The sequence below is a fragment of the Sinohyriopsis cumingii genome, chromosome 1 (assembly GCF_028554795.1).
Source record: "Sinohyriopsis cumingii isolate HCF-2022 chromosome 1, ASM2855479v2, whole genome shotgun sequence".
Lineage (NCBI taxonomy): Eukaryota > Metazoa > Mollusca > Bivalvia > Unionida > Unionidae > Sinohyriopsis > Sinohyriopsis cumingii.
The window spans coordinates 153392340-153969055 of NC_142961.1; the positions used below are offsets into that span (position 1 = coordinate 153392340).

The window sequence follows — 576716 nt, forward strand, 5'->3', positions numbered from 1 at the left end:
CAAGTCTTTATACCACTGGTGCAACACGTCTTTGTTCGAGATGAGACTCCAAGCTTCGTCCAGATACTCGTCCAGTTTTTCTTCTTGACTTAACATTAGGCATTTATCGTGTTGAATTTGACTGGGATGTTCGTTTTGACATCCATAGCAATCTTTCTTGATCAATTCCGTCATTTTGTCGACCAAGTGTTTGGCAAAACAGGAGACTAAATGGGCTTCTTGTTCTGGCCATCTCGACTTCATCATGATTACTTCTTCTTTTTCCAGGGTCTCCTCACATTCCATCTCCAAAGTTTCTCCACTAGGTAAAGAGGGATAACAGTCTTCCATGGTTTCTAATAATCTAGAATGACTTCTCTCAAACTGTTGATTTCTATCGTATTATCGAATTCTGCATAGAGGATGACGTTCACTGTGTGCCCTGCTTCCAGTGGACATGCAAACTGAATTTCCACACGAATCTGGCCAGATTTTATAGGGTGGAAATGTCCCTCGTCGCTGCCTTGGTCTGGAGTGAAATCGAAAGCCCACAAAGCGTAGCCTCCTGCATAATCCTCGTACGTAATGCCGTGACTGGTGGTGGTTCCTAACTGACCCGTGGCATCGTACAGGGACAAGTACGATCTCAAGTAATTCTTCTGGGCAAAGTTAGGCTCGAAAGGTCGGGTACACAAGGTCTTGCCATCACGACTGACTTCGATCTTGGACACATTGTAATGCTTAAACTCAAAAGGATTTTCGCTGTGGACTCCGTTGAAGGCTGTATTCTTGACGATACCAACAATCAAACGCTTGGGTAACTGTCCTTGGAACAGATGATCTTCGATCATGGATCGCTGTCCAGCAGGAATGGTGAAGGTTTTCACTTCTACGCGTCGTATGGGATACTTGGCGGTTGTTCTGCTTAACGTTTGACTGATATCGTTTCCCACTTTAGGTAACACTTCTACGCGACGAACGTAGAGCCTGGCTTCTTGAATGATGGTTTTGTAAGTGGCAACATTAGCCATTAAATGGAAAGCAGCACTACTGCGATTCAGTCTCAAGCGGACATCCACCCCGTTCAGTAAATACTTTTCTTGTAACCACATGTCCAAATGCAAACGATCCATCAGTTCTAAACTACGTCCTTGCAGAATTTTAGTTCTACGTGTGTTAAACCCCACATTGTGAGGATTGTCATCTACTGTCAGGTCTGTGTCGTTAAACGTGTTTGCACCGGCCGTATCAGGTTTCCATACCACGCAAGCATCCAGATGAGTATTCTTGGCTTCTTTTCCGTACGTCAAGAGATTTTCTAGGTAGGCACGATACGGGTAAGTATCCATGCTGCTGCTGACCAGTTTGTTATTCAAGTACAAGTCCACTTCGCTGAACAAGGAATGCATGAAATTGTTGACGGAAGCTACTCTAGCATCGCCTCCTGGATTAGTGTTGTCCGTTTTGATCACTTTCACTTTCAAATACAGGTAACTGCTATTCAGATCGATGTAATCTTCGGGTTGTCCTTTGATTTCGAACTCGATGGGAGCGGAATCCGTCAAAGAGGAGACGGGATGAAATTCCACCCATTGGGATTCTTGCATCGTCATCATGGTGGGGGGCATGGCAAACAGATCCAGTTCCGTCTTGGAACAAGCACATGACTCTCGGTGCATCATTTTTGTTCTGTTCTCTTTCTCAATAATCGAAAACGTCTAAGTCTCGAACGGTTCTTCTTTTCTTGGCCTTTCTCGCTTGAAGTCTGGTGAAAGGGTGTTTTCTTCGTCGTCTCTTTCTGCCTTGTCCTTGCTGAATGCCTGACTCGGTAGCGTGCAGGGCATTTATAGGTGGGTCTCGGCGACCCAAAATGTCTTTACCCGTTTGCAGCAAGACATTTTTGCCTGCCCTCATGAATGCTTCTTTAGGGTTTTGTTTGTCGATGATGACATTTTGGAGAAATTCTTTGCCTTGCGTCAGTGCCGCATCTTTCAAGGCGTGCAATCCGCGTGTCACCATCGGTTTCAACACCGGGGCCACCGAACGAAAGGCCGATTTTAACATGTCTCCTAAACCGTGTCCTCGCTGTCGAGCAACCCCTTGGTACACTGAATACATTACTTACTTACGAATCGTGAGAAAACCGTGACTTTTCCTTTGGTGAATGGAATATTTTGTCCCAAATCTCCTTTTATAGTAATGTTGACCGTGTCCAAATACGACTTGCTGACTGGCAAATAGTGAGGATGGACAAATTCGCGGTGGACGTGGTAAGTGTTTCCACCTTCCTCGTCAGCGTTTGCGGCAGAATCCACTTTGAAAGGAATGACACGCAGTAACGGCACGGAGGTGTGTCCCACCACGTTGTATTCCACCACATCGGAATACACGAACATCAAATTCAGTCCTTGGTTCAGTTCTACCGGGGTACGAAAATACTTGGCAAAAGTATCGTTGTCAGAAATGACTGATAATTCGGGTTTTGTTTTTTGTTCTCCTCTCTTCCTCATCTCCATGTCACCGCCCAACATGTCAAACAATTCAGGACAAAATAAGAAAGACATGATTTTATTCCCCTCAGGAAATTTCATCAGGAAGCGACGAGCTGTTTTGTGGTACTCCAGGGTGACACTTTTTTGGGCAGTCACCAAAGCTTTCAGAAACACACCATTAAACTTGGTGACTATGGTGTTGACCAAATGTTGACCACTAAAATAATAACCTGGGGGAATGGACAAGTGATAGTCGGTCCACTTTGGATTTTCTTTGTTAGTGCTTTTTATGGTATATTTGCTATGGGTATCCATCCACTGTTGCACTTGATCGTCATGAACTTGAACCGTAAAAGTATTTTGATTGGGAAGGACATTGAGGACTTGGGTCGGGTGAATCATTTCTACTAAAGCCACTTCCCAATGGGCTTCGTGATCTAAGGGGATGGCTTGAGGTAATATGGCCGTGTAACAGCACAACGTGTTGTGGGGAAACACCTCCATGGAACTGTCACTGGGTAAGGTTAAGTAAAATTGGTTTTGGTGACTCATAATTCCAGAGTTCTGTGGCTGTCCGGGGGGATAGTGGATGTCAGAGGCGTGTCTCCGCCCAAAATGGGGTTCTGATTGTGGTTGGACTGGTGACTGACACTGGCACTGGACACAAGGTTCCCGGGGTTCCCGTTCGAGGAGAATTTCAGGGAGGGATTGGGAAGCAGGTAACCGATGCAACTGCTCAATAAAATGGTCCACAATTGTTTGTCTCCTTGTTGCAAACTCAAATTGGCAATGGCTGCCCCGATGACACAATACACCACGAAGATTTGGCGGAAAAAGACGATTTGCGTTTTAGGCACACGTTCTCCACACCACACCCACAAGGGTTGTTTTTGTAAATCTTGCACAGAAGAACTGGGTGAAGAAGGAGTGGTCGACGTAGCTGCGTCTGCTGAGTGAAAGGGCATGATGGTCACTTCTTCTTTTTATAGTCGATGACTTGCGAAGCGTCGATCCAAGAATCGAAACTGGGTGGATATCCTTTCCAACGTACTTTGACTTCTTTGACACGTCGTTTACCCACTTTACGGGTTCTGCGGTCGAGAATGCTTTCGATGTCGTACACGTCGTCTTCTTTTTTGGTGACACGTTGTAACTCGGGCAAATAAAACGTTCCTTTGAGCACTTCTCCGTTCATGTCTTCCAATTTATAGACGGCAGGATGACGACCATGCACTCGTCCAGTGACGCGAAACAATTCGGTGGTCCAGTTAGGTAAGTAACCTTTGTCGAAAGTGCGTTTGGTTTTGCCAATGCGCACCCAATCTCCTACGGTCAACTCTCCACTTTTCTTGGGGACAGCCCTCGTCGGGGACGTACCAAACAGACGCTCAAACACCAGCACTTCGTTGTCGGGAGTCACGTCTTGCGGGGCACGTCCGATGCTTCGATGGTAAGATTGGTTGTACGCTTGCACCAGGTGCGGTAAGATGTCGATGTACTTCAGAGTGTGGTGATGCGTAAAATATTTCCACATGCGTTCTTTCAAAGTGCGTTGAAAACGTTCCACGATGCTGGCTTTGGTTTCGGGATTCTCGGTGGTAAAAAAATGAATGTCACGTTTCTTTCATTCTTTTTGGAAAGCTTGGTTCAGAAATTCGGTGCCTTTGTCCGTTTGCCATCGAAGAGGGTGACGACCGCTTTGTTTCAACACCCGTTGCAGGGCTCGCACTAACTCGCTGCTCGATTTGGAAGTCAAGGGCACGACACAGGCAAATTTGGAAAAGACGTCGATGACGCAAAACAAATATTTGTAGCCACGATTGTAGCTGGCCAAATGAGAGACATCGGCTAAATCGGCTTGCCATTGATGATCGATGCCTTCCACTCGGGTGCGACTTCTGGCAAACTTGCGTCGAATGGGTTTGTGTAAAGTGTAGGTAGCTTGTTCTTGTAACCATCGTTGCACTTGAGGTAAACGGAGACTTTTCAGTCGCGTTTTGGCAGCACGATACAATTTTTGAACTCCTGCGTAACCTGCAGGATGGGAGGGATCGTAGTAAATGCTGGCTAAGACTTTTTCCATTTTTTATTTTGTGTTGGCGTGTTAATAAGTCACCCACTCTTCGGTGATGCTACTTTGGGTGGGTCGAAAGGGTGGTTTGGAAACGGATTTACGTGTCCGATGGGCTACGGGAGTAGAAGTCGAAGGTAGTGGTGGTGCTGGTGGCAATGGAATGGCTTTGGTCTTCTTTTCTTTTTTCGCTTCTGGTCTCCCTTCTTTCTTTTTCACTTCTGTCGAAGGAGGCGTGGACATCATCTTTTTAACCCAAGCTTTCATTTCTTCTCGTTGGGGTGTAGGGGACGGGGTCAACAAGGATGCTGCAATCTTACTCGAAATGGGAGCTGCTGACGGTGTTTGAAACACTTCGCGCATCTCTTCTTCCTCAGGTCTTTGTGGGGTAGCATCTCTGGTGACTCTTGGGGATGGTAATGATGATGATGGTGCTGGACTTTTCATCAAGGTCTTAAAATCTTTTAGAGTGGGTAAAGCTGTTTCGTCTAAAGCTTTCTGGTGAAAGAGTTGCAGTCGTTGCAAAAGTTGACCGTACTTTTGCGATTTTTCTGTTTCGGACAAATCTTGGCAATCCATCAAGTACTGCAATTCGTGTTGTAACTGGGACATCTCGCTCAAATTGGGATTGGGAGGTAAATGCGGGGTGCGTTGTTCTTGCCACCGATGGTATTCCATCCATCGTTTGTAAGGCACTAAAGCTAGTTTTCGTCCTTCCATGGGGTTGTCAGGGGTCGATTCTGAGATCTTGGGACTTTCGAAGGCCTTTTTATCTTGCTCCCACCAGTCCTCCCAACATGGTTCCCAAGACTCCTTTCAGTATGGGGCCTAACAAGAGAGGCAAAATGCCTCCACGTTGGACCAACATCTTCTTTTTTTGACGAATGGGAATTTTCTTTTGAACCATTTGGCGAAGAACGTGACGATGTTTGCCTAAGCATTGTTTCTGGTGTTTGGACAAAGGGATCGTACCTTTCAAAACGTTCAAACAACATTCGCACACGGTATCGATGACCTCTTTGGAGGCCGTTTGAATGAGTTTTTTTCGTAGGGGTGGAGAAGCTTTGGACAGGACAGATAACAGGTCCCCATGTTTGGCTAAACGTGGTGGCAGTCCTTTCCTTTTCTTTCCTTGGGGTTTTCTGGAGGGTGACATCTTTGAGTCTTTAGGAGCACCAAAAGAACACTGATACCCTACTTGGTCACAGGCCTTTTTTATACTGGAACGCGTCGCCACTGATTGTCTTTACGGCGTATCAACTTCAGGACAGGCATGACACGTCGTGCAGGGGTACGTAACGGACTAAATCGAGTCAGTTCTTGCTTGGACAAATCCAGTAAACTTTGTAACATGCCCGATCTTTCATGGACTTTGATTTTGGGAGAAGGTACTTTGTGAGCAGCAGCCACTGCCACTAAATTGGAGGGTCCTGCCACTGGGGAAGTTCTTTTGGGGGTCATCAACGGAGAAGTTCTTGGTGTGATCAACGTCTCCAAGTACTCTTCAGTTCCTGGTGACATCAACGGAGAAGTGGATAAACGTGAGGCTGTCGGAGACAAAGTCACCGCTGTGGAAGGTCGTGGTTTGCGAGTGTAAGGCTGCGTCCTGGCCGCAGTGCCTCTCTTGCGACTAGTTTTCTTCTGTGGACTTTTCTTTTTCTGAGGACTTTCTCTCTGTTTCTTTTTCTGGGGGCTTCTTTTCTTTTTCCGGGGTGGTGTCTGGTAAGAGGAGGGTCCCGCCACTGGAGAAGTTCTTCTCTTTGGGGACCTGGTCTTTTTCTTCTTGGGGCTTCGTTGGACTTTTGTCTTGGGGATAACTTTGGGGGCATTAGGATCCCATCTTAAGAGTGAGCGAATGATGACCCCTCCTAGAGTACCGCTCCCTCCAGGTTTCAAAATGATTTGTTTTTTGGTTTGAGTGTCGATGCGGGGATCGGCCAGTTGGACCAAAGCGACTTTGTTTCGATCGAAAAAGCGTTTGGTTTGATGAGGAATCTGAATGATTCCTTGGAGTAATTGACGTGCCGTCACCGTAAACCATCGTAAGACTTCTTTGAGACTAGCTTCTAAGACACGAGCTCGTGTTTGTGGATCTTTTTCTCGACTGATGCCATACAAGGCACGAATCAATTTGACGGGAAGATGCCACTGAAGGGACGTCATGTTCACACTGTGTGAGACAGACGAAAAAGGGTCTGAGGTTTTTATAGATTTTTTGATGGGGAGTGAAATGAAGTCGAGGACGGAGACGTGTACAGGACAGGCCCTCCGTCTTGGCACCAGTGGTGAAACAAGTGGGTACGAAATCGCAAATCCTCGGGAGTGGTAGGTTTCAAATCGACGAGTAAATAGGCGTGTGGCGTTTGAGTGGCATCGTCGTAGGCCTGAGTCAGCCAAGGCGTTCCTAACTGTTTGGCTAAGACTTGCACTTGCGATTTATCTCGAGGGCTTTTAAACAAGACCACGTAATGTGCATTGAGACTGATGGTGCGATGGGCTTTACTTTGTTGAAACAAATTTTGGGTGATGTAAACGACACTGGCATTACGGTGATGCCCTTTGCGCGTGAACCACAGTTTAATTTCTTCTTCGTCTTCTCCTAACATGTCGTCGAAAATGACCAAATGGGTTTGACGGGAGTCAGAGACGATGCCGTCGTCTTCTTTAGGAATGCCTTCCACAAACACGATGGAATCGCCTTGACTTTCTCGCAAGAGGCTGTACGCCGATTGCCACTCTTTGTAACACCACACGATTCGTTGAGGGGGTCGATCGATCAAATGATGTTTATGTTCGATCAAACGTTTGACGAATTCGGTTTTGCCTGAACCGCTAGGTCCAGCAATGAGCATGTTAAAGGGATGGCGAAGATACAAAGCCTCCCAACTGGCACCATCTAAGTGTTCGTCGATGACTTTGACAGTAGAGGAAGAGGGAGCAGAGACAGCAGAGATAGTCATGGTGTGAGAAATGTCACTTGTGACACGAAAAAACAAACAAGACAAGAGTTTATATACTTTTTCAGAACACGTTTATTGAATGTTTTTTTTCAAACATGAATACGAAAGACAAAAATACATAAAAGCCAAAGGCTTAAGTACAAGGATAAAAGGCACATGATAACTATGAACGTGGAATAAACACAAGTGTCTGTACAACAACATGTTTTGGGTAATGTTCTAACCAGTTCTATAGTAGGGGGTAAGGTCACACAAGTGTCCTCCCGAAAGGGTCTTTCAGGCCTGTCCACGACAGTCCTGTCCTGGGTGACGGGTTCTTCTGGCACCGTCACTAACACGGGTTGAAAAGTAACTTTTTTCCTTGAATAACTCTCGTGCATACTGGGCCACTTCTTGGGTCCAAGCCTCAAACCCCCATTCTTTCCAGGCACGGACATCTGTCCAATGGGGATGTAAGTCACAAGCTACACACACATCGTCATACACGTCTTGGGTAGCTAAAAGTTGACGAATCTTTTTTTCCTGTTGAGGTCGAGAAGTATCCAGATGAAACCGCAAGGCTTTGAGCAAAAGGAGTTTTTCGTGACCATTTAAGGCCATGGAGGTGGTAAGTACTGATCGTAAAGAGTCCACAAAGAATCGGCTGGTAAACGAAATCCCAGAAAACAAGTCACTAAGACACACACCACTTGTCGTCCCAAATTGAATGGATACAGTTCTTGTAATAATCGATGGTAATGATCCACGGTTTGAATATGGTCATTGAGTTCCTTCCACGGAATCTGTTGGATGACATACGACATAAGTCGTGGCATAGCTGCCTGTTTTTATAGTCTCTTTGTTTCGAAAAGAATACACGTACTTTCTAGCCAGTGATCTTCGTTCTCCAGTTGGGAATGTAAATCTTGCATACTGTAACCGAAACGTCAGAGTTCGATTAGAAGTTTCCTCTTCCGCTAAGTAGATTCCACGTAACAAATGTTGGTAATCCTTTACCTCGTCTTCCTCAAGGGGTTGCTCTAGGTGAATCTCGAAGTAACCAAAATGATCAACACGTGAATCATCGGGGGCCTGGAAGTATTGAACAAGGTCTGACCATTGAAACAATTTCTGACGAATCAGTTCTCTTATACCATTCAGGTACCAGTGGTTAAAGATCTGGTGACGTAACGGATGCAATTGTTCTTTACGTTTCACTTGTATTTTGACCAGCTCTCGGTAAATCCTTTCTCTCAATTCCACAGGCAAAGCACGAATGTTCTCTTGTAAAGTACTCATGAATAGGTCAGTCTGTACAATTCACAAAAGTAATCCACATAGTGAGTAATTTCTGACCAATGCCATTCAGGGTAACGTCCAAGAATGTCACTGAACTCTTTTGATGTAAACGGTCTAAAGCGATATAATAGGAGGAATGCAACCTTAACCCAAAGAAATCTAACACACTGGTTGACTTTTTTCACTTTCCTCTTATGAATTTCTCGACACAAAAGTTCTACAGTGACCCATTGAGATTTCACTCTGGCAAACCCCTGCCAAACTTCCTTGTAAATCTTCTCTTGCAGTTCTTTAGGTAATGATTCAATATCGTTTTTGAAATGAAGTTTAAATACTGGTCTCGGTGATGTCCAACATTTGACTCCTAGCCAATCTGGTTTCTTCTTCGTCAACGACATGGTAAGAAGTTACTTCAATGTCTCGGTCCCACTAAGGGTAAGTAATGACAATTCGGTGACCATCGAGCATGTTCTACGTAGGCCGAATCTTGCGGTTCCCAGTGGTGAAGTGACACACCGCAACTGAAGCACTTGACTTTATCTCCTTCGCCCAAGTAGAAAAATCCGGCTCTGGCTAATTCTTCGGGGGTCGGTCCTCCCAGATACTTAGGCCATTTTCCTTTGAACGATTGAAGACGATTTTCAAAGTCGCAGTATTCCGACAAACGCACAGGAAACGAATATTCGTCTTTCACAGGTTGGTTTCGATGAGGGTTGAGTGACATGGGCAGGAGTTTACTCAGGGCTGGATGACATCCGTAGGGGGGTAGACGTGAAGGTGAACATTCCCCTTTAAAACGAAACCCAGTAAAATGTCCAAGAGGACGAGCGGCATCACTTTCGCATCCCACAGGTTTGACACGCACAGCATCCCTTTCCATGATAGGGGTAGTGACACTAAAGTTCCCATGATGCTTTACGGCATCGCTCAGGTCACAACGTACAGCATCGTACCCATCGCAAGGCTCACAATCGCACTCGTCTGCAAACTCCGTTACGCAATTACAATGGTAACCACATGGACAATCGCAGTTTCCTTCCGGACATTTTCCGTCGCAATGCCTGGGTCTTATCCATCCAGTATTAGTCACACTAGAGGAAGATACAACTTTTTTACAATCCCCAAACTGGAACGATGTCTCTTTCAAAGTATTCATCTTGTTCGCTCGGTCTTGGTAGTCTCAATGAACTATCGATCTTGCCTAGGGTTCCTTTTTTATATACAGACCAATACCGACGTGACCGTACGGTAAGGTGGAATGATTGGGAAGTCTCACTCGCTTCTGGTACACGATTTGATAGATTTTTTCCAGGGGTCGACTGACGATGTGGTGAGTGGGTAAACGTACAATCTTGTTCGGTTGATAGGTGGTCACTTTAAAGTTTCCATCCTCTCCCGATTGCAAGGCTTCTTTCAATACCCCAAAGTTGACCACTCGACTGGTACGATGATTCAGAGTCAGTCCTTTCACTTTGCACGTCGTGTGCACTTCTCCTTGTTTGTCCCGGTATTCGTAGCCGTAATTTTTGGGACCGCCACTGACGAAACTTAGAATCTTGTCGTCGGGATGCTCGTCTGTCCAGGCTCCTAAACGGTCTCCTTCGATGTTAGGGTGATGTTGAATCGGGTGATGGATGTAAATGCAACTGTCCGTGTCAAAGTACAGGACGCGTTCTTCTAACAGTTCTAAAGCTTCGTACAATTTTAAGCGAGCATGAGCTGTCACGTAAGCCGCAATGATGACATTTCCAAAAGGGTCGTCTTCTACAAAGTCCAGATCTTCTTCGTAATTGACCAAGATCAAATCCTCTCGAACGACGTCCACGTGTTTCATGTATTTGGTTTTGTCGTGAATCATCTGGAAGTAGCGGGAAGGTTCTGTCAAATATTCCGTCTTGGGTAAACACGGTCGTTGTGCCATTTTACCCCACAAGCAATTTAACATCACTTTGGCAAACGATCGCCTGCCTTCGTTTTTCTCGATGTGGTCTAAAGTGATGCCTTCTTGTTCGTAGTATTTCTCTTTGAATTGTCTTTGGTCTTCGGGAGTGTGACACCAGGAAGGATAGCCGCTGGCTTCTTGCTTCAGTTTCAAAAAGGCATCCACGTAGTCAGCGAAAATGCCTTTCTGAGTAGGGTCACCCTTGTGGTATTGTTGTGTCTTGGGAAAGTGGCAAATTTCGTACACTTCTAACAGTTGGTATCCCATGTCCAGAGCTTTGAACAATTCTACGCTGACCCAGGTTCCCGTCAAGGCCCGTTGTTCCTGGCTGTGCTGACAAGGCTGGTCTTGGTTGCACGTTTCGGCACAAGTACGGCACAAGGGAAACATCAGTTTGCCTTGACAATGGTGAGGTAAGACGGGATGGTATAGGTTAGTGGGAGGCAAAACTTTACACTTGATCAAGCCTTCGTATTGTCGAATGTTTTTCAGGTCGATGTGTTCCGTCAACAATTGCGGGTGCCCTGTAGGAAAGCGACAATATTTGCACACGTAGGGATACAGCGAACACACGTCCAAGTATTTGATTTCTTCTCCTTTCTCTTCGTCGGTTTGGTACAGCAAACAGGTGGCATTGGTCCTTCCTCCGTACAAACTATCCCTCGGGTTCAGCGGGTCCATGAACTGGTAACTTTCCACGAGGCGTTTAAACTCGGGATCGGTTTTCATACGGTGATCGTACTCGTGTTCCCACATTTCCACCACTTGGTATCCTTCCTGTTCCAACTTTAGGCGCCGCTGACAAGTGTCCTGGTACAAGTCTTCCATGGTCCGTTGTAAAAACTGATTTTTAGTGTCACGGTCAGGGTAACAGACGGGACATCCGTGAAATAAGCAACCGTTAAACCCGTACACGATCTTGGGGTTTTCTAAGTCCCAGCCATCGACCGAATACGTTCCGATGGTCTTTTCACCCCCTCCATTGCGGGCATGCTGAATCCATTTGTCTTCCTTGTCGCACAAGTAATGTAACCAACGTAGGGCTTTGACCGAGTATTGACGCTTGACATAGTGGGTCGTTTGAGAACTGATGACAGCTACGGTCTTTTCAGGCATGAATCGTTGGCGGTACACTAAGGAACACGCTTTGGCAATGGTGCAAGCTTCTTTCAAAGGATCGACCCCTCCGTGTTCCATGAACAGTTCTTGAAATTTTCCACAGCAACGTCGTAAAATGTCCACGTCGGAACGACAATACTTTAGCATTTCTTCCTGAAAGTCGAAAGGGTCCGAGGCGTGAGCCTGGTACCAAGCGTAGAAAGCTTCTCGTTGTTCGGTACGCATGTTGTCGGGGTCGTAATAGTGAGCCTCAGGTAAATGGGGTAGAACGGTGTGTTGATTGGCTTCCGTATTGAAAAAGTGTGGAAAGTACCCTTTAGCCATTTCTGTCATTCCAAACGTTTTAGGCATTCGACTCAAAGGCATGGCCAGATAGCTCATCGAATCTTTAAACTGTACTTGTCCCACTTGCATGAAAATGATTTTGGCTCCGTTCAAAGTCACTTTAGGACGTTCGGTGCCATGTTCCGTATAGTATCTGAGAAGAAACTGTCCATCGTATCCGGAGAAATTGTGAGCCATCACCGTGGCATGACGATGACAATCTCCGTAACGTTCGATGTCCTCTTGGCTCCACGTCTTGTCGACGGGGTCTAAGACCCATTGGGCAAAATCGGCTAACGTGTTCGGCCCCCGAAAGATTTTTTCACGCCCTCCGGGAATCTTGCTGCAGTGAGGGCAATGACTGAAGATAGGTTCTTGAATGCACTTCTCGCACGCTCGATGAGCCACGCAGAAATTAGGAATGTGAATGCCGGTCTCTTGCATGCATTCGAAATCGAAAAAGATGAAATTGCCTTTCTTCTTGTGACCGTCCTCTTTCTCTGGTGGGGGTTGGTATTTTTGCACGTAACATTGGTGTTCCAAGTCCACGATGTGGTGACAAATGTGACATTTTTTCTTTCCTGAACATACGTGTGCCTTGGTATTATTGGTACGTATGACTTGTTCACACGTAGAGCACAATCTCAGCAGTTGACAAGCACATTTCTTCTGTGAACCTTGCGTCTTCAAATGTTGTTGGTAACAGGTAGGGCTGACAAACGTGCGCAGACAAGTCGAACAAGGCACTGGTTCTTCGCTCAGACAGGGTGAAGAGGCCAAACATCCTGTGCATTTCGATCCACAATGCTTGTGTTGCTCTCGATTATTATAACCATGGTCACATTTCTCACAGTAATAACCGTATCCCAGGAATCCGGTGATACTGGTAATGGTATCGAAATGGTCATCGTGATGATAAACGTGAATGTATTTTCCGTCCTTAAAATCTTGCCCTCGAAACAACAGAGACCCGCGCACTTCTTGAGGGTGCACTTTCAAAGTGTATCGTGGAGCTAGGGCATCTTGCAATTTTTGCATCTCAGGAATGCCACAGGGTGTGTCTTTGGACATGCCAGCTTGTCGTAACAGGAGTTCTGCTTCACTTCGTTGTTTGGCTCGGTCCGATTGTCGAATGTTCTCCCAGTCTCTTTTCCATTCTGCCGTGTCGTTCTTGTTGGCATAGGTTCGTCCCACCACGATGGCACGGGCTAAACACATCTGGTCATGAGGATTGTGAATTTGGACGAGGCTACGCTTAATGCTGCGAAGGTCGTTCACCAATAACATCTTTTTGCGTCCGGTCCCTTGAGGAGGAGAGACGTGGGTCATGTCCAATGTGGCTTTTCCATCGGTGATGTCAAACTGGTCATTAGATTGTTGCACGTGTTGAATCTTGTCCATGACTTTGGAAGCAGTCAATTCTGCAGGGGTGAACCCTTCTGCTTTCTCTAACGGTACTTCGGACTTGAAATCTTTAAACTTCACCGTGTATTTGTAAGCCGTGGTTCTAAATTTTCTAGAGGAACGCTTTTCCGTCTCTCGAATGGAATAGTATTTTTCAGGGTTGACTAAGGGTGGTGAACTTGGTTTAGAGGTTTCAAATTCTGGTTCACTCATGTCCTCTTCAAAATCACTGGCATGAATTTGTGCCAAGATTTCAGCCCTGGTTCGAGGCGATAGATCACGTTTCTGCCTCTTACTTTCTTCTTCTTTCTTCTCGAATGAATAGGATCGTTTCATCTTGAAAGCAAAAAGTCAAATGACTCAAGTTCAAACACCATGAGCTACTTTATAGTCATAGCAGACCAGCGTATATAAAAGGGTGTGTGTCTTATCCTTTCACTATTCATTTCACTCTCAAGCCGAGCACAACGATGGAAGAGACTAACCATATGGAACGTTTCGTCAGAGCTTTGCGAGGGGTCATTAGAAAATTCTCTTCAGACCAGCCTACGGACTACTCTCCTTCCTTTAGAGATAAAAGTCAAGATACTTGCTATATCTGTCAGAAGAAAGGGCATTGGTCTTCAGAGTGTCCAGACCGTCAAAAAAGAACAAAAACAGGGACTAAAAAAGACAAAAGTCAAGATACCTGTTATTATTGTAAAGAAAAAGGACATTGGTCTCCAGATTGCCCAAAAAAGAAACAAGAGGAGTCAGAAGAAAAGAGGAATTCTTCAGAAGAAGAGAGGGATTCTTCGGAGGAAGAGAGGGATTCTTCTGAGGAAGAAAGAAGACAGGTGAAGAAAAAGAAACAGGAGAAAAAAAGAAAAAGGGAAGAAAGCGAGGAGGAAGAAGAGGAAAAGAGTGTGACGGTGAAAAAATTCAAAAAACAGAGAGACTAAACAAGGGGAAAGAAGAAGTCAATGAACTTTTTATTAAAGTGTTGTGTTGTGAATTGTGAATTGGATTGTAAAAAATGGATAAAAGAATAAATTAATGATATAAGGTAAGTGTCTTTGAGTTGTGATTTTAAAATAAGAAGCTACACTCACGCACTCATACACAGACACGTACTATAAGGTAAAATGGGTGGGGTTTGTTTTTTGAGTTATTGGCAAATTGAAATTGTATTTCTTTTCGAGAAATGTGGGTGGCCCTGAAAAGGGCCTTTTTCTTCATGGTGAAGGGGTGAGTTTAAGCAATCAACTTTAACTGCCTTATGCCTTTGCCACGGCCAAGGCCTACTTCTGGACTGCGTAATGTTGATGATGATGATAATGATTGGGTTGAAATCACTAAGGGTGGTACGGTAGGCTTAGTCACAGGGTTGACGTGTTTAGCTCGGGAAGGTCGTATTCTCTTCGGTCGTGATAAAGAAGTCTGATACATTTGTTCCAGACTTCTTAACTCCGCTAAAATGTCCAACAGTACCGTGACCGTTTGATTCTCACCCTCTTGTTTCTTTGCTGCTACTTCTTCTTGCTGTTGCTGCTGTTATTTTTTTCTTACCTCTTCTTCTTCTTGCTGTTGCTGTAGGAGAAAAGCCTGTTCCGCTTCTTTTTGTCGTTGTATAAATTTCTCCAATTCTTCTTTCTGTCTCTGTCTAAAATTCTCCACTTGCGGTAATGAAGAAGGTAACGAAGGTTCCGGAACAAATTCTTGCGAGGAGAGAAAATCCACAAAATCCCAATTCACCTCTTCTGAAAGTAAGTCCGGGTTCCCTTGGGCGGTCTCCGCTGCTGGTGCACCCCATTGGATCGTTTTCTGAGTTTCCGTCATGTTGAATCACTGTCGCATAGATTGACTGCACACAAGCGCTAGCAGATCTATATTGACTACGTGACGTCACAGACTGCTCTCTTCGGATTGGATGCGGCTGGCTGAATTTTGTAACGCGTGTTCGGATTGGTGAATGAACTCAATCCGTTTCAATCCTACCTGTACCTATAAATAAGCGCAGTTCAGTGCATTGATTCACCTGTTTCTAGTAGCCTCAAGATGTGGACCGACGTTCAATCTTCAACCCTTGTGTCAACAATGATGTTCAGAACGGACATGCTCATGTATCTCCGGTCCAAGTGGACTGTTGTTGATAGGACAGATACAAGTCTATGGATGAGGAGAGTTTATATAGAAAGACAAGGATGTCTCAAGAGGGTACTTGTGTATGGACCGGCAGTTAGAAGGAGTTTAAGAAGAAGAAGATGTAACAGATGCCATCTATGTTAATATTAATATTAACATAAACCCAAAGGCCCTTTTCAGGGCCAGCCATATTTCTCGAAAAGAGATAGCCTTTCCATTGCCTACCCCTTTTTTTATTTTATTTTTTATTTTATTTTTTATTTTTTTTAAAAAAAAATAGAGACCTTCCCTGTTTCAATTTTACATAGACCCTATACAGTCCCAAGGGTTTTTTGACCATGTTAAATTTACATAGACCCTATATTGTCCCAGGGGTTTTTGACCATGTTAATTCCCATAGACCCTATATTGTCCCACGATTTTTCTCCATGTTAAATTTACATAGACCCTATATTGTCCCAAGGGTATTTGTAATGATAAGTCCCATTGACCCTATAAGATCCCCCTTAACTACTAATATGATACTTTGTATTTTAACTGATCCGATGTTGGCCCAGTGCCCCCACACTCTATCCCAATCTATATGGATGTTTTCCTCCTCTACTTTGTTTCCTTTATTTTTTGCTTCATATTCCCTAATCCAGTCATATGTCTTAGGTATGTCCTTTTCCCAGAGTTCTGTTTTGTCCCTAAACTTGCATAAAAGTTCTTTTGTTTGTCTGAAATGTCTACATACTTCTAACTTTTTGCATAACTTGTTATTTTTATAAATATCTTGCCTGTTCCTTAAGGTGAAGCCGTACCAATATATGTATAGGGTTTCCCATGGACTTTTTGGTATTGTCGATAGTCTTTTGAATCTGTATATAATATTTGTATATTTTTTTTTAAAATGGGGCATGGTAAGGCTAAGCCTCCTTTTGTTCTGGCTCTATATAATGCCGATTTTTGGACGTAATGTGTCTTGAAGTTCCATATATAGTTTATAATTTCCTTATCTATCTTATCTAAATTTTTATTTTCGAAGTCTACGGAGTTTATTCTATAGTTCATGCTAGAGTACATGTATGTTTTTGCTACTTGTGCACGCTCCATTATGCATAATGGCGTTAGTGCCCAGATTTCGATATTCTCTTTGAATTTTTTGTATATATTTTTGTAATTTTCTCTTTCTTCGTTTTTCCCAAAGAAGATTCCTAAAGCTTTAACAGTTACCTTGATGAAGTGTGGTGGTAAACCGGGGTGGTTTCCCCTACAGTTCCCTATTTTTAGTATTTCTGTTTTATCATGATTTATTTGCGACCCTGATGCTTTTCCAAATGATTCGTATTCCTTTTGCAGGTGTTTAAAGGAATTTTGGTCTTTTATGAAGTTAGTACAGTCATCGGCATGTTGGAGCATTTTGAAATCCTCTTTTAGATTGGGGATTTTTATACCTTCGACATTTTTGTTATTGTTATTCCGTATTTTGATACTTAGTATTTCAATTGCTATTACGTATAATAGCATAGACAGTGGACAGCCTTGCCGTGACAGCGCCGTTTACCTGTAGTCTAGCTGTTATTTTATTGTTCAGGATTTTAGTCCAGTCTTGGAAGTTAATTCCAAATCCAAATTTCTCTAATACTTTTTGGGTATAGTTATTTTCCAATCCGTCGAAAGCTTTCTCTTGGTCAAAAAGTGCCTTAGCACCTTGTTGACCTGTTTCGTTTACATAATCAATTATCGTTCTTATATTTAAGATATTATTTTGCACATTTCGTCCCTTCCCCCCACAAGACTGGTTTACATTTATGATTTCATTTAGACATAATTTAACTCTATTTGCACAAATTTTGCTTAAAATCTTGTAATCTATATTTAGGAGGGAGATGGGCATCTAATCTTTTAGGTTTTCCCTATCCCCTTTCCCTTTGTATATAATTGTTATTAACCCTTCTCTCATTGTTTCCGTCATCATGTCATTTTTTAAAAGAATGTTAGTACATAAATTTTCCAGAATCGGCGCTAACTCACTTTGGAATTTTTTACAGAATACCACCGTGTATCCATCTCTCCCTGGGGATTTCCCTTTCGCTAGCTGACTGATTGTAATTTTTATTTCATTTTCTGATATGAAATCATCACATATGTTTTGATGATATCTTATCACATATAATATCTTTTAGATATTCATCTATAGTACTAGTCAGGAACACTCGATGTTAGAAAACACGTATATCGACATAGGATGGGAAAGTGTTCGTTAGTTGGGATGTAGTTTTTACTAACGAATCTCTACTTCTGCACAGGTGAAAGGATCGCTTGCATCCTAAAAATATATAAATATAAACATGCAATTCACTTTCATGATAGTAGGTGCTACTGAAAGATATTAAACATACCAGTCAAATATATATTGGTTGTTTTGACAAATAAGGAAATGTAATTTGGGAGACAAAATTGAGTGACGTGAATTGTTAATGGTATACGCGGTATTTAAGCGGCCACGTCGAAGTCGCACTTTATTCACAAGGTGAAATAAGTGTGTCTTTAGGTGTCAAATTCTCACCCGTTACAAATAATACCTCTAACTTTAGAAAGGGTGAAATTCTAGGTAATTATCGTGTGTCGCTTAGAGTGCATGCGTCAACAGGGAAGGACGTACCTTTTGGTGGCAGTTGTAATTTGTTGTTTTCTTTAACCCATATGGATTTTGAAGTTGTGATTTTGAGTAACGTAACGGTAACGTTTGAATACTCAGTGCCCTGTATCTGTTCCGACATCATCACCAAGGAAACTGGATGACAGATGTTCAAGAATATGTAACAGCTGGATGCACTTATTGACACCAATAGTTTTTGACAGTGGCACACAAAATGTGTACGATTCAAGGCCCTAAATTGCAACGTATTTTTTGCTGGTAAAAGAAACAGCATCAGATCACTGTCATATTACTTGGAAGGAACTCTTTAGAAAATCTCAGCCAAATTAAATATTTAGGCATCAAAGTTACTGGAATCTGAAAATCGTCAAATTTAAGAAATATGTACAAAAGTAAATATATTTTTTTTTTGCATTATTAATTGAAGGGTAATGCAGATAAGATTAACATGATGGGTGGGTGTTTTTTGCCAAAGATCGTACGTAATAAGTAAAAAGTTATAAATTATTAACTCAGAATCCTTTAATATTTAGGGACATGCTGCTTTGCAGAGAAGGTATTTGATTTAATCTTGCACTTTATATATAATAGATCATCCTTTGGGTCAATATTTGGCTATTTTATTATAATTACCTTGTTGCATGAATACTAAGTAACAGGTGTTAAATTTGTCATAAACAATGGGCCTTGCATAAAATGCATGTGGCAGACTGCACAATGCCATGTAGTTTTTCGCTGCCTGTAGATGACTGTACCTGTGATACATATTTCCATAAAGCAGGTGAAAGGACATGATGGCACTGTACTCACTATTAGAAAACCTGCATCAACTATTTAATCTTAAGCGGTCTGAACGGTAATGCTCCATCCTCCCACCCCATCCCATTTTCTAACTGCTAAGTTAGTCATAGAAACACCTGATCAACTGATCATCTTCGGTGTGTGTGTGTGATATGGATATTTAATTTAGCTTGAACAGTTTTTCTCAGTCATATTGCTTCAATGTCTGTAGTGTGGCAGTTCATTGTAATATCTAGTACTGAGGCATGATGTCGCAGACATGTAACAACATGTCCCACCCATTCACATTATCCAGACACCAGGCTGACTAGTCCTTACACTAACCTCTTAATGGTGAGTGCCAAGTGAAGCAGCTGCTAGTACCATTTTCATAAGTCTTTCATATAACTCGGCAGGGGTTCAAACCCACGATCTCCCGCATCCAATGTGTATGATCTAACCAGTTACCCTACTGTAGTAATCTGATCATCTTTTGTTCTGTAACAGGTGGTTTCTATGGATGCTAGTAAGTAGTTTTGGTGCATCAAGAGCACTTGGATAAAGTTCAATAGGTCCTTCGTTTTGAATCCTTCCAAATTTTTTAGCTTTAATATTCTGTATAGAGATTTGTTTGGTTCTACGCGAGGTCAAGTTTCAAATGTAAAATGAAATAGTCTGTGTGAGTTCATGTGATTTCTTGCGATGTGAATGCTGACTGTATTTGTGGAGAGTTATCATGAATTAAGGAAATTAAGCTGTAGCATTAAATATCTATTGATTTTGTTCAGTAACTTCATTTTTTACGGGGTTAATTAGAAAAGTAATTAAAAAGGCATTTAGTGCATCAAAATAAACTAAATATACAATAAGCAGAAAAATCTAAATCCATGTGTTGAATACAATAACTTCAATATGCACACAATTTCATGATTATAAATTCCATAAATTACATTGCTGTCTATGGAATTCCAGTCAAAAATTCACACAGGAGCCTTGAATGAGCAGTGAACAATTTAATTTGTTCCCAGTCTGAAGTAAATTGTTGCTCAGTTGACATATTTAGGTCTCTTACTAATAAATTTAATCATTTTATCCAGTATTCCAACATATAAACATGTGAAAAGAGTATGTTTGCTATGGGAGATAATACAGATTTCAACTGGACTTATTTTCAAGGTTGCAATTTTGTTATACAACAACTATGGTGAGGAGGAATAAAAAAGATTTTAATATTTTTTATAAACTTTAACAGTATTTCATCATTTTTAAATGTTAATAATATGACATGAAAATATGTAAATACATTAGTCTAAATAGACTATTTTCACCCACTGTTGGGGCCCTGAGTGGCCGTGTGGTCTAAAGCGCTCTCCGTTACGGATCACTGCCATCTCACCTCTGTCTGCGTGGGTTCAAGTCTAGGATTCGGCCAATGTGGGTATGTGAGAAAGCTTGACAGTAGCTTCTCGTGGGTCGGTGGTTCTTCCCTGGGTTTTCCCGGGTTCTTCCTCAACCATTAATACTGGCCGCCATGGATAGCCTATTGTGTGCTGAAAAATGGAGTTAAACACTTTCTCAGAAGTTCATAATATCTGTAGAGTGTCCCCTTAAAGACTCTGCCAAGCACTGAGATGATTAAGGTTACTTCTGATGAAAATGTTAAAATTGTGATAATGTAACACATGTTTCAGGATATGAATGGATTGAGGGAGAAATTCTGGCAAGCGAGATTGACTAACTTTTAATTGGAATATTTAAAAATTAAAATTCTTGGACAACCAGCAAAACTTGGGACCATCAGGCAGCTCAAATTAATATTGCAGTAGCATCCCTTATGCCAAATAATAATTTGTTTATTATAAGAAACTAGTCTGGTGTAGAAAATATTTAAAAAGCATGGTTGCCTGGAAAAAATGGGCTTGTCAGATTAAAACCCTTTTGTTAATTCCAAATTAAATTAAAAAGTGATTAATCATTTAGTCAAAGTTTGGCATTGGATATTTTGCAAATCATGCCAAACTTCATGTTTACACGTTTTATTTTTCATGATGACAGCTGATCTGATTGATGTTTAAATTAAACCTTTAACATCAAAATCTGGTTGTTAGGCTGGGTTTTGACTTTTATAATTAAGTTGATGTGCTTTAATTTTAAGTTTTCTTAGCTACTGGCTTATAATTTTTTCTATCCATATTTACTGGTTTCAAAATAAGTATCCAGTATTGAATCATTGGAGAGTAAAAATTGGGATCAGTCTGATTTGTTAAAGGTGTGGACTTTATACAGTGCTTAACTATTCTGATTTCAAGATAATACATCAAGTTGTTGAAAATTGTTGAAGCATTTACTTTGGAAAATACAATATATCTTATCTAAGGGAGAACTTGAGTGAAGGGTTGATTTTAAAATTGGAAACTTGAGGCAATATTTCTCCAAACACTGACAGTCAAAATAAAGGAAATGGTGAACAATTTGAAAACTGATAATGTAGAACTGAGAATGAAAGTCAAGGAGTAGGGACTGACACTGCATAGAGCTAGGTTAAGAGTGGATTTTGCACGTGTTGCTAGCACTCACTATTAAAGAATACAATAACTATCTTCAAGTCTGTGTAATCAGATAGTTGTAAACCTCATCTCAAAATGTACAACAGTATGGTATAGAGGTAATTTTGGTAAGGGTCCAAAACTCATGTATTAGATAGCAAGTATTGGACAGAATGTGTTTCAGAATATATTTGTAGACAGAATGCCAAAGCATTGTCAGAGCAGTGAGATTTTGTGATCCTATTTTTCCTGATATGAGTCTTGTAAGTGCATTTAATTGGATCTTTATGACAAGTGTGTGTGTGATTAGGATTTTTAGCTTAGCTTTAACAATTTTTCAGTCATATCACTACGATGTCTGCAGTGTGGCAGTTTATAATGATTGTCTAGCACAGGGGCATTATGCCGCAGACATGTAGCATGATGTCCCACCCAGTCACATTATCCTGATACCAGGCAGACCATTCCTAACACTAACCTCTTAATGCTGAGCGCTAGCAAGGCAGCTGTTAGTATCATTTTTGTAAGCCTTTGTATAACTCAGCAGGGGTTTGAACCCATGACCTCCCGCATCCTAGGCAGACACTCTAAACACTAGCCCACTTTTATGACAAGTAATTTTAAACCCATAAAAAGTATGATGTTGAGAATCATAACATGCTTCTAATTATTTAATTTGTTTTGATCTGACAAAATGAAGTGGACTTTCTGGTATATTTTAATAATGACTAGCTCTTGGTTATTGCTGTTTTTTTTCAATTTGCTGTAAACCTCGTTTCTTTTTTTTGATTTTAATTGGACGTTATGGACTGTATCATGCTGATGAAATGAGAGCTGAGTGCTTTTAATCTAGGACACACTGAGGCAGCCAGCTGTAAATGTTGAGATGTACCCATCAGACTGACTAAATGATGCAGCTCAAATCCAGTTATAGAATCAGTCTGAGGGAGTTGGCATTGTGCATCTTTTTGCAAGGCACTTTACTCCATTTGCCTCAGTACTAAATGAAGTGCTTGTATTGCTGTGCCATGAAACTGCAAACCAAACCATTTAACATTATTAGGATCGTGCAAGACTTGTACACTGATATGTTTGTTAGAGCATGTGTGGCATCAGGTGGAGACAATTCCGTTTCGACCTGCTTGACTGGCAAGGGTGATGCAAGGAGACTAAACTTAAAATTATGTAAGCTCAGGGTCCGTTTGGCCAAAAAGTAACTAAATAAAAAATATCATTTGTTATAAATTATAATATAAATTTGTTCTGCACTATGAGGGCTGAATGATTTCAAGCTTTACATGTTTTTAGTTCTAATTGGAAGAAAATTATTTTAGGGCATCTCCATTTCAGTAAATACCATCTTGGCCCGATCATATGATATAAGATGGGAATGAGGCAACTGTGTCCTATCCACTATGAATGACCCAGATTAGTACACATAAGCATTAAAAGGATCCCAAAATGCTGACTAGGCCACATGGGACAATTCTGCTTTGTTCCATTGCAAACTTCATCAACTCAGCTGACCAGGTCGTCATGCCGATAGCTATTGTCGCCATGACTGATGAGTTCAAGTGGGGCCTCCATGGGCAGGGCTGGGTTCTAAGCTCCTTTGCAATAGGATACATGAGCAGCCAGGTAAGAATGTTTATAATGTACTTGTTAACTTTATGTGGTGGCATCTTTTTATAAAATGACATGCAGTTGGATAAATGAAACAGACAAACTTGAATGCGCAGAAGTCTATTTAACCAGAGCTTTGCTTTCTTTTTGCAAACTTTGAACTTGAAATAAAATTCATTTTCTGTTATTAAAGTTTTACACCCTTCCTGTAACATGTTTGCTTATTCAGTATTTACTCTGACACTCTCCTGCATGATACTTGGATTTTGAGAAAGTCTAGGTAAGAAAGTGATTTTTTTATTGACCTTTTTTAACTGGATAATCTAGATGCCAAACACTTGTGAAAAATTGTCTCCTAATCATGAGCTGTAGTCGAAGGATAACATGCCAACATTTTCACTTTTACCTTGACTGAAGATACTTAGTGAATTGAAAGATATAGTTACCTAAACTTTATTGAAATTATCTGCCCCTTTTAAGATATGGCCCGTTTATTTCAAACACTTTCATTTTGGGCAGTGAGAGTGACCATGGTCTATATAGTTGTGATATCAGTAGTCAAACCAAGTCTGTTGCCGATACATTGGTATATGATTATGCTGTTGCGGTAAAGTTTGTTTTGAAAACAAACATCACATAGAACAATGATGTTAAATTATATACAGTACATACATCAGGGATTTTGGAAAATTCATGTTTTGGAAGTGAAATTGAATTTGTCTTCACTGTTGTCCATCACTGACCAGATATAGTGGCTATCATAGTTGCCTATGTTTTGGCTTGTAGTGGGTGGATTAGGTTTTTATTGCCCCAATAGAAAATTCCAGCAATATAATTATGTATTTGTGGACATCCACTATATTCATAGAACTTGCAATGTTTGCTGAGTTACAGCAGTTTGTGCAGAATGCTCTTCTAATTTGTACACACTGCCATTTAATATTCAAAACTGAAAAAATGTATTAAAATTCTGCTTTGGAATACACACACAGACACTTTAATAATTGCATACACGTTGAGTTAGGAAAATAAAGCATCTTAGTAATGATGTAATCTTTTCCTTTAATTCCACCAGCTACATTACAGTCTTTTTGCGTGGTATGTTCTACACATGAAATACACATGATTCTAAAATAATCCTTTATTCCAATGCCTGCATAGCTCTTCTGCATTACGTATACATGTACATGTGATACATTTTTGCAAAGGACTGATGAGCAAGATAAATGTTGAGATTTGCCATAGAATTTTCTGTTTTAAAGAGGACTCTGCACACACTGCTGTATTCTTTTGCTAACTGCTCAAAAATGTATATTTTCAATGAATGGTTTAAGTTGGTTAACTAATGAGTTTAAAATTGTCAGCTTTAAGTTGAAAGTGATGAATAAGCAAACTTTAATATATTCAGCAGGTATTAAACTAGTATGCTTAAGTTGCTGTAGACATGACATCAATTAGTACATATATTTGTCTAGTTCACATGATGTATACTGCAAAACATGTTCCAGCTATCCAGATCATATTGTTTTATTAACAGTTAAGTTTCTAACGTTGTTAAATTTTGATTTCATTGTACATTTTAAGAAGTTGGCATGAATACAGATTAAACATTTGTAACCAAAGAACTCATCCAGAAAAAAATATTTGAACAGGGTTTAGCTATTAAGCCAACAATATGGAACTATTGAAACAGCCTGTATTCACCCAAACAGATTAAATCTTTTAGAATCAAAGCTACGTTTAAAGTCACCTGAAGAAACTTAGGACTCAGAAGCAGGAATAATCCAAGGATACATGCTTAAAGGTATAGATGTACACAAAAAGAAAAAGATTGGGGGCCAGTTGATATGGGAATGACCATTTTGTTTCCTTTTAGAGGAGGCTATGGCTGGGATTTTTTAAAACAGATGAGACCCCTGGATAGCTTGAACAAAAATTGCTCTGATTTATAGGGAAAAAAAGAAATTAACATATCTATTAAATGGTCAGTCACCAAGTTCTTTTGGAAAGAATACACCTTTCCAACTGCAGAATAAGCAGAATAGCCAACTTGTGAAATAATGACACAATATAAGCTGACATGTGCAGTAGTAGATTAATTTCTATGCCAGGTACATAACAATTATCATCATTTGAAAATAAAATGGTATAAAATCATTGTCCATTTTTTTAGTTTGTATGTAAGCTTTGAGTTACGTCTTGCAGAAATTACTATGCATAATATCTCTTTTTCACTTCATTTTTGCATAATGGAAACCCTTTTAGAAACGTACATATGATGCCCTTTTTAATGGAAAAAAAAAGAAAATTTGAAATTTAGACCTTTTGCATGGCGGTAGTTGTCTATTCTGTTCTGTTCAGTACATCAAAAGATTAATCGGAAAAGTAAAAATTGATTTTATATGGTTTGCATTATATCCAGATAGAAACTGGGGCCCCGAGTGGCTGAGTGGTCTAAAGTGTTCTCCGTTATGGATCACTGCCATCTGACCTCTGTCTGCATGGGTTCAAGTCTCGGATTTGGCTAATGTGGGTATGTGAGAAAGCTTGCCAGTAGCTTCTTGTGGGTCAGTGGTTCTTTCCGGGGCTTTCCCGCGTTCTTCCTCCACCAATAATACTGGCCATGCATAGCCTATCGTGTGCTGAAAAAGGGCGTTAAACCTTACAGCAACAACAACAGATAGAAACTAATTTTAAGCAAAAAGAACCACTAGAAGACCAGTATCGTGTAGTATTCTGATCCACAATAGTTATATCACCACCATGGCAACCATCTTGAAAATCTTGTTATTATTACTACTTCGAAACAGAAAACCGTATCTTCATGAGGTTTTCACCAGAAGATTTCTTAAGATGTTTGTTTCCTGAATTAAATGGTGCCAATCATGTGATGTCCAGTATGGCCATCGTGATGGCCATTATTGCTACTCGTCTTAAATGGCAGGTCATCAGAAGAGTTATTGCAGTATCTAGTTGGTCCTAAATGAAAATTATACAAACTGGCCCTCAGTATGGCCAGTATGGTGGTCATTTTTAATATTGTTATTTATATTTGTTCCAAATGGATATCCATTTGAAAAACCAGTATGCTTCCTATGAGACCTGGCTGGTCCAGAGTGATAATGGTGTCAGTTGTAAATCCAATATGACACAAATTCAGTCTTGAAATTTTGTTAGGAAAACTTAAATCTGAAGCTGTTTGCTCCATGGATAAAGATTCTAAAGTTATTTGCTCCATGGATAAACTCCATGTAGTCTTTCCAACAGCCCGGGTTTTTCCTACTTTTTATTCGACTCCCTCCTTTATTCAAAATGGTCTAAATGGCCCAGAATGAATTCGACACCTTCGATGTAGTACTGATTCTTGCTGATAACATTCAGATCTTAATGACACATGGAATTATTGTCATATCTCCCATAATAATCACTTCCCTTTAGCAGTTACAATTTCTCAGCCAGCTTGTGGATTTCACGTAAGGGATTTTTCTTGGTCTGCAGATGTGGTGTCTGAGGCATAAGTATTTGGGAAAATGGCAAAGAAATTAAATAAATTGGAAGTGTTTTAACTAAGAGGAAATAAGGTCCAGTTATGTCTCCAATGCTTTATGATTGTTATTGTTTTATAACTGTGGCCTTTTTATCTTTAAATAAGATTAGAAGCATTTCAAGATAAATGTGTTTTTTGATCTGAATTGGGCATTTTCAGATCAAACTGAGAAAGTAAACATCATTTTATTTTTGGAATAGTGCCTTGTATTTGGTCCCCAAACGGAACAGGATGAATTTGTATCATACTTTGCTGTACCTTCCTTCAGCATTTATAACCATTTTGTAAATCCCAAGAGTGGCAGCTTAGTAAGGGGTTGTACTTTGTAACCATGATTTCTTCATTATTTCAGTTTATCCTTGTGCATATACAACAATGAATCCTGATTCTAAAAGATCTCTGATAAATCCCCATGAAAACTCTATGCACTGGTCAAAGTGCCATCACAAGAAATCCTGACATGACAGTGGTTTCCCACTTGCAGTAAAAAGATGTTCTATTTTGTGTTGGGCAATGTGGTCTGCATGGGGTTTGGGGGGACACTGTAAAGTACTATTATGATGGGTATTTATGATTCTGTTTCAGGTTATTGGAGGCAGTGCAGCAAAGAAGTATGGTGGAAAGAAAATTCTTCTTTTATCAGTATTGCTGTGGTCCATGTCAACATTCATTGTTCCATTTTTTGCTAATTCGATATTTGCTTTGACACTTTCACGTATGGTGCTTGGATTCGGAGAGGGTCTAGGTAAGAAAGTGATATTTTATTGGCCTCTTTTAAACTCAATCTGTTGTTTTTCATAATACTTATAATAACAGGTCCTACACCTGTGATATGAGTAACATCTGACTGCACATTAAATCTGTTCTTTATTCTGTTACATGTGAGAAATAAACTATATGATGTATTAAACATAAATTAGAAATCTTAGATTTAGTGATACAGTATGAATGTGTGTGTGTGTGTGTGTTTGTGAGAGAGGGGATCCTGATATAACAGACATCTTTTCATTATACTGCTTAAATTGCATCTCTCCTTCGAATACATTCCCCAATCACATGTTATATTATAAATTTTTGCCTGCTACCTCACAAATTGATCCCTACTAAAAGATTAAAATAGTCTATTCCCATTGCCAAACTGACCAAGGGCAATAACTCTTGCTCATTGCCTCTCCTTGGCACCACATTGTACAGTTTATCCTATGACAATCCAAGCCATTTTCGTGTTCTAATTGAACCACCCGGCATTTCTTTTGTATCTGTTGTGTGGATTTTAATCATTCTGATGCATGTTGTATACTTTCTTTTTCCAATTTCTGACAAATTTTTAGTGATTTTGTCACCATTATGTACTGTTCTTTTAAGACCACATCTACAAGATCATTTTTTATTAGCACAGCTTTGACTTTGTTTGGTTGTTCTGTTTGTAATGGACATGGTTTTAGTGAGGTAATAACATGCTGCATTGCTAACTTATGCTTTGTTTCTTGTGTAGTTTCAGGAGAACAGTCAATTGAATACTTGAAATACGTAAGTTTAAAGTATAGTCTATAAGTTACAAATGCATCACTTTTTCAATTCTTTTGTTAGTAACTGGGAATATATTTATATTAGTGAGTTAGTAACTTGGTGAATTACTAATTTATGCTTTGTGTTCTCTTCTTGTGTATTTTCAGCAGAATGACATTTAAATGCTATATATGCAACTTCAGAGCATGTAAGTCTATCTTGTCTCTTGTTTATACTAAGTATGCACCATATATATGATATGCAGCATATATGATACATTGTCAGAGGAAGTCTAAGCTACTTATTGTATTGGCTAGTTAGTCACATACTGACTTGCTGGTCTATGCTATTAGCTAGTTAGTCACATACTGACTTGCTGATCTATGCTATTAGCTAGTTAGTCACATACTGACTTGCTGATCTATGCTATGCTGGTCTATGCTATTAGCTAGTTAATCACATACTGACTTGCTGGTCTGTGCTATTAGCTAGTTAGTCACATACTGACTTGCTGGTCTATGCTATTAGCTAGTTAGTCACGTGCTGACTTGCTAATCTTGGCTTTGTTTTCTCTTCTTGTGTCATTTCAGGAGAAAAGTTTACTAAATGCATGAAATGCACGTTCAAAGCAATAATCCATTTGGCATTAAAATTGAAGGAAATATGGAATAAGTCAAGAAAGACAACCTACAGTTCGCTATTAGCAATACTAACTCAGTGGGGAGTATTCTCCAATTTTAGGCAACCCAGTGGGCCTAAGCACCCCCTGCATATCCAAGCATGGCCTTTAGGCCTATAAGTCATGGCGCATTGAGTTCAAACTGGATCAGTTGGATCCACCTCCTTATACCACTGCACCGTTACCAGCCATCCAGTGGTCACCAGCCATCACTAACCGTCCAGCATGAGAGACCTGTTGAGAAGACAGCCCAGCTAACTAGTTCATTGCTTGCATTTTTGACTTCTTGGGGGGGGGGTGTTTCCCAATTTTAGGCAGCCCACTGCATGTCCAAGCTTGGTCTCCGGGCCTATAGGTCAGGATGCATGGGGTTTGTACTGGATTCACTGGATCCCATGCATAATAAAACTGCACCATCGCTGGCTGTCCTGTTCCACCATGGGGACCTTTCTGTTGAATTAGCTAGCTAACTATGATTTATGGGGATCTTAGTGAAAGATCCATTCATCTAACCATACAGTTGGCAATATGCCCTTTGCAGCACCTTGGAGCAGCCAGTACCGGTGATAGCTGGACTGTCTTCTATACCACCAGCTTCCATGGCCAACCATTCGCCAGGCAAACCAGCCGACAGTGCCGGACTTCCCAGTGCTAACTGCTTGTCCACAAGGGAGAGCTAGTGATGTTTTCTTAAGGATGGAATTGAGTCTTCATTCCACCTGGCATGACTTTTCCAGAGTAGACCCAGTTTAAGCCTCAACGCAAAGTGAGTGCAACAGAACACCTTCAAATCCACCATCCTTCACATCAAAGTCAGATCCAACCTTGTAATGGACTGAAGTTTAACATTCTAGCTTTTGTTCAGGACATTTATAGGGTGTTTGCTACTTCAGAAGGCTCTGCATCCCTTCAGCTAGTCTAGAGAATCAGTAAATCTTGATGAGCCAGTTTATTCCTCTTATATCATGTATCTGCGATTCACGTTGCTCAAACATTGATACCCTTCCTTTCCAGACAACCCAGTTCAGGTCACCATTGCTCTGGAGGAAGAATAGAAGGAGGTCGGAGGCAAGAAACTAAGCTCAGCCCATCCACTTCACTGCTCAACCCAGACACGCATTTGGAACCATTCCTCAGGCAGTAAGAAACTGAACTTCAGAAGTCATAAGAAACCAAATTTTGAGCTCACTGGACCTCCCCATTCCCTCAGAACAGGGGCAGAGGGGATCCAGGTCTTTCAGAGGGGTTTCAGGTTTCATTCAGCAACAACCCCCTCCTCTCCCCTCTCCTCTCTCCTCTTCATGGATGCACCATCAGATCAGGAGAAGGATGCCTTTCTACAACAGGAGATATGATTGCTTATCAAACAAAAAAAACAGGTGGTGGAGCTTGTGCAATGACCAAAATCCTTGGGGTATTATTTAAGGTTGTTTCTTGCAGAAAGTGAACAAGTATCATCATCGACTTGAGTCACCTCAACCAATTCATTAAGCCTTCCAAAATCAAGATGGAGACAGCGAGTTTAATCTGTCTGTCCCGCCGACCAACACATATTTCACGTCACTGTCCACCCTATGTCACGAACATTTTTCTGTTTTACTTACCTCGACACAGTTTATCAGTTCAGTGTTCCCCCTTGGGCCTTAATATCATCCCTTGGGCTTTTAACCATGATTATATATTACATTGTCCCTATTCTAATCAGTGTCATCTACAATGATGGCAGAGTACCTGGATGACATCCTCCAGGTAAGTTCTATTCTACCCCAAGTCAGTCTCCTCTCTTTTAGATCATCCAGGCTTACTAGTGAGCTTGGAGAAGTCAGACCTCCATCCATCTCAGAATTTAGTCAGTCTGGATATGGAATTTAACCAACAGGAATCTGATGTGACTCCTTTTGTTCACATACTCAGAATCATCAAACTTCAGCAGAAGAGTTTTTTTGCAGCTCCTCAGTTTATTCATTGTGGCAGTGGACTTGCAATCCTTTTTTCTATTCTCCTAACATAATGTGATTGGGTCATGTATTCGAAGGAGAAAGCAAATATTTAAGTAAATTATATTTTTTCCTGGAATACTTAACCAATCACATTACTTAAACACCCTCCCAACCACCCTTTAATGCAAGCATGTTCGTTACTATCGTGCTCAGCTAAAATCTAGTGACACCTGGGGTGCCAAGAGGACATAATGAGAAAAAGTTATTGTCTTTTTTTCTATTGGAAATAGACAGGAAAAGATGATTTTCGTCTTTTAGTTGGTCTGGATTTGCGAGGTGACAGGCTAATATTCCTAATGTAATGAGATTGGGTAAATAATCTCAGACAATCATAATTTACTTAAAAATTTGCTTCCCCCATGTAATGTACCTCAGTATAAGGCATCCGTGCTTAAAATGTACACGTGTATAGATCCTATGAATAGTGGTATAGTGAGAGACCAGTGAACCTCAGTGTAAGGCATCATTCCCTATAAGACTGCTTTCATGGGTCCCATTAATATGAATAGTGGTATGGTGAGGGACCACTTTACTGTGTACAGGCTACCTCAGTGTCAGGCATCTGTGATAGTAACACAGTACACTTTTATGGGTCCCATGAATAACATTATAGTTAGGGACTAGTGTACTTTGTATACTTTACCTCATTGTAAGGCATCCTTTCCTTTAACACTAATTTAATGGGTGCCATGAATATCACTATAGTCAGGACCACCGTACTATGTACATTGTACCTCAGTTTAAGGCATCTTTGCATATAACATTGTACAATTATATGGCTTCCATAAACAGCATTATAATGAGTGTGCACTGTAATTATGAATAGCACACACAGCATCTTCAGTCATGCAGGGATCACCTAAAATGTTGAATTTGATGGATGGGAGATACATAAAATAAACAGAAAAACCACATTGGCTCCATGGTCTTAAACTGTCAATTCTTTTTATCCAGAGGCTTACACTCTGCCGATGAAACTCATATTTTATTTCTGTTGCTTTTGTGGCTGCAGGTGCCAGGATCACTAGCAAATAGTTAGCAGTGAAATGTTTCATTTTAAATGTTTTACAAATTACATGGTTTTCTTTCCTCCGAAGAGAAAATTTATGATTGTTTTATTGTTCTTGAATGGCTATAGATTAGATCTAGATATAATAATAGTACTCGAGACTATTACAATTTTTTAAAATCATAGTTGTTATTGTAATTCCCAATAGACATTTCAGTAGTCAAAAAACAGTGTTTCAATATCCCACTGAATGACATGAAGGCAACAGGTAGATCTTAAAATAACTAAGTGCTGAATCATTGACCAGTACAAAGAGTAATTTCTGTTGTAATTTTTGTTTCAGGCCTACCAACTATTTATCACATTTTTTCTCATACCATTCCTTGTGAAGAAAGATCAAGAGCTTTTGGTTACCTTGTTGCACTGGGATCCATTGGACAAACAATGGCAACTGTGGTAAGTTAGTTCTACGGGTCCTAGACCAAAAGAACTTATGTAATGGTCTGTTGTCCATCTCTTATCCGTCATCTGTCCTTTAAAACTTCTTTATCATTGCTTCTCAAAATTACTTCTCTGAAATGTCTGCAGTGTGGCATTTTATAGTGATGTCTAGCACTGTGGCATCATGCTGCAGACATGTAGCATTATGTCCCATGCAGTCACATTATCCTGACACCAGGACGACCAGTCCTAACATTAACCTCTTAATGCTGAGCACCTAGCAAGACAGCTGTTTTGTATCATTTTAAGTCTTTGGTATGACTCTGCCTGGGTTCAAACCCACGACCTCCCATATCTGAGATTGACACCTGGACCACTGGAGCAGATAGTACAGTCCTGGAAGATCAGTAATGATAGCTTTAATTGACATTGCCATTACTGTGTATATGTTGATGTTTATATTTCAAGACAACTTCTCACATGTTCTTTTAAAATCTGTAAGATGACAAGAAATGAGGTTTTGGAATTGGACTTTAATAGTGGGTAACTAATTTTTAGTAGGATCAATAAAAATTAGAATTGACTCATGAAAAGTCGTTAAAGTTGGCCCAGAGACTTTTGTATGCATCATGCTTATGATATTTAGTTGATCCTGTATACATACGTTGCTGATCAGACCTCAGCTTCTGGTTTTCACTCACGGACTTCCCATGATTTCTTGTTGGTCTTAAATGAAAATGGTAATGGTGGTAGTTGATCCAATATAATGGTGGTGCTGACCAGACCTCTAGTACAGCTGCCATAGTGTCAATTTCAGACAGCTGCCATAGTGTTAATTTCAGACAGCTGCCATAGTGTCAGTTTCAGACAGCTGCCATAGTGTCCATTTTTGAAGAATGAATTGCTGCTCTTCTTTCCTAATGGATGGTTGTATGAAAATGGGGTATTCACTAAAAGACTTCTTATGATTGGTCCAGAATCAGAATGTTGGTGATAGACATCCAATATGGCTACCATGGCGACCATCCTGAAAATCTTGCTGTTACTATTTCACTTGACCAGGTTGTTGAAGCTTATGATTCATCGTTGATCTGAAATTTTAAAGTGTTTGCCAGTCATTAGGATCACCATGGTAACCATCTTGAAAATCTTATTATTTCTGAATAGAGAATTACTCAGAGATTTCTTTTGATGTTAGGTAGGTTTTCATGAAGAAAATTGTGCCCAGATTTCCAATATGATGGCCATTGCAGTCATCGTAAAATCTTATCACTACATCCTCTTGAAGGTATGGTGATATCAGCCTTGGGCTTTCACTGAAATAATTTTCAAAAGATGTAGTTGGTCCTGCATGAAAATGGGCCCCATGTGCTCACCTTTGTGGATTACTCACACATCGAACATCTGTCTATGCAAGTGTGAGTCTTGGTTCTACAACAGTGGGAATGTGAGAAAGCTTGCCAGTTCTTCCATCATCTTCCTGGGTTTATCCTACAACAAAATATGTTGGCCACCATAAAGCCTAAATGAAAATGATGCCTATTTGATCTTGTAGACTTTGAAAAATCTTGTTATAGCTACTTCTCTTAAAAGATTAGCTAGTCTAGTATGTTTCTTGGGAGATTGGACTTGGAAAGATATCTCCAAGCCTATGGCGTTCTGTCAACTCTTCTCAGCTAAGAATACCTTGTGTTTCTAAAAGGAGGCACTTTCTATATCAACAACTTTGGGCCTTAAAATAGTAAGTCAGGTTTCTTGGGGCTTTCAACACAAAAATATAGCAATATGTAACTGGATATGAAAAAGAATGTCGCCATAGAGGACATCTAAAAAATATGATAGCAACTGTAAGAATGGTGTCATTTTCATGGGTTTTCACTGAAGGACTTCTTACAAGATTTTATTGGTTCTGAATGAAAATGGTGTGATCTCCAGCATATATACTCTGTTGTGAAGGAGTTAAAAACCAAATGTAATTAACCTTGGGATCAAATCATAGGTCATTGCTTGAATTCATTTTTTACTTCATTGGGCTTCTAAGCATGGCAACTTGTACATATACAAATGGATTTTGACCAGTTGTATTTAGTTGCATTCCAATAAACAACTTGATAGTCAGCACTCTGACACTGAATAAAATTTAAGGTCAAAGGTTTTGACCAAGTTTTTTAGCTTTTTAGTTTTTTAACCATGGTATCAAACCATTTTTATGGATATATCTTAGGAATGGCCTGAATGATGTCAGCTCAGTAACTTGTTTGTTTCTTTTTTCCAAACAATAATAATTATAAATTGAACCAAAGCTCAAATTGCGGGTGTATCTTTACGATCATGACATTCGTGGTATCAGGTTCAGTGCCGGCAAACATGATGAAGAATATTTTGTATTACACACTTACATAAATCTCTTTTATATGTTAACTTGAATATGTTAGAAAGTTATGGTATGTTAGATTGCCACAAGAAGATCGGAGATGATTACAATACACCTCTCCCTCAATAACACGCGCACAACAGGGTTCACAAACATGTACCACACTATAAGCAAGGATCCAAAAATTGAAACAAATCCGCTTATAGATTGAGAAAACCACAGGGGGGTGGGTCATGGAACTGGGCTGTTTAATTACTGAATCCTTGTTTTACAATTACGTCGATAATAATTGTTAATAATGCACTTTTTCTAATGAAGTTATTTGTTATTCTATATAAATAACATTTATTTTCAAAATGTCCAACATGTGAAAGATCGTTCCAACTGGTTTCGACAACCATCACATGTATGCGAATTACATCACTGCTTTTTGTTTTGTTGATTAGTCTGGTTCCCAGAGTGGTATTTAATAGGATACTACCAAGTTGTGAGTCAAAGTAAGCGAGAACTAGACTAACTGTTGAGACACCACCAAACAAGATTCCTTTTCTTAAAAAATTAGTGATATTTACTTTGTGAGACAATCTCTTACATCAAAACTCAATTTTTGAATTGTTCAATTAGTACAGTATTGATGTTGCAACTTCACTGAAAGTAATAGTGAAACTTCTTATCATCCTTGAGGATATCTCTAAGTGCTAGTTCAGGAATTCTCTGAAAATCGCTTGCCCACAATGGTCCCTCAGTGAAACCAAGCTCTTTATTTTACGAAGTATTCATTTCACTTGGTTGCCTTGCTATCTTTGATCACAGTTATGAATGAATCTGTTAGTTTATGGTAGTTTTTGTTGCATACACAATAACATTTATAACAGTGTTCGATTGATTATCTGAAGTGAGTTAACCTGACATAAGACTGGGGCTGCTAGATTTTAAATGTGTAGGATTTGCGTTCCTTTTAACTTTTTTAAATATTGCCTCTCCTTTATATGATTCAAAAGACATAATTAACATGATAATACAAAGAAGGCCAGCTTTTAATTCAGTGCAACAATAAAATAAATACTTCCGCAAGTCAGTTATCAAAACACGGTCGGCTTGCGGACATGGCTCTTTTGGTAGATTGACACATTTTCCATTTAAATACACATTGCATTTATAATGATTATACTTAAGAGGAACTAAAAGTTAGAATTAAAACAAAAACTTCACTTAATCAAAATTATATAATTGGCATTTACATAATACTGTTCTGCCTACACTGGGCATAAGTGACATTTTCATTGATCATAAATTTCCTTGATTATCTTTAATTACGGTGTACTAAGAATGTCTTTTGGAAAGGAATTGTGACCAATTATATGACTTCTTATTAAAAGATTATAATTTCAAAATATTGATTAAAATTTCAATGTCATATCTACCGTTTTTTACTGTAAAACAAATGATATATCCATGTTTCGGTTACCAAATTTGATCGCGTATTTTGTTGTTGTAAAGTTCAAGAAATATGGAGATGGGGATATTTTCTAGTTTTAAAACAATGGGGTCCATGCCTGACCACGCGTTATAAGCGGGTTTGTGAGTTATCAGGTGCAAGTTACCAAGGGAGTGGTAAATTTAGAACTTAAAATGGAGTAAAGGAAAGAAGAAACAAACTTATTGTATATTCCAGGAAATACTTATTGGACAGTCGAGTATCTGACCTATGAAGTTTCTCTTCATGCTTTCACTTTATTTTCATTTCTAAAGATATAAAGAATGCAGATAATGAACACTTATGTTGCTTTTTGGATGTGCACTTGTCTTAGTTGCCATATATATTTAGGCAAGTAATATTTGAAACTCATGTGACCTTTTTTTTAAATATGTCCATGTCAAAATATCTTTGTCATGTTTTGAAATATTCATTATTTTGTTCTTCCATTTATGCTTGTTATACAGTTGAGTAAAGCAATTATCCCTGATTCACTACTAATAAAATTGGAAGCACCTTTGGTGATAAAAATGGTACCAGTACTGTGACACTGGCAATACCACATCTTGAAATAATTTCTTTCCCCATAAAGAGATATACATACCAGAGAAAAAGATTTTAATCATTTGGTTGATTCTTTGATTGAAATCCCAATCTTACCCTGTGTTAAAATCCCCGTCTTTCCCTGTGTTAAAATCCCAGGCTTACCCTGTGTTAACTGAGTAGAAACATTTTGTAAATTCCATTAAGCATTGTAATTTAATTTCATTTCAGATATGTGCCCATTTAAGTTGGCGATGGGCATTCTATAGTTTTGGTTCCCTGGGGTTTGTATGGGCATTTATCTGGATTTATTTCTACAAGGAAAATAGGAGCTCCAATGATGAGGAGTTTGTTGATCCACCAAAGGTAAGAGAAAGTGAAATTAGGAAATGAAACAGGTTGATTCCAAACCATGTTCCGGCTTTATAGGAGAAAAATTGCAGTATAAATGAATTTCCATGGAGTCCTTTTTGTCGGCCAATGAACATGGATGCCTGTAGTCTCAGCCTAAGAGTTCACAAGCTAACATGTTGCTATTTCCATCAGTTACCTTATGTCAGATATGTGACATGCACATAAAGACGGTTTCATTCACTGAAAAATACTCAGTTTCGTAGGCAATAAACAGAATATTCCCAATGTGTAATGACAGGATTAGAAATTTTACCCAAAGGGAATACTGTTTAAACTGGATAATAAGTGCATACTCAGAAATAAAATGTATATACCCACATATTCACACAAGACCTTGTCAATGTTTTAATACCAAAATAAGTATATATATATATATATATATATATATATATATATATATATATATATATATATATATATATATAAAAGAAAGGTATGACCATTTGTTTATTTACAGTACCTATTTCTGTTGCTGAATTTTCCATATATTATCTTTCATTGATTAGTCATCTTACAAAATTATAAATAATCTGTTTGATAAGCATAAACTAGCCATATATCTGATATAATTTTTTTCACAACATGGTTTTATATCAAAATCTTGGATGGATTAGACGATGATTTAAATCCACCTTTCTTAATGAGATAATTCTGCATATGTTTGGTTAAGCTGTTTTTCAGACTTGGAATATATGTTGTTATGTATATCTATATTCTTGGTAACTCCTGGTAAACGATTTTATCTAATTTTATAATTTTTATTCGTGGATCTATAAATAGATATGTATGTATGTGTTGACAGTTATTGATAATAATCATAATGTTAAGACTTAAATGGCATTATGGCTTAGGTTCTCAGTGGCTTATGGGGTTTTGATGCTTCTAGAATAATTCTGCAACTTGCCATTGGTTAGGCTAGGTCACATGAGTAGGCCAATTTGATGCAAAATGAGTAGTGTATTCTGTCATTTGAGGTCTATTGCAGAATACAGTCGCAGTAGACAGTGTATATAAAGGAAGAGCAATTTCATTCCATGTTTGGAATCATTTCCTTTGTTCATGTTGTAAGTCTGCAGACGTGTTTTATGTTGTACATTATATTTAAATATTACTAGAGAGGAAAAACATTGTTTGGACTGTCAGTAGAAATGAAAGTGTGCTCTTTATTTGGACTATAATATTATTCTGGAACTGTTATAAACCATTCAAAGAAATTCTTAACATTGCCATCTTGATATCATTTCTGGTTTTGAAATTTACAAGGAGCTTTTCATTCATTTAGGACTTTCATAGAATTTTATCAGGATTATTCTCAATTCACATCATAATACTGGAAGTTCCTCTCACATTTTCATGTAGGACTTTGATAGAATTTTATCAGGATTATTCTCAATTCACATCATAATACTGGAAGTTCCTCTCACATTTTCATTTAGGACTTTGATAGAATTTTATCAGGATTATTCTCAATTCACATCATAATACTGGAAGTTCCTCTCACATTTTCATTTAGGACTTTGATCATTACATTCTTTGTCAAGTTTTACAAAACTTGTTGGTTTTGCTTCTTTCTGTTTTTGTGAGTCATAACTATGTTTATCTCATCAAGATCTTGGACAAGTTCGATAATTGGTAATATTCACTATATTAATGAGGTGACCCTGCATTTGATTGACTGAGCATGTTACCGTAAAGAAACCATATTTCTAATTTGACTTCTATCAGATTTAAAATGTGAGCTTTTATCAAGATCTTGGTTGATTTCCGTAATGAGTGAGATCCTTGCCTATGAATGAGATAATCTTGCAAGTGATTGGCTGACCTTGTAACTACTCGGGACACCAGATTTCAGATTTAATTTTTATCAAATACGAATTATTGGCTTATATCATTATAAATGAGTGATCCAGACATTAATGATGTAATCTTCCATCAGATTGACTGATCTTGTTACCACTCTAAAAGTCATATATGTGATCTGATTTTGAAATAAATTTCTGTCTGTGCTTCTGTCATCATAATTTTTAAAGCGTTACAAGACTGCTGTATAGCATTAGCCTAGACTTGCATCTGTTAATATATGTTAATATGTTGGGTATGATATTTAACATTTTGGCAACATCAGTTATGAGCAAAAAACTGTGTATATTATACCTTCATATTTTGAAAGAGTTTTATCAGGATGGGTCAACATGATATGGTTGTGTACTTGCTTGAATTCATAAGCCTACACAGTGAAATGAGCAACTGTTGAGTTATGTAAGCCAGGTCAGGGATATTTAGGGCCCACATAAATAACCTGTTGTATGTACATTTGTCTGTCTGCCTCTGACCATCTGTCAGCAATATGGTTTCTGCAAGATAAATTTACTGGGAATTGTTTAATTTTAGCCAATTTTTTTTTTGTTACTAACATTTAGCATGCGTAGATCTTAATAATAAAAAAATGCCAGTCTTTTTTTACTCCATGTTGCTTGCAGGGTGCAGGAATGTGAGATGTCTATGATTTGCATAATGTTAGGACAAATTAAGTCACCAGTTGCATTAAATGAAATTGCTTCTAGTTCAGATTTGGTGCATGTCCCTGGATCCGAATCATAATGCAAGTTGTTATGTGTTATGGTTTTGTATACATGTTGTGCTGAAACTGACAACTAATTCTTGTTAGAAACATGACTTATTTTATGTAGAGTTTTGTAGGTAGAAATCCAAGGGGTTCCTATAATACAGCAATCTGATTGGATAAGGCAAATCCAAACTGTATTAAATACTGACAATGGAATCTGTTAGCTGTAAGTGGGAAAATATTGAAGAATCGAAAGCTGTTTCTGCATTTTTATGGAATACTTACTGAATAACAGTTTCTCGAACTCTTGGGGGAATTCAGCTCCTTATGAGGATGGCAGTTATTGCTTAGCAAATCAGACTGCTGTGTCTGAGACTTGGGAATAAATATTGCAATTCTTTATTAGCTGAGACTGCATTGAAAAAAGGGAAATATGATCAATTGTTTCAGAGTGAACTGAGAAATAGTGATTCCAATCGAAAAACGATAAAGGAAGGTGTAATGTATGTGTCAAGCATAATAAGCAGAAGGTCTTCATGATAAAATGTGCACATTACTGAACTAATACTGTTGAAATATGAGCAAGTAACAACTGTCATGTTTGTGAGTAAGCGAGTGACATTGTACACAAAGATGGGAAATGAGTATTGATGAATTTTAGTTGACTTTTTGTGCCTAAGTCATGGGAGCTATTTGGCACAGTTACTTGCTGGTGTGGCCCTCTTTGAAGTTTTGGCGGTGGAGTTGCCCCCCTCCCCCCCTTTTTTTTTTTAAATCCTTCAAACAACATTGAAAGCTCTTAACAGAAAGGGATTAGGCATTGAATGCCAATTACAGTTAGCTGCTTTTTTCAAAAAAATAATCTTTGTAGAAACAGTTTTGTTGAAATTGAGATTCATTGTCGGTGATTGATTTGGACTTTGTTCAAAATCTGGTATATTCAAATTACTAAAAAGTAATGGCTGCCTGAACTCCATGGCAATTGAGTGCATTCTCAGAATCTTTGACCTGCAGAGAAACATGAATTTTATTTGCCTCCTAATTCTGAGTAAAGTTATGCAACAAAAGGCGACAATTTTTACCAAAATTACTCATTATGATGGTTCCAGAGTGTGAGATATTAATTTAAAGAAATTAATTAAAACTTTTCTTTTCTTTTCAGGTGAACAATATTAATGTGCATTGGTCAGAATTTATCTGCCATTGGCCACTGTGGTCCATATACATTGCTCATTTTTGTATGAACTGGTCTAATTACATCATCATGCAGTGGTTACCTACTTACTTACTTCGCTCACTAAATGGGAACAAGAGTGATATCATGTTAACAGCTGCACCTTATGTTTTGAACTCAGTAGTGGGTGTAGGTAAGTCAGTGTTCATCTGCAAATTTTTATTTAGAAATAATAAATGTTAATATGTTTCAAAATCTCAAGTGTATAGCATGTTTCACTCTTTTTCTGTTTGTTGCTTGATGCAAAAATGAGATACCACAGCTGTAAAGAAAACACAATATAAAATAGCAATAGAAAGTTCCAGATATGATCATGTTGGATCAATGCATTTTGTTAACCCCAAAACTGTAAAGGCAAAAGTGTTTTCTTGTACACTACCTAACTTGTCACTCTAACCTGCAAGTAAAATTTTGCTTTTGTTATTTGGTACACAAAAAAGACATGCTATGTTGAGAATGAATAACAGATATGGTTTTATATGAATGACAGATACGGTTTTATACGAATGACAGATATGGTTTTATACGAATGACAGATATGGTTTTATATGAATGACAGATATGGTTTTATATAAATGACAGATACGGTTTTATATGTTTCTTTATATAAAGCTAATAAAGTGTATTGACATTTTTTAGATAGTGTGGTTTACATGTTTAATTTACCTGTACAAACTTTAGAAGAGTTTATGGTGTACTCAGTTAAGTACTGCCATTTTTTACCAAACTGCTTTCCCTTTAGCTGTTACCTCAGAAAACTCAACCCTGCTAAATTGTGGAATTGGAGACCAAATTGAAATTTAATTTTCTGTGTTTATTCAGTTTGAAGAAGCATCATTTTACTTAAAAACACGAGTTTTCTACATTTAAAAGATTTGAGAATGTTTTCTAGTAAGTCTTGTTATTATTTCTCCATCAAATACATTACTTGATCTCATTACATTAGAATAACTTTCTTTCCTACCTCCAGATCCAGCCCTCCTGGAAAGACACAAAAAATCTTTCTGTCTATATGGAGGCACTCTACAGATATTATGAACTTCTGAGAGTGTGACAGGTGTAAGGTGTAGTTGTTTGCATTTGCAACATGCAGAGTGGAGATACTGTTGGCATACCTCTATGTTACTTTCATGTACTGTGGCTGAAATTTCATTAGATGTTGTACTTATGGAAATTGTTCATGCTCTAAGCACGCATCTAACCAAAATGACTGCTCCCATGTTCTAAAAAAAATAAACAGGCTAACTCATGTTAAGTAAACCTAGCCAGTAGGATAGGGGAGTTAACCTGTTAGAGTTGCTTCCCTGTGTGGGTGGGCAGCTGGAGAGAGAGATTTTTCCATCTTTCCAGAAGGGCTGGATTCAGAAGTAGCAAAGAGAGTTATCCACATGTAATGTGATGGGTAAGTATTATCAGAGAAACATAATTTACTAAGAAAAAACATTGGATTCTTTCAGTTGCTGGTCACTTTGCAGATTCGCTTATAGTCAAACACAAGTGGACAGTACTGTCAGTCCGCAGACTGATGACCAGTGTGGGTTTGATGGGACCAGGATTATTTATCTTATTTTTCTCAGCTGTAAATAATCTTCCATTAGCAGTTTTGTAAGTATACTTTATAAAGGTTTATTTTATTTTCTTCAGCAAAACTTCATAAATGTACATTCTTACATGAACAGTCAGAGTTTTGCAGGTTTAACATGTTCATTTTTGTTATATCAGCTGTATTAAAAAGAAGGAAATTTGCATGCTGTACAAATACAGTTTATGTTCTACTTGTGCCAACTCGGGATCAGTCTTATGTGCATTGCAGATGATAGTATGGCAAGATGGATGCTGCAGCCATGTTTTGGCTGAAAGTTGGCAAATGCGATATTTGTTGTCAGATCAGCAGGAGTATGTAATGTCTGTTAACTTGCCCAGGACAGCAAATACATAAAACTTAAGTGACCTGATTCTTATATCAGCAGTGTTGGAAGATGTGGAGCATGATATAGCTGAAATAGGGCAGATTACAGGGAAAGGTCACAAGGTCAAGTTGTGTGTGTTTAGTAACGTGCCTGGGACAGCAGATATTTGTCACATAAATGATTATATCAACAATGTGAGACAACTCATATGTTTTTGCTAGGCATGTTTTGAAAATTATTAATTAGGAATACTGGTCATGTTAGAATAGAGATTATACATGTTCAGACATATGCCAGGTTCTTGGGTCTGAAGCACTCACCTTTACCAATCACTGTCGTCACACCTAAATGGGTTTTGAGTCTTGGCCTCATCCAATTTGAGAATGTAAGAAAGCTTGCCAATAGCTTCCCATGGGTTGGTGGTTCTTATTGGGGTTGCCCTGGGTTCTTCCTCCATCAATTATACTGGATGCCATGTTTAGTCAATTTTGTGTGGAGAAATGACTGAGAAATGGCATTAATACAAAAATAACAAACATTTGCCAGAGCACTTGGGATTTATTTTCAACCCTCACTTTCTAAGTCTTACCTTGTGCTCTAGCAAATGTTTACACACAGAAAGCATTGAATGATCCCTTTACATGCACATATAGTAGTACAATCCATGTACCTGAATTTTGGAAATTTATTTCTGTATTATTCTTTGTATTAGCGTGTATGATTGCCCCTTTAGTTTCAAATCATATGGGGTGGCAATTCTTACAGAGACGATAAATGATCTTTTAACTTGTTAGAGTTGTTCTACAGAATGATAATAACAGATAAGAAGGATGTTTATTTAAATTTTTCTCTTGCACAAAAATTTTTTTTTTGACTTGCAGACATGATTTTTCTCCATTTTAAAGCGCAATTCCACTTTTCTCCTGACTTGAATCAGATTTTTCTTGATATAGTCTGTTTTTTATATCATCTCCAATCCAGTTTTTAAAAACAGCCTGTCCACTCCCATTCTGCAATGACCCTTGTTAATTATTCGTTCTAAATATTAGCTAGCACACGACTCTCATAAAGAGTATTCTGATAGGTCAAGGTTTAAATTCATCCAGTGAATCTTCATGTAATGGAAACTGATGGCAATGGAAAGAAGAAGCATGCTTGCAAAACATGGCATCCCGAGTTGTTGAGAGAAACCATGACATGTAAAGTTTAGATAAAGGTTTGAAAAACGTATGGAAATGGGAATGGCTGGAGCGAAAAGTTGACGGAAATTTAATTTGGTAGTTTATAAGAAAACTGAATGCTAGAGGACTGGCATTTTATGGCCTCTGTTCTACGGTAATTGTGGTTGGAAAAGTTTGGAGCAGCTCCTACAAAAGAAGCTGCATACCGAAAAATTGAAGCTCAAAAGGCATCTGGAAAAAGTGCAGTTAATTACTGTAAGAAGAAAGATTTCTTAAAGGAGAGAACAGATGTAGCCCTCTGTCAGAATATGCACACTGCATGTCGCCAATACAAGCACCAGCTTGAAAGGAAATAGGCTCTTATTGAGAAGGAAAGATACAATTGCACATTGAGCCAAAAAAGTCATTGGTGACAAAAAGGAAGGCTAAAGAAATCTTTGCCAAAGCCGCAGATAGAGCTCAACTGGCATGTCAACATGTTGTGCCCATCGGCGAGAAAGACAAGTGAATGTATGGGATTATTTGTATATAGTTGATGTACTTGGGTGTATATTTTACAGATTTGTTATGAAAAGAGAGAAGTATAATATATTTGCTGCAAAACTGAGAAATTATTGTGACTTAATTACGATGTGAACACTGACATGCACATGTTGCTATAAATATTGTGAAATTATTGAAGCCAAGTTGAACATTTTTGGTAAGTTTATTAGTTTTTCAAATTATTATTTTGGTTTATTTTATGATCATAAGTTGCACCAGAAGCAGTTTTTTTATGAGTGTAAAATGCGTTTTTGGCTGGGACCCCATGGACCCCCAGATCAGGGGCATCGTGGAAGGACCCTCAAACCCCACTTAAAATTTTTTTAACTTTTTTTATGGAAGACCAAAATCATGTCTGCACTTGCAAACTTGTCTCATGCAAATTGAAACCTTTGAAATACATTCTGCCATTATGTTTAACTTGTTAACTTCAGATTCTAAGGAGGTAAAATATCTTGCTGAAGTGTTCTGTCACTATAAAATTCATTAGCTATTCATTGGCTTTTTGAATTTTTTCTTTTTCTGTCTATTTTACATATGAAATTCATAAATATATATTTTCATATATGCCTCCTAATGTCTTGCAGATTTGTAACAATTTGCTTAGGCCTTAGTGCCTGCAATTCATCAGGGCACTTGAGTAATCATGCAGAAGTGGCTCCAAGCCATGCAGGAATAACATTTGCCATATCTAATACTCTTGTAAGTATACTTCTTTTTATTCCTACTTTGTCAAATCAGTAATGACCATATTAGCTTTTGGCAATGATAAAAACAAGATTTGAACATAAATGTTTGTCTTGCATGCAGAGTGTAGGTGAGACAGAGTTTTTTTCAGCGTCATTGTTATTTTTGGCATCAGTACTATATTTTTTATACAATTAGCACAGGTTTTCTAACACTGTTCTACAACAGTCATGAAATTTGATGTATGTGTTGATTGTGGAGGGGTCTTCAAATCACTATTTCAGTTCTAACAGGAAACAAAATGTTTTTACACGCCTATTATACTATTTTGACCTTATATTACAGCAAGCAAACATCTTGCATAATCATTGGCTGCACACCCATCATGACATCACACTGTTTTGTCACACTGTTCATGATGGGGCCCCGAGTGGCCGAGTGGTCTAAAGCGCTCTCCATTACGGATCACTGCCATCTCACCTCTGTCTGTGTGGGTTCGAGTCTCAGATTTGGCCAATGTGGGTATGAGAAAGCTTGCCGGTAACTTCTTGAGGGTAGGTGGTTCTTTCCGGGGATTTCCAGGGTTCTTCCTCCACCATTAATACTGGCTGCCATGTATAGCCTATTGTGTGCTGAAAAATGGCATTAAACCCTACTACAACAACTACAACAACAACTGTTCATGATACAACCCTTAAAAAGAGGTCTCAGCTGTGCAAGACACATACCTCAACCCCTCCATGCATTGTAAAGGGAGATAAAAACAAAATATATTTCAACAGAAAGCAAATTGTATAAAATGTTAGTACATCATGAAATTAATCCTTGGAACAGAAACTTGTGTATAAATTTTACAATTCGAGTAACAGTTGTTAAGGTTTGGTTTGGTGTTTTATGCCACAGCAACACAAGTAGATTATTGAGTGCTGAGGCATTTGGAGGAAATTGCCATGCCCAGGGACACAACACAGTAGTTGACCTGGGCTGATCCAGTGGTAGGATTCAAACATTCACCCTTTTGGTCTCGATTCTGGTATTTTAACATCTGAGTTACAATGGCACCTGCTGCTATTAGTTGCCTCTTACGACATGCAGGAAAGGGTATTGGCTTATTCTACATCCCTGTGCCTGCAAAGGGTAGCAGTGGTTCAAGGTGGTGACAGCGGTAGTTCAGATCGAAAAGGTGGTTCATATGCACATAGTTTAATGGCACATCAGCACGGTCCTGGCTGTGTGGTGCCCATTACAAGTTACATTCTGAAATTGTAATGATAAAATATTACTAAAATGATTAGGAAGATAAATCCTTCCAAGGAATGATGTGGGCCAAATTTGTTTAAGTGCTCAATGGACTAGTGAGGTTTAAAAGTTGCTAGTCTTTGATGGATTTTAGACATTCCTAAAAAAAAAAGGCTAGTACCTTTAACTTTTTGGTATATTCCTGTCATTTCATTATGACAAAGGAATCTTATGTTCTGTCTTTAAAATGATCCTATGACTATAGATTATCCTGATGAATGTTATGGGCTTTGGGTATTTATGTTGGTAAATTTTAATTCTAGACCCATTTTAGCAGTCACCAGTGACCAGTCCTTGGTGACATACCCAGCCCCAGTGTAAAGCCCACTGAGACTCGCCCAGTAAAGTCCATTGTAAAGTCTCTTGTTGCCTGCCACTTCAAAAATTTATTTATCAACCTCAAAAATTCCAATCTAATTTATTGTCTTACAGAACTTTAAAGTTTCAGGATTCTGTATGTCATCATGGTCGTATATGTGCATTTACTCAAATTAAATATTCATTTGTTGTTCTAAATTTAATACTAATACAGTTTAACCAAAGGTGATTTAGTCATGGTTTTTATATTTTCCACACCTTAAATGTGATATAAATAATTCCTGACAAAAATGATTTGTTCAATATGGAGTTTTTAGAATGGGGACTAGGATCTAAACTGGGTCCAAAAAAGAGAACATCAGGTCCATCATAAAAAATAGGGCAGTATGAATTCTTTCAGGGACCTTGTCCAAAGTTATCAAGGTATTTTAAAATTGATTTGCCATATGTCTTTAATGGGTCATGTATATGATGTCCTTCCAATGGAATATGTATGTATCAGGATCCAAAGTAAAGTGAATAATCATCATGTAAAATGTGTAATCACCATGTAAAGTGTGTAGTCATCATGTAAAATGTGTAATCACCATGTAAAGTGTGTAATCATGTAAAGTGTGTAATCATCATGTAAAGTGTGTAATCATCATGTAAAGTGTGTAATCACCATGTAAAGTGTGTAATCATCATGTAAAGTGAATAATCACCATGTAAAGCGTGTAATCACCATGTAAAGTGAATAATCACCATGTAAAGTGTGTAATTGCCATGTAAAGTGAATAATCACCATGTAAAGTATGTAATCAAATTCTAAAATATTACATATTACTGAAATGGTCAGTACTGAATGCCTATGTGATCTATATGACTTGTACTATATACATGTTACAGTTTAGTTTTGAATACATTTCATTTTACTTTCTGGCACTTCCAGGCTACCATACCAGGGATAATCTGCGGTCCTTTGACAGCTGAGCTAGTTACTCAAAGTCATGGTCGCTGGTTTCCTGTGTTCATCATTGCAGCAGGGGTCAACTTTGTGGGGGCCATTATATATCTCAGTCAGAGTGCAGCCAGTCAAGTTTTATAACATTCACCATGTTCCAGCCTCATCATATTTCCACTCATTTTAGTATTTACTCGTATGTAACATGCATCCAACTGCAAACAGTGGGGATCTTTGTTACTTAATACCAACAGAGCAGGATTTCTTTTACTTAATGCCCAGAAAGTTGGATCTCTGTAATTTTGCAGTTTGGTGCACATTATAAATGTGTAAATGCTGTATAGCAAATATCTGTGATAGTGCTTTTTTGCATGCAGTAAAAGCCTACTTATCAAATTATCATTGTACTGACTTGCGTTATAGGATCAGCCTTTTACTTCAAAGATTCCTTTATATTTATTAAAAAGAAAATCAGGTGTATAAAAAGTGTAATTGTATATTTTCTTGACCTGTGTGTGCATAATTAATTTGCTTCTAAATTGATTTGTACAGGAGTACATTTTCATCAGAATATGTTTTTTTCAGTCTGTTATGTGCAGAATACATATAAAACTATTTGTTTTAAAATAACTTGGTTTATACAAGTCCCTGAAAAACTTATAGTCGTTGAAATGTAAAATATTGAAACCAAGATCTTCGGAGTGTTGGAAAATTAACAATTTAGGTAACATGTGTTTTGAAATTCTTTGAATTCTATGGAGAAGGTCGAACCTCGTTTTCATCATATTCTAAACATGTTTTACATTAAGTGCAGATAAAGAAAACATATATAAAATTATTCCAACATTGCTTTATCTGAATAAAGGGGGCAATCAAACTATACTCTCAAATGGTCTGGTATGAATTAGGTTCTTGAAACTTATTATACATGTCTTGAAAAGCCCTTAAAAAGTCAATGCATTTTATACTACCAAAGATGTATGAACCGTAATTACACAGAAGCATCTGTTATATAGCAGGATTGATTAACATAAATTGCATCAGCATGCAGTCTGTATTCAGAGTATCGTATCTCAAAATATCAGGAAGTCTGTCTCCAGAGACCAGTATCTCAGACTATCCCAAACCCTAACATGGTATTTTTATTCATTTTATCTTGTCATTGGATTACCTCTCCACCTATGAATGTCATAACTGCATTATCAAACTATGCAGCATGTCAGTGAATTGGATTACCTCTCTACCTATGAATGTCATAACTGCATTATGAAACTATGCAGCATGTCAGTCAATTGGATTACCTCTCCACCTATGAATGTCATAACTGCATTATAAAACTATGCAGGATATGTCAGCTACTTAAATTAACTTGCAGCACATGCTCATATTAAATTTTTTGTTCTTGTTAAGATAACTTAAGAGTTGGTTGAGATACATTCAGAATTGGTTATGTGGTATTTTCCATTGCTGTTTGCCAAGGTGTTATGTATTAAATTAGAAAAGAAAGAAGGTCGTTGTGATCTACTGTCCATGCATGAATTAATCTTATAGCAATTATTTCAAAATTATATTAGCACTATAATCACCTTATATAGTAAGTTCATAACTTTAAAATTTTGCTGCTTTTAAAAGTTGATAGATCTACAGAGGTTTATATTAGCCTGAGATTTAATTATTGCATCAAAGATTAGAATCTTAAAAGTTGTTTTTTTTTATATTATTTTCTTTTTCCATATATTATATATTGCATGCAAAATAGTGATAGCCAAATGGATTAACACACAAATTATGAAATAGATGACATTAAAAAAGGAAAAGTCATTCACAGAACAATGTATGTTTCAGAAGCTTTCCAAATTACTTGTGTGTTGTATATTTCATGTCCACGTTATGATCAAAGAGAAATGTTTGATTTTTATGAATCCTGAGATGTTGATAGCAATATTTATGTACAGTATCTGCATTTTATTGTTTCTTGTTCAGTGACATTCGTTGCCATGGTCAAACTTGTCTTTCACTGATAAATGTGTACCTGATTTTTTTCATTGTATATATATTCATATTTCAAACTGCATGTACATGCATCTATGTAAGCTTATAAATAACATCTATAATTATTTATGGTGATAGTGGATGGCCACTAGATTGGCAAACAAATTCTGCTGTCACTAAAATAATTATTCCATCCTAGAGATTTCCTTCATTTTCTCCATTAGGATAAAGAGTTCCTAGTACAGTATACAAGAGGATATTTGGTACATGAATACCGTATGTACTCACTTATAAGTCAAGTCCACTGCAAACATAAACCCTGGTCTTACTGATGCATATGGTGGCAGCAGATCAGAGTTTATGTTTGTTCCACTGATTGCACCTAACAAACTGCATAGACAAGCTCTGCTGACAAATTATATGTAAGATCTGGTTTTGTGCAGTTGGCAGTTGGACTGAACTTGTAAGCAAGTATATTTGGTACTGTCCAATCTAGTGTCCATATGAATTAGAGGAAAACATTACAAAGTTAAAATGTGTGGATGAATTTGGCCATTCAAACTGATTTAAGTTTTATCCCAGTCTGTAATTGCTAAATTATGATAATTTGTATAAGTGTGACCCTAACTTTTGAGTTCTTGATTAGAAACCTAATCAGTTGTGATGGCTAGCCAAGTTTTAATCCATGTGTTAGGGCTTCCAAGGCCAAAGGATAACTACTTTATCAAAATTGACAAGGGTTGTATTTAATGACCCATTCTAAAAAGTGCAAAAAAGGAGATCTTGATATAACAGTACAGTGAGCATGGCATCATCCAAGATAACCATCCCAACAAATCAATACAGTATTTAATTTAAAATCGCAGATTTCCATCTTAAAAATTGTACCACTTCATTAAATGGTCATTTTTGGTTTCCAGTGAAAATGTCTAGAGAATCGGATGAAAGATAGTGAAGTAATAAGTTATAATTTGTAGATGTTATATCTATTTAAAAAAATCGGCTGTGATGAAAGACCACTAGTTAATAAGGCCTATTTTTAGTCAGACAGGTTGAGCATTCGAGACATTAAATCAGAGCTCAGTTCAGGAGCGGGCAGCAGTTTGCAGGAATAAAACAATGTTGGAGCAACAGGTGATCATAGGTAGATGCAACTTGGGTATTTGTCAGTGTGGTCTCCATGAAGACAAGTTATCCACCAAGGGAGATATTGCATCTTTCAAGACAGATGCCAAAAAGGTCCATCATAATTGAAAGAAGACTTAATAAACAAATTATATTTACGTTTTTTCTCCTTAAAAGCCGTCAGTAAGGAAAAGAAAGAATAGACAAAAAGAGATCTTGGAACCACTGTTGTTTCTTCTCTTTGTAACTGAATATAAATATCCTTGACATTGTCTCATGGATTGCACTTTCGTTTTACTCACAAAATATATTCATTGTAAAGAAATACAAATTCTGATAAGAAGAACAAAGACATCATGACAAAATATTAATAGATTTTATTTACTTCATAAAGATGTGATTTCTTAAAGTCATTCCATGATTATGAGACAGTGCACAGTGTTTGAATAAGATTAGAAGGACCATATGTGTAAACTGTAGGAAAAAGTAACTTGTAAATCCATTACTCAAAATTTGTCCTCTTTATTTAGAACAAGGATAAAATGATTTCAAAAACTGCAGTTATTTTAGATACCAAATCCAAACTGTGTACCACAGCTGTGTGTGCTTTTTTGGAATCTTGCTTAAATGGCATCAATGTCAGTTTTCGTCTTTGCTTTATGCAGTTGTAAATGTTTATCAAAAAAATTAAATCTGTGAGATTAATTACATATATTGCTTGGAATGAATCTCATAATGGGGTCCTGTTTTGTGTGTTATGTTATGGGATTAAACCATTTGCTTCTCAGGCCCATAACTTTGTAACAGTTAGAAAGATTAGCATGAAATATTGTTCAGGTATATATCATGACTAGATGGTGTCTCCTACTGCAACAATGGCCCCTGCCTCAAGGTCAAGGATGTGGCAAGACAGATTGTAGTTCTATGACATCTCTTTTTCAGAATGAACCTTTTGAATCACTGAAGATATTTTAATGAAACTTTGCCCAAATATATAACATGACTAGGTGTTCTAACCAGAAATTCCTTGTGAGGTGAGGGGAGGGGTGAAAGATCATGGCACTTTCTGTGATAAGGAGTGTTTGTTGCAAGTTGAGAGATCATTTTGATATTGATGTTTTTAAAATAAACATTTGCGTTGTTTTCTTCTCACAATTTAGTCTATCAAGATAATGTATAAGGAAAAAGGAAATGCAACAATATAGACTGATTTGTTCTAACATAATATACAAAAAAAGAGAAATTTACACTATGTACATTAGGACTGATTACTTTATAAACCTGTAACAAAATGGTAGTAATGAACTTAAAACAAGAGTGAAAAATACACCTTTCAACATGCTTTTGTAATGCCAATAAAGACGTCATGTCAAAACATTAAATATTACTTGACAAAAAGTTTGATTTGTGATCAAACATATTGAAGGTACAAATACACTTAATAGAACAGCTGCACATAGACTGAACGCCTTTAAGCAGTTGCAGCATTTGTGCCTGTAATCAACAGAGTTTTAAACTCAGACGTTGTAAACAAGTATACCTATATGTACAAAACAGGATAATAGAAAAGAGGGAATTAAGTGTGCACAAAAGTCAGCAGAACAAAGTCAGATTTTTCAGTGGGGTTAATGCAGAATATTTGTGCTTACCTATTTGTTACGGGAGACTGGTACGTCTATTACTGCTTCTATATTGCAGTTGGAGTGGCTTCCAAATATTCAGAGTGTCATCACCATGATGGGTCGTTCTTATTCATAGATTTGTGACACCTTTAAGTTGTGTGTAATGTAATTTCCACCATGTTCTTTTTAAATTTTACATGTTAAATGTATCAGATATGCATGAGTTCATCTTCACTTACTTGTCTTCCCAGTTTTAGGAATAGCGTTACTTCAAAATTCTGAATAATCTTAATTTTTATAGTGTATGTTCGTTGTCTCTTCCTGGACTAAAATGACTAGCTTGAGGAATAAAAGTCTGATCAAACAGCAACACTGTGATTCTGAAACAAATTGGAAAGTTAGTGAAGAGTTTTATTTTACCCTGAATTGGAAATTTAAATCCTAAAGGATGGTATGGAATACTTTGCACCTTTTATGATTCCTCTTCAGATACATTGTCTGATTATAATACTTTGGAATACTACCACTATCTTCCACATCCAGCCTTCCCAGCTAAAACTTTTAGCAAGGGGAGCCAACTGATGTCTGGCCACATGTTTAGCAATTAGACAGTGCTCTTTGGTATAGGGATTGGCACCAAATCCCATGTGTACCTTATTGACTGGTTCCACTCATGCTTAGTAATACACACTCTCATTGAGATACCTCACAAATGCGTACAGCAAGTTGGAGGAATTTCATTTATCAGAGAAGTATGCTGCATCATTATTTCCAACTTGTTCTTGCTCCCTTACATTGAAAATAAAGTTTTTCTGTCTGTTGTAAAATTAATTTTTTTGCAGTCATAGGGACCCTTTTTTAGTTACCTGCCTGGGTTGCTTTTACATTATTTTAATGTGTACTTGACTTGCAGTATGATTTATACCTTTATTATGGTGTGTATTTGGTCTACAGAAAACTAATGGTTTCACAGTATCCTTGGTAAATTTTTCATGTCAATGCTCCATGCATCTTGCTGTATAAATTATGCTGAGGACAGGTCATATGTGCATTGTCTGGATGGAGAGTTCATGGGTTTCAATACAAAGTCAAAACAGAAAGGGAAGCTCAATGCACTTAGACAAGGTTGCTCTTAGTATTGATGCCGATGTCACCTCGGTAAATGATTTCTTGTTGAATGAGTTTTGCAAACCAAAGGTCTCACCAACCTTAAGCAATCCAAGATGTTCCTTTTGGCAACAACTACAGCCCCAGCTCCAGTCTTGCCACTAAAGCTAATACTGCATGCATTCAACAGTCCAGTCTTCTATCAAATTAGCTATATTGGCGGACATGTAGAACAGGATGGTTGCATCAGCCTTCAGTTTTCAGTCACGTATGTACCCACTGGGGTCGACCACTAGAGGATGATCAGGAGAAGTAAAGAATTTTCTCAGAATGGTGTGGACATAAACACATTTTTCTGCTTATGGTATCTGTACCCCAAATAGCTCGCTTCCTACTTTGGCTTGAGAATGGCTCCAATCATGTGTCATCACAAAGAGAGGATACAGAACCAAACAAAGACCTGTCTGATCTTTTAAACTGTGATTTCACATGCTGAAAGGCACTGGCTCTGTGGCCAAAGTGGAAGCTACCTTGCCTTTGGGGACTGGAGATGGTCTGTCCGGGATGAAGGGATGTATCTCACTCCACCATTTACCTAATTTCCTAAGGTTTTATAACGGGTAACTTAACTGAAGAAGAAGCAACTTTCTCTTAAAATTTGTTCCCTCATTCTTGTGTACATGATCATAATACAGATGTACCTCCCTGCAGTTACATCTTACTAGGAGAGTATTTATTCAGCTCCAGTAGTAACTAAGGTTCATGTGTGATTTGGTGCCAGTCCCTATATTAAGTGGACATCACTCTGACTAACAGACAACAATTAGCACCAGTAATTAACAATTTTAGCTGGGAGGGCCGGATTTGCAGTAAGATTGTATTATGATTAGTATAATGAAAGAATTTTAGTTGAAAAATTAGTTTGTCCAACTTGGAAAGTTGTTCTTTATCACTTGTCTTGTTTTGTACCAAAGGCATTTATCCCTCAAACAAGTATTATCAAAAGGTAAGGTTAAAGTTTGTATTATGCAAAATGTTTGGAATATGCTTGGAATATTGCTTTGATATGTGTTATTTAATATGGACAAAAGAACAAATGCAGTTATCTTTGGGATTTGTGAATAAGGTGGATGCTACCAAGTGGGACCACTTACATTAATGCATTTGATTTATAGTTAAGTTTAGGTGAGAACATAGACCTGCCAGTTGAGTTTATCTGATTAGAAGGTAATTTGCATTCTGTTAAACCACTGTTTCAATTTTGAAAACCAGAAACAAGTATTTTAATTAGTAAGGAATATTGAAAATAACTCGTTTTTTTTATAAAGATGCTTGTTGTTGTTATAAGAAGGCAGTGGGGTCAAAGGGTGGGGATTTTGAGGGGTCATTATAAGAAGGCAGTGGGGTCAAAGGGTGGGGATTTTGAGGGGCTAGGCAAGGCATTCTTATTTAATTCTAGCTGGAACATCCAAGTTCTTATCATGACAGTGTGTTGCTTACCATTATCATGCCCTCTGCCTTGAGGTCAAGACTTTTGTCCTTGACCTTAATATAATGTTTGAACCACAGAAGATATTTTAATGAAACTTTAATAAGTTTATATTGCAGTTCAAAATGTGTCACATACCCCCCCCCAAGTTCAAGATAACAATAAGGGATAGTGTAACTCAATTGTTTCCTTACACAGGCTCCAGCTTTATATACCTTACAGATATTTTGACGTGTTGTCATACAGTTGTTAAATCCCTAGTGCAATTGTCAAGGTCATTAGCATTCAAAGGGTCACAGGATGGGATGCTTGGTGTTCTTTTGTAGTTTCTTATTTGTAGCTCTGTTGAATTTGAGCTATAAATTTAGTTGAAAAATTCAATTTTTTTTGCTGAATGTTTGTTATTAATTGGCATATTCTGCACAGACACCTGTATGCTTTATTAAAAGCTAACCCCACCCCCACCCACCAGTTACAGAGTCCCTGGTCATGTCATTGGGTGAAATAGCCATACTTATCTGATGGTAGGCCTATGCTTTATGATAAGCCCACTCCTAAGTTACAAGACCCCAAGGTGTAGTCACTTCAAGATGAGCCCCACCAACCCCCCAGCCTATGCTTCATGAAGGCCTATTCCTCATAGTTACATGAACCACCACCCCACCCCCCAGTCTTATCATTTGGAGAAGTATTGTTTTCTTTGGTGGCAGTGATGTCCTGGCATCAGCAGTGTTCAGCCATAATGGTATTTAGATGAGATGTGCTATGTGCTATGCTTTTCTACAGAAATGCATGCATGAAATCACGTTTAATGTGAGAACCAAATGCCACATATTGCACAGAGTTACTCATGATATGATTTTTCATAGTACAAGGCATGTATATGTAGTGTTTTCTAACTTTGCTTTTGTCTTGCAAATACTGCTTACATTTTAATAATACTGAAGATAATCTGCAACAAATGTTACAGAAGACCAAAAGTCACAGTGACCTTTTTTGTCTGACACCAGCTTTTAGTGAAAGTTGTTTTCATTATTGGAGTGTTGTCAGAATTTGCCTGCAGGGGTGTGGCAAATGAATATCCATGCTATAGTGAAGCATTTTGGAAATTTAGGTCACAGGGAGCAGTTTTTAAAACTAGATGAATGGCCTGATTTTTTGGATCAGGCAATATTATCTCCCTTGAATGAATTGACATCCAAGTAACACTTTGATTTTACCTTACATACATGTATTAATGTGGTTTGCAGGTGAGACATAGTGTTGTTTAGTACTTTATGCATTTGTCACAACAGACTGCCATACATCAAATCATGTTGAATAATCTTGCTGATTATAATGTTGTTTCTTTATAGTACAGATTTTCTTTTGCATATCTTGTATTCTTGAAAATTTGGGTTATGTTGTTTTATGGCACAGCAACACATTGAAGGTTATAATGTCGAGGAAGGTTAAGTGGCTTGCCCAAGGACATGTCATGGTAGCCAATCTTATGGGAATTGAATTGCACCTTTCTCATCACATTTAAAGCATTAACCACTGAACCACTCTGACTCAAAGTATTGTTAAACTGTGTGTCAGGATCTGGGATCTTGCAGAACTATCTATTATTACAGTGGTACTAATAACTGCCTTCTCACCTCTGTCTTCATTGGTTCGAGTCTCTGATTCTGCCAATGTTGGTATGTGAGAATGCTTGCCAGTAGCTTCCCATGGGTTGGTGGTTCTTTCCGGGGTTTTCCCGGGTTCTTCCGTCACCATTAATACTCGTTGCCTTGTATGGCCTATCATGTGCTGAAAAATGGTATTAAATCCAACAACAACAACAGCAGTGGTTTAAATGCCATTAGATGAAGTAAAGATCTTTATCAAAGTTTGTAAATATCACTATTGATGTGAAGGTACATGTAATAAGGTCAGAGGTCAAAATCACAGTAGTCACATTTGTACACTTTTGGAGGAGACTATTTATATCTTGTATATTGAATATTACCCATCCTTGGGGATGACGGATTAAGGTGTCAAAGATTAAAGTAACAGAGTGAGTTCTTTTGTGTAGTTGTTAGCTCTATTCAACGTGGACCAGAAGAGCCTGTGGGATGGTCTGTTTGTGCATTGACACAAGTTTGTGATTGCTATTCATCCTAAACTACTTGGAGGATTGCCATTAAACTTGACATGCACATTTATATCCTATGGCCTGTTTGGTCCTAAATGAAAATGGTGCCAGTCTGATGTCCAATATAGCCACCATGGCGGCCATTTTAAAAATCGTGTCAAGCTTCTCCCCCTGAATGGATTGTCATATCTTAAAAGACGTTTTTAATGTCAAGTTAGTCCTTAGGAAAATGTCGTTAATATTGGGCCCACCTTGAAAATCATGTTATTGATACTACTCTAGCATGGATGGTTTTATCAGCCTATGGTGACTGCTCTGGTGGCCTAGTGGTTAGAGCATCCGCCTCGGAAATGGGAGGTCATAGGTTTGAACCCTGGCCGAGTCATACCAAAGACTTACAAAAATGGTACTAACAGCTATCTCGCTTGGCGCTCAGCGTTAAGAGGTTAATGTTAGGACTGGTCGACCTGGTGTCAGGATAATGTGACCGGGTGACGCAAGATGCTTCATGTCTGCGGCATGATGCCTCAGTGCTAGACATCACTATAAACTGCCACACTGCAGACATCATAGTGATATGACTGAAAAATTGTTAAAAGCTACATTAAAAGTCCTAACCACACACACATCAATCTGTGATTTTCGCTAGAGGATTCTTATGATATCTAGTTGGTCTTAAATAAAAAATAGTGCTAATCTGAAATCCAAAATGGCCACTATGGCAGCCATCTTGAAAATCTTGTCATAACATTTTCTGAACAGAAAGTTACATTGATGTGGGGTTATCACCAAAATACTTTGATGTCCAGTTCATCTTAATGGAAAATGGTGCTGGTTTGAAATCCAATATGACCACCACACAACAGCCATCCTGAAAATATTGCTATCACTACTCCTAAATGGATGGTCATGTCAACATGGGGTTTTCAATAAATTACTTCTAATATGTCTACTTGGTCTAAGTGAAAATTAATCTGATTTGACATTGATGAAAATAATTTTATTGTTGCTACTACTCCGTATTGTAAAGTCATATTTACACCACAAGACTTCTGATGATGTCTGCTTGGTCCTAAGTGAAAATGGTGCTGTTCTGGGGTCTAATATGGCTGCCACAATGGCCAGTTTGAAAATTGTATCAGTATTTGACCTGAAAGTCTGGTCATATCAAAATGGGGTTTTCACTAAAAGACCTATAATAATGTTTGTTGAACCAAAATTAAAATGATTCTGATCTGACATCCTGTACATGTCCATCATCAAAATCTTGCTTTAGCAACTTGTCTGAAAGGGGAAGAGTTCTTATGTCTACATGGTCCTAAATGAACATAACTGGCCCTCAATACAGCCACCATAGTGCCTATTTATGACATAGTGCCTATTTATGCCTATTTATTCACTTAAGACTTCTCATGATATTTGCTTTGTCCTAAATGGAAATAGTGTCAAGCTGACATCCAATATGTGTACTACAGCAGCAAATTTGAAAATCTTGCTATCCCTATATAATATTTGACAGTTAAAAGGATGAAATGGTCTTATCTTGAATTTCTGGAAATTCTTTTCACCCAGTAGAGTGTCAGTACCTTCAAGGGACTCTTGTTTTCATAAGTTGGATAGAGTTGTATGAAGGGGATATAGCTTCTGTTTCTATAACTCAATTGTTATCAGATTTGCCACATACTAGCAGAGGAATGGTGTGGTTAAAAATGGGTCCGTGTCGCAGGGGTTGTTCATGAGTTCCTAAGGCTGCATGGACATCACCATAGGCGAGATGATAAATCTATGGGCTTTTTATACATTCTTGCCTACAAGTGTTACTACTGTGTTTGTGCAAACTTTTGTACTAATGTAAACAGCTCTTGGTGCTGTTAGATTCAAATATTTTTGTAGAAATGATTAATAAAAATGAAGCTGAAAAGATGTGACTTGGTTCTTTTCTTTCAACACACACACACACACACTCCCACACATGAATTACCATATATATTTATTTCAACTGTATCTACTTCCAAACAGGAACCAGGGCCCCACATGGCAGAGTGGTCCAAGGATCTTGCCTTTACAGATCACTGACATCTCACCTCTGTCGAAGTGTAAGAAAGTTCACCAGTAGCTTCCCATGGATCAGTTGTTCTTCCGGGGATTTTTCTAGGTTTCTTCCTCCACCTGTGATACTGGCTGCCATGTATATAGCCGATCATGTGCTGGAAAATGGTGTAAACCTACAAACCCAAGACAAACAGGAATCATAGACTGCAAATGTTATCTGGTTTATTTGACTTTTATTCTGCCTGTTCAGGCTATTATTGGTATGTTGGAATGATTATTCAAACTATATTATTGGTATGTTGGAATGATTATTCAGACTATATTATTGGTATGTTAGAATGATTATTCAGACTTATTGGTATGTTGGAATGATTATTCAGACTATATTATTGGTATGTTGGAATGATTATTCAGACTATATTATTGGTATGTTAGAATGATTATTCAGACTATATTATTGGTTATGTTGGAATGATTATTCACAAACCTTTTGACAAGGACCAGTTAAACCTTGTAAACTTTGTTCTGTGTGTGTACATAACATGCATGTAGACATGTTTTAGTGACTTATTTTGAACAAATGTATCTTTGCTGTTTTTTCTTGGACTTTTTGGTTCAGATGCTATGCATATAGTGCTTGCCAAATTAAAGTTTGGTAGATGTGTTTCTGCATATGATTCAGGGTGGTTATACCAAAGAATAAAATTAAATTAAATTTAAAAATTCATTTGTTAAAATCCTCTTCAATTTGAAATTAAAATGCAGAGAAACTGCAAAAAAGTTACTGAAACTAATGGACATATGAGGAAATCTGTCTATTCATTTTTAGAACTGGCTTCATATTGTTTTGCACAAATTTGTTGATGAAACTATTTGATTCACTCATCCATTTTTCCCCATGCTGAGTATTCCAAGATTAAATGCAGTTTACTGTTACAGGGTGATGGGATGTGCCAATTATGAAGCCAAAAGGTTAGAAGCAGAAACATAAATGTAATCTTTCATCTCATTAAAGCTACATTTTAGCACCATTTCAAAAACTGTTAATCAATTTTGAACAGCAAATCTGCAGAAAATTGGCCACCCATTTTATTCATATCTTTTGCTATATTTCTGTATATACGAATTGGGTACATGCTGGTCATACTGAGCATATCACACAACCAAATGCAAAATATACAGACCCAAATCTTCCCACATGAGCACTTGGGGAAAACCCAGATCTTCCCACAGAGCCCCTGTAGAACTTGAGCACTTGGGGGAAACCCCAGATCTTCCTACTTGGTACTAGCAGAAAACAGGCCATTGGGGAACACCCATATCCTCCTATAGCATACCAGCAGAAAAATAAACCTGCTGCAGTCTTTTTCTATGCACCACATATAATCAGAATGCAAAAGATGGTTATAGTCTAGACAGCTCAGTAGATACAATGCTTGAAGGAATTAGTTGTCAAATATAAAAATGAGTATTTTCATTTGACAGTTCTTTATGTAGTTTATTGCAATTTTGAAACAATAGTCATTCTGCCACAATAGTCATGTGCTTAAATTGGGTCAAAAGCAAGATGTTCATGAGGAACAACAGCAAAGATGGACAATGCAAAAAGGTAAACATATTCCATTATGGTTTTTCATATAGCTGACATAATCTATAAATTCTACAAAACTAATTTTTTACATGGGTACTAATTGTATTCAGGTGTTTTAGAAGTGGTTGGGTAGGATAGGAAGACTAGTCTACAACGAATAAAATCAGAGAATGCTAACCCAATGGTTTTCACTGAAAGAAAAAAAATATTTTGCAACGAGAAACATGACCACTTCAACGGGATATATAGAGAGATCATTCAAATAACGCTGCAAATACCATATATTAATCAAATGAATGCTTAACACTGTAGTCGCTATGATTCAAATAACACTGCAAACAACACAAGTAGTGAAAGGGGTGAGATTTGCGACAGTGGGAATTAGCATTAAAAACACCCCCCTGGGTAAGATTAGCGACAATGGAAATTTAACATTAACCACCCTGGGTAAGATTAGCGACAATGGAAATTTAACATGGGCTAAAAACCCTGGGTAAGATTAGCGACAATGGAATTTAACATTGGAGAAAGGAAAAAAAGGAAATATTGAGATTAGCGACAATGGCATTCGAACAATGGAAAAAAAAATATCGATTCTAGGGATAAAGGCAATTGAACATGGGGAATAGAGTTTGGGTCTGTCTAGGGACAAGGGGAATTGAACATGGGAATAGAGTTTGGGTTTGTCTAGGGACAAAGGGGAATTGAACATGTTAGAAAAAAAAAAACTACTTTAGGGACAAGGGGAATTGAACATGGGATTTTTTATTTTTTTTTAAAAATTAAAAAAAGGGGTAGGCAATCGAAAGGCTATCTCTTTTCAAGAAATGTGGGTGGCCCTGAAAAGGGCCTTTGGGTTTATGTTAATATTAATATTAACATAGACGGCATCTGTCACATCTTCTTCTTCTTAAACTCCTTCTAACTGCAGGTCCATACACAAGTACACTCTTGAGGCATCCTTGTCTTTCTATGTAAACTCTTCTCATCCATAGACTAGTATCTGTCCTATCAAGAACAGTCCACTTGGACCGGACATACATGAGCATGTCCGTCCTAAACATCATTGAAGACACAAGGGTGGATGATTCAACTGTGGTCCACATCGTGAGGCGACGAGAACAGGTGAATCAATGCAGTGAACTGTGCTTATTTATAGGCAGAGGAAGGATTGAAACGGATTGAGTTCATTCACCAATCCGAACACGCGTTACAAAATTCAGTCAGTCCGCATCCAATCCGAAGAGAGCAGTCTGTGACGTCATGTGGTCTATTTAGATTCGCTAGCGCCTGTGTGCTGTCAATCTATGCGACAGTGATTCAACATGACGGAAACTCAGAAAACGATCAATTGGGGTGCACCAGCAGTGGAGACCACCCAAGGGAACCCGGACTTACTTTCAGAAGAGGTACATTGGGATTTTGTGGATTTTCTTACCTCGCAAGAATTTGTTCCGGAACCTTCGTCTCATTCTTCATTACCGCAAAAATTGGAGAAATTTATGCAACGACAAAAGGAAGCGGAACAAGCTTTTCTCCTACAGCAACAGCAACAACAACAAGAAGAGGTAAGAAAAAAACAAGAAGAAGAAGAAGTAGCAGCAAAGAAACAAGAGGGTGAAAATCAAACGGCTACGGTACTGTTGGACATTTTAGCGGAGTTAAGAAGTCTGAAACAAATGTATCAGACTTCTTTATCACGACCGAAGAGAATACGACAGTAGTGAAGGGGGGCACTTTACGTACAATGGGAATTAGCATTACAGACCCCCCCCCGGGTTAGATTACATACAATGGAAATTTAACATGGCGAAAAATCGTGGGTCAGATTACGTACAAGGGGAATTAACATGGCGATAAATCGTGGGTCATTCTACGTACAAGGGGAATTAACATGGCGATAAATCGTGGGTCACTCTACGTACAAGGGGAATTTAACATGGGGAATAGAGTTTGGGCTTGTTTAGGGACAATGGGAATTGAACATGGGATTTTTTTTTTTTTTTAAAAATTTTTTTAAAAAAGGGGTAGGCAATTGAAAGGCTATCTCTTTTCGAGATATATGGCTGGCCCTGAAAAGGGCCTTTGGGTTTATGTTAATATTAATATTAACATAGATGGCATCTGTCACATCTTCTTCTTCTTCTTAAACTCCTTCTAACTGCCGGTCCATACACAAGTACCCTCTTGAGACATCCTTGTCTTTCTATATAAACTCTCCTCATCCATAGACTTGTATCTGTCCTATCAACAACAGTCCACTTGGACCAGACATACATGAGCATGTCCGTCCTGAACATCATTGTTGACACAAGGGTTGAAGATTGAACATCGGTCCACATCTTGAGGCTCCGAGAACAGGTGAATCAATGCAGTGAACGGCGCTTATTTATAGGCAGAGGTAGGATTGAAACGGATTGAGTTCATTCACCAATCCGAACACGCGTTACAAAATTCAGCCAGCCGCATCCAATCCGAAGAGAGCAGTCTGTGACGTCACGTAGTCAATATAGATTTGCTAGCGCTTGTGTGCAGTCAATCTATGCGACAGTGATTCAACATGACGGAAACTCAGAAAACGATCCAATGGGGTGCACCAGCAGGGGAGACTGTCCAAGGGAACCCGGACTTACTTTCAGAAGAGGTGAATTGGGATTTTGTGGATTTTCTCTCTTCGCAAGAATTTGTTCCGGAACCTGCGTTACCTTCTTCATTACCGCAAGTGGAGAATTTTAGACAGAGACAGAAAGAAGAATTGGAGAAATTTATACAACGACAAAAGGAAGCGGAACAAGCTTTTCCCCTACAGCAACAGCAAGAAGAAGAGGTAAGAAAAAAACAACAGCAGCAACAGCAAGAAGAAGTAGCAGCAAAGAAACAAGAGGGTGAAAATCAAACGGTCACGGTACTGTTGGACATTTTAGCGGAGTTAAGAAGTCTGAAACAAATGTATCAGACTTCTTTATTACGACCGAAGAGAATACGACCTTCCCGAGCTAAACACGTCAACCCTGTGACTAAGCCTACCGTACCACCCTTAGTGATTTCAACTCAATCATCATCAGCATTACGTAGTCCAGAAGTAGGCCTTGGCCGTGGCAAAGGCTTAAGGCAGTTAAAGTTGATTGCTTAAACTCACCCCTACACCAAAAAAGGCCCTTTTCAGGGCCACCCACATTTTTCGAAAAGAAATACAATTTCAATTTGCCAATAACTCCAAAAAATAAAAAAATAACCCACCCATTTTACCCTTATAGTACGTGTCTGTGTATGAGTGCCTGAGTGTAGCTTCTTATTTTAAAATCAAAACTCAAAGACACTTACCTTATATCTATAATTTATTCTTTCTCCATTTTTTACAATCCAATTCACAATTCACAACACAACACTTTAATTAAAAGTTCATTGACTTCTTCTGTCTCCTTGTTTAGTCTCTCTGTTTTTTCAATTTTTTCACCGTCACACTCTTTTCCTCTTCTTCCTCCTCGCTTTCTTCCCTTCTTCTTTTTTTCTCCTGTTTCTTTTTCTTCACCTGTCTTCTTTCTTCCTCAGAAGAATCCCTCTCTTCCTCTGAAGAATCCCTCTCTTCTTCTGAAGAATCCCTCTTTTCTTCTGACTCCTCTTGTTTCTTTTTTGGACAATCTGGAGACCAATGTCCTTTTTCTTTACAATAATAACAAGTATCTTGACTTTTGTCTTTTTTAGCCCCTGTTTTTGTTCTTTTTTGACGGTCTGGACACTCTGAAGACCAATGCCCTTTCTTCTGACAGATATAGCAAGTATCTTGACTTTTATCTCTAAAGGAAGGAGAGTAGTCCGTAGGCTGGTCTGAAGAGAATTTTCTAATGACCCCTCGCAAAGCTCTGACGAAACGTTCCATCTGGTTAGTCTCTTCCATCGTTGTGCTCGGCTTGAGAGTGAAATGAATAGTGAAAGGACAAGACACACACCCTTTTATATACGCTGGTCTGCTATGACTATAAAGTAGCTCATGGTGTTTGAACTTGAGTCATTTGACTTTTTGCTTTCAAGATGAAACGATCCTATTCATTCGAGAAGAAAGAAGAAGAAGAAAGTAAGAGGCAGAAACGTGATCTATCGCCTCGTACCAGGGCTGAAATCTTGGCACAAATTCATGCCAGTGATTTTGAAGAGGACATGAGTGAACCAGAATCCGAACCCTCTAAACCAAGTTCACCACCCTTAGTCAACCCTGAAAAGTACTATTCCATTCGAGAGACGGAAAAGCGCTCCTCTAGAAAATTTAGAACCACGGCTTACAAATACACAGTGAAGTTTAAAGATTTCAAGGCTGAAGTGCCGTTAGAGAAAGCAGAAGTGTTCATCACTGAGGTGTGGGATTCTTTGCTCACTTCACTCAAGCAGCAATGTCAACCCAAAGAAGACGATCGCTTGAGACTTTCCATACAACACGACGGTTTGAAATCCCCTGTTTGGATCGAGTTTAGCACCCCTGCAGAATTGACCGCTTCCAAAGTCATGGACAAGATTCAACACGTGCAACAATCTAATGACCAGTTTGACATCACCGATGGAAAAGCCACATTGGACATGACCCACGTCTCTCCTCCTCAAGGAACTGGACGCAAAAAGATGTTATTGGTGGACGACCTTCGCAACACCAAAAAGAGTCTCGTCCGAATTAACAACTCTCATGACCAGATGTGTTTAGCCCGTGCCATCGTGGTGGGACGAACCTATGCCGACAAGAACGACACGGTAGAATGGAAAAGAACCTGGAACACTATTCAACGTTCCCATCGAGCCAAACAACGAAACGAAGCAGAACTCCTGTTGCAACAAGCTGGCCTGTCCAAAGACACACCCTGTGGCATTCCTGAGATGCAAAAATTGCAAGATGCCCTAGCTCCACGCTACACCTTAAAAGTGCACCCTCAAGAAATGCGCGGGCCTCTGTTGTTTCGAGGCCAACATTTTAAGGACGGAAAATACATTCATGTTTATTATCACGATGACCATTTCGATACGATTACCAGTATCACCGGATTCCTGGGATACAGTTATTACTGTGAGAAATGTGACTATGGTTATAATAATCGAGAGCAACACAAGCATTGTGGATTGAAATGCTCAGGATGTTTGGCCTCTTTACCCTGTCTGAGCGAAGAACCAGTGCCTTGTTCGACTTGTCTGCGCACGTTTGTTAGCCCTACTTGTTACCAACAACATCTGAAAACGCAAGGTTCACAGAAGAAATGCTCTTGTCAACTCCTGAGATTGTGCCCTACGTGTGGACAAGTCATACGTACCAATAATACCAAGGCACACGTATGTTCAGGAAAGAAAAAATGTCACATTTGTCACCACATCGTGGACTTGGAACACCAATGTTACGTGCAAAAATACCAACCCCCCACCAGAGAAAGAGGACAGTCACAAGAAGAAAGGCAATTTCATCTTTTTCGATTTCGAATGCATGCAAGAGACCGGTATTCACATTCCTAATTTCTGCGTGGCTCATCGAGCGTGCGAGAAGTGCATTCAAGAACCTATCTTCAGTCATTGCCCTCACTGCAGCAAGATTCCTGGAGGGCGTGAAAAAATCTTTCGAGGACCGAACACGTTAGCCGATTTTGCCCAATGGGTCTTAGACCCCATCGACAAGACGTGGAGCCAAGAGGACATCGAACTTTACGGAGATTGTCATCGTCATGCCACAGTGATGGCTCACAATTTCTCCGGATACGATGGACAGTTTCTTCTCAGATACTATACGGAACAAGGCATCGAGCGTCCTAAAGTCACTTTGAACGGAGCCAAAATCATTTTCATGCAAGTGGGACAAGTACAGTATAAAGATTCGATGAGTTACTTGGCCATGCCTTTGAGTCGAATGCCTAAAACGTTTGGAATGACAGAAATGGCTAAAGGGTACTTTCCACACTTTTTCAATACGGAAGCCAGTCAACATGCCATTCTACCCCATTTGCCTGAGGCTCACTATTACGACCCCGACAACATGCGTACCGAACAACGAGAAGCTTTCTACGCTTGGTACCAGATTCACGCCTCGGACCCTTTCGACTTTCAGGAAGAAATGCTAAAGTATTGTCGATCCGACGTGGACATTTTACAGCGTTGCTGTGGAAAATTTCGAGAACTGTTCATGGAACACGGAGGGGTCGATCCTTTGAAAGAAGCTTGCACCATTGCCAAAGCGTGTTCCCTAGTGTATCGACAACGATTCATGCCTGAAAACACCGTGGCTGTCATCAGCCCTCAAACAACCCACTTTGTCAAACGTCAATACTCGGTCAAAGCCCTACGTTGGTTACATTACTTGTGCGACAAGGAAGACAAGTGGATTCAGCATGCCCGCAACGGAGGGGGTGAAAAGACCATCGGAACGTATTCGGTCGATGGCTGGGACTTAGAAAACCCCAAGATCGTGTACGAGTTTAACGGTTGCTTATTTCACGAATGTCCTGTTTGTTACCCTGACCGTGGCACTAAAAATCAGTTTTTGCAACGAACCATGGAAGACTTGTACCAGGACACTTGTCAGCGACGCCTAAATTTGGAACAGGAAGGATACCAAGTGGTGGAAATGTGGGAACACGAGTACGATCACCGTATGAAAACCGATCCAGAGTTTAAACGCCTCGTGAAAAGTTACCAGTTCATGGACCCGCTGAACCCGAGGGATAGTTTGTACGGAGGAAGGACCAATGCCACCTGTTTGCTGTACCAAGCCGACGAAGAGAAAGGAGAAGAAATCAAATACTTGGACGTGTGTTCGCTGTATCCCTACGTGTGCAAATATTGTCGCTTTCCTGTAGGACACCCACAATTGTTAACGGAACACATCGACCTGAAAAACATTCGACAATACGAAGGCTTGATCAAGTGTAAAGTTTTGCCTCCCACGAACCTATACCATCCCGTCTTACCTCACCATTGTCAAGGCAAACTGATGTTTCCCTTGTGCCGTACTTGTGCCGAAACGTGCAACCAAGACCAGCCTTGTCATCACAGCCAGGAAGAACGGGCCTTGACGGGAACCTGGGTCAGCGTAGAATTGTTCAAAGCTTTGGACATGGGATACCAACTGTTAGAAGTGTACGAAATTTGTCACTTTCCCAAGACACAACAATACCACAAAGGTGACCCTACTCAGAAAGGCATTTTCGCAGACTACGTGGATGCCTTTTTGAAACTGAAGCAAGAAGCCAGCGGCTATCCTTCCTGGTGTCACACTCCCGAAGACCAAATACAATTCAAAGAGAAATACCGGGAACAAGAAGGCATCACTTTAGACCACATCGAGAAAAACGAAGGCAGGCGGTCGTTTGCCAAAGTGATGTTAAATTGCTTCTGGGGTAAAATGGCACAACGACCGTGTTTACCCAAGACGGAATATTTGACAGAACCTTGCCGCTACTTCCAGATGATTCACGACAAAACCAAATACATGAAACACGTGGACGTCGTTCGAGAGAATTTGATCTTGGTCAATTACGAAGAAGATCTGGACTTTGTACAAGACGACCCTTTTGGAAATGTCATCATTGCGGCTTACGTGACTGCCCATGCTCGCTTAAAATTGTACGAAGCTTTAGAACTGTTAGGGGAACGCGTCCTGTACTTTGACACGGACAGTTGCATTTACATCCATCACCCGATTCAACATCACCCTAACATCGAAGGAGACCGTTTAGGAGCCTGGACAGACGAGCATCCCGACGACAAGATTCTAAGTTTCGTCAGTGGCGGTCCCAAAAATTACGGCTACGAATACCGGGACAAACAAGGAGAAGTGCACACGACGTGCAAAGTGAAAGGACTGACTCTGAATTATCGTACCAGTCGAGTGGTCAACTTTGGGGTATTGAAAGAAGCCTTGCAATCGGGAGAGGATGGAAACTTTAAAGTGACCACCTATCAACCGAACAAGATTGTACGTTTACCCACTCACCACATCGTCAGTCGACCCCTGGAAAAAGTCTATCAAATCGTGTACCAGAAGCGAGTGCGACTTCCCAATCATTTCACCTTACCGTATGGACACGTTGGCATAAAACATTGGTTGTAAGAGGATAGTTACCCCACCAGAAAGATGACTTCGCCACAGCAAGAATCGAGTGAGAAACCCGATGAGAACTCCAAGTTCAAACCCTACCATTTTCCAGTCTTCTTACCTGACTATTGTGATTGTGCCCGTCGATTGGACACGTTTCAGAAATGGCCTACGGATAGGGAAGGATTACCTTCTTCGCATGTTTTAGCTAGAACAGGATTTGTCTACTTGGGACCTGAGTCAGGATTGGGATACGAGGTACAGTGTTTCGCTTGCGGACTGAAGTTACGAATGGATCTATGTATCTATAAAGATTCAGCTATTCTGGAACATACTCGATGGTCTCCGCACTGCCCTTACCTTTCTTTGGCCTTTCCACCCATCACACTACGGTACAATGTTGACGGTACCTTAGAGACGGTACCTTCCGAAACAAGACATAAAAAACGTAAAAAAGGAAAGATGTACAAGCTGGAGACTGCATTGCGACTAGTATAAAAAGGGGGCTATTGTCAAGATCGATAGTTCATTGTGACTACCAAGATCGAGCGAACAAGATGAATACTTTGAAAGAGACATCGTTCCAGTTTGGGGATTGTAAAAAAGTTGTATCTTCCTCTAGTGTGACTAATATTGGATGGATAAGACCCATGCATTGCGACGGAAAATGTCCGGAAGGAAACTGCGATTGTCCATGTGGTTACCATTGTAATTGCGTAACGGAGTTTGCAGACGAGTGCGATTGTGAGCCTTGCGATGGGTACGATGCTGTACGTTGTGACCTGAGCGATGCCGTAAAGCATCATGGGAACTTTGTTCTCACTACCCCTGTCATGGAAAGTGATGCTGTGAGTGTCAAACCTGAGGGATGCGAAAGCGATGCCGCTCGTCCTCTTAGACATTTTACCGGGTTTAAAGGTGAATGTTCACCTTCACGTCTACCCCCCTACGGATGTCATCCAGCCCTGAGCAAACTCCTGTTCCTGTCACCCAACCCTCATCAAAACGAACCTGTGAAAAACGAATATTCGTTTCCTGTGCGTTTGTCGGAATACTGCGACTTTGAAAATCGTCTTCAATCGTTCAAAGGAAAATGGCCTAAGTATCTGGGAGGACCGACCCCCGAAGAATTAGCCAGAGCCGGATTTTTCTACTTGGGCGAAGGAGATAAAGTCAAGTGCTTCAGTTGCGGTGTGTCACTTCACCACTGGGAACCGCAAGATTCGGCCTACGTAGAACATGCTCGATGGTCACCGAATTGTCATTACTTACCCTTAGTGGGACCGAGACATTGAAGTAACTTACCATGTCGTTGACGAAGAAACCAGATTGGTTAGGAGTCAAATGTTGGACATCACCGAGACCAGTATTTAAACTTCATTTCAAAAACGATATTGAATCATTACCTAAAGAACTACAAGAGAAGATTTACAAGGAAGTTTGGCAGGGGTTTGCCAGAGTGAAATCTCAATGGGTCACTGTAGAACTTTTGTGTCGAGAAATTCATAAGAGGAAAGTGAAAAAAGTCAACCAGTGTGTTAGATTTCTTTGGGTCAAGGGTGCATTCCTCCTATTGTATCGCTTTAGACCGTTTACATCAAAAGAGTTCAGTGACATTCTTGGACGTTACCCTGAATGGCAGTGGTCAGAAATTACTCACTATGTGGATTACTTTTGTGAATTGTACGGACTGACCTATTCATGAATACTTTACAAGAGAACATTCGTGCTTTGCCTGTGGAGTTGAGAGAAAGGATTTACCGAGAGCTGGTCAAAATACAAGTCAAACGTAAAGAACAATTGCATCCGATACGTCACCAGATCTTTAACCACTGGTACCTGAATCGTATAAGAGAACTGATTCGTCAGAAATTCTTTCAATGGTCAGACATTGTTCAAAACTTTGAGGTTGCTAATGATCGACATGTTCATGATTATGGTTACTTCGAGATTCACCTAGTGCAACGCATTGAGGAAGACAAGTTAAAGGATTACAAACATTTGTTACGTGGAATCTACTTAGAGGAAGAGGAAACACCTAAACGAACTCTGACGTTTCGGTTACAGTATGCAAGATTTAGATTCGCTACTGGAGAACGAAGATCTCTGGCTAGAAAGTACGTGTATTGCATCCGAAAAAAAGAGAATATAAAAACAGGCTGCCATGCCACAGTTTATGTCACAAGTCATCCAACAGATTCCGTGGAAGGAACTCAATGACCATATTCAAACCGTGGATCATTACCATCGATTATTACAAGAACTGTATCCATTCAATTTGGGACGACAAGTGGTGTGTGTCTTAGTGACTTGTTTTCTGGGATTTCGTTTACCAGCCGATTCTTTGTGGACTCTTTACGATCAGTACTTACCACCTCAATGGCCTTAAATGGTCACGAAAAACTCCTTTTGCTCAAAGCCTTGCGGTTTCATCTGGATACTTCTCGACCTCAACAGGAAAAAAAGATTCGTCAACTTTTAGCTACCCAAGACGTGTATGACGATGTGTGTGTAGCTTGTGACTTACATCCCCATTGGACAGATGTCCGTGCCTGGAAAGAATGGGGTTTTGAGGCTTGGACCCAAGAAGTGGCCCAGTATGCACGAGAGTTGTTCAAGGAAAAAAGTTACTTTTCAACCCGTGTTAGTGACGGTGCCAGAAGAACCCGTCACCCAGGACAGGACTGTCGTGGACAGGCCTGAAAGACCCTTTCGGGAGGACACTTGTGTGACCTTACCCCCTACTATAGAACTGGTTATAACATTACCCAAAACATGTTGTACAGACACTTGTGTTTATTCCACGTTCATGGTTATCATGTGCCTTTTATTCTTGTACTTAAGCCTTTGGCTTTTATGCATTTTTGTCTTTCGTATTCATGTTTGGAAAAAAAAACATTCAATAAACGTGTTCTGAAAAAGTATATAAACTCTTGTCTTGTTTGTTTTTCGTGTCACAAGTGACATTTCTCACACCATGGCTACCTCTGCTGTCTCTGCTCCCTCTTCCTCTACTATCAAAGTCATCGACGAACACTTAGATCGTGCCAGTTGGGAGGCTTTGTATCTTCGCCATCCCTTTAACATGCTCATTGCTGGACATAGCGGTTCAGGCAAAACCGAATTCGTCAAACGTTTGATCGAACATAAACATCATTTGATCGATCGACCCCCTCAACGAATCGTGTGGTGTTACAAAGAGTGGCAATCGGCGTACAGCCTCTTGCGAGAAAGTCAAGGCGATTCCATCGTGTTTGTGGAAGGCATTCCTAGAGAAGACGATGGCATCGTCTCTGACTCCCGTCAAACCCATTTGGTCATTTTCGACGACATGTTAGGAGAAGACGAAGAAATTAAACTGTGGTTTACGCGCAAAGGGCATCACCGTAATGCCAGTGTCGTTTACATCACCAAAAATTTGTTTCAACAAAGTAAAGCCCATCGCACCATCAGTCTCAATGCGCATTACGTGGTCTTGTTTAAAAGCCCTCGAGATAAATCGCAAGTGCAAGTCTTAGCCAAACAGTTAGGAACGCCTTGGCTGACTCAGGCGTACGACGATGCCACTCAAACTCCACACGCCTATTTACTCGTCGATTTGAAACCTACGACTCCCGAGGATTTGCGATTTCGTACCCACTTGTTTCACCACTGGGGCCAAGACGGAGGGCCTGTCCTGTACACGTCTCCGTCCTCTACTTAACTTCACTCCACAAAAAAATCTATAAAAACCTCAGACCCTTTTTCGTCTGTCTCACACAGTGTGAACATGACGTCCCTTCAGTCGCATCTTCCCGTCAAATTGATTCGTGCCTTGTATGGCATCAGTCGAGAAAAAGATCCACAAACACGAGCTCGTGTCTTAGAAGCTAGTCTCAAAGAAGTCTTACGATGGTTCACGGTGACGGCACGTCAATTACTCCAAGGAATCATTCAGATTCCTCATCAAACCCAACGCTTTTTCGATCGAAACAAAGTCGCTTTGGTCCAACTGGCCGATCCCCGCATCGACACTCAAACCAAAAAACAAATCATTTTGAAACCTGGAGGGAGCGGTACTCTAGGAGGGGTCATCATTCGCTCACTCTTAAGATGGGATCCTAATGCCCCCAAAGTTATACCCAAGACAAAAGTCCAACGAAGCCCCAAGAAGAAAAAGAAAAAGACCAGGTCCCCAAGAAGAATAACTTCTCCAGTGGCAGGACCCTCCCCTTACCAGACACCACCCCGAAAAAAGAAAAGAAGCCCCCAGAAAAAGAAACAGAGAAAAAGTCCTCAGGAAAAGAAAAGTCCACAAAAGAAAACTAGTCGCAAGAGAGGCACTTCGGCCAGGACGCAACCTTACACTCGCAAACCACGACCTGCCACAGCGGTGACTGCGTCTCCGGCAGCCTCACGTTTATCCACTTCTCCGTTGATGTCACCAGGAACTGAAGAGTACTTGGAGACGTTGATCACACCAAGAACTTCTCCGTTGATGACCCCCAAAAGAACTTCCCCAGTGGCAGGGCCCTCCCATTTAGCGGCAGTGTGCTGCTCACAAAGTACCTTCTCCCAAAATCAAAGTCCATGAAAGATCGGGCATGTTACAAAGTTTACTGGATTTGTCCAAGCAAGAACTGGCTCGATTTAGTCCGTTACGTACCCCTGCACGACGTGCCATGCCTGTCCTCAAACTGATACGACGTAAAGACAATCAGTGGCGACGCGTTCCAGTATAAAAAAGGCCTGTGACCGAGTAGGGTATCAGTGTTTTTTGGTGCTCCTGAAGACCCAAAGATGTCACCCTCCAGAAAACCTCAAGGAAAGAAAAGGAAAGGACTGCCACCACGTTTAGCCAAACATGGGGACCTGTTATCTGTCCTGTCCAAAGCTTCTCCACCCCTACGAAAAAAACTCATTCAAACGGCCTCCAAAGAGGTCATCGATACCGTGTGCGAATGTTGTTTGAACGTTTTGAAAGGCACGATCCCTTTGTCCAAACACCAGAAACAATGCTTAACCAAGCATCGTCACGTTCTTCGCCAAATGGTTCGAAAAAAATTCCCATTCGTCAAAAAAAGAAGATGTTGGTCCAACGTGGAGGCATTTTACCTCTCTTGTTAGGTCCCATACTGAAAGGAGTCTTGGGAACCATGTTGGGAGGACTGGTGGGAGCAAGATAAAAAGGCCCTCGGAAGTCCCAAGATCTCAGATTCGACCCCTGACAACCCCATGGAAGGACGAAAACTAGCTTTAGTGCCTTACAAACGATGGATGGAATACCATCGGTGGCAAGAACAACACACCCCGCATTTGCCTCCCAATCCCAATTTGAGCGAGATGTCCCAGTTACAACACGAATTGCAGCCCTTGATGGATCGCCAAGATTTGTCCGAAACAGAAAAATCACAAAAGTACGGTCAACTCTTGCAACGACTGCAACTCTTTCACCAGAAAGTTTTAGACGAAACAGCTCTACCCACTCTGAAAGATTTTAAGACCTTGATGAAAAGTCCAGCACCATCACCAGTACCAGTACCACCAGTACCCGTGACCAAGACAGAAAAAGGAGAAGAAGAGGAAGGGTTTCAAACTCCACCAGAAAAAGTACGCAAGTTAACAACACCACCTACCTCCAGAATTGGATGGATTAAAAAGATGATGGCCACCCCTTCTTCCTCACAAGAGAAAAAGAAAGTGAAGACAGAAGTGAAACAAGAACCGATATCCCCCGCTCAGACATCCTTCTCCTCTTCGACACCTATTGCTGGCCGCACACGCAAAGCATTGCAATCCAAGAAAATATCCCAAGAGAAAAAGAGTAGCATCCTCCAAGAGTGGGTGTCTTATTAACACACCAACCAACACAAATAATGGAAAAAGTCTTAGCCAGCATTTACTACGATCCCTCCCATCCTGCAGGTTACGCAGGAGTTCAAAAATTGTATCGTGCTGCCAAAACGCGACTGAAAAGTCTCCGTTTACCTCAAGTGCAACGATGGTTACAAGAACAAGCTACCTACACTTTACACAAACCCATTCGACGCAAGTTTGCCAGAAGTCGCACCCGAGTGGAAGGCATCGATCATCAATGGCAAGCCGATTTAGCCGATGTCTCTCATTTGGCCAGCTACAATCGTGGCTACAAATATTTGTTTTGTGTCATCGACGTCTTTTCCAAATTTGCCTGGGTCGTGCCCTTGACTTCCAAATCGAGCAGCGAGTTAGTGCGAGCCCTACAACGAGTGTTGAAACAAAGTGGCCGTCACCCTCTTCGATGGCAAACGGACAAAGGCACCGAATTTCTAAACCAAGCTTTCCAAAAAGAATTAAAGAAACGTGACATTCATTTTTTTACCACCGAGAATCCCGAAACCAAAGCCAGCATCGTGGAAAGTTTTCAACGCACTTTGAAAGAACGCATGTGGAAATATTTTACGCATCACCACACTCTGAAGTACATCGACATCTTACCGCACCTGGTGCAAGCGTACAACCAATCTTACCATCGAAGCATCGGACGTGCCCCGCAAGACGTGACTCCCGACAACGAAGTGCTGGTGTTTGAGCGTCTGTTTGGTACGTCCCCGACGAGGGCTGTCCCCAAGAAATGTGGAGAGTTGGCCGTAGGAGATTGGGTGCGCATTGGCAAAACCAAACGCACTTTTGACAAAGGTTACTTACCTAACTGGACGACCGAACTGTTTCGCGTCACTGGACGATTGCATGGCCGTCATCCTGCCGTCTATAAATTGGAAGACATGAACGGAGAAGTGCTCAAAGGAACGTTTTATTTACCCGAGTTACAACGTGTCACCAAAAAAGAAGACGACGTGTACGACATCGAAAGCATTCTCGAACGCAGAACCCGTAAAGTGGGCAAACGACGTGTCAAAGAAGTCAAAGTACGTTGGAAAGGATATCCACCCAGTTTTGATTCTTGGATCGACGCTTCGCAAGTCATCGACTATAAAAAGAAGAAGTGACCATCATGCCCTTTCACACATCAGACGCAGCTACGTCGACCACTCCTTCTTCCCCTAGTTCTTCTGTGCAAGATTTACAAAAACAACCCTTGTGGGTGTGGTGTGGAGAACGTGTGCCTAAAACGCAAATCGTCTTTTTCTGCCAAATCTTCGTGGTGTATTGTGTCATCGGGGCAGCCATCGCCAATTTGAGTTTGCAACAAGGAGACAAACAATTGTGGACCATTTTATTGAGCAGTTGCATCGGTTACCTGCTTCCCAATCCTTCCCTGAAATTCTCCTCGAACGGGAACCCCGGAACCTTGTGTCCAGTGCCAGTGTCAGTCACCAGTCCAACCACAATCAGAACCCCATTTTGGGCGGAGACACGCCTCTGACGTCCAGTAATATCCCCTCGGACAGCCACAGAACTCTGGAATGATGAGTCACGAAAACCAAATTTACTTAACCTTACCCAGTGACAGTTCCATGAAAGTGTTTCCCAATAACACGTTGTGCTGTTACACGGCCAAATTACCTCAAGCCATCCCCTTAGATCACGAAGCCCATTGGGAAGTGGCTTTAGTAGAAATGATTCACCCGACCCAAGTCCTCAATGTCCTTCCCAATCAAAATTATTTTAAGGTGGAAATTCATGACCAACCATTGCAACTTGAGTTGGATAGGATTGGCACATATACCAATAAAACCTATGATGACAAAACTAAAACGTGGACCTACAACTTGATGATTTCCGCAGGTTATTATTTCAGCGGTCAACATTTGGTCAGCACCATAGCCACCAGGTTTAATGGCGTGTTCCATAAAGCTATGGACATTGTCAATAAAAAGATCACCCTGGAGTACCACAAAACAGCTCGTCGCTTTCTGATGAAATTTCCTGAGGGGTCCAAAATCATGTCTTTCTATTTTTGTGATGGATTGTTTGACATGTTGGGCGGTTACATGGAGATGAGGAAGAGAGTAGAACAAAAAAAAAAACCCCGAATTATCAGTCATTTTCGACAACGAGTCTTTTGGCACGTTCTTTCGTACCCCAGTAGAACTGAATCAAGGACTGAATTTGATGTTTGTGTATTCCGATGTGGTGGAGTACAACGTGGTGGGACACACCTCCGTGCCGTTACTGCGTGTCATTCCTTCAAAGTGGATTCTGCCACGAACGCTGACGAGGAAGGTGGAAACACTTATCACGTCCACCGCGAATTTGTCCATCCTCACTATTTGCCGGTCAGCAAGTCGTATTTGGACACGGTCAACATTACTATAAAAGGAGATTTGGGACAAAATATTCCATTCACCAAAGGAAAAGTCACGGTGAAACTCCATTTTCGAAAACGGTTCTCTCACGACTCGTAAGTAAGTCATGTATCCAATGTACCGAGGGGTTGCTCGACAGCGAGGACACGGTTTAGGAGACATGTTAAAATCGGCCTTTCGTTCGGTGGCCCCGGTGTTGAAACCGATGGTGACACGCGGATTGCACGCCTTGAAAGATGCGGCACTGACGCAAGGCAAAGAATTTCTCCAAAATGTCATCATCGACAAACAAAACCCTAAAGAAGCCTTCATGAGGGCTGGCAAAAATGTCTTGCTGCAAACGGGCAAAGACATTTTGGGCCGACGAGACACACCTATAAATGCCCTGCACGCTACCGAGTCAGGCATTCAGCAAGGACAAGGCAGAAAGAGACGACGAAGAAAACACCCTTTCACTAGACTTCAAGCTAGAAAGGCCAAGAAAAGAAGAACCGTTCGAGACTTAGACGTTTTCGATTATTGAGAAAGAGACAAAAAAAAAATGATGCACCGAGAGTCTTGCGCTTGTTCCAAGACGGAACTGGATCTGTTTGCCATGCCCCCCACCATGATGACCATGCAAGAATCCCAATGGGTGGAATTTCTTCCTATCTCCTCTTTGACGGATTCCGCTCCCATCGAGTTTGAAATCAAAGGACAGCCCGAAGATTACATCGATCTGAATAGCAGTTACTTGTACTTGAAAGTGAAAGTGATTGAACCACCCAACGCTAGCCTAGAAGATGATGATGCAGTAGCTCCCGTCAATAATTTCATGCATTCCTTGTTTAGCGAAGTGGACTTGTACTTGAATAACAAACTAGTCAGCAGCAGCATGGATACTTACCCTTACCGAGCCTACCTGGAAAATCTCTTGACGTACGAAAAAGAAGCCAAGGACACTCATCTGGATGCTTGCGTGGTATGGAAACCTGACCAAGCGACTAAGTTCAACGGCGTTGTACTTGCTGGGGATGCTTCAAATCCAACGGGATTTGTAGAACGACGAAAGAAAATTGCTGCAAGTCGTAGTTTAGAACTGATGGATCGCTTGCATTTGGACATGTGGTTACAAGAAAAGTATTTGCTGAACGGGGTGGATGTCCGCTTGAGACTGAATCGCAGCAGTGCCGCTTTCCATTTGATGGCTGCAGAAAATTCCACTTACAAAACCGTCATCCAAGATGCCAGGCTCTACGTGCGACGTGTGGAAGTGTTACCTAAAGTAGGTAACGACATCAGTCAGACGTTGAGTAGAACGACTGCCAAGTATCCGATCCGACGCGTAGAAGTGAAAACGTTCACCATTCCTGCTGGACAGCGATCCATGATGCAAGATCATCTGTTCCAAGGACAGTTACCCAAACGTTTGATTGTTGGTATCGTCAGGAATTCAGCCTTCAACGGAGTCTACAACGAAAATCCTTTCTACTTTAATCATTACAATGTGTCCAAGATCGAAGTCAGTCGCGATGGCAAGACCTTGTGTACCCGACCTTTTGAGCCTAACTTTGGTGCAGCGAAGAATTATTTGAGATCGTACTTGTCCCTGTACGAAGCCACCGGACAGTTAGGAACCAACACCAGTCACGGCATTACATACGACGATTACGCAGGAGGCTATGCTTTATGGGCTTTCGATTTCACTCCAGACCAAGGCAGCGACGAGGGATATTTCCACCCTATAAAATCGGGCCAGATTCGTGTGGAAATTCAGTTTGCAAGTCCACTGGAAGCAGGGCACACAGTGAACGTCATACTGTATGCAGAATTCGATAATACGATAGAAATCAACAGTTTGAGAGAAGTCATTCTAGATTACTAGAAGCCATGGAAGACTGTTATCCCTCATTACCTAGTGGAGAAACTCTAAAGATGGAATGTGACGAGACTGTGGAAGAAGAAGTGATCATGATGAAATCAAGATGGTCAGAACAAGAAGCCCATTTAGTCTCCTGTTTTGCCAAACACTTGGCCGACAAAATAACGGAATTGATCAAGAAAAATTGCTATGGATGTCAAAACGATCATCCCAGTCAAATTCAACACGATAAATGCATGATGTTGAGTCAAGAAGACAAATTGGATGAGTATCTGGACGAAGCTTGGAGTCTCATCTCGGACAAAGACGTGTTACACCAGTGGTATAAAGACTTGCGTGAACATTCTTGTCCACCATTAACCACTCAAGAGATCCATCGTATCGAAGCTCTCCTGAATCAGAGTGAGGAAACAGAACGAATAACCGTTTATTCGTCAGACATTTTCAAGCAAAAAGTCAGGATCGAATTGACGACGTATTATTACCTGTGAAGAAGAAAAAAACCACACAAATGGATACCTGGGAACTTTATTACCTTTTGAACCACAGTTCGTATACGTCTTCTTGGAATCCTGTCGTCTGTGCTAAAGATGAACTCCCTCATCGCAAACCTAAAGACCATCAAGCTTACGTGATCAACACGGACGACAGTCATCTCCCAGGAACCCACTGGGTAGCCGTCTACTTTCCTCAAGAAGGATGTGTGGAATATTTCGATTCGTACGGATTGCCCCCTTTGGAAGACGATATCATCGACTTTATGAGAAGAAATGCTCAAACCACCCGATTCAATAATGTGAAATTACAAGGCACAGATTCCTTGGTGTGTGGACAGTACTGTGTGTATTTTCTGCATCATCGCAGCCTGGGCTATTCCTTAGAACATTTAGTGACTCATTTTGATCCTCGTTCTTCTTCAAGAAACGATGTGAAAGTAGATCGATGGTTTTGTGACCATTATGCTTATCTTTTGTCTCAAGCGAGGAAACGTAGTGTCCATCAATAGCCTAATGATTTCCAACAGTGGAAATCACAATTTCATTCACAACGTTGTCAGCCTTGTTTAAAGTAGATTGTCTATTGAGAAAAAATGTTAGTGATTTGAAAAAAAATTGTTTGATGTTATAGTGTTGGATTATTGTTAAAAAATGTTAGAGTTGTTGTTTAGTGTTAAGTGATTTTTTGAATAAAAAATGTTGTGTTTTGAAAAAAAATGCCTTTGTGGTTTGTTTAGCTATAAGAATGTTGGATTGATGCTCTTTCATTTCTTACTATCCCTCTTGTGACACTCACTGAACGTTGCGACTAGAAAACCGTGTGGGGGATGTTTTCCTTCACGTCCGCGCTTTGACTTTAAGAACCGGGGTTGTTTCCAGTCTAACCATCCATTGTCGACTCATCCTCCTACGAAGATGTGCTCCAAACTAGCTAAGCTCAACGAAGCCTACGTGAATTTGCATAGGGTCAGACACAGTCTGATACCGAAGCCAGAAGAAATAGAGAATGTGAGAATGTTAAAAATCACTGAAGACCTGATAGAAGAACTCTTCAGAGAAGAAATGAACCGGGAAAAAGAAGAATGGACAGAGAAGTACAGACTTCAGAGACAGCAGCAACAGCAGCAATAGCAGCAGCAACAACCTGAAGCTGACAGAGGCTTTGTCGATTGCCGTATCGACACCAAAGAGTTCTTCTTCTCTTTCCGAAGAAGCAGACCTATTGCCAGAAAGTCTATCCTCAGAGGACATCGCATTCTTAGAAACTAAAAAAAGAATGCCATAGCAAACAAAAAACAGCCCTTTTCAGGGCTACCCAATACTCTAGAAAAGAAATAACTATTAATTTGCCAATGTGAGTAGGTAGAGTAGTGTGAAAATAAACACTAACTCTTTTTTAAACAAATTGTGAGGGTATGTGTTTGTGTGTTTGTGTTAGTAAGTCTTAAGTAAGTTGGTATGGATAGTAGATTAAAATGATGTTTGTTTTTTTGGCTGTTAGAGGTGTATATTTGGAGTTAGATTGGATTGCTTTGCGTATGTAAATAGTCTATTGAAGTGATTTATAAAAAAAATTTAAAATAGTGATGGGTAGCATAAAATAGTGATGGGTAGCATAAAAAAGTGAGTGAGTGTTTCTTTTAGGTCCGCGCGTTGTTGTTTTAGGTTATGATCTAGGTAAGATCAATTTTATGTTATTAGGGGGATGTTTTCCTTCACGTCCGCACTTTCAGTATAAATTGAAACTCGTTCGGCAGTCTAGCTACCCTTGTTGACTGATCAACACAAGAATGAAGAGCAGAATTGTGAAACTGTTAGAACTCCAGATGCACCTGGAATATGCCAGGCGCATAGTAAACGAACTATCAGCGGAGGCTATAGTAGAAGAAGCAAGAATAAAGAAGGAAGAGGAGGAGAGAAGAGAGAGGGAAGATGAGGAAAAGAAAAGAGAAGAGAGGATGTCGTTCAATATTCCCGAGACAGAGGATTGGGGTGCTGAAGCGAATCATCCCGCCTCTGCACTCTCAAGACAAAAAGTAAAAAGAGACTGGAGTCAAAGATGTGTGTGTGGCGCCAGGCCAGGAAGGTGCAACCATTAGATAGGTGCATCTGGAGTTGAAAAAAAAACAGCCCTTTTCAGGGCTACCCAATACTCTAGAAAAGAAATGACTATTAATTTGCCAATGTGTAGGTAGAGTAGTGTGAATATAAACACTAACTCTTTTTTTAAAAATGTGAGGGTATGTGTGTTTGTGTGTTTGTGTTTGTAAGAGCTCTGGTATGTTTGTGTGAATAGTAGATTATAGGTTTCTTTATTGTTTCTTAGCGTATGTGGAGAGTATAGTTTGGGTTTGATTATATGAAATGAGAAAAGTGGGGATGTTTTCCTTCACGTACGCGCGTTGATGGGTCATGATCTAGGTAAGATTAATTTTATGTTTTTAGGGGATGTTTTCCATCATGTCCGCGCTTTCACTATAAGAACCCACCACGTTCGTCGTTCAAACCATTCTACGGAATAATAAAAACGAAGATGGTGGTTGCAAGTGACTTGTTCAACAATTTGGTACATATATACAACTGGATAATAGATGGTATCTATGTAGTGGAGAGACTGGAAAAAGAATGGAAGATAGCAGAGTACCTGGACTACGCTAAATGTCTAAACATAGCAAAAGAAGTGATAGCAGGAATGATTGAAGAGGAGGAAAAAAGATTGAGAGGTATGATAAATCCCACCTATGTCAGAGTGGGAAGCCTAAAGGAAGCACTTGACAATGCAAGCAAAGTCAGGTGCTTTCTTGAAAAAATGTCACATGGGACAGAGTGCTCTTATGTGGAAAGAGGCCAGGAAAGACTGAGGAAAGGAGAGGAGTTGATGAGAAAAGTGATGGAGGTAGAAGTCAAGAAGATTAAAGAGAGATGGTATAAAGAAAGAAAAGATCAGGAAAACAAAAAGAAACAGGCTGATTTTGAAAGGTTAAATCAAAATTGGATCAAAGTCCAGGAAAAGTTTAGAGCCTTGGGCCATCCAGACTGGATGCCAGAAAAGGAGAAAAAGAAGACAGGAATAGTGACAAAAGTGAGAAGATGGTTGAAGAAGTGGAAGTGTTAGAAGAAACCCAAAGGCCCTTTTCAGGGCCAGCCATATATCTCGAAAAGAGATAGCCTTTCAATTGCCTACCCCGTTTTTAAAAAAATTTCTTTTTAAAAAAAAAAAATCCCATGTTCAATTCCCATTGTCCCTAAACAAGCCCAAACTCTATTCCCCATGTTAAATTCCCCTTGTACGTAGAGTGACCCACGATTTATCGCCATGTTAATTCCCCTTGTACGTAGAATGACCCACGATTTATCGCCATGTTAATTCCCCTTGTACGTAATCTGACCCACGATTTTTCGCCATGTTAAATTTCCATTGTACGTAATCTAACCCGGGGGGGGGGGGTCTGTAATGCTAATTCCCATTGTACGTAAAGTGCCCCCCTTCACTACTTACGACCTTCCCGAGCTAAACACGCCAACCTGAGAGTAAGCCTACCGTACCACCCTTAGTGATTTCAACCCAATCATCATCATCAGAAGTAGGCCTCGGCCATGGCAAAGGCTTAAGGCAGTTAAAGTTGATTGCTTAACTCACCCCTACACCAAAAAAGGCCCTTTTCAGGGCCACCCACTTCTCTCGAAAAGAGATAGCCTTTCAATTTGCCAATAACTCAAAAATCAACAAAAAAAGAAAACATTTTACCCTTGTAGAACATGTCTGTGTATGAGTGCGTGAGTGTAGCTTCTTTTTTTAAAATCAAAACTCAAAGACACTTACCTTATATAATTAATGTATTCTTTTCTCCATAGTTACAATCCAATTCACAATTCACAACAGAACACTTTATAAATTACATTCACTTTTGTTCTTTTTTTACTCTCTCTTTTTTTTCAATTTCTTCACCGTCACAGTCTTTTCCTCCTCTTCCTCCTCACTTTCTTCCCTTCTTCCTTTCTTCTCCTGTTTCTTTTTCTTCACCTGTCTGCTTTCTTCCTCTGAAGAATCTCTCTCTTCTTCTGAAGAATCCCTCTTTTCTTCCGACTCCTCTTGTTTCTTTTTTGGGCAATCTGGAGACCAATGTCCTTTTTCTTTACAATAATAACAGGTATCTTGACTTTTGTCTTTTTTAGCCCCTGTTTTTGTTCTTTTTTGACGGTCTTGGACACTCTGAAGACCAATGCCCTTTCTTCTGACAGATATAGCAAGTATCATGACTTTTATCTCGACAGGAAGGAGAGTAGTCCGTCGGCTGGTCTGAAGAGAATTTTCTAATGACCCCTCGCAAAGCTCTGATGAAACGTTCCATCTGGGTAGTCTCTTCCATCGTTGTGCTCGGTTTGAGAGTGAAATGAATAGTGAAAGGACAAGACACACACCCTTTTTATATACGCTGGTTTGCCATGACTATAAATTAGTCTATGGTGTTTAAACTTGAGTCATTTGACGTTTTGCACTCAGGATGAAACGATCCTATTCATTCGAGAAGAAAGAAGAAGAAGAAGAAAGTAAGAGGCAGAAACGTGATCTATCGCCTCGTACCAGGGCTGAAGTCTTGGCACAAATTCATGCTAGTGATTTTGAAGAGGACATGAGTGAACCAGAATCCGAACCCTCTAAACAAAGTTCACCACCATTAGTCAACCCTGAAAAGTACTATTCCATTCGAGAGACGGAAAAGCGCTCCTCTAGAAAATTTAGAACCACGGCTTACACCTACACAGTGAAGTTTAAAGATTTCAAGTCCGACGTAGCATTGGAGAAAGCAGAAGGGTTTATCACCGAGATGTGGGATTCTTTGCTCACCGCACTCAAGCGACAATGTCAACCCAAAGAAGACGATCGCTTGACACTATCTATAGATCACGACAGCTTGAAATCCCCTGTTTGGATCGAGTTTAGCAGACCCGCAGAACTAATCCCTTACAAAGTCATGGACAAGATTCAACACGTACAACAATCTAATGACCAGTTTGACATCACCGATGGTAAAGCCACACTGAAAATGGCCCACGTCTCTCCTCCTCAAGGGACCGGACAACGCAATAAGGTGTTATTGGTGAACGACCTTCGCAACACCAAAAAGAGTCTCGTCCAAATTCACAATTCTCAAGACCAGATGTGTTTAGCCCGAGCCATCGTTGTGGGACGAACCTATCCCAACAAGAACGACACGGTAGAATGGAAAAGAGCCTGGAAAACTATTCAGCGATCCGACCGAGCCAAACAACGAAACGAAGCAGAACTCCTGTTACAACAAACCGGACTGTCCAAAGACACACCCTGTTGCATTCCTGAGATGCAGAAATTGCGAGATGTCCTAGCTCCACTCTACACCTTGAAAGTGCACCCTCAAGAAATGCGCGGACCTCTGTTGTTTCGAGGGAAAGACTTTAAGGACGGAAAATACATTCATGTCTATTATCACAATGACCATTTCGATACCATTACCACTATCACTTGATTCCTGGGATACAGTTATTACTGTGAGAAATGTGACTATGGCTATAACAATCGAGAGCAACACAAACATTGTGGAATGAAATGCCCAGGACGTTTGGCCTCTCCATCCTGTCTGAGCGAAGGACAAGAAAGAGTACATTGTCCTTCTTGTCTGCGCACGTTTGTCAGCCCTGCCTGTTACCAACAACATCTGAAGACGCAAGGTTCAAAGAAGAAATGTGCTTGTCAACTGCTGAGATTGTGCCCTACGTGTCGACAAGGCCTACGTACCAATAATGCCAAGGCACACGTATGTTCAGGAAAGAAAAATGTCACATTTGTCACCACATCGTGGAATTGGAACACGAATGCTACGTGCAAAAATACCAGCCCCCACCAGAGAAAGAGGACGGTCACAAGAAGAAAGGTAATTTCATCTTTTTCGATTTCGAATGCATGCAAGATACTGGCATTCACATTCCTAATTTCTGCGTGGCTCATCGAGCGTGCGAGAAGTGCATTCAAGAACCTATCTTCAGTCATTGCCCTCACTGCAGCAAGATTCCTGGAGGGCGTGAAAAAATCTTTCGGGGACCGAACACGTTAGCCGATTTTGCACAATGGGTCTTAGATCCCATCGACAAGACGTGGAGCCAAGAGGACATCGAACGTTACGGAGATTGTCATCGTCATGCCACAATGATGGCTCACAATTTCTCCGGATACGATGGACAGTTTCTTCTCAGATACTATACGGAACAAGGCACCGAACGTCCTACAGTCACTTTGAACGGAGCCAAAATCATTTTCATGCAAGCGGGACAAGTGCAGTTTAAAGATTCGATGAGCTATTTGGCCATGCCTTTGAGTCGAATGCCTAAAACGTTTGGAATGACAGAAATGGCTAAAGGGTACTTTCCACACTTTTCCAATACGGAAGCCAATCAACACGCCGTTCTACCCCATTTGCCTGAGGCTCACTATTACGACCCCGACAACATGCGTACCGAACAACGAGAAGCTTTCTACACTTGGTACCAGACTCACGCCTCCGACCCTTTCGACTTTCAGGAAGAAATGCTAAAGTATTGTCGTTCTGACGTGGACATTTTACAGCGTTGCTGTGGAAAATTTCGAGAACTGTTCATGGAACACGGAGGGGTCGATCCTTTGAAAGAAGCTTGCACCATTGCCAAAGCGTGTTCCTTAGTGTATCGACAACGATTCATGCCTGAAAATACCGTGGCTGTCATCAGTCCTCAAACGACCCACTATGTCAAAGGTCAACACTCGGTCAAAGCCCTACGTTGGTTACATTACTTGTGCGACAAGGAAGACAAATGGATTCAGCATGCCCGCAACGGAGGAGGCGAAAAGACCATCGGAACGTATTCGGTCGATGGCTGGGACTTAGAAAACCCCAAGATCGTGTACGAGTTTAACGGTTGCTTATTTCACGGATGTCCCGTCTGTTACCCTGATCGTAGCACTAAAAATCAGTTTTTACAACGAACCATGGAAGACTTGTACCAGGACACTTGTCAGCGACGCCTAAAGTTAGAACAGCAAGGATACCAAGTGGTGGAAATGTGGGAACACGAGTACGATCACCGTATGAAAACCGATCCCGAGTTTAAACGTGCCGTGGAAAGTTACAAGCTGATGGACCCCCTAAACCCGAGGGATAGTTTGTACGGAGGAAGGACCAATGCCACCTGTTTGCTGTACCAAGCCGACGAAGAGAAAGGAGAAGAAATCAAATACTTGGACGTGTGTTCGCTGTATCCTTACGTGTGCAAATATTGTCCCTTTCCTGCAGGGCACCCACAATTGTTCAAGGAACACATCGACCTGAAAAACATTCGACAATACGAAGGTTTGATCAAGTGTAAAGTTTTGCCTCCCACGAACCTATACCATCCCGTCTTACCTCACCATTGTCAAGGCAAACTGATGTTTCCATTGTGCCGTACTTGTGCCGAAACGTGCAACCAAGACCAGCCTTGTCAGCACGCCCAGGAAGAACGGGCCTTGACGGGAACCTGGGTCAGCGTAGAATTGTTCAAAGCTCTGGACATGGGATACCAACTGTTAGAAGTGTACGAAATTTGCCACTTTCCCAAGACACAACAATACCACAAGGGTGACCACACGCAGAAAGGCATGGATGCCTTTTGAAACTGAAGCAAGAAGCCAGCGGCTATCCTTCCTGGTGTCACTTCCGAAGACGAAAAGACATTCAAAGAGAAATACTATGAACAAGAAGGCATCTCTTTAGACCACATCGAGAAAAACGAAGGCAGGCGATCGTTTGCCAAAGTGATGTTAAATTGCTTGTGGGGTAAAATGGCACAACGACCGTGTTTACCCAAGACGGAATATTTGACAGAACCTTCTCGCTACTTTCAGATGATTCACGACAAAACCAAATACATGAAACACGTGGACGTCGTTCGCGAGGATTTGATCTTGGTCAATTACGAAGAAGATCTGGACTTTGTACAAGACGACCCCTTTGGAAATGTCATCATTGCAGCTTACGTGACAGCTCATGCTCGCTTAAAATTGTACGAAGCTCTAGAACTGTTAGGGGAACGTGTCCTGTACTTTGACACGGACAGTTGCATTTACATCCATCACCCGAGTCAACAGCACCCTGACATGGAAGAAGACCGTTTAGGAGCCTGGACAGACGAACATCCCGACGACAAGATTCTAAGTTTCGTCAGTGGTGGTCCCAAAAATTACGGCTACGAATACCGGGACCCACAAGGAGAATTGCACACGACGTGTAAAGTGAAAGGATTGACTCTGAATTATCGTACCAGTCGTGTGGTGAACTTTGGGGTATTGAAAGAAGCCTTGCAATCGGGAGAGGATGGAAACTTTAAAGTGACCACCTATCAACCGAACAAAATTGTACGTTTACCCACTCACCACATCGTCAGTAGACCCTTGGAAAAAGTCTATCAAATCGTGTACCAGAAGCGAGTGCGACTTCCCAATCATTTCACCTTACCGTATGGACACGTCGCTATTGGTCTGTATATAAAAAGGAACCCTAGGCAAGATCGATGGTTCTTTGTGACTACCAAGACCGAGCGAACAAGATGAATACTTTCAGAGAAACACAAAACAAGTTTAGACAGGCACAACTCAAGTGTGGGGCTTCTGAAGTGGAATGCGATTGTGAGCCTTGCGACTTTTCAACCTGTGTTAGTGACGGTGCCAGAAGAACCCGTCACCCAGGACGGGACTGTCGTGGACAGGCCTGAAAGACCCTTTCGGGAGGACACTTGTGTGACCTTACCCCCTACTATAGAACTGGTTAGAACATTACCCAAAACATGTTGTACAGACACTTGTGTTCACTCCACGTTAATGGTTATCATGTGCCTTTTATCCTTTTACTTAAGCCTTTGGCTTTTATGTATTTTTGTCTTTCGTATTCATGTTTGAAACATTCAATAAACGTGTTCTGAAATAAAGTATATAAACTCTTGTCTTGTTTGTTTTCGTGTCACAAGTGACATTTCTCACACTATGGCTACCTCTGCTGTCTCTGCTCCCTCTTCCTCTACTGTCAAAGTCATCGACGAACATTTAGATCGTGCCAGTTGGGAGGCTTTGTATCTTCGTCATCCCTTTAACATGCTCATTGCTGGACATAGCGGTTAAGGCAAAACCGAATTCGTCAAACGTTTGATCGAACATAAACATCATTTGATCGATCGGCCACCTCAACGGATCGTGTGGTGTTACAAAGAGTGGCAATCGGCGTACAGCCTCTTGCGAGAAAGTCAAGGCGATTCCATCGTGTTTGTGGAAGGCATTCCTAAAGAAGACGACGGCATCGTCTCTGACTCCCGTCTAACCCATTTGGTCATTTTTGACGACATGTTAGGAGAAGACGAAGAAGAATTTAAACTGTGGTTCACGCGCAAATGGCATCACCGTAATGCCAGTGTCGTTTACATCACCCAAAATTTGTTTCAACAAAGTAAAGCCCATCGCACCATCAGTCTCAATGCGCATTATGTGGTCTTGTTTAAAAGCCCTCGAGATAAATCGCAAGTGCAAGTCTTAGCCAAACAGTTAGGAACGCCTTGGCCGACTCAGGCGTACGACGATGCCACTCAAACTCCACACGCCTATTTACTCGTCGATTTGAAACCTACGACCCCCGATGATTTGCGATTTCGTACCCACTTGTTTCACCACTGGTGCCAAGACGGAGGGCCTGTCCTGTACACGTCTCCGTCCTCGACTTAATTTCACTCCACAAAAAAATTTATAAAAACCTCAGACCCTTCTCCTCTGTCTCACACAGCGTCAACATGACGTCCCTTCAGTCGCATCTTCCCGTCAAATTGATTCGTGCCTTGTATGGCATCAGTCGAGAAAAAAATCCACAAACACGAGCTCGTGTCTTAGAAGCTAGTCTCAGAAGTCTTACGATGGTTCACGGTGACGGCACGTCAATTACTCCAAGGAATCATTCCGATTCCTCATCAAACCAAACGCTTTTTCGATCGAAACAAAGTCGCTTTCGTCCAACTGGCCGATCCCCGCATCGACACTCAAACCAAAAAACAAATCATTTTGAAACCTGGAGGGAGCGGTACTCTAGGAGGGGTCATCATTCGCTCACTCTTACGATGGGATCCTAATGCCCCCAAACTTCTCCCCAAGAAAAAAGTCCAACGAAGCCCCAAGAAGAAGAAAAAGACCAGGTCCCCAAGAAGAACTTCTCCAGTGGCCGGACCCTCCTCTTACCAGACACCACCCCAGAAAAAGAAAAGAAGCCCCCAGAAAAAGAAACAGAGAAAAAGACCCCAGAAAAAGAAAAGTCCACAGAAGAAAACTAGTCGCAAGAGAGGCACTTCGGCCAGGACGCAACTTTACACTCGCAAACCACGACCTGCCACGGCGGTGACCGCATCTCCGGCAGCCTCACGTTCATCCACTTCTCCGTTGATGACCCCAAGAACTGAAGAGTACTTGGAGACGTTGATCACACCAAGAACGTCTCCGTTGATGACCCCAAAAATTACTTCCCCAGTGGCAGGACCCTCCAATTTAGTGGCAGTGACTGCTGCTCACAAAGTACCTTCTCCCAAAATCAAAGTTCAAGAAAGATCGGGCATGTTACAAAGTTTACTGGATTTGTCCAAGCAAGAACTGGCTCGATTTAGTCCGTTACGTACCCCTGCACGACGTGCCATGCCTGTCCTCAAATTGATACGACGTAAAGACAATCAGTGGCGACGCGTTCCAGTATAAAAAAGGTGTGTGACCAAGTAGGGTATCAGTGTTTTTTTTGGTGCTCCTGTAGACTCAAAGATGTCACCCTCCAGAAAACCCCAAGGAAAGAAAAGGAAAGGACTACCACCACGTTCAGTCAAACATGGGGACATGTTATCTGTCCTGTCCAAAGCTTCTCCACCTCTACGAAAAAAACTCATTCAATCGGCCTCCAAAGAGGTCATCGATACCGTGTGCGAATGTTGTTTGAACGTCTTGAAAGGCACGATCCCTTTGTCCAAACACCAGAAACAATGCTTAAGCAAACATCATCACGTTCTTCGCCAAATGGTTCAAAAGAAAATTCCCATTCGTCAAAAAAAGAAGATGTTGGTCCAACGTGGAGGCCTTTTACCTCTCTTGTTAGGCCCCTTACTGAAAGGAGTCTTGGGAACCATGTTGGGAGGACTGATGGGAGCAAGATAAAAAGGCCCTCGGAAGTCCCAAGATTTCAGAATCGACCCCTGACAACCCCATGGAAGGACGAAAACTAGCTTTAGTGCCTTACAAGCGATGGATGGAATACCATCGGTGGCAAGAACAACGCACCCCGCATTTACCTCCCAATCCCCATTTGAGCGAGATGTCCCAGTTACAACACGAATTGCAGTCCTTGATGGATCGCCAAGATTTGTCCGAAACAGAAAAATCGCAAAAGTACGGTCAACTCTTGCAACGACTGCAACTCTTTCACCAGAAAGCTTTAGACGAAACAGCTCTACCCACTCTGAAAGATTTTAAGACCTTGATGAAAAGTCCAGCACCATCACCAGTACCAGTACCACCAGTACCGGTGACCAAGACAGAAAAAGGAGAAGAAGAGGAAGGGTTTCAAACTCCACCAGAAAAAGTACGCAAGTTAACAACACCACCTACCTCCAGAATTGGATGGATTAAAAAGATGATGGCCACCCCTTCTTCCTCACAAGAGAAAAAGAAAGTGAAGACAGAAGTGAAGACAGAAGTGAAACAAGAACCGATATCCCCCGCTCAGACATCCTTCTCCTCTTCGACACCTATTGCTGGCCGCACACGCAAAGCATTGCAATCCAAGAAAATACCCCAAGAGAAAAAGAGTAGCATCCTCCAAGAGTGGGTGTCTTATTAACACACCAACCAACACAAAAAAATGGAAAAAGTCTTAGCCAGCATTTACTACGATCCCTCCCATCCTGCAGGTTACGCAGGAGTTCAAAAATTGTATCGTGCTGCCAAAACGCGACTGAAAAGTCTCCGTTTACCTCAAGTGCAACGATGGTTACAAGAACAAGCTACCTACACTTTACACAAACCCATTCGACGCAAGTTTGCCAGAAGTCGCACCCGAGTGGAAGGCATCGATCATCAATGGCAAGCCGATTTAGCCGATGTCTCTCATTTGGCCAGCTACAATCGTGGCTACAAATATTTGTTTTGTGTCATCGACGTCTTTTCCAAATTTGCCTGGGTCGTGCCCTTGACTTCCAAATCGAGCAGCGAGTTAGTGCGAGCCCTGCAACGAGTGTTGAAACAAAGTGGCCGTCACCCTCTTCGATGGCAAACGGACAAAGGCACCGAATTTCTGAACCAAGCTTTCCAAAAAGAAATAAAGAAACGTGACATTCATTTTTTTACCACCGAGAATCCCGAAACCAAAGCCAGCATCGTGGAACGTTTTCAATGCACTTTGAAAGAACGCATGTGGAAATATTTTACGCATCACCACACTCTGAAGTACATCGACATCTTACCGCACCTGGTGCAAGCGTACAACCTATCTTACCATCGAAGCATCGGGCGTGCCCCGCAAGAAGTGACTTCCGAGAACGAAGTGTTGGTGTTTGAGCGCCTGTTTGGTACGTCCCAGACGAGGGCTGTCCCCAAGAAAAGTGGAGAGTTGGCCGTAGGAGATTGGGTGCGCATTGGCAAAACCAAACGCACTTTCGACAAAGGTTACTTACCTAACTGGACGACCGAATTGTTTCGTGTCACTGGACGAGTGCATGGCCGTCATCCTGCCGTCTATAAATTGGAAGGCATGAACGGAGAAGTGCTCAAAGGAACGTTTTATTTGCCCGAGTTACAACGTGTCACCAAAAAAGAAGACGACGTGTACGACATCGAAAGCATTCTCGAACGCAGAACCCGTAAAGTGGGCAAACGACGTGTCAAAGAAGTCAAAGTACGTTGGAAAGGATATCCACCCAGTTTTGATTCTTGGATCGACGCTTCGCAAGTCATCGACTATAAAAAGAAGTGACCATCATGCCCTTTCACACAGATGCAGCTACGTCGACCACTCCTTCACCTAGTTCTTCTGTGCAAGATTTACAAAAACAACCTTTGTGGGTGTGGTGCGGAGAACGTGTGCCTAAAACGCAAATCGTCTTTTTCTGCCAAATCTTCGTGGTGTATTGTGTCATCGGGGCAGCCTTTGCCAATTTGAGTTTGCAACAAGGAGACAAACAATTGTGGACCATTTTATTGAGTGGTTGCGTCGGTTACCTGCTTCCCAATCCCTCCCTGAAATTCTCTTCCAACGGGAACCACGGGAACCTTGTGTCCAGTACCAGTGCCAGTCACCACTCCAACCACAACCAGAACCCCATTTTGAGCGGAGACACGCCTCTGACGTCCAGTAACCCCTTGGACAGCCACAGAACTCTGGAATTATGAGTCACCAAAACCAGTTTTACTTAACCTTACCCAGTGACAGTTCCATAGAGGTGTTTCCCCACAACACATTGTGCTGTTACACGGCCAAATTACCTCAGGCCATCCCCTTAGATCACGAAGCCCATTGGGAAGTGGCTTTGGTAGAAATGATTCACCCAACACAAATCAAAAACATCACTGAAACTCAAAACACTTTTGACGTCGAAATTCTGGACCCAACAGTGCAGCAAACCATGACGGCCACTTCTCAACATAAATCACTTCCCAAGACCCCAATACTCAGCAGTGACACTTCTCCTCCTCTTTACGTGTATCACTTTAAAATTAACTCAGGTCGTTATTTTAGTGGTCAACATCTGGTGGAGGCTATCGCTGACAAATTCTATGCAGACTTTGACAAAGTTCTGTCCAAACTAAATAAACGTGTCACCATTGAGTACCACAAACAGTCTCACCGTCTACGCATCAGATATGAAAGTGAGGATACGTATACGTATAGAAGTATACGTATTAAATTTTGTCTTGGATTGTATGACATTTTAGGTGGAGACCTCAATTTGATCACGGATAAGCAGACCAAAAAGATTCACATCGCAGAGATTGACAACAACGGGCATTTTGCAAGGTATTTTCGTTTCCCGGTAGAACTGAACCAGGGACTGAATTTGATGTTCGTGTACTCCGATGTGGTGGAGTACAACGTGGTGGGACACACCTCCGTACCGTTACTGCGTGTCATTCCTTTCAAAGTAAATTCTGCCACGGTCACTGACGAGGAAGGTGGAAACACTTATCACGTCCACCGCGAATTTGTCCATCCTCACTATTTGCCTGTCAGCAAGTCGTATTTGGACACGGTCAACATTGCTATAAAAGGAGATTTGGGACAAAATATTCCATTCACCAAAGGAAAAGTCACGGTGAAACTCCATTTTCGAAAACGGTTCTCTCACGACTCGTAAGTCATGTATTCAGTGTACCGAGGGGTTGCTCGACAGCGAGGACACGGTTTAGGAGATATGTTAAAATCGGCCTTTCGTTCGGTGGCCCCGGTGTTGAAACCGATGGTGACACGCGGATTGCACGCCTTGAAAGATGCGGCACTGATGCAAGGCAAAGAATTTCTCCAAAATGTCATCATCGACAAACAAAACCCTAAAGAAGCTTTCATGACGGCAGGCAAAAATGTCTTGCTGCAAACGGGTAAAGACCTCTTGGGCCAACGAGACACACCTATAAATGCCCTGCACGCTACCGAGTCAGGCATTCAGCAAGGACAAGGCAGAAAGAGACGACGAAGAAAACACCCTTTCACCAGACTTCACACTTCTAAAACTAGAAAGGCCAAGAAAAGAATAACCGTTCGAGACTTAGACGTTTTCGATTATTGAGACACAGCAACAAAAAAATGATGCACCGAGAGTCATGCGCCTGTTCCAAGTCGGAACTGGATCTGTTTGCCATGCCGCCCACCACGATGACCATGCAAGAATCCCAATGGGTGGAATTTCATCCCGTTTCCTCACTGACAGATTCCGCTCCCATCGAGTTTGAAATCAAGGGACAACCCGAAGATTACATCGATCTGAATAGCAGTTACTTGTACTTGAAAATCAAAGTTCTAGATAAGGATAATGGTGCAGTAGAAGACACTGAGAATATAGCTCCCGTCAACAATTTCATGCATTCCTTGTTCAGCTCAGTGGACTTGTACTTGAACAACAAACTGGTTAGCAGCAGCATGGATACTTACCCTTACCGTGCCTACCTGGAAAATCTCTTTACATACGGAATAGATGCCAAGAATACTCATCTCAATACCTGTGTGCTATGGGAACCTGACGAAGCGAAGGCGTTTGAGGAAACAGATAAAGACAATGACGGCTTTGTGGAAAGACGAAGCAAAATCCTAGATGGAAAGAGTTTAGAACTGTTGGATCGTTTGCATTTGGACATGTGGTTGCAGGAGAAATATTTGCTGAACGGGGTCAATGTCCGCTTGAGACTGAATCGTAGCAGTGCCGCTTTCCATTTGTTGGCTGATACTGATGCTGGCAATCCTAAAAGCAAAATCGAGGAGGCCAAACTCTACGTACGACGCGTGGAAGTGTTACCCAAAGTGGGAAACGACATCAGTCAAACGTTGAGCAGAACGACCGCCAAGTATCCCATACGAAGGGTGGAAGTGAAAACGTTCACCATTCCCGCTAGCCATCATTCCATGATCGAAGATCATCTGTTTCAAGGACAGTTACCCAAACGTTTAATCCTTGGTATGGTCGAGAATGAAGCCTTCAACGGAGCCTTCAAAAAAAAATCCTTTCAACTTTCAACACTTTAAGGTGAAGAAAATCGAAGTCAGTCGCGATGGCAAGACCATGTGTACCAGACCTTTAGAACCTGACTTTAGTGACACGAAGATGAATTACTTGAGATCGTACTTGTCCTTGTACGAAGCCACCGGCCAGTTAGGAACCAACACCAGTCACGGCATTACGTACGAAGATTACGCAGGAGGCTATGTTTTGTGGGCTTTCGATTTCACTCCAGACCAAGGCAGCGACGAGGGACATTTCCACCCTATAAAATCAGGCCAGATTCGTGTGGAACTTCAGTTTGCAGAACCACTGGACAAGACAGTGAACGTCATCCTGCATGCAGAATTCGATAATACGATAGAAATCAACAGTTTGAGAGAAGTCATTCTAGATTATTAGAAGCCATGGAAGACTGTTCTCCCTCTTTACCCAGTGGAGAAGCTTTGAAGATGGAATGTGAGGAGACCGTGGAAGGAGAATCCCAACACAAAGACGAAAAGGACATCGTGATCAAGTCGAGATGTCCAGAACAAGAACAGCAATTGGTCTCCTACTGTGCTACATACCTGGCAGACACAATTACGATATGGATGAAGCATGATTACTATGAATGTCAAAACATCAGTCAAGAAGAAAAATTCAACGAATATCTGGACGAAGCTTGGAGTCTGTTTAAAAAAGACGTGTTACGTTGGTGGTATAAAGACTTGCGTGAACATTTCTGTCCTCCATTAACGACTCGAGACATCCATTACATCAAAGCCCTCTTTGACAAATTCAAAGAGAAAGTCGAGATCGAAATTGATCACTTATTATCAGCAAAAGAACATTTAGTGACTTATTTTGATCGTGATTTTTCTAGAAACGATGAGAAAGTAAATCGTTGATTTTGTGACTAGTATGCTTATTTTGTTGTCTTCAGCTAGGAAACGTAGTGTCCATCCATGACTCAATGACTTGCAACAGTGGAAATCACAATTTCATTCACAACTTTGCCAACCCTGTTTAAAGTAGAGTGTAAATTAAAAAAAAAATGTTTGTCATTTGAAAAAAATGTTTGATGTTATATTGTTGGATTATTGTTAAAAAATGTTAGAGTTGTTGGTTAATGTTAAGTGATTTTGAATAAAAAATGTTGTGTTTTGAAAAAAAATGCCTTTGTGGTTTGTTTGGCTAAAAGAATGTTGATTTATGCTCTTTGACTTCTTACTATCCCTCTCATGACACTCATTGAACGTTGCGGCTCGAAAACCGTAGAGGGATGTTTTCCTTCACGTCCGCGCTTTGACTTTAAGAACCGGGGTTGTTTCCAGTCTAACCATCCATTGTCGACTCATCCTCCTACGAAGATGTGCTCCAAACTAGCTAAGCTAAACGAAGCCTACGTGAATTTGCATAGGGTCAGACACAGTCTGATACCGAAGCCAGAAGAGATAGAGAATGTGAGAATGTTAAAAGTTACTGAAGACCTGATAGAAGAGCTCTTCAGAGAAGAAGTGAACAGGGAGAAAGAAGAATGGACAGAGAAGTACAGACTTCAGAGACAGCAGCAGCAACAGCAGCAGCAGCAACCTGAACCTGAGAGAGGCTTTGTCGATTGTCGTATCGACACCAAAGAGTTCTTCTTCTCTTTCCGAAGAAGCAGACCTATCGCCAGAAAGTCTATCCTCAGAGGACATCGCATTCTTAGAAACTAAAAGATTGCCACAGCAAACAAAAAAAAAACAAAAAAAAAACAGCCCTTTTCAGGGCTACCCCAATACTCTAGAAAAGAAATAACAATCAATTTGCCAATGTGTGTAGGTAGAGTAGTGTGAATATAAACACTAACTCTTTTTTATAGTGTGAGGATATGTGTTTGTGTGTTTGTGTTTGTAACATCTCACGTACGTTGGTGTGGATAGTAGATTAAGATCATGCTTTTTTTGCTGTTTGAGGTGTGGGGAGAGTAGATTTGGGGGGTTTGATTGGATTGCTTTGCGTATGTGAATAGTATATTGGAGTGATTAATGAAAAAATTTTTTAGAATAGGAATGGGTAGTATAAAAAAGTGAGTGAGTGTTTCTTTTAGGTCCGCGCGTTGTTTGGTCATGATCTAGGTAAGATCAATTTTTTGTTTTTAGGGGGATGTTTTCCTTCACGTCCACGCTTTCACTATAGATTGAAACTCGCTGGACAGTCTAGCTACCCTTGTTGATTGATCAACAATAAAAATGAGTAGCAGACTTGAAAAACTGTTTGAACTCCAGATGCACCTGGAATATGCCAGATGCCTCCTGAACGAGCTGGCTGCGGAGGCCCTTGTGGAAGAAGCCAGGATAGAACAGGAGGAGAAAGAGAGAAAAATGAAAGAAGAGGAGGAAAGAAAGAGAGAGATCAGGTGTCACCCTATGATGAACCATGTGTGCAAGGTGACACCTAAGGCAAGAACATCTCCCCAACCTGTAGCTACACCACATTTACAACAGGAGGTAAGGATGCCAATTCATCCTAGAATAAGAAATAGAAGAAGAGAAAGGGAAGTCTTCACTATTCCAGAGACAGAAGATTGGAATAGTGAAGCCACTCAACCCGCCTCTGCGCTTACAGCAACAAGGGTGAATTGGCAAGGAGACTGGAGTCGAAGATGTGTGTGTGGTGCCAGACCAGGAAGGTGCCAGCATTAGATAGGTGCATCTGGAGTTAAAAAACAGCCCTTTTCAGGGCTACCCCAATCTCTTGAGAAAGATATAACAATCGATTTGCCAATGTGTGTAGGTAGAGTAGTGTGAATATAAACACTGACTCTTTTGTGTGTGTGTGTGTGTGTGTGTGTGTGTGTGTGTGTCTGTTTGTTTGTAAGCGCTCACGCATGTTTGTGTGGATAGTAGATTTGGGTTTGTTTATTGTTTCTTAGCGTATGTGGAGAGTATAGTTTGGGTTTTGTAACCGCTCACGTACGATTGTGTGGATAGTAGATTATGGATTTTGTTTATTGTTTCTTAGCGTATGTGGAGAGTATAGTTTGGGTTTTGTAACCGCTCAAGTACGATTGTGTGGATAGTAGATTATGGATTTTGTTTTAATGATTTGCGTGTGTAAATAGTAGATTTGGGGTTTGTTTATTGTTGCTTCAATTATGTGGATAGTATATTATATGAAATGAGAAAAGTAGGGGATGTTTTCCTTCACGCCCGCGCGTTGTTTGGTCATGATCTAGGTAAGATCAATTTTATGTCTTAGGGGGATGTTTTCCATCACGTCCGCACTTTTAGTATAAAATTAACAGTGTTTGCCATTGGAGCCCATTCTACGGAATAAGCAAACAAGAAGATGCCAGCAGCTTCAGCTTTGTATAACAACCTTATGGGAAGTTGGTATTGGATGGTGGATGGATTGAATGTAGCAGAAAGGCTTGAACAGGAATGGAGGCATGCAGTGACAAAAGACTTCGTCTCAAGACAAGTAACCAGCCTCCATTTAGCCATCAATATTGTAAAAGAAATGATAGAGGATGAGGAGAAGAGAATCAGAGGTTTAATTAACCCACCGTATGTGAAAGTGGGCAAGTTGAAAGAAGCCATAGTTTATGTGACGAGTGTAAGGTGTTTTTTTAGAAGACATTGTAGAATGGACAGATTGGTGTTTCGCGAAGTGGGGGTTAGAAAAACTTAAGAAAGCGGAAGAAGTAATGAGGAATGTGCTGACCGAAGAGGTCAAGAAGATCTAAGAAAAGTGGTCAAAGGAAAGAAAAGAAGAAGAAAATAGAAAGAAAAAGGAAGAACTAGAAAAACTAAACTCAAACTGGATGAAAATCCAAGAGAAGTTCCGAGCCATGGGTCACCCGGACTGGATGCCGGAAACAGAAAAGAAGAAGAAAGGAATGAGGGAAAAAATAAGAGGATGGTGGAAGAAGTTAAGGAGTTAGAAGAAGAAGAAGAAAAAACCCAAAGGCCCTTTTCAGGGCCAGCCACATTTCTTGAAAAGAGATAGCCTTTCGATTGCCTACCCCTTTTTTTAATTTTAAAAAAAAAAATAAAAAATCCCATGTTCAATTCCCCTTGTCCCTAAAGTAGTTTTTTTTTCTAACATGTTCAATTCCCTTTGTCCCTAGACAAACCCAAACTCTATTCCCATGTTCAATTCCCCTTGTCCCTAGACAGACCCAAACTCTATTCCCCATGTTCAATTGCCTTTGTCCCTAGAATCGATATCTTTTTTCCATTGTTCGAATGCCTTTGTCGCTAATCTCAATATTTCCTTTTTTTCCTTTCTCCAATGTTAAATTCCATTGTCGCTAATCTTACCCAGGGTTTTTTGCCCATGTTAAATTTCCATTGTCGCTAATCTTACCCAGGGTGGTTAATGTTAAATTTCCATTGTCGCTAATCTTACCCAGGGGGGTGTTTTTAATGCTAATTCCCATTGTCGCTAATCTCACCCCTTTCACTACTAACACATATTAATCAAATGAATGCTTATCACTGTAGTCCCTATGATTCCCGTGTCGACCTATTGTACCTGCTGCTATAAGTAGGTCTTTGAAAATGTAGTCTCAAATTCAACTTTAGGTTCATGACACTATTATTAATCTATGTAAAATCAGACTATGATACCGACAATTATCAAACCATCAATTACGCGTTAGATAAATACACAAAACTCCATACGTCTTTTGTTCCGATTCCGCGGAAAGAACGAGTTTGATTTGGCGTAGGGATACATCGTATTCATAAGCCATATCAAACGAGTTCTTTCCCCCGACTCGGTACAAAACAGGATTTCAGTTTTGTATTTATTACATATCCCCTTTTAACGCTTTCAAAATATTTTTAGATTTACTGGATGAATAAAATTAAAAATGAACTGGGATTTATACAAGTTCCATTCACTGCGTCCAAAAATTATCTACGAGCGTACGTCATAGCAGGCCCATAAGTATTTCTAATCCGGAGGAGTGATACTGAAAAATGTATTGAACAACTTTGTCGAAGGCTTGATCAGACATGTAAGATTAAACTTGTTTGTAACGAAATAAAGGAATTCCAAAATACTGCAAATTGTATAGAATCTTTAAATATATTTATATTGGACCTTACAAGCGAAACATTTAAGAAACAATTGTATTGGTCATCTGCAGATGGGAACATTTTTTGTTTCTTTTAGCGTAACCATCTAAACTGTTAGTGATTCAAGGCAATATAAATATTCTGAATTTAGTTTTTATCTTCATCTGTTTCATCGGAAAAGTTTTATTTCAATTTTTCCTCCTCTATTGCACCGCTTTTTCAATTCCTTGTGTACAAAAGAAATTAACTCCATCATTCTTTTAAAATTATCTCACTGTAATATGTAACAACTACGTAATCAGAGCATTTTGAATATAACCATAATACTATTTCAGTATTGTTCATGTCACATACAGTCATAATAATGTTGTTTTAGATCAGTCCAATAATGATCATATAACAATTTTGCGATGTCAATATGTCCACCTTTACATAATGAAAACCGTTATTATATAAATAAGTATTATCAAGGTGTAATAACCATTTAATCATATGTTTATGACAGATCGAACTTGCAAATGAACATTCTTCATCATCAAGAGCATCAATGTTAGCGTTCCTCAGTGAATCAGACATTTGGCAACTGTACAATCACACTCCTTATGAATTACGTTTCCTGGCGAATAGAACCATTTCGAGATTTATAATACTGAATCTTCACCACAGACACTGATTAGAATCTATGGATCTTATACTCCCTCGCTTTTTGCTGAATACATGTTACATATTATAGATGAAACAGGGCATTGTGTAATTAAAATTAATACACACACACACATACACACACACACACACACACACACACACACAGTTTCTAAGCATGAGCTATGGAACAACCCCTGTACTATTAGACCAATGGTGATAACCTTAGTATTAAAGAAGTATTAGATACATGTCAACAATAATTTTGACTAATTTGTTGAAGCTGATGTTGAGTAAAGGAAGTGTGGCATGCTGGGTACTCAGACTGTCACCTAGCTGATCAATCCCTAAGGAAATGTTGCATGCTGGGTACTCAGACTGTCATCTAGCTGATCAATCCCTAAGGAAATGTTGCATGCTGGGCACTCAGACTGACATCTAGCTGATCAATCCCTAAGGAAATGTTGCATGCTGGGCACTCAGACTGACATCTAGCTGATCAATCCTAGAAAGTGATCATTTTGTCGGACCCCCGCCCGGATTTATGCACAGGACCCCCTACTGTGAGCACGGCATTTGGAAATTAACTTTTAAACAAGTTTTATATAATGTTGAATATAAAATTTTCTTCCATCGCTTTAAAAATACTTTCACTCTATAGATATATTTTTTTAAATTACTAACGCGTGGGGCACCTGTGAGGGCGGGGCCCGATTAAATCAGTCAAATCGACCTAAGGCCGCCAATGATAGAATCGATCATTTGTATTCCTGTCCCAATTTCTATTCGAGAAAAATATTTAACGAAGACTTGTTTGCTATTAATACGACAAAATCGAAACATTGGATAACCCCATTTATACTGGTTCTGCCAAGTTACATGTTCTTGACATCTAAAACAATCATCTGAAACCAAATTCTTTACTCGACACATAACAGTACTACTTGTAATAAATTCAAAGAAGATGGTGAAAGTAGTGAATGGGGCCACCCTAGGGACAATGGGAATTACCATTAAAAACACCCCTGGGCCACTATGGGGACTATGTAAATTTAACATGGGGAAAATTGCTGGGCCACTCTAGGGACAAGGGGAATTGAACATGGGAAATAGAGTTTGGGCTTTTCTAGGGACAATGGGAATTTAACATGGGGAATAGAGTTTGGGCCTGTCTAGGGACTATGTAAATTTAACATGGGCGATATTGTCGTGCCACTCTACGGACAAGGGGAATTGAAAAGGGGAATAGAGTTTGGGCTTGTCTAGGGACAAGGGGAATTTAACATGGGAGAAAAAAACTACTTTAGGGACAAGGGGAATTTAACATGGGATTTGTTTTAAAAAAATTTTAAAAAATGGGCTAGGCAATTGAAAGTCGAGATCTTTTCGAGACCTATGAGTGGCCCTGAAAAGGGCCTTTGGGTTTTATGTTAATATTAAGATATATTAACATAAAGGGCACCGCATTGGTCTTCTTCTTGTCCTTAGGCTGCGCCTGACTGCAGGACCGTAAATCAGGACTCTTTTGAGGCATCCTTGACGCTCCACATATACTCTTCGCATCCACAGACTGGTGTCTGTCCTGTGGACAACTGTCCACTTGGATCGGATATACATCGGTATGTCCGTCCTGAACATCATCGAAGATATTAGGGTTGAAGATTGAACGTCGGTCCACATCTTGAGGCGCCGAGAACAAGTGAATCAATACAGTGAACTGCGCTTATTTATAGGTAGAGGAAGGGTTGAAACGGATTGAGTTCATTGACCAATCCAAACACGCGTTACAAAATTCAGTCAGCCCACGTCCAATCGGAAGAGAGCAGTCTGTGACGTCACGTGGTCTATATAGATTCGCTAGCGCCTGTGTGTAGTCAATCCATGTGACAGTTTTTAAACATGACGGAAACTCAGAAAACGATAAATTGGGGTGCACCAGCATTGGAGACCGCCCAAGGGAACCCGGACTTACTTTCAGAAGAGGTGAATTGGGATATTGGGGATTTTCTTACCTCGCAAGAATTTGTTCCGGAACTTTCGTCTCCTTCATTACCGCACGTGGAGAATTGTAGACAGAGACAGAAAGAAGAATTGGAGAAATTTATACAACAGCATAAGGAAGCGGAACAAGCTTTTCTTCTACATCAACAACAGCAAGAAGAAGAGGTAAGAAAAAAAACAACAAGAAGAAGCAGCAGCAAAGAAACAAGGGTGTGAAACTCAAACGGTCACGGTACCGTTAGACATTTTAGCGGAGTTAAGAAGTCTGAAACAAATGTATCAGACTTCTTTATTACGACCGAAGAGAATACGACCTTCCCGAGCTAAACACTCCAACCCTGTGACTAAGCCTACCGTGCCACCTTTAGTGATTTCAACCAAATCATCATCATCATCAACAGTACTCAGTCCAGAAGTAGGCCTTGGCCGTGGCAAAGGCTTAAGACAGTTAAAGTTGATTGCTTAAACTCACCCCTACACCAAAAAAGGCCCTTTTCAGGGCCACCCACGTCTCTCGAAAAGAGATAGACTTTCAATTGCCAACATCCATTCAAACTCAAAAAAACAACCCATTTTACCCCTATAGTACTTGTGTATGAGTGTGTGAGTGTACGTTCTTATTTTAAAATCAAAACCCAAAGACACTTACCTTTTTATACCTAATTTATTCTTTTATAAATATTTACAATCCAATTCACAATTCACAACAGAGCACTTTAAAAAGTTCATAGACTTCTTCTGTCTCATTGTTTAGTCTCTCTGTTTTTTTGAATTTCTTCACCCTCACAGTCTTTTCCTCCTCTTCCTCCTCACTTTCTTCCCTTCTTCTTTTCTTCTCCTGTTTCTTTTTCTTCACTTGTCTGCTTTCTTCCTCCTTTTCTTCTTCCTCTTCTTCCTCTGAAGAATCCCTCTCTTCTTCTAACTGCTCTTGTTTCTTTTTTGGGCAATCTGGAGACCAATGTCCTTTTTCTTGACAATAATAACAGGTATCTTGACTTTTGTCTTTTCTAACCCCTTTTTTCTTTTTTGACGGTCTGGACACTCTGAAGACCAATGCCCTTTCTTCTGACAGATATAGCAAGTATCTTGACTTTTATCTCGCAAGGAAGGAGAGTAGTCTGTCGGCTGGTCTGAAGAGACTTTTCTAATGATCCCTCGCAAAGCTCTGATGAAACGTTCGATTTGTGTAGTCTCTTCCATCGTTGTACTCGGTTTGAGAGTGAAATGAATAGTGAAAGGACAAGACACACACCCTTTTATATACGCTGGTCTGCCATGACTATAAATTAGTCCATGGTGTTTAAACTTTAGTCATTTGACGTTTTGCTACAAGATGAAACGATCCAATTCATTTGAGAAGAAAGAAGAAGAAAGTAAGAGGCAGAAACGTGATCTATCGCCTCGTACCAGGGCTGAAGTCTAGGCACAAATTCATGCCAGTGATTTTGAAGAGGACATGAGTGAATCAGAATCCAAACCCTCTAAACAAAGTTCACCACCCTTAGTCAACCCTGAAAACTACTATTCCATTCAAGAGACGGAAAAGCGACCCTCTAGAAAATTTAGAACCACGGCTTACAAATAAACGGTGAAGTTTAAAGATTTCAAGTCCGAAGTACCGTTAGAGAAAGCAGAAGGGTTCATCACCGACATGTGGGATTCTTTGCTCACCACACTCAAGCGACAATGTCAACGCAAAGAAGACGATCGCTTGAGACTTTCCATACAACACGACGGTTTGAAATCCCCTGTTTGAATCGAGTTTAGTAGCCCTGCAGAATTCACCGCTTCCAAAGTCATGGACAAAATTCAACACGTGCAGCACCAAAACAAGTCTCGTCCGAATTGACAACCCTCAAGACCAGATGTGTTTATCCAGGGCTATCGTAGTGGGACGAGCCTATGTCGACAAAAACGACACGGTAGAATGGAAAAGAGCCTGGGAGAACATTCGAAAATCGGACCGAGCCAAACAACGAAACGAAGCAGAACTCCTGTTGCAACAAGCCGACTTGCCCAAAGACAAACCCTGTGGCATTCCTGAGATACAAAAATTGCAAGATGCCCTAGCTCCTCGATACACCTTGAAAGTGTACCCTAAAGAAGTGCGCGAACCTCTGTTGTTTCGAGGCCAAGACTTTAAGGACGGATAATACATTCATGTCTATTATCACGATGAACATTTCGATACCATTACCAGTATCACTGGATTCCTGGGATACACATATTATTGTGAGAAATGTGACTATGGTTATAACAATCGAGAGCAACACAAGCATTGTGGATCGAAATGCTCAGGATGTTTGGCCTCTCCACCCTGTCTGAGCGAAGGGCAAGAACCAGTGCATTGTTCAACTTGTCAGCGCACGTTTGTCAGCCCTACCTGTTACCAATAACATTTGAAGACGCAAGGTTCACAGAAGAAATGTGCTTGTCAACTGCTAAGATTGTGCCCTACGTGTGGCCAAGGCATACGTACCAATAGTGCCAAGGCACACGTATGTTCAGGAAAGAAAAAATGTCACATTTGTCACCACATCGTGGACTTGGAACACCAATGCTACGTGCAAAAATACCAATCCCAACCAGAGAAAGAGGATGGACACAAGAAGAAAGGCAATTTCATCTTTTTCGATTTCGAATGCATGCAAGAGACCGGTATTCACATTCCTAATTTCTGCGTGGCTCATCGAGCGTGCGAAAAGTGCATTCAATAACCTATCTTCAGTCATTGCCCTCACTGCAGTAAGATTGCAGTAAGATTCCCGGAGGGCGTGAAAAAATCTTTCGGGGACCGAACACGCTAGCCGATTTCGCCCGATGGGTCTTAGACCCCATCGACAAGACGTGGAGCCAAGAGGACATCGAACATTACGGAGATTGTCATCGTCATGCCACGGTGATCGCTCACAATTTCTCCGGATACGATGGACAGTTTCTTTTGAGATACTATACGGAACAAGGCACCGAGCGTCCTAAAGTCACTTTGAATGGAGCCAAAATCATTTTCATGCAAGTGGGACAAGTACAGTTTAAAGATTCGATGAGTTATTTGGCCATGCCTTTGAGCCGAATGCCTGAAACATTTGGAATGACAGAAATGGCTAAAGGGTATTTTCCTCACCTTTTCAATACGGAAGCCAATCAACACGCCGTTCTACCCAATTTACCTGAGGCTCACTATTACGACCCTGACAACATGCGTACCGAACAACGAGAAGCTTTCTACGCTTGGTACCAGGTCCATGCCTCTGACCCTTTCGACTTTCAGGAAGAAATGTTAAAGCATTGTCGTTCCGACTTGGACATTTTACGAAGATGCTGTGGAAAATTTCGAGAACTGTTCATGGAACACGGAGGGGTCGATCCTTTGAAAGAAGCTTGCACCATTGCCAAAGCGTGTTCCTTAGTCTACCGACTACGATTCATCCCTGAAAACACCGTGGCTGTCATTAGTCCTCAAACGACCAACTATGTCGAACGTCAATCCTCGGTCAAAGCCCAACGCTGGTTATATTACTTGTGCGACAAGGAAGACAAATGGATTCAGCATGCCCGCAACGGAGGGGGCGAAAAGACCATTGGAACGCATTCGGTCGATGGCTGGGACTTAGAAAACCCCAAGATTGTGTACGAGTTTAACGGCTGCTTATTTCACGGATGTCCCGTCTGTTACCCTGACCGTTTCACTAAAAATCAGTTTTTACAACGAACCATGGAAGACTTGTACCAGGCCACTTGCCAGCGACGCATAAAGTTAGAACAGGAAGGATACCAAGTGGTGGAAATGTGGGAACACGAATACGATCACCGTTTGAAAACTGATCACGAATTTAAACGCCTCTTGGAAAGTTACCAGTTCATGGACCCGCTGAACCCAAGGGATAGTTTGTACGGAGGAAGGACCAATGCCACCTGTTTGCTGTACCAAGCCGACGAAGAGAAAGGAGAAGAAATCAAATACTTGGACGTGTGTTCGCTGTATCCCTACGTATGCAAATATTGTCGCTTTCCTGCAGGGCACCCACAATTGTTAACGGAAGACATCGACCTGAAAAACATTCGACAATACGAAGGTTTGATCAAGTGCAAAGTTTTGCCTCCCACGGACTTGTACCATCCCGTGTTACCTCACCATTGTCAAGGCAAACTGATGTTTCCTTTATGCCGTACTTGTGCCGAAACGTGCAACCAAGACCAGCCTTGTCAGCACACCCAGGAAGAAAGCACCTTGACGGGGACGTGAGTCAGCGTAGAATTGTTCAAAGCTCTGGACATGGGATACCAACTGTTAGAAGTGTACGAAATTTGCCACTTTCCCAAGACACAGCAATACCACAAGGGTGACCCACGCAGAAAGGCATTTTCGCTGACTACGTGGATGCCTTTTTGAAACTGAAGCAAGAAGCCAGTGGCTATCCTTCCTGGTGTCACACTCCCGAAGACGAAAAGACATTCAAAGAGAAATACTGGGCACAAGAAGGTATCACTTTAGATCACATCGAGAAAAACGAAGGCAGGCGATCGTTTGCCAAAGTGATGTTAAATTGCTTCTGGGGTAAAATGGCACAACGGCCGTGTTTACCCAAGACGGAGTATTTGACAGGACCTTCCCGCTAATTAAAGATGATTCACGACAAAACCAAATTCATCAAACAGGTGGACGTGGTTCGCGAGAATTTGATCTTGGTCAATTACGAAGAAGATCTGGACTTTGTAGAAGACGACCCCTTTGGAAATGTCATCATTGCGCCTTACGTGAGAGCTCATGATCGCTTAAAACTGTACGAAGCTTTAGAACTGTTAGGGGAACGTGTCCTGTACTTTGACACGGACAGTTGCATTTACATCCATCACCCGAGTCAACAGCACCCTGACATCGAAGGAGACCGTTTAGGTGCCTGGACAGACGAGCACCCCGACGCCAAGATTCTAAGTTTCGTCAGTGGCGGTCCTAAAAATTACGGCTACGAATACCGGGACAAACAAGGAGAAGTACATACGAAGTGCAAAGTGAAAGGACTGACTCTTAATTATCGTACCAGTCGAGTGGTGAACCTTGGGGTATTGAAAGAAGCCTTGCAGTCTAGAGAAGATAAACACTTTAAAGTGACCACCTATCAACTCAACAAGATTGTACGTTTACCCACTCACCACATCGTCAGTCGACCCTTGGAAAAAGTCTATCAAATCGTGTACCAGAAGCGAGTGCGACTTCCCAATCATTTCACCTTACCGTATGGACACGTCGGTATTGGTCTGTATATAAAAAGGAACCCTAGGCAAGATCGATAGTTCATTGTGACTACCAAGACCAAGCGAACAAGATGAATACTTTCAGAGAAACACAAAACAAGTTCAGAAAGAAATAATTCAAGTTTGGCGCTTCTGAAGTGGAATGCGATTGTGAGCCTTGCGATGGGAACGATGCTGTACGTTGTGACCTTAGCGATGCCGTAAAGCATCATGGAACTTTGTTCTCACTACCCCTATCATGGAACGTGATGCTGTGCGTGTCAAACCTGAGGGATGCGAAAGCGATGCCGCTCGTCCTCTTGGACACTTTACTGGGTTTCGTTTTAAAGGTGAATGTCCACCTTCACGTCTACCTCCCTACGGATGTCATCCAGCCCTGAGCAAACTCCTGTCCATGTCACCCAACCCTCATCGAAACGAACCTGTGAAAGACGAATATTCGTTTCCTGTGCGTTTGTCGGAATACTGCGACTTTGAAAATCGTCTTCAATCGTTCAAAGGAAAATGGCCTAAGTATCTGGGAGGACCGACCCCCGAAGAATTAGCCAGAGCCGGATTTTTCTACTTGGGCGAAGGAGATAAAGTCAAGTGCTTCAGTTGTGGTGTGTCACTTCACCACTGGGAACCGCAAGATTCGGCCTACGTAGAACATGCTCGATGGTCACCGAATTGTCATTACTTACGCTTAGTGGGACCGAGACATTGAAGTAACTTACCATGTCGTCGAAGAAGAAGAAACCAGATTGGCTGGGAGTCAAATGTTGGACATCACCGAGACCAGTATTTAAACTCCATTTGAAAAACGATATTGAATCATTACCTAAAGAACTGCAAGAGAAGATTTACAAGGAAGTTTGGCAGGGGCTTGCCAGAGTGAAATCTCAATGGGTGACTGTAGAACTTTTGTGCCGAGAAATTCACAAGAGGAAAGTGAAAAAAGTCAATCAATGTGTTAGATTTCTCTGGGTCAAGTGTGCATTCATCCAATTATATTACTCTAAACCGTTTACATCAAAAGAGTTCAATGAGATTCTTGGACGTTACCCTGAATGGCAGTGGTCAGAAATTACTCACTATGTGGATTACTTTTGCTCTAGGAGAAGATTGTGAATTGTACGGACTGACCTATTCATGGATGCTTTTCAAGAGAACATTCGTGCTTTGCCTGTGGAGTTGAGAGAACGCATTTACCGAGAGCTGGTCAAAATACAAGTCAAACGTAAAGAACAATTGCATCCGTTACGTCACCAGATCTTTAACCACTGGTATCTGAATGGTATAAGAGGAATGATTCGTCAGAAATTGTTTCAGTGGTCAGACCTTGTTCAACACTTTCAGTTAGTGAATGAACTAAATGTTCATCATTTTGGTTTCTTCGAGATTCACCTAGAGCAACCCATTGAAGAAGACGAGTTAAAGGATTACCAACATATTTTACGTGGAATTTGCTTAGCGGAAGACGAAACCTCTAAACAAACTCTGAAGTGTAGGTTACAGTATGCAAGATTTAGATTCCCCACTGGAGAACGAAGATGTCTTGTTAGAAAATACCTTTATTGCTTTCGAAATAAAGAGACTATAAAATCAGGAATCCATGCCACGGCTTATGTCACAAGTGATTGAACAGATTCCGTGGAAGGAACTCAATGACCATATTCAAACCGTGGATCATTACCATCAATTATTACGAGAACTGTATCCGTTCAATTTGGGACGACCCATAGTGTGTATCTTAGTGACTTGTTTTCGGGGATTTCGTTTACCAGCCGATTTCTTGTGGACCCTTTACGAACAGTATTTACCACCCCATTCAACATGAAAGTGGTGCCTTTAAATGTTCACGAGAGACTCCTTTTGCTCAAAGCCTTGCGTTTTCATCAGGATACTTCTCGACCTCTACGGGAAAAAAAGATTCGTCAACTCTTAGCTACCGAAGACGTGTATGACGATGTGTGTGTAGCTTGTGACTTACACTCCCACTGGACAGATGTCCGTGCCTGGAAAAAAATGGGATTTTGAGGCTTGGACCCAAGAAGTGGCCCAGTATGCACGAGAGTTGTGATCCTTCCTTTCAACGTCCAAAGAAAAATGTTACTTTTCAACCTGTGTTGGTGACGGTGCCAGAAGAAGAACCCGTCACCCAGGACAGGACTGTCGTGGACATGCCTGAAAGACCCTTTCGGGAGGACACTTGTGTGACCTTACCCCCTATAGAACTGGTCAGAACATTACCCAAAACATGTTGTACAGACACTTGTTTTTATTCCACGGTGATGGTTAACATGTGCCTTTTATCGTTGTAGTTAAGCCTTTGGCCTTTATGTATTTTTGTCTTTCGTGTTCATGTTTAAAACATTCAATAAGCGTGTCCTGAAAAAAGTATATAAACTCTTGTCTTGTTTGTTTTCGTGTCACAAGTGACATTCCTAACACTATGGTTACCTTTGCTTTCTCTGCTCCCTCTTCCTCCACTGTCAAAGTCATCGACGAACACTTAGATCGTGCCAGTTGGGAGGCTTTGTATCTTCGCCATCCCTTTAACATGCTCATTGCTGGACATAGCGGTTAAGGCAAAACCGAATTCGTCAAACGTTTGATCGAACATAAACATCATTTGATCGATCGGCCACCTCAACGCATCGTGTGGTGTTACAAAGAGTGGCAATCGGCGTACAGCCTCTTCCGAGAAAGTCAAGGCGATTCCATCGTGTTTGTGGAAGGCATTCCTAAAGAAGACGACGGCACCGTCTCTGACTCCCGTCAAACCCATTTGGTCATTTTCGACGACATGTTAGGAGAAGACGAAGAAGAAATTAAACTGTGGTTCACGCGCAAAGGGCATCACCGTAATGCCAGTGTCGTTCGTACCCACTTGTTTCACCACTGGGGCCAAGACGGAGGGCCTGTCCTGTACACATCTCCGTCCTCGACTTAATTTCACTCCAAAAGAAGAAAAATCTATAAAAACCTCAGACACTTTTCGTCTGTCTCACACAGTTTGAACATGACGTCCCTTCAGTCACATCTTCCGGCCAAATTGATTCGTGCCTTGTATGGCATCAGTCGAGAAAAAAATCCACAAATACGTGCTCGTGTCTTAGAAGCTAGTCTCAAAGAAGTCTTACGATGGTTCACGGTGACGGCACGTCAATTACTCCAAGGGATCATTCAGATTCCTCATCAAACCAAACGCTTTTTTGATCGAAACAAAGTCGCTTTGACCTAACTGGCCGATCCCCGCATCGACACTCAAACCAAAAAACAAATCATTTTGAAACCTGGAGGGAGCGGTACTCTAGGAGGGGTCATCATTCGCTCTCTCTTAAGATGGGATCCTAATGCTCCCAAAGTTCTTCCCAAGAAAAAAGAAGTCAAACGAAGCTCGAAGAAGAAGAAAAAGAGCAACGGTGGCAAGACCAGGTCCCCAAGGAGAAACGTGTCTCCAAGAACTTCTTCAGTGGCGGGACCCTCCTCTTACCAGACACCACCCCGGAAAAAGAAAAGCCCCCAGAAAAAGAAACAGAGAAAACGTCCCCAGAAAAAGAAAAGTCCACAGAAGAAAACTAGTCGCAAGAGAGGCACTTCAACCAGGACGCAACCTTACACTCGCAAACCACGACCTGTCACGACGGTGACCGCGTCTCCGGTAGTCTCAGGTTCAGTCACTTCTCCGTTGATGACACCAAGAACTGAAAAGTACTTGGAGACGTTGATCACACCAAGAACGTCTCCGTTGATGACCCCAAGAACTTCCCCAGTGGCAGGACCCTCCAATTTAGCGGCAGTGGCCGCTGCTCACAAAGTACCTTCTCCCAAAATCAAAGTCCAAGAGAGATTGGGCACGTTACAAAGTTTACTGGATTTGTCCAAGCAAGAACTGGCTCGATTTAGTCCGTTGCGTACCCCTGCACGACGTGTCATGCCTGTCCTCAAGTTGATACGACGTAAAGACAATCAGTGGCGACGCGTTCCAGTATAAAAAAGGTCTGTGACCAAGTAGGGGTATCAGTGTTTTTGGTGCTGAAGACTCAAAGATGTCACCCTCCAGAAAACATCCCTCTTCTAAAACCCAAGGAAAGAAAAGGAAAGGACTGCCTCCTCGTTTAGTCAAACATGGGGACATGTTATCTGTCCTTTCCAAAGCTTCTCCACCCCTACGAAAAAAACTCATTCAATCAGCCTCCAAAGAGGTGATCGATACCGTGTGCGAATGTTGTTTGAACGTGTTGAAAGGCACGATCCCTTTGTCCAAACACCAGAAACAATGCTTAGGCAAACATCGTCACGTTCTTCGCCAAATGGTTCAAAAAAAGGAGATGTTGGTCCAACGTGGAGAATTTTACCCCTCTTGCTAGGCTCATTGCTGAAAGGAGTCCTGGGAACCATGTTGGGAGGACTGGTGGGAGCAAGATAACAAGTCCCTCTGAAGTCCCAAGATCTCAGAATCGACCCCTGACATCCCATGGAAGGACGAAAACTAGCTTTAGTACCTTACAAACGACGGATGGAATACCATCGTTGGCAAGAACAACGCACCACACATTTACCTCCCAATCCCAATTTGAGCGAGATGTCCCAGTTACAACACGAATTGCAGTCCTTGATGGATCGCCAAGATTTGTCCGAAACAGAAAAATCGCAAAAGTACGGTCAACTCTTGCAACGACTGCAACTCTTTCACCAGAAAGCTTTAGACGAAACAGCTCTACCCACTCTGAAAGATTTTAAGACCTTGATGAAAAGTCCAGCACCATCACCAGTACCACTACCACCACTACCAGTGACCAAGACAGAAAAAGGAGAAGAAGAGGAAGGGTTTCAAACTCCACCAGAAAAAGTACGCAAGTTAACAACACCACCTACCTCCAGAATTGGATGGATTAAAAAGATGATGACCACCCCTTCTTCATCAGAAGAGAAAAAGAAGGTGAAGACAGAAGTGAAACAAGAAAAAATATCCCCTGTTAAGACATCCTCCTTCTCCTCCTCGACACCTATTGCCGGCCGCACACGCAAAGCATTACAATCCAAGAAAGTACCCCAAGAGAAAAAGAGTAGCATCTTCCAAGAGTGGGTGCCTTATTAACACACAAACCAACAAATCGAAAAAGTCTTAGCCAGCATTTACTACGATCCCTCCCATCCTGCAGGTTACGCAGGAGTTCAAAAAATGTATCGTGCTGCCAAAACTGGACTGAAAAGTCTCCGTTTACCTCAAGCGCAACGATGGTTACAAGAACAAGCTACCTACACTTTACATAAACCCATTCGACGCAAGTTTTCCAGAAGTCGCACCCGAGTGGAAGGCATCGATCATCAATGGCAAGCCGATTTAGCCGATGTCTCTCATTTGGCCAGCTACAATCGCGGGTACAAATATTTGTTTTGTGTCATCGACGTCTTTTCCAAATTTGCCTGGGTCGTGCCCTTGACTTCCAAATCGAGCAGCGAGTTAGTGCGAGCCCTGCAACGGGTGTTGAAATAAAGCGGTCGTCACCCTCTTCGATGGCAAACGGACAAAGGCATCGAATTTCTGAACCAAGCTTTCCAAAAAGAATTAAAGAAACGTGACATGCATTTTTTTTACCACCGAGAATCCTGAAACCAAAGCCAGCATCGTGGAACGTTTTCAATGCACTTTGAAAGAACGCATGTGGAAATATTTTACGCATCACCACACGCTGAAGTACATCGACATCTTACCACACCTGGTGCAAGCGTACAACCAATCTTACCATCGAAGCATTGGACGTGCCCCGCAAGAAGTGACTCCCGAAATCGAAGTGTTGGTGTTTGAGCGCCCGTTTGGTGCGTCCCCGACGAGGGCTGTCCCCAAGAAAAGTGGAGTGTTAGACGTAGGAGATTGGGTACGCATTGGCAAAACCAAACGCACTTTCGACAAAGGTTACTTACCTAACTGGACCACCGAATTGTTTCGTGTCACTGGACGAGTGCATGGTCGTCATCCTGCCGTCTATAAATTGGAAGACATGAACGGAGAAGTGCTCAAAGGAACGTTTTATTTGCCCGAGTTACAACGTGTCACCAAAAAAGAAGACGACGTGTACGACATCGAAAGCATTCTCGAACGCAGAACCCATAAAGTGGGCAAACGACGTGTCAAAGAAGTCAAAGTACGTTGGAAAGGATATCCACCCAGTTTCGATTCTTGGATCGACGCTTCGCAAGTCATCGACTATAAAAAGAAGTGACCATCATGCCCTTTCACACAGACGCAGCTACGTCGACCACTCCTTCACCCAGTTCTTCTCTGCAAGATTTACAGAAACAACTCTTGTGGGTGTGGTGTGGAGAACGTGTGCCTAAAACGCAAATCGTCTTTTTCTGCCAAATCTTCGTGGTGTATTGTGTCATCGGGGCAGCCATTGCCAATTTGAGTTTGCAACAAGGAGACAAATAATTGTGGACCATTTTATTAAGCAGTTGCATCGGTTACCTGCTTCCCAATCCCACCCTGAAATTCACCTCGAACGGGAACAACGGGAACCTTGTGTCCAGTTCCAGTGTCAGTCACCACTCCAACAACAATAACAACCCCATTTTGGGCGGAGACACTCCTCTGACGTCCAGTAACCCCTCGGACAGCCACAGAACTCTGGAAGTATGAACAATAACAACAAATTTTAATTAACCTTAACCAGTGACAGTTCCATGGAGGTGTTTCCCAACAACACGTTGTGCTGTTACACGGCCAAATTACCTCAGGCCATCCAATTAGATCACGAAGCCCATTGGGAAGTGGCTTTAGTGGAAATCATTCACCCGACCCAAGTCCTCAATATCCTTCCCAATCAAAATTCTTTTACGGTGGAAGTTCATGACGAGCAAATGCAGCAGTACTTGGATACCTATGGCAAATATGACAAGAAAACCCCTGGCACAAAAAATCAAAAGTACACCACCTATCACTTGTTCATTCCCCCAGGCTATTATTTTAGTGGTCAACATTTGGTCAGCACCATAGCCTCGAGGTTTAATGTCGTGTTTATGAAAGCTTTGGAAAGTGTCAAAAAAAGTGTCACCATGGAATACCACAAAGCAGCTCGTCGCTTCTTGATGAAATTTGACGGGAGTAAAATCGTGTCCATTTTATTTTGTCCTGAATTGTTTGACATGTTGGGCGGAGACATGGACATGAGAATGGCCATGATCAAGAAAAAGGAATTACCAATCATTTACGACAACGAGTCTTTTACCAAGTTATTTCCTGCCCCGGTAGAACTGAACCAAGGACTGAATTTGATGTTTGTGTACTCCGATGTGGTGCAGTATAACGTGGTGGGACACACCTTTGTGCCGTTACTGCGTGTCATTCCTTTCAAAGTGGATTCTGCCACGACCGCTGACGAGGAAGGTGGAAACACTTACCACGTTCACCGCGAATTTGTCCATCCTCACTATTTACCTGTCAGCAAGTCGTATTTGGACACGGTCAACATTGCTATAAAAGGAGATCTGGGACAAAATATTCTATTCACCGAAGGAAAAGTCACGGTGAAACTCCATTTTCGAAAACGGTTCTCTCACGACTCGTAAGTCATGTATTCAGTGTACCGAGGGGTTGCTCGACAGCGAGGACACGGTTTAGGAGATATGTTAAAATCGGCCTTTCGTTCGGTGGCCCCGGTGTTGAAACCGATGGTGACACGCGGATTGCACGCCTTGAAAGATGCGTCACTGACGCAAGGCAAAGAATTTCTCCAAAATGTCATCATCGACAAACAAAACCCCAAAGAAGCTTTCATGAGGGCAGGCAAAAATGTCTTGCTGCAAACGGGCAAAGACCTTTTGGGCCGACGAGAAACACCTATAAATGCCCTGCACGCTACCGAGTCAGGCATTCAGCAAGGACAAGGCAGAAAGAGACGACGAAGAAAACACCCTTTCACCAGACTTTACACGTCTAAAGCTAGAAAGGCGAAGAAAAGAAGAACCGTTCGAGACTTAGACGTTTCCGATTATTGAAAAAACAGAAAAAAATGATGCACCGAGAGTCTTGCGCCTGTTCCAAGTCGGAACTGGATCTGTTTGCCATGCCCCCCACTATGATGACCATGCAAGAATCCCAGTGGGTGGAATTTCATCCCGTCTCCTCTTTGACGGATTCCGCTACCATCGAGTTTGAAATCAAAGGACAGCCTGAAGATTACATCGATCTGAATAGCAGTTACCTGTACTTGAAAGTGAAAGTGATCAAAATGGACAACACCAATCCAGGAGGCGATGCTAGAGTAGCTCCTGTCAACAATTTCATGCATTCCTTGTTCAGCGAAGTGGACTTGTACTTGAATAACAAACTGGTCAGCAACAGCATGGATACTTACCCATATCCTGCCTACCTGGAAAATCTCTTGACGTACGGAAAAGAATCCAAGAATACTCATCTGGATGTTTGCGTGGTATGGAAACCTGACACGGCAGGTGTAGCCACGTTTAACGACACAGTCCTAACAGAAGATGACAGTCCTCACAATGTGGGGTTTAACGACCGTCGTAAGAAAATTCTGCAAGGGCGAAGTTTAGAACTGATGGATCGTTTGCATTTGAACATGTGGTTACAAGAAAAGTATCTGCTCAACGGGGTCGATATCCATCTGAGACTGAATCGTAACAGTGCCGCTTTCCATTTGATGGCCCATGCTAATGAATACAAAACTATCATTCAAGAAGCCCGACTTTACGTGCGTCGTGTGGAAGTGTTGCCTAAAGTGGGAAACGACGTCAGTCACACGTTGAGCAGAACGACCGCCAAGTATCCGATACGACGCGTAGAAGTGAAAACGTTCACCATTCCCGCTGGACAGCGATCTATGATCGAAGATCATCTGTTCCAAGGACAGTTACCCAAGCGTTTGATTGTTGGTATCGTCAGGAATTCAGCCTTCAACGGAACCCACGATCAAAATCCTTTTGAGTTTCAACATTACAATGTGTCCAAGATCGAAGTCAGTCGCGACGGCAAGACCTTGCGTACCCGACCCTTTGAGCCCAACTTTGGTGTCGCGAAGAATTATTTGAGATCGTACTTGTCCCTGTACGAAGCCACGGGACAGTTAGGAACCAACACCCGTCACGGTATTACGTACGACGATTATGCAGGAGGCTATGCTTTGTGGGGTTTTGATTTCACTACAGACCAAGGCAGCTACGAGGGACATTTCCACCCTATAAAATCCGGTCAGATTCGTGTGGAACTTCAGTTTGCAAATCCACCTCCAGATCACACAGTGAACGTCCTCCTGTATGCAGAATTTGACAATACCATAGAAATCAACAGTTTGAGAGAAGTCATTCTAGACTATTAGAAGCCATGGAAGACTGTTATCCCTCTCTACCTAGTGGAGAAACTTTGGAGATGGAATGTGAGGAGACCGGGGAAGAAGAATCTCAAGACAAAGACGAAGAAGTTATCATGATGAAATCGGGATGGCCAGAACAAGAAGCCCATTTAGTCTCCTGTTTTGCTACATTCCTGGCAGATATAATGAAAGAATTGATCAAGGAAGAGTGTTATGGATGTCACAACGATCATCCCAGTCAAATTCAACACGACAAATGTCTAATGTTAAGTCAAGAAGAAAAATTGGACGAATATCTGGAAAAAGGTTGAGATCACATCGAAATAGAATTCGTGTTGAACGAGTGGTATAAAGGCCAGGATAAACATTCTTCTTCTCCATTAACGTCTCTGGAGTGCCGTCGCATCCAATCTCTCTTGGACCAGAGTAAGAAGTCGGAGCTAAACGCCTTTTACTTGTCAGACATTTTCAAGCAAAAAGTCAGGATCGAATTGATCACTTATCATTACCTGTGAAGAAAAAAACACACAAATAATGGATACCTGGGAACTTTATTACCTTTTGAACCACAGCTCGTACACGGCTTCTTGGAATCCTGACGTCTGTGCTAAAGATGATCTCCCTCATCGTAAACCTCAAGACCATCTAGCTTATGTGATCAACACGGACGACAGTCATCTCCCAGGAACCCACTGGGTAGCCGTCTACTTTCCTCAGGAAGGATGTGTGGAATATTTCGATTCGTATGGATTGCCTCCTTTGGAAGACGATATCATTGACTTTATGAGAAGAAATGCTCAGACCACCCGATTCAATAATGTGAAATTACAAGGCACAGATTCCTTGGTGTATGGACAATATTGTGTGTATTTTCTGCATCATCGCAGCCTGGGGTATTCCTTAGAACATTTAGTAACTCATTTTGATCCTCGTTCTTGTTCTAGAAACGATGTGAAAGTAGATCGATGGTTTTGTGACCATTATGCTTATCTTTTGTCTCAAGCTAGGAAACGTAGTGTCCATCAATGGCCTAATGACTTCCAACAGTGGAAATCACAATTTCATTCACAACGTTGTCAGCCTTGTCCAAAATAATGTGTTAGTTGGAAAAAAATGTTTGTCATTTGAAAAAAATGTTTGATGTTATATTGTTGGATTATTGTTAAAAATGTTAGAGTTGTTTGTTAGTGTTAAGTGATTTTGAATAAAAAATGTTGTTTTGGAAAAAATGCCTTTGTTTTTTTTTTTTTGTTTGGCTATAAGAATTTTGATTCATGCTCTTTGACTTCTTACTATCCATCTCATGACACTCATTGAACGTTCCGACTCTAAAACCGTGTAGGGATGTTTTCCTTCACGTCCGCGCTTTGACTTTAAAAACTGGGGCAGTTTCCAGTCTAACCATCCATTGTCGACTCATCCTCCTACGAAGATGTGCTCCAAACTAGCTAAGCTCAACGAAGCCTACGTGAATTTGCATAGGGTCAGACACAGTCTGATACCGAAGCCAGAAGAGAAAGAGAATGTGAGAATGTTAAAAGTCACTAAAGACCTGATAGAAGAGCTCTTCAGAGAAGAAGTGAACAGGGAGAAAGAAGAATGGACAGAGAAGTACAGACTTCAGAAACAGCAGAGAGAGCAGCAACGGCAACGACAACAGCAGCAGCAGCAGCAGCAGCAACCTGAACCTGACAGAGGCTTTGTCGATTGTCGTATCGACACCAAAGAGTTCTTCTTCTCTTTCCGAAGAAGCAGACCTATCGTCAGAAAGTCTATCGTCAGAGGACGTCGCATTGTTAGAATATAAAAGATCGCCCTAGCTTCAACTTCGCACACAAAAAAACAGCCCTTTTCAGGGCTACCCCAATCTTTAGAAAAGAAATAACAATCGATTTGCCAATGTGTGTATGAAGAGTAGTGTGAATATAAACACTGACTCTTTTCTGGTGTAATTGTATGTGTTAGTGTTTGTAAGCACTCAAGTACGTTTGTGTGGATAGTAGATAATGTTTTTTGATGTTTGACGTGTGGGAATAGTAGATTTGGGGTTTGTTTATTGCTGCTTCGCGTATGTGGATAGTATATTATTAATGAAAATTTTTAAAATAGTAATGGGTAGTAAAAAAAAGTGAGTGAGTGTTTCTTTTAGGTCCGCGCGTTGTTTGGTTATGATCTAGGTAAAATAAATTTTGTTTTAGGGGATGTTTTCCTTCACGTCCGCGCTTTTAGTATAAATTAAAAACTAATCGTCAGTTGGGCTACCCATCGTCGACCTGTTAACAGCAAGACAATGAATACAAGAATTGTAAAGCTTCTAGAACTCCAGATGCACCTGGAATATGCCAGGCGTATAGTGAATGAGCTGGCTGCAGAGGCCATAGTAGACGAGGCAAGGACAAAGAAAGAAGAGGAGGAGAGAAGACAGATGGAAGAGGAGGAAAAGAAAATAGGAGAGAGGATGTTGTATAAAATTCCAGAGACAGAGGATTGGGGTGCTGAAGCCAATCATCCTCCCTCTGTGTTTGTGTTTGTAAGCGCTCACGTACGTTTGTGTGGATAGTAGATTATTGGGTTTTGTAAGAGCTTAAGTTGGTTTGTGTGGATAGTAGATTTGGGTTTTGTTTTAATGCTTTGCGTGTGTGAATGGTAGATTTTGGGTTTGTTTATTGCTGCTTCACGTATGTGAATAGTAGATAATATGAGATGAGAAAAGTAGGGGATGTTTTCCTTCACATCCGCACGTTTTAAGTAATGATCTAGGTAATATATAGTTTGTGTCTTAGGGGATGTTTTCCTTCACGTCCGCACTTTAACTATAAGAACCCACAAGGTTCGTCATTCACACCATTCTGCAAAGAATAAAAAAGAAGATGGCTTCGAACCACCTTGATAAAATGAAAACAATGCAAGTCGTCCTGGACAATTTGGGCATGATGGAGCAAATGTTAGTTAGGCTAAATGAGGATCACTATTCTTATAGTCCCCATCGAGTGAAGATGGAGATTAACAACTTACGAAAACTAAAGGAAATCGTCGGTGATCTGTTGAAAGAAATAAAGGAGGAGAAGGAGGATGAAGAGGAAAGGATAAGGATGAGAGCATGGAACGAAAAAATTGAAAAAGAAGAAGAAAATAAGAAGAGGAAGAAAGAAGAGGAGGAAAAGCAGAAAGAAGAGAAAAAGAAGAAAAAGGAGGAAAAAAGAAAGAAAAGAATAGAAAAAGTGTAGGACAGAAAATAAGAAGCTGGTGGAGAAATAGAAGAAATTAGAAGAAGAAACCCAAAGGCCCTTTTCAGGGCCACTCATAGGTCTCGAAAAGATCTCGACTTTCAATTGCCTAGCCCATTTTTTTTTTAAAAATCCCATGTTAAATTCCCCTTATCCCTAAAGTAGTTTTTTTCTCCCATGTTAAATTCCCCTAGTCCCTAGACAAGCCCAAACTCTATTCCCCTGTTCAATTCCCCTTGTCCCTAGAGTGGCACAATATCGCCCATGTTAAATTTACATAGTCCCTAGACAGGCCCAAACTCTATTCCCCATGTTAAATTCCCATTGTCCCTAGACAAGCCCAAACTCTATTCCCCATGTTCAATTCCCCTTGTCCCTAGAGTGGCCCAGCAATTTTCCCCATGTTAAATTTACATAGTCCCCAGAGTGGCCCAGGGGTGTTTTTAATGGCAATTCCCATTGTCCCTAGGGTGGCCCCATTCACTACTGGTGAAAGAAAATTGATTTAAGAGTTTGTTCATTAAATTTATTCGCTCCATCGAATACCATCATATAGGTCCGACTAATATTTGAATTACTAATATTACATTTTCTGACGAACAATTTTATATTACTTCATTTCAGCGCTTTAAACTGGATTGATACACATATATTTTCCTAACATCAGTATTATCAATAATCATAGTATTTTAACATCTATCTACCGTGCCTAATAGCGACTTGAAAAGCATAAAAAAACATGCCTTGGTAATTGCTCGGATGCATTCGTAGTCACTCTCCACCTATTTAATAAAACATCATTATCATCATTATATAGTATGATCATTATATATGTTGGGCATCATAATATATGTTGGGCATCATTATATATGTTGGACATCATTATGGATGTTGGGCATCATTATATATGTTGGGCATCCACAGATTCTTGATCAATTCTAAAACATCCATTTGCAGATACAGTTGCATTCATAATTTCATGGTTATCCAATACGAAAATCAATGAATGTTTAACACCTCTTGTTATTGTATTTATATATTTTAAATAGCTGTAGATTTAGGGGATAGAGGTATCATTGTAATTGATTTGTTATCTTTGTCACCATAGTATCTTGGCAAAAACCTAAATTAATCTACAACATGTTCATTTCATACAATGTTATAAAATTAATCTACGACATTTTCATTTCATACAGTGTTATAAAATTAATCTACGACATGTTCATCTCATACAATGTTATAAACTGCATTAATCTACGACATGTTCATTTCATGCAATGTTATAAACTGCATTACCTGCATCTGGCACCAATATGCGCCGTTTTAAACTCTACTTTATGAGAGGCACCTGTATCAGGAAACCAAAACATGAAAAATTCACAACTAAGTCGAATATTGTTGAAGCATGTGGTATGTGAAAAGTTATATCTCATAGAATCAGGTCTTCTAAAAAAAAGTACTGTATTTACCTAAATAAACCCAAAATATTATTAACCAAAGATATTGCGTCGTCATTATCATTATGAGTACCTTTATCATCAATTATCAATTTACAATCTTTTTACAAAGAAGATGTGGGGTAACAAAATAATCATCACGGTCGCTTGTTTCCAAACCTTGTCCATGTTCATTTCTAGGGAAGTTTCTCAATTTATTCAAACTTACGTATGTTGACATTTTTCATATTATCAGCAAACAAATCCAAAATGGCGAAAGTCTTCATGACATCTATCTATTTATATATCTATCTATCTATCTATCTATCTATCTATCTATCTATCTATCTATCATGGTTAAATATTACACAGTAGTATGCAAAGCCAAAATCGTCTTGCGATTAAATTAAATCGACTCTGTACTTTTTTTGTTTAATCTTCCAAAATATATTTTATATTAGGAATTTCATTTGATGATTCTTTTAGAGTTTCTTTTATCTCTGGTGTTAATTTAGGCTTATTCAATTTTATCAATAATTTTCCCAACTCGAATTGTTGGACTTGGTGTTCAACCGGACCTGTAGCACCCTAAATAGTTGATGTAATGTTTATAGATAATCGTTTCATCTCATGTAACTCACTTAATACCATTGTAAAACCACTTGAGAAATAAAATCCGTACCTTTTACAGCACATATGTTTTACTGTTTAGTATGCTACTCTATCATTGTTAAATCAACCTCTTTATTACCATGTCATGTTAGTCACTTTGCAACAAAACTTATTTGGTACGTCCTTCTAATTGGTACATATATACATTCTTTGTATATTATAATCAGTAAAGAACCAGAAAGGCTATTTTGATGTCAATGCAAATGTAGTTCTGTGAACTTGTTTCCAAACTACAATGAATAAGTAATGAGTCTACGATTAGTATCCCTTCTAAACCACCACCCCACCCACCCCCTTTGTTCCAACTTATATTACTCTTGAATCAAAGCCTAATGTTTCTAATAGAGTTTATAAGTATAAAAGCAATTTTGTAATGTAGAGTTAACATTATTCTGCATTTTAATGTATTAAAATCTGGTTCAATTTTAGTTGTATCAGTTAGACAATTCGATTTAAGTAGACCTTAAATTGTCTTCTATGCTGAACATTGCTGTTGGTAATACAATATTTATCCATTAATCGACATAAAAATATCTAAAGTTATGATATGTTGGTGTTATGACGAACCAGATGTACCGTCATTAGAAAAACAAGCACAATTATATAGTTTTTGTTGATGTAAACAATAATGGTAAAGCGAAAATTGTTGAGAAATGTCTGATATACCAAATAAAAAGAGAGTTGTCTGAAATACCATTGTTATTCAATATAATTATAAACATACAGATAATTGTCATATTGATCTTTTTAATTGTTTGTTTCCCTGAGCATTCTCAGAATATTTGTCAGACGTTTTTTTTTTGTTTTTTGTTTTTTTGTTTTTTTGGATGTTGTTTTTCTTAATACTTTTCTTATTTTCTCTTTCGATGTGTGATCAGTAATTCATTGTGGTTGCCAGAGATCGGGATAATTGATCGATACCAACTATAGCTGTTTGTTTGTCGCCTTGCCCTCCAAATAAGGCTCCGTCTGTTGTTCACATTGTTTCCCTCAATATATATTCTATCTCCTCCTCCGTTGATATTCACCTTGCGTAGACTAGCTCTCACAAATGCCTAGAAAGACGAGACAAATATATGCAGCCTGCGTTCAAGTTTTGGCGCATGCAACATTATCTCTTTTGTAGCAAAACGTGTCCTGCCAGCTTTCACATATATTGCTACCAGTCGCTAACTTATTTGGTTATTAGTTGTACCATTTTTTCATTAGCTCCAACAAAAGGATTGTTATATCTCTTATGATAACATGTATGTCTATGTTCTTGTCAAACATTTGGTGCTTAACATTTTTTCTACAATCAAACCATTTTTTTTAGTTTTATTTTTATGTTTTTGCAGGTTTATTAACTTTTTAAAATCTCATTAGCTATATTATTATATTATATAATATTCTAAAATCTTCAAAAATACAATCATATTGGCAATGACTTGGTTTATGTTGAAAGTGCTATTCCTGATATCTTATTATTTCTCGTTTTGTTATAAGTTGATGGACACATATAATACATTTAATTTAGATGTTTAAAACAGTTTTGATTACAGTTCCTTAAATCCATTATTATAGTTTTTAATATTTTCTTTTAAAAACAGTTAATAGTGTTTTATAATCCACAGAATTGCACATACGTCTACGATGTCAATCCTGCTGATGTAATAGTGTGAATTACTTTTTTATTATTTATTTTTTATTTTGTTATTTTGTTTTATCAATTTTTTATTTTTTATTTTGGTCAGTTCATCGTCGCATTTATTCGCTTCGCTCAAAATGACGATTTGGCACTATTTTACTTGAATCATTCGGAATCAAGTATTTTAATTCTCCTTTGCCCCCCCCCCCCCCAAAAAAAAAAAAACCACCACGTACGTTTCCAAGTTTGCGTCTGTCTTCCAATGCTGTAACATGACAAACGGATTATTAGAAAGGATGATACTATTCCAATTCGTTTAACTGTCTCTCCGCTTCCAAAATACACTAATCTCGTTCCCTCACAACGGTGGCAGTTTCCATTATTATATTTTTTAAATTGTGATTCGGGAGGCTGGGTATTTCGTTTAAAGATTTGCCAAATTGGTAAAATGAATTTTACAGACCAAAGCTTTTCAAAATCTTTGATATCCTTATTCAAAGTATTTATATTTGTCCGGTGTCAGTATAAAATTGAGACCTTTGGAAATTCAACCGAATTGCGTGGAGGTCAGAACTAGTCATACATGAAAGACCTCGACGCTTATAATTATGTTTTGGGTGTCAGGGTCTTAGGGCCTAACTAACGGCGCTGTTTAGCGTGTTTTAATGTCGACTAACATCGTAACGAAAGTCAAATTTTCAGGAATATGTCACACAACTGGCAACTAAAATAACGACGCATTTCTACAAAGTGAAGTCATCGTGTTTTAGTCAGACTTTACTTACTTTTTGACGTCTTTTCTCTAATAAATTCAAATTGTCACGAAAGAAATGGACCCGTTTTCAAGTTTCGTTGGCCTACATTTCAGTTGGCTGAAAAGCGATTGAAGCCGGAAATGACGAAATCTGGTAAAGTTCAAATATTATTCTGTAACGAATACAAATATATTATAGAACTGTAAGCAACGTATCGTTTCGTTCAAGAATCAGATTCCCCACATGAACCTACTTGAACATACTTCAGCCAACCTAGATTACCATTGCATTTCAACAAATTCAAGTGTATGTCAACGGAACATGAAAATGAATCCATTTGCTACAGCAGAAGAGAGGGTGAACAGACCAATTTTTGGAAGCGTCCAAAAACCGAAATAAGCTTTCTAAAAAAAAAAAAGGATTAATAACCTTATAAATCAAAATAACTAACTACAGAGGCTCTCTTAAAGAGTCCCTCTCCAACAGTCCCTCTTGGGGGTTAGTCCACGTTATTTCTCCAACTAAAAACTTGTCGATGGCGAGTATATTACAAAAACGAACCAACTTGAGGTCCCACCCTCTCTGCTACTATTAATTTATCAAAATATGTTATCAAGACGTACACGATATCTTGTTATGGGATCATGTAGTGCTATTGTTACAAATCCATGCGGAGTAGCTTGCGCTCGTGAAAAGAAATTTTTGAATTTAATTATATCCATGTCACCGCTACACCAAGTTTGATGAATATTTCGCAGCATGTGTGTATCAACTCCATTAAACACAACTAAAATATTACAGTTATCTCTGATCACTTTTGGTATTTGTGTGTATCGTTGAGTAACATAAATGACATCGGTGTTTTTATGTCTTCCTCTAGTAAATATTCTAGCTGGGTTTGTTTGTTTATCCAGCATTACATCGTCATATACAACTAAATTATTAATAAATCTGGCTATGGAATCTACTGATGGTGCTTCATCAATATCGGTTATAAACTCGATAACATCGTTATCTTTATCTATTCGCGAATTTTCATTAAAATCTTTGAGCACATCATAACATCGTTGATCATCAACTGACGGGGCTACCAAATACAATTTATCCCACTTTAACCATCTCATTATAACACTGAGTAACAACTGTGTCTTTCCACTTCCAGATGGTCCTATTATTATCATTCTGATGGAATTCGGTAACGCAGGATGGTGCTTGACAGGTTCTCGTTTTCTTGTCGCTGAGAAATCAATTATATCCATGCTGTATAAAATAATTATGGATTTATATTGTATACACTAACAACTATTACCACAAAAAATAACAGATCAGCGGTTACGGGTAAGTGTACGCGGTGTGGTACAAAGAAATTAAAATTTATTCCCGGTGATAAGTCAGGGACAAAGTCAGCGCTAAAAAAAAAAAAAACGAGGAGGTGATATTGCAGCAAAATTAGGAAAATTACCGGGAACTCCGTGGTCTAAATACCCAGGAGAAAAATATCTACCAGGATATAATTATTGCTGTCCTGGTACTCGACTCGATATCAGGTTTGATAATCAGGATCAACCAAAACCAGGCGAGGAACCAATAAACGCTATTGATAAAGCATGTCATGTTCATGATGTTGCGTATAAAAGCAATGATCTACAACATAGGCATATTGCAGATGTGAAATTAATTCATGCGCTAAATTCTATAAAAAAAAAAAAAAATATCAAAGAAAAATTAGCTAATTGGTTAGTAAGATCCGCGATTGAAAGGTAAATTAGCGCTAGGTGCTGGTAATTAATTATAAATGGAAACGATTTATTATTCCCCAAGAGGATACTGGACAGGTAACGCAGCGATTAGTAAACTCGCCGAGGCAGCAAAAGTTACACGCGTTACTGCTAAATAATGGTTATCCAATAAGGCAATATGGCAAATTTACCTACCACCACCAAAACAAATTCAGTACGCGTATTTCGATGTTAGTATTCCTAATGAAGTTCATCAAGCAGATATCTTATTTTTACCACACGATACTGTACGTCGTAAAACGTACAAATACGCGCTAACTGTCGTTGATGTTGCAAGTAGATATAAAGAAGCAGAACCATTATTGACAAAGACAGCTGCTGAAGTAGCTTCTGCGTTTAAACGAATTTATCAACGAGGACCTGGACCACAAGGTGGTCTACGATGGCCACAACTATTACAGGTTGATCCTGGCAAAGAATTTCTTGGTCCAGTATCATCGCTGATGAAACAATATGATGTCAGAATACGACGAGGACATACCGCAATTCATCGTGATCAGGCAATTGTTGAACGATTTAATCGAACACCCGCTGAGCGGTTATTTGGATATCAATACGCGAAGGAATTTATTCAGGATACGAGATCTCGCGAATGGGTGGCAAGATTACAAAGTGTGATAGCAGCGTTAAATAATGAGATCACTCGAACAACCAACTTGAAACCTATTAATGCAATTACAAGCGCGCATATACCAATACAACGACGTGATCTTTCAGCACAGCCAGTATCAGGTAATGTCACTGTCAGGTATTTATATAAACCCGGTGAACTTGAAGGCGGTAAAAAAAGAGCGACTGATCCTATTTGGACTATTACCACACACAAGATATCCACCGTGAAAAGATCCACTGGTAGACCCGCAATCTACCGATTAGATTCAACTGCTCCTGAACGTGGATTTGTACGTGAACAATTACAAATAATTCCCGAGGACACTCAATTACAGCCGCGATCACTTAACTATCACCAGCGCCTCTACGTCGGTTACATTCAAGACAGGTTAACATAGTATTTTCTCGTGTATGACCAAGATTGTTATTTTTTCTGTCTACGGTAAATTGTCTTGGATCATTTTTCAGATACCGCCACAGCATTATACAATTACAACTTGCACAATGATTATTCTGTTGTTGTGTCAGTGTGTTAATAAAATTAGTGTCAAGGTCAAAATCGCGTTGTTTTTTTTTGTCACTTTGTTTATAACCAGATAATTTTTTTCTTATTATATCATTTTGACATTCGTCAATATCATCATTGATCACTGACGAGTCCATGACGATTCTCCGCAGTTGAGATATTTTTCTAACTCGAGACACTGCAAGATAAACTAAGTTCGACCATTCGATACGATCATCGACGATCCAAACAACTGTATCAGTAATAGTTAATCCCTGAGATGAATGAATCGTCATCGCGTATCCAAGCGTCCACGGGGATTTATCAGCACGTAGAGCATCTTCAACAACATCAACATCAACTGCGACAATATCATTCAACACAAGATTCTGTTTCCTTGAATCGGTCTGCCCTGGTATATCAACGTCAATATTCTGCCGCCGTGTATCAGCTGGTCGATAACATAACGGAACTGGCAACGTTGGAAACTTTTCTCGTTGTAACTGAAACAACTCCCGTTGAAGTGTATCACGAACTATCTTTCTACTTCCAACTATCAAATCGTTTGGTCTCCACGGGCGCAAAAAGTCGTTCATGGGTGTTTCTGAAATTATCTCGCGCATTACTTCACACTGAATTTTATTCGGTTGTAGTCTGATTAATGTTTTTAATTCCTTTAATTCTGCATCAAGTGCTCTATAATCATCATTTATTTCTTCGTAATAATCGACAAAGTTCTTTAGCCATCCATGTGGAGATGGTCCAACAAACGGTGGTGGTTGACCACGATCTCCGCACATTATCACAGCAGTATTTCTTGTTAACAACCAATCTAGAAATGTTTTTAATGCTTCTAACGGCACCTTGCATATTTCATCCCAAATGATGATCCTTGGAATGTATTTCTCGCCCATCCTTAAAGATGTCCATGTATCACCCTTCCATCGGAAGAAGCTGTGATAAGTACATGATTGTACTCCTCGTTGTTTCATCTCTCGCGCGAGTCTGTGTGTAGGTGTCAGCACGATCATATCTAATTTCTGAAATAGTTTGATCGCTCGAGTGGTTTTACCAGAGCCGGCAGGTCCGTTTATGTATATCGTTTTATATCTAGCTATTGGATCATATACCGATGGTGCAGATGATATATTTGATCGTTGATTTTTATAATAATCATCTTTGATCGTAACATCTGCTGATTCAGAATAATCAAGTATATTTTCTTTCTTTATTCTCCATGAACCCCACGGTGCATTATCGTCCGTAAAATAATCCAACAACGTTGCATATTTCTTATCGATGTAGAACGAATCCGTTGCAACCCTAACTGCGGTATCAGGAAATTTATTTATCATAGATAGTAAATTTATGCTCACGTAGGCCAACATCGATGATCTTAAATGCGTATACTGAGGCGATTCTCCATCCATATAGCTTACAATCGTGCCTAATTGTGTTCCATTTGATAAATAAATATCTTCGCGGTTTATAAATATATTTCTCGCTGCTTCATCAGCAACTATAAAATCGTATTCGGTATCATCCAGTATTAATCGTGCATGACGTTGTTTATGATCATACGCTCCACCTTGAGTAAATTTTCCTATTATTTTTCTTCCAAGATCCTTTGCTGTTTTATCGCTATTATTGAGTTTAATCTCGAGGATTCTGAGAGCTTCTTTGATGATATCATCCTTGAAAGCATCAGGACATTTTTCTATAAATTCTTTAATGACCTCATCGAGACTGATATTTTCCCTCGGTGGTAACCAAACCTCGGTTTGTTTCTTATATGATATAATTGAATCACTAACCACCAACGATACCAATATCGCACAATCGAGCATACATCGTAATAAAACTATTGGTGCCCAGCGTTTTTCTGAGAAATGTCTACCAAACCAAACATAACATATCGTATGAAGATCCATAGCAAACTCGAATGATTCAACACAAACAAATCCAGTTAGATCAAAATCCGGCAATGGTCCATTTATCGATACTCGCATCATTTCATGTGTTGGATGACCGAACCTTGCAAAATACTTAGAACGATCTCCGTATCCGAGAAAACTTCCTGGATAACACGCAACCATATCAACAGATATCATATCGTTGTAATTATATTTGGTATTCCACAATCTGCCGTGGCCATACTCGACACAACTTGATTGTATATCCGAAAGAAATTCATTTCGGGTTGGTTTTCACGAATTTTTTCTCTAGCAATATTAGCTGCAACAGATGGAACAGTAAAACAGTTGCTGAGCAACTCATCAATATTTTCTGAATATTTTTGAGCAAGATTTTTCATTTCTTCATGGAGGGATTCTTTACGATATATTTGACCGTTAGGTCGCACAAATTGATCATATTTTTCATCATCTGAGCTCTTAAATAACCACACTGACACAGGATCGTTTTTACTTATTTTGTTAATAAAATCAAACATGTTATCATCATAAAATTTAACAGTTCCATTTCGTGGAAATAGTGTTACTGCGATAGTCCACGCGTGCGCGTTATGATCAATAATTTCGATCGAAGCTCCTTTTGATTTATATTTTGATTCATATAATATTTCTCCTGTTATCGTCGCTATGGTTATTGGGAATTTTAATTTTTTTCCTAACTCAGTGACATCTTTGATAGACGCCCCGGTATCTTTAACCATTTCTCCCCACGTGTTTATTATTTTACGTCTTTTATCTGTTAAACCGTTTCCACGGGCCGCGTTTATAAAATGTTCTATTGCTCGCTCAGCTACACAGTTTATTTTTGAAAATTTCATCGGCGCCAGTTTATCAACGCTAGGTTTTTCATTTATCACATAGATTCCAAAAATAACTGCTGTTACAGGATACGCTTGCACATAATACGGTTTGTCAATACCGATCAATAAACCTGGTTTGGAATCTTTACTCAGTATGACAGTTTTTTTATTATTGCGGACAGGATCATATTTGTCACGGATAATCCAGTTATCTCTTTCTGTTAACACGACAAATTTTATTCTGAAAAGATAACTTCTATCATCGAGCTGTTTAATAATAGCTGCTGCTCTTTCGTCATTCATCGTATCGTCGATGATACCGTCGACACCTTTGGTGTTACGTATAATTTTGAACGTTGACCATACATGAGATACACCATCTGCGTGAAATTCTTTCTTGGCGTCGTGAATTTTATTGATCAAACTTTTATTTTTCCGATCAACCAGATCTCGTATTGGTAGATCAAAAGATATCCTGTCGAGGTTGAATTTACTTGTTTTCCAAGGCTTGATTCTGGATAATCTCTCAAACTCATCCATATTATATTTCAGACAAGTATTTAAATAAAAAATATTATATATACAATGTCTCGATGCAAATGGTTGATGATCGGATCATTAACTACCTGCAATAAACACTGCAGTAAGCAATTCTGCGGGATTCACTTGCAGTCCGTTCGCAGCGGAAATCTAGAACCAATACCATGTCTGCGATGTGGTGCTGGAGAACGAGGAAAAATACAGTTGTATGCAAGTTGTGATGGTAAGAAATATCGCGAGCTTAAAAGATATTATGATATAAAATATAATGACAGTGACAGATCTATAAAATCCGTGGAGGATTATCTAACTAAGTTTTCAGACAAATTATGATTTAAACAAATGATATTATTGTATAATGGAGCAAAATGAATTTGTCCCACATCCTATAATAACAAACTACGAATCAAATATTGATGGTATGATCAGAAATTGGCAAAAGAAAGTACCAGTTGGTTATATTAATAATGCTGGTTACCTATTGTTTACTGCTGGGAAGAAACCTTATCTCTGTCATCGATTTGTGTATGAATGTCACAAGGGGTTGATCAAAGACGGTCTTGTGATCGATCATATTGACGGGAATCCTCAAAATAATTATTTATCCAATCTTCAAGCTGTTACACAGAGCGAGAATAATACACGTGGTAATACTGGGAGATGTAAAACAACCGGAAAGAGGGCGGCAAAATCTACAAACATAGAAACTGGCGAATAAATTATATTTTAATCAATAAATTCAGCTCAAAATATTTTGATATTAATCCGCCTTCAGTACAATTTGTCGCGGAAAATATAACTAGATCCACTCTTTGTAAGAAATATAAACAGAAAATTATTTCCCAATATTGTTAATGAGATAAACTATCATCACTATCAAGTAATTACGTAGAATTATATTTATCAACCAGTTATTTAACTTTTATTTTTTTTTTGTCAGAAATTCCCACTCATATACTACTTAATTTTCGACTTGAGCGAAAGGGAGATAATTCTGTAAATATATTTCTCCGTAGATTTCTGATTTTTACGGTCATAATTAGTCAAATAACCATCTACGTCGTAATTAATATCAATAATTATACTCCTAGAAGGATATTTATGGTTTTGAGCTCACAAAATAGAAGAATAAACGTATTTTACATTGTAAAATATAGCGGAGTTATTTTTAAATCTGTTACGAGAAATCGAGGCAGAACACGCTGTTAGTGCAGATATTTACAATCTGTTTAGAAACCACTGTTATAATGCAGAAATATTTAAACCGATCTGTAGGTAATAAAACGTTTGATGATGCAGTGGTAGGAGATGTACATATATTTTATCAAGGCAGAACACACTGTTTGAGTGCAGATATTTGCGATCTATTACGAGAAATCGAGGCAGAACACGCTGTTATATTTATATATTTAAAATCTATTCAGAAACCCTTGTTTTAATACAGAAATATTTACAATCTATTCAGAAACCAATGTTTTAGTGCATAAATATATATAATTTACAATCTATTCAGAAACCGTAGCTATATAATAATTTCTGAAATGTATAATTGTTAGATGCTTCGATAGCTCAGTTGATAACGTATCGGACCTTAATACTCGAGGTCTGGCGATCGAATCCCATGACTCACAACTGTCGGTGGTTACGCTTATTTGCGACTTTTATAATGAATTGGGGCCCCGCCAGCCCTCAAAACTCAACAGAACCCCCTCCCACCACATCACCAATGGTGGATACATGTTTTGTATCACCCACATGCTGATTATTGGGTGTGTGTGTGTGTGTTCTATTGAGCGTAGAAATGGCCCCATACATGTTGCGCCGTCCTTGTAAATATGTAAATATTACTACGTGTTGTGCTGTCCTTGTAAATATGTAAATATGTAAATATTACTACGTGTTGTGCCGTCCTTATGTGTATCCTCTAAACTTGCTAGAATACCGTGGTAAGCTAGGAGTTTATGGGGATTGTGCTGTCCTTAATTAAGATTTATATGTTGTGCTGTCCTTAATTAAGATTTATATGTTGTGCTATCCTTGTAAATATGTAAATATGTAAAATTATAAATACTACAATGTTGTGTTGTCCTTATGTGTATCCTCTAAACTTGCTAGAATACGGTGGTAAGCTACGAGTTATGGAGATTGGTGCTGTCCTTGCAAATATGTTAATATGTAAAATTATAAATAATACGTGTTGTGTTTCGTGCATCCTCTAAACTTGCTAGAATACGGTGGTAAGCTAGGAGTTTATTGGGATTATATGTTGTGCTGTCTTCACCAAACACACCCTCTTGAGCCTCTAGACCGTTGTTTGACGGGTTAGGGGCTCTCATAGGGGGTTGCGTTTCGTGCATCCTCTAAACTTGCTAGTATACGGTGGTAAGCTAGGAGTTTATGGGGATTATATGTTGTGCTGTCCTTGAAACATCCTCCTGAGCCTGCTGGAACACTCGACAAGAGGTTCACATGGGGATATTTTTTTATTTTAAAGATATATATATATATATATATATATATATATATATATATATATATATATATATATATATATATATATATATATATATATATATATATATATATATATATATATATATTAAATAATGAACCATGAAAATATCAATGATGTAATTGTTGCTATTAAAAAATTAGAAAAAGACAGTATTAATATATCTGATGAACTGAATCCTGAAAAGATTATTTCTGATTTTGAAATTTTAGAAGAACGTAAAAATGATGGCGGTTATGTGCTCCCATCTGAATACAAGTTTATAAAATGAATTCAGGTGGTGATGTTCCAGTCACTAGCTGCGGTGAAGGATGATCAGGTCAAGGAATTCGTTCCTCTCTCTCTCTCTGCCGCAGTAGAAAAAATTAGATCGGAGTTATCACACGAACACGAGGCAAAGAAAACGATTAGTACTCGTATAAGACAATTTAGAAAAATTATGTCAGCGAGTAACATCGTTACTGGTGAAACTATCCAGAGTAACTTCGTTACTGGTGAAACGATCCAGAGTAACTATTTTATTTATTCTGAAATATTTTATTTTCTGAAATATTTTCTATTTTATTATTTTGAAATATTTTATTTTCTGAAATATTTTATATTTTATTATTCTGAAATATTTTATATTTCATAAAATCTGATCGACTTGTATAATTTTGAGTACCAACCACCATATCAGGATTACAAAATTGATCGATTTTGTATAATTTTGAGCATCAACCACCATATCAATATCAGAACAATAAAAAGATATTTCTAATAAAATAAAATATTTCTGATAAAATAAAATATTTCAGAATAATAATAAAATATTTTTTGTAGCATTATTTGAAAACTGATCGATTTTGTTAATTTTGAGTACCTAACTACATATCAGGATTACAAAATTGATTGATTTTGTTAATTTTTAGTACCATTTACTAGTCAAAATTAACAAATTAATTGATTTGCACGATTTTGAGTACCCATTTCCTAGTCAATTTCTGAATGAATAAAATATTTCACAATAAAATATTTCAGATTATGATAATTATTTCAGATTATTTGCAAAACTGATTGATTTAAATGATTTTTAGTACTCATTTACTAGTCAAAATTAACAATCTGATTGATTTACATGATTTTGAGTACCATTTACCCCATCAAAATTAACAAACTAATTGATTTACACGACTTTGAGTACCAATCACCATATCAATTTAAAATATTTCTGATAAAACAAAATATTCCTGATCAAATAAAAAATATTTCAGAATAATAATAAGATATTTCTTTGGTAGTATTTTTGCAAAATTGATTGATTTTGTTAATTTTGAGTACCAACCACCCCATCAGAATCAACAAACTGATCGTTTTGCACGATTTTGAGTACCAACCAACATACCAATTTCAGAATTAAAAAAATATTTCAGAACAAATAAAATATTTCAGAATAATAATAAGATATTTTTTGCAGTATTTTTTTGCAAAACTGATCGATTTACATGATTTTGACTACCTAACTACATATCAGAATTAACAAACTGATCGCACCTTATCAATTTCAGAATAAATAAAATATTTCAGAATAATAATAAAATATTTCAGAATAAATAAAATATTTCAGATAAAATAAAATAGTTCTGATTAAATATTTCTGAAAAATCTAGGATAAAAGTCTACGATTTCACATACAGATTCACAATTAATTTCTCTCCGCAGGTCAATTAAGTGTCCAAGGTGGTCAGTTAGTTTAAAATTTATTCATGTTAACATATTGTTATGACACCGCAGATAAACAGGATTAGTTGGTTCCTGCACGATCAAATTCTGATCGAACTCTGATAAATATCTACGGCATAACCGGGAGAGTTTATTTCGATTGCAGAAGATAGCGTCGGCTCATGAACGTTAATTGATATTTTTGACTCTCTTCCGGCTATTGATTTTATTCTACGCGCAAATTCATCTTTGATAACTACCAGTGGGTATCCCAACAACAACCCAGTCAGGTGTTTCATCCGGTTTGTTTTTATTAGCAAATACAAGCGAATTATGTGCTGGTGTACCATTAAATGATTTCGATCTGATATTTGGCCAACTATGGTATACTCGTAATTGCGCTAGTGCAATTTCTTTTACTGGAATTGCAGTTGGAAAATTGATACTAAATTCAGGATTAGTCGAGCTTACTGAGATCATCGTCGTCTTGTGCGGGGTTGTGTTTGTCACGATCTGCTGGAGTGGCTCTGCTGATGTCATTATTAATACTCGTACCTTTAATACCAGCGCAGTTGTATATTTTAATCATCTCTGAAAACTCGAAATCAGATATAATTCCATCACTGAGACTCGCTGATAACAACGAAGATAACTTCGAGTATGCGACCGTCGCTGTATGTAATCTTATCATGTAATCGGATAATTTTTCATTCGTGCAAGTACATATTTTTTTGGCAATAATATTAAGAACACCTGCAATCGTTGTTGTAGCTGAAATACAAATAGTTACAGCTACTGGTGCCATCATTGTCATTGTTGATAATATCACACCGGTTCCAGCAACAACAGCGGATAGTGAAAAAACGATCAAGTCGACGATAACTAGTCGTCGTCTATATTTTTTTATTTTTACTGTATATTGTTCGACTCGATCTTTCAACGCTGCCTGCCATTCATTCGCTTGATTGTACCTAAATTTTTGAACGTCGATTGAGGTACTCATTATATTTTATACAGTAACCAATTGAGGTGTTTCAGCTACAAATTCTAGACACCACCAGTAAGATGTTGCGGTTAATTTCTTATCAGCTGCTTCCAGAATAAATATTTCTTAGGTTCCCTTGTTTAATATAACAGATAGAACCCCGGAAAACTTATCAGTTGAATGACGCCATGGATACGTTGTAAATATTTCAAATTTTGCAGCACTGAACACAGACAGCCTGTACACGCCAGTGACTGTTGTGGTATATTTGATAGTTTTATTCTGCACTGACCATGTTGCGAATCCAAATGATACTGTGTATGCTATGTTGGTAATATCAGCGGGGGTAACCCCGCCGGGAATTTTACTCAAACTGGTTTTATTAACGATCTCAGGAATCCCCGCTACGATGTCTTGCTGTGTTTTTTTAATCGTGTCGATGTTCGTCTTGATATCAACGAGTTTTACGTCAACGGTCAACGGATTACCAAAAAATTCATCTGCGGTTTCATTAGGTTTTCTAAAATTTCTACGGAGATTTGTGAACGCGTTTGCATGAACGTCATACTCGTGCCGCAACTGGATAATTTACCATCTACGGTGTTGTAGTTAACGTCAACGTATTTTTTTGTTGCGGCATCGTCGTCGGATGTTGGATCTCTCAAAACTACTATCTTATTCCGTTCAAACTGAGTTCTCCCGTCATTGTGTCACCGGTATTTTTCACACGATTAGTAACACCTTTTGCAATTTCATCTCTGATGGTTGTAAACGATATACTTGAATCCCTAATTTTTCCGCTGTCAGTAAACACAGGGATATTATCCGTGACCGCACCGAGTACTCGTCGAAATATATCATTCCATTTGATATTGCTGGTTTTTAGTTTACCATATCGATCCTGAAAAATAACAACCTCATCTGCGTCAATTCCAGCCAGGTTCATAATATCAACGAGTTCATCTTTAGTCGCGTACTTCGACAGATCAATGTCATCGGACTTTTTCTTAACTGTAGAAGAAGATCTTATCAACCATTATAATTTAAGATCTGTTTAAAACGAATTGGTTGCCTGTATAATCATGCACGACTTTAAAGTGGTGGTTTGGATGATTTTGATATAGCGTTAAGTACATTAATTACTTCAGGGCCGCATATTGGCGGATCTGTCATTGTTTGTGTGGGTAACGTTGAATACCAAACTTGCGCGTGAAGTGGCGCGACATACTTGATAAACTCACGTAGTGGAGCTAACCCGTATGAATCAAAATAAACGATTCCACGTGGATCAACCGCGTATGATACCCAATGAGTACCGGGTCCTGAATTCGAGTCAAGATTAATAATACCTGTTTCAAATTCATTCGGTTGTTTCGGTAATTGATCTCGCATAAAAACACCTCTGAAGTTTTGTTTAGCAGCATCAAGTAAATCAAAATTTGATGCTGGAGCATCTAACGAAGTGATCATGGAAGCCTCAGACCTCTTCCCCAACGAGATCCAGGCAATCTTAGGCCCCTCCCCTTTTTTTATACCCTTTTCCGGTTGCTTTCTTTTAGAGCCATTTTAGCAGCTGGAGCGGCAGCAGCTACTAACGCTGGTATTGCTGCAAGAAGTGGAAAAATACCACCGGTTTTAACCGAGTCTTTAATCGTACGCGCAGAGAGATTAAGTTTGACGCCTGTTTTTGATTGTTTAGCGCCGTTGAAATGTTTAAGTTGACGTTGTGATAATGATAATTTATTTTGACCACCCGTGATCTGATCTCGCTTTAGTGATATTTTCATTCCGCAGTTTTTTGCTGAATTTGATTGAAGGTTTTTAATCTGACCAGGAGTCAGACTGACACTAACGTGATGATATGGCATTTTAGGATAAATACTTGCCATTTTCCAAATGGTGATTAAAGATTTTCCACTGGTGCATCAACGACTCTCATTCGACCGCTACCACCTTCAAGTAGCATTGCTTTATCGCTGAGTATAACCGCGATTACTCTAAAATTAACACCACCTGTATTCACGGTGGCTTTAAAGTGTATATCAACAACAGATTGCTTCGATAAATCAAGATGCTCCAGCGAGAAATAATAGATCGGATATAGAGTTATAAAATCATGTTGTGATATTTGCAACCCAGTATCTACATTTTGATCACGCCCCATGAATTTCATCAAACGATGTTATACACGTGCTATATAATTTTGTTCATAATTTAGTAGTATATTTTCCGTTGGTTCTTGTTGTCCGTTTATCCTCAACGAAACCTCTCTAACATCTATTTGGTCAAATATCATATGAGAGCGAATTTGTGAGCTTAATCGCTCATTATTTTGCAGCGCAATAAAAATATGTCGCGGTGCAGAAACACTTTGCTGTGATGCTATATGCCATGTAAACTGGTTAGTATTACTTTGTATACTATCTGTGGTTGTTGTTATCCACGACAACAGAGACTTACCACCTGTATCCATGAAAGAAAGTAATTTTTGTTCTTCTGCGATCGTTGGAGTCATTACCGGCATCCACAACGATAGCTTTTTTCAGTACTACTTTACCAGCATCACCAAGAGGTCTCCAGAGAACATCGTTATCATCACCCTTTCTCACAAGAGCAACCGTGTGTCTAGCTCCAAAGATAACTTTTCTAACATTTCTACAAAATCCAAAGATGTGTGATAGTGGAATAACACACGAAAAATTTCTCCTCTCTGTATTCAACATTGATCAGCGTGTTGCAAATCCCAAGTTGAAATTTTCATTAGAACCATGAACTACTGGCGCCACATCAGCATCAGCGATATTGGCATTGTTTCTTGGTCGTCTTATATCATACAGATTGCTTTCAGGGTAATTAGAATTATCTTTTACAAACATCATCGTGGGACCTGCTGATCTTGTATAATCGTCAGAGCATCTTGCCAACCCTATTATTGTTGTAGCAACGTCGACATCTTTCTGAATCGATTTTGATATTTTTTCCATCAATCATATAAGTGGCGCTATCAAATAATGCCATAATACCATTGTTGACAAAACCAATTTTTATTGCATCTGCGTATACAGTATCATCCGTTTTTATAATTTCGCCTACTACTTCAATAAAAGCGTCAGCGGGTAGAAAATACCTACTTGTGTCATGAACTTGTAGTTCAATTCTTCCACATTGATCTGGTATTCGTGCGTCATAAGAATAAAACTGATAATCACGTACCGATTCATCTTTAAGGACAGGTGATTCCATATCAGATGCTTCGTCTGATACGCGCTTGAACATATTATTATAATTATTTCCGTCTAACACGTTGATTACCGCGTTCGGGAAATTCCACTCCCTGATATTAAACTTGAAATATTATTCCTTGGTTCACCGAGTCCTTGATCTGCTAACGCTGCCAGTTTTTGACTTGCAGCTTGATTTATTATTTTACTTACGTCTGCGGGCATAATTTCAGTACTTGGTAATTTTACTGGTTGTGATCTTCGTCGCATTAATTGTGCTAGTCTATCTTTGATCGCCGAGAACACCTTACCAGCAACATTGACAATTGCACCAGGAGTTTTTTCACGAACAATATCAATAGCTTTCATCGATAATTGTTTTGCAATAGGCGCTGCTTTGGGGGCTAACCTTGTAAATAATCCCCGTACAACATCACCAAGTCCATCTCCGTAAATAGCTCCGTAGATTGGTAATCGTGAGTTTACTGCTCTGACCGATACGGATTTACGATGATTATTGTGTACGATCATCTTATTTTATTTACCATTTATCTAACAACTAGTCACTCTAATCATCAACAAGTTCATCAATAAGTTCTCGGTAAACGCCGATATCCATAATACCACTTTGAAGTAATCGCCGACAAATATCAGCTGCTTCATTGGTTATTTCTGGTGAGTTATTTCCGGCACGTTTTCCCCCTAAGAGAACTTCTAACCGTGACACGTCATTGAGGATATTATCAGGACAAACATAATTATTTCCCAGACCACTCCCCGTTGATCCTTCTTCTGCTGTTTTCTTAAATAGTCTTAAGGGTGATCTTTCTTCTTTTGTTTTTTTAAATAGCTCTTCAGACCCTTTAAGTTCCGACATCAACTTTTGCTGCGGTGAAAAAGATTGTTGTTTTTCTATATGTTGCTGCGGTAGAAGAAGTTGATATAAAGGTTTCTGCTGGGAGAGTTGTTGTTGTTCTAGTTGTTTTATTTTCTCTCTATAAAGTCTTTTTACTTCTTCATCAAGATTTCTCTATTCTAAATCATCATCTCTAGCTTGTTTTTTGTTTCTATATACGCCGATATATCCATTTAATAAAATTATCACCACTTACTTTTTCATGACTGGGTTTTAAAATTCTATGTTTATTAAATATACCAATTAATATTTTTCCAGGTAGTTCTTCACTTTTAGTATTTCTAATATCTTCGACAAACCCTTCCTTAAATTTTGCAATCAATTCTACGTTTTCTTTTACTGGTTTGGGTTTGGGTGCAAGTTCTTTTTTCACGTCGGCGACTTCAGTACGAAGTTTTCCAATACCTTCAAGTATTTCTTTATCGACAGGTGGAGGTTGAGCTGCAGCTATATTAGTTGGAAGATTTTTTAAAATCTTTTTTATATGTTTAGTTCTTGCTATTTTTTCAGTTTGTTCTGCTGTTTGTTTTAATACTGGAAAAATACCCTTTTTCCTCTTCTCATCCTCCTCCTTAATATCTCTCCATATAGTTTTTTTCAGCAGCCGCTGCAGCTTTTTCAGTAGCCGCTGCAACTTTTTCAGTAGCTGTAGTGACGGGTTTAAATAGTTTTTTAGTGTCTTCTTCGTACTCAACTTGTGATTATTGCTGCGCTTGTATGTTTTCTCTAAATGAGTCTCTAACAGGAAGAAATTTTTTGATTGCTTCTAATCGTTCTCGAGCTATCCTTGCAGTATGAGATTCTGGATGTACCATTTTATTATTACATAATGATTTAATTATAGCAGCAAAGAGGGTGGGACCTCAAGTTGGTTCGTTTTTGTAATATACTCGCCATCGACAAGTTTTTAGTTGGAGAAATAACGTGGACTAACCCCCAAGAGGGACTCTTGGAGAGGGACTCTTTGAGAGAGCCTCTGTAATTAGTATTTTGATTTTTATGGTTATTAATAATTTTTTTTTAGGAAGGCTTATTTCGGTTTTTGGACGCTTCCAAAAATTGGTCTGTTCACCCTCTCTGCTGCTGCTACTGTCACATTTTAGGTCCACCAGGATAAAAACAGCACAGTAAGTATATTAATTACATATCAATGGGTGGAAGAATGTTGATATGGGCTGCCAAGCGTGTGAGATATTCCTGAAACTTTGATTACTCGTTCCAATATCAACCGACATAGGAACACGCTATACATGCTCGTTATTTGGGTAGTAAGACATAGCACTAAAACAAAAATAACGTGTTATGTCTTACATTGTAGGACTAAGGTCCGTGACATTTGGAAAGTTTCGAGTCCGGATTGCAAACCTACAAAAAAAGTTACATATGAGAGTGTATGTAATCGTAGACTCGTTCATCCAGTGTATGTTTTCAGTCCCTCTACTGAACTTAGAATTTTCTAGTTTAGGAATTAGTCAGTTTTGGTTTTAATGGACTTTAGCTTTTCAAGGTTTATGCGTTCATCAAAATAAAGTTATGGTGAATACTTTACTACCTGAAGAAAAAACATTTACAATGGGAAACGTTTGTCAAAGTAGCCCTACGTTTCCGAAGTTCTGCAGGGATAGTCTAAGCACTATCATTTAACCTATCATTAATTTTGACATCAACAATTACTTTTATGACGTTTGTGTGCGATTCGGGTTTCTTGGGCAATTGTATCAGGTGCCGATTACTACCATCCTTGGACAAATAATTAGGCCAAGACCAGACATCGTATATCCGTTGCATTCTCGCGTGCATTCTTATTCTCGTGCTGCCTACTCGAATTATATCGGTTTGGAATGTAAGTTGGTGAAAGGTCGCACTTTATCTGAAAGGGATGCTCGATCGCGTAGGCTATTCAGTATCCATAGGATTTCGACAGAAGCTGAAGTGTTAGAAGTATTAGGAGTACGGTGATGGAAGTAAGCAAAGAAAGGTTGGAACGACAGACGGACAAGCTTGCGGAGACGAGCTCTTCTACTTGTCCGTCTGGTCAGTTTTCAGAAAACGATTTGTTAGTAACGGGCTGTGATATACAACGTACAGGGGTGTCGTAAAAGGAAAATAGGGAAAACATATTAGCCAGTGTGATTGGTAAGGAAGTGGGATTACTAGTGCGTTTGTTAGAAGGTCTTTGTATCGGTGCATGCCGATCCGGTTGAGGATGAGAAATGTTGTGTCATTTCCAGACTGCAGATCTCACTCTGCGCTATAGTTGCTAAAAAGGCGACTCTGCTAACTGGCGACTATCCAGTTTTGGATATTATCCCCACATCAACAAGCTCTGAAGACACGTCTGTATGTCGAGAGTTGCAAAATATCTCCAAAACACTTAGCTCCACAACTGTCTTTATTTTCATGACTTGTTCATGTATTCTAATATATACCTTAATTATAATTTAAACTAAAGTAAAAGTCTTCGTAGAAATATGTTAACACGTGCTTTTTGCAAAACGTAAAAATGCTCATGATTTATTCTGAGCATGTAAATTTACATGTTGTAAAGCTCTTCAGGTCGGAGGCAAGTAAATACTGCATGCAGGCCGCAATCCCATGATGCCTAGATAGAAGTGATCGGTTTTGAGAAAACACAAAAACTTGTGAAATTTGTGCAGATCTTTGCGAAGAGTTTTTGTCCTGAGACTCCATAATCTAAACTTGGTCCTAAAATACTAAGTTTTACCCATAGCTTCCTATATCAAATTTTGATAGTGTTTCCTTGAAGTTTTGAACCAAAATCAACATCTATGTTTCCTTGAAGTTTTGAACCAATGTCAACAAAACTTCTTGCTCTTTTCTAAGTTCCGAAAACCTGGAGGCATGTGGCAGACAAGACCCCCAAAAATGGGGGTGGCGTTTCTTTTATTTTTTTAGTTTTCGTTTTTATAAAGTTTCTTAAATGGTGAGTGACCTGAATTGAGTGAAGAAAACCCTAACTAAACACAAATTATGTCATTCCACCGTTCACTGTCACTTGTGGGTTAGTGAAATTGCATAACAGACGAAGAAAATTTACAATAAAACTTGGTAGTAATTTACAGAGTAATTTCGATTCAATTTTCTTTTTTTGGTGTGTATGTGTAAATGTTGAGTCAAGCGTTAAAGTATAGAAATGCGAACGTTATATTTAAAAAGGAAAAGAAAAGATGTGCTTTTATCCATGTTAATTACTTATGACGTGCTTTGTGCGATGAAATTCTGCATATAGTAGGTGATTTCTGTGATAGTGATGTAGATAGGTGTGTATATATATACAGACATACATACAGACAAACTGACATATAGATTGCACATATAGATAGAATATTATTCTATCGCTGTCGGCAAAAATTATATTTGATTGGCTATCTGCAAAACGCACGCGAGATATTATCTCATTCAGGTAAGAAAACGATACAAAAGATTGAAAAGATCGACATGTATTTAATCACTCATACACGTTATACCTTGATATACAAAATGATTTTTGGAACAATACATCAACAGGTACAAACAAATTATTTCTTTTTTCTTACAGATATCTGAACACTCTGGATTCAATAGTTCACATATAGAGAGATGATGCAACATCGTTAGTATTGCAGGTGAAAAGAAAACACAAAAAAGAATGTACCATACAAATGATCAGACAGCTGGCTTTATTACCAAGATAGTTACACGTTATTGTCTCTTTTACTGAACGTAAGACATTTTAACAGACGAAATGATGTTGGACTAAATTTGAGCTGGTCTATTTATAATTTGTGCCAATCAATGATGAAGTCAATTTGTGTTTTAAGCAATGATAATTTAAAGAAAAATACTATGCATAGGAATTCGTCAGAAAATTGTGTAATAAACAATCTACATTCCTAAAGTTCTTCTAGCATGAATATAATTGACGTTACGGAACATGTTTCACACAATGCATGGCCAGCTTTTAAATACGCTCTACTTGTTCCGTTTATTTTTTCCTTCTTCCACTAAAGTTAAAGGCCTGTCCGGTGTTTCCGGTTGGAGAGAAGGTGTTCCCATTGCTTGCGAACCCGCTAGTGCCAGCGTTTGGCATGCTGTTCATACCGGTGCCGAAGGTATTCATACCGGGGTTCGTGCCAGTGTTAAAGTTGCTGAAACCAGTGCTCATGCTGTTAAAACCAGTTCCTGTGCCGGTATTTGCTGTGTTGAAACCGGTATTTGCTGTGTTGAAACCGGTATTCATGCCAGTCATACCCGTATTGACGGTGTTGAATCCATTGTTCATAAAGTTTCCATTTGCTGAAAGGAAAAACCAAATAATGGTTTAGTCTGTGCTTTTATAGTATTCAGTTTAGTTACTGGTACAATTGTGTGTATGTAATTTAGTTACGGGTATTATTGTGTGTATATAATTTGATTGCTGCTATAATTGTGTGTATGTAATTTGGTTGATGCTATAATGGTGTGCATGCAGTTTGGTTGCTGGTATCATTATGTGTGTGTGTGTGTGTGTGTGTGTGTGTGTGATTTAGCTACGATTATTACTCTGTATATGTAATTTTGTTGCTGGTCTCATTGTGTGTATGTAATTTAGTTACGAGTATTATGTGTATGTAATTTGGCTGCAGGTATTATTATGTATGTGTACTGTGGTTACTAGTATAATGCGTGTATTTATTTTGTTTACGGGTATTATTGTGTGTATATAATTTGGTTACGGGTAGTATTGTGTGTATGCAATTTGGATATGGGCATTATTGTTTGTATTTAATTTGACTGCGGGTACTATTGTGTGTAGGTAATTTAGTTACCAGTATTATTGTGTGTATATAATTTGGTTATGAGTATTATTGTGTGTATGTAATTTTGTTGCTGGTATCAATGTGTGTATCTAAGACCGATATTATTGTATGTATGTAATTTGGTTATGGGTATTATTGTGTGTATGCAATTTAGCTACGGGTGTTATTGTGTGTATGTAATTAATTTGGTTACGAGTATTATTGTGTGTATGTAATTTGGTTACGAGTATTATTGCGTGGATGTAATTTTGGTACGGGGTAGTATATTGTGTATTAATTTGGTTACGGGTGTTATTGTTGGTATGTCATTTGGCTGCAGGTATTATTGTATGTATTTAATTTAGTTGCTGGTATCATTGCCTGTACGTAATTTAGTCACGGGTATTATTATGTGTATGTAATTTGGTTACGGGTATTATTGTGTGTCTGCAATTTGGTAACGGGTATTATTGTGTGTATGTAATTTTGTTACGGGGAAGTATTTTGTGTATGTAATTTGATTACGTGTATTATTGTGTGTATGTAATTTGATTACGAGTTTTATTGTGTGTATGTAATTTGGTTTACGGGGATTACTGTGTGTATGTAATTTGGTTTACGGGGATTACTGTGTGTATGTAATTTGATTACGGCTATTATTGTGTGTATGTAATTTGGTTACGGGTATTGATATGTGTATGTAATTTGGTTTACGGTGATTACTGTGTGTATGTAATTTGATTACGGGTATTATTGTGTGTATGTAATTTGGTTACGGGTATTATTGTATGTAATTTGGTTTACGGTGATTATTATGTGTATGTAATTTGATTACGGGTATTATTGTGTGTATGTAATTTGGTTTACGGGGATTACTGTGTGTATGTACTTTGATTACGGGTTTTATTGTGTGTATGTAATTTGGTTTACGGGGATTATTGTTTGTATGTAATTTGGTCTACGGGTATTATTGTGTGTGTGTAATTTGGTTTACGGGGATTACTGTGTGTATGTAATTTGATTACGGGTTGTATTGTGTGTATGTAATTTGGTTTACGGGGATTATTGTGTGTATGTAATTTGGTTTACGGGGATTACTGTGTGTATGTAATTTGGTTTACGGGTATTATTGTGTGTATGTAATATGGTTTACGGGGATTACTGTGTGTATGTAATTTGATTACGGGTTTTATTGTGTGTATGTAATTTGGTTTACGGGGATTATTGTGTGTATGTAATTTGGTTTACGGGGATTACTATGTGTATGTAATTTGATTACGGGTATTATTGTGTGTATGTAATTTGGTTACGGGTATTGATGTGTGTATGTAATTTGCTTTACGGGGATTACTGTGTTTATGTAATTTGATTACGGGTTTTATTGTGTGTGTGTAATTTGGTTTACGGGGATTATTGTGTGTATGTAATTTGGTTTACGGGGATTACTTTGTGTATGTAATTTGATTACGGGTATTATTATATGTATGTAATTTGGTTACGGGTATTATTGTGTGTATGTAATTTGATTACGGGTATTATTGTGTGTATGTAATTTGATTACGGGTTTTATTGTGTGTATGTAATTTGGTTTACGGGGATTACTGTGTGTATGTAATTTGGTTTACGGGTATTATTGTGTGTATGTAATATGGTTTACGGGGATTACTGTGTGTATGTAATTTGATTACGGGTTTTATTGTGTGTATGTAATTTGGTTTACGGGGATTATTGTGTGTATGTAATTTGGTTTACGGGGATTACTTTGTGTATGTAATTTGATTACGGGTATTATTGTATGTATGTAATTTGGTTACGGGTATTATTGTGTGTATGTAATTTGATTACGGGTATTATTGTGTGTATGTAATTTGATTACGGGTTTTATTGTGTGTATGTAATTTGGTTTACGGGTATTACTGTGTGTATGTAATTTGATTACGGGTATTATTGTATGCATGTAATTTGGTTACGGGTATTATTGTATGTAATTTGGTTTACGGTGATTATTATGTGCATGTAATTTGATTACGGGTATTATTGTGTGTATGTAATTTGGTTTACGGGGATTACTGTGTTTATGTAATTTGATTACGGGTTTTATTGTGTGTATGTAATTTGGTTTACGGGGATTATTGTGTGTATGTAATTTGGTTTACGGGGAATACTGTGTGTATGTAATTTGATTACGGGTATTATTGTATGTATGTAATTTGGTTACGGGTATTATTGTGTGTATGTAATTTGATTACGGGTATTATTGTGTGTATGTAATTTGGTTACGGGTATTGATGTGTGTATGTAATTTGCTTTACGGGGATTACTGTGTTTATGTAATTTGATTACGGGTTTTATTGTGTGTATGTAATTTGGTTTACGGGGATTATTGTGTGTATGTAATTTGATTACAGGTATTGTTGTGTGTATGTAATTTGATTACGGGGATTATTGTGTGTATGTAATTTGACTACGGGTATTATTGTGTGTATGTAATATGGTTACGGGTATTATTGTGTGTATGTAATTTGGTTTACGGGTTTTATTGTGTGTATGTAATTTGATTACGGATATTATTGTGTATATGTAGTTTGGTTACGGGTTTTATTGTGTGTATGTAATTTGGTTTACGGGTATTATTGTGTGTATGTAATTTGGTTTACGGGTTTTATTGTGTGTATGTAATTTGGTTTACGGGTTTTATTGTGTGTATGTAATTTGGTTTACGGGTTTTATTGTGTGTATGGAATTTGGTTTACGGGTATTATTGTGTGTATGGAATTTGGTTTACGGGTATTATTGTATGTATGTAATTTGGTTACGGGTATTATTGTGTACACATAATTTAAATACTGGAAATATTGTGTATATGTAATTAAGAACTTGTACTATTATGCATATTCAATCTGGTACTGACATTATTGTATGCAAGTAATTTTGTTACTGTTATTATTCGTTCACTAATAATTCTTTTGAACATTGCATTTAAAAACATAACTAGCAAATCGATATAGACACAATAAGCTACTTCTTTAATACCCTTCAGCATAAAGAAAGCCTGGTGCGAGCTCACAAAACGCGGTGCTCCCAGTGAAACTGACAATAAATTAAAAAAAAAAGATAACTCTCTTCAAAATGTCTGCTGCTTGAAGTGCGAAAACAGCAACGTTTTTTTTCTTCAGGGCAGTGCGGCCCGGTGCGAAATGATGACAATGGGCCCCGAAATCTAATTTCTGTATAACTCAAGAAATTCTGTGAAATATTCATAGAAAAGTACAGGTTTGTTTTCACAATCCAACTTACTTTTAAATAATCTTTAATTATGATCTGTTTTAAACGAACTCCAAAGTTTTCGCGCGCCCCCCCCCCCCCCTCATTTTTCGCACCTCGCTAAGGCCGCTACTGGCGGGAGCAAACGCCAAACGCGGGGAGGGGCGACTTATTGTTTTAAAATTATTTTTGCAAAGGATATGAACGTGCTGTGAACTAATTATTGCTGTAAAATTATTTTTTGTCTAAGATTTTCAACTGTACACCAGAATTTTCCTTGTGGCTGTAATTTATTATTTATTTGAGCAACCAGAACAACCAAAGATATTGTGTTTTTTTAATACTTGGTCAAGAACGTTTACTCCCATATAGTTTTCTTCACATCAGTCCAAAGGAAGCTTACCTCCGTTGAAGGCAAAGTTATTTCCAGATTGTCCAAACTGACCCATGTTTTGCATGTCGTTTGCGCTCATAAAGTTGTTCCAGTTGTTAGGGCTACTGCTGGCGACGGTACAGCATGCGATTGGGGTGCGGGCGTTTCCGTTGATCTGGCTACCACTGTTGGTGCCCTGGCCTTCGTCATCACGTTCAAACTTGATCTGAAATAAACCGCTTCCGAATATCACATGTACATTTGTGCGTTCACATAAAATCCAACCGGCTGGAGGTAAAAACAGTAAATTTCTGTTGGTCGGAACACATTCTAAAACAACAATTGTGTGGTCACGTTTTCGACGACTGAAAGCTCTTTTCTTGACTGCTTTAGCACAGACGCAGAATGAAACTTTACAAAAATGTGCTTATTGACACTCTGTCTCTGCTATAAGATCTGGAACTTAAATGCAACTATCCCGGACAAAATTTTACACATCAACAAAAGAGAGAGAGAGATTCGTCCAGAGTTTGTGGTCATTCCCTATGGAACAATGATTTGCCCATAAATCTAACATAATTATTTATATCTAATCATATGACTGGACCTGCCTCTGTAAAGAAAAGAAAAAGACAGCTTACCACAAATGATCTGCCGACGATATTGTTGGGACCGTTCAGGGAGATTACTTGATCGCTGAACTGGGTAGATGCAATACCCTGAGCACTCTGACGCATGTTACCGAGGTCACCCACGTGACGGAGGCTAAAAGTATACGAATTGTTTAAGGTATGTATGTATGTATGTATGTATGTATGTATGTATGTATCATTGCCTTCAGTATGTTTGTCTCCCTGAACTTTCAGCATTTTATATCAACGATCCGTTCGTGAACCATAGATGAGAAACTTCTTAATGTGAGATGTAATTTTCAAAGCATTGTCATTTAACCATATTAATTTGATGCGGCAAAGGATTATTTTTTTAAATGAGAAATTTGACAACACACCGTTATAGCAATAAGAAAGGAAAGATAATCTTGAGTTGCACGGTTGTATCCTAATTTATATTAACACAAAATTCCGCCAGTAACCTAAAATAACGAACTTTTCAAAGATACAGGGTTTTTCCAGGAAATCCTCTTTATTTATAAAAAAAATAAAATCAATATGCGCATAAACAATGCCGTATTAGAATGTGCATATATTTAACACGGCATAACTTCCTAAGACGAGTTGTGTGCGTGTACGTGCATGTACAAATATTTGACAAAATACATTAAAATCATTTTAAAAAAATATATGACCAAGGATAAAAAATAAACTTACAAAGCAAAGTTTCTCTGGGAACCGTGTCTTGTTTGTGTTGGATTGAAGTGTGGGCCAACACGGGCGCAACCGTCTCCGGTATCTCCGAAGTCATGGATATGAATTGCCCTTTCCACCTCAACCACGGATGGAGGGAGACCCGAAACCTGCACCCTGATGTTCACTTGGGATTCACCCAGGATCTATAGGGGGTAAATAAATAAATAAATTAAACAATGTTGGCCCCTTCTCGTTCAGTTGGGAATCGCACAGAATATAATGGGAATTCGATACTACCTAACTAAATAACTAAATAAATAAATTATTAATTAATTTACATCTTTTTGTGTCTTTACTCAGTTGCCTCAGTGACATAATAATCAAAAATGAATTCAGTATGAAACCAGGGGTATGCTACATGGACTTCTATTCAAAGATGTAGAGAATCGTTGAAATTCTGTACTTGTAACTATATGATAGAAAGTAAGACGCGTGCAAATATTCCCCCAATCAGCGATTGTGTCCTCTGTGTTTAAATGGTGTGGGTTTTTTTTTTTTAAAGACGGGTGTCTTGTTTTGTTTAAATTCAGTTTTGAAACAAGAATATTTTTCGACAGTTTGGTTCTTTATTTACTTTGGTTTGATTTAAAAACAAACGAATATCCAGCCCCAAATTTGTCTTCTTCATTGACTGGATAACACTGGTTTAAGGATGTACAACACGAAACTCAAACGAGCGGAAACTTCCGCCAAACTTTGGAACTCTGTCGACACGAACTGTCGCCTGAATGAGCGATCGAAAAGTAATACAATTTTGTTGACGTGTAACTTGTTTATCACACATAAATGGCGTATCTACTTGTGACAACTACGAAGATCGAAGCCAATTAGTAAAATGTGGAAAATTTATGTATCAACTTTAAACATTAACACAATAAAACGTAATTCTGTAAATTGCTGAAGTTTGAAAGCACAAATAATACTTTCCGATTTACTCATAGCAACATAAAAATACCTATTCCAAAGAAAATATATTGATGTTGGGCGTTAAATGGCCCTATTATAGATCAGTTTTCAACATGCACAATTGCTAATTAACAATGATGTCCCAAAGTTTACTCACTTCTTTATTTCCCTTTAAATGAGATAATTCAACAGGTTTTGTAGTGTTGTAAATAGATCGAAACATCGAGGGAAAAATAGTCCGAGTTAACTGAGTTCATTTGCTACCATTACGAAACTTTATACATTTATCCTATAAATTAGGATATGTACGCAAAACTTAAAAATTGCAGGAGTCCAAAAATGAAACATTTCCGTTAAGAATCGTACAAAATACGAAATGGCTTTTGCGCATTGTTTACGTCAGAAAAAAAACCAACTTAAAATGATAGATTTTTGCTCATTTTCATTTTGTTCAACATTTCGCTACACGTGTTTAGCTATCCCACCCTTTGATTTACATATGTTTATTGTTCACACCCTTTGATTTACACGTGTTTAACTTTTACGTTCTCTGATTAGCACGTTTGTCGTTAATACTCTTTGATCTACACATGTGTAGCTCCACAACCGTTGACAGCAAGATTACAGTAACCTTACAGTAATACTAAACTCTAAATCGTTTTGTGTTCTTTTAGGCTATAACAGTCTCGTTGATTTTGGATGGTTGAACTATGCAAAGTTGGATCTATCGCCCTCTATGTGCGTGAAATGGTCTCCTGCAACATTACCTGAGTGCATACATTGATTTCCCTTGCATGTTCATTTGTACCATTCAAATTTTACAATTGCATGTTACACACACGATCCCTCTTCCTGTATTATCCTTGTTTTAATTTTTCATGCTTGCTTACTGAAAACACAAATAAGCTCTTATTTGTATATTCATTGGTTTGTGTAAACAGTGTTTGCTTTAAAGAAAGTATTCTGTCTTTGCCCCTGCCATACTCACGAATTGCCTAAACTCGACGCGCCCCCTAACGGGAGACCAAGTATCGTTGAAGGCGCAGGTGGCGTAGCGGTAGTTGTTGGGGTTTGTAGCCATCGTCATGAACATGTTGGCCATGGGACTCACTGAAGTAGAAGCAATAAAAAGAAATGTCATATGTACCTTGACACAGTTATCTCAAAGTAGTTTATATATATATTTTTTACATTGTAACTGATATAATTTACTGTGGTTAACTTGATACTAATTATGCATGTTTAGATACGGTGATACCTGTAAACAGTTGGATAAATAATAAGTTGGTTAAAATTTGCTACAATTTCTGTAAATGTTCTTATTCCTTCTGAATTCTTTTTTATTGTCATTTCCATGGACAATATTATTGTAAAGTGAGCAATCTAACGAACACAGCGATACATATGAAGGAATTAGACATAAAGCACAAAGTTCTTATTGCCAGAATGACATTGTTTGTGGGTTTTGTTGGACGGAATAACTTGTTGAAGAGTGTTACATTTTGTAGAGAACCATAACATGTTTTAGACGAAAAAATTTAATAAGGTTTATCTATACAATTGCAATCTGGAGCAATAAAAAATCGTTCCAGTTCATACCTTCCTGAACTCTGTTTTTATCGACTAAAATCTATTCTAAGCCACTGTAGGCGTTTAAGGTTGAACACTTTTCCATAGTGTCTATAATTATATGGTCCTTTCGCCTGCTGCCTTCATTTGAAATAAATTTGACAGACTCGCAATCCATATTGTATATAATCGATCTTTTAACTATTCGATCCTAAGTAAAAAGTATAATTATCGTTATCTTCGAACTCTCTTACCTCCTGGGCCGAATGGAGCTCCTGGCGTGGCAGGCATGGGCGCCATACCGAAGACCTGCCCGAATCCGCCGGCTCCTATCCCGACAGGGCTACCATCAGTGAGAGGTTGAAAGGACTGGAAACCTCCAATAGGCATCCCAGTGTCCATGAAGCCTCCCTGTCGAGTTGGATCAGTTAGAAATCCGCCCTGGTTGAATGTATTCGTTCCGACTCCATTATTAAAACCGGTGCTACCAGTACTACTGAAGGTGTTTGGATTGTTAAATCCAGTGCTGCTGAAGGTATTTGGATTATTAAATCCAGATGTAAAACTAGTTGTTCCCGGGATTTGTGCTTTAACTACGCACAAAAAAAATCCCACAGTAATTGTTCCCACAAAAATCAGATTCATTTTCACGTTGGTCTGAAGTCAATTTCTGAGGTGTATAAGAGCATTTCAGCTAACTTTGAAGGTAAATTTTATATTGACACGTCGAGGCGTGGCTTGGCGAGTGATGCATTGGTTCATGATCAGAACGCCAATGGGGAGGAATGGTCGAAGGCGGAAGAGAACGTATGCGCTCATTAATTAATCATTTTAGCTATTTAGTAAACATGTAATGGTGCAGATGATTAGATGTAAACACGGCACTGAGTATGATCGTAAAGCACATTGCAAAGTGTAGGCATCATTGATCAAAAGTAAAATGGATTTAGTATTTCTGAGTTTGGATTTCAGTCGCCTTTCGCAAAATGCGAAATACAGTTGTATAAGGCTAGGTAACATTTACCTGTAAGGATGATTAAATTTATGTAAAGGAGCTATGAAATTTAACTTTTGTTATTCTTTCTTCCCCTCACAATAAGCAAAGAAAGCAAACAATATTGACAAAATGAAGCATAATAACCAAACAAAAGTCAAATATTTGCAGGCAAATTATATTTGTTTGAAAAGATATGTCGCCAACAAAAACTAAAGTCTGATTCCATCAAGACTACCAAAATGCATTTTGATTAAAGAGAATATGGAGGATATCGTAAAATATTAAATAATGAGGATATATATATATATATATATATATATATATATATATATATATATATATATATATATATATATATATATATATATATATACATCTCGCGGGTAAATCAGTATAAATGAGATATGCCATAAAGTAACACAAAATTATGCGATAATGCTATTTTGTAGATTAAACTCAATCTTCCCAAGAAACGAGGAATTCAAACGTATTAATGTCAACAGTTAGGATGGATGAACCAATCTGAGTATGTTTAATTTCAATCACATCTTTTCACTGCTTAAACTGTCTACAAGTAAGTTATTAGCTACTAATCCAAATAATACTTCTGAAGTTCGATTCCTTTTACATCTTGTAATTAAACTTCCACCAGGGCTGCAATAGGACTATTTTATTAGTCAATTTCCATTGAAGAAGATAAGGAAAGATGCATAACAGTAGAAAGGACGGGGTTAGACGTGGGTGATTTTCAAATATAAGGACAAACAAAGCATGTAAAGTTAGATATATTACATTCCTATCGACACGTCTGTCCCAAGGTGAGTTTCAAGTAGACGGAAGCGAGCGCAAGTAGGGCAAGTGCAAGTGATCTCAATGAACGCGGAAGAGACCGGTAAATATGAATTTCGCCTGAAGTATCAGCTATAGACACGTTGGCTGTTGAAAGGCGTTCATGTATTTTCAATCAGTAATTTAATCTCTCTCTCTCTCTCTCTCTCTCTAGATATATATATATATATATATATATATATATATATATATATATATATATATATATATATATATATATATATATATATATATATATATATCCATTGTAATTTAAAGAAGCAATGTAAATTTTGCAGACAAAATATAGCACAAGAATAAAGTGATACCCGTTCAGAAATGATACTCTTTTAAAACAAATTACATTCGTACGATAAAAATACGAAAAGACCAGCTGAACGAGTTGATGAGTTAATTCATTGACAGACAAGCAAACAAAACGGGAGTTACAGCCCGGTGGAGTGTCACCGTTTAAGAATGCCAATTATGTCAACACTCACCCACCTCATCCTCTCTTATGTAGATAGATAAGTAGGTAGTTAATTACACAGTTGACGTACGGATCATGGACGCCAGCAAAAAGGAGCAATGGGGGGGGGGGGGCTTGCCCATACCCCACCTCCGAGTTCACCATTGAACATGCTTTACCTACATTTGTAAAAATTATAAACTCACCACAGGGGTGGGTGGGAATAATTATGCGGGCGCCCCTGGAACGCATGTAATGGTATATGGAATATACGGATGGAAAAACAGTTCGAGAGATAATCACATATCTCGTCTAGAACTACCGCCAGAGCATATCTACATATCTACGTACATTGAGACGTGTTCGTTAATCTTTTCGTCTTTTCATTACATAATTATTTATTTATATGAACATTACAGTCATGCTAATAACTGCTTGTCAGACTTTGCATCTTCACTGAAAATGAAACTTTTCCAATCGATAATGTGATAGCACCCTGCGAAATTCACGAGTTATTTCCCTTACCATGTCTCGACGACCTTTATGTTTGTGCCTTGAGCATGACCAGTATGACAAATAACTGTTTAGTCGTTACAACACCATCACCAATAATAATAATAATAATAATAATAATAGTAATAATTCCTCCCAACTTCTGGCTGGTCCTTTACTCCCTGAAACCCCAAAATATAAAGTAGAATACGTTATTTGATAAATGATGATAAAACTGAGGCCATTCTGATCACAACATAAAGACTTTCTCATTCACATCCTTTACCTCAAACAATAAATATCAGCAACGCTAACATTAAATTCAAATTATTATTTGAGTATTTATAATAATAATAATAATAATAATAATAATAATAATAATAATAATAATAAAAATAATATAATAATAATAATAATAATAATGAGGACTTAGTATAGCGCCTAATTTTTAGAAGCTCTAAGCGCTTTACAACATTAGACAACACCAATAAGATAAAAAAAACACATAATAATATTATTACAAAAACAAACAACATGAAATTAGAAAAACATTAAAAAATAAAATAAAAGGTGAGAATATTTCAGGTAGGAGACATTATTAGGTCTTTAAGTTTGTTCTTGCAGTCGAAATAAGTGAGTTTTGAGAGCCTTCTTTAATGTGATCACTGTGTCTTTGTGTCTAAGATCAGTGGGCAATTCATTCCACGTTGCTGGGCCCTCGTATGCAAAAGAACGCTGTCCATATGACTTTGTTTTCATAGTGGGAATAATGAGTATACGATTGTCAGAAGAGGAGCGTAAGTATCTTGCTGGTGTGTACACATGGGTAAGGTCAGATAGGTATGTTGGACTAGAGTCCGACAGTGAAACGTTGCACAGAGAACACATTCTGTGTTTGATTCTGGATCGAATGGAGAGCCAGTGTAGGGTACAAAGCAGCGGGAAGGTGTGCTCTGATCGTGGTACTCTAAGTATGATCCGAGCAGCTGTGTTTTGAACTTTTTGAAGTTTCTGGAGTAGATATTGAGATGAACCAGACAGAATTGAGTTACAATAGTCCAGTCTTGAAAGTACTAATGAACACACAAGTGTTTTAGTGGCATCAACTGAAAGATATTTGCGAATTGAGCTGATGCGTCTCAGCTCAAGATATGCAGCCTTGCATATGTTCATGACATGTTGGTGCAATGTGAGAGTACTGTCCAGAGTAACACCTAGGTTTCGTTCTGATTGGGTGAATTTAATGTTGGTGTTGCTGATATTTATTGTTTGAGGTAAAGAATGTGAATGAGAAAGTCTTTGTGCACCTCTCTACACCTTTGATGGTAGCATAAACTTCAGTTGGGTGGCTAGATTTGTATATTTGGGTGTCATCAGCGTACAAGTGGTGAGACACTGGATGATGATATATGACGCTTGACAGCGAGTGAGTGTACAGAATGAAGAGAACAGGTCCAAGAACAGACCCCTGTGGAACACCACAACATAGATCAACTGGGCTGGAGTGTATTCTATTTGCAGATATAATTTGTGTCCTGTTGACCAAGTAGGGCTTGAACCACAGTAAGGCTGTATCATGAATGCCAAATACATGCTGGAGACGGTGAAGTAATATATCATTCTCTATTGTGTCAAATGCTGCAGACAAATCAAGGAGGGTGAGGACTGTAATCTTTCCGCTATCCAACGCAGAGAGAATGTCATTAACTACTTTTAGAAGAGTAGTTTCAGTATTGTGGCAAAGGCGATATGCAGATTGTACATTGCTAAAAAAAACTGTTTGAATTTAGATGAGATACAAGCTAGGATAGAACAACCTTTTCTAAGATTTTTTAAATGAATGGGAGATTAGAAACTGGGCGGTAGTTCTTTAAATCGTTATGGTCTAGTGTTGGTTTCTTCAGCAGAGGCTTTACAATGGCAGTTTTGAAAAAAGATGGGAATTCCCCGGATGAGAGAGAGGTATTAATAACATCAGTTAGTGAAGGCAATACTGGATCTAAGCACTCAAGCAGCAGTGATGTTGGAATTGGATCAAATGCACATGACTTTGGTGCACTCTTCATCACGATTGTACGTACGAAATCCATAGAGACAGGTTCAAATGTTGCTAATGGTTGTCGCTCAAATTCTTTATCCCAACTGTATGGTGACGACGAGTCAATTGAAATTGTGGTGTCAAGCTTATCTCTAATGGTTTGTACTTTGTCATGGAAGAAATTTGCAGACATGTCCGGAATGTCGACTGGAGAGAAGGTAGTTGGAAGTGGTGTTGATTTGTTCCTTGACATTAGCTTGTTTGTAATCTCGAAGAGCTCTTTGCAGCTGGAACTTTCCATGATCTTAGTAGTGTAGTGGGCTGATTTCGCTGCATGGACTATATTTGTAACATTCTTCTTAGCGACTTCATACATTTGCTTATGAATAGTGAGTCTGGTGGAAAGCCAGAACCTCTCAGCTTTACGGCGGTCTATTTTAGCAGTGCGAAGCTGGTCCCTAACACTGCTATACCATGGAGAACACTTTATCCGGACATTTCTCTCGTCCAACTTCTCGTGCATGACGACTAGTGCTACAAACCTGTCGTGCATTACGTATAGTGCTCCATATTAATCGTGCTTTACTTCTTTTGTTCCAACTCAATTGCTGCATTCTCGTCCGAATTTTCCTGACCATGCTAAGTTTTTCTCTGGCCATTGATACTATTTTTTCTCTTGTTTGTTCCTCACGTGCGACTTGAGAGTCTTTTACCTCTGCTGTGTCTATGACGTAGGTCAGGTTCCTCATCGTAAAATCAAGTACAGTGCCTAGTCTCCTGTGTTGTATCCTGGGCTCGATGAGGATGTTGAAATCCCACAGGAACTGGGTTTGGCGTTGTAAACCACGTTCTCTGCCTTTTGATCATACCATTGCACACTCGGGATCATACTTCTTAGATTCGGGAGGGGGATTGTTATGACAGTTCTGCACAATGGAGAGACGTTTTTGTATACATGCACTTGTTTTTCACCTTTTTTTTCTGTAAGTGCCTGCATTACCAATGATTATATTTTCTAAGACACCACCCCCCCACCCCCGTTTTTAACCATCTTCATGTGCCTTAATCGATTTGTTGTGTTGTTCCCTTATATTCCCTCTATCTCTATGGTCATCCTCTGCCGGTAATATATATTTTCTAAATTCTCTTAGAGAGACATTCTTCCAGGACTAAGACACGGAATCCATCATTACTTTTTTCTGACATAGTTTCCGAGCTCATCTTTTATGCCCCTGCAACGGCTTCAAAAGTTATCAAGCCATCTCCAGTTATCTTTCCGGAATCGTAGCCCTTTCACATTGATTCTTGGATGCCATGTTCCTCCAAGGGTGAGTAGCCTTCTAGTCTTTTTATCTATGTCTTCAAAGTCTATTTTGGTCTTGTCTATAATGTCAATGCACCTGATGATGGAGAGTAGCCATGTCCTGATGATGGAGAGTAGCCATGTCCTGATGATGGAGAGTAGCCATGTCCTGATGATGGAGAGTAGCCATGTCCTGATGGCTGCAACGTGTGTTACTTACTCTTGATCTCTTCCGCTAGAACTTCCACGTATCATCCTACCCACTGATCGAGAATCGTTAGCAAAGGCCTTCCAGACTGTATCGAAATGCAGCGAAAAGTTGGAATCTATCCCGCAAAGTGGACAATTTGGATTCTACATGCGGGTCTTTAATGGCAGTGGACATATTTTTCGTAATTTTAAGTAGCAAGAGTGATATTGATTCCCAGCCACTCTAATTTTCCTCGACCGTTCTTATCAATGCTGGATGGTTTTGTCCTTTAAAAATGAGAGAAGAAAAGAAACAAAAAACAATAGGAAGATGGGGATATTTGGGTTCGTTATCTGTACTACCAATCTTCATAATGTTTGTGAGGTACATCATACAACGAAAATGCATAAGGAATATGAGAGAGAAAATAAAGAAGACAATTCAGTTCTCACGAAAAGAATGATAGCGAAAAAGAGAAAAATAATCTAGTTAAAAAGCCGGTAAACCAAAGAATACAGGGAAGAAAATATGTGTTCTAATTCATGGCTTAATTAATGACTATCAAATTGCGACAATTAATTAATGGATGTCTGATGCAACAATTAACCATCATTGTCCCTTGTTGTTGTTGTTAACAGAGACATGGGGTACATACTTAAGAGATGAAAATCTATTATACCTTTATTTCATTACTTTCAAACCATTCAGCATATTTTGAGACTATTTTTTAAAATTGCGACAATGATGACTTTAATTAGTGAATACACGCATAAATTGACTCTGTTTAATTGTTTAAACCAAATAACTCAAACAGCGAATTTACAACAATAAAAAATTTAAAACAATCCAATATTTCCAGCTCAGCGGTGAAACAGACAAACACATTCAAAGAGGCATGTGACACTAAAATAAAAGAAATATTCAATGCCGCAATGGTAATACATAACAAAAATCAATATTCGCTGTGATGGATACTGGACGTTGAGCGAAACCAAAATCGCATCGCAAAGCTGAAAGCAACCGAGAAAACACGTAATAGCAATTTGAATTCTTTTGCAAGGCATAACTAACGACAAAAAACTACACTGTATTGAATTTAACAGTTTTCAAGGAGATGATATTTCACAAGTTGAACATGGCATTTTCGTTTACAAGTTTATAAAGGTGTGATGATAAAGTTATCTGTATTGAAGAATAACATCTAAGACAATACACGTTTAATTTGATGATTTCAAGCATCAGAAGAAATATACTCTAATAATTCAGAAAAGATCCAGATTTACAGATCACTTTAAACGATAACATCAAGACATCAACACTGATAGGCAGATAGATAAAACAGCTCACTACGAAGTGGGTAAATAAACATATTGATATTTTGACTTGCCAAAAAAGAAAAATAAACACTATTTAAGACATTGTCAACGTAAACCTGATCAAGGCAATAAATAATACAAATGCATTCGGACAGTGATAGCTATTTTCTCAAAATACGCGTGGGCAGTAACAGCGACAGCAAAGAAAGGGAGGTAACACGTGATGTTTTTAGATAACGATTCAAAAGGGAAAAAGCGTGAATAGATAGTTTGATGATGAAAAAAAAATAATCTTCAGTGACAGTTTAAGGATGTGCTGGAAACTGGAATAATCCTAGACTTCCTTATACATAACCCTGTGGAAAGGTTTAGTACAAACTTAGAGACTTGGATGTTTAAATATTTTATTAAAATAAAACCAGCAAACGAGTTAGCGTTTTGATCTATTTAATTGATGGCTACAATAAGATTCGTCACAGATCAATAAACATGTGTACGAGCGAAGCAAGCAAGCGATCAATAAACATGTGTACGAGCGAAGCAAGCAAGCGATCAATAAACATGTGTACGAGCGAAGCAAGCAAGCAATTAAACAGATCAAAAGTGTGGAAAAAATCTCTTTAGTTACTTAGCATCTGATATATTGGAACACGTAAATCTGAGGTCGGTAAAACAGTCTGAATTTCAAATGCCAAGTACAGTTAGAAAAAGCGCTACATTCCTAACTTTACTGAAGAAACATTTAAAATCAGGCAAGAAAATATAGCTGATCCAGTTGTTTACAAAATGGATGATTTGAAAGGAGAGGATATAGTAGGAATGATTTACGAGCAATATTTATCTCAATAAAGGACAGAAATTAAAACGTAAACTTTTGAAAGTATTTTAAATACAAAATGGATTAATGGCAAAAGTACGTACTAGTAAAATGGAAATAATATAATGATACGTTTAAAAGCAGGAAACCAGCTGAACATAACGTCATTAAATGCACGACACCTCCAAATGAGACAACTGAAGAAACACGAGTGGCTGGACTATGGAGCATGACAATTGTGATTTATGTGTGTGTGTGTGTGTGTGTTTCCTAGTGATAGCTTGTTTCCAGAGAAGTGATAGGTGTGGAATAAACACAACAAATCAGCACATTAGAACACGAAGAAGTTAAAATATTTACGACATGCGAATGTGGAACACTTAAACACGTGCTAACGCGACAGCAATGCATATAATATCCAATCAGGTAATAAATGGCATTGTTGAAAGAATGGAAAGAGAAAACATTAAAAATATTCAGTTGTTTTCAATTAGATTTAAAAAAAAATGAAAACCAAATACAAATATACAGACTACAAACTGCTATGCTAGACTCTGAACAACATGAGAGGTAATGAAAATAACATAATGATAATGTCATCAAAAATACATTTAAATTTGTTTCAAATTATATTTAAAGAAAACAAAATGGGTGAAAATATGATGAAACCAAAAAACTTACAATTACATCGCATATAAAGGCATTTTCCCATATAAAATCTTTACAATGTAGAATTTGACCACATCCATAAAAAGTCTATAATGTTGCAAAAATTATCCAGAAAGTAAGCACAATCAGTTGATGTGGTTTTAGTGTTTACGCCAGGTGCATACAATAAAGTCCAGTTCACTTTTCGCAATGTGCAGATATGTAGATACTGAAGATGCAACTTTCTCAGAACTCTCAAATCTTGAATTTGACATTTAGAAGTAAGTAAAATTATATTGCTCACATAAAGGGTCAAATCACAATAGAGAAAAACTGATAGAGGAAACTAATCAGAGAATGACATGTTAACTATGAGAGATGGAAAGAGTTTGTAAAATCAACGAGATTAAATTGGTATTACAGTAGAATAAATTAACATATTTGAAAGAAATATCAACAATTAATTGCAGATGAATCTGGACTAGACTAGCGGAAGGTTCATTTTATTTGCACGTGAAAACCAGGGGTGAAACGATACACCTGTGCTGCGTATCAATATGATTCATAATACACAGCGTATTGATACGATACGTATCAATACACTTATGAACTTGATGGCCGTTTCATCTTTGGAAGGTAGGTGGTGCCCTTTAATATATGTTGACATACTGGTTGTATTTCCAGTATGCAGATTATAGATAAACATATAGTTATCATATATTTATATGCAAGTGTGTGTGTGTGTGTGTGTGTGTGTGTGTGTGTGTGAGAGAGAGAGAGAGAGAGAGAGAGAGATCTGGATTTTTAACGCAGCTATAACAATTTTTCAATCATATCGCTACGATGTCTGTAGTGTGGCAGTTTATAGTGATGTCTAGCACTGGGACATCATGCCGCAGACATGTACCATGATGTCCCACCCAGTCACATTATGATTCGGCCGGGCTTCGAACCCACGACCTCCCGCTTCCGAGGCGGACGCTCTAAACACTAGGCCCCCGGAGCGGTCTAAATGCAATTCTCATCGATGACGAGATAACAAAAATACTTTCAAACAGACTACCTGCATGTTGTCAGTGTGTTTTATTCACGTTTTCGGCCATGTAGTGGTGGCTCCATTTAATCCACATTAGCTACCAGGCCTTTGTTTTGTACTGCATGAATGCCATGAAAACATCTTATTGTCAATTTCATGTCTCACTTAAACTTGGAAGACGGTACGATGTTAGCTTCAAAACAGATGAAATAAGGCAATTTCCCCGCTCAAAGAAAATCTCATCTAGAATAAATCCGGGCATGGGAATGAGGATGAATGCCAACAAAATCTATCACACTGTGCTTTCTACAGATGCAAAAGACTGCTGCTGGCACGGGTACTTATGTTTGTTAGTGGAGAAGGAAAATTACTGACAATACCAGTCCTATTTTCTAATTTTAAAAAATAATGTACACAAGGTGATAAGCTTGGTCAGTTTGAAATCTTCCCCCTCACTGATTCTGTGTTCATTTGATTTTTTTCCATCAGCACTTTCATTCACTGGTTAAAAATCTCTGCATAAAAATAGAAATTCCAAATTTGTTCTCCACGTACAATTTTAGGAGAAATGCTTCCAGGATTTTGTCTTAAAGGGGACCTCACCCTTTGTCTCCGAGAAGAGGGGAGTAGAAAAAAAAGGAGGAGAAACAGGAAACGGCCACAGTTCATTATTTATCTAACACTTCAGTATCTGTCTCTCTTTCTTCCTGCTCCACTTTCTTGGAGCTCGAAATCCTTGAAAGATATCACCTTGTGTTGTATAAACATTCTTCTTGGCATCCGTCCGTCTACGGGAGACGATGACGTAGCTCCAAAGTAAGCTTTTGTTTATCCTTCTTTCTAGCTCTCTTTTCAGCTTGTTTTATTCTTCTCTCTTCCTCTGCGTTTTGAACTCCCTGCCTGACAGCTAGACGCCAGCTGGAACGGTTGTTTGCACAGCTCTCCCAGTCGTTGACATTGATGTTTGCCGTCTTCATATCCTTCTTGCAAACATCTTTGTAGCGCAGATGTGGTCGTCCAGTTGGTCGTGCACCTTCTGCTAACTCCACATAAAACAGGTCCTTGGGAATGCGACCTGGGTCCATTCTCTTGACATGGCCAAGCCAGCGAAGGCGCCTTTCGCTGAGAATGGAGAACATGCTGTTCATGTTGGCACGTTCTAGAACCTCTGTGTTGGGTACCTTGTCCTGCCACTGGATGTGCAGAATGCGCCGCAGACATCTCAGGTGGAAACTGTTGAGTTTCCTCTCGTGTCTTGCATAGGTGGTCCATGTTTCGCTGCTGTAGAGAAGTGAGCTGAGTACGCAGGCTTGGTAGACACGCAGTTTGGTCTTCTCTGTGAGGTTGGGGTTGTTCCAGACTCTCTGGTTAAGTCGGACCATCACTGCTGCTGCCTTGGCAATCCTGCCGTTCACCTCACAATCAATGGAGAGTGAGCTGGAGATGTTAGACCCGAGGCATGTGAAGTTCTCGACAACTTCCAAGTTGTACCCATCGATGGTGACAGAGGGAGGGGAGTCTGCGTCCTGCGCCATGACGTTCGTTTTCTTCAAACTGATGGTCAGTCCAAATTCCTTACAAGCATGGGAGAGGCGGCATACCAGCTGCTGCAGTCCATCTTCCGTGTGTGATGTCAAGGCTGCATCGTTGGCGAAGAACAATTCACGGATGAGTACCTCTGTGACTTTAGTCTTAGCACGGAGACGGGCGATGTTGAACAGCTTGCCGTCAGCCCTGGTATGGATGTACACTCCCTCGCTGCAGTACTTGAATGCGTACTGGAGAAGCATGGAGAAGAAAATGGCAAAGAGCGTCGGCGCAAGGACACAGCCTTGTTTGACTCCGCTGATGACTGGGAATGCTTCAGATGTTGCGCCACGCTTTGCTGTGTATGTTCTCGTGGAACGACATGATGACAGCAAGCAGACGTGGGGGGGCAGCCGATCTTCTGCAGGTGTCTGAAGAGTCCACTCCGACTAATCAGGTCAAACGCCTTCGTCAGCTCTATGAAGGCAATGTAGAGGGGCATCTGCTGCTCGCGACACTTCTCCTGCTGCTGACGTAGTGAGAAGATCATGTCTACAGTTGACCTGCCGGCTCGAAATCCACACTGGGACTCTGGGTAGACGCGGGAGGCTAGGATCTGCAAGCGCGTCAAGGCAACACGGGCGAAAGCCTTTCCGCCGATGCTGAGGAGGGAGATGCCCCGATAGTTGTTGCAGTCGCTACGGTCTCCTTTGTTTTTGTACAAAGTGACGATGTTGGCGTCACGCATGTCCTGTGGGATGTATCCCTGTTCCCAGCAAAGGCAGAGGAGTGTGTGTAGGGGCTGGAGCAGTGCTGGTTTTCCGCTCTTGAGGACTTTAGGTGGAATGTCGTCGCTTCCAGGAGCCTTCCCACAGACAAGGCAATCGATGGCTTTTCCGAGCTCTTCCAGGGTGGGCTGTGTGTCTAGCTCCTCCATGACAGGCAGGTCTGGAATGGCGTCCAGGGCAGTTCCAGTGACATTGTTTTGGGTTGCAAGATAGTGCTCAACCCATCGCTGCAGTTGTTTCCCCTAAACTGTGATGACTTCGCCCGTCTTGGACTTGAGGGGGGCGGTCTTGTAGCTGGGGGGGGCGGGGGACCTGTCGCCTTTGTGATACCCTCATACATTCCTCTTGTATCCCCGATGTCAGCAGCTGTCTGTATGCTGTTGCAAAGGTTCATCCAGTAGGTGTTGGGACAGCGGCGGGCGGTCTTCTGGGCGTTATTCCTTGCAATCCTGAGGGCTTGTAGTGTTCTGGGGCTAGATGCAGCCTTGTATGCCAGGAGGGCTTTCCTCTTTGCCTCAGTCACGGGCTCCATTTCCTCCCAGTTTGCCTCATACCAGTCGACATTCTTTCGCTCCCTCTTCCCGTAAGCTGTGTTGGCTGAATTGTACACAGAGTCACGGATATGGGACCACTTGGAGTCAATGGTGTCACCAGGTGTCACTTTGGTGAGGGCTTCCTTCAGTTTGCTGATGAACTGCTGTGTTTTCTCTGGGTTGCTTGTGGGTGACCCTTTCTTCTTGGCGTGGTGCAGCTTCTTGGGTAATATTCGCACCTTGCTGGCCACGAGGGAATGGTCCGTGTCACAATCGGCACTGTGGTAGCTGCGGGTGAGGAGGACACTGGCCAGTTCTGCACGCCTGGTGATGACGAGGTCTAGCTGGTGCCAGTGGCGTGAATGTGAGTGTCTCCACGACACCTGGTGGATCTCCTTGCATTTGAAGAAAGTGTTGGTCACACAAAGGCTGTGGGAGCAGCACATCTCCAGCAGTCGCTGACCATTCTCATTGATCTTGTCCCTTCCGTAAAAGCCGAGACAGGTGGACCAGGCCTCATGGTCAGCTCCCACTCTAGCATTGAAGTCTCCTAGTAAGTAAAGGCTTTCATTGTTGGGGATACTGGATATTGCCTGATCCAGAGCCTCATAAAACTTGTCTTTCTCCTCGTAGGTGGAGCAGAGGGTTGGGGCATACGCGCTAAAGATGTTGACAGGGCCTAAGGATGTTGACAGCCGGAGGGCAAGGATTCTCTCAGTACCTGATGATGGAGGTTCAGTGAAGGCGATTAGCGTGTTCTTTACGGCAAAGCCTACACCATGCTGCCTAGGTTCATCCGAGGGCTTCCCCTGCCAAAAGAACGTGTAATTGGCTTCCCTGATGGTGCTGCTGTCAGCCAGCCGGGTCTCCTGGAGGCAGGCAATGTCGATGTTCAGTCGGGAGAGTTCTCTGTCAATGACGCCAGTCTTCCGTGCATCGTCGATCTGCTGTAGGTCAGCGGTCAATCCAGGACACATGGTCCTGATGTTCCAGGTTGCAAAACGAAGAGTTGGAGTCTTCTTATTTCTTCTTTTAGTCTTGCCTGAAGCGGAGTTTTGTGGCCCACTTATCGAGATGGTTCTCTAAGCTCCACGCACCCAGTGAAGCAGGCAGACCATGGCGGGCAGCACCTTACTGACTGGGGGCTGCCCAGCTTGAGGTGGGCGGTGGCTGTCCAGTGAGACCTGGTGATCTCTACCACCATCAGAAGTAACCCCTGGCGCCAAGCTCTACGCCAATCGAGCTTTGACTTAGAACCGGTAAACTGCTACTTCTCGTGTTGTGCCGACGCCTTACGACGACGCTGGAGTGTCCTCTCCAGTGGAGCTATGAAGCCTGGGCATGGTGGTATGGAGAATCAGCTGTTGTCCATGCAGCAGATCCCCCTCTCCACGCAGCTGGTGTGCCCAAGGGAACGACGAATGCCGATACAGCTTGGCACCAACGGCGTCGCAGGAGTTGCCGGAATGACGTTGAAGTCAATGTCAGACCGCCTTAGGGACTCCATCTCCGGATTTTCTGTCGGGGTTTACTCCCTTAGCCTTTCCCATGAGTGGGTATAGCCACAAGGCAGCAGAGGTTTGGAATCGGAGTTTTCCTTCTCCTAGATGAGCTACCATCCAAGGTTTACGAGTCCCATCTACCCGAAGCAATTGGTTTTAAGGCGCCAGTGGGCCGCCTTCACCCCTTCTCCTGTTAGTAGAAAACATGGTCTGCCGGGCTTCAAATCTAAGCCACTCGCGAAGGCCAGGAGCTGGATTTTAGTTGACAAAGGCAGTCAGAGACGCAAGCCGTATGGGGCATTTTTGGAGGATTGGGGCGCTTGTCTCCCACTCCCACCCCGGGTAATGTCAACCTTAGACCACTGTATAAGCATTAATCCGTTAATTATTTATGAGAATGGTCTGTTCCTTAATGTGCATGAATATTGTTCTGTGCTTCCATTTGAAGGTGCGTGTACATAGCCAGCTTTGTCAGCTTGAAAATCTTGAGCAACTGATCTTTATGTACAAGTTTCCAGAGCTCACATATGTTATCGTTTGGATACATCTGCTTCAAAATAGATTTTTCACTGGCATAAACTTACTTTTATTGAATTAGTAGCTGTTGACTAATGTGTTACATTTCTTACCCGTAGTCTGCTTGTGCAGACAGATGTATTAAAAATAAATATCTTTACTGCTTAATTTCATTTTTTTTCTCATCATTATTTATTCAATTTATCTTAAACCTGATATAGAAATATGGTTTCGTAGTACATGATCCGCATAGCTAAAATGATTGATAGAAAAAATGAAAAGTGCATTCTATTTTTAAATTGTTTGTATTTTAATACGACTCAGTATTCTTTCCACCACACAAACAAAACATACGTACAATTGACTCTGGCAAAGTCACTTTTAAACAAACATAACAATAAACCAAGGGAAGGAAACTATTCCAGAGTTGAAAATATCCTTTGGGATAATAGTACAACCCTAATCCGATGGAAATCAGGCCCACTGTCAGCCCGGACAAAGGGAAGAAAGTACATCACTTTATGGGATAATAAAACTTAAATATTTGATGGATAAAAAAGAGAAAAACCCTGCTAAATTTCATATTGCATTTTGTTTTTAATACAAAAACATTTACAGACCTTATGGGAAGACAAGAGAAACATATAGCACACACGTATTTTGAAAAACAGGGTGTCACCCCTAGGTCTCTAACCAGCCATATATGCTGGGATGGGGCCAAGGATTGTCAACAAAACAAACTATGCGATACTGCTCTTTCCAGGATAGAATGAGCCAATCAAAATTACTTTCACAACCATTTATGTCATGCTTGAAGAACCCAGAGGTTTGTAAACAGTTCCCTACCCGAAAAATAGAAGAACGGTTAAATAAAAGCTGCATGCTTCGCCGAGCACATTTTAATATGCGGGACTTTCAACCAAATTGTGGAAGTTCTCGCACATCACTGTTCTCCAAGTGCGCGAATTCATACAAATTTTGCATGATTCACGCAATCTCAAATCCTGACAGCATCTCTGTTTATGTACTTTACATATCAATTAATGTCTTTTGCACGAAGTTTCTCTCTCGCTTTGCTAATACTTCCTGTTTGTCAGACAGATAATAAGTACATTAATTTCTGATTGGTGGTTATTGTTTACCCTGGACCGGAACTAGCAATAACCACCAATAAGAGCTCAATATAACATGTTTCACTGTGTGACACCGGTAGTGTAGCTTTCAAATCGACGAAAGTAGACAAGATACAATTCAACGTAATGATAATTAACATGATTGCAATTGCATCAAGGGAAAGATTTCAAAAGGCCTAGTTGATGATAGGTGCTGTTGGAAATCATACAACGATTGACCTCATTTTATGGAAGAAAAAAAGAATGCAAATAGGGAAAATGCAAATCTTACTTTTGTTTGGTGGTACTGTAAGGTCAAATCACATACAGGTGTTAAATGAGAAAAAGCAGATGAATTAACAGGATCGGCTCTTTTTCTGATTGATAGCAACTAATTAACATGTGACAGTTTTCCTATGTTAATCGAAACACCCAATCATAAGCATCGTGTAATTTTCGTTTTATGCTAGACCTTAAATTACTGGATTTTCTGAAAGAAATAATCTTGATATTTCACTAGAGTGACAAAATGTAATTTTTCACTGGCTGTCAAAAGACATAGATAACATTATAGCCATGAAATCTTAAAATCTTACGTAATCAAATGGTTAATATGTCCTCTTTCAGTTAAAGACGATTGGAATCTAACAAGGTGCGAATCAAATTTATTTTGATTGGGAAGGATAATTATGTTACTGTTTATATTTTCTGTGTAAATAATCACAAAACGCAGCAGAACATAAACGGTAAACCGCTTACATAGCGAGGGATCCAGTAAGAAATCTGCTTCTTCAACCTGTATTTCAGCAAATCTTGCCAGCCAATACGTCGGAATGTAAAACAGAAAGAAAACGTGCTTGCTACGAGTGAATGACGTATATATTTCATTTCGTGGTGAAAAAGGTAAGTATATTCACTTGTGGTATCACCCACTCGATGAAAATATATCCGTTATTCATTCGTTTCAAGTAAATATCTATTATATCTCCACGGTATGAAACACTGTGAAGATGTTAAATGGAGCTATACATTTAGGAGGTCAAGGTTATACGCAGATGAAGATAATATATTTTAATGGAAACATTACGTAACAGAATAAAATGTAAAAAGTTTAAACGCCACTGGCATGAAAGTATCTTTCTATTTCCGTGTAATCTGATAATGAAAATTGATATAATCTTTGCATACAATAACAATGTTAAGAAACCCAACGACTCATTTATGACCTACCATTAATACTGGTGTCGAAACGAATAGTATTTGGAATGCTGATAAGCAGTATATGTCAGTATGATAAACAACTTGTTAAACATATTAATTTCAAATTACCAACACAAGCGAAGGAAACAGAACACACGGAACCCTACTTAAGAAATGTGTACTGGTTGTTTTATTTGTGCTTTTAACCACAAATGTAACAATAACTCTTTTGCAATAGTAGCTTTCAAATACTGAAGATTTTAAAGTATTGTCAAAGTTGTGATTGTTTATAGGTAAGAGAGAAACATATAAATCCTGCAATTAATTTGAATTTTTTCACTGCTAACTTTAGGTCAGCATCATATGCTATTCCCTGCGCACACTAATACTAACTTCAGGCTAGCATCATGCGCTATACAATGGGCACACTAATACTAACTTCAGGGTAGCATTATTAGCTAATCGCATTGCATGTTAATACTAACTTATAATAACTTTAGGCTATCATCATTAGTTATTCCATCAGCATACTAATACTATTTTAGGATAGCATCATTAGCTATTACCAGGGCATACTAATACTATTTTAGAATAGCATCATTAGATATTATTAGGGCATACTAATACTATTTTAAGATAGCATCATTAGCTATTACCAGGGCATGCTAATACTATTTTAGGATAGCATCATTATATATTACCAGGGCATACTGATACTATTTTAGGATAGCATCAATAGTTATTCCATCAGCATACTAATACTATTTTAGGATATTATCATTAGCTATTACCAAGGCATACTAATACTACTTTAGAATAGCATCATTAGATATTATTAGGGCATACTAATACTATTTTAGGATAGCATCATTATCTAACACTAGGGCATACTAATACTCTTTTAGGATAGCATCATTATCTATTACCAGGGCATACTAATACTATTTTAGGATAGCATCATTAGTTATTCCATCAGCATACTAATACTATTTTAGGATAGCATCATTAGCTATTATTAGGGCATACTAATACTCTTTTAGGATAGCATAATTAGCTATTACCAGGGCATACTAATACTCTTTTAGGAGAGCATCATTATCTATTACCAGGGCATACTAATACTCTTTTAAGATCGCATCATTATATATTACTAGGGCATACTAATACTCTTTTAGGATAGCATAATTAGCTATTACCAGGGCATACTAATACTCTTTTAGGATAGCATCATTATCTATTACCAGGGCATACTAATACTCTTTTAGGATAGCATCATTATCTATTACCAGGGCATACTAATACTCTTTTAAGATAGCATCATTATCTATTACTAGGGCATACTAATACTCTTTTAGGATAGCATCATTATCTATTACCAGGGCATACTAATACTCTTTTAGGATAGCATCATTATCTATTACCAGGGCATACTAATACTCTTTTAGGATAGCATCATTATCTATTACCAGGGCATACTAATACTCTTTTAGGATAGCATCATTATCTATTACCAGGGCATACTAATACTATTTAGGATAGCGTCATTAGTTATTACCTGGGTATACTAATACTATTTTAGGATAGCATCATTAGCTATCACCGGGGCATACTAATACCATTTTAGGATAGCATCATTAGCTATCACCGGGGCACACTAATACTATGTTAGGATAGAATGATTAGCTATTACCGGGGCATACTAATACTCTTTTAGGATAGCATCATTATCTATTACCAGGGCATACTAATACTCTTTTAGGATAGCATCATTATCTATTACCAGGGCATACTAATACTCTTTTAGGATAGCATCATTATCTATTACCAGGGCATACTAATACTCTTTTAAGATAGCATCATTATCTATTACTAGGGCATACTAATACTCTTTTAGGATAGCATCATTATCTATTACCAGGGCATACTAATACTCTTTTAGGATAGCATCATTATCTATTACCAGGGCATACTAATACTCTTTTAGGATAGCATCATTATCTATTACCAGGGCATACTAATACTCTTTTAGGATAGCATCATTATCTATTACCAGGGCATACTAATACTCGTTTAAGATAGCATCATTAGCTATTACCAGGGCATACTAATACTATTTAGGATAGCATCATTAGTTATTACCTGGGTATACTAATACTATTTTAGGATGGCATCATTAGCTGTTACCAGGGCATACTAATACCATTTTAGGATAGCATCATTAGCTATCACCGGGGCACACTAATACTATGTTAGGATAGAACGATTAGCTATTACCGGGGCATACTAGTACTATTTTAGAATAGCATCATTAGCTATTACCAGGGCATACTAATACTAATTTTAGGCCAGCATCTTAGATTTTCCCTTGCCATATTAACACTAAATTTAGGCTAGCATCATCAGCCATTTCCGGGCATACAAATAGCATGCAAGATTAGTTTATAGTTTTGAAGACAGACATTCCCAAACTCGTCAAAATGTCACACGACATTAAAGTATTCTTCCAAATGTAGTAGATATTTAATCTAGTTCATAATATATCTTGTATACTGCTTATTCTCTTGTATTTTCTCTGATCCTCTTATACTGCAACAAACTTTCTCGATTTGTGGTAAGTTACTTTCATAAAACAGTTCAAAATCACCAATACACTTGTATGGGTAAAGACGCTTAAATGTTTAGGTTCCTTGTTTTCGAAATGTGCAGTGGTTTCAATAAACTTATCATGAGGCTCTAAAAGAGGGTCTAACGAGATTCCCACGAACGTGTTACTGTAAATAATTATGAACGTGATTTTAATGGGAAAATCTTCATCTTTTTTATAACTCTCTAAGTGAAATGTATTTTTCAAAATTGTTTTCCACTCATCGGAGTTACGACAATTAAAGACTGACAAAAATATGGATAAAGAGGGGACGTGTATAATTCAAGTTACATTATACATTATATGCAGGACTTTTGCCATTGCCAGCTATATGATTTGAATTATTACTCTGCCATATTGTATTTACCTATCACTTACATGAAGTACGTGCATCAAGTAAAACTATTTTTTGTCTTTCTTTTTGAGTATCATTGTAGCAGACATCATTAATCTAAGTTCTTCACAAGCTATCTCTGTAATTTTTTGCAAATATTCGTAAAACAATATATTTATCTGTGTGATATAGGCTGTGTGTACGAATTTATGTGATATAGGCTGTGTACGAATTTATGTGTGATATAGGATGTGTACGAATTTATGTGTGATATAGGCTGTGTACGAATTCATGTTATATAGGCTGTGTGTACAAATTTATGTGTGTGATATAGGCTGTATGTACGAATTTGTGTGATATAGGCTGTGTACGAATTCATGTTATATAGGCTGTGTGTACAAATTTATGTGTGTGATATAGGCTGTGTGTACGAATTTATGTGTGATATAGGCTCACAGACTGTGTGTACGAATTTATGTTCGTGATATAGGCTGTGTGTACGAATTTACATGTGTGATATAGGCTGTGTACGAATTTATGTGTGCGATATAGGCTGTGTGTACGAATTTGTGATATATGCTGTGTACGAATTTGTGATAAAGGCTGTGTACGAATTTATGTGATAGACTGTGTACGAATTTGTGATACATGCTGTGTACGAATTTGTGAAATAGTGTGTACGAATTAATGTGTAATATAGGCTGTGCATACGAATTTATGTGTGACATAGGCTCATAGACTGTGTGTACGAATTTATGTTTGTGATATAGGCTGTGTGGACGAAATTATGTGTGATATAGGCTCATAGACTGTGTGTACAAATTTTTGTTATGACAAAATCCTGATGGTACATGCTTAGTTCTTTGTATTGTCTTTGAGTGACTAGACTCATTTTTACAAGTGTATATTGAATTCATCATACTTTTGAATCACAATATAGAATATACGAAGCTTTTAGTGAATGATAGTAATTTTTTTAATTTGACAACAGAACCCATAGGCATTGTGTATTTGAATCATCTTACCTGTTACACAATTTTGTGTGTTGGTGCAAATTTTAAGACGGTATTAAAATTATTTAAGTACCTCTTGCACAGGTACGTAATATTTACATGATTGTTCATTTGAAATTGCACCAATATTTATAATTCTTTTACCATTATGATATTTTCTCCATCACACATTATTAAAATGACTAAATGACTTTCAAGTTCTCTTTCTGTCACTTTCAACAGGTTTCACGAGTCTGTCTACGGTTTCGCAAGTATTGACAGATATATTGAATTCATTATCGAATTCATTAATAGCGTCTATTTCGACGAAACAAATCTTTATACCAGTCACAGTTATATTTAGATCATCAGTATGGATCCTATTTTGGTAGGTTTAACATATTCTGCTGAATAGGTGAAACATCTTTTACCACTGTTTTGAGCATTAACATCGGAATTTAACATCTGAATGATGACTGATTCAGACCATGGCTTATTCAGGCCACAGCTGAATTGGCCCAAATTACTGGCTGATTCGGCACATATGCCAGGCTGACACAGTCCATGTGAAATATTATTTGTAAAAACCAATGGAACACACATACCATACCCAACCTTTTTAGTAGTTAGTACTGTTTTTTAATGCATAGTAAGTGAATGTAAAAATGTTGATTTTCAGCTCTTAAGTTTACATCAGACAGTCATTAGCAAATGTATCGCCAAAATCAGAATAAAATTCATCTGAGCATTCACGTTTTAAAAAATAAAATAACTTTCAAATGTTTAGATAAAGTAACTATAAAGTTAACTTTTCATAAACTAGGCCAGTATCAGCACTATTAAACAGTAATGTATATAAATTGACCCAATTAAATTCTCATGCAAATCATGTTTATTCAGATCAAATAAACTAGTATAAAAAAATATTGACGGTATAATATACTTTGTTGTTATAATTAAATTTTTGTATACTATACTCGTTGAATTGTTATCTTTCGAGTAAAATCTCAAACCAGCAAAACAAACTTATTTTCATTTTAGCCTTTGAAATATTTGAAAATATTTAATCTAAAGCACATATTAAATCCATTAAATATTGATTTCTGAATTTATATTTCTGTATATTAATAAATACATAATATAATAACACTTCCATGTACCCAATGATCAGAAAGTTATTTCATGTCGGCATAACATGTGTTTTAGAATGGTATTAAATTCAGTAAATTGGGAAATGACATCAAATGTGCTCCTATTTAGGGTGGCATTGGCCAAACGGGATTTGCCATTTCAAGGTCAGATGATCCCACTATTAATGTCTGCAGTTAAATTAGTTAAGGACACAATCATCCAACACAGTTACAAACCCTCCAAAAGTGTGTGATTTGAACTTTTAATGTAGCTTTAAGAATATTTCAGTCACTTTGCTACGATGTCTGCAGTGTGGCAGTTTATAGTGATGTCTAGCACTGGGACATCATGCCACAGACACGTAGCATCATTTCCCATACAGTCACATTATCGAGACACAAGGTCGACCAGTCCTAACACTACCCTGTTAACTCCGCGCACCAAGCAAGACAAAAGCTTGAAACATTTTTATAAGTTCTTTTTTTATGACTCGCCAATATGTATATTGGCTCAAAGAAAGATGTGTAAAATATATTTCATCTTTTGACAGATATAACACCACCATTTTTGTTACATTATCATTTCATTTATTTTAATTATTACTAGGTCCACAATGTTATCTCACACAATCAAAATATAGACGATTGATATTGAATTATATCATAAATTAGGCAGGTGACGAGTTGAAATTTTAAGTATGTATGTGTTAGTTCTAGCACTATAGTACAATGCACAGACTAAAGATTATATATGCGAGAGAGAGAGAGAGAGAGCGGGTGGGGGGGGAGATTACAACATGTTTAACTTAACTCCCAAACGTTTGGCATGTTGTTGACACAACTGCCAAAGGAAATTGTACTACTTTGGTCATTTGGTTGTTGTTGTTGTAGTGTTTTACGCCATTTTTCAGCACACGATAGGCTATACATGACGGCCAGTATTAATGGTGGAGGAAGAACCCGAGAAAACCCCCCCGGAAAGAACCACCACCCACATTGGCCGAATCTGAGACTCGAACCCACGCAGACTGAGGTGAGATGGCAGTGATCTGTAACGGAGAGCGCTTTAGACCACTCGGGGCCCCGGTCATTTGGTAATCATTCTTTAAATGGAACAAGCAAAAGAATAACCAAATAAAGATTATAATGGATATTGAATTTTTGAACACCACTTTGTCTTTCAAGCTCATTCTCTATGTACAATATGAAAAAGAAAGGTGAAAAGAGGAAATGAAGTCATGTACAGTATCTATAGTCTGCAATGAAATAATTTTATCAGGATGTGCTTGTTATGAGCCAATGAGAAATAAAACCTTGTTATATAATAACACTGAATAATCGTAGAATCATAAGGTGTGAAATAACACTACTGTAAAATAAAAAAACTTTTTTTTGGACGTTTTACAACATTGATTTTGCTCAAATAGTTTTGGCAAAGATTGGGGTGGAAGACAATAGAAATTTAATTTTTAACCTCCAAAATACTGCAAAGTGAAATCGATACAAATGTATTTAAAACTGGATTTGGGGTGGGTGGATGGGGAAATCGAATCTTTCATGTCATGAAAGTAGTGAAGGGGGATATTATAGGGTCTATGGGACTTATCATTAAAAATACCCCTGGGACAATATAGGGTCTATGTAAATTTAACATGGAGAAAAATCGTGGGACAATATAAGGTCTATGGGAATTAACATGGACAAAAACCCATGGGACTGTATAGGGTCTGTGTAAATTTAACATGGCCAAAAAACCCTTGGGACTGTATAGGGTCTATGTAAAATTGAAACAGGGAGGGTCTCTATTTTTTTTAAAAAATAAAAAAACAAAATAAAAAAGGGGTAGGCAATGGAAAGGCTATCTCTTTTCGAGAAATATGGCTGGCCCTGAAAAGGGCCTTTGGGTTTATGTTAATGTATTCATTAACATAAAGGGCACCGCATTGGTCTTCTTCTTGTCCTTAGGCTGCGTCTCACTGTTGGCCCGTAAATTAGCACTCTTTTCAGGCATCCTTGTCTTTCAACGTAGATCCTACGTATCCACAGGTTGGTGTTTGTCCTGTGGACAACGGTCCACTTGGATTGGACATACATGAGCATGTCTGTCCTAAACATCATGGAAGACACAAGGGTGGATGACTCAACTGTGGTCCACATCTTGAAGCGACGAGAACAGGTGAATCAATGCACTGAACTGCGCTTATTTATAGGCAGAGGTAGGATTGAAACGGATTGAGTTCATTCACCAATCCTAACACGCGTTACAGAATTCAGTCAGCCCGCATCCAATCCGAAGAGAGCAGTCTGTGACGTCACGTAGTCTATATAGATTCACTAGCGCTTGTGTGCAGTCAATCTATGCGACAGTGATTCAACATGACGGAAACTCAGAAAACGATCCAATGGGGTGCACCAGCAGGGGAGACCGCCCAAGGGAACCCGGACTTACTTTCAGAAGAGGTGAATTGGGATTTTGTGGATTTTCTTTCCTCGCAAGAATTTGTTCCGGAACCTTCGTTACCTTCTTCATTACCGCAAGTGGAGAATTTTAGACAGAGACAGAAAGAAGAATTGGAGAAATTTGTACAACGACAAAAGGAAGCGGAACAGTCTTTTCTCCTACAGCAACAGCAACAAGAAGAAGAGGTAAGAAAAAAACAACAGCAACAACAGCAAGAAGAAGTAGCAGCAAAGAAACAAGAGGGTGAAAATCAAACGGTCACGGTACTGTTGGACATTTTAGCGGAGTTAAGAAGTCTGAAACAAATGTATCAGACTTCTTTATCACGAACGAAGAGAATACGACCTTCCCGAGCTAAACACGTCAACCCTGTGATTAAGCCTACCGTACCACCCTTAGTGATTTCAACCCAATCATTATCATCATCATCAACATTACGCAGTCCAGAAGTAGGCCTTGGCCGTGGCAAAGGCATAAGGCAGTTAAAGTTGATTGCTTAAACTCACCCCTTCACCATGAAGAAAAAGGCCCTTTTCAGGGCCACCCACATTTCTCGAAAAGAAATACAATTTCAATTTGCCAATAACTCAAAAATAAACCCCACCCATTTTACCCTTATAGTACGTGTCTTTGTATGAGTGCGTGAGTGTACGTTCTTATTTTAAAATCAAAACTCAAAGACACTTACCTTATATCATTAATTTATTCTTTTATCCATTTTTTACAATCCAATTCACAATTCACAACACAACACTTTAATAAAAAGTTCATTGACTTCTTCTTTCTCCTTGTTTAGTCTCTCTGTTTTTTAAATTTCTTCACCGTCTTTTCCTCATTTTCTTCCCTTCTTCTTTTCTTCTTCTCCTGTTTCTTTGCCTCTTGTAAATAGAATTGTCTTCTTTCTTCCTCTTCTTCCTCTGAAGAATCCCTCTCTTCTTCCGAAGAATCCCTCTCTTCTTCTGAAGAATCCTTCTTTCTTCTGACTCCTCTTGTTTCTTTTTTGGGCAATCTGGAGACCAATGTCCTTTTTCTTTACAATAATAACAGGTATCTTGACTTTTGTCTTTTTTAGTCCCTGTTTTTGTTCTTTTTTGACGGTCTGGACACTCTGAAGACCAATGCCCTTTCTTCTGACAGATATAGCAAGTATCTTGACTTTTATCTCTAAAGGAAGGAGAGTAGTCCGTAGGCTGGTCTGAAGAGAATTTTCTAATGACCCCTCGCAAAGCTCTGACGAAACGTTCCATCTGGTTAGTCTCTTCCATCGTTGTGCTCGGCTTGAGAGTGAAATGAATAGTGAAAGGATAAGACACACACCCTTTTATATACGCTGGTCTGCTATGACTATAAAGTAGCTCATGGTGTTTGAACTTGAGTCATTTGACTTTTTGCTTTCAAGATGAAACGATCTGATTCATTCGAGAAGAAAGAAGAAGAAAGTAAGAGGCAGAAACGTGATCTATCGCCTCGAACCAGGGCTGAAATCTTGGCACAAATTCATGCCAGTGATTTTGAAGAGGACATGAGTGAACCAGAATTTGAAACCTCTAAACCAAGTTCACCACCCTTAGTCAATCCTGAAAAATACTATTCCATTCGAGAGACGGAAAAGCGCTCCTCTAGAAAATTTAGAACCACGGCTTACAAATACACGGTGAAGTTTAAAGATTTCAAGTCCGAAGTACCGTTAGAGAAAGCAGAAGGGTTCATCACCGGAGTGTGGGATTCTCTGCTCACTGCACTCAAGCGACAATGTCAACCCAAAGAAGACGATCGCTTGAGACTTTCCATACAACACGACGGTTTGAAATCCCCTGTTTGGATCGAGTTTAGCACCCCTGCAGAATTGACCGCTTCCAAAGTCATGGACAAGATTCAACACGTGCAACAATCTAATGACCAGTTTGACATCACCGATGGAAAAGCCACACTGGACATGACCCACGTCTCTCCTCCTCAAGGGACCGGACGCAAAAAGATGTTATTGGTGAACGACCTTCGCAGCATTAAGCGTAGCCTTGTCCAAATTCACAATCCTCATGACCAGATGTGTTTAGCCCGTGCCATCGTGGTGGAACGAACCTATGCCAACAAGAACGACACGGTAGAATGGAAAAGAGACTGGGAGAACATTCGACAATCGGACCGAGCCAAACAACGAAGTGAAGCAGAACTCCTGTTACGACAAGCTGGCATGTCCAAAGACACACACTGTGGCATTCCTGAGATGCAAAAATTGCAAGATGCCCTAGCTCCACGATACACCTTGAAAGTGCACCCTCAAGAAGTGTGCGGGTCTTTGTTGTTTCGAGGGCAAAACTTTAAGGACGGAAAATACATTCATGTTTATCATCACGATGACCATTTCGATACCATTACCAGTATCACCGGATTCCTGGGATACGGTTATTACTGTGAGAAATGTGACCATGGTTATAATAATCGAGAGCAACACAAGCATTGTGGATTGAAATGCTCAGGATGTTTGGCCTCTTCACCCTGTCTGAGCGAAGAACCAGTGCCTTGTTCAACTTGTCTGCGCACGTTTGTCAGCCCTACCTGTTACCAACAACATCTGAAAACGCAAGGTTCACAGAAGAAATGCGCTTGTCATCTGCTGAGATTGTGCTCTACGTGTGAACAAGTCATACGTACCAATAATACCAAGGCACACGTATGTTCAGGAAAGAAAAAATGTCACATTTGTCACCACATCGTGGACTTGGAACACCAGTGTTACGTGCAAAAATACCAACCCCCACCAGAGAAAGAGGACGGTCACAAGAAGAAAGGCAATTTCATCTTTTTCGATTTCGAATGCATGCAAGAAACCGGCATTCACATTCCTAATTTCTGCGTGGCTCATCGAGCGTGCGAGAAGTGCATTCAAGAACCTATCTTCAGTCATTGCCCTCACTGCAGCAAGATTCCTGGAGGGCGTGAAAAAATCTTTCGGGGACCGAACACGTTAGCCGATTTTGCCCAATGGGTCTTAGACCCCGTCGACAAGACGTGGAGCCAAGAGGACATCGAACGTTACGGAGATTGTCATCGTCATGCCACGGTGATGGCTCACAATTTCTCCGGATACGATGGACAGTTTCTTTTGAGGTACTATACGGAACAAGGCACCGAGCGTCCTAAAGTGACTTTGAACGGAGCCAAAATCATTTTCATGCAAGTGGGACAAGTACAGTTTAAAGATTCGATGAGTTACTTGGCCATGCCTTTGAGTGGAATGCCTAAAACGTTTGGAATGACAGAAATGGCTAAAGGGTACTTTCCACACTTTTTCAATACGGAAGCCAATCAACATGCAGTTCTACCCCATTTACCCGAGGCTCACTATTACGACCCCAACAACATGCGTACCGAACAACGAGAAGCTTTCTACGCTTGGTACCAGGTTCATGCCTCGGACCCTTTCGACTTTCAGGAAGAAATGCTAAAGTATTGTCGTTCCGACGTGGACATTTTACGGCGTTGCTGTGGAAAATTTCGAGAACTGTTCATGGAACACGGAGGGGTCGATCCTTTGAAAGAAGCTTGCACCATTGCCAAAGCGTGGTCCCTAGTGTATCGACAACGATTCATGCCTGAAAACACCGTGGCTGTCATCAGCCCTCAAACGACTCACTTTGTCAAGCGTCAATACTCAGTCAAAGCCCTACGTTGGTTACATTACTTGTGCGACAAGGAAGACAAGTGGATTCAGCATGCCCGCAACGGAGGGGGCGAAAAGACCATCGGAACGTATTCGGTCGATGGCTGGGACTTAGAAAACCCCAAGATCGTGTACGAGTTTAACGGTTGCTTATTTCACGGATGTCCCGTCTGTTACCCTGACCGTGGTACTAAAAATCAGTTTTTGCAACGGACCATGGAAGACTTGTACCAGGACACTTGTCAGCGGCGCCTAAAGTTGGAACAGGAAGGATACCAAGTGGTGGAAATGTGGGAACACGAGTACGATCACCGTATGAAAACCGATCCCGAGTTTAAACGCCTCGTGGAAAGTTACCAGTTCATGGACCCGCTGAACCCGAGGGATAGTTTGTACGGAGGAAGGACCAATGCCACCTGTTTGCTGTACCAAGCCGACGAAGAGAAAGGAGAAGAAATCAAATACTTGGACGTGTGTTCGCTGTATCCCTACGTGTGCAAATATTGTCGCTTTCCTGTAGGGCACCCGCAATTGCTGACGGAACACATCGACCTGAAAAACATTCGACAATACGAAGGCTTGATCAAGTGTAAAGTTTTGCCTCCCACGAACCTATACCATCCCGTCTTACCTCACCATTGTCAAGGCAAACTGATGTTTCCCTTGTGCCGTACTTGTGCCGAAACGTGCAATCAAGACCAACCTTGCCATCACAGCCAGGAAGAACGGGCCTTGACGGGAACCTGGGTCAGCGTAGAATTGTTCAAAGCTCTGGACATGGGATACCAACTGTTAGAAGTGTACGAAATTTGTCACTTTCCCAAGACACAACAATACCACAAGGGTGACCCTACTCAGAAAGGCATTTTCGCCGACTACGTGGATGCCTTTTTGAAAGTGAAGCAAGAAGCCAGCGGCTATCCTTCCTGGTGTCACACTCCCGAAGACCAAATACAATTCAAAGAGAAATACTACGAATAAGAAGGCATCACTTTAGACCACATCGAGAAAAACGAAGGCAGGCGATCGTTTGCCAAAGTGATGTTAAATTGCTTGTGGGGTAAAATGGCACAACGACCGTGTTTACCCAAGACGGAATATTTAACAGAACCTTCCCGCTACTTTCAGATGATTCACGACAGAACCAAATACATGAAACACGTGGACGTCGTTCGAGAGAATTTGATCTTGGTCAATTACGAAGAAGATCTGGACTTTGTACAAGACGACCCCTTTGGAAATGTCATCATTGCGGCTTACGTGACAGCTCATGCTCGCTTAAAATTGTACGAAGCTTTAGAACTGTTAGAAGAACGCGTCCTGTATTTTGACACGGACAGTTGCATTTACATCCATCACCCGATTCAACATCACCCTAACATCGAAGGAGACCGTTTAGGAGCCTGGACAGACGAGCATCCCGACGACAAGATTCTAAGTTTCGTCACTGGTGGTCCCAAAAATTACGGCTACGAATACCGGGACAAACAAGGAGAAGTGCACACGACGTGCAAAGTGAAAGGACTGACTCTGAATTATCGTACCAGTCGAGTGGTCAACTTTGGGGTATTGAAAGAAGCCTTGCAATCGGGAGAGGATGGAAACTTTAAAGTGACCACTCACCAACCGAACAAAATTGTACGTTTACCCACTCACCACATCGTCAGTCGACCCTTGGAAAAAGTCTATCAAATTGTATACCAGAAGCGAGTTCGACTTCCCAATCATTTCACCTTACCGTACGGTCACGTCGGTATTGGTCTGTATATAAAAAAGGAACCCTAGGCAAGATCGATAGTTCATTGGGACTACCAAGACCGAGCGAACAAGATGAATACTTTGAAAGAGACATCGTTCCAGTTTGGGGATTGTAAAAAAGTTGTATCTTCCTCTAGTGTGACTAATACTGGATGGATAAGACCCAGACATTGCGACGGAAAATGTCCGGAAGGAAACTGCGATTGTCCATGTGGTTACCATTGTAATTGCGTAACGGAGTTTGCAGACGAGTGCGATTGTGAGCCTTGCGATGGATACGATGCTGTACCTTGTGACCTGAGCGATGCCGTAAAGCATCATGGGAACTTTAGTGCCCCTACCCCTATCATGGAAAGGGATGCTGTGCGTGTCAAACCTGTGGGATGCGAAAGCGATGCTGCTCGTCCTCTTGGACATTTTACTGGGTTTCGTTTTAAAGGGGAATGTTCACCTTCACGTCTACCCCCCTACGGATGTCATCCAGCCCTGAGCAAACTCCTACCCATGTCACTCAACCCTCATCGAAACGAACCTGTGAAAGACGAATATTCGTTTCCTGTGCGTTTGTCGGAATATTGCGACTTTGAAAATCGTCTTCAATCGTTCAAAGGAAAATGGCCAAAGTATCTGGGAGGACCGACCCCTGAAGAATTAGCCAGAGCCGGATTTTTCTACTTGGGCGAAGGAGATAAAGTCAAGTGCTTCAGTTGCGGTGTGTCACTTCACCACTGGGAACCGCAAGATTCGGCCTACGTTGAACATGCTCGATGGTCACCGAATTGTCATTACTTACCCTTAGTGGGACCGAGACATTGAAGTAACTTACCATGTCGTTGACGAAGAAGAAACCAGATTGGTTAGGAGTCAAATGTTGGACATCACCGAGACCAGTATTTAAACTTCATTTCAAAAACGATATTGAATCATTACCTAAAGAACTGCAAGAGAAGATTTACAAAGAAGTTTGGCAGGGGTTTGCCAGAGTGAAATCTCAATGGGTCACTGTAGAACTTTTGTGTCGAGAAATTCATAAGAGGAAAGTGAAAAAAGTCAACCAGTGTGTTAGATTTCTTTGGGTCAAGGGTGCATTCCTCCTATTGTATCGCTTTAGACCGTTTACATCAAAAGAGTTCAGTGACATTCTTGGACGTTACCCTGAATGGCAGTGGTCAGAAATTACTCACTATGTGGATTACTTTTGTGAATTGTACGGACTGACCTATTCATGAATACTTTACAAGAGAATATTTGTGCTTTGCCTGTGGAGTTGAGAGAAAGGATTTACCGAGAGCTGGTCAAAATACAAGTGAAACGTAAAGAACAATTGCATCCGTTACGTCACCGGTGTTTGAACCACTGGTACCTGAATGCTATACAAGGATTGATTGAGTTGAAACTGTTCCATTGGACAGACATTGATCAACGACCTCCTGGTTATAAAAAGGAATGGTTTGGTATTGACGATTCTATCTACTACATTGTAAACGTACTGCATCGAATTCCAGAGGAAGAGTTAACGAATTACCAACATCTTTCACGCAATGTCAACTTGGTGAAAGAGGAAACTTCTGAACGAATTGTAATGTGTAGATTAGTGGTGAAACGATTTAGATTCGACAATGAATTAAAACCATGTTTGTGCAAACAGTACATTTCTTGTGTCAGACCAAAGAGGATTTAGTATGACCTATTCATGGATACTTTGCTAGAGAACATTCGTACCTTGCCTGTGGAATTGAGAGAATGCATTTACCGAGAGCTGGTGAAAATACAAGTGAAACGTAAAGAACAATTGCATCCGTTACGTCACCAGATCTTTAACCACTGGTACCTGAATGGTATAAGAGAAATGATTCGTCAGAAATTCTTTCAATGGTCAGACATTGTTCAAAACTTTGAGGTCGCTAATGATCGACATGTTCATGATTATGGTTACTTCGAGATTCACCTAGTGCAACGCATTGAGGAAGACAAGTTAAAGGATTACCAACATTTGTTACGTGGAATCTACTTAGCGGAAGAGGAAACTTCTAAACGAACTCTGACGTTTCGGTTACAGTATGCAAGATTTAGATTCCCTACTGGAGAACGAAGATCTCTGGCTAGAAAGTACGTTTATTGCATCCGAAAAAAAAGAGAATATAAAAACAGGCTGCCATGCCACGGTTTATGTCACATGTCATTCAACAGATTCCGTGGAAGGAACTCAATGACCATATTCAAACCGTGGATCATTACCATCGATTATTACAAGAACTGTATCCATTCAATTTGGGACGACAAGTGGTGTGTGTCTTAGTGACTTGTTTTCTGGGATTTCGTTTACCAGCCGATTCTTTGTGGACTCTTTACGATCAGTACTTACCACCTCCATGGCCTTAAATGGTCACGAAAAACTGCTTTTGCTCAAAGCCTTGCGTTTTCATCTGGATACTTCTCGACCTCAACAGGAAAAAAAGATTCGTCAACTTTTAGCTACCCAAGACGTGTATGACGATGTGTGTGTAGCTTGTGACTTACATCCCCATTGGACAGATGTCCGTGCCTGGAAAGAATGGGGTTTTGAGGCTTGGACCCAAGAAGTGGCCCAGTATGCACGAGAGTTGTTCAAGGAAAAAAGTTACTTTTCAACCCGTGTTAGTGACGGTGCCAGAAGAACCCGTCACCCAGGACAGGACTGTCGTGGACAGGCCTGAAAGACCCTTTCGGGAGGACACTTGTGTGACCTTACCCCCTACTATAGAACTGGTTAGAACATTACCCAAAACATGTTGTACAGACACTTGTGTTTATTCCACGTTCATCGTTATCATGTGCCTTTTATCCTTGTACTTAAGCCTTTGGCTTTTATGTATTTTTGTCTTTCGTATTCATGTTTGAAAAAAAACATTCAATAAACGTGTTCTGAAAAAGTATATAAACTCTTGTCTTGTTTGTCTTTCGTGTCACAAGTGACATTTCGCACACCATGGCTACTCTGCTGTCTCTGCTCCCTCTTCCTCTACTGTCAAAGTCATCGACGAACACTTAGATCGTGCCAGTTGGGAGGCTTTGTATCTTCGCCATCCCTTTAACATGCTCATTGCTGGACCTAGCGGTTCAGGCAAAACCGAATTCGTCAAACGTTTGATCGAACATAAACATTATTTGATCGATCGGCCACCTCAACGGATCGTGTGGTGTTACAAAGAGTGGCAATCGGCGTACAGCCTCTTGCGAGAAAGTCAAGGCGATTCCATCGTGTTTGTGGAAGGCATTCCTAAAGAAGACGACGGCATCGTCTCTGACTCCCGTCAAACCCATTTGGTCATTTTCGACGACATGTTAGGAGAAGACGAAGAAGAAATTAAACTGTGGTTCACGCGCAACGGGCATCACCGTAATGCCAGTGTCGTTTACATCACCCAAAATTTGTTTCAACAAAGTAAAGCCCATCGCACCATCAGTCTCAATGCGCATTACGTGGTCTTGTTTAAAAGCCCTCGAGATAAATCGCAAGTGCAAGTCTTAGCCAAACAGTTAGGAACGCCTTGGCTGACTCAGGCGTACGACGATGCCACTCAAACGCCACACGCCCATTTACTCGTCGATTTGAAACCTACGACTCCCGAGGATTTGCGATTTCGTACCCACTTGTTTCACCACTGGCGCCAAGACGGAGGGCCTGTCCTGTACGCGTCTCCGTCCTCGACTTCATTTCACTCCCCATAAAAATATCTATAAAAACCTCAGACCCTTTTTCGTCTGTCTCACACAGTGCGAACATGACGTCCCTTCAGTCGCATCTTCCCGTCAAATTGATTCGTGCCTTGTATGGCATCAGTCGAGAAAAAAATCCACAAACACGAGCTCGTGTCTTAGAAGCTAGTCTCAAAGAAGTCTTACGATGGTTCACGGTGACGGCACGTCAATTACTCCAAGGAATCATTCAGATTCCTCATCAAACCAAACGCTTTTTCGATCGAAACAAAGTCGCTTTGGTCCAATTGGCTGATCCCCGCATCGACACTCAAACCAAAAAACAAATCATTTTGAAACCTAGAGGGAGCGGTACTCTAGGAGGGGTCATGATTCGCTCTCTCTTAAGATGGGATCCTAATGCCCCCAAAGTTATCCCCAAGACAAAAGTCCAACGAAGCCCCAAGAAGAAAAAGAAAAAGACCAGGTCCCCAAGAAGAATAACTTCTCCAGTGGCAGGACCCTCCTCTTACCAGACACCACCCCGGAAAAAGAAAAGAAGCCCCCAGAAAAAGAAACAGAGAAAAAGTCCCCAGAAAAAGAAAAGTCCACAGAAGAAAACTAGTCGCAAGAGAGGCACCTCGGCCAGGACGCAACCTTACACTCGCAAACCACGACCTGCCACGGCGGTGACTGCGTCTCCGGCAGCCTCACGTTTGTCCACTTCTCCGTTGATGTCACCAGGAACTGAAGAGTACTTGGAGACGTTGATCACACCAAAAACTTCTCCGGTGATGACCCCCAAAAGAACTTCCCCAGTGGCAGGACCCTCCAATTTAGCGGCAGTGGCTGCTGCTCACAAAGTACCTTCTCCCAAAATCAAAGTCCATGAAAGATCGGGCATGTTACAAAGTTTACTGGATTTGTCCAAGCAAGAACTGGCTCGATTTAGTCCGTTGCGTACCCCTGCACGACGTGTCATGCCTGTCCTCAAGCTGATACGACGTAAAGACAATCAGTGGCGACGCGTTCCAGTATAAAAAGACCTGTGACCAAGTCGGGGTATCAGTGAACTTGTAAAAGATGTCACCTCCAAGAAGCCACAAAAGAAAGAGACAAAGACAGACGCGTCATCCGACAAAGCGCTTAGCCAAGCATCGACGTTACCCTAAGAAAAGACACAGTCGTTCCAAGAAAAAGAGGTGTCAACAAAGGGGAGGATTCCTTGGCGATTTTGGGAAAAACATTGTCACCTTTATGACAAAGCGATAGTCCCAAAAAAAAGATAAAAGGGTGTGTGTTAAGTCATCGACGTTAGTGTCTGTTTGGCGAATGTCCCGGAACCCACAAGCAAAGATGTCACCCTCCAGAAAACCCCAAGGAAAGAAAAGGAAAGGACTACCACCACGTTTAGCCAAACATGGGGACATGTTATCTGTCCTGTCCAAAGCTTCTCCACCCCTACGAAAAAAACTCATTCAAACGGCCTCCAAAGAGGTCATCGATACCGTGTGCGAATGTTGTTTGAACGTTTTGAAAGGCACGATCCATTTGTCCAAACACCAGAAACAATGCTTAGGCAAACATCGTCACGTTCGTCGGAAAATGGTTCAAAAGAAAATTCCCATTCGTCAAAAAAAGAAGATGTTGGTCCAACGTGGAGGCATTTTACCTCTCTTGTTAGGCCCCATACTGAAAGGAGTCTTGGGAACCATGTTGGGAGGACTGGTGGGAGCAAGATAAAAAGGCCCTCGGAAGTCCCAAAATCTCAGAATCAACCCCTGACAACCCCATGGAAGGACGAAAACTAGCTTTAGTGCCTTACAAACGATGGATGGAATACCATCGGTGGCAAGAACAACGCACCCCGCATTTACCTCCCAATCCCAATTTGAGCGAGATGTCCCAGTTACAACACGAATTGCAATCCTTGATGGATCGCCAAGATTTGTCCGAAACAGAAAAATCGCAAAAGTACGGTCAACTCTTGCAAAGACTGCAACTCTTTCACCAGAAAGCTTTAGACGAAACAGCTTTACCCACTCTAAAAGATTTTAAGACCTTGATGAAAAGTCCAGCACCATCATCATCGTTACCACCACCACCACCACTACCATCCCCAAGGGTCACCAGAGATGCTACCCCACAAAGACCTGAGGAAGAAGAGATGCGCGAAGTGTTTCAAACACCGTCAGCAGCTCCCATTTCGAGTAAGATTTCAGCATCCTTGTTGACCCCGTCCCCCACACCCCAACGAGAAGAAATGAAAGCTTGGGTTAAAAAGATGATGTCCACGCCTCCTTCGACAGAAGTGAAAAAGAAAGAAGGGAAACCAGAAGCGAAAAAAGAAAAGAAAACAAAAGCCATTCCATTGCCACCTCCACCACCACTACCTTCGACTTCTACTCCCGTAGCCCATCGGACACGTAAATCTGTTTCCAAACCACCCTTTCGTCCCACCCAAAGTAGCATCACCGAAGAGTGGGTGACTTATTAACACACAAAAAAATGGAAAAAGTCTTAGCCAGCATTTACTACGATCCCTCCCATCCTGCAGGTTACGCAGGAGTTCAAAAATTGTATCGTGCTGCCAAAACGCGACTGAAAAGTCTCCGTTTACCTCAAGTGCAACGATGGTTACAAGAACAAGCTACCTACACTTTACACAAACCCATTCGACGCAAGTTTGCCAGAAGTCGCACCCGAGTGGAAGGCATCGATCATCAATGGCAAGCCGATTTAGCCGATGTCTCTCATTTGGCCAGCTACAATCGTGGCTACAAATATTTGTTTTGTGTCATCGACGTCTTTTCCAAATTTGCCTGGGTCGTGCCCTTGACTTCCAAATCGAGCAGCGAGTTAGTGCGAGCCCTGCAACGGGTGTTGAAACAAAGCGGTCGTCACCCTCTTCGATGGCAAACGGACAATGGCACCGAATTTCTGATCCAAGCTTTCCAAAAAGAATTAAAGAAACGTGACATTCAATTTTTTACCACCGAGAATCCCGAAACCAAAGCCAGCATCGTGGAACGTTTTCAACGCACTTTGAAAGAACGCATGTGGAAATATTTTACGCATCACCACACTCTGAAGTACATCGACATCTTACCGCACCTGGTGCAAGCGTACAACCAATCTTACCATCGAAGCATCGGACGTGCCCCGCAAGACGTGACTCCCGAGAACGAAGTGTTGGTGTTTGAGCGCCTGTTTGGTACGTCCCCGACGAGGGCTGTCCCCGAGAAAAGTGGAATGTTGGCCGTAGGAGATTGGGTGCGCATTGGCAAAACCAAACGCACTTTCGACAAAGGTTACTTACCTAACTGGACGACCGAATTGTTTCGCGTCACTGGACGAGTACATGGTCGTCATCCTGCCGTCTATAAATTGGAAGACATGAACGGAGAAGTACTCAAAGGAACGTTTTATTTGCCCGAGTTACAACGTGTCACCAAAAAAGAAGACGACGTGTACGACATCGAAAGCATTCTCGAACGCAGAACCCGTAAAGTGGGCAAACGACGTGTCAAAGAAGTCAAAGTACGTTGGAAAGGATATCCACCCAGTTTCGATTCTTGGATCGACGCTTCGCAAGTCATCGACTATAAAAAGAAGAAGTGACCATCATGCCCTTTCACACATCAGACGCAGCTACGTCGACCACTCCTTCTTCACCTAGTTCTTCTGTGCAAGATTTACAAAAACAACCCTTGTGGGTGTGGTGTGGAGAACGTGTGCCTAAAACGCAAATCGTCTTTTTCTGCCAAATCTTCGTGGTGTATTGTGTCATCGGGGCAGCCATCGCCAATCTGAGTTTGCAACAAGAAGACAAACAATTGTGGACCATTTTATTGAGCAGTTGCATCGGTTACCTGCTTCCCAATCCCTCCCTGAAATTCTCCTCGAACGGGAACGTTGTGTCCAGTGCCAGTGCCAGTCACCACTCCAACAACAACCACAACCAGAACCCCATTTTGGGCGGAGACACGCCTCTGACATCCACTAACCCCTCGGACAGCCACAGAACTCTGGAATTATGAGTCACCAAAACCAATTTTACTTAACCTTACCCAGTGACAGTTCCATGGAGGTGTTTCCCCACAACACGTTGTGCTGTTACACGGCCAAATTACCTCAAGCCATCCCCTTAGATCACGAAGCCCATTGGGAAGTGGCTTTAGTAGAAATGATTCACCCGACCCAAGTCCTCAATGTCCTTCCCAATCAAAATACTTTTACGGTGGAAGTTCATGACGACCAATTGCAACATGAGTTGGATAAGAGAACATCTGACATTAAAACCTATAATGAGAAAACTAAAACGACCACCTACCACTTGTCCATTCTCCCAGGCTATTATTTCAGTGGTCAACATTTGGTCAACACCATAACTGCCACGTTTAATGGCGTGTTTGGGGAAACTTTTAAGAAGGACAATGTCAAGAACAAAAGTGTCAACATGGAGTACCACAAAGTAGCTCGTCGCTTCTTGATAAAATTTGAACGGACTAAAATCATGTCCATTTTATTTTGTCCTGAATTGTTTGACATGTTGGGCGGAGACATGAACATGAGAATGGCCATACTCAAGAACAACGAATCACCCAGCGTTTACGACAACGAGTCTTTTAGCAAGTTATTTCGTACCCCAGTAGAACTGAACCAAGGACTGAATTTGATGTTCGTGTACTCCGATGTGGTGGAGTACAACGTGGTGGGACACACCTCCGTACCGTTACTGCGTGTCATTCCTTTCAAAGTAGATTCTGCCGCAAATGCTGACGAGGAAGGTGGAAACACTTACCACGTTCACCGCGAATTTGTCCATCCTCACTATTTGCCGGTCAGCAAGTCGTATTTGGACACGGTCAACATTACTATAAAAGGAGATTTGGGACAAAATATTCCATTCACCAAAGGAAAAGTCACGGTGAAACTCCATTTTAGAAAACGGTTCTCTCACGATTCGTAAGTAAGTCATGTATCCAGTGTACAGAGGGGTGGCTCGACAGCGAGGACACGGTTTAGGAGACATGTTGAAATCGGCCTTTCGTTCGGTGGCCCCGGTGTTGAAACCGATGGTGACACGCGGATTGCACGCCTTGAAAGATGCGGCACTGACGCAAGGCAAAGAATTTCTCCAAAATGTCATCATCGACAAACAAAACCCTAAAGAAGCCTTCATGAGGGCAGGCAAAAATGTCTTGCTGAAAACGGGTAAAGACATTTTAGGCCGACGAGACACACCTATAAATGCCCTGCACGCTACCGAGTCTGGCATTCAGCATGGACAAGGCAGAAAGAGACGACGAAGAAAACACCCTTTCACCAGACTTCAAGCGAGAAAAGCCAAGAAAAGAAGAACCATTCGAGACTTAGACGTTTTCGATTATTGAAACACAGAAAAAAATGATGCACCGAGAGTCTTGCGCTTGTTCCAAGACGGAACTGGACCTGTTTGCCATGCCCCCCACCATGATGACCATGCAAGAATCCCAGTGGGTGGAATTTCATCCCGTCTCCTCTTTGACGGAATCAGCTCCCATCGAGTTCGAAATCAAAGGACAGCCCGAAGATTACATCGATCTAAATAGCAGTTACCTGTACTTGAAAGTGAAAGTGATCAAAACGGACAACAGCAATCCTGGAGCCAATGATAGGGTAGCTCCTGTTAACAATTTCATGCATTCCTTGTTCAGCGAAGTGGACTTGTACTTGAATAACAAACTGGTCAGCAGCAGCATGGATACTTACCCATATCGTGCCTACCTGGAAAATCTCTTGACGTATGGAAAAGAAGCCAAGAATACTCATCTGGATGCTTGCGTAGTATGGAAACCTGACACGGCCGGTGCAACCACGTTTAACGACACAGCCCTGACAGCAGATGACGATCCTCACAATGTGGGGTTTAACACACGTAGAACTAAAATTCAGCAAGGGCGAAGTTTAGAACTGATGGATCGTTTGCATTTGGACATGTGGTTACAAGAAAAGTATTTGCTGAACGGTGTGGATGTCCGCCTGAGACTGAATCGTAGTAATGCCGCTTTCCATTTGATGGCCCATAACAACGAATACAAAACTGTTATCCAAGAAGCCCGACTTTACGTACGACGTGTGGAAGTGTTACCCAAAGTGGGAAACGACGTCAGTCAGACGTTGAGTAGAACCACCGCCAAGTATCCGATACGAAGAGTGGAAGTGAAAACCTTCACCATTCCCACTGGACAGCGATCCATGATCGAAGATCATCTGTTCCAAGGACAGTTACCCAAACGTTTAATTGTTGGTATCGTCAGGAATTCATCTTTCAATGGAGTCCACAACGAAAATCCTTTTGAGTTTCAACACTTTGGCGTGTCCAAGATCGAAGTCAGTCGCGACGGCAAGGTCTTGTGTACCCGACCCTTTGAGCCTAACTTTACCCAGAACAATTACTTGAGATCGTACTTGTCCCTGTACGAAGCCACGGGACAGTTAGGAACCAACACCAGTCACGGCATTACGTACGAGGAGTATGCAGGAGGCTACGCTTTGTGGGGTTTTGATTTCACTCCAGACCAAGGCAGCGACGAGGGACATTTCCACCCTATAAAATCCGGACAGATTCGTGTGGAAATTCACTTTGCAATCCGAGACCCTGTTAATCCAACGTTGAACGTCCTCCTGTATGCAGAATTCGACAATACCATAGAAATCAACAGTTTGAGAGAAGTCATTCTAGATTATAAGAAGCCATGGAAGACTGTTATCCCTCTTTACCTAGTGGAGAAACTTTGGACATGAAATGTGAGGAGACTGTGGAAGGAGAAGAATCTCAAGACAAAGACGAAGAAGTTGTCATGATGAAGTCGAGATGGCCAGAACAAGAAGCCCATTTAGTCTCCTGTTTTGCCAAACACTTGGTCGATAAAATGACGGAATTGATCAAGAAAAATTGCTATGGATGTCAAAACGATCATCCCAGTCAAATTCAACACGATAAATGCCTGATGTTGAGTCAAGAAGAAAAATTGGACGAGTATCTGGACGAAGCTTGGAGTCTCATCTCGAACAAAGACGTGTTGCACCAGTGGTATAAAGACTTGCGTGAACATTCTTGTCCACCATTAACCACTCAAGAGATCCATCGTATCGAAGCTCTCCTGAATCAGAGTGAGGAAACAGAACGAATAACCGTTTATTCGTCAGACATTTTCAAGCAAAAAATCAGGATCGAATTGACGACTTATTATTACCTGTGAAGAAGAAAAAAACATGGATACCTGGGAACTTTATTACCTTTTGAACCACAGTTCGTATACGGCTTCTTGGAATCCTGTCGTCTGTGCTAAAGATGAACTCCCTCATCGCAAACCTAAAGACCATCAAGCTTACGTGATCAACACGGACGACAGTCATCTCCCAGGAACCCACTGGGTAGCCGTTTACTTTCCTCAAGAAGGATGTGTGGAATATTTCGATTCGTACGGATTGCCCCCTTTGGAAGACGATATCATCGACTTTATGAGAAGAAATGCTCAAACCACCCGATTCAATAATGTGAAATTACAAGGCACAGATTCCTTGGTGTGCGGACAGTACTGTGTGTATTTTCTGCATCATCGCAGCCTAGGCTATTCCTTAGAACATTTAGTGACTCATTTTGATCCTCGTTCTTCTGCTAGAAACGATGTGAAAGTAGATCGATGGTTTTGTGACCATTATGCTTATCTTTTGTCTCAAGCTGGGAAACGTAGTGTCCATCAATGGCCTAATGATTTCCAACAGTGGAAATCACAATTTCATTCACAACGTTGTCAGCCCTGTTCAAAGTAGATTGTTAATTGAGAAAAAAATGTTTGTGATTTGAAAAAAATGTTTGATGTTATAGTGTTGGATTATTGTTAAAAATGTTAGAGTTGTTGTTTAGTGTTAAGTGATTTTTGAATAAAAAATGTTGTGTTTTGAAAAAAATGACTTTGTCTTTTGTTCAGCTATAAGAATGTTGGATTGATGCTCTTTCATTTCTTACTATCCCTCTCATGACACTCACTAAACGTTGCGACTCAAAAACCGTGTGGGGGATGTTTTCCTTCACGTCCGCGCTTTGACTTTAAGAACCGGTTTGTTCCCAGTCTAACCATCCATTGTCGACTCATCCTCCTAAGAAGATGTGTTCCAAACTAGCTAAGCTCAACGAAGCCTACGTGAATTTGCATAGGGTCAGACACAGTCTGATACCGAAGCCAGAAGAAATAGAGAATGTGAGAATGTTAAAAATCACTGAAGACCTGATAGAAGAGCTCTTCAAAGAAGAAATGAACAGGGAAAAAGAAGAATGGACAGAGAAGTACAGACTTCAGAGACAGCAGCAACAGCAGCAACAGCAGCAACAACAGCAACAGCAACCTGAAGCTGACAGAGGCTTTGTCGATTGCCGTATCGACACCAAAGAGTTCTTCTTCTCTTTCCGAAGAAGCAGACCTATCGCCAGAAAGTCTATCCTCAGAGGACATCGCATTCTTAGAAACTAAAAAAGAATGCCATAGCAAAACAAAAAAACAGCCCTTTTCAGGGCTACCCAATACTCTAGAAAAGAAATAACTATTAATTTGCCAATGTGTGTAGGTAGAGTAGTGTGAAAATAAACACTAACTCTTTTTAAAAAATGTGAGGGTATGTGTTTGTGTTTGTAAGAGCTAACGTAAGTTGGTGCGGATAGTAGATTAAAATGATGTCTTTTTTGGTGTTTGAGGTGTATATTTGGGGTTAAATTGGATTGCTTTGCGTATGTAAATAGTCTATTGAAGTGATTTATAAAAAATTTTACAATAGTGATGGGTAGCATAAAAAGTGAGTGATTGTTTCTTTTAGGTCCGCGCGTTGTTGTTTTTTTTGGTCATGATCTAGGTAAGATGAATTTTATGTTTTTAGGGGGATGTTTTCCTTCACGTCCGCGCTTTCAGTATAAATTAAAACCTAATCGTCAGTTGGGCCCATCGTCGACCTGTTAACAGCAAGACAATGAATACAAGGATTGTGAAGCTGCTAGAACTCCAGATGCACCTGGAATATGCCAGGCGCATAGTAAACGAACTATCAGCGGAGGCTATCGTAGAAGAAGCAAGAATGAAGAAAGAAGAGGAGGAGAGAAGAGAGAGGGAAGAAGAGGAAAAGAAAAGAGAAGAGAGGATGTCGTTCAATATTCCCGAGACAGAGGATTGGGGTGTTGAAGCGAATCATCCTTCCTCTGCGCTCCCCAGAAGAAAGGTGAAAGAAGACTGGGGAAGAAGATGCGTGTGTGGCGCAAGGCCAGGAAGGTGCAACCATTAGATAGGTGCATCTGGAGTTTAAAAAAAAACCAACAGCCCTTTTCAGGGCTACCCAATACTCTAGAAACGAAATAACTATTAATTTGCCAATGTGTGTAGGTAGAGTAGTGTGTATATGAACACCAACTCTTTTTTAAGATATTGTGAGGGTATGTGTTTGTGTGTTTGTGTTTGTAAGAGTAAAGGTATGTTTGTGAGAATAGTAGATTATAGGTTTCTTTATTGTTTCTTAGCAAATGTGGAGAGTATAGTTTGGGTTATATTATATGAAATGAAAAAGTAGGGGGATGTTTTCCTTCACGTACGCGCGATGTTCGGTCATGATCTAGGTAAGATACATTTTATGTTATTAGGGGGATGTTTTCCTTCACGTCCGCGCTTTCACTATAAGAACCCACAGTGTTCGTTGTTCAAACCATTCTGCAAAGAATAAAAAGAAGATGGCGTCAAACCAAATGGACAAAATACAAACCTTGCAAGACGTTTTAGACAACTTAGGAATAATGGAACAGATGCTAATAATTCTCGTTGAAGACCATTATTCCTATAGTCCCCATCGTGTAGAGATGGAAATTAATAACTTAAAAAAGGTAAAGGACAAGATTAGTGGTGTCATGAAAGAGATAGAGGAGAAGGAGGATGAAGAGGAAAGAATAAGAATAAGCAAATGGAATGAAAAAATTGAAAAAGAAGAAGAAAATGAAAAGACGAAGAAAGAAGAGGAGGAAGAGAAGAAGAAAGAAGAGGAGGAGAAGAAAAAAAAGAAAGGGAAGAAGAGTGTAGGAGATAAAATAAGAACTTGGTGGAGAAAAAGAAGAAATTAGAAGAAGAAGAAGAAGAAAACCCAAAGGCCCTTTTCAGGGCCAGCCATATTTCTCGAAAAGAGATAGCCTTTCCATTGCCTACCCCTTTTTTATTTTGTTTTTTTATTTTTTTAAAAAATAGAGACCCTCCCTGTTTCAATTTTACATAGACCCTATACAGTCCCAAGGGTTTTTTGGCCATGTTAAATTTACATAAACCCTATACAGTCCCATGGGTTTTTGTCCATGTTAATTCCCATAGACCCTATATTGTCCCACGATTTTTCTCCATGTTAAATTTACATAGACCCAATATTGTCCCAGGGGTATTTTTAATGATAAGTCCCATAGACCCTATAATATCCCCCTTCACTACTCATGAAGGATGTAACAGATAATTACAATTACAGATATTTATCATATAAAAGCACACCAATAAAGTTCTGAACAATTTAACATATTTCAGCCACCTTGGTCATTTGGTAGTTAATATATGGCAGTCTCTGTTTTTCTTTAAAAAGAGATGAAGGCATAAGTGTGTAAACCAGAAAGAAGAAATATTGTATTGTTTAATGTGTTTATTGGCACTGAAGCAATCAGTTTACAACATTACCAATAATCGGGTAACAACTATCTAACAGGTTTATTTCAATGACTGAGTAAACTAAATACCATGTGATCATCAAAACTAAGACGACAGAAATTCACCGCAGTTTTATTTTTTTTCTCCACTGGTATAAATATTTTGAAATTAATAAACCTGATGCTTAATTTATTGAAACATAAAAAGCAATCTGCTAATTCTGATGCGACAATTAAGATGGTATGAAACAGGTTCAACATCTTCATCTTCACTCGTTATAGCCAGACATATATTTCTGCAATATTTCCAGAAAAGAAAATCTATTGCATTTAGAACACATTCGTAATAAATGCATAAAATATTTGAAAATATAGCTACATTTTACGAAGTGACTGACTCAGAGCTATGTGTACCTTCCTACTTAAATAATTTCCTGCAATACATGGCTCTGCAACAATGCAAAATATTATTGTGACTAAAATCATTGTTAGCCATGATGAAAATGAAAGTGATAATGGCAATGACAATGAATAAAATGATGACAATAACAGATGATATTCAATAATATCATCCTCTCTAAAGTCAAAGAATCCAAAAACTGATGATCAACTCAACAAAAAAAATTGTAATTGAAACAAATTTTTTACAGCCTCCTAAAGCCTGAACCAAAAAACCTTATTTTCAAACATAATTCGGTAATTTTCAAAAGATCAATTTGGTCCCTGTCTTTAAGATGACAAGATTAAATACTGTGTAGTGACTAGTTCTTGTATGGCTGAAGATGAGAGTACCACCCCAACAACAAAAACAAAACACGAATTGTCACTTAGTCATTACACATTTAAAGATAACAAGAACTGGAATAATAGGATCTAAAACAAAGTTAAATTCACTAAGCAATCATAGTTTCATCTAACTGATGTGGAAAATAGAATAAATAACTCAAGCAAATGTAAAAGCCAATTAAATTTCTGATGCATACAGCTTTGTTGAAAACCTTGTAAAACACATAGCAAAATATTTTAGAACAAAAGAAAGTGATGACAGGATAGTGTATCCTCATAAGAACCGAATTTCTCTTTCCATACGACTTTTTCAAAATTCAAATTCTTTTCAATCAAATAAACATTATTAAAATATTTAGCTGCAATTAAAGTAACTGCATCAAGTTCAAAGAAAACCTAAACAACGTTGGTTTATTTTCAATACAGATTAGTACTTCAAAAACTCAAAGTAGTGTAGACCGCATCTTTTATGTCTCAGTTTTTGGCCATTGAAAATTTCTGAGGTCTGCAGACAAAAGAAGGCTTTCTGCTAGTACTAACCAAGTAACTGGAGTTATGCTGAGTATACGAGTGACTGATGTGAGTTACTACATGTGACTTCTGACCAAGTGATTGGAGTTATGCTGAGAATACAAGTGACTGATGCGAGTTTTACTGCATGTGAGTTCTGACCATGTATACAACTGATGAGAGTTACTACATGTGAGTTCTGACCAAGTGATTGGAGCTATACTGAGAATATGAGTGACTGAAGCGAGTTTTACTGCATGTGAGTTCTGACCAAGTATACAACTGACGAGAGTTACTGCATGTGAGTTCTAACCAAGTGATTAGAGTTATGCTGAATATACAAGAGACTGATGAGAGCTACTGCATGCAAATTATGACCAAGTGATTGGAGTTATGCTGAATATGAGTGACTGATGAGAGTCACTGCATGTGAATTCTGACCACATGATAGGAGTTACTGATGATACTGAAGAAAATAAAAACCAAATTATCAAATTCAATTCCAGTCTGTTGAAAAACAAAATTTTGTCATGCTATAAAAAGTGTATATGTACAATACTTGACAAAGTGTAATAACAGTAGCTTATGATGACCAAATGTAATAATACCAGCTTCTGAAGGACAATGAAATATAAGCTTCTAAAGGCCAAATGTAATAATACCAGCTTCTGAAGATCAATGAAATATAAGCTGCTAAAGACCAAATGTGACAATACCAGCTTCTGATGGCCAAAGATAATAGTACATGCTTCTGAAGGTCAAATGCAATAATACAAGCTTCTAAAGGCCAAATGTAACAACACAAGATTATGTTGGCCAAATGTAATAATACATGCTTCTGAAGGTCAAATACAACAATACAAGCTTCTGTATGTCAAATGTAATAACACCAGCTTCTGATTGCCATTAGGTAATGATACGAGTTTCTGAAGATCAAATACAATAATACAAGCTTTTAATGGCAAAATGTAACAATAAAAGCCTTCTAAAGGCCAATGTAATAACACCAGCATCTGATGACCAAATATAACAATACAGCTTCTTATAAACAAATGTAATAATAATGAAAACAAAATGGTATAATACTAGCTTTTGAAGGCCAATCTCAACATAACTTGTATCTATGATCCACTGTATGTAATATTACCAGCTTCTGATATCCAGTTTTCAACACAATTTGCATCTAAGTTTTCAATGCAATTTGTATCTAAGTTTCAACACAATTTGTATCTAAGTTTTCAACACAAATTATATCTAAGTTTCTTAATATGTAATAAGAACAGCTTCTAAAGACCATTCTCAACAAAATTTATAAAGAGCCACATAAATCTACTATAGTAAATCACTAATTAAAAATCTTCTAGTGGGATGGGGTTAATTTTTATTCGAATTTTTATACATGACTAATGGTTTAGCTGTCTGAGAAATTTTTTTTGTTTTCTTTATCAGAAATGCCTGTCAGTTGGTTGTAATTTCATTTCTCTTTCCCCACAAACCTGAACTGTAAGTGAAAGAACTTAAATCAGAAAATGTCTGCGTGATGAGATTCATGTTCTCTTAATGGATATGGCAAGATAATTTACTCATGTTTGTGTCACATATAGCACAACTCCACATCTGCATCTGATACCAAAAAATAAAATACATTACAGAGATTTGAACTACAAGCTTTAATCCACTTTGAGAATGCCCCAAGTTTAATGTATAATTCAGATATATAATCCTTTATTATAAAGCATTATACATACCAGAACATTAAACAGACATGTACATAAAGTTTGACCTAAAATCTATAACATGCCTATTAAATCTGCAAAGATTCAAATTGTACAATGTAACAGGCCCTCCCCAACGTTTGCCCATGTGCCGAAGGAAGTGTAAGTCCATCACATACAACATGAAGAAAAATGACTGTGGCTTAGTACACAATGACAAACAAAACTTTCTTTTATTAGTTAAACCACTGTCTCAAATAATCATATTTTAGACAAGACACATACAAATCTCTGAATAAATAATACCTGCTGGTATGTCATTTACTGGCATGTCTTCAGGACAGGATGGGATACATCCTCAATTGATACAATCGATATTAAATTCTGAGCACTGTTGGTCCATTAGTTTTGGAGAAATTGGCCCCTGAATTTTAATTATTTTTCCATTATAGGATGTTCATTGTTTCCTAGTAGTCAGTGAATTATTGGTACTTCTGTTTAATGCTGAGTTAACTGCAACAGGTGTCAGTTACTGGTTTAGGCCCCATTGCCATCTGTGTGTGTGTGTGTGTGTGTTAGAGAAATGGAGACAGAGACAGAGGGCATGTTTGTATATTAGTATTGCAAATATGATCAAATAAGCCAGCTGCATTTTTAGACATGACTAAAGAATGAAGAACTTTTATCCAAAACTTTAATTTTACTGATAATACACATTATCATTTAACATTTCTATCAGTGAAATGAAGAATTTATGAGACAAATTAGCTGAGTCAGATGACGCATTCTGTCCACTGTAAATCGTTCACCAGTTTTGTGAAATATGATTCTGCATCACCTTTAGGACGTATATTCACTCACACAAATAGAACTAGAAAAAAACAATACAGTCGTACTAACTGCCACCATTGTTTTTAATATATAAATGAACTTATCTGTTTCTCAATATCTATACTTTATATATTTCTTATTATCTGTATATGTTGTTGACATTTATATGATCTTCATTGAGAAAAGCAAATTATTCTTTCTAAGTTTTACATAAATTATGTGTAATAACAAACCAATTTACCACTTACAAAACACAAATTTCCTCATGAATACATTTTTCTTTGAAAATTTGGTTAATATCCTTCATTGTAATGAAAATACATGTGTAAAACATTAATTGACACAGAAGCAATCTGAGGAATGTGGACTGTGAAAATTAGTACACCACAAGCATTGTCACAAATGAGATGTGTTAGTGTAACATCACCAGAAGAGAAATAAGTTAAACAGTTTTCTTGGTGTACCTGGATAAAGTGCAGTAATCAGATAGTTAAATTTCAGCCAATATCTTAATTATCTAATTTGCAAAACCTTTTGAATTGGTAGAATAGCTTAGAATTAAATGAAGATTTATACAGGTATAATAAATATAAAGCCCATATTGCCTTCTAAAAATCATCATTATTAATATTCTCCTTATAAACTTTAAAAGGTTCTTTTACAGTGCAGAATCAGGATTTGAGCCATGACAATTTATGATCTCATGACTGAGTGAAATGGAAAACAAAATATACAGGACAAAATACAAGACCTAATGACAAACAGCATGAAAATACATTCAATACAGATTTTACATTTAACTTGAACACAAGTCATTGCTTATTAATTCATAAGGAATACTATTGATAGGTAGCCTGTAGATCTTCATTTAAGTTTATTTGCTTTTGAATTGTCAAGTTCCAAAGTCTGCCAATCATCATCATCAGCATCAGCCCACACTTCATTGTCCCAACCTGAACCATCACCTTGTCCAGCTGTAGAATTATCACCAAGGTCAACCAAATTACCAACCAGTGGCTCTTTGGATTCCTTGGTCTTTTTCGTAGAATGTGCATCATCCCATTCCACATCATTCCAACCTTCACTAGCAGCCTGCTTCTCTTTCTTTTTCATATTTTTAACTGACTTTTGAGCCTTTTTACTGGCACTATTGTCACCAGTTCCCCAACTCCCCCATTCATCATCTTTGCTACTACTGTCTTTATTGGACGATTTTTGACTGGAGTCCTCATTTAACCATGCCTCAAAGTCCTCTTCTTCTTTGGAGGGGCTCATGTCTCCTCTTTTGGACCCTTTATCCCGCCACTCACCTCCCCAGCCTTCCCATGAATCATCATCATCACCCAGCAACTGGCCCTTACTTTGATCCCTGGTAGAATAAAGAGAAGGAAACATGTTTATTAAAATTCTTAAAGTGACTTGGAGGTTGCCTCTCCAGTTTGTGCTGTCCAATAAAGGAAACTGTCTAGTATTGTAAAGCCATTTCATGAAAAAGACTAGTTTCTTTTGCTGATATTGTGCATTTTAGTTTAAAAATGATGCCTAATTTTAATAAAGATAATGCCATAACATTTGTTTTTTGTTACGAAAGCACATTTTCATAATCATCTTAACCAGAAGAACTGAGATTTTTGTTAATGATGAACTCAACTCTTATAAACAGGGGTTCTCTTTATTTCATGCAGTCTTAAAAATAATCAAGGTATTGGGTTGAAGGAATACTAATTTTCATCAGACCAGATGGAAGAACAGAACTCTAGAGATTATGCTATTCCTAAGCTTTTAACTATTGCAAATATACTACTCCTAATCTACTCAAAATACTCTTTATAAGATTTTTTAAAAATTTCTTCTTCTTTGTATGTCACTAGAACATATATTTTAAACAGTATTTAAAGAATTATTGTGGTGATTTTATTTTAAAGGTAGTTTCAACTTTTGTTTGCAGTAATACACAATATGCAAGGGAGATAACTTTTGTAAGGTACATTAATTTGCCTAAATTTGAGTTGTTTCCCATGTCATATAAAATTGGATAGGAAAGGTTCATGTATTACTCTTTTCTTGTTTTTTTATATACTAAATTTAGTAAGACAAGAGTTTCTTACTATTATTAGTAATGCATTTGAATAAACAGAATGGACATTATACCACTCAAATAGTCAGGCTGAAATCACTTCAAGTCAAAAATAAGTCTTGACCAAGGAGTGTATCTATTGCCCCTTTAAACGAGATTTTAACAACAAAAGTATAGTTAAACCTTTCTTGCTGCCATCTAAAATCACTAATTTTGACATAAAAGTTGTCCACTACATCAAGACTAATACATTAAAATGGCAGTAGTTTCTGTCTGCAAGAACCGATTTAAATTTAGTTTTTTCTCATTTTAGGTCATCTTCATAGTAGTTACTGTTCTTTTTTCATTCCAATTTCTAGAATAATTTGTCATCTTAACTGTGATTATTATTTTTTCCTAGATGTTTCTTTTAGAATGTATTAACTTAACTATTACAGTACATGAACTTTTTAAAACACGACCAATGTTACTCTTCTGAGAACATCATGGGTGTCCTTTGTTAAAAAAAGCAACTGTAAAATTTCAATCTCTGCATAAAACTCTGATGATTAAATTAATATAAACATACCTATCTTTAGCAGCCCCTCCCCCTCCTAAGAGGGAAGACTTTTCCCCTGGACTGGTGTCCACCGAGGATAACGTTGTTTTTGGCTCTCCCCATAGACTCTGAAGATTCCCCCAGCCTTTGGCACCCACCGACTGGAGCTGTGAATCAAAAAATGAAAAAAGTTAAATTTGTGTGTATTTTCATTCATAGATGGATAGAGGAATCCCTTGTCCAGTAGCCTGGGTTAGATGTTAAGCTGGTTCACTGTACAACTGAAAGGTGGGACAAGTAGTTTTTTTCAATTCAGTAAATCCTTCTTATCCATGTCTCACATTTACATAATTAATATTTACACCCAAGAAAAAATTACACCTGATATGTAATCTTTTTGAACACGTGTATACAAGAGTTCTTCCTATTTCTTTCTTCAATGTTAGAAATATGAAAACTATGCATTGCAAATATTGGATGAGTTTTCACTGAAATAGAATATTCTAGAAACCAGAAATGGGCAGTGAGCAGCCTGTGGGCTTGTTGACATCAGGAACTTCTCTTTGCGTTGAGATGCCAATAAACTGACATTGTTAGGGACCCCTTGGTGACGATCAGTTTAGAAATGATAAATCATTGACTGAAAGGAATATTCTGTGCATATTTTATATCATGGATATGTTGTTTTTTTTTAAATCAGTAGGGGGTTATAAACAAATGGGAGGATGTGCTAATACTATCATTGTGTTGCTAGATATGTCACTGCATTGAGATTAACAGTAATAGTATTCATGAAAACTTGGGGAGGTTTGTAATTTGTTGACATGTACACCCTCAAATGATGATCAAAACATGTGCAAAGTCTCAAAGCAATCCAATGAAAACAGTAAAACTAGTTACATTCACAAAATTATGTTGTGCATTAGGCTTCCTAAGTTAGATGGGAATTCATGAAATATGTGACATTAGTTAACTTCAAGCTACATTCAGCTGAAATTTAAAAATAGTAATAACTCCAACAAAAATTGTATGAGCATAAAGATGTTCATATGCCCATCTTCATTTGACAACTCGTGCAGATTGGAATCTGCCCTCTTGCCCATTCTCTACATTTTGTTTCCGTCCCAATGGCATGTTCTGCCACTGAGTACATATATCTACATAAATGGAGACATTCCAAACTTGAAGTACTGTACAGATCATTTAAAGCCATGTTTCTATGAAGTTTCTATGCTGCTTTGTATCGGTTTGGATCATGTCTGGACATCGGTATTGAAAGAAGCTGCATTTAGCTCTGATGGGTGTTTTACTCTGGACTTGAACAAATAACCACCAATCAAAACTGAATGTAAAATATTTCACTGAATGACAAACTGGCAGTATAGCCTTCTAAGCAGACAACAGATAAAAGTGGTTGTTAAATGAACAGTTCTTGAATCATATAGGGGGGACAACTCTAGAAATGGCTCCAGAGGCCTATATGGTTAGAGTGTCCACCTTGGATGCAAGAATTCATGGGTTTGAACCCCGGCCGAGCCATACCAAAGACTTAAAACAATGGTACCAGCAGCTGCCTTACTTCGCACTCAGCATTAAGAGGTTAGTGTTAGGACTGGTCGGCCTGGTGTCAGGATAATGTGACAGGGTGGGACATGATGCTACATTGTCTGCAGCATGATGCCCCAGTGCTTGACATCACTATAAACTGTCATAATGAATATATTGTATCGATATGACTGAAAAATTGTTAAAGTTACATTAAGAATCCAAACCACACACACACAAACAAAAATGTTTTCTTTTTGTTGTTTTTACTTTATCAGCAGCTAAACATCCTGACAAACTGAAATGATTAGTATGGAATTAGCAGAAGGGGGGAGGAGGGTTTAAAACAAGTAGGTCACCTTGTGTTCATTTGTATAAGGCGAGCGAGTGTTTATAATTTTTCTTTTCTATTGACAGAAATGATTGCATGCACCTGCTATGACCATCTCAGATGAATTCAAAATTTAAAGAATAAAATGGCAAGTGACATAATTAATTATGACTGCTGAAGATTAAATTACCATGTATAGGGAAAGTATCTTTTGCATATTTTTCATCTCTTGTATCAATATGAAAAAGAACTTGTGTACCACACAGGATGATTTATGGATGGATATAAAGATTGCCATACATCCCTACTTCAATTGCGGTGGGTTTTATATAAAAAATGAAGAAAAACATATATAGACATGTATAGCATTAATAATGTATTTTATAGTGCCATCATACATGACATATTCAGATGGTTGTGACAAGTATTTAAAGATGGTGTTAAGGAAAATCGAGAAATTGACTATTTTCATAATTTTAATGGAAACATTAAAATGCTAATACAGCATTTGAGAGCAAATTACAAAGACATAAAAAAACTCTTTCAAATGTTTACACACAGGGCTTCTTATGGGTCTCTTCAAAGACTTAAAAATTTTCTTCATATCAGACATGGATGAAATTTTTAAGAAATGTGGATTCTACAGAATTAACAAGATCATTTTGGGTAAATTTCTCTTAAGAAAAGGACCATAACTGTTTAATGTTAATAACAATTATTGATGAACAATGTTGCTGGAGATCTTGTTAAATTAAATTAGATCATTATCAAGTCAATTGAAATCTAACAAGGACATTCTGGTGTATCAAATATGGATAATGAGTCACAACTCTAAGAAATATTGACAGAGATTACTGGTTATCTTAATTCCAAGTCATCTTCTCTAAATAAACCACCATAATATATAACAGCAAGATATGGTATTAACGGCCACATAAAATTAAACCCCTTTATTGTACAAACGAGAAATAGTATTAATGGCCACATAAAATTAAACCCCTTTATCGTACAAGTGAGACATGGTAAGAACTGCTGCATAAAATTAAACCCCTTTATTGAACAAGCGAGATATGGTATTAACAGCCACATAAAATTAAACCCCTTAATCGAACAAGCAAGATATGGTATTAATGGCCACATAAAATTAAACCCCTTTATCGTACAAGCGAGATATGGTATAAACCGCTATTTAAAATTAAACCCCTTAATTGAACAAGCAAGATATGGTATTAACGGCCACATAAAATTAAACCCCTTTATCGAACAAGCAAGATATGGTATTAACGGCCACATAAAATTAAACCCCTTTATTGAACAAGCGAGATATGGTATAAACCGCCAAATAAAATTAAACCACTTAATCAAACAAGCAAGACATGGTATTAACGGCCACATAAAATTAAACCCCTTTATCGAACAAGCAAGATATGATATTAACGGCCACATAAAAATAAACCCCTTCATTGAACAAATGAGATATGGTATTAACGGCCACATAAAATTAAACCCCTTTATCGAACAAGCAAGATATGGTATTAATGGCCACATAAAATTAAATCCCTTTATTGTACAAGTGAGATATGGCATAAACCGCCATTTAAAATTAAACCCCTTAATCGAACAAGCAAGATATGGTATTAATGGCCACATAAAATTAAACCCCTTAATTGAACAAGCAAGATATGGTATTAATGGCCACATAAAATTAAACCCCTTAATCGAACAAGCAAGATATGGTATTAACGGCCACATAAAATTAAACCCCTTAACAAGAAAGATTATCTGACAGTAAGGAATTAACAGAATTAGACTGTCTGAAAGACAACCGTTTTAAAATATTTTAGAGGATAATTGACCTTATCCTGCTTGGTCCTTTCTTATCATCTTTTGTTTTTCTTTCAAAGTTTTCATTCTATTATGGAAATGTTGATGGTGTCAAAAGTGGGAAATGAAATTCAATCTCCCAGTGTGGAATTCAATTACATAATTCCTCATGATCTAATTCAATTCTAATAGATGTGGGCTGCAGGTTAAGTGAGGTTCCTGAAAATAATGTCAAGTCTTTTTTGTAGGGGATGTATTGCTGTCTCTAAATATACATAAAATTCCAAAATTTGTGTTGGCCACTATCAATAAATGCGGGCTATTTATTGATCATGGTCTTATAATAATAATAATAACGAGGACTTTGTATAGTGCCTAATCTTTAGAAGCTCTAAGCGCTTTACAACATTAGACAACACCTATAAGATAAAAAACATAATGATATGATTACAAAAACAAACACCATGAAATTAGAAAACATAAAAAAACATGCTGAGAATATGAAGACAGATTTCTGGATGACTAATATACACATCCCTTATAAATATTTACAACATTTTATTGAATTTTAATAATTATTTACCATAAACTTTGACATGTTCATATCAATCACTGCTGGGTACTAAAGGTACTGAACAAAATAATAACATATGGTCTTCTAGTGAACCCTGGTGACTAACAAAAGTACCTATGTTCATCTGTTTTCAGTGCACAATAAAAGCCTAGAATGATGCTGGAAGCTTTCATGTTTTTTTTCATGCTGATGTTGTAATTATCAGTGAAACTGATATACAGTGCAATGGTACCAGGCAGGCTAATAAACTGCTATACAGTGCAATAGTACCATGCAGGCTGCAAAACTGATGTTGTAATTATCGGAGAAACTGCTATACAGTGCAATGGTATCAGGCAGGCTAATAAACTGATGGACTGAACCTTTTGCTAAGAAAGGTAAAAATAAATTCCACTGCAGGTAAGTAGTGTACCTGTTGAACTTACTTACTTAACCAATTTACTAAACTGTTGAGTTAACACTGTAAATTACAAACATAATAGAGGTTCTACACCATATTGAATTCAACAAATGATAAACTAACGACTCACAAAAAATGACCAGCAACTACATGTACTCAATATCTATACTACAGAAATTACCAAACCAGTCAAGAATTGGGGTATTATTTCACAATTTAAAAAATTACTAGACCAGTCGCAATATGAATACAGTAAAGTAGTTTTGCCATGACAGAAAACAGCGAAAGCATCCAAGAAAAAAGTAGCTAGTATTAAACTTTCTGTACATCATAAATAATGGTACAAAGCCACATTTGATTTAACTTAACAGTTTTCACATTGGCAATAAAAATATTACATGTGTAACATTAAAGCAAAATTGTTTGTATTCTGATAATGCCTATTTTTGCACAAGATTGGAGAGAATTAAATGCAAAAGCTAGTTCTGTCAAAGTACAAGATTCAAGAGACAAGTTTTCATTTGCTGATTTCAAACAGCCAAAATATAAAAGTATCCATATAACAAGGAATAATCCACTAATATAATGCATTTAAAGCATACAATTGAAAGTCCAACAAGCACAATAACTACAAATAATATCAATAAAAGATGATATAAATCAATTTTTATTTTAAGTCTTCTTGATCTAATGCCTCATATCAAATTTGATCTAATGCCTCATATCAAATTTAATTTCAATCCATTAAGTCATGTAAGGGTTACTGTGAAGAAACCAAATTGAGAGGCAATGTTTTATGTCAAACAGGAGCTGTAACTCCATAAACTTTTGAAGAAAAATAAACACAATGAAAAGTATACTTTACCTAGATCTTGTCAATGCGAATCCTCATAAATTTGATTTCAATGCATCAAGTCCATAAAAAGTTAAGTCAAAACAAAACTGAAGAACAAATATACAAGTTGAATTGGGGCCATAACTTGAAAACATTTTTCTGGAAAATGGTGTCAATTAAGATATCCTCCATGTAACACCTCATACATAGTTAGGTTGATTAAAAGTTACAGAGTGGAAATAAAAGCTAAGTACAAAATCCTAAAGACAAACAAAGACCAAAACACTGAACAATTTGCTGGTAAATAATGAAAACTGAATTTGATCTATGTCTTCTTACTATAAAGACTCTGATTTAATCCATGAAGTCCTTACAAGTTTTTGAATGAGACCAGACTACATGGTGTAAGAGGATATTACACACCTTCTCCATAGATATGGCAGGGGAATAAAAAGATAAAACTCAAATGTTTTAGAAAAGAAGATTTCCAAAATTGCTTTGGATGATCAGGATGAGTAGCAACAGATCACTTAAACGATGCATCGTGAAAACTTAATCAATTATGCATTTAATGTAGGTAATGTACTGTAATACAAATTTGTAATCATCCAAATTTACAGTACAACTTGGAGCTCTCGCAAACTTTACCAGATCAGCACCATTTTCAAGACACAGCATCTAGCGATGAAATATAACTGGTTAAAACATATTAAATTTGATTATTTATCCTATGTGTTACAAAAGTTAAACATTAAATTCGATTATATATCCTAAGTGTTACAAAAGTTAGTCTGAACAACGATACAAGTCAGTAAAATTTTCCTCTGCTGTGACCTTAACTCTGAGGTACACCACCATGCAACGTACCATTTGTATATGGTATAGAACTGGCTAGAGTTTCATTACAATATCTTCAGTGGTTCATACTTCAGATACAAGTGACAAAATGACATTTCCCTTGTCATGATCTTAATCTTCACCATTTATCAGGGGGCATGACTTTCCCTTGCATGCTTATTTTGTGAGCATATTTAAAACCCTTCCCTAATTGGGCACTTCTATTTATTTTGACCACAAAGTTCCTGCTTTACATTATGCAGTGACATCTACTCATGGAGTACTTCTTTATACAGAAAATATTTTTTACAATTGGCATGAACTCAACCACAAATCATTTGATCTCAAATCATGCGTATGACCACTGAATCAAGCAGCACTGCTTACTTGTACTGTAAATGTAATTTATTATGCTTTATTTGTATGCTATGCAATACTCAGCTGCTATGCTAATTGTCTTCAAATTCTGACTGGTCTAGCAAGTTTTCAAATGTGAAATAATAGCCTAATGTCTGACTTGTCAAGCAATTTTTCAATGTGTGAAATAATACCATGCAGTCTGACTGGTTTAGCAATTTTTCACTGTGAAATAATACAATAGAGACTGACTGTTATAATAATTTTTACTGAAGTGTACATTTGGAACATTGCTTGTTGGTCTTGTAGTGAATAAATAAATTAACATTTACTGAAGTCAAAATGTGGTGAAGCACATATGTCAAAATGTGGTGAAACACATATAAGTCAAATTGTGGTGAAGCACATATAAGTCAAAATGTGGTGAAGCACATATTATACTTGCAGTACACAATATTCATTCAATAATGTACAAAATGCTCAAAAGATACACTTCTCATGCACCATGTTTACATTTAGTTTTCACAATTTTAAAATAATTTAACTTCATTCAAGTACTGTACAACGTACAGGTTTGCCACTTTATGTGCCTAGAAACAAAACTTTGCAAACTGAGAGAAAGGAAAAAAATGAAAAATTGTTTTCATCTATTTTTAATTTGAAATAACTTGCAATTTATTGTGAATTTGTTGCATCAGACCTAAATGATGGACACACATAAATGCATGCATACAGCAATCCTGTGGGGACTGATGGTGCCAAGATTTGATAGATAACTTCTTCTCTCCCATGATAGTTTCAGAATTTAATCTGAAATAGAGTTTTGCAAAAAAAGGCAATATCTCCTAAGTTTATTAAGCAAGAAAGACCCTGTTTATCTTCTAAGTTTATTCAAGCCAATGCGATTCAAAATGACTTTCACATGCCTAGTTGATGACATGCCTGAAAGAAAATATTCTGGATAAACTACTATCACAGAATTTAGCAGAGTGTTGAAAATTTGGCACTTTAAAAAAACTGATCTAGAATTTCTGCCTTTGAACAAATGTAAAACTTGTCCAATTTTTGTTGAAAAGATTGATAGTTTTTTTTTCTTCTGTGTGGTGCGTAAAGGCACTTCAACACAAAAGGGCTATATAATGCCAAAGCAATGGAATTAAAGTGGCTTGCCCTGAGGCATACCACAGCAGCCAACTGGCTGATCTGAGCAGCACTGAACCACCAAGGCCGCTCAATCTACCTGAAATACGCTGACCTAACTGATTTGGATATTACAGAAGAACAACTACAAAAGTGATCCAAGAACCAATACTTACTTTTTTATTTAATGTCTCAAAATGTCGGGTTTAAAAAAAATGAATACGACAAAAATTGGTACAACTTGACATCTTCATGAAGTTTAGTCTTGGTTTGTTTGGTAAAATGCTGAAGATGGGTCTTTGATAAACTTGTGATAACAGTCCCTGGAACAAAGGTACAACCCAACAATAGTTAAATCAGAAAGGTCAAAAGTGTTACAGCAGGCTGACCTACGACCAAATTTCAGTACTGGCAGAGCTCCTCAACACAAAGAGAGTCTAAAGAAAATGTGTTTATTGAAAGATTCCTCAGTTAATTCATGCATCAATTTGACCATAGAATTTTCATCTAAAGACATTATGTCTGCTTTTCCTACTGAAGCAAAATAATTTATCATCTATATTTTATCACATCTTGAATCCGATAGTCATTCAAGAGCTATTGCTGATAAATTTCCTTCATTAGTTATTAAAACTACAACAACCAATTATTTCCAGCCATTTTGTCACAGTAATTGATCTGTCTTTGTACCAACCAAGCTTTTAATTTAGAGGCAATGTAAAAAATTATGTGAATTAAATATTCCGGTTTCTTTCTGGAAAATCATAGTGAGATTTGAAAGCTGAATATCTGAATATTCATTTTATAGTGAGGGTTGACAATATATATATATATATATATATATATATATATATATATATATATATTACTATTCAGCTTTGTCAGTCTTTAATTATTAAAATCAACTCTTGTTTATACTTGCTTAAAAGTCTGTTCAAACTGCAATATATATATATATATATATATATATATATATATATATATATATATATATATATATATATATATATATATATATATATATATATATATTTATATATAATACTATTCAGCTTTGTCAGTCTTTAATTATTAAAATCAACTCTTGTTTATACTTGCTTAAAAGTCTGTTCAAACTGCAAACTACACAGATCAAGAATCTGCCAATGTAAATTGTGCCAGCAGAGCTGGATATATGCAGTTTGTTAGGAGTAATCATTTGAATAAACAACAAAGACCTTTGATCTGCTGGCACAATGTGTTTCCAGTTGAGCATGACTTGTAAACACGCACATGTATATAAACTTTATATTTCTTGTCAAAGGAATGAAACATCATTAAGGTATTAATATTGTGTGTGTGTGTGTGTGTGTGTGTGTGATTAGGATTTTTAACATAGCTTTAACAATTTTAGGTCATATCGCTACAATGTCTGCAGTGTGGCAGTTTACAGTCATGTCTAGCACTGGGGTATCATGCTGCAGACATGTAGCATGATGTCCCACCCAGTCACATTATCCTGACAGCAGGCCGACCAGTCCTAACACTAACCTCTTAATGCTGAATGCCAAGCGAGGCAGCAGTTAGTACCATTTTTGTAAGTCTTTGGTATGACTTGGCCGGGGTTCGAACCCATGACCTCCCGCTTCCAAGGCAAATGCTCTAACCACTAGGCCACCACAGTGGTCTATTAATATTGGAAATAAACAAATGGACTGATGGCAATTCCAAGATCACCTGAATTTTCCTTTTCACTCAAGTTTATTTTTGCCAAACAATTTCTATTAATAACAGAATTATTAAAATAATTTATGCAAATTTTCGTTGTGAGAGAACTCTATAGCTGTTACCTCCGAGAAATGTCTCAAATTTGATGTTAAAGTTATCACATCCAGGATAAACTACATTAATCTTTTTTTAATACTTTACTGACATTATAAACCAAGAAGGAGAGCCAGATAAATCTGTCACAAATTGAGGGTAAACCTCTTATCAATGATATCCTTAGGACCTATTATCAATGATATCCTAAGGGCCTATTATCTTTTATATCATTATGGCCTATTATTGATAATGTCCTTAGTGCCCTGTTATCTATGATATCTGTAGGACCTATTATCAATGATATCCTGATGCTGTCCTTGGGGCCTCTTATCAATGATATCCTTAGGGATTATTATCAGTGATATCCTTAGGGATTATTATCAGTGATATCCTTAGGACCTATTATCAAAGATATCCTTAGGGCCTATTATCAATGACATCCTAAGGATTATTATCAAATTGATGATGTCCCTATAGCCAGCCTATTATCGATGATATCCTAAGGGCCTATCAGTGATGGTATCCTAAGGCTTCTTATCAGTGATATATATCTTTAGGGCCTATTACTGATGATGTTCTTAGGGCCTATGATCTATGATATCCTTACGGCCTATTATCAGCGATACTCTTAAGGCCTATTATCAATGACATCCTTAGGGCCTACAATCAATGATACCCTAAGGCTTATTAACAGTGATATCTTTAGGGCCTATGATTGATATCCTTAGGGCCTGAAATCTATGATACCCTAAGGAACTATTATCAGTGAGATCATTATAAAATATTTACTTAAATTTTGTAATAAAAGGGAATTGGCTTGTTATCAAGGATGAGCTTATCATCAGATAAATACAGTAGAAAATGTTATTGTGGTTAGGCCTGACCTGGTGTGTACATGTAGTTCCTGAAAAAAAAAGCAGTGTGAACAATAAATTTTTTTCCTGTTTGAATTCCCAAATTTTTGCATTTATGTAATTAGTAATTTCGTTTATCTGAGTTGTCCCGTGCAATTTATGTTATCAGCTTCACTCCACTATGTTCTTTGTCATCGATGCAGCAGACAAACAGTGATAGAATGGATGTCAAGTTGCCACAAAACTGCATGATATCACTGAAACTGAAAATAAATGTTGGTTTTGTTATCCATTATTTTAGTAACAGTCAAAGAACTACCAAGAAGTCAGAATGGTATTTTAGTCATTCTTGCACATACCAAAACTGTTTTAAGTCAAGTGAACCAGATGTTCATAACCAAAATAGAATGTTGTTTAATCAGTCTGAGTCTCTTCGTGGATATATCACAATAATTCATTTTCCAAATGCAAAAGCCTCAAGTGGGCTTGAGATTTATAACCAGACTCACATCAACCAATTAGCAGAATGCATTATCAGCCAACCAGGTACTTTGGGGCTAGTAAATTGCTTTATGTCCAATCTGGTCAAATTTTGTTGAAAGCTTAGGAACTTCACTCTAACAACAGTTTTTTCCTCAGCATGCAGATTAGCATCATATGTACAAACCTGAAAGACCTTAATGCCTGGATACTTTCTGTCAAATTATGTAAGGTTTTACCTTCTTAGTAATGTGAGAAGTTTTGAAGGTAGACATCACCATCTGTCCAAATTAACAGACCTTTATATCCAGATGCCTCAGCGGTTTTTAGGAAGTAAATAAAAGTTATTCTGTTTGTAGTAACGGTGGCCAGGTTTTATGATGGTTCAGCAAAATTTAATTAAAATTCTGTCATGTCTGATTGGTTCAGCAAAATTTAACTAAAAGTCTGTCATGTCTGATTGGTTCAGCAAAATTTAATTAAAAGTCTGTCATGTCTGATTGGTTCAGCAAAATTTAACTAGAAGTCTGTCATGTCTGATTGGTTCAGCAAAATTTAGTTAAAAGTCTGTCATGTCTGATTGGTTCAGCAAAATTTAAGCCATCTTAAAAGGCTATCATGTCTGATTGCTTCTTTTCAAATTAGGTCCATTTCTGTTGAATGACTTTATGTCCTTTTCAGAAATACAGTGGTCTCCCTCTTATAAGGCCATCCATTCTGCAGCAGAAAATTTACTTTATAAGAGGTTTGTCCTTCTTTAGAGGGATCACATATGTGAGTAACAATTACGTATCAAGAAAGAAAGTTCCAACTAATTCTGAAATATTTATTTTTCATCGAAAAATAACATTCATGCTGCAGAATCAAGCTGATGTAAAAGTGTTCTTAATGTTATTTACTCTACAACCCAAGACACTTCAGACTTACGCATATTCTTCACTAAGGACAGAATACTTCACACTGTATCCGACTTGAAATAAGCAACTGATACTTGTTATATCCCATTTCAAATAATAAAGTCCTCAAAAGACAATTTGGAACATGTGTTTACAAAGTAAAAATGAATTTACAGCCATGTTCCAATCATTTGGAAACTGACATTTTTATACATGGTTAGTATAAATGGGCAGTAGAAGTATTTGAATGGCAGTGTTCAATATTAAACAAATACAAGTTCCAAAAACTAAGATTATTGCTATTATTTAGTAATAATCTAGATTGTTGTTGTAACTACCAATAATTATCATAAAATCTTTGCTTTGCTTGAATTTCTACCACGGATATTTTGTGATAAAATTTTTAGCTGTTCAAAGAAATGTTTTAGTAGACACAGGCTAAGGGCTGGTGACTTAAAAAAATTAACAAGCCTGGACTCAACTTCCACAAGCCATTAATTAATTCCATGTTCCCAAAATGGCCCTATTTTTTTAAAACTTTTTTGTCACACAATGTTGTAATTGTTTTACTGTAAATTTGAAATGAAATGAACAAAAATCATAGTAAACTGACTTGTTTGTTTATTCAGTTCTCAAAATATTTCACATGAAGCAATGTTTTCCTCCCAGTACCAATGTCAACCATTGTTCACTTGCTCTTTCAAGGTCCTCTTTACTGAATGGAAAAGCAGTGTTGATGTTCACTGGTCTATCAAGCACATCTTTCTTCACACAGTTTACTCTTTTGACGTTGTTTATAGGTACCAATTAACATCTGTATTTAACCAGTGTTGCATTACTTATTCAAGTGCTTCTGCTAAGATCATATTTTTGTTCAGTCTTTCCATTTAATCTCACCTTTGTTAAAGAATGGCCAAATTTTTAATCAAAGACGCACAAGCCATCATGTACAACCTCTGATCCTTTTATTGCTTAGAACACCTCCCAAAAAACCATCCTTGAACTACCCAAATCACAAAAATATGGTAAACAATTAATAGTTTGTTGCATACATATCTTAGCATTAATCCTGTTAATTAGCCATGCATCATGGCAATGGTTGCAACAACTGCTGCAACAGTTCCAGTCCCCAGAAGACTGGTTTTTGCTGGTTTCTGTAAAGTGTGGATAGAATTACTTTTTTTAAATCTTATTTTTCAAAAATGGTAGATTTCAGCTGTAAAATGTTATGTGCCTTAAAACTGGAATTTGTGTCCTACCAGCAGTAGAATCACATGTATGTTAAGCCAAGTGAGCACTAATTATAGGTAATACAAGCAACATGATCACCATTGATAGGCCACATGCTTTGCTTGCACATTTACAGCTTCTGATAGAAATATAATACACAGATGATCTCCATAAAGGTAAGGTGCGAATTTGGGGATAACTATGACTAATTCACTAGCCTTTCAACAACATAGAATAGAATTACACAGTGTCAGTGGAATCAATCTAAAATTTCTCAGGTCAATAAGTCTGTTTTGTTTTATAAGCCCCAAGGGCACTTCACTTATAATAAAGGAGGGTCTTGATCTGAAATTAGAAGGGCCCCAGGCATTAGACTATATGATTTTCTGAGCAATGTAGACAGCCCTCACATCTTTAATTATACCATTTCATGTAATTGAAACTCATTATTATTAGAATCCCCCAATCCCAAAGTTAACAAGGCCCACTTCTAATGTGGCATATCCTCCCAAATGAAGCACTTTTTCCCGATACAAATTGTCCCTTGTAGACATTTAAGTTCCTTTCTGGACAGAAAATGGTGAAATTTTGCAGTTATCTTTATAGCATTTTTTCACTTTATACTGAATAAAGGAACTGCATTTTCTATGAAGGAGACATTTTCCTGGGAAAAGGGATCTTTAGAAGACATGCCACAAACAAATTAATGAAGCTCACAATCTTTGGTTGGGTGGGTGGGGGTGAGGTTATCAAGAAGTGCAGTTTTAGTCTCATGAATTGATATGATTTAAAACCTGGGGAAATTCAGCTATTACTTATATAGTATGTCTTCTGTCTCTAATGAAATTTACTGTCTATGAAAGAGGAAGTTTCCACAGGAAAATAGGATTCTTTCAGGATAATCCACAGGAAACATGGTGTTCAGTGGGAGTGTTCCAACACTTAGGAGTGGTACTGATGTGAACATGTACAATGTGTAACTGAAGATATGGGTGGAAATGTAACTTTAGCTATATACATTGTAGTATGTTTTGTACCAATAAAGGACTTGTTGGCTATGAAAGGTTAAGTCCTGAAAAGGATTTCTTTTGGAGGATGATCCTCAGCAAATATGGGGCTCTTGAGGAGGGACTAAAATGAGGAGACATAAAGACCTAGACTTGCATAGTTTAAGAGAGCTGAAATTTGTGATGACTACACAATAAAAATTGCTAATTATGTCTGGGGACCAATTTGAGATCGTACAGAATACATCATGCAACTTTCACAACAGTGATACTCAATTAAACATGCACATGCATGTTCAAATACTGAACAAAATCTTGCACTCATGCACATACATGCAGCTGTCATTTTATAGACAAGTGAGAGAATGTAATGATGTAGATCAATGTGAGGATAATTATGATTTATCAACCATTATGATCTGGCCAACCCCATATGTCTGCATGTCATTTCCAGTTAATTTGTCCAGGTAAAAAGACAACAAACTAATTATTTCCTTTCCAAGTATCTATGTAATCAAAATTTGTATTGAATTAATAACATTCCTTGCTCAGTGGTTGAGGAAAATTTTGCAACACTGCCCTAAATGCAACTCTGCATGTTAAAATACTTAGGTTGATTCAGACTGGATGTATAGGTTTAGGTTCACACTGGATGTATATGTTTAGGTTCACACTGGATGTATAGGTTTAGGTTCACACTGGATGTATAGGTTTAGGTTCACACTGGATGTATAGGTTTAGGTTCACAATGGATGTATAGGTTTAGGTTCACACTGGATGTATAGGTTTAGGTTGACAATGGATGTATACATTTAGGTCAACACTTGATGTATAGGTTTATAGGTCCACATGGAATGTATAGGTTTAGGTTCATGCTGGATGTACAAGTCATGTCTAAATAGAACCATGGCAGTTGGTGTTGGTTTGTGCAATCATCTAACTGTGACATGGGCAGAACAGATTTGTCCTTTACGTTTTTGGAATACAGGAAACAAAACTCATACATTTTTTAAATATCTATTATTTACTAAACAAATCTGTGCTGTTTTGAATAGACAAAATGTATACAGACGAAAACATTCGCTAAGGAGATGCAAAAGTCATGTCCCTTTATGATACATCAAAGATTATCAGGGAGAAAAATGATATACATATATATATTTAGACGTGACTTTTGACAAACACATATTAAAATAACTAGTTTCTGTTAACTGTTAAATGAGACCAAATTATTGAATGTATTTTTAATTTTTCAGATGCATCTGAATCAACACCTGTTGTATAATATTATTCAATATTTTAATTATGGTGCATTCAAATTACTGAGTATTTCCAGTATTTAATAAAAATTGATATTAAGTCTTTCAAAAATTTTAAGGAATTTATTATTGTTAATGAGGAGGGAGGAAAAGATAAATATAATAGAGAGAAACAGGTTCAATTAATTAAATTCAAACTGAATCAAATGTCAACCACAATTGCTTGAAGTTAACAAAATTGATTTGTTAATTTTAATGGTACTTGTAACCTATTATTGGATATATTATGCCAAGGAAAAATGAGATATGTGCCTTTCCCATAGATTCACTGAGGTAGTCAATCAACACTACCCAGGGCAGGTATCAAACATCTGACCCCCTAGACTGCTAGTTCAATGTTCTACCAACTGAGATGACATTCTAACATGAATAAAAACCTAGGAGGGACAATAGCTGATGTAAGATCTGGCATACTGTAGCTATAATAAGTCTAATAAATATTTCAAAATGTAGTGAAGGGATTATCACCAATAATACATGTATGTCATTCTCTCAATCCTCTTATGTTGAATATATGTGCATATTTGGTTTGAGATTAATACATGATTGATTGGAGAACTTAATGCAATGCAGTGTTTTTACTACATGCAGATTGGAGAACTTATTGCAATGCAGTGTTTTTACTACATGCAGAATTTTTTAAAAATTAGCTAAGTTTATAAGTATTTGATGAACTTTCTGAAGTATTCCTGAAGTGTTGCTAAGTAACATCTCAACATGTTTGAACTTTTTGCTTAAATGTTTTTAAATAAATCCTAACTTGTTTCTGAATAAGTGCACCTGCCAGGAATTGTGCTCAACACTTCCTGAAATGCCTGCAGAGCAATTTCTGAATATTTGCTGAACAGTTGTAGATACAAATCGGAAACTGCCTAATTCTGTGTAATGGGTAAAGCAATTCCTGAATATTTGCTTAACAGTTGTAGAACCAATTCTGAAATTGTGCCTAACTAGCAATTTCTCAATATTTGCAGAACTATGAAAATCAATTTTTCTCAAAAAGGGTCAATGTCAGTTAAAATTCAGCAAGAATCAGTCCTCTGTGTTTCTGCTTCTTTGAAAGGGAAGAAACAGTTTTACAAAATCATAAACATTTAGAAATGTAGGGACCGGCACAATCTAATATTTCAAGTTCATCAAAATGGCAGATGTGATAGAATATTGACTTTTGTTCTGTGCTTATTTAAGTTTATGTATCACAGCATATTACTGTCATAATATCAATCTTTTGTTATTAAAAAATGTGTCTGATTTAACTTTGTTAATAAAGGCTTGCCTAATGCTTGGATCTAGACTCCATTATTTCTGTTAACTTTCATGGACTGTAAGGGGATAATTACAACAGCCAACAGACTGCATTGTGGGAACTGTAGAGAGACTCCTGAGTACAAACCAGGGATTGCCTAGGTACTGCAATGAAACTTTTATACTTCCAAGGGACTTTGAATTATTATTATTTCTGCCTCTGGCTGAAAAGGAACATGGTAACATTGAAATGAGCTTCCTTTTAAGTAAAGGTCATCAGAGATGCAAATAAATGAATGTCCCTTTTAACAAAAACCTAATGTCAATGCCACCAGATGGAGTAGTGATGACACCATTTTCAAGATGGACACTATGGTGCCATGTTGGAGATAAAATTAGCACCATTTTCTTTCAGAACCATCTAAATACTATTATTATATTTCTAAAACCTCATGACCATCCATTCAGGAGAAGAGCAATATAAAGATTTTAAGATGGCTGTCGAGGCAGCCATTTTGGAGGTTGCACCAGCATTATTTTATTATGATCTATGAGGTTGTATTGGCATTATTTTCACTTAGGACCAACTACATGAAGTGAGACGTGTTTTAGTGAGAACCCAATGAACAAGATTTTCAAGATGGCCATCACTTTGACCATGTTGGGAGTTCTGATCAAAAATATTTCATTCTGGACAAACAAAATGCTATAAGAAGTTTTTTTTCTCATGAAAACCCCATGTCAATACGACAATATTCAGGAGAGGTAGCTGTAAGATTGTCAATATGACAATATTCAGGAGAGGTAGCTGTAAGATTGTCAATATGACAATATTTAGGAGAGGTAGCTGTAAGATTGTCAATATGACAATATTCAGGAGAGGTAGCTGTAAGATTGTCAAGATGACCACCATCATGGCCATGTTGCAGGTTAGATTGGCACCATTTTCATTTTGGACCAACTACATATAATAAGCAACCGTAATGTTAAAATCCCCTACTGATATCATGACCATCAATTCAGAGATGCAGCCAAAATAAGAATTTCAAGATGGCCACCAAGACTTCCATACCTGACATCAGATTAGGACCATTTTCATCTAGGAATAACTAGACATAATAAGAAGTCATGAAAACCCATGTCACAAGGACAAGGTGTTCAGGAGAAGCAGCCATATAAAGATTTTCATCATGGATGCCACTGTGGTCATATTGGAAGATTGTTTAGCATGTTTAGGACACATTAAATAGCATAAGAAGTCTTTTAGTTAGAACCTCACGTCAATATGACCAGCCATTCATCAGATGTAGTGATAATATGATTTTCAAGATGCCATCATGGCAGCCATATTGGAACTATGATCAGCACCATTTTCATTTAGGACCAATTAAATATAAAGCTTAGTGAAAACATTGTATAAGTACAACCATTCACTCGGGAGAAGTAACAGTAATAAAAATTTCATGCAGGCATTGTGATTGATACCATTTTCATTTAGGACCAGCTCTATGTCATAAGAACCTCCCAATTACACAAAACATTCCATCAATTATTCAGATTTCAGAATGATGACAGGATATGCTCTCATTGCATACATTATTGATGAAGAAATAAAACCCAAGGTAAACATGTAGGCAACAAGTTTCAAATCTTTCCCAGCCTTGTTGATGAATGGCATATGGATTTCTGTTTAGCACTTGCTGATATCCCTCATGGCGAGTGTCAAAAAAATACCACTCATTAGCGTTATTTCTGGCTAACCTATTCCACTGTGTGACTGTCAGTCACGGCCATATTCATGTGGTGAAGTACTGGAGAAAGCAACATTTTAATACCGTATTTCCTGGGTATAATAAGCTGATGTTATTACAAATGGAGAATAATGCACTTGCAGATCAGGATCTGTCATGTTTCTTTTTATTTTTTATTTTGATAACTCAAAGTAAACTGCATAGACCAGTGGCAGTACACTATGTGAATCAACATCATTGGTAGTTGTGTATGTTCTACAATAATTTAGGAAATAAGCCACTGTATTTCTCTGACACAATTAGTATCAATCATTACCACTGACTTTTACAAATCTAAATGTGACTCATGGATTTTTGTACCTTAGGTGAAAACTGACCCTTAATATGGAGCTAACAGCGGGAGCTTGCTAAAGTCCGGTCCATAATTCAATAATTTTAATTGCAGTTCATCATCATAATTAACAGCTGGACAGTCCATCATCAACAGTTTTGAAGAACCTCGCCAATCATGGATGTAGCCAGTCCTCTAATCAACTCTCACCCCCACCCCCACCCTTTCTATACCAAACATGATAGAGTTAAAGCACCTAAACAATAATAAAACTCTGAAATGCAGCATCTTTTTGCACAAAAAACTTTGCCAGTAATATTTGCCCCCTGAAATAGTGAAATTTTATATAGAAACTATGGTGAACTGCAGCAGTATGCAGCTCTGTGCACAATGAACATGGCCTTAGCAAGTTTATAAAATGATTGTAATAAGAACTGTACATATTTACCACCTTAAATCTTACAATGCCCAGCTCTGTGCGTAATGAACATGGCCTTAGCAAGTTTATAAAATAATTGTAATAAGAACTGTACATATTTACCACCTTAAATCTTATAATGCCCAGCTCTGTGCGTAATGAACATGGCCTTAGCAAGTTTATAAAATAATTGTAATAAGAACTGTACATATTTACCACCTTAAATCTTACAATGCCCAGCTCTGTGCACAATGAACATGGCCTTAGCAAGTTTATAAAATGATTGTAATAAGAACTGTACATATTTACCACCTTAAATCTTACAATGCCCAGCTCTGTGTGTAATGAACATGGCCTTAGCAAGTTTATAAAATGATTGTAATAAGAACTGTACATATTTACCACCTTAAATCTTACAATGCCCAGCTCTGTGCGTAATGAACATGGCCTTAGCAAGTTTATAAAATAATTGTAATAAGAACTGTACATATTTACCACCTTAAATCTTATAATGCCCAGCTCTGTGCACAATGAACATGGCCTTAGCAAGTTTATGAAATAATTGTAATAAGAACTGTACATATTTACCACCTTAAATCTTACAATGTCCAGCTCTGTGTGTAATGAACATGGCATTAGCAAGTTTATAAAATGATTGTAATAAGAACTGTACATATTTACCACCTTAAATCTTACAATGCCCAGCTCTGTGCACAATGAACATGGCCTTAGCAAGTTTATGAAATAATTGTAATAACAACTGTACATATTTACCACCTTAAATCTTACAATGCCCAGCTCTGTGCATAATGAACATGGCCTTAGCAAGTTTATAAAATAATTGTAATAAGAACTGTACATATTTACCACCTTAAATCTTACAATGCCCAGCTCTGTGCACAATGAACATGGCCTTAGCAAGTTTATGAAATGATTGTAATAAGAACTGTACATATTTACCACCTTAAATCTTACAATGCCCAGCTCTGTGCATAATGAACATGGCCTTAGCAAGTTTATAAAATAATTGTAATAAGAACTGTACATATTTACCACCTTAAATCTTACAATGCCCAGCTCTGTGCACAATGAACATGGCCTTAGCAAGTTTATGAAATGATTGTAATAAGAACTGTATATATTTACCACCTTAAATCTTACAATGCCCAGCTCTGTGCATAATGAACATGGCCTTAGCAAGTTTATAAAATAATTGTAATAAGAACTGTATATATTTACCACCTTAAATCTTACAATGCCCAGCTCTGTGCACAATGAACATGGCCTTAGCAAGTTTATGAAATGATTGTAATAAGAACTGTACATATTTACCACCTTAAATCTTATAATGCCCAGCTCTCATCTTATCACATGCTTAAAAAGGACCTCAGAATCTGAGACTACCCTTAAGTCCATGGTAGTCTGATTGTTAACTACCCTTAAGTCCATGGTAGTCTGATTGTTAACTACCCTTAAATCCATGGTAGTCTGATTTTTAACTACCCATAAGTCCATGGTAGTCTGATTTTTAACTACCCTTAAGTCCATGGTAGTCTGATTTTTAACTACCCTTAAGTACATGGTAGTCTGATTGTTAACTACCCTTAAGTCCATGGTAGTCTGATTTTTAACTACCCTTAAGTCCATGGTAGTCTGATTGTTAACTACCCTTAAGTCCATAGTAGTCTGATTGTTAACTACCCTTAAGTCCATGGTAGTCTGATTGTTAACTACCCTTAAGTCCATTATAGTAATCACATTATAATAATAATCTAACTTAAGTCATGACTTGATGACATGCAATTACTAAAGAACATTAGCAACAATTTCAGGCTATTGACACCAAATGATTTCTTCAATTTTTGTTCATTAAAAACTACAGGAACAACGTTCCAAAATTAAGTACATTATACACTCGCATGTCAAGCCCAACTGCAAACTGCCACCATTATGTGCTGGCAGATCTTGGTATGTGCAGTTTGTTAATCAATAAAACAAACAACACAGACCCTGGTCAGCGGGTGCATTATGCTATGGCAGATCAGGATTTTTGTTGTTTGCAGTCTGACTCATGAGTATATACACTACACTCATTTCATTGATGGGTGAAATGTCTTTAAGTAATATTTCCAGCAGTCATCATTTTATAAGGATTTATTCTTCACATATTCTGGAAGTTCATATACCCCAAACCTACCATGATTTTAGAAGGAATCTGTATTCATCAGAAAGAGACAAGGACGTTCCAACTGGGTAAGAATTGTTTAACATCCTCTATCAAATAATACACTGTCAGATTAAGGTATTTTCTGTGTGCATTTGAATCTGATCTTACAGAACATTATGTGGATGCTGTTGTGGGCTTAATGCCAAACAGAGCATTATGTGGACGGTGTTGTGGGCTTAATGCCATACAGAGCATTATGTGGATGTTGTTGTTGGCTTAATGCCATACAGAGCATTATGTGGATGATGTTGTGGGCTTAATGCCATACAGAGCATTATGTGGATGTTGTTGTGGGCTTAATGCCATACAGAGCATTATGTGGATGTTGTTGTTGGCTTAATGCCATACAGAGCATTATGTGGATGATGTTGTGGGCTTAATGCCATACAGAGCATTATGTGGATGTTGTTGTTGGCTTAATGCCATACAGAGCATTATGTGGATGTTGTTGTGGGCTTAATGCCATACAGAGCATTATGTGGACGGTGTTGTGGACTTAATGCCATACATAGCATAATGTTAATGTTGTTGTGGGCTTAATGCCATACAGAGCATTATTTTGATGTTGTTGTGGGCTTAATGCCATACAGAGCATTATGTGGATGATGTTGTGGGCTTAATGCCATACAGAGCATTATGTGGATGTTGTTATTGGCTTAATGCCATACAGAGCATAATGTGGATGTTGTTGTGGGCTTAATGCCATACCGAGCATAATGTGGATGCTGTGTGGGCTTAATGCCATACAGAGCATAATGTGGATGATGTGTGGGCTTAATGCCCTACAGAGCATTATGTGGATGTGGTTGTGGGCTTAATGCCATACAGAGCATTATGTGGATGTGGTTGTGGGCTTAATGCCATACAGAGCATTATGTGGATGTGGTTGTGGGCTTAATGCCATACAGAGCATAATGTGGATGTTGTGTGGGCTTAATGCCATACAGAGCATAATGTGGATGTTGTGTGGGCTTAATGCCATACAGAGCATCAAGTGGATGTTGTTGTGGGCTTAATGCCATTTTTCAGCAAACAATAGGCCATTCATGACAGCCATTATAACTGGTTGAGAATGAACCAAGGAAAACCATGGGAAGATGCAAGCATGCTTTTTCGTATACCAGCATTGGTTGATCCTACAGTTCAATGACCATCATCAATGGGTAAATATAGTGGCATGTTCTTTCGGACTTTAAAGACAGCTTCTTGTCATGGAAAGTATTGTAGATACTTACTTATAAATTGAGCTTAGCTTTAAACAACATAGACTCTGATGTGTTGTCAGATAAGATCGAAATCAATGTGTTTTCCCTGCAATACTGAAGATTTTATCTTATAAAGCTTTACTTTGTCCTACCTTTGATGCAAATCCACTCATTGATTGTCCAACTTCATTCAACAAAGTTCCCTCTTTCACCTGTAATGAAATAATACTATGTATAATACACCAGCACTCTCCAAAACATAAAAATGCTTACTGTAAAGTATGTATTATGTTCCATAACAAACCTAACAAAGACCATACAAAAATCAAGGTAATTTCCTCTAAGTTCATTAAAGTTGTATACTGGTTTGATTTAATGAGTAATCAGATGATTATTTTATGAAATAAATATTACTAAATGCCTGAAAATGCTTCCTTGAAGGAATTTAATGATACATGCACAGTTGAAAATTGTCAATGAATGCATCCAAGCTGACATTACACTGTCATATGAAGGATAAAATATGACCCAGATAATGAGTTTCATCGGTCTACCAACAGATCCTAATTTACTGTGATTAGGACGGTCTGAAGACTACGTGCTTGGGTACCATGGTACAGGATATATTTAAGCATACTGTATCATCTCACTTGTCACATTTCATCTATTACAGATAAAACAAATTTGCCATAAAAAAGCATTTCAAATGAACTTTAATGGCAGATAGCAAGTAGTTGCTACCAGCAATCAAGTTGGTAGCAAAATCACATAGGGACTATTTTATTTTTGCAGGTGGAAGGGTAGCATAGTATATTTTTAAAAACAAATTTTTAGCCATCTCTTTTGCGATGATCTTGGAAAGAAATATAAATATATTATGTCCTTAACATTAGATGACAAATCTTTTTTACTGAGGTAAAAAAAAATATCCTACCTCAAAAGAATATCCCAGGCCTCCTCCATCCCCCTAATTGAATGCCCAGGCCCTTATCAAGTAGCAAGCTTGAGAAATGCATCTCAGATCCACAAGCTCCCACCCACTGTGTATTATCAGTTTTATTGCCTTTATCCATAGGGGCCCCAGGTAGCCAAGCGATTTGCTTAGGCACTTTCTTTACAGATCATTGTTATCTCACCTCTGTCACATGGATTTGAGACATGGGTATGTGAGAAAGTTTGTCAGTAGTTTCTTGTGGGTCAGTGGTTCTTCCCTGGGTTTTCCCAGGCTCTTCCTCCACCAAATATACTAGCTGCTATGTATAGTCTGTTATGTGCTGAAAATGGCATTAAACCCACAGAGCCACAAACCCTTTGTAAACATTCAACATAGGTCCTGGGTTATGAATATACCATTATTCTGAAGACCAATCATAAACTCAGGCTGGTCAGTGTCGATATATACAGTGAGACTGCAGTTACACAGATGTCATCAGCCAAGTTCCATGCTTCCCCAGGTGTTTTAACTTATATCTCTGAACACTCTCCTGATGGCGGAGTGACTGTGTTGGTCAGACACTACCTGTTTGTGTTGGCTGCCAGTTCTTTTTTTCACATCTCAGTCAAATGCAGGTGGATGATCTTTCTGCTGCCTTGGTCAGTCTCCACTGATGTTCTTCATGCTCTTCTGTTTATTTCTAATGCACTGAGCATCCTCCAGGTCAACCCTGCAGGAAAAATCTTGCATTATTCTTCCACCAGGATTTTTTAATCCTTTTGTTCTACAGCTCTCTACCAGTTCCTAATACTTCTTCATCTTCTTTTCAAATGCCTCTTTCATGTCTTCTTCCCAAGGAACAGTCTATTTCACCAAGATAATTCTCTTTGCAGTCTCAGATCATATCATGATGAAGTTATGCCAGCACAACTTCCTGGAATAAGAGGTTTCTTCCTCCACGTCTACTCTCACCTCCCATGACTTTCCTCCTTGGAATACTCCGGCACTGCTTATTGTTCCTCTTTAATAAATTGGATGAACTGGGGACTGGACCTCCCAAGGTTCTCTACTTTCCATCATTATTTCACTATCCAAGCTTTATCATGTCATACTAGCAGACAAGAGCTGGGTACTATTATCAATTTTTTGTCTGATGTCCAATTTGTAAACAAGTGCAACAGCTGTGCACTGGAGCATCAATAAAATAGTTATGGAAAATCTTCACACTTGTCTACAGTCAATTGGAACAGCTAATTCCAAGTGCTGTAGAATAATGAAGTAGACCAGTCTACATTTGATTGGAACAGCTAATTATGAGTGCTGTAGAATAATGAAGTAGAGCAGTCTAAAGTCAATTGGAACATATGTGGCCTTTGTGATCACATGCAAGAATATGACCTTGGATGTAAACAGCCACCATTTTTAGCTGAACACTAGACTGTTTTCTTTTAATGCCAAAATAACTTTATTGATGTCACAAGGACTTTATGAAATGTCACAAGGACTTTATGAAATGGCACAAGGATTTGATGAAATGTCACCACCAAAAGCAAAGCAAGCAGTAACTAAGACTACTGAAACTGAATGATTTTTATAAAAAAATTAATTCCAAGATAGCAGGAATAACATTCAAAATTAAAAGCTCAAGTATTTCATTTACGGTTTAAATGTAGACTTTATTATCAACAAATATCTTACTTCCAAACATCTGAAGCCATATATTTGTCCACCCAAAACTTGCCAATTTTGGTTTCTATTGTTTGTTTTGTGGGGCTTAAAGCTATTTTCAGCATAATATATGCTTTCCACCAGTATATTTGGTGGAAGAAGAGTCTGGGATGACTGTGGGAAAACCATCGATCCAAGAGAAGCTATTAACAAGTTTTATCAAAGACTCATGTTGGTGGAAGCATGACTAGAACCCACACAGAGGCGAAATATGAGTGATCTGTAAAGATGAATGCCTTAGACCACTTGGCCACCTGTGGCCCCTGCTAATTTAGGAATTATCACTACACTATTATTACCTCTTATTCTCAACAGAAAGTTCCAGTGGCCTAAGTGATTAGAGTATCCGCCTCAGATGCGAATGTTGCGGGTTCAAATATTGGCCGAGTCATACCAAAGACTTACAAAAATGGTACATGCCTCTCCTGGCACTCAGCATTAAGAGGTTAGTGTTAGGACTGGTCGACCTGGTGTCAGGATAATGTGACTGGGTAGGACAAGATGCTACATGTCTGTGGCATGATGCCCCAGTGCTAGACATCACTATAAACTGCCACACTGCAGACATCATAGCAGTATGACTGAAAAATTGTTAAAGCTACATTAAAAGTTCAAATCACACGCTTTTGGAGGGTTTATAACTGTGTTGGATGATTATTATTATTATCATTATTATTATTATTATTTTGACTGTATCAAGGTATTATATGTGCACTGTTCAACAGAGACATAAAATACACATTTCTGTTTCCTCAAATTTATATTCCATACACTCTACTCACTTTAGTCTATTCTATAAATTATGGTAAATCACCATGGACTTAGAAAAATTGTTCATCCTGGTTTATTTTGTGCATCATGAAAATGGAATATTATTAAGTAGAAGACTTAGGTCTTCTAACTTGTGTAATTTAGGCTTGGAAACGGCTGTTATTGCTTTAGGAAGAATATTAAGTGGATAGGCCAGTTGCTCAGCTTGCCACAGCACTCGGCTTATGTGATGGGCTATGATGAATGTGGAATCCGTATATGGCTATTCTCAGCGATTCAAATGCTTTTACAGACACACTTTAAATTTTAAATGACCTCTGACCCTATTGAAAAGTGTTATGTCTCATCTGTTATTGAAGATGAACTTTTTTCAGCAGAGATGGCATTAGTTCATAGTCAAATAGATGATTTAAAACTTTACCTGTCTGTCACAAAATAGCAAAGTCCATTTTGCTACAGTAACACATTTGCTCAACCCTCAATCCAAATTTTAAAATATCCTTCATTTTCAATGACATATTGACACCATTGAGTTACACTGACAGTGTGACTGGAGTACAGTGAGTACAAGTGAGATAATAAATGTATGCATATTGATTCACATTGACAGTGTGACTGGAGTACAGTGAGTACAAGTGAGATAATAAATGTATGCATATTGATTCACATTGACAGTGTGACTGGAGTACAGTGAGTACAAGTGAGATAATAAATGTATGCACATTGATTCACATGACAGTGTGACTGGAGTACAGTGAGTACAAGTGAGATAAGAAATGTATGCATATTGATTCACATGACAGTGTGACTGGAGTACAGTGAGTACAAGTGAGATAAGAAATGTATGCACTTTGATTCACATGATATTCCTTTATCTAAACAATGCCTTCATTATAAAGGGAAAGTTTAGTTTGCATAGACTACCACTCCGGTGGCCTAGTGGTTAGAGCATCCGGGTCGGATGCGGGAGGTTGTGGGTTCAATCCCCGGCTGAGTCATACCAAAGACTTACAAAAACGGTACTAACAGCTGTCTCGCTTGGCGCTCAGCATTAAGAGGTTAGTGTTAGGACTGGTCGACCTGGTGTCAGGATAATGCAACTGGGTAGGACAAGATGCTACATGTCTGCGGCTTAATGCCCCAGTGCTAGACATCACTATAAACTGCCACACTGCAGACATCATATGACTGGAAAATTGTTAAAGCTACATTAAAAATCCAAATCACACACACAAAAACACACTCTTACAGAAAGTCAAAGTTGTTCAACTCAGATCAGATCAGAGAATAAGGTCTTCATCATTTGTTTTACTCAATATGCCAAACCAATAAAACAGAAACTGATCTCATTATGTAACAAGAAATCTTTATAGTCTATTGTGTTTACATTTGCAGGCACTTCATACTTCAATAATACAATATATTTACATCCAAAGGTATGATACTCCCTCATACTCACTATAATATTGTATTTTTGCATCCAAAAGTACAGTACTCCCTCAGACTCACTATAATATTGTATTTTTGCATCCAAAAGTACAGTACTCCCGCAGACTCACTATAATATTGTATTTTTGCATCCAAAAGTACAGTACTCCCTCAGACTCACTATAATATTGTATTTTTGCATCCAAAAGTACAGTATTCCCTCAGACTCACTATAATATTGTATTTTTGCATCCAAAGGTACAATACTCCCTCAGACTCACTATAATATTGTATTTTTGCATCCAAAAGTACAGTACTCCCTCAGACTCACTATAATATTGTATTTTTGCATCCAAAAGTACAGTACTCCCTCAGACTCACTATAATATTGTATTTTTGCATCCAAAGGTACAATACTCCCTCAGACTCACTATAATATTGTATTTTTGCATCCAAAAGTACAGTACTCCCTCAGACTCACTATAATATTGTATTTTTGCATCCAAAGGTACAATACTCCCTCAGACTCACAATAATATTGTATTTTTGCATCCAAAGGTACAATACTCTCTCAGACTCACAATAATATTGTATTTTTGCATCCAAAGGTACAATACTCTCTCAGACTCACTATAATATTGTATTTTTGCATCCAAAAGTGCAGTACTCCCTCAGACTCACTATAATATTGTATTTTTGCATCCAAAGGTACAATACTCCCTCAGACTCACTATAATATTGTATTTTTGCATCCAAAAGTACAGTACTCCCTCAGACTCACTATAATATTGTATTTTTGCATCCAAAAGTGCAGTACTCCCTCAGACTCACTATAATATTGTATTTTTGCATCCAAAGGTACAATACTCCCTCAGACTCACAATAATATTGTATTTTTGCATCCAAAGGTACAATACTCTCTCAGACTCACTATAATATTGTATTTTTGCATCCAAAAGTGCAGTACTCCCTCAGACTCACTATAATATTGTATTTTTGCATCCAAAGGTACAATACTCCCTCAGACTCACTATAATATTGTATTTTTGCATCCAAAAGTACAGTACTCCCTCAGACTCACTATATTGTATTTTTGCATCCAAAAGTACAGTACTCCCTCAGACTCACTATAATATTGTATTTTTGCATCCAAAGGTACAATACTCCCTCAGACTCACTATAATATTGTATTTTTGCATCCAAAGGTACAATACTCCCTCAGACTCACTATAATATTGTATTTTTGCATCCAAAAGTGCAGTACTCCCTCAGACTCACTATAATATTGTATTTTTGCATCCAAAGGTACAATACTCCCTCAGACTCACAATAATATTGTATTTTTGCATCCAAAGGTACAATACTCTCTCAGACTCACTATAATATTGTATTTTTGCATCCAAAAGTGCAGTACTCCCTCAGACTCACTATAATATTGTATTTTTGCATCCAAAGGTACAATACTCTCTCAGACTCACAATAATATTGTATTTTTGCATCCAAAAGTGCAGTACTCCCTCAGACTCACTATAATATTGTATTTTTGCATCCAAAGGTACAATACTCTCTTAGACTCACTATGATGCTGTTCGTGAGTCATAAAAACAGACCACCTTATATGCATGGTCACCTTATATTAAGGTATTTTATACATGCTATTGCAATTAAATAAGAAAAGGGATCCTCGTCCATACTCACCTGACACTGAATTCCTTACAGTGATGGAGTTCTGTATTCGCAATATATATTGACCACATATTTTTTTAATACAAAATGCAAGAACGTTACATTTTTTGGTTTCATAAATATTACATGGCTTTGTCATTATCTTTTGAACTAGTCCCCTCACAGTCTAAAATTAAAAGTACATGACCAAGTCAATGCAACAATATCACAAAACTTTTACAGTATCCTAAAGAAACATTAGTACAATGTTAAAATTTACCAAAGATAGAGGTTTCTCAGCTCATCACAAGGATGATTACAGAATTTTATTATGGTAAAAAAAAAGAAAAATGTTCAGCTTCTTATGACCATTATTGTGCTCATCCACAATTTATTTATAAATCAATGCTTTCGACTTATGTTTTTTGCCCTATTTTTCCCCCTAAATTATATTTGCTCTTTCTGTTTCAAAATATATCTGGTTAGGTCATTTCTTGGTTGGTAATCTTATCAAACAAATGTACTAAGTACATTACCACATGTGAAAATAAAATGTCAGCGGTTACATGTGATGCTTGATTTATGCCATTGATGCATTCCTGAGGTTATGGAATAAATTGAAAGTAATTTTCCTGTAAATACTTGTAAATTAAGGAAATTCTTTGACAAATAATACCTCCAAGTTTTCAAGTAATAATTATTTATGTATAATTTTCAAACAAATTCATACATATAATATATATACACGAGTTTTCCATGAGTCACAGCACATGGTCCCAGCAATGGCGTAAAAATGAGCACAAGCTGAACATTTCTTCTTTATAAATGGCATTAAAATAAAAGTGCACAAATCAAATTGGTATCGCTTGCATGTAAATTATCAGACTGAGTACTGTTGGGAATAAATGGCTAGAAACAAATACTCTATATGCTTGTAATGATTTATGAGAGAGAGAGACATATATAAGTATATAGATAGATAAAGAGACACAAAGACACAGACAATGACCTGATCAGAATTAAAATTAATTTAAAGCAGGTATCTATTCTGTCCCTCGAGTAATGGCGCCTATCGTGAACCTTTCAGGTACCAATGCCCTAACCTGTATGGCTAATTCCACTACCGAACATTTTTATTTTAAATACAGTTATCTTGACACAACAGGTTATGACATTACTGGCAACATCATTCACAATGTCATTCATTACATGAGAATCGTCTGGATGGATGAACAAGACATAGTGAATTTTGTCAAGGTATGCATTGTTGCCTGGTAGGTCATCATGAATATTAAAATGACTAATACTCATGCTGGTATAATTTTTGTGTTCTAAGGGACACACTTTCAAATTCTACATTGGCTGATTTATTTCATGGAAACATTTTCTAAACTGAATGACCAAATGATTTATATTAAACCATTTCATTGGATTTCAGGATGTCAGATGGGCATCTAAATCTCCATAAGGGATTAACCATTTAATTAGGGGTGGCCGGGCCTGGTATTTTCTTTCAAACTATGTTATTTATTTATTTTTACCCCAATAAAATTTATTTGTTTTGACTAATATTTTGGATTCAATTAAGTTTTTTCTATAAATCAAAATATATTTTTTCAAGCTACTTGGAGCCAGAAATGTTTAAAAAAATTCCAGGCATCTCTCCAGAAATCTAAAATGGTTTGTCCCTAAACTTACCTTTACTGCTTTAGGAATCCAATTCACACTTTATTTTATTTTCCCTTTTTGTTCAGGAGTAGTAATAGTAAATGTTCATGCTGATCAACAACAAAAAATTCCCATACAAATACATCTACTGAACAGCTCGATGGTTCGGTTTATGTTAATTTTTCCACACTGAGTATAAATATTGTTCCACTGCCACTGAAGTATTATGTAAAGAATGAATCTAAGTAAAACTAAATGGGAACTCACTTGACAGCGTACTGGCAATAAAATGCTGCAGATATTTGTACAAAAATCCTTGACAACAGAAAGGAAATCTGGTCCTGACTGTAATTTTGGAACTCCTGAAGTTTTATCTGAGATCCCTGAAGCTACAATTTCTGATCAATACTGGCTTAACCAATTTCGCCAAATGAATGGCATTTACATGAAATTGTCTGGCTTTCATTGGGAAGTAGTCTTTATGAGATAAATCTGGCTGTGAAAAGCTGTTAACATCAAATCTGCTCAAGGAGCAACCCCATTAAAATGCAAATTGACTGAAAAATACTTCTGAATGAGTTTGGGCAATGAATAACTTGAAGGTTAAGATCCCTGTGATATATTCAATTACCATGAAAAATATGTTGATCTAAAATGATTTGATTAATTTAATTTGGTGTAAAATTGTTGACATTAGAAAACAAAACCCTGACTTTAACCTCCCAAATCACATATTGAACAAGAAATGTGTTAGAGGAACATGAATACACAAAGTGAGCTTGAAAACTGACCTAAATGCAATACCCTAGCACTGTATAATGGACAAATGGAAATGGGTGACACTATATGCCTTTCCCATTATCTTAGTGGAGCATTTAAGTACATGTATCAGTAGAGAAGTAAGCTCATTTCTTTTTATGGGTTGGATATATTACAAAATTTTGCATTTCCTCATACATCCAAGAATAATAAACATGCTGCTGCCTAATTATATTTCTAATTTAATCTGACAGGAGCATTAACCGCCTCCTTTGATGGATAGTTCCAGGATTGGTCAAAAGCACAACTAACGATGAAGGAGAGCAAAAATCAGATAAATCGTTTAGAAACAAAGGTTTTCTTAGTATGCTTGTATTCAGTCACCCATGCAAAAGGAACTAAAATATCTTAACCCTAGAATGCACAAAGTAACAATAACTATAATTGGCATTGTTTGAGCATGGTATGTTCTTAAATCTGAGATACTATCCTGATCGGATGAAAATGACAAGTACCATCATAAAAGCATGTAAAATTTGTGATACTGTCCATCATGTATCTGACCAGTTGCTCTGGTCTTCAAACTGCTGGTCTACAGATGTTATGGTTTCTGTTGACATGGCAACATGCAGCCATACCAAATGTAACTCTTTGATAATATAACTGTTACATATATTTAATTTATATTTGGTTTAATTTAATTGTTTTTAAGTTTTAAAATCTTTTTATTTTTAATTTCAGTACATGTCAAAATCACGTAGTTTTGTTTACTAGTAACTCGATATTTTTTCAGAAAATAGTTTAACCTTGACTCTTCAGTTGTAAACACCAAAAGCTGACTTAGTTCCCGACCTCAATTCATAAATCAGTTAGAGAAGTAAACGGCTTTTTATTTTTATCTTATTCCTTCTTGTTTTTGTCAAGGTCATACTGGGACTATGTGCTTTTATATGCAAATACTTCTCAAAGATTCTGGAGAGTTGACCCTCATCCAGGAATCTGTTTTGCTTTTCAAGTTACTGTATAATCTTTGTTTATAGAGATATTTCTCAGTCAGGGCTTTTTCTTTACACTGGAAAGTGTGTGTTTGTGACCAGCTTGGGAATTAAATTTTAATGTTTATTTGAATTATTTGGATTCTAAAGGATAATTCTTTTTCCTAGAAATATATAAGCGCTCATACAGAATTCTTGGATAAAGACATTTTATTTAATTTTTGGGGGAAATTCAAACACCAGATTATTGTTTTTGAATAATACAGAACTGTAGACACAACAGCACAATAATAGCTACAGTATACGTCATTGCCTTCCACTTGGATTCTTTGTCTGGACTCAAAATTGAATTACTTAATTTCATTATTAGGACTTCAAAATTTAATTTGTGGATTATTCTTGGATTATTTTTGGATTTGATTGTTAAAACTTAAGTTCTTATTTTTTTATTTTTACAGTATTTTTCCAGGGAAATAAATTATTTGCTAAATTTTTCAAAGCTTGTTGTTTTTACTCTTTCTTTTGTTACTGTCTATTCAAGCCTAAACACGTAACATGACAACCCAGTCAATATAAGGAAAATGTGCTATCAGCGTAAATTTGTGAAAAAGGAATGTATGAATATTAAATTATGTGAGTTTACATTGCCTGCTTTGGAACTGATGTTCTACAAGCCAAAAGATGTTCCAGGAATCCATTCAGAAGGAGTAGCAATAATAAGATTTTCAATATTAGTTGTAAGATCAGCACCATTTTCATCTGGGATCAACTAAACATCATAAGAAGTCTGTCAATGATTTCCTGAATTTTGGTGAATGCTTTGATATATCAGGAGAATGAATAAACTTGGTAGCAAGATATAATTAAGTCACAATACATGTACCATATATACACACTTAAAAGTCAAATCAAACTGAAGAAGAAAAAAAAACAACCTGATCTGCCATAGCATAATTCACCAGCAGATCAGGGTCTATACTGTTTGTTCTACTGATTATGCCTAACAAACTGCTTATACCCAGATCTGCTGGTAAATTGTGCACTGGCAGATCTGGGTCTGTACAGTTTGCATATAAGTCTTGTCTTATAAGTGAGCATATATTGTACTCAATAGTATTGATAAGAACATCATCTTGGAAGAATAGGGTTAGGGTTAGGGCTAACCCTAACCAAATCCCTAAGAGAGACTGGTGTCTTACATTTAATGTTACAATTCCTTCAGTTTATTGTATCCAAAGTATCTAATTCACACTGACTGTAAAATTCAAATAAATTTATAACACTGTATTTGATACAATAACTGCATGTCAAAACTCTCATAAAATTATGCTGAATTAGCATATATCTCAATGTCAGCATGCTAACTGGCAGTGATGCACTGCTTAGAATCTTCTATAGCATAATTTCTGGGAAATTATCACTTTGCACACCTGGGGACTCCTTACACTTTGAAATTTACGTAAATCTCAAAACACATATATCGTGTGTTTTATTCCTTATGATCATGGTGACAAAAAAAGAATGTACCTTCAAAGTGAAAAGCAAACTAAGACATCCACTGTGTATGCACCCCATCAATACAATATCAGGATGACCTTGAACCCCACAAACTTTATCCATATTATTTTTGAAGCTCACAGTGTAGCTATTATGTCTATTTTGCAAAGACATACATTTACATCAATTGCTACTTCAGTTTATCAAAGACACAACATACATGTGCACACTGTCATTCAGTCAACATCTGTCTGATACAGTAACATTCATGTTGTCTTTTAAAGATATGGGTTAGCATGTGGTGAGCATTTATGCAGCTCAGTCTTAATGACACAAAATCACACAGCATTTATGCAGCTCAGTGTCTTAACAACACAAAATCACACAGCATTTAAGCAGCTCAGTGTCTTAACAACACAAAATCACACAACATTTATGCAGCTCAGTCTTAATGACACAAAATCACACAGCATTTATGCAGCTCAGTGTCTTTACAACACACAATCACACAGCATTTATGCAGCTCAGTGTCTTAACAACACAAAATCACAACATTTATGCAGCTCAGTGTCTTTACAACACAAAATCACACAGCATTTATGCAGCTCAGTGTCTTAACAACACAAAATCACACAGCATTTATGCAGCTCAGTGTCTTAACAACACAAAATCACAGCATTTATGCAGCTCAGTGTCTTTACAACACACAATCACACAGCATTTATGCAGCTCAGTGTCTTTACAACACAAAATCACACAGCATTTATGCAGCTCAGTGTCTTTACAACACACAATCATACAGCATTTATGCAGCTCAGTCTTAACAGCACAAAATCACACAGCATTTATGCAGCTCAGTGTCTTTACAACACACAATTACAGCATTTATGCAGCTCAGTGTCTTTACAACACAAAATCACACAGCATTTATGCAGCTCAGTCTTAATGACACAAAAACACACAGCATTTATGCAGCTCAGTGTCTTAATGACACAAAATCACAGCATTTATGCAGCTCAGTGTCTTAACAACACAAAATCACAGCATTTATGCAGCTCAGTGTCTTTACAACACACAATCACACAGCATTTATGCAGCTCGGTGTCTTTACGCCACAAAATCACACAGCATTTATGCAGCTCAGTCTTAATGACACAAAATCACACAGCATTTATGCAGCTCAGTGTCTTAACAACACAAAATCACACAGCATTTAAGCAGCTCAGTGTCTTAACAACACAAAATCACACAACATTTATGCAGCTCAGTCTTAATGACACAAAATCACACAGCATTTATGCAGCTCAGTGTCTTAATGACACAAAATCACAGCATTTATGCAGCTCAGGTGGCGCTCACCAGATAATATGTACTTTTGAGAGAGTGACGTATGTAAGGTGAAGTAGTTCACATTTAAAACACACACAGTGGAGAGAATGTTTGCATACCTCTATGCTACATTAATGTAATGTGGATGATATTTCTTTTGGATATTGTACTTTTGGAAATTTTACATGATTTAAGCACACTGCTAACTAAAATGACTGCTCCCTTGTGTTAAAAAATCAGTCTGAATTAGTCTAAAGTACACTATACATAGCAGCTATTAAAATAGGGAAAATGAATTTTGCCAGACTAGACAATACCAGCTTCTGAAAGTGCAATGAATGAATTACCAAATATATAAATGTAAAAAAAGTTATCGGCTCTTTTTTATACAATTTACCTCTGAAGTTCAGGAAGTGAAAATGACCAAGTAGAGCTAGCACTTTTTTGAAAGGTGCACATTTGAAGTAAGGCCAAGCTGTATACTCTATAACCCATAGTACACCCATCAATCATACATCAAAATAAAGGAAATTAAAGGTTCTTTACATTATACCTAAGATATACAAGGTCTTTTTTAAATAGCCAGTATAACCAGTGAGGAAAGCCAGGGACATTCTTTTTCTTTAAAATCCTAACCCTATGCAAAATGCGAAACTGTATAGCGCCACCTCAGTGTCTTAATGACACAAAATCACACAGCATTTATGCAGCTCAGTGTCTTAATGACACCAAATCACAAAGCATTTATGCAGCTCATTGTCTTAATGACACAAAATCACACAGCATTTATGCAGCTCAGTGTCTTAACAACATAAAGTCACACAGCATGTTTTAACAGTTTCAGCCAAAATATACATTTTCAGAATTTATATTCATCTGTTATCAACCTTTGATATACAAGCAAAAATGTAATGTCTTAAATATATTTCAGGATCATTCCCATGGTACAAAATGTCACCTCATCTGATTTACAGAGGGGCTTAATCCTACGTAATGCACAGACTTAATAATTGCCAAATCTCTTTAGAATACATAAATGTAACAACCATTCTCAAAGATCAAATAATTCTTGCTCTTCCAAGCATTTTTATAACAACCATATTTGTGATATGATCAATATCACCTTTACGATATGGTCAATAGTACAATTAATAAGAATTTGTAGAGTTGAATGTCTTTTAAAATAATGTTTATTATGCCCTCTTAGCAGAAGCTTGATGGCAATCTGTTTGGAATCTGCTTGGGTGTGTCTGTACTTCAATCTGTTCACACCAGAGAGAAAGGTCAATAGTAGTAAAACCTTTCAGAGTCAAAAGTTCAAAGTTTTTCACTTTACCATTTAAATATAAGAAGGGATTGATAAAAGGAAGTTGCTTGCTAAATTAAAATCACAATTAAATGCCCTAATACTGAAGGATGTCATTCTGAAGAGTTTTTTTGTTGGCAACAATCCCACAAAATACTTCCTCACATCAAAAGCTGTGACTGATTCTGACCAAACTGGACCTACACTGGCCTTAACAAAAATTTGCATATAAACTGTGTGATAAACCTGCATCTGAACTGTGATAAATCTGTATATGAACTGTTTGATAAACCTGCATACGAACTGTGTGATAAATCCGCATATGAGCTGTATGATAAATGTGCATATGAACTGTTCAATAAACCTGCATATGAACTGTGTGATAAATCTTCATATTAACTGTGTCATAGATCATACACATCAAGCACAACATGTACTTGAAAAGAAACTTATATCTGTGCTACAAAAAAAATTCTACTGATACATTAAATCCAAGTTAAGAATAAACATGAGTTACATGTGCACATGAACCTGGCTTAAAACTCACAACTTTGTGACAGAATAATTAACAATGAAGATAAAATCCATTTAGATACCAGTCTATGTATCACACAACTTTGTGACAGAATAATTAACAATGAAGATAAAATCCATTTAGATACCAGTCTATGTATCACACAACTTTGTGACAGAATAATTAACAATGAAGATAAAATCCATTTAGATACCAGTCTATGTATCACACAACTCTGTGACAGAATAATTAACAATGAAGATAAAATCCCTTTATATTACCAGTCTACGTATCACACAACTTGTGAGAGGATTTGTGTGTGCACTAAGGAATTGTTCATAAAACTGCATTTTTACAGATATTGCATAATTATAATAATACATCAACTCTTCATTACACATTTAAAATATAACTTCTCTTGGTCACCAAAAACATTATATTCCCTTGAATTTCATCAAGTCTACTGTCTACATTTTGCAGCATATTAAAACTGCTTCATTTATACAACAAATAACTTCAATGACTGTTGTCACTCTGCTGAACACCATAACTCTACTGAAACTAAACTTGCTGACTCAGCTGTCCCAACAATCTAACAGCCTAACTAAAAACTCTGACTCCACCACCTGTCATCTAACTTAATATTCCAAGTTTTATACTGACATTCACCAACAATCCAACAGCCTAATTAAAAACTCTGACTACACCACCTGTCATCCAACTTAATATTCCAAGTTTTATACTGACATTCCCCAACAATCTAACAGCCTAACTAAAAACTCTGACTCCACCACCTGTCATCCAACTTAATATTCCAAGTTTTATACTGACATTCACCAGATTACAATTCTGGTTATAATTAATATAATATGAACTATTGGTGACTTAAGCTGTAAACAATGATAACATAAATAGTGATAATAATCACATACCGTCTAACTAATAACCCATGACTAATGGTTTTGACATCTGACCTAAGGCTTCATATTCCCAAGCCCTGGTAAAATGGTTGGTTGATTAGATTTTAATGGTATTTTCCACACATTATTGGCTATATCGGTAAGAGGGAAATGGTTGCCATGTGCCTTCCCCAGAACACCCCAAAGCAGCCAACCCAGGCTGGCATGGACACGTACTGCTACAATCACTGGATTACAAACATGATGCTCAAACAGCCAAGCATCAATGGCTCCCAACATGCTAACATGGCAAAATAGTAAACATCTCAATCTACAGTCTGGAGTAAAGTGAAAATATGTACCATATGTATGCTACTTTGTCAAGAGATTTTCACTTTCCAAGAATACAGAAGTCTTTCCAACATATAAAAAAGGTTTATACCAAAAAAGGACAATGAATGAATAATACTCATAGATGACATGTCAAACAACAGACCTGTTATGGCTTTGATCAATGGTTTTAGGTTATCTAGTTCAAGAAAAATATTTACTCCTCTCTTTTTCTTACTTCACTGGTTTTGAAATTAGTGTAGGCAGGTCTTTTAAAAAAAAAGTTAACTATATTTAATTTGATTGTTTCTATACTATGGGGAAAAAGGTGCTAGGGTCAGCAATGAGAAACAGTACAGTCGGCTGACCCAAAATGCACGTATTTGTATTTTTGCCTAAGTGAGTATATAGACAGTACCTTAGAAACTATCTGTGCTTGGGCTTGAAAGGGTTGTTAGTTTTAATGTAAAATTTAATTGATAACATTTTTTATTCAGTAAAATTTATCTAGTGCTTAGTTGTTAAATTATATAGCAGAGATGATACTTTGAGAGTATCAGACTGTGACACTTAACAGTGTACACTATAACATGCTGTGAGATTTAACAGCGAACCATGCTGTGAGATTTATGAGTACACTTTTCTGCGATTTAACAGAGTATTTTGTGGGATTTCAGTGAGTTCTGTGATATCTAATGTTTGTTCTCAGGTCATCTATGTGCATAAAATGCAAATAAAGCTTTCATCTGGGTTTATGTATATTGATCAGCTGCAAATTCTGTGGAAGATGTAAACAATCATGACTCAAGTATCATCCTTAATTTGTTTTTGTATCTACATGCAACTTATCATTAAAAACACCTGCAAAGCATGGTCTTTGGGTTCAAATAACACCAAGAAAAAAGTCTTGGTACAAGAAATCATTAATTATTCTGTGAGAAATAGAACTCGGGGAGTTAGACTGAGATGCTCCAAAATTCTGAGAGATTTTTTTTCTATGAAATATCATTGTACTGTACATGACAATTCATACATATGGACATGGCAAATTACAGAATTTTATTCATGGAACATAGAAATCCATACCAGTTGGTATCAATTTATAAAGCTGAAATATTTTTTCTCTATGATGATGCAAACATGTTCATAAAGCATACAGGTACCTCCCACATCTTGGTAAGTCAGACAAAAACAAATTCAGATTCACCAATCCATCCCACCCTCCTCTCTTTTTTCCTGTCATTATGAGGTGATCAGGAGGGACACAATTTTGCTATCTACCAAATAAAATTTCTTTAAAGGATTATCTTGACTTGACAAATTATAAGCCTGATAATGTCTTTAAAGTGGTAATACATTCTTCCTTTTAATTACTTCAAAGGATTCCTTTTGCAGTTTATTTGTTTCAAACTGAGAGCATAACAATTTCTAATTAAATATGTAAATTACCCAAATAGGATCTTGTTAAAGACATTATAAAGTCCCCATTTAAAATATATTATGAAGTCACCTGTTCAAGACATTATTAAGTTCCCATGTTAAAGACATTATGAATATATACTGCAACATCAATCTAGAAAAAAAGTAGAACACACACACACACACACACACACACACAGAGAAAAAGCTAAATTCCTTAACAACTTGTGGACTGGGTATGATTTTGATCACCTTACTTTTTACATCAACTTTAATGAATATATCCCATGATTATTTTTTTCCTTCTTTTTATAACATACTGTTAAAACAGACAAACTGGGACAGATTTCGAGTTTTTAAATTGTTTTGTTTTTTTAAACACCCCTCTTCTCATATAAAACCCTCCAAAGAAAAGGTCCTGGATCAATTCCCATCATGCAATGGTTGAATGAATGAGAGGATGGGAGTGAATACAGGAGAAAGGGGGGGGGGATTCACTGTATGTGTATTTCCTTATTTGGTTTTAGTTTCCTTTCCAAATATAATTTTGTCTGCCCGAGCTAATAACTTTACTTGGAGTTGTGCACATTTGTTTATAATTATGTAACCTGTGTGCATTTCTTTGTATACATTGTATGCACATGTGCATATTTATGTGTGTATGTCTGGGTAATATGGTTGTTGTGGTTGTTGTGGGGTTTAACGCCATTTTTCAGCACATGATATGCTATACATGGTGGCCAGTATTAATGGTGGAGGAAGAACCCAGAAAAACCCTGGAAAGAACCAACGACCCACAAGAAGCTACTGGCAAGCTTTCTCACATACCCACATTTTGCCGAATCCGAGACTCGAACCCATGCAGACAGAGGGTAATATGGTGGGGGCCACTAAAATAAATGTTCAATCTGTTCTTTCTTTTTGTCTCATCTGTATCAGCATGGTAAGACAAACTATGAGGTTACTCTCATCAAGGACATTAAAACCTCTGAATTAAATCTTCTGCAAATAGGACACAGAGGTGATACATCAATGCATGGTGAGGTCTTCTGCAAATAGGACACAGAGGTGATACATCAATGCATGGTGAGGATATACGACTTGGTTAAAAGTAGTTTTTCTTGATTATGTAATAGTTTTTCTTCTTACACTTTAGTGTAGATATTCCAACACATTCTGATCTCAGCTGCAAGTAAGAAGTACACAAAATTCAGAATTCTTTGGAAGCTATATGTGTATGGACATATAGGGGTGAGGATGTGACATCTGTGCACTACTGATAACATGGAGAACTTCCAAATGACATTGTTTCTTAGGACCATAACTGATGAAGATATAGCTTTCAATAGCTTTCCTTCAGACATCTGTCCCAGTTAATACACATAAAATTTACTATATGTCTCAACAATAGCTTTCCTTCAGACATCTGTCTCAGTTAATACACATAAGATTTACTATTTTCTCAACAATAGTTTTCCTTCAGACGTCTGTCTCAGTTAATACACATAAGATTTACTATTTGTCTCAACAACAATAGCCTTCCTTGAGCCAGATGTCACAGTTTACATGCTGGATTTACTAATAATCTCAACACTTTCTTATTATTCTTTGTCATCAAACCTATGTTAGTCTTATTGACTGTGTTCAATGATATAGAATTGGATATACATGTTATATGATATCCTGTGGTCATAATACCATACAAGTAACAACTGACAGGAAGTAAAATTATTTATCATATGTGACAGGCTGGACTATTTCTCACTGTTACTGATCAATTAATTCAAGCAAGAATTACTGAAAACAATTCACTAGTGAATTATCAATCACATGATGATCATCAATGCTACAGATTTCATTATCTAGAAATATTTTAAATGTGGTAGGGGCTAGCCTATACATAAGCCTGAAAAAATGTATTGCATGGTATCATAACATATATGTTTTAAAGAGCAATCATTAAGACATTGTGGTTTATTATAATTATTAAACCTTTTATGGCTGGCACAGTGTGTTCATTCACTCAACATGTAAACAGTTTACATACGATAAATGTCATTTCAAAATAAAAAAGCCAAGTAATATGACCTGCTGACAATGTATACAATTGCCGCTATGCGACATGGATTATCCTCTATACACACATAAGGGGTGGGTGGCTCAGTGGTCAGCATGCTAGACTTGCAATCAAAAGGGTGCGGGTTGGATTCCTAACACTGGATCAGATCCGGTAAGCTGCTGTGGTATGTCGTTAGTCAAAGCATTTTTACTCCAGTTGCCTCAGCAATAAATGACCTAGTTGTATTGCTATACCATAAAACACCAAAACTAAATCAACCCATATATGAGGCATTCACATGATACAGCGAACAGATTTTTAAAACAGATCGATAGTTTACAGTTTTGCAAGTCAGACCCATGCCATCTTCTTCTTTGAGTCGAAGCACTGGTTTTATGCTATATTGTATAATTTATTTGAAATTCTCTACCTTTAAGGATGTGACAAATAGAATCACAAATCTGAAGTCAAGGGCTGAAAAACTGAAGTACAAATCCAACATATTACAATTTGAACTTGTGAAAAGGATCACGAATGGATAAATTCTGAGATATCAAATAAAACTAGTCTTGAAAGCTGAGCTTTATTGAATGTAATTTATCTTAAGTCTTAATCTCTCCTAACATCTGCCATTTGGTTAATTCCTTTGACAAGTGATGCTGTAATTTACTATGTGTAAAGGCTGATGCTGGAAATGTCTCGTCTTCTTGTAATAAATATCAATAATGTCTTATGTCAAGATTACCCAGCTAGGGCAGTATTTATTGTCTCTTACATTCAAATAACCTTTTCAAGAGTTGACATTTTACTTCTTCTTCCTGGCTTCCAGAGGATATTTGGCAGCCAGATGCACATATTACCCTCGGAATGTTTTTTTTATCTCTGAACTGTGACCAATTCTTTGGGTGCAGTTTTGCTGACAATCTCAAATTAAATCTGTCCACAGCTTTAAATTTGGTCTCCGATATAAAGTCACATTACCTCATAAAATCAATAACTGATACAATGGTGAGACATGATTTTGTTGGTTTCTACAGGAAGAAATATCAAAAAAAAAAGGTTTCCCAAATATGTACACCAGAAATGAAAACCAAAGGGGAGGAAGCGAATGCAAGTTGGGTCCCATATCATCAAGTTGACAATATGGTGCCAAAAAATACTGTTGAATTCATCATAGGTTAAAAGTCAAGTTTGGAGGTTTCAGTTTAAACTTGTTTTTAAATCTTCTAAACCATGAAAACTGAATATTCAGTTATTCTTTTAAAATTCTGTTGCAAAGTTCACATACTTTTGCATTTTAAAAAGTTACAATTGCTTTGACTGCCTCCCCTGATACTTTTGGCATGTGACGTATCAGAGGAACAAAGAACCCATTCAAGGAGAGATTACAGAAAAGTGCCTTACATTTAGTTATGAAAAGAAACAGTGCTTTTAATGAAACATAAAATGTTTTGTTCTTTCTTCATGGTTTAAAATTTTCAAAGATCTCTTGGCTGCTATAAACCATCAATACAGAGACCCAACAAACAATTATGCTTATTTGGTAAAAAAGGAACTCTGCCAAAATCCACAAATTTAACTGCTAATGAGAATGCCATTATATTCTGATACCCATGAAAATATTAGAATTCACAGTGATCATGGATGGTTTTAAAATTATTCATGCTAATTGATGGGAAGATTTTTTTTTTAAATCATGCATTCCATCCATTAGTGCAATTCCATCTTTCAAAGCATGCAGTCTCTATCCCTTGATATATAACAAATCAGAAAAAAACCAAATATCTAATTTTGTTCAAAATTATCAACAGCAACAATCTGAGAATAAACTAAAGTGATCTGAGATGGTAAATGGTGAAAACATATACATCTCATTCCTTATATGCATGTAACAGTCTTGTGCCATGTTCATCTCATTCCTTTTGTATATGTAACAAAGTCTTTTGCCATGTTCATCTCATTCCTTATGTACATGTAACAGTCTTTTGCCATGTTCATCTCATTCCTTATATGCATGTAACAGTCTTTTGCCATGTTCATCTCATTCCTTATATACATGTAACATAGTCTTTTGCTATGTTCAACCTAATATTTGTTTATTCTTTTTCAGCTTTATTAATTGGTTAAGCAAAAGATAAAAGGAATTCAACTTTAAATTTTAATATCTGTTCTATGCAAAAGATAATTTTATATTTTAATTTCCTCTCTATCTCTTTAAGTGCTTAACCAACATTTACTGCACCCTTTTAACAAAATAAATTAAAGAAAAGATAAAACAATTGACCTTTTTCTGATACTGATCTTAGGATGTGGCATGAGAATGAACAGACATATAACATTGCCAAAATATGCAAATAACAGACATATAACATTGCCAAAATATGCAAATAACAGATATATAACATTGCCAAAATATGCAAATAACAATGGGACAGAAATAATTGTAGAGCAAGTGACTGAACCAAGACCTGGAAATGAGCAAAACAGCTTAACTTATTCCAAGCATTAGCAGCCTCATTCTGGATGTTGAAATCATTTCAGCTATGGCTATCAGTACTAACTTGTTTTCAGCTGCTTTGATCTGTACATTTTAAAACAATGGTTGCAACACAACACAGATTTAAAGTCTGTACAAACAATGGCTGCTACATATCACAGATTCAAAGTGTGAACAAACAATGGTTTCGATACAACACATATTTAAAGTCTGTACAAACTGGTTGCTACACATCACAGATTTAAAGCCTGTATAAACAATGGTTGCTACACATCAAAGATTTAAAGTCTGTACAAACAATGGTTGCTACACAACACAGATTTAAAGTCTGTACAAACAATGGTTGCTACACAACACAGATTTAAAGTCTGTACAAACTGGTTGCTACACATCACAGATTTAAAGCCTGTACAAACAATGGTTGCTACACATCACAGATTTAAAGCCTGTACAAACAATGGTTGCTACACATCACATATTTAAAGCCTGTACAAACAATGGTTGCTACACAACACAGATTTAAAGTCTGTACAAACTGGCTGCTACATATCACAGATTTAAAGTGTGCACAAATGATGGTTGCTACACATCACAGATTTAAAGCCTGTACAAACAATGGTTGCTACACAACACAGATTTGAAGTCTGTACAAACTGGCTGCTACATATCACAGATTTAAAGTGTGCACAAATGATGGTTGTGACACAACACAGATTTAAAGTCTGTACAAACTGGTTGCAACACATCACAGATTTAAAGTCTGTAGAAACAATGGTTGAGACACATCAGATTTAGTCTGTACAAACAATGGTTGCTACACAACACAGATTTAAAGTCTGTACAAACTGGTTGCTACACAACACAGATTTAGAGTCTGTACAAACTGGTTGCTACACATCACAGATTTAAAGCCTGTACAAACAATGGTTGCAACACAACACAGATTTAAAGCCTGTACAAACAATGGTTGAGACACATCAGATTTAGTCTGTACAAACAATGGTTGGTACACATCACAGATTTAAAGCCTGTACAAACAATGGTAGCAACACAACACAGATTTAAAGCCTGTACAAACAATGGTTGCAACACAACACAGATTTAAATCCTGTACAAACAATGGTTGAGACACATCATATTTAGTTTGTACATACAATGGTTGCTACACAACACAGATTTAAAATCTGCACAAACTGGTTGCTACACATCACAGATTTAAAGCCTGTACAAACAATGGTTGCTACACATCACAGATTTAAAGCCTGTACAAACAATGGTTGCAACACAACATAGATTTAAAGCCTGTACAAACAATGGTTGCAACACAACACAGATTTAAATCCTGTACAAACAATGGCTGAGACACATCATATTTTGTCTGTACATACAATGGTTGCTACGCAACACAGATTTAAAGCCTGTACAAACTGGTTGCTACACATCACAGATTTAAAGCCTGTACAAACAATGGCTGCAACACAACACAGATTTAAAGCCTGTACAAACAATGGTTGCAACACAACACAGATTTAAAGCCTGTACAAACAATGGCTGAGACACATCAGATTTAGTCTGTACAAACAATGGTTGCTACACATCGCAGATTTAAAGCCTGTACAAACAATGGTTGCAACACAACACAGATTTAAAGCCTGTACAAACAATGGTTGCAACACAACACAGATTTAAATCCTGTACAAACAATGGTTGAGACACATCATATTTTGTCTGTACAAACAATGGTTGCAACACAACACAGATTTAAAGTCTGTAAAACAATGGTTGCAACACAACACAGATTTAAAGTCTGTACAAACTGGTTGCAACACAACACTGATTTAAAGTCTGTACAAACTGGTTGCTACACATCACAGATTTAAAGCCTGTACAAACAATGGTTGCTACACATCACAGATTTAAGTCTGTACAAACAATGGTTGCAACACAACACAGATTTAAAGTCTGTACAAACAATGGTTGCTACACAACACAGATTTAAAGTCTGTACAAACTGGTTGCTACACAACACAGATTTAAAGTCTGTACAAACTGGTTGCAACACAACACAGATTTAAAGTCTGAACAAACTGGTTGCTACACATCACAGATTTAAAGCCTGTACAAACAATGGTTGCTACACATCACAGATTTAAAGTCTGTACAAACTGGTTGCAACACAACACAGATTTAGTCTGTACAAACTGGTTGCAACACAGCACAGATTTAAAGTCTGTGCAAACTGGTTGCTACACATCACAAATTTAAAGCCTGTACAAACGGGTTGCTACACATCACAGATTTAAAGCCTGTACAAACAATGGTTGCAACACAACACAGATTTAAAGCCTGTACAAAAAATGGTTGCAACACAACACATATTTAAAGCCTGTACAAACAATGGTTGAGACACATCAGATTTAGTCTGTACAAACAATGGTTGCTACACATCACATATTTAAAGCCTGTACAAACAATGGTTGCTACACAACACAGATTTAAAGTCTGTACAAACTGGCTGCTACATATCACAGATTTAAAGTGTGCACAAATGATGGTTGCTACACATCACAGATTTAAAGCCTGTACAAACAATGGTTGCTACACAACACAGATTTGAAGTCTGTACAAACTGGCTGCTACATATCACAGATTTAAAGTGTGCACAAATGATGGTTGTGACACAACACATATTTAAAGTCTGTACAAACTGGTTGCAACACATCACAGATTTAAAGTCTGTAGAAACAATGGTTGAGACACATCAGATTTAGTCTGTACAAACAATGGTTGCTACACAACACAGATTTAAAGTCTGTACAAACTGGTTGCTACACAACACAGATTTAGAGTCTGTACAAACTGGTTGCTACACATCACAGATTTAAAGCCTGTACAAACAATGGTTGCAACACAACACAGATTTAAAGCCTGTACAAACAATGGTTGCAACACAACACAGATTTAAGGCCTGTACAAACAATGGTTGAGACACATCAGATTTAGTCTGTACAAACAATGGTTGGTACACATCACAGATTTAAAGCCTGTACAAACAATGGTAGCAACACAACACAGATTTAAAGCCTGTACAAACAATGGTTGCAACACAACACAGATTTAAATCCTGTACAAACAATGGTTGAGACACATCATATTTAGTCTGTACATACAATGGTTGCTACACAACACAGATTTAAAATCTGCACAAACTGGTTGATACACATCACAGATTTAAAGCCTGTACAAACAATGGTTGCTACACATCACAGATTTAAAGCCTGTACAAACAATGGTTGCAATACAACATAGATTTAAAGCCTGTACAAACAATGGTTGCAACACAACACAGATTTAAATCCTGTACAAACAATGGCTGAGACACATCATATTTTGTCTGTACATACAATGGTTGCTACGCAACACAGATTTAAAGCCTGTACAAACTGGTTGCTACACATCACAGATTTAAAGCCTGTACAAACAATGGTTGCAACACAACACAGATTTAAATCCTGTACAAACAATGGTTGAGACACATCATATTTTGTCTGTACAAACAATGGTTGCAACACAACACAGATTTAAAGTCTGTAAAACAATGGTTGCAACACAACACAGATTTAAAGTCTGTACAATCTGGTTGCAACACAACACTGATTTAAAGTCTGTACAAACTGGTTGCTACACATCACAGATTTAAAGCCTGTACAAACAATGGTTGCTACACATCACAGATTTAAGTCTGTACAAACAATGGTTGCAACACAACACAGATTTAAAGTCTGTACAAACAATGGTTGCTACACAACACAGATTTAAAGTCTGTACAAACTGGTTGCTACACAACACAGATTTAAAGTCTGTACAAACTGGTTGCAACACAACACAGATTTAAAGTCTGAACAAACTGGTTGCTACACATCACAGATTTAAAGCCTGTACAAACAATGGTTGCTACACATCACAGATTTAAAGTCTGTACAAACTGGTTGCAACACAACACAGATTTAGTCTGTACAAACTGGTTGCAACACAGCACAGATTTAAAGTCTGTGCAAACTGGTTGCTACACATCACAAATTTAAAGCCTGTACAAACGGGTTGCTACACATCACAGATTTAAAGCCTGTACAAACAATGGTTGCAACACAACACAGATTTAAAGCCTGTACAAAAAATGGTTGCAACACAACACATATTTAAAGCCTGTACAAACAATGGTTGAGACACATCAGATTTAGTCTGTACAAACAATGGTTGCTACACATCACAGATTTAAAGCCTGTACAAACAATGGTTGCAACACAACACAGATTTAAAGTCTGTACAAACTGGTTGCAACACAACACAGATTTAAAGCCTGTACAAACAATGGTTGAGACACATCATATTTAGTCTGTACATAAAATGGTTGCTACACAACACAGATTTAAAGCCTGTACAAAATGGTTGCTACACATCACAGATTTAAAGCCTGTACAAACAATGGTTGCAACACAACACAGATTTAAAGCCTGTACAAACAATGGTTGCAACACAACACAGATTTAAGGCCTGTACAAACAATGGTTGAGACACATCAGATTTAGTCTGTACAAACAATGGTTGCTACACATGACAGATTTAAAGCCTGTACAAACAATGGTTGCAACACAACACAGATTTAAAGCCTGTACAAACAATGGTTGCAACACAACACAGATTTAAATCCTGTACAAACAATGGTTGAGACATATCATATTTAGTCTGTACAAACAATGGTTGCAACACAACACAGATTTAAAGTCTGTAAAACAATGGTTGCAACACAACACAGATTTAAAGTCTGTACAAACTGGTTGCTACACAACACAGATTTAAAGTCTGTACAAACTGGTTGCAACACATCACAGATTTAAAGTCTGTACAAACTGGTTGCTACACATCACAGATTTAAAGCCTGTACAAACAATGGTTGCTACACATCACAGATTTAAAGTCTGTACAAACAATGGTTGCAACACAACACAGATTTAAAGTCTGTAAAACAATGGTTGCAACACAGCATAGATTTAAAGTCTGTAAAAACTGGTTGCTACACAACACAGATTTAAAGTCTGTACAAACTGGTTGCAACACAACACAGATTTAAAGTCTGAACAAACTGGTTGCTACACATCATAGATTTAAAGCCTGTACAAACAATGGTTGCTACACATCACAGATTTAAAGTCTGTACAAACTGGTTGCAACACAACACAGATTTAGTCTGTACAAACTGGTTGCTACACATCACAGATTTAAAGCCTGTACAAACAATGGTTGCTACACATCACATATTTAAAGCCTGTACAAACAATGGTTGCTACACAACACAGATTTAGTCTGTACAAACTGGTTGCAACACAACACAGATTTAAAGTCTGTGCAAACTGGTTGCTACACAACACAGATTTAAAGCCTGTACAAACAATGGTTGCTACACATCACAGATTTAAAGTCTGTACAAACAATGGTTGCAACACAACACAGATTTAAAGTCTGCAGAAACAATGGCTGCAACACAACACAGCTTTAAAGTCTGTACAAACTGGTTGCTACACAACACAGATTTAAAGTCTGTACAAACTGGTTGCAACACAACACATTTAAAGTCTGTACAAACTGGTTGCTACACATCACAGATTTAAAGCCTGTACAAACAATGGTTGCTACACATCACAGATTTAAAGTCTGTACAAACAATGGTTGCATACGCATCACAGATTTAAAGCCTTGGCAATGATCCTTCTGTGGAAACAATAAGACCCCTTTTCCAATCCATTAATTTAGCTACTGACAAAAATATAATTTTCCAAAAAAAACTACAAAATATGACAACACTGGAGGGGGAGGGTGTCTTATCATAGGAAATTGTTATCTTAAAAGTCAGCCAAAAAGCTGTCAATGATTATGTCTGGGCTTATCATCAAGAACAGGCTATTCTGATAAATTGCTGGAGGAGATACTGTTGCAATGGTTGGATAAATGTGCTTGTATTTGTAATAAATCATTCAACTTGATGTCTGTTATTAAACAGATAGATAAACAAGGGCTGGATAAATTAGTCTAGACTGTACTGATCTGCCCACACATTCTTAAAAGTCTTTTTAAGCATGTAACTGATTGTAAGCACAGTCTCAAAACTTGTACAGTCTATAACTTTAATAAGAATAAAGCTAAAATCATTGAAGTTTCAGATTTTTGTTACCTTATGTTCCCCATCTAGACTGTCAAATTTCCATTAATAGGTGCCTCCTAAGTATCACATCAGATTTTTTAATTTTGAGTTTCTTGTCTCAGAAAGTTTTGAAAATATGTGGCCTGCTGTCACATAATACACAGTCATATTTTAGTCTACACTGTTATGTATATGATTTGGTGCAAACCATAGACCCCCATCTGCCAGCACATTAAGGCATGACATATTAAGAGTTTGGACTTTCTCAGTTTTGTGCACATTATACAGAGTAGATATGGCTTGTAGACCCCGATGACAGATGAGAAGAAAATACAATTACAGTATGTAGACCCAGATGGCTGATAACAATTACAGTATGTAGACCCCATGACAGATGAGAAGAAAATACAATTACAGTATGTAGACCCAGATGGCTGATAACAATTACAGTATGTAGACACTGATGATAGATGACAAGTCAATTGCAGTATGTAGACCCAGATGGCTGATGACAAGACAATTACAGTATGTAGACAATGATGATAGATGACAAGACAATTACAGTATGTAGACCCAGATCACTGATGACAAGACAATTATAGTATGTAGACCCTGATGACAGATGACAAGACAATTACAGTATGTAGACCCTGATGACAGATGACAAGGCAATTACAGTATGTAGACCCTGATGACAGATGACAAGACAATCACAGTATGTAGACCCTGATGACAGATGACAAGACAATTACAGTATGTAGACCCAGATAGCTTATGACAAAACGATTGCAGTATGCAGACCCTGATGTCTAATGACAAGACGATTGCAGTATGCAGACCCTGATGACAGATGACAAGACAATCACAGTGTGTAGACCCAGATGACAGATGGCAAAACAATTACAGTATGTAGACCCAGATAGCTGATGACAAAATGATTGCAGTATGCAGACCCTGATGTCTGATGACAAGACTATTGCAGTATGTAGACCCTGATGGCTGATGACAAAGCTATTGCAGCATGCAGACCCTTTTGTCTGATGACAAGACTATTGCAGTATGTAGACCCAGATGGCTGATGACCCAGGTGATCGCTGTTCAAAGACAATTACAGTATCTAGATCCAGATGGCTGATGACAAGTCTACAGTATGTAGACAATGATGATAGATGACAAGACAATTACAGTATGTAGACCCAGATCACTGATGACAAGACAATTACAGTATGTAGACCCTGATGACAGATGACAAGACAATTACAGTATGTAGACCCTGATGACAGATGACAAGACAATTACAGTATATAGACCCTGATGACAGATGACAAGACAATCACAGTATGTAGACCCTGATGACAGATGACAAGACAATTACAGTATGTAGACCCAGATAGCTGATGACAAAACGATTGCAGTATGCAGACCCTGATGTCTGATGACAAGACGATTGCAGTATGCAGACCCTAATGTCTGATGACAAGACAATTACAGTATGTAGACCCTGATGACAGACGACAAGACAATTACAATATGTAGATCCTGATGACAGATGACAAGACAATCACAGTATGTAGACCCTGATGACAGATGACAAAACAATTACAGTATGTAGACCCAGATAGCTGATGACAAAATGATTGCAGTATGCAGACCCTGATGTCTGATGACAAGACTATTGCAGTATGTAGACCCTGATGGCTGATGACAAAGCTATTGCAGCATGCAGACCCTTTTGTCTGATGACAAGACTATTGCAGTATGTAGACCCAGATGGCTGATGACCAGATAATTTGAGTATCTAGACCAAGATGACAGATGACAAGACAGGGCAACTAATTATGTAGACCCAGGTGATCGCTGTTCAAAGACAATTACAGTATCTAGATCCAGATGGCTGATGACAAGACAAGGTAAATACAGTATGTAGACCCAGATGACAGATGAAAAACCAAGGCAACTATACTATGTAGACCCAGATGACAGATGACAAGACAAGCCAACTACATTATGTATACCCTGATGACAGGTAACAAGGCAATGACAGTATGTAGACCTAGATGACAGAACGGTAACTGTATTATATAGACCCAGATGACAGATAACCAAGAAGGCTGATGACAAGACAAGGTAAATACTGTATGCAGACCCAGAAGGCAAGACACGGCAACTATGTTAGGTAGACCCATATGACAAAGGACAAGACAAAGCAGCTACATTATGTAGACACAGATGACAGATGACAAGACATGGTAAAGACATTATGCAGAGCCAGATGAAAGCTCAAAAGATAAGGTAAATACAGTATGTTGATCCAGATGGTAGATAACAGGACAATGACAGTATCTGGACCTAGAAAACAAATGATAGGACAATGACAGTAAGATGACCCTGATCACAGGACAATAACAGTACGATGACCCTGATCACAGGACAATGACAGTATTTGGACATAGAAAACAAATGATAGGACAATGACAGTAAGATGACCCTGATCACAGGACAATAACAGTACGATGACCCTGATCACAGGACAATGACAGTATTTGGACATAGAAAACAAATGATAGGACAATGACAGTAAGATGACCCTGATCACTGGACAATGACAATATGCAGACCCAAATGGCAAGACAAGACAGAATTAAGACCCAGATGATGGGACCATGACAGTATGTAGACCCAGATGACAGATGACAGGACAGCAACAGTAAGCAGACCCAGATGACACACAACAAGACACGGTAAATATAGTAAATAGACCCAGATGACAAATGACAAGCTCAATGCAGTACACAGACACAAATGGCAGACAAAACTGTAAATGCATTATGTAGACTCAGATTGCAGATGACATGATAATGACAGAATGCGTCAAAAGTCACATGTGCCCTTGACATACAGTACGAACTCTGTCTGATATTTTGTTTTCCTTATTTAAGAACTTCACCCTGAATGGAAATCAGGTCAGGATTTCCAAGAATGTATATACAATTGCTTTTTTCAACAAACACATTAATGAAAAAATTATGTGAGCTGGTGAAAATGCAATTTCATTTTAGTGAATACATCAAGATTCAAGTTTTTTGCGACTATAATAAATAGGAGTTTTGACTAATTAGTTTTTTCACAAATTCTGCTAGACTAATGACTAGCAGATTAAAACCTGATGCAAACCTTGTCCCTTGTTGGCTGGATTACTGATTCATTCACAGTTTGTGACAGCTCCTTTGTCTTCTCTTTGGCAACATGGGCAGCTTGAACAGCCTGCAATGGAGAATGGCATCATTTAATAAACAGGGTTAATGACCTAGAATTAGACATTTTCCCCCTGACAGACATGATAAGGGCCTGACACAGAAAATCATGCAATTTAATATCTCACAGATATCCAAGAGGAGTCTTCCAGACAGAAATCTATACAAAAATATCACAGCACTTCAGACAAGCAAGAACCTTGTGTAAAACTGATAAAGCATTGATTTGCTAAGTGTGTGTGTGTGTGGTTTGGATTGTGTGTGGTTTGGATTTTAACATATCTTTAACAACTTTCAGTTATATGCTACAATGTCTGCAGTGTGACAGTTTATAATGATGTCTAGCACTGAGGCATCATGCTGCATGATGTCCCACCCAGTCACATTATCCTGACACCAGGCCAACCATTCCTAGCACTAACTTCTTAATGCTGAGCTCTAAGCAAGGCAGCTGCTAGTACAGTATATATATATATATATATATATATATATATATATATATATATATATATATATATATATATATATATATATAAAGAAGAGATGTTTGTATGTACAGGTATGTCTGTATATAATGATGAATCTGTGCTCCATTATGTACCTATATTTGTATCAAAAATCAATGTATGTATATATGTAAGGATGTACAGTATATATTTATGCATGTATGAATGTACCAGCATATATGTATGCTACATCAATCCTAGTTATAATGTACCATTTAAGAGGCTGTAAATATATACAATGTAAAAATAACAAAAACTTTCAAGACAATCAAACCTTTCATAGAAATGAAAACACTCACTCAAGACAAAAGGTAAAGCTGCTAAAATTCTTGACAAGGTAAATAAAATAAAGAACAATGGTCCAAAGAGATACAATCCTTGAATAGAGGTTTCATTTTTTTTTTTATAAACTATACATTTTACTTTTGTCCAAGATTTATTCTGGTGGCAAATCATCAACAAACTCCTTCATCAAAATGATGTAATAGTTTTCCTTCCCCAAAAGTTAATATGAATTTATTGATTTGAATGGATATCAATTTTAGAAGTTTTACCAAAAAATTACATCTTTCTTGGTACTTCATGTGTATAATGGGGAAAGGAGCCTTTCATAGACAGATCATTGTTTGGCAAGGTTTTTTTTATTTGAGGCAGACAGCAACAACTGAATCAATGAAAAATTGATGCTAAATGAATAAAGTTCAATTCTGAGTATCTTACTGCTTTCTTAAGAGCTCAACTACCTGTATTAAATATTCCTCAACAAACTGATCCACAAAATACTGTATCATCGAGACAATGATAAAATCAGGCTTAATCAGCTCCATGCTATCTTAAATAGACACGATGTCATTACCTAGTACTGTGTTAATTATCCTCAAATAAAAATAATCCAAGTGAAATACAATATCTTACGTTTACTAAATATTAATAACCAAACCAATAACTTGAAGCATAGAACCATCCTTGACATGTGTTTTTGTGCCAAGAAAACCATTACTGAGTTTTGTCAATTTTTAAAACTATGTGTTTGAAGCTATCACCAAAGATACAAACAGCTACTTTCATTTATTGGGGTTCACAAATCAAGCTGGTAAAAACAAATAGAAACCAAAAATTAACCAAACTAACAATCCATGAGTAGAACCTTTTTTCCATCTCATTTCATTTAAATGACAGAATCAACATTTGTAAAAAACAATTTTTCATAACTTTTACTTATCATTATGAACCAAGGATGTCCTCTCATACCAGTATATCCTCTATTTTATGTTTTGTATTCATCTATTTCCAGACTGGTTATAATAGTTTCTTTTTCATAATTATTATGTGGGAGTCCTTATGCACCAGGCAACATGTACTTCCTGCCAATTAATAAGCAATATCAGTTTCAGTCCACATGGGACTTGTTTTACTATGAGCAGTTATTGTTTTGGGTTGGGTTTTTTTAGCTCTTTAATCCTATCCAATTTCCAGACTGTCTCCTTGTCTTTTTCTTTTAATTATGCACTGCTGGGAGAATCCATGTTGTTCAGGTAACCATTCTCCAGTTTGATCATTCAGTTATTGTTTAAAATAATCTCATAAGACCAAAATCTGATCCCATAGTTTGTGCACAAACATAATTTTTTTTATTATTGGCACAGGTATTGACTGCAAACAAAAGGTTGGTGTTTGCAAGCACTAACAAGTGTGTTATCAGCAATAATCAGCACAACTGACCCAAAAAAATGTTAGAAAGGTAAATATTAATAATGCTTCTATTAACCAAGTTTGTGATGCCGATATGATGAAATCTCAGCATACTTAATCTTTTTAGGAATTTTTTGGAATAAAATTTCAATGAGAGAAAATCCACATGACCATTTTTGGAAACAACAATTTCAAAAATTGTCGTAATGAATTCTACATGGGCAATTTAAAAACTTAACTTTTTTCAAAGAAGTTTTACAACTAGCTGTGTAAAATTTCTTTTTGTACATGTATCATTGTAGTTTGAATGCAAAAAAAAAAGGAAGAAAATGAGTAACTTTTAATGCATCTCAAAAACAAACTAAAGTATGCTGAGAGAAAACATAGTTTAAAATGACTGCAGTTTCCTGATCCACATTTAAGTGGAGACGGGGAATAATGTTGTTGCCCACTGTGTACCAGTCTCAGTCCATCTGTCCATTCATGATGGAAGTTTATAATTGATTCTCCTCCCACACCACTTGGAGGATTTCAATAAACTTTGAATTATTGCAACATATAAATTATTCCAAATTACTCTTGAAAGTTCAAATCAGTCACCCATCAGATACTGTTTACTCCAATATTTACTGAACAAAAGAGACAGCAAAGAAAAATGTGGTATATGACCAAAGAGAAAAATTTAAAACTGCCATTAACACTTTAAATGACTTTGGAACATTTCTACCAAAATGTGGACAGAATAAGCTATACAAAAAAAAACCAAAATACATTTTGGTATTTAAACACTTCAAGAAAGATTGCAGAACAATGGGGTATAAACATCCACAGATGAAAACACGGATGTCTCTCAAGTTACTGATGTAGTTGTTGAAACATTGCCAAAATTAAGCTTAGGACAGAAAATAAATGACACTTTTAGCAAACTTTCTGATATTCCACTTTTATCTGAAAAATTTGTTGATCATACATTAAAATACCCTAACTACATTACAAATAGAATGTGTGTAAAGCACTGAATCTTTTTGAGGATTTAACTTCACCAGAACAAGTCAAGTTAGTCTGACACCTCAGCAAATATATCTGACATAGTCTGACACCTCAGTGAATATATCTGACATAGTCTGACACCTCAGTGAATATATTTGACATAGACTGACACCTCAGTGAATATATCTGACATAGTCTGACACCTCACTGAATTTTTTTGACATAGTCTGACACCTCACTGAATATATTTGCCTCTGCACATGATCTTAGTGACAAACTTACGATTAATTCCATAAAGCACTGACAATGTGTCCCAAAAGGAAGCAACAAACCTTTCCAACAATTTCCAACCAAAACAACCATAACTAGTGAAACAAAAAATTCAAAAAATTCAGTGTGGAAGAAAAAACAAGTAAATCAGAAGTAATACTGTTGAAGATGGTGGGAAAGATGAAGAACCTGTTTTTGACATTTGTTTAACGAATAAATTCTTCAGGAGGCTGCTAAGTGGTGGATAGTTATAACCTTATGATGAATCAGAATTAAAAGCTGTTGAAAATGGTGAGAAAGCTGAAGAACTTCAAGTGGTTCAAAATTATTCAAGGCAGGCTGACACCTCAGTCAATACATTTGTTGTTGTTGATGTTGTGGGTTTAATGTCATTTTTCAGCACATGATAGGCTATACACGGAACTAGAATAACTGGTGGAGAAAGAACCTTGAAATGCTTTCAACCAATTTCCATCTTAAAATCACATAACTACTGAAGAAAAGAAATTAGTGTGGCATTTCTGTTGTTGAAAATGGTGGGAAAGATGATGAAGCAATTTCTGATATTTGGAAAAGGAATAAAATCTGCACTCTTCCGGACATATGGTAAATGTAAGATAGTGAATAACAATGATGACTAATGACAACTGTTGCAACCCAAACAACTCTTAACAATAATCCCTCGTAGTGACTAATACTCTCCTAGGCTAAAAGAATTTACAGGAAATCAAGAAAACACTATTTCATCTTTTCAACTGCTGAAGTGTTGAAACCATCTCTGACATTCTTCAGAGATGGCAGGATTTTCAAATTAGATGCTGTGGTGCACATATTGTATGTCAACTTGTCACCATTTTCATTTTGGACAAAGAAGACATCATTAAAAGTCTTGGTGAAAATAAATATGTCATAATAATCATCCATTCATGGGAAGTAGTGACAACAATACTTTTGCGACAGTTATCATGGAAGCTATACTGAATGTATGAGTGGCACTATTTCATTTAGGACCAAGTAGAAAACATAAGAAGTCAATTGGTGAAAACCCAATGCAGATATAGCCATCCATTTGGAGAGGAATAGAGAGAACAGTATTTCCAAGATATGGCTTTTCATTCACCAGGAGTTGCAAAAACAAGATTTTCATGATGGCTGCTGTGGTGGCAATATTGGACAACCATTTTCATTTAAGACCACCTGGACATCATAAAACCTCTTCTGGTGAAAACCACATTTCAATATGACTTTCTGTTCAAGAGTTGTAAAAACAATATTTTTAAGATGGCTGTCATAATGGCCATACTGAATGTTAGATTGGCACCATCAAACATTTGGGACATACTGTTATGATGTAACCATCCATTTAGGAGGAATAGCAATGAAAAGATTTTCAATATGGCTGCATGGTGGCCATATTGTTCATCAAGTCAGAACCATTTTCACCTAGGGCCAAGTACACATCATAAGAAATCTTTTAGTGAAACACCCATGTTGATATGACCATCTATTTAAGAGGAGTAGCAATAACAAGAATTTCAAGATGGCTGCCATGGTGGACATATTTGATTTCTGACTGGCAAATATTTTCATTTAGGGCCAACTATACATCATAAAAAGTCTTTAAGACATACCTCATGACCATCCACTCAGGAGCAACAGCAATAACATTTTCAAGATGGCCACTGTGACGGCCATACTAGATGTTTGAGCGGCACCATTTTCATTTAAGACCAACTAGACCATGAGATGAATGTGTGTGTAAAGTTTCAAGGCAATCCTAGCTGAAGTTTAGGAGGAGTAGAACTTTGTGCTAATGGACAATGGATGACAGACCAGCAGAGCTAAGAAAAAATCAGTTTAAATTAAGAGGATTCCAGTATTCAGACATGATTTTGGTCTTCCATAAAAAAAAAGCTGAACAAATTTTAAGTGGGGTTTGGGGGTATTCCCCCAATGGGGTTTTGAGGGTCCAGGGGACATTTTACACTCATAAAAAACTGATCATTAAATAAACCAAAATAATCATTTGAAAAACTAATAAACTTACCAAAATGTTCAACTTGACTTCAATAATTTCACAGTATTTATAGTCACGTGAATGTGTTCTCCAATACTATTGATGCTGAAGTTATTTCATGTACATGTCAGTGTTTACATCGTAATTAAGTCAAAATAATTTGTCACTTTGTACAGCATATATATTATACTACTCTCATTTCATAACAAATCTGTAAAATAAACACCCAAGTACATCAACTATATACAAATCTGTAAAATAAACACAAAAGTACATCAACTATATACAAATCTGTAAAATAAACACCCAAGTACATCAACTATATGCAAATCTGTAAAATAAACACCCAAGTACATCAACTATATACAAATCTGTAAAATAAACGCCCAAGTACATCAACTATATACAAATCTGTAAAATAAACACTCAAGTACATCAACTATATACAAATCTGTAAAATAAACACCCAAGTACATCAACTATATGCAAATCTGTAAAATAAACACCCAAGTACATCAACTATATACAAATCTGTAAAATAAACACCCAAGTACATCAACTGTATACAAATAATCCCATACATTTACTTGTCTTTTTCTCCAATGGACACAACCTGTTGATATGCTAGTCTAGCTCTTTTTGCGGCTTTGGCAAAGATTTCTTTAGCTTTCCTTTTTGTCACCAATGACTTTTTGGATCAATGTGCTATCATTTCTTTTCCTTCTCAATAAGAGCCTATTTCCTTTCAAGCTGGTGCTTGTATTGGCGACATTCAGTGTGCATATTCTGACCGAGGGCTACATAAGTTCTCTCATGTAAGAAATCTTTCTTCTTATAGTAATTAACTGCACTTTTTCCAAATGCCTTCTGAGCTTAAATGCAGCTTCTTTTGTAGGTGCTGTTCCAAACTCTTCCAACCGTGATTACCATAGAGCATAGGTCACAAAATGCCAGTCCTCAAGCATTCAGTTTTCTTATAAAATGACCGCTCTGGTGGCCTAGTGGTTAGAGCGTCCGCCTCAGATGCAGGAAGTCATGGGTTCGAACCCCGGCCAAGACATACCAAAGACTTACAAAAATGGTACTAACAGCCTGCTTGCTTGGCATTCCGCATTAAGAGGTTAGTGTTAGGACTGGTTGGCCTGGTGTCAGGATAATGTGACTGGGTGGGACATCATGCTACGTGTCTGTGGCATGATGCCCCAGTGCTAGACATCACTATAAACCGCCACACTGCAGACATAGTAGTGATATGACTGTAAAATTGTTAAAGCTACGTTAAAAATCCTAATCCCACATCCCACTCTTATAAAATGACCAACTAAATTTACGTCAACTTTTGTTCCAGCCATTCCTATTTCCATACGTTTTTTAAGCCTTTATCTAAACTTGTCGTGTCATGGTCTCTCAACAACTCAGGATGCCATGTTTTGCAAGCATGCTTCTTCTTTCCATTACCATCAGATTCCATTACATGAAGATTCACTGGATGAATTAAAACTTTTGACCGATCAGAACTCTTTACTAGAGTCGTGTGCTAACTAATATATGATTATATAATTTACAAGGGTCGTTGCAGAATGGGAGTAGACAGACCAAGTTGAAAAATCTGGCACGGAGATGATATAAAAAATGGATTATATCAAGAAAAATCTGATTCAAGTCGGGACAAAAGCAGAATTCCACTTTAAAATGGAGAAAAATCATGTCTGAGTATTTTAAGAAGTTCTGACCCCTTTTCAGTCAATAAAGGAGATATGTTTCATCATTTTCTGTGGGTAACAATGCCATGGGTCACTGTGTAACTGGGTTGCACTCTAGGATGTACTACTACAATAGGAAGGAATCATCACTGATGTACTTAATCAAACTTTGCTTGGTTATGACAATTGCATGAGAAACTGCAAAGTCAAACATATGCCAGTACAGTCAGGGAAGATGGGGACTGTACACTATTTTTTTGCTATTGCAAGTATTGTCAGTCCCCGTTTTGGAAAGGAACTATATTTGTAATGAGTATGATCCATGCAACAAAATCCACAAATTATCCATACACAAAAATCAATGAGAATCTAGTTAATATTGAAAAAAACCAACAAGTTATGATCTATACTGCATATAGCATTGCAATGAGAAAAGAAGAATCCTTTTAAAGGATTGATGCTCTTATCCCTGAAAATAATTTTAAAAAATTCAAAAAAAAAGATAATTTCTTCCTTTTAACTGCTTAGTGTTGAGACCATTTCTAACATTCTGAAGTAATGTTTTCAAATTAGCCACTGTGGCAGCTATATTTGATTTAACTCATTTAACCCTTGGCAAAGATTTTATGTGGCAGTAGCCTACTGCCGAGCTCTATAGCGTCAAGGTCATGTATGATACACTAAAGTGGGTGGTATTATATAAAGGTAGACAGATGTAGCCCTACAATGATACCAAATAATCTAGAACTTCTAGTTGCACTAGAAAATACAGAGGGAAAACCTCATATTTTGGACCAGATTTTTTTCCACCCAAAATTCACCCGTGGTCAGAATCTGATTTTGTGTCCAGATTTTAGACTTTTGGTCTCAGATCTAAGGCAGACTGGTATGAACTGCAAACAGACAGATGAACCTTTGCAAAAAGTAGGATAAGATGAGCATTTGTGAAAAAGAGTGGTCTCGATAAATAATGGGTTCGTTAAGCAAAAAATTAAATAAATAAATAAACTCCAACTTTTATCCTTCTGCTCATGCGCGAGCCAAATAGCCAATGAAAAACGATGTTTCTAACACAACTAGGCATCAGGATATTGGAAAATCACCTGGAACTTGATGTATTAGGATTTATTCAGAAATAGCTTTCAAAATGTGTTTCCTACTTGAATTTCAGGCGAAAATGACAAAAACCTCCAGGGGTTAATGTGTTAAGATCAGCACCATTTTCATTTAGGAAAAACTGGAAATCATTAGAATAGTGTGGCAGCTGTATGTGAGGTCAGATCAGTGCAAAATTTATTCAGGACCAAAGAGATATCATAATTACTGGCGGTCATCTGGTGAAAACCCTCTGTTACTATTCACTTCTATTTAGCAATATTTAACAAGAATTTCAAGATGCTGCCATGGTGACCATACAGGATTGTCTGATTGGAACCATTTTCATTTCAGCCAAATAAAAAAATGTTTCCATTGCACTGGTTTTAAATTAGTGTTGACAGTTCATATTTTTTAAAACACTATATATATTTTAAAAAAATAAAAAAAAACTTCTAACTTTGGAGAAAAAAAGTGCTAGGGTCAGCAATAAGAAACAGGAATGGTTGGCCAACCAGAAACATGTATTTTCTGTTTGTTTTGGCCTTAGTACCAATGCAGACATGACCAGAAGTCTTCTGGTGAAAACTCAATGTTGATATGACGTTCCATCTATGAGCAGCAGACAGAACATCTTTGGCTATTTCTGCGAGACAAAAATAATACGAAATTTAAAGAAAAATCAAACATTTTGTTTGTAGGAAATGTTTTCATAAAAAAGAACCACAATTTATCCTGATGCCACAGGCTATTTTTGCTCTCAGCTATTTCTGCCCTTGTACTGATGAATCACAAGCCAATCCTTGTATCATAAATAGCCAAAGTGATCGAAATTGCAGGCACAGGCATTTATTTGAGACATGATCCATGGGATTGACCTCAAAGATGTGCATGGTATAAATAGTAGCAATAAAATTATCAACATGGGCACAATGTTGACCATCCTGTATATCAGATTGGCACAATTTTCATATGAGACCAACTAGACACTACATAGTCTTTCAGGGAGAAGAGCAGCAATACCAACATTTTCAATATGGATGATAGTGGTGGCCATACTGGATGCACCCAATAAGACATCATAATTAAGTCTTGCAGTAAAACCTGATGCTGATGTAATCATCCATTCAGGTGGAGTAGTGATTACAAAATTTTCACAAAGGCCACTGTGGTGGTGCTAGGAAATAAAAATTTGAAATGCTATTTGTAGTGCAGATAAATTTCTTGTCAATATCTTTTCCTTTTTCTCCTGATAGAACAGTGCAAATTAATGTGAAAGTTCATCTATAATGTGTTCTGGTGCTCAAGGGTTTAAGTTGCCAGAACAATTCAAAGACAGGAATATGAAGTATTTATTTCACACGAAACAATACAATTTTCCTGTTTAATAAAATACTCCACTTGCAGTGATCGTCCCTTCAACTACAAATACAGAATGGTCACTTCGGCTACAAATACAGAATGGTCCCTTCAGCTACAAATACAGAATGGTCCCTTCAGCTACAAACATAGAATGGTCCCTTCAACTATAACTTTAATGACATTATAGCAATGGTCAGTTATCCACTTAAAATTGTACTTCATATCTGGCTGCAAAAATGTGCTCGAATGAAGCAAATATATTTTTTTCTTCAAAAGATTACACAACATTTTTAAAATTATTTGACTAAAGGAGTATGAAAATTCATGATTTTTAGTGCCCTGACTTTTTAGGGATTTTTAGTGCCCTGCCCTCTTAGGGCTGATGTTACTCAAAACAGAAAAAATATATTAATTATTCACTTTCATTTAATCTGAAAACATTGATTTCATATGCTACATTATTATTTGTGTGCATTTTTATTTTTATTTCATTTTTTCATGGTTTGTACAGTACTGGAGATTTTTTAAAAGGACTTTTCAGAGTTCAAAATGTTTTCAATGATTATTTTGTTCAAAGGAAATTAAACCTTGTCCACCTGTTACTTGGTCAATACCAGTCTTGTGCCATTTGAGCTGCCATGTTTTATAATATTTGTTCATTAATTTTGGATGTCAAGTAAACAACAATTCTATACTTACCCGGTAATCAGCAACCTAATTATTTCAGTTGTAACATATTATATTTTGCAAAATTCAAGGAAATTTTCAACAACTCCAAAGATTTTTCATGGCAACTGGGAGGATTTTTATGTGCAAAATTCATAGACTTTGCATAGCAAATCCTCAAATTCAAGGATTTGTCATTGCTGTACAAACCACATTTTTGCCATATATTATTTTGTTAATGTATCCAGCTCTGTTGATATGTGTATTCAATATAGCATTTGAATGGTGTAAAGGCTAATTAAGGGCAATTTGTATTTACTTAAAACTGTTTAGATATATATATAGGGCAGTTTCAAATTTAGTTTATTCTGCAAAAATCTTAAAATTGTCATCTGACCAGGTTTTGGTTCTCTCAAGATGGGTTTTGGTTCTAATAAGATGGGTTTTGATTCTCTTAAGATGGCTTTTGGTTCTATGGTTCTATTAAGATGGGTTCTGGTTCTATTAAGATGGGTTTTGGTTCTCTTAAGATGGGTTTTGGTTCCATTAAGATGGGTCTTGGTTCCATTAAGATGGGTTTTGGTTCTAACAAGATGGGTTTTGGTTCTATTAAGATGGGTCTTGGTTCTATTAAGATGGGTTTTGGTTCTATTAAGATGGATTTTGGTTCTATTAAGATGGGATTTGGTTCTATTAAGATGGGTCTTGGTTCTATTAAGGTGGGTTTTGGTTCTAATAAGATGGGTTTTGGTTCTATTAAGATGGGTTTTGGTTCCATTAAGATGTGTTTTGGTTCTATTAAGGTGGGTTTTGGTTCTAATAAGATGGGTTTTGGTTCTATTAAGATGGGTTCTGGTTCTATTAAGATGGGATTTGGTTCTATTAAGATGGGTTTTGGTTCTATTAAGATGGGATTTGGTTCTAATAAGACGGGTTTTGGTTCTACTAAGATGGGTTTTGGTTCTATTAAGATGGGAACTTTATGAGAAGTCTGCAACAGTTGTTATGAACTAATGTTGTCACTTGTTATTTTATATCAAATTGCAAATTAAAAAAAAAACATTAATGCCATAAAAATGTTGTAAAATAGAATTTGAATTCTCTTTAGATCAATGGAAACATTTGGACAGAGTTTAGGGTCAGTTGTGTGTGTGTGTGTGATTTGGATTTGTAACGTAGCTTTAACAATTTTTCAGTCATATGTCTATGATGTCTAGTGTGGCAGTTTATAGTGATGTCTAGCACTGGAGCATCATGCCGCAGACATGTAGCTGTCAGTACCATTTTTGTAAGTCATTGGTATGACTTGGCCAGGGTTTAAACCAGCAACCTCCTGCATCCAAGCAGATGCTCTAACCACTAGGCCACTAAAGTGATAGGGTCAGTTGAACATTAAGATATTGTAGACTAACGGTCAATGCAAACATGTAGACCGAGTCTTGTGTCAATGTAAACTTTTAAAACAGAGTTTAGAGTAAATGGAAATATCTGGACAGAGGTCATGGTTATTTGAAACATTTTGGAGTTCAGGGTCACTTGAAACGAGATGTCATGACTGTAAACTTAATGTAAGTAGTAAAATAAAAGTTTTAAAAAAAGGAATAAAAGAAAAAAAATTATGAGAAGGAATAAGTTTTTGATTTACTTATATAAAATTACACTTGTTAATTAAAACTTAGTGGTTTTTAACTATTATTTTTTAATTAGTAATGCCACAGTATTTAGCCATTAGTTCATTTTCATTCCTTTTCACTCCAGGTTTTCTTTTTATTGGTCATATTCGGAATGCAGGCATGGCATCATAGGTATGGAAACTGTAATTACTATTATTATATATAATATTTAATAATGATAATTTTAACTAAAATAACACAAATGAAATACATAATTTTACATGTATTATTATTATCAATACATAATTAATTACCAACAGGATAACATTAAGTCTGTGTAATACACATGAATTCTGTAAATATCCAAAATTACAATTTACCGTATTGTGACATATTTTTCTGTCTATAATTGCACAAGTCTATATGAACTTCACTAATTTACAAAATGTCTAAATTATCAAGATTTTACTGTACCTGGTATATATTAATTAAGCATACTAATCTGTCCCCTAATTGGTCATGGCAGTTGATCACAGCTGATGAATCAACTACCAGGTCTAGTCTAGAATAAGTACATGTAATTTAATGGGGGAAATCTGTAACACATCAGACCACCCCCATCTGAAAAAAGAGGCAAATTTTCTGAATATGGGAAGGATTTAATGACAAAATTAATATGGTGTGCTCATTGTCAGTCATTTGACTGATGTTTTGGTGGTAGTTTTAAGAATTTAACTTCAATCTTATATTTCTGCATCCTGGAAACGACTCTGAATTACTAACTTGAATTCAACCACAATTCAAAATCAATGTTGTTTTCTTTGGAAAGAGGTTTAACACATTAACCCCATGTGACAACTTAACGGGGCAGGAGGTAGTAGCCTACTGCCGAGCTCTGTAGCATCATGGTCATGCATGATACACTAAAGTGGGTGGAATTATAGAAAAGTAGACAGATGTAGCTCTACAATGATACCAAATAATCTGGAATATCTAGTTGCACTACAAAACAAAGATAAAAAAACCTAATTTTTTGGACCCGCCTTATTTTACCCAAAATTCGCCCGTGGTCGGAATCTGATTTTGTCTCCAGATTTTAAACTTTTTGGTCTCAGATCTAAGGCAAACCAGTATGAACTGCAAACAGACAGATGAGCCTTTGCAAAAAGTAGTATAAGATGGACATTTGGAATAAAGATTGGTCTCCACACAAAAATAATGGCTCTGTTTAGCAAAAAAACAAAAAAACAAAAAAAAAAAAAAAAAAAATCCAACTTTTGCCGTTTTGCTCATGCACGAGTCAAATAGCCAATGAAAAACGATGTTTCTAACACTACTAGGCAGTATGTCATTGAAAGATTACCGGGGATTTGGTGTTTTCAAGTCTATTGAGAAACAGCTTTCAAAATGTGTTTCCTACTCAATTTTCAGGCGAAAATGACAAAAAGCTCCAGGGGTCAATGTCTTAACAAACCCAATTCTTACCCCAGTAATAACAGGAAATACACAGTTCTGAGAATCAGCATGCATCTTACTGGCATATCTCATACTTTTGATTTGTTCTTTGTGACAAATAATAAATTTCTATTAAGAATTGCCATAGCTGAGTTCTAGGCTAAACTGAATTGATTTAAAAAAATCTCATTTACAATAGGTATAAACTGTGCCTGGCACAGTAATGTTATTTGATGTAATCAAGTCAGAAACTACTAGAATTGTATTTGTAAAACATTTGTACCCAATGCAGACCAAACAATTATGCTGAATAGGTAGAACAAGTTTTTTAAAAAAATATATTAAAAAATTGAAAAAATTGAAAAAAGGATGTATTGGCATCTAGTCAGTTATAGATTCATAAAAAAACATGCTTATAAAATTTCATTATCTCAAGTAATGTTTGTTTTATCTTGTGTTTAGGTATTTTATTTTCGATTTTTGATTTTTTGAAAAAGTCAATGTTCAAGAAATTAAAAAAGTGATTATTGTTTTATAGAAAGTGATTTATTGTTTACTGTAATATTTTAATAAAAGAAAGCCTAGCACCTTAATTATCAAATTATAATGTCAAAGTTCAAGAAGTTTAAAAACGTTTATTTCTTTTTGGAAATTGCTTTATTTCCTACTGTAATATTTAAAGAAAAGAAAGCCTGGCCCCTCCCTCATCATATGTACTTCACTCCAAATCTAACTTAAAAAATATCCTGACCATTCAAAAATATGCATTTTTTTAATTACATGTAGTTTGAATTTAGAAAGTCAGAAATAGAATGTACCTGGATGACTCAAGAGTATTGAGCAAAGTCTGATGTCCCTGTTTAACACCATCCAGTATGTCCCTGTCTAACACAATCCATTATCTCCCTGTCTAATGCGATCGATTATCTCCCTGTCTAACACAATCCATTATCCCCATGTCTAACACTATCCAGTATGTCCCTGTCTAACACAATCCATTATCTCCCTGCCTAACACAATTCATTATCTCCCTGTCTAACACAATCCATTATCTCCCTGTCTAACACTATCCATTATGTCCCTGTCTAACACAATCCATTATCTCCTTGTCTAACACAATCCATTATCTCCCTGTCTAACACAATCCATTATGTCCCTGCCTAAAACTATCCATTATGTCCCTGTCTAACACTATCCATTATCTCCCTGCCTAAAACTATCCATTATGTCCCTGTCTAACACTATCCACTATGTCCCTGTCTAACACAATCCATTATGTCCCTGTCTAACACAATCCATTATCTCCCTGCCTAAAACTATCCATTATGTCCCTGTCTAACACTATCCACTACGTCTCTGTCTAACACAATCCATTATGTCCCTGTCTAACACAATCCATGATGTCCCGGTTAAACACTATCCGTTATGTCTCATTCTAACACAATCCATTATGTCCCTGTCTAATACTATCCATTATGTCCTTGTCTAACACAATCCATTATGTCCCTGTCTAACACTATCCATTATGCCCCTGTGTAACACAGTTTCAACGATCTGAATTTCCAAGTATCCACATAATTCTCTGATCTCACAACAAATCAGAATTATTAATGTTTTATTGTTATGTGAACTGATGCTTTAATAGGATGAATCAAATAGCAATGGTATTTTATAATCTTTACTGAACTGCAACAAGAATTTTGTGTTTTTAACTGTAAATGTAATTCACTGATTCTGATTACAAGTTCCTGAAGTTCCTGCTTTCCGTTTTATAAAACAGATTTTGCACTTGAAAGAAAAATCGTGTTTGAGCATATAATCAAACAATTAGTGGCCTTGGCCAAGTACAGCTATGAAAACATTTCTATAAATAGGGATATTATACATCTCAGGCTTGAGATTCAAAGAATAAGCTGACGTCAAGGGAGATAACTTGTATAAGAAGATATCCTTTTTCATTTCTAGTATAATAGCATCAACTATTCAAAAATCGATAAACACAGTTCTTCATCTCTTATACTGAACAGATTAAGAGCCCAACATCCTAATAAAAAAAATGTAAGATTAACTATTTTGTTTTCTCAGATCTAGTGCAAACAATATTGGCTTTCTGATCAAACACTTTAGGAATAAATAGAATGGATCTGTGCCATCAAGAGGGCACTAAAGTACGTGTGATCAAAATTACCACAGGTGAGATTTAGAGATCACAGGTGAATGCATTATCAGACTCTGTGTGATAATAGCTGACCTTAGGCACCAGATTCTGTACATGGCTGTTTCATGATAACAACTAGTACGTCATCAGTATATACGTCACAGGACATGTGTAATATTATATGGTCATTAATTCCATATCCTAATTAAACTGTTTTGCACAGACATGTCTGCATGGCTTTTATTCAGATAACCATAGGGAATTGTATGTCAAGAATAGCACCAATTTCAATTCCTAAAAAAGGAAAAAATTCTGACAAATTCAATGGCAATGTTTTTTTCCTTCCAAACACAACATAAGAACCTATTAAGTTGTGGACTAAAAATGAAGTAAATCAATTTACACATGGAACGACGGAGTGACATATTCACGGCAGCAAACTTCATGTTTCCTCAGAGACAGGCACAAAAAAAATTTGCAGTTATTTCCCTCTATTTATAATAGCAGTTTTAGAATTTTATCAGGTCTTTATCATGGACCCAATTTTCTATCAAAATGTTTACAGAAGAAAAAGTTAGGAGCATGTTAACAATTTATTTGGTGTGGCCCAAGACTTTTAAAAAAATGGATCAATCTATAAATTTATACTTTGTTACAAAAGAGTGAGGCTGTCATGGCATCTACTTACCACAGCTAGGACATCAGTGTTACCTTACAACAATGCCCAAGTAACCTAACTAAATACCAGTTATTATTAGTTCAACAGAAAGCAATAGACATTCAAGATTAACAATATAATTTTCATACACATATTAGAAGAAGAAAAAAAGATACCTGTATCGGTAAAAAATGAAAAACTGCATCTGCTAATTGTTGCGTGACTAGGCCAATAAAACAGTATTTGCAGTTCTTTTTACCCACCAAGTGTTTGTGGGGGGTGGGGGTGGGGAAAGAAAGAAACATTTTGGAGAAAAATATTCACAAATGGATGTAACTAAAGTTGAAGTTGAATTCAGAATGTGAATGATGCTTATTTTCATGTTTACGCTTCATTGAAATCTGTCCAGACCAACAAAAAAGTTTCCACTAACCTACCTAACCTAATTTTTTCTTTCAGTGTAACCAGAACTACTGGTATGCATAGTTTTTTATTTGGCCTTGTATAGCATAATTGTTGTGCATTACAATATATATTAAAGAATAAAATTAAAGAATAAAATTAAAGAATAAAATTACTGAAGCAGCTAAGTAGATCTATGAATTGTTTAAAACTTATTTTCTATTTCATGAGGGAAAATCAAGACTTAGAAAAATTTACTCTTGCCATACAGTACTTGTCCAATAGCTCTGCTACAAGAAATAGATCATGGTTCTTTGACCAGAATTATTTTTCCTAACTTGAAGAATGTCTTTTATCAAGTGGATCAAGGAATTCAGCTGCTAATGCTCAAGTGATATGTTCTTCTTTAAACGGGTTTAGATAGATCTAAATCTAATGTCTCAACAAGAAATCACACTTGCTCATAAACTTGTACTAGTTGTTCAATGGCTGTTTTAGGCACTCTCCTTCTAATTTAAGTAAATGATCTTCTATCAATAACTGAATTTAAGACTACAGATTTGTTTGCAGATGATGAAATTTTGTACATATGTAGTTATAATAATGAAGATTTTATCCAAGCATGATTCAACTTTGAACTTACTGGCTCAACAAAATGAGATGATGATAAATGACGATTAAACAAAATGTATAATATTGGTAACAGCACAAGAACTACAGAAAATATGGAACCACAGTAACTTCTCATAATAAATAATCATAAATAAGATGAAAAGTTTTATAAATTCATTTACAATGGAATGACCATATTGACGAGATTTGTAAAGCACCATCATCTAAAACAGCCCATGCTGTGACATCTATAGCCAAAACTGCCCACAGCCATGTATAGCCAAAACTGTCCATAGCCATTTATAGCCAAAACTGCCCAGAGCCATGTATAGCCACATATCATGTACTGAAAATGGTGTTAACCCCCCACCCCCCCAAAAAAAGCAGCCAACTAAATTCCCCAACTCAGCAAAATTAAGAAGAATTTACCTAAAGAACTTGCATTCTACATTACACAAAGGAAATTTGCTTTTATTGAGTTCACAATGGACACATTTAAATCAAGTGGGTGAAATGCTGTATTTTAAGTGATGAGATTATATATCCTTTATTCACTTGGAACAAGCAAAATTTTCTTTCTATTTGTGCTCCAACATATAGGCAAGCAATTCGTATAATATACTGAGATAGCATATTTCTGACAATATCCAGTGAGATAATGTCAGCACTTTATGTTCTGCTGTTTCGTTTACATTTGCACAGAAAATATCAATAGTAACATAATTCTCCTCCCAAATTCAAGGTAAAAAAAGCATTAAAAAAAAAACATCGAAAAAAACTGGCATTTAAACTTGGATCCTCTGCAAGATAGGTTTCCATAGTTACCAGCAGTCTAAGCCAATGTCAAAATAGTGTATCAAGTTTCTGTGTCATTATGTTATCAATGTCTATCATCTACAGTTAAAAATTATTTTTTTGGCAACTCACTCCAGTAAATTATCACATTTAATTCCTGTTGAAAATCCAGTAAATCACACCCCAGCATAAAATAAAATGCACATATTCTTCCAATTATGGATTATTGTTTCAATGAATGGAGAAACTGTCAGCTTGATAGGCTCTTTAAACTTCAAAAAATGGCAGCATACCTCATTTTTGACGAACCTATTGATTTTTAATCAAAAACATTGTTTAGTGTTTGCAGAACTAAAATGGCTTAAGGATTGATTTTTTGGTAGAACAGTTCTTGTATATAAATATCTACATGGAGTTGCACCAGAATACCTACAGGATTTACTTACTGGTCTTATCCAACACTTTACCAGTTGAGATAAACATACAGGGAGCATGGAAACCATCATCCACCAAAACCATGAACAAAGAAATTTAAGAAAAATATTTCAGTACAGTTCATTGGAATATGATCTTCCACTGCATTTAAAATCTGCAGAAATAATTACATCATGAAAGAAAAGTTATCATAAGAATGCATCTGTTACTACAAGATCATAACAGAATTTATTATTTACAACAACAGACATGCAAATAGTAAATACCATAATATTGTGCTCTATGATACAGTTAAACTTTCTAAGAGGACATGAAGGGAAATTTGTTTTATGACTTAATGAGTCACCCTCAATAAATAAAGTATATTAGTGATAATTGCTGACCAAAAGCACAGATTTTTGTTATTTTTACAAAAAATTGGATGTATTGATCCTTCTTTATGTTTTTTTTCTTCCTGCAGTTGTTTTATCTGGTGACATGAAATCTCCAAAGCATGCAAGTGCTGGAGCTTTTCCTGTTGTTTACATCTACAGTGGAAATTATTTCAGGATTGTGGTAGGCTTAAATTCCTTCTAAATCGTTTGGTTAAAACGAGTTCCTCAATGAGACTGATCTCCTAATGACGGTAAAGAATTTTCAGAAATTCAAGAAAAGTTTGATCTTCTGAACTGCTGAGTGTTGAAAGCATCTCTGATATCCTTAAGTGATAAGATTTTCAAGATGGCCACCATGGCAGCCATATTGGATGTCAAATTGGCACTATTTTCATTTAGGACAAACTAGACATCATAAAAACTCCATAATAATATGGCCATCTACTCTGGAAAATCAGTGATGTGACCTTCAATATGTTCATCATGGAAACCATATTGGATGTCTGAAATGCAACATTTTCATTCAGGACCTGCTTGATACCATAAGTAGTCTGTTAGTAAGAATGAAATGGCCAATCAATTCTGGACGAGTAACAATAACTAGATTTTTTTCAAGATGGCAGCCATGGAGACCATACTGGAAATCATTTGTGTTCAGTACCAACTATACACCATAAAAAAAGTCTTCCTGAAACCTCTCTCAATGTGAGTTTTCATTCAGGAGGAGTGACAGCAAAATTTTCAAGATGGTTGCCAATGGCAACCATATTTGAGATCAGATAGGCACAATTTTCATACAGGACAAACTTGATATCATAATTAGCCTTCTGCTTAAAACCCCATGCCAATATGACATTATGTTTATCTGAAGTAGCAATAAGAAGATTTTTTTAGATGGCTGTCTTAGTGGCCATACTGAATGTCAGATTGGCACCATTTTCATTTAGGACCAATCAGACATAATAAGAAGCCTTACAATGAAAATACCATGTATATATGGCCATCTGTTTAAGTGTAGCAGCAACTACAAGATTTCCAAATATTTCTGAATATATTATGAATATTTCTGTTACATTTGCTGGCAATCTTCCCAGTACTTTAGAAACAAAAGCCATGAGCAACATGTGCTAATGGATGCTGGATCAAAGGCTAACATATAAAGTTTCATAAAGATATCTGAAACACAGGAGACATGAATGGTACACAAAAGTGTGATGGAGAAATACATTCAAAATTAAAAAATGGCATAATACTTTGTTTGAGAAAGCCTGTTTTTGTACCTGACACACTGCATAGCAATGATACTCATACCTTATAGACTTGCTTATAAAAGAAGCCAAACTGCAGACTGCACAGACCCAGATCTGCCATCCATTATATGCTGCCAGATCTAGATCTGTGCAATTTGCCAGGAGTAATCTGTAGAACAATCATTACAGACCCTGATCTGTTAAGAGTAATCAGTAGAAACAATCACCACAGATCCTGACCTGTTAGGAGTAATCAGAACAATCAACATAGACCCTGATCTGTTAGGAGTAATCAGTAGAACAATCAATATAGACCCTGAACTGTTAGGAGTAATCAGTAGAACAATCAACATAGACCCTGATCTGTTAGGAGTAATCAGTAGAACAATCAACATAAAATCATAACCTGTTAGGAGTAATCAGTAGAACAATCAAAATAGACCCTGATCTGTTAGGAGTAATCAGTAGAAAATATCACCACAGATCCTGATCTGTTAGGAGTAATCAGTAGAACAATCAACATAGATCCTGACCTGTTAAGAGTAATCAGTAGAACAATCAACATAGACCCTGATCTGTTAGGAGTAATCAGTAGAACAATCAAAATAGACCCTGATCTGTTCGGAGTAATCATCAGAACTATCAACATGGATCCTGGTCTGGAGCATTATGCTATAGAAGATCAGGATCTTTGTTGTTTGCGGTTTGACTTGACTAAGCCAGTAGAGTTGGTACCAAGTTTCATAATATATTAAATAGCTCAGAAGATAAAAATATGACAGCTAGATGGACAGTACATCAGGTTTAACTATAACTGAGCCCTTACAAAAGTTAGATTTGATAATAAAAAAATAGCTTTATTTAACATGTATTCACAAGTGTTTATCTATGTATATAAAAAAGGAAGTGCTAATTTATAACTCTCAGTTATACCTGAACTATATATTCTACTATATAAATCTTTACAGCACAGCAGGTTTGAAAGTGTTAACATTTTAACATTGTACGTCCTTTTACAATTTTTTCTTTGTTCCATAAAATACTGATATATAGATTATCGGCAGAAAAATGAAAGTTTCATTAGTTTGGATTTTAACAGAAATTAATGTTGTTTGAAACTAGTCACTGCTCTTAAAAGAAAAGAAAAAAAAGCAGGTTTAAATTGACACTGCTCAAAATAGCAAGTCTTACTATGACAAGGGTAGCTGGTTTAAATTGACACTGCTCAAAATAGCAAGTCTTACTATGACAAGGGTAGCTGGTTTAAATTGACACTGCTCAAAATAGCAAGTCTTACTATGACAAGGGTAGCTGGTTTAAATTGACACTGCTCAAAATAGCTAGTCTTACTATGACAAGGGTAGCTGGTTTAAATTGACACTGCTCAAAATAGCTAGTCTTACTATGACAAGGGTAGCTGGTTTAAACTGACACTGCTCAAAATAGCTAGTCTTAATATGACAAGGGTAGCAGGTTTAAATTGACACTGCTCAAAATAGCTAGTCTTACTATGACAAGGGTAGCTAACTCTTGAAGTTTGAAATGGTAAAGAGAGAATTCTCAAGTTCTGTATGTCAGACACCTAGAGTCCCAGGTATATTTTAATTATCAAGTTCTGTATGTCAGACACCTAGAGTCCCAGGTATAGTTTAATTATCAAGTTCAAATAATGAATATGTATAATCACCAAACTGAATTATAAAAAAAAGATATGAAGTGCCAAGCTTCAAAGTTTCCTGTTAAGAAATTGTTGATCCTTCTATGCTGCTGGAGACTGCAGCATTAACATGATTACTGTATCAATGTTCGAAAAGCTTGTCCTTGCTGATGAAAGAGAATTATAAGTTTTTGTTATCCTTATTGATACATGAGAAATATTTTATTTTTTTGTGTGTTTTACTTGGGGGCTTCCTGTGTAAAACATGACACTTATTATTCGCATACAAATAAGAAGAAAACAAACATAGCTATCCAAAACGTAGGAAGGTTCTGCCATATTTTATTTACATTTTGGTAAACAATGAAAGAAACGTCTAAAAAACTAAATGGCATGGGGCAGGTGTAGGTCAGGTACTCTATTTAAAGCAACATTCTTGTAATTGTTGAGACCTTGTGGGTTCTTAGTTTAGTATTTAGACATCAGAAGGTGGAAAAAGTCATCTACTCAACCTATTCCCATACAACTTGAGTCCACTGCAAACATCACAGTCTCTGATAAGCCATCGCATAATGCACCAACAGATAAGGATCTATGCTGTTTCTTCTACTGATTACTCTTAACAAACTTCACAGACCCTGATCTGCCAGTTATTTATGCGACAGCAGATTTGAGTTGGTAAAATTTACAGTTGTACTCAACATATAACCAAGTAAATATGGTACTTTGCAAGCTCTTTTGTGATCATAGTCATTTCCTGACTCATTTGCATGCTAAAGCTGGACAGGTCAGCAATATCCAATTCCTGCTGAACATGTCGGTTATACATACAAGTATCTCTGTCCATTGTACATATATGTATATCAGATGGAAGCATGGGTGCCCACACACTAAGGTGCAGTCATCCCCAAAATTTCACCTCTAAACATGTTTTGGCCATCAGTAAAACTTGTAAGCTGACCACTAAATGTAGCTGACCACTACATGTTTGCCTCTCCCCCCCAAAAAAAATAATTACATGCCTCACAACTAAAACTAAGTTATTGTCTGATACCTGCCCCCCCCCCCAATGCAGACCTTGAAAATGCATTCCCACAAAAAAATCAAGCAATATAAAACTTTTTAAAAAAAGACTTCTAAATGCAACCTAGATTATCATCACAAGGACTCCTAAATATAAATGTTTGTAAGAAGCCTTATTGATATGTACAAACAATGCATGTGTAACAATGACCTGCAACACCTTTATAGACCAGACTGCTGAAAACAAATGCCTGCATGCCCCCCCCCCACCAGTATAAGACATTAATTTACTCAAGCACTGGTGTGTCAGTTTGCCACATTAGCCAATCACATGTGATTTCTCACAAGAATTGTGGGAACATTTATATTACAACGGCTGAAATTAATATACTCCAATGAGCAAAAATATGCATAAATCAGAATTTTGTTTCATACATTTCAAGGTCTATCCATATATTTTACCAAACTGTACACAACACTGATCTACCATTGCATCTATACTTGCAGACCATGGTTAAAACTGTTCTCTTAAAGCATGGGCACCCACCCACCAACCCCCGTAAAACTTAACAGCTGACCACTACATATTTGCCCTCCCCCCCTCATGAAAATAATTCCGCTTAAAACACTATATGGAAGGAACAGAAGTGTCACACTGATCTGCGAGAGCAATATGTGATGTCAGATCTGGGTCTGTTCTGTTACATGCAAAAAATACAGTTAACCATCTCGACATTATTAATCATTCCTTTAAATAATCAACACTTCACAATGTTAAAGGAAAGATTTGGGGAAATGCTAACATTAGGGGAAATGCATGTAACTGTCCTAAAACATAGTCATACAACTGGAACAGCAGAATTTTCATGCATGTACTAACATGTTACACATGATTGGAGGTTAATACATCTTCATTCAACTACATTAAACTAAGCAAAAGAACAATATACATTCAAACGTTTATATACATGTAAAAATTTGCATTTGCTATATTTAAAATGAATTTTTTTAGAATATTAGTATTTCTACAAGATAATAATTGCCTGAATTTAAAGAACAGTGAACTGACAGTAATGCTATAAAACCACGATTTTAAGGCAACAAGCTGGACCAATGCATCATGACTCAGCAGCATTAACTTGAATCAAATTATTTGAAACATGTAAGACCAATCACTTACTTTCAGTAGTTCAATATGTGATTCACAGGGTGCTAATTACACTTCCACTCTACCATGGTCCTTGACTTCTCACTTGTTCATCAACAACTGTTCTGTTGTCACTATTCAAGTCTTCTGACTCATACACAGTCCAGTCAAGGAGAAAACCCAATTTACCAGCTGTGACTGGGCGGGCTAGCCATATACAACAACCAACTCACATTAACCAGCCAGCATGCCGCAAAAAATCAATATCTTGTGACTGCAGGCAGAGGCACTAGTGCAGATTAAAGATTCTAAATTTCTGGATTAAAAGGAAGGGTTCTAATTTGTTCCTGATGACAGCACTGATAATTTGAAAGTGAACTGATAAATAGCACACCGATATTTAGGAAGTATACTGATAATTAGGAATAACCTATAAATAGGCAACACAACATCAATTTACACAAATGAAAATATGAAATATTCTCAGAAAGCAGTGGTCAGAGATTGCAATATAATGAATTCAAGAAACCTTACTCTAAACTCTTGGAGTCTGCAAATGTATCAAAACTCCACATCCAAATGTATCAACTTTCCACATTCAAAAGTTAAAGACCATGGAACTTAAAGGTGTTTTTTTTCCCAAAAAAATATTCAAACCAGAAAGGTCCAACATATCTTTAATGATCTGTAAACTTTTAAAAATAATTTCTTACCCTGCATGGTATGCAAAGACCCTGAAGATTTCAAATGTTAGCACCTGGAATCTTAGGTTTTCAGCAGCTAATCTCTTGAATTCCCTCCCTAGTAATTCTGAATAACCTGAGATATGAGCAATTTTAAATCCCTCTTAAAGGCCTGGTCTAAGAGCATATAGTGTAAATGCTCTGTAAATAAAAACAAATAAGGAAATTGCTGTGGCCATAATTGGCTGCATGTTTAGTGTTTAACTTGTCAGTCTTGCATATTTGCTTACAGCTTACCCTAAATGCACTATATGCTGAACAGGTTTAGATGGATTTTCCTCCCCATTTTAGATGTATACTTTATCCCTGCCACATGCGTAGTTATTTTCGTTTTTAGCTCTGTTTCCTTGCTTCTAGCCTATGGTTGCTTTTAGTTCTGTAGTCTTGCTTGTAGCTTTGTACTGTTTTCACATATCTTTCCCTGTATAGGATGTGAATTATTATTGACTCATCTATTTTCTGATAATATGCATCAAGCAAATTATTCACATACACCCGCCCCTGATTTCACCTCAGAACATGTTTTGACCTACATCTATAAAACTTAATGGCTGACCACTACATTTTTGCCTTGCCCTACCCCTCCTTGAAAATAATTCTGCAGGTGCCCCTGGCATCCAGTGCATTAACACAAATCATATATGTGTGTAGGTATGTGTATAGACTGGTCCAGACTTCTCATCCCCGTATATTTAAAATTTTCATGTATATGTATAAACAGTATCATAAGTGTGTATTTTCTTGCCATTACAAAGTATAATTTAACACTTCATGTAATTTTAAAGTAGAATCTATTCATGTAAATTTTCATTTCTCTGCCTAAATGAACACTATTAATGTTGTGTGTGTGTGTGTTTGTACACCAGATTCTCAATCTCAAAGTCAATTATTTTATTTTTTATAGTTGGTATAACAGCTCTAACTAGCTAATGTTTCATAATATGTAAATGCAAACTAACTCAAAATAAAATGTGTCTGTGGTACTTAAATGTTGTTCTTGTTGTGCATTTAATGCCATTTTTCAGCACATGACATGCTATGCATGTTGGCCAGTATACTTGGTGAAGGAATAACCTAGCAAAAACCCCAGGAAGAACCACTGACCATGGGAAGTTACTGGCAAGCTTTCTCACATACCCATGCTTGCTGACTCAATACTGGAACCACTGTGAATATTGGAGAGATGTGCGAGTTAACTTGTCAAGGCAAGCATCTTAGACCACTTGGCTCTATGTTTCAACTTCAAGAACTAATATTCTTTAGAACTGGACCAAATAAATTCTTTACATTCTTCATTTTTAAGCAGAAACTTTCATTGGTTTCTTACATGTTTTATTAGTGTCTTTAAGTAAAAACTCTCAATTTGTATCAATCAACAACTAATTTAATTCTTTAACAATAGTCCAATTTTTTTTTAACTGAAAAAAGTCATTGAAGTATGAAACAGAGCTGAAACTCTCCCAGTTTTGGCAGGTGGGTGATGCACTCACATACAGGCATGACATGCAAAGTTGAATAACACTACAACCATTAGTGCATAAAAAACTGACTTAAAAACACAATGTTACTGCATCATGAAATGTAAGTCACACTTACCTACTATTGCACTCACCAACAGACATCCACCCACAAGGCTGTATGAGCCTGCTGTTATTAGCTTATCAAACAAGCAAAACCTTACAATTTAGGTGTGAAAGACAGGGCAAGACTTTTCCTTGCTATTCCAACGGTCATCACTCCATTTGTTCCACATGGATGAATTTTGATGAATAAAGCCTTGGCTAGAGAAGGCAGGTATAATACTATATCCTTTCTTGATCTCTCAGCAGGTGATCCAAAATACAAAATACATTAAAACCTCAAATATCTGAGCCAAATTTAGGGTTCTTCCAAATTAACAACATGCCCCCACCCCACATTACACAGACTTTGTCATCCAAATATAAATAATCAAGAAATTTTTCATGTATCCCCTTTCCAAAATATTACATAGATTCAGTCACTCAAATTGCCAATGATCCAAATGTTTCTCAAATCTCAAAAAAATTACACAATCTCAGTAATCCAACTGCCAATCATCCAACTGTTCCTCATGTCCCTCCAAACATTATACAAACTCAGTCATCCAACCCACCAATCATCCAACTGTTCCTCCTGTCCCCCCGAACATTTTACAAACTCAGTCATCCAAACCACCAATCATCCATATGTTCCTCATGTCCTCCCACTCCCCACCCCGCTGAACAGTTTACATAAGTATGGAATCACTATATGGGACAAAACAAGTACATCTTTTTGGTCACCTAAAGGTAAAAGGTTGGGTTTTTAAAAAAACAAAACTAAGGTCCTGAGTATAACACTGAAAATTAGGTAATGGTTTATAAATTATATTTTTTCTGTTATGACAATCATTTAACTGACTTCCACAGCAAAAGGTATCCAAACTGCTTATGTTAATTTAAGTGAAAACATCAAGTGGTCTAAGCTGCTTGCCTATACTGATCAATGACCTCTCACCTCTGTGTTTGATTCTCAGCTTGGCCAATGTGGGTATGCCAGAAAGACTGCCAGTACCTTCATATTTGGTTGGTGATTCTTTCTTTAGTATTCCTTGGCTCTTCCACAGCCAAATATACTGTCTACCATTTATCATGTGCTGAAAAATGGCTCACAAAAACACTTACGGAGCCCTGGTCATGTATGGATATAGTAATGCTCTGGAGTTGACCTGAAAACTTTAAATAACATTTCGGTCCATTATACAGCTGCAATGCACACTGGCTGAATTTGGCTGGGCTGAAACTAGTGTAGGTAACTGATACAATGAGGATTACAAATGATATATTCAAAGCTGCTATTTCTGCAATTCCAATCCACAAGTTTGCTATGAAAAACTGAAGCAAGATGACTTTCAATTGCAAGTGCTGTAAAACTGATATTCAAACACCAAACAAAATCAGGTCAAACTGCAATTAACATAAGGTATTATATACTGAAATTAAAGCATATGAATCACCTTGGCAATTTCTGTGCAACAAAAACATGCTCAGATGTATGTCAATGCAGTAATTCACATGAAAATCATGAATTTTGTCCACTGGAAAATTCTTTACCAAAAAAATGCAATCTATTCATACTAGCTATTTTTGATTTGCATAATCATAGGACTGATCAAGAGGTTGTGAATTTTAAAAAAATAGCTTGATGCATTTGTAACATCTCTGTCAATCCTTGTTTCATAAATGGCCAAGGTAGTCAAAATCGCAGCTATATGAATATATTCGAGGTATGATCTACAGGACTGACTCCAAGTTGTACATGAATTTAAGGCTATATAATATCTAAACAAGTTAAAACATTACATCTTTGAAAATACAAACTTTAATTAACTCTGAATTGTTTAAAATGTCAATATGAACTTGATATGTAGAGATGAAACCATTCTGTTACAACTCTATGGTGTGTGTATGTGATTTGGATTTTTAATGTAGCTTTAACAATTTTTCAGTCATATCACTATGATGTCTGCAGTGTGGCAGTTTTTAGTGATGTCTAGCACTGGGGCATAATGTCGCAGACATGTAGCATGATGTCCCACCCAGACACATTATCCTGACACCAGGCCGACCAGTCCTAACACTAACCTTGTAATGCTGAGCACCAAGCAAGGAAGCTGTTAGTACCATTTTTGTAAGTCTTTGATATGACTCAGCCGGGGATCGAACCCATGACCTCTTGCATCTGAGGCAGATGCTCTAACCACTAGGCCACCGGAGCGGTCAACTCTGTGGTCTTATACTAAGTAACAGAAAAGAGCAAAAGCCAACAAGTTTTGTCAAATTCAACAAATACTTTATTTCACTAGAACACAACATGAAAATTTAAAAGAACTTGTAGCATTGTGAATTAAATCCCAGATAGTCTTAAAAGTTCTATCACAAGTCTAAATGTATGAAGTTTAATTGAATTCCAGTGGTACTCCAAATAAATTTTGACACTGAATGTGTGCCAGTGTCACGTTTGCTCAGCCCCAGTTTGTAAATCGAGTATAAACTAAGGCATTATTACAAGCCATGGTTTGATGTCTAATTATTGCTGCAGGCTAGAGTTAATCTCTTACGCAAGGTTACCATGACCAGAGAGAAGACCCAACATCTTGAACCGGCACAGGCATTGGATCGCGCGACTTCCCAACTATGTGTTACAGCTTAGTCCTAAGATCAGAGGATCCCATGAGTGACCAGGGCGTGTTCTAAATCTGTCTCCATGTGGACAGACACTGAGATGGACATTGTCCCCTAAGTTTGACTGGATCATAACTTCTAGCTAGCAAGTGAAAATTTAGTCTCGCCTAGGAAGATTGCTGAGCAACATAGGGTTACTCTGAGGAAGCCACTAGTAATTTGGCGGTAAAAGTTAGAAAGGAGATTCTAAGGAAAGACAAAGCTTCATAAAGGTGAGTAAGTTATTTGCTATATTTTTGCAGAATATTGCAGCCTTGTAATTGTAATTATGTGTAGTAGGTATACTTAATTACTAGGATCATTTAGTACATAGGATTAACTCTGTAGTGTTCATTTACAGGCATTTTTGAGTATTAAGTAGAGAATTATGTAGATTGTTAGCTTGTGGTCAGAATTAATTTTGTAATTCGCTATTAGGTTACTTCGTAGTAAACTAGTGCATTTATTCATGTGACATGTTAGATTTTACACATGCTTGAATTGTGAATTTGGAAAATGGTTGAAGTGTGTAAGATTAGTTAATATGGATGTATGGATATATCAGAGCACTGATATTTGAATATTTGTGTGCTTTGTAGGAGTTGTAAAGAAATGTGTCTGATTGCTGTGATATTGTTTAGTATAGTGGGATTAGGAATATGTACTGATGTGATGCAATTTGTTGATGTATGTATGAGATGTAATTGATACCGTGCTTTTATTGCAACGTTGTTTTACCATACAAGAACATATGAGTATTTTGATGTGAATGAATGCGTGACTGAAGAAATTTAATAGCCTTTATCTGATGATAGGGTGGGTGTTGTGTGAGACGAGAGGGCTAAGGAAAATATTGTACATGCACTGTCCCTCTGTTTTCACAGGAAGTTTTTGGGGGGACAGAACTTCCGGTTCAGTTAAGTCACAAGTCTCTAAGAGGGGAGACGAAATGAGACTAGCAGAGCAGTCGGAATAGACAAAGTCTAGTCGGTGGAGTAAAGGTGGATAGAAGGTGAAGGTGAGGAAAAGTAGCCTGGAGGAAAAAGTGGAGGAGGAGGAAAAGGAGTATAGAGGAGTTGAGGAGGATAAGGAATTTGGAGAAAGGAGAGAAGAATACACAGATGAGTAGAATACAAGGACAGGTGGAAAGCTATCTCACACTACTAATCATAATGATGCAGTAGGCTATCACAGGGTCGAGCAGAAGGAGAGTACTTGGGAAATTTGAAGCACTTGACTACTGAATTGTTATTAAATTGTTATTCGTGAATTTCACTTTTTTGTATATTCAATCATTTAACTGACTGCATTGCTGACTGGGGACTCAGAACTTTACATCCATCTTTCACTAATTTAACTTCCAACCAAAATCGAGCCTGGGAGTAACTGCTATAATAACTTAAATAGAATATTGCGAGCACCCCACCCCAACCATTACACACCTACCACAGTGGCGGCATAACAAACCGTCACACCACAGCCTGTAATCTGGAATGTGCTAATGAGTCAATTACTTGGAATGTGATGACGTGCTAACAGTTTTTTTGAAGTATCGCAATAATATAATCCAAAATATTCTTGTCTGAATTCACTATAATTACAAATTAAAGTTTTAATCCAAGAATACTATTTAGAACATTGTAACTCCAGTGAATAATAATGTGAATAAATTAATCCACTCAAACTAAGAACTGTACACAACAAAAAGACTGATTGTCACATTGTGAGAACATTTGCTAATGTTTCATGTATACCTATCTTATAGTTAATTCATAGTTAAAAACACCTTATATAATGTCAACACATATTATGTAAGATTACAGCTATAGGCCCAGTTCTGGACACAAAGGAACTGCCTATATGTTGTTAACCAATACACAATGACCCATCCACAGTAAATTCAAAGGGAATTCTACAACCAGGCAGATGATGTAGAGACTATGATATTTGTTTTGCAATGAGTCAGTGATGTCATGACCGACTTGAGGCAATTTTGGGCTTTGGGAAAATGGAAACCTGAGATAGAAAAGTTAAATTATCAAGGCAGTTTTCAAAGAATCAAAACTGAGAGATTCAAATCTAGGGCAGACTCTAACCAAGCAGCTGCTCATGTTTGAACTAAATCCATTTTTCAATCAGTACATGTGGGAACCTCACCTGGGGTGAATCATCGTGAAGTTGAGAGCCATTAGACTGTATTCCAAGTAGCCTATAGTAGTGCACTCATTAAAAAGGCGAGAAGGAAATTCTAGTGAAATTCAAGGTTTGGATTTGTGAACAAAGGCTTCTTAAGGTAACATATCTTTGCCCAAATTTGTCTTATTTTCATAAATAGGTGTTGTAAGATTGATACATTATGTAGAGTAGTTTATTAGAAATGGAATCTTCCACCCATAGCTGAATTATCAACATATCGTAACATAGTGTACAGCGAATTATTAACATGCCATATTAACTTATAGTAGACTGTCAGATTGGAATCGAAGTGGATTGCGAAATTTACTACTATGTTGCATCGTAATGCATAAATGAATTTATTAGAGAATTGTGTAAGAACTTGTACTTGCTTCATCATTATATGAATATATAGATTGTGTATTATGCATAGTCCACCATTTTCAATTAGTCATTGTTGGACCTATGCACACATAATTAGGTAATTTATATTCATATATTTGTATGTGTCTTTCATAATTCATAGGAAGGAAATGTGTATGATTGTTACTGATGATAGTTTACTGTATCGAGAAGTTAACAATTAGGGATGTGTATGCATCTATAAGAACTCGTTAATAATCATATTATTACTATAGCAGTGAGTGCTTGAGTTGACCTGTTAATTCATTCGCCATTATTCTGATGACAGGTCTGTAAGAGTATGATGAATTTTCCTGAGATCAGAGTAAGGAGACAAGAATATACATCTCTTCTAATTCTTCAGAAGTTTTCTGGGTGGGAGTTAGAGTCTACATCCAAGGATTGGAGATGAGGAAAGAGACATGGAGAGCACGTGGTAGGCATTTATAGTGATGACATCAGTTTATGTGGAGGTGTAATGCCTGAAGCAGCAAGTGAGAGAGAGAGAGTACCAGTAGTGTCAAAGAGGTGGACAGAGATTGACAGATGAGACAACACTGAAAGAAAACACTCTCACTTAAGACCTTTATTTTCATGTGATGGAATAATAACTGGCAACTCTGAATAAGTCATTGATTGTATTTGTTCAAAAGAAATTGCAACTGAAAAATTTTGTCAATGAAATTGCTGACTGGGGGCTCATGTATTTAAATTGTAACTGTCCACCTTTCTCTCGTATTAGAAATAATACCATAGGAGGCATGTGACACTGATTCTGCTTCAGATGTTAAGGTAAGAATGAGTAATTTTTCAAGTAAATAAGATTATATACCCCTCTACTTGACCAAGGTCAAAATTAACATTTCTGGAAATTATGTTGTTTACACACAAAATAGTACTGGTCAGCTGGACTAGGATCTTGATTTAGGCCAAAGTCAAGCACAGACATGCATAACATGTAATCATTTGCAAAATGCCAACAAATAATACTGAATGATGCACTTGGCAACTTTGCTTGAAAACTTTTTTTGCTGAGAGATTGTTTGAAAAAAGCCAAGCATAAAGGTATGGAGTGAACTCAGCTTGATACCTATCTCCATACAAATTGGCTCCAAAGACCCATGCCTGGTACCCAGTGACTGGGCGAGGACTCTGCAAATTAATCAGATCTCAAATCTATCCCCAGATCTGAAATGTGTTGCTCCCCTCATGGGGAGGGGTATGACTAAAAAAAACAACCTAACCAAGCAGTGGTTCAGGTGCTGCTCCTCCCCAAGGGGAGGGTATGACTTGCTCTCTATTATAGTGGTAAGAGAGTGTGCTGCTCCTCCCTCTCAGGAGGACATGACTATGAACTCTCCAACCATTTATACCTTTGGCCCACTAATGTAAGGAATCTCTGAGGAGACTTGAGTCATCTCTCTCTGAGACCTGAAGGACTCAGAGACAAACCCAGAAAATGATGAAAATGAGGATAACTTCTTCCTTATTTAGAAGGCACATCACTGTCAATGAAATCCCATATCTCATCAGACCAAAGGCTACAAAATAGATAGCTGTCTGTCTTCTTACAGTGCGCACCGGATAAGCAAGTGGGGGTGTGTGTCCTAGGGATATTTCTTGCGGCCACTCTTATCCACACTTTGTTTAGACACTGTTTCTGGAAAAAGGATTATATACAAAAACTTCTAAGTAGGTAAAGCAGGGACTAAGTCTACACTAATATAATTATTCAACAAAAAGACACCTTACCTGTGTGTGATTTGGATTTTTAATGTAGCTTTAATAATTTTCCAGTCATACTGCTATGATGTCTGCAGTGTGGCAGTTTACAGTGATGTCAAGCACTGGGGCATCATGCCGCAGACATGCAACATGATGTCCCACCCAGTCACATTATCCTGACACCAGGCCGACCAGTCCTAACACTAACCTCTTAATGCTGAGCGCCAAGCGAGGCAGCTGTTAGTACCATTTTTGTAAGTCTTTGGTATGACTCAGCTGGGGATTGAACCCATGACCCCCCACATCCGAAGCAGATGCTCTAACCACTAGGCCACTGGAGCAGTTGACACCTTACCTGGCTTTTTCACTAAGATAAAATGTTGAAAAGGAAGCAATGCTAGCTTTAGGACACAAAAAAACTCTCAAGAGAGATTAATTACTCAGAGATAAAAAAATCAATCACAGAATAACCCTAACATTCACAAAGAATATAATAGACAAGATGCTTAATAATTTGCCCACTGACCCAAGAAGTGGTGACTAATCTTATTTATGTATACAATGTTTAACCGTTCAACATGGCGATCCCTCCTCCACAAAAAAAATATTTTTTAAAAATATGAAGGTCTTTAACACATGCCCAAGATGTATAGTGCTGCCTCAGTGTTCTGGAAGATTCTGGTTCTACCTAATGGAAATTTTTGTCATTCTGTTGGATATTTTCCTCCCAGAATCTGTTGGGTATTTTCCTCTCAGGAAAGGACCAACTATGCAATAGCAACAGGTATAGTATTACAAATATTAAAACAAAAAAGTGATTTTGCATCAGTTCCACCATCTCAATCTTTGACAGAAATATTGATGTTGTCATTATTATTATTATAAGCAACATAACACACAATCTCAATTTCAGGAGAAGTTTTAAGAATTTTAGTGAAACCAAGGAGGTCTTTAAAAAAAATGTAGCTCACAGGTGTCACAAAGCTAACTGGTAGCATCAGAAAGGAGGGAGTCTGCCCAAACGCAACGCTGCCAACAAAATTTATATTAAATGGAAACAGATCCTTATCAGGCAATGCAATGAATAGAAGTCTGTGTATACAGTATGTCCAAATTTAGTCATCATAAAATGTTTCCATAGTTAGTCGCATCTCAGGCTAAAATCAGTCAATTTAGTAGTGATCATTTTGGGTCATGACAAAATTTAATAATGATCACTTTTCAACAGCAGTTTGGCTGCTTTCATAAGGATTGACAATGTTTGTTTTGATTATATATATATATATATATATATATATATATATATATATATATATATATATATATATATATATATATATATATATATATATATTTATATATATATTGTACATACTTGCTTTTATCCCAAGTTCAACTGCAAACTGCCCAGACTAAGGTCTGCCATTGCATAAAGCACCAGCAGATCAGGGTCTGTGTTGTTTGCATTCTGACTTGACTTATAAGGAAATATATACAATACATGTATCTGATCAAATGCATTTAAATATCTAACTGATCTTCAGTGACAATGCCACAGGAATCCATGTACTGGGACATTTCAGTGAACCTATGTATATGGACATTTCAATGAACCCATGTATTGGAACATTTTAATGAACCCATATTTTGGGTCATTTTAATGAGCCCATGTATTGGGACATTTCATCAAACCCACGTATTGGGACTTGTTAATGAACCCATATATTGGGACATTTTAATGAACCCATGTATTGGGATATTTTAATGAACCCATGTATTGGGACATTTCAATGAACCCATGTATTGGGACATTTCAATGAACACATGTATTGGGACATTTTAATGAAACCCATGTATTGAAACATTTTAATTAACACAAATATTGGGACATCTTAATGAACCTATGTATTAGGACATTTTAATGAATGTATGTATTGGGAAATTAACCCATGTATTGGGACATTTTAATGAATCCATTACTGGGACATTTCAATGAACTCATATATATTGGGACATTTCAATAAACACATGTAATGGGACATTTTAATGAAACCCATATATTGGAACCTTTTTATGAACACATGTATTGGGACATTTTAATAAACCCATGTATTTGGACATTTTATTGAACCCATGTAGTGGGACATTTTAATGAACCCATGTACTGGGACATTTTAATGAACTTACGTATTGGGAAATTTTAATGAAGCCATGTATTGGGAAATTTTAATGAAGCCATGTATTGGGACATTTCAAAGAACCCATCTATTGGGACATTTCAATGAACACATGTATTGGGACATTTTAATGAAACCCATCTATTGGAACATTTTAATGAATCCATATATTGGGACATTTTAATGAACCCATGTATTGGGAAATTTTAATGAACCCATGTATTGGGACATTTCAAAGAACCCATGTATTGGGGCATTTCAATTAACCCATGTATTGGGACATTTTAATGAAACCCATCTATTTGGACAATTTAATGAACCCATATATTGGGACATTTTAATGGACCCATATATTGGAACATTTTAATGAAACCCATGTACATATTGGGGCATTTCAATGAAACACATGTATTGGGACATTTTAATAAACCTATGTATTGGGACAATTTAATGAACCCATGTACTGGGACATTTTAATGAACAATGTACTGGGACATTTCAATAAACACATGTATTGGGACATTTTAATGAACCCATGTATTGGGACATTTTAATGGACCCATATATTGGAACATTTTAATGAAACCCATGTACATATTGGGGCATTTCAATGAAACACATGTATTGGGACATTTTAATAAACCTGTGTATTGGGACAATTTAATGAACCCATGTACTGGGACATTTTAATAAACAATGTACTGGGACATTTCAATAAACACATGTATTGGGACATTTTAATGAACCCATGTATTGGGACAATTTAATGAACCCATGTACTGGGACATTTTAGTGAACAATGTACAAGGACATTTCAATAAACACATGTATTGGGCATTTTAATGAACACATGTATTGGGACATTTCAAAGAACCCATGTATTGGAATATTTCAATGAACACGTGTATTGGGACATTTTAATGAAACCCATCTATTGGAACATTTTAATGAACCCATATATTGGGACATTTTAATGAATCCATATATTGGAACATTTCAAAGAACCCATCTATTGAGACATTTTAATGAAACCCATGTACATATTGGGGCATTTCAATGAAATACATGTATTGGGACATTTTAATAAACCTATGTATTGGGACAATTTAATGAACCCATGTACTGGGACATTTTAATGAACAATGTACTGGAACATTTCAATGAACCCATATGTGTAATACATACTGGTACAATATTTCTAAACAATGATTTTTTTGTCACTGGTAAGATGAAAGAAAAACAAGAGAAACAAAAAAAAAATAAACAGAAAGAAAGAATGTTTAGATCATATCAGTTGATCAGGCAAAGAAAGACACTATTTATTACAAACACATTATACGCTATAAAGTACATGATCTGATAAACCTGCATTCGAGTTAAAACACAAGTTCCTCTTAGTCACCAGTAGAATAATGGCTCCCATTGTTTCCATAACAACAAAAATGTTTCTTTCCTTTCAGATTTGATTGCAATAAATTTTTCAAATTATAGTGGTCTTTAATAAAAACTTTCAACCTGTCTAATCCAGGCACAACTTTTTTCATTTTCATACATTGAGGTAATATTTAGCCAGAAGCAAACAAAAATACAAAGGTTGCTCATAGATTCCACCTGCACTTGTATCTCCCAATATTATACAGTCTTTGCACTTGGCACAGTATCTATGTTCATTTTATTCCAAATCCAGTTGAACGCATCATATGAGAAACTGTTTATCACAACACAATCCCAAAACACACGCAGTATTGTTTCTGGTAAAAAAAATTTAAAAAGCTACATTTCTTGGTACCAGACAATTGTATTTTATACAAAAATGAATTTATTGGTAAAATTTTGTGAGTAACACAAAATTGAAGCCATTGTAATTTTGATTTTTTTTTATTCTAAAAACTTTTTATTATAATGTTAGGCCATATCCATATTCAAATTGAAAGTTTCATTCCATATCCTTTTAATGGTTTGCTTGACATCCAATTTCAAGAGTGGTTTGTAAGGATCTTTACACCCTTTATTATTCTGAAAGACAATTTCCAAACTGAAAGGGATACATGGTCTGACCGGTATCTTTATATCTAGCTGCAAATTTTTTACATAAGAACTCAACACATTGAATTATAAATTAAAAAGTAAGGAAATTCATGTTGAGCCTGTGTTTAACTTTAAAACTCACAAAATCACTGCTCTAAAACATAAATTACATTATGTTCAAATGATATCTTATAGAAAACTCAAGGTACCTTTTTCACCCTTCGAAGTGAGTTCATCCATAAATTTGTTTTCATAACACAATCAACAGACCCATGAATTGAGACATTTTTTAAAAAAATCATGTGTTGGGACATTTAAAAAAAAAAACATATTGGGATGTTTTAATGAACCCATGTACACTGTATTGGGACATTTAATGTGAAATTAATGCCCATAAAAAATTATACTTATCAAAATCATTGAACACAAATGAATTTCGTTTAGACAACACAATAGAGTATACTGGACCAATTATCAAATGCAGTGTAATGAACCAATTATCAGATACAGAGTACTAGACCAATTATCAAATGCAGTGTAATGGTATAATGGACCAATTATCTGATATAGTGTACTACACCAATTATCAAATGCATTGTAATGGACCAATTTTCTTTTATAGTGTACTGGACCAACTATCAAATGCAGTATAATGGACCAATTATCAGATATAGTGTATTAGACCAATTATCAAATGCAGTGTAATGGTATAATGGACCAATTATCTGATATAGTGTACTAGACCAATTATCGAATGCAATGTAATACTTTGGATTAATACTTTGGATATGTACAAGAGAAATAAAACAAGTTTTTAGCAACATTCTTAACAAAAAGTGAATAATTAAGTGACAAAAGATGCAGCAAGGGAGTTTAGTTTCAGATAGAAGGGGTTAGCTCTGTACATTCAAATGATATCAGAAAGAAGAAAGAAAAAAATGATAGACAAGCAGACCTAATTATTGTATTTTAGTATTTATACCTCACTCTGCCTCCATCAATCTGGTTCATTCTCATATTACATCACTGTACAACTCTTGGGTATATGAGACCAAATAATAATAATCATAATGCTAAAATACTCTGTTTATAAAGGGTAGCTAATTTAGTACAATGACTATTCACCCATGAAGCCATCACAGAAAATTTAAGCATGCAAGGACAAACTTTAAACAAGGAAAAACGCAATATTATTTTTATCCAAGACAACTAAGCATTGCTTAACTTATAAACAGCAAAATGGATTACTGTCTTTGAAAACTACGCTTGACATGTGTCTCACATTTAAGGTAACATTGGTTGTATGGTTTTGATAAGAAAGAGAAATTGAGTATGAGGAGGATAGCCCCATAGTATGTTAAATCCTGCAATGAGTGGACACCATGAAAAATATATTTGTATCATGGCAGGCACTTTCTAAATGACAAACACCAAAGCCTAGATTTAGGAAACCTGGTTAATGAATGATGAGCCATGTGAACTCCATAGGTCAAGTGCACCAGATCACACATATGTAAAGACAGCTGTTGAAAAAGTTAATGTGTATTCATTGCCCAAAAGTGACTTTATATTGCATAACCACAAAATATATTTTAATTCCACAAGGTCTGTACATATAAATTTTGGCTAATCATCTAGACTGAGAATGACAATCCAAGCTGACTGAAATGATGTAAAGCAGCTATGTCCAACTTCCTCCATGGCTAGAGCCAGATAAACAAATTTTAAAGTCATGCCTTATTATGTAAACAAGGGGATTAAACCAGGTTGTGGATTGTAGGTTGCCTTATTATGTAAAAAAGGGGATAAAACCAGGTTGTGGATTGTAGGTTGCCTTATTATGTAAAAAAGGGGATTAAACCAGGTTATGGATTGTAGGTTGCCTTATTATGTAAAAAAAGGGATAAAACCAGGTTGTGGATTGTAGGTTGCCTTATTATGTAAAGAAGGGGATTAAACCAGGTTGTGGATTGTAGGTTGCCTTATTATGTAAAAAACGGGATAAAACCAGGTTGTGGATTGTAGGTTGCCTTATTATGTAAAAAACGGGATAAAACCAGGTTGTGGATTGTAGGTTGCACATGCACTCTGCGACATTAGTTGTTGATGTTGCTTATGTTGTTGTAGGGTTTAATGCCATTTTTCAGCACACGATAGGCTATACATGGCGGCCAGTATTAATGGTTGAGGAAGAACCCGGGAAATCCTCGGAAAGAACCACCTACCCTCGAGAAGCTACTCTCTGCGACATTAAAAATCATTATGTACTAAAATGTTACACATGATAGAGGGCTATTACATATCCATTCAACTGCATCAGACTGAAGCAAAAGAACAATACATAATTTTATACTAAATTTGCCGTTTTTAAAAAAAAGAATTGAGTATATCAATGTTGTCACAAATATCAAAGCAAGACAATGTAAAATCTCAATCTGAGAAATTTTATGGCATTTAGCGAAACCAAACAGGCTGCCCAAAAATTTAGTATGGTTTAAACGTAGCATGCAGGTGCCATATGGATTACTGGCAGCATAACAACAATATAGATTTTGGCCAAAGGCCAAGCAGCCATCAACTTTCATATTACAAGGAAATATATCCATATATGGCACTAAAATCAATAGGAGATCATGTATATTTGTATAAGTCAGTCATGAAATGTTTCCATAGTTACTAACGTCTCAGGCTAAAACCAGTTAATTGTGTAGTGATCATTTTGGGTCAAGACAAAATTTAATAATGACCATTTTTCAACAGTGGTTTGGTTGCTTTCATTCAGAATTGACGATTATAATGTGTGTTTTGGTTATTCAAATATTCTGTATATACTTGGTTACAAGTCAAGTCCAACTGCAAACTGCACTGACCCAGCAGATCAGGGACTACGTTGTTCACATTTGGACTAATAAGCAAGTATATATTGTATATGTTCAACTGTATTTAAATATCTAATTGAGCTTCAGTGAGAATGTTATGTAAACCTATGTAAGGGGATATCTTAATGAACCCATATATTGTGACATTTTAATGAAACCCATGTATTGGGACATTATTATGAAACCCATGTATTGGAACATTTCAATGAAACAGATGTACAGGGACATTTTAATGAAACCCATGTATTGGGACATTATTATGAAACCCATGTATTGGGACATTATTATGAAACCCACGTATTGGGACATTTTAATGAAAACCATGTATAGGGTCATTTCAATGAAACTCATGAATTTGGGACATTTCAATGAAACCCATGTATTGGAACATTTCAATGAAACTTATGTACTGAGATATTTTGATGAAACTCATATACTAGGACATTTCAATGAAACCCATGTACTGGGACGTTTCAATGAAACCCATGTATTGGGGCATTTTAATGAAACCATGTTTTGGGACATTTAATATAAATTTAATGTCTTTAAAATATTATACTATTCAAAATCATTCAACGCAACTAAATTTGGTTTAGACAACACATTTATCAACTGCAGTGTAATGGTGTAATGGATCAATTATCAAATGTAGTGTAATGGACCATTTATGAGATATAGTGTAATAGACCAATTATCAAATGCAGTGTAATGGTGTAATGGATCAATTATCAATGTAGTATAATGGAACAATAAGCAGATATAGTGTAATAGACCAATTATCAAATGCAGTGTCATGCAAAAAGTATCAGAAGCGTTGTAATGCTTGGGATAGGTATAAGAGAATTAATGCAACTTTTTACATCATTATTAAGAAAAAAGTGACTAATTAAGTCCGAAGAGCTGAAACAATGGAGCATGTTTAAGACAGAAGGGGTTAGCTCTGTACGTAAAATGATATCAGAGAGAAGAAATAAAAAAGATAAGGAAATGGACCTAACTATTGTCTTTCAGTATTCATTCCTCACTTCCCTCCATCAGTATGATTCACTCTCATATTACATCACTGAACAAATTTTAATTTCTCTTTCTATATTATACTAAAGAATGCTAAAATACTCTGTTGATAATGGGTAGCTCATTTAGTACCATGACTATTCACCCATAAAGCCCTCACAGAAAATTTTAAGTATGCAAGGCCAAATTTTAAACAAGGCAAAAAAGAATATTATTTGTACCCAAAAGAACTAGGCATTGTTTAACCTATAAATAACAAATCAATTACTGTCTTTCAGATACATGTTTGAGTGTGATTTAGATTTTTAACGTAGCTTTAACAACTTTTCAGTCATATTGCTACGATGTCTGCAGTGTGGCAGTTCATAGTGATGTCTAGCACTGGGGCATCATGCTGACCCCTGGTGATGAGTTTAAGTGGCAGGTGGTAGTAGCCTACTGCCGAGCTATGTAGCGTCAAGGTCATATAAGATACACAAAAGTGGATGGTATTATAGAAAGGTAGACAGATGTAGTTCTACAATGATACCAAAAAATCTGGAATTTCTAGTTGCACTACAAAATACAGAGGGAAAAACCTAATTTTTTGGACCCGGTTTATTTCTACCCAAAATTTGTCCATGGTCGGAATCCTATTTTAGTTTTGGATTTTAGACTTTTTGGTCTCAGCTCTAAGGCAGACCAGTATGAACTGCAAACAGACAGATGAACCTTTTCAAAAGGTAGGATAAGATGGGCATTTGGAATAAAGAGTGGTCTTGATACGAAAATGGTGGGTTTGAAGCAACAGAAAAAGAAAAAAGAACTCCAACTTTTACCCTTCTGCTCATGCATAAACAAATAGCCAATGAAAAACGATGGAAGATCACCTGGAAGTTGGTACTGTAGGATGTATTCAGAAATAGCTTTCAAAGAATTTCAGATGAAAATGATAACAACCTCCTGATCATCTAGAAGACAGCTGTAAGTATCATTTTTTAAGTCTTTGGTATGACTCAGCCAGGGTTCGAACCCGCAACCTCCAGCATCCAAGGCAGATGCTCAAACCACTAGGAAACTGGAGCAGACCATTTTTGACATGTATCTGACACAACAAAATTATAGCTGCTGTATCGAGCATGTGGAGTTATAGTAGTCGCACTTTCAGCACTATATAGGTGTTGTATGGTTTCGATAAGAGAGAGAATTACAACATATGAAGAACATAGCCCTTGAGTGTGTTAAATCTTGTAATAAGTTGACACCACAGAACAAATTATTTGGATATGTATCATTGCAGGCACTTCTAAATGAATGACACCAAGACCTAGATTTGGGAAACTTGGTCGATGAATGATGTACCATGTGAGCTCCACAAGTCCGAATGCACCAGGTCAGACATATGCAAAGACCGCTGCTGAACTAAGTCCATGTGTATTCAGTGCCCCAGGGCAACTTTAACTGCACAGCCATAAAATATATTTTAATTCTGCAGTTTGCAAATAAAAATCTCGGTTTATCATCTGGACTGAGGATGACAATCCAAGTTGAGTGAAAGGATGTTAAGCAATTATGTCCAACTTTCTCAGATAAACAATTTTTAAAGCCATATATCCAATAATGTGAAAAAGCAGATAATAACAAGGTTTTGTGCTGTATGCTGCACAGGAAAGGACTAATGTAGGACATTATATTTATCATGACAAGCAAAGGAAATTGATTATTGTTAAGTGGTATGCACCTTCACAGCTATTTATTTTCAACAGCTGTATGTCTTCATAATTTTTTGGGTGATTATCATTTTTAATTCTATGTGTAAGGGGATTAGTGAAATAGGATTAATTGCAAATCAGAGTTTTGTGCTGCATGTAAGTACAAATGCTGCATTCCTGTTTGAGCCATGTGCATACAGTTAAACAAGAAATTTTTTCAACTTAAGGATTTTGATGCAGATTTATATTGTTAGCAAACTGCTAATATTGATTATTTATGACATTTCAGTGTGTAGCATGGGAACAGACATGATCATTATCTTTCTATCATTTCATAATTTTGTCAATATATACAGTGGAGCCTCGTTAATCCGGACACATTCGTTCCCAGTGAATATGTCCGGATTAACGAGCTTTCCGGATAATTGAATCATGCACATTTTTATTTTACGATGTCATCACACCGTATACATGTACATGTATATGCTAGCTGTAATTGTACTGTATATTCAATAACGGTTGAAATAAATTAATGAATACTTCTACTGATGTGTGTTTATTTCATATTATTATAACATGCGATTGTACATACATATACAGTAAATATAAGTTTAGACAATGAACACTTTGTTCATGTCGACACTCTTTGCTTCTCCCTCATACAATTTGCCTTTGATGCCCCGCCAATTCTTGGAATTTTGTAGCCAACCACGAGAATAGGCAAAGTCAGTGATGCCGAGTTGGTCTCCAAATATCTTTGCCTTGGCAATGAGCATTTCATCGGTGACGGCGGCATGGTGGGTCCACATGTCTGAGAACCACAAGAAGACGGGCATCATCGACTTGTTGATATTTGGCGTGGCGAGTGCGAGTTAGGTCTGCTGAGTCAGCAGGTATGGAAAATCATTTGCCCGTGTTTTTTTTTAAATGATGTCCGCAACTGTCAACATGCCAATGACTAAGGATGAATAAGCCATAATATGCCGGTGTATATCTTGAATGGTAGCTTTTGGGTGATCTTTGTGCTGGCAAATCTTTTTTATGCTGGCCGGTATCTCTACTCGTCTACGCTTGCTTGATGGTGTTGCCATAATATATGTAAAATGTACAACGAATACAAACTGATATCTCACATTACGGTAAACTAATGAACTGCAGTCATTTCTATTAGTCGTATTTTACAGCCGTTATTGTTGCTAATAAGCTGATAATTGACGTCAACATTTTATTCTGATATGAAGCCCTGTACTGTCCACAGCTTAAATCAATTAACTGTATTTGTACAGCCATCAATAAACTATGATTGTTACATACAATTGGTAAACAACAAAGAGGCTTAATAACACACTTAATTTATTTACCATATGTTATGTCAAAAAGCGAGGACAATTTAATCCCAGTGTGATTATTTAATTATTAACACCCCCGTCGGCGACTAGCTAAAACAGACATTCTTTATACAATCGCTGGTTACAACATGGTCACGCTACCTAGTTTTTCCACACACAAGATCATGTGATTAATGGATAACTTTAACATATCACTAGAATTTTAACAATCAAAGATTGATACATTGGCACACCTCTAAATTTGCGTAGGTGAATCTGTATTATCCGACTGACTGTATTTTCATATACGATTTTTCTTATTTTTGGACAGATTATTTCCGGATTATCAATACAAGTTTTAAAGTAATTTTACACTTTGGTCCCCGATTTTGATTTCCAGATCCGGAACGCAGATTTCTTGATTAACGGAGCAAATTAACGTTTAGGAATTCCATTCCTGTTGAATTATGTCCGGATAGCGAGGTTTCCGGATAAACGGAGTCTGGATTAACGAGACTCCACTGTATTTTAAAAAATATATTCATTTGCTTCAACTACTAGCATGATAATAACAGCTTGAAATAAAAATGCCCAACTCTATCTGCTGTTTGGAACATAATTAGGTGTACTTATTGTAACATGGTTCTGCATCATTCAGTTCAATAACAGGAAGCTTTTAAATCCCAATGCACTATGGAAATGGATCTTTGATAACAGAGGCAGACCCTTCATGCACATAACAATGGAGGCAGAGCTAAAAACCACGTTAATATAACCTATCATGTGCTGAACAATGGCATTAAACCCACAAAATCAAACCTATCATGACTTACAACATGTGCACTCACAAAAGAAAATTTATATGTACGTCTTTAAAAAAATTCCTGACATGTATGTAGATACATAATGCTACAAAATGACAAAAAACAACATGATAAAAAAGAAGACAGCAAGCTCCATAAAAAGAGATAACTGTGTAGTAGATATTAAATCAATACATTTCATTGCATTTGGTCTTTCCAACAATATCTGCGGATATACTTTTTTCTATGCCCAGAATACAAAGGGAAAATGATATTCATCTTCCAGTATCAAACAACATTTACACATTCTAATTTGTTGAAGAATTTTTGGTTTGGTCCAATGCATCACTTCTATCTCTAATCTACAAGTATGTGAAGACACTCTTAATTTTAAAAATGACTCATTTTGTAATAATGAAGTTACTAAATATTCTTGAAATACAAAACACCAAAGGTTCTATGTAATGTTGCTCTTAAAGCATTCCAAAAAAAACTGTTTCACCCCCTGCAAGTTCTGCAATCCAAAACTCATAAAAACTTGATAACAAATCTTTACTGTAATTTTACAATATAATGAGGTTTCAAAATTTGATGATAAACTGAAAACTCTAAATTCAGAATCTCAAACAATGCTCATTCGTTAAATCAGTAAAAAGACTCACTCTAATTTTTGAACATATAATTAAAAAAACTGCCAATCCATGAGGTCAGTTTTTTAAGATTCCATTGTGTCAAGATATTGAACTTTGTACCACCTGGATAAATGACTTGATAAATAACCAGTACCAGTGAACAACAGCAACTTTACATGTCCCCAAGTTCCACTACAAGACATACTGCAAGTGCATTCTTTTTGTTGATTCAGTAGGCACTCTTATGATCTTGAGTGTTTGTATTTCAGCAGGCTGTCATGTAATCATGTGTCTGTTATTCAGCTGTCTGTTGTGTAATGGGAGTTTGTTTGGTCAACAGGCTACAATGATATCATGAGTGTTTGTTATTTAGCAGGCTGTAATGTAATCATGAGTGTTTGTTATTTAGCAGGCTGTATTGTAATCATGAGTGTTTGCCTTTAAAATTTTGTGCAATCACAAGTGCTTTATAAAACACAGACCCTGATCTTCCATTTCAAAATATGCATTGGTATATCAGGGTCTATGTTATTTGTTCTACTCATTACCCTCACAAACTGTACAGACCCAGATCTACTGGTGCATTATGGGATGGCAGATATACATCTAAGTAGTTCACAACTGTACACAATTTATAAGCAAGTCAACAGGGTACTACTGCCCACCATATTGGTGTGTTGAAGTCTTCCCCATTTACAATCTGACAATTAACTTACCTTGTATGGTTACTTATTAGTCATGTCCAACTGCAAACAACAAAGATCCTGATCTGCCACTGCATGATACTCTAGCAGATCAGGGTCTATGTTTCTATGTTGCTTGTTCAACTGATAAATCCTAACTGCATAGACCCAGATCAGTTTGCACAATATGTGATGGCTAATTTGGGTCTGTATTATTTGCAGCTGGACTCAGCTTATAAGGGAGTATATCAGGTATCTACAATGACAGAACTGGCACTTTGTGTTGATAACTAGCTACAATCATTACATCTGAAAGCCTTGCTGTATCTAATTTATAGTAAGTCAACGTAAGGTAATAAACATGTTGAACCATACTAAATAATGTTCTAAACAATAAGCAGCACCTAAAAAAAAAACCTGCTTCAATCTCCATTTGAAAATGAAAGCCAATTACTTCAAATGAATTTAATGTAATAACAGTGTTAAGGTACTGCCATCACAGAATGAAGTCACATCTGACACTTGAATTATTAATTAATTAATTAGTGTAGTGATCTTCTTCTTGGTGTCAGAAATAGGCAAGGACAGATAACACTAACCATGTGTCCTGTCTGGTTAAGCTTATACCTGTAATATTTTTCACACAAAGTTTAAATGAAATCAAAAAACTACTATTTGCACATTTATTATGTATTTCCAACTTAATATCAGATAGAGACAAACAATTCAGGATTCATGCTGAACATTTTTGATATTTCTTTCACATCAACTATAGTTACTATGGATGCACACAAGATAAATTGTACTTTGTGGATTGGTGAACAATTTGCACATAAATATATCCCCCTTTCTCCAACATCCCACCACTATGGGTCGACAGTGAAGATAGCTATATAGTTTTTTTTTAAAAAGTGCACAAGTGTTCTGAAAATATTATGAATAAAATGACTAGTCAACATGTGCATCTTTTGATGGTGACTATAATATGTACTAGGGTTTACAACAATCTACTAAAAACTAGAAGTTACATTCATCAGCTGTAGCTCAAAAAGGGCCATAACTTTTACAATAAAAGGGCCATAACTTTTACAATAAAAGAGCCAAAACTTTTACAATAAAATGGCCATAACCTTTACAATAAAAGGGCCATAACTTTTACAATAAAAGGGCCAAAACTTTACAATAAAAGGGCCATAACATTTACAATAAAAGGGCCATAACTTCTACAATAAAAGGGCCAAAACGTTTACAATAAAAGGGCCATAACTTTTACAATAAAAGGGCCAAAACTTTAGAAAGTTAGTAGGAAATCAAAGATATTTCAACATACGCATCTCTAGAAGATGATCTTAATACGTACCAAGAGTCACAGTGATCCATAAAAACAATGCAAAACAAGATGCATTTATAAAGAGTAACAGTGATGTATAAACACACTGCAGGGCAAGATGCATTCATAAAGAGTAACAGTTATCCATAAAAACACTGCCAGACAAGATGCATTCATGAAAAGTCACAGTGATCCAAAAAACACTGCAAGACAAGATGCATTCATGAAAAGTCACAGTGATCCAAAAAAATGCTGCAAGACAAGATGCATTCATGGAAAGTTACAGTGATCAAAAAAATGCTGCAAAACAAGATGCATTTATAAAGAGTAACAGTTATCCATAAAAACACTGCAAGACAAGATGCATTCATGGAAAGTCAGTGATCCAGAAAACACTGCAAGTCATGATGCATTCATAAAGAGTCACAGAGATCCAAAAAATGCTGCAAGAAAAGATGAATTCATAAAACTGCAAGACAAAAGTTCAAAGCAATCTGCCTTATATTGCATTTATCTGCAGGACAAAGAGGGTACCATATCCAAATGCAAGTTATAAAATAAGCAACACATAACTATTAAAAAAAGACTACTCATGGACATGCTCATAAATGCACTTTCATATTATTTACCAAGTTTCGCTCCTGAGAAATTAGTTGCATTACAACATCTGATCACACACTGCTGCATTCAGCTGAAAGTCAAAAAGTTAAATCACTCTCAATAAAAGTATAGGAGTTAAGTGATTTGACCATTGTCCATCTATGCAGCCATGCTGACCATAGCATTTACCAAGTTTCCAACAAAAAAAAAATTAATGGCAAATCAATGAACAACTGCTGGACTAGTTGCATTTACAATGACAGACTGACATGATAATTCCCATAATGCCCCATCTCCATAGTCAGGGGTGTTCCGTGGAACCTGGTGTCTCACCTGCATCCAGCAGCTTGTCATTATGCCTTATGTATCTGACTTTCCTAAGCTTTCACACAAAACTTTAACAGTGTTAACCATAATGCTTAAGCATGCGAGACAGGAACTTCATGTATATGAACATATAAACTCTAGACCTATCAAAATTATAATCAAAGTTTATGTTGACAGCAGTAATAAATCTAGAAGTTATATGACTCTCAAAACCTTCAACACAAAACTTGGAATATTTTTCACAATAATGAACCAAGCTTTCTGATTAAGCAAGTGCAACAAGCAAGACAGGAACTCCAAGCATATCAGTGTATAAACTTCTGACACACAGAAATATTATCCTGAAGTTTGAATCCAGTCAGCAGTATAGAAGATACGTAACTTGCAAAAGTTTGGCATTGTTCACCGTGATACAAAGCAGGTGAGGCTCCGAGGGCAGAAACTCCTAGGAAAAACACAGCAAAATCTTTAGACCTATAGTGAAATTAACAAATCACTGAATGCAGCAATTTATCTAGAAGATACATGATTTTTACAACCATCAATTAAAAACTGTAATATTGACGTGCTGATGATACCATCACTAGTGCTGAAAGTGCGACTACTATAACTACACATATTCATGCAGGTGAGACAAAAAGCTTTTGTGCTGAGGTTTTAATAACTATTTTCCTTCTGAGAAGCAGATTAATACAATAGTTGAATAGTTATTTCTGGTAATCTGTTTCACCTATAGCTAAATATAGATTTTTGACCCATGTCCTTCAATCATGACTTCTGAGTACCAGCTGTGTATCCTATTTTGTAAGGGACATTTACAAAAAAAACTTCACTATTTATCTTGAGTGCATGTCTACCCATGTTTTTGTTGGTAGCTGCAATGACCAAAGTAACCAAGGATGATACAAATTTTGAGATGGCAATTAATTGCCAGTTTAAGATGGCAATTAATTGAAAGACTGAGATGGCAATTAATTGCCAGTTTAAAACAACATATCTGGCATTCCGTAGGCTGCACTAGTCTGCCGAATTGAAGTGCTAATGGCTTCAAGTGCAATGTATTTTACAGACTGAATTAATGACAAAAGGGACTACATTTCTGTGGTGAAAAACTTTCAGAAATACACAGCTTAGTTTTTATTTAATGAATTTTTAATCTGAAAATGGAGAAGAGATAAGAAACTAGGATAAAAATAAGAAAAATAAAGTTTTTTAAAACTCATTATGCCCTGAAGGATTTTGTCATTTTCACCCTAAATGTGAGTAGGAAACACATTTTGGGGGCTATTTCTGAATACATCCTAATACATCAACTTCCAACCGATATTCCATTAGCCTAATGCCTAGTTGTGTAAGAAACATCAGTTTCCATTGGTTATTTTGCTCACGCATGAGCAAAATGGTAAAAGTTGACATGGGGTTTTCACCAGAAGATGTATGTGGTGTCAATAACTTTAGCAGTTACTGAAATAGGGAAAATTCATTTTGCCAGAGTAGACAACACCGGCATCTGAAAATGCAATGAATGAATTATAAAATAGGTAAAAAGTTAAAAAAGTTGTTAGCTCATTTTTTTTTAACAATTTACCTTCAGCTCATTTTTTTACAATTTACCTTTGGAATCCAGGAGGAGCCTGGAGGAGAAATGACCAAGTGGAGCTATCAGTTGTTTGACAGATGCAAACAAGGCCAAACTGAATACTCTATTATCCAAATGGCAGCCATCAATCATAAATATATAAAAAAATGGATTTGATATGCTTCTGAATTCTTTTTCTATAAAAAGTCAAACCTATGCAAAGTAATAAAAAAATGTACAGCACTACCTTAGGACCGACTAGACATCATAAGCCATTTGGTGAAAACCTCATGTTGATATGACCATCCATCCATCATAAGCCATTTGGTGAAAACCTCATGTTCATATGACCATCCATCCATCATAAGCCATTTGGTGAAAACCTCATGTTCATATGACCATCCATCCATCATAAGCCATTTGGTGAAAACCTCATGTTCATATGACCATCCATCCATCATAAGCCATTTGGTGAAAACCTCATGTTCATATGACAATCCATCCATCATAAGCCATTTGGTGAAAACCTCATGTTCATATGACCATCCATCCATCATAAGCCATTTGGTGAAAACCTCATGTTCATATGACCATCCATCCATCATAAGCCATTTGGTGAAAACCTCATGTTCATATGACCATCCATCCATCATAAGCCATTTGGTGAAAACCTCATGTTCATATGACCATCCATCCATCATAAGCCATTTGGTAAAAACCTCATGTTCATATGACCATCCATCCATCATAAGCCATTTGGTGAAAACCTCATGTTCATATGACCATCCATCCATCATAAGCCATTTGGTGAAAACCTCATGTTGATATGACCATCCATCTACCATAAGCCATTTGGTGAAAACCTCATGTTGATATGACCATCCATCTATCATAAGCCATTTGGTGAAAACCTCATGTTGATATGACCATCCATCTACCATAAGCCATTTGGTGAAAACCTCATGTTGATATGACCATCCATCTACCATAAGCCATTTGGTGAAAACCTCATGTTGATATGACCATCCATCTACCATAAGCCATTTGGTGAAAACCTCATGATGATATGACCATCCATCTATCATAAGCCATTTGGTGAAAACCTCATGTTGATATGACCATCCATCCATCATAAGCCATTTGGTGAAAACCTCATGTTGATATGACCATCCATCCATCATAAGCCATTTGGTGAAAACCTCATGTTGATATGACCATCCATTTATCATAAGCCATTTGGTGAAAACCTCATGTTGATATGACCATCCATCTAGGAATAATAACAGAATTTTCAAAACGGCCACCATAGCAGCCATATATGAAATCAGATCAAGCACCATATTCAATTATGACCAACTAGATACCATATGAAATCTTTTAGTGAAAACCCCATTTCTGTATGATGATCCATTCAGGAGAAGTAGTGATAATAAGACCTTCAAGAATGGAAGTTCAAGTGATACCATTTTCATTTAGAACTTCTGATGAAACCCTAGGTCAATATGACGAAACCCTAGGTCAATATGACAAACCCTAAGTCAATATGACATTCTGTTCAGGAGGACCAGCATTAAAATATTTCATGGCTGTCATGTTGGCCATACTGGATGTCAGATCAACACCTTTTTCATTTAGGATCAACTAGGCAGCATAAGAAGTCTTGAAGTGAAAACACCCATGGTGGGGATCATCCATTCAGGAGTAGCAATAAAAAGATTTTTCCAATGTCTGAGAAATCCTCATGTCAACATAACTTTCAATTAGGAATAACTAGCAATACCAAAATTTCCAAGATGACCAGCATGGAGGCTATATTGGACATCAGATTCATACCATTTTCATTTAGGACCAGCCAGATCTCTTAAAAGTCTTTTAGGGACAACCCCATGATAATATAATAAACCCTTCAGGAGGTGTAGTGATAACATAGTTTTCAAGATGGCATCTGTAGTGGGCCTTAATATATATCCCAACAACATCATTTTCATTTAGGACCAGCTAGGCCAAGGGATGATCATGTGCATTAAGTTTCAATGCAATTCTCCAAGTAGTTTAGAAGGAGTAGTGATAACGTTACAAATGAAGGATGGAAGATTGATAGATGACAGACAACAGGCCATCCCATAAGCTCTTCTGGTCTATGACCACTACAACTAAAAATCTAGGAATAATATTAACAAATTCCTACCTTTTCTGATGCTATGGCTGCAATCTTTGAGGCTCCAGTTGTAAATGATGACCAACCCTACAATGGAAGAAAAGCACAAAATTAATGTAATAATATATACTAGTGAATTACTTATTGTATTTACTTATAAATTTATGAAAAGTACAATAATGAAAAGCACAATAATTATGCAACTAAACTGTAAATTTTTTATTTTCAAACAACTAATTGTGAAATATAAAATATACCCATTTGAATACATGCATACAAAAATCAATATTTTGATTACCATGATTAGGATGCAGAGCTAAACAGCAATCCATGTTCTATTGGGCCACTCATGTCTCCCAGTCAATCCACCCTATCCACTGCTATGCAGTCTGTGGATACACCCCATCTACTTACATGCAGTCTGGGGATACAACCCATCTACTTCCCTGCTGTCTGGGGCTGAATCAAAGTAAGTTCTCCCAGTCAATTCATCCCAAGTCCTGAGAAACTCTCAGAGAACGATTAAAAATGAAATATTGCAGTTCTGTTAGTTAATCCACCCCAACCTTGCATGGCACTCAACAGGTGAATCAAAAACATGTTCATTCTCCAAGTAAATCCATCCCAATCCCTGTCTTATACTCAGGGATTAATCAAACATATCTAAGAAGGCTGTACAGATCAGTGCATAATATCTATATCCAACAGCAAAAGCAGTATAGACCAAGATCTGTTGGCTACTAATATGATGACAGAGTAGGGTCTGTGCTGTTCACACTTGAGTATAAATTAAACTGAGATATGTACAACATTCTGATCTTGCAGAACACTGTACAGGTGTGCATTATGCTGGGACATAAATTTGGATCTACACTCTACATTGCACATTGCAAATGTACATTATCCTGTGATACATTCAACATTCTGATCTAGCAGAACATTGTACAATAACAGAGGGGCATTATGCTGTGATATGTACAACATTCTGATCTAATGTCACATCATAACACAATGGAATCCATATTATACTTCGAACTATACAACATACTGATCTACCTGCAAAATGGTTGATGTATTTTATACTGGGACATACACAACATACTGATCTACCTGCACACTGCACAATGGTAGATGTATATTATACTGGGACATATACAACATACTGATCTACCTGCACACTGCACAATGGTATATGTATATTATACTGGGACATATACAATGTACTGATCTACCTGCACAATGGTAGGTTTATATTATACCGTGTTATTTACAAAAAGGATTTGAAGATCCTCTTTAATTTATTGTCTTATCAAAGAGATAGTTGACCAATTAAATTTTTTGTAATGTCCATAGTATGCGTAAGGAAAGAAGGAAAAAGCCTATGTTTGATGCTTGATACAAAATATTATCATAATCCAATAAACTACACTTTATGCAATATCAATTGTCCTAAGTAATCACAGACAGTGATTTGGTCCAGTAAACTGACTTTAATAATAGTTATCAACATTTAATTTCTGATATCTTTTTGAGAAACACTTAAATGTTGATAGCATTGTTCATATCAATAACATCCTCACCTGGGTGCATGACATTTTGTTTAGAATCATTTGAGTTGGAGGAAAACACTAGGGTGCGATGAATGGCACATTATATGCCCATTCCAGTTTCTATAACCCTCTAAGATGGCACCAGACAAGGTTGGCTTTGGAGATTATTGACCAGTGGGTCTCAAAGATCTGGACCTTTGGTTAAGGTATGCAACCTTAAATTAAATTTACTGTGCAAACACCATTATTTTCTTATCAGACTTGCCATGACCGTGACCTCTGACCTTATGAATGTATGATCAATAGGATTCATTTATAAGTAATTGAAAGCCATCCATACAGATTGCTCAAGAATCTTATGGTGGAACAAATGTTATTCTGCAAATCCCATTTTTCTAAGAGGCATAATGATTTTTACCTTCTTTTACCTTTTCACCCCAAAACCAGTCAGACTCTTCTATTTATCAAGTACACACCCACCACACACTTTAAAGGTATATGGTCTACAACCAAAGTTATTGATGCATAAACCAGTTTACTTCTTTCAATATCAGTGACCATGACCTTTGACATTTTGACCCCCAATCAACAGAACCCTGTAAATGGACAGGTGAAAAGACAGATGGGCAACATTATCGCATAATACACTCTATCTTATGGGAAGTACTTACCACAGACAGATTCTGAAGGAAATCATTCTCATTTTTCTGTGGCAGGGGAGTGTTTCCAAATCCAGCATAGCGACCTCCCTGGCTTGGTGGCAAGTCACTGCAAAGAAAAATATAAAATAACGACTAAATGTTCTTCAAGTGGCAAAACCTAATTTGCACCAATTTACTCAAATTATATATAAATCAGTGAAGGAGATCCTATCATTCTTTTTAATTACAAAAGATGTCTTGATAATTAAAAAAAAGAAAACAAACTGCATTCCATACTACTTGTACCAAAAAATTGAAAATAATTTAGCATGTACCTGATACCCAATATGTGAAAAGTAAACAATAATGACCTAATTTTGTTATGCTTATCTTTTCATGATATCACCTAAAAAAATATTTTAACAATGCAAGGGCAATGACCTAGTGGTAAGATAAAAGTAGCAATTTATCTGAGTTATATGACCAATGTTAACTCAAAAGCAGATAAACTCATAATAAATTATTCTACCTTTATTGTGCATCTGGGTGATTTGGATTTTAAACATAGCTTTTAACAATTTTTCAGTCATATCACTACGATGTCTGCAGTGTGGCAGTTTATAGTGATGTCTAGCACTGGGTCATCATGCAGCCGACATGTAGCACGATGTCCCACCCAGGCACATTATCCTGAAACCAGGCCAACCAGTCCTATCACTAACCTCTTAATGCTGGGCACCAAGTGAGGCAGCTGTTAGTACCATTTTTGTAAGTCTTTGGTATGACTCTGCCAGGGATTGAACCCACGACCTCCTGCATCTGAGGTGGATGCTCTAACCACTAGACCAATGGAGCGGTGCACCTTTATTGTGTAAGATCAAATAAGTGAAAATTGTATGCTCTTGATACAATAGATGACACGGTCCTATCTGTATGTAACAACTTTCAACAGAAGATCACCATTAGACATGATCCTGGCCTAACTTATAGGTGATCCAGATCTAATTTAGAAAATGGTCCAGACCTTACTTAGCAATAATTCAGGCCTTACTTAGAAATGATTCAGACCTTACTAAGAAGTGATCCAGACCTTCATTAGAGATGTTCCAGACCTTACTTAGAGGTGATCCAGACCTTACTTAGCAATGATTCAAACCTTACTTAGAAATGATTCAGACCTTACTCAGCAATGATTCAGACCTTACTTAAAAGTAATCCAGACCATCATTAGAGATGTTCCAGACCTTACTTAGAGGTGATCCAGACCTTACTTAGCAATGATTCAAACCTTACTAAGAAGTGATTCAGACCTTACTTAGAAATGATCCAAAAAATAGTTAGAGATGATCCAGACCTGACTCTTCTTACAATTTTTTAACCATATACAGTCTGAAATTTTTGTGTATGCAATTATTTTTGTGGTGCATATCAACAGTGAACTTTATGACATCAGTACAGTATACCATATTGGAAGTTGTTGTAAACAAATTGTTTAAAAGACATTAATATTCAATTAGTTTACAATATCTGAACAGATGAATATATTTTGCTGAAAACCTGCAATTATCATGAAATGATGCCTAACAGAGAAGAAATTATAGTTGCTAGGTCAAGACAAGTTTCATAGCAAAAGTATGTTTCCATAGCTACTGTATTTAATTTCTCCATTAGTGCTTTGGATTGCTACAATGAAAATGGAAATGATTGTGAATATTTATCTTTGATATATGAATTAATTGGTGTACTATATATACATTAATCGGTGCATATATATACATTAATTGGTATACTTATATATGCATTTATAGGTGTACATTACATATTATGTAAGCATTAATTGATGTATAAGATATATATTAATTGATATATATGCATTAAGTGATGTACTAAATCTGCATTAATTAGCATGTATGTATGTAACAAATGGTGTGCTAAATATACAGGAATTGGTGTATTATATAATTATGTAATAACTGGTGCAGTGTACATACATTGATTGGTGTACTATATAAACAGTAATTGATGTTCTACATATGCATTAACAGGTGTGCTAAATATACAGTAATTGGTGTATTATATAATTATGTAATAACTGGTGCAGTGTACATACATTGATTGGTGTACTATATAAACAGTAATTGATGTTCTACATATGCATTAACAGGTGTGCTAAATATACAGTAATTGGTTGTTGTTGTTGTTGTTGTAGGGTTTAACGCCATTTTTCAGCACACGATAGGCTATACATGGCGGCCAGTATTAATGGTGGAGGAAGAACCCGGGAAAACCCCAGAAAGAACCACCGACCCACGAGTACAGTAATTGGTGTATTATATAATTATGTAATAACTGGTGCAGTGTACATACATTGATTGGTGTACTATATAAACAGTAATTGATGTACTACATATGCATTAACAGGTGTAATGTACATGATGTACTCTTATCCCAATTTTACAGTATTAAGCTTTATTAAGAACTGTATTGGTGTATATTTATCCTGGTTTCACAAGGAAAGGAAAAATAAAAGACAATAAAATATATAATGGTCTATTATTTGTCATATAATTTCACAAGGCAGGGAAAAACAAAATATAATCTTATATGTAATTTTCTATATTTGTCATAAGATTTCACAAGCCAAGCAAAGACAATAATCTGAGATGTTGTTGTCTATATTTGTCATATGATTATATAAGACAAGTAAAATCAAAGGTTAATCAGGGATGTAGTGTTTATTATTTGTCATATGATTTCACAAAGCAAATAAAAACAAAGGCTAATCTGAGATCAAGCAGTCAATATATGTCCTATGATTTCACAAGATGAAGAAAAACATATGATAATCTGAAGGGTACTGATAATTTTGTATAGAGCTACGGCTTTGTCTTGCAAGTATCTTAAAAATATACTTAGTATATAGTACAGTATAAACACTACCAACAATGACCATGTAACTACCGGTAACTTATTATTATCATTAAAGCACTAACAAGGACACAAGAAGGATATCAATCATTTAATCCATCATTAGATAAACTTACGCTGGTCTGGATGCATTTTGGTTCTGAATCCTGTCAAAAAATTCATCTTTCTGTTTACGTACATCTTCGCTGAAATAGAAATTAACAATATACGAAAAAAAGGTTATTTTACAAGTATAATTTTTATCTTTGAAACCTTTACTAAATTTGTAGCAGTAACATTTCAGAACATGTCTATTTTTAGTTGAGCAAAACTTTAAGATTACTGCAAAAATTACAAATGAAATTCGAGTCTTTATGAAATTTGCCAATACTGTCTTATGATCATACAATCATGAAATAATAAAGTCAGTTATAAATAATAACATTTTTTATGCTACATGTTACCTATCTTGCATCAAACAATACAATTGTTCTGAAAGTTTTCTAACATGGGTGACAAAATGTAGAATTTTATGCAAATTTGTGTTATATCTAAATTCTGATTTATATTTTATATGATTGACAATAGCATTACATCTCTGTTCTATGACTTAGATTATCAGCAGTTCAGTTATTTTGAAAAAAAATTTGACAATGATAAACTTTGTTCTGTCTGTTTAAGAAAATAGAACTATACGCATTGCAGTACATTGAATGCCCTAATCCAGAATCCTGATAGGTACTGTGTTCTCCTCTGTTAAACTTATTGTGATCAGATAATCTGGGGTAACTTGCTGATGTGGTAAGACTGGTAGAGTAAGGCTGGAAGCTTTTGAAGCTCTTTGCAGTTGATGTCTCAATGCTCCATTGCTTGCCATCTGCTTCTGTGGCAATCTGTGACAAAAGAAATCCTTTAACAATGCTGTTAATTATATTATGTCAAAACTTTGATAACTCACACCTCACTAACTGAATGCTCAGCACAACTTTGATAACTCACAAATCAATCAAGTGAATGCTCAGCACAACTTTGTTAACTCACACCTCACTAACTAAATACTCAGCACAACTTTGATAACTCACACATCAATCAAGTGAATGCTCAGCCAACTTTGATAACTCATACATCAATCAAATGAATGCTCAGCACATTTTTAATTAAGACATCAACTGAATACACAACACAATTTTGATAACTTGCACATCAATCAACTAAATACTGTGTACAACTTTGATAACTCATAATCGATCTATGGGATAATGAGCGAAATGTAATATTTCACATATCAATATACTCAAAACAACTTTAATTTACAGCTCTCACTTTTATCAAGTGAATACTCTGCACAGCTTTGGTCAGTTTGACTTTTGACCCCTAAATTAATATATTGCTTCCTTACTCAGAGTCACCTCCACAATGTGACTCGGATCTACTCATAAAGAGATCTGATTTTTAATCATTTTATTCTTACCTTGTCTTCATAAAGTGCTAAAGTCATGATATTGTATGAGTCCTGTATTGACACAACTTCCTAACCTATTGACACAACATACTAACCTTGTCGCTGTGCAGCGCTGCAACCCTGATCCTGTATCTGTCCTGTAATTATGTAATGACATCCTTTCTCTACCTTGTCTCTGTGCAGCGCTGCAACCCTACTTTAGTACCAGCCCTGTACTGACATCCCTTCCTTACCTTGTCACTGTGCAGTGCTGCAACCCTGAAACTGTATTTGTCTTGTAGTGACATCTATCCTTACCTTGTCCCTATACAGCGATGTGGCCCTGGTGTTGTACTTGTCATTTATTGACATCCATTCTTACCTTGTCTCTATACAGCACTGCAGCCCTGGTGTTGTACTTTTCACTGATTGACATCCTTCCTTACCTTGTCTCTATACAGCGCTGCAGCCCTGGTGTTATATTTCTCATTTATTGACATCCCTTCCCTATAATCTGACTGTGACTCAAAGAATTCCTTTGCTTTTCTGTTCCCTCCAATCTTCATCTTTTCCAGTTCTATGTCCTTCCATTTATCCATACTTACAGACCGTACAAAGCTGTCAAATAAAAATGAAGACTCACACCAAAGCATCAATGAAAGGATATTATGTGAAACAATATTTGTTACAATATTTCTCCCATTATAATACCAGGCAGCCAGTCTAATAAATACAATACAGTATTTCTCCCACTGAATGTCCATAAGCCAGAATAATAATTATGGCATTGCTCTCACAATAAGACCCAGATGCCAGTCTAATAAATAGAGTTGTTGTTGTTGTTGTTGTAGAGTTTAACGCCATTTTTCAGCACATGATAGGCTATACATGGTGGCCAGTATTAATGATGGAGGAAGAACCCGGGAAAACCCCAGAAAGAACCACCGACCCATGAGAAGCTACTGGCAAGCTTTCTCACATACCCACATTAGCTGAATCCGAGACTCGAGCCCATGCAGACAGGTGAGATGGCAGTGATCCATAACGGAAAGCGCTTCAGACCACTCAGCCACTCGGGGCCCCAATAAATAGAGTATTTCACCCATGATAAGACCACTAGGCCTGTCTAATAAATAGAGTATTTCACCCATGATAAGACCACCGGGCCAGTCTATTAATAGAGTATTTCACCCATGATAAGACCATTGGGCCAGAAAGAGTATTTCACCCATGATAAGACCACTGGGCCAGAAAGAGTATTTCACCCATGATAAGACCACTGGGCCAGAAAGAGTATTTCACCCATGATAAGACCACTGGGCCAGAAAGTGTATTTCACCAATGATAAGACCACTGGGCCAGAAAGTGTATTTCACCCATGATAAGACCACTGGGCCAGACTAATAAATTCCTTTAAATTGTTGTTGTTGTTGTTGTGGGGTTTAACGCCATTTTTCAGCACGATAGGCTATACATGGCGGCCAGTATTAATGGTGGAGGAAGAACCCGGAAAACCCCGGAAAGAACCACCGACCCACGAGAAGCTACTGGCAAGCTTTCTCACATGCCCACATTGGCTGAATCTTAGACTCGAACCGCCGCAGACAGAGGTGAGATGGCAGTGATCCGTAACGAAGAGCGCTTTAGACCACTCGGCCACTCGGGGCCCCAATTCCTTTAAAAACTAGAGGATAGGCTTATTATCTGACAAAGTCATCCTCAGTAAAACTCTGCTAAATTTGATAAAAATGGTGAGTAGGTTTTTCATCAACCATGGGTCTATCAATGGATTAATAAAATAAATATGAATTAATTATGCTCCCTATATTACTTTACCATTATCTGTTTTTAGATATTGTTTTCTAACTGTTTTATGTGCACTATTCAATAAAATCATAATATATATATATATATATATATATATATATATATATATATATATATATATATATGTTGTTCTCTCCCAAATTTCTTTTCCACACAAGATTACTGTATTATCTCACTTTAATCCATCTGATGAATTAAATAATCAATGACTTAAAATAATCACTATTATAGCATGTTATGTGCACTATGGCATAACAATATGATCACTACTGACAGCTTATATATGATTCTAAAACTGAGCACTGTCTCTCTAGTCAGTCAACTTGTATAAGTTTCACAGTCATTCACATTTTTAAAATATCTGGATTAGCCAGTTGGTCAATTGCCAAATGACAGTCAGCTTATATGAGAAGCCTGTAATGAATAGGAAATTAAATGAAGCCAAATACGGATATTGTTTGTGACCCATGAACTTAAACTTTGCCTACCATTACAGACAAAAGAATTTAATAATTCTTCAGAGAAAGCTTTAATTTAAAGGCAAATATATGAAGATATCGACCAATACCTGTCACACAGCCACAAAAAGTGACTTCCATTCTGCTGCAATAACACTACTAACTACTCTTCCCACCATTCAGCAAATGAATTGCTTTGACCCTAATGATAAGAACTGCCTAGCTTTCGAATTAGACAAATTGAGAACTTTGAGTTACACTGTCAATGTAAATGAAGTACAATAAGAACAAGTGTGATAAGAAATGTCTGTACATGATATTCCTTTATCACACCCATGCGACAGTGTGTGTGTGTGTGATTTGGATTTTTAACATAGCTTTAACAATTTTTCAGTCATATTGCTCCAATGTCTGCAGTGTGTCAGTTTATAGTTATGTCTAGCATGGAGGCATCATGCCACAGACATGCAGCATCATGTCCCACCCAGTCACATTATCCTGACACCTGGCCAACCTATCCTAACTCTAACCTCTTAATGTTGAGTGCCAAGCTGCTAGTACTCAGATTTAGGGACATCGTTCATAGACTCTGTTATCAAAACACCATAGGATCCGAAATTTTGTTGGGAGCAGACAATTAATTTAGTTAAAACAAAATTAGGTCATCAGAATAGTTAAACTGGTAATGGGACCATAGATTTAGAATGGATAACATTTCCTTATAGCAAAAATAAGATTTGACAGGTGTCATTATTCTTACTGTTCATCTGTACAAATGGAAAGGGTACTAAAGAAACATTGCTGGAAACAGGGATTCATTTTCAGTGCTGAACCAATTTTAGTAATTTCAAACAGTAACTGTGCTTGAAAACCCATCTTGTGAATAGGTGTCAAATGCCTGCATGCAGTTCTGCATGCTTCCCTCAAGGTTTTACCTGATATGAACACCAAGCCCCCTATGCTTCCCTGAACATTCCAGGCAGATCCAGATTCCATATGTAACACTGACCCACTGTGGATTGTGAGTACCACATTCAAAACATTTCTGAAATTATATTTTAAAAAAGTGAAATCAGATATGGGGACTGACAGCAAGGAAATGACATCTTATATTTCTTGTTAAAAGATGCATCTTTTACAAGGCAACTTCGGTCACTACATACTGTACTAAATTTGGTTTTTCATTGTCATGGGAAAATCACATTTAAAAATGTAATGCACTAAAAACAAATAGTAGCAAGTTTAAAGACCTGATTTTAATCAAATTGGCTTGCACCTCGATAATGAATACTCTTTTGAGTACGTAATAATACATGTAACTTAAAGGTTAACAAAAAACCCTGAGGGAAAATACTGTTGCTTTACAGAATATTATTTCAGCATAATTGAGCTCTTCACTACCTCAAACAGAAAATTACATTTTAAGTCTGTTCCCCATTGTCCATCATTATTATAGCTGATGTTTTTATTGTCAATCCTAAAGCAATATTCTGAAGTTATCTCATTAAATATGTATGTTATGTTCTCATTACTCTAATGCAGGTTAAGCAGACACAATTCTGGTGAAAATGGAAAAGATCAAAGTTCAAATAGTGGGCATATGGCAAGATTGCACCTCATGCTTATGTGAATAGTGCCTTTAAAAAAAATCCATAAATATCAGCCAACAAAGATGGTCTCAATGACATTTTATTATTTTCAGATATTACTGGCCATGACAGAGAACAACTGTGCTTAAGCAGATTCAATGGCAAATGGTCTGTCCTATAAGGTATAGATTTTGGCAGATCCTAAGGAATTCATATATGTGGACTGACCTTTGTACCTGGACAACAATTCAAAACCCTCTTTGGATCCACTGCATAAAATGTTTCCAAAATAATCAGTTTATTTGTGATCCCTCTCTGAATAGGCTACATATATACCTACCGACTGAGATCCTATATGAATGTGCATATGCATGCGTGCAGATGTGAAGTACTGAATTTGTCACTGTATAATTATTTGTTGCAATGGTCAGTGATGTCAAAAGGGTATAACAAAAATGTGGCCACAAAAATGTTTATTGGTCTCAACATTAGCCAAAGTTACTATTAGAGCACAAAACATTAAAATGTGACACAAGTTTGATTTAATCTGAGATTTATATGTACTGCTACTGACATGGTAATACTGGATTCCAAAATTATTATATTTTATCTTCTGGTTGGTTTTAGTCTGTATCAGTAATGTTGGTCTACCCATTTATGTAACTATTACAGAGCCCAATATAGTAATGAGTCAACAAAAGTAACAAAGCACTTTTTCATTCATGCACTAAGAAAAAAAAAAGAATAAAAAGTCTGACTGTAACTACAGGTATAAATTATCTCCAAGATCCTTGCAAGAAAATTTTTATAAGAAATTTTCACTGAGACCCATCATTGTTTAAAGTGAGGAGATTGTTGGTGAGATCATTCATTGTTTGCAATCAGAAGACTGTCACCGAGATCCATCATTGTTTGTAGCCAGGAGACTGACAGTGAGATCATTCATTGTTTGCAGTCAGGAGACTGTCACTGAGATCCATCATTGTTTGTAGCCAGGAGACTGACAGTGAGATCATTCATTGTTTGCAGTCAGAAGACTGTCACTGAGATCCATCATTGTTTACTGTATTACATGTACATGTACTTGAAATCACTAAAGTGCTAATGTCAGCATAAAAACAGATGACTGGCTGATGGAAACAAATGCTGCAGGGATGTAGATAACAACAGCAGAAAAAAGTTCAGCACCTGTGTAAAACAAACACAAGGAGAAATCAGCCAAGTAGCTAGCAAAAAATGGTGAAAAACTGAATGGGCAGTAGTTCCATTAATTTCTAGATTCATCTCGGATTCTGAATTCCACTGGCTCTTGCTGAACAATTTTCCCCAAAAATTAATGTGATGAACACATGAAATATAAAAACATTTAAAGGATGTATAACATATTATAATAAAAATAAACGTTTATATACTTATGAACTATATCAGAAAAAGCGTCATTTTAGTAATACTTTTGGTTCCAAATTTGCTGTTACTTCAGGTAGTGTTATCCTTCAAAGCTTCTCTCACACTACAAATTTATCATTTTCTTTCATAAAACTATACAAAGAATTTCACCTAACAGTATTTTATGAAAAATCATGTATTAATTGTCAACAAGCAGATTTATTACATCAAAAATACACAACACTTAATTAATGGGCATTTCTGGTCATAGTATTCAGAAACATTTTATAAAGTATTTATCATCATCAGAACATAAAAATTCCACTGTGCAGCATTTACAAATTGGACCTTGTTATGTGAACAATTATTATTCTGTCAACCAATGTTTGCAGTTTTCTAGTGAAAAAACCATGTGCATCAGTCTGTGTTTTATAGTGATACTGAAAGTGCAGAGTTGCACACTGAACATGGGCTTGTGGGTTTCTCATCATTTTTGGTTTTTTGCCCCCAGATCTCAACCTTTTGTGCCACCCATCCACCCACCCAAAGGCACTCATTCTCACAAAACAAAACTGAAAAATTTGCCCACAGCTATTCATCAGTGAATGTCCACCCATGTCCATGTTGCTTCTATCAATGGCCAGAATTGCAAAAGGTGATAAAAACTTTAAGATGGCAGTGAATATTTCTTTTTTAAATCAATGTATTTGGCAATGAAACCACTCAAGGTTTTTGGTAGTAAGCCGAGTTCCAATATAAAGCAATTGACAACCCTTTCATATAATGCACTGTTGAGGTCAAGGTCAGCCCAATGGTGAGGAAGATTTATTTTGAGGCTGAAATAATGACAAAATAGACTAAACTAATGCAAATACACAATTTGCCATTTAATTAAACAATTGCTAGTTCTGAAACAAAGTTAATAAAAAAAATTAGGAATTTATTATAATAAGTGTATAGATAACATGTGTATGCTAAAGTTAACAGAGAGCAAGATCCAACAAGGACAATTCCATCATGGAGCTCATGGTAAGTTAATAACCAGAAATCAAATGTTTTCATGAGTGATCTGAGTACATGATAAAACTTAAACTGCATTAATGAAAGTGTCCAAGAAAAAATATATTACAGTGCAGACAACAAAGTCAATATGGCAAAACTGTCAAAGCACATAAGATTATTTCATTTTTATAGCACCGTTAGTGTATTATATACTATTACTTTATTTTCCTTTGTCCTTCTAATATGTTGTGTTCTCCAAATTTGGAGGGTGGGGGGACAGTGTCCCCTGCCTTTCGGATCCTACGTGCAACACTGAAGTAATATGTGCAACTGAAAGTGAATGAGTTCAGTTCATTATTTCTTCTGTCATTTCCATATCACTAAACCAGGCAAATTTGAGTTGTCAGCAGGAAAATGTGAATTGTCAGCAGGTAAATGTGAGTTATCAGCAGATAAAAGTGAGTCATCAACAATTAAATGCAAGCTATCAATAGGTAATTGTGAGTTATCAGCAATTAAATGTGAGATATCAACAATAAATGCAAGTTATCAGCAGGTAAATGCAAGTTATCAGCAGGTAAATGGGAGTTATCTGCAATTAAATGTGAGTTATCAATAATTAAATGTGAGTTATCAGCAGGTAAATGCAAGCTATAAGCAGGAAAATGTGAGTTGTCAGAAAGTAAATGTGAGTTATCAGCAATTAAATGCAAGTTATCAGCAGGTAAATGTGAGTTATCAGCAGGTAAACATATCGGCAATTAAATGTGAGTTATCAACAATTAAATGTGAGTTATCAACAACTAAATGCAAGTTATCAGCAGGTAAATGTGAATTATCAACAATTAAATGTGAGTTATCAGCAAGTAAATGCAAGTTATCAGCAAGTAAAAGCAAGTCATCAGCAAGTAAATTCAAGTTATCATCTGGCAAATGTGAGTTATCAGCTTTAGCAGAGTGAATAAGATGATTTAAGGGTTATTTTAAGCCAAGCAATGAAGCTTCCTAAACATAACATTATTGTTGTGTATTTTTCAGTAATGATACAAACTCCTATTAAAATCTATCAATGATTGTACAAGGGTTATATGTGCTATTGCTGAACACTTCTGAGACGATACCTAGTAGTATGTACATTGCTAGAGGTTATAATTAATGACTACCAGAAGTGTTTCATTATTGCTCAAACAATGATTTATTTACAAGTTAATTAATGAACAACACTAACTCATCTTGAAAAATAATTACCGGTAGATGAGGAAGATGTTCACATAACAACACCGAAACATTCATAAAACACGGTTTGATTTAAGATTATGTTAACAGAAAAGTGATTGTGGTCAGCTTCTGATTCTTTGTGAATTCTATCCCACCTTCCATCTCCAAAAGTATATAGAGAAACATTGACAATTTAGCTGAGACTTATTTAATCCCTTCATACCTTGCAAATTTTCAAACCATACCTTGCTATATCTGCACAAACTTTTGTAATTTGGAAAAATATTATTTTCATTTGTGAGTAAAATGTTTAGGAGAAAGAACAACTTTAATTGCAATGATAAGCTGCAGGGTTGTGATATGGACTCTTGGGCAGGTTACAAATAAGTCAGTATATCAATACACCATGCAAGATACCTACTGATATAACAGGCAGAAGTAAAATAATCATAGACAAATCCACTGTTTTAAAATAATTCTCTGAATCATAAAAAGTCTAGCAAATAAAGCGTCAATTTTTTAAATCCTATATATATTACTTACATGCCAAACATTCCACAATAATGCAGTCTAAGTAAAAGTGGCTTTATAATTTTTAAAACTACATTTAAGCAGTGTTTAAAATGTTGTGCTTTGACTACATTTAAAAAGGACCTAATTTAGATATTATTATTATTATTATTATTATTATAGTGAAAAAATTATCCAACTCGTGCATGTGCAATAAATAAAATACAACATTTACACAACTCAATATATTTTTTTTGACAAAATAAACTAAAAATAACAGTTATCTCCTTAGAAAAGTTTGACAGCACCTGGTTAAACACTTGGTCATATCATAAGATGTTTAAAAAAATGTGCATTATCATCATAAAAGTGAAAAATTAATATCAATGAAATATACAAGATGTACATATAATTACACTATTTCCCTCAGTTATACCAAGTCTTTCAAAAATCATCAGTCTGAATTTAAATAAACATTATCCTGGAATACAAAAAGCTCTGGTCCTTACTTGGATAGAGAGAAAAGAGAAATTTACAAGGCAGCATCCACTTATGTTAAACTTTACTAATCAAATTTTTTAAAAATTTGGTTGCTAAAGTATACAAGTACTTTTTAAATATAAAAACAATTTTCAGCAATCCTGAAATTTTCCTCATCACAAGTTAAAAACAAAAAAAAAGCACAAGAAATACTAAAATCACAGTACCTACTTATACTGTAAAAACAAGAAAAAGTATTTTTAATAAGTGCCTTAGGAATTTTACAATAACCCACCCATACACCACCACATCACCCACTGGTAACTAAGTAAATCTAAACCAAAAAGAAACAATATAGAAAACTTACTATCCAATCCCGAGAGAGATTTCCACCCCAGCATATAAAGTCTTCCATTTATCATTCAGTGTTAAAATCTTTAATTTCACATTTCTTTCTTTGGAGAAATCACATTATCAGAAATGAGTCAGTATGGTGACACCAATCGCTGATCTTTGTAGACATTCCAACATAGATTGCTAGGTAATTTAACATTTTGTTGAACATGGTTGTCCATTTTTCAGAATGAACATTAGAAATTTGCTCAACTTGAATGTAATACATCTATCTTTAAAAGCTGATATTGGAAATATCTGAATTATATATTGCACACACAACCAATATTCTGTTATCCCTGACCATGTGACTATGCCAGTAAGAAGATACAACCTAGCATGAAAGGTACAGCAACTGCAGTATGGTCAAGGCAGGTACAAAATATAACTAATTATCCAGCAGGACTTGAAATTAATGCTTAGCAACTAAATCAAAGACAGTGATTTTGCTGATGGATCACAGCTGTCAAAAATCCATTGAGGCAGTGACAAATGCCAATCACTGTCATAGCAAAAGTTGTCTTATGTCAGATGTATCAAATAAAATGTGAGACACCTTGATTCCACCATGGCTAATTAATCTATTTATTGTGTTAATGGAACAACTACCAAAATCCTGTACTTGATCAGGTATAATAAATCCTGTGGTGGAAAATGAGAGGTGTTTATTCTGTTCACCAAGTAAATTTGGGTGATTTTAATACTAGCAAAACAGCCTTAGCAAATACGGGACTAGCTTGGTGTACTAATCTGGTGTACTAGCCTGGTGTAGTGGCCTGGTGTACTAGCCTGCAGTAGTAGCCTGGTGTAGTAGCTTGGTGTACCAGCCTAAAACACTTATTTCAATATGTATGACACAAATAAGATCATAAATTCAAAAACAGAAAAATAACACAAGAATGAATTTTGAAAGATCTTTCATCATCTGAAATGCAAACAAACATGCAGATGATAAACAGAAGAGAAAACAAACTGAATTAATGCTAAAATTTAGATACTAACCCGTTACATGCATAATTGGGGTCATTAAAAGTGCTCTGATTGGAATGCAAGAAGTCATATATACATTCTGTATTAAAGTGACCCTGTGAATTAGTGGACCAAATCCTAATTTTAAGCTCTGATTTTTGATTAACTTAATTACATACTCAACGGGAGATAAGAACACATATCCTTTGAGATATAGGGCTATGAATCAGGTGACAGGATGTTAATTTAATAGAATAATTTTGAAGGATTGTGGGCAATATAAATGCATAACAGCAATGACGCATTTGAATTGAAATCATAATTGGACCGGTGAAACATTTACAGTGTGTGTGTGTGTTTTAGATTTTTAACAGCTTTAACAATTCTCAGTCATATCGCAATGATGTCTGCAGTGTGGTAGTTTATAGTGATTTCTAGCACTGGGGCATCATGCCGCAGACATGTAGCATGATGTCCCACCCAGTCACATTATCTTCACACCAGGCTGACCAGTCCTAACACTAACCTCTTAATGCTGAGTGCCAAGCGAGGCAGCTGTTAGCACCATTTTTGTAAGTCTTCGGTATGACTCGGCCGGGGATTGAACCCACAACCTCCTGCATCGAAGGTGGACACTCTAACCACTAGGCCACAGGAGCGATCTATTCTTTGAAACGTTATTCAAATTGTTGAAATGTTATAAATACCATCCCAATATGGATTAAAGATTGTTATTGTTGTTGTAGCATTTAATGCCATTTTTCAGCACAAGATAGGCTGGCTATACATGGCAGCCAGCATAAATGCTGGAGGAAGAACCTGGGAAAACCCCGGAAAGAACCAACGACCAACAAGAGGCTACTGGCAAGCTTTCTTACATACCAACATTAGGTGAATCCGAGATTCAAACCCATGAAGGCAGCGATGAAATGGCAGTGATCTGCATGGGTGAGCGCTTTAGACCACTTGGCCACTCAGGGCCCCATGGATTAAAGAAATACTAGGTAAAGATACCTTTTTCAAACTGCATTCCTGAAGAAAGTTTGGCATATAATAAAAATAACAAAATCTATGCTCTACCCACAAGACATTTTCGTGATTCAGAGAATTTTTGTCAATGTGGTTTCATTTCTCTTATTTTCATTGTAGCCATTATAGTGGAGGGTATCTTGCACTATGTATCTAAGTACTTTTTTTAACTGCGCACGTACTTTACTCCAACTGCCTCAGCACTAACTAACCTACTTATGTTGCTTTGCTGTACAACACCAAAACCAAGTGAATTACTTCCACAAGAGTTCATGTCACAACCCTACAGCTTATCATAGACATTAGGCTGCTGTGTACTAAAAATGGTTTTAACATTGCACTCGCTGTTGATGACTATTTATTTTCTTCCCATATTACAAAAGTTTGCATGAATGGGGCTAGGTATGATTTGAAATTTATAAGGCATGAAGGGATTTTAAAAAATTCCCATCTAGAATGAATCATGCCAGGTAAATGCTTTTAGAGATTGAAGGAAGGATATGAACCATAATTGATCAGAACCTGCATAAGTTACTAATGTAAAAACCTGATCAAATTTAATTAGAGTAGGGGCCAATTTCTTTGCAAAAACTGTTACTAAATAATCATAACTTCCTTCTTTAAAGTAATTTACTTCCAGAGAAAAATAAAGTACCTTATATTGTGTGCTACTTATTTCTTGGTAGTTCAGATTATACCATACAGAATCAACATATTTACTGAAAACAGTTATATGCTCAAAACCCAAAATGCACTGAAACAAAAACCAAAATGCACAAGTACTTACCTGTTTTCTGTGTATATATCAGTGTACATAGTGAAGTTATGATTGAATCAAAATAAACTTGACTTAAATGATTTTGATACAGATTATTTACTTTATACCTATTAGTAGCACAATTCATGTCATCATGTCGCTCAGTTGTACTTGACTGGACAGTATAAAAAATGATGAATCATAATAAATACACATAATTACATGAAAAGTATCAAGGTACCAATAGTTTTAGCCAAGATTGTATTATATATTTCTAGTGAAGTATAATTAGAGATTTAATTATCAGTAATTATCAGTGTTCATACTGTTATGTATATTAAATCAGCAGGTTATGTACATCTCTATTTTGTACCTGACCCTGTCCAAAATTAAGTAAATGGTGTACATGACCAGTGACATTTATTTGTAAGCAACATAATACACAGGTAATATTTCTCAAGTTTACAGATTCAAATATTCAGATTGTTATCGATGAAGGTAAACATGTTTATTTGAACCTGAGTCCAGGACATCAGTTTTTCACTAGGAAATTCCTAAACTTGTTGACAACTTTGAAAACATAACACCTGGATATCAATCCATCCATCCTGAATGTGTGTATCTGTGATAATATCCATGCTGTATAATGTTTTCATATCATAACTTTACTGCTCTATTATGAAATGTATACTTAACGATTTCTTTAAATGCACAATTAACAAATAATGACACGGATTAGCAAAAGGGTGCTGTTTCTTTAATGTGAGCGAGATTGTTCTTTTTCTTGTTTTTTTAGCTTGAATAATGGGATTAAAGGGAGGACAATGCAGGGTGTGCACTCAATTAAAAACTTCAATTAAGTGACTTAAAACAAGATAAACTGAACTGATTTTCACCATATGTTCTGGTGATTATCTCTGTACCGGTAATTCTATCTACCATATTTTAAGTCTTTATTTACTTTAAAACACATATGTATATGCTATATACACTGAAAACATGTAATGACATATTCTGGCTTGTTGAAATCTAACTCATAATCTCACTCCTGTGTATGCTATCTTCTAAGTTGAGAATGATTCACTGTTTATCATACTTGTCTCATCAAGTATGACTATAATGTCATCACACAAACTGTGCTGGAAATGGGCAAATTACATAATTTGTGTAAAAATCACTCAAGTCAAAGTTGAGTTTGCTTTTTATTTTTAAAAAATTACAAATCATAATTCTGTTGTGTACCAAAATATAAACAACTGAAATATGTAAATACTTAAGTCTTTTGGTTTATGAACATATTTTGGTGTGTCTAGTAACCCAAGTCAAGAATAAGTGACTAAGGTGAGGTCCATGGAGCAACTGTTGTCCTACAATGTATGATGTATCACGTCATTTACGTTTTGGTGCTACGTCTTACTGTCTAAATAAATGCCTGATGTAGCATGTTCCGATGTTGACTGACACTGAAATGAGAAACCAAATTTTTGAAAATACCTCACACGTGGAAGCACATATTGAAGCTTTTCCAAAAATTAAAGTCATGTTAATTTAGACAGACTCTACTTATTCTGATGTCTGTTATCAAATAAATTCATATTCTCACACAGAAGCAAATGGGTGCATTTTCAAGTTCCAGTGAATTACATTTCACCTGGGTGGAATATGATGGAAACCGGGAATCCCAAAATTGGTTAAAAGGATGATAAATATCTTGAACAAAACAGATATCTAATACTTTCTTTGATATTAGTAACTTTTTATTAATTTCATAAATTAAGCATTCTTCAACCTCCAATTTCAGCTTTCCCTGTGCATTTCATACAGCTGAGCAGATGATGCATCCACTTGCTTTAGTCAGATTTTTACTCCATCTGGATAAAGACAGCAAAGGAAGTATAATTAATTAAATTTAAATTTGTGGCAGTGTCCCTATGGGCTGCCAAGTGTGCAAGATATTCCTGAAAATTGTACCTCCCATTCTCCTGTTAGTCGACTTTGGAACATGCTACACGTGGTCCTTTTTTAGGCTGTAACACGTAGCATTAAAAAAACACGAAAATATCGTGTGATATGACTTACGTTGTAGGAATAGCAGCAACTGCAGCGGAAACTCGATAATTTAAGTGCTTTTGATCCAGATCATCGAAGGGTTTTAAACTGACATACCACTGCACATACTGAAATTAAACTATGCACTTACTGGCCCCAACCAGGACGTTATATTCATATCAAAGACCTAGCCAGCAACAAATACTGACACATGTGTATGCAAAAGAAAACCCCACCCCCATTAACATCTTTGAAGGGAAACATACATTGTTGTCATCTTTGATTTTTAAATCTTTCAGAACTCGTCGTGTCCTTGGACTCGCCATTATTAGGAGAATTAACTTCTGTCCTCCTCTTGATACTGTTCACTTTGATGAAAGACGAAATTTGTAAGAAACTTGAAAGTACACTGATGAGGTGTCAGACACTGTCACCTTAGGTAAAGATAGTCATGAATAGAGGCAATGACTTTTGCTTCGTATTCACAATACATTACCTACGATGAACAAACTGACTATCTGTAAATATGATTCAAATTTTGCTATTTTTTGAACAAGAGTTGTAAAATAAGAATGGTATTATATGCTCTTTCAATAAATACGAATCGTTGTCTCTAGTTTTTTGTTTTTCTTATGGCGGCGTACATGAATGTTTATGTTGCTCTCTAACATAATGGTTCATTGCCTAATTAGTACTGTCCAGGCCAATTCGGAATAATTACCGTGGTTCAAATACGGTCATTAAAATGCGAAAAGACGGTAAATTTGTCACACAAAGACCTTACAGGCTTGGTATGTTAAATATTAGCATTGTTACCCTATTTTCGATATAGCACTTATTTTCAACGGAGACCGAGTAAGGTGTTGTTTCAGTATTCTTTTGCACGCCGCTCGGCAAGTTATTTAAATGTTGTTTTTTTATGATTTTACTAACTTTTATATTGTTCTAAGTATTACGGGCTTGCATACCATTCCCAAATTACATGTGACTTCAGTGTTTATATTGTGCTCCATAAGAGTCATAAGACTGATTCATAGATTATAAAACAGCATAGGTCAAATATTAATATTGCGTTATGATACAAAATATACAAAGAATACACGAAATGCAAATGAATAACATTCACCTATTTCACTTGTGGTTCTTAATTATTTATCACATCAAAATTAGCAATATGTAAAACTTCTATGCAGTACTGGCCTATAGACCATCAAATAGGTCCCAATTTTTTCTTCTTCTGACAGCGGTGGCCAACCATGTCGGGCCGTATTCCATACTAAAGTTTTATGCTGTTTTAACCTCCCCGTCAGTTCTGATTGTTGGACGTTCCCTCGTAATTAATAAATTTATTTTGACTGACCTTGGTATATGGATGGTAACTAAAAACCCTCTTCTTTTGACCATGGCATTAAATCCTTAACGGCACTCACTTTTTAGTAATAATCCATGTCAGAACAGAACACATATACATCTATTATTGAACTTATTTTTAAACTGCTGATGCATGCATGTAAATCAGCATCACTCCAAGGAAAGAACAATTTCTGGAAAGCTAGCAAGGAGTAATCACTAAGAACCGATAATGCTTGGGACGGAACTGCGGTTAGGTCTGGCCATCACAGCAGAATTTTGAGAGACAGACACAGACATGTTGGAAATTCAAGATCAAGAGAACAATAAATACATTTTTTAAAAGGGATATGAAAAAATGCACAAAACCTAGTCACTTCATTCATTGTTTATGTATGTACGTATGTATGTATGTATGTATGTATGTATTATTTAGCATATCTTTACAGTTCATTACAAATTTAATTTTTAAAAAAATGTATTTATTGTTCCCTTGATCCAGAATTTCTAACACGTCTATCTCTGTCTCTCAAAATTCTGCTGTGATGGCCAGACCTAACCACAGTTCCGTCCCAAGCATTAGTTATTTCCTAGTGATATACTCCTCACTAGAAGGTTTCCAGACATTGTTCTTGCCTTGGGGTGATGCTGCTTTCCATGCTTGCATCAGCAATTTTAAAATAAGGTCAATAATAGATGTATACATAGGTGTTCTTTTCTGACAGGGATTATTACTAAAAAGTGAGTGCTATGAAGGACTTAATGCCATGGGTTAAAAGAAGAGGGTTTTTATATTGCCAATTTTCAAAAAATGTTGCCAGAACTAGTAGTGAATATTTTTCCAAGTCTATTAATGTAATAGGCAATGAAATTGTAAACGATGGAGTAGTTATTACTTTATTGACAACAAGCAATACAACCATAATATTACAAAATAAATCATTACATGACTGTTTTGCACTACTTCCATGATCTTTGCATCCCGCATCACCGTTAGTGCATAGGTATGACTGTTGTCACCTGAAATAAATGCATTATCAGATGCAAAATATCTGCCTTCCTGACATCTACAGTCTCTCTTTTTTAAAAATAGAAACATCAGGTATTAAGCAAATTTAGAGGTCTCACTAGGATTTTAAAACTAGGAGTCCAGGACTTTCATTTTGGTAAAAATAGGAGTCCCACCATCAAAAGTTGCAGTCCTTCTTTCCTACAGAATCAACACAGACGTGAGTGCATCTATTTTTAGATGAGAGGTTTTCATAATGTAATCACTCACTATAATATAGCTTCATTGCAACAGTCCATTGACAGGATCGCAAATTTATGGTTTATTTATTTGTATACGTACTTGTACTGATTTTAGGCAAATAAATAGTATTTGATTTGCTGTTTTTCCCGTTTTTTGCAAATATGTGTCAAGTCAGAAAACGGCTCAGACCTTAAAGCGCATCTTGTGAATTCCACAACATAGCATTGTCCCATACGTTTCTGACCTACATAATTTGCATTTTAAAGTTAAATCTTTAACAAAATAATACCTAGGCTTTGGTTTCAATGATTTGTATATTTTTTCTGAATATATTTGCCTGATGATTTAAGAAAACAGACAATCTAATAAACTGGTATATCCCAGACTTAGCGAAGAACGCCATTATTTCCCATTAGGCCTACTGGTTCACTTACAGTTTCAAACTAATTTTATGACAAAATAGTGTATAAGAGGCAGTTAATATATATCCAGATCACCGATTCTGATCTTAAAACACAAGTTTGTATATCACCAAAGGATAGCATGGAGGAAATTGATAGTTGCTACCATACTCGGAAAAGGGTTTATGGTCAATCAGCTATCAAAGCATAATGCTTGTGAATAGGCAAGAGTTTGTTTGTCAACGTAATTTATATAAAAACTAGGTCTAGCTACTGATGCCTTGATGAATACATTTCGCTACAACACTAGAACTAACCGGGCTAAGGCGAGGGGCATTTAAACAAATATGGTATGGTCAGTCAATGTACCTCTTAAATAATCACAGGGCGAAGTTGTTTTCGCTTTCCTAACAGAAGAAGGTGAAGTTTACATTTTTAGGTGACTTGTCACCCACTTACAAATGGCATTTTGTCTAAGTCTCAACATGTCTTGATTCTGAGGTCACATGCACTGCTTATTCCGCTACATTCAGAAATGAACACAATAATGAAAGCTAAAGTTATTTATTTTATGTACTTTTATAAATGACTACATGTACATCTCTGGGTCTTTGTGCCTCTGAATTCAATCACTGTAAATATCTACATTTTCCAACGCGGCCGCCAGTCAGAGCCTTTGAACTTACCACCCAACTATTGCATCATGTTCTTTTTTATGTACTCTTATAAAATGGCAACATGTATGTATCAAGGGGTTTTTCAGTCACTGAATTCTGTCATTGTAAATATCAGCACAGCTAATTGATCAACACATTTTCCGACAAAGCAGGTGGCTGAAGCAGGACTGGCAAGTCTTTGAATTTTGCCGCACACCTATTACATGCATATGGAGGACTCCCGCCTCAGTGATTTTCTGCGTCTCAGATCAAAAATTGGCGTCCAAATACACGTAATTAAGCGTTTCCGAGATCTCTGAAATCTATATTATGTATATTATTTTCCAAATAATAGTTTTATAAGGAACTTTAGTTAATGACATTTTAATACTAAAATCCTATAATCGTACTTTGCAATGTTAGATAAGTGACGTATAATGAGACTGTTGATTTCATGCATTCAGGAATTAAATGCCCCCACCCCCCTTTTTAGACTAGCTTCACAAAGTACATCTCTGTCAACCAGGAAATCAGAAATGTGTTTTTGCCACACTTTACATGCTTTGCTTGTAGTGAAATCCTAAATCCCAAGAACGATCACAGAATGCTGTAGATTGTTTCTCGACAAGCAAACTAGGATCACCATTCCCACCAATGAAATGTACATGAGTCAACACCTGGCATTAATGTATGGATATATAAGCATTAAGTACCATCATTAAACTAAAAGAAGGAATGAAAGAACATCACAGAGTGTATGTGCTCCCCCAAAAAATAATTCAGAATAAATATGTTATTCAGTAAACAGTATTATATGCATATATGAGTTAACAATAAGGAAATAAGGTGGGATATAAAATGTGGGAAATAGTTATCACATGTACGGTACCTTGAGACCACATTTGAACTGTTAACCTAAATTCACACCGATTTTAGGCTTGTTAGTTATAACAAAAAAGGGCATTGTTTATTTGTCAATCAATTGCTAGTGCTTTCACTCACTGTAGAACAGGTGGTTTCTTTGAAGAGGCTTGAGTCTAACCTTTAGCTATTGTGCAGTTTGGGCATTGCTGACCAGAATATGAAAAGGTGGCATTTTGGATAGGGAGGAATAATGCACTCCACAGGGAGAAACAGCGTGTCTTTTGAGAATTTCACATGTACTGGACCCAAAAAAATCAGCAAATATTTAGTGAAAATGATGCTTAAATAGGCTGCAAAAAAAACTTCCCAATGGTAGGTCCCAATCTGCATGTTTTCAGGTTCAGTCTCCCAACTTGGTTTTTGAAAAGGTTTATTTTTTGCATGACACACTAGAATATCTGATTGTTATTAACTAAATTTATTCAACAACCATTTGAATTCTTTGGAAATCTTTCTCTACATTTGAAACTTCAACACAAAAGGTGCATTTTTTGTTGGAACATATTCAGGTTTCTTGGAATTATTGGAATTGAAAGGACTTTTAGGAAATATGAATTCACTCACAATGCTGTAAGTTAATTTAATTTTTTCACTCCTGTATTTTGAGAAATAATATATTTTCAGATATGCAAAACTTGTTTGTTTTGATATTTCTTGTTGTGTAGTTTAAGTCGTAACACGGGATTGATTTCAAAAGTAAAAGATCAATGAGCAAACTTAACATATATTACTTACCCCACCTGGATTCCTGTTTGGTGACACACTCCTTCAAAATATCACAACCAGTTGTAAATGAATTGACGACTTGTGTCTTGATACATATATCACAGAACATCTGCTTTAACTTTATATCATATCTCAGCCACAGATGCCCAAGTTTCCAGCTGTCGATAAATTTTCCAGAACGTTTGACCCGTTCATCATGATGTGGTGAAGCATTACTACCATCACTACATGTAGATGATGTTGGACTGTCAGGTATAACATCAGGTTCAGTGAGTGTCTGATGAATTTGCACTGACGATAAACACAATGTCTAACTTACATTTACCCATGATAAAGTTGCACTATTGACAGTATATAATTCGATTGAGATTTTTTCCATTTGTTTTGTATTTATACAGAGCAATCGGTATTTCAAAGGTAATCAGTTTTCTCTGAAGTTTCAGCAAAACTATTTTATTGGTACATTTAGAAAAACAACAGAAGGATTAGTCGTCGTTCATTTAATTCTGTTCGCATGTTTAGAGATTGGTCGATTGTAGGTATAGTCCGGTAGCATGACTCAGCAGTGTACCACAGCATACAGTACTCAGGCCAGATGTCAACATAAGTGGATTATGATGTAACAATTCACTGTAAAGATGGGTTTGTCAATACGAATAAAGAATTTGTTAATGTAACAGATTCCAGTGTATTGTGTATCCAAGTTGTGGCTTCCTTTCTTGGTCTCTTTGAATGTCTCCATTTCAAATCCATGATTGTATGTACAAATTAAACAGCCAAAAAGGCTGTCGGCAAAAAAATCACCAGATGGTATATTTTTTTGCAAATAAGGGAAAGAAATCTAATTTTGCTACATTGGCAAAGCCCAGGATGATCCCTGGTTTTTAGATACCATCCACATACCAAGGTCAGTAAAAATAAATATATTAATTACTAGCAAGCGTCCGATAGTCAGAACTGATGGGGAGGTTAAAACAGCATAAAACTTCAGTATGGAATATGGCCTGACAATTTTGGTCTCTGCTGTCAGCGGAAGAAGAAAAAAATCGGAGACCTACTTGTTGGTCTTAATAGGCATAGTGGTTGTATACAATAGTGACATAAAATATTTAACAACATACTATATACATGGCTGCCATGTGCATATTTTACAATGTCTTGTATAAATAGATGACATATTTCATGTGGATGTAAATAAATCATTTCAGTCATGTATGTTTTGGACAGTCAATTTTATTAAATGTTACAATTTGATATTTATATATAAATGTGTTACATTTGTTTCACTGCAGTTAACAAAACATAAAATAAACTTTTTCTTTTTAAATAGCTTTGTTTTTCTTATTATGTATATTTAATATTTATTGTTTTTTGACCTTTTTCTTAATGATTGTATGTTATGTTTATCTGCATTTTGTTGTTGTTGTTGTAGGGTTTAACGTCATTTTTCAGCACATGATAGGCTATACATGGTGGCCAGTAATATGGTGAGGAAGAAGCCGGGAAAACCCCGGAAAGAACCACTGACCCACGAGAAGCTACTGGCAAGATTTCTCACGTACCCACATTATCTGCATTTTGTACTTGACCTTTTCTTCAAAATCAAGTTACTGGTGTACCTGACTAGAGACATTTATTTTGTACTAAAATATATTTCTGTATGAGTATAGATTAAATATTCAGATCATTCTGAAAATTATTAACAACCTTTAATGTTTTAGAAAAGAGACTGACCAACAGCCCAGCCCTTATTGTGTCTTAACTTTTTATATATAAAAAACATTAATTTGGACTTGTAGTGAATTCAGTCAATAACATTTTGAATTAGTTATTGTGATACATCAAAAGACTGTTAGCACATCAAGTAATTCCAGGCAATTGGCACATTAGCACATTTGAGACTACAGGCACATCAACACATTTAATATTGAAATTTTTTGGAATTCAATTTATTGTTTTCCTTTTTTGTTTATTTAACACCATTTCTCAACACAATGGCGGCCAATATAACTTGTGCAGGAAGAACCCAGGAAAACCCTGGTAAAAATCATCAACACACAGGCAGCTATTAGCAGCTTTCTCACATACCCACATTGGTTGAGCCAGAGACTCATACCCACAAAGTCAGAGGTGGGATGACAGTGATCAGCAAATGCGAGCGCTTTAGACCACATGGGTCACCTTGGGCCCTGAATTCAGTTTGGAACTCTACATTTTGGACATGTGATAGAACTTTTAGGACTGTTTGGGATTTCATTCACAATACTGAATGATCTTTATAAATTTTCACTTTGTAATCTAGGGAAGTAAATTATTTGTTGAAATTTTACAAAACTTGTTTGTTTTCACTCTTTGCTATTACTTAGTTTAAGACCAAAGAGTCATGACAATATCCCCACTACAGTCTATCAATTTGTCTCTCAATTAAATAAAAAAATATATTGAAATTAGACTGGTTTTAAGTTACCTGTATTCAGATGTATAAGAGTGAGGAAATTTAAGTGTTGCGGCCCTAGGTCTTAAACTTTGCAATGGAAAGTAGCGATACCAACAAGTTTAGTAAAATTATACAATTTATTACAATTATACAATTTATTTTCCAAGAATTAAAAGTGAAAATCCAACTTAATTCAATAGTCTTGATGGTCTTGATGTACAAATAGTCTTGAACATCCGATTTTTTAAGTCTTGAATGTTCTGATGTACCACAATTATACAATCCATAATGTTTTTAATGAGTTTTCAGTAATCCCAAAGTAGTATTTTGGTTCCAAATACCTATGGGTACTTTCTAATTCCAGTGATTAATTGAAATAAATAATTCCTCTCAAATTACATCTCAGCACAACCGTAAATGATTCCAAACACTTATCATAAAACATGAATGCATTTTGTTTACCAAATCTTTATGTACTGTTATGTACATTTAACTTGTATTATTTTGTTGTTGTTTTAATGATTTTATGTTATGCATATCAGTATTTTGTTCTTGACTTTGTCCAAAATCAAGGTCATAGTTAGTCCTACACTGTAAGGCACTGCACTTAACATTTATGTTTTTAGTAAGACATCTTACTGCCTAAATAACATCCTTGTGTAGAGTGTTTTCTTGCTGACTGACATCAGAGAAAGATGCCAAATTTTCAGGAATATCTCACAACTTGGCAGCATATAGTGATGCTTTTCCACAAAAATTAAATTCATGTTGATTTAGGCAGTCTTAACTTATTCTAATGTCTGTTTCTAATAAATTCAAATTCTCACACGATCATTGTTGTTTTTCAAGTTCCATTGACCTGTATTTCAGTGATTTGGAATGCAATGAAAACCAGCAATGTTAAAATTAGTTTGAAAGATAATTCAGCAAAACAAGGCTTTCTAAACATTTTTGGGGGTTTTAGTATATTTTTATTTGTTTCTTTAAAGAAATATTACTTCAACATAATCTGATTTTGGCATTCCCAGTGTGCATTTCAGCCATCTGAAATGTGTCAGCAGAATATGAAAATGTATCATTTGCTACTGTGAGATTTTTATTCCGTCAGAATATGAAAATGTATCATTTGCTACTGTGAGATTTTTATTCCGTCAGAATATGAAAATGTATCATTTGCTACTGTCAGAATAAAGACAACAAAGTAAGTATACCGATTAGACTTAAATTTGTGGAAGAGTGTCAATATGGGCTGTCAGGTGTTCGAGATATTCCTGAAAATTTGACCTCTCATTCTTCTGTTAGTCGACTTGGCAATGTGCTACAGAAGGCTGTTATTTAGGCAGTAAGACATCGCACTAACAACATAATTATCAAGTGAAGCATCTTACATTGTAGGATAAGGTCATCATGTACTTGATCACTAACAGTTACATTGTATACAACATAACACTTAGCTAATATTTCTCTATGAATGTGGATTAAGTATTCGAATCATTATATTTGGAGGTAAACATGTTTATTTGAATCTAGTTTATGACATAGTTTTTCACTTGGAAGTTCCTAAACTTGTTGATAACTTTGAGTATTTCAGAGAGTAGACTGACCTACATCCTGGTTCTATTATTGTGTCTTAGAATTTTATATAAGATGTTGACTGGGAAAATGACTCATTCTTGCCTTAAAATCTGAAGCAGAATCAGTCTTTTTATTGTGATAGTTTGGGTGGAATTATTTATTCAAATTATTCACCGGAATTACAAAGCGCTTTTTAATAATTTTGGACTAAAACATTAATTTAGAATTATAGTGAATTCAGACAAGAACATATTTTGGGTTGTATTATTGTGATACATCAAAAGACTTAGCACATTCAAGCCACTGGCACATTAGCACATTTGAGACTACAGGCTCATCAACATATTCAGTGTCAGAATTTATTTGGAATACAACTGGAATTCAATTTGATCTTCATACATTCGGACCTGTGATAGAATATAAATTACAATACTGTAAGTTCTTTTCAAGTTTTCACTTTGTATTCTAGGCAAACAAATTATTCATTCATTTTTTATCTTTTCTGCTACTTAGTTTAAGAACATCAAGTTGTAACAATGCACAAGTACCCACTTGACCTACAAAGCAGTTTTAGGCATTTAAAAGTGGACTTGCAGTTCTAATCCTAGTCTCTGTTGGTGGACATGCAATTCCAATCTTAGCTTTTAAAGCTTGTCTTGCAGTTCTGATCTTAGCTATTAGAAGTGGACTTGTAACTCTAATCTTAGCCATTAAAAGTGAACATGCCATTCTGATCCTAGCCATTCAAACTGGATGTGCAATTCTGATTGTAGCGATTGAAAATGAACTGAAATTCTAATTTTAGCCATTCAAAGTGGACTTAGAATTCTATTATATTATCCATTAAAAATGGACATGTATTGCTAATCCTGACCATTAAGAGTGGACTTGAAGCTGTAATTCTGACCATTATAAGTGGACTTGGAGTTCTAATCTTAACCATTAAAAGAAACTGGAGCTCTAGCCCTGGCTTGCAGCTCCAATCTTATTAAAAGTGAACTTGCAGCTCCAATCCTATTAAAAGTGAACTTGCAGCTCCAATCCTATTAAAAGTGAACTTGCAGCTCCAATCCTATTAAAAGTGGACTTGCAGCTCCAGTCCTATTAAAAGTGAACTTGCATCTCTAATCCTGACCATTAAAAGTGGACTTGTGGCTCAAATTCTATTAAAAGTGAACTTGCAGCTCCAATCCTATTTAAAGTGAACTTGCAGCTCCAATCCTGACCATTAAAAGTGGACTTGCAACTCCAATCCTATTAAAAGTAAACTTGCAGCTCCAATCCTATTAAAAGTGGACTTGCAACTCCAATCCTATTAAAAGTAAACTTGCAGCTCCAATCCTATTAAAAGTGAACTTGCAGCTCCAATCCTATTAAAAGTGGACTTGCAACTCCAATCCTATTAAAAGTGGACTTGCAGCTCCAGTCCTATTAAAAGTGGACTTGCATCTCTAATCCTTGTCATGAAAACCCATTTCAGAGAACCCTCCAATAAGGCAGGCCCTGAATGGGTGCCAAAAGGCCCCATGGAGGAAGCCTTCACCCTTTCTTAGGGACAAGGTCAGACAGCCGTAGAGACTTGCTTCCTCTCCTGCTTCACATACCTTTAACTTAGGGTCCTGTTAGCGCCAGGCTAAACCTCTTTTCAAAGGCTTGGTCAAGCACAACAGTTGATGGCTGGGTCCTTTCTATCATAAAAGATGGCTCCCGCTTTGGTTCCAGAATTTCCCTCTTGCAAGGGCACCAAGTTTCTGTCTATAGTTAAATGTGGTGCGCTTAAAGGAAGAGGTTACTCCCTTCCTCAGAAGGGTATGGTAGAAAGGATTTAATAGATCTCCTGCCATCTACTCCCAGAGTTTTCTGATTCCCAAGAAATGTGAAAAGCCCCATCTAATTATAGGTCTTTTCTCTTTAAACAGATTTCTGCTGGAGGAACCATTCAAGATGGAGACCACAGCCTTGGCCAAGAATGCATTAAGATCTGGTGATTGGCTGGTCTCCATCAATCTTCAGAATGCATACTATCACATCCCTATCTTTCCTCTACACAGGAAGTCCTCCAGTTTTGCTTGGATTGGTAGGTCTTCCAATTTCAAGCTCAGCAATTCTACAAAGTCTCCACACACAGAGAGTTTACCAAAGTCATAGGCAATGTTCCCTCTAATTTGTTTGGAGCTGTGTGAGCAGAAAAGTTATTAAGTGCAACATTTCAGAAGCAGAATAAAAATGTGTGTACTCCAAAGTGAACCGTCTTAGACTTACTATGATTATGCGGTTAATATTATAGTATTTGTCTAAAATATCAGTAAGAACATTAGATATTTGTAAGGTTTAGTATGCCAATTTATGCTAAGTGCATAGACACAAAAAATTGGCAAAATTTTATCTTGTGTGTGCTCATTATTTTCTTGTTTGCACAGGTTTTGCAACCAGTGTGCATTTGCACACACACACACACAGCTTAGAAGGAACATTGGTCATAGGAGTCTATTTAAGGTCACTAGGTCAATATTTTGATGATTGGTTTAACCACAATAATGTCTCAGATGAGATCTGTCTTGTAGTTATTCCATATTGACCAGGCTGGGTCTTCTTCCAAACTTGGAGAAATCAAAGCTCGCTCTATCTCAAGACTTTGTCAATATCGAGATAAATTCTTTAAAAAAAAAGTCACTGCGAATAAAAATCACATTATTAACTCATTTTTATTTCATTCCTACCAGGGATCTTGAATGCCACAATGGACCACAGACCTGGTTCCCCTAGGAAGAATACACTTACATCCACTCCAGTTGTTCCTTTAGTGGTATGGAAACTAAACAGGGCTCACTTGAATGCTCCAATTTCTCTGGGTTGGAATTTACACCATCATCCAATCTGGTGAACAAATCAGGACTGGTTTTTAGCTGTATAATCCATGCACCCCCCAGAACTGCATTCTTACCTGTTTGTAGATGTGTCAGGTTCAGAGAGAGGCGCCCATCTAGAACAGAAGGGACTCATTCTTCAGGGTTCATGGTCCCGGGAAGAAAAATCCCTCCACATCAACAATTTAGAAATAAGGCCAGTGTTCTTAGGCCTTCAAGGCTGCATCCACCAAAATAAAGATCGCATTGTGATGGTCTCCTCAGACAAAACATCACTGATAGTGTACCTCCAGAGACAAGGAGGCACATGTGCACCTTCTTTCTGCATGGTGGATTGGAACCTCCTTCACTGGGCTACTTCAGAAGAATTGCCCTCCAAGTTCACCACATTCCTGGCAGGAAGAACATAGGGAGGAAATAGTCCACATGGAATGGGTTGTTCCACCAGTGTGTCGCAGACTCTCTGTACCAACTTTGGGGAACTTTCCTTCACAATTTCAGGCACTCCACTGTGCAGTTCATTTGGATTGCCAATCTTTGACCCCAGTGATGGTGGTTCAATGATCTTTTTGATCTGCAAGTAGATCTCCGATGAGAAAGAACCTGTTGCATCACAGGCACTCTGTCCTTCACAACTCTCCACAGGCATCACAGGCACTCTATCCTTCACAACTCTTCACAGCCATCACAAGCACTCTATCCTTCACAACTCTCCACAGATTATTCATTTTCAATCTCTCTGCAAAGAAAATTTGCCAAGTGCATCTTTCATTTCAGGAGAAGATCAATGTCTAACTTGTATGATGCCAAATGGAAGATTATTTGTGATTGGTATAGTATAGTAGCACTAATACAAAAGAGGTATTTTCTCTGCGTTACAACACTAACCGCATATCAAATGATGTGATTTATTTGATAACCTGCAAAAAATGTAGCATGCAATATGTTGGACAAACACTTCAATAAGTTTTTATGAGAATGAATAATCATCGCTTTCATATAAAAAGCATTTTTCACAGTTTTCCTCTAATATTTCGACACACTTTAACACCAAGAATTACTCTCTATTTAACTTTTCTTTCATGCCAATATATATTGTGCATGGTGACATGAATAGACTTATAAAAGGAACTTACTGGATTCATATTTTAGATACCTTGTATCCTAATGGCCTTAATGCCAATGCACTGTATAAAATTGTGGGTTTACTATAAAAGCTTGCTTTGAGAGTGACACTTTTGGCTTGCCATAACTAGGCTCTGCATCACAGCTACACCACGGGGAGAAATACAAGACCTTTTGACAGTTTTACTATTACAGCTCAGATTTTGTCAGGACTTTAGAAAGAAGGCACCTCTCCCTTCCACAAATTTAAAGGTAGACATTTCGTGTTGAAAGGAACTTTCATGGCCCTACTGTGCCTATGATTGACACCATAAAAAAATATAGTAAAAGCAAAATTAAAATATAAAACAGCAGGAAACATCTCCAGTATTACAGTAAAGTATATTCACATCATATATTATTTGTGTTTAGAAACATTTGCACAGCATGAACTGGCTTTTTATAAGTAGATGCTATAAAATACTTTTTTGATTAAGTAGGCCCACCTAGTAAAATGGGCCATTAAGTAGGCTCACCAATTAAAATGGGCCATCAAGTGGGCCCACCTAGTACAATGGGCCGTCAAGTAGGCCCACCTAGTAAAATGGGCCATCAAGTAGGCCCACAAAGTACAATGGGCCATCAAGTGGGGCCCACCTAGTACAATGGGCCATAAATTGGGCCCACCAAGTACAATGGGCCATCAAATGGGCCCACCTAGTAAAATGGACCATCAAGTAGGCCCACCAAGTAAAATGGACCATTGAGTAGACCCACCAAATACAATGGGCTATCAAGTGGGCCCACCTAGGACAATGGGCCATCATGTGGGCCCACCAAAAAAGTACAATGGGCCATCACGTGGGCCCACCTAGTACAATGGGCCATCAAGTAGGCCCACCAAGTACAATGGGCCATCAAGTAGACCTACCTAGTAAAATGGGCCATCGTGTTTGTTATACAAAATCTAGTAATTCGGAACTGCGTAATGATAAGATGTCATTTACTTTGCAGCCCATCAGATCCTCTGTATTACTGCCTTCAACTTTCACCGTCGTTCTCTGATCGTAAGTGTCTTCTGTTAGTTACAATATTCTAAATTTAAAAGTTTCACAAGTATAAGCCTTTATGAATTTGAAGGAAACGTCTCAATATGCCGAAAAGATTTTAACTTTTTTTGTACTTAATCACACAGTTTTTATATTGACAATGAGATGGCTAGAATTTTGCTTCTTGAATAAGATGAACTTACTGAGTATGGGAACATTTTATGACATAAAAAATTACTTATATTGTTCTTCCAGGGCCATTATTGGTCTTGCTACAGTTTCTCATCAAGTCATAGTTTCCTAGTTATGCTGCACTTTTGTAATGGACCCCTAGTACAACTTGGCAGAGTAATCATTTTACTACCCTAATAGTTTCCCCAATGGGTAGCAAGATTATTGTTGACACTGTCCTATCCTTTTACTATACCAGTAGTTTCCCCATATTTAGCAAGATTACTGTTGACACTTCCCAGTCATTTTACTATACCAGTAGTTTCCCCATGGTTAACAAGATTACAGTTGACACTGCCCTATCATTTTATTATAGCAGTAGTTTCCCCATGGTTAACAAGGTTACAGTTGACACTGCCCAGTCATTTTACTATACCAGTAGTTTCCCCATGGTTAACAAGATTACTGTTGACACTGCCCAGTCATTTTACTATACCAGTAGTTTCCCCATGGTTAACAAGATTACTGTTGACACTGCCCTATCATTTTATTATACCAGTAGTTTCCTCATGGTTAACAAGATTACTGTTGACACTGCCCAGTCATTTTACTATGCCAGTAGTTTCCCCATGGTTAACAAGATTACTGTTGACACTGCCCAGTCATTTTACTATACCAGTAGTTTCCCCATGGTTAACAAGATTACTGTTGACACTGCCCTATCATTTTATTATACCAGTAGTTTCCTCATGGTTAACAAGATTACTGTTGACACTGCCCAGTCATTTTACTATACCAGTAGTTTCCCCATGGTTAACAAGATTACTGTTGACACTGCCCTATCATTTTACTATACCAGTAGTTTCCCCATGGTTAACAAGATTACAGTTGACACTGCCCTATCATTTTATTATACCAGTAGTTTCCTCATGGTTAACAAGATTACTGTTGACACTGCCCAGTCATTTTACTATACCAGTAGTTTCCCCATGGTTAACAAGATTACTGTTGACACTGCCCAGTCATTTTACTATACCAGTAGTTTCCCCATGGTTAACAAGATTACTGTTGACACTGCCCTATCATTTTACTATACCAGTCGTTTCCTCATGGTTAACAAGATTACTGTTGACACTGCTCAGTCATTTTACTATACCAGTAGTTTCCCCATGGTTAACAAGATTACTGTTGACACTGCCCAGTCATTTTACTATACCAGTAGTTTCCCCATGGTTAACAAGATTACTGTTGACACTGCCCTATCATTTTACTATACCAGTAGTTTCCCCATGGTTAACAAGATTACTGTTGACACTGCCCTATCATTTTACTATACCAGTCATTTCCTCATGGTTAACAAGATTACTGTTGACACTGCCCAGTCATTTTACTATACCAGTAGTTTCCCCATGGTTAACAAGATTACTGTTGACACTGCCCAGTCATTTTATTATACCAATTGTTTCCTCATGGTTAGTAAGATTACTGATGACACTGCCCGATCATTTTATGGCATCTGATCAGCAAGATTACTATTAACAGTGCCAAATCATTTTACTATACTAGCAGTTTCACCATAGTTAACAAGATTACTGTTGACATTGCCAAATCATTTTACTATGCTAGCAGTTTCCCCATAGTTAGTAAGCTTCCTAATGGCACTACCAAAGTATTGTTCTTCACCAATTGTTTCCTGATGATCATCAAGATTACAGTCGACACTGCCCATACATTCTTCTTCTTTTAACATTTTCTATTCGCAGGTGCATAACATAGTTATATACAAATGCTATTTGTCATCTGTATCCACAACTGAATGAATAGTTAAATGTGACGCCTAGTTTTTGATAATTTAAATCATAAATGAAACTTGTTGCTTGTATATCATATTTTAAGATGTTTTCAGACAGGAAAAAGTAATTATATTTTGTAGTTTGAAGAATTTCAGAAAATACAGTCCTTCCAAAATTTCTTGGGAGATCTCTGATATATTGTATCACATTGCTTTTTATGGCTGGAACATTCTTTTATGGAAAAATGGCATATTAAGTTTTATTTCACACATCTGATAGAATAACATATTTCCAACAAGATAAATATTGCTTTCATTTCCAAGTAAAATCATCTTGTCAACTCAAATATTTAATTTGCAGAGTTTAAGATATTAAACTAAATGATTAAATATTGTTAAGTAGCAGTATTTCTTCTATCTTTTATGCAGAGTTTGAAATGTTATGGACTTATTATTTTTATCATAGGGTTATGTTGAACTGGCATTACACCCATTGCATCCCGATCTTCGAAGATTGAAGATCAACAGCAAGCAGTGCCGGATCCTTTTACAACTCAATGTACAAACTAATTTACTATTTTGCAACAAAGCTATATTCATCAGGATGGGGTTGACTTTTGTGTTATAATCATACTTTTGTCTGTGAGAGACATTAGTACTGGCACCATAGGAATGGAAAAATATTCCATTTCAAAATTATTCCCAAACTGGGCATTCTGTAATGAGCATCTCCTCTTCCAAGGATGTAAAGAGATGCAGCTGTTTACCATTTTTATAATTCTTTGGTATGACTCAGCCAGGGTTTGAACCTGCGACCTTCTGCATTTGAGGCAGACATTCTAATCATGTAGGCCACATGAGCTTAGTAATAGTAGCATTGTTTGAATTCATTATCCAGTAAAGGAAAATTAGCAATAAAATTTTTATGTTCATTCTGAATCAGGCATTATTGAACATGAGATTTCAGTTATTACCAAATCGTAAAATTTAAACAAATTGGTGACTATGTTGCTATGTGCACCATATTCTAACGCGTCAGTAATTGAAATTGACTTATTTTTCCATCATTCGACCAGGAGTAAAGCCTGTTTACTCAGCTGCCTAAACCTGTTTCATATATAAGCAGTTGTAAAGAGTTGTCACAAAAAAGGCATTTAGTCGAGTCTTGTGAATGATTCTGCAGCCAAAAATATTCCCTTAACACTAATCAGGCATCTACAGAGTATCCATAAATGATATGTGGGAGGCAGCTTTCCTCTACAATGATCCTACACTTGAAATCTGCCAGGGGGATGATAAAAAGTGAGTATGAATTGTGTTTGTTTTTTGGGGGTTTATGGTATATAAAAATATTATATGAATTACTTATTTTAAGACTTCTTGATCCATACATAGATAAAATACATATATCAGATAGCATACTTGTGTTGGTTAAAATATTCAAGTATTAAATAAAAATATATGTCTTATATTAGAAAATAGCCATCATCGCTGTGATGTCATTGGGAATGGTCACATGGGGGGTTTGGTTGGCAGAAGACAATAAGCTCACTCTATATTTGACAACTAACTGTGATGTTGTCAAAAAATGATATCTCTCCTTCTGTAACTATCATTCAGTCTGACTCCATACCTTGGTTTAAAGTCGATAAAATGGGTTCTGGAACAGATGATGACATTTATTTTTGATTCTTCTATATTTCTCATTCAGAATCAAGGTTTTATACTATAGATGAAATGGATACATTTGGATCCTAAATTACTATCATGTATTCTTCAAATAAATGTGTTTTAATGGGAGATTTTAATTCCAGAATTCATAATATGTGCTTCATTTGATAATACATGTACATGTACATGTATTTCGTCTTGTTCCTTCGTGGTTCTGCTGACCAGAGCTCTGCAAACACTTGTGACATCATACAGCGATTCTCCGACATTCCCTATTAGATACAGATTCAGAAAAACTTTATTAAAAAATGTTTTATTAGCTTTAAAAAAAGTTGTATCTACCATAATTATTTAATAAAGTTATTTAGTATATTTTTCCAGTGCGTTACAGCAGGTCAATTTGTATGTATATCATTATTCCATTTAGACACTAACAGGTCAATTTGTATGTATATCATTATTCCATTTAGACACTAACATATTGTTCTCACTGTTAATGTTCTTGTCTGCACAGAAAATAACGCATTTTCACAGCGAGTCTTAAAAGCTTTTCTTTTCATACATTTACTACATTTCACCCAAAACGGTGCACATTACATATTAACCAAATGTTTTATATAATTATAAGATGTTTCAGTGTTCATAGAAATATGTTCACTCATGTACTAAAAAAACCAGTAATTATGTATCTCATTATACCATGTTTCATTATACAGTATTTCATTATACAATGTATCATACAGTATTTCATTATACAGTGTATCATACAGTATCTCATTATAAAGTATCTCATTATATGGTATTTCATTATACAGTGTATCATACAGTATTTCAGTATACAGTGTATCATACAGTATCTCATTATAAGTATCTCATTATACGGTATTTCATTATACAGTGTATCATACATATCTCATTATGAAGTATCTCATTATATGGTATTTCATTATACAGTGTATCATACAGTATCTCATTATGAAGTATCTCATTATACGGTATTTCATTATACAGTGTATCATACAGTATCTCATTATGAAGTATCTCATTATACGGTATTTCATTATATAGTATCTCATAATATTTCATTATACAGTATCACTTTATACAGTATTTTATTAATACAGTGTCTCATTGTAAAGTATCTCATACAATATTTTATTATACATTATCAAATAGAGTATTTCATTAAACAGTATCTCAGTATAAAGTATCTTGTACAATATTTCATTATAGAGTAGACCATAATACAGTGTCTCATTATAAAGTATCTCAAAAAGGATTTCATTATATTGTAAAGTATGTAATTACACAGTGTCATTATACTGTACCTCACTGTACATTGTAAAGTATGTCATTGTACAGTGTCATTATACTGTACCTTACTGTACATTGTAAAGTATGTAATTATACAGTGTCATTATACTGTACCTCACTGTACATTGTAAAGTATGTAATTATACAGTGTCATTATACTGTACCTCACTGTACATTGTAAAGTATGTAATTATACAGTGTCATTATACTGTACCTCACTGTACATTGTAAAGTATGTCATTGTACAGTGTCATTATACTGTACCTTACTGTACATTGTGAAGTATGTAATTATACAGGGTCATTACACTGTACCTCACTGTACATTGTAAAGTATGTCATTGTACAGTGCCATTATACTGTACCTCACTGTACATTGTAAAGTATGTCATTATACAGGGTCATTACACTGTACCTCACTGTACATTGTAAAGTATGTCATTATACAGTGTCATTACACTGTATCTGACTGTACATTGTACAATATCTTATTATACAGTGTATCATTATCATTAGATAATGGGGGGTGGCAACATGATCCAACATACTGAAGATATTTATCAAAAAGAAATATTCTTGGAATGTAAATTTATGATGTCAACTGAAGACCATACATGCAGAATATTTTTCTCACATTCCTTTTTGTCACTGATTAGCATTTTCAATATTTTTCAGTGTGTAATAACAAAAATCAGAACTGTCTAGGGTTAAGGATTGTTGAATAATGAAAATGAGTACCTTGTGCAGAATTAGTGACTATTTTTTATGTTTTTCATATAATGCAAGAAGACAAGAATGGCATGACATCTGTTATATGTTCAATCACTAGACAAAATGTAAAAGTGTTTTGGTGTTTGAATTTAAAGATATGTGGAAGGTTACTGCTTTTTCATGACAGATATCCTTTTGAATGCCATTGATACCTTCTTATATAATCAATAGAACCCATGGCACAATATTGAACTGTAGATACATGTGAGTAACTGGTGGTGATTATTACCTCAAGAATCTTTAACCCTTGTCCCAGCAAAAATCAACATGAAGTTTTTCTATCTATACTATCCTTAGAGTTAGAAAGGTTGTCTGTGGCACTATGGGTTACATGCTAACATGCTTAAATTTTTTTGCAAGGAGAAACCTTGATTACTATGAGACCTGTCACCTGGCTGCCATGAATGCTGTAGATTCTGACAATGGTAATGGAGAAGTTACCATCAGGCTGCCACCTGAAGCCTTCCCCGTTGTTGCAGGTAATAAGTTTCTCCCATATAAGTAAACAATTCATGGAAAGCAGTCAACAACATTAATAAAAACCCGAAAAATAAACCTTTCAAATGCTTACAATAAATACAGCATTGACTTTGCTTAACTTTTGCAAATAGTTGCAAAATGTTTATTTACTTGAAAGTTCATTATGTTTAATCTTTGTTTAGGAAATAGAAGTATTTCAGTAATGCTGTTTACATATACATTTTATAATTGTTGCTAAATTGTTATGCTTTTAACTGTTGTTACTAAATTGGTATACTTTGAACTGTTATTGTTAAATAGATATACTTTTAGTTATTGTTGCTAAATTGGTATACTTTTAACTGATTTTGCTAAATACATGTAGGCATAATTTTATTTTTTATTAATTTACTTTGTTTTTCTAAATGTAACAAGCTTGATAATGATGAGATTTTAATCACAAAATGAATATTAAGCCATTGTTATCATCATTATTATCACCATAATCATCATCATTAGCACTTAATCAGCATCATTTATCACCATCGCCATCATCATCATCATCATCATTATCATCATTAACACCATAATCAGCATTGTTATCACAATCATCAGCATCATTATCATCATTTCATTTTCGCTCCAGAGTTGCGTCCTATTCGAGTGTGTATAGAGTTTTCCTTGGAGCAGCCCAAGTCAGGGATCCAATTTGTGGTACCCAACATGGAGGGTAGTCTTGTGGAGAGAGGTGCACACCTGTTTACTTATGGCCATGAAAATTCTTCCAGGTACAGGTGATGGTAGGATGTTTACATGAATGGAAGATGCCACTGTGTTTATATAGGGGTGGTCTTGTAATGTTATGTCATTTTAAACAAAGAAAAGATAAACTTTATTTTCTGATCAATGAGTTGTTAAATAAGTTGATAGCAGTATTGTATATGCCTCAATAAATTCAACAGAGATCAGCACTTACTGGTAGTAAATCCTAGAACAGTGGTTACCAACCTTTTAAATATGAGGTATCCTTCTTAACTTCAAAAATGTTTCTGGACCCCCACATGCTGATAATTGTACTTTTATGCTCTGTTAATTGAGAAAATCCATGCCCTTTAGAATAATCCCATGGCCACCGTGAACCCCCAGGTCTCTGCAGCCCACATGTTTGGAACTACTGTCCTAAAGCATATTAATAAAAAAACACCTCAACCAAATATGAAATCATTTACCAGTCTATGGCTTAACTTCATATTGTGCACTTGCTGTCCTAAACCTTATTGATTGGTAGACCATGTTGACAGGTGGACAATCTTAAATGTATTTAGCCTGGTTTCAAAAGCTTTAGATTTTAAAATGTTTATAATGAATATTGATAATAATTTATCATGAAATTATTTATGTTTAAGTATTGATTATTAAATGAACAAACAGAGTGGCACAATTGTGTGCTTGAGGTGAAATGATTATAAAATGAGTATGAAAATTTATACAGCTGTGTTTATATTTGTTTTGAAATGAAAAAGCTCTTGGCTACTTGGTCCTTTTAAAAATGTGAGTTTCTTGTTTTGTTTCAGTCTGTCTTCCCCTGGTAAAAGTAATATCAGATAGAAATGTCATTTGTATTAGCTGAACATTAATGCATCTTTTTCCATTAATGTTATTTCTTGATTTACTGCCTTTTGAAATTGTCTCAAATTTATACCTTCTGGTTCTGTAGGTTGTGGTTTCCATGTGTAGACACTTATTCTGAACCCTGCACCTGGAAGTTAGAATTCACAGTGGACATTGACATGACTGCAGTTTCCTGTGGTGATCTTATTGAGGTCATCTACACTCCAGATAAGAGACAGAAAACCTTCCATTACTTCATGTCAATCCCTACGGCTGCCCCTAACATTGCTCTGGCATTAGGGTAAGTAGTTAATGTCTGTGATGGTGTACTGAATGACGGAAACATTAATCATCCGGATCTTAGAGTATGGACAGATTCCACTCGAGCATCAGACTCCAGAGAAAATGTGCAAACATGTAGATCAGACATTATTAGACATATTCAGAAATTTGATTTTGTATTGATTTAGCAAAGTTACTGTAAATCCATATTTTTGAATCTATATAGTTGTACTAAATATTCTTTGAAATCTGGTTTTTGTCCATTTATTTCTATTCTCATTAGTGTCTACCATCCACCACCCTTATTATAACAGAAATTAACTTTTAAATTGATGTACTTTTCACATTTTTCAATTATTACATGTCATTTAAATTTCAGCCCATTTGAGATTCTTGTTGACCCATATATGCATGAAGTCACCCACTTCTGCTTACCACATTTAATGCCTATACTGAAACACACAACAGGATTTCTTCATGAGGTAAGGGCTTAGTACATTGCATTATTCATAAGTAAGGGCTTGGTGTCTTGCATTATTGATAAGTAAGGGCTTAGTACATTGCATTAGTCATAAGTAAGGGCTTGGTGCCTTGCATTATTCATAATTCAAATCCTCTAAGCTCATGGATCAGGTCAGTTTAACTATCAGTAGAAGAAATATAAGGATACGATAGAACTATTGCCCACAACGTTTTGTCAGTTTATTTACATGATAGGGTCTGGCTTTACAAATCACTTATCTGACACATGATCTGAAGGAAGTTGCCCAGGACTGCTATAGAATGCAAGTTTGATACATCTTTGATGCTATGAATAAATAAATAGAAACTTTAGATATATTGCCCAATCATAATACCTTAAGGGTATGACTACTACCTCCAAAATCATGTCCTCCCAAGTACATTATAGCTCCCGCTTAGATATAGGTTTTGTTTTGTTTTGAAGGGTTCACACAAATAGGTTTTGTTTTGTTTAGAAGGGTTTCACATATATAGGGATTACCACTAAATCCTGTCCATACCAAAGTTACTTTTGTTTACAGTCACTCATGGCAAGCTTCACAACACCATCTCAGTTGTCACAGGAAACATCGGCGTCACTCCATTTATTGCTATTCAATGAATTAAACTCTCATCTTTATTTGACCCATTAATGGCTAGTGAGGACTTAGCCTTCTGTGCATCAATTGTTTTTTGCCTGCTACCACCTAAATTTTATCGTCCTCCCTCTGTTCTGTCAACAGAGGTATATCAAGTCCCAGCATTAGTTGACCTCTTGGTGAAGAAAGATCAGTCTACATTCATGTGATTACCACAGTCTGATAAAGTGGTGGACCATCTTATGTCGAGACAACTATAAGACCTGAATGTCCACAGATCTTTCATTTTGCAAAAACAACTGCATTTAAATTTTAATAAAGTATACTATAAAATACACACCTGTGTTTCATGCAGAAATCCCAGCGTTCAACAGAGGTATAACAAGCCTTGGGATGTTAAGATATTCTTAAGTACAGATGGACTGGAAGCACTTCATTGATACCCAGCAGTTATATTGAAGAAAAATGTAATAATCAGGAGTTCTGTGCAAAAATCAGGAGGTAGGCATGAAACGACCCCAAAAATCTGGATTTTTTTCTCCCGCCAAGAGAGTTGACAGGTATGCTCTAGTCCGACTCACACCTATGTGGGTGGACAGCTTATGACTTTCATTTGAGCTAAAAGTTAACTTAGGATGGCTGGACTTGCAGGGTAGGAGTCATACTCCTAAGGTATTATGAGGGTTAATTATTATCAAAGAAACATATTTTACTCCAAAAATTGGTTTCAACTAGTTTCACATGAAAATTTTGAATTTCAAACTGAAATAATTTCATTGTTTTGCTCATTGATACACAAATGATAGAAGTCATTCATCTCATAGTAAGAGAATACTTGTGTAAGATCTTCATTGTTGATTTTTATACCATTAGCTTGACACACACATAAGTGCACTAAGAGACATGTGATGGTTCGTTTTTATCATACAAGTTTGACAGGAATGGTTTTTATTTGTTTGATGTTTGATATTGTGAGTTTAACACCATTTTTCATTGCAAGATAGGCTATACATGGCAGCCAGTATATCTGGTGAAGGAAGAACCATGGGAACACCCCTTGGAAGAACCACTGACCCATGGGAAGCTATCTCACATACCCATGTTGGCCGAGCCCAAGACTTAAACCCATGTGGAGAGTGATGAGGTGTCAGCAGTCTGTAAAGGCAAGCATAGCTGCCAACCCTCACGAATTTGGCATGAATTTCATGACTTTTTCAGCGATTCACGGACTCATGCCGCGAGTCCAAAAGTTCACAATTTCTCCAATTCTCAACTATTTTAAATCTTTAAAAAATTACAGATTTCCCGTTAAGCACTAATCGTGATATTGGCAGTTGCCGAAATGGTCTGGTACTGCTGGTCGCGATATTAGTAGAACTACAGCCGATTAGTACAGTTGGCCCGGTAGCAAGCATTTTAGCCTATTTTAATCAATATGTATAAGGGGGGCCCCGAGTGGCCGAGTGGTCTAAGCGCTTACCGTTCCGGATCACTGCCATCTCACCTCTGTCTGCGTGGATTCGAGTCCAAGGCTCGGCTAGCGTGGATATGTGGGAAAGCCTGCCAGTAGCTTCTCGTGGGTAGGTGGTTCTTCCCTGGGTTTTCCAAGGTTCTTCCTCCACCAGTTATACTGGCCGCCATGTATAGCCTATCATGTGCTAAAAAATGGCGTTAAACTCTAGAACAACAAATCAATATGTATAAGAGTAGTTTTACAAATGCTTTTGAGAGAAACTGGGGCCTAACTGGAATTTTGCTCTGCACATGCATCACCAACACTGATTTGAGTTACCGTTCAGCATCACATGTAAGATCTTGAAAATGTATTCACCAGCAAGGAAAAAGAAATGTATTGCTCAAAAAGTGAAGTTTAATTCAAAAATAGGCCATGCATTCTGCCATTAAACATTGATATACATCATGCTTTTTGCAAGCAGTGTGCCACAAATTTTAGTATTGGGCATGGTGGCAGAGACAATGTGAGAAAGCACATTGGTTGCAAAAAACACGTAGAAGTTGGGAAAATTTAGAATTCACAGATTTCAGCTCTGGAATATTTTAAGCCATCAGCGGAAGACCTGCAAGCTACCAACGCTGAAGCATTATTTGTGAGTTTTCTTGTTGAACACAATCTACCTTTATCAGCTGGAGACCATGCTAAACATTTGTTCCTACAAATGTTCCCAGACTCGAAAATCGCTTCTAAATTTTCCTGTCAAAGAACTAAAAGTGCTGCAGCTCCTGAGCATTCCTCACAGCAGTAGTGACAGTGAAAGAGTATTTTCTCTAGTGAGGAAAAATAAGACAGACTTAGGGCCTCCTTAGCTGCAGAAAATTTGTCAGCAATTTTAGTCACCAGGATCAACCAGCAGGCAATATATCTAAACTGTTTAGAAAACAAATTTATGATCAAGCAGTTGAGGAAGTTCAAGTCTGCCACAGTATCATGTCTTGATAAATAACCACAAGAACACGTGAAGTTTATGAATACCATAATAAATAGAAATGCAGATATATTTCTGCATATATGTAGTGTTTTAGTTTTATATTGCAATCTTGATATAGTGTAGTATTGATGGTCAGAGTGGATGGAGTTATTGTCGTAGTATTTTTCACTAATTCATGTCAAAATTCACGACTTTTTATCCCTATTTTCACTAATTGCGAGCATGGAAGGTTGGCAGCTATGGCAAGTGCCTTAGACCATTTGGCCACCCTGGGTCCTTAGTTTTCATTGGCTCAACAAATAATAATGTAAAACAGCCTTTTACTAGTATGTTTTGTGCAATACTCAGATGACAATTATTTCAGTTGCCATGCATAGTGAATAAAGTTTTATTATAAAATGACTAAAAACTTACCATAATGAGACTATTTCCTCAGTATTTTGTAACTTTTGGACATCATTAGTTGTCTGCAGCATCGAATTGTCTCCGAGTATAAAACACAGGCAAGTTTTTGTGGAGTAGAAGGCTTTTCACCTCATCCAGAGTGCCTTTGTTTTGGAGTTGTTTTCTTATATTGTTCTTTAGGACTAGGAAAATATTCTCTATGGGAATGAGATTTGGGTTATGTGTTGACCACACTTACTAATAAATTTTGATGTTCCTTTTCCATTCTGTCACTTTTGACTGATGCACATTTGCAGTATTATCTTGGCATGGTCTTGGTTTGTATTGTTAGTGGTTCACAATAGGCCTTAAGCAGTTTGCAAGGGTGTCAGTATACTTGGCACTGTTTATGTTAACATCTACAAAGGTGTCAGTGTACTTGGCACTGTTTATGTTACCATTTACAAGGGTGTCAGTATACTTGGCACTGTTTATATTACCATCTACAAGGGTGTCAGTGTACTTGGCATTGTTTATGTTACAATTTACAAGGGTGTCGGTATACTTGGCACTGTTTATGTTACCATTTACAAGGATGTCAGTATACTTGGCACTGTTTAGGTTACCATCTACAACAAGGGTGTCAGTATACTTGGCACTATTTATGTTAACTTAACATTTACAAGGGTGTCAAAATACTTGGTACTGTTTATATTCCCATCTTGCCTGTTTTGGTGTATTGAAATGTGCACAGTGTGTTTCAATAATGGGGTCAACAGAGTTGGCACTCAACGAAAGGAATAATGTTTTCCCTCTTGAAAATTAAGGGGTTTGTCATCTTAGTGTACATTCTCGCAGACTTTTGAAATACATTTTTCTCTGCAGGTATTTGAGTTTTATGAGGAGGTGATGTCCAGTCGCTACCCCTACTCCTGTTACAAACAGGTCTTTGTGGATGAGAGTTATGATGAAGTCATGTCCTATGCCACCATTTCCATTCTTAGGTAAATTCCCATGAATATTTTAGTTTTGCAAAGCACACATTTTCATTTTTATCACATTATTAATTTAATTATATATCTCTAACTCTATATCATCTGTATTTTGTGCCTCTATTGCAAAAATGTAAATCTTTTACTAAATGTTGACCCATGTAACAAAGTTAACATTTTTACTGACTTGGTCCCAAACTGGTCATATCAGTGGCTTCTGTACTAAATGTGTATCCATGTAACAAGCTAAACTGTTCATTTAAGTCACATATGTACGAAATGTATATCCATGTAACAAGCTAAACTGTTCATTTTAGTCACTTATTACTAAATGTATATCCATGTAACAAGCTAAACCGTTCATTTCAATGACTTCTCATCTAAATGTTTTTCCATGTAACTAGCTAAACTGTTCATTTCAGTCACTTCTGTACTAAATGTTTATCCATGTAACAAGCTAAACTGTTCATTTCAGTCACTTATGTACTAAATGTATATCCATGTAACTAGATAAACTGTTCATTTCAGTCACTTCTGTACTAAATGTTTATCCATGTAACAAGCTAAACTGTTCATTTCAGTCACTTATGTACTAAATGTATATCCATGTAACAAGCTAAACTGTTCATTTCAGTCACTTATGTACTAAATGTATATCCATGTAACTAGATAAACTGTTCATTTCAGTCACTACTGTACTAAATGTATATCCATGTAACAAGCTAAACTGTTCATTTCAGTCACTTCTGTACTAAATGTATATCCATGTAACAAGCTAAACTGTTCATTTCAGTCACTTCTGTACTAAATGTTTATCCATGTAACAAGCTAAACTGTTAATTTCAATCACTTCTGTACTAAATGTATATCCATGTAACTTGCTAAACTGTTCATTTCAATCACTTATGTAATATATATTTACCCATGTAACAAAGTTTAACATCACTATCCCCTTGGACATGAACTGCTAGATCAGTTACCTGGGACAAAAACTGAACATGTCTATTTTTTCTGTACAAAATGTTTACCCATGTAGCAACGTTTAACATTATCACCTGAGACAAAAACTGGCTATGTCAGTCACTCCTGTACTGAATGTTTACCCATATAGCAAAGTTTAACATTATCACCTGAGACAAAAACTGCCTATGTCAGTCACTTCTGTACTGAATGTTTACCCATATAGCAAAGTTTAACATTATCACCAGAGACAAAAACTGGCTGTCAATCACTTCTGTACTGAATGTTTACCCATATAGCAAAGTTTAACATGCATCACAGTCACCCAGGACCTTCATGTGTTTTTATTTAAATTGGGTAAATTCAGGGTTGGCTAATGAGTGAGATTTTAGATGTTGCTGCTAATTTATTCCCTCTGGTTATGAAAGCACCACCTTTCCTTAACTCTCAAGAATCACAGGTCCCTGACATGTAATGACTATATTAGAAAGAAAACATAAAAAATGAGATTTTTTACTATGACAATTGAATAAAACTATAAGTTTAAAAATCATACTGTACGAACTCCTGATGTCCTTGGGTATGTCCAGCCATGCATTCAGTATCCACACTTTGGTTTCCATTTGAAATTTCAAACCATTTGAGACATTTCATTGAAACTCGATCGACATTTTAGACTAGTAATCCAAATGAGCCCTTTGCTATTTTCATAATTCTTTAGTTTAAAATGTTTTTTTGTTTTGTTTTTGTCCTTTTGCCTCAACATCTATCCATCCATAATTGATGTTTTGATTTCTGCAACAAGACTTCAAAACTGTTCCAGATATCTCTGTGAATCTTGGTACACTTCTTAGAATCATTTTTAGCTGTTCTTTTTGGCATTCAAAATTCTTTGGTTCAGTCATTTTTATGCTTGTGTCAGTTTATTTCTCCATCCATCCATTATCAACACTTCTCTTTCTGGGGTACAACTCCAAAATCATGTAATATATCTTTATGAACTTTGGTAGACTTAGAGTCTATCTGTACATGTGCTATTCAGTTTTGCTTTATATTTACATCTACTTGTTCATCCATTCATTCATCCATCATTCATGGTTCATTTTTGAAGCATAAGTCCACAGCTATTCAAGGTTTCTTCCTCAAATACATTACCCAATCATGATACCTTAAGAGAACTACCACTGCCTCACAAATCCATCCCTCCCAGATACTACTTGTAGCTAATGGTTAAATTAATCTCAGGATGACTTTTCTGCTACTTTGTCACAAAGGAGTAATTAACTGACAGTCATTATATAAGCAGTGGACTGGTTTGGGGTGGATAGGTGGGAATGTATTCTTATGATGACTTTTTTAATATTGTCATAAAGGAGTAATTAACAGATGGAGTCATTACATAAGAAATGAACTGGGATGGGGGTGGGGAATGTCATCTTATGGGGAATCTTTTCCTCAGCAATGTCACAGAAGAGTAATTTACAGATAGAGTTATTATATAAGCAGTGGACTGGGTTGGTGATGGGGAATGTGATCTCAGGATGACTTGTTTCAAACATTGGCATGTACGAATAATTAACAGACAGAGTCATTGTATTAGCAAGGGACTGGGTCAGTGGGGTGGGAAATGTAATCTCAGGATAACCTTTTTAAAATTGTCACAACAGAGTTATTAACAGATGTAGTCATTATATAAGCTATAGATTGGGATGGGGTTAGAGATATGCTATCTTTTGAATTAAAAGTATTCTTCCTATTCCTTGTAACTATTTGAAAAGTAGGTGTTGGAATTATCATCTGGTAAAGGTTTCTTATTGGAAATGTCACCAAATTTGTTCGTTAAACATTGGCTTGTCATGGAGAAATAGTGTTAACATATGATATGGACTATAATAATTAATTATGTGATAGTTTCATTAAGGAAGACAAGCTGTCTTTAGGTGACTTGTTATATGTATTAAACAATATAATATAACAAATTCTTGCCATGGGGAAGCTCACATGCTGACATCGAGGTCAAGCTGACCTAGTCAAAGTAGTGAGAAACTACCAGGTCATCTTCTCATGTAGATCAGCAGGCGGCCCTGGTGTAGACCAGCATAATTGGATCTATTTGCAGCATTGATATGACATCACTGTAGAGGACATGTACAAGGAAACTAGAATTGTCAGGTTGTCACTATGTAGTTATTGGACTGCAAAGGCTGCCCAGTGACTGAGAAGGTCTCTGTTTTCCCAGTAAGAGTAAGACAGTTGAGACTGAAAAGGGGCAATACCCAAAGAACTGGAAGCTATCCAGATTCGTGGAGATAAATGAAATGTCCCATAAATTTATTTCAGATCCATATGCAGATGGGATATTTGGAATGGCACAAATATGATTGTTTTGTAATCTATTTTCAGCACAAATTTGCTGCACTCAGCCAGAATTATTGACCAGACGATCACTTCTAGGAGGCTGATGGCATCTGCTGTAGCACAACAGTTCTTTGGATGTTACATTTCCATGCAGTCATGGTGAGTAAGAGTAGCCATATGAAATTTGCTCGGATTTAGTTTTAAGTTGATACTTTTATTAAATAAATTCCATTCAAACAACTCTCTATTACTGCATCATTTTTGGATGGATTGCAAAGCAGTTATGGCTTATGGAGTGATGTTGTAAGCCCATCGGTCCACCCACCTGTCTTGCATGTTAGGGTTTGCATTTTGGTCATTTTCTCAGACATTGTTTTTGGTAGAGTCAGATACTATATCACTGAATGAAAAGTATGTCACTGTGACCTTTATTTCAGGTCCAGCATTTTTCAGTGCTAAGTGCAGTTAGCTTGTTTTCTCAGGCACTATTACCTATGAAGTTATGATAACTCATATTTAATTGCATCATAAGAAGACCTACAGATCAGTGAAATGTAGGTTTACTTTGACCAATACTTTATGATCTGTTTTTGGTTAACTTTTGTGCCAGCTTAGTTTCTCTTGGTTAGGGTTGGCATTTGATCACTTTATCAGACACTATTACTTACAGTGTCACAAAAGTTAATATTTTATATATCATCAAGAGTACTCCACTTTTCAATTACTGCTCCAGTGGCCTAGTGGTTAGATAGTCCGCCTCGGAAGTGGGATGTCGTGGGTTCGAACCCCGGCTGAGTCATACCAAAGACTTACAAAAATGGTACTAACAGCTGCCTCGCTTGGCACTCAGCATTAAGAGGTTAGTGTTAGCACTGGTCAGCCTGGTGTCAGGATAATGTGACTGGGTGGGACATCATACTACATGTCCGTGGCATGATGCCCCAGTGCTAGACATCACTATAAACTGCCACACTGCAGACATCATAGCAATATGACTGAAAAATTGTTAAAAGCTACATTAAAAATCCTAATCACACACACACACCACTTTTCAATAAAAATCAGGTTTCTGTGAGCTATATTTCACAACCTAGTGCAGTGATGTTTGCTAATCATTGTATTTAGCACATTTTCTCAGGCACTTTTGCCTGTGGACTTAAATGACTCAGTACAAAACTGCATCATCAGGAGTGTGCCATCTATCACTTAAAATGAGGTCAGTGTGACCTATATTTCATGGCCCACTTATTTTTTTAACCTTTGTCTTTAAGCTCAGTCTCTGAGACAGAATTTGCAGTGAGGTCATTTTCTCAGACCTATTACTTTTCGAGTCACATAAAATAGTATTTAGATGCATCATATCTAGAACTGCACAGTTCAGTGAAAATTATGTAATTGTAACTTTATATTTCATGGTCCAGTGATATTGCTTAATATTTACATTTAGCTCATATTCTCATTTTCTATTGGCAATGGATTCAGATAACTTGATATGTAACTGAGCATGAGAATGCTACTGCCATCAGTGAAAACTGTTTCATTGTGATTTATATTTCATAATTCACTGAATTTGGTAACTTTTGTGTTTGGCTTAGTTTCTCTGCTACTAATATCTCTTGAGTCAAATAACTTGGTATTTAGTTGCGTCATGAGGAGTACTACAGCCATCACTGAAAAGTACATCACTGTCACCTATATTTCTATATTTCATGGTCCATTGATTTGGATCAACCATTACGTTTAGCTTAGTTAATGTTTTACGTTTAGCTTAGTTAATGTTGGTAGTTACGTCATTTTCTCAGACACTACTCAAAAGAGTCCATGAATTCGTGTTTAGATTGTCAATCTGTGTTTCCAAGGGGCCAAAAAATCAACAAAGTTTGGTATCTTACGAATGAAAATCAGCTTCTTTGTTTCCAAGGGGCCAAAAAATCAACAAAGTTTGGTATCTTACAAATGAAAATCAGCTTCCTTTATTCATTGTTTGCAGTCAGGCTATTGTTTGCAGTCAGGCCATACCGCTATTGATGGTTTCCTTGTTAACTTTTGACCCAATGTAAGTAAACTTTGCCTAGATGAAGAGTTGATTGAATTGTCCTATAAGAAAATCTGTTCTGTATTTGTGGTTCAGTCACTTATGTCCTTAAGAATGTACAGAGATATTGCGTTAAAATCATTTATATAAAATTCAGAATCAACTCAACTCAAAGAAAAACAAGACAACTGTCATAATGGCTTATAGTTAGATAATGTTTCGTATGTGTTTCACAGGTATGATGCCTGGCTGTCAAAAGGAATTGCAGCCTATCTTACCAGTCTGTACATGAAGAAAGCCTTGGGAAACAATGAATATAGACATCATGTTGCTGCTGTGAGTAACTCATGCAATGTAATTCCCTCTAATTCCAACAATCAGATCACTACTTTGCTTCATTTAGACAATTTTACACAAGATTTGGTCAAGAGGTCTGTTGTTACGGAGATGCCATCCTTTCTGGATTCTGTGGAATTATTATGAATTTCAGGTGAAAATGCTGCATTCCATATTATATTAAAAAAATTACAGAAAATAAAAATGTTAGTGGATAAACTTTTAAACAGGAATTTTGCATGAACACAGGTACCGGTAGTGAGAAAAGTACTTTAGCACCAATAAATTTGACTGGTATTTAGGAATAAGTTTCTCAGTGTGACACAGAATGTTAATATCAAGGAACCAGTTAACTAGACTATGATAGTTGAACAATGATGGTGGAAGTGAGGTGATAAAGAAGATGCAGATGCATGATAACTCATGAGGAAAATTAATATTTATAGTTTAGGGACATGCAGCTGTTTGGTCAAAAGAGATATGGTCTAGTATTATACACAAAATGGCACAAAAAAAAGACAGCATTCATCTTAGAAATGAATCAGTGGTGAGTTTAGTGGGGAATGTTGGTGGCCCCTTCCACCACCACCAGAGCTGAGAATGTAAATGCCATCAGCTACGATAATCTCAGCAGACATTTCACTGTCTCTTCCATTGCCTGGAGCTACAGGTGTTGATTGGTGCAGGAAGCAATGATACATTTTCTCAGTTTAAGGCAAAGGTTTCCCCTAGGTCCGTCTCATTCCTCAGTATAAGTAACAATAGTTCTGGGAAGTGTACCCCCTTTTCTTGGCAGCCCATTGAGTGTATGGCCTCCCCACTTGCCCATGCATGGCTTCTAGGGGGCATGGGGATCTTTATGGTTCTTTATGAGCCATCAGTCAAGGTAGTGACACCTGATGATACTGTCCTGCATGCTGACAAAGTTGTCCAGCCATCTGAGCCATGCATTTTACCTTCAGATTGTCTCAATTGGTCAAATCTGAAAACCATACCAGGAATATGGGGTCAAACAGTATTGAACTGTATGGATATCTTAGTGACATATCCTTCCATCTTTCCACTCATGCAGCATGGGTGATGCTGGAACACCACAGGTACTGTATTGTATTGATTGGAACATCCACTCTATCGCTAATACAGCAAGATCAGTACCACCTCATTGCTATTACTTCTTGTATCATTTTCTGGCTCACTGAGGAGTTGAATAATGACCCATTTACAGAGCAGTTCACCATTCCAGGCAGATATCTGACTGCTTCTGCTAATCTTCAACAAGTGCAACGAGATCCTTATTTGATTACTGCAACTTTTAAATTGCACTGTGTCCTGACATTATGAACAACACCTTTTGGGTCACCCCTGGTTTTTGGGGGCAAGATAGAGGAGGTGAGGACCTTTCCATCTTGTAGCTCATTATCAACGACCCTAATCAGTCTCAACCCCAAGGAGAGATGATCTAAGTCAGAGGGACAAGGGATTGTTCTGAGGAGAAACACAGAACTAGTCACAACCCCAGTCTAATGTCAGATGACAGCAACCAACTCACTACAGGATGCAACATAATCGGCTAGGGTATTGTGGGCACATGTGTGTGTGCAGGAAATAAAGATTTTCCCACCCCAAACATCCTAACTCCTACCATTGACTTACCACCTTGGCACCAGAATCCTTACTTTTGTCAATATTTTTTCAGAAAATGGGTACAGTCCATACTGTTTTGGTTGGGCTTAGGTTTTTATTTATCCAACCCATTCCTTTGTCATCCTCTCTGCTTGTTATGACATCACATTCAGACCCAAATTATCTAGTCACTAATCAACAAGCAGGTGGTGGAGATTGTTTGCAACTGCTGTCTCAGGAGTTCTATTCAAGACTCTTCCTTGTACAAATAGCAAATGGCAAGCTCAGGCTGGTTATTGACATGAGCTGACTCGATATATTTCACTGCTAAAGTTCTAGATAGAGATGGCTCAATCAGTCTGATTCATCAGAATGGAAGAGTTTGCATTTTTGTCTTGACTTTATCGATGCATACTTCCATGTCCCTATACATCCAGCATCATGGAAATTGTTTTGATTTGTTTACTGCAGAAGAGGTTTTCAAGTTTGAGATCATCAGTTCAGCCTAAACGTCAGTCCTTAAATTTTCACCACTGTATTAAATTGCATTGTCTTTTTCTTCTGGTTAACAACATCCACAGCAGTGGTGGCTTATCTGGACAGTGTCCAGGCACCAGAATTGAATGGTATCCGTTTTACATCATCTCAGTTCTCTAGTCAACTGTGAAAAGTCTGACCTCTGACCATCCCAAAATTTAGTCCACCTTAGTATAAAATTTGACTTCTTCATGTACAAGTGATGCCTGTAGAATCTGCTTCCAACAGGGAATGACTTACTGCAAAAGAGGTTTTGGCACTGCTTGGATTATTCATTGAGTCAGTGTACCTGACGTCTTTTCATCTGCCCTTTACAAGTGACACTGCTAGCACAAAAGCACCCCTCTTCCAGTGCACTCAATCAAAAGATCAAGATCACAGGCTGAAGTGGTTTATGTGATTATCATACCCACAAGTCTTCACCACATGAAGATCTCAGCCCATGAAATTAAAGCAATCTCTGTGAGACTTGCTTTGGGACACAGTGTTGCAATATGAGAAAGTTGGCATGTGTAGTTAACGTTCTTGAGTTTCTACCTCTGTGACCTAGCTTTCCAGAGAATCTGGTAAATCCAGTGGCTGTGGCCCAGTTATTCACCAGACCTTGCTGCCATCAGCACAGTCTGTATCGCAAGCATTTCTAGTGCTTTCACTTGATGATTTGCCCTGAGTTTTTTGTTGGTAAGAAGAGTTTAATAACTCTCTACTTAACTGGTTATGATTGTCTCAGGCTATGTGACTGTCAGCTGTGCTATCTGACTGTCAGCTGTGCTATGTGACAAAGTGAGGAGAGTGGGTTATGTTTCATATAGAGAATCCAGTCTTTTTCCCTCAAAGGATGCTCAGGATAGAGTAAGGATGCTCAGCATTCCCTCCTCCTGTTACCTATTCTCGTAATGTTAATGTGATTTGGGAATGTATTTGAAGGAGAAAGAAAATATTTGAAGTAAATTGTTTCTTCAAAAATACTTACCTGATTAGATTACTTTGACACCCTCCCGCTTCCCCACCTTGCAAGCATACTTGATGATCATCATTCAGCCAGCTTAAAAATACTGACACTTATTTGTAAAAAAAAATATTAGGAAATGAGAGATAATAATAGTTTTAATTAAGTGCTTTAAATAAGCTGAAGAAATACAGCAGAGAAATAGGAACTGGTCGCAGAGTGTTGTAGGTACCTCTAATTCTGTCTTGTTGAATCTTTTTTTCTTCTTCGTGGGATCACTTTCAACTCATTGTCTTTTGTTATAATGTCCATTGTATGGGTTATATTTTGAACAATAATATACAGTCATTAAACTTACAACAGAATATATAAATATCTACATATATTTTTGGTTCTCCTTCAGTCAATAATGTGCATAAATAATTTTTATCTATAGTTCAAAGAATGAATTTTTTTTGTGTGACAGACACTTAAGGAAGTGTATGAGTTTGAGACTCGTGTTGGAGGAATTGTATTAGACCCGTCTGTGAGGGAATCGACTCACCCATTCTCCATCAAGCACCCACACACCATCAGCCCTGGGTACCATGAAATTTACAAAAAGAAGGCCTTCCTTGTTATCCGGATGCTGGAAATACGGATTGGACCACCGATTGTTATACTACAGGTGAATTAAAACAACTTATTTATCAGGCCTCTGTCTTATCTAACTTTTCAGATGTTCTGTTTTGAATGAACTGTTTGATATCTGTATTTTTTAATTTGTTTAGTCTGCAAAAAATACTTCCATATTAATAGAATGAAGCTTAAAAGTACATATATTCAAGGTTTTCACCAAAAAATGGAGTGTTCTTTTTGTTCACATATTTAGAAAAGCTGTGCATTTTCAAAATAAAAATTTTCTAACTTTTTTTAACAATGGCATGAAGTATTCTCTTAAATAGTTTTTTCTTCTCTTTTTAGATATTTTATTGTCCTTTGTTTATTAATCTGTCATGATCCACTGGATATCATAAATTGAGAGAGCCTACCCCTGGGTCACATACAGGAATAAGTTGGTAGGAGGTTAATTAGATGACTTACCAACTTCTCTTTATCCATATGTATGTGTATATTTCAGTATGTTTCCCCAATTTCCTTTGAACACTGTCTTCTGGATTTTTTTCCTGTGCAGGTGTTAAACAAGCTGTTGGCACTAGCTAATACAGCCTCCCAACAGAAGTTTATGTCAAATAGCTGGAGTAACATGCTGCTATCCACAGACTCAGTAAGTACCACTTTGCTTCCTCAAACCCCCCCCCCAACTGAGTAAACATGAATGACCCTATACAGACCAATTACATTGTGATAAAATATGTCCCATTTCTCTCTTCAAAGCATGGCTCCAGATGGCCTAGTAGTAAAATATGTCCCATTTCTTTATTCTAAGCAGGGCCTCAGATGGCCTAGTGGTAAAATATGTCCCATTTCTTTATTCTAAGCAGGGCCTCAGATGGCCTAGTAGTAAAACATGTCCCATTTCTCTATTCTAAGCAGGGCCTTAGATGGCCTAGTGGTGTAAAGTGCTTTACAGATTATTCACATCTCACCTGTCTGTGTGGGTTTGAGTCTTGGCTCAATAATGTCAATATGCAAGATGGCTTGACATTAGCTTCCCATGGGTCAGTGATTCTTCCTGGGGGCTTCCTCCACCAGATATACTGGCTTATCATGTTCTAAAAATGGCATTAGCCCCCAAAAATCACAAATCACTTCTTCACTCAAATCAGTGACCATTATGCTTCATAAATAATACATAAAATTACATTTACATTTACATTTGAAAATTAGTATCAGTTAGATGCAGAGGTTTACATAATTCATAATTTTATGAAAATTTAGCAGTGCTTATATATTTTGTGAATTGTATTGTTTTCACCTTTATCATAGTCCTCATGGAACAGAATAACAGTTTACTTCATATTTTGAAAGTCTGTCTTATCTGACGTCTGTAAGGAAAGAATATTTAAATTTATCCTCACATTTGACTACTATTGAAAGTCATCTTCATATTTATACTTTTGAAATTTATCCTCACATTTGACTACTATTGAAAGTCATCCTCACATTTGACTACTATTGAAAGTTATCCTCACATTTGACTACTATTGAAAGTCATCCTTACATTTGACTACTATTGAAAATCATCCTCACATTTGACTATTGATGTGGAAGTGATGACAGATCTTGCTCCCTCCTTTGGGCAGTCCAGTGGCAGAGATGCTGCCTTTGAATCATGCAAAAAGTTCACAAATAATCGTACTTGGAAAGCTGTGATGCACAAGAACTCACACAAATTAGTTCAAAGTCACTCATGTAAAAATTCACTTTCTATAGAATTTTTGTTTAACTGTTAAGATAAACTTAATAAATATGAACCTAACAAAATTTAAGAAGGAATGATGCTAATTTTATCAGAATACCTCTGTCCATTCCAAAGTATGCAGATATAGATTAATACAAATGGAAATCCCACTAATTATTTACAACATGTGTATAATAGATTGGTTTTGCAATTGATTCTCTTTTCCTCTCATTTGTGCATGCATTAACTTTTGTCCATTTCCAGAGAATGAGGTTATTGACATTGCTGGAAAATATTTGTTTTTTGGTCCATTTCTAGAAGGTCAGGTTATAGTTATGGCTGGAAAGTTTCTTTTCAAATTCAAATCTGTGGTTGCACATATGTGACTGGCTGAATGAAGAAAGTGAAGAGTGAGGCATGGTTTCTCACCAAAGGGAGGACTTTAATGCAAGGTTAAATAAACCACCAAAGAATAAACCAAAATTTGAAGCAGGCTTTCAGAAATCCAAGGTGGGAGGTATGCTGTGTAATATTTGCCAAAGTTGTTGTGAGAAAAACCCACTTACAAATCAGAAATCATCTGTTTCAATTAGGATGTCAACTCTTGCATGGCTTGCCAGATCACATGCATTTTGGAGCAGAGATATCCATAATGCAGTATCTGTAACTGGACAGTTTTGCAGAACATCCATAAAGAAGTTTCCTATGCATATTCCCCATATGACAGCAGACTGTGGAAAGGGAGGTTCTCAGCATAGAATGCTGTTCATACACAGGTATGTAATGGATTAGAGTCAACAGATAAATGCTATTTATACACAGGCATGAAATGAATTAGAGTCAACAGATGAATGCTGTTCATACACAGGCATGAAATGGATTAGAGTCAACAGATGAATGCTATTCATACACAGGCATGAAATGAATTAAGAGTCAACAGATTAATGCTTTTACAACTAGAGAGGGCATCTAATGGGGATTATGATTAATTATTAGGAGTTTTGAGTCCTAATAGATTGGAGCAGGAAGAAAAATGGAAGCATATTTAAGTGTTGGGAAAATAATAAATTATGGTGATCCCCCCCCCCATTTTTATCTACTCTCTCCCCCCCCCTTGTTTTGGTGACATGGAGGGAGACCCCTGCTTAAATAATATTCTGGCAGCATCTGTGAAGTGTGCATAGGTACCCATGCAGAGTAAAACAGGTCAGACTTGTACAAATCTCAGTGCATGGCATTTTCTTCTGATCTTGCTGGATTTTTTCAACTCTTCATGCATAGAATGATGCTATCAGCTGATGTCCTAGCTGAAAAGTCCTTTTAACCAGACAGCCAGCTGTCCAGTGCCACCTTTGATTAGAGGTTGGTTGCATTGATGAGTCTGACTGCCAACTTGATTTTTCTTTCATATGTTGTCTACTACACCAGTCCATGTGTTCAGTCTATGAATATGAATACGACCATTCTGCTGCTGGCTCCATCAACAATCCTGGCTTTACTGACTGCCTGTCCAGTCATTCCAATTTATGGCTTACATTGTGGGCAAGTACTAGAAAACACCATTTATGGTAACACTTCTCTTCCACATGGTATGCTTTTCATAGATATTGTTACGACTGTTTGCTACGGTTCTTTCAGTCATAACATATTCTGGGTTCGCCTGGTACTGGCCTGAGGTGAAATGAATGTAGTATTTTGATTGTGGTGTTTATATTGTTATTTCTGTACAAGAATAGGCTAGAATGACAGAAGATTATAGAGAAGAACGAAGAAATGTGATGTAAATAAATCCAGAATAAATTATGTTTAACTTTTTATTATGTTCTCTTATTTTCTTTTTCTAATACTCACAAGATCACAATTACATTGACATACACGATAATAACATTACTTCATGGCATGCATTTATTGTACGCCATAAGCAAACAAAATTAATTTTAGTACACAATTTTTCATGTATATTTTAAGAAACAACGATTTTAGCATAAATATTTAATAAACTGAATTTGATACAATAATGGTTATGTTTTTTTAACAAAAGTATAATCCTATTGGTAGAGAATTGTACTAACCCTATTTATAGAAACTCTTTATAAAATATAGCCTTCAAATGAAAATCTGGGCAATTCTGAAACTTTAGACAACATAATCATTGGAAACAAGGTACATGTATGCAACATTTTAAATAATCATACTAAACATATAGATAAGATAAAATTGTGAGACTGGCATAGCAATATGGAAGGCATCCAGGACATGGCTAATCCCAGAGGTGAATCCATGGACAACCTGTCAGGTTCAGGACCCAGATTCTGATATAGAAAGGATCAAGTTCAGCTTTACAGCTAGGATCAGAGCTAACATTAAAGCAGCAGTCAAAGAGATCTATAGGATCTTGCCACAAGCTGAGTTCCTACCACCACTGTCATCAAACAAGGTGTACTGTATCATGGCTTTTGTGAACCTTCTGTCGACTCCCACAATCTCTTAAGGTTCAGGACCCTAGCAACTCCATAGCCTTCTTTGCAAAAAGCCAGATGCCAGCAGCATTCATTTCTCCCACTACAGCAATTTAGATGTCATCAATGGTCGGAGTACTGGAGAGGAAGCCTATTTTCTCCTTAATCTTTTTAATAAATGACAATGACTCTGTTCTTGCCACCTTCTTAAAGTATTCCTGTGGGTGCCAGGCTCCTTCATTTCTTTCAAGTTTGGATCAGCTTTCTGGTCAATAAAAGGATGATCCATGCTCTTTCCAAGAGGCTTTGGATTTTGTTTGACCTGCTGCCACCACTGTTGACATTTTGGTTTGGAAGCAGAGAGTGGAACTATTCAATCGGCTGTTTTATTTCCTGACTTTTCCTGTACCTGAATGTGAATGGACTGGCAGCAGGTGATAGATGTGATCCAGCCCAAGAAGTTTACAGTCATGTTGGACTTCAGGATGAAAATCACACAGTCAGTTAATATGAAAGTCAGTCTAAGTTTGGCAGAAAACATACATACATCTTTTCAATACCAAACTTAAATAAAAGTGATGGAATCTGATGGATTTTGCATTTTCCGACATGACTGGAACACGTTAACTGTGCTGTGAAAGTTTCGTTTTTGTAGGGAAAATGTTTATGCTTTCGAATGCTACTAATGGCGCTTAAAATGCACATTAACCTTTACTGACTTGGGTCATACTGTAAAGTAAATGTGCTTCATCAATCGTTACTTGATTGTGCTATGTTTTTCCACTCAATTCAGACCAATATAACCTGTGACAAAATTATTGAATATTTTAAAGCTGTGTGCGTGCATATTTTCGATGGAATTGCTTGTATTGTGGATTCAATGTATATGATGAGGTTCGTGGGTGAGTAAACGATGTTGATACTATTCATGCTATACATTAGATGTGTGTATGTATGTGTATATGTTTTCTCTGTTTTCGCTACAGGTGTATTTCTCATTTAATATGCATCAATTTAAGATGGTAACTGTGCTGATGAAGCACTTATTTTACCACTTGCATTTATTACCACCCCACCCCCACCCACAATTTTTTTTAGGGGTACATGCATCATTTTCTTCAGCTAACTGACCTGGTTGCTTATAACATGGTTCGGTCTATAACGTGGTCGAGTTCTGTGGCTCCCAACTACCGTGTTATAGTGGGGTCACACTGTATGTATGCATTTATGATTTTGTTGTACTGTGCACATAACATGGTCTTGATAATGTAATAATTATAATAATATTAATAATAATCGTGATAATGATATTTGGGGCATGGTATTACCAATTATAAAAGGTGAACCTGTTTGCAAAAGTCATCTATGTTCAATGGCCAGTTTTCCCATGAGATGATCACTAGTGACTGGTTGGCTGCATATGCACTTATTTTTTATACAAAGGTTGTAAAGGGCTTGTGTGATTATGTTGGTATATATACTTAAAGGTTGTAAAGGGCTTGTGTGATTATGTTGGTATATATACTTAAATTTTGAGTATGCAGTTATTATCCAGTTTTTACAGTAACATGGATTAAAAGATAGTTTACATACAAGACTATTAGAATCTTTCACATGCATGTGGACAGCATAGGAGTATAAGATTGGTATGTGGACAGTACAGGAGTACATGTATAAGATTAGTACATGAGTCCAGGCCTGCAATGGCATGTGGACAGTACAGGAAGACTTTGTACCAGAGCCTAGGCCTGCCATGCATACAGTCAGGATAAATTTTGCACCATGGCATGTGGGCAGGATAGGAGAGATAAGATTTGAACCAGGGTCTAGGCCTGCCATGGATCAATGCATGTAGGCAGGATAGAGAGATAAGATTTGTTCCAGGGTCTAGGCCTGTCATGGTATGTGGGCAGGATTGGAAGATTGTTGTTGTTGTTGTGGGGTTTAACGCCATTTTTCAGCACATGATAGGCTATGCATGGTGGTCAGTATTAATGGTGGAGGAAGAAACTGGGAAGAACCACTGACCCACAAGAAGCTACTGGCAAGCTTTCTCACATGCCCACATTGGCCGAATCCTAGACTTGAACCCACTCAGACAGGTGAGATGGTAGTGATCCGTAACGGAGAGCGCTTTAGACCACTCAGCTACTCGGGGCCCCGGATAGGAAGATAAGATTTGTTCCAGGGTCTAGGCCTGCCATGTTATGTAGGCATGATAGAGAGATAAGATTTGTTCCAGGGCCTAGGCCTGCCATGGTATGTAGGCATGATAGAGAGATAAGATTTGTTACAGGGCCTATGCCTGCCATGGTATGTAGGCATGATAGAGAGATAAGATTTGTTACAGGGTCTAGGCCTGCCATGGTATGTAGGCATGATAGAGAGATAAGATTTGTTACAGGGTCTAGGCCTGCCATGGTATATGGGCAGGATAGAGAGATAAGATTTGTTCCAGGGTCTAGGCCTGCCATGGTATATGGGCAGGATAGAGAGATAAGATTTGTTACAGGGTCTAGGCCTGCCATGGTATATGGGCAGGATAGAGAGATAAGATTTATTCCAGGGTCTAGGCCTGCCATGGTTACTGAACATTGGGAATATTCTGTTTCTTGCATGCATTATTTGTCAGCAGTCAACTTTTGCAGATATGAAACATTCATTTTTTACTTATGTGCATGTTAGATCTCTGACATGAGGTAACTGAAGAAAAGGTTGGGTGTTAACTTATGTATATCCAGGGCACTTGTCGTATACCTGGATTACATCTTACAGAAATACTTCAAGTTCAGTTTGGGTTGAAGATCTGAACAGTCAGTTTCTCTCATCATTGCTGGGCTTTCTTGGGCACATGGAGAATTTAGATTTCATCCATTCTGAGCAATTTGTTCATCTTGGTATTGAATCCCAGACTTATCTTAGTTTGACTTTCTCCCAATGCATTACTCAAATTCCAATTCAAAACAAACTCTCAGAGTGTTTATTCATATCTTTTCCAGTGGCCAGAATGCGAAAGCAAAGCTCTGACCAGTGACAAGACTTTCACTGGCTCAACAAGTTTATAGCAAACTTAGCTTCAAGATGAAAGCATCACAATCAGTATGACTTTCTGTAAAGAGAAATGAGTGTGTGATCAGTCTCACCCTGATTGTTGCCTGCCTTTATATCCTAATTAACCCATCTTCATGCAAGTTCCTTCAGTTCCAAAGGACTGTGCATCAGTTTCAGGCATTCCTGTTGAGACTCCACCTCAGTCCATGGACTTTCACTCAATGCCTGGACTGTTAACCTCAACAACAGCAACTGTGGTGTGTCTAGATCATGGGTCTCAAACTCAAACCACCCTGAGGGCATTTTAGATGGCCCAAGGGCCCCACCACCTTTGTTATCTCTCATGACACTTTGTGGTGCCAATCATTTTGCAGGCCGTATGATATGGCTTGGTGTACCATGTGTTTGAGACCCCTGGTTTAGATGACCTTTTACAAAAACACATGGTAAGTTCAGTTCTGAACAGTTTACTCTTCCTTTCCCAGCTTTTCTTTCCTGACTCATCCCAATTTAATTTGCCATCCAAAGCAAATTATATTGATTGTCAAACTCACTGAGTTAATCAATCACCAAGAAGGCTTGCATTTTGGCAAAGGAGTTTTTGCAAATCCTCAAACTCTTTTATGCAGCCATAGACTTTTTTCTCAGCTGAATTTATATGTACCCATTGCAGATGGCTCAATCAGCTCAGTGGCACCCCTTATCCAGTTGTCTAGATAAGACACTGCTGCAGTGACAGAATAGAATGTGGCTGTTGGCATGAACCCCTAGGAGAACACCCATCTAGAAGTTATAGTCTGTTCAGATGCCACAATGCATTTTTGTGGTGCCCAGCTTTTGCTTCCCTTCACTACAGTCAGTAGCAACTGATGGGAAAAGGATAGTGCACTTTACGTAAATTGCTTGGAAATGAGGGCCATAATCATTGTTTCATTCCTGGCAGAACCTCCTCTACAGGATTCATTATTGAGGAGAAGTCAGACTGGAAGATGGCCTATTTGTGTCACTGGGTCTGGGCAGCAGATATTCAATTGTTCATTTGAGACAGGATCTGGGGATATTACTTCCCTCAACAGTTATGATTCCAAGAATGATTAATAGAGGTAGATACATAAAACATCATCACAATCCAGTATAGAAAATTGGAATAATTATTAATTAAAATGCATATTTTCAAAAGGACTGCCTACATAGCTGCAGGCCACACAATGTAAAGGACTGGGCCACATGCATCCCATGGGCTGTGGGTTCTAAGCACCTGGTGTAAGAGTTCACAGTGATTACAATTTTTGGGCTATTATCACTCAGTTACAGATTGGATTTATTCTTCACATGAGAATCTATATCAAAATGTCCTCTGGAAGGATGGCCAAGGTAGAGGTTGGATGAGCATGTATTTCCTCCTCCTTTTACCTTTCTCCTAACATTAATGTGCTTGGGTAATGAACTTGATGAAGAAGTGAAATTTCTAGCACAATTTTTTTTTATAGAATACTTATCAGATCATATTACAGTTAGGCCCTCCCACACCTGCCCACAAATGTGAGCATCCTTATTGATGTATCACTCAAGTGTGAACTGAAGAACATCTGGAATGAAGGCAGCCAATAAGATAGCATGGGAAGGTAATTACAGTATCTTGGAATATGGGCAGCCAATATGATAGCATGGGAAGGTAATTACAGTATCTTGGAATATGGGCAGCCAATATGATAGCATGGGAAGGTAATTACAGTATCTTGGAATATGGGCAGACAATAAGATAGCATGGGAAGGTAATTATAGTATCTTGGAATATGGGCAGCCAATAAGATAGCATGGGAAGGTAATTACAGTATCTTGGAATATGGGCAGTCAATAAGATAGCATGGGAAGGTAATTACAGTATCTTGCAATATGGGCAGCCATTATGATAGTATGGGAAGGTAATTACAGTATCTTGCTATATACAGATAGAAAATATTAATTTTTCATCATTCCAAGAGGACTGAATTCAGTAAGTAAGGGACATTAATGCCTAACATTAATGTGATCAGGCAAGCATTCCAGGTAAGATATAATTGTATTTTTCCCATGTATTCAGGCAAGGTTTTATGCAGCAATCCATGTATGATTCCTGTATACACGTACATCCTTCTACTGTGAGATATAATTATATCCTAATCTGCCATAGAATTGTTTGAATGTTTATTACACTTATGTTAATGTTGTGCAGTTTTAAAAAATTCCTATTTCATTGCAGTTTCTAAAGATCATATCAACAGTGATTGGAAAGGACATTCAGCCATTCCTTGACCAATGGGTGTATCCTTTTTTCCACAAACATCAGACCCATACACAGATTTCTATGCTAACATGTTTGTCATAATAAAAAGCAGGTTCTTAAACGTGAATTGAAGTTCATATTCTTGAGTAGTCAGGTAAATTTTTAACAGTAATTCTTGTATTCAGAATTTTTTGTCACATAATGAATCAACACAGAAATCAAATGATCATTAATCTGCTACAAGAAATTACTTTTTTTTCATTCACTACTGATATCCTGATGGGATAAGCATGGTAGAGGGTTATTCTTTGTATTTACAGTGTGGAGTACTAAGACTATAATGCCCCAAGTGAGCATGGATATTTAGTTTGGAGTACTAACATTTTATTGCCCTAGGTAAGCATAGGTATTTACAGCATGGAATACTAACATTATAATGCCCCAGGTAATCATAGGTATTTACATTGTTGAGTGCTAAAAACATTATTATGCCCCCAAGTAAGTATTGGTATTTACAGTGTGGAGTCTAAAATTATGATTTCCCAAGGTAGTAAGGGTATTTACAGTGTGGAGTCTAAAATTATGATTTCCCAAGTTAGTATGGGTATTTACAGTGTGGAGTCTAAAATTATGATTTCCCAAGTTAGTATGGGTATTTACAGTGTTGAGTCTAAAATTATGATTTCCCAAGTTAGTATGGGTATTTACGCTGTTGATTGCTAACATTATTATGCCCCAAGTTAGTATAGGTATTTACAGTGTGGAGTACTGAAATTATGATTTCCCAAGTTAGTATGGGTATTTACAGTGTGGAGTCTAAAATTATGATTTCCCAAATTAGTATGGGTATTCACACTGTTGAGTGCTAACATTATTATGCCCCGAGCTAGTATGGGTATTTACAGTGATGAGTACTGAAATTATGATTCCCTAAGTTAACTTGGATACTGTCTACATTACCATACACCTGTGAAATCTGGACAGTGTACCAGCATCATGCAAAGAAGCCGAACCACTTCCGTACAACTTACCTCAGAAGACTCCTCAACTTCAAGTGGCAATACTGGATCCTGGATACTGAGGCCCTTGCCCAAGTAGGCCTGCCCAGTATCCACACCATCCTGATGCAGTTACAGTTGTGATGGGCAGGCCTTGTAGCCCGCATGTAAGACCACTGGCTTCCAAATAGACTTTTATGGCAAGCTAGAACAAGGAAAATGCTCCAAATGAGGCTACAGGAAACTCTACAAGGACACCTTGAAGGCATCTTTGAAGGATTTTGGCATAAGCACTGACACATAGGATATGACTGCTCAGAAAAGGGGCATATGACACCCCTCCATCAGAAAAAGCACTGCAGCTTGCAAGGCCTACAGGACAGCTGCAGCAGAACAATGGAGGCAGGCCAGGAAAGCCCAAGCCAGAGACCCCAATATCTGCATTGCTGCCATCCCCTTTCCACACTGCCATAGAAGATTCAGAATGCACCTCAGCCTCTTCAGTCACCTGCACAGCCACAGACCTATCAATCCCCCGCAACACTGAATGACTAAAGTAGTCCTCATCATCTCAACAGTCAGACTATCTACATCTGGTAGCGGTTTCTTTCATTTTCAGCCTGATACATTGATTATTTATGATAAAGAACATGTATTGCTTTCCTATTAGTCTCTTGGTTGAAGTAGAGCACTTAACAGTTACTTCTGTTGGCTGACTTTAGCTATGGAATATGCCAAATTTAAAAAATCAAACCACTCATAATTGTTGTTGCATACTATGTTGGCCTGTGGAACAATAACAGCTGCTAGAGAGGTTAGACATAGGATTTAATTATGTCAGATTATTGATGCTTTAACTGCAATGATGTGAACTCGTTTAAATAAAAATATGGCTAATTTTCTGATTATGGGGTGGCCAGCAACTGAAAGGTTGATGGATAACAAGACACCATCATAGATAGGAAATTGTTTAATTGACTTTTATTTGTTGATCTCAAATTAAACGTTTGTGTGAACTTGTGTGACACTTTCTATTAGCAGGACTGATGAGTTATAAGTATTGTATGCAATTAGGATTAACTATATATATGACAAAAGTTGGTGAAATGTTGATTACAGCAACCTTGGGGCAGCTGCAGTAATTGACTAGGCAAGCAGAGTTTTTAAGCTGGTTGCCCAGGAACAACCATGATTTTTAAAATTTTCCAACCTTTGTTTGCTTGAATCATTTTTGCAGTTGAAGTTGGTGCATACATGTATAAAAAGTCATGGAAGTTTCTGTTTTATTTAGAATAGTCCTACTTAGGATCTTCACCTGAAATTTGTTTCACACAGCTTAAAACATTTGTCATGAAGACTGAAGCTTTCCCATAGTTACAGATCTCTGTATGTGATGTGAACATTTACAGCAAGTATTCATCTGCGAATATTCACTGCAAGTATTCATCTGTGTGTGATGTGAATATTCCTGGCAGTTATTTGCATGTCATGTCAACATTCATTGCAAGTATTCATCTCAGTGTGATGTGAACATTTACTGCACATATTCATCTCTGTGATGTGAACATTCACTGCAAGAATTCATCTGTGTGATGTGAACAAACACTGCAAGAATTCATTTCTGTGTGGTGTGAACATTCACTGCAAGTATTCATCTATGTGTGTGATGTGAATATTCAGGGCAGTTATTTGCATGTCATGTCAACATTCATTGCAATTATTCATTTCTGTGTGATTTGAAAATTCATTGCAAGCATTCATCTGTGTGCTGAAAAGTATTGTTAATCATGATACCCAAATGACTTAAATTTTTGGGGCATTTCAGTTTTTGGGGACAGAGGATAGATTTATGCAAATGAAGTTGAACTAACTGGTTTGATGAAATTAATACCACATTAAGGTTTTTAATTCCTGTGCCTTTACATGATGGCATTATAATAATTTGTTTTTCCTGATACTATATTTCCAATGAAATTTTTATAATCGACACGTGCCCACATATCTGACTTGGATCACCCACTTTTTTTTCTTGAGGTAAGGGACACTGGGCTAAATTTGTAAAAATGTACATGCATCCTAAATAATATTTTTGGGTAATGCTTACCTAACCATAATATTGCAATGCCCACCTAAGCCCTCCGCATAGTTATGTCCCTGGAAGTGCATGTGCTTCAACTGTAGTAGTACCTGACAAAAGATGGAATTTGGTATAAGTCCATTCATAAGGAGATGAATATTGCCACCTGACTTCTGTCGCACAAAGTAGATGATATTTTAGCACTTTTTGCATTTTTAATGCTAAAACAAGCCATATGTCATTAACATATTGTTTTGCTTTGGAGTTGTGTTTGCAAAGAAGTTAAATGAAAAAGCATATTATTATTGGGTAATTGTTATCAAAGAAATTTACTTTAAAAATTGGTATGTCCATTGCAAACTACATATTCTTTGTATTCTTAATTTGATCTTTCAGGTGACTTCTTATTTCATTGTGTTTTTCATTATTATTAGGCTACAGCAGTACATGTGTGTGTTTCTGTCTAAAAGTCTATGTAGATTTAATTTCATATGTACATATATGTGTTTCTGTCTAAAAGTCTTAAATTCATATGTACATATATGTGTTTCTGTCTAAAAGTCTTAAATTCATATGTACATATATGTGTTTCTGTCTAAAAGTCTATGTAGATTTACATTCATATGTACATATATGTGTTTCTGTCTAAAAGTCTATGTAGATTTACATTCATATGTACATATATGTGTTTCTGTCTAAAAGTCTGTGTAGATTTACATTCATATGTACATATATGTGTTTCTGTCTAAAAGTCTATGTAGATTTACATTCATATGTACATATATGTGTTTCTGTCTAAAAGTCTATGTAGATTTACATTCATATGTACACATATGTGTTTCTGTCTAAAAGTCTGTGTAGATTTACATTCATATGTACATATATGTGTTTCTGTCTAAAAGTCTATGTAGCAGCAGAGGGGGCGAATCGGACATTTTGTCCAATCGTTATTTTGCTTAATTATTACTTTCTGCACTCAACGATCTAGTGTCGTCAGCGCCTGGTAAAAAAAAAACGACGACGTCGTTGGGGGATCGTCGCGTCGTCATTTGGTTTAATTAACACCTTCTGCGCGCTGATCCCCAGCGTCGTCAGCGTCCGGTAAGCACATCGACGACCGCGTCGATGTCATTGCCCCCTCTGCTGCTATGATCTTACAAACAGAGTGATCACTAACTCCTCCTCTTGCAGATCAATTAGGTTATTTGACTGATCGGTAAGTCTGAAATTAATTCTCGTTAAAAACCGATCATGGCATCGCATATAGACCGGATTAATCGGACTCTCAATGATCAAAAATCCCGGAGGGGCTGTTGGTGAAAACGAATAAAGGATATACCCCTGTTGAGCTTGATTTGATTGCTTGGTATCTACCTGGTAACTCCCTTCGATAACATCACACACTAGATTGATTGCTATCACCGATGCGATATTTACGTTGTATGGAGCAATATGCCTACCACCATCTCCGTTATCGTGTTTGAGGATAGTTGATGGGGGGGTGTCCGCGGGTGGATTCTCAGGCCATCCTAGTATGGTTCTTATTGAACTGTTATAAATATCAACCATATACCCCGGTGTGCTTATTTCAATCGTCGACGATAACGTCGGTTCATGAACCGTAATAGCGATTTTTGATTCTTTTCCTGTGATCGATTTTATCCTGCGTTGAAATTCTTTATTGATTTGTTCTATTTGGTATGACCCAGTTGGTATTGTAACCTCCTCCCAGTCTGGGGTCCCATCGGGTTTATTTGTCCGTGCAAAAACCAGCGAGTTATTAGGTTGTTGTCCGTTAAATGCGTCCGCTCGGATATTAGGCCAACTGTGATATATTCGCAATTTTGCCAGCGCTATTTCCTTCACTGGAACCGGCGACGGGAAGTTCACACTGAATTCTGGCTTCGTTGACGTTATCGATATCATATTTGTTTGTACCGGAGTGGTGTTCTCCGCGATCCGCTGAAGTAATTGAAACCCTTCGGGGTTCAGCGACATTATTATTATTCGTTGTCTTTAGTGTCTAATTTCAACAACCAGGTGGTTCCGGCTTCCAGTTGAAAATCCTCGATTTTTGACATCGCGGAGCTATATAACTGGACCATCGTGGAGAATTCAACATCGGATACGAACAAATTATCAATCGATAACGAGATCAACCCGGATAATTTCGAGTACGCGTCGGATACTATTTGATGTTTTACTGTATACTCGTTGAGTTTTTTCTGAAAACACGATGATATCTTCCTAGTGATTGCGTTGGCGACTCCAGCAACTGTTGTCATTGCGGAGATAGCGATTGGAACAGCGATCGGGGATGTCGTGGTCACCGTGGATAAAATAACACCGGCGCCAGCTACTATACCCGATACCGAGTACACGACCGCGTCGATGGCGGTTATTTTTCGGCGGTATTTTTTTATTTTTGCACGGTATTGTTCGGAAAGCGTTTTCAAGTTCGCGGAAAATTCTTTTGCGGTATCGAATCGATATTGATGTGACGTCGGTGATACCTCTGATTCAACTTCCTTGGTGGTCATTTTTATTTTAAAAGAGCTAGTGTTTTTAATTACTTAGATTCGCTGCAAATTCCACATACCATGTAATGTTTGCCCGGGCTAGATTTCCATCAACGGCATAAATTGTAAACTTTTCAGTTGCGTTCCTGTCTATAATTGTTGATATTGTATTGTTAAACCCGGATGAACTCGACGATAATATATTAAACTGCATCATTGAAACCAGTGTCAATCGATAAATACCCTTAACAGTTGCGGTAATATTTACTGTATTCTGTGTAGGAGTCCAATCGAATGATCCATGCCGAATTGTGTATACTGTGTTGATGATGTTCTCATGAGGGATTTTTATTTTTTCGAATTGCTCTGCTACTCTCGGTAGTCCGTCTTTAATCGCTTCAACATCAGTTTTAATCGTTCCTATTTCCTGTATATGCGTGTCCACATCTTTTTTGTTCGCTGCAACCCTAGTAATGAGTGTATTTATTTCCTGTATATGCGTGTCTATACTTTTTTTGTTCGCTATAACATTAATTTTGAGTACTTCTATTTCCCCTTCATGCACGTCTATACTTTTTTTGCTCGCTATAGCATTAGTGTTAATTGTTTCTATTCTCTGTCTATGCGCGTCTACATTATTTATGATCGTTACAACATTAGTTTTGATTGTTTCTATTTCCCGTGTATTCTCGGTCATACTTTTTTTGTTCGCCGCAACATCAAGTTTGATTGTTTCTATTTCATATGTATGCACGTCTATACCTTTTTTGTTCGCTGCAACATCAGTTTTGATTAATCCTATTCCCCGCCAATACGCGTCTACATTTTTTTTGTTCGCTTCGACATCAGTTTTGATTGTTCCTATTTCCTGTGTATGCGCGTCCACACCCTTTTTGTTCGCTTCAATATCAGTTTTGATTGTTCCTATTTCCTGTGTATGCGTGTCCATATTATTTATGATCGTTGTAACATCAGTTTTGATTGTTTCTATTTTCCGTCCATGCGAGTCTACATTATTTATGATCGTTGCAACATTAGCGCCGATTATTTCTATTTCCCGTTCATGCGCGTCTACACTCCTTTTGTTTGTTGCAACATCAGTTTTGATTGTTTTTATTTCCTGTCCATACGCAGTGATATCATTTATAGTTATTGTAATCTCATCCGGCTTGGTATTTTTTTTACCAAAGAATTTATCAAAGTTGTCATCGATCCTGTTAACATTTTTTCGCAACGGGGGTAAATTGGCCGACATCTCCATAAGATCCGAAATAGCATTTTTTATTTTTACAAGATTTGGTTCGTCTGCCGTCGGGGGTCCCCGAAAAAATCTTTCGACAATGTCTCGCATTTCGCCGATGTGCGTTATTATCGACCTGAACTGTTCTCCCTGCAAGTTAAATTCACCACGTAAACCCTTTAACGAATCCGACATGGTTACATAATTGTTGCCAAGTGTACTTATTTTTCCATTTATCGTCAAGATGGATTCACCCGGTTTGAGTCGTCCGTCGCTGGTATACAGCGCGATAGTGTCCTCGGCGGCATCACGCTGTCGTATTAAAACGTCATTCAGTGACACATTACCGGATTTCAATTTACCCTGGCGGTCTTGAAATACAACTATTTCGCCCGGGTCAACACTTGTTAGATTCAACATATCAGCGATTTCATCCTCAATTAGTTTTTTTATGTCGGCGGCGGTCGTTTCCGCGGATTGTTTCAGCGCCGAAACCGGTCGCCCCCAGATATCAATCATTATTATTGTAAATGTTATTCTCTAAAATCCGTTGAGCTTCTACAACCCCACTAGTGTATTCGTTTACAACCACATGAGGTGGTTTCCGCGATGATGAAATCGCCGCGAGTACGTTCAATACCTCACGGCCACATATCGGTGGGTCACTTAATCGCTGTGTTGGCAGCGTGGAATAAAAAACCCGGGCTGAACACGCCCGGGCTGAACACGCCCGGACATACCGCATGAACTCTTTCGGCGGGGCTAACCCGTATGAATCAAAATAGACGATTGCACGCGGATCAATCGCGTACGCAACCCAATGAGTTCCCGCTCCGGAGGACCCATCGAGGTTAATTATGCCTGTTTCAGTATTCCTTGGGGCCGCCGGTAATTGATCCCTCATAAAAACACCTCTGAAGTTTTTTATCGCTAGCGCGTTTGCGGCGCCTATTAAATCAAAATTAGACATGGGAGTCATTGACTCCCGAGTCAATAAACGGTTCCTGGTAGTCTTAGACCCTTTCCCGAGTACCATGAATACGGGGTTCCCGGTAGTCTTAGACCCTTTCCGGCCACGGGTCGTTTTTTTTTGTAGCCTTTCCCGGTTGCCTTCTTCAATGCCATCCCCGCCGCGGTACCAACGGCTCCTAACGCCGCCGCCTTAGCCACTGCTGGTGCGGCCGCGGCAATCAACGCTGGAATCGCAGCTAACAGTGGAAATATCCCACCGGTCCTTTCCATGTTTTTAATTGCTGCGGCTGAAAAATCTATTTGAACACCCTTTTTATTCTTCATCGCATCATTGAAATGTTTTATTTGACGCGCCGTCAACGATATCTTATGATTACCACCTGCCATCTGTGACGGCTTCAGCGTTATTGTGGTCCCGCATTGTTTAGCCGACTTTGATCGTAATTTCTTGACTTGACCATCAGTCAACTCTACACTGACGACACTATACGACATTTATTGTAAACGCGTTTGTGCTTTCAATTACATGTTTTCCACTGGTGCATCAATGATTCTCATTCGTCCACCAACACCTTCCAACAGCATTGATTTATCGCTGAGAATGACAGCAACCGCTCTGTAATTGGCACCAGCCGGGGCTATACGAGCTCGGAAGTGTATATCAACGACGGATTGTCTCGTTAAATCAAGATGTTCCAGCGAAAAATAATAAATCGGATACAGGTTTTTAAAATCAAGTTGTGATATTTGCAAACCAGTGTCGACGTTTTGATCACGACCCATATACGACAGCAATCGATGATACACACGTGCGATATGGTTGTCGCCGTAATTAAGCTGTATATCCTCGGATGGTTCCTGTTGTCCGTTTATTCTCAGCGAAACATCCCTGACTCCTAATTGATCAAATATCATATGACTGCGTTCTTGACTGCCCAATCGTTCCCTATTCTGTAGCGCTATAAAAATATGACGCGGGGCTGAAACACCCTGTTTTGACGCCAGGTGCCATGTAAACGTATCGGCGACGTTATCCTCTTTAGCATCAGTTGTTACCGCTAGCCAACTCAACAACGATTTCCCTCCCTGTTCCATAAATGCTAACAATCGTGCTTCCGTGGTAACTGATGGAGTCAACACCGGCATCCACAATGCCATTTTAGTTAAAACGACTTTACCGGCAGCGACGCCAGCAGCATGCCATATTGCATTGTTATCATCGTCCCTTCGCGTCAGCGCGATTGTATGCTTAGCCCCATAGATAACTTTTCTAACATTTCTGCAGAATCCAAATATGTGATGGAGTGGAATCGCGCATGAAAACTGCCGGCGTGGTCTTTGCAACATCCCTACTCTTGTTGCGAATCCTAGATTGTAATCATTGTTGATACTCTTTATAATATTGAAATTAGCGCCTGGTCTTGCTCTGCGGTCTGGATTGGCTGCTTCAGCCTGTGGGTCAACTGCGGTATCTCTTTCCGCCAGCACGTTAACGTACTGAAGATGGTCAGCGTTATCGGTGGAGTCCTTTGCGAACATTATAGATGGGCCCGCCGATCTTGTATAATCATCCGAGTATCTCGCCAACCCAATTATCGTTGTTGCAACATCAACCTCGCGTTCTATTGATTCAATTTCTCGCCCGTCAATAAGATATCTGGCGCTCTCAAATAACGCCATGATACCGTTGTTGACGAAGCCAACTCGAACACGATGGTCATCTGCGTATGGTGCATTATCGGCGGCATTTGTCACGAGTTCTCCCTCGATTTCGATAAACGCTTCACACGGCAAAAAATATTTACTGGTATCTTGGACTTGAAGTTCAATTCGCGATCGTAGGTCGGGTTGCGCTGCATAATAAGAATAAAATTGATAATCACGGACAGAATCATCCCTGCGCACTGGGGCGTCCATATCAAACGCGGGATCAGCGGTTCGCGCAAACATTTTATTATTTATCATGTTGACGTTTTCAATTGCGATTTTTTCGTCGTAAATTCTTTGAATTTAAACCACTTCCCGCTATCGCGTTCATGAGCGCGTTGGTTGCCGCATCGGCTGATGGCGAAGTCGCCAACGACGGAGTCGTCGCCGCCAACGACTCTAATTTTTCTTCCACGGCGTTATTTATTACTTTACTGACATTCGCAGGCATCACTGTCGTTGATGGCATCTGTTTTTTTCTTGAAAATCTCTTGGATTTCACCAACGACATTAGTTTGTCCCGCGCGGCTGAAAGCGCCTTTCCGGCAACATCTCCAATAGCACTAATACCCTTATCACGAATAACATCAATAGCCTTCATTCCTAATTGTTTGGCTAACGGCGCTACTTTTGGAGCCATTCTTGTAAATAACCCCGCAATGGTGCTACCGAGACCATCTCCATAGTACGCGCGGTAAACAGGCAATCGCGAGTTTACCACGTAGACGAGTACTGGTTTATCATGGTTGTAGTGTATGATCATCCTTATTAAAAACACCAGTTTTCCAATTAATCATCCACGAGTTCGTCTATGAGCGTTCGATATGCATTAATGTCCATAATACCGCCTGCAAATAACCGCTTGCAAATATCAGCGGCCTCATTGATTATTTCCGGAGAGTTATTTCCGGCTCGTTTTCCTCCGATTAGTACCTCTAGCCGTGATATATCACTGAGAACACTACCAGGACAGGTAACGCCGTAGGATTCTTTACCAACAGAGTATCCTTTTCCTTTTTTTGGTGTTATACTCTTAACTTCCTTGTGGAATGCGTCGTAATCGGATTTACTACGATGTGGTAATGCATCTTTATGTTTACTCGCTAAATACACTATTCTTGCCCAGTCCTTTAACGACTTTATATTTTTCTCGTAACCGCTATTGATATGCTTCTTATCTCGTATGCTCTTAGCAAAATTGTTGGCAGCAAAATTAATTAATTCTTCCCTGTTGCTGAAGCCTCTAATTTCATCTATTGTGCTCTTCTTGAGTACAGTACGGGGTATATTCCCCTCTTTTTCTTCCGGTATTTCTTCTTCTGGTGTTTCTTCGGGTATTTCTTCTTCTGGTTCTTTCGCAGTAGCGCCTAGTTCTTCCTCGTCGGCCATTGTAACATAAGGTTCTTGTGGTTCGGTTATAGCGAGTGGTGGTGGCCTCCGTGTTGTAGCAGCCGCTATTTTCGCAGGGAGTGTTTCTAAAGACCTTTTTGTTTGTTCGGTCTCTGCCGCTATCTTTTCAAGCGCACCAAGAACGGGTACAGTTGCCGCCGTAACATCTTTGGTCGCTTTAGTTACCGGGGCAAACAGTTGTTCGCTTCCAACAGTAAAATCAGTTTGCATTTGTTGCCGCGTTTGAAGTTGTTCTCGGACCCTGTCTCGTAACGGTATGAACTTTTTAAGCGCTGCTAGTCGCTCTCTGGCTAGCCGAGTAGTAAGTGATTCGCCTACCATTATTGCAATTGCGAAGCAATTTCTAATTTCTCGCCGGAGTTTTCGTCTATAATCCTTCTAATGTTTTTGATTTTACTAGAAATCTCCCGGCGTCGTTCATAAACACGTCCGAGTTTTTTTCGTATTATTTCAACGGCAGTGAATAGTCCAATGAATGCATTTGCGTCATTGTGGTACAAGTTTTCATTAATCGTATGTTGCAATCGTTTTATAAAAAAGTACTCGCGGGCCAGGGTAAAACGCCCCCGTTTCGACTGTTCGTTAATAATCTCATAATCGGATAATATTTTTTCACTGTCGAGACCATCAGATAATTCAATTCCTTGATTTTTTAATTTTGAAATCTCAGTTAATATATTATTGATGTCTTCGATATTCATTATTCTTATAAAACATCTTGTTTTTAAATAAAAAAAATGAAACCCCGTGTATCAATTCCGAAGGTGTTCATACTTTGTTTTCTTCCGGAATGGACAATTTATTGTCAGCGCCGGTGGCCTTGTCAGCGCCTATGGCGCTGGTGACTTCGTATCTACATATGAAAATCGAATTCTATACCCGGTCTTTTTTGAGATTGCTGTTTGATATACTCGTTCTGCAACAAATCGTATTGAGGTGATACAAATGTCAAAATATTTTCCTGCTTCATTCATCGACTGAAATATTTTTTCCTCGTGAGTTGTTGTATCAAATGACCTTACGGGTTTTGCTTTCTTTGGGTATTTACCGGTTTGGCCTTTTTTACTATTTTCACTCTGAGAGACAGTTTGCAGGTTTGTAAGAGAATTATCAGTCTTATTACTATTAATATGATCAATCACAAGTCCATTCTCGATTAATCCGTGGAAACATTCATAGATGATTCTGTGACAGAGATATTTTTTCCCTCCAGCAGTAAACATCAAATACCCGTGATTATTTACGGTGCCAACTGGTTTCTTCAGTCTACGATTTCTAACAATGCCGTCGCGAGACGCCTCGTAATTGACGAGCACAGGATGCGGCTGAAATTCTTGGTCCATTTGTATAATAATACTACTTGTCTAATTTATTATTTGGTTTAATTATAAATCTTTCAACGTAGTCTTGAGGGGTTTTGATGACGAAGTCTGCGGTGGGGTCAATGACGGCGTTTTTAATTCGCTTGTCATAATAGCGTTTTAGTTCCCTGTATCGCTTTCCGCCACAATTAATACACAACTGCGATTTTCCTCTTACACCGACGTGGCAAACCAAGCACGGGAGGGGGCCAAGAGAACCATTACGAACGCTTTGTAAATGATATCCGCAGAATTCACCTCTACATGATTTATTGCACGGGGTTATTGACCCAATCATCAACCATTTACAGTGATTCATTATACTATATTCTTTCATTTAAATACTTGTTTTAATTATATGGATGAGTTCGAGAGATTGGCAGTAATTAAGCCCCGGAAAAATATTAAGTTCAATCTCGATAGAGTCCTCAAGGACACACCAAAAGCGTTAATAAACGATAGAACCCTGTTAAATAAAATACGCGATTGTATCGATGAATTCAAACGTGATGGTGCATCTCATAGTTGGTCAACATTTCGAATTGATGGTGTTGTTGATGCTACCATGAACGACAACCGCGCAGCAATGATAATATCACAACTTGACGGTAAAAAGTATTTCTTCAGAGTAAAATTCATTGTCCGGGTGAAATCAGGCGATTGGATCATACGTGATAAATTTGAACCAGTTCTCAGCGACAAGAAAACAGTCATTGTCAGCCGCGACTCCAAGCCGGGGTTGTTAACCGGAATTGACAAACCATACTATGAACGAGCGTATCCTGAAACAGCAGTTGTTTATGGAATATACCCGTTAAATAAGAAACCTGATATCGGAAAACTGAAACCGATGAAACAGTCAACGGGGATAAATTGTGTAGCAGAACGAATAATAGAGCATTTTACAAATGCGTGTCGAGGAAACAAATTGACTGATTTACGACGTAGCAAAATCAACCAGTGGGAACTAACCGTAAAAGAGCGTGGAGCGACCATCAGCGACATAGCGAGATTAGAAACATCGCTGAGATTTCCAATAACCGTTACGACGATAACCGGTGAAGTATTATACGAATCGAAGTATAAATCGAAGGGAGCCCCAATCAAAATTATCGATCATAATGAACACGCATGGACGCCCGCGATCACAATATTTCCACGGGATAGAACAGTAAAGTATATACCCGAAGAATTCCTAGGAGAAGAATTCTCCCGGGATGGTTTTCTCGCGGAGAGGAAACTATTTGATGCTATTGCCTACTTGTGTAAAAACGATCCTGTATCAGTGTGGTTACTTCGCAGCGCTGAAAACGATGCGGATACCTTTGATCAGTTTGTAAGGCCAAACGGTGAATTATATCGCACTGAAGCATTTCACAACAGGATGAAAAAAACCGCCATAGAATTTGAGGAGCATGATGAACAACTGCTAACAAATTGTTTTACGATTCCATCGGTTGCGGCTCATGTTGCAGCAAGGAAAAATGCGTGGAGACCAACGCGCAAGGAATTTCTGCCGGATGTACAATCCAGTTGTTTGGAATACTATCACGGTGGATTATGGAACACTGAATACAACCGTGACGCTATGATCTCGGTTGATATGGTTGCCTGTTATCCAGCGAGTTTTCTCGGGTATGGATCCGCCGCCGAGTACTTTAGACGATTTGGACACCCCAGTCATGAAATGACTCGTGTTGCTATTAATGGACCACTGCCTGATTTTGATTTAACCGGATTCGCTCGCATAGTATCATTTGAATTCGCGGCAGGACTCCATCGCTGTTGCTATATTTGGATCGGTAGACACATGTCTGAAAAGAAGTGGCTGCCAATAGCGCTGCTACGGTATATGATTGATTGTAGCATGCTAGTTTCGTTGATTGTCAGTGACGCGATTATATCATACCGGGCACAGACTGAAGTCTGGTTACCAGAACCGGAGCGTCTAGATAGCATAATTGACGAATCCAGAAAAAACATTGATGCCGACGAGGAATATATCATCGAATGGTCCAGGAGGATATTCAACCAACGAAACTGCGAGGCAAAAGATCTCGGTAGAAGAATAATCGGTAAGTTCACACAAGGTGGAAAAAACTGCGACTACAAACGATATTGCTCACGGCTGATTATAGATGACGCAGAATATGATTTCGTAATCAAGGACGCAGTGGCAAAAAATAAATACGTGAACTGCAAAACAGCATTCTTGTCCAATGGAACAAAGTTGGGTACAGTTGTTACTTACGCCGATGGAGACAGCCCGGCGTATCCACATTTGAGGGCGTCTATGCTGGGTTATGCCGCTATCAATTTATTCTCGATGATAAATAGATTCCCCGATACCGCGGTTAGAGTAGCCGTTGATTCATTTTATATTGACGTAGCGTATAAGGGAAACGTAGCCGAGTTTACTAGTCCGGACGAGAGTTGGGGTACATGGAGAATTAAAAATGAAATACGACGCGATTATTCCCCGTCAGCAGATGTCACCGTTGAGAACGACTACTTACGCGGTGATAAATTATCAGAATGGTCTAATGCACCACCGTGTTCTGATCCAATTTGTAGACACAAGACGGTTTATTTAAGCGGCTGTGGCGGGTCAGGAAAGACGACTCGGGCAATTGAATTATTTCGAACGCGGGCAAGTATAATCGTGCTTACTCCGACCCATAGACTAGCGCGAGAGATAAAACAACGAAATGTTGACGCCGTTACTTATCACAGCTTTTTTCGATACAGCGGCGGTGAGTGGACTCCTGATCGAATGGGTGAAAAATTTATTCCTGGGGTTATCATTTGGGATGAGATATGTACTGTTTCGTTAGATACTTTACGAATGTTTCTTGATTGGTTGCTGCTCGCGAATACAGCGGTAATCATGTGTGGGGATCATGGCCAACCACCACCATTTGTCGGCGAGGGTCCACATGATTGGTTAAAGGGTTTTGTGGACTATTATGAAGAAACCGATACTGATTACCGAGCACTTGATGAACAACTGCGCGAGGTTAAAAAACTAATCAGATTACAGCCGGATAAAATTCAATGTGAAATAATCCGCGAGGTGATTCCGGAAACGCCGTTGAATGAATTCTGGGAAACATGGAGACCAAACGATTTGATTGTAGCGAGTAGAAAGATAGTCAGAGACACACTTCAGCGGAAGTTGTTTGCGTTGCATAAGGAAAAGTTTCCAACGCGTCCAGTGCCGTTATGTTATAGACCCGCGGACACACGGCAGCAGAACATTGAAGTTGAAATCCCGGGCCCGACAGCGTCAGGAACAAAAAAACAAATTCTCGTGCTGAATGATATCGTGCTCGTTGATATCAGCGTCGTCGAGGACGCGCTACGTGCTAATAAATCCCCGTGGACGCTAGGATACGCAACAACAATACATTCCTCGCAGGGACTAACCATCACGGACACAATTGTTTGGATGGTTGATAATCGCATCGAATGGTCGAATCTAGTCTATCTTGCAGTGTCCCGAGTACGAAGGATAAATCAGCTTCGAAGAATTGTTATTGACGGAGTCAGTGACGAAGCCAGTGACGGAGTCATCGATGCAAGCGTCATTGATAGAAAACTCTCGGGTTACCGCCAACAGGATAAAAAAAAACAGCGGCGTTTTGATATTGATGCCGAATTAATAATTGCGTTACGACAACAACAGAATAATCACTGCGCGAGTTGTAATTGTGTAATGCGCTGGCGTTATTCGGATAAAGACGCTCGCCAATTTACCGTGGACAGGATCGATAACAGTCTCGGTCATGTCAAAAACAATGTGAGGTTGACATGTCTTGAGTGCAATAGACGCAACGGCGCTAGTTAAGACCACGCGGGGGTAATTGAGTATCGTCAGGTATCACTTGTAGTTGCTCGCGTGTAAATCCGCGCTGAGGAGCAGTTGAATCCAGTCTGTAGATCGGTGGTCTACCAGTTGATCGTGTTATCGTTGATATGTTATGTGTGGTAACACTCCAAATAGGATCAGTAGCTCTTTTTTTACCGCCTTCAAGCTCTCCTGGTTCATATAGATATCTCACGGTGACATTGCCGAGAATCGGCTTGGAAACGCTATTTATTTTTGATTTTCCGGGTATATACTCGTATTTAATCGCGTCGCTGGGCTTCATGTTGATTGCTCGGGTAATCTCGTTATTTAACGCTGCAATTACACCTGGCAACCTTTTAACCCATTCACGAGATCGTTTTTCCTGAATGAATTCCTTCGCGTATTGATATCCAAATAACCGTTCAGCGAGAGTCCGATTGAATCGTTCAACAATTGCCTGATCACGATGTAGCGCAGTATGACCTCGTCGTACCGCGACGCTATGATGTTTCAGCGTTGATAAAACAGCGCCGCGAAATTCACTACCGGGATCAACTTGTAATAGATTTGGCCAGCGCAGAGGGCCTCTTCGATAAATTCTTTCAAACGCAGCGGCTACTTCAGTTGCCGACTTTGTTTTTAACGGCTCCGCTTGTTTGTATCGACTCGCAACATCAACTACGGTTAGCGCGTATTTGTAACCGTTGTCATGCGGCAAAAATAGTATATCAGCCTGATGAACTTCATTAGGTACGCTGACATCAAAGCGCGAGAAGTTGATTTGTTTAGGCGGTGGTAGATAGATTTGCCATATAGCCTGTTTGGATAACCAATTAGCCGCAGTGGTCTTTGTTACCTTTGCAGCGCTTGCAAGCTTACCAATTGCGGCCTTCCCCTTCCAGTATCCTCTCGGAGAATAATAGATGGATTCCATGTTGTTATTATAAACGCTATCGTTTTCAATTACCAGCGCCAGAAGCTCCGCTTCCAATCATTAATTTACCTTTCATAGCCGATTTTACCAACCATGAGGCCAATTTTTCTTTGACGGATTTATCAGGAATAGCATTTAATGCGTGAATTAATTTTACATCCGCGATATGACGCTGTTGCAGATCGCTACTTTTGTAAGCAACATCATGAGCTTGACACGCCTTATCGATAGCGTTTATTGGATACTCACCGGGTTTGGGCTGATTTTGATCATCGAGTCTAATATCTAATCGTGTTCCGGGGCCACAGTAGTTATATCCTGGGAGGTGTTTTTCTCCTGGATACTTTGCCCACGGGGTTCCGGGGAGTTTTGCCAATTTGGCTGCAATATCACCTCCTCGCTTTTTTTTAAAACATCCCCGGGTTTAATAGAAATAAATCTAAATTTCTTTGTACCGCATTGTACGCACTTACCAGTAAGCGCCGATCTGTTATTTCTCGTTGTAACGGTTGTCATATCATTTGTGCCAGTACGCACTCTACACTTTACACAATATAGATCCATAATTTATGTATAGAGATATGAATATAATTGATTTTTCGGCGACTAAAACAAGAGAACCAGTTAAGCATGTTGCAGCGTTACCAAACTCGATCCGGATGATTATCATCGGACCATCTGGATCCGGCAAGACGCAATTGTTACTCAATTTAATAATGAGATGGATGAAGTGGGATAAGTTGTATTTGGTTGCTCCTAGCGTAGATGATCAACGATGCTACGAGGTGTTGAAAGATTTCAACGAGAATGCGTCAGCGATCGCTAAAAAAAATGTTATTGAGTTTATTACGGATATCAATGATGCACCGGGTATTGATGATATTGATGGCGACGTTAACAATCTAGTCGTGTACGATGATGTTATGTTAGACAATCAAAAAAACCCAGCTAGGATATTTTCCAGAGGCAGGCATAAAAACACTGACGTGATATATGTCACTCAACGATACACTCAGATTCCAAAAGTAATTAGAGACAACTGTAATATTCTTGCTGTGTTCAACGGCGTTGATACACACACGCTACGAAATATTTGGCAGACATGGTGCGGCGGTGACATGGACTTTAATGTTTTTCGAAACTTTTTTAGTCATGCTCAGTCGACCCCACATGGATTCGTAACGATAAATTTACATGATCCTCGGACACGATATCGTATCGGATTTGACCAAATATTCGGTTAGTTGTAAATAATTTTCATTGTAAATAACTACTTAGCAGCAGAGGGGGCGATGACATCGACGCGGTCGTCGATGTGCTTACCGGACGCTGACGACGCTGGGGATCAACGCGCAGAAGGTGTTAATTAAACCAAATGACGACGCGACGATCCCCCAACGACGTCGTCGTTTTTTTTTTACCAGGCGCTGACGACACTAGATCGTTGAGTGCAGAAAGTAATAATTAAGCAAAATAACGATTGGACAAAATGTCCGATTCGCCCCCTCTGCTGCTTATGTAGATTTACATTCATATGTACAGATTTAAACAATGCAAATTTCAGTTGTAAGTGACACACAATCCCCAACTAAATTTTGTGAATTTTTGATAAGCAAAGATAATTGCATTTTCCTTAACAGCTGTGTATAGAACTCAAAGTGGATTCGCCCAGTTTCACGGAAATTTTGTGTTCAACAGAAAGAGGAATGTTGTGGAACTAGAAATAAAGCAGGATGCTACTGCCAAAGGATCTTTGAAATATGTAGTGAGTATATGCAACATGCATGCCTTTTGTTTGCAACTTTGCAAAATATTGAGAGAATTTGCAACAGGCAAGCCTTCTGTTTGCAACTTTGTAGACATTATGAATATATGCATCATGCATGCCTTTTGTTTGCAACTCTGCAGATATTGTGGGTATATGCAACATGCATGCTTTCTATTTGCAACTTTGCAGTCATTTTATGTATGTGTAACATGCATGCCTTATCTTTGCAACTGTGCAGACACTATGAATATATAAAATATGCACATCTTTTGTTTGCAACTTTTGCGGACATTGTTAATTCATTTATATTTGAGGGTATCCATTTTGTGGTTTTGCAAAAAAGTCATTTTCATCAGTGCTTAAATTCATTGATTGGTGGTACCATGTTTTCCACAAAAGGATCATTGTTTGATGGGATCTTTAAATGTTTGTTTTCAATTAGTGTGTGGTTTAAGTGTGTGGTTTGTAATTAATGTGTGGTTTAAATGTTTGTTTTGTAATAGCTGTGATTTAAATGTGTGATTTGTAGTAATTGTGGTTGAAATGATTGGTTTTTAATAACCACAAAATCCACAAGTGTTACCCCATGAAAAATACAGTAATTTGAAAGAGAAAGAACAATACTATCTCAAGGCCTTGATTTAAAAAGAGAAAAGACTTAAGACATATTTTCAGAGATATGTCCACTGCAAACAATTATATCCAGTCTCTCATTAAAAAAGAAGGGTTAACATGGCTAAATTACCTTGACTATCTTTTTAAAAAATACTTTAATTCAGTTATAAATGGAATTTTATGAGTTCAATGCCATGCACCTAATGGATTATTTTTATGGATATAAAAGGAGTGGTTTGAAATATTTCAAGATATATTTTATTGATTGCAGACATCATGAGATTTTTATTTTATTAGGAATAGCTAGTAATATTTTATAATCCAAGAAATTATTTTCTTGTTAGTGTTTGCAGAATTACATCTACTCAATTTAAGGAAAAATTCGGAAGACCAAGTGCAATCAAATCATCTCCTATCACATGCCCATAAGTTTTATTAGCAAAAATAATATGAAGGTCTTAAATTCATTGGAACTTGTGGATTTGATTGGAGGTAAAAAAAATTATCCCAGCCATATCTATATTGAGTTTGATTGGCTACAGTGTTTCTGACTGCCAGTCATTACACATGTTGTGAACTTTTTTATATATTGCCAGTCAGTCAGCACGTATGTTGTGAACAGTCCTTAACATCATCGATAATAGTGGATGTGACACAATCTAACTCTTTTATGATTTTGATTGGCTGCTGTATATACACTATTGCTGGTGTTGACACGTGCTGTGAACAGTCCTTAACACTATCCATAACTGGATGGAATGCAATTCCTCTGTCTATTTTATTTTTAGTTTGATTGGCTACAATGTATTACTATTCATTATTACTACTCAAGGCACTTGTTGTGAACAGTCCTTAATATTGCATATCATGCAGTCCCTTTAACTCATTGCTTACAGTATCAAAGACGCTGATTGACAAATTCTTCTTATTTGTTATATTATATACATGCCATTACTAATGAGTAAAACCCCGGTGAAGGAAGAAAGATCTGCCTCAGATACTTTTTATGGTCATTTTTGCTGAGTCATTTCTACCATGCAGCCTGATAACAATGACTGTCAAAGAAATTTAACTGAAGAAAACAAAGGACATGTTTCAAAACACAATAGAGATTACTGCAACGTTTATTTCAGGAAGTAAATTTTTGTAAGATATATTTTAGTGGTCTCAATCTGAAACTGTCTAGTCATGAAAAATTACCTCTTTAAAAGGAACTGATGTATGGCATGTGGTTCATTAGCAACACATGAGATAGGGTATGGTATTTTTATACATAGACTCTGGTGGAATACCATCAGTAACACATGAGATAGGGTATGGTATTTTTATACATAGACTCTGGTGGAATACCATCAGTAACACATGAGATAGGGTATGGTATTTTTATACATAGACTCTGGTGGAATACCATCAGTAACACATGAGATAGGGTATGGTATTTTTATACATAGACTCTGGTGGAATACCATCAGCAACACATGAGATAGGGTATGGTATTTTTATACATAGACTCTGGTGGAATACCATCAGCAACACATGAGATAGGGTATGGTATTTTTATACATAGACTCTGGTGGAATACCATATCTACTCTATTATAAGTTGTATCCAGCTGCAAACTGCACAGATCCAGCTCTGTTGTTGCATAATGTGAATGCAGATCAGAGACTTCTGTTTGTTCTACTGCTTATTTCTAACAGAATAGACCTGGATCTGTTGGTTTATTACACAAAGGTGTATCTGAGTTTTGTTGTTTGCAGTAGGATCCAACTTATAAGTGAGTACATATGGTACATCAGCTGGTCTGCCTTGTAAAGTCAGTGTTTATTGTGCAGCTTGTGATCATTATATTATGATGTCACTTTTTACCTAGGCGTTTTGTAGTGTGAGATATTGGGCATACAGTGATGTTACAAATAATGGCTCTCATTAAATTATGACCAAAACAATTCTTAGACAATTTTAATAATTGCAGTGAGAGTCCTCTGAAAGAAAATAATAAACTTAATGAAATGACTTTGGAATTTTTTGGCTATTTATGCCTGCTGTAAATTGGTGTTGCAAAAACCAGTGTGATCCTAATGTATCATACTAAAAATGTAACACACCTACATACCCTTTTCTTTTTTATTTGTTAAGAGGCATCTATGATCTTCAACCCGTGCATATTTAAACACTCAGTGGCTATTATTGTATGTGCAATTAGTAATTACATTTACTTTCCACTAAGAGAAGCACCAACCTATATATTTTTAAGTTATTTTAGGTTGCTTGGACCCTTAGCTATTTACAAAATTTGAAAAGTTAAATACACTAAAATTTTACAAACAATAAACCTTTCTATTACCATACTGACCGACATGAAATACACGTCTTCAGACAAATCATTCATCACACAGTGTATGATAAACGGTACTTTTTTGCTGAAAACATCTTAAAATATTAGATTTAGTACTGAAAAGAAACAAACAACAATCAAATTTTAGATTTAAATTGTCAGAAATTGAGAGAATTATGTTTCACTATTCATTAGCTCACTGAATTAATCAAATCAATAACATCTGTTTAAAACTATATTACTCACCTGCAGATAATTAAAAAAACTGAATAGCAGAAAAACAGAGGAAGGAAACCATTAAAGTGAAATTTATCATCTGGATAGTTTGTTGAGCACCTCCATTGTGGATAGGACTAAAACTTGTACCGAGTCACATTCAAGACAATGAACCGATTCCAGTTTGTGCCATCTAATAACAAAAATGTTTTTTGCTTCTTTTTTTTAATAAAAAGATATGTTCTTATCAACCAAACCCAATATACATGGCCACTGTTATGTGAATGAGTACTGGCCGAGTATTATGCAGAGTGGCAATATTAAGCAGACTATTCAGAATGAAGACCTTTATTTGAACGTTTATCTCTTTCAATAAAGGGTGACATAGTTTGCTTATACTTTTATGGGTGAGATTTTTTATCCACAGGTGAGTGATTTAGTTTTAAACAATTGTTATTCATTATATTAATGTGTCAGTGAGCTAATGAATAGTGAAATGTGGTCATCACAATTATGATTAGCTAATTAATTGTTAAAACAATCTCCACACACTTTTTGACAAGTTAATGGATAGTAGAAACATGGTCCTCACAATTTTGAATGAGCTAATGAATTTTGAAACATAGTCCTTACAATTTTTGACAGATTAATGAATAGTGAAACATGGTCCTCACAATATTTGACAAGCTAATGAATCGTGAAATATGGTCCTCAGTTTTTTATACATGGTCCTCACAATTTGTGATAAGCTAATGGATAGTGACAGGTCCTCACAATTGTTGATATTCTGGATCATTCTTGGAATTTGTCAGCTTTTGAGGCTATTTACCATTGCAAGCATGCTTCTCTCCAACTTTCTGAAAATGATATTTGGCTATCTTGTTTTATTAGTGTACAGCTGCATTTGTGCCCAAAAATGTTTGTACATAAATAAAAAAACTTGTGTCCCCATAACAAATTGTGTGCAAAAACGTATAGAAAATTCAGTAAGTTCCAGAAAATAATATAGCAAGAGGTGATTAAAGAAGAATCCTTGGTTATTTTTCAGGGTCCTTTGACTGTCACAATACAGGAATTGGATGGATCTTTTAACCACACATTTAAAATTGAGGAGAACAAGACCAAATTTGAGATTACCTGCCACTCTAAATGCAGAAGGTAAGGACATTAAAAAGTTTAATGGGAATAAACTGGTAGGGGCCTAGGTAGCTCAGTAGGCATACTTTTCTTTTATAGTTCTGTTTTCCCAGGTTCGGTCCCCAATGAGGACAAGAGTTACTAGGTTGGAGCTAGTATTTCCTAAGTAGTCACCTAATGCTGATAGCTACTGACACACTCAACAGTCACTGAAGTAACTTTTTCTTCCATGCAATTTGCACCCAGTCTTTGGTATGTTTACATGAACTGAATAATAAGTAATTTTGAAGTACAGTTAATTTACCACTGTCATTGATACTGTGAATAATAAGTTAAAGGAACAGCATCATTTCTAATATTAACAGTATGAAGAAATTTTCATGCAGTATGCCTCCATTGGCAATGGTGAACACAGTAGCCAATTAGGCTTGCAATAAAAAAGGTAAGGGAGGAACTGCAATCATATCATCTGATATAGACAGTATGATTAACTATTAATGCAGTGTGCCTCCATTGGCAATGGTGTACACAGTAGCCAATCAGACTTGCAATAGAAAGGGTTTAGAAGGAATTATATGATCATCTGATTTAGACATTATGAAGACCTATTCATCTTGTGCCTTGTTCTGAACACAGTAACCAATCAGGCTCACAGTAGACAGGGTAAGAAGTATGCTATTTTCTAATTAGAGCCAACAGCTCAGATTAATGTAATGCAATTACACATTATGTTCTGGATAGAACAGACTGGTGTCTTAGTTAAATGACACAATCCGATGGTTTGATTTTTTTTCTTTCTGATTGGGTTGACCTAATTTGTAAATTACATTAATATCAATATATGTGACTTAAGAAAGTGGTATGATTGGGTTGACCTAATTTGTCACAGTAAATTACATTGTTGTCAAAACTATCTGACCCTATCTGAAAATAATACATGTCTGATTCAGCAATGCATTAGAATGGATTTTGTCATAGTTGTCAAGGATATAAGGGGGAAATAACTTTGGAAAGATGAAAAAAGGCATCTATTCAGGTTTCTTTATCTAAGATTAATTTCCGTGTATGAAATGTAAAGCAGGTTTCTATTTGTTTGTTCTAGCTCACAAAGTACTTGTTTTTGTTGTTGCAAGTACAACTTTTGTATGCACACACAAAATGCAATCAAGCATTGCATGGGATGATGTGAAAATATAGGAAAGAAAAAAATATGAAAATTATTTAGCCCATAAGATGCTATATTTCACACTTAAGTATGTAATATTTCTTGTATAATTACAGACACAAGAAGAAGAAGATTCCTCTTGTGACAGGTGAAGAAGTAGATATGGACCTAGGTGCTATGGAGTAAGTTCCTTTCTCTTGAAACTGATAATTTGGGTTTTCAGTAAAATAAATGACAAATGTGTATTTCTGGAGCATATTTTATTCAAAACAATTTTTCCTTGCAGCATAAAGATAATTATTTTTTAACTGTTTACATTTTTTCAGACCACATTGGTCTTCATGATTGCAAGAACACGGAATCATTGTGACTTTGTTTGGGATCATAAAGCTCTCAGTTTGTATTCCTGCATGTTTAGCTCCTAATGAGAAAATCCATACTTGAAACGTACAGCCTGCACTAATTAATACTGGTACAAATTGTATTACCTGTATATTATTAAAAACAAGTTCTTTTCTGTTGCACATTCAATCAGTCACATAATGCAAAATGACAGTAACAAAGACATGGGATGGTTATGTCCACATTAATTTTTTGTAATTTTAAAAAATTAGGTACATCTTTTTTAGAAAACCTAGCCTTAAGATAAAGTGAGCTTATGGTATAGCCCTTTGAACATCTGGTATCAACAAATTTTGAATTTTGACTTTTTCTCAAACAGTATAAGTACAATCTTGTGCTGGTTGCAAGAATTGGAACTATTAAGAAATGGATGTACCAAACAATTTCACTTTGTATTTATTGATAATGTAAAAAAAATTATGGATTTTTGTTACACTGCATCATGTAATCTGAGACTCACATTTTCATTTCATTTCTGTTTCTTATCCAATCAGTGAATCTTTTATTTCATAGAAAACCATTTCAGTTGTGAATTTTTTACCCTTTTTAAAAAATTTTTAAAAATAAATGAAATACATTGCATCTTTATTTTACATTACTTTAGATTTAGAGATGACCAATCCGATGGTCAAAGTGGTTAGAACATCTCAGATGTGGGAGGTCACAGGTTCAAAGGTTTGAATCCCAGCTGAGTCATACCAAAGACTTATAAAAATTGTACTAACAGCTGCCTCACTTGGTGCTCAGCATTAAGAGGTTAGTGTTAGGTCTGGTTGGCCTGATGTCAGGATAATGTGACTGGGTGGGACATGATGGTACATTGCTGCGGCATGATGACCAGAAAAATGTGCCTTCTTTCAAAGATCCTAGTTAGAATGGAATGTAAAAACCCTCATCAATAATTTGGACTTGAAATTATTGTGTGAAGATCTAAAGGATTAGCCGAATTAAAGCTGATCTAATCTTATGCCAGAGTTTTTCTATGAAATAGGTATGGGAGTATCCTTATTTTTCCCTATGCCTTTAATCTGTTTTAGGAACACATGCAAGTTTAAGAATAAGCAGTAAGTTAATGGTTAATCAACAACCAACAGCAACTGTAATAATAAAAATAATAACAGCAAAAAATGGCCAATGGACCAAAATCAGGGGTTAGTAATAATTTATACATTTATTCATACTGTCAGGACTGCTCTGGTTTCCTAAGTGGTTAGAGCATCAGCCTCAGATAAGGGAGGTTGCGGGTTTGAACCCCAGCCGAGTCATATCAAAGACTTACAAAAATGGTATTAACAGCTGCCTCACTAGGCACTCAGCATTAACAGGTTAGTGTTAGGACTGGTCGGCCTGGTGTCAGAATAATGTGACTGGGTGGGACATCATGCTACATGTCTGCGGCATGATGCCCTTGTGCTAGACATCACTATAAACTGCCACACTGCTGACATTGTAGCGATATGACTTAAAAATTGTTAAAACTATGTTAATAATCTAAATCAAATCACATACTGTCAAAAATGAAGTTGGTTTGGTACAAGTATTTTGATTTGCTTAATATATATCCTAAACTCCTTGATAGATTCTTCTAATACTTGGAATGAATCACGATGAGGTTCAAACAAATTGTTTTATGACATGCTTTTATTTTCATTGTGGCACAGACAAAGAAATTTGTACTAAGGTTTTGGTTTCAGTTCATACAGTTGCTTATATTTCCTAAATATTCAGATCGATTTTGTTCATGCTTGGCATGAATCATTATGAAGCTGAGTTGGCTCATTCTGCATCATGGTTGCTTGGTTCTTTGACCTTGGTGTCAAGGTCACATTCAGAAGGTTTGTATTGTGGTTTTCATAAAGTTTTTAGTTTTTATTTTCTTACATTTCCTAAACCACTGAATGGAGTTTGAATTATTGTGAAGTAAGACAGTTCATTTTGCAACATGATCACTTGCCCGTTTAACCTTGGGATCCATGTTACAGTCATAGCAAAATTGAATTCCTGCTTTTGGTTAAGTTGTTTTATTGCTTATATTTCATAAATCCCTTGATGAATTTTGTTTGTATATTGGATGAATCATTATCAAGCTAGGACAGTTCATTCTGAAACACACTCACTTGCCTATTTGACCTTGGCGTCAGTGTCAGTCACAGAACATTTGTGTAAGGTTTACTCCTATTTATGGATTTTGTTCATTTTTGGGTTGCATGAGTTTGAAGCTAAGACAATTCCTTCTGCAACACATGTAATTGCCCCATTGACCTTAAGGTCAAGGTGACAGTTTTGTATCAAGTTTTTATGTTTGCTTAAATTTTCAAGCCTGAAATGGATTTTATATGTACATGGGGAGGAAGCTAAGACTATTCATTCTGCTCACTTTACCTTATTCGTCTTTTAGCTTTAGAAAATTTGCTTTAAGGTTTTGGTTAAAAGTTTTATATTTTTATACCTAGTATTCCTAAACCCCATTCTTGGATTTTGGTCATGCATGGGATGAATCATTATCAAGCCAAACAATCATTGCTTGACATGCTTGCTGAACTGTTATGACCATTGGGGGTCAAGGTCACTGATTTTGCAGCAGTGCTTCCATTGTGGGATGTACATACTGGTCCTGGCCTTTGTGCTATTAAGAAAATATATATAAAATCAAAGGGGGAAATGTAAAAAGTAGTATAATGAATGGATAGTTCTACAACAGCAACATCAAACCGAGAACAGAAAACTATACATATTCTTACAGATCAGTTCATTAAACATATTAATATTTTTCTTAATTTTTGCAATACATAACATCTTTTTCATGCTATTATATGAAATTTCACCAGTAACCAGTGGCTACTTCAATTTTTGAGGATAAAACAATCGGCAATTGCCAAATTTATCTGGAAGCCTTGCTATGTATATATGTATTGCTGTTGCAGTGCAGACTCACCTGTCTTGTGGCTACGTGTAGATTCAGAAATGCACCTGTTACGCCATGTGACATGGGAACAACCTGACTACATGTGGCAGTACCAGCTGAAATACGAAAGGGATGTTGTGGCTCAGAGTCAGGTAATCAGGGTTACAGAAACATATACAGTAGATATAGAGAGTTAAGTTTTAGTGTTGTTAAAGTTAAACATATACAGTAGATATAGAGAGTTAAGTTTTAGTGTTGTTAAAGTTAAACATATACAGTAGATATAGAGAGTTAAGTTTTAGTGTTGTTAAAGTTAAACATATACAGTAGATATAGAGTTAAGTTTTAGTGTTGTTAAAGTTAAACATATACAGTAGATATAGAGAGTTAAGTTTTAGTGTTGTTAAAGTTAAACATATACAGTAGATATAGAGAGTTAAGTTTTAGTGTTGTTAAAGTTAAACATATACAGTAGATATAGAGAGTTAAGTTTTAGTGTTGTTAAAGTTAAACATATACAGTAGATATAGAGTTAAGTTTTAGTGTTGTTAAAGTTAAACATATACAGTAAGATATAGAGAGTTAAGTTTTAGTGTTGTTAAAGTTAAACATATACAGTAGATATAGAAAGTTCATATACAGTAGATATAGAAAGTTCATATACGGTAGATATAGAGAGTTAAGTTTTAGTGTTGTTTTGATACAAAAAGTCAAGTCATATTTTAAGCTGCAGCTTGCTTTCTTGAGTAACATTTATTATTATCGTTGAGTGACATGTTTTGTTATCCTTGAGTGATATGTATTGTTATCCTCTACAGGTTTCATAAATTTGATGTCTGTTGAGCACATAACAAACATTAAAGACTTGTGTAACTCTGTGACATTTGTATTGTTATGTTCTACAAAACATTAAAGACTTTTATCATGCTGACATTTCTTTTGTTTTGTAGCTATTGAACACATCATAGAATTTGAATGACTTGTGTCACTCAATGTGTAATATTTTATATCACATCATAATGATCCAGTGCAAATAAATGTCATCATTACATAATAATTCTGCAGTCTTGATGTTTGCATCATATACAACTCAGTTGTTTACTATTTTTCCTGACTGTATATTGTTATATATGCACAGAAAGAAGAGTATTACATGCTGTTGTATAATTTTTTGTGGCAAAAGTGAGTTTTGGAAGGGTGCTCAAAAATGTTTTTTCCTTTGGTTCATATTTAGTTGAACCTTTAATAAAGTAACAAACACCTGAAATCAGGATTGTTGTGGTGTCTATTTGTAAACTGTGGAATTCTTTATTTTTTTGTGTTTCAGATTTCAAGTTTTGGGTTAAAAACAAATATTTGTTGGTAACTAATTTTGTGGTTCTGTCATTTACAAAAAGCAATGATGCAATGTCACTATTACAGACCTGCCAACTCTTACGATTTTGCCGTAAGTCTTACAAAAATTACCCGTAAAATACAGACTTACGGCATAGTAGCAAAAACTACGAAAAATTATGGTTGCCAAAAAATCCAAATAATTGGTTCATCCATGTTTTATTTGGTTCCAGGTTTCATCTTAGAATTAGTGAAATTAGTCAGGGAACCAGACTAACTTTACAGCAGCACCCCATATGCGCAGAACTGCACATATTTGTTCCTGAGAAGTGTCTGCATGATCCAACTGTTGATTATATAAATTTTTTAATTGGCATCCATAAAGCGATGCATGCTAAGACAAAAGTGAAAATAAGCTTCTAGAAAAGTGTTAATAATCAACACGGAAGAATAAAAAGGAGTATTCAGATTCTTGTGAATAAAAGCTGGAAAGGACACAATTATGTTTATTGGACATCACGTGCCAATTTGAGTATGTCTCATGGCAGGAGATATGATTGCCATCCTCATGTGAAATGGAAAAGAATTTCCAAGAATTGTGTCAAGTTGAGAGATAGCAACAAGCCATTGAGCTGCATAGGCTTTGGAACTAGAGTTTGTGCAACTGTGCTAGTGGTAAATAAAGTCTATGTGTACTTTACAAACTTTTCAGTTGAACATAATGTTTATCATCGATGCGTCAAACTTTTAATTACGTTTTCCAGCTTTACAATAGCAGTTATTGATATTTTGTTACACCTTACTAAAAACTGGTCAGTCTTATGGAAAAAAATCAGCTGCCTTAATGAGACGAACTTGTCAGGGTTGGCAGTTCTGCTACTAAAGATCATATTTTCATTCATTTCCACACATTGCAAGCAAACACTTTTCAACCATACTAAGGTAATTAGGTTGATTTAATGAGTTACTCATTGCTAACATCTGACATAAATACAGAGATTTTAAAGGAAATAACAACTTCTTTATCCACTCATGTCTGACCTAACACTTTTAATGCCACTATTGTTAACTTAAGTAATTACTGGTTGGTTCTCAGGTGTTCTTAAAGACTGCTATCAAAGCATAAAGTTCTCATCAGTAGAGCTGTGAACAGGTTGTTTTTGTTGTTGTTGTTATAGGGTTTAAAGGCATTTTTCAGCACAAGATAGGCTATACATGGCGGCCAGTATTAATGATGGAGGATGAACCCTGGAAAACTCCGGAAAGAACCACCAGCCCATGAGAAGCTACTGGCAAGCTTTCTCACATATCCACATTGGCCAAGCCCGCGACTTGAACCCACACAGACGGCAGTGATCCTTGACGGAAAGCACTTTAGACCACTCGGCCACTCGGTGCCCCTTGTGAACAGGTACCCAGGTACTTGGATACCCACCTGTTGATAGTAAACTGGGTAATAAAATGAGCCATTGGGTACCCGTTTACCATATAGAACTTTTCTACCCATGCATGTGGCCCCATAATCCCTTGGCTTGTAAAGGAAGAGCTCACTTTATTGTGTTTTTTTTCAAGTTGACAATCCTTTTGATTGAGGCAAAAAATTAGTACATGTACTTATTCAGTGCCAAATATAGCCATGCCTCTTTCAGTAACTGTTTGACCTTAAGCATGCTTTCCCATGTGACAACCCTTTGATTGAGTTATGAGTGATACTTGGTCAGTGGCAAGTAATGGGGGGGTGATTAATTTATCATACCACACAAATTACACATATTCAGTACCTTTAATAGAAACTGATTGATCAAAGTTTTACTTACACATCCTAAGCTTAATTTCTTCATAAGCACACACATATGACAGTGAGGCCAAGCAAAGGGAGTTAGACAAGATTTACAATGACGTGACCATGACGATTTACTAGATGACAACGGAGGATTTCAGAACTTTATCAGACAATGAGAATGAGTTCTTGGACTTTGTACCAGATGACATTAGGTAGTGACATTTATAGGATAATTTTAAAAAATGTGGACTTAATTTTCATTGTTTATTTTGTAAGATTTAACATATTATGGGATATTGTGAATTGGATCAGTCTGAACTACTTTTATACAAGTATGTGACCTTTAATTGAATTCATGGATTTATCATATAAATGGATTTAAAATGGCAAGCACTGGATTTTAGTGGAATTTAACTAGAGCAATTCATTATTTTTTTGTTCATTTATTTGTGACATATTGATCCCAATAATGCAATTATATTTTACACAGTTTTGTTGCTAATTTTCCTATTTTCCTATCCATCCATCCATCCATCCATCCATCCATTTGGGCTTATTTATTTTCCCAAAATGAAATTCTGACTCTCTGACAAGTCACTGCTTCAGAAGGATCTGACTTGCAAATTGCTTGAATATTTAGACCACTAAAAAAATACACTTCTGCATGCTGTTTGCACCAGTGTCGACCTACAACAAAGCAGTTCAGGTTTGTACACATTTAATACAGTTTCCCTTTAATCATAAAAGCAGATCATTAAAACCGATGGGTAACCCTTAGAATTTTTCTAAACTTTTCACAGCTCAACTCAACAGTTATGGGTTAGGTACTTGAACAAAGCCAGTAACTGTAAACATTCTTTTTCGAAACAATCTTTTTCATGTATAAACGGTTTTGCCAAATTGAATTTCACCTCAGAAGTTAAAATGCCCTTGTCACAGTGGCTAAAGAGTTGAACACCTGAAGTAAAGTCTCCTGCTGTTATGGGATTTCTTGATCCTGAGGAGTACTCAGATAAGCTGATGTTGAGGGATTTCTTAATCCTGAGGAGTACTCAGATATCACTGGACAACAAATTTTTACAAAAGACATGTTACTGAAATAAAATTAGTCAATTCTTATCAATTTTTATGTGCTGAACACGAATATGACAGTCAAATTGCAAAATTGGCTCTAGTTTTTTTGTAATCTGCAAGAAATTAATGTTTACATAACGAAATGCATTCCAACAGTAAAAGGTCAACTGTAATAGCCTACCTATAAAAAATCAAGTCATTGACTACATCTTAGATTTCTTCGCCTGTCTCTTGTACAGCTGTTCGGGAGCATCTCTGAGGAGTGTCCAGCAGTAGTCAGCCAGCATTGTAGTGGACCATTTTCCCTGGTATCTTTGTTCCATTGTTGCGATATCTTGATGAAAACGTTCGCCGTGTTCATCACTAACAATACCACAGTTGCTAGGAAAGAAATCCAAATGGGAATGAAGGAAGTGAATCTTTAGAGACATATTGCAGCCAAGTTTCTTATACTTCATCAACATGTCTTCTACTAGTTCCTTATAGTTTTCTGCCCTAACATTTCCGAGGAAGTTTGTAGAAACTAGGCGAAAAGCATTCCATGCTTGTTTCGCGTCACCTTCCAGCAAGTTGTTGAACCGGTCATCTTTGAAAAGCTCTCGAATCTGGGGACCCACAAAAACTCCCTCTTTAATCTTTGCTTCGCTGAGTCGAGGGAATTTTTCATGCAGGTATCGGAATGCTGGCAAAGTCCGGTCAATGGCTTTCACGAAGTTCTTCATCAAACCTAGTTTGATGTGAAGGGGTGGTAGCAAGATTTTCTGAGCCTCAACCAGAGCTGGGTGTTGGATATTCTTCTCTCCAATGGCTACATTCTGCCTGTGAGTCCATTCCTTCCTCATGTAGTGCATTTCCCTTGCTCGGCTATCCCACTCGCATAAGAAACACATGTATTTTGTATATCCTTGCTGCAGTCCCATTAAAAGGGCAACTACCTTCAAATCACCACAGAGGTGCCAGCTGTACTTGTTATACTCAATGGAATTCAGTAGCTGCCTTAAGTTATCGTATGTCTCTTTCATGTGGACAGCATACGCTACTGGAATAGATGGAAGAATGTTTCCATTGTACAAAAGCACAGCCTTGAGACTCAGTTTCGAAGAGTCCACAAATAGTCTCCATTCTTGTGGGTCATGAGTGATTTTTAAAGCATTCATGAGGCCCTCAGTATCGGAACAGAATATCAGATTACTTTCCTTTCTGAAGAAAGGCTCCAATTGCTGGTGGCGCTTTCGATATGCAGTAATTGTGACATCTTCTTCTAGAAGATTCCATTGTTGGAGTCTTGATCCTAGCAATTCTGCCTTGTTCTTTGATAAGTCCAAATCACGAATCAGGTCATTTAGTTCTTCCTGTGTTATTCTGTGTGGGGTTGATGATGCACCACAGTGAAAATCTGGATCACTGCATGCTGATGGACCAGGAGAAGAACAGGTCGACTCACCTTTGTCTTCGTCAGATGAATCAAGAGAATATTCTGCTGGAGGTTCTGGAATAGGAAGTCCCTCACCATGTGGAACTGGTCTCAATGCAGACGGAATGTTTGGGTAGATTATTCTCGACTTCTTTCGCTTCGTTATTCCGCCGGAAAGGAGGAACCAAGCAGAAGTAACAGTCATTTAGGTGGTTGCTTGGCTCTCTCCACACCATTGGGACTGCAAACGGCATTGATGACCTTTTGCAATTCAACCACTGTGAAAGCTGTGTTGTACATGTAGCACAGCATATATGCGGAGCCCAAGGCTTGTCTTGGTCACCAACCTTGCATCCGAAGTAAAGATGATATGCCTTCTTCACTTGAGAATTGATACTTTTCTTCTGGTTGGCAAATGTCACTTCCCCACAAATATAGCAAAAATTGTCCGCGGTATTAACACACTTTCGAGGCATTACTGTTCTTTATTGTACGTAAATGGATAAAATAATAAGTTTTATGTAACAGTAGCTTGAACTGTCTCGCACAACGTCTAAAATATTTTAAATGCTGAACCTATCTGATTGGGCTTTATATAGTACACTGCTTACGTCAGCTTCAGCAGCCGCCTGGCATTAGTATAATAGGCCTACACATGTATAGTACACTGCTGACGTCAACTTACTTCAGCAGCCGCATGGCATTAGTATTGCATTGCATCAGAAAATGATGCAATCAACTGTGGATGATGTGAGCATGATGGTATTATGCAATGTTACATCATTATTCCGGATGTTGCTGCAGTCCTACTGGAGAAATTTACACAGTGAAACATAGAAAATGAGGTATATGAATATCTTCAAAACGAGAGCCAATACAAATTTTTCACGGTTATATTCGTGTTCGGCACACCAAAATACTACAGATTAGGGCCTTTTCAAGTCAGTAATGATTTCACTGTTGACCAGTGTATGCTGATGTTGTGGGGTTTTTTATCCTGAGGAGTACTCAGATAAGCTGATGTTGTGGGATTTCTTGATCCTGAGGAGTACTCAGATAAGCTGATGTTGTGGGATTTCTTGATCCTGAGGAGTACTCAGATAAGCTGATGTTGTGGGATTTCTTGATCCTGAGGAGTACTCAGATAAGCTGATGTTGTGGGATTTCTTGATCCTGAGGAGTACTCAGATAAGCTGATGTAGGGTTTCTTAAACCTGAGGAGTAATCAGATAAGCTGATGTTGTGGGATTTCTTATTCCTGAGGAGTGATCAGATAAGCTGATGTTGAAGCTCTCATGATATCCCAGACATGACTACAGTGAGACAAGTTTGTCATCAATATATTAAAGACAAGAAAGCTGGTGCTGCTTACTTGGCAACCTTACAGAATCAACTTATGAGAGCCCCTTGTTGTAGGGTGAACTTGGCTTTGTGGTCCAGAATTAGTACATAAAGTTCACATAAATGAAGGTGTTATTAATGTGCATATTGTGATGGCTGGTGCTGAAGGAATTGTTACAAAATAAGCTAAACAGAAACTGGAAAGATATGGAAGACACATTAGTTTTTGTAAGTATGGGACAAGATCTGTATGAAGAAGATGTGCTTTGTAAAGGAAATGGAAACAAGAGATGTGAAAACTTGGCCAAAACATTTGAGAATATCAAGTTAGCATTTTTGAAGAAAGTACTGATTGTGTGTGACTAATGACCATCATGTTCCATACTCATTGATAATTAATTGGGATCAGACCAAGCATCAGCTTGTGCCAGGTAGTGACTGGACAGTGGAAATAAATGGGCCTGAGCCAGTGACCATATCTGGCTGAAGCATACCAGAAGCATTGTGGTTTTAATGCCATTTTTCATAACAAGAGAGGCTAAACACAGCAGGCAGAATAACTGGTGGAGGAGAAAATGGGAAAACCCCAGTAAGAACAACCAACCCACAGGAAGCTACTGGCAAGCTTTCTTACAAATCAACATTGGCCGAGCCTGAGAGTCATACCCACATGAACAGTGGTGAGATGGCAGTGATCGGTAAAGGCATGTGCTTTAGACCACTCAGCCACCTGGTAGAAAAGGGAAAATGCTATTTGCTTCAGATCAATGATAAAAGTTGATACATACATGAACTACTACACACATATGCAAACACATAATGTTTACAGTAGCTATATAACATCTCGGTGAAGAAATAATATTTTACGTACTTCTTTTAACAAAGATAATATCGTCCATTTTTGCCCTGACAGGTATTCTGTACGTATATACAGAACAGCTTGCATGTTTTTCTAAACTTTTTCTTTCAGGCTATTGTGGCACTCCAAAGTCTTCCTACCCCAGCAACAAGAAAAGCCTTGACAGACATCTTGGAAAATGAGCATTGCTTTTACCATGTGCGCTTAGAGGCCTGCATTTGCCTGACTAAGGTCAGTCTTCAATTACCAGTAGCTGGTGATTGGAATTTTTTTAATAAAAAATGTTGTCCCATCATTATATTTATAGGAACAATGTTTATTCTCTGATTTTATATTTTTCAATGAGGACTTTGAATTTTGTGAAATAAAAACAATACTGAAACCATCCTGATTGAGACAAAATCTCAAGTGTAAATTTTAATTTCAGTTTTGCATTTTTTATGAAGCCTAGGAGAGACAAATGGTTCACTTTTATGATAGAGTTGTCATCGTCATTATTATTGACATAGGCATCGTAATCATGTTTTTGCATTAAGCTCGTTTTCTCTGATACCATTGTATGGACAGTCATGAAATGTGATGGATTTATTTCTCTGAGGGGAATTTCATCTCCACAGACAAAACTAGGTCTGACTGGTATACTGTTTTTGTTAGATAAAATGTCCAATCATTATATGTTAGGAGAATGTTCAAAACTTTGCAGATACAGCTCTCCCAAGCTGAAATTAAAGATATTAATCTTTTGGCTTATTTTAACAACAAATGTGCTGAAAGATGATCTGCTTGCCATAGTACAATTCAGACTAGCATGGTCTACTCATTGACGGAGATATTACTCATGGATGGGGATATTACTGCCGAATCCCTGACAGTCATCATAGCTACTTCCACTCATACTTGTAAGAAGACTTTCTCTGGCCTTGCAAATACTGAATTCACTTGTACCTGACTGCAGTAATTCTTTGAAGATTTTATAATGTCAAGTACACTCCACCAGTATTTGTTTCCTGCTCTATCCTCATCATCAATAAATATTAGCTATTTCAGGTGTCTTACTTCATCATATGATAATGTTATTGGCTCCATCTTAATTACCTGCCATTTGGTCTGTAGTACTTTCAGTTCATCTCAGTTCTTGACCTTGTTTTAAACATTTTGTCAGGTAATTGATCAATTATTTCATGTTGTTTGAAAAATTCCAGGTTTTTTGGGCATTTTTCATGATTCATAGATCTCCTTCAGCATAAGTTCAATGCAACACTTGATTGACTGCACGTATGTAATTACTTTGCTTTAGTTATTGATAGGTGTCAAAACACTCGGAAGAATTAAGGGCTTGGGGTTGAAGCCGTTCAAACTGGCAGAAGACAATCACTTTACCTGTGTAAATTCTGTGGAGAGCAGTTCAGTGAATTCAGTAAAAACTTATGAGCAACCTCTGCTATGAGCGACCACCTGTAATTTCTGACCACAATCGTTACGCACAGATCAATTTTATTATATAAGCACTCTGTCATGAGCAACCACCTGGTGAATATGACCAGCGACTGTGATGTCTTGGCAAAATGCGCATTTCATCATTGCTATGAATGACTGTTTCACAAAAACAAGGATAAACTCCACTGACCTTTATTTAATCCCTGTAACAACCACTGCTCATACCATTCTAAAAACATAAAAATAGGCTGGATACCGATATCTGAAATTTTGTAGCTGTGCTTATAGTGTTTTAAAGTTTCTGTTGTAAACCAGACTAAACTACATGTAGATTATTCCCTAGTCTGGTTGCCTGCTTTGTAGGCTTTCTGCATTGTTCTCAGTGATTTGCATATGGGTGAGCAATGCAGGGAGCAAACAAAGCAGGGAACCAGACTAATTATTCCCGCACTTAGCCTGCTTCCCAACCTTATAGTAGAACCCAGCATCCCTATGAATGACTGTATCGTGAGAACATAGACACCACTGACCTATATGTAATCATTAATTACAATGACTGCTTGATTAGTAATGATTGTTCTGATAAAAAACAAAACAAAAAAGGAATAATAAAAAAAAAAGGATCTTGGCTACTGGTGATAGGTGCTACAGTCCTTAAACCAGGCTATTGTACATGTCACAAATTGCCATTGTAGTGCCCGGGTTAACGTAGTCATCGTATATATTGTTTGTCTTTAGAGTTAATCTGTATTGCCTGGGGGGTGAATAAGGTCATTATCTATTAAACCAGCAAGAGAGAATTGTTTGCGGGATTTGTTTGATAGTGTTCAAGACTTGTGATTTTTGTTGTTTTTCCCCCAATGTTAAGTGATTACATCCCAATCATGAAGTTTTCATCTATTCAAGTTGGTGCAACTGGATTACACACTTTGTTTATGGAGTTAATCCCTGTATGTCTTCTTTGAATGAAGCCACTGACTTTTGTGTCTGAGTAAATGGTTGTTTCTGGATGAGGTAATTGTTTCTTTTTATTTAATTAATTGTTAGATATGCAATGCACATGTATAAATATTTCATATTTTCCCAAAACCCAGCCAAAACCATCTTTACGTTCAGTATTACAACTGAGCACTCCTAGAACCTTAATAACAATGGACAAAGATCCAACTAAAAAGATAAAAATTTTAAGGCAGGAGAAAAGAATTATTTTAAATGAAAGAAGTGAAAAAGAGCAGACCACTGGGAAAAAAAGCTGTAAAAAATCAGTAAAACAAATTTAGGTTGTTATAAAGGAAAAGGAAGTAATTCAAAAACGATTTCATATGCTAAAATATGTGATCTTAGAATGTAAATGTGATCTCGTGTTAATGATACAAGTATATCTTTGTTGCTATATAATTTTGTTTTTAGATGAATGCATACAATATTTTAGCAAGAACTATTAATGAAGAATAGAATATATGTACAGTGATTGTGGTTATTTTTCTTTAAATTGTTCTGAAACTGGACCTTGGAAACTGGTCTTTTTGTACAAACCTGCTATGAGAGACCACCTGTCTTTTTGTTGGCAGAAGTGGCAGTCTCTCATAATAGGTTTTACTGTACATGTGATGTGTGTATGCTAGTCAAGGGATGTATTGGCAAATGTGACTGCCTAACAACTAAATTGGGCAAAATGAGACAGCAGAGAAAAACAATCAAGGATGTGGGTGTCATTAGTCTTGCGGGAAAATCAGGCCATCTCTAGCTTCTTACATCCTATACATACAACTTCAACCCAGTCCAGGGCTGGGTATATGTTTTCACAGTATACCCAGTCCAGGCTTCAGAGCACAGATATTGCCTGGCACCTGGTTTGTACCCACATAGTACAGTAGCCCACCTGAACCAATTCATACAGATGCTTGATTATTTTCTCATTAGTCAGTACTAGATGTAGGCACCAGAAGTCAGACAGCCCCAGCTTTAATTGTCCCAAATCTGTCTCCAGCATTGGGACAACCTCACTCTACATCATCTGCTACCAGACTAGGGATGTTGATCCTTTTATACTGGGGTACCTGGTCCTTCTGCCACAACAAGAGCATCCGGTTATGGCACAGACTACCAAGCCACTTGAACCATTCCTGAATATTCCATTACCAAATATATATGAAGTAACAGTTAGGGTGACCATTCCACATATAATACTGGATTTAGATGCCAGAAATCAGGCAGTTTCAAATGACAGCCTTTACCTTGCAATAACTGGAGAGCATCACAGCAATTGGTAAATGTTCAGCTGGGGTCTCTGGCTATTTACAGCAACTAAAACATAGTCTAGATTCTTCCATGTCTGTGAGTTAGTCTCACATATGTCTCATTTTCTCAGTATGGCATCTCAACACTCTCTAATTCCATAGCTGTGTCCATTAAAGCCTATCTCACAGAAGAGATGCATTACCATCAATGCTTGCCACCAAACTTGCCAGAAGCAGGCAATCAAAGGGAGACATATTATATATGTCCAGCTTTGATCCAACTTCTTTTCATGGCAACATTCCCATAGAAAACAACACTGTGCTTGTGCTGCCTTTTCTCTGATACCTTGAATTGGCAATGTATTCACCCTTCACCTTGGAATGGTATATACTTTATCCATTCAGCTCATCACTCTCACTAGAATATGTATTCTCCACACGAAAAGTGCAGTTGAGTTTCTTGACAACACAACTCCATTAGGATCTTAATCCAGAACTTTTCAAGGTCTCAGCTTCAGGCATTCACATTCAGCATAGAAACCCAAAATCTATCCCCAACCCCCATTTGGGAGGGAGATATTAAGGTCAACATCAGATGGTGAGCATCAGTTTTCGGCAAAGCATGAAATCCTTTGTTTCACTCATGCTTCATCTTGGATTCCTTGTCAACAAGGACAATCCTATTCTGTTTGCTCCAAACTATTAATTCATCTGGGCATGGGGTCTAAAATCCTCTTTGGTTTCAAATTGTTTTCTCATATAGAAAATGTCCATTGGAGATTATACAAGTAGTTACCCCACCCCCACCCACCCCCGTACTTGAAGAGTCATATCTTAGCTTCAGAATTTCTTTTACCTCTTGGGTCTTAGTGCAGCCATAAGCCCTCCCACCCTGCACCACTGGTTTACAAGACCCACATAACTTGTCCCCTGTTATTCTACCCTAGTGGTGACTGAAACTTTGCCTGTTAGACTCCATGATCAAAGTTTTAGATATATGAGATACCATCTGGGTGGTTTGGGATAACTAGCCCTTGTTCACATCATGTATTTTGCTGAATGATGCACTGCTGGATTTTACAGTCTGCACAGGTACCATTATGACTGGCTGCTGTGGCCATCCCCTGCCTCCCTTCCAGGTGGGTGGGATATTTCTAACACCAAACATATAAACCCCACAGAGATGAAGGTCGTTGTGAATGCCTTTTGATTACAGCAGATGTTATCTTGAAAGAACACTTGTATTATCCATCTGCTTGACTGTCATCTATAATTTCAGAAGGCAAGCAGAACCCAGTCCTTAGAACTTCGCTTAGAAGACAGCACCCAGCGATTGTTCGTACACTAATTACAGACACAATACAAATCTTCATCACATAGAGCCACAGCTGGCACTTAGGACATCAGCAGTTTCATCATTCACGACTTGCATCCATACAATGTTGTGTCAAAAAATGGATTCTTAAACATGGCATCTGTGTTTCTTCCAGATATGTATTTACAAATCAGAGAGGTCATATAACTATGCTTGCCCCTTGCATCTAAAGTTGCATCGACAACCAATAGCTGTTAGTCTATCATTTTGAAACCAGTAAAGGTTTGGAATCATTGATAAAAATTAAAAATTTATTATCCATTCATTTTTTCAAATCAAAGGAAGACATTTGTCGTTATGAAAATTTATGATTACATGTATTTTTTTAATTTATTTTCTTGTTCAGATTTTATTATGTTGGTCATTATTACAGTACAAAATTATTGTTAGAATCATAAATACTTCCAATGATCAATACGTTGGTCATTATTAGAGTACAAAATTAATGTTAGAATCATAAATACTTCCAATGATTAATATGTTGGTATTTATTACAGTACAAAATTAATGTTATAATCATAAATACTTCCAATGATCAATATGTTGGTATTTATTACAGTACAAAATTAATGTTAGAATCATAAATACTTCCAACGATCAATATGTTGGTTATTATTACAGTACAAAATTAATGTTAGAATCATAAATACTTCCAATGATCAATATGTTGGTCATTATTACATTACAAAATTAATGTTAGAATCATAAATACTTCCAATGATCAATATGTTGGTCATTATTACAGTACAAAATTAATGTTAGAATCATAAATACTTTCAATGATCAATATGTTGGTTATTATTACAGTACAAAATTAATGTTAGAATCATAAATACTTTCAATGATAAATATGTTGGTCATTATTACAGTACAAAATTAATGTTAGAATCATAAATACATCCAATGATCAATATGTTGGTCATTATTATAGTACAAAATTAATGTTAGAATCATAAATACTTCCAATGATCAATATGTTGGTCATTCTTACAGTACAAAATTAATGTTAGAATCATAAATACTTTCAATGATCAATATGTTGGTTATTATTACAGTACAAAATTAATGTTAGAATCATAAATACTTTCAATGATCAATATGTTCGTTATTATTACAGTACAAAATTAATGTTAGAATCATAAATATTTCCAATGGTCAATATGTTGGTATTTATTACAGTACAAAATTAATGTTAGAATCATAAATACTTTCAATGATCAATATGTTGGTTATTATTACAGTACAAAATTAATGTTAGAATCATAAATACTTCCAATGATCAATATGTTGGTATTTATTACAGTACAAAATTAATGTTAGAATCATAAATACTTTCAATGATCAATATGTTGGTTATTATTACAGTACAAAATTAATGTTAGAATCATAAATACCTTCAATGATCAATATGTTGGTCATTATTACAGTACAAAATAGGCAAAATTAATATTAGAATCATAAATACTTTCAATGATCAATATGTTGGTTATTATTACAGTACAAAATTAATGTTAGAATCATAAATACTTCCAATGATCAATATGTTGGTCATTATTACAATACAAAATTAATGTTAGAATCATAAATACTTCCAATGATCAATATGTTGGTTATTATTACAGTACAAAATTAATGTTAGAATCATAAATACTTTCAATGATCAATATGTTGGTTATTATTACAGTAAAAAATTAATGTTAGAATCATAAATACTTTCAATGATCAATATGTTGGTTATTATTACAGTACAAAATTAATGTTAGAATCATAAATACTTCCAATGATCAATATGTTGGTCATTATTACAGTACAAAATTAATGTTAGAATCATAAATACTTCCAATGATCAAGATGTTGGTTATTATTACAGTACAAAATCAATGTTAGAATCATAAATACTTCCAATGATCAATATGTTGGTCATTATTACAGTACAAAATTAATGTTAGAATCATAAATACTTTCAATGATCAATATGTTGGTTATTATTACAGTACAAAATTAATGTTAGAATCATAAATACTTTCAATGATCAATATGTTGGTCATTATTACAGTACAAAATAGGCAAAATTAATGTTAGAATCATAAATACTTCCAATGATCAATATGTTGGTTATTATTACAGTACAAAATTAATGTTAGAATCATAAATACTTCCAATGATCAATATGTTGGTTATTATTACAGTACAAAATTAATGTTAGAATCATAAATACTTTCAATGATCAATATGTTGGTCATTATTACAGTACAAAATTAATGTTAGAATCATAAATACTTCCAATGATCAATATGTTGGTCATTATTACAGTACAAAATTAATGTTAGAATCATAAATACTTCCAATGATAAATATGTTGGTCATTATTACAGTACAAAATTAATGTTAGAATCATAAATACTTCCAATGATCAATATGTTGGTTATTATTACAGTACAAAATTAATGTTAGAATCATAAATACTTTCAATGATCAATATGTTGGTTATTATTACAGTACAAAATTAATGTTAGAATCATAAATACTTCTAATGATCAATATGCTGTATTACAGTACAAAATTAATGTTAGAATCATAAATACTTTCAATGATCAATATGTTGGTTATTATTACAGTACAAAATTAATGTTAGAATCATAAATACTTCCAATGATCAATATGCTGTATTACAGTACAAAATTAATGTTAAAATCATAAATACTTTCAATGATCAATATGTTGGTTATTATTACAGTACAAAATTAATGTTAGAATCATAAATACTTCCAATGATCAATATGTTGGTTATTATTACAGTACAAAATTAATGTTAGAATCATAAATACTTTTAATGATCAAGATGTTGGTTAATATTACAGTACAAAATTAATGTTAGAATCATAAATACTTCCAATGATCAATATGTTGGTTATTATTACAGTACAAAATTAATGTTAGAATCATAAATACTTCCAATGATCAAGATGTTGGTTATTATTACAGTACAAAATTAATGTTAGAATCATAAATACTTCCAATGATCAAGATGTTGGTTATTATTACAGTACAAAATTAATGTTAGAATCATAAATACTTCCAACGATCAATATGTTGGTCATTATTACAGTACAAAATTAATGTTAGAATCATAAATACTTTCAATGATCAATATGTTGGTCATTATTACAGTACAAAATTAATGTTAGAATCATAAATACTTCCAATGATCAGTATGTTGGTTATTATTACAGTACAAAATTAATGTTAGAATCATAAATACTTCCAATGATCAATACGTTGGTCATTATTACGGTACAAAATTAATGTTAGAATCGTAAATACTTTCAATGATCAGTATGTTGGTTATTATTACAGTACAAAATTAATGTTAGAATCATAAATACTTTCAATGATCAATATGTTGGTTATTATTACAGTACAAAATTAATGTTAGAATCATAAATACTTTCAATGATCAGTACGTTGGTCATTATTACAGTACAAAATTAATGTTAGAATCATAAATACTTTTAATGATCAAGATGTTGGTTATTATTACAGTACAAAATTAATGTTAGAATCATAAATACTTCCAATGATCAATATGTTGGTTATTATTACAGTACAAAATTAATGTTAGAATCATAAATACTTCCAATGATCAATATGTTGGTCATTATTACAGTACAAAATTAATGTTAGAATCATAAATACTTTCAGTGATCAATATGTTGGTCATTATTACAGTACAAAATTAATGTTAGAATCATAAATACTTCCAACGATCAATATGTTGGTCATTATTACAGTACAAAATTAATGTTAGAATCATAAATACTTTCAATGATCAATATGTTGGTTATTATTACAGTACAAAATTAATGTTAGAATCATAAATACTTCCAATGATCAATATGTTGGTCATTATTACAGTACAAAATTAATGTTAGAATCATAAATACTTTCAATGATCAATATGTTGGTTATTATTACAGTACAAAATTAATGTTAGAATCATAAATACTTCCAATGATCAATATGCTGTATTACAGTACAAAATTAATGTTAGAATCATAAATACTTTCAATGATCAATATGTTGGTTATTATTACAGTACAAAATTAATGTTAGAATCATAAATACTTCCAATGATCAATACGTTGGTCATTATTACAGTACAAAATTAATGTTAGAATCATAAATACTTTCAATGATCAATATGTTGGTTATTATTACAGTACAAAATTAATGTTAGAATCATAAATACTTCCAATGATCAATATGTTGGTCATTATTCCAGTACAAAATTAATGTTAGAATCATAAATACTTTCAATGATCAATATGTTGGTCATTATTACAGTACAAAATTAATGTTAGAATCATAAATACTTTCAATGATCAATATGTTGGTCATTATTACAGTACAAAATTAATGTTAGAATCATAAATACTTTCAATGATAAATATGTTGGTCATTATTACAGTACAAAATTAATGTTAGAATCATAAATACGTCCAGTGATCAATATGTTGGTCATTATTATAGTACAAAATTAATGTTAGAATCATAAATACTTCCAATGATCAATATGTTGGTCATTATTACAGTACAAAATTAATGTTAGAATCATAAATACTTTCAATGATCAATATGTTGGTCATTATTACAGTACAAAATTAATGTTAGAATCATAAATACTTCCAATGATCAATATGTTGGTTATTATTACAGTACAAAATTAATGTTAGAATCATAAATACTTTCAGTGATCAATATGTTGGTCATTATTACAGTACAAAATTAATGTTAGAATCATAAGTACTTTCAGTGATCAATATGTATTAATACAAATTGCAATATAAAACATGCTGGCAGTACTAATCCCTAGTTGAATATACAGTCATTAAACTTTATAGGGTGTCCCTGAATAGCCAAGTAGTCTAAAGCGCTCACTGTTCCAGATCACTGCCATCTCACCACAGTCTGCATGGGTTCGAGTCTCAGGCTTGACTAACATTGTGAGAAAGCTTGGCAGTAGGTTCTCATGGGTTGGTGGTTCTTCCCGGGGTTTTCCAGAGTTCTTCCTCCACCAGTTATACTGGCCACAATGTATAGCCTATCTTGTGCTGAAAAATGGCATGAAGACCATACAACAACAACAACTTTATAGGTGTATTCTTCTAGGGGGATATTGTTCAATACAGGCAAAGTTTTTTTCATTCTCCATTGATTTAATTAGGTTTTGCATTAGCTGTTTTTATCAGACACTATTGTTTGGATTGGCAAATAAGTCGCAGTTACTTTAATGTCACACTTCATTGAGTTTGCTAATTTTGTTATATACTCACCATAATATTTTGCACTCAGGGGCAAGGAAGAACCCAATAGTTTTCAGCTTGAAAATCTAAGGTCAAGGTCCCTTTGGCTGAAAGACAAAAAAATTGTTTCCACACAATGATCTGAGTTCTTCATCACCTACAGTTACTTAACCTTTTGGATAGCTTTCACATGGGGTAGGGAAGAATTTTGTTGATTCTGGGGTTAAAAGGTCATGGTCACTGTATCTGATTGAACACAAATGGTTTATGCACAATACAGTTTGTTCTGCATTACATACCAGAAACAAACTGTGGAGGGCTTGCACATTAGATAAGCCTATTGATTTTTAGGCTAAAAGGTTAAATATCCAGGTCACTGACTGAAAAAAGAAAAATGGTTTTCATACACTTGGGACAAAGAAACATGTTGAGTGTGTCTTCAAAAGTCACAGGTCAAGATCACTGTGTCATAAAGAAGAAATGTGGTTTCTGTACGTAAATTTAAGTCATCTGGAAAGAGAACTATTTAATCATGGGACTGGCAAATGACACTAGTGTTACATTAATTCTGTCTCTATTACACTTATATTCAGTCTTTAAAAGCTTTGGTGTATTTATCTTGGATGTTACTAATCACCACTAGCAAATATTGGATTGACTTGCCAAGAATTTTGGATTATACCACTGCAGAGCAGGCAAAATATGGCATTCTGCAGAATTTTTGTTACAGCTTGTGTTTTACTACATGAATGGGAATTATTGAAAGTACATCCAAGTTTACTAGTGAATTTGAGTAATTTACTTTACTGTGAAGTGTACTAACATAATATTCCAGATTTATGTCTTTATCTGCAGAATAATTTGTGGACTTTTTACAGGTGGCTAATGCAATGGAGTCCCAATGGGCAGGTCCTCCAGCCATGATGACAATCTTCAGGAAGATGTTTGGGTCTCACTCCTGTCCCAGCATCATCCGACAGAACAACTTCAACAACTTCCAGCACTACCACCTTCTCAAGGTTAGTCTGTCACTCAATTCTGCCTCACCATCATCTGACAGAACAATTTCACCAACTTCCAGCACTACTACCTTCTCAAGGTTAGTCTGTCACTCAATTCTGCCTCACCATCGTCTGACAGAACAACTTAAATAACTTCCAGCACTACCACCTTCTCAAGGTTAGTCTGTCATCCAATTCTGCCTCACCATCATCCGACAGAACAACTTCAACAACTTCCAGCATTACTACCTTCTCAAGGTTAGTCTGTTATCCAATTCTGCCTCACCATCATCCAACAGAACAACTTCAACAACTTCCAGTATTACTACCTTCTCAAGGTTAGTCTGTCACTCAATTCTGCCTCACCATTGTCTGACAGAACAACTTCAACAACTTCCAGCATTACTACCTTCTCAAGGTTAGTCTGTCATCCAATTCTGCTTCACCATTGTCCGACAGAACAACTTCAATAACTTAAGCATTACTACTGCTCAAGGTTAGTCTTTCACACAATTTTGCCTCACCATTGTCTGACAGAACAACTTCAATAACTTTCAGCATTACTACCTTCTCAAGGTTAGTCTGTCATCCAATTCTACTTCATCATTGTCTGACAGAACAACTTAGTAACTTCAGCATTACTACTGCTCAAGGTTAGTCTTTCACACAATTCTGCCTCACCATCGTCTGACAGAACAACTTCAATAACTTCCAGCATTACTATCTTCTCAAGGTTAGTCTGTCTCTCAATTTTACCTCACCATCATCCGACAGAACAACTTCAACAACTTCCAGAATTACTGTCTTCTCAAGATTATTCTGTCACTCAATTCTGCCTCACCATGATCCAGCAGAACAACCTCCAGCACTACTACTTTAGAGTCAGTCTGTCGCTCAATTCTCTCTCACTGTCATCAACAGAACAACTGCCAGCACTACTACTTTAAAGTCAGTCTGTCGCTCAATTCTCTCTCACTGTCATCTACAGAACAACTTCCAGCAGATCTATCTTTGCAAGGTTAGTCCGTCCCTCTGTTCTGTCTCCTCATCATCTAATGAACTACATCTAGCATTACTACATTCTCAAGGTTAGTCCATCACTAGTTTCTGTCTCATCATCATCTGACAGAACAACTTTCATTACTTCTATAATAAACTTCTGCAATTGACAACTTCTAGCACTATTTGAATTATCATCTGACAGAACAACTTCCATCACTATTTGAATTATCTTCTGACAGAACAACTTCCATCACTATTTGAATTATAATCTGACAGAACAACTTCCATCACTATTTGAATTATCTTCTGACAGAACAACTTCCATCACTATTTGAATTATCTTCTGACAGAACAACTTCCATCACTATTTGAATTATCATCTGACAGAACAACTTCCATCACTATTTGAATTATCTTCTGACAGAACAACTTCCATCACTATTTGAATTATCTTCTGACAGAACAACTTCCATCACTATTTGAATTATAATCTGACAGAACAACTTCCATCACTATTTGAATTATCTTCTGACAGAACAACTTCCATCACTATTTGAATTATCATCTGACAGAACAACTTCCATCACTATTTGAATTATAATCTGACAGAACAACTTCCATCACTATTTGAATTATCTTCTGACAGAACAACTTCCATCACTATTTGAATTATCATCTGACAGAACAACTTTCATTACTTCTATAATAAACTTCTGCAGTTGACAACTTCCATCACTATTTGAATTATAATCTGACAGAACAACTTCCATCACTATTTGAATTATAATCTGACAGAACAACTTCCATCACTATTTGAATTATAATCTGACAGAACAACTTCCATCACTATTTGAATTATAATCTGACAGAACAACTTCCATCACTATTTGAATTATAATCTGACAGAACAACTTCCATCACTATTTGAATTATCTTCTGACAGAACAACTTCCATCACTATTTGAATTATAATCTGACAGAACAACTTCCATCACTATTTGAATTATCTTCTGACAGAACAACTTCCATCACTATTTGAATTATAATCTGACAGAACAACTTCCATCACTATTTGAATTATCTTCTGACAGAACAACTTCCATCACTATTTGAATTATCATCTGACAGAACAACTTTCATTACTTCTATAATAAACTTCTGCAGTTGACAACTTCTAGCACTATTTGAATTATCCTCTGACAGAACAACTTCCATCACTATTTGAATTATCTTCTGACAGAACAACTTCCATCACTATTTGAATTATCATCTGACAGAACAACTTTCATTACTTCTATAATAAACTTCTGCAGTTGACAACTTCTAGCACTATTTGAATTATAATCTGACAGAACAACTTCCATCACTATTTGAATTATAATCTGACAGAACAACTTCCATCACTATTTGAATTATAATCTGACAGAACAACTTCCATCACTATTTGAATTATAATCTGACAGAACAACTTCCATCACTATTTGAATTGTCTTCTGACAGAACAACTTCCATCACTATTTGAATTATAATCTGACAGAACAACTTCCATCACTATTTGAATTATAATCTGACAGAACAACTTCCATCACTATTTGAATTATAATCTGACAGAACAACTTCCATCACTATTTGAATTATCTTCTGACAGAACAACTTCCATCACTATTTGAATTATCTTCTGACAGAACAACTTCCATCACTATTTGAATTATCTTCTGACAGAACAACTTCCATCACTATTTGAATTATAATCTGACAGAACAACTTCCATCACTATTTGAATTATAATCTGACAGAACAACTTCCATCACTATTTGAATTATAATCTGACAGAACAACTTCCATCACTATTTGAATTATAATCTGACAGAACAACTTCCATCACTATTTGAATTATCTTCTGACAGAACAACTTCCATCACTATTTGAATTATCTTCTGACAGAACAACTTCCATAATGATTTGAATTATCATCTGACAGTATAACTTCCAGCACAATTTGAATTATCATCTGATAGAACAACTGCCAGCATCTCCAGGTCAGATTCAAGGTCTCAAGGTTAGTCTGTCACTCAGTTCTCTCATACCATCATTTGACAACAATTTCATCAACCTCAAACACTGCTACTGTCTCAAGGTTAGTCTGTCACTCCATTCTGTCTCACCCTTCTTGGACAGAACAACTCCAACAACTTCCAGCACTGTTACCTTTTCATGGTTAGTCTGTCACTCTTTACTTTTTTCATGCTATTTACAAAAAGAGATTGTCAGCTAATTGTTGAGGACATATCTTGTTAATTTGGCATGTAACAGAATCTATGCTTCCAAAATAATGTCCATTTCTGTTTGAATTCATTCACTTCATGTCTTATTTTAAATTCTGAAATATATTTTTCAGACCATCCCTGTAGCCATGGCTCAGCTAAGAAATGTCCACAATATCTGTCCACCAGAGGTTGTCAGATTTATCCTTGATCTTTTTAAGTACAATGATAACAGCAGGAATAAAGTAAGTCACACATAGACATATCAGTGAATTAAGCATGGTCATATTTCACCTTCACTTACAAAACAAAGACATTATGTCTGTTTTTTGTTTTCCCAGTTTGAAGTCAATGTTTTGACCAAACAGATTCCAATTATCTCTGTCCTTTTTAAAAGGTTTGGGAAGATGGTCATATGCTCATTCTTTGCATTGAACCATCTGTTTGTCTCTTGTTTGCTTATTGACACCTAATGAATTAAATTGATCATGTCTAATCCTAATAAATTAAATTGATCTTGTCTAATCATGTTGTATAATTATTCATATGGTAATAATGTGCAAGAGGGTTATTAACAGTAACATTTTCAAATATTTTTGGACAAAACTGTATTAATGCAGTCAAAGCATGGCATTTGTAAAAAAAATTGATTACATAACAAAAGTCATGATCCAGGAGGAATAAGTAACATTCAGAACTACAAAGTTGACCCATTTGGTTTGGGAATTATTACCAATATTTTAATGTTGCCACATTTTTTTAAATTGTTATTTTCTTTTAATTTGCATGATAAGTGTTCAGATTTCACTCACAGAATTTCCCTCTTGTACCTTGTTATTTTATTGTAATTTCTGTTCTGTACAATAAATGGTCCCATTGTCTAATATTTCCTACAATTTCAGTAGGTTCTTTCCTTTGTTTTAGCCTCACATTTTTAAAAGGGACCAGTTTGATATAAGTTTAAAAATTAATTTTATTTTTAAAATTTAATCGTAATATAGTTACAAAAACGTTTATATAGTTGTGATTTTTGAGTGATCTACACATTAATTGTCATAACTAAAATTCCAGATGAAAATTATCGATTGCTATGGACTTTTACAATGGCAGTTTGGCATTACACTGGGCCTAAAAGGCCTACATAGGATTGAACTATTAGTATTACAGGGGTGATCAAGTGTACAATCGCATGAACAAGAAGTCACATGCACCTTCAGTCATCTCCTGTATAGATGTTCAACTATAAATGGGTTAGCTTCAAAATGATAATTTAGCATGATGTAAAATTTAACAAATTAAATCTAAATTAACAGCTGTCTTTCTAGTCTTTTAAGTGTATGAAAGCACATGCTTGTATGGGAAAAATAGTTATTATGTACGAATTAAAATAAAAGATATGACATACCATACATTAGATATAAACGAAGTTACATAATTGCCTCAAATTTATTGGACTTGTCTGCCAGTTTTTTCCTGCCGGTGTTTGTCCAAGCTTTGTTTATAAATGATAACATGGTTGCGTCTCTGTTTATGTTTGAAGTACAACTTGTTCCCTACCTCTTACATCACAGCACATGACAAAACTGTTTTAAATGAGATCACCCCACTTGCTTGACAATGCCTGTAAATGTCGAAGTACGTTATCATTGAATTTGCCGTTAAGCATTTTTAATGGAATTTATACAATAATCTTCAATTTGGATGGTTCAAGGCGCAAGATAAGGAGAATAAATGCCATTCAATGGTAGTAAAATCAAATTCTCCAAAATGACACCTGTAGCTGTAAAAAGTGACTTAGACTGCGTACATGAGCTATGTGACTAATACTATAGAAGTCCCCTTTAGTCACATTTAAAGTACATGAAATGTTTTCCCAATAGACACTTAACAGTTTTGCAAGAAAGTCATCATTGTCGTAATTTTTGTTAGCTCGCATGGCTAAAAGGTCAAGTGAAATTTTGGTATGGTCCCAACATCAATCATGCATCATCTGTTGCCAGCGTGTTTGTGTTCATCAGCAATTACTTTTCACCACTCTGGAGTCCATGTTTATGATCTGATTTTAATCAAAGTTGGAATATGGATTTATAGCATCAGAATATTCAGCAAGTTAATTAATGATAACTAATAAGCTAGATTCATGCATATTACTGATGTGATCTTGCACCTGATTAACTAACCACACTGGAGACCATATTTTTTATCCAATTAAGATTAGACTTTGAATATATGTTTTGAATATATGTTTTTGTCATTAAGATCTCTCTTGAATTCAGTAATCAGTGAGATCCATGCTTACTAATGAGGTGATCCTGCATCTGATTGGCTGATATTGATACCGCTCAGGTAGCCATGTATCCGATCCATTTTTGATAAAGTTTGTAATATAGAGTAATATCATCAAGATCGGGATGGATTTGATGATGAGTGATATCCATGCATATTGATGAGATAATCTTGTATCTGACTGGCTGAGCGTGTAACCACTCTGGGAGCCATATTTCTGGCCTGATTTTGACCTTACTTGGAATAATCACTTATATTATTAAGATTGCAGATGAGTTCACTAAGGAGCGAGAGCCACACATAATAATGATGTGACTGTACAGTTGATAATGATGTGACTGTACAGTTGATTGGTTGAGTTTTTTGCCACTCTGGAGGCCATATTTCTTATCCAGTTGTTATTAAACTGAGCTTATATCATCAGGATCTTGGATGGGTTCAATAATGAGTTAGAGTCTTGCATATTAATGAGAGCCTGCATCTGATTGGTTGAGCATCTGGAGGCTATATTTCTGATCCAGATTGGATCGAAATTGGAATATATGCTTATATCATCAAGATCTGTACAAGGTCAGTAATGAATGAGATCCATGCATATTAATGAGTTGATCTTGCATCTGATTGATTGAGCTTGTTGCTCCTCTGGAAGCAGTATTTCTGATTCCATTTGATTAGACTTGAAATATTGGCTTACATCAAGAAAATCTTTGATAGGGTTGATAATGACCAAGATCCTTGAATATTTATGATGCAGTCTTGCATCTGATTGGCTGAAATTGTTACCACAATGGAAGCTTTTTTTTTTGAATCCAGTTTTATCAAGTTTTGGCATATATGCTTCTATCGTCTAGATCTTGGACTGTTTCAATAATGAGTGGGATCAGTGCATATTAATGAAGTGATCTTACATATGATTGGGCTTCTTGCAGTGCATATTAATAAAGTGATCTTACATCTGATTGGGCTTCTTACATTGCATATCACTGTTCCCTCTAAGCAAATGGTAGATGTGTGCGCTATGTGTGCTGCATTGTGCAAGCATTATGGTGACTTGAGCAAATTTTTTAGATCTTTGTCGATTGTGATGTGCGGGAATGTCTGAGCAGCTGCCTGGCCACACACATGCGCAGCTTAGAGGGAACATTGGTGCATATTAATGAAGTGATCGGGCTTCTTACCACTCTTGAAGATCTGTTGGATTTATTATCAGCAACTATGATGACTTATATTATGAGCAAGAGACTGCATATTAATTATGTCCTCATCTTTAATTATATTAATTATGTCCTCATCTTTAATAATATTAATTATGTCCTCATCTTTAATTATATTAATTATGTCCTCATCTTTAATTATATTAATTATGTCCCCATCTTTAATTATATTAATTATGTCCTCATCTTTAATTATATTAATTATGTCCTCATTTTTTATTATATTATGTCCTCATCTTTAATTAATTATGTCCTCATCTTTAATTATATTAATTATGTCCTCATCTTTAATTATATTAATTATGTCCTCATCTTTAATTATATTAATTATGTCCTCATCTTTAATTATATTAATTATGTCCTCATCTTTAATTATATTAATTATGTCCTCATTTTTAATTATATTATGTCCTCATCTTTAATTAATTATGTCCTCATCTTTAATTATATTAATTATGTCCTCATCTTTAAAAGAAATTGTATCATGATATAATAAAATAAATGCAGTCAACATGATATACAGTTTAAAGATAGTTTACATAGGATTTGTTCTTACATAAACCTTCTTAGTGAAATGGTCAGTTGTTTAGTTATGTAAGCCAAGTGAGCAGTATCAGGTCCATTTGGGTCTCTTGTTTAATGGCATGATTTTCAGTCTTATGTTTATTGATTAGACATTGGACAATTTCTCTTGTAAAATATATAAGCAAAGGGTTATTTGAGTCCTTTATGAATAGTTCTGAATGATAACTGTTTTCATGACTTTTGCTTAGAATATGATTTAATAATGTTGAAGATCAGTTGATAACAGGGGTTGGATCCAACAGTTAGTTACAAAGGTTTAAAAGGTGTCAAAATACTTGAATCTTTAATTAATAATGTTGACTTTCTTTAAGAAAATGTTTTTTGAAATCACAAAAAATGCAAATTTCCATTGCTGATCAAAACTTTTTTAAAAATCTCTTTAAAATTGTCAAGAAAATCTTGTTGGTTTGGAGGTCTGTCTTTAACATTAGCCACTTGGTTTTGATGTAGGCAAAGGAACATTAGTTTCACATGCAGATCTTCCCAGAAAGGAAAAGAAATAATGATTTATGCTTTAAGTACATACACCTCCACCATTTCTGTTTCTCTGGAGAACTGCCCTTATGTATGTCAGTATTCAGATAATTACTACAGAGGTTATGTGTTTCAGTACACAGATAATTACATCATAACTACTCTTACCTATTTCAGTACTCAGATAATTACTACAGAACTGCTCCTTTGTATTTCAGTACATTTAACTACAGCAGAACTGATTTTAGGTATGTCACTTCAAATAATTACTCATGACTTATACATTGCAGTACTCACATAAATACTACAGAACTACTCTTACATATTACAGTCCTCGGATAATTACTACAGAACTGCTCATATGTATTTCAGTATTGAGAATGTTATTATATAACTTCTTATATATTTCAGTACTCAAAAATTATTACATAATGGCTCTTATTATTACAGTACTCAGATAACTACTACCGAGCTGTTCTTGTAGATGCACTGGCAGCTACAGTGACACCAGCTGTAACCACAGTAACCCTGGCTGGGTATGGACTTCCCACTCATGTTTTATTAAATGTTCTCTTACTTAAATACACAAGTATGTGTAGTTTTTGTCTATACACAAGATGGCAAAAGTCATTGTTTGATGAGATATTCTTGTAACTTATATGTTTAGTTATGTTGGTCACATTGGCTTTCTTATGAAAAGAACCTACAGTGTTTCTGGTGTACAAGCCTTTAACTCTTCCAGTATGTAATTCCAATGTGTCAAGATTATATACATTGTTATTTGATATTGACATGTTCTTAAGTTAGATATGTTTATTATGGTTAGATATTGACATGTTCTTGAGTTATGTTTATTATGATTAGATACTGATATGTTATTGAGTTAGATATGTTTATTATGATTAGATATTGATATTTTCTTGAGTTTGATATGTTTATTGTGATTAGATGTTGACATGTTCTTAATTAGTTATGTTTATTACTCAAACAGTTTGGTAGATTTTTTATACAGTATGAAAGCTGTAATGTCATTTACAGACAGATTTACATTAAACATCTAGACAAATCATGAAGCCCAAAATCCTCCTTCAAAGTGAAAATTGATTAAACTCTTTATTCAGGCAAAACATGAATTCTGAGATGTCATCTGACACCAAGCTGATATTGGAGGAAATAACTCGCTGTCTCAACCTTGAAAAACTGCTTCCTAGCTACAGATATGTTGTGTCTATCAGGTAACCCATGCACAGATAATATTCACAGATTTTGTTAACAGAACTGTATTGCGTAGGTAATACATGCAAATACAGACAGCATGCAGACTTTTAAATACAGCCAAAAGATATTGGTTTGACAAGCTGTTGTGTATTAAATGGCATGCAGTATTTTAGGGGGCTAAGAGATCTTGTTGACTTTGTGTCCAAAATTAAAGCAAAGGAGAACTTTCTTTATCTTGGGCCATTGTTTGGACAGAATACATGAATGATTGGAGGACTATATCTTGGGCCATTGTTTGGACAGAATACATGAATGATTGGAGGACTATATCTTGGGCCTTCATATGGCAGATTAATTTCTACACAAAGCAGTTGATTGGGGGAACTTCCTCTGTCTTGGGCCATCATTTTGGTAAGCAATTTTGAGCAAAGCAATAGATTTGGGAACTTTATATTTGGCCATTTTACCATATATACAGAGTAGAGATGGATGGATACCTGGCCGTGCCACCTGGACCAGGTTTGGTTTTGCATTTTACTACCCTGAAATACCCAAAATAAAAATTGGTTTTAGCGGGGAAAGAATCAGCTAGCTGATTCTATCCCCCACCCCCCCATTTGTTAAGTGACCCATTATGATATTTCACTTGTAGACCTTAAGTGTATTACCAAAGACCCCATCAATGAAAAGAAATTATTTGGTTGTAGGGGGAAAGAATCAGCTAGCTGATTCAGTCCCATCCCACTCCTTATATGTTAAGTGACACATCACATGTATATTTCACATGTGGGCATTAAGCTTAATACCAAATAGCCCACTAATGAAAAGAAACTAATGGTTGGGGGGTGCAGGGGCAGAAAGAAATAGATTAAGAACTAACTTATTGTAAATGGGGGGGGGGCAAAATAACTCGAGGGGAAAGAATTGGCAAGCTGATTCTTTCCACCTCTAGTTATTTCTTTCTCCCCCCAACACACACACACACATGCACATACCAATTAGTTTCTTTAGGTAGGAAAGAAATGGCTGTTACACGCAACCTGGCCTTGTAGTTCCCTGCTGGGTACCCAGACCCAGCAAAATTTTCCTAACCATCCAGGTTTTGCACTACCCAGTAAATGCTGACCCAACCAGGTACCCTGAAAGATTTCCCTACCCATTCATGCCTAATACAAATTAAATGATTGGAGAACTTTCTGATTCTTGGACCATCATTGTGGATACTGAGTAAATGATTGGAGAACTTTCTGTTTCTTGGACCCTCGTTGTGGATACTGAGTAAATGATTGGAGAACTTTCTGATTCTTGGACCATCATTGTGGATACTGAGTAAATGTTTGGAGAACTTTCTCAGTCTCAGGCCAGCATTATGCAAAAATCATTGAGGAACTTTCTGAGTACTATTCCAGCATTGTAGATACACAGTAAAAATTGATTGGAGAACTTTCTTTGTCTTCGGACAGTGTTGTGGATGCTTGTGAAGAACTTTCTGAGTTTTGATCCAGCGATGTGGATATGGAGTAAATCATTGGATAATTTTATCAGCCTTGGATCATAACTGTGGATACAGATTAAATGGAAAACTTTTTCTATCATGGATCATCATTGTGGATATGGAGTAAAATATTGGAGAACTTTCTCAGCCTTGGGTCATCATTGTTGACAGAGAGTAAATGTTTGGAAAACTCTTTAAATCATGGGTCATTTTGGCAGAGTAGATGATTGGAGAACTTTAATATAAGTCATCATTTTGGGTCTAGAGTAAATGTATTATTCAAACTAGATTCAATGATAACAGTGTTTTTTATGTTTTATATTTTTCCCTTTGAGACTTTTTTAAATTACACCTCTCCCTTGATAACTCATGAGCAATAGGGCCCATACACATCAGCCACAGCATTAGCTAGAATATGAGATAGCAGTGGTGACTCTAATTTGGATTAACATGTACAGTTGTTTGGAAGGGTGGTTGTGCTAGTCTTCTTTCACATACATTATAATGGATGTTAATATGAATGGATAGTAGATCACAGACATCAGTTAAAAATAATAAATGCTTGGCAAACTTATAATTTAAATGAAGTTGACATACAGTATTCACAAATTATGCATCAGTAAAGTTTCAGTCTACTCTCTCTTAGTATTAGACCTGCAATGGGTATCCTAGAGGCAGATTTGATATGGCCCGTGGGACTCTAAATGGTGATTACAAACTATCATTTGGGTCAGACAACATTCTACCACCCTCACCCTGACCCCTCTTTCTCATGCATTTTCAAAATTTAAACATGAAATATTAGAACCTTTTCCATCATAATAAATGCAGATTTTGCTTTTATATTTAGTATGCACACACTAAAGCCTTTATGTCTGTTAAAAATTGCCATAAAAAGATTGTAGTCATGTTTCATTTTGACTGACCAATCAGAACAGAATATCCCTTTTGATGCATTGCATTTTCATGGCTGGCTGGCATGACTATGGTCATGTGTCATTTTGACTGACCAATCAGGACACAATATCCCTTTTGATGCATTGCATTTTCATGGCTGTCTGTCATGACTATGGTCATGTGTCATTTTGACTGACCAATCAGGACACAATATCCCTTTTGATGCATTGCATTTTCATGTCTATCATGACTATGGGGGCACTTACCAATTAATATGTACTTTAGAGAGAGTGACGTATGTAAGGTGAAGTAGTTTGCATTTAAAACATGCACATAGGAGAGAATGTTGGCATACCTATATGCTACAGAATGTAATGTGGATGATATTTCTTTGGATATTGTACTTTTGGAAATTTTACATGATTTAAGCACACTGCTAACTAAAATGACTGCTCCCTTGTGTTAAAAAATCAGTCTGAATTAGTCTAAAGTACACTATACATAGCAGCTATTAAAATAGGGAAAATGAATTTTGCCAGACTAGATAATACCAGCTTCTGAAAGTGCAATGAATGAATTACCAAATATATAAAATGTAAAAAAAGTTATCGGCTCTTTTTTATACAGTTTACCTCTGAAGTTCAGGAAGTGAAAATGACCAAGTAGAGCTAGCACTTTTTTGAAAGGTGCACATTTGAAGTAAGGCCAAGCTGTATACTCTATAACCCATAGTACACCCATCAATCATACATCAAAATAAAGGGAATTAAAGGATTTTTTAGTTATATCTAAGATATACAAGGTCTTTTTTAAATAGCCAGTATAACCAGTGAGGAAAGTTGGGGAAATTCTTTTTCTTTAAAATCCTAACTCTATGGAAAATGCAAAACTGTATAGCGCCACCTAAGGTCATGTGTCATTTAAAAGCTTGCCTTATTTAATGGTATAAAAGTAATTTAATTCCAATTTTCATAGCTTTTGAATTTAGAGTCACAACAAAATATGAACCAGGGCACAGATCTCTCACCCTTATCCTGCCATATTCCATATACTAACATCGCAGCTTCTCTTGTTTGTTTTCTTTTGATATCAGTTGTATTTATAGTGCAGAAAAATAATTTCAGTATATGTTTATGAAAGATGAGGAGCAACGGAAATTTATTGATTACGATTTAATTTTACTTACAAGATACATCTCATGAACTTGAAAGTTTAATTTTGTAGGTGTTAATGCAAAACTGTACCTGGTTTGTGGCTGTTACTTTCCAAAGCATATATTGTGTCTGTTTATAAACCAACAAATACCACTGAAAAATTAATGCATACCACTGTTATTTAGAAATGTCTAAGAAACATGAAAGCTTTAAAGTTCAAGAAAATGAAACATCAATCACAGTTTTGAGCTCACACATATCCATGGTAATATTAATCCCTGTTTATTCATGAAAATGACCAGCATAATGTATAGATTATGAAGTGCTGTATTAATGACTGAGAGACATGTTGCCATAACGAATAAATAGATTAACGGAAATGCAATGTCATTTTGGACATGAGTCTAAGAGATACTTGATTCATTGAGTACTGAAGTTCTAGATTTTGGTCATGAGTCTAAGATGTACTTGATTTAGTACTGAAAATCTAGATTTTGGACATGAGTCTAAGTTGTACTTGATTCACTGAGTTGTTGTTGTTGTTGTTGTAGGGTTTAACGCCATTTTTCAGCACACGATAGGCCATATATGGCGGCCAGTATCAGTGGTGGAGGAAGAACCCGGGAAAACCCCGGAAAGAACCACCGACCCACGAGAAGCTGCTGGCAAGCTTTCTCACATACCCACATTGGCTGAATCCGAGACTCGAATCCACGCAGACAGAGGTGAGATGGCAGTGGTCCGTAACGGACAGCGCTTTAGACAACTCGGCCACTCGGGGTCCCGATTCACTGAGTACTGAAGCACTAGATTTTGGACATGAGTCTAAGATGTACTTGATTCACTGAGTACTGAAGTTCTAGATTTTGGACATGAGTCTAAGATGTACTTGATTTAGTACTGAAGTTCAGGATTTTGGACATGAGTCTAAGTTGTACTTGATTCATTGAATACTGAAGTTCTAGATTTTGGGCATGAGTCTTAAGATGTACTTGATTCATACTTGGGTACTTCTTTCAGCACTAATCAGCATCAAACTGTGTGTATCCATTGTCAGCAAATGCAGATGAACTAAAGATTCTTAGCTAGAATTGCACTCATAAACCATTGGGACCAAACCCATCAGTATGTTTGCAGTTTTAATTCCTTTACTAGTATTTTAAGTGTCACCAAACACTACTTTGTTGATAGTGCATGGCAATGACAGAGTTCAGCTCTGTGTCACTTGTACTGATAAACATAGTCAGCACACAGCAGTTACAGTACCCGAACACTGTATTGAGTTTTTGGTATGTACCAAAAGGAAAGAGAAAGGACAAAAATAATTTAATGTGTTAAACCTTTTAAGTTATTTTTCAGTGTATCACTGCAACCTTTGAAGAACAGTTCTCAGATTAGCTTAAGGCAAAAACTTAAGATTTGCCCATGGTTTGCAATTTTAAGAATAAATTAGACTCACTTACACCCAATATATTACTGTACTTTTAGCACCTTTCATATATCATGATTGGCTAGAGACAATTTTTCAGTTAATTAGATTGTACCATCGTATTGACGGATCATTTAATTCTCAACAGTATCAATATAAAGCCTTAAACTGCTGAGTAGGAACTTAATTAGGTTCTAAGAGAAGCACTCAATGACCTTACTGTGACAGTTGATGGACTGTTTGTCATTTGAATAGATGAGAGCATATCACATTTATGAAGATTACATTGAAATCGAATTAAAATGGGTTTTTCTTGGCCAGACTTTTAATTGGTATTTAAGTTGTGTTATTTACTATGAAAACAGTTTGTTGAAAAAAAATCATACAGAATATGATTTCTTATTAAAATTTTGAATTTCATAATGACATTTCCAAATTAGTGTGCATTGACTGCAGTTAATTGAATAGTATATAAAGTTGTCATCAGTCAATTTTGAAAGTGATTTATTTCATTTTGATTGTGATTTATTTCATTTTGAAATTGATTTATTTCATTTTGATTGTGATTTATTTCATTTTGATTGTGATTTATTTCATTTTGAAAGTGATTTATTTCATTTTGAAAGTGATTTATTTCATTTTGATTGTGATTTATTTCATTTTGATTGTGATTTATGTCATGTTATGCAAATAATAGCTAGTGTTTTGTCTTTTGTATCAGAAAAAAAGGATCTATGAATGCCTCTTTGTCTTAAGTAGAAAGAAAATTTGAATGGCTTAATTGATCATAACTTGTTGATTAAATCAAATATTGCATAGAAATAAAGGCATAATGACACTCCATTTGCTCTTTCTGACTTTGCTATTGTTAGGAATGTACTTTGGTTATATATTACATTAACTGTGTTATTTCAGCTCGTTATATGTTGCATTAATTGTGTTATTTTATTATGGTTCTGTGTTGCATTAATTGTGTTATTTCTAATGGTTCAATGTCACATTAATTGTGTCATTTCAGCTTGTTATATGTTGCATTAATTGTGTTATTTCTGATGGTTATATGTTGTATTAATTGTGTCATTTCTGATGGTTCTATCTTGCATTGTGTTATTTCTGATGGTTCTATCTTGCATTAATTGTGTCATTTCTGATGATTCTATGTTGCATTAATGGTGTCATTTCAGCATGTTATGTCACATTAATTGTGTTATTTCTGATGGTTCTATGTCGCATTACATGTGTCATTTCAGCTCGTTATATGTTGCATTAATTGTGTTATTTCTGATTGTTCTTTGTCACATTAAATGTGTTATTTCTGATGGTTCTGTGTCGCATTGAATATGTTATTTCTGCTAGTTCTATGTCGCATTGATTGTGTTATTTCTGATAGTAATATGTCACATTAATTGTGTTATTTCTGATGGTTCTGTGTTGCATTGTGTTATGTCTGATGGTTCTATGTCACATTAATTATGTTATTTCTGATGGTTATATGTCACATTAATTGTGTTATTTCAGCTTGTTATATGTCGCATTGTGTTATTTCAGCTTGATATATGTCGCATTGTGTTTTTTCTGCTAGTTCTATTTCGCATTGTGTTATTTCTGCTAGTTCTATGCTGCATTGTGTTATTTCTGCATGTTCTACGTCACATTAATTGTGTTTTTTCTATAGTTATATGTCGCATTAATTGTGTAATTTCAGCTGCTTGAAAGCCATACGCATCCTTCAGAAGTTTGGACACCTGCCCAGCAATTCTGATATCTTCAAAAGTTATGCTCAATATGGTGTCTTCAGAGACATCCGAGTAACAGCTTTAGAAGCGCTTGTAGATTTCATCAAAGGTGATTTCCTTGGTTTTCTAACCTAAATATCAACTTTACAGTAATTTTATGGATTAGTGTTTTTTTACATTTCAACCATTTCCTGCTAATGCTTCATCCTTTAGCCTTGTACAATTGATTTCAAGATTTCACTTTTCAGTAATTTCCTGTAATGAAGAAAAAAGCTTGCAGAGGAAAAATATTTATTTTTTCCTAAAACAGGTCACATTTACTCTTTTTAACTGTTAATGATTTCATAACAGAAGTTAATGTTCAAGTGTCACTGTTCCGATGCTTGTTTGAATGGTGCATAATGTATAGTCTGTTTTATGAACATTAATTGCTCATACAGTCGAAAACATGAAAAGTACAGAACAATCTAATACTTACATGCATTGAAATATAAGTATACATTTGGGCACATGCATTTTGCAGCAGTTAAATCAAAACTTTTAAAATACTTTGTTCATTGTTATTTTTATATTTTCTAACACAATCACTTGTCCATACAGTAGATACAACCAATAACTGGGATCACCATATTTAAAAATAGTGACCATGTGCTTTTTATGAATGAATTGGTACAACAGCTAGGGCCACACTACATTTACTTTAATGGATGATGTGTGATCATGCAAAACATTATTGCATATCAAGCAGTGTAACTACAATGAAAATATTATCATTATACCTAATTAGATAATCATGACATAAATTTTTTACATACTGTATTTGCTCACTTATAAGCCTAGATTATAAGTAGACCCACTCCTTTTAGGGCTATAAATTGCCAGTTTCTCTTTCACCCTTCTTTAATCCGAAGTCAGATATATCTGAAGGGGGTACTTGACATTAGTCATTAGCCAGAGTTGCGCTTTTGAAAAAATACTAAGCACAAATAGATAGATAGATATGAACAAAATGACAACCAGTTTAAAATATAATCATGTTATTGATTGGAACATGTCACAAATAAAGTGACAACTTATGATTTGTCCTAACTAAATCAATTAAAATCCATAATGCTTACATTTTATATCCACTTGTATGATAAATCCATGAATGCAATTATAGGTCATATGCTGAATGTAAAAATAATTCAAAAGAATCTGATTCACGATATCATGTAATTCCAGATAAACAGTTCAAATTAAGTCTATATCTTTTCTAATTGACATTATCCTGTAAATGTCATCATAATTGTCATATAAAGTTCTGAAATCCTCCAGCAACATCTAATAAATCATCATGTTCTAGTCATCATCGTCTGACTCTGTTTTCATGGCTTCATTGTCATGTGCAGGTGCTTTTGTATAGACTGAGCTTGGAAACTGTAGGTAACACTTTGATCATTCAATCTCTGAAATCTGTTGAACACGTGTCACTTGTACAGCAAGATCATAAGGAGTTCACCTAACCACCCTCAGTTACTTGGCACTGAGCAAGTATCATCCATGCAGATCGATTAAAGGGTTGTCACATAGGAAAATAGAGTGCTGCCCTTACAAGCTTAAAGGCATTAAGGTCAAACATTCACTGGAAGATGTAGAACTCTGCTTTGGCATTGAACAAGTACATGTACCAAATTCCTGGATTGATGAAAAGGATTGCAAACAAATGAGTACTGACTTTACAAGACAAGTGCTTATCAGGTCACATGCACTGGCAGAAAACTTGAAAAATATCACTTGGGAATTAAAATAATTAAAAATATAACTTACAGAAAAGGAAAATACAAGTTAAATCAAAAATGTTATTGCATCATGCTAAGTGTTTATACAGCAAAGCACATATATTAATACAAATATAGATTGTTAGGGCTAGAACATAAAGAGAAGCATTATAATTACCAGTTAACAGCATTGATGGATACTTCACTTTGCGGTGGGTAGTATTTAATAAACCCATAATAATTTAAAATCCAAATAACTGTAGCTTTAAGTTAAGTGTAATGGATACCATCAATTGGTTAAGCCAGTACATACCATATATGCATTTCTGAATTTGAATAGTGACATAGAAACATAAAATTTTTTGAATTCACAGTATTTTTGTGTACAGCAAAGATCTAGATTGTCTAACATTACCCCTATGTGATCAATTTTATTGTATCTTGCGATTAAAAGAATACCTTTATTCTGCAAGAATGAAATCTTCAGTTAAAAAGGTCAACTTATAAGCAAGTATATATGGTATGTGACTGAATATGAATTTTAGTTAATTTCTTGAGAATGCTGTTGGATATTTAAAAAGAACCTACATTGATGAGATATAAATAGCAAACATATTTTGATCCATGTTACAATAAAACCTTTCTTAAAACTAATTCTTTATACTATTTTACTACCATTTCAGCTGATGTGAATGCTCTGGAATTAAACTGGCTTCTGGACCTGGTGGAGACAGATCCAGACCAGTATATCAGGTATGAACAGACCTATACCATTATATCAGGTAGGAACAGATTTAAACCAGTATATCAGGTTGGACAGATCCAGACCAGTTTATCAGGTAGGTACAGATTTAAACCAGTATATCAGGTTGGACAGATCCGGACCAGTTTATCAGGTATGAACAGTTATATACAAGGATATCAGGTAGGGACAGATCCACACCAATATATCAGGTAGGGACAGATCCAGACCAGTATGTCAGATAGGGACAACCAGACCAGACCAGTATATAAGGTAGTGACAGATCCAGACCAGTGTATCAAGTAGGGATAGATCCAACAAATATATCAGGCAGTGAAAGGTCCAGATCAATGTATCACGTAGGCACATATCAAGACCAGTGTATCAGGTAGGGACAGATCCACACCAGTATATCAGGTAGGGACAGATCCACACCAGTATATCAGGTAGGGACAGATCCACACCAATATATCAGGTAGGGACAGATCCACACCATTGTATCAGGTAGGGACAGATCTAGACCATTTTAACATGTAGGAATAGATTCAGACCATTATATCAGGTAGAATCAGATCTAGACCTGTACATCTGATTGTGACAGAGCCAGATGAGCATGTCAGATAGGACAAGTTCTAGACCAGAATATTGCATTTTGGTTTGTTTGGTGCTTTATGGCACAGAAACACAAATAGTTTATTAGTGCTGAGGTGACTGGAATAAAGTTCCTTTTCCAGAATATCAGGTAGGGACCATTGTATCAGGTAGAAACAGATCCAAACCAGCGTATTGGGTAGATACAGATCCAGACCGGTATATCATGTAGAAACAGATCCAGACCAGGTATATCAGGTAGGGACAGATCCAGACCAGTATATCAGGCAGGGACAAATCCAAGCTAGTGATTGGGTTTTCTTTTGTATAAGGGCATCTAATTGCAAACATTTTAGACCAAGATCTACCATCACATAACGTACTGAGAGATTTGGGTTTATCTGGTTCATTGTACTATTGATCCAAGCAAATAGTACATACACAAAACCACACAAATTTCAAATAACTCCTCAGTTATTTTCCTCACAAGTTGGAGAATTGGCATGTGTGATCACTGACTCAAGTGTCAACACAAATCAGACTGGGACCTATGGGTCCTACCCAAGGATCCTTAAACACCCTTTCACAATATACAGTGAAATATCCAGGTCTTTTGTACAGGCTGGTGACATCATCTAGTTTCTATAAACCATTTTACTACTAATCAAACCTCTTTAAACTGGCCACCCATATATTGGCCATCCTTGCCCCAGAGGGTCTTAGCTCCAGATTTATAACTTGGAAACTGTTGTTTATAGTTACAGCACATGAATAGACAAATGCATAAACCCAAATGACATTTGCCCATGAGTCAGTCCTTAAGTTTGAGTACCTAGCCGAGAGGCTCAAACTCAGGGTGGAGATCAAAACAGGGAGTCATGGATACATGTTTTACAAACACAGAATTCTAGTTAGAAACAGGGAATCATGGATACATGTTTTACAAACACAGAATTCTAGTTAGAAACAGGGAATCATGGATACATGTCTTACAAACACAGAATTCTAGTTAGAAAGTACAGGGAATCATGGATACATGTTTTACAAACACAGAATTCTAGTTAGAAACAGGGAATCATGGATACATGTTTTACAAACACAGAATTCTAGTTAGAAACAGGGAATCATGGATACATGTTTTACAAACACAGATTTCTAGTTAAAAACAGGGAATCATGGATACATGTTTTACAAACACAGAATTCTAGTTAGAAACAGGGAATCATGGATACATGTTTTACAAACACAGAATTCTAGTTAGAAAGTACAGGGAATCATGGATACATGTCTTACAAACACAGAATTCTAGTTAGAAAGTACAGGGAATCATGGATACATGTTTTACAAACACAGAATTCTAGTTAGAAAGTACAGGGAATCATGGATACATGTTTTACAAACACAGAATTCTAGTTAGAAAGTACAGTGGTAACAACCTCTTATGACACTCCACTGCCATCTCACCTCTGTCTGCGCTGGTTCGAGTCTCGGATTCAGCCAATGTGGGTATGTGAGAAAGCTTGCCAGTAGCTTCTCGAGGGTCGGTGGTTCTTTCCGGGGTTTTCCCGGGTTCTTCCTCCACCATTAATACTGGCCGCCATGTATAGCCTATCGTGTGCTGAAAAATGGCGTTAAACCCCACAACAACAACAACAAAAAAAATCTTATGTCACTCATAATTGGTTGTAACAGAAAAGAACATCATAACTTGAAAAAAACATGATGTATGGAAAAACAAGGTGACTTAATATTGAAACAATATTTTGGTCATATTTTAGGTGCAAAGAAAGAAAAATCAGTTTTTTTTGTTAAATTTATTTTTAAGTATTGTAAACATTTAAAAATGGTAAAAATGGTCTATTGTTTCCTGAAATAAATATCTTCAATTTAACTTTTAACCAGAATTCCCAAGTTTTAAAAGAAATGTTTGTTAAAGAAATGTCTTTCATTCAAAATGTATATATATAAATCTTTATGAAAAGAGTAGTTTTTTAAAGGAATAATTATTTGTATTTTTCTGTAGGTACAGAGCACTGGCTCTAATGATAGCCAATCCACCGTTCACTAGGACGACGACAGACAGCCCTCTGAACACGGAGCACCTCGTCCACAGGCTCTGGAAAATGATGAAGTAAGTAATGTACAAGTGAAGATTGCTGCTTTGTACATCGGCATCTATGTGCTTCTGTTTTTCTGGCTGTCCTAAACTTAATAATTAAATCTGAATTCCTTGTAACAGTGCTGACTGGTAAAATTATATATGCATCTCTTTATTGTGTGTGTGTGTGTGTGTGCTTTGGATTTTTAATGTAGCTTTAACAGTTTTTCAGTCATATCACTACACATGCCTGCAGTGTGGCAGTTTATAGTGATGTCTAGCACTGGGGCATCATGCCACAGACATGTAGTATTATGTCTCACCCAGTCAAATTATCCTGACACCAGGCCAACCAGTCTTAACACTAACCTCTTCATCTTCTTTTTATTGGTAATCACCATAATGAAGTTTATGTGTGAATAAAACTCAGACACTTAGTACATGGAACATGAATAATGAGGCTTTAAAAATATCAGCTTAATTCACCACTCAGGAGTGAAATTATTGTAAAATATTTATCGTGATAGTTTTTAAATGTTGACGTTTAAATAACTATATGGATGAAAATCATGCAGACGTTAACAGATCCAAACGTGTGCTGTCTGTATACAGAAATAATAGCTAATAGAAATAACTTGACAGGTTAAAAAGCAGATATCTTTTAAATTAAATTTCAACAAATTATGCACTATAACAGAAATATTGTGACATTTTTGTGTTAATAAAGATTTGAAGAAAAAACACAAAACTTGCTTGTGTTGCCCTGATTCTATTGTGAATTTCAAAACAAAATTTGTAAGATAATTTTTTGTATCTTTAATATCATTTTCCATGTGTAAAGTTTTCAAGCACTTTTTTGTAAATCATAAAGTTAGATTCAGTCTCTGTCCACTTTTTCAGCACTGGATTTTCCAATGACAGCCGTTTACGATGTGCCGTAGCAGATCTGTATTTCATTCTATATGGAAGAGTGAGACCCTCAGCTCTGGCCATTCCTCAGGTAAGAATTTGTATAAACCTCGCACCTGTTATAAATGTTACATATTCTTTCTGGTGTATGTGTAACACAGGCTTTGCATGTTTGTTTTTTTTTCGTTGAAAATGATTGGATTGGTTTTGTGTTTTTTGGCACAGCAATACAGATTGCTTGATTAGTACAAAGGCAGTTGGAGTTATGTACCTTGCCCAAAGGACATATTACATTAGCCAGCTCAGACTAATGTGATGACAGAACTTGAACCTACATCCTTTTGGTCACAATTCCATCATACTAACCACTGAGCCATCATGATTTCTTAATAGAAAACACATAAAACAAATTTAAATTAAACTTTATGTTTTCAAGTTTGGCCAGCAACAGATTGACATTGTTTGTTATGTTTAGCTATTTTGTCTTCAGAATTACACAAATTAGAATGATATTGAAAAAGTGTCAAGCTTTCAGGTAATGGTAGTGTACTGTGTATGATAGAATTTTTTATGTGGTAAAGTAAATATACCGCCACAAGCAAAGTTATGTTTATGGGGAAGGGTATACTGGAGTCATCTGTCTGTCCATCTGTAACACTTTTGTTTACCTAATATTCCCAGAACCATTTAGAACATTTCCATAAAAGTTGATATTCTTTGTATCATGACTAGACATTGTGACCTGTAAAAATTGAGTCTGTCTGACCAACATTTTACTTATTCCCATATTCATTGCTTATTGAATTCTTTCATCTGTCTGATCATTGCACTCTGAAGCAGTTATCATACCAGTCTGCCTGCATATAGCACTAACTTCAGCTTTTAGAGTGAGTGAGCTACACACACTCTCCATGGACCCAAACTAAATGTAGTTCCATTCTGATGGCTCAGTTATACTAATGATGCTACCTGGTTTTGTCTCAAAAACAGGTTGTGATCAATTGGCAACCAACCAATAACTATCAATTTTCTCTCCTTCATAAGATGTAAAGTTGCAGGATCCTGTAAATTCTATTTGTGGAGAATTCCATGGAGGTTGTAAATGGGTTTTCCTACAAATTAAGACCAGAAAGCAAAACATAAGCCCACAGGGTCTGTCCTCTTGGTTACAGAGGAATATTAGATTGGGCTACTCTGAATTTTCAAAATGATAGGTGCAACTTGATGAGATTTCAGCTCACGAAATACAAGTGATCTTCACAAGCCTGACCTGCAAATGTATTATCTGAATTTGAGATATAGTGTGGTCAGTTGGCAGGCATGCTGAGATTACTTTGGTCCAGGTTCTACTTGTGCAATACAGCTGCAGCAAGAAGAGAACTGAATCTAGTCAGGCAACTGGTAGGTGCCTAGATAGTTTCCATGCTTGAATCAGCATAGCACCTCCTCAATCCCAGGCGTGATGTACAACTTTCACTGGATTTACTTGGGTGGAAAAAACTTTGAAGATAAGACAACAATCAGGTGCTGTATCTCACTAGGCTTATCCTTTAATGAAAGGATTATCTTCAGTTGTGTTAAGGTAAGATTAGGAGAGTTCCACCATTTAGTCATGCCTTCAGGGTGATGTAGTTAGTGACTGGGTGCTTACACATTCCCTCCTTTTACCTATTCTCCTAATGTGGTCAGGTAACATAGTTAATAGAGAATGGAATATTTTTCTCCAAAAATACTAATCTAATCACATTATTATCATACCCTCCAACCCTTCCCTGCAGATGCAAGCATCCTGTCACAGGTGTTGCTTATCTTTAAACTGACATCTGGGCCTACAGGTGTCCACCTAGTGGGAATGAAGAGAGGTAATTATAAGAGTTGGTCTGTTTGTGGTAAAGACGTAAATATGTTTTTAATCTTTATGGGAAGGCTGGATACCAGAGGCAGCAGAAAGTAATTTATAATGTCACTGCAATCCAGTAGGTATTTTCAGAGAAACACTTTTCCTAAATTATTTCATTCTTAAAAGTTACCTATAATGACCCAGTGTGCTTTAAAATAAATGTTTCTTTTTGTACACTGTTAAATTTGTTTAATATGATTTCAATGTGAATTTCCATGCAAAATTAAAGTCTTACATTAGAGGATGATGCGCTCTTATTTTGACTACATTCTGATAAAGAAACCAGGATCTGTTGGATGCCATTTTTCAATCGTTTAAGATTGGCATTTGAAAGCCAGCATTCACAATTGAACACTGTTCAGTATTGTATATAGCCAGTAAAATTATTTGCTTAGAATATTCTTCTACTTGTTACGTTCATAATGCAAGTGACAAAATGCTTTCAAGAAAGATGATGATAATGATTGAGTGGAAGATTAGGAGAAGTTGCTGACAAGAATAGCATAGTGTTTGTTAAAGTCAAAGACAGATGAAGACCCTTGTATAAGTAAGTGTATAACTTTCAAAATTTAGACCTCAGATATGGGGCAGTCCAGATAATCTTGAAAGAGGAAAAGAAAAGAGTCAAGTTAGAAGAATGAGTTAAGGAAATCATTGTGTGCAGATTGTATCATTCACAGCTACTGCAAGTCTGTTTGCTAAATCACAAAGAAATCCGTTTTAGTTTAATTTATTTAGGGTCCACAGATATAGGGATCAGCCCTTGTGTGTTTATCAAAATGAAGAGTTTTTACAATCTCTTATGCCAATAGCTGGTATAAAAGAGACATATTTGTTTCAATTTTAAATTACTGTATATACTCACATATAATCCTATTTGTGTATAAACCAGGACCCCCAAACTGACTAGGTAAAATATTACAAAGGTGCATGACCCATACATAAACCAACCGATTAGTTCAGCCACATTGAAAATCGTTATTGCAACACCATCTGAATGGATATGGGTTTCAGTAGACAAGATCCAGGATGTTCAGGTGATCTTGTCCATGGCGATCTACAGTAACAATATACACAGGTAGTCAACAACAAAACTAAAAAAATTTCAAGTTTAGACCTTGTCCTGTGGATAAGTTGACCTTCCAGGCTTTTATCTTTTTTCTGAATTATTTGGCTTATACACAAATACATATGGTAGTTTTGCTTGTTACATATATATAACAGAGTCTGACCTCAGAGTGTGCTCTTGACAGTTTGGTGGTATGACAAGGTCTTCAAGTTGAAATAATCTGAAAATCTTTAATAAAGCACTGATTTCAGATGGGCACTGATTCCCCACCAGCACGTTCTAGAAATGTGGATCAAAGCTAGAACTACAGAGTTGCAAATAGAACACTAATGATACACTATCCTAGTAGTGAAAAAACTGAATGAGAAATCGTTGATATGTTAACTTATTTCTGACAAAGGTAGTGTGAAGGCTTGCATCTAATCTTTTAATGATAATCCTTTTTCTAAATTTCAGAATGTAATGGTTTTAAATCTCAAAGAGAAAAAGACCCTTTTGAATCCAACTGTTGTCCCAGAAGTATTAGGGGTAAGTAACTACCAAAGGTGAATATCACAGAAAATGGACCCTTGCGTTTGGACCAAGTTATGTGCATGAAATGTTTGCATGTATAAGACAATAACAAATAATATTTAGGCAGTGCACTTGAGTTACTTCTTTCTTATCCTTGTTTAACTATACAGATAATTAAAATATTTGTGAACTATTCACCCTTTCCCATGGCCAGGTGCATCTTGATGCTCAACGTGTTTGGAAATCTCCCCCTGCTTGTACAGCTTTTCTAAGATCTGCTTAATTTTATTTTTTAAATTGCCAAGAACACATTTCAGTTTAGATTCTGCTTTGATAATGAGAGGGATAGGAGGGTTGACAGATTATCAGATTTTAAAAAATATGTTTTTGGGTATAGAAAAGTCAGAAAGGATAATATTAAGCAAAACTCTTTTTTTTTCATTAAAGTATACAGAGAAGAGATAAATTAGCTTGATATTAATCCTTGAATAAAACATGATCCCACTACATGAAAAAAAAGATAGTGAGGTGTATGACACTGTCACTTAGGTTTTAGCTTCATGATTTTGCTTTTTAAAACTTTTGGGGCTTTAAATTAAGAATATAGTACATACCAATAATTTCAAGCAATCAAATTTGGAAAGCTTGGGAAAAAGAAAGATGTTAGTCTTGTCTGTGCAGTCAAGATACATCATTTCTGTGCAATAAAAATATATAATTTCTATGCAATAAAGAGACATCATTTCTATGCAGTAAAGAGACATCATTTCTGTGCAATAAAGAGACATCATTTCTGTGTTGTCAAGAGACATCATTTCTGTGCAGTCAAGAGACATCATTTCTGTGCAGTCAAAAGACATCATTTCTGTGTTGTCAAGAGACATCATTTCTGTGCAATAGAGACATCATTTCTGTGTTGTCAAGAGATATCATTTCTGTGCAATAAAGAGACATCATTTCTGTGCAGTCAATCAAACAATTGGGTCATTGAATCTTAGCATTTGGGAAAGGGGACAAAATTCAAGTAGTTCTGGTATCTTTGCAAAAAGTATATATATAATTATATATATATATATATATATATATATATATATATATATATATATATATATATATATATATATATAAAGTACAAATAACACTGTCATACAGGTTAGAGAATTTTTAATTCGTACTCTACGGAGATTCGAACCCAGGTACACAGGTAAACGACACCCATCGCCTTGCCTGTTCACACAAGCCCATATTCCCTCACAACTAAGCACACATCGCCAAAAACTGATGTTACTCAGTCGGTGTTATATGCACTCGTGTAGCAGACACTTGCATGACGACCTAGTAATTAATTCTCATGTATCTACAAAGTCATTCAGGATTCCTATGAAAGAAATCAAGGTATATAGAATTAATTGTGGAGAGTTACATTAAAAATTAAAATATTAATTCTGCCTACTATTATCAAGCATTCTTCTATAGGAATCCAAGGATAGCACTTTCCGTTCTATCAGGTGTATATTTATAATTCTTTCTCTTTCTCCAATTATGCATTTTCTTGTCATTCTGTTAAGTGATGAAATAAATTAGCAACAAAGGATGGTATGTTAGGTTGCAAAATACTTTATCAATGTGGCCTTTTCATTGCACACCTAAAATACTTCATTTCTGTCAAACTTAAGCATGCAGTTTTAAATTAGCTCGTTTTATCGATCAAACCTGAATGGAGTTGCTTTTCGTTGCCCATGTTATGATATAAACACCTAACAAAACTTCTAGCAGATCTTGAAAAGCATTAATTTACTTAAAATACTGATGTAAATTAAATCGTTTTTTAACAAATATTTTCTTCTTTAAAATTCAGAAGTCTAAAGAGTAAATGTTTAGTTATTTGCTGATTTTATTATGACACTTGAAAATCATATTTTACTGAACAAACTACAAAAACACATTTCCTAAGATATTCTTTATACCTGCTACAGCAATATTAATACTAATAACATTTTCTAAGATATTCTTTATACCTGCTACAGTGGTATTAATATCAATCAACACTTCCTAAGATATTCTTTATAACTGTTACAGCGATATTAATACCAATCAACACTAAGATATTCTTTATACCAGCTACAGCGATATTAACCCTTTACCTCATGCAAGCGTCTTTGGATGCCTCTACTCCATTCGCATGGAAGCGCCTTTTGACGTCTCTAGATGCCAGCTGTAAACATCAGCCATTTTGAACTGGTTTTCGTAGTGCCACCTTCGGGGAAAACCCACCTATTAGATACTACATTCATTTCTGTGAATGACAATTACGTCAGATCACGTGGTCACCGTTTATGCACTGGTCGATATCTGCTATTTAAAGTAACTGGGTCATAATCTCCACTTTTCAAAATGGCGGTCGCGGATTTCATTCAGTACTTACGAAGTTTTCACGATTAGAATCACAACTATGAAAGATTCAATAACTTATGTAAAGACTCTGATATTGATGTAGGCAGCAATTAGTTTTTATAAATTATCAAATTTAGATGACTTAGGGATGTAGACGCAGACGAAAAAACATGTAAATTTCGAGTATGGGAAATGGCAGCTACAGTTGGTCATGCGGCCTCACTGACATGACGGTGAATGAGTTCTCTCAAGATTTTAAAGCATATAAAAAATTCTTCCATGAAAAATAATTACACAGCTATAACAATCGGACTTTACTCTTAATTTTTTCCATATATAATAGATGTGTACCAAAAATGTAAAATAGTTAAAATTGCTGTTAAACGTGACATACACTACATTGTTTGACAGTTCAGGCCTATGTGTATGCGGTCGGCTAGGTAACGGGTGTTCTATTTATAGCATGCTGCACTTTGTCACTATGCTTTATGATGTAAAGGGTTAATACCAATCAACACTTTCTAAGATATTCTTTATACCTGCTACAGCGATATTAATACTAATTATCAACACTTTCTAAGATATTCTTTATACCTGCTACAAATCAACACTTTCTAAGATATTCTTTATACCTGCTACAGCGATATTAATACTAATAACATTTCATAAGATATTTTTTATACCTGCAACAGCGATATTAATACTAATCAGCACTTCCTAAGATATTCTTTATACATGCTAAGTGATATTAATACCAATCAACACTTTCTAAGATATTCTTTATACCTGCTACAGCGATATTAATACCAGTCAGCATTTCCTAAGATATTTTTTATACCTGCTACAGTGATATTAATACTAATAACATTTCAGACTTGTTGCCAATAAGTAGTTTATTTTTTGCTCATGTGAGATAAATCTTTGTTTATTTTGAATGTTATATACACGACCTGATATTTGTCAATATATACACTTATATGTTCTGTTAGTTACTAGTATTTGTTACCAAATTTTAAATTTTAATATATGTTGCTATACTGCTTTCTGAAATATTTTGTTCAAATACATTCACATGGTCTGTCATAACATTTTTTGTTAAAAGAGAGCAACCTTGTCAAAAACCACATGCAGAAAGATGGAATGGCATACTTAAACTGCAGTGCTTAGTAATCACATCCCTTTCATAGATTTGATGACCATTTTTAAGAATAGAGAATGATTTTGAAAGATGAGCACGCTTAGATTTTTGATAATTGTTGAGTGAATTTGTTGTTGTTGATAAACTAAAGGCATCCAGCATAAAATATATTTGCTTGTATGGCTTGAGACAAAAATCCATGATTACTAATTCCCTCTTATTTATTGTTAGTATCAACAGCAAAAATCTTGCAATACATTTTAAAGCTGATCCCAGTGTATGTTAATTCTGATCTTATGGTATAAGAGTCCATCATAGTGTTTTTCACTTGTCTGGATGAAAATAATGTGCTACCTTTCCTTTCATTCTTAGCATCTTTTGAACTTGAATATAAGCATTCCTAGAAACACAACAAAGTTTGTATTTTGTAGATATCTCATGCAATAAGTTTCATTATGTTAATAATGTTACCACATTTTAAAACTCATACCATAGTAACCAAGCTATTAGCCATAAATTTCAACAAATTTAATGTTATAGCAAAATACTTCAGGTATTGTAAATGTTTGAGATGATCTGAGCATATTAAAGAAAATTGTAAACACAGAATATACAGCCAAAAAGTTCTTGACTTTAAGCGTTAAATCTTGACATTTTTCTGAAAACAAAACACCTGCTAAGCCTTTACTAGGTGGAACAATTAATTAGAAAATGTAGATTTATCTCAGTCATAAATTGATAAAATTCAAAGCTTGACCGATTTGGCAAGAAAGAAGGTAGCTCTGTATACAAATATATCAAAAAATATGTCACTTTTTCACGCTTTTACAAATTATTTGCAGGATTTAGTTGCCATGGCAACTGACCATGTCATCCTTGCATGCTGAAACAAAACATTCTTAATCATCCAGTGTTCACATCAAATCACCCATTATAAAGATAATTATGATTGCACAATAATCAATCACATAAGGATTGCCGATTAGTGACTTAATAGATAAATTCTGTGCAAATTAAGCAGTGCAAACTCCAAACTGATGCACTGTAAAGGATATTTCATCTGGAGCTCATCTTTGTCATTTTAATTTAGAATCACAATTAATAAACAAAATTTGTTAAACTCCTAAAAATTGAATGATTCTAACTTTGTTTGGGAGACTTTTAAGCCTAATTTAGGGTTTGTATTAAAAAATTTGAAACCATGGTGCCTTTTTACAGGACATGTTCGAGGAAGAGCCAATGGAAGTCATTGTTCCCAAATCTGAGCCAGAGGATCAGGAGATGGTGGATGTGGTGGGGCATCCCTCCGAAAGTGAGGATATAAGTCCTCTGAAGAGGAAGGCAGAATCCCCACCCCCTTTCCCAGCTGTCCAAGTTGTATCAGCAACTGAACCAAGTATAATAGCTGAACACGCTGCAGAAGATAGCAATGCTGCTTTTAAATTCAGGATCAAGGTATTTGTGAAAGATGGATTTCTAAATTAATCTTAAAAATGTGTAAGTTTAGACAGTTTTCTGTTTTTATCTCAGAGTATGCATAATCAAGTAAATGAGTACTGAGTGTTAACATGTTGGTTTAAAATTTCAGTTCACATGATTTTAAGCCATGTAAACCTTTGTCATCAAAGACACTTCATTTTCAGTTTACATGGTCATATGCCATGTAAACCTGGCCATCATAGACACTTCATTTTCTTTTCACATAGTTTATGGCATGTAAACCTTTCTCATCACAGACACTTTAGTTTCAGTTCACATGGTCATATGCCATGTAAACCTTTGTCATCAAAGTTCAGGCATGGTCAGCTTCCTCCAAGGCATAGGCCAGATAAGTGATTTTTAAAGCCACTCCCTATGATGCAAATTAGAGAATAAAACCAAACCACAGGCCGGATCCAGTCTGCAGGCTGTATTTTACCCACCTCTGTCTTAGATGCTTAAGTTTATGTTCACATGGTTTTATGCCACATGAACTTTTGTTATCATAGACTCCACACATTGGTATAATTAGGTCTCTATGAGAGTTGTAAAACCACACTTCTTATAACAGAATTGAAGCCATCAGGAATGAAGGATGCATGCAGATCATGGATATTTATTTCCTTTCGATATCCCTTGAGTTCTCAACTTTATGATATCCATGGTCTCACATGAGAGAATATTGTTATTGATTTATTGTAAGACATAAGTTCAGTTTTTAATGTTGCATCGTCTATCAAAAGTAACATGAATGCAATCAAATCATTTTCAACTATTCAGATGACCATACTCCTGTTTTGTCTGCATTCATCTGCATCGTCATTTGTACATGTGCATTGGACAGTGCTAACAGCTGCCTTGCTTGGCGCTCAGCATTAAGAGGTTAGTGTTAGGACTGGTCAGCCTGGTGTCAGGATAATGTGACTGGGTGGGACATCATGCTACGTGTCTGCGGCATGATGCCTTCGTGCTAGACATCACTATAAACTGCCACATTGTAGACATCGTAGCAATATGACTAAAAAATTGTAAAAGCTACGTTAAAAATCCAAATCGCACACACACACATGTACATTGCACAATCCTGTTTTGCCTGCGTTCATCTGCATCGTCATTTGTACATGTAAATTGGACAGTGCTGTTTTGTCTACATTCATCAACATCATCATTTGTACATGTACATTGGACAGTGCTGTGATATTCTTTAAACAAGACAAGTCTTCATCGTTATGTCACATGTTTTGGATCATTTTGATGACACTGCTGGGAAATAAAGACAGCGTCTGTAGTTACATCTTAAGGGGTTATGAGTTAGTCCCTGAAGTTTATCTGCAAAAATTCAGAAACTATAGAAAAGAAACTGGACAATCTCATGTTGAATTTGCTAGAGAAAAAGAGCAATTATTTTGATAGATGGTGCTTAGCCAAGAAAGTTGAACAAGATTATGAAAGTTTTATACAACTTGTATTACTTGAAGAGATCAAAAACTGTGTTCACAGTGACATTAAGTCATATCGTGACGAGCGTTAGATTGAAACCTTGGAAAATGATGCTGGTACTGCGCTGATGAGTATTCTTTAACTCATAAAATTTCTTTTGTAAATAAGACTTCCACTCAACAGTCTTCTGGCAGAAAAGTATTTCAGCCTAATACAACCCTTCTAAAACTCAAACTGGCACAACTTCTAAAAATCAATCTTCAAAGAAGCTTGATTCAAGATCCTTGTCTCTTCCTATGTGTACCTATTGCAAGAAAAAAAGACACATTCTTTCTGATTGCTGCAGATTGAAAAACAGCCATCAGAATCAAGACAGACCTATTCCAAATGCTCTTATTTCTAAGAGGTCAAGGTCACAATCATGTATTGAAAGCAGTACATTTGTTGGGTCTAATAAACCCCAGTCTGATTTTATTATGGAGAATTATGAACCATTCATATCAAATTGTTCTATATCACTCTTGGGTGATTCAGCCAATCCTATCCCTATTAAAATTTTAAGGGACACAGGAGCTTCTCAGAGTCTTTTATTGTCATGTACTTTGCCTTTTTCTGAGAAGTTTTCTTCTGATGAGAGTGTTCTTATTCAGGGAGTAGAGTGCAGCTTTGTTAATGTTCCTCTCCATTGTGTAAATTTGTCATCAGACTTAGTCTCAGGACCCGTGAAAGTTAAAACAGTCTCTGTTTTACCCGTTGAGGGCATTCATTTATTACTAGGCAATGACCTGGCTGGAGACAAGGTTGTGTTTAATCCACTTGTAACTGACAAGCCTTGCTTGGATCAGAAAGTAGTTACAATTAAAAAAGAATTCCCTGATTTATTTCCAGCTTGTGCAGTTACCAGAGCTATGTCAAAGAAAGCTCTTGAGAATGATGTTGATAAGGAAAGTATTCCTTTAGCTGACACCTGTATTGGTCAGGCTTTTGATGAGGACACAATCACTACTTGTTCGGATCAATCAGAAGGTATTGATCACAGTGATCCTCTTTTAATGACTCATTATCTTTATTCTAATAAGGGTAATCGTCGAACAGGAAAAAGATCCTGAGATCTCCTGTTTGTTTCTGTTTGTTTCTAAGGGCCATTAGTGAAAATGAAGCTACTGAAGTTCCTGTCTGTTATTTCATTAAAAATTAAATTTTTATGAGAAAATGGAGACCTCCTGAGGTACCTGCTGATACGAATGGTCAGTGAACTGTCAAATTGTTGTTCTGAAACCTTATAGACAGGAAATATTTAGTCTGGCCCATGAAACTCCATTGGCTGGTCATTTAGAGATCAATAAAACTTATCACAAGATCTTAACTCACTTCTCTTGGCCAAAAATCAAAAGTGATGTTAGTAAATACTGTAGATCTTGTCATACCTGTCAAATGGTAAGAAAACCAAATCAGAAAATTCCCAAGGGTCATCTTCAAATTATTCCTGCCTTTGACAAACCATTTAGTAGAATTATGGTAGATTGTGTTGGTCCCTTACCTAAGACCAAATCAGGTAACCAATACCTGTTGACCATTATGTATGTGTCAACAAGGTTTCCAGAGGCAATTCCTTTGAGGAATATTAAGACTTTGATAAAGATTTTTACTCATTTTGTCTTTCCCAACTCTGTCCAATCTGGTCATGGTTCAAATTTTAGATCTGGAACTTTCCAGCCTTTTATGCTTGAATTTGGTATTCAGCAGTTCAAGTCAAAGGTAAAATTATGGTTTGACAGAACTATTGTGGAGAGAAGTTTTGAGTTTTGTAATAATGGAGTTCTGTCTCTCTTGCTCATTCTTCAAATTTTTCTTCAGATTAGATATTACAGCCCTTATACAATTAAGAAGAAAATGAATGAGTTAAATCATAATATTAATGCTCCTGGGATGTAAATAAGTTATAGGAGTACCAGTATATTGAAAGAGATAGCTAGTTAAAACATACAATTAATTTAGTTGTACCTGTCCCACTCAGTGAAGATTTAAGTGAAGGAATATCATCGGATTCTATTGAAATTGGAGTGACAAATCTTCGGAATTCAGAAATTATGAAAGATCTGGACCAGAAACTTTCACATTTGCAAGAGCAAGAAAGAAATGAACTTAAACAGTTATTATTTGAATATGAGCACTTATTTCAAGATGTTCTTACAAGAACAAACAATATTTTCCATGATGCTGATATTATAAATTCTAAACCTGTCAAACAACACCCATACCAGATGAACCCTCTCAGACAGGAATACTTGAAAAAAGAAATTCATGTTTGCTGGAGAATGATTTTATAGAGCCCAGTTTAAGTGACTGGAGTTCACCATGCATACTTGTTCCAAAGCCAGATAAAACTTTCCGTATGTGTACTGATTATAGAAAGGTGAATAGTGTGACAAAAATAGATTCATTCCCATTACCAAGAATCGATGACTGTATTGATAAGATCGGGAATGCCAAGTATGTCACCAAATTTGACCTTCTGAAAGGATTTTGGCAAATTCTACTAACAGAAAGAGCAAAGGAAATTTCGACTCCAGATGGACTTTACCTAATATAAAGTAATACTGTTTGGGATGAAAGAGTTGCCAAGTACATTGGAACATCTCATGAATATGATTACCTGTGGTATAGACAACTGTGTTGCTTACATTGATGATGTCATCATCTACAACAACACCTGGAAAGAACATTTAGCAACACTTCGGAAATTCTTTGACAGACTCACAGATGCATGTTTGACAATTAATTTATCTAAAAGTGAGTTCTGCTGTGCTAGTGTAACCTTTCTAGGACACATCATGGGACATGGACAAGTTAAACCTATAGATGCTAAGGTCAAGGCTATCTTTGAATTTCCTATGCCTGTTAATAAAAAGCAACTGATGTGATTTTTAGGTATGGCTGGATACTATCGAAAATTTTGTTCCAGTTTTTCTATAATTGCTGAACCCCTGACAGATTTATTGAGTAAGAAAAACTAGTTCCTTTGGACAAGTTGAAAGCCATACTTAAAAGCGCGCCAGTTCTTACAGCTCCAAATTTCACCCAATCATTTAATCTGTCTGTTGTTGCAAGTGATGTTGGGGTTGGAGCAATTTTGATTCAAGAAGATGAAAATGGTATTGATCATCCAGTATGCTGTTTCTCTACAAAATTAAATAAGCACCAAAGAAATTATTCAACAGTCAAGAAGGAATGTTTGGCTTTGATATTGGCATTACAACATTTTGAAGTTTACCTTAGTTCAGCTTCTTCTTCGATTATTGTGTTTAGTGACCACAACCCCCTTACTTTCATTGGCAAGATGAAAAATAAAAATCCTGTCTGGGCTTAGTCATCCCACACCAAGTTAATTGATGTCCAGCTCAACACAACAATGAAACACCATGCCCTACTCCTTTACCATGGCTGCCGGTACTCAGCAATATTCCTCCTCTACGTCTGCATCGCCAGGAAGCAAGTACAAAAGTGTTGGCTAAGGTCTATGCTAGTGAGAAACTTCCACTGTACATGGACATCACCTTACATTCAGTAGTCTGCCTGACTTCAATACGCCCAGTCTGGTTAGGTCCATTACCGGAGGATATGATAGCTATTTCAGCATGGAGTGTCAAGTGGTCTTCAACAGATGTTGTAAACCACTACCTCGTAGTTGAGCCATCTGTATGCCCCCGTGAGCTTCAACCTCCCACGTCATCTATGGACCACACTGAACCACTTTCAGACAGGACAGGGGCATTGTGCAGTCAACCTTGTCCGATGGGGCCAGGCCGCTAACTCTTCCTGTTGCTGTGGAGCTCTTCAGACCATTTCACACATTGTGAAAAACTCTCCACTGACAAAGTTCCCCAGTTGACTGCAGGCTCTGCATGTTGCTGATGACACAGTTAAATGGCTGAGCATGCACTGCACACAATAATAATAATAATATAGATGTTGCATGTATCTGTGTATGTATGTGTGTGTGTATGTATATATATATATATATATATATATATATATATATATATATATATATATATATATATAGATGTTTGCATGTATCAATGTATGTATGTATGAATACATAATACTCTGATATTAAGACCACTCTTTGAATATGTCCACTTTTCATAAGTCCCATTGATGGTCTTATTGCACAGTTTTACTTTATTTTATTCTCTATAAATGAACGGGAACAATTTCTTAATGAAATAAGAGTGTGTGGAGCTAAAGTAAATAGTGGACATATTGGTTGCAAGAGTAGAAAGATTGTTTCTGAATACAAATTTTAGAATTTGTTTGAAGTCTAAACTAAAGTTTAATGCTAACGTCTCAACAATATTGCTGATAAGAAAGCATTGGGATTTTAATACTCCATTGTATTGACTACTTCATTCAGTTCAGTTAAATTTTATTCAATCCAGTTACACGATAATCACCAAAACAAATGTTTTCATAGACATGTATAAAATAACATACATGTAATACACATTAGATGTATGACCACAGGAATAAAATTGTGTTTACATCGTAGTTTTACCACCATTTATACATGTAACATTTAAATGTCTTTTTTATTTATTTTTTTCAGTGAAGTTCTAAACTTATATTTTAAACAAATATTCTCTTAAATACAGATTGAAAACAATAGTCAACATATCATGTTAATATCATAATCACGCCTACCAAGTATACATATACTTAATATTTCATATTCATTTAGTTTATTCAAAAGAGATACTGTATTAACTAGTTTGATGAAAAAGTTTGCCATCAGGGAAGAAGAGGTCTTTGAGCTTAGAAGTACAGTTCAACTTCTGTCCAATTTACACAGCTGACAAAATGCATTAACAAAACAAGATTACAAGAGGTCAAGATTTTTTATTTCAGTTAAAAAAAACAATGTGCAACATGAGGATGTCATTAAAAGGAACAATAGTAGCATGATAAAATACAAATGTGCCACATGAAGGTACCTTTAAATGGAACAATAATAGTACAACATACACAGAAGATATGCCACATAAAGGTAACATTGAGTGGAACAATAGTAATACGATAACAAACAAATTTGATGCATGATTGAGTGGAACAATAGTAATATGATAACACAAAAATTTGACACATGATTATATGATTGAGTGGAAAATAATTATGTGCCACATGAAGGTACTGTCAAGTGGAATAACAGTAGTATGATAACACACAAATGTGCCACACGAAGGTACTGTCAAGTGGAAAAACAGTAGTATTATAACACACAAATGTGCCACATGAAGGTACTGTCAAGTGGAATAACAGTAGTATGATAACACACAAATGTGCCACATGAAGGTACTGTCAACTGGAATAACAGTAGTATGATAACACACACATGTGCCACACGAAGGTACGTGTACTGTCAAGTGGAATAACAGTAGTATGATAACCTAACACACAAATGTGCCACACGAAGGTACTGTCAAGTGGAATAACAGTAGTATGATAACACACAAATGTGCCACATGAAGGTACTGTCAACTGGAATAACAGTAGTATGATAACACACACATGTGCCACACGAAGGTACGTGTACTGTCAAGTGGAATAACAGTAGTATGATAACCTAACACACAAATGTGCCACACGAAGGTACTGTCAAGTGGAATAACAGTAGTATGATAACACACAAATGTGCCACACAAAGGTACTGTCAAGTGGAATAACAGTAGTATGATAACACACAAATGTGCCACACGAAGGTACTGTCAAGTGGAATAACAGTAGTATGATAACCTAACACACAAATGTGCCACATGAAGGTACTGTCAAGTAGAATAATAGTAGTATGATAACACACAAATGTGCCACATGAAGGTACCATTAAGTAGAATAATAGTAGTAATACAAAATGCACACAAATCATTTTTTTAAAAACAGTTAAGAATTGAAATAAGTTTACAAACATAAGAGTTTTATTTCTCTCACTATTAGACTGTAAGTAACACTAATACCAGTAAACAATAAGCATTGCTCAATCTATCCACACAACACAAGCTGAAGGTCACTTGAAAATCTGCATGGTCTGTTACCCTTTCAAGGTCACTTGAAAATCTGCATGGTCTGTTGCCCTTTCAAGGTCACTTGAAAATCTGCATGGTCTGTTACCCTTTCAAGGTTACTTGAAAATCTGCATGGTCTGTTACCCTTTCAAGGTAATTGCTGACGTACTAATGAACTGTGATATCATTAAACTGGCATAATAATGAACTCTGGCATGAGTAAACACTTTTTGTCCAATACCAGCACTTCTAGCCTTTAGATAAAACTAAGGCACAGTCTGGCTCATTTCCATCTTTTCAGTATCAGTACTTCCACCCTGTAGATGACCCTGAGGCACAGTCTGGCTCATTTCCATCTTTTCAGTATCAGTACTTCCACCCTGTAGATGACCCTGAGGCACAGTCTGGCTCATTAATTTGAGTTTAAAATGTCATAAAGTTCATATATATAATGATAAGTCGGAAAGACGTAGAGAGATTGTTGACCATTTGGAAGAATAGCATCTTGTTTTATTAGGCAATGTAATTAAATTAACTACACTTGCCAATCTTTGTTGGAGAGGCAGGCCTGAAATTTCACAGAACTTGTGTCATTTTCATATTAATTTATGATGCAGATAAATTAACAGACAGACAGACAGATACTATACTAAGTTATTCATTTAAAATCTATGGCATTAGACCATTAGGCATCTTAGGGTGTTTTAGTAATAAAAAATTTAAAACAACCTGCCCTTATATACATGCTGATAATGTGCATTAAGGTTGCCTTATACTTTAACATCCCAATTAATCACATCCCCAACTTTATACACGTATAAACATTAACTTTCAGTAAAATGGAAATAATAAATAAATATAAATTTCTAGGAAATCAGTCTCTCTCTTTCTCAATACACAAATGTCGCTGTCACACTACCATCAATTAACCATTTTCTAATCATGTATCTTGACCTTTTTTCTGTTCTAATTAGTACTTTTGCAGTATAGACTCGCTTATAATTTGAATGCAAACTGCATAATATGCTGGTAGATCAGGATCTATGCTGTTTGCAGTTGGATTTTAAAAAATTTTAAGTGAGCAAATGGGGTCCTTAAATTACATTACACCCATGAGTAAAAAATAAACTGACATTATGTGTGTAATAAATCACATGCACGTTTGTCATGCCTACAGCAAGGCTGCATGATATATCTTATATTATATCCTTATTGTCGTCTTCCTCATGAAGTATTGGTGGATGCCAAGTAGCCAATCAAAACAAAGTGCACTTCATTTCCTCTTCCTGTCCTGTAAAACATGTACAAGTATTCTACTTGAACTCTCAAGGTCGTGTATAATACTGCTGCATCAGCAAATTGAGTCTGAACTGGTTCTGTACTTTTAAAATTTAAATTGTACTGTATGCATAGAAATCTTTTTCTTTCTGTAAATTTCAGGTATTTTTCATATATAGAGGGAATAAAATAAATGATTATGTAGAATTTGTCTGATGAAATAAGTCCTATGTTTTTAACTCGATTTATATGTGTATCTACATGAAGGTACCTTTGCATTTTGTCTAGTGTATCTTAATGCTTCCCTCATTCACTAAATCACAGAAAATTCAATCTCTCTTATATCGCTTGATCTGTATCAACACACCTTAATGTTTTTCCATATGTGTGCTTAGATTATTTATGTGTACTTAGATTATTTATGTGTACTTAGATTATTTATGTGTACTTAGATTATTTAGATGGATTCAGAGTAGTTTTCGATCTTATTGGATTGATGATCTGTCTTTGAGCTGCCAAGATGTTTAGGTCAGCAGTTCAGTTTAAGTTATGAAATTCCCCAGATCTTTTATATTTATTTTCTTCAGTTCCTGTTATTCTTGAACCTAACTCAAGCTGACATAACTCTTATTTATTTTGTACAGTATTCATAACATGTGGATACATCTCAATGAAAATTACATCACCATGGAAAAAGCAAAGTCACTTTGACCTATTCTTATATCTATATTGAGATATCAACACAGATATAAAAGCTTAAATTTCGTATCTTCATGTATGTTATGCAGACTGTGACTTTGTAAGTATCCTGAATCACCTGCATCTTCTCAGCTTTGTGGCAAAGATAGACGGTTATAGGACCGATCTTGGAGTTTTCTTAATTTCGTATCTTTTCAATGGTATTAATATGAATCCTTTTTATTCATGCATGTTGGACTGATTATATATTGTAGTATGCTTTCCCTGGGACTAGAGTAAAACTTCTAAAATGGAGAGCAATCATGTAATACCATTATTGTGCATAATTTACAGGATTAATGTGAGCCATATTCCATGTTTGAAATGTCTTGTATATTTGTATCATTCTCCAGATCCAAAAATTGTTTTCTTTTCCCCCCTGCAGGTGAAGTCAGAGGATGAAGGTGTTTCCACGCCAACTAGAGCAGATGGTCCAGGTCTGCCTCCCGTAGAGAGTGTGAGCATGAGCATGAGTCGACTCAGTGAAGACTCAGACGAAGACTCCTCCCCTATGGGCGAGTCCTCCTCTTTCACACTCCCTAAAACCCCTGCAGGTGAGCTTAACCATAAAAATAAACTTTACAACTTAGTGATATTCATATGGCTGTCAGATAACAGCTTTAGAATGAAGTTTAGACAGTATCATCTCCCATTTAAATTTTATAAGATTTTAATGGGAATTTAATAGCAACGATGAACCAGAGTTAAATGTTATGTCAAAAGATTTGCAGTTTGTAAATTCAGGAGTTGAAGAGGGGCAGCAGCATTCATCTTGAGCAAAACATAAAACTTCGTGGGGTTTTTTTGTATGCCAAAGCCATTTACTGGTATAACCATTTTAAAGTTTAATAGCACTGAAAAAGATTTCTTATAACTTGTCATAATTTGCACATAGCAGTATATGTGTGATCCCTACATGTATTTGTTTACACCTTGTTTTAAAAAATTCCAAGCATTTTTTCTCTGTTTCAGTGAGAACAGATACTCTGACTTCCTTCAGCGGTCTTTTTACTGCAGCAATTGCTAGTAATAGCGTTGTTGTTGAGCAGCCATGCACAACACCCTCAGCTGAGGCAGATGGAAGCAGCAGCAAACATCACAAGAACAAAAAGAAGAAGAAAAAGAACAAACATAAACACAAACACAAACATAAACATGAAAAACAGGAGAAAGACAGAAGTAAGTCTGAAAAATCAGAGAGAATGAGAGATCATAGAGACAGTTCATCACAGTTCAGTCCTGGCACCACCGCCTCACCTGTAGAGTTGTCACAAGAGTCGGCACCTAGCTCTCCCGAGTTTGAAATAATATGATACACTATCCTTTAAAAAGAATATGGAGAGGTTGAGAGGCATTAAAGTAGTGGATGTTGTTTTCTGGGATACATGTGTGCATCTTGAAAATTCTTAGGATCAGAACTTATATACATTTATGCATATTGGGGATTCTTAGGATCAGAATCGGAATCTAGGATACATGTGTGCATCTTGGGGAATCTTGGTAGCAGAACTTGTGATCTGGGATACACGTTCTGGAGAATGTAAGGATGAAAACTTGGGATTTGGGGTACATGTATGTATCATGGAGAATCTTAGGATCAAAACTTTGGACCAGAATATATGTGCGTATGTTTTGGCTAATTTTAGGATCAGATCTTGGTATCTAGGATACTTGTGTGTATCCTGGGGAATTTTAGGATCTGGGATATTTGTATGTATCCTGAGGAATCTTAGAATCAGATCTTGGGATCAAAAGAAGTGTAACTAAGACTTTTCTTTGTGCTCTTCAGCATCAAGTTGTGTTTTGAAAAGGATATTTTCTCTAGTAACATGCAGGTATAAAGAGAATGAACGCCTTTTATACTTCTTATGGTATCCTTTTGGACAGTAGAGCATAATACTCTTCTAGGGACTCTTGTTTTATATGAATGCATGTAATTATTTGAAAAGTACTACAAATAAAGAATAAATATTTGTACATTAATTATGGGCATTTTTCTTTCTTAAAATTTGATTTTGACACTGACTGTCTTGCACAGACCTGTTATGAGGGACCACCTGTCTTGAGGGACCATTTTTGCTGGCAGAAGGGATGGTCACTCAAGATAGGTTTTATTGTACTTAAATAGTTCTTTATGATACTTCCTTGTTGAATGAGTTATAATTGACAGAACCATATTTTCTTTCCTTTCTTCAGAAATTAAGAAACACAACACAATTTTGCCCTTTTTTCTGGTTACCATTACAAGTTGTGACTATATTCAGCATGCAAACAAAATTCTTTTTACTTGATATGATTCAATATTTTATTTCAAGACATCTCATCTATAATGGATAATTGGCTCCTTCTGGAATGACATCAAACCAAGCCTAAATCAAGGGAGTTAATGCAGTTGTTAATTTGTTGAAAATGTTACTTGTCATTCATTTTGGTGGTGCATTTGGGGTATTTAATGGTAGTAAACTTAAAGAAGAAGCAGATTTTTTATTTACACATATTATTTTACGAAAAGCATTTTGCTTCTTGATGACTTTCCCAACATTTTGATGTTTATGTCTAACAGAAAAGACAGTTGCATTGTTTTTAAGACCTGTTCCAGTACTGGATATACTCGTGTACAAGTCCAAGTACAAACTTTATAGACACCAATCTGCAGTCACATAATGCATTAGTAGATCAGGATCTATGTTGGGTTTTCTTCTACTGATTAATCCAAACAAACTGCATATACCCAGGTCTTCTGGCACTTTATGTGATGACGGATGCAGGTCTATGTGGTTTGCTGTTGGGCTCAACTTACACACGAGTATGTACAGTATTTCAAACATTTAACTAATTGGAAATATAATGATTAGAAGCTGCATCTTCCTCAGGTACTAGTAAGAGTCTGATAAAAAAGTAAAGCTATGTCTATGATTTAAAATATCTCATTTTCAGATTCACTCAATCTTGTATAGTTTTCGACCATAGAGAATGCTATTCAGTCAGGTTAAAAAGCATATGAATCAGTAGGTAATATCATAATGCCATGTATACTCAAATACAATCAGTAGGTAATATCATAATGCCATGTATACTCAAGTACAATCAGTAGGTAATATCATAATGCCATGTATACTCAAATACAATCAGTAGGTAATATCATAATGCCATGTATACTCAAGTACAATCGGTAGGTAATATCATAATGCCATGTATACTCAAATACAATCAGTAGGTAATATCATAATGCCATGTATACTCAAATACAATCAGTAGGTAATATCATAATGCCATGTATACTCAAATACAATCAGTAGGTAATATCATAATGCCATGTATACTCAAGTACAATCAGTAGGTAATATCATAATGACATGTATACTCAAATACAATCAGTAGGTAATATCATAATGCCATGTATACTGAAATACAATCAGCAGGTAATATCATAATGCCATAGACAGAATATGCCATTTGTCAATCATTACATATTTCTGCGGGGCCCCGAGTGGCCGAGTGGTCTAAAGCGCTTTTCGTTACGGATCACTGCCATCTCACCTCTGTCTGCGGCGGTTCGAGTCTAAGATTCAGCCAATGTGGGTATGTTAGAAAGCTTGCCAGTAGCTTCTCGTGGGTCGGTGGTTCTTTCTGGGGTTTTCCCGGGTTCTTCCTCCACCAATAATACTGGCCGCCATGTATAGCCTATCATGTGCTGAAAAAATGGCGTTAAACCCCACAACAACAACAACAACAACAACATATTTCTGCATCACCAGCAAAGCATTGGAGAGACGGAGGATTCAGTTTTTTTTTCTTCCAATGTTATCAGCATCAACATTAAGTTGTTGCATTTAGCGTATATTCTCAAATACTGTTGTGTATACAGTACAACTCACAAGAGGTCATTGTTGGTCATGGTGACCTGCATTCTACACATGTATATGTATTGTGTTTTTACATTTAACTCAGTTTCTCTCATACTGTTGGATATACATTCATGATGGATACATTCATGATGGGTGTATTCATTTTTGAGGGTACTACTCACCAAGGGCACATGTAGGTCACAGAAACATAATGTATGACTTTTTAAGGATTTTTGAAATGCCACAGTGGAGCAGATGAGACATAGCATTCCATGGAATCTTCTGTGTCCTAGAAGCTTGATTTTGGAAACAAAATTAGAAATTAAAAATTGGTGAAGTTTTAAACTCTTTGAAAAGTTTACTTAATGAAGGAAGAGCCAAACTCAAGGCTTTAACAATTTCTGATAACTCTAATATGCTGAAGTTCAGATTCCCCCAAAAAACATGAATCCAAGAGATCAGATTTCTTTATGATCATGATAATATACTGCCAGGAAACATGGTTACAGGGATCAGACCAATAATTAATTTCCAATACAACTTGACTTTAGTATATTTCAAAATAAAAATAATTGATGCATTAGATTGGCATATAAATCACATGTGCTTCCATTCATAAGACTAAGAGAAAAAATTTCATCCTTGAAAATCGCGGGGTTTTTTTAGCCTTATGCTGTTAGGACAACCCTCTAGCCTGCACACACCCTTGCACCAGAAGTTCTTAAGACATTTTGTCAGTAGGAAATAAAATACAGGATATCAAAATAAAAGTAAATACTTTGCTGTCAACTATAATACATAGATTGAAGTTCATGAAATGAATAATGGAGAAGAAGAAGAAAATCTATTTACTAGCTAATTAGTACATATTCAGATGTTGAACAGTCTTCCTTTAGACTGGTTCTCTGGCTGTAAATTAATTAGTGGTCTGATACCTGCAGATGTTGAACATGCTTCTTTTAGACTGGTTCTCTGGCTGTAAATTAATTAGTGGTGTGATACCTGCAGATGTTGAACACGCTTCCTTTAGACTAGTTCTCTGGCTGTAAATTAATTAGTGGTCTGATACCTGCAGATGTTGAACACGCTTCCTTTTGACTGGTTCTCTGGCTGTAAATTTATTAGTGGTCTTGTACCTGCAGAGGCCTTTTTTGTTTCTTAGAATCACTATATACTGTACTTTGGTTCTTAACACCATGGATCACCATGTCCCTAAAGTTTCCAAGTTCAAGGTATTTGCTATGTGATCTCATGGCAGGATGTTATAAATTTTATATATTGTATAATGTATAGTCACTTGCTAAGCCAATTGTACTGGTGACCGTTGAGTGTAATAGTTCAATAAATCATTTATAAAATAAATGAAGAATGCTGCAAAATTGATTGGGATATTTTTTTATTTAGTTCAATAGCATGCCAGTTTGTAGATTTATACACAAGTTGAATGTTGCATATGACTATGTTGTTCATTATTACATTTCTTGTATTTAACATAAAACATAATAATTTACAATATGTGTCCTATGCCCTGCTGTTGATTAAAGTATTTCCTACAAAATGTATGGGTAACAGTTAGCATATGTTACTCATAACGTTATCCCTAACACTGCAATGTAAACTATCAGTCATTCTCTTAGCCACCCTGGTCATAGAAAAATATTTCAACATATCTATTTTCATCGTACCAAAGCCATATTTTTTCAGCCAATTGTAGGAGAAAGAATTTTTTACAGGTAAAATTTTTAATATAATTGTCAAATATAATCTCTTTGTTAAAAATAGGCATGGACCCAGAAATCCTATATTTCCTAAGTTATATTTAATTACTGATATGGTAAGTTATATTTAATTACTGATATGGTATATTATATTTAATTACTGATATGGTAAGTTATATTTAATTACTGATATGGTAAGTTATATTTAATTACTGATATGGTAAGTTATATTTAATTACTGATATGGTAAGTTATATTTAATTACTGATATGGTAAGTTATATTTAATTACTGATATGGTAAGTTATTTTTAATTACTGATATGGTAAGTTATATTTAATTACTGATATGATAAGTTATATTTAATTACTGATATGGTAAGTTATATTTAATTACTGATATGGTAAGTTACATTTAATTACTGATATGGTAAGTTATATTTAATTACTGATATGGTAAGTTATATTTAATTACTGATATGGTAAGTTATATTTAATTACTGATATGGTAAGTTATTCAAACAGTAGTTTGGCAGTAACTTTATTGTAAGAACAAGCTGAATTCAAATTAGGAAAATGAAAGCTGTTAAAATTTAGGCATTATAGTGAAAATATCTTTTTATTAATACCTATCAATTTATAAAAAAACACCAGAATTTTATCATTGTTTCCTACAATAAATTTTTTTTAATGATTCCATATCGCCATACTTTCAGACAAGGCCTGAAATACATATGTTTCAATCATAAAACTGGGATTCGTTGCATATCAGCAACTCGAAATATAATTCAGTATATGATATAAGGTGAAATTTATATTAAAGAGGTTGAAATTTTAACCAGCTTCTTTTGTTTATCAGTATTGTAAATGAATTTTATTAAAATATTTGATTGATAGGAAGCATCTCTAAGATAGCAAATTGATCTTGATTAGCTAGATCAATTCTTATCGACAGCATCAGAAAATCTGGACATTTTACTGTAAGACAATTCAGCTTGAGTAAATGTCATGGTCTTTGTTGGATCAATAGAGGTGTGTATGATGACATTAGGTTTTTATTTCCTATGGTTAAGTACAGACTATAATGACAAATATAACGTAAAGAATTCAGAATGTAAATATTGAACAAGAAAAGCTCTGTTTACATTAAAGAAAGACTAATTCTCTGAAAGGAATAGCTCAAGTTCTTATTTTATTATTTTTTTCAAAGAAGGAATACAATGAACTAGCTTACATTCTCACCACATATTTGACAAAAAAAGTTTCTTACAGCAAAGAGCATATTTGAACATTGAAAGTATTGCTTCTTATGGGTTTAGATGTCTTCAATCCATTATGCTACTAAAGTTATCCATTATCAGTGTCTCTGAAAGTCAGTGTCAAACTATATGCTAGATGAATTTCTGAGATATTTATTTTAGAAAGTGCAAAGCTCTTAACCTGTTACAAGTTGTCTGAAGATCAAATAATAAAAAATATCATTGTGATATTTCTTTATGGTAAATTGTGGAAATGCTGGCACAGAAAGGGTTAAAGTCATTTTATGAAATTGTGGAAATGCTGGCACAGAAAGAGTTAAAGTCATTTTATATCAGCTTGTTTAACCCATAAAGTTGGCTTGACCATTCATTGTGTTGAAGCTATTCATTCCATTCATCCCATTTATTCCACTGTTGAAGGTGTTAAATCCATTGGTTTGACCTACAAACTGTCCATTTTGGATGAGTGGGTTATTCCAGTTGGTTGCGTCAGCCAGGCCAATAGGACAGCAGGAAATGGGACGTCCTGAATTACCGGTCTGGAGGCTGCTGGGATTACCACCTCTGCCCAGATCATCTCGCCCCTCCTTCAACTAAAAAGGAGGCAGTATATTAAAACATTTTTTAAATTTCACCAGGATGTTTCCATTTTGAAGAATGACTTGTTAGCTTTTGATTGGTTATTTCATAAACAAAATCATTTCATAAATAACAGATTGTAAAGCAGATATTGAGATACATAGGTCTTTCCACACTGTTTATTCATATGCAGGCAATCAATAAGCTATTAACATAGTTTGATATCAGGAGTGCAACTTAAATTTTTTATTAAAATGAAGGTCCAGTGCTCACACACACACCATTTCTGTAACTGAGCATAAAACATACTGAACAAATATTAGAGTAAGTTTTCTTTACAGTTAAAATTATGTCCTGAAAATGTTTACAGTGCAGGAGCTTCTGGAAGACGGTCCCAGTCAACTCCTGACATCAGACCGACCAATCCTAACACAAACCTCTTAATGCTGAGCGCCTAGCGACGCGGCTGTTAGTATCATTTTTATAAGTCTTTGGTATGACTCGCCCGGGGTTCGAACCCACGACCTACCGTATCCGAGGCGGACGCTCTAGCCACTAGGCCGTAGGTACGGTCCAGGGGAGAATAGAAAAAGTGCTTATTTTGTAACCCGAGTCCATAGTGGTTAACATGGAAAAAATGTGCAATTTATGGAGTATCTTGACAACAAACAGACAACACTTTTATCAAATATAAAAACTGCGTCCCCTCCCCCAACAAAATTTTTTTTCTCCGAGTGCCTAGATGTTTAATACTAAGACTGTATTGAATCGTATATAACGTGTCACCATTGCTGTATTGGTTGCTTTATCTTACCACGATGGCTCGACCTTGGATGCCTATGTCCCCAGTAAGGGACATTCCCTGCACCTGGAATTGGGTGTTAATCACACCGGCATTGCTCTGTTTCAGGTTTCCCCAATCACCGTCATGGCGGTTTGTTCTGGAATAGCAACAAAAGAAATACGGTTCTTAGATTTGAAATAGTAAGAGAGGTCATGATGGTAGTTGTTTTGGTCCAAAGAGATGTAGATGTCCGGTTTCTCATCTTTCCCCCAATCCGTATCATTACATGCTGGGAAACGTATAAACTTTAAGTTTAGCTTTTGCGTGAATATACTATTTCTATATTATGGGATATCCAAATGACTAAATCTCAGATTTTAGCAGCAGAACTCACTAAAAGTTAAGAATTATACTGCTAAAAAAGTTGGAAATTACTAGCCAGGAGGACAAAGACACAGAGCAATCTAAGGATGAATTCATACCTTCCTATACCATTAGGACCTCCGTGGAATGAACGTTGATCAGTATCAAAGTGGGGTCCTGCATTATAGCAGTTGTTGGACACGTCTCCCCACTCATGCACGTGCAGCCCGTGTTCCATATCACTCATCAGCGTCTGCTCCAAACCCACCACCTGCACACGCACGTCTATCCTCGGGGGTTGCTGAAGTTATTAAAGCTTTAATAACAACGCATATCAACCCTTATACGTTAACAAACTCTTGTATGGTCATGGTTACCCTAAATAATATTTAATGTAATTTCTAGAAAAATCGTCACGTCACCCATGTTTAGGTCTTGACCAAGCAGTTGACGCCTCATAAATCATATTTCCCCACCCTCTACCGCAATCCTGTGGGGTGGGCGAGCGTTTTAAAACGCTCACCGTTACTGATCATTGCCATCTCACCTCTGTCTACGTGAGTTCGAGTCTCGAATTCGGCCATTGTGGGTATGTGAAAAAGCTTGCCAGTAGCTTCTCGTGGGTCAGTGTTTTTTTTTTTTTCTTCCCGGGTCTTTTCCAGGTTCTTCCTCCACCATTTATACTGGCCGCCATGTACAGCCTATCTTGTGCTGAAAAATGGCGTTAAACCCTACAACAACTGCAAGCCCGTGTCGTAACAACAAAAATGTCAACGTTAGTCACAGTTTAGAAGATGAATTTCCTTCTTTACCCATTACTTGATGTTTTTAAATGTATTTTATTGTTTATTTTGTTATATATTTTTATTTTATTTTGGTGTTTTTACCTTGGTAATGCTCCCAGAATGCACCGAACCAGATGGGCCAGTAGATACAAGGTTAAAGAGGCTTGTTCTATTTAATGAGTTTGCGTTCTATGGATTGTATCGTCCTTTTGTAAATGCTAACATGTTTTTTTTACTGCACAAATTAAAGCGAATCTGACAAAAACGAGACAAAGAAATTCAATGAAAATAAAGTCAATACATTTTAACAACTCTGAGTACGGTTTAGACCGTCGTAAAGTCACACGAAACGCCGTGACAATGATGTAAACAAACCTGCAGAAGTTTTTATATGCTTTGATACAACGAAATAACGATTGATATTTTATACATAATGGAAGCATTGTTTGATCTGCCGTTTACCAAAATCATACGATGTGATGCATTGTGATGGAAGTCATGGCCATAAAAAGTTAACACAAGTTATCTATCCTATAAAACTGCTAGGATTGTGTTGATTTGTGTGACAAGTATTGTAAGTCTCGGCAGGCCTCAAAATAATTTACGAAAATTAAATCTTTGTTGAAACGGCAAATTTAATTTCGTGGTTGTCAAACGGCGATCAGTTTTAAAGCCAATTTTTCAGGAATCCAATATCACGGAAATGAAGAGTCGTAAGTTTATTCTTTTATACATTCCATGTAACTATTTCCTTGCCGTAAAAAAAACAACAATAAAAAACACTACGAAAGTCGACCACGAACCCCCTCCATGATTCCAGCTTCTGCTACTGTTTTGTTTGTTTGTTTTTTTTTATCGTTGCCACTACTTAGCAATATCGTTGCTAGTGCGTTACATTGTTACCGGTGCGTTATGACAACAAATGTTAAAGTTTGTCTGGCGACTACAATTTCTTTGGCCCTGTTCCTATACATTACTTTTAACATTTTTTGAGGATTCGCACAAAAGATTGTCAATCCATTTCTGTTTGATATTTTTGCTGGCAAAACTGAACACGCTAAACCTTTTACAAAGGATAGGTTCCACTGCGTGGATAATTAAATAATTTTTTTTTGTGAATACATGTTCCTTATATTAGCGAGAATAAATAAATGTAAAGTTTAATGACATGTTGTATAAACTGATATAATATATAAATATAAATGAACATTATAAACCTATACTCACAATTTGGTTGTCCTGACGGATGTCTACTCTGCCACGGATGGTGGAAAATGTATTGTTAAAGTAGCAGGTACCGTAGACGAACCGGTCCAACACCAAGGGAGGTGCTGGAAAACAAAAATACAGTGTCACAGTAGGTCCGTTCATTTACATTTAGAAACCAGTGATAATTTTTTCAGTATTAGGCGATAATAGATTTGATCCCACAACAAAGAAAATTAAAATGATGTTTTTTCTTGTTATTAGCCACCATAAATAGCAGCAGCAACAAACAAAAAAAAAGTTTGGTTAACGTTTTGCATGTTTCTACCAGGTGTGAATGGAAGCAATAAAAGAAATGATACTGAACTTGTCACCCCAGGTACATTTAGACGCCGTATACAATACCATTTGGTACACCAGAATCTTTAACCGAAAACAAAACGCGAGAAGCTGGTCCGTATATAAAATGTAATATTGCTTCAGACAACAGACAATACTTGAAGAAATTCATAAGCTTTCGTGAGCACCAAGTCCGATGATTTTGGAGCCCTTAATTGTTTTTGTTTATCGGTACTATACTGATCTTGGCAATATTTTATTTTTTTAAAGTGCGACATTTTATTATTTACAAATGTGTTGAAGTTGTACTTAATGCTCAGAAAGAACAACAAAATATATGCTCATCCAACTCAGTACGTTATTGTTAAATGTTTAATAATATAATAGCAATGTGCTAAAGTCGAACAGCCAAAAATGCTTTTTATACCGAGTTAGTGCGAATTATTTGGTATCAGACTCAGAAACTTTACTACATGTTGTTAAATCAAATATCTACCCTCCCCGTACATCCACCCCACCCCGTCAACTAGAATATACATCCGCTTTCGTTTATGATACATATCGTTTACAATGAGTATATCTTTATATCTGGTAATATTACCACAACAAAAAGATGCAACAAGAAGAAATATTTTACCGACAAAATGAACTTTACACAATTTGCCATTCTTTTTTCTGAAAAGTTACTCACTCCCGCTTCCCTCTCTTGGGGCATTATTTTGTCCGTTTAACACGAGGTCAATAGTTATACAATGGTAAAGTATTTGCCATGTTTCATATAAATAAATCTTTAGTTCAAATGATCTCTCTCTCTCTCTCTCTCTCTCTCTCTCTCTCTCATACGAAGCCGTTTTTTTTTTTGTTTAGTTGTTTTTGTTGGGATTTTTTCCTTTTACTATACAAGCAATATTAAACACTGCCCGGAAATGCATCAGCGTGACAAATGAACAAATTCGCGCGTCTGATGGATGTTATTTTAGTTCTTCAAAATTATTGATCACTTAGTTGTTTTTCATTACAACCAATTTAAAGCAAAAATATTATCTTTCAGGTTGTAACGATACCCAGTACATCTGCAGATATATTTGGCATGTTAATTAGAAGAGTCTTTGTAAGAGTCATTGGTAAGAGTTTTAAAAAAAAGAAGAATTTACGAGTCTTTTGTAAGAGTCCGTTGTAAGAGTTCTTTGTAAGTCATTTTGTCAGTCTTGTAATTTGTTTTCTTCACATTCTTGATGCTTTTTTTCAGGGTGAGTAAGAATTTGGGTTTTGTGAACTAATAATATATCAACTTGGAATATAGGAAACTTTTATTGAAGTCGTTAGATCAGCCATGTCCTCATGGCAATCACTAAACAATCTTGAGGAAAATTTCTGCATCAAAATTTATCTTTTTACCATAGCCTCACGGCAGTTACAAAATAATTCAAGGTAAATGCTTATTATGGTGGATGAAAGAAGTACATGACCATTTGCGCCATGTGAGCGAAGCGTACTGGAGACTATAGTAAACAAAAAATACATTTTGAAGATAATATTTTGATAAAGCGACCTTCACAAATACTTACCTCCTCCAGGTGGTCCAAACGGAGACACACCATCTGGTACTCCAGGGCCGGGCACTGGTAGAACTAAAGGACCTTGTCCCAATATAACTTGAAATGAAACACATAACAGAGCTGAAACAAAAGCGACACTGAGAGCCATCTTACTGGCGGTTTTGTGAAGCTGTATCTAGTGTGTAGTAAAGAATCCGCAGTCGTTCTTGGTGTTTTTAACTCCTGTGGTGGGACGGGCAAATTATTTCTCTTCTGAGCTGTATCTGCGATGACGTTATATCTCAGGTTTTCCGGGTGTACGAGGTTGTTACTGGTGTTTATTTCGTGCTTGTCAATCAACTCCATGATTGATATGCATCCCCAGGCATCACTTCCGCCCTAACTCGAACTTCGTCCCAACAGTTTCCCCCCTGAGGGGTTTTCTGCGTACTTTCAAATTTAGTTGGACGAATCTTTACCTTGTATTTGAACTCAGTGCGTCACTTAAATCTCGTAAGACATTTTCTATCCTTTTTTTTATGTTGCTATATTTGATTCGTCATCTAAAACACTATATGCATCATCATACAGAATTTTATTTCCGCGACTGATGCAGAGATCAAATGCGAAATTGTTGGAGAAAATACACATTTTCGGAAATTGATTTTGATTTTATTTCTTTAAAATGTTATATTTAATATGCATCAACATAATCGTAGTTTTGGCAAAGTCCGTGCGAAAGGAATGTTAATGCCTTTGCCTTATTAGGATAGTTATTTCATATTAGAAAATGCATTTGTTTCAGTAATAATAATAATAATACAAACGGTCGTTTTCAATAGCATAGGAAGAAATTCGCCCTTTCACACCGCAAAACTTTATTATGGTTCCCCTTCCAAGTAAAATTAATTTGACTGATAGTCTGTTTTTTTTTTCTCCCCATCCCTCACATACATTTGCTACACAGGGGTTGCTTGGCTGGTTGTTACGCCACTATTTTGTTTTCCTTGAAAATAATATTTGTCTGTTATGATGAAAGACAGAATTGCAAGTAAATATGGTTTCAGCCACTGGGATATTCCGGTAAAGTAAATACTTTGTATTCGCTCTTGGGATTTCTCTCTCGCCAGAGAAGCTGGCGAGAAATTTAATTCGTGTCACTTGTGCATGGCAGATTAATTACTTTGGGCCGCGACAAGGCTTTCACACAATGCATATTTTACTGTTAAATCATGTATGTAACAGTTGAAAGATTGAACACGGATTAGTAGATATGATTGTAACGGAAGACATATGTTTATTTTTGTGAGATAACTTTTTTCTTTGCAAATCATTAGATAGACCTATATAATTGTTCTGACTGGTCTAAAGTCATGCCAAAATAAATACCGCAATTGTCGTTTTAAAAATAAGGAAACATGATTTTACTACTGTCATATTTAAATGGTGTTATTTGTTTGGAATAAACCTTGTTGCTTGCAAGTACACATAATGTTCAGAGTTGGTAGGTAAGGTCAGTGATGCAAACGCATTCCGCAGAATTTTATACGAGATATATGCGGAAGCATTTTTGTCATAAATATAAATTGAGCACACCTGCACTCTATAACCGATTAATTCGTTCAAGTATAACAGTGGATTAGATTGATTGGTCCGGGTCGAGGGAGTATTACATCAACTCGGTGCCAAGCATATGAGTTAACATTATTTCATATTACCGGGCTTGTGAAATTCTGTTGCATCTTAAATTTCTCACTGTGCCTACAGGTTCAATTACGTCTGGAGTACATGCCTTTTCGTTTCGGACCAGTAAGATTAAATTCAGCCGTGTAATTGAAGTGATTCAACGACATTTGTCAAAACAAACCAAAGTTACAACCCTCCCGATTCAATGAAAGAGCCGTGCGATCTGTCCCCTGAGGACAGTCAGGCGCACCCAAAGTCCTGATATAGCTGCTAACATAGATGACAGACCGAAGAGTGCATATGGGCTTTAGCTAACATTTATGAAGGTTAAATATGTCAAAGTTATCTAATGTATACGTGTCACGCTGAGCATGACAGAATGTACTGGGAAAATATCTTTTATATATATATATATATATATATATATATATATATATATATATATATATATATATAGAGAGAGAGAGAGAGAGAGAGAATATAAAAATGAAGGTATGGAGACCAGAGGAATCCATTACAAAGCATATCATAGACAAACTACAACGCTTTAAAACACACTTAAAAAAGAACTAAATACGTTTACAGCTAAAAGAAATAACTGAGAAATACGAAGAAGAACAATGCTGAGAGACTTATCAATAAGATTGCTTTTAGAGAAATTCGAATGAACATAGATTGCGAAAGTAACACCCAATTATAGTATGATTTATTTGAACAAAAATAAGCATAAAATCATTGGTATGCATCTGTAAAAGTACGCAATATAGTTACCTTGGAAACATCCCGCATAAGTCGAAGAGCGAGTCGAGTACAGACATTTGTATAATACGAGATCTCTAAACAATATTGAAAAGAGAGTGAAATTGATAATGCCATTAAACGTTTATTCAACATTTGACATACCAAAGCTGGACTAAGAATAGGAGAAAGTACAAAATGGACGTTTGATAGGTTTGAATGCTTAACATGTCACATAGACGTCACACGCTCACGCTCAGGAGAAGCTCGTGCACTTAGGTAAACATAGAGTACATCTCTATGTTGCTGATCTCTGTTTGGGAGACATCATCTCCGTAGGCGACTATACAGGAGCAATTCTATACAATAAGGCAGATACACACATTCCATTGGGGGTTTGTGTGTACCTCAAATCTACACACAGGAGATAGAAACATACTGTTTACGGAGGAACCGCTTGTGTTCAAGCATTTTGCCTTGTTTGGGTAAAATTGTACAAGTACTGTTCAAAGAATGAAGACCGTCCCAAAAATTTTGCTATATCTGTGAGGAAACTTAACTGAAAAGAAAGTAAGAGATGAGGAAGTGTCCGACACGGAATTAGCTGTCATTAAGTTAATGACCACGATCACTTAAATGTTAGTCTAGAGGTTTAGCACGTACAAAAATGATCACTTAAATGTTAGTCTAGAGGTTTAGCACGTACAAAATGCAATTTGAATTTTAAATATCCGTAATACATACCACTGTTTATTAGAAACAATTTTCCTGTTATGACAGAGATCTGTTTATCAGCGAACTAGGTAAAATAATCCAGACGAAGAGGTAAAAAAAAAAATACCTCAAAACTAAGAAATATGAATACCATTAGCAAGGTTGCTTAGTGGATATTATGATAAAATGGGAAAAGAAATTACATTTGAAAGGACGGTCAAATTTATGGATATCGTTAGATTCATCAACCAGTCTAATGAACAGCTTCCCAAAATATACCTGCTGAAAATTGACCGAAATAATGAAACAGTTTAAAGAAACTGTTATAGCATCAGTAGAAACATTTTACCCACCACTTAAACAAATCAAGTGACAATTACTAATATGTTAAATAAGTCTCAGAAACTTTTAAACCTGAGAAAAAAATGTAGATCGACATGTCAACTATTAAAATAAAGATACAGTGTTGCTATTTTGAGGAATTTAGTTATGTCTTTATTACAATCCTGCGCTATAGTATAGAACACCCGGACTATGACATGATGCAATGTTAAAGATATCAGCTATAGAACATGAACGTTTAACAGAAAGATGATTGGAGGTCACGATGATATAGAATGGAATGAAACCTGGAACTATAATAATACCACATTGTTACACTAAAGCAATTCACATACGTTATCTAGATAATGAGATTCAGATTCAAACGCTAATTACATTGAACGGTCGAGGTCATTCTTTTTGGATCCAAACTCTAACAACCTTTATGAATAGGCCATGAGTCAATAAATGTCAGCAAAGAAATAAAAAATACGTAGATGGTATCAAAGAATCAAATTAGATGAGCAGAAAGAAAAAAATATTATTGACCATGACATTGCATTAGGAAAACATGCAAAGTATGAGACTGGTTGCATTTCAGACTGCTTGCGTTTTAGAACTGAGTTTGGAGGCTCTGTTTACTTGTATGTTTATTTCAATGACAATGACCGATAAAATGTATTGCCGGAATTACTGATTACACTGGTCAACAGTGAAATCATTACTGACTTGAAAAGGCCCTAATCTGTAGTATTTTGGTGTGCCGAACACGAATATAACCGTGAAAAATTTGTATTGGCTCTCGTTTTGAAGATATTCATATACCTCATTTTCTATGTTTCACTGTGTAAATTTCTCCAGTAGGACTGCAGCAACATCCGGAATAATGATGTAACATTGCATAATACCATCATGCTCACATCATCCACAGTTGATTGCATCATTTTCTGATGCAATGCAATACTAATGCCATGCGGCTGCTGAAGTAAGTTGACGTCAGCAGTGTACTATACATGTGTAGGCCTATTATACTAATGCCAGGCGGCTGCTGAAGCTGACGTAAGCAGTGTACTATATAAAGCCCAATCAGATAGGTTCAGCATTTAAAATATTTTAGACGTTGTGCGAGACAGTTCAAGCTACTGTTACATAAAACTTATTATTTTATCCATTTACGTACAATAAAGAACAGTAATGCCTCGAAAGTGTGCTAATACCGCGGACAATTTTTGCTATATTTGTGGGGAAGTGACATTTGCCAACCAGAAGAAAAGTATCAATTCTCAAGTGAAGAAGGCATATCATCTTTACTTCGGATGCAAGGTTGGTGACCAAGACAAGCCTTGGGCTCCGCATATATGCTGTGCTACATGTACAACACAGCTTTCACAGTGGTTGAATTGCAAAAGGTCATCAATGCCGTTTGCAGTCCCAATGGTGTGGAGAGAGCCAAGCAACCACCTAAATGACTGTTACTTCTGCTTGGTTCCTCCTCTTTCCGGCGGAATAACGAAGCGAAAGAAGTCGAGAATAGTCTACCCAAACATTCCGTCTGCATTGAGACCAGTTCCACATGGTGAGGGACTTCCTATTCCAGAACCTCCAGCAGAATATTCTCTTGATTCATCTGACGAAGACAAAGGTGAGTCGACCTGTTCTTCTCCTGGTCCATCAGCATGCAGTGATCCAGATTTTCACTGTGGTGCATCATCAACCCCACACAGAATAACACAGGAAGAACTAAATGACCTGATTCGTGATTTGGACTTATCAAAGAACAAGGCAGAATTGCTAGGATCAAGACTCCAACAATGGAATCTTCTAGAAGAAGATGTCACAATTACTGCATATCGAAAGCGCCACCAGCAATTGGAGCCTTTCTTCAGAAAGGAAAGTAATCTGATATTCTGTTCCGATATTGAGGGCCTCATGAATGCTTTAAAAATCACTCATGACCCACAAGAATGGAGACTATTTGTGGACTCTTCGAAACTGAGTCTCAAGGCTGTGCTTTTGCACAATGGAAACATTCTTCCATCTATTCCAGTAGCGTATGCTGTCCACATGAAAGAGACATACGATAACTTAAGGCAGCTACTGAATTCCATTGAGTATAACAAGTACAGCTGGCACCTCTGTGGTGATTTGAAGGTAGTTGCCCTTTTAATGGGACTGCAGCAAGGATATACAAAATACATGTGTTTCTTATGCGAGTGGGATAGCCGAGCAAGGGAAATGCACTACATGAGGAAGGAATGGACTCACAGGCAGAATGTAGCCATTGGAGAGAAGAATATCCAACACCCAGCTCTGGTTGAGGCTCAGAAAATCTTGCTACCACCCCTTCACATCAAACTAGGTTTGATGAAGAACTTCGTGAAAGCCATTGACCGGACTTTGCCAGCATTCCGATACCTGCATGAAAAATTCCCTCGACTCAGCGAAGCAAAGATTAAAGAGGGAGTTTTTGTGGGTCCTCAGATTCGAGAGCTTTTCAAAGATGACCGGTTCAACAACTTGCTGGAAGGTGACGCGAAGGAATGCTTTTCGCCTAGTTTCTACAAACTTCCTCGGAAATGTTAGGGCAGAAAACTATAAGGAACTAGTAGAAGACATGTTGATGAAGTATAAGAAACTTGGCTGCAATATGTCTCTAAAGATTCACTTCCTTCATTCCCATTTGGATTTCTTTCCTAGCAACTGTGGTATTGTTAGTGATGAACACGGCGAACGTTTTCATCAAGATATCGCAACAATGGAACAAAGATACCAGGGAAAATGGTCCACTACAATGCTGGCTGACTACTGCTAGACACTCCTCAGAGATGCTCCCGAACAGCTGTACAAGAGACAGGCGAAGAAATCTAAGATGTAGTCAATGACTTGATTTTTTATAGGTAGGCTATTACAGTTGACCTTTTACTATTGGAATGCATTTCGTTATGTAAACATTAATTTCTTGCAGATTACAAAAAAAAATAGAGCCAATTTTGCAATTTGACGGTCATATTCGTGTTCAGCACATAAAAATTGATAAGAATTGACTAATTTTATTTCAGTAACATGACTTTTGTAAAAATTTGTTGTCCAGTGTTACTCTTGGACAGCATTATAATAACATCATACTGTAAACAATTTATTTTATATGAATAAATTGTTGAAATCGAATAAAATCAAAACATTTATTGTAGCACGTGAGTCGCCAATTGTAGTTTATTCCAAAATTGTACAGCTCTTTATGAAAACTACTGTAACCTCCGACTTCGATATCACCACTGAATCACACTAGCTCAAAACATACTTGGAATATATCAGGTTTATGTTGTTTTAGTAGTTGTAATCAAGTTGTTGTTGTGGGGTTTAACGCCATTTTTCAGCACACGATAGGCTATGCATGGCGGCCAGTAATAATGGTGGAGGAAGAACCCGGGAAAACCCCGGGAAGAACCACCGACCCACGAGAAGCTACTAGCAAGCTTTCTCACATATCCACATTGGCCTAATCCTGTAATCAAGTATATATCACATCATTGCAAATACTGATATGTAAGCTTTCGGAAATGTTTAAAATAAATTTAATTCCAAATCAAATATATAAGTTACTTTTGGGCGTTTTGAAATAACATTTTTTCTTTTAACTTATAGCTAGATTAAAAAGGTTACGTATCCAGACCGCTTTTAATGCAATGATTTTTTTCATTTTCAATATACCTTTAAAATCTGTAGAATATTGTGGAGTACAGGCTAGTTTCTTTTCGTATGATTTGATTTATCACACTAAAATTAAGACCAAAAAAAATGATAAAAAAATAAAATAAACCTTTGATAACTTTGTTTATAATTTTTATGATAAACTAATTAAAGAAAGCATAAGAATATTCATCTTCGGCACAACAAAAAATAACCGTATTTTAATGTTTTTTTTTTCTTCTTTCTTGTTGTTGTTTTTTTTTTAAATGTTCTCTTGTGAAAACCCTCTTGTAACGTTGCAAGACCATGCATTCTATTTCATCAATCCTGCCATGATAATTTAGTTCTGTCATTTCTTTCAAAGCTTGTTGTAAATTTAATACCAAGTACACGTGTTTTCTAATTTGATGATATTTCTGGCTAAATTTTCTGTGCAATTTTGCCCTTTTCCAGACCAAACTTTTCAACGTGAATGCAGAGGACGGATATCTTTGCATAGAACTCTAATTTTCGATAGTAGCTTTCAATGATATTTCACTAGTATCTAAAATAATAGAGATATCATTAATGACATTTCTGTAGCATTTATATCACAATTAGCATATTCTATAATATAACGTTTATACCTCTGGTCTCGGGATTTAATATAAGTATAACATCTGACATTATACAATGAAAATATGTTTGTTATTGCCTTACATTTTCGTTGTATGTTCTTAGACTTTAAACTTCCTGTAATCTTCAGCAATAAAACTTCATCGAAGAGTCGATTGTCAATAGTAAATGATCTTTCTGATCTGCGTATGTTGCAAAGAATTTTAAGAGAATCTACAGTCAAAGCATAATGCTTTATAATACGTTGATAGCATCAAGAGTTATTCAGTTTTCAAGAAGTCCTTCGATTTCTTGCACTTTAATTTTGCCCTGACGCAAATTGTACTAAAGTGTGGTTAGATCCGTTTCCTGCGTAAGTAGTAATTTTATGCAAATATAGCATATCAGTCTATCTTAAATCAAGAAAAAATCAAAAATATGCAGTTTGGGTGAGTTTTTGCATCTCCTTTCAAATCTTTATTTTTCCATATTCAACCCTCTCCGAATGTCGACTAAATTTATTTATTTATTTATTTATTTATTACATTATTCCTCTCCTTACACTTCCAAATATATATATATATATATATATATATATATATATATATATATATATATATATATATATATATATATATATATATATATATATATTTGTTGTTACATAAAATTGCACCCCCAGAGTTAACGCTATATGAGCTGAGGAAAATTGTCACGAATAATTACATCCTATTCATCCCGTCAAAAAAACACGTGGAGTTTTTTTTGTTTTTTGTTTTCGTAAGGAAATTCGAAACAACGCGTCTTGTAAGATGACTCCTTAGACATGACAATGCTATCATGTTACTTAGACAACCTTATTTAAACCCATGCTATTGAGAAATATTTTAAATACAAAAATGTATTTTTTTTTAAAAAGTGTTATGATATTTTTTTTAAAAAAATGGTTAGATCATGAAATATTTATAGAATAAACATAATCCACATATTTTTATTTGTTTATGTGCAGATAGTTTGACATTTGTTACATTGTTGCGGTTTCTTTCGTAAACAATAACGTTTTTTTTTTTTGTACGAGCAAAGAAAAAGATCTAGAAGTGTACAAGACAACAACAGCACAAAATAAAGACAATCACGTAAATAACCGCGTAAATAATAACTTTCATATCGAATCTAAGCACGAGAAAACCCAAAATTTGAAATATTCCAGGTCACCAGTACCTTGACATACTATCGAGAACTGGCTTGTGTGGACTAAGGGAGTTAATCCAAATACTGACTGGTGTATTATACCCAGTAGTTTGATAACAAATTTTAATAAACTCACATAACATCAGATATATATGTACAATCTGCTCCTGCCAATAGTAAAAATATCAAACACAATGGAAAATAATAAATTATAGCATGTTGCATGTAATATGGGATAAAGATAATGCAAAGGGAAATATTACAAAAATGGATTAGGAAAAGCACAAAAGCAAGGCTAAACTAAAACGGACTGAGAAAAAATTAACATAAATTACGTACATTTTTACCTGCAAAATCTAGAGCTACCTGTCTTAAATGAAGAAAATGTTTCTTAAAAAACAATTATTGATATTATAAGAAAAACATAATCACTCAGAAACGCCGAAATTCATCCTCAACAATCGTATGGGTTATTATGGTATTACAAATACATATAAGGTCAAATTCTATAATATTTTATAAAATTCTTCTTTTCTTCTTCCCATTTCCAATTTATTCCGACTGCTGCATTGTCAGCTGAAATTAACCCATACATAAGTTTGTGAAAGAATTATTGCGAGACGATTCCACAAATCACAGCTCTGGTCAAATTTCACAACTGCTTTCTGCTGAGGAATTTTCCCCGATGTCCATTACAAAGGACTTTCTGGTCTTTCTGATCCTGGTTTTTAGCTTATCGTGTAGGTTATTGGTAAGCTACAAAGTATGTCTAAGTTTATCATTCTTTATTTATTCATTCTTGGGAGTAAATCTAATGTAATCCTCAAATCCACAGATTAACCAAACTCAGTACTTCCTCAGAACCCCAAACTCGCACGATAACTGATTTGGCACCAGACCATTTGATGGGGAATCTGCATGCATTAAGAAACCATTTGCATACATATGCAATAGGTCTAATCCCTCTACCACCTTACGAAAGCAAGTGAAACCCTGGTAGATATTTTCCTGATTTCCTTGATGAGGCAATCCATAGAAAAATAGGTTTCTCTTGCTTGAGTTTTTATGAAGGTAAAGAAGCCTCTTTTTCAACTCATCACCTCCATACCTACCTTGGTCTGTTTGCTTAACACGAGATCTGTTACTTATTCCTTATGCCCCACCATCCCTAAAAAATGCTGCGTCTCCAACTTAGCTTCATTTGAGTATAACTGCATACCAGTCTCTACTGCCTTCATTCTCCCGTTCTCTTGATCTGGCCCCACCCCTGCACTCCATTTTTAACATAATAAAAGTATGATTTACTTTCTTGGTCCACTTGATTAAATTTTGGATTTATACCTTCTCTCTTAGGGGAAAAGAAAGCCTCACTTGATTTGTCAAGCATTTGGCCATATTTATAATAGATTCCTTGATACCTAACTCAGAGTCCCCACTTGGCGCCCCTTTATTTAAATTTGAGAAATACTGGGGACATTAGCCTGTTGACGGATGACTACTTTTCAAGCCAGAACGTTTACGAATGACAGATTTATTTGTGACAGATCTCATTTTTCGACTACATGATGAGCATCCTAACGCCAATGCTGTTCGTATACAGCAAGACATTAACATATCCTAGAAGTAAAATTACTAAATTGTTCAGTCTCCAGTTTATCATTTCAAAAAGTAGTTGCGAATACACATATTATCTTCTTTACTTCTTCTATTAATACAATGGTTGGGAATCGTTTCACTTGCAGAAAAAACTCACCATTGCACATTGAAGGCTAAACATAGCAAGTAGAGCATAGTTGTATTGGCAGTGTCAAGCTGAAGTTAGAGCTCATGGTTTTTAGATCAATATCTTTCTAATCTTTCTAAACTTCAAAGCAGGGCAAACAGTTAAACTTGATAAACCTCACAACCCGATGGATACAGAGCTTTCGGCGAACTACAACAGCCCCGAAAGTTACTGGAATGGTGTGGCGGCGGTAAACCCCCCACCCCAAAAAAATACAGTCTCAAGCTCAAGATATTGCCAAGGCGTTGCTTGAAAAAACAAGCCATGTGTCAGATTTACATGCCGGCGTCATGTACAATTTTCCGTGTTTTAACCCTTAGCTAAGTGCACCAGGCCAATATCTTGTTTATGCTGCTCGACGATAAGGTTTGGCGATATACATAGAAGTATGCGCTGACCGTGCTTGCTGTCAACAGCTGTTACAAAGAGGCACGTATCTACAAGTGGGGCCGATAAATATGATAAGTCTTCTGCCTGTTGTCTCCTGCTGCGAGTTTATGGGCACTGTGTTCTTTATCTTGGCTAAGCACGGCGAGCGTGTAAGAACGAGCGAAATCATGGTCCACCGTAGGCAGGACTTCGCATGGAGGTTCAGTTGTACACTGGCCGAACGGCTCCTTCCACACCAGTGTGCTCAGGAGATGTTGCTTTACGAGAGAGTAACTGAAAGGCGTATTACGGGGTGAATCTGGTGGCTGTCTGCCATAGTGGCTACAATAAACGGTGAGATAGCACGGTTTTCAAGTGAGAGAAAAAAGCATTGATGTCATTCATGCTGAAAGAGTACCGCCTGACATCAAATACTCTGGTGAGCTACATTTATGCTGGAAGAGTTGGAATGTGGTCAATGCCGTGCCACCAATCCTGTATCCTAAATGTGTTCACCCTGGTTGACAAGTTTGACATCATAGGCCAGCCGTTTATATTACACTCTTTTGGGTAATAATTCTCAGAAACTTCATTCATTTGGAACATCAGACTGTGCCTAAAAGTACTCAGGAACCACTTAAGGACGTTATTATCTCCATAGCCATGGCCGAAGAGCTCACTGAAGTACTCCTGCGTACAGGCGTGTTGCTTTTGTGCGGTGTGGCAGCGGTTATTTGCCTTCCACGTAATACAGTCCGGGGCAATCCACATTTTGTGGTTGTCTCTGCTAATGGCGGTCACAGAATATCGATACTCTATTTAATCAAATAGGTACTCAAGGCAGAGGCGATGCCTACGGTCGGCCCTTATGACTATCCTCGAGATTCCTTTGGCCTTGCGCCTTTCTTCTCTATGAGCCAATTGCATAGGGTACATTTTAAGGCGGATGCTCTGTAAGCCCAGTAATAAGTGTTCTCAAACATTCTTCCTTAGACTTGCTTAAGTCTTAAGCGGATGTTCTTCAGGATGTTTACTCGTGTCATAGAGGTGAGCATCTTCAGCTATATCTCTGTAGATATCAGCAGCCTCGATGTACAGCAGCAGACTGTCAGTGACCGTGTACATCAAGTGCGTTTAATTGCCGTTTCGCAATTTTATTTGACTGCAGTAAAGTCGTACATAAGGCTCTTGCTGAGATCAAAAATTGCCTGCCCCATATAGAATCACAGTTAAGCTTCAGACTGGCCTTTGTGAATGAACCGCAACATGGTTACTGCTAAGGATTTTCTGGAACTAAAACGCTGAGTCGGCAATCAGGCGACTCGGTTTGTCTTCCTTACTTCCAAGATCCACCTAAAACGGCTTTCTTAGGTTTTCCATGGTTTTCCCAGAGACAGAGCTGCACATTATTTGAAGAAGTCTTTCCCGAACTCTGACTTCGCTTTCGTTCGTAGGTCTGTATTCAGCTGTTTGTATGGTGCCATCCACGCTCTTGGATCAAACTTTATTACCCGGTGGACCTTGGTGACGCGAATCCCATGTCTGGCTCAGACCCAAAGATTTCGGCAATGGACCACATTGTGATCCTGTTTGCTCGGAACTAGATTCGTGCTTTCAGTGAACTTCACACCCCTTCCCCTGATTGTTCACCAAATTACGCTGATAGTCAATCGATAGTCTGAAACGCGAGTAATTTCACGAGTCAGTGGATATTCGCTGTGCGCTCCATGAAGCTCCTCCGGATGCTTGATGTCGACTTCAACGATTAAGCCCTTGGATGCGTCTACCGGGACTGATTCGATGTCATGAGGTTAATCCACCTAACTAGTAGACTCCGCATCATTGCCTATCCAAAAAGGATGTCGTTCCCGAAGTAGGTTATCCAGCTGTTTGGCTTTTCGCTGTCACTGTCTGGACATTTTGGATTCTTCGCTTTCAAATGACGCTGCCTCACATCGAAATGACGTCACTTATGCCCTTCGTAATAACTGAGTGCATGTCGATCTGTCACCAGCTCGAGCTTGGTACCAGTGGCTTTTAGTAAGGCATCGCAGCTCATGCTAGGTACACTAAGGTAATGAGCCTGGTCGAGGCTATAGTTGGTTAGTGAGGTGTCACGAAATGCCTAGAACACGTCCACTAGAAAGTCGTGCTAGCTTCCAATGTTCAGGCAGCCAAATGTGTTCCTTACGCTCAGTGCATGCCGATAGTCTTTTTCAGTTATATCGGCACGGCTAAGTTGTCTATAAAAAGCCTGAATCAACAGAAGCTGTGGTTTCTTCGAATGGCTCTGAGCTGTTACTGTATTAGTACAGGTAAACACCTTTGCATTAGGAAGATGAGCGTGAGCGTAAATCGTCGTATGCCTTGCTGTGGTGCGTAATGCCGCCTTAGGTAACAGACTGCTATTCATAAACTGGAGACTGTCAATAAACTGTAGCTGCCCTATTGAAAAAGTCATGTACCTCTCCTTGTTGTTTGGAATGGCTATTATTTTTCCAAATTAGGCTCTTGCGATAACCTCCATGAAAAGGTGACCTTTGTGGCCGGGTAGGTTATGAAACACAATTAGCACATTCATTTTTTTCTGGGTATATGCGCAGCTTGAGGTTGCACACGTTGTGTGCTGCGCCACTGTCCTTGCAGGTAATATGTAGGCAGATGCGTACCCTGTCGTTATCTAATGCCTCAACATTCTTTAAAATCTCAGCCGGATAACGAAATTCTCGGATCTCTGGATGAAAGTGGGAACATCACCCTGGCTGCTGTATAACACTGGCTAATTCGAAAAGTCGTTGCTGCAAACATCTATGCAGCTAAAGCTTCATGGCACCTGGTCGCAGATGTTTGTGTTTCTTTCTTTTGGATTGCCGGCACGACAATCAACATAAATAATGTATGAGATGTGCATTTGGCGGTGGTGGTCCTGCAAAGGCTAGGATGTTCATGCATGGCTTCGATAATGACCACATTGTGCCTTATCGCTTATAGTACAGAAGTCCGGCTAAAGACATGGAGGTACCGTGAGCAGACATGCTTTTTTTCACTGCTATGTTATACAATGCTATGTTATACACTGCTATGTTATACAATGCTATGTTATACACTGCTATGTTATACAATGCGGCTAAGATACTTTATCCAGACATATTAACTCTTTTCAAGGGTCGTCCCGACAGTTTCGCAAGTGATCAGCAGGTCTGTGGAATCTTGCTTCGTATCGTAAAACGTGTTAATGCTCAGCGGATATTAGGCCGAGTATCCTCTGGTCCTTGTCACCCAATTTTTTATATTTTGACATTTATACACCCCAATATAAATGCTTAAATATCAAAAAGGTAGTGGCAAGAGGAAACTCTGACAAAGCGGATATAGGCCTTCTTTCTAACTAAAGACACTAACTGAGATAGTTTTGTTGTGGCGCTCAAACTTGTAAGTGTCACAACCTCAGGGAAAGTAATAGTCCGTCCGAGTTTCCTCTGACCCTTGTCACCCCATTTTTGATATTTGGATATTTATGTTGCGGGTGTATGCTACCTACATCCCAACATAAATGTTCAAATATCAAAAATGGGTTGGCAAGGGTCAAAGGAAACTCGGACTAGGAAAGTCAGTGCCATCAAAATTGATCTTGCCAATATGCTGACGGTACTTGCCTGATCGATCAACGTTTTTTTATCGTCTGCCAGGTAAAACGGTCCATGTTCTTCACGTAAATAATTTACTTTGGTGATATGCACTTTAACGCTGGAATGTAGCAACGTCTGCAAAAGGGATGGTACTGTGACGTTTATAGTTCAAGGAAACCGCTCCGGTGGCCCAGTGGATAGAGCGTGCGCCTCGGATGCGGGAGGTCGTGGGTTCGATCCCCGGCCGAGTCATACCAAAGACTTACAAAGATGGTACTAACAGCTGCCTCGCTTGGCGCTCAAAAGAGGTTAGTGTTAGGACTGGTCGGCCTGGTGTCAGGATAATGTGACTGGATGGGACATCATGTTACATGTCTGCGGCATGATGTCCCAGTGCTAGACATCACTTCAAACTGCCACACTGCAGACATTGTAGCGATATGACTGAAAAATTATTAAAACTACGTTAAAAATCCAAATCACACACACACACACACACACACACACACAGAGAGAGAGAGAGTTCAAGGACTTTGCATTGGTCATGTACCCATCCTGACTCCTAGCGCATGTGTTCTTCGATATAGCTTATTATGGTGACGTAAATTTCGTCAATCTGATTTATGAATCTGCTTATGTTTTAACATAGCTCATCTTAGGCATCATATACCTTTGTAGACCTAGTATAGCTTTTTCCACCTGGGCTGTCAATACTAGACGAAATTTCAGATCACCAAGATTACGAAATTCCTCTTTGAGTCCAGCTTGTATACTAGGAGCCATATTATCTTAAAATACCGTAGCGTCGAATTCAGGTCTGTGCCTGTTTGGGCACAGAGACGTGATAGTCTTTCTCATCAATACCAGTACTAATACTTTTTTTTTTTTTTTTTTTTTACAGCTGGCGTTTTCTCATTAAGAAGCTCCTTTATCAAATCGCTGAAGTCATCAATAAAAACCAGCCGTTCCAACTGTCCGAACGTCAAAACTGGTTGTGGGGCTTGGACTGGAACCTGGGACTTGAGACTGGTCACTCTATTATTCTTCTGTAATGCCTTATTGTCCATATTTATTGTAAATGTGTAGTGATGCATGCCAGCGGCATGAAGAGAAACGTAAACAATCTTTAACCATCTTTTAAAGAGCAACAGTTAACTGAAACATTTCCCAACATAAATCATGTGTCTATGGTCACATAATGGTCGACTACTTCTTTTATAACGACGCATGCCACGCGTCTACAAAAGTATGCCTCCCAGTAGTAGAGAGGGTGAACAGACCACTTAAGGGAATGGTCACCTTGTGTTTGAACCCAAAAAAAACAGTGACCCTTCATAGAGGTCAATACCACGTCTACGATTATTGTTTGTCCCAAACAGAACCATAGACAAGGCCTCTCTGCTGCTATCCATGTTGTAAAAGAAATTTTAAGTTTGATGAATATTTTTCTTTTCATCTGAATCATGGGAATCTTCATCTGTTTCATCTTCATCTGTTTTATGTTTCAAGTAATATTCAAGTTCTGATGGTGGTTTTTCTATTTTTGGATTTATATTCTTTCTTTTTTTGTAATATATCATCAAACTTCTGTATCGATCTCCACCGCAATTTTTGCAAATCTGATATAATCCTCTAACGCCGTTGTTACATCCAACACATCTTCGTGGACCAGCATGAAGGTTTTTCTTTATAAGATAATTATGTTTTTTGCAATATTCTCCACGACATTTTTTATCACATTTGTTAGTGGTTCCTTGACGCAGCCACGTACAATTGTTCATTATGTTAATGATATCAGTTTAATTAAATTTAATTTTATCATCACCTTGTTACCCAAATATTTATCAAGTCCAATACGATATCTTGTTCTAGGATCGTGCAAATTTATTGTTATAAATCCATGCGGAGTAGTTTGCGCTCGTGAAAAGAAGTTTCTGAATTTAATTATATCCATGTCACCGCTGCACCAGGTTTGATGAATATTTCGCAACGTGTGTGTGTCTACGCCATTAAACACAACTAAAATATTACAGTTATCTCTGATCACTTTTGGTATTTGTGTATATCGTTGAGTAACATAGATCACATCTGTATTTTTGTGTCTACCACGGGAAAAAATCCTAGCTGGATTTGACTGTTTATCTAGCATCACATCGTCGTATACAACTAAATTATTAATAAATCCGTCTAAAACATCTACGGACGGTGCTTCATCAATATCTGTTATAAACTCTATAACATCATTATTTTCGTCCAGTAATCGCGCGTTTTCGTTAAAATCTTTAAGTACTTCATAACATCGTTGATCATCAGCGGATGGTGCTACCAAATACAACTTATCCCATTTCAACCATCTCATTATCAGATTAAGTAATAATTGCGTCTTACCCGATCCAGATGGTCCCATGATAATCATTCTGATGGAATTCGGTAGTGCAGGATGGTGCTTAACTGGCTCTCGCTGCCGAGTTGCTGAGAAATCAATTATATCCATATATATTATAACATGAATTTATATTGTTTACGCTGTAAAGTTAAAACTTCAACCACTGATTTAGCTACGGTTATAACAAAAAATAAAAAAATAGCGTATGGTGGAAAATGTTCTGTATGCGGTAGGAAGAAATTTTCGTTTTTACCTAATAGGCGCGGTGGTGATATTGCTAATTTGATGTCAAAGTTTCCAGGTGCTCCATGGGCTAAATACAGCGGAGAAAAACATCTACCAGGATATAATTATTGCGGTCCTGGTACTCGACTCGATATCAGGCTCCATAATCAGGATCAACCAAAACCAGGCGAGGAACCAATAAATACTATTGATCGAGCTTGTCATGTTCATGATGTAGCTTATAAGAGTAAAAATCTACAAGATAGGCATATTGCAGATGTGAAATTAATTCATGCACTAAATTCTATAAAAAATAAAAATATCAGAGAATCATTAGCTGATTGGTTAGTAAGATCTGCGATGAAAAGTAAATTAGCGCTAGGGGCTGGTAATATATAATGGAATCGATTTATTATTCACCAGTTGGATACTGGAAGGGTAAAGCAGCAATTGGTAAACTTGCTGATGCAGCAGCGGTTAAACATTCTACTGCTAGCGCGTGGTTGTCCAGGCAGGCAATATGGCAAATTTATCTACCACGTCCTAAACAAATTAAGTATGCGTATTTCGATGTCAGTGTTCCCAATGAAGTTCATCAAGCTGATATTCTGTTTTTACCGCATGATACTGTGCGTGGAAAAACGTACAAGTACGCGTTAACTGTCATTGACGTTGCAAGTAGATATAAAGAAGCAGAACCGTTAGCTACTAAAACAGCTGCTGAAGTAGCTGACGCATTTAAACGAATTTATCAACGAGGTGGTCTGCGATGGCCACAGCTGCTACAGGTTGATCCTGGCAAGGAATTTCTTGGTCCAGTATCATCGTTGATGAAACAACATAATACCAAAATACGACGAGGACATACTGCAATTCATCGTGATCAGGCAATTGTTGAGCGATTTAATCGAACACTCGCTGAGCGGTTATTTGGATATCAATACGCGAAGGAATTTATTCAGGATAAAAGATCTCGTGAATGGGTGGCAAGATTACCAAACGTGATAGCTGCGCTAAATAGCGAGATCACACGAACAACTAACATGAAACCCATTAGCGCGGTCACACAAAAAAAATATACCAACACAACGAAAAGATGTTGAAAAACAAAAAATATTGGGTGATGTTACAGTTAGATATTTATATGAGCCCGGCGAACTTGAAGGTGGTAGCGCGAGAGCGACTGATCCTATTTGGAGTGTTACCACACACAAAATATCTACCGTGACAAGATCCTCAGGTAGACCTGCAATCTACAGATTAGATTCGGCTGCTCCTCAACGCGGATTTGTACGTGAACAATTACAACTAATCCCCACGGATACACAATTACCGCCAAAATCACTTCACTGATTTCGATCACTTAACTAGCACTAGCGCCTCTACGTCGATTACACTCAAGACAGGTCAACATGGTATTTTCTCGTATATGACCGCGACTATTATCTTTTCTGTCTACGGTAAATTGTCTTGAATCATTGCTCGAATACCGCCATGACATTATACAATTACAACTTGCGCAATGATTATTCTGCTGCTGTTTTAACTCAATAATAAATTCAACATCAAGATCGAAGTCACGTTTATTTTTTTTGTCAGATTGTTTGTATCCGATTAATTTTTTTCTTATTATATCATCATCGATGATGTTAAATTTATCAACGATTTCAGGAATTATGATTCTACGTAATTGAGATATTTTTCTGACCCTCGATACCGCTAAATAAACTAAATTTGACCACTCGATGTGATCGTCTACAATCCAGACTCGTGTATCAGAAATAGTTAATCCCTGAGACGAGTGGATTGTCATGGCGTATCCCAACACCCATGGAGATTTGTCAGCGCGTAAGGCATCTTCGACCACACTGATATCAACGGCGACAATATCATTTAATACGAGATTCTGTTTCCTTGACTCTGTCAAGGGTCCTGGAATATCAACATTAATATTCTGTTTTCCTGTATCTGATGGTCTATAACACAACGGTATGGGTAATTCTGAGTATTTGTCTTTATGTAGTTGAAATAACTGTTGTTGTAAATTGTCTCTGATTATTTTTCTACTTGCTACGATCAAATCGGTGGGTCTCCATAAATTTAAAAAATCACTCATTGAGGTCTCTGAGATCACTCCACGTATTATTTCACACTGAATTTTGTTTGATTGTAATCTGATTAATTTTTTAACTCCTTTAAATTTGCATCGAGAGCTCTATGATCATCATCTATTTCTTCATAATAATCAACGAAATTTTTTAACCAATCATGTGGAGATGGTCCAACAAAAGGCGGCGGTTGACCATGATCGCCACGCATTATTATAGCGGTATTTTTCGTCAACAACCAATCAAGAAACATTTTTAATGTATCCAATGACACCGTACATATCTCGTCCCAAATAATTATTTTAGGTATATATTTTTCTCCCATCCGTTCAGGAGTCCATGTATCCCCACGCCACCGAAAGAAACTATGATACGTACACGATTGTACTTGCCGCTGTTTCATCTCACGTGCGAGTCTATGTGTGGGTGTCAGTACGATAATATCTGAATTTCTAAAAACATTAATCGCTCGAGTCGTTTTGCCGCATCCACCAGGTCCATTGAGATATACTGTTTTATATCTAGTTATTGGATCACTCAACGATGGCGCTTTCGACATTTCTGATATTTTATTACCCTTACGATAAAAATCTCTCACTGGAACATCTGCTGATTCTGTGTAATTGTGTAATAGTTCTTTTTTTATTCTCCACGAACCCCATCGTTCATCATCACTTGTAAATTTCATAATAGGTTCTAAATATTTACTTGAAATATAAAATGAGTCTGTTGCGACTCTGACTGCGGTCTTGGGAAATCTATTAATCATCGATAATAAATTTATGGAAACATAAGCCAACATGGAAGATCTTAGATGAGTATACTGTGGGGAGACGTCATTTATGTAACTAACGATCGTACCCAATTTTGTTCCGTCGGATAAATAAACACTTTCTCGATTTACAAATATATTTTTCGCTGTTGTATCAGCGATTATAAAATCGTACTCGGCATCATCTAGAATTAATCGTGCGTGATGTATTTTATAATCATATGCACCACCTTGAGTAAATTTACCTATAATTTTTCAACCGAGATCTTTTGCGGTTTTGAGTTTATTAGGAATATCATCCTTAAACTCGCTAATAACTTCAGAATCTGACATGGGCAACCAAACTTTGGTCTGTGCATGATATGATATAATTGCCTCACTGACCACCAACGATGTCAGTATCATACAATCTAGCATATATCGTAATGGTGGCGCTCACCAGATAATATGTACTTTTGAGAGAGTGACGTATGTAAGGTGAAGTAGTTCGCATTTAAAACATGCACAGTGGAGAGAACGTTTGCATACCTCTATGCTACATTAATGTAATGTGGATGATATTTCTTTTGGATATTGTACTTTTGGAAATTTTACATGATTTAAGCACACTGCTAACTAAAATGACTGCTCCCTTGTGTTAAAAAATCAGTCTGAATTAGTCTAAAGTACACTATACATAGCAGCTATTAAAATAGGGAAAATGAAATTTGCCAGACTAGACAATACCAGCTTCTGAAAGTGCAATGAATGAATTACCAAATATATAAAATGTAAAAAAAGTTATCGGCTCTTTTTTATACAATTGACCTCTGAAGTTCAGGAAGTGAAAATGACCAAGTAGAGCTAGCACTTTTTTGAAAGGTGCACATTTGAAGTAAGGCCAAGCTGTATACTCTATAACCCATAGTACACCCATCAATCATACACCAAAATAAAGGGAATTAAAGGTTCTTTGCATTATACCTAAGATATACAAGGTCTTTTTTAAATAGCCAGTATAACCAGTGAGGAAAGCCGGGGACATTCTTTTTCTTTAAATTCCTAACCCTATGCAAAATGCGAAACTGTATAGCGCCACCAATAAAACTATAGGTGCCCAACGTTTTTCTCAAAAATGTCTACCAAACCAAACATAACAAATCTTGTGAAGATTTTCGTTAAACTCGAATGATTCAATACAGGCGAATCCAGTCAGATCAAATTCAGGTAATGGTCCATTAATTGCCACTCGCGTCATCTCGTTTGTTGGGTGACCAAATCTTTCAAAGTACACAGAACAATCTCCGTATCCCAGAAAACTTCCTGGATAACATGCAACCATATCAACCGAAATAACATCATTGTAATTATATTTGGTATTCCATAATCCGCCATGTACGTATTCGACGCAACTTGCGCGTACGTCCTCGAGTAAATCAAATCGTGTTGGTTTCCATGAATTTTTTTCTCTAGCGAAATAAGCCGCAACAGATGGAACGGTAAAACAATTAGTTAGTAATTTGTCAGTATTTTCCGTGGAGTGCTTGCACTCTAAAAACATCTCCGCAAGATTTTTCATCTCGTCATGGAGGGATTCTGTGCGATATATTTCACCATTTGGTCTGACAAACTGATCAAATTCACCTTCCTCATTACTTTTAAATAACCATACCGATACAGGATCGTTTTTACTTATTTCGTTAATAAAATCAAACATGCATCCGGAGTAAAATCTAACAGTTCGATCACGTGGAAATATTGTTACTGCGTTAGTCCATGCGTGCGCGTTATGACCAATAATATTTATTGGAGCTCCTTTCGATTTATATTTGGATTCATACAGAATTTCTCCCGTTATTGTCGCTACGGTTATTGGAAATTTTAATAGTTTTCCTAGTTCAGCAACATCTTTTATTGTAGCACCAGTATCCTTAACTGAATCAGCCCACGAGTTTATTTTTTCACGCCTTAAATCAGTTAATCCATTTCCACGCATCGCGTTTGTAAAGTGTTCTATTACTCGTTCGGCTACACAATTTAACCTTGAAAATTTCATCGGCGCTAGTTTATCAACGCTGGGTTTTTTATATATCTCATAGATTCCATAAATAACGCTGTTACAGGATACGCTCGCTCATAATACGGTTTGTCAATACCCGTCAGTAGACCCGGTCTGGAATTTTTACTTAATATGACAGTTTTATTATTGCCAAGGACAGGATCATATTTGTCACGGATAATCCAACTACCTGTTTCTGTTAGTACAATAAATTTTACTCTGAAGAAATATTTTTGATTGCCCTCGTATTCAACGATGTAGTTAATGATAGTTGCCGCTCGTTTGTCATTCATTGTGGCGTCCGTGACAGTATTGCGTATAATCTTGAACGTTGACCATGTATGAGATGACCCATCCGTGTAAAATTCCTTCTTGGCGTCGTGAATTTTCGAGATCAGACTTTTATTTTTCGGATCAACCAAATCTCGCACTGGCAAGTCAGAAGATAATCTGTCGAGGTTGAATTTATATTTAACAGGCCTAGTTTGGGATAATCTCTCAAACTCGTTCATATAATTAAAACAAATATTTAAATAAAGAAAATTATATATATACAATGTCTCAATGCAAATGGTTGATGATCGGCTCAGTAAATCGATGCAACAAATCCTGCAGAAAGGAATTTTGCTGGATGCACTCACAAAACATACGACGAGGAAGTCTAGGACCACTACCATGTCTGCGGTGTGGTATTGGAGTGCCAGGAAAAACATAATTATGTGGAAAGTGCGGCGGAAAACGGTTCAGAGAACTTAAAAGATATTATGACAAAAAAAATAATAGCGGTGAAAACGCTATAAAATCCGTGGAAGATTATATATCAAGATTTCAGACAAACAATGATTTAAACAAATAATATTATTATAATGGAGCAAAATGAATTTGTCCAACATCCTACAATAACAAACTATGAATCAAATATTAATGGTATCATCAGACACTGCAAGTTGAAGAGACCAGTTGGCGTTGTTTCTAATGCTGGCTATCTAAAGTTCAACGCTGGAGGAAGGAAATCCTATCTATGTCATCGTTTCGTATTCGAATGTCACAAGGGGTTGATCAAAGACGGTCTCGTCATCGATCATATTGACGGGATCCTCAGAACAATAGTTTATCCAACCTTCGAGTTGTCACACAAAGCGAGAACTCTGCACGTGGTAATACTGGAAGATGTAAAACAATCGGAAAGAGGGCAGTAAAGTCTACAAACATAGAAACTGGCGAAGAAATTATATTTCAGTCAATGGGCGCGGCTGCGAAATACTTTAATATTAATTCACGTTCGGTACAAAAAGTAGCAGAAAATATAACCAGATCTGCTTTCTCAAAGAAATATAAACAGAAAATCATCTTTCAGTATCAATAATTATCATCACCACATTGAATTATATTTACTCATTTTTTTGGGTCAAAAATTACTACTTACCTGAAGGGAGATAACTCCGTTGAGCGTGTTCATGTAACTGAGTTACTTCCCCTTGACCGTGTTCACGATCGTAAGCGGAAGTTTGCTGTAACACGTTTGCTATTTATTTTTAACATCTACGTCGTAATTAATTACTCGTAGAAAGATATTTATGGTTTCTAACTTACAAACAGAAAAAAATGACTGTAGTTACATTGTGTAATAGTAGATCCGTTGCAGGGGAAAAACCCCCCAATTATGGGTTTTTCCAGGTTTCTCCACTATATATACTGGCCTCATACGCTGTGTTTTGCCCCTAAACTTGCTAGTCTGTGGTGGCAGACTAGGAGTTATGGGGCCGCCTCTAAACTTGCTAGTCTGTGGTGGCAGACTAGGAGTTATGAGGTTGTACTGTCTTTATATATATCCTTGAACTTGCTAGGTTGCGGTGGCAAACTAGGAGTTATGGGATTTCTTGTGCCTGATGAACTTGGTAGAATGCGGTGGCAAGCTACGAGTTCTTGGCTGTGCTGTCTTTATATGTTCTGTGTGTCCTCTAAACTCAGTAGAATGCGGTGGCAATCTGCGAGTTTAATGACTATCTTTACCCTCTTGGGCCTATAGACCGTTGTTTGACGGGTTAGGGGCTCTCATAGAGGGTAATATTTCGTGTGCCTGGTGAACTTGGTAGAATGCGGTGGCAAGCTACGAGTTCTTGGCTGTACTGTCTTTCATTCATTTCATAATATATGTTTGTGCTGTCCCGACGAACTCGCTAGGGGTTCTATTTTTTTATTTTAAAGATTTATATATTATATAATGAACCATGAAAATATCAATGATGTAATTGTTGCTATCAAAAAACTAGAAGAAAACAGAATTAATATATCTGATGAACTAAATCCTGAAAAAATAGTTTCTGACTTTGAGATTTTACAAGAACGTAAAAACCAGGGAGTACACACACTATCATCTGAATATAAGCTCATGAAACGGATTCAGGCGGCTATGTTTCAGTCGCTAGCTACCGTAGAAGATGATCATGTGAAGGAGTTCGTTCCTCTCTCCGCCGCAGTGGAAAAAATTAGATCGCTGTTATCCCGCGAGTACGAGGCAAAGAAAACGATTAGTACTCGTATAAGACAATTAAGAAAAATTATGTCAGAGAGTAACTTCGTTACTGGTGAAACGATCCAAAGTAACCCCGTTACTGGTGATAATGAAAATGAAAGTTTTGGTAACTGGGGTCCCTGTCAACGTGTAGTGTAAAATGATCAACTTAAAAAAAAAAATATTTTTTTTGCAAGGCCGATTAATTTGTACCAAACACAATTTTGTATCAGTAATAAAATATTTTTTTTAGTTGATCGAATTTGAGTATGAAATCCTCGTGTATAAAAACACTCCATTACATAATAATTAAGATTGCACATACAGATTTATTACAAGCTCTTCTCCACGTAGGTCAATTAAGCGATTAAGGTGGTCCGTGAGTTTGAAATTTATTCGTGACAAATACTGATTATGTGTGCGTAGATAAACAGGATTGGTTGGTACTTGTACGATCAAATCGCCAGGGGGGACTTGTGGTGTGAACGTGTATAGGATGTATCCTTGTTGAGCCTGATTTGATTTTCCAAGATCTATTTGATAACTGCCTTCGATTACGTCACAAACTAGATTAACCGCGATCGTCGATGTTATATTAACGATTCCCGGAGATACGTGTCTACCGCCGCCGAGTGGATCATTATTATGTCTGAGAACAGTTGGATATGGTGCTAGTTTTCTCCATGCATCAAGTATTTTAGGAAAAAACTCATCAATGACATCATTGACAGATTTTCTTAATTTATCCGGATTATAATCAGGAAATTTAAATGTTACAATGTCAGCTTCGGATATTTTGTACTTGGTTGCGAAAAAACTTCTATTATAACCCGATGATTCAAAAACCAGGTTTATGATTCTGTTATGAAAATATTCAATAGTATCAGCTATATGATTTAAAATTTCCACTCGTTTAATAATTTCTTCACGCGTAGATGTCAAATCAGACAAATATTCCCGAAAACTATCACGTAAATTAACCAGTTGTTCTTCATGATCTGAATTTATGATATTAATGACATTATTGATATTTATATCGTAAAATAAATTACCACCATCAACGTTGTGTAAGAGCCAATAGTACTCACCAATATTATTGATATGAAATTGATCCTGTCTATCCCATACACGTTTTTCTATATTCCACCAGAAACTTGTGTAGTTCATTTTAATATTATGATGAAAACTTTTCGATGATGTAAAATTATCCCGAGTTGGTTCTGGTAGTCCTTCATACACCGGGGGAATTTCAGGCCAGCCTAGCACGGATCTGATTGAAGATCGATAAATATCAACGACGTAATCAGGCGAGTTTATTTCAATCGTCGAGGACAGGGTCGGCTCATGAACATTAATTGATATTTTTGCTTCTTTTCCCGTTATTGATTTTATTCTACGAGCAAATTCATCATTGATTTGTTCGACCTCATAACTACCAGTTGGTATTCCAACAACAACCCAGTCAGGTGTTCCATCAGGTTTGTTTTTATCAGCGAATACAAGCGAATTATTTGCTGGTGTACCATTAAATGATCTCGATCTGATATTTGGCCAGCTGTAATATACTGGTAATTGTGCTAGCGCAATTTCATTCGCGCGAATTGCTGTTGGGAAATTGATGTTAAATTCAGGATTAATCGAGCTTAGCGAGATCATCGTGGTCTTGTGCGGGGTTGTGTTCGTCATGATCTGCTGTAGTAATTCCGTCATTATTGATACTCGTACCTTTAATACCAGCGCAATTGTATGCGCTGATCATCATTGAAAACTCAAAATCGGATATAATTCCATCATTGAGACTCGCTGATAACAACGAGGATAACCTCGTGTATGCGACAGTTGCTATGTGTAATTTTATCTTGTAATCGGATAATTTTTCATTCGTGCAAGTACATATTTTTTTTTGCAACGATATTAAGCACACCGGCAATTGTCGTAGTTGCACAAACACAAATAGTCACAGCTACTGGTGCCATCATTGTTACCGCGGATAATATTATTCCACTTCCGGCAACAACAGCGGATACCGAATAAACAACAACGTCGATGATAACTAATCGTCGTTGATACTTTTTTATTTTTACTGTATATTGTTCGACTCGATCTTTCAACGCTGCCTGCCATTCACGCGCTTGATTGTACCTAAATCCTTGAACGTCGATAGCACTCATTATATTTTATACCGTAAGCAATTGAGGTGTTTCAGCTACAAATTCCAAACACCACCAGAAGGATGTTGCGGCTAATTTTTTATCAGCTGCTTCCAGAATAAATATTTCTTCGGTTCCGTTATTTAATATAACAGATACAACCCCGGAAAACCTGTCGGTGGAATGACGCCATGGAAACGTTGTAAATATTTCAAATTTTACAGCACTAAACACAGACAGCCTGTACACGCCAGTGACTGTTGCGGTATATTTGATTGTATTATTTTGCTGCGACCATGTTGCAAATCCCGATGATACCGTGCATACGATGTTGGTAATATGCCCGGGAGTTATTCCGGTTGGAATTTTAATCAAGTTGGTTTTGTTAACGATCTCAGGAATTCCCGCTACGATGTTTTGCTGTGTTTGTTTAATCGTGTCAATGTTGGTCTTGATATCCTGCTGTGTTTGTTTGATCGTGTCAATGTTGGTTTTGATATCAACGAGTTTTATGTTAACGACAAACGGAGTTCCGAAGAATTCTTCTGTGGTTCTTTGATGGTTTCTGCGAAATCTTCCAAAAGCGCCCACGTGAACGTCATACTCAGCCCGTAACGTGGATAATTTACCATCTACGGTGTCAACATACCTTTTCGTTGCAGCATCTTCGTCGGATGTTGGATTTCCTAAAACTACTATTTTATTTCCGTTCATGCTAAGTTCACCTGTCATTGTGTCACCGGTATTTTTTACGCGATTAGCAGCAGCTGCAGTAATTTCATCTCTAATGGTTGTAAACGATATACTCGAATCTTTGATTCTACCACCGTCAGTGAACACAGGAATATTATCTGGAACTACACCGAGTACTCGTCGAACTATATCATTCCATTTGATATTGCTGCTTTTTAGTTTACCATGTCGATCCTGAAAAATAACAACCTCATCTGGGTCAACTCCAGCCAGGTTCATAATATTAGCGAGGTCATCCTTAGTCGCGTACTTCGATAGATCAACGTCGCCGGGCTTTTTCTTAACACGTGAAGAAGATCTTCCGTAAATATCAACCATTATAATAAGACCTGTTGTTTAAAACGAATCGGTTGCTTGTATAATCATGCACAACTTTATGTGGCGGCCTGGATGATTTTGATATAGCGTCGAGTACATTAATTACTTCACGGCCGCATATTGGCGGATCTGTCATTGTTTGTGTGGGTAGCGTTGAATACCAAACTTTGGTTGTTGCTTGAAGTGGTGCAACAAACTTGATAAATTCAACAGGCGGAGCTAACCCGTATGAATCAAAATAAACGATTCCACGTGGATCAACCGCGTATGATACCCAATGAGTACCAGGTCCGGAACGTTCGTCGGAGATTAATAATACCTGTTTCGAGTTTGTTTGGTTGTTTTGGTAATTGATCTCGCATGAAAACACCTCTAAAGGCTTTTATTTTTAATCGTTTAGCGGCATCAAGTAAATCAAAATTTGATGCTGGAACGTCTAACGTGGAAACCTCAGGCCTCTTCCCCAACGAGATCCTGGCAATCTTAAGCCGCGTCCCTTTTTTTTGTACCCTTGCCCTGTTGCTTTCTTTAGAGCCATTTCAGCAGCTGTTCCAACAGCACCTAACGCGGCTGCTTTTGCTACGGCTGGAGCAGCAGCAGCTATTATCGCTGGTAGCGCTGCGAGAAGTGGAAATATACCGCCTGTTTTAATTGAGTCTTTAACCGCACCCGCAGAGAGATTGAGTTTGACGCCTGTTTTTGATTGTTTAGCGTCGTTGAAATGCTTAAGCTGGCGTTCTGATAATGATAGTTTATTTTGACCACCCGTGATCTGATCTCGCTTTAGTGATATTTTCATTCCGCAGTTTTTTGCTGAATTTGATTGAAGGTTTTTAATCTGACCGTGAGTCAGACTGACACTAACGTGTTGATATGGCATTTTATGATAATACTCGTGTTTTTAAATAACACGATTGAAGATTTTCCACTGGTGCATCAACGACTCTCATTCGACCACTACCACCTTCAAGTAACATGGCTTTATCGCTAAGTATAACCGTGATTGCTCTGTAGAAGGCACCACCAGGTGGTGGGTTAGTAACATGAGCTCGAAAGTGTATATCAACAACAGATTGTTTGGATAAATCAAGATGTTCTAGCGAAAAATAATAAATCGGATATAAAGTTCTGAAATCTAATTGTGATATTTGCAAACCAGTATCTATATTTTGATCACGTCCCATGAATGACATTAAACGATGATATGCGCGCGCTACATGATTTTGACCAAAATTTAACAATATATCCTCAGATGGTTCTTGATGTCCATTTATCCGTAAGGAAACTTCATTAACTTCAAAATTGTCAAATATCATATGTGAACGTTCTTGATTATTTATCCGGCCAATATCTTGCAGCGCAATAAAAATATGTCGTGGTGCAGAAACACCCTGTTGTGATGCTATATGCCATGTAAATAAACCATTAATATTGCTTTGAGCAGCATCTGTGGTTACTGTTAACCATGATAGCAATGATTTACCGCCTTGATCCATAAAAGATAGTAATTTTTGTTCCTCAGTAATAGATGGAGTCATTACTGGCATCCACAATGAAAGTTTTGATATATTTACTTTACCATCAGCAACACCAGCACCTCGCCAGATTGCATCATTATCATCACCTTTTCTTACGAGCACAATTGTGTGTTTAGCTCCAAAGATGACCTTTCTAACATTTCTGCAAAATCCAAAGATGTGAGATAATGGAATTGCACACGAAAAATTTCTATTATCTCCCGACAGCGCTGCTCGGCGTGTTGCAAATCCCAGGTTGTAAGTCGCATTAACGCTTCCTATAATATCAAAATCAGCACCTGGTCTGTCTGCGTGCTCAAAATCAACTGGTTGTGGATTAACTGCAGTATTTTGTGGTGTCACTATTTTGGTATACTGAACATGATCAGCGTTGTTGGTAATATCCTTGGCAAACATCATTGTTGGACCAGCCGATCTTGTAAAGTCGTCAGAATATCTCGCTAGACCAATTATTGTTGTGGCAACATCAACATCCTTCTGAACTGATTCAATATTTTTTCCATCAATCATGTATGTGGCGCTATCAAACAACGCCATAATCCCGTTGTTGACAAAACCAACACGCAAATTGGCACCATATGGCGTATTAGCTACAACATTCGTTACAAGTCTACCCTCTACTTCAATAAACGCCACAGCGGGTAAGAAATATCTACTCGTATCATGAACCTGTAATTCGATTCTCCCCCGCTGATTTGGTTGTCTTGCGTCATAAGAATAAAACTGATAATCACGCATAGATTCATCTTTAAGGACAGGTGCTTCCATGTCAAATGCTGGGTCTGATTCGCGCTTGAACATTTTTTATTATAGTTACCATTTTTCAAATGATGATCTAAATCATCGTCGACGAAGACCACTTCCTGCTATTAAATTTGCTGTTATATTTTTTTCTGCCTCTTCAGATATCGCCGCTAGTTTTTGATTTGCAGCCTGATTTATTATTTTACTTACGTCTGCGGGCATAATTTCAGTACTTGCCAATTTCACTGGTGGTTGTCGTTTTCGTCGCAATAATCGTGCTAGTCTATCTTTGATCGCCGAGAATGCCCTACCAGCAACATTGACAATTGCTCCAGGAGCTTTTTCACGAACAATATCAATAGCTTTCATCAATAATTGTTTTGCAACGGGTGCTGCTTTTGGAGCTATCCTTGTGAATAATCCCCGAATGACATCACCAAGTCCATCTCCGTAAATAACACTATAGATTGGTAATCGTGAGTTTACCGCTCTGACCTGTACGGGTTTACGATGATTATTATGCACGATCATCTTATTTTATTTACCATTTATCTAATCGCGGTGACTAATCATCAACGAGCTCATCAATAAGTTCTCGGTAAACGCCGATATCCATGATGCCGCCGCGAAATAATCGCTGGCAAATATCAGCTGCTTCATTGGTTATTTCTGGTGAATTATTTCCGGCACGTTTTCCCCCTATGAGAACCTCTAACCGTGACACGTCATTGAGGATATTATCAGGACAAACAAAATTATTTTCTCCTGATGCAGTCAAAAAACCACTTCCAGTTGCTCCTTCTTTCTTACCTGTTGTTTCTGTCTTTTTCCTAAATAATTTTAATTCTTCTTCTGATTTTTTAAGTAGCTCTTTAGACTTTTCAGCTTCCGACATCATTCTTCGCTGCGGTGAGAAAAATTGTTGTTGTTCCATCTGTTTTTTTTTTCTCTCTAGATGGTTTCAACATTATCTCTTCCTGCGGTGAAGAAGACTGTTGTTGTTCTATCTGTTGCAGAGGTGGAGGAAGTTTCCGCTGGGAGGGTTGTTCTTGTCCTAGTTGTTTCATTCTCTCTTCATAAAGTCTTTTTACTTCTTCATGAAGACTTTCGTATTCTGGACCTCTAGCTTGTTTTTTGTTGTAATATACGCGATATATCCATTTAATGAAATTATCATCATTTACTTTTTCATGACGTGGTTTTAAAATACTAGATTTATTAAATATACCAAATAATATCATTTCAGGTAATTTTTCTCTTTCAATATTTCTAATATCATCAACAACCCCTTCGTTAAATCTTGCAATTAATTCTAAGTTTTCTCCTACTGGTTTGGATTCAGATGTATGTTTTTTTCTCACGTCGGCGACTTCAGTACGAAGTTTTTCAATACCTTCAAGTATTTCTTCACCGACAGGTGGAGGCTGAGCCGCAGCTATTTCCCTGGCTATGCCAGGTGGAAGATCTCGTAAAATCTTTTTTGTCTGTTTAGTTCTTCTTGCTATTTTTTCAGTCTGCGCCGCGGTTTGTTTTGATACCGGAAGAAGATCTTCTTTGATGACAGTTGTAACTTTCTCAGTAGCTGCAGTGACGGGCTTAAACAGTTTTTTAGTTTCTTCTTCGTACTCAACTTGAGCTTCTTGCTGCGCTTGTAGATTTTTTCTAAATGAATCTCTAACAGGAAGAAATTTTTTAATTGCTTCTAATCGTTCTCGAGCTATCCTTGCAGTATAAGATTCCGGATGTACCATTTTATTATAACATAATGATTTAATTATTATAACAAGGTGATGATAAAATTAAATTTAATTAAACTGATATCATTAACATAATGAACAATTGTACGTGGCTGCGTCAAGGAACCACTAACAAATGTGATAAAAAATGTCGTGGAGAATATTGCAAAAAACATAATTATCTTATAAAGAAAAACCTTCATGCTGGTCCACGAAGATGTGTTGGATGTAACAACGGCGTTAGAGGATTATATCAGATTTGCAAAAATTGCGGTGGAGATCGATACAGAAGTTTGATGATATATTACAAAAAAAGAAAGAATATAAATCCAAAAATAGAAAAACCACCATCAGAACTTGAATATTACTTGAAACATAAAACAGATGAAGATGAAACAGATGAAGATTCCCATGATTCAGATGAAAAGAAAAATATTCATCAAACTTAAAATTTCTTTTACAACATGGATAGCAGCAGAGAGGCCTTGTCTACGGTTCTGTTTGGGACAAACAATAATCGTAGACGTGGTATTGACCTCTATGAAGGGTCACTGGTTTTTTTTGGGTTCAAACACAAGGTGACCATTCCCTTAAGTGGTCTGTTCACCCTCTCTACTACTCTCCCCCATCCCCCATCAACAATAACACATTTTTATATTATTTATAAATGGTTTGTGGTGCTGAAACTGTAACAGAATACGGAAGCTAAAGTTGAGGAAAATTCGGACAATCTTGATTATAATAAAATCTTTTGCATATTTAATTAAAGTTAAAACATGCATGTTTAATAATAATTTATAAAACCAAAAAATTATTGTACATGATAAATATTCATCAATTCTGAGACATACTCACATTTAAAAAAAAAAAATGGATCAAATTTTCTAAACAAAAGATGGATAGGTTGGGTTACATGGATTGCTTTTGCAATCATATTTTCTTCTGAATATGATTACATGAAAAAAAAAAAAAATTACCACAGTATTTCTTCGTACTAAACACTGCATTTGATAAGCCCATTGGTATAAGGGAAATAACTCAATGAGTGCTCTCTGCTGAAGAGTCTATTTAAAGTGTTGTTGTTTCTTTGTCAAGTATTTGATATGCCAAATCAAAAAGTGTCTTATTTCTATGACGGTGACGTTGGGAATTTCCACTATGGTATAATTTAGAAAACAGTGTATATACAAGAATTATTTTAGCATGCTATTATTTTTTTTAAAATGCTTTTTTTAATGAAATATTCAAGCGACCATGTACATTTCAATGCAGTAGTCGAAAAAAGGGAGAAGTTGATAAATTTAGTTAAAAAAATAACGCAGCGATTTCCTGGCGTTAATTTTGCAAAAATAAGTCTAACAGATACAGTAAAAAATTATTTTTTAATAGGCCACCTACATAACGAATTTAAATATATAATTTGATGTAGTAGCAGAATACAGATGCTCCCGGCATTAAGAGATACTCGGCCAATTAGTTTCCTTGAATATTTATTTTAATAACTTTATTTTTATGTGAAATCACACTGGCCTACAGCTGTTTGAGCTTAAGAGATCCTTGAAAATGTGAAGTGAAAACAAGTTCCGACCGAGAATATTTGCACCGCTACTTTGTACACCAGCAGGGAAGAACTACTATGCATATAACAGTCAATTTCTGCATCTAAGAAGACTCTCTGCATGGCCACCCTGTACCTCAATTAATACATGCTTCATTCTAAGTATGACACATATACTGCATGGCCAGCCTATACCTCAGTTAATACATGCATCATCCTAAGTATGACACATAAACTGCATGGCCGCCTTGTACCTCAATTAATACATGCATCATTCTAAGTATGACACATAAACTGCATGGCCGCCTTGTACCTCAATTAATACATGCATCATTCTAAGTATGACACATAAACTGCATGGCTGCCTTGTACCTCAATTAATACATGCTTCATTCTAAAGATGACACATAAACTGCATGGCCGCCTTGTACCTCAATTAATACATGCATCATTCTAAGTATGACACATAAACTGCATGGCCGCCTTGTACCTCAATTAATACATGCATCATTCTAAGTATGACAAATATACTGCATGGCCACCCTGTACCTCAATTAATACATGCATCATTCTAAGTATGACAAATATACTGCATGGCCACCTTGTACCTCAATTAATACATGCATCAATCTAAGTATGACAAATATACTGCATGGCCACCTTGTACCTCAATTAATACATGCATCATTCTAAGTATGACAAATATACTGCATGGCCACCTTGTACCTGAATTAATACATGCATCATTCTAAGTATGACAAATATATTGCATGGCCACCCTGTACCTCAATTAATACATGCATCATTCTAAGTATGACACATATACTGCATACTAGTTTAGCAAATATCTCCACACTCTTTATTTCATCCCCCAGATTTTGTTCCAAATGCCTGGTCATGAGACTATTTTACATAGCTATGATCTAGCATCAGTGAGTATACATACAGATATATAGGTAGCCTCTGTTATCCAGTCTTCTTTAGCACTGGTTATCCAAACCAGGAGCGGGGCCCCGTGTGGCCAAGTGGTCTAAAGCGCTCTCTGTTACGGATCACTGCCATCTCACCTCTGTCTGCGTGGGTTCGAGTCTTGGATTAGGCCAATGTGAGTTTGTGAGAAAGCTTGCCAGTAGCTTCTCGCGAATCGTTGGTTCTATTGGGTTTTTCCAGGTTCTAACTCCACCATTAATACTGGCCGCCATGTATAGCCTATCGTATGCTGAAAAATGGCGTTAAACCCTACAACAACAACAACAACCAAACCAGGAGCTGGGAAAAGCAATGAAGTGAAATGAAAACATTACAGTAAATGTTGATAAGGGTAAAGATGAGGAATGCCACATCAGTTTGTCTGTCCATAATTTGGTAATGCCTTTTTGAAGATTTGTATTGGGTTATTTCTGGTGCAGTCATGAGGCATCCTTGTTTCATGAAGACATATTATTGAATATCAGTGTCTGTTTGTGTGTGTTCTGATACAGCATATGAAACTGCATAGTCTACCAGCTAGTTTTACTTAGAAATCTATCAAATTCTTTAAAGAAAGTGGGTGTGTCATTTACTTTCATTTAAATTTGAATTTCATGTCATTGTCTACAGGATTCATAACTAAATAACCTATTTTCATTTGTAAAATGTGGGGATGGTGTTATCTTTAAAAAAGCTGTCACCCAAAAATCACCAACTTCATTTTTTTTGTCGCCAATTTGATCTTTCTTGTAACATAGTTTAAGACTAGAGTTGTAACACAGGATTGATGGCAGAAGTTAAATATCAATGTGCAAAATGAACAGATTTAACTCAAAACCCAGTAGAGTTTTAAATTTTATAAGATCTTGACAACGTTGTATTTTTTTAGGTAGATTTAGCTGTTGACTTTGTCATTGTTCAGACATTATAAATTTGAGAAATGGAAATTATCCTCGGCTCACAAAACAAGTAGAAAGTCACGTCTTCCAGCCTCTTTCTCATAGTACTTGTGGTGGCCATTGTTGTTGTTGCTACTGCTGTGGCAGAAAATTGTTGTATGTTTTTTATATTAGATTAGGTGGAGAACAGTTTCATTTTTGTTTGTTTTGTTTATTTAATGGTTGTGCTTAAAAGTACAAAGTGTTATGGATATTTTTTTATCTTAGTCTTTTTACACATTAAATTATTGTGTTTAATCTTGAATCATCTTTTGTATAGAAGAGAGTGACATTTGGCTCAACCTTTGTTTTTACCATGCTGCAGTAGTAGCAGTAAACTGAATATATTTGTAATTGTTTCTGAATGCATTTTTTAATCTAAAGCAGCCTTTGAATACTTATTGTTGAAAATATTTGCATTGTCTTTTATCATTTTGGAATTGTCCAAGGAAGTAAACACTTTATTGTAGCTTTATCAAGTCCCAGAGGCTGGAATTTATTGGGAGCAATATTATATGCTTTTCCAGCAGTTTACAAGCCTAATTGGATAACAGCTTATGGTTAGATGTAGCAAGCATTATCTAACTGACCAGTTTGCATATTCAAACTGCAAAACTAACAATGTGGCTTGTTCAACTCTGTGATTTAGTCAGACCCAGTAGTCAGGAATACAGCGTGAAATGAATATTGTTTTCCTGATAATTCATGGCAAGTACATGAAAAAAGCTACTGTTTAGCTCTTGTTGTCCCCTTGAATATTTTTTTGAAAAAGAAGTGTGCACTAATCAAATATCAAAAGTAAATTTATTTATTTTTGTTTTCTGTTTTTAACTCATCTAGGCCCAGGACATCCAATGAAGCCGCACAGAATAGCCCTGACACATTGTTTGGTTCTGCACTATGGGCTTTACAAGAGCATGCAGGTATACTGTTAAAGGTTCACAAGTATTCCAGGTCTTTGGATAACTTTGCATAGCAATAAAACCACTTTGTTGAGGAGGAAATTTCATAATATGGGTATATCTTGTTCCATGATGGTATCATTGAAAATGGCTAGAAAGTAACAAACAGTTACAGGGTTCTCAGGGACCTGAGCTTCTGGATCAAATTTGCATGAATTTCACAAAGGACACACTGCATCCCAGACACACACCTCATTGTACCCCAGGATGTGTCCCTTTTTCATATTCTGGTCAGCCAGGGACATTCTGCACAAAAATAGCTAAGGCTACACTTGGGTAAACAGGCATGAACCCAGTATGACTAATTAACAGTTAATCCTTATCATTGCAGTTATCTTGTAAAAAGGGCTGCCCCTCGGATATACCTCAAAGAAACAATGTTCGAATGAGTGTGTATGTAAGCACCTGGAACGTATTGGCAAATAAATGATGACATATTTTGTTTTATTGATATTTAAATAAAATTGGTGAAGATACGAATATAAATCATAAATGTATTCAAAGCTTTCCCAGTGTCTGATTTGGACAGTATTGTCAAGTCCTCACTAGGTCATAGTGATAATAACTGATTTAAGTATGTGTGACTTTTACATGACACAAAAGCACGAATAGAAACTTTTTAATAGAGTGCAGAAAAATACATTGAGTTGAAAAAAAAGAGTTGGTAAAACCTTTTCTCATTTTTTGGGAATCAGACTTGTGATGAAAAAGAAGAAACAAAAGGAATAAAAAGCAAAAAACATCAGAAAGTGAAAGTTCCATTCGATTGTTGATATTTGGGTAAAGTACCTAAGGTGTGTGTGAATTCATATTGAAAGCAGTTAAAATCTGCAATCTCACGCTACATGTATTTAGGTACCATACATGTGGCAACAGTTTTTTGTCTACAATGCCCATGTTATATCTCACCTTATTTCCTTAGTCAACTTGTAAGGCATTTAACACTGTTTACTAATTAACATATTCCTTCTGAATTAGTTGTTGTTTGCACATGTGATGCTTGGTATATTTTTTTTAATTCCTTCTTTTGTTTAATATAACTTGGTATTTCTTGTTTAAATACTTAGTACTTGGTGGGAATGGAGATGCTATTTTAATTGTAGGGACCGCTCCAGTTGCCTAGTGGTTAGAATGTCTGCCTCGGATGCAGGAGGTCGTAGGTTTGAATCCCTGCTGAGTCATACCAAAGACTTACAGTAAAATGGTACTAACAGCTGCCTTGCTAGGTGCACAGCATTAAGAGGTTAGTGTTAGGACTGGTCGTCCTGGTTTCAGGATAATGTGACTGGGTGGGTCATCATGCTACCTGTCTGTGGCATGATACCCCAGTGTGAGACATCACTATAAACTGTCATACTGCCCCGAGTGGCCGAGTGGTCTAAAGCGCTCTCCGTTACGGATCACTGCCATCTCACCTCTGTCTGCGCCGGTTTGAGTCTCAGATTCAGCCAATGTGGGTATGTGAGAAAGCTTGCCAGTAGCTTCTCGTGGGTCGGTGGTTCTTTCCAGGGGTTTCCCCTGGTTCTTCCTCCACCATTAATACTGGCCGCCATGTATAGCCTATCGTGTGCTGAAAAATGGCGTTAAACCCCACAACAACAACATACTGCAGACATTGTAGCGATATGACTGAATTGTGAAAGCTACGTTAAAAATCCAAATCACACACACACACATTTTAATTGTAGAGAAAACTACACACCATTCCCAGTGATCATTCTTGTGATTGAAACTAACTTGACAATTTTATGGTTGTTGTTTACTGGCTTTTTTTTGTATTCAGTTTTGAGTTAACATTCTATTACTGAAAAATGTTCCTTTGTAGTGTGATTTTATATATAGCTAAGAATTCAGTCCTGATATTATTCATTTACAATCAACAAATGGGGACAGATCAACGTTTGACCCAGCAGTATAAGCAGGTTCATGAGTTACCTGGGTGAGAGTTATCTGGGTGAGTGGTGTAGTATGCAGCAAGTTATAATTGGTTTGATCCTTTCCTTTAGCTAAAGTTGTCCACCCAAACCAACTGTTACATGTTATGTAGTTTTCCAAGTTCTTCAACAGTCCAATAAAAAACTGTAATACAAGATCATAGGCATTAAGCGTGACAGGCAAGAGATGAAAGGTACTTAATCATAGGCATTAAGTGTGACAGGCGAGAGATGAAAGGTACTTAATCATAGGCATTAAGTGTGACAGGCAAGAGATGAAATGTACTTAATCATAGGCATTAAGTATGACAGGCAAGAGATGAAAGGTACTTAATCATAGGCATTAAATGTGACAGGCGAGATATGAAAGGTACCTAATCATAGGCATTAAGTGTGACAGGCGAGAGATGAAAGGTACTTAATCATAGGCATTAAGTGTGATAGACGAGAGATGAAAGGTACTTAATCATAGGCATTAAGTGTGACAGGCGAGAGATGAAAGGTACTTAATCATAGGCATTAAGCGTGACAGGCAGGAGACGAAAGGTACTTAATCATAGGCATTAAATGTGACAGGCAAGAGATGAAAGGTACTTAATCATAGGCATTAAGTGTGACAGGCGAGATATGAAAGGTACTTAATCATAGGCATTAAGCGTGACAGGCAAGAGATGAAAGGTACTTAATCATAGGCATTAAGCGTGACAGGCAAGAGATGAAAGGTACTTAATCAGATAATTTGTAGCCATCACAAGTGGATTAGTTTGGTCTTGTACTGATAGCAAAAAACAAGTGAATTCACAATTCATGAATGTGTTTTTTGTCTGGTGAAACTGATACTACAGGACAGGTTTTAAAAATAGACTCGACAGGACAAGTTTTAAAAACAGACTTGACAGGACAAGTTTTTAAAGCAGACTTTAGACTTAACAAGATAAGTTTTAAAAGTGCAAATTCACCATGAAGAATGCAGCCATCATTGTTTTAGAAAGAAAAAAAATACTTTAGAAAACCTCTTTTGAAACTGATTATTGCATGAGATTTTCATATTTAAGCGAAATGTAGCAAATTGTGTGAATTTAATGAATATTTTTGTCTCTGGTGTATTGTTAACTTTGAGTTCCAACCAGTAATAGATTGAATATTTTGTATCATGTCAACAAGCTTCAGTTTTCATTGGGAACTGGAGGAGAAGTTTTAAAACAGAAGTTTCTTTCTAATTTATGTTTCTTTGTTTTATTGTAGATCTATCGTCCATACCGGGCATCTGCCCATGATATGTGTCGATTTCACTCAGATGATTACATTGACTTCCTAATGCGAGTTTCACCCCAGAATGTACAGAATTTTACCAAGCAACTTGGCATGTTTAATGTGGGAGATGACTGGTACGTAACTTTGGTTGGTTTCATGGTTTCAACACATTAGATAGTTTTGATGTTTTGTTTCTCAGTCAATTAAGTTACAATAAATGCATATTTTATGTAAGTATTATAATTGCAGGATCGTGGCATATTTCTGTTAACTACTCTGGAAAAAATAATAATTATTTGCCTTATATATATGATTATTAGTCAGATCCTCTTGCAAACAACATAGACCCAGACCTGCTGTAATATAATGCACTGGCAAATCAGGGTTTGTGTTGTTTCTTTAACTGAATATTCCTAACAAACTACATAGACCTAGATCTGCTGTAATATAATGCACTGGCAAATCAGGGTTTGTGTTGTTTCTTTAACTGAATATTCCTAACAAACTACATAGACCCAGATCTGCTGGTGCATGATGTGATAGCAGTCCTGGATATATGCAGTTTGGTATGACTAACAAGTGAGTATATATGGTACGTACAGTGAATAGTTAAAAATAATAGGTAATTTTTGTGTGGTCACAGTATCACATTTCCAGTCTTATGATATTCTGTTGCTGATTTAATTTCATAATACCATTTATCAGACATTAGTCCCTGCATTTACCATATATAACTGCAAACAATAAAAGATCCTGACCTGATGTAGTAAAATGCACATGCAGATCAGGGTCTGTGTCATTTGTTCTACTGATTACTCTTAAGAAACTGCACAGACCCAAATCTTCTGCCACATTGTACGATGGCAGATCTGGGTCTGTGTCATTTGTTCTACTGATTACTCTTAAGAAACTGCACAGACCCAAATCTTCTGCCACATTGTACGATGGCAGATCTGGGTCTATGTCATTTGTTCTAATGATTACTCTTAAGAAACTGCACAGACCCAAATCTTCTGCCACATTGTACGATGGCAGATCTGGGTCTGTGTCATTTGTTCTACTGATTACTCTTAAGAAACTGCACAGACCCAAATCTTCTGCCACATTGTACGATGGCAGATCTGGGTCTGTGTCATTTGTTCTACTGATTACTCTTAAGAAACTGCACAGACCCAAATCTTCTGCCACACTGTACGATGGCAGATCTGGGTCTGTGTCATTTGTTCTAATGATTACTCTTAAGAAACTGCACATACCGAAATCTTTGGCCACATTGTACTATGGCAGATCTGGGTCTGTGTCATTTGTTCTACTGATTACTCTTAAGAAACTGCACAGACCCAAATCTTCTGCCACATTGTACGATGGCAGATCTGGGTCTGTGTCATTTGTTCTACTGATTACTCTTAAGAAACTGCACAGACCCAAATCTTCTGCCACATTGTACGATGGCAGATCTGGGTCTGTGTCATTTGTTCTACTGATTACTCTTAAGAAACTGCACAGACCCAAATCTGCTGGTGCATTCTACGATGACAGATCTGGGTCTGTGTCATTTGTTCTACTGATTACTCTTAAGAAACTGCACAGACCCAAATCTTCTGCCACACTGTACGATGGCAGATCTGGGTCTGTGTCATTTGTTCTACTGATTACTCTTAAGAAACTGCACAGACCCTAATCTTCTGCCACATTGTACGATGGCAGATCTAGGTCTATGTCATTTGTTCTACTGATTACTCTTAAGAAACTGCACAGACCCATATCTTCTGCCACATTGTACGATGGCAGATCTGGGTCTGTGTCATTTGTTCTACTGATTACTCTTAAGAAACTGCACAGACCCAAATCTTCTGCCACATTGTACGATGGCAGATCTAGGTCTGTGTCATTTGTTCTACTGATTACTCTTAAGAAACTGCACATACCGAAATCTTCTGGTGCAGTGTATGATGGCAGATCTGGGTCTGTGTCATTTGTTCTACTGATTACTCTTAAGAAACTGCACATACCCAAATCTGCTGGTGCATTGTATGATGGCAGATCTGGGTCTGTGTCATTTGTTCTACTGATTACTCTTAAGAAACTGCACAGACCCAAATCTTCTGCCACATTGTACGATGGCAGATCTAGGTCTGTGTCATTTGTTCTACTGATTACTCTTAAGAAACTGCACAGACCCAAATCTTCTGCCACATTGTACGATGGCAGATCTGGGTCTGTGTCATTTGTTCTACTGATTACTCTTAAGAAACTGCACAGACCCAAATCTGCTGGTGCATTCTACGATGACAGATCTGGGTCTGTGTCATTTGTTCTACTGATTACTCTTAAGAAACTGCACAGACCCAAATCTTCTGCCACACTGTACGATGGCAGATCTGGGTCTGTGTCATTTGTTCTACTGATTACTCTTAAGAAACTGCACAGACCCTAATCTTCTGCCACATTGTACGATGGCAGATCTAGGTCTATGTCATTTGTTCTACTGATTACTCTTAAGAAACTGCACAGACCCATATCTTCTGCCACATTGTACGATGGCAGATCTGGGTCTGTGTCATTTGTTCTACTGATTACTCTTAAGAAACTGCACAGACCCAAATCTTCTGCCACATTGTACGATGGCAGATCTAGGTCTGTGTCATTTGTTCTACTGATTACTCTTAAGAAACTGCACATACCGAAATCTTCTGGTGCAGTGTATGATGGCAGATCTGGGTCTGTGTCATTTGTTCTACTGATTACTCTTAAGAAACTGCACATACCCAAATCTGCTGGTGCATTGTATGATGGCAGATCTGGGTCTGTGTCATTTGTTCTACTGATTACTCTTAAGAAACTGCACAGACCCAAATCTTCTGGTGCAGTGTATGATGGCAGATCTGGGTCTGTGTCATTTGTTCTACTGATTACTCTTAAGAAACTGCACAGACCCAAATCTTCTGCCACATTGTACGATGGCAGATCTAGGTCTATGTCATTTGTTCTACTGATTACTCTTAAGAAACTGCACATACCGAAATCTTTGGCCACATTGTACGATGGCAGATCTGGGTCTGTGTCATTTGTTCTACTGATTACTCTTAAGAAACTGCACATACCGAAATCTTTGGCCACATTGTACGATGGCAGATCTGGGTCTGTGTCATTTGTTCTACTGATTACTCTTAAGAAACTGCACATACCGAAATCTTCTGCCACATTGTACGATGGCAGATCTGGGTCTGTGTCATTTGTTCTACTGATTACTCTTAAGAAACTGCACAGACCCAAATCTTCTGCCACACTGTACGATGGCAGATCTGGGTCTATGTCATTTGTTCTACTGATTACTCTTAAGAAACTGCACAGACCCAAACCTTCTGCCACACTGTACGATGGCAGATCTGGGTCTGTGTCATTTGTTCTACTGATTACTCTTAAGAAACTGCACATACCCAAATCTGCTGGTGCATTATGTAGCGGCAGATCTGCATCTGTGCAGTTTGCAGTTGGACTAGTTTTATAAGTGAATATATTTTTATTACTTTTTTATGGCTATTTTATTTTCCTGAAAGACTTAATTATATAATGAAAATAACCTGTTATCCATTGCCTGGCATTATTGCATTAACAAAGATGATTTTATGTCCATACATTTGTTTTTGTTCATTTGTGGCCTGTTGTAATGCACATATCCTGTTTGTGTTTTGGGTAACTATGCTTTTTTAATTACTGTTGTCAGAATGCAGATGTTTCCACAGATGAGCAATCTCAAACCCACATGGGACTCATGTTAATTTTCATTATGGTTGCATTGGCCCTTACTGACCTTGTATCATTATCTTATCAATACTACTATGAGAACATATTTCCATGGAGAATAAATATTTACTGATAGGAATCTTCATTGAGATTAATTAAATTAAGGTCACTATTGGAATTTTTGGGTGGCTGACAGTATTTTTTACTTCAAAGAAGATCTGCACTTTTTCGGTCCTTATATTTTGTGTCTTTTTCAGTCCTGTGTTCGATGGCTTGTTTGACTTCTGTTCCATGTATACAGGAGCATCATTGGAAGGAGCCATTAAACTGAATAATCAGGTATATAGGAAATTGACAAAAAGAAACTTGATATTACAAGTTTCATGTGGTGTATAATGATTTACAGTGTTCTTCCTAAAACTAAGAACCACTTGTCAATGATAGAATATCCATTTTAATATAAAGATTCAGTGCAAAATATCTCACTGGATCCAGGTTAGAAAATGCAATTTTAAGACTGTGTGTTAAGTAGTGCCCTTTAGTCAAGATTCCTAAGAATGACAGTTGAATAGACTGACAAATGATAGCATCTCAGTCTGAAAATGATAGCATCTCAGTCTGAAACCTCATTGAGAACTAATCCTAGTAATGTAATTGGCTTCTCTTGCACATGTTGTCATTGTTGAATTCATTATTCTGCCAATTAGGACGTTTACATTGGTTTACATTGGTTTCCCTTTATCTGTGATTATTATGTTCAGATCTATTTGGCTATTTATTTTCAAGATACCGGAAATGATATAAGAAGAAGCATAATTTCTAGAATGTTCTCTGCTGGATCGCATTTCAATACTAATACACTCACGTAAACTTATGAAACACTGTATAGTCAGAAACATTCATATATTCTGGATTTGTCTAAAAAACTGATTTTTGACTGACAATAAATCAGACATTTGAAGTTTCTAATAAGAAACTTTTATTTAGGCTTGCAAAATATAATAACTGAAATTTATACACAGGTGTTAACCTTGTAGTGTACTTTTGATGAATATAGCAACAAATGTAAAACTGCCTCTACTAGGTTTGGGAACAAACCATTTGATAATTTGAAAATATGCCCGGGAGTGATTGAAATATGCCTGGGATTGATTGAAATATGTCTGGGATTGATTGAAAGATATGTTGATAACTCTGACTTAGCACTACTGACAGCAAAAACAGGGAGGAGCATGATTGATTATAACATCAAAGAGACCTGCCATAAGTCTTAAGAAAATTACCCTTAAAATACATACTTACAGCATACTAGCAAAAACTATGGGAAAATGATCATTGCCGAAGTATCCGGATAATTGGTTCATATGTGTTTTATTTGGATTTGGGTTTCCTCTTAGATTTATTAAAATTAGTCAGGGAACCAGACTAACTTTACAGCAGCACCCCAGACGCTTTAAACTGCACCTATTTGTTCATGTGAAGCATCTGCATGATCAAACTGTTGATCATAGAAGTTTTTTAAATGGTGTCCAGAAAGTGATGTTTAAGACAAAAGGGAAAATAAGTTTCCAGAAAAGTGTTAATAATCAACACAGAAGAATAAAAAGGAGTATTCAGATTCTTGTGAATAAAAGCTGGAAAGGTCACAATTAGGTTTATTGGATGTCATGTGCCAATTTGAATATGTCTCGTGGCGGGAAATTTGATTGCCATCGTCATGTGAAATGGAAAAGAATTTCCAAGAATTATGTAAAGATGAGAGATAGCAACAAGCCATTGAGCTGCATAGGGTTTGGAACTAGAGTTTGTGCAACTGTACTAGTGGTAAATAAAGTCTATGCCTACTTTACAAACTTTTCAGTTGAACATAATGTTTATCATTGATGCTTCAAACTTTTAATTATGTTTTCCAGCTTTACAATAGCAGTTAGTGATATTTTGTTCCACCTTACTGAAAATGGAAAAAAAATCAACAGCCTTACTGAGACGGATTCATCAGGGTTGGCATCAAATCCCTCCACCCCTACAAGTTAAATGGTTCTGTCCAAGCCATGTTGAACTACAGGACATGTAACATTAGCATTATAACAGTGTATCCCCCAGGGGTGTAAAACTGAGGGTAAATAAAAAAACCTTGGTGTCAGAACTAGGGGTCAAATAAAAAATGTGGGGGTCAAAAACATACTGAAAAATTTTCATCCGACTCGTACTTTTTGGGCTTGAAATAGGATATTGCAACTTGCACAACGTACTCTCTCTCTCTCTCTCTCTCTCTCTCTCTCTCTCTCTCTCTAAATATACAAATAAACCAACATGCACAATTAACAAACAAATGCATTGTTCATTCAAAGAATAATTTTATTAGTTCATTTTTCTTTTAAAATCGTACTTTTAACAGTCTCCTTATAATATTTTTGAAGCAATATTATAGACCAACATGTTACATACAAGCCAATACAAAAAGCCTATAAATGTTTTTAACTGAATGGCCGTCAGTTTACTGCCTGTCATAAAATGTGTACTATCATCGGTTTCATTGTACTTTGTCCTAGAACAAATTTATCCAAAAATCAAGGAGGCTAATGATTCATCTTGTTTTTAATAAGTTACACTTGAACTTTACGGTCTTTCTTTTATTGCAGCAAAGTTAAAAACCAACAAAATCTGCAATGACTCCCTGACTGTGTAATCCAAATAAACACATTTGTCTCGGCAAGTTTACTGATTTCCTTGTTGTGAAAGAATGTCTTGGGTTATAATGTGTTCTCCAGATATCTTGTGGCGACCGAGGGCAGATTTGTTAAAATTCTTAAACTCTGCATGAAAGGATTTATCACTTTTGCCGTCTTCGCAATCACGCTATCAGAAGTCACACCGGTAATCCTAATGGATGTGCCATAGTCCATTCAAGGGAATTATTTTCTCCATTTTTCATTAGAGTTAGATCCACCATTACTTTTGTGTTCTGCTTCCTTCACTTTCTTCGCTAATGATTTTTAGTGCACGACATTTTAATCTGGAGATCACTTTCTAGTGCAACAAGCATTGAGGTTAAACATCAAGATGACATCTTGCTGAGCTCAATGGAAATCGCGTGAGAGCTCGCGAGATTAGGGGAAGCTACTCCGTCATAACATTGCCTATGCTAGTCTGGTTCCTTATTTCATATGTTCCCTGCGTTCCACTCCGCTATAGGAATAGAGGAGCCCAACACAGGGAGTAAACAAAGCGGGGAACCAGTCAATTCCTATGTTTGAAGTATACACGATGCCACCCTTCGTTCAACGCATTGGATATTAAATAAATCCTGATCTCATTATGCGAATCCCTTGCGTAAAAAAAACGCACAGCAACAAAATGTGTGCGTCAGATTTCTCCAGCGTGCATCCCTGACACACAAATGTGCGTAAAGGGAAACACTGGCATTATAATGACAAGTAGCCTGTGTATATCCATGTGATCTGAAGCTGATGTCTGCATTTCTGACTTCATTTTAAGGAAATAAAAATGATGGACGCACATTTTTAGCATATTGGTATAGCACAGAAGCTTGACATTAATGTAAGTATTTTGTGGAATATAGTCACATGATTGCTTCAAAACGTGCATGAAAGATTGCTTCAAAAGGTGCCTGAAAGACATTATGGTGGGATATATTTGACTTTCAGAAGTAAGATGACAGGGAGGGTGCAGGTGATACATGTATGTGGCAGTGGCCAAACCTGACAAGTGCCCCACAACAGCCAATTGACCTCCCAGGTCTACTGCAGTATAGTCTTGTATACAGCATCTCATTCAGCTTATTTAGGGATGGACGTTGGATATAGAGTTTATTGTTTATCAAATAAATGACTGATTTAAACAATGGCATTGTTTGGTGCACAAATGATGATGCAGTTGATTGAGTATGCATCGGTGACTTATTGATCAGTTGAACATGATGAGAATTATTAGTGTTATTATTCATGGCCAATTAGATTTATAATTATCAGCAAAAAATTTAGGCTCATTTACTTTGACAGTTGAACTTTTCAGTAATTTAGAAATCAGTTGGGGAAATTACTGAATAGGTTCTATTGATTTTTGAGCCTTGCTGTGGTCATTTAGGAGCCTTTAATGTGGCCATTTTGGAGCCTTGCTGTGGTCATTTGGTTGTCTTGTTGTGGCCATTTGGGAGCTTTGTTGTGGCCATATTATATCTTAATTTGTGTTAAAATGAAGCATGTTATAGCAGGACATATGACATGTTTTGTTTATAACCAACATACCTACACACATGTAGATAGTATTTGTTTTATACTTCATGCTATATTGCAATTTATTCCCTCACCCTTGACACAAGTGCGTGTTGCACCTCACCCCCCATAACATGTATTCATCAAAGTTTGATTGTCAGTTTTTACTGGTAGTTTATTCCCCCCCCCCAAAAAAAAGTGTATTCATCAAAGTTTCGATTATTCTTTATACTTTGGTTCAGTTTATGATGTGATTGACAGTGTTTTGTTTATCCCAACCCCACTGCAAGACAGTACACATATTCATTAAATTTCATTATTTTCACTATATTATGATTCAGTGTATAATAATAATAATAATAATAATAATAATGAGGACTTTGTATAGCGCCTAATCTTCAGAAGCTCTAAGCGCTTTACAACATTAGACAACACCTATAACAGAGTTTAATTTTTTTCAAAATTTTAATTGCAAATAGTCCTCAAAACAGAGTTACTTGTGAATGGTGAATGAAAAATAAGGTACATTATTCGATAAGGTTCAACTGGAATACTCGGGTACTAAATATTGATGCCCTACTCCTATATATATAATTGATGTTCATTTCAGCACTGTGACATAGCCATCAACTGGTCAGGAGGTCTACATCATGCCAAGAAGTTTGAGGTATGTGTATCTGCTATTAGGTCTGTGTATCTGCTATTAGGTCTCTAAATGTTTACTTGTTTGCTTGTCCTTTGAAACACAACAAACATGTGCCTCTTTGTTTTTGTCTCACTAGTGAATGGTTTGACACATCTACCACTCTTTTGGTGGATGTAGTGACAAATCTTTTGACAGCTTGAAGATTCTGTGTTCAAGTTTTGTTTTCAATCAATTTGATTGAAGTATTTCATTGCCCAGTTTGCTGGGTAGACCATCCATTCTGTGAAATTATTGTGTAAAGACGAAACAGACGTGATACTGTCTGTTATTGCTTATGTTCTTTAGGTTCTTATGGGTTGTGGCATGCAATGTCATATGAGATTGAGACTTTTAATCCATTTAATGTGCTTTGTGTTCTAGGTAGACTTGCAAAATTACGTTAGTTTTCATCTCTGCTCGTGTGATGGATATGGGAGGTGGAAGAAAAATAAGAAGCTGTTTAGACTTTCTGCCATGATTTCTGGCTTGTGCTTTCATAAGTAAATAAAAACCTGATGGCTTGGATACTTTTAAGAGTACAGTGTAACCCCGCTATAACACGTGGTTGGGGTCCATAGAAACCGAACTGTGTTATAACCAGCCAAGTCAGTTAGCTGAAGAAAATGATGGATGTACCAAACAAAGATGGTTGGGGGGAGGGGGGGTAATAAAACTGAGTGCAAACATTAGTGCTTTTGATTAAATATTTTACAAAACTAGTCCGAAATACACTTGACAACTTACATTTGTGTAGTACAGTCCATAATGCATTAAGTACTGTAGATGTATATGAAAGATGCATGAATTTGGGTATGTATCATATGTTATAAAATTCATGTATCATATGTTATAAAATTCATGTATCATATGTTATAAAATTCACGTATCATATGTTATAAAATTCATGTATCAGTTGTTATAAAATTCATGTATGATATGTTATAAAATTCATGTATCATATGTTATAAAATTCATGTATCATATGTTATAAAATTCATGTATCATACGTTATAAAATTCATGTATCATACGTTATAAAATTCATGTATCCGTTGTTATAAAATTCATGTATCCGTTGTTATAAAATTCATGTATCATATGTTATAAAATTCATGTATCATATGTTATAAAATTCATGTATCATTCGTTATAAAATTCATGTATCAGTTGTTATAGCTATCATGTATCATATGTTATAAAATTCATGTATCATATGTTATAAAATTCATGTATCATATGTTATAAAATTCATGTATCAGTTACATCCAGTTAGAAAACAACAAAAAACGGTAGTCCTCGTTTGATCTAAATCCCATTATCAACAAACATGTGCCACAATTCACTATGATATTGCTGCCAGTAGCACATGGCTATAGTTGTTTACATGTATATATATTTAAATTGGCCTAGATTTTGGTCAGCTGGAGACAGCTGTCATCTTGCCACGGCTACCCGGGGGATGCGACCATTCTTAGGAAAATGAAACCATGTGAACAAATTAGAAAGTAACTTGATGGCCAGATCTCTATGGTTTCAAAAGATTGGAAATTTAATTTGCATTTTATGCTGCCATTTGTTGCGATCATAAACATAAACATTTTTCCTGCAAAAAGGAACCTTTAATGGCATAGTAAACATCCTCTGGTCACTTTGGAAAATGCAACAATCCATCAGATTCCATTGCATTTATTTATTACATTGCATTTATTTTAGTTTGGTGCTGACTTCCTTTGATGAAAGATGCTTTTTCTTTTAACATTGTTGTCACCTTGCTTTGATGAAGGGTGCATTTGTTATTGAAATTGCTGCTATAGAACAACTTAGGAAGATCAAACAAATGCCCATTTGTTATTCAGGCAGCAGCATCAAATAATTATAGAACATTGATTGAGACTGAATGTTTGTTTTTTGCTTAGTATTTATACAATACAGTCGGTGCTTCAAACATAATCAGTTTTCTTTGAAGTATCAACAAAAACTATTTTTGTCTGAATACGTTTAAAAAATAAAATTAGTTGTCATTTGGTTGATTATAGTCATTCCTGTTCCTGCCTTCAAAGGTTGGTTGATTGTAGCTAGTCCGGTAGCATGACTATTTGAGTGGATCACAGCATACAGCAAGCCAGATGTCAACATAAGTGTATTATGATATAACAATGGATTGTTCAGATGGTTTGTCAATATGAACTAAAGATTTGTTTATCCAACAATAGATAGACTCCAGTGCATTTGAACTTCTTTACTCCAAACCTTTGATTGTATGTCAAGTTTAAAAAGCCAATAATGTTATCACCCCCCACCACCAAAAGAAAATTTCATGAAATTTGCAACATTGGCAAAGCTAAGCACATTTCCTCAGTAAACTATTTATAATATTTTTCATACTTTTAAGAAGAATTTTTTTTTTCTTGTGTACGGGAAAAATACATATATATTTACGAAATTTCAGGAGCCACAACATGATCATCTTAAATTCAAACACAATTAAACTTTTACACATTTGTATATTTTCTAATTTTAAGATGATATTTTTTTTGGAGTATGAGAAAAATATGTGCATATGAAATTTGTTGAGCCACACCACAATCATGTTATATCTGAATTCATGTTATAATGGAGCATGCTACAGAGGGGTCACACTGTATGTTTCGATGTTTGCACAGAGTATTCATGTTATAATGGAGCATTCTACAGAGGGGTCACACTGTATGTTGGGATGTTTGCACAGAGTATTCATGTTATAATGGAGCATGCTACAGAGGGGTCACACTGTATGTTGGGATGTTTGCACAGAGTATTCATGTTATAATGGAGCATGCTACAGAGGGGTCACATTGTATGTTGGGATGTTTGCACAGAGTATTCATGTTATAATGGAGCATGCTACAGAGGGGTCACACTGTATGTTGGGATGTTTGCACAGAGTATTCATGTTATAATGGAGCATGCTACAGAGGGGTCACACTGTATGTTTCGATGTTTGCACAGAGTATTCATGTTATAATGGAGCATTCTACAGAGGGGTCACACTGTATGTTGGGATGTTTGCACAGAGTATTCATGTTATAATGGAGCATGCTACAGAGGGGTCACACTGTATGTTGGGATGTTTCCACAGAGTATTCATGTTATAATGGAGCATGCTACAGAGGGGTCACACTGTATGTTGGGATGTTTGCACAGAGTATTCATCATCATCATCTTTGCATAATTATGTTGACTGAGAGTGTATATCACATCTTTCCAGTTTGGTTAACAATGGAACATGGAAACAAAAAATTTGTTCGTTGGCAGAAACAGGAAAAAATATGTTTGTCTGAGAAACGTTTGTTGTATGCATTGGGAATAAGTTTCTTTACATTGCACATATTTGCATGTTAATCAGGAAAACACTTAATTTGAAGCTCCTGACTTGCCAAGTTTGTATATCGTTGCATGTAAAATTTGGGTTTTTAGCTCTACTGGCCTTAGATCAGAAGAGCTTATGGAATGACGTGTTTTCTGTCATCTGATGTCCCTTTGTAAGCACAAGTTATTACTTTTCTGCCTAAGCTACAAGGAGATTTCCATGAAACTTTAGGCACACATTCATCCCTAACTGAAAATGGTACTGCTCAGACATCCAATATGGCCATCACAGCAGCCATCTTGCAAATCTTGTTTTTGATATTCAATGGATGGTTGTATCAAAATGCTGTTTTCACTATAAAAAAAACATGATGTCTAGTTTATCATAAATGAAAATGGTGTTGATATAACGTCAGTATCACCACCACAGCAGCTGTCTTGAAAACCTTGCTATTGCTACTTTTCCTGTGCAGAAAGTCATAGCAGCATGGGGTTTTCACTGGGAAACTTCTTAAGGTGTCTACTTGGTCATAAATAAAAATTGTCCTGATCTGATATCCGATATTACTGTGACAGTGGCCATTTTGGAAATCATATCACTACTCTGTCTGGATGGAAAGTCATATCAACTTTGGGCTTTTTACCAGAAGACTTCTTATGCTGTCTGGTTAAATTGAAATGAAAACTGTGCTGATCTGAAATCCAGTATGGCCATCATGATAGACATCTTGAAAATCTTGTAATTGCTTCTCCTCCTACTGACATGTTTTTTTTTACCAGAACCTAATTATGATGTATAGTTGGTCACAAATAAAGAAAATGTCTTATCCTGAATTTCACGAAATTTTTTAAAGTCAGTAGAGCTTTGGTCCAATCAAGGGACACTTGTTATTAGTGAATATATTGTTCATTAGGAAAGATATTTCAAAACATTTCATGTATTTTATTCTTGGTATATTTTTTTCATTTCCAGGCATCTGGCTTCTGCTATGTGAATGATATTGTTATAGCAGTTTTAGAGCTTCTAAAGTGAGTACTTGTGATATTGTTATATCAGGTCTAGAACTTCTAAAGTGAGTACATGTGATATTGTTATAGCAGTTCTAGATCTTCCAAAGTACATTTGATATTGTTATATCAGTTTTGTAGCTTCTAAAGTGAGTACATGTGATATTGTTATATCAGTTTTGTAGCTTCTAAAGTGAGTACATGTGATATTGTTATAGCAGGTCTAGAACTTTTAAAGTGAGTACATGTGATACATGTGATATCAGTTCTAGAACTTCTAAAGTGAGTACATGTGATATTGTTATAGCAGGTCTAGAACTTCTAAAGTGAGTACATGTGATATTGTTATATCAGTTTTGTAGTTTCTAAAGTGAGTACATGTGATATTGTTATAGCAGTTCTAGAATTTCTAAAGTGAGTACATGTGATACATGTGATATCAGTTCTAGAACTTCTAAAGTGAGTACAAGTGATATTGTTATATCAGTTCTAGAATTTCTAAAGTGAGTACATGTGATATTGTTATATCAGTTCTAGAATTTCTAAAGTGAGTACATGTGATACATGTGATATCAGTTCTAGAACTTCTAAAGTGAGTACATGTGATACATGTGATATCAGTTCTAGAATTTCTAAAGTGAGTACATGTGATATTGTTACATCAGTTCTAGAATTTCTAAAGTGAGTACATGTGATACATGTGATATCAGTTCTAGAACTTCTAAAGTGAGTACATGTGATATTGTTATATCAGTTTTGTAGTTTCTAAAGTGAGTACATGTGATATTGTTATAGCAGTTCTAGAATTTCTAAAGTGAGTACATGTGATACATGTGATATCAGTTCTAGAACTTCTAAAGTGAGCACATGTGATATTCAGTTGTTTTTCTTAAGAGTCACATTCCTTTAAATGTTTCAAGAACAGTAAGATAACAGGATTTAATTTTATAATTTTAAAACATTTAATGACAAAGCTTAATGCAAAACTAAAACTTAAACATTTGCTTAGACTATGCATAACAAATACGATAGATATCAATTGTGTAAGAAAAATATTAAACTCTATGCTGCCTTGTCACTTATGTTCATCATAACTGGAGTGAAGAGTCGTAACAAATTCACTCACAGTTTTAACAATTGCATATGCCAGTCATTCTCAGGTTATATGAAACAGGAAATGTTATGTAGAGAAGCATAGACAATATAATCTGTAAACCTTTCGTTTAATTGAAAGAAGATCTGATGAATAATTACAGTAATTTTTCTATTTGTCAGGCATCATCCCAGGGTGTTGTACATAGACATTGATATTCACCATGGAGATGGGGTTCAGGAGGCCTTTTACCTTACTGACCGAGTTATGACTGTATCCTTCCATAAATATGGGAACTACTTTTTTCCTGGAACAGGTAATATTTTGTTTAATTTCTCCTTATTAAACAATTAACATTGATATCATAAGTAGGCATTCTTCAATGAAAGTATCATAGATATTTGGCCAATCTGGGAAGGCCTGTGATTCTTGTATTATGTATCATTGCTTTACTAATTGAGCTACCATGGGTTCCTATGCACAACTAATATGTCATTTTCCAGTGGCCACAAAATTAGAAACTTGGAATTTATGCATGTATAATGTACATCCAACATTCTGATACAAACCTGTTTATGGTGAAAAAGTGGTATTTATTTTGCACAATAGATACTTCTTTTGGAGGCCTGCACGTGTCACAAATAGTAATGCTCTTGATAACATAACATTCTAGTATCATCACATGAGTGTGCAGCTAATCCTTGAGATGCTCACCTTTTTTAGAGCTAGATCAGCTGTGTGAAATCTATGTGAACATACTGGATTTTGTTTATATGTCATGTAAAAATGAAATTAATGACATGAAGGGAGGTAATTCATTCAGCAGACAGTCTCTTTTTTCAGTGTTGCAATTTTAGGGTTGTATCTAGCATAATCATGTGTGAAAATCCTGCTAAAATTGAAGGATTGGACTAGAATTTTCATGAATCATGTGTGAAAATCCTGCTAAAATTGAAGGATTGGACTAGAATTTTCATGAATCATGTGTGAAAATCCTGCTAAAATTGAAGGATTGGACTAGAATTTTCATGAATCATGTGTGAAAATCCTGCTAAAATTGAAGGATTGGACCTGAATTTTCATGAATCATGTGTGAAAATCCTGCTAAAATTGAAGGATTGGACTTGAATTTTCATGAATCATGTGTGAAAATCCTGCTAAAATTGAAGGAGTGGACTAGAATTTTCATGAATCTTGTGTGAAAATCCTGCTAAAATTGAAGGATTGGACTAGAATTTTCATTAATCATGTGCACTTTGTTTCCAAGAAATGTGGAAATTACCTGTTTTGGTTCTGTACAGTTTTGCTGTTGTGATCTTTCAGTTGGTTGAAGAGTGAAAGTGGATAGGAATGCTGAATTTGGTTGAACTGCAATTTACATTTATGTATTAAAATGAATATATCTAATCAGATTAGGTTGTATGTGATTAATCATATTTAATTCATTAAAGAAATTGCATCCTGTGTTCAACCAATTTAATTATTCCTTGAGCACCATCGCTCTTCAAACAAGTGAAATGGTGGTCAACAGAATTTTAAACAGTGCAGTTTTAAGAGCATGCCTAGATTTGCTCGATAAGGGAAACAACAACAGGGTAAATATAGAATGAAAAAAGCCATCAGACTCTAAGCTGTGCAACATGTCATTATGGTCTGCCAACTGTGATATTCTTGAAAATTTGGCCTCCAGTTTTCCTTTTGTTGCCGTCGGAAAAGAGCTGCTCAGTGCTGATTGTTATGGCGGTAAGACGTAACCCCCCCCCCCTACATATATTTGAATTGACACCTTGTATTATCAGACTACCTTCATGTTGCCAGCAGATCTTAATCTCTGCCATTTTGTTCTTTTGATGAATTTCAATAATCACCGTAGACTCTAATGATGGTAATTCAGGCATATCTTACATGATGTTTAGCTGCATGTTGACTCTTTGTTTTACTTTCAAAGAACAAGTCTGTACTACATGTATTGCTGGAAATTCTTCATTTCATTTGTACTTTAATGTGACAGAAAAGTTTAAATATTCAATACTGTTTCAGTAGTTAAGACTGGACATGTAGCTGAATGCACATTGGAAATGCATCCTGGTTACCATTTTTTTCCTGACAAATGTAAAACGAAACCCCATAGAATGCTTTAAAACATTGATCTAAAGAAAGAGAATATGGATTTTCATTTTCATATTTAAAAAATGGATACATGAGAACACTTATTCTTGTTCTGTGTTAGTTTTCAGTTATTATTTTATGCCCTATTGAGTAGTTCAACTATGAGCAGATTGGTTTCCCTTTATTTCAAGATTGGTTCCCCTGTTTTCAACTTTGGAAGGGTGAGTGAGCTGTGTCACAGATTGACTAAATCATGGATTCAACCCTGCAGATTTTTAAAATTTATTCCCCTGGTGCAACAGTGCAAGAGGTTTATGTAAAAATTGCAAGATTGAAAACAGTTATCATCTTTTGAAATAGCTACCTCTTTCCAAATCTTTATTTGGATTCTGATGGAGAAAAAATTCAACTTGTTTACACAGTTGCATTGTCCTTAACCATTGTCTGCAGACTCCTGTGATATAAAAAAATTTGTCAGTACAAGTGTTACTGTTGGTGACACATGCCTTCAAAAGATGTAAACATTGTGCAAAATAAATACTTTTTCCTAAAGCATTATAAAGTGTGGGAATATAGTTTATTAGAGTATTTTTGGTAAAATATCATCTTGCTCATCTCCTTGTGTAAATTTTGCAGGTGACATGTACGAGTTAGGTGCAGAGAGTGGACGCTATTATTCTGTCAATGTCCCCTTAAAGGAAGGAATAGATGATGCTAGTAAGTAATGTCATATTTTTCTATTTTGTTTACCTCAAAATGATTGTTTTCTGCCACAAAATGAAATTTTTCCTTCTCAGAAGGTATTTTTGTCCTCCACATAAGAAATGTTTTCCACCTCACGAAAATGAGTGACAGCCATCTGCTTCAGCATCAAGACAAGAAAGTTCTGCATACATGCATTTCTTATTTTCATCAAGTTACTGACGTTTGAGAGCTCTAATGGTCACTTTTCTCTTGTTTTTACACAAACCTGAATTCTACTCCATTATTCATTCTTATTCAGTTGTGCCTTTCATATGTTTCAAGTGTACTGTAGTGTGCCACTAGCTTTTTTTTAATGATTTCAATCAGCACATGACACTTGCTTGTTTGGAGTCTTGTCATACAATACATGACATTTGATGTCAGTCAGTTGTTCTATGCAATGCTTGTTTGGGGTCTTGTCATGCAATACATGACACTTGATGACAGTTGTTCTATATAATGCTTGTTTCAGGTCTTGTCATACAATACATGATACTTGATGTCAGTCAGTTGTTCTATGCAATGCTTGTTTGGGGTCTTGTCGTACAATACATGATACTTGATATCAGTCAGTTGTTCTATACAGTGCTTGTTTGGGGTCTTGTCATACAATACATGATACTTGATATCAGTCAGTTGTTCTATACAATGCTTGTTTGGGGTCTTGTCATACAATACATGATACTTGATATCAGTCAGTTCTATGCAATGCTTGTTTTGGGTCTTGTCACACAGTACATGACACTTGATGTCAGTCAGTTGTTCTATACAATGCTTGTTTGGGGTCTTGTCATACAATACATGATACTTGATGTCAGTCATTTGTTCTATACAATGCTTGTTTGGGGTCTTGTCATACAATACATGACACTTGATGTCAGTCAGTTCTATACAATGCCTGTTTGGGGTCCTGTCATACAATACATGACACTTGATGTCAATCAGTTGTTCTATACAATGCTTGTTTGGGGTCTTGTCGTACAATACATGATACTTGATGTCAGTCAGTTGTTCTGTACAATGCTTGTTTGGGGTCTTGTCATACAATACATGACACTTGATGTCAGTCAGTTGTTCTATATAATGCTTGTTTGGGGTCTTCTCATACAATACATGATACTTGATGTCAGTCAGTTGTTCTATACAATGCCTGTTTGGGGTCCTGTCATACAATACATTTTTACTTGATGTCAATCAGTTGTTCTATATAATGCTTGTTTGGGGTCTTGTCATACAATACATGACACTTGATGTCAGTCAGTTGTTCTATATAATGCTTGTTTGGTGTCTTGTCATACAATACATGATACTTGATGTCAGTCAGTTGTTCTGTACAATGCTTGTTTGGGGTCTTGTCATACAATACATGATACTTGATGTAAGTCAGTCGTTCTATACAATGCTTGTTTGGAGTCTTGTCATACAGTACATGACACTTGATGTCAGTCGGTTGTTCTATACAATGCCTGTTTGGGGTCCTGTCATACAATACATGACACTTGATGTCAATCAGTTGTTCTATACAATGCTTGTTTGGGGTCTTGTCGTACAATACATGATACTTGATGTCAGTCAGTTGTTCTGTACAATGCTTGTTTGGGGTCTTGTCATACAATACATGATACTTGATGTAAGTCAGTCGTTCTATACAGTGCTTGTTTGGAGTCTTGTCATACAGTACATGATACTTGATGTAAGTCAGTCGTTCTATACAATGCTTGTTTGGAGTCTTGTCATACAATACATGATACTTGATGTCAGTCAGTTGTTCTATATAATGCTTGTTTGGGGTCTTGTCATACAAGCAATCAGTAAAACTTGTTTTAGATCACTCATGCAGCCAAGTTGTGTGAACATTCTTTTTTTCATAGATTTTGTGTGAAACTAATCAGTAAGGTTGAAATACAGATGAAGTAATGAAGAGTAAATTAGTGTTCATCAATGATTTACCTGAGGGCTTAAGTTCTTTCTCAGTTTTGCAAATGTTTTAATTTATATAACTATGCATGACCTCATCAATTTGCAGCCCTTTGCAGTGTACTGATTAGCTAATCCTTCCGTAATGTGTTTGACTGATGTTACTCAGTTAATCCTTTAGAAATGTTCTGTTTGAATAATGTTACTCTGCTAATCCTTTGGAAATGTTCTGTTTGAATGATGTTACTCCATTAATCCTTTGGAAATGTTCTGTTTAAATGATGTTACTCCATTAATCCTTTGGAAATGTTTGAATGATGTGACTCCCCAAATTCAGGTTCAGATAAGGACTACATATCCCAGAAATGGTGTTATATTTGGAGTTACCCAGTGAATGTTGATTTTACAACTGGTGTATCACTCACAGCTCAGACACCTTCAACATATGGTACTTTAAGGCTGTTTGGGTCTAGGGTCATGTAAACCTTGGTACATCATCTCTGTGCATGAATTCACAAGCATATTGACTAGACCCTGCATTCCTTCCCTAATCACTGATTCAAATACAAACAAAGTAGAGGATAAACCATACAAACTGTATATTGTAGCTTCAGTGAATTTGATTGTGAAATTTGTCATGCACTACTTTGTAACATCATTACCCCAGTGCTTCCTGACTTTTGTCTTCTTCAGATTTAGCTAAATTTTCCTATTCTGCACTAAAGCCTTTATTGAGAAAAGATCACAGCAGATGCAGTTTAAAATGAGCATAATGCAGTTATTAAAACACATGGTTTTATCCAGATGACACTTAAACACCAATTTTACAGTGTTGTGACCGTGACAATATCCCATTCAAGGGAGGTAATCCACCACGAGGAGTATGGTAGCATATTGTATTTCATATTGACTAACACTCATGATAATGACAAGTATTCCTGAGAAACATGGTAATCCAGTCCCAGAGGAACAGAGTGGTCCAGTCCCTGAGGAACATAATAGTCCAGTCCCTGAGGAACATAGTGGTACAGTCCCTGAGGAACATAGTGGTACAGTCCCTGAGGAACATAGTAATCCAGTCCCTGAGGAACATGGTAATTCCGTCCCTGAGGAACAGAGTGGTCCAGTCCCTGAGGAACATGGTAATCCAGTCCCTGAGGAACAGAGTGGTCCAGTCCCTGAGGAACATAATAGTCCAGTCCCTGAGGAACATAGTGGTACAGTCCCTGAGGAACATAGTGGTACAGTCCCTGAGGAACATAGTAATCCAGTCCCTGAGGAACATGGTAATCCAGTCCCTGAGGAACAGAGTGGTCCAGTCCCAGAGGAACATGGTAATCCAGTCCCTGAGAAATATAGTGGTACAGTCCCTGAGGAACATAGTAATCCAGTCCCTGAGAAACATAGTGGTACAGTCCCTGAGGAACATAATAGTACAGTTGCTGAGGGACTTTGTGGTCAAGTGCCTGTGGAACATGATAGTCCAGTTCCTTTTCCATTCTAGTTTTCAGTACATGATATTACCAAATTGAATATTTTGGACTGAATTTGATACATCAGTCTAACATCAGTTATTATCTCCTTTTCAGCATATATGAGTATATTCAAGCCAGTAATTCATCAAGTAATGGATTTTTACAAGCCAACCTGTGTGGTTCTGCAGGTAATACCTACTTTTAAAATAAAATTTTATTATTTGGTTTTAATTTTGATGTAACATAAATTTATACATTTTGATGTCAGTGCCTATATAATCAAACTATAAAGCTATATTTTTATTCATAGTTTAAGAAAACCAATAAGAAGTGAAACTTCACAAACTGTGTGTTTGACAACTCTTTTCCACCCTTATAAATGTTGTGAGATCTTATAAAGCTAAATAGATACAGAACATCCCTGTTTAAAATAAATGAAATATTGTTGAAAAAAATCAGATTTTTCTATTGGGCCTTTAATCAATTAACCCGTCAATCAGTAATTATATTTATTTGCTTGTTCTAGTGTGGGGCGGACTCTTTGGGCAGTGACAGATTGGGCTGTTTCAATCTCAGCATAAAGGGCCATGGGTAAGTTCAGCCTTGTGCATGTCACAGAACTCTTCACATGTTTTTTGTGTCTCCAGCAGACACTTGACTTCTAGCTACTTTTGTTGCAGAGGCAAAACTCGCATACACAGGTGAAACAGAATCTCAGTAACACAGGTGTAACATAATCTCAGTAACACAGGTGTAACAGAATCTCAGTAATACAGGTGTAACAGAATCTCAGTAAGTGATGCATGGACAGAGCAGTAATCCTAATCTGCATCAAACTATTCCATTGTAAGATAAGGTTACTGGACACACAAAGAATAATGAAACTGTGTTCATGCTATTCTGTTGAAAGATCTTAATTTAAATACATACTTTAAATAGCATAAATCAGATTGAAACAAGACAAGATAGCTGACATATGGCAGGATGGAGGTGTATGCACATCCACTCCAATATTGACTGAAGATTGGTGGAATTTGGTGCCAACTCATCTGTTGAAGGGAGAAAACTCCCATCTGATGTTTCTTGCAAATATTTACTATGTATAATCGTGTATAAGCCAGTTTGTTTATAAGCCGACCCACAAACTGAACAGGTATAAACACTAAAAAGTGCATGACCCATGTATTAGCCAACCTACAACTCCGAGACATCTCAAGATACATGAGGTAAGTTCTAAATGCATTTATTTAGGCAAAGTTATATTTAAAAAAATTACATGTATATTTATCTCGTGGTTGGCGTGCATGATTATTAAAAGAAATGGTATAAACTTGTTTGAAAAGTAATTTATTTAATTTTCTGTTTTCTTATTGTTTCTGCCTAATTTAGATTTGTCTATAATTTGATCGAACGATGACAAGAATGTAGCAATCATGAGTTGCTGTAACATTAGCTCTCTCTTTTGACTTGATTATTGTTTGTTTATGCATTATTGCATTGGACATTTTATATCAGTTCATCGGTAATTACGTTTTTACTTTGCTTTGAAACTGTAAATACCTAACTCATTAAAATGTAATCCCCGTATGACAACACAATGAACAAACAATGCGGTTCAATTCATTGCTTGCAATTAGACTACTGAACGTATTTACATAATGGTGCCACCACATGTACATTGTAGGTTTGATTACGCACTGAATTAAGTACATCCAATGGAGTCGAATCATGGGTACCATTGCACTAAACTTTAATGATATCTCCAAAATACAATAATAAAAGAGAAAATAGTTGCCACCTGTACGATACCATGAGGCAGGCTATTTTGGTACCTTTAGTTCAACAAAATTGGGAATCCTTTATTTGCCAGTCAATTGCTGGTGCTTGCATAACACACAATAGTGTAGAAAGTGATTTCTTTGAATTACGACGGAGGGCCAATCATTTTCACAAAATAGTTGCATGGATAAGGATTAACTTTTAATTACTTGCGCTGGCTTTTTTGCTTGTTTATTTAAGACTAATCTTTAGCTGTTGTGCAGTTTGACCACAGCTGACCAGAATATGAATATAGGGCACATCCTGGGGGAAAACACCGCATGTCACAGGGAGAAATGGCTAGTATTTTTGTGAATTTCACTCATATTGGACTTGGAAGATCGATCAATATTTAGTGACAACAAAGCTTTAAAAATGCCATGAAAAACCTCCCGATTTTAGGTTTCAGTCTCCTTACTTGGCTTTTGAAAAGTTCATAGGTATGCCTTACACCCCGTTTTACAAGACTGCGGTAATTATGCTAATATTAAGGAATAAAAGGCAATTACACATCAATGTACTGGTATAGTTACCAGTCAAAATTCCCTCTTATCACAAGCCAGTTTCAGGGTTTTAATGATTAACTGGCCTGTACTGCTGTCGCAAAACAAAAGACAAATTCGCTGACAATCAACATAGGAGATGCCGAAACATCAAGTTTTCCATTGTGTGGAAAGTTATGATGTTTGTTCAGCTAAAACACAGAACCAAAATTGATTGATGTTGATCTTAGTTGATCTATATGAGAATTTTAGCCTTTATTATTACCACTCTTCGTGAACATGTAAATTATGATGGTTATGTGCCTTGTACAATTAAACGATGATACTTTTTAAAAATATTACCTCAATTTGTAGGATCGCTTATATCATTGAAAATGAGTAACTTGTGAGTGCGTATTCAATGTAAATGAAACAGCTATTAAGGACTAACTGAAATGTTATCTGGAAGAATGCAATTTGGTTGAAACAATGAATAAAGCAAAATCTGCATCTAATATATTTGGGAATAAGTAAGGATTTAAGTGACGCTATGCATGCTTTGCACTGTGTAAGTACTGTACATTATAGTTTAGCATGGTCTCCCTGGTAAACTCAACCAGTCTGCGAATTATGAAGTCTGTATTTACCTTTATTTAATTTCATGTTGGAGAAATAAGAAAATATGCACATGCAAAATAATAACAAAATCAATCATAGTACTTTATAACAGTTTAATAATTGTTTGGTTGCCGAAAGTTACTTTTTTTTACATGCCTATGACTTAGGACAAGGAAAAAATTATTGTTTTATGTCCAAAGATTTGCATCCACTACAGAAGTCAACAAAAAGACCTAAAATCTGTCATGGATAAGCTGCCCCCCCCCCCCTTCTTCCAGGCCTTTATTTATTCCTAAATTATTTGATTTATACACGAGTAAATGTGGCTTTACCCTTGTAAGTAAAAGAAACCAAAAGAGGTGGTAAATGTTTTTCTTAGCTTGGAATAGCTGGATTTGTGAGTTAGTGGGTGTACTCCTAATCACTAAAGAAACTCCAAATATTGGTTTTAAGTCGCTGACAGGAAGAATATGGCCAGTACTTTTCTGGTGAAATATGATAAATGATGGTGAGAAATTTTACCAGGTACATCAGTTTTATATATAGAAAATACAGTGGAACATATGAAGTGATGTCCTAATGCATCTAATTATGCAAAACAATTTTCGTTGATAATAGAACAAGTAGCACAGTGTTGAATATAAAGTCCAGAATACTTTTTTAGCACTAGGCACGAACTAATACAGCTCCTAATGTCTGTTTTGGTGTTTCAGAGAATGTGTCAAAGTTGTGAAGGAGTATGGTCTACCCATGCTTGTGCTCGGAGGAGGCGGGTACACCAAGAAAAATGTTGCTCGATGCTGGTGCTATGAAACAGCTGTGCTTTTAGATGAACAAATCAGCAATGAGATCCCTTATAATGGTATGAATATCACCTATATTTGCATATAAGTTAGGTTCTCTTGCAACATAGACTCTAATCTGCTGTCACACAATATACCAGCAGATCAGGATGTGTATTGTTTGTTCTACTAATTATTCTTAACAAACTACATTGACCCAAATATGCCATTGCATTATGCAATGGCAGATATTAGTCTATGCAGTTTGCTCATGGATCAGACTTATATACAAGTAAATATTATAAGTTAAAAGTGGATACTGATTCCTTTCTTTCAGTGTTTGTTGGTATTGCCCAACATTTCTGGCAATTGATATTACATGAAATGTACTTCAGGCATATGTTACATGAGATATGTTTGAATCTTAGAGTAAAAAACAAGTTGTACTATTTTAAATCACACTTAGAGTGAAAAACAAGTTGTACTATTTTAAATCACACTTAGATGTGAATCTCAAAAGTTCTTTTCCTATCAAGGAGAAAGACTTGCACAAATTATGTACACATAAGACTTCGACTTGGTTGAATTTATTATAAGATTAAAATGATCATGTTTGGGTATTTATCGATGTGTAAATTTTACCTAATCACTCACAGAGTAAATAAAGTCCAAATAAAGTCTTTGAATAATGGTCTCATAGATATTTGTTTTTATTTTTGTGTAAGTGGTCATATTTACCATTCACCCACACATGTTTTTTAAATAAGCAAACAAAATTTAAAATAAAAAAATTAAAAGAATTACTATTGAAAATGCCAATTTAGCCATTTTGTGTTTCATTTAGTAGCCTTTGAGTATTGATTTATTTCAGTAACTTTTCAGATAATTTCTCAAATCTTGGATTATATCCTTCAGCAGCCTCAAAATTGTCTGAACCACTTCCCACGCTATTATTGTTGTTGTTGTATAGGGCTAGGGTGACTGAGGTCATGGGGTGCTGTGTGAGGGAATTTATCAATCTCAGTTGTTCTGTTTCATTTTCAGTGTTTGTAACATCAATTACATTATCGTCAAATCCATCTTCTGCTTCAATCGCTGCTATTATTTCTTTTAACTCTTTGTCATCTAATTCTTAAAAATAACTCAGCAGAAAATTGCAGTGGAAAAAAAACGTAATTGGCCATTTTGCATGACTATGTAGCAGACGAATGCCAAATTGTAAACTATGCATTTCAATCAAAGTATATTTGAAAAAGTATAAAAAGGGTATAATTTATATTTATTTGCTGAATAAAAACTGAAAAGATGAAGCAATCATTTTGCAATGATGTGTCTGCAATGTTTATTTATATTGCAGACAGTATAAAAACCAAAAATAGTCCCAGAATTTATTGATGTGTAAATAATTCCAGGTCAGTATCATATGACCATTTACAGCCAATTGTATTGCAGAAAATCTGTTTCATTTATAAAAATTGGAATTATTAAAAAATGATCTTTTCAAAAAGCATTCGCCATTTAGTTGGCACTCTACAGTTTCGTATTTTGCATATGATCAGAATTTTAAAGAAAAAGAATTTCCCCAGCTTTCCTCACTGGTTATACTGGCTATTTAAAAAAGACCTTGTATATCTTAGGTATAGTTGAAAGAACCTTTAATTCCCTTTATTTTGGTTATGATTGATGGGTGTAATATCGGTTATACAGTATACAGCTTGGTCTTACTTCAAATGTGCACCTTTCTAAAAAAGTGCTAGCTCTACTTGGTCATTTTCACTTCCTGAACTTCAGAGGTAAATTGTATAAAAAAGAGCTGATAACTTTTTTTACATTTTATATATTTGGTAATTCATTCATTGCACTTTCAGAAGCTGGTATTATCTAGTCTGGCAAAATTCATTTTCCATATTTTAATAGCTGCTACAGATAGTGTACTTTAGGCCATTTCAGGCTGATTTTTTTAGCACAAGGGAGCAGTCATTTTAGTTACCAGTGTGCTTAGATCATGTATAATTTCCAAAAGTACAATATCCAAAGAAATATCATCCACATTACATTAATGTAGCATAGAGGTATGCCAACATTCCCTCCATTGTGCATGTTTTAAATGCAACCAACTTCACCTTACATACATCACTCTCTCAAAAGTACATAATAAATGGTGAGCGGCCCCTCAGCAGTAGATGTTCATTCGGTGAACCAGAAACTGCAAAGCCTTTTGTCTTAGTGAGAGTTATGTTTCCCTTAAAAACCAAAAATAGGTATTTTGCCCCATATCACATATATAAATTTTGTTAATAAGGGGTAACCCCTTCAATCAGTTGAGTTCAACAAGGTCTTCAAAGTGGACTATAAGTACCTAATTACAACTTAGAGATTTGCTTGATCACAACTTTTGTCTTCACTCTAAACTGTTATATCTCCAGTACATATTTTGTTACTATAAAAGTCATTTACCCACCCTGTCCCTCCCCCACGTCAGCTAAAAGAAAATTGTACATGCCATATAATAAATGCACAAACAAAAACATATAAGCATTTAAAGCAGAAACATTTGATTGTATACTTGCAGAATGATTTTAAAAAAATAAACAGTATAAAGATGTTGCCACGGATGAGTTGGGGTGGGGGTACATAAAGGACTTTTAACTTCAGCTTATGTGATAAATGCAGTTAGATGCAAGAAATGGTCTTATCATAAATTCATGTAAATTCTTTTTGAGCAGTAGAGCATCTGTTCCTTCAAGGGAGTCTTGTTTGTCAGTTATTACTCTTGATTAGGCATCCAAAATTCTTCTCAGGACTTGGACAATCATTTTTTTCTTCTTCTGAATCAGCAAGAATATGGATCATAAAAGCTTGAGCATATGTGTCCTTTTTTCAGGTTCTTTGATGACTTTATGGAACAAAAAAGTTCTTCCTCAGTTTACAGAGTTATGGCCCATTAAGGATTTTGACTGTTAACCATAAGAACATTTTGTGAATGTTCTGACAAATTTTTTCCAGTTGGTTTTCTTACATAGTTTTTGTCATTGTAAATCTAAAGGACCCATCTTAACAACTTGTAAACACTAGCAACTGTATTTTTCTCTGATGTTCATCAACTTTCTTTGTAGTGGTTCTCCTAAAATGATCTTAGATGAACTCAATATTGAGCAGGTTTTTTAACTCTTGAAGCTAAAAGCTAATTCCAGTCGATCAATAGGAAATTTGCCAATGGACCACTAAAACTCCAGCTCTCAAGTTTGTTCGACCAGTAAAAAGTTTGATCAACATCAGAAGTTAACAAGTGGTTTTGTGTCTTATGTATCTAAAACATGAGATTGCATTCATTTTCATGGTTATTTAATGCAATTGAATAACTGCCAAGACCATGCACTTGATGAGGTACAGTGACTGTCTGTGGCAGAAATGGTCATGTGTAGTTCCATACAAAAAGTAAATGTTGGTGCTTGTCAAAACTGAACACACGCTGATTAAGCCTGGTACCCTGGCCTTACAATTAATATTATACTGACAATATATAAAATGATGTTGGGTATCGAGTTAGTGCCATAGTTGCAAATGGTGAATTTAGCCAACATGCAACACTAATCCAAATATAGATAGGTTAGTGTCAGAACTTGGTCAGTGAGAATAGGTTGTGTTGTTGGACTGAATGGACACTTAAGCAGAAATATACCAAATACAATAATACTTTTAGATTATTGATGATAAAATATTCATTGTATTGTGAACTGACAGTTGGAAAAATATGGAAGTTCTTTTATTGTTGCCACCAAAACATTAGAAGTTTGATCACAATAAGAAAGAACATGATCATAAATATGATTAAGAGAATATAGTTAGAAAGTATCAGAAGTCCTCAAAATATGTACACAAATGGATGAAATAAGACCCAAAAATTATTCTGATGTTTTGCACTTTGCACTGTGTATTCTGAGAAACACAAAAGTTTCCAAATCAGTGAAATTTAGGATCAGTACAGGATCAGTACAACTTTTGTCTGCTAATCCTATGAATAAGTGAAAAAATCCTAAATTTGAGCCCAATTAATGAGAGTTACTGCCCAATTAATGAGAGTTACTGCCCAGTTGATGAGAGTTACTGCCCAATTAATGAGAGTTACTGCCCAATTAATGAGAGTTACTGCCCAATTGATGAGAGCTACTGCCCATTTGATGAGAGTTACTGCCCAATTGATGAGAGTTACTGCCCAATTGATGAGAGTTACTGCCCAATTGATGAGAGATACTGCCAAGTTGATGAGAGCTACTGTCATTTCATGCGTGAGATTAAACTTCTTATTGGCTGTCGTTACATGTAAACAACAGAATACCCATTCTTGTCTCTTGTATACTCAATTAATTTATCAACAATAGGTAATATTGACCATATGACTGACTATGTCATTCAAATTGAATCATGACACATTTGACAAAATAAGGAAATAAGTACACTGACTATGTCATTCAAATTGAATCATGACACATTTGACAAAATAAGGAAATAAGTACTTGATAATCTTTTGTCTGTAACTTTCTTTTACGAGTCATGGCATGGAAGAAATGTTGGCTGCTGTACTTAAAAAAATTAATACAAAGCATTCTTGTGATACATAAGAATTCAACAAGTCATTCAGAGATTTATGTTTGCAATTTGCATGCATTCACATAAAAGTAAATTGCAATCATTTGCTGGTTGTCACTGACTTCTAAAGAAAGAGTTGAGAAGTGTTGTATTTATTGCCTGACAACAAATGCACATAGATGGACATGTTACAGGCATTGGATGCAAGTAGCACCTGTTCTTTCAGGAGCATTCATTTCAGAAATTGATTAAATTTATTTTCTTTACCTTCAGAATATCTTGAATATTTTGCTCCAGACTTCACCTTGCATCCTGACATTTCAACTAAACAGGAAAACTGTAACACTAAACAGGTGAGAAGGTTTGCTGATTTTTCATGTAATACAGAGCTTGACAAATAAGTAGATTTTTAATGCATTTAGGAATGGATAAAATTGATTTCTGCAGAACATGATTGTTTTTCACCTTTTGTGTGGTTTATCTGAATAAATCAGGATTCCATTTCAGTTTGCATGGAATCTTATGAAGACCTTTCAAAATTTGGCTAGCCATTTATTTATAATGACTCAGTTATATGAGGTGTCTTGATATAATTTTATATATTAATGGTATTTGTTGATTTATCTGGGCCATCTCAAGATGGATGATACTTGATATATTTGTATATAATTACTGGTATTTGTAGATTATGTATGGCTATCTCAAGATGGATGATACTTGATATATTTGTATATAATTACTGGTATTTGTTGATTAATCTGGGCCATCTCAATATGGATGATACTTGATATATTTGTATGTAATTACTGGTATTTGTAGATTATGCATGGCCATCTCAAGATGGATGATACTTGATATATTTGTATATAATTACTAGTATTTGTAGATTATGTATGGCCATCTCAAGATGGATGATACTTGATATATTTGTATATAATTACTAGTATTTGTAGATTATGTATGGCCATCTCAAAATGGATGATACTTGATATATTTGTATATAATTACTAGTATTTGTAGATTATGTATGGCCATCCCAAGATGGATGATACTTGATATATTTGTATATAATTACTAGTATTTGTAGATTATATATGGCCATCTCAAGATGGATGATACTTGATATATTTGTATGTAATTACTGGTATTTGTAGATTATGCATAGTCATCTTGAGATTGATGATAAATGAATGCATACACAAATTTTGTGCAGTCGATGTAAATTTATTAGATTATACAGTCCTACCCATTTATGTCGACATCCTCATGCCCGAGGAAGTATTGTCGCCATAGACAGATGTCTAGATAAGTGTTGTGGGTGGGTCTGAAAAAAAAATACAAGTTGAATTCCTCAGTAAGGGGTAACCTGTCATTAGTGAGTAGCATTTACACATTGAGAAAACAAGCAATGGAAATTTTGAGTACATGAAGACAAAACCAGTGTGAAATACACTTGTATATTGACAAATTACATTTTGGTTACCTTTGTGTAATAAAATCCACAATAAAATATTGCATCAGTCACATCCTGATATGAAAAACAGTCACTACAATATTCAGTGTTGGCATTAGCACATGGTTGCATAGTTGTTATTTACATGCTTCAAGTACATGTACTTAAATTGTCCTAGATTTTGGTCAGTCTGTTCCCATTCTTATTGAGGCTACCAAGGGGATGGGGCTATTCACAGGGAAATGAAAACCTATCAACAAGTTGGTTTAAATAGTACATGTATTTAGTTACAGAAGTCATCGTAAAAAGTACATAAAAGCAAACAAGATATATGCAGCTGATATGATTAATGAAGGCATAATATTGTATACATTGACACATGCTAATGAGGTATTAAAAGAAAATGATTCTTACAATACAATATTGTAACAATGTCAGCTCAAGTGGTATACATTTAAATAAGTCCTGGAGATAACAAGTTATGAATTCTCTCAAAATACAAATACATGTAGCAGTAAAAGATTTTAATGACAAATACATATACATGTAATTGTGATTATTATCTATAGCATAATCAATGCAAACAATTACAATAAAATTTAATTTAATTTAGATTTAAATTAATTAAAATTAAATGTTGTTAGCACAACAAGTGGGCATGGGAGATAACGAGAGCACATGCATTTCTGAACTTCATACAAGCTTCTTCAGTTTGAGCCTTGACAGTTCTGTCTGGAGAAGATGCTGCAACTTTTCCAAGTGACCATGCACTTCTTCCGATATTACCAATGAGTTTGATTGCACAAATAATCTTGTCCAACCATCGCACATTGAAAAGGCCTCTCTGGATGAAACACATGGCAAAGGTAGTGTTTCCAATTCATCACTAGCATCAATTTCAATTATGTTGTCTTCCTTGCCATCTTCTGAAACGCAATCCATTTTTACGGCAACAATAATGTCATCATATGCTAGAGCTGCTCGGCGTTGTTCCTTGTCATCCATATCAATAGCCATCCAAACAAACTCATCCATCAGAATTCCAATCCCTTCATATAAGCCATCTTCTTCAAGACTATGTGGGATATCTGATTGGGAGAATCCATGAAATTCCTCGTTTTTAGGAAAGAAAGCGTGCATAAAGCAGTTCTGTATGGTTTCTGGCTTCACTAATCCCCAAGCTTTCCTCAAGTTGTACAGAGCCCCAAGCAAATATTCCTTAAATTCTTCTTGCAGATCAATCACAGCCAGCTTTTTGTGGGCGAGAAGTTTTTGATAATGTAGTTTCAGATTCGGGATGATTCCTTGATCCACTGGTTGTATGAGTGACATGGTATTGGGCAGAAGAAAAATTATTTGGACATGTTGGAGATTGTCCACACGTTGGTGCGCAGAATAAGTATCCATAAGCAAGGAAATTGTTCTTCCTTGCACTTTCATGTATCTGTCGAGTTTCCTTTTCCACTCCATAAAAATGTCTAACGTCATCTAAGCTTTTGTGTTTGCATAATAATCCACAGTAAGATGGTGCACATTTTTAAAACAGCGAGGCTTCTTAGACTTACCAATAACTAGAAGTGGCATTTTATCATTGCCAATCATGTTCGATGTGACTAGAATAGAGATGCGGTCTTTAGGCTGTTTCCCACCAACACATGGTTGACCTTTGATGCAGTATGTCTTGTCTGGAGTACACTTAAAGAATAAAGCTGTTTCGTCCCCATTGTATATATCTTCAGACTTATAATTCTGCAATATATCTTTAAGTTGGGCTTTCCATCCATCAAACTGTGATGTATCTGCTGAGTTGGCTTCTCCACAAATCCTTTTGTATCTGATGTTATGACGAACTTTAAAGCGACTGAACCAACCACTTGTTACAGCGAAGTTCTTCACGCTAAGTTTTTCGCAAATTTCGCTTTTTCAATGATCATATTGCGATCTATGGATAAGGTAGAAAGTGCAATGCGAGTTTCATTGAACCATCTTGCTGTGGCCTCATCCATGTCTTCAAATTTAGCAGTCTTCGGCTTCTTCCTTTGGGGAGTGCAGTTACCTTCAACGTAGTCTTTCTTTATAGACTCAGCAGCTTTCATCCATCCTGACAGGGTGTTATGTTTAAGAGAAAAATTTTCACAGACATCTTTGCAAGATGCTCTGCCCTCAGCTTCCTTAACAGCCAGATATTTAGTTTCCAGAGACTAAATTTAATCTGCATTTTACACTGCCATTGGGAGCCATCGTAAATATAAATAAAGTTAAAAAGGAAACTTTCACAGCACAATAAACTTGTTTTAATCACCGATCACTTTGGAAAATGCAAGAATCAATCAGATTTCATTGCTTTTATTTAAGTTGCCGTGTGAGGCCAACTTTATAGGACCAAACAAAAGCCTGATTTTTTTATCTGACCGCAACATTAAAGCCTGGTGGCAAGATCAACTAATTGTTGAATAAAGTACAGGTCGAAACTGACCTCTTGCTGATATAAATGAATAGGCAGAAAAATTAAAGCCAGGCAGCAAGATCAACTAATTGTTCAACAAACTATGGGTCAGAACTGGTAGCTGGTCGACATAAATGATTAGGCGGGAAAATTAAAGCCTGGTGGCAAGATCAACGAAATGTTGAACAAAGTATGGGTCAGAACTAGCAACTTGTCGACATAAATGATTAGAAAACAAAGGATTTGTTCAAGCTGGAACCAAGGGCTTCTGTCAACATGTACGTTTATTTTTTTATCTCAATGTTGACATAAGTATGACAATTCTGGTAGTAATAGTAGAACAGGGGACAGGGACTTCGCTTTTTTGTTAAAATAGGCGGCTTGTTGGCATTATCACTTATGTCAATATAAGTGGGTAGGACTGTATACTGTTTATATATTTGTTCATATTGTAGAGCCATGCTATAACTAGGTAATTATGTCACTCTGGACAAGTGAGAGCATTATTATTGTTATTATTGATTATTATTATTATCATTATTATTATTGTTTTATTGTTATTGTTGTTGTTATTATTATTAATTTATTATTGTTATTATTATTTTAAGTCATTACTTTTCATTACCACTAAGCTGATGGTGTATGTCCTGCTTTTAGTATCTTGACAGCTTAAAACAGACTGTACATGACAATCTGAAACAGATCGCACACTCACCCAGTGTACAGATGCAGGATATCCCACCAGACCTGCTGCGATTAGAGAACACAGAGGAACAAGACCCAGACATCCACAACCATCAGGATGAACTTGACAAAAGGTAGGAAGGTTTTAGCGTCCCTGTGTTAGCAGTTAGTGAGACAATTAGAATCAGTCACATGTACTGGTGTGGAATGAGGAAATCAGCAAATAGTGAGACAAATAGAATCAGTCACATGTACTGGTGTGGAATGGGGAAATCAGCAATTAGTGAGACAAATAGAATCAGTCACATGTACTGGTGTGGAATGGGGAAATCAGCAAAATTTCTGAATTTGTAGCAGTGTTGTTATCTTTCTTGTCTTAGTAAATAGTAAGATAAATAGAATCCCTTATATGTATTGGTGTGGGAAGGGGAAACCCTGCCCAAAGGTCATAGTTTGCAGAGTTATGGACCTTGTTGATCAGCTTCATATTTTTACATGGGATGTTGTTTGTAATGACAAGTCCTTGAAAAATGCATTTTTTCAGGCATCATCATTTGGAGGAGTCCTGGCCATTTTCTGTCATTTTCCAACACAAGGTTCTCTTGGTTGAGGCTTTAAGTAGTAAATTGTAGTGAATGTGGCCCTTTGCAATACACCCATCCCTTTGCAGTACACCCATCACTTTACAATACACCCATCACTTTGCAATACACCCATACCTTTGCAATACACCCATCACTTTGCAATACACCCAACACTTTGCAATACACCCATCCCTTTGCAATACACCCATCACTTTGCAGTACACCCAACCCTTTGCAATACACCCATCACTTTGCAATACACCCATTGCTAATAGCTCTCATTTTATTGGCATCAGTTAGGCTTTTATGCATGCTATGAATGTGGGAAAAGATTGTAGTGTTACTCTTGTATATCCATTCAGTATATATATATATATATATATATATATATATATATATATATATATATATATATATATAAAAGTTACCTTTTGTGTTAGAACTGTCTTAAGCAGACACCTAAGGAAATAGCCAGACTGGCCATTGTACACAGGTAAACTCGGAATACAAGGTGACCTTCAGACTTGTTTCTTGAACAAATACCATGCACCAAATACCATTATTATTATTATTGTTATTGTTGTTGTTATTATTATTATTATTATTATTATTATTATTATTTCAGGCAATGTTCATTATTTCTCAATTAAAGAATAAACTTATGATTTGTAAATTTTGGTGGAAAGGGGTCAAGGATGTCTCCAAGTTTCCTCATTATATTTCCATTTAGTACATTTTTGCTGATGCAGCTAGCTAGAGTAATATATCCATCAAGTAAGAGACCTTGGCAAAATATTGTTCAAAAGATTTGTGATGCCTTTTAAGTTTAAGAACTGTGTCCATAATATATTTAGTATCAAATGTGCGCATGTTTTCTTTGTCAGTTTCATGTTCGTGCAGAATGTAGTATAGTATTTCTTCATAATTTTGAACCAACAGAATATCTGATGTTACAACTCTAGAAAATTGAACTGCATGATGAGAAATGGTGATAATCACAAATTTTGTGTAATTTAAAATATTTTTTTCTTTTTAAAAAACAGTGAAAGAATTAAATATAATTTACAGTGTAATGAATGAATTCCTAAAATCCTAAAAGTTACATAAATTCCAATAGTTACAAGTAATGTTAATATGTTGCAAAATTATTCCAAATGATGACTGTATTGTACTGGTGTGCCAACAATACAGAACAATAACTATATTATAATGCCAAAATGTTTTTCAATGAATTCACATTAATTCCAACAGAGCTACAAATCCAAATAGCCTTGAATGTTTCACAGTAAATCCCATACATCTATTATAACCAAATAGTCTTTAAATGAATATTACAGCACTGCAATTCCTACAAATAATTATATTAAATAAATAAATCCCCTAATATAAGTCTTAAAAGAATAGTAATACCATTAAGAATGAATGATTCCACATAATAATCTTTTCATATAGAAAATTAACACGCGGTAGCTAGAATGGAATATAAAGCTTTTGAATGCATCATATGGTATTTAGAAATGATCATTGTAGTAAACAAGGGTCATGTGGTTTACTCTAGCTACTCATGAAAAAGGTCAGTTGCCTTTTAGAAAACCAGTTCCAATAACACCTGTCCTTGTCAAGTCATGTGATGTTTACTTGCACTTATCAATGCTACTTAACCTTGAAATTTATTAATTAAATGTCTTGCACACTATACATGACTCATAATACATAATCCACCCCAGTTGAACTAAGCATGATTATGCAATCACAAATGAAAACTCTTGTGTGTTTACCAGAGTAGTTTATTCATCAGTCCATGTGGCATGCTGTTCTAGAAGATTTCCATGTAACGTTTCTTGCACTAGTAGTAGCAACACCTGCCATATATTGAGGACAGAGAATATAAATTTCCAACAAAATCATGAAATAGAAAGCTCCTCATACGGTTATCATCTGGGTACTGTGTTTGAGGGTTTTTTCATGCATGAGGGTAATTTTATAATAAGTACAAATTACAACACCACTATGTCACAGTTTCACCTCCTCCCAAAAAATGGAGACTTATATATGATAGTGACATGGATCTCTAATTATTCATGAATAGTCAATCGAACACATATTAATCGTTTTGCATTGTACTCATCATTAGTGCTGTGTACCAAGTATCAAATCATTGGCTACATTAGAACTTTTCCATATCGGAACTGATGAACGTTGATAGTTACCCTCAAGATGTTCATGGTGCAGTGCTTACATTTAACAATTATAACTGTTCATTGTTCTTTTTTTTGTTTGATTTTTAAAAAATGTTTTGTAACAGCAGCAGATATAGCTGGTATTTACTAAGATAATTCAGATTTTCATAAAACATTCTGAGACTGAATGACATATATGCAGAATGTGAAGAATTAATAGTACCTGATGAATACTGTATGTATTGAATGACATATATATACAGAATGTGAAGAATTAATAGTACCTGATGAATACTGTATGTATTGAATGACATATATATACAGAATGTGAAGAATTCATAGTACCTGATGAATACTGTATTTATTGAATGACACATATACAGAATGTGAAGAATTAATAGTACCTGATGAATACTGTATTTATTGAATGACACATATACAGAATGTGAAGAATTAATAGTACCTGATGAATACTGTATGTATTGAATGACATATATATACAGAATGTGAAGAATTAATAGTACCTGATGAATACTGTATTTATTGAATGACACATATACAGAATGTGAAGAATTAATAGTACCTGATGAATACTGTATGTATTGAATGACATATATACAGAGTGTGAAGAATTCATAGTACCTGAAGAATACTGTATGTATTGAATGACACATATACAGAATGTGAAGAATTAATAGTACCTGATGAATACTGTATGTATTGAATGACATATTTACAGAATGTGAAGAATTAATAGTACCTGATGAATACTGTATGTATTGAATGACATATATATACAGAATGTGAAGAATTAATAGTACCTGATGAATACTGTATTTATTGAATGACACATATACAGAATGTGAAGAATTAATAGTACCTGATGAATACTGTATGTATTGAATGACATATATACAGAATGTGAAGAATTCATAGTACCTGATGGATACTGTATGTATTGAATGACATGTATGCAGAATGTGCGGAATAAATAGTACCTGATGGATACTGTATGTATTGAATGACATGTATACCGAATGTGAGGAATTAATAGTACCTGATGAATACTGTATGTATTGAATGACACACATACAGAATGTGAAGAATTAATAGTACCTGATAAATACTGTATGTATTGAATGACATATATACAGAATGTGCAGAATTAATAGTACCTGATGAATACTGTATGTATTGAACAACATGTATACAGAATGTGAGGAATTAATAGTACCTGATGAATACTGTATGTATTGAATGACATGTATACAGAATGTGAGGAATTAATAGTACCTGATGAATACTGTATGTATTGAATGACACATATACAGAATGTGAAGAATTAATAGTACCTGATGAATGCTGTATGTATTGAATGACATATGTACAGAATGTGAAGAATTAATAGTACCTGATGAATACTGTATGTATTGAATGACATGTATACAGAATGTGAAGAATTAATAGGACCTGATGAATACTGTATGTATTGAATGACATGCATACAGAATGTGAGGAATTAATAGTACCTGATGAATACTGTATGTATTGAATGACATGTACACCGAATGTGAGGAATTAATAGTACCTGATGAATACTGTATGTATTGAATGCAGGGATCGTCCTGGGCTTCGCCAATGTCGCAAATTGCGATTTTTTTTCCTTATTGGCGACAAAAATATCCAATCTGGCGATTTTTTTGGCGACATACTTTTTGGTTATTTAATTTGTACATACAATCATGGATTTGGACTGAATAAATTTAAAGCCAGAACGAAAGGAAGCCATAAACTTGACTAAGCAATGCATTGGAATCAATCTGTTACACAAACAATCCTTTGTTCTTATTGACAACCCTATCTTTACAGTGCATTGTTACATCATAATCTGCTTATGCTGACATCTGGGCTGAGTACTGTATGCTGCGATACAGTCAATCATGCTACCGTACTATACCTACAACTGACCCACTTCTGAAGACGCGAATAAAACATACAATTAATTGTATGGCTAATCCTTCTGTTTTTTTTTTTTACATATACCAATACAATAGTTTTGCTGAACCTTCATAGAAAACTGATAACCTTTGAAGTACCGACTACTGTGTATAAATACAAAGCAAATGGAAAAAATCTCAATCACAATTACATCTGTCGCCAGTGCAGCATTTTACTCATTGATCTTTTCCTTTTGCCATCAGTCCCGTGTTACGGCTGCAGAGACTTAAACTCCACAACAAGAAATAGCAAAAAAAAAAAAACAGTTTTGCATAATTAATAATAATTATTTATTTCTCAAAATACAGGAGTGAAAGAATCCCTAAATTGGGTGTGAATTTACGCTTATATATACGGTCCAATATTGCCAGGTGTTGACTCGTGTAAGTTTCATTCGTGGGAATTGGAGATCCTATTTTTCTTGTCGAGAAAATTTATGCAGCATTCAGTGATCATTCTTGGGATTTAGGAAGCAATTCGCTACAAGCTTTGTGAAGCTAGCCATAAAGGGGGGGGGGGCTGCTGAGAGACTACTGGTGTCACCTGTCAGCACTGAGGACTGTGAACGTGGATTCAGTAAGATGAACCTCATAAAAACTGACATCAGAAATAAGCTCTGCATCTCATCTCTCGAGAATTTAATGAGAATCAGCATGTACAGATGTGAAAAATTAGACTTTGAAACTGCATTCAACAAGTGGGCAGCCCTAAAATCGTGACGGATCTTCATGTAACACTTTGTAACATTTTGTTAATGCTTGTTGTAATTAAAGTATTAACTAATCCATCTTTTGTAATTTTCATTGCCTGTTACATTAATAGACTAAATTAACACTTGGAAAAATGTACACTACTTTTTTTGGCGACACTTTTTGAAATTTGGTGACAAAATATTGAGGTTGGCGATTATTTTGGCGACAGCTTTTTAAAAGCCAGGACCATCCCTGGAATGACATATATACAGACTGGGAAGAAATAATTGTACCTGATGGATACTGTATGTATTGAATGACATGTATACAGAATGTGAGGAATTAATAGTACCCGATGAATACTGTATGTATTGAAAGATATGTATACTGGGTGACATGAGCACATTTCTACTTGTCTTGGTTATTGTATACTGGCTGACATGAACACATTTCTACTTGTCTTGGTTATTGTATAATGGCTGACATGAACACATTTCTACTTGTCTTGGTTATTGTATACTGGCTGACATGAACACATTTCTACTTGTCTTGGTTATTGTATAATGGCTGACATGAACACATTTATACTTGACTTGGTTACTGTATACTGGCTGACATGAACACATTTCTACTTGTCTTGGTTATTGTGTAATGGCTGACATGAACACAATTCTAGTTTTTAGAGTTATTTTATCCTTATGAAAATGGAAACATCTAGTTGTCTCTGTTATTGCATCCTGACTCACATGAAGACCAATATAGTTGTCTCATTTATTGCATCCTAACATGAACACTTATATAGTTGTCTCATTTATTGCATCCTAACATGAATGCCTATATAGTTATCTCATTTACTGCATCCTGACTGATATGAATACCTATATAGTTGTCTCAGTTATTGCATCCTGACTGACATGAACACCTATATAGTTGTTATAGGTTACTGCATTTGTAAAGGAAAATATGAACAAGTTTTTTGGATGGAATACTGCATGACCTTGGGAGTGCAGTATATCCATCCAACAAAATGAGTTCGTATTTTCCCATACATTTGCATTAACCTTTTTATTATATGCTCATTTTTTTTATTCTACCTAAGGCTTAATTATATAAACAAAATACCCTACAAGAAACAATGTAAATGAATGTATGCCATATTCCAAACTAAATACACAAGTGCATATTTATCATTACACAACACCAACATTATTACTGTGCACATAACTCCGCCCAGATAAATTTGAACTTAGTCGCGTGGTCAACATAACTTTTAAAAGAAAATGGCGTGTCTAGTTAAAATTGAAATTTGGAGTCATATTGTGAATTAATGTGCATTGCAACAACTTTTCCATTTCATCTGAAATGAATAGATTTTGGTATTTTTTTCGATTCTTCGAAATTTCGTGATTATGGACTGGATTTGTATGTGACAATTCCACATGAAATACATGGGATTGAATAAGCTAGGGAGAAGCATGTTGACATCTTCAGATGTGTTTCTGTTTCTGTCATTGAATGTTTGAAATCATAATGTGGGAAAAATATGAAGTCTTTCAATTGCAATTATCAAAAAGGCGCTATGAAATTTAATGCTTATTTCATTTTGAGTGCAGTAAGGAGGATGTAATTGCACTTGTCATCAAAATTACAGTACAATTTCGAAATGTGTAATCAAGATTGAGAACCTATGACATGGCGCATGTAATTCAGATTTGCAGAACTAAGAAAGTACATTTTGAGGAAATTCAGGATATAAAACTGTAAATATATATTTTTTGCCATTCTTATCACCAGCTGAAGAAGACAATATATGACTTGTCACTTGTATGTTATTTGTAAGGACATTTTCTTGCGTTTGTTGTATACTGTAGCTAGCCTAAATCCGAAACATTGTATCAATGCAGAATGTGCTAAAGCAGCTGGTATGTGGCAGTCCACGAAACATCTGTTTTAGTTCATTCAGAAACAAATTTAAGCAACCACAAGTGCCTCTTATGCGAGTGTACATGATTTGTTTACAAATCAAAAGTGCTGGCATCTGCGTCCAGTGTTTGTTTACAATAGAAAGTAGTTCCTTTATGCATGTGGATGCTATATGTGTATTGGCGTGCGGGTTCAGTATCGGGTAGTACTGCACGATTCTGACAATGTAAAGTTAACGGAAAAAATGAGCATATATTAATCTCATTTATTGCATCCTAACATGAATACCTATATAGTTGTCTCATTTATTGCATCCAGACTGACACGAATGCCTATATAGTTGTCTCAGCTATTACATCCTAACATGAACACCTGTATAGTTGTCTCATTTATTGCATCCTGCCTGATATGAACACAGTCTCATTTATTACATTCTGACATGAACACATATATTTGTCTCATTTATTGCATTCTGACATGAACACTTATATATTTGTCTCATTTATTGCATCCAGCCTGATATGAACACATATAGTTTCATTTATTACATTCTGACATGAAAACATATATTTGTCTCATTTATTGCATTCTGACATGAACACCGATATAGTTGTCTCACCTATTGCATCCCAACTAACCTTTGGTTTATTTATTTGCAGAATCGAACCTGCCAATGAGTACTATGATGGGGACAAAGATAATGATAAGGAGAACGATGGTTACTTGGATGTATGACAAAGATAATGACAAGGAGAATGATGGTTACTTGGATGTATATCAAAGACAGTGACAAGGAGAACGATGGTTACTTGGATGTATGACAAAGATAATGACAAGGAGAATGATGGTTACTTGGATGTATAATAGTAAAGAAATATAGATTCAGAACAATTAGATCTCAGTCTCTGGTTGCATGAGCAAAACGTGTAAGTTCTGGGAATATGGAGCTCTTCTGTCAGATATTATAACAACATCCAGCAAATCCCTGGTCAAACTCAGTAGTATATCTGACAGCTCAGAAACTTAAAGTCCAGTAGTTATGTCTTTGCCGGTCATCAGGGAACTCAAAGTCCAGTAGTTATGTGTCTTTGCCGGTCATCAGGGAACTCAAAGTCCAGTAGTTGTGTGTCTTTGCCGATCATCAGGGAACTCAAAGTCCAGTAGTTATGTGTCTTTGCTGGTCATCAGGGAAGCCAGCAAAGATACTGTCCATCACTGTCCATTATTGCTTATTCCACAAGATTTTTTACTGTGGTCTTGGAAGGAAGGAACTTCATTTTTTGACAGTCTTTTGATTATTTTTTTTCTCTTTTTAAAAGTTGTTTGACTTAATGCATGCATAATTTATGTAGTCATTGTACATTTCCACAGTGAAGTGTTTTTTCACTGGTATTTTTTAGGGGTTTGATTATGTTTTATAGATCCCAAACTAGAACTCGCATTACACATTATGTACATAATAAAACCAAAAACGTTTCTTGTGGCATTAAGCATATTTCTCCATTGAATTGCAACTGGATGCTCTTGTCCTGCGTATAAAGATTGATGTGTAACATATTGCATATTCACAGCCTTATTTTAAAATTTATTCACAAAACATTATACAAATTTGTATCATGCTTTTTCTTTTCTTTGTCATATCTGCATGCACATCAAGAAAAAGAAAAAAAAGAAGAAAAAAAAGCAGCTGAATTGTACCATGACTGGTTGAGGTAGGCTGATAAAACTAATTTAGCAATTTAATTTTGGTTGACACTAAATTTCATCCAACTTTCTCTTTGTTCTTCCACACTGAAGACTAACCTTTTTTTCTGTGCATATGTACATATTAAACATTGGTCATTGTGTTGCTGTACATCTGTCACCCATGATGATTTTAAAAAAATAACACTTTCAGTCACACTTTACCAAATAGATGTCACTGTGACCTTTATTTCATGCCTCAGGGACTCCTACACTTTTCACATCAGATTATTTCACCATCAATTACCCTATCACATTAACATTAGGAAATTAATCTGCTACTTCAAGATCCAGCTTTCCCTTTCCATCTATACATCATAGACAAGAAGGGAAGTTACTTTTACATATGAACTCCCCTTGTCTATACATCATAGACAAGAAGGGAAGTTACTTTTACATATGAACTCCCCTTGTCTGTACAGCACAGACATGAAGGGAAGTTACTTTTACATATGAACTCCCCTTGTCTGTACATCATAGACAAGAAGGGAAGTTACTTTTACATATGAACTCCCCTTGCTCCTGCAAGGTGATGACCCATATTCTGGATGTAACCTGTTTAAACTTAGGCTTGTTACTTATAAACAGTGCTTCTGTAAATCCATTCAAATGTATATTTAATTTTGACCATCTATTATTTATATTCAATGTTTTTTTATTATGTACTTCTTGATTCAGCATCTTGAAAAGGCAATTGAAGGGCTGCCAAAAAAGAGTTTTGGAGAAACGTAATTTTTTTAAAAACATGTTCTTTTGTGAATCTACTTTTTTAACTCATACTTGTACACATAAGGAAAAGTCTCATCAATTTGATAGAGGATCTTTGTTATTTATAAATGCAAATAACTTTGACTTGCTGCAAACAATTTTGCAAGCTGTCATAGACATAAATTACTTGTATATGTGTCATCGTCAGAATTTATGAGAAATATATGAATCTGAGGCACAATCAAGAACATTTGACAAAAAAGATTGTCATTCTTAACAGTATATTAATTGTGAAAATTGTTTTCTACTAGTTTCACCATTTGCTGTCAGTGCATTTCACATGAAATGCTTTATTTACACACTATGAACAACATTATGGAAAATAATTATTTTTATATTGCAAAAATTTTTTACCTTTCAGAGTGATGTATAAATATGGTTGTAATTAAAATGTGTATGTGAAAGCATTGTGTCTGTTGTATTCAACACCCAAAACTAAACTTGTACATATATAATTTACAAGTTAAAAATTCAACATAGATAACTGAAGCATTGACTATCATCTTCATTAAATCAGATGGTCAAGCATTGACTATCGTCTTCATTAAATCAAATGGTCAAGTGGTCTAAGGTGCTTGCTTTTGCAGATCACTTTCACATCTCACCTCAGTCTACATGAGTTTCACTCTCAGCTTGACCAGGTATGCAACAAAGCTTGCCATTCTCTTCCTGTAGGTCAGTGGTTTTTCCTGGATTTTTCTTCCTCTAAATATATTGGCTGCCATGTGCTGAAAAATGGTATAAAACCCTACAAAACCAAACAATTATCATTAAATCACTGCTTAATGTGCATTTTAAATCACTGTCCTGTTTTAAGTTTATTTACAGTACTGCAGCAAAAATACATTTCATATTTAATAACGACTTATGTAACTAAATACACTGGTCCCTTGTTATAAAATGGTTTAGGGTCTGTCTATACCACTTGCTTCTTTTATCCAGTTGGTCCACAAAATTAAGTGTTTTCTCTGAGCAGTTGTTTTTCAGATGCATACTGTGTGGGCATTGTAATCAAGGGATATATATTGGGGCAAGTGACTCGCATTCCCAGGAGCTCATGCTATTAAGTTGGGAGTAACACAAATATTTTCGAATTGAGAATGTTGTCCATTATTGAAGTTATATATATATTGAGTTGCACATTATAGCTATGAGTAAGGAGTGTCTTCATATGACATATGCAGCAGTGTCTTTATATCACAGTATGTAGCAGTATGTCTTGTGACAGTATGTAGCAGTGTCTTCACATCATAGTATGCAGCATTGTCTTCATATGACAATATGCAGCAATGTATTCATATATAAGTATAAAGTAGTCTTCATATGACTGCAGCAGTGTATCTTCATATGACAGTATGCAGCAGTCTTAATATGACTATGCAGCAGTATCTTCATATGACAGTATATAGCAGTGTCTTCATATGACAGTATATAGCAGTGTCTTCATATAACAGTATATAGCAGTCTTCATATAATAGTATGTAGCAGTGTCTTCATATGACAGTATATAGCAGTGTCTTCATATGACAGTATATAGCAGTGTCTTCATATAACAGTATATAGCAGTGTCTTCATATGACAGTATATAGCAGTGTCTTCATATAACAGTATGTAGCAGTGTCTTCATATAACAGTATGTAACAGTGTCTTCATATAACAGTATATAGCAGTGTCTTCATATAACAGTATATAGCAGTGTCTTCATATGACAGTATATAGCAGTGTCTTCATGTAACAGTATGCAGCAGCATGTTTTCAAATGATGGTATTCAGCAACTACAGAACAAAAAAAAAACATGAAAACTCGTTTGACACTTTACTTGGGAATAACTCTTAAGTTTTTTTTTTTTTACAAATTTAAATTGGCATAAATTCTTAAAACATTTGTACAAATAGTCATCTATGAAAAATAATGACAAAAAAGTATTGGTAAGTATGTAATAGTTGTTCCTCATAGTTGCCCTAACACTGCCAGATTCGTATCTGTTTGATGCAGAGAAGCATGTACAATGGCCAGCTTGATTCTTGAAATATATTTGACAATAAACAAATCACTTCAGACAAGGACAATTTTTGGTGTACCTTCTGGTTATATATTCATACTTATAATAGGGTCCAACCGCAATAACACAGACTCTGATCTGCATCATATTATGTGCTAGCAGCTCTGGGTCTGTGTCATTTTTTTTACTATTAATCTTAACACAATGCATTGACCCCAATCTGCCAGCACATTATTCAGTGCCAGAGCTGGGTCTGTGCAGTTTGAATTTGGATCAGAGAGCATATATGGTAATCAATACCAAGAATGGCCAGCAAGATAATAGCTACATGGTAATCAAGACCAAGACATGGCCAGCAAGATAATAGCTACATGGTAATCAAGACCAAGAATGGCCAGCAAGATAATAGCTACATGGTAATCAAGACCAAGAATGGCCAGCAAGATAATAGCTACATGGTAATCAAGACCAAGAATGGCCTGCAAGATAATAGCTACATGGTAATCAAGACCAAGACATGACCAGCAAGATAATAGAGATAAAGTGATCCAGACCAAGACATGGCCAGCAAGATAATAGAGATACAGTGATCCAGACCAAGACATGGCCAGCAAGATAATAGAGATACAGTGATCCAGACCAAGAATGGCCAGCAAGATAATAGCTATATGGTTATCAAGACCAAGACATGACCAGCAAGATAATAGAGATACAGTGATCCAGACCAAGACATGATCAGCAAGATAATAGAGATACAGTGATCCAGACCAAGACATGGCCAGCAAGATAATAGAGATACAGTGATCCAGACCAAGACATGGCCAGCAAGATAATAGAGATACAGTGATCCAGACCAAGACATGGCCAGCAAGATAATAGCTACATGGTAATCAAGACCAAGACATGGCCAGCAAGATAATAGAGATACAGTGATCCAGACCAAGACATGGCCAGCAAGATAATAGAGATACAGTGATCCAGACCAAGACATGGCCAGCAAGATAATAGCTACATGGTAATCAAGACCAAGAATGGCCAGCAAGATAATAGCTACATGGTAATCAAGACCAAGAATGGCCAGCAAGATAATAGCTACATGGTAATCAAGACCAAGAATGGCCAGCAAGATAATAGCTACATGGTAATCAAGACCAAGAATGGCCAGCAAGAAAATAGAGATACAGTGATCCAGACCAAGACATGGCCAGCAAGATAATAGAGATACAGTGATCAAGACCTTAGACATGACCAGCAAGATAATAGAGATACAGTGATCAAGACCAAGACATGACCAGCAAGATAATAGAGATACAGTGATCAAGACCAAGACATGGCCAGCAAGATAACTGATATATGGTAATCAAGACCAAGAATGGCCAGCAAGATAATAGCTACATGGTAATTAAGACCAAGAATGGCCAGCAAGATAATAGCTACATGGTAATCAAGACCAAGAATGGCCAGCAAGATAATAGAGATACAGTGATCCAGACCAAGACATGGCCAGCAAGATAATAGAGATACAGTGATCAAGACCAAGACATGACCAGCAAGATAATAGAGATACAGTGATCAAGACCAAGACATGGCCAGCAAGATAACTGATATATGGTAATCAAGACCAAGAATGGCCAGCAAGATAATAGCTACATGGTAATCAAGACCAAGAATGGCCAGCAAGATAATAGCTACATGGTAATCAAGACCAAGACATGACCAGCAAGATAATAGAGATACAGTGATCAAGACCAAGACATGACCAGCAAGATAATAGAGATACAGTGATCCAGACCAAGAATGGCCAGCAAGATAATAGCTATATGGTTATCAAGACCAAGACATGGCCAGCAAGATAATAGCTACATGGTAATCAAGACCAAGACATGGCCAGCAAGATAATAGAGATACAGTGATCCAGACCAAGACATGGCCAGCAAGATAATAAAGATACAGTGATCCAGACCAAGACATGGCCAGCAAGATAATAGCTACATGGTAATCAAGACCAAGAATGGCCAGCAAGATAATAGCTACATGGTAATCAAGACCAAGACATGACCAGCAAGACAATAGAGATACAGTGATCCAGACCAAGACATGACCAGCAAGATAATAGAGATACAGTGATCCAGACCAAGACATGGCCAGCAAGATAATAGAGATACAGTGATCAAGACCAAGACATGACCAGCAAGACAATAGAGATACAGTGATCAAGACCAAGACATGACCAGCAAGATAATAGAGATACAGTGATCAAGACCAAGACATGGCCAGCAAGATAACTGATATATGGTAATCAAGACCAAGAATGGCCAGCAAGATAATAGCTACATGGTAATCAAGACCAAGGATGGCCAGCAAGATAATAGCTACATGGTAATCAAGACCAAGAATGGCCAGCAAGATAATAGAGATACAGTGATCCAGACCAAAACATGGCCAGCAAGATAATAGAGATACAGGGATCAAGACCAAGACATGACCAGCAAGATAATAGAGATACAGTGATCAAGACCAAGACATGGGTGGCAAGATAACTGATATATGGTAATCAAGACCAAGAATGGCCAGCAAGATAATAGCTACATGGTAATCAAGACCAAGAATGGCCAGCACTATAATAGAGATACAGTGATCCAGACCAAGACATGGCCAGCAAGATAATAGAGATACAGTGATCAAGACCAAGACATGACCAGCAAGATAATAGAGATACAGTGATCAAGACCAAGACATGGCCAGCAAGATAACTGATATATGGTAATCAAGACCAAGAATGGCCAGCAAGATAATAGCTACATGGTAATCAAGACCAAGAATGGCCAGCAAGATAATAGAGATACAGTGATCAAGACCAAGACATGACCAGCAAGATAATAGAGATACAGTGATCAAGACCAAGACATGGCCAGCAAGATAACTGATATATGGTAATCAAGACCAAGAATGGCCAGCAAGATAATAGCTACATGGTAATCAAGACCAAGACATGGCCAGCAAGATAATAGCTACATGGTAATCAACACCAAGAATGGCCAGCAAGATAATAGCTACATGGTAATCAAGACCAAGACATGACCAGCAAGATAACTGATATATGGTTATCAAGACCAAGACATGGCCAGCAAGATAATAGAGATACAGTGATCCAGACCAAGACATGGCCAGCAAGATAATAGAGATACAGTGATCAAGACCAAGACATGACCAGCAAGATAATAGAGATACAGTGATCAAGACCAAGAATGGCCAGCAAGATAATAGCTACATGGTAATCAAGACCAAGAATGGCCAGCAAGATAATAGCTACATTGTAATCAAGACCAAGACATGACCAGCAAGATAACTGATATATGGTTATCAAGACCAAGACATGACCAGCAAGATAATGGAGATACAGTGATCCAGACCAAGACATGGCCAGCAAGATAATAGAGATACAGTGATCCAGACCAAGACATGGCCAGCAAGATAATAGAGATACAGTGATCCAGACCAAGACATGGCCAGCAAGATAATAGCTACATGGTAATCAAGACCAAGAATGGCCAGCAAGATAATAGCTACATGGTAATCAAGACCAAGACATGACCAGCAAGATAATAGAGATACAGTGATCAAGACCAAGAAAGGCCAGCAAGATAATAGAGATACAGTGATCAAGACCAAGACATGGCCAGCAAGATAATAGCTACATGGTAATCAAGACCAAGAATAGCCAGCAAGATAATAGCTACATGGTAATCAAGACCAAGAATGGCCAGCAAGATAATAGAGATACAGTGATCCAGACCAAGACATGGCCAGCAAGATAATAGAGATACAGTGATCAAGACCAAGACATGGCCAGCAAGGTAATAGAGATACAGTGATCCAGACCAAGACATGGGCAGCAAGATAATCAATGTATGGATGTCAAGACCAAGTGCTCTTAAAACTTACTTATTTTGACTGCAAGAACAAACTTAAAGACCTAATAATGTTTCCTACCTTATATATTTTCAGCATGTTTTTTATGTTTTCTAATTTCATGGTGTTTGTTTTTTATAATCGTATCATTATATGTTTTTTTATATTATATGTGTTGTCTAATGTTGTAAAGCACTTAGATCTTCTAAAGATTAGGCGCTATACAAAGTCATAATTATTTTTTATTATTATTATTATATGACCAGGAAGATATGTGGTTAAAAGACTTTTAATGCAACATGTATTGTCAAAAAGTAACCACCTTGCTATCTATTATTAAATATACATTGTAAATATTGAAAACATTCAGTTGGTAAATTCCCCAAAATATACAGACAAATACACCAAACTGTTTTTCCCCCTAGTTATTGAACCATCACAAGGAATGTCTTAAAGTAATGTGTTAAAAGATACTTAATTCATTGAAATAAAATGTTTTTGAATAAATAATTTTAAAATCATCATAAAGTACATACGTTTTGAAAAGACAAGAATAGATAGGAATTGTGTAGTAATTAGAATTCCCTTCTAATTATTTATTTTTGTCACAAAACGACTACTTTTGTTTTTATTTCTATGAAAATCTGGCCAAATGAGATTATTTTACATTTTTGAAGAAGAAAATAATAAACTTTGCTTTGTGCCAGTTTTTAAAAATTGCATCTAGATTTTGATTAGTATGGTTACACATGATTACAGAAATCTTGAGTCTCTATCGCAGTTTAAATTTTTTCACACTAGATCTGTTTTTAAAAAAATAATTGGGAAGAAAAAGTAAAGGATGAAAAAGTAATTTGTTTAATTTATTAAGCACTTGAATAATGAATATGCCAACAAACATTCATATATACATATATAAATATATTTTGATTAAAAAATGAACACTAATTACAGAAAAGTATAAATGTACTTAAATAAAAGAGAATCCGGAGAAATCTTCAAACATAACAGTAATGGCAATATATACACATGATAGATCTACAAATATTACAAAACAATTACAAATATAAAGATAATAGACACTGGAAACATGATGAGACATTTTAAAGTATATTTTTGTTGGTACAACTTTTAATCTGGCCACTGCTCCAAGATATTTTGATGACATCAGGTTTTTGTGTTTTCAATGAAATGTGACATTCATGAAAAAGTTGTTACAATATTTTCAACTCAGTACATCCTGTTATGTCCAATCAATATTAGTACAAATATTGTAAAGTCCCTAATCTCTTCCATCTAGTAAATATGATGGACTTGATGTTGCATACCTGAATTACATTTCTGATTATAATGGTCTGTCATGACAAAGTCTATAAGGACAACACCACTCTTGTAACATGGATATCACCTCCTGTAACATGGATATCACCACTCTTGTAACAGTGATATCACCAATCTTGCAACATGGACAACACCATTCTTGTAATATGGATATCACCAATCTTGCAACATGGATATCACCTCTTTTAGCATGGATATCACCACTCTTGTAACATGGATATCACCACTCTTGTAACAGGATATCACTACTTTTGTAACATGGATATCACCTCTCTTGGTACATGAATACAGTTGTGGATCCAATTAAATTTGATTTTGTTTTATCACAGCTACTGGAATTACTATACTTTATTGTAGTAAATACCCATATTTTTGGTATCTGTATGTGCTATAATGACATAGCGGTGTTGGAATATTTCTCAATATAAGACTCCTTTACAACACAGTTCACTACTATGACACAGCTGTGTTGAAACGTCCAGTGTAACACCCATCACTTATAATAGGTCACATCTATGACACAGCTGTGTTGGAACATGCCTTAGTATAAAGCCCCCATACTTATACCAGAGGTCAGCATTTTAATGAAAAAGTACATGATATTTTTCTCTTGATATGAGGAGGAACTTCTGTCCTCTAAAACAATAGAAAATAGAAATGCTACTGAAAAAAAGAACACTGTCCACAACTTGATAGGTATTCAAATATATATTCTATATTATTTAAAAGAGCCTTAAAAAATCAGGTTATCATTCAAACTCCAATGATCCATTGCCATATAAAAGATGTGTAGGAAACCTACATTTTCCACACAAACTTGCAATCCCAATTTTCCCATTATGTGCAGTTCTAGCTAAACCAACCAACCCACTGCCTGCCTAAAGTACTTGTATGTAAACCATGCTGAGAAGCATATCTGACTAGAATTGATGAAAAGCATGAAATAAAAGTGTCTAGCAATTTTATTAAAAGAATTACAGCTTAATTCAACTTTGAAATCCTGGAAGGACTATGGAGTGAAGGCTATACTTTTTTCCCTCCAACATGCATGGTGGTTATTTAAATTTTTTGCTGAGATCAATGACCAAACAGCTTCTGCTCTGTCATTTTATATATATATATATATATATATATATATATATATATATATATATATATATATATATATATATATATATATATATGTTCTTTCTTTCAGTATTGCTTTCCAAACATGAATGTGGATGCACATCAGCCCCAAGGAATTTATACAAAGTGGATCTACACCTTTGAGTGTTAGAGTTGCTTTGACTCCTGGAGTAAATCTTGTAACAGCCAGACTTCTACCATGTATACTCGCTTATAGGTCAACTCCAACTGCAAACTGCACAGACCCAGATCTGTCATCACATAATGCACTGACAGATCTGGGTCTGCAGTTTGCTAGAAGTACTCAGTGGAACAAATAAGACTGACCCAGATCTGCAGGTGCATTAAGCTATGGAAGATTAGAATCTTTGTTGTTTGCAGTTTGACTTGACTTATAAGCCAGTATATATGGTAATTTTTAAGCCCCATGCTACAAAGCCCCTCAGTATTCTGCCACCCTCTTATAACATGGGTATGGTCATGGATCCCCCCAAAGTGTCAAATTTTCTTTTATTGATTTTACTTTTTTTCAGTTCATGTCTTTGAGAACTAATTATAATGTGACTTCACATAATTATATAACAGTTCTCTATCATTGTGTTCTAATGCACAAGTATGGCAGCCTTGTTTGTACATCCTTCGTTATAATGCTCCCATGTAACATGAGTTACTTTTAGGCTCCCGTGAATGGAAGCACTTTAATTCCCAACTACCCAGTATGAAAAAGCTGCAACACATTTTTATTCTATTCTTTGTAACTTTATTAATTTTTCTTATCCAGAGCATAAATTTATATGTGGTCAAACTTCAATAAACAGCAATCAATTGAATACTAGACCATTTTCAAGTGATTTGCTCAGTCAGGGTATGCTGCATTGTGTTGTATGTGACTTCAAAAACATGTAATACCTCAAAGAAGAGGCCCAAGTAGGCCTGATATTACTCACTTGGCTTACATAACTTGACAATTTACCATTTCACTATGCTGGTTTATGAAGTACTGTTGAGAACAACCCTATGTAAACTATCTCACAAACTTTATACTTTGTCCATTTTACCTAGTTTTGGATAGTTTAATTTTAAAAAGAATCTTCCCAAATATATAGGCATAATAAATTTGCACAGTCTTTTGCTCATAATTGAACTCATCCGAGACCTTGACTGTATAAACTTAGTAAGCAAGTTTTATTTAAATTTGATGAGAAATACAGTCTCTACATCAGGGGAGACAATAAGCTCAGCCAATCTAGTTTGGTAGGTGTTTAACAACACAGCAGCACATTAAAGACTATCATGTGCCTAAGCAATGGGAGCAAAGTGCCATGCCCAGGGACACAACATGAGAACTGACCTAGGCTGATTCAGGTAGGATTCTAAAAGCATTTTCACCAAGTTAGAACAAAATCTAATCAAAATGCAATAATAAGCTCCACCAATCAGACGCAAGATAAGATAAATAACATGAATAGATCTCGCTTGTATTCATCAAACTTGACCAAGATCTTGGTGAAATTAAACCTATATTCCAAACTTGATCAAAATCAGATTTGAAACATGGCCTCCCGAGTGTTAATGAGCAAATTTTGACAGATGATGGACATAGACCATACCATACATGGCCTCCTGAGTGTTAATGAGCAAATGTTGACAGATGATGGACATAGACCATACCATAAGCTAGCTCACTCAGCCTTATAGTTGGCCAGGTGAACAAAACATTGGGCCTGGAGCATTTACAAAGTTCACAGAACTTTGCAATTCTGCTAAAATTTAAGTTCTTGTAACCTCAAAACTTAAAATCTTGAATGAAGTACTGTAGAAACCACTGAAGTATCTATACAGAATGGTAATGTATGGTTAGCAAAATCATGTTATGTTTGAAGATATTTCAAATCCAAATAAGCATGTTAAACAGCCCTTATTAAAGTTACATCAATTACATAGTATCAACCAAAATAAACTAACATCAGCTCCATTACTTATCTTCAGTACAATAGTACCACATTTGTAGACAACAGTACCATTAGTCATTACAATATCTTTGAATGTTTAAACATATTCCCCACAGAAACTGACAAACATGGATTCTCCATAACATTTAGAAAATTTGTGCCACTGAAATGTAGATAAGAAAATCATTAGTCAGTCTTCAAACAATTGCTCCTTGAACCCACATCATTATTCTGTAACTTCCTTAAAAACAAAGGTGGCAACTGTGTTTAAGTAGGATTATTCTTAGCCTAAATGACCAATAGGATTATTCTTAGCATAAATGACCAATAGAATTATTCTTATGCCTAAATGACCAATAGGATTATTCTTAGCCTAAATGACCAATAGGAGCAGACAAAATAATTTTAATAAAATAAAACAAATATGTGTTTGCTCTGAATTTATAATACATTTTATATCACAATAATAAATAATGAAAAAGGAATACATGAATATCACAGCTCTCTTACAAGATTCACAAACTAATGAAGTGAGAGGACGGATATTTCAACATGACTGTATCAAAAGATACAGTCATCATATATAGCAGAATGATGAATGAAAAAAATGTTAAATTCCTGACAGACAGCTAGGATCTGGGTGTTATAGCAGCTTGCCGTGGTGTCACAAATGGAATATCAGCAGCTGGAGGTGCAAATGCTGTCAAATGTGAGTTACGGGATAATGTGAGGTTAATTTTTTTCTGGGTGAGCTCTGCCCTAAGGGCTCGGAGTTCAGTCTCTGCTTGGTTACGTAGCTGAAATGTAAAAATCTTGTTTTAAATGTCTCGTTCCTTTTAGAATTAATAAATTTTGTTTTGGAAATTAACATGAACATAACAAGTTGTGGTACTTCCCAATTTTAAATGTTATTCTTGTATACTATTGAACAGAGTAAATTTTAACAAGTGACATATTTCTGTACAGCCAGTTTTTAAAAAGATTTAGAAAGTATTCTTTTATATTAAATAATAATAATAATAAGAAGAAGAAGAAGAAGAAGAAGAATTTTTACTTCTGTTTACCACAATCCTATGTATACTGTTTTTTAAATACATTTTCTCCTCACAATTTATCATGAAAACAAACAATTTTTTATGTAAAATTGAAACATGTTTTAATATATTAACTAAATAATACTAATTCTAAGATATTTTTATATCTCATTACACTTAAAATGTCTTTTCTACATGGACACTGGAATAAAGAATTAAACTCACCACTTGAATCGCTGTGAAAACTGGCAATGTTGTCTCATACTTGCTAAGTAATACAATGTATTGCTTTATATGATATGTATAACATACACACTGTACATGTGTTTATTATTTATTCAATTCATCCAAATATGAATAAATTACATTAATTGAAAATATATCTAGGTTTGTGAATACAAGAAAACAATAAACATGTCAATATACTTGTGCGGATCTCATAAAAGAACAGCAGAATAAACAAAAAAAAATATCAATGGCATTTACAAATAATGCAAATTTAGAATACAAAGCAGATAAACTAGTTGGATCACCCTGAACACAAGGACAAACTGACAATCAGTTTCAATAATATGCATAAGAAATCTGTACCGCACATTGTTCAATTTTGTGGCCATTTTGTGAAATTATTTTTCCCAAAGCATGTTCAGTCTGAGAGCTAAAGTAAACTGATGTTTGTGATGTAGCGGCTGAAAAACATTGCAACTGAAATTGTCTTTGTCCTTGATAGATATCTCCATTACCATCCAACAACAACACAAATCACATCAAACACCAGGTCACCATTTGCTTTTATTAAAGGACTGACAGACAAATATGCTAAGACAGCCAGTATTGTGAATTTGGCAATCATCACAAGTGTCACAAAATTTTATTAACAGATGGTGAAAATATTGCAATTTATGATGTAACTTGTACAACTATGTAAAAACATATAAGTCTAATATTAAAATAATGGAAAAAGATAAATGCTGTTTTCTCTTCATTTCAGCATTAAAATGATGCTAGACATGTGAAAAAATTACCAGTACTTTTTTTCTTCTTCTAAAAACACATTAAATTTCTAACTGACCATATATTCAATTGATTACGTTAGTTATCTTCCTTTGAATGGTTGCTATGGATACCAATCATAATAAAAAGTATTCATCTACAAGTAGGTCTAAAGATACTCCTCCAAAGCTGTGTATGTTAATTATAAGACACTGCATTTCTAGATTATATCCATATATTTCTATTCAAGTCATCTTTTAATACTTTTTTCCCAGATGCACAAGTTGTAAAATTGTAATTCAAAGATGGTTATTCATTTTTACATGTGCATTTTCAATTAAAATAGTAAATTAGGGTCGAAAAATACTGATCCTAATTTAATACATTTGCAATATTCATAATGCAATTTTTCATGATTTAATGATCGACTCTAACTGCTCACCTATTGCATCAAAATCTTTACTATGAAAATAAGTTTTGAAAATTCACTTTGTTTAATTCAAGAAAATTGTAAAACTATTTCGCATTTGAAAATAATTTATTACTGATCTGATAAAAAAACTGTCCTGACAAGAGTAATATAATGAGCAATATTTTCATCATGGTTGTGAAACTGCAAACAAATCCAACACGCAAAACATTTGTGGTGATTTATAAGTGAGATAAATGATAGGCTTCGGAGATTTCTGCTCATACCAGTAATTTGCAACTGTATAAAAAAAAGTGCAAGGATTCAGAAGTGCTATGTCAGCAACTTGTCAGAGTCGTGTCATTTCTGTAACACATATCTTGTCATCAAGACAGCTAAACTTTGCTGATTTCTTTTATTTCTTGTAAGAATGCTCTGTTTATGTTTAGCCAGACCTCCTTGTCATGTTTTCATGTCTTAAAATTTATATCAGGATACATATCTTGTCATTATTAAATTATTAATGACATTTTAAATGTTATAATAAAAGCGAAGTATTTCATCATAAAAGCTAGTCACAATATGACAAAATTTCAAAAAAAATTGATACAATATCATAAGCTAAGCTAACTCAGTCAATAAATTGTACAACATTGTCCAATTTCAAATTGTGCATGAATTTACCAAAATTATAGAGCTATCATATGTTATTGGGTGTAATCAAGTGTTCTTGGGTGTAATCGAGTGTTCTTGGGTGTTATCAAGTGTTCTTGGGTGTTATCAAGTGTATCATGACAGAAGTAGTGATATGTATTGTACTGTAATGAAAACATGGACATTTCTGATGCATATCACTGTATGACTAAATCCCAGATAATTATAATGCAAATAAAATCCCATAAATTGACAAAGATATTTAATCAAGATTTTAACTTTGATAGTTTCCTGCCAAACTTGACTACAGATCACAGTTTATATGGTAGAAATTTGTAGAATTCAGAAGACCAAGCAGTTTTTGTATTATAAGGGATAATTTCCATTATTTTTTTTATTTCATTAAATTTAGTAAACGATAAAGATGAATCTGAAAATTATTTTTGTGAGTGATAATATTAACAAAAATTAAACAAAATCACAGTCTGTCATTAAATACATTGGTTTATTAAAAGTATTTACCAATTCACTACAGGAAATTTATAAAATCAAAACAAACACACACTGAAAATACAGTGTCATCCAAACTTTAAGGGAAGAGAATACACAATGTACTATTCTGTTATCTATGATTAGTTGCGACTTCAATGAAATTTGAAGAATTTAGATGTGAGAACTAGGTACAGTTTGTGCAATCTCTGTACTTACAGTTGTTTGGTTAGATACTGCACTAGATATGACTTTTTCTACACAAAAATATCAAAATATATTAGTTACATACTAGTGCAGGTGAGAATATTAAAAACCAAAATACAAGAGCATGCATTTAAGGTAAGTTGAATAATCAAATACACTGTTCAAGTTTTAAGGATATCTGGAATTAATATGGAGAAAATTAATCTTAATTAATTACTATTTGATTTACAGATGAAGAAAAAGTTGAAAAATTAAAATATTGACATTACTCCAAAATTCTGCAAACGAGTTGGTTATTTTTTTCATGCAACAATTGTGTTGATTTTATATTACTTTGTTACTTGGATAAACTGTAATGAAAGCAAAAAGTCAAAGTTTTTGGAGAAATCCTTTAAAATGTATGAGGCAGATGAGAACGAGTGAATTTTCTGTAAGTGAAATATCATTTTCTTTAAGCTTCTGAAATGGTAAAAAAGAGTTTTTAAAAATATTGTAAATGACTTTTAGCACAATACATGCAAATCAGTTAATCAATAAATAATGTTTGGTTATTTTTATGACATGACTGAGCTAAGGCACTATCATCATGCAAAACATTTTATTACAAAAACGTTTATCAATTCCAGCAAGACTGAATTTAACAATGAAGTTGTTTTTTGTGTGCGAGATTGGGGTGGGGGTGGAATGGTTGGTCTAATGGCACTTTCAATGCATTGATAGGTACATCATGCCTGGGAAATGGGAGCTGACTGATCATCCAAAGGATACACTGAGGCAGCTGACACAGACAGGGTGGGTATCAAACCCATAGCCCATGTATATTGAGTCTAATGTTCTACCAAGTGAACTACCAAACTTTACATAATAAAAGATTCCCTTTTTGTTGAGCCCACTCTTTATTTACCTAGGAAGCCCACTCTTTATTTACCTTAAAAGCCCACTTTATTTACCTAGGAAGCCCACTCTTTATTTACCTAGGAAACCCACTCTTTATTTACCTAGGAAGCCCACTCTTTATTTACCTAGGAAGCCCACTCCTTATTTACCTAGGAAGCAAACAAGAACTTGAAAACTGATCTGAATCCCAAACACCTGAACCCTGACCTTAATCTGGGGTCATCTAGACAGCCATCTAGACAGACATCTAGACAGCCATGCACACTGATGTCTATAGGATCACCAAGGTGTGCTTAATTATATATATATATATATATATATATATATATATATATATATATATATATATATATATATATATATATATATATATATATATATTGAGCATCACTTATCCAGACCTATATGGATGCCTGGAATAAGTCATGCATTTGTGGACCTTTCTTCAGATCATTTCTTTTTTATCAGAAAGTTTGGAGAAGTACTATCATTATAATGATTTACCATATATGTCTACATATTTTGAAAACTGACTTAAAACATTTAGAATGAAAATAAGTGGATGTTTACCATATATCAAACACCTGATCAACAACAGAGTTATAACATGCTTTATTTTAAAAATATGACATGAGGAAATGAAAAAATAAACACTCACATAACAAATTTAATCAATATGAATATCATTATTTTTTTTAAATTACTATAAATATTCTTCTACTTAATTACTATCTGTGCTTCAACACTTTAAAAAAGCAAGAAATGCTGTTTCTAAATCATATACATATACATTAGGTATATAATTATGTATATATACATCTATACTTGCTTATAAGTCGGGTCCAACTGCAAGGAACACAGACCCTGATCTCATAACAAACTGCATAGATCCAGATCTGCTTCCACATTATGCATCAGGAGATCTTGGTCTACGCAGCTGGATCTGCTTTATAAGCAAGCAAAAACAAAATGCTAACCAACACTTTGAATCTATTTTGATGAAAAATTGATGACCGTCTCTTCTCTAATACTGGCAAAATAACTTTTGACAGAAAATGAATAAAAAGACATTCTGTATTAAGAAAAAGAGTAAATGAAGCATCTGGCATCTTAAGAGAAATGTGCTATGTCTGTCAGTCATCCTCCTTCCCTTATATGGTAATGGAGACATCTATCAGAGATGGTGAGTCTAGTGCCTTACCGCAGGATGCAGTAATCGACAGAAAAGTTGAAAAATGTCTCTGTTAAAAATTTCATATTTTTGGTTTTTTATCAGTATACAACATTGTATGTTATATTATAATTCTTATTTTCCTGATCTGAGCCACAATTTGTCAATTATGGTGAGTGAGTGCACGATGAATGTTGAAGTAAAATTCATTTAATTAAACTTACACAAATCAAAGCTGTCCCAAACTGTAAATAAAAATTTAGAGTCTTAAAGTTCAACTTTTTGACATTGCTACACCATCTCTGTATTCAGGGTGACCTGCTGTGATTTGTTCTATCTATTTGATATTCAAAATATTTTCATCAACAAAAAGGTGTATATACAAAATGTATGTTGCTGCTAAAAACACACTAACAAGCATGCATAGCGTTTACCTTCATTTCACCTGTTAGCCTCATTTTGGAATTTTCTACTCTGCGTTTAAGATCCTCTAACTCATGGGCTAGTCTGGTAGCCTGTATTTTGTAGTTATTCTGAAGAACAACCATTAAAAATAACTTATAAAAAATTTGTAATAGAGAACTGAAAAATTGGATTTTGAACATATACCCAAAAAACATGTCATGGCTGAAAATGAGAAACATGCAAAAACAGAAAATAAATAAATTTGATAGTAATGAGTACCAAGTTATTTTGTAATCTTTCCAACCTTGGTGCATATAAATACAAGCACAACCAGTGGCATAGTAGAAAAAACCCATCTTATATGTACATAAATTTGGCTGCATGTATATACAGTGGATGCTCGTTATACTGACCCCTCCCCCTTCCTGACCCCCAATCTCTCCACCCTTCCTGCTGCTGAAAAATGTAGTACATCTTTTGCTTCCTAATGATGAAGCTGACAAGTATTCCAGCTTGCTGCCAAATCTGGCCCAGGTTTTGTTTTTGTCCCTCAGTGACTGTACCCTCTTACCATCTGTTCCCACAACCTCTAGCCAAACCACTGTTGTTTCAGAAATATGCTCTTAAATTCCCAACTTCTAATATAGATGTAAGTTAAAGCAAATCTTTTTAGTAAATTATGTTTCTTCGAGAATCATTACCCAATCACATTAACATTACGAATATGAACCTGCTACTTACCGAATACAGCCCTACTAAAAAAATAAAAATGTGTCTTTCCTGTCTATAACATAGTAATACAGAGCAATAAGTCTTGCCCATTATCTCCCATTTTCACCACTAGGTGCAGCTAGTTTTCAAGCTGAGCAAAATACCAACAAGGATGCTCACATAAAAAAAATGGGGTGGCTGGGAGAGTCTTTAAGTAATGTGAGTGGTAAGTATTCTCAGAGAAACATAATTTTCTAGAAAAATTTGCTTTCTCCTTTGAATACATTCCCCAATCACATTAAGAGAATAAGTAATAGGAGGGAATTCTAACCAGCCTACCAATACCCTGAGTACCTTCTAGGGAAGAGAGATTGTTTTCCCTATGTGAACAATAACCCACTCTCTGACTTAAAAGCAATATTGTGTATGGTCACATGACCCATGACCACATTATCAGGTCATACCGTTAAAGGATGTGTTGATTTAATTGGGTCTGGTGGTCTTCTAGGCCAGAGCCACAGGACC

General features: G+C 36.8%; 7 protein-coding genes and 1 long non-coding RNA gene across 22 annotated transcripts in view; 4 read left to right on the plus strand and 4 right to left on the minus strand.

Annotated features, from left to right (window-relative positions):
• The first annotated feature begins 18097 nt into the window (after positions 1 to 18097).
• LOC149808181 (sialin-like) lies at positions 18098 to 59335 on the plus strand. Of its 4 annotated transcripts, none has more exons than XM_089974347.1 (9): positions 18098 to 18208; positions 23014 to 23301; positions 27419 to 27578; positions 32374 to 32486; positions 37097 to 37231; positions 41008 to 41212; positions 42537 to 42684; positions 45301 to 45415; positions 47949 to 59335. In XM_089974347.1, exons 2-9 carry the CDS (start codon positions 23125 to 23127, stop codon positions 48102 to 48104), a joined length of 1209 nt encoding a protein of 402 aa, XP_089830473.1. In that variant the 5' UTR covers positions 18098 to 18208; positions 23014 to 23124; the 3' UTR covers positions 48105 to 59335. The 4 variants fall into 4 exon arrangements, with proteins under 4 accessions (XP_089830473.1, XP_089830446.1, XP_089830464.1 ...); XM_089974320.1 differs by having other exon boundaries at positions 18171 to 18289; XM_089974338.1 differs by lacking the exon at positions 18098 to 18208 and adding an exon at positions 18311 to 18595.
• Positions 59336 to 144457: 85122 nt separating this feature from the next.
• LOC149808182 (uncharacterized) lies at positions 144458 to 153956 on the minus strand. Its single transcript, XM_089950090.1, has 6 exons — positions 153524 to 153956; positions 152689 to 152810; positions 150756 to 150937; positions 150069 to 150192; positions 149458 to 149653; positions 144458 to 145308 (listed from the first exon to the last, which is right to left on the minus strand). The coding sequence occupies exons 1-6, from the start codon at positions 153912 to 153914 to the stop codon at positions 144998 to 145000; spliced, it is 1326 nt and encodes a 441-aa protein (XP_089806216.1). The 5' UTR covers positions 153915 to 153956; the 3' UTR covers positions 144458 to 144997.
• A 43966-nt stretch (positions 153957 to 197922) lies between these two features.
• LOC149808183 (ADP-ribosylation factor GTPase-activating protein 1-like) lies at positions 197923 to 331299 on the minus strand. Its single transcript, XM_089974360.1, has 11 exons — positions 331111 to 331299; positions 320398 to 320507; positions 317624 to 317795; positions 316445 to 316629; positions 315874 to 315942; positions 312860 to 312956; positions 310669 to 310725; positions 258182 to 258271; positions 227163 to 227222; positions 204432 to 204568; positions 197923 to 203155 (listed from the first exon to the last, which is right to left on the minus strand). The coding sequence occupies exons 1-11, from the start codon at positions 331168 to 331170 to the stop codon at positions 202651 to 202653; spliced, it is 1542 nt and encodes a 513-aa protein (XP_089830486.1). The 5' UTR covers positions 331171 to 331299; the 3' UTR covers positions 197923 to 202650.
• Positions 289949 to 301743, plus strand: LOC149808184 (uncharacterized). Its single transcript, XR_016419680.1, has 2 exons — positions 289949 to 290476; positions 300787 to 301743. It is a non-coding gene; the product is annotated as an uncharacterized LOC149808184 (long non-coding RNA).
• Positions 331300 to 331471: 172 nt separating the features above from the next.
• Positions 331472 to 465717, plus strand: LOC149808185 (transcription initiation factor TFIID subunit 2-like). The gene is made up of 31 exons (XM_089974372.1): positions 331472 to 331635; positions 345151 to 345203; positions 347615 to 347687; positions 348360 to 348450; positions 351264 to 351382; positions 352009 to 352150; positions 353080 to 353274; positions 353635 to 353737; positions 358072 to 358190; positions 361542 to 361655; positions 363768 to 363867; positions 367443 to 367643; positions 368151 to 368243; positions 377073 to 377134; positions 395815 to 395929; positions 400150 to 400259; positions 401520 to 401585; positions 404730 to 404862; positions 412628 to 412747; positions 423750 to 423890; positions 427273 to 427383; positions 432148 to 432233; positions 432819 to 432932; positions 439596 to 439735; positions 442070 to 442139; positions 444743 to 444850; positions 445718 to 445817; positions 449152 to 449223; positions 453959 to 454195; positions 464120 to 464288; positions 464707 to 465717. The coding sequence occupies exons 1-31, from the start codon at positions 331590 to 331592 to the stop codon at positions 465045 to 465047; spliced, it is 3744 nt and encodes a 1247-aa protein (XP_089830498.1). The 5' UTR covers positions 331472 to 331589; the 3' UTR covers positions 465048 to 465717.
• Positions 465718 to 470477: 4760 nt separating this feature from the next.
• On the minus strand, positions 470478 to 476440 carry LOC149808186 (uncharacterized). Its single transcript, XM_089974384.1, has 5 exons — positions 476182 to 476440; positions 474296 to 474399; positions 472403 to 472584; positions 471951 to 472077; positions 470478 to 471150 (listed from the first exon to the last, which is right to left on the minus strand). The coding sequence occupies exons 1-5, from the start codon at positions 476318 to 476320 to the stop codon at positions 470899 to 470901; spliced, it is 804 nt and encodes a 267-aa protein (XP_089830510.1). The 5' UTR covers positions 476321 to 476440; the 3' UTR covers positions 470478 to 470898.
• A 32777-nt stretch (positions 476441 to 509217) lies between these two features.
• On the plus strand, positions 509218 to 559289 carry LOC149808187 (histone deacetylase 3-like). Its single transcript, XM_089974399.1, has 14 exons — positions 509218 to 509310; positions 512455 to 512537; positions 515756 to 515898; positions 519769 to 519850; positions 524357 to 524413; positions 528752 to 528807; positions 530062 to 530195; positions 532625 to 532705; positions 536239 to 536312; positions 536651 to 536715; positions 539756 to 539904; positions 544688 to 544767; positions 548971 to 549131; positions 557034 to 559289. Exons 1-14 carry the CDS (start codon positions 509253 to 509255, stop codon positions 557107 to 557109), a joined length of 1299 nt encoding a protein of 432 aa, XP_089830525.1. The 5' UTR covers positions 509218 to 509252; the 3' UTR covers positions 557110 to 559289.
• A 6361-nt stretch (positions 559290 to 565650) lies between these two features.
• LOC149808188 (spermatogenesis-associated protein 1-like) overlaps positions 565651 to 576716 on the minus strand; it is a 212314-nt gene continuing 201248 nt past the window's right edge. For all 12 annotated transcript variants that reach the window (XM_089974458.1, XM_089974444.1, XM_089974434.1 and 9 more), the window contains 2 exons: positions 575510 to 575608; positions 565651 to 570018 (listed from right to left, as the gene is read on the minus strand). In XM_089974458.1, the coding sequence (XP_089830584.1) occupies positions 569851 to 570018; positions 575510 to 575608 (267 nt within the window). In that variant the 3' untranslated portion in view covers positions 565651 to 569850. The remainder of the gene's footprint in view (positions 570019 to 575509; positions 575609 to 576716) is intronic.

What these genes read in the sequence shown, in the direction of transcription:
- LOC149808181 (XM_089974347.1), top strand. Translation starts at nt 23,125, where the DNA reads ATGCTGACTAGGCCACATGGGACAATTCTGCTTTGTTCCATTGCAAAC. An exon ending in TAGGATACATGAGCAGCCAG is followed by an intron (nt 23,302 to 27,418) that starts GTAAGAATGTTT and finishes ATTCTGTTTCAG; the next exon opens with GTTATTGGAGGCAGTGCAGC. An exon ending in GACAAACAATGGCAACTGTG is followed by an intron (nt 32,487 to 37,096) that starts GTAAGTTAGTTC and finishes ATTTCATTTCAG; the next exon opens with ATATGTGCCCATTTAAGTTG.
- LOC149808185 (XM_089974372.1), top strand. Translation starts at nt 331,590, where the DNA reads ATGCGAAAAGACGGTAAATTTGTCACACAAAGACCTTACAGGCTTG. An exon ending in GGCCATGAAAATTCTTCCAG is followed by an intron (nt 352,151 to 353,079) that starts GTACAGGTGATG and finishes CTGGTTCTGTAG; the next exon opens with GTTGTGGTTTCCATGTGTAG. An exon ending in ATGTTGTGGCTCAGAGTCAG is followed by an intron (nt 404,863 to 412,627) that starts GTAATCAGGGTT and finishes TTTTTCTTTCAG; the next exon opens with GCTATTGTGGCACTCCAAAG.
- LOC149808182 (XM_089950090.1), bottom strand. Translation starts at nt 153,914, where the DNA reads ATGAATCTGATTTTTGTGGGAACAATTACTGTGGGATTTTTTTTGTGC. An exon ending in GCGTCGAGTTTAGGCAATTC is followed by an intron (nt 150,938 to 152,688) that starts GTGAGTATGGCA and finishes TACCCCCTATAG; the next exon opens with ATCCTGGGTGAATCCCAAGT. An exon ending in TAACTTTGCCTTCAACGGAG is followed by an intron (nt 145,309 to 149,457) that starts GTAAGCTTCCTT and finishes TTTTCCTTTCAG; the next exon opens with CAAATGGAAACTTTATGAAC.
- LOC149808187 (XM_089974399.1), top strand. Translation starts at nt 509,253, where the DNA reads ATGCCAAATCAAAAAGTGTCTTATTTCTATGACGGTGACGTTGGGAAT. An exon ending in CCATTAAACTGAATAATCAG is followed by an intron (nt 519,851 to 524,356) that starts GTATATAGGAAA and finishes TGTTCATTTCAG; the next exon opens with CACTGTGACATAGCCATCAA. An exon ending in ATCATGCCAAGAAGTTTGAG is followed by an intron (nt 524,414 to 528,751) that starts GTATGTGTATCT and finishes TTTCATTTCCAG; the next exon opens with GCATCTGGCTTCTGCTATGT.
- LOC149808183 (XM_089974360.1), bottom strand. Translation starts at nt 331,170, where the DNA reads ATGGCGAGTCCAAGGACACGACGAGTTCTGAAAGATTTAAAAATCAAA. An exon ending in CAGCCATAGCATCAGAAAAG is followed by an intron (nt 258,272 to 310,668) that starts GTAGGAATTTGT and finishes TCTCCATTGCAG; the next exon opens with GCTGTTCAAGCTGCCCATGT. An exon ending in TGAGTGGATTTGCATCAAAG is followed by an intron (nt 204,569 to 227,162) that starts GTAGGACAAAGT and finishes TTTGATTCACAG; the next exon opens with CTCCAGTCGGTGGGTGCCAA.
- LOC149808186 (XM_089974384.1), bottom strand. Translation starts at nt 476,320, where the DNA reads ATGGCTCTCAGTGTCGCTTTTGTTTCAGCTCTGTTATGTGTTTCATTT. An exon ending in GGTCCTAATGGTATAGGAAG is followed by an intron (nt 472,078 to 472,402) that starts GTATGAATTCAT and finishes TTGCTATTCCAG; the next exon opens with AACAAACCGCCATGACGGTG. An exon ending in TCCAAGGTCGAGCCATCGTG is followed by an intron (nt 471,151 to 471,950) that starts GTAAGATAAAGC and finishes CCTCCTTTTTAG; the next exon opens with TTGAAGGAGGGGCGAGATGA.